The sequence below is a fragment of the Miniopterus natalensis genome, chromosome 5 (genome assembly GCF_054644295.1).
Source record: "Miniopterus natalensis isolate mMinNat1 chromosome 5, mMinNat1.hap1, whole genome shotgun sequence".
In the NCBI taxonomy this organism is placed as follows: Eukaryota; Metazoa; Chordata; class Mammalia; order Chiroptera; family Miniopteridae; genus Miniopterus; species Miniopterus natalensis.
The window spans coordinates 87,781,229-88,239,294 of NC_142085.1; the positions used below are offsets into that span (position 1 = coordinate 87,781,229).

Below are 458,066 nucleotides of genomic sequence, written 5' to 3' on the forward strand. Positions count from 1 at the left end.
AATGTGCGTCTCTCACATTATGGCAGTAAAGAAAATAAAAATTATCACACTGATTCAATGTATTCGATTATCCAACCAACGTCTATTAAGTGTAAGGACAGTATAGTGGGTCCTCCAGATACAATACGCACCATGCCCTCTGCGTTCATGGGGCCGATGGTCCCGTGGAGGAAATCACCCGTAACCAAACAATTACACAGCCAAGGGAGTAATGACCAACTATGGTTTGTGCCTGGAAGCTCACGGAGGCTAGCTTCCTGGCGGTCAACACAAAGAACACAACCCTGGAAGTCACACAAGTCAGACTTTTCATAATCTTATCCAAAAACCAACCAGGAAGGAAGGAGGGAAGAAAACTGTGAGATCCAAGTTGAAGGTCATATCCTTCACCCATGCCCTCCAATGGCTCCCACCTCATTCAGAGCAAAAGCCAGCACCCTTCCAGAGGCCAACAGGCCTAAGTGAACTCCTCCCCACCCCCCACCTCTACCATAATAATAATCAATACAAGGAGAAGGGAGCAAGTGAGGGTGCAAGAGCAGAGCTGACCCCTGATGAAGGATCCATGCCATGTACCAAGCAGCTATGCTTCAGACTTCTACAGATATTATTTCTTGATTTTATAAACATTGGTCAGCAGAGAGTTTGGGGTTTTACTTTGACAACCAACAGAAGTGCAAATTCTATTCTGCAAATTACAGGCAGGGCCACAAGCCTTCATTGTCAGCTGGGTTGAGGTGAATCAATCACAATGCACATGAACAGAAGACTACTCAGTCCACAGGGAGGTAGCCCAGGGGACAGTGGGAGGCAGGGCCATCGTCCTCCCCCAGAGGACAATTCTAGGTGCACTTCAACACAGAAACAATGGACCCTTGAAGTGCAAGGTGTAGACCATTAAGGATACCCTTGATAACTCTCACCAATGTTTTTAAATGACTCTTACTTACCAAGCACTATTTGTAGCCATTAAAAAAAAAAAATCTTAATAATGAGCCAGAAATGTCTTGAAACATTTTAATTTTCAAGAAGCTTGAGTAAATTGAACTATAATGTGGTTAGCAACGAGCCTTTCAAGTGGCCATCTGATAAACATAACCCATGGACACGGGCATTGGTATGGGGAAGGCGTGAGGGTGGGATGGATGTGGGGTGCAGGGGATCAGTGAGGATAAAAAGGAGATATCTGTAATATTCTCAACAATAAAGATAAAGACACTTAAAAAATAAAATTAATAAAATGACAGTCCGGGTTTTCAGAGAGACTGTCTTATGGTATGCTCTCTGACAATAATTAGATGTCTATGAGGACAACTCCCAGTTATTGATAAGAAACCATGTCTTCAGCATATGGGATAATGCTTTCTATCCCATTTTCCATATGTGCCAGCTAACTGAGAAAAATGCTAGACTAAAATGTGAGAGGAAGATATCTATACGAAGGACCTGTTAAGTATTTCCATTTTTAAACTCACCATGTGCTATGGGCCAAGCCCTGCAACACAGAATGAAGACCTGGCTCCTACGCTGAAGAAACTCAAAGCTTCGCGGGGAGAACAGATCTAGAAGCAAGTTGTTCCAACATTACCAGTAAGAACCAGAACAGGGAGCCGAGCAGACAGAGCACCGAGGAATGACCAGTTTGGCCTGGGGTGTCTAAAATAGGCAGCAATGCCCGGCCAGGCGTGGCTCAGCGGTTGAGCATCGACCTAGGATCCAGGAGATTGGGGTTCGATTCCTGGTCAGGGCACAGGCCCGGGTTGCAGGCTCGATCCCCAGTCGGGGGCGTGCAGGAGGCAGCCGATCAGTGACTCTCTCATCATTGATGTTTCTCTCTCTCTCCCTCTCCTTTCCTCGCTCTGAAACCAATAAAGATATACTTAAGTAATAATAATAATAATAATAATAATAATAATAATAATAATAATAAAAAAATAGGCAGCATTACACTAAATCCTAGAGAATTTTCCCAGAAAGAGAAAGAGATGGAAGGAACAAATGAAATATTTAAGGAAATTAGAATTATAACCTACACAGATCTGATTATCTTCTCATGGGAAGAAACTCCTGGGCAGGAAGGGAGAAAATAAAATCCATGTACATCATGGTCGACACCCACACGTGCTTTTCTTCAACACAGGTGGGGTCCTCTTAAAATGTCTGAAAACTGAGGATGACATCCCCATAACCTAAATAAGTCAGAGCAAAGAATTTGAAAAAACATGAAAAATGAGCTCTTGCCTAAAGGGAATTATTTTTCAGATGAGTAAGAAAGAACTAATAAGGGTGAATTGAAATCGGCATACCATAGAAACTCACCTTTGGCAGATTTAGAGGTTTCTGTTTGGAGCCTTTACAAGACTGAGCATGCAGGCTAACTGCTCACAGTGGAGGCACAAAACAAAGAAACGAGTGTTGATCCCGTATCACCGCTGGTGCAGGGTCTGTGATTTGGGGACCGTCTAACCACACCATGGCAGCACTGAAGGCAGGAGACACGGTAATTAAACACAGTGGTGACTCTGGGCTGGATCCTTTCACTATTAAGGGCATTGCTGGGACAATTGTTGAATGGTATCTGAGAATCACAGGATATAAGTATGTAATTGTTAATTTACTGATTTTGAAGCCTGCCTCGTAGCTATGTGGGAGACTGTCCTTGTTTGCAGGAAATGCAACGTACTTCGCAGTGATGGGGCATCCTATGGGCAATGGACCCTCAAAAAAGTTTGAAAAAAATCTAGAGTTCTTGTACTATGATTGCTACTTCGAAGAAAATTTGAAATGGTTTCAAAATAAAAAGAAAAGTTTAAAAGTAAAAGAATGTCTTTTGTCAAATGAACAGAAAAGGTTCAGTAATGTGTGCCTGGGCGGGGAGGGGGTCCTTTAATAGGGTCCCAACACCCCCAACCATTCTGCTTTTACCCAAATCTCGTATTTTTTTAGCAGTGCCTGGAGGAAGAAAAGCATAGAAATACTACCACCTAGTGGTTTTTAGAGCAAATACAGGGTATAGCAAAGGTAGGTCTATAGTTGAGTATGCGAAACAGTTTATTTTATTTTAAATAATATCTTTATTGATTTCAGAAAGGGGAAGGGAGAGGGAGATAAGAACATCAGTGATCAGAAAGTCATGGATCAGCTGCCTCCTGCACCCCCCCACTAGGGATCGAGCCTGAAACCCGGGCATGTGCCCCATCTGGGAATCGAACCCTCCCAGCCACTGAGCTGCACCTGACCAGGCACTTTCTGTTTTTTTAATCCTTACCCCAGGAAATTTTTTCCATTGCTTTTCAGAAAGAGTAGAAGGCGAGGAGAGAGAGAGAGAGAAACCCCAATGTGAGATACATCTATTGCCTCCCGCTGGGATGGAGCCTACACTGAGCTACGTCCCCTTGGCCAGAATCAAACCCGGGAACTTTCTGTCCAAGGGCCAACGCTCTAACCACTGAGTGAAACTGCTAGGGTGGAAAACAGTTCCTTGTATTATTTATTCGTTACTGTATTATTTTCTATAAGAACAAATGGGACTTACTTTTGCCCCACCCTGGGTATTTAGGGTACTGGGGGGCGGGCAATCCTGAGGTTCCCTCTGAGTGGGGGAAAGACAGTTAACAGTTTTAAGTATAAAGAGAGGAACTAACTGTCTTAAAATTCTAGTCTTAAAAGTTTGAGGGAAGACCCGGCCCGTGCGGCTCAGTGGTTGAATGTCACCCTCTGAACCAGGAGGTCACGGTTCGATTCCTGGTCAGGGCACACACCTGGGTTTCCAGGCTCGATCCCCAGTGGGGGCCGTGCAGGGGGCAGCCGACCAATGACTCTCTCTCATCATTGATGTTTCTGTCTCTCCCTCTCACTTCCTCTCTCTGAAATCAATAAAAACATATTTTTTTAAAATTTGTTTGAGGAAAGAGCACTGATTAACCCATCTTAGGCCACGGAGCATGGCCTGAGGAAGGAGTTCATGAAGAGTTTGTCAGACAGAACTACAAATGTCCACACGGTGCTCAGCACCCACGGGCCATGGGCTGGGACATCACAGGTGTGGGGTGGACCCGAGGATGGTGGCATGGTCCACAACAGGGGAAGGGAAAGCACTGTTAAGTGTGACCCTTTCCAGGAGTTTGTCTGGGAAGGGCCCACATGATGTAAGAGGCCGTTCCTAGATCTAAGCTGACACATAGAGAAGTGGCCCAGCTGACAGAGAAAGACAGGAGAAAGGAGCAAGATCGGGTCTGATCAGGGGACTGCTCTCACCCCCCCCGAGTGTCTCCCCAGTGCCTGCCAGGTACCCGTGAGTGCTAAGTTGTTGTTTTTTTTATTTGTTTTTATTGATTTCAGAGAGGGGAAGGGAGAGGGAGAGATAGAAATATCAATGATGCGTCATTGATCGGCTGCCTCCTGCACACCCCCACACTGGGGATGGAGCCTGGAAACCCAGGGGTGTGCCCTGACCGGGAATCAAACTGTGACCTCCTGGTCCAGAGGTCGACACTCAACTACTGAGCCATGCAGGCCGGGCCCTTCTCCTCTTTACTAATGGGACTTTTTTTTGTAATTTTCTGTCCATGGGTTAGGAAAGGAAGGTCAGGCAAGCACCTTGACTTTTTGGTTCATAGATCCCCAGACCATGGGGAGCCACAGGTACATATAATTCAGAGAACTGTACATTATTTGGAGCCGGGACTTTGGGATTCCTCCCTTGAAGAAGGGTACCTGCTCTGAAAATGAGAATGAAACAGACTTGGTATCAGGCAGAAAGCCGTGCTGACAGTGGTGACCATCCCAGCAGACAAGACTACATCCCCCACCAGTGTCCTGGCAGTTTGATGTTGCTATGTGACCAAGTTTCAGCAACGCAATGTGAGCAGAAGTGACGTGAGCCAGACCATAGAACTTCCCATGAGCAACTCCCCCTCCTGCAGCTTGCTGCTGACAGGTACAGGAACCCTGGAAGCCATGTATCGAAAATGGTGGGGCCCCCACAGAAGCCGGAGCATGCGAATCACTAATAGGAGAGTGGATCGCCAACCAGATGCAGCGCTCGCATCTTTTTACAAGAGAAAACAACTACTGGAGCTCATTCATCTAGCGGCTGCTTAGGGGTTCTCGGGACAGCAACTGGCATTTACCTGAACTAAAACCCGTGACGGAGCTGAAACAAACCCAGCAGGCTGGCTCGCGACCTGTGCTATCTATCCCACTCCCCTGATACCAAGTGGGCGGTGTAGGCGCAGACCGCGGCTTTCACATCCTTTCATGCTGATGGGGACTAGGGGCTAAAAACCCTTTTGTTTTCTTCCTCCGCATTCTCCCTGAGCCCCAAAGACACAGCCAGCTGTGACCAGCAGCAAGTATCCTGTCGATTGGAGAACCCTTGGTAAAGAACATACATGGGACACCTTTTGTAAATGACATGACCATCTAGTATCACCATATGCATTTACCCACCATAACTTTAGTCCACACACAGATAAATGCAGGAAGTGCTAGAGTTGGCACCTAAGATCCTGTGCAAACCTATTGTTTTTCGTAAAAGGAATAAGCCCCTGATCATGCATGCTGACAGCATCACACAGGCGCTGAGTCAAGGCCCCAGGGCCCAGGCCTCCCAGGACCTCATTCCTTGTTCTTTCTGTGCCGTGTGCAAAGGCAAGCAGCAGGAGAGGAGCGAGCCCACTGCCCTCGCAGTCACAGGGGCTGTGCCGTCACACAGACTGTGGGTTTTGCTGTGTTAACTTGAGCCTCGGGGATACCCATTATTTACATTATGATGGCTCTATTAAAGCACATCCCTTAATAAAAATATCTTAATATGGGCCCAGAATTGTGTGCGCGAGACCAAAGACACAAATGAACAAGCAATGGACACACCGAAAGTACAATGAAGCAGAAACATTCATTCTCTTACCATCCAACTAAACTGAGACATCGTACTTTTTTCAGAATGTGCTCCAGAAGCACCCTGGGAGGCTATTAGAAGCTTACACATGACAGCAAACAGCGTGACTTCACCAGACACGGGTGAGCCTCATCTTGCTTTCCCAAAACATTATCCCAGCCCTCCAGGGAAAGGGACACTGGGTAAGCTCAGACTTTCCAAAACCAGCGTGAATAAAAGATCACCTTATGTCAAATACATCTTGTGATAAGCCTGATTACTTCTTTTTTCCAGAGTTTAGGCAACAATCTACGTTTGGTTAATGGTCTATGTTATGGTAACTTTATAACTTGCTATATAAAATACCTTATGTGCTATTACATTACGTTACTGCAGAGAGGAATGTAGATAGATTTCATATGCCATCTGGGTTTTAAGGGTAAAATTTCAGCTACCTATTTAGTATTCCTTTCCCACAGTAAAAATAAAGTCTACGATTATTATTGTTTTACACACATGCATAGTATACCTCTTTTGATAGTTGACACTCTTATTAACAATCAAAAAAGTCACACTTACAATAGAATAAATGTCTTACTAATGAGCAATTAAGTGAAACTATCAAGGACCTTATAGGATTTTTAAGGTGCCCACGCGTATCTTAGAACATTAGCTTGCTGGATCATTCGGGTGTGACTGAAAAATCAAAGACAGTAATTTATACATTACCTAGTAGCTTTCCTAAGCAGTAGTTCTCCTGAAATTAAAACAGGAAATAAAGTTTGTATTTACACCTAGTTTTAGATATAACTCACAATGTACATGTATCAAGCCACAGGTAGCATTTCAGACAGTGTCTGTCTGAGTCCCATTTCCCGCAGCACAGACGGCGCTAGTTGTGAGGTGTGTGGGCTGGAGCAGGGACCACTGATGCCCAGAGACCCTCCCTGCACAAACACGCTGTTTTCCAGAGACAGCTATTTCACCTTTCCTGTTTCTTTTCTATTATGAAAACAGTGCTGAACAGAATCTTGGTCTCATTTTCTGCTGGATGATTAAAATCTTTACTGTCAATTATCTTGTCTCCTAAAAATCAATCCGATGGTGAAGAAAAAGCAAAGCCTCAAGAAAGCGTGCTTCCCTCAACATAAAGCCAAAGCAAAACAGAGCCCGAGAAATTTCAAGTGAATGTCTTTGAAATCTTAAAGCTCAGTAAGTCAGAGCTTTATATAAATCAGTAGTCTCTGCATATCTTGGTTCAGTACACACCATGACCTAGCAGAACACACATATTCAAAAGCTCATCCTTCACCAAGGTCCTGCCTTTTCTAGACGGCCCACTGCCTGGTGTACAGGCACAGACACAGGCACACAGGCGACGGATGCAAGCAGCAACCACGTGATCACTGCTGCTCGGGGCAGGTCCCTTTACTGCGCTGTGAAAAGACCGTCGGTCTCTGAAGCGTTTTCAGTCCGCACGTGCCCACGCGCATGGTAGTCATCAGCCTCCACACCTGGCAATGCACAAAGCCTGCATGCTTTCCTCACTGAATCCTCAAAGTGCCTTGAATTGTTTTAAAAACTTCAGTCTTCCATATTGAAACTAAGTTACTCCATTTTTCCATGAAAAAAATTAAGGGGGGGATGAACTTGGGAAAATAATCCTGCTACTAAATAGGTTTAAGAATAAAACCTCTATAGAAAAAATATTGCAATGGAAGGTAAAACCTCTCTATGGGTTGCTCAACAGCATTATTTGTAATAAAACAGAAACAAATGAAGTGTTCAGTAAGAGAACTGTAGAACCAATTAGGAAGTGTAAGATTGATAAAATGTTCTACAGCCACTAAGACAATGAGGCCCTAGCCAATGTGGCTCAGCTGGGTGAGCACTGTCCAGTGCACTGACAGGTCAAGGGTTTGATTCCAGGTCAGGGCACATACTCAGGCTGCAGGTGCCATCCTATTCAGCGTACCTGCACGGGGCACCTAATGGATGCTTCTCTTTCTCTCTCCCTTCCTCTCTCTAAAATCAAATTTTAAAAAAAGACAATGAGGGCCCTGCCGGGCGTGGCTCAGTGGTTGAGTGTCGACCTGGGGTCCAGGTGATCGGGGTTCAATTCTCAGTCAGGGCACATGCCCGGATTGCAGGCTCAATCCCTGGTCGGGGGCGTGCATGAGGCAGCAGATAAATGACTCTCTCATCATTGATGTTTCTCTCTCTCTCCCTCTCCTTTCCTCTCTCTGAAATCAATAAAGATATATTTAAAAAAGAAAAAAAAAAAAGGAAGATGCTGAAACATGGAACACACAATGTTGAGCCAAATACACCATGGCACCGTGCCATGTGCAAACAGCTCCTTTTGCAACAAAACAGGAACATAATCTGATATGCTGTCGCAGTATTATGTGCAGTTTTCCCTTTATTGAAAACACTCAACTATATAAAGCTTCTATAGTGACTATTTTCTAAAAGAAAAGAAAAACATCAAAATGGGCAGAATGACTCAATAATAAGTCTTTAAGCATGACTGTTCCTGCAGGAGGCACACTGCTGCTGTGCCCAGGAACCACTGCCATTTTCTGGGAAGGCAGCACCTGGCAGGTGGGTGCTCACAAAAGGCCTGAAAGGAGGAAGCAGTGGCCTCATCCCTATCACTGATTTTATCACCCAGGCCTGAATGTATCCCTTCTGAGCACTTATACAATACACTCTTCTATGTGAGAACAAAATTTCACATACAAGTCTTCATCTTTCCCGCTACAGAGAAATTCAGGTACACAACTACTTCCTTCTAAGAATAAAGCAACACTCAATTGGCAATCACATTATACATATTTTTTAATGACAAAATGGTGTTAACTTTGTGCAACATGTGACCACAAATAATTAAGAGACCGCAGGGTGAGGCCTACCAGAAATAATACTAGACGTAGGATTACTTGCAAAACAAGCAATTTTCAATAGAAAAACTAAGTATTTCCCTTGGGAAAAGCTTTAATATTTTATTGTTAAACAACAGGGGCAAATGTGTAGATTTCCTATAAATGCAGAAGAACAGAATCAGAAAGGCTTCCATAGGGGCCCCAATGGTACAGGGATGCAATACTTCTGATGGCTTTATGATGACATTTCTAAGCTCCTGGGTATTTTAGCTCTCTGAAGAAAATGTTCAACCAAAAGACTAAATCATACAAAGCATTTAATATCTTCAAACAGATGCCCAATAACAAAACTTTAAAACAAGAAATTACTCATAGCATTAAATTGTGTTTATCAAATACCTGAATAAGCTACATTCAGAAACGCTACAACGGAGCAGCTACGGGTACACTGAGGTACTCCGCACTACTACAAAAACACCGGAAAGAGCTTGGTGTCCTCAGTGTAATGCTGACGATTTACTTTTTGCAAGCCATGTATCTTTCAGCTACATTCTCCCAGTTGATTACATTCCAAATAGCTTTTAGATAATCAGGTCTGACATTTTTATACTGAAGGTAATAAGCATGCTCCCACACATCAATCCCCAGCAGTGGAATAAGACCTATTGGAAAGAAAAAAAGCAAAAATTATAATTTCCATTTAAACACTGCATCTTCCCAATTTAACCTTTATCCTATGTATCCACTATTACACTTTACAACATTCTCATACATTTCTCAGTTTCTTACATAAAGAGAAAATGTGCCTAAGAATAAATATTTCTATAAAAAAATTTTAAACTTTACTGTTTGGAAGAAAATGTGATTAGTACTAAAAATGGTAAAAATAAACCTGGGAAAATCAATTAACTACAGTATTTTAATAGCTGTCCTTAAAATACCAACAGATTTACCTAAGAGCCAGTTCTCAGTGGGGGTCTCAGTAAGAGTGTGCCATTTGTGGAGTGACAGAGGACACTCCGAAGATCCTGAGTACTCAGGGAGGTGATGAGAAGCCTGCTCTGCTCCCCAAGGCTGTTAGTCTTAGAGAATAAGTGTTTGAGATGCAGAAAGAAAGAACAAGTTAACAGGGAAAACTGAATAGGACTGCAGAGATACACAGAAGGCATAGCCAGGTTTCACCTGGAAAGCACAGCGTCTCCAGTGGGGTACCTTCAGAGGTATACCCGGCTCCCTACAGCACGCAGTGCTCACAAATCTTTTGCTGCCTTTACAAATTCTGTGATATCTCACTTTCCCCCAAGAGCCGTTTAGGTTCTGGAAAACTCTGAGTATGTCCACTGAAGAGTCACGTAACCAAATCTTCTGATGTGTGGAGGTAGAGCAGGTGGCTGAGAACCGCTGTTGTTTGATGTTAAAGTGTCGCTTTGGCTTCTTTACATTAAGGTCACATGTCCCGCTACCTGCTAGATGACTTAGGATTCTTTCTCCTAAAGAGCTTACTAACATAAAAAAGGGTTGGGTGAGCCCAGTCTGGCACTTCTAAGCCAAATATTGTCCTATACCAAAACCCCCCAAGGCAGTAGTCTGGAAATCTGAGCTCGCCTCCCAGTTTGACCACAAGTGCTCAGGAGAGAGTGAGTCCAAGGTTTGAAATCAGATCTCTTTTCCTTGTTCTTGTTGTTTATATTTAGTTTTTTGTCTTAGTGCATACAGTTATGTAAGTTGATACAAACTCACTGTCAAATGAAGCAGTTTATGTCTAAAACATTTTTTGTTAATGTACCTGTAAAATTACATGCGCTTATTTTTTATAAAATTTAAGATTTCAAAATATTGAAAACTTTTAAAGCACTTTTACTTACACAGACTCTGGGTATCACCTGTTAAGATTTGCTCAAATAAGTACATGCTCATTATAGGCTTAAACATGGCTAGTATTTCATATTTCAAGTTAAAGGCCTCATAGTGAACCATCTGCCCTGAAAGAATGGGTAACAACTTTCCGATCTAACCTGTTGTCCCCTGAAGGGGGTCCTGGTTAGAACAAGCAGCAATCTGCAGGCGTCCTTGTTCCTTATTATAACCAAGCCAACCCCAACCTGAGCCTTGAACGCCAGCAGAAACAGCAGTCAACTTCTCCTTAAATGCGGCGAAGGAACCAAAGTCACGTTTGATGACGTCCAGCAATTCCCCTATTAAAAAAAAAAATCCAAAGAACACCCACAAATGAGCAGATGGCAATAGTTACAATATTTTATTACATATATTAAAGTATTCTTGTCCTATGGCCAAAGATACAACTAGACAACACCATACAGAAGACACAACAAAACCCAATGAGCCTCCACAACACCATGCTACTCTGCCCTGAGACCAGTGTCCCAGGCCTCAATTGTAATTCACATGTTCATTACTGAAGCATTGGAGGATTTCTTCCTTCACTGTGCTATTGCCATCAGGAAAGAAAGAATATTTTCCATTAGCTTTCTTTTTTTCCACTCAGTAAAAATTTTACTTCAACTTCTACTCTACCTATTCTGTCTCAATTTGGGAATAAAACATTACGGCTGTTATCTGGTTCTTCTCCAAGGTGGGCTAGATCTTTCTTATCTCAATGATAGCATTTTAAAAGGAGTGATTTTTCTTTTCTATTACTGAACTAAGGGTACACTTTAAGGGCTACAGCCATTTTATTCTGTAGCAATATAGAATTCTAGACTGACCACATCAACCAACTCAACTAGGCCAAAAATATCACCTCTCTGTTAAAAGCAATCATGTTATAAGCACAAACGATGGAACACCGTGATGCAGAGAACACAAAGTGGCAGAGTACCGACACCTGTTGATTGAATAGGGGTGTCTCTGATACTCTGGTAACTCACAAAACCTCAACAGTGTTCAATTATGGTCTGAAGACCTAACTCACAAGAAATAAATTGTCCAACTTCCCATACTTACTCCCCCATTCAGTGTTATTTCCTAATGAAATTGTTTATTTCGAGTGCATAAGATGCCTTCTAGAACACAATTCAAACACACACACAGCCCGGCTGGGCGTGGCTCGGCGGTTGAGCATCAACTTAGGATTCAGGAGATGGTGGCTCCATTCCCGGTCAGGGCACATGCCTGGGTTGTGGGCTCGATCCCCAGTTGGGGGCGTGCAGGAGGCAGCCAATCAATGATGACTGTCTCATCACTGAAGTTTCAATCTCTCTCTCTCCCCTCCCTTCCTCTCTCTGAAATCAATAGACTTACTTAAATAAATAAAAACACAACACAACACACACACAAATTTAAGGTACATCCCAGAAGCCCAGAAACAGGAGGGGAGCTATATTTGTGCCCCAGACCTTCCCAAGGGTGAGGGGGATAACTAAAGTCTCCGCACACTGCACAGAAAGTCAAGTGAATGAGAGGAGGGGCCAGACGATCAGCCCTGTACTCCCGTCACCTGCAGCTCTCCTGGAAAACCTAATTTTCTGGGACAACTGACTTCTTATCTCTTAGGAAGAGTAGTAAAGTAAGAGCAAACAGCACTACTCTATGTACTTTAAATGTAATAACTTACTTAATTCTCAAAACAGCCCTATTATAATATATAGAGGAAGAAAGGAAGGTTCAGAAGGGTTAAGTATCTCACCCCAGGTCCTAGAGCTAGTAAGTGAAATCTTGTCTTTTCTAAAAACCGTTTCTTGGTCTTTCCCTAATGTACAACACAGAGCATTTCAACCAAAAGTCGACACCATATGCGATATTACATGTATGTACATATAAAATCTGATGACACGACCCCCCAAATGCACTCTCCATTCATACATATGTCCCTTTGGAAGTTACTACAACTTGACTGCACTCCTTGCTATGAAAAATATGCTATTATGATACCTCAGAGAAAATTAGGGAAACAAAACAAATCAACAGTCAATCCTATCATGCACAAAATGTAGCTAAGCTTGTACCAACATATACTGACCTTTGGGTTCTCCACCACCCTTAGGGCTCAGGTTTGTCCAGAAAATGCTGTGATTGATGTGGCCTCCACCATTGAACTTCAGTGCAGGCTGAAGAGCTACCTGAGCTGTAACATCACCTGAAATGTTAAAATGCAAATACATTTAAAAAAAATTTTTACTTTTCCAGCCATTCTACGCACTATTTTATTGTTTGTAAAATGTCATAATTGGATCAGCTTATCTATAACATATTATAGATCCTAAAATTCTACAATTTCAGATTCTACCAATAAAGACCTTCCCGAATTATTTGTCCCAGTGGATTTTCAGGTGATTGGTACCAGGCCAAACAACTAATGAGACAGCAGGGGTGGCAAAGCTAGAAGGAAATTCACTTCTGAGCTTCAAAGAATTCAGTTTTCTTAGATAGAAAAGATTTCAGCAAATGAAATAATGAAGAACAAAGATAGAAGAAAACAGTGGAATGCTAAAATGTATGGTTCCATATATAGACTATATGGAAATTTCCACCTCTCATTTTCTAATCTAGGTAGACAACTATTCACTGAGAAATATCTGTTACATTAACAAGAAACACAACATATTCAAAACCGAGCCCCAGATTTCCAACCCCAAACTTACTCCTGCTGTGGGCTTCCCCATCTCAGTAGTGCCAGCTATCTCCTCAGGCCATTTTGATAACTTGGTCATCTTTGACTCCTTTCCTAACCCACCAGCATATCCACCAGCAAGGCCCACTCTCCCGTTAAAACACATGCAGCCCAGCCGGGCGTGGCTCAGCATTTGAGCTTCCACCTAGGTTCCAGGAGATCAGGGTTCGATTCCCGGTCAGGGCACATGCCCGGGTTGCGGGCTGCAGACAATCAATGACTCTCTCATCATTGATGTTTCTATCTCTGTCTCTTCCTCTCCCTTCCTCTCTCTGAAATCAATAAAGGGATATTAAAAAAAAAAAAAAAAAAAAAAAAGCACATGCAAAATCCAATGCCTTCTGATATCTGGTGCAGACCAGCAGCATCTACCTCCCACCAGCATTCCTGCCACCCTCAGGCGCTTATCTCCTGCTTCCACATCTGCCCTAACAGTCTGTTCTCAAAGCAGTGGCCAGAAGGCTCTTATAGACGCCACATGGATCAGAGCACTCCTCTAGGCAAACCCCTCCACAGGCTGCTCCTCTCAGAGTGAACCCCAGGTCCTTACAATCAGCTACAGAAATGCCCGCCCTACACGCCCGAGTGACCCTCCACAGCTCCTAGCTGGCCCGGCCCGTCACACTGGCCTTGGCGCTCTTACAAGAGCAGCTAGCGCCCTCCCAGCTTAGGGCTGCCCAGCTTCCCATGGGGAAACACCAGAGGCAGCCTGATGCTTCACTGCCTCGTTTCTCCAAGTTCCTACTGAACCACCAATCCTATCAGTGAAGCCTTCTCTAACCACAGTAAAAAAACGGGCAAATCCTCTACTTGCTTTTCTAAGACAACCCCTGCCATCCTACATATTTACTTGTTCATCTGTCTCCCCACTAGAATGGATGCTCCAGTGAGGACAAGGACTTCCATGCACTGCTGTGTCCCAGGGCCTGAGAAATTGCCTCATACAGAGCAGACACTCAATGAATGCTTGTTGACTGACTAGATCATTGAATATGCTGAATGTAGTTTCTAGGTAAAAAAATTCTGATATCTATAGTACTCAAAAAAAAAGAATGTCATGTTTAAAGGCTTTTTTTCTTACCTTGCTTGACAAGCAGGCAAAATAAAATGTTTTTTCTATGCCTTCTAGAAGTTACAGATGAACTGAACTCAAAGTGAAGGACACAAAGAACCACTGAGCACTCACTGCTCAAAGTTTACATCATAGAAAAGCTCTATACTTCTGTTCCTAAGGCACACTAAGAACAAATGTAAGAAATACTACTGTTTCCTGAAACAAGGCCACACCTCCAGCTGGTTAGCAATTCAGAGGAGAGGACCACGTGTACCTGAAGGCGTAGTTGATCTTTAAGAGTTTTTTTAAGATGCCAACTTTTTGCTGTTATGTTTACAAAATAATTTTCTCACAGATCAGTGTCTCCCTTTATCAATTTTTCTTGGAAAGTCACCCTAAAAATAAATGTAAGTTTATTAAATTGTGTTTTAATAAGTCAACAGTAACTACATTTTTCTAATGGGAAAGAAACATATTTATTGAGAATTTGTTTAATAATTTCAATCTCTTAAAGTTTAGTTAATAATTTTTCAATTTTAACAGAAATTTGGGGGGACTTAGGATCTGCCTTTAAGAACTTTTCTGAAGTTCAACGTTTTCTTTGACTTCACTTCAGTTTTTTTCTTCCGTCAAACAGTGTTTCTTTGAAAAGCATCTTACATGTATGTGATGAGAGGCTGTAATTTTACTTATACTCCTTTTATCCCAAATTTCAAACATGAAGATTTAGCTCTTTAACAACTTTTAAAATATAACTTTTTAAATTAAAAAAAAAGCTCTGCAGGTACTTATTTACAGGCAATACAGAAAGTGACATAAAGCTTTTTTTTCCAGTGACTTTCATTAAACAAGTAAAGCTTCGATTGCACAAGGAGGGAAAGTAATCTGTTTTTCAAATATTGAAGAGAGGGGTTCACCGGTGTCAGATGTTGTCATACAGGAAACACTTTCACAACTGGGATATTCCCCAGCCTCACTGCTACCGACAGTGTTATGCCCTAAGCCACCAAGACTCCTACGGCATGCAGAGCCTCCTGCCACGCTCGGGGTTTCCGAGGTCGGGGTAAACAAGCATTCCGGGACGCGGCTTCCTCCTGGTGCAGCCATTTGCCTCGCACACAGTCAGGCTGAAATACTACACTTTCCCACTAGGTGCCCCCCAGTCAACAAGATGCTGCTGTCCAAAATTCACTCCACCTACTTCACAGGGCTGAAAGTCAACGAAAATAGGTCTGTTTAAGGAAAATACGCTTGTAACTGTGTTGCTCATGGGGCCATACCTGTAGTCTGGAAACACGACTGTCAATTACCTACTCTGCAAACGCTGCTTAAACTAATAGGTCGAAAGTGTAAGAGTGTTTTGTGCAGAAACATTAAATCACACTGTTCCCACCTACACCCCCAGGCGCACAACACGCAACGTCCCCGAGCGACTGGTTTTGTCAACCGGACTTTAAAAAAAAAAAAATAGTAACTCCATATTACATTTTCATTGAATTCTAAACGTTCGTAAGTAAACACGAGCCTGTTTCCGTTTCCCACAAGGATCCTTTCCCTGGGAATTCCAAGAGCGCACGGAGCCGTGCGAACACAGGAGCCTCGGCGGAGGCGCGCCGGCCGCCCCGTGGCCGGGCGGTTCTGGGGGCCGCGGTGGGCCCGCACCTACCCTTCTGCAGCGCCTCGCGGTACTTGTCCTCCGTGGCGTTGAGGTTGTTCACGTAGGCCGCGTGGTGCTTGCTGTGGTGCAGCTGCATGATCTGGGCGTTGATGTGAGGCTCCAGGGCGCCATAGTCGTACGGCAGGTCGGGGAGCTGGTGCTTCTGCCTGGCGCCCAGGGACCCCAGCGCGGGCACCAGCTGCCGGCTCGTGCTGCAAGGACAAGCACAGGCCGCTGCGCTCGGGCGGGCCGGTCGCTGCCAGCGCGCCCCGGGCGGCTGAGGCGGGAGGCTGAGGCGGGAGGCTGAGGGCACGCAGCGCCCCGGGGCCTTCTTTTCCAATAGCTCGCTCGCCCGCCAGCCACACTCCCTGAAGCGTTAAACTAACGCTGATGTCCCGGCCCCGCAGCACCTGGTCGGGCCCCACGCACACCTGCCCTCAGGCAGGGCCGCCCGCAGCGTCCCGCGACACCTGCGCCCCGAAGGTGCCCTCGACCCCGCCGCCCCTGCCCTTCACCCTCGGGGCCCGGACCGCGTCCCCGCCGCGCCGCGTGGCCCGGGCGCCTCACCTGCACGCCGCCCGGGACAACATGGTGACGCCCCGCACAAGGCCCCTCGGAGCTGGAGCCGCCGCGATGACCGCCCGGAGCGACCCAGTGAACCGGCGAGCAGGCTGCGCCGCAAGGACACGGCGCGGCCGAGGCCCCGCCCCCTGCTCGCCGCTCCCACCCCGAGGGGTGCGCGGCCCCGGGAGCGGCCCCGCCCACGCCCGGTCCGCGCCCTGGGCCCACGGGGCGCGAGAACGGGGGCAGAGACCCCGTCTCCAGGGGGCCGCGGAGCCGCGGGGCGCCCCTGCCGCGCTTTCCCGCGCGCGGCCCCGGGGAAGGCCGCCCGCCCCCCCCCCGTGTCAGATGGTACGGCCCACGGCCCTGCCCGCGGCGGCGCGGCCCGCGGGTCCCGGAGGGCGGGGCGGGTCGCGGGGGTGCGAGTGCGCCCCCGCCCCTTCCCAGGGGGCAGCGCTGGGGCAGCCCCGGGCCCGCGACCTTCCCGGAGGAACGACTCCCGTTTCCCTGAACGGCCTTGGCGCCGGCCCAGCGCGTCCGAGGGGAAGGCGCCCGGGCGCCGCGACGCTGCAGGCCCCGCCCCGCCCCGGCCCGGCCCCGTCCGCGGGAGCTGACCTTGGGGCCTCCTCCGGCCGGAGCCGGGCCGGGGCTGCAGAGCACCGAGCGGCCGGGGCGCGCCGCGGGGGTGCGCGCGCTTAGCCGCGTCTCCCCGGTAGGTGGTGTCCACTCGAGACTGCAGGTCGAGTTCTCCGAAGTTAAGCAGGTTGCCCCGAGAACAGGGTTATTAAGTAAAGGAGGAAGGTCAGAACTCGGGGTCCATCATTTGTTGGGTGCTGAGACCTGCCTGTCGTCTTGAGTATTTGTTAGGAGTGGCTTCCATGAACCAGCCGCTGTATTAAAGAAATACAGCTGCCCTGCCGGGCGTGGCTCAGCGGTTGAGCGTGGACCTGGGATCCAGATGATCAGGGTTCAATTCCCAGTCAGGGCACATGCCCAGGTTGTGGGCTCGATCAATGACTCTCATCATTGATGTTTCTCTCTCTACCCCTCTCCTTTCCTCTCTCTGAAATCAATAAAAATATATTTTAAAAAGAAAAAAAAAGAAATACAGCTGAGGGTTGTTTCCTACAGTGTCCAGTAGTCTGACAAGCTGTAGGAGTCAAATGCTTTCTCAGCTGTTAAAAACAATCCCGAGTGCCCCGCGCCCTTGGGGCACCAGGAGGTCGCGGGTTCACTTCCCCTGGGGGCCCGTGCCAGGGCGGGCTCAGCCCCCAGCAGGGGGCGCGCGGGAGGCAGCCGATCTACAGGACTCTCCTCATTGATGTTTCTGTCTCCCTCTCCCTTCCTCTTTCCGAAATCAATAAAGATATATTTAGAAAAAAGAAAAAGAAACACACTTTACTAAAAAAAAAAAAAATTTCAGCCCTCCCGCAAAAATGGCGAGGGTGGGGGTACAGGGGGGTAGGGGGCGGGAGCGACTCAGGCTGCCACATCTTTCTGCCCAGGATCTCATCTCACTGCACTGGATGTTATCAAGTTGAGGCCACTTCCATGTGAAGTTACCAGCAGACAAGGCACAATTAATACGGGTGCAATTGGTCATGTAACTCATGGGAAATACACAGGTATAAGAGCTGTTTCTGGAGTTCACATTGTCAGGTTCAAAAATGAACTAGAAAGAAATATTACAATCAAGCTTGGATATTCTAATGCTAACATTTATACGCTTGATGACTCAAGTTGTCCTCCGCCAGAATGTTACAGGTCCTGTGGAGGTAGCACACTTCATGACTTTCCTACAGACATTCCTGGGACCAAAGGGAACTTCAAATTAGCCAGACATGTTTCCCTTGTCGTCTGTCCTGGCCACGGTGTTTCGATGGCTACCACACCGAACCCTGCAGCAGTGATGGATGCAGCTCTTCTGTTGACAGCTGGCAATTAGTCTTGTCCTCGGCCTCATACTTCTGAACATTTGGCTGCTGTAGAAATGAAACTAAAGCATATGTTGAGTTGACAAAATAAAATTGATTTGGTAAAAGCAAGCCTGGCTAAAAAACAGTATGAACAGATCCTTGCATTTGTGAAAGGTACAGTAGCCCCAAGGAGCTCCTATTATTCCAATTTCTGTTCAGCTAAAAAACAATATTGAAATACTTATTATTAGCTCCTTTGATGTCAACAAACCTGGCTGAGAAGTTGATGGCTCTGCTGGGGGCGGGAGTACCTGGTGGTCGTATTCTAAAAGGGGAATTAAAGGTGGGCCAGGAGATAGAAGTCAAACCTGGTATTGCTTCCATAGATGGTGAAGGAAAACCTGTATGTGGATGAAAAGGGGCCACGCGCTAACCTGACAGGCTCAGGGCAGGCCTGCGTGGAGGCCTTGCAAACTCAGAGGCCTAACATAACCACAAAGGATGGTCTGAAATTAAAACTTTTTAAACATAAGCAGTTTGTGGTGGGTAGTCACGCCCTAAGGCAGTATATTTCCTTCACAAAGGTTAATTTTCACTTTAAGCCTGTGGGTTGTCTTTTGCATCTCAGATAACATACCTAATACATACCTTTGCAAAACAGTCATTTCCCCTTTTTCCGGGCGCTCAGTGCACCAGGGCAGAGACCAGGAACCTTCTCATTGTTATTGATATCTTGTTAACTGTTGACTGTTAGCTATCCTGTACCCACCTATGTAAAAGAAGCGTGTATTTATCATTTTACTTTTTTTTTTTTTTTTAGTATGTCTTTATTGATTTCAGAGAGAGGAAGGGAGAGGGAGAAATAGAAACGTCAATGATGAGTTATTGGCTGCCTCCTGCAGACCCCTACTGGGGATCAAGCCCGAAACCTGGGCATGTGCCCTGACGGGGAATTGAGCCTCAATCTCCTGGATCCTAGGTCGATGCTTAACTGCTGAGCCACGGTGGCTGGGCATATCATGTTACTTTTTATCCAATCCCAGGGCTTTCCCTGCTTTGCTTTCTCCCACCTCCCTAATCTATCACTATTGGATTTCATGTAACCCACTTAGGTCTCCCCCTTTGATTCTAGTGTATATAAAACAAACTGCAAAACTGCCATTCTCTGGAGCATTACCTCAATCCTTTGAGGTACTGGCTTCCCGACAATTGTCAACATTTGGCTCAAATAAACTCACAAAAATTATTCACAATTCTTAATATTTGAGTGATTTCCTACGTTAACACGTGTAAACTAATTTTTTTCCAAAATTGAGTCACTGTTTGCAAAACATAATAAACTTCAGTATGACGCTCCAGCAGGTTTTATGGGAGTTAGAACAAAAAACAACCCCACTTCCTGCCAGGCTGACAGAATGGTGGGTCAGGTACATGGTGCAGTTGGGGTTTTCCTGAGATCTTCACAGAATTGGAAATCTCCCATTTCCTGCTTAGACGGTTTCTAGGTGTGTGCTCTGAAGGGGACAAAAAACAGCAAACACACAAAAGTTGTCTAAGAATGAAGTGCTCGTGGCGAACATGGGATCCCTGTCAAAAGGAGAGAGTTAGTGCCGTCAAGGCCGACCTGGGCAAAATTGTTTTGACTAATCCTGTGTGCACAGAAGTAGAAGAAAAAATGGCCCTTAGCTGAAGAGCTGAGAAACACTGGTGCCTAATTGGTTGGGGTCAAATAAGAAGAGTGACAAGCCAACAATAGATGACTGAAAAATGTGAAAAAGTCTGATTTTCTCTTAGCCAGGGTATATTTTCAAAGCATTGCTGGGGAATGAATTTCACAGCTCATCGCCTTAGTAGTAGCTGTTATTCTCATGTTTGGGTGATTAAAATTTAACCTCTAGTACTTAAAATAGTGTCTACAATAAATGCAAAAGTTGACATAATGTTAGATTGACTCTACCAGAAATTAATCATTCCCCCAAAAATGTCTAATTTATATATCAACGCGGGTTTGAAGAAACGGTGTGCTCTGACCAGCTTCTGCTGCGGCATGCACGCCACAGGACCTGTTTGAAACAGTCTTTCTCCTTACATTCAACGTTCGCCTTTGAGCAGCTCCAGGCTTGAAAGGATTGTTAGACCAGTAAAATCCCGAAGGCACGAATTCTTAAAGACCAGTTTCCCTTTGCCTCATAGTTTGTTTCTCTATCTTCGCAATTTTGAGAGAAAATAAATTAATAGATTCAAATAAATTACCCTTTAGAGCATGAGGAAAAAGAATTTCAGTTATTTTCTCCCACCTCCTTCACAACCCTCTAACCCCTACCTCTGCACCCCCCCCCCCCAAGGATGACTAGCTTTGGCTTTGGGGAACAGCAAGGGGAACCACACTGCAGGACTTCCCAGCAGGAGGGCTGGGCTTACTGGCAGGCAGGGGAATGTAAACAAGGATGTGTTCGGAGGAGGACATTCGAGTTGAAAAGATGATGGAAGTCCTTAGACATATGGTTAGTAACAGGAAATTGAGAAGCATTTTAGCTGAATTGAGACACACCAAAAGTAGTTTTTCAGACAAGGTAGTCTGGCATGATGTCAAGAGGGGAGGGCTAGTTAGGAAGTTGTTGCATGAATCCAACATGAGGTACCAAGAGCCAGTTTTAGGGTACCGGCTATGAGAACTGGAAAAAGGGACATTGAGTCAGGCTGGCGTGGCTCAGCGGTTGAGCACTGACCTATGAACCAGGAGGTCACAGTTTGATTTCCCATCAGGCCACATGCCTGAGTTGTGGGCTGGATCCCCATTAGGGGGTGTGCAGGAGGCAGCTGGTCAATGACTGACTCTCCCTTATCATTGATGTTTCTCTCTCTCTCCATCTCCCTGCCTCTCTCTGAAATCAATAAAAACATATTTTAAAATGGGGAGGGGATTTTGAGGGATGGAACAACAGAGTTAGTGACAGATTAGTCACTAGTAAAAGGACTTGACCTGGTGAGAACAAAATATCACTCTCAGGAGACAGCCCAGTCACTGCATCAATGTGCTGCTTGTTTGTACAGATGATACTTTGAGACTTAAATTGACCCCTAGGACCTGCCTTTTTCTTAATTTTTTAAATTTTATTTTAGTTGGTATACAATCTTATATTGTTTATGTTAGTTTCAGGTGTACAATATAGTGACTTGACATTTTTAAACCTTACAGTGTGATCACCCCACTAATTCTAGTAACAGTCTGTCACCATGTAAACTATCGCAATATTGACTATATTCCCCTTCCCCTTTTGCATTTTTCTTCAGTCATCTCATTTGCAGGGGAGAAGGGATGAACAAACTTGATATTCTGATTTACTCAGGTATCAGATGAGATATGATGAGACCAGAATGGGTAAAGGAGTTGAGTATATAGCAGGTAGTTACAGTAAGATGGGATGTGAAATACAGTGGAAGGAGGGTAAGATCAGCAGTTGAGATGTACCGTATAGTATTGTCGAAACCAGGATGAGAGAGAGTGAGCTGGCAAAACTATAAGAAAACACATTGGAGATGTTAATCACCAGGAATAGAATATCGGTTACTTCTAGAAGGGTAGGAAATGCTGTTGAGGTGGAATAGAAGTGTGATTTAATTTTTGTCTTTTTTCAATTACAGTTGACATTCAATATTATTTTATATTAGTTCAGGTGTACAGTGCAGCGATTAGATATTTATATAATTTAAGAAGTGATTTCCCCCTGATAGGTCTGGTACCCACCTGGCACCACACATAGTTATCACAAAGGACATGCCCTCTTTGAACAAGCAACAAAGACGGGAGTGGGGAAGTGAGAGTAACAGTCCAGCGGGAGTTCTCTACCGTAGTGTCTGGCATCAGCTACAGCCTTCCAGAAGACAACCCCAACTATGAGGGTATCGGAGATTGAGACCAAGGGCTTGGGGGTATGGGTGGTAATGAGAAGAAAGTTTCTTACATTCTCTGCCTACCACACCCAATAAACAGGCCTCTCTCTTTTTTATGTGACCACTGTAAGCAGTACTCATTCAATTAGCGCAAGGAGTTAGATTGATTACAGTTGACTGGGGTCTGTCCCAAGTTCCTCCAGCCAGCTCAGGATGTCATCTGGCACATCAGGGCACCATGACTGTGGATTTCCCTTGAATAAACTTCTGAAGGCTACTTCACAGCCAGCCTCAGACTCACCGTACTCTAGACCAACATGTTGGTTGGAGGAGGCAAAATGTCGAGGTGAAATCATTTTGAGCCAGTTATTAATTGCATTCATATGCTACTAACAGAGACCCAGCCACAGTGCATCCAACACACGAGTGCATTCCCTCAAGTAGAGGAGATCTGGAGTAGGCAGTCCAGGGCTGAGAGGACAGCGTCATCAAGGACTCAGGTTCCTCTGTCCTCAGAGTTGCCTCAAGATCCCTGTAGCTTCTACTGCACCAGCCGTCTCACCTCCTTTCCACGAACAGGGAGGGCAGAGGTTGGGCCCCAGGTGTCTCCCTTTTAAGGATCCTTTGTGGTAGATCACCCAATTCCACTTGGAATTTAGGTACAAGGCTGCACCTAGCTAGGAGGACACTGGAAAGCATGGTCATTCAGCTGTGAGCATTTCCAGTCTGGAAAAGGCTGGAATTCCGTAACTAGAGAAAATGAGTAATGGATTGGAAAATACAGCCTCTGCCACACATCCTCCCACGGGGCAGTGTTTCCACATACTTGGATGTGAACTCTGACCACTAATGGAGTGACCTTAGCTACATTCCCTCCCTCCCTCCCTCCCTCCCTCCCTCCCTCCCTCCCTCCTTCTCTCTCTTCCATTTTAACCTTTGTACCAAACATTTTACCCAGGTAGGAATCTAAGTGAAAATGCTGGACCAACTTTTCCTTTGCATAACTGGGGTTGTTAATAGGACTGAGAGTAGCACTTAAATGCTGAAATAAAATCAGTGATCCATGGCCCAGCTGGGCGTGGCTCAGCGGTTGAGTGTCAACCTAGGATCCTAGGCAATCGGGGTTCAATTCCCGGTCAGGGCACATGCCTGGGTTGTGGGCTCGATCAATGACTCTCTCATCATTGATGTTTCTCTCTCTCTCCCTCTCCTTTCCTCTCTCTGAAATCAATAAAGATATAAATTTTTTAAAAAATTAAAATCAGTGATCCAGGCTAAAAGAGAAAGTGATGCTAGAGAAGTGGTATCATTAACAAAGGGCTCAAAGTGAGCTCCCGGCACACACACATCATGAAGCTAATTATAATCAGATTGCATCCTCAGGGAACACATTAACTACCGGAAAGGACAGTACTACGTAAACTAATAAAAAATGAGTTTGAAAAGGAAAAGTTATTTCGATGAAAACTAAATGGAATGCTCAATAAAGGTGAGCCACTAAAAATAATCACTGTTCAATTAGATGTGGGCAAAAGAAATATATAAGACTGGGAAAATCATTAAACAGCTGAAGGATCAGATTCTTTGCAGGTGTCTTTAAGTTCCCACTCCCCTTCAGAGAACTGAAAATGGAAATCACAGACAGTGCGTTATAGTGTGGTGATAGGTAGGTCCAATCATTTTCTGACTCTTCATCTGGAAAGTATTGAATGAATATGCACTTGTATGTTTTAAGTTAAAATGCATTGTTTAAGGTAAGTATGTGATATTTTATTCTAACTCCAACTTTGATGACATGGAATAAAAAGCCTTCATCTTTTAGCGCTAAATGAAGAATAAATATCTCCATGGAGCACCCTGGAAGTTGTGTTTAGTGTCTGGTCTTTGCTGGCACACAAAGCTCTTGCCTATACAAATTCTGGGGTCCCAACAAGTCTGAGACATCGTTCCACCTGGGCAATGGTGCTCATTTGCAGACTGTGACTACCCCATCTTCTCCTCGCCCCTTCCCCTTTTAGTGAAGTATAATTGACAAATAAAATTGTAAGACAGTGAAAATAAATGTCAGGTCTTTGACGCAATGTCTATTTTTGTTAAAATTTCACTTTTCATTGGCCTACTTTTCGTTTAGGTTTAGTGTAACCTTTTGAAGTCCAAAGGAGAGATATGGTTTTCTTAAGATTTCCTGGAGTACAACTGTAGTCTTAGTTTTTCGACTCAACTCTAGGTGAGAAATTCTCAACAACAGGGTGGTCTCTAAAACCAGGAGAGAAAGAGTCCCCTTCGAACAACTGCCAGGCAAGACAACAGTAGTCAAATAAGATACTCCTGCAACGTGCCTCTAACAGGCTACCAACGTGAACAGTAACCGCACACCTCCTCCCTCCTGCAGTTCAATACATGGAGAAGTCAGAACCCATGACTGGTCTGCTAACAGAGAAGGCGCAGAACAAGGCAGGGAAGTAGAAGCCCCCGACCAGCTCCGCACCTGTCTCCCCCTGTGGGCTGCTACAGGCCTGCACCGAACGGGGAAGCCTCAACTGTAAGTCAGAGTCAGGGTTTTATTATATAGGACTGGGCATTTCAGACTGAGCCTGTGTTCTGACTTAAAGTGATTATATGACCTTTTGTTACCTAAGAATTAAAAAAAAAAAAATCAAGGAACCAGCATTTTGTTCCAGGGACAAAGAAAAAACAAACCCATGAGGCCAATGTAAAGACACAATGGGTGACAAAAGGGAAGTCACATTATGATCACATCCCAAGAGTCACACTGTTACTTAATGTGCTAGTTACTCAATGTGCTAGTAACACATCAACAAAAACGTCTACCAGACATTCCCCCTTATTTCTGGCAGCTGAGTGTAACTCCAGGTTTCTAGCACTGATGTGGGTATTTTTGCCCTGAGTCACTTCAGTGGGGATTTAGGAGTTTACACAACCATCTTGCCTAGGAGCACCCACCCCCAGCCAAATGTGACCTTCAAATTTAGAAAGTAGTTGGCAGATTTACAACTTAGGTTCTCCTAGACACCTTATGGCTTCCTTGGTTGTTTCTGAACATTTCTTGAAATTCTCTTGGAAGAGTGTGAAGAGTATCAAACATCAGCTGCTCCGGCAGATGAGCTCCTGCCTCTTCGGGGTTTACATCCCCAGCACGGTCCAGCATGCGCGTTCCCTGTCTTCCTCTCCATCAGCTGCAGGATGGGAAAGAGAATGAGAGAGGTGGTTTTGGGCGCAGCCTTGAAATGCCATACACCCCTCTGCCCACATCCCATCATCTGGAACTCGGCCACCTGGCTACATTAGACTGCAAGGAAGAGGGACCACGGAGCTCACCTCTATGACCAGGAAGAAGAGGAATGGACTTGGTGAGTACTTAACAAGTCCAGTCACAAATATATATATATGAGATTCTATAACTAGTAAATGTTAAGATGTAAATTAATATTCAGAAGATATCAAGAAATGTGATAACATAATTCTACTAGCTGTGTAGGGGCGGACATTTTTTCCCCTCTACCCTTCTAGGTTCTTTTGACTGGCTTAATAATTAAGTTAACATAGATAAACTGGAGAGAAAAAAATTTTAATCTTGTGTGTGCAGGAGCCCCAAAGATATGAGACTCGAGGGCAAAGCAGGCAGTTGAGGTTCATATGCCGTCCTGAGCTCTGGAATGGGAGTAGGAGCCTGGGTCTTCCAAAAAGAGGAGGGTCGCCCGGCTGGGCGTGGCTCAGTGGTTGAGCGTCGACCTAGGATCCAGGCGATCAGGGTTCGATTCCCAGTCAGGGCCCATGCCTGGGTGGCTGGCCGCAGCTGATCAATGACTCTCTCATCATTGATGTTTTTCTCTCTCTCTCTCTCCCTCTTCTTTCCTCTCTCTGAAATCAATAAAGATACATTAAAAAAAAAGAGAGGAAGGTCATTCACAGGACAAAGAAGGAATGTTTGGTAATTAGATGTTTGCCCTGCCACACAGATAGGTTTTATAGATAAAAAGTTATTTCTGATAATAGTACTCATTGTGGGCCTGGCCCCCTATGTAAATTCTTTGAAGTAAATAAGAAAAAGGTAAACATTTTTCTTGAGTCTGCTGGGCCTTGATTGACTTCAGCTCAGATTCATCTACATGCCAAAGTGGCACATTTTGGAGTGGCATATTCTGCTCTCCTTCAGCCGCTTGCTATAGCATTTAGAAATGCAGTAAATGCATGAGTTACTGAATGCCTAATGGCCTTTTTTTTTTTTAATCCTCACCTGAGGATATTTTTTCCATTGCTTTTGAGAGAGAGTGGAAGGGGGGGCAGAGAAACACATCAATTGGTTGCCTCCTGCTGACCTGGGCGGGGATTGAGCCTGCAACCAAGGTACATGTCCTTGACTGGAATAGAACCCGGGACCCTTTAGTCCCCAGGCTGACGCTCTAACCGCTGAGCAAACTGGCTAGGGCCCTAATGGCCTATTGTTATGATCAACATTTGGTTAAAGACACATAGAACCATCACAGAAGGAACTTTAGAAATTCAAGAATAATTCTGAAGCTGTATCTAAAATAAATAAAATTATTCTATTAAAATATTTAGAAAAATATTTAGTAGTAACAGTTTAAATTTAGTTTTATTTTAAATATATATATTTTTATTGACTTCAGAGAGAAGAAGGGAGAGGGAGAGAGAGATAAAAACACAAAAGATGAGTCACTGATCAGCTGCTCTCCTGCACACCCCCTGCTGGCCATATGCTCTGACCTGGAATCGAACCTTGATCTCCTGGATCATAGTCAATGCTCAACCGCCCAGCTGGGCTTTTTAATGCCTTCTAATAAGATTCCTGTACAGAACAGGAATTCCTGTTCATTTGCTGTTTTTCCTGTATACCTTGCTCATTCCTGTTTTCAGTGTCTGAGGCCTTGGAACACTTCCTGGCCCTTACCAGTCTCTTCTTCTAGGGGCTGGATCCCCTTCTTCGTGAAGGGCTTACTCCTGGGGTCCTAGTGGAATGGAACTAACCACCACAGAGCCCCACCCCCATCCTGCTTTACTTCCACCTCCAGGGCTCCCTCACTGCTGAGAATGGGCCTCTGGAAACTTTTGTTTGCTTAAACACACCTAAGTTTTCCATGCTTTCCAAGGCCTTGGATAGTCCTGTTTTCCTTATTAAGAAAGACTCTGTGGCCCTGGCCAGTGTGATTCAGTTGCCTGAGCATTGTGCCATGCACCGAGGTCGCTGGTTCCATTCCGGGTCAGGGCACATGCCCAGGGTTTGGGCTCCATCCCCAGTTGGGAATGTTCAGGAGGAAGCAGATTGATGTTTTACTCTCACATTGATGTTTCTCTCTTTCCCTTCCTCTTTCTCTAAAAATAAAAAAAGACTCTGTAGCCCCTTTTAGTTTGCCTCCTACCCAGACCTGCCCTCCCTACCTTTTGGCTGTTCCTCTGTCTGGGCAGAAACACTACTCAACTGTCTGGAATCGTTTCGCTATATGAAGTACTTCATTCCTAGGAACAAGACAACCTTCCCATGTCTAAGCTTTCTCCTGCCAAGAGGAAGACTTGTTATTCCGGTCAAGAGCCTATGGGCACGACATGAGGATGTCCCAATAGGAGACACTTAGGTTTACCACATCAGTCTGATGAGATTAAACACACCTTATGTCATTCTCTGCAGTGGTTGTACTGTTATTTTGCTAAAGGTTGCTAGTATTGCTTATGTACCTATGGGAAGCCTGTTGTGAATGTTTAAGAGAGCGGAGTCTGAAATCAGCTTAACTTCATCCAAGTTGAGGTTTTACCTCTTGCCTGCTGTGGGGACTAAGGAAACAATGCACACTAAGTGCCCAGCAAAGGGTTAGCCATCACTTCCCATCTCTCGTTCTGTCTACACCTTTCCCTGTATTCTATTTGCTCTCCAGAAACCCAGCGAGATCTCAGATTTCCAAGTCTCCCACTGGGTAACGCACCTCATACAGACTTCAACCTGCTCAAGAGGGATGAGCCTGGCTTTGATCTGGAACATTCTAAGGCATTCCATTTGGGCTTCATCAGTCCCTTCTCTTGACCGCACACCCCCCCCCCTCCCCAGTCTGGGTCTATAGTGAATAGTCTTCCAAGGGCCCGCGTTGACTTGGCTTTGACCAGAGCTCGGAAGCACAGCATTTAGATGTTTTGCTTTTGTTCCCTCACTAGGTGGCGCTCTTTCCCAGAGTCGGACAAAGCACTGCCTGTTTCACAATTTGTCGAAACCCTGTACCAGCTCTAGCTGGTTCGGCTCAGCGCTTAGAGTGTCTGCCCTGGTAGGGGAGAGTGTGGGAGGCAATCAACCAAGGTGTCTCTCTCACATCGATGTCTCTCTCTCTCTTCCATTCTCTCTGAAAAGCAATGGAAAAAAATATCCTCGGGTGGGGATAGAAAAGAATTAGTCTAGAAAGCTTGGTTTAGCTCCCATAACTATAAAACCACAAATCTTTGACACATAATAAGCTAAATAAGTAATGTCTCTGAAGCTGATTGCTAATGAGGAACAGGAGGTAACCTGGTGAGGAATCATGGAAAGAGCACTGCAGACAGGAGGAATGGCCCGAGCAACGGTCCTGGCTCACGGGACAGCACGATCTGTTCATGCTCAGGGTCATGGTCACACCGGCTCTGAGGCTCATGAGAGCGCCCATGAATCACTATCAACTTCCTCAACCTCTGTTCTCCCCATGTCATGGGTCCCTGGACTTTTTGGGTGCCAATGACACAGGCCAGACTTACTGCAGATGCAGTTTTCTTTTTTCCATCTGGTCTATTAACATCCTACTAGGTGGCTCCTAAATCATAATAGGAATAAAGGTTGGAGTCTAAGTAGTAGGCAGATGGGAAAGATGTGGCCAATTTTCTTAACATCAATCTAACTCAATAGTGTGTGCTACTTAATACAGTAATATGTAAGAAATGTCATCATACTTTGATATCTCATTTGAAATTGCAGCTTGAAGTGGTGTGGATATTGAAAACTAGGCCTAACTCAGGTGCTTAGTAAATATTTATTGTTGATAGTTTCATAAAGTGTTTTTTGGGGATAATTAATTTTGCTAGTATTTTTAGATTTGCGCTACTACTCTTTCTCCTGTACTTTCTGCAAATTGGAGGTTGTCTCATTATTACAGATTCTAAATGACTGGTTGGTACAGGTGGTGACCACCAGATGACTCCGCTACACAAGTGTGTTCTCTACAATTAGATAAATTACTTGTGGAGTGATATTTTGGTGCCACATGAATACTCCTATTTCTCAGCAATCTGCCATCTAAAGGTTTTAAAGTCCATGAATAACCCTTGCTTAAGTCAATTATTACTATTTTTTAAAAATATATCTTTTATTGATTTCAGAGAGAGGAAGAGAGAGGGAGACAGAAAGATAGAAACATCAATGATGAGAGTCATTGATCGGCTACCTCCTGCACACCCCCAACTGGGGATCGAGCCCACAACCCGGGCATGTGCCCTGACCAGGAATTGAACTGCAATCTCCTGGATCCTAGGTCAATGCTCAACCGCTGAGCCACGCCTGGCCAGGGCTCAATTATTTCTTTAGGATCTGTATAAGTCATTTTCTAACTATAGCATTTATTCTACATTTATTTGTTAGCACCCGATTGTAAAGGCAGGGCAAACACTATGTTTCCCTTTAATAACCAATTTTCAGAGTAAGAATTTGGTGTAGTAGTAATTTCCAATGATGAAAAATAGTCTCCTGCCCCCCTTCTCTCTCATCAAGTATAACTGTATAGATTTTTATCTATTCAGTATTACCATCAATTGTAGTCACATGCTAAAATTGCCCTAAATTTGGCCTGTGAAAGATCTTCCAAGCTGGCTTCTTTTTAAAAAAATTTTACATTTACTTATTTATTTTAAATTTACTTTTGAAGACTGAATGTACAAATGGACATGGCCAGACCATATATAAAAATAGAATTCTGACACACGACCTGCAGCAAAATGCTTAGGAAACCAACCTCCATATCTCCAGTAACTAGCCCAGGAAGCCAGCCTGCTATAAGTCAGACTTGAAGGAAGTCAGACTGTTATCTCTGTAACAATCCAGACAGCTAAACAAACCTTCTGTAACAATCAGCTCAATACGGTAGGACTTGATTAAAAACTGACAGCTTCTCTAATTTTTGTTCCCACTTCCAACTTAGAACTGAAGAAAGCCAAATATACACCCCTAACCAATCATAGGGATGCCCCACCGCTAATCAGCTGCCTCCAGCGTCTCTGCCACAGCCCCCACCAGGGTGCATGTGGGCCTCCCCTTCCCTCCACTAAGAAGCTCCCCTCTCCTCTGCCTGCCTTTGAGTCTCTGCCAAACACAAGTGATGGTGGCTGACTTTCTTGCTACAGCAACCTCTGAATACAGCCTCTGCTTTTTAAATTTTGTTGGTTCTTCATTTATTTCTACACTTTACTGAGGTATAATATACATGAAATATAATTTACATTAAGTACACCCATTTTAGTGGTACAGTTTAATGAGTTTTGACAAATATATACACACACACACACACACACACACACCCCTGGGTAATCACAACCCTAATCACGATGTAGAAAATTTTCATCACCCCCAGAAGTTTCCTCACCTTCCCTCCCAGTGGATCCTGCTCCTTTTTCCTCCTAGCCAAATTTGGATTTGGCGTCTATCACTATGGATTAGCTCTGCCTGTTCTCCTAAGTGCTGTTGACATAGCTTCATTAGTCTAAGCACTTCCATTGCATTCAGGCACAACAAAAGGTCTGACCTAACGTGGACTTTTCCTGCCCCAGAACTGGAGTCAGCCAATTCTCCAAGATGCTCTCAATCTATTTAGTTGGAAGTGGAATTTAGAAACCATGATCTGATGGGCAAGTGTGTTCATCGTTACTGTAAGCTAACCAGCCTTAATGGTTTACCTGGGACAGTATTAACACAAAGTCAAACATTCTGGGAAATCCTCTCAGTCCCCGGCAAACTGGAATTAACTGGTCAACTACTCTTCCAGATCCTTTCAGTTCATAGGACTAGGAAATTTTAAAAATCATGTGCTTGCCCGGCTGGTGCGGCTCAGCGGTTGAGCATTGACCTAGGATCCAGGAGATAGAGGTTTGATTCCTTATCAGGTCACATGCTTGGGTTTCGGGATTCAATCCCCAGCAGGGGGCGTGCAGGAGCGGGCCAATCAATGACTCTCATCATTGATGTTTCTCTCTCTCTCTCCTTCTCTCTGAAGTCAACAAAAATATATTAAAAAAAAAAATCATGTGCTCAAACTGATATTTTCAATTTAAATATATTACAGGTTTTTTCCTGAAATTCCTTGATCTTGTATCTGTATTTCATTTTCTCTTACACTGAAAGTCTTGTGCATTTTAACATTTAAATATTTGTGTACCCTACAATATAGTTTCAAAGCCATAGCAACAATATTACCATTAATTATAAACCACTAAATGTAGCTGAAGATTCCTCTGCAGTCCTTTTTTCATCCTTAGCATATATCCTAAAAGGTGAAGTTTAGTGGTGCTCGGGGAGGCTAAAGAGCCATCTATGACGGTGGATAAAGAAAAATTTAATTTATTTAAGGAAAGGGGATGGGGATATGCAAAGGGAAGGGTCACCCAGCAATGAGTCAAAGGGTACTGGGTCCATGATGGCAGCAAAAACATACTTGGGACGGTTAAACAAGGAAGAGCCTAGAAGCAACAGGAGAGCCTGGCTCGGCTGCCTCAGCTCACTGAGAAGTGAGAAGGGGCCTTGGAGACAGCTTCAGGGGGTAAGACAGGGACAAGCCACCACTGCCCATTGCTCCCCTGATTGGAGGTCTTGTGTGTGGGGGGGGTCCCCTTGGAGGGAAGGAGATGGTGCTGGCCAGCTACCTAGGGAGCGTGCTCTGGGTCCTTTGTCCTCAGAGTATTTATCTCTTGCAGGTGGGAATCTTAGGGGAGGGCTCAGGGGAGTGTCACAATAGAATAGTCATCAGCTTTCTAGGTGCACTCTTCCAGGTTCACTGTCTCCACAGATTGGCCGGTGCCAGGGCAGGGGGCCATTAGTTAATGTAGCTGGTCCTGAGGTGGCCACTTTTCTGGTTTTGCTGCTTTTCTGGGCCTGGAGCTAAACTACAACTGAGGCCTAGATGTTATCTTTAGGCAGGAACCACTCAGAAATCTGAGCAGCATGACCAGCGATGTGATGGGGGAGGGCAAGTTACCCTGGGGACAAGGTTCTTGTTTTCCCAGTTTTGCCCCTTGCAGGCATCCAGGGCTTTCTGTCCTGGTCTCTGTCCTAGTGCATTGTCCTTGTTCTGTTCATGTCTAACACACCCCACCACATACTCTCTGAGTAGTATGTTAAAAACATCTGGGGGGCACCTAGCTGGTTTGGCTCAGTGGCTAGAGCCTGGCACTGGGACTGAAGGGTCCTGGGTTTGATTTTGACCACGGACATGTGCCTCGCTAGCAGGCTCAATACCTGGCTCTGGTTGGGGCGCCTGCAGGTGCGCAAGGCAACCAGTTGATGTATCTCTCTCTCCCTTCCACTCTCTGAAAAGCAACGGAAAACGTATCATTCTCTGGTGAGGATTAAAAATATTTATATACATTTGGGGGAGCCCAGGCCGGGTGGCTCAGCTAATCCGAGCGTCAGCTGGGTCAACAATAGGTATTTGATTCTGGGTCTGGGCACATACCTAGGTTGAAGGTTGGATCTCCAGTTGGGGAGCCTATGAGAGGCGACCAATAGGTGTTTCTTTTTCTCGCTCCCTTTCTTTCTAAAATCAATAAAAACATCCGCAGGTGAGGATTAAAAAAAATAAAAATATCTGGGGGACAATTCTTTTCTCTGTTTAATGACATAGTTATGTTACCGATTTGACTTAAGAGTCAAGTTCACTTATTGTAATTTGCTTTCAACTTTGCGTTTAGTTCCCTTTTCTGTTAACTTTTTGCTACGTAAAGACTTCCAAGTTCAAAGACGGAGGCGGCTTGCTCGTTGGCGCCCCTCCGCCGCTCACCGCCCCCGGCTCACCGCGCTCCCAGCGCCCCCCCCAGCTGCTCGCCCGCGTCCTCTTTGGGCCCCGGTCCTTCAGTTTTGGGATCCTGTGATGTGAGTCGCACCTGTTTTCTCCACACTGACCTGATTACTGGGGATACCCCACTCTAAGCCCGCGACACCTTCGGGGATGTCCGTTTGGGTAGAGCCGGTGCGGGCCGGCCGATCAGGAGACCCTCTGACCCCCGCGGTCAGCGCCGGCGCCGCTCCCCGTTTCCAGGCGACACCTCCCCCGCCCCCCGCAGTGGCCCGCGCGGCTCGCGGCGCCGCGTCAGGGTGTCCTCCGGCCTCAAGGCTCAGTTAGCCGGGCTCATTGCACCCCCACGGCACGCGCCTCCCCTCGCTCCGGGTCAGCGAGGTGCCCCTAGAGCTGCCCCGAGGGCACAACCTCCGTCTGCTAGACAACGGCGCCGCCGTTCGCCTCGAGAGGTCAAGTCGGGGGGCGCCCAGCGGCCGGGCGGCGGCCCTTCCCCGCGGGAGACAAAGCACCGGCTCCTAGCTCTCCACGCGCGTCACCGGCAGCCCGAGGGCGGCGGGAACCGAGCCCGCGCCCCGCCCGCCGCGCTCCCGGGCGCTCGGAGCGCGCACCTGGCCCGCCGGCCGCGGAAGCGCCGCAGCCCGGCTTTGTGCGCGGCCGGCCAATCACGCGCCGCCCGGGCGCGGATTCCTCCGCCGGGGCCGCGCCGCAGTCGCAGGTGGCCGGCGAGCGCGTCCGCCCGGCGCCGCCAATCGCGACCCCCGCTGCCCTTCCCGTGATGCCTCACGGCTGACCTCCGACCTCGCGGCCCACCCTCCCCGCCCGCCGCCTCAGTCCCCGCCCCGCCCCCGCCCCGCCCCCGCCGAGCGTGCGGCGGTCCGGCCGCCGGGGGGTTCCGCCTGAGCGCAGCTCCTCTCTCAGCGCCTCCAGCCCCGGGTCGGGCGCCGTCCCTTGGCCTTTCCTCCCCGCGGCGGGGCCTGCGGCGGCCGGGTAGTTGCGGCCCGTCGGGAGGCTACCGGTCGGTGAGTGGGCGGGACGCGAACCCGACGGGGCGGCCGGGGGCGGGCGGCGGCGCGTTGGGGCCGGGCGGGGCGGGGCGGGGCGGGGCGGCGGGAGGAGCGGGAAGGGGGTGGGGCAGCGGGGCCTCACTTCCTCCCTCAGCGCCATTTTGTGGCGGCGAGACCCGCAAATAAAGGGGAGCGCGGGGTCTGCGGGAGCGTGATCGGGCGGCCTGGGAGGCGATCGGGCAGCGCGGCCTCGGCCTATGTGACTGGGCGGCGCCGGCGCGACCTCGGCCTGGAGAGGTAGGTGCGGGCCGTCGGCGGGAGCGGCCTCGAGGATCTCTGGATCCCGAGGGCTGAGGCGCGGCCGCGCCGGCCCGGGAAGGGGCGCTCAGAGCCCCTAGGGCGACTCGGGGCCCCCGCCCCGGGCCCGCCGGCCTCCCGTTAGCCGCGCCGCCTTCCCTCCTGCAGGGACACTTCCGGCGTCTCGAGGCCATTTTACCTCCTCCCCGGTCCCCGGGGCCCGGTGTGAGGTGAGCGTCCCGCGGGCGGGCGAGACGGGAGTCCGCCCCCTCGGTGTGCGTCCCGTCCCCGCCTCGGAGTCGCCCCTCCCGCCCCGCGGCGGGACCCCGGGGCTGGCGAGTTCAGCAAGTTAGCGGCGGAGGAAAGCCGCGTTCATTGACCACATTTCACGTCGCGCAGGAGCTGGCGACTGCAGCTGCGCTCGCCCAGAGACTTCCATTTTTAAATGAGCGGTGCGTTCCGAGTTAAAAGGCGACTTTCTACTGAATTACTGACAGGTTTTCGTGAAATCTTAAAAGTCTCACCTTGGGTTCTTGTAAGGCTGCCAGTTAAAGTTTTTTTCTTAAATCATGTCTTTCTTTGTGGGGAACCCAAGTCCAAGTTCTTGTGTTGGCGAAGTCAACTCGATGTTCGATCCCAAACGACTGTGTTAAAATTCTAAGTAACTGTGTCTATATAGTGAAAACCGGTTCTTTTTCCCGTGGCAGAAAAATCTTTCCCTGAGCATTTATTTATAGTCGTGAATTGTCGGTCTCGTTTCCCATCTCCTAGCGCTGAGTGAATTCCGCGCTGGCGGGAGGTGGGAGCCGCTCCGCACCCCAGCCCTGTGATGTGGGTGTGAGCTTAACAATCGCGTTTGTGGAGCGCGTGAGTTTCACAGCCCCTCACAGTCTCGTGTGTGTGTGGTATGGAACCCCCCGAACATACAGGGAGTGGGCGAAAGGAGGGTTACAGTTCACATCTAAAATTATCCAATGATTACTAAAAAAGCAAGAATAAACACTGTTTCCCGTGCTCACAATTGTAAACCTACTTTTGCCCCCCTCTGTATACTTAGTAGCAGTCTTGATCATTTTCATAAATTGTATATTATGTTGCTCCTGGAAGAAAGTTTTTTTCTTGCCCTTAAAGTTTTATGTTGGTGGGTCATTTAGCAAAACAAGACCTAGCTACTATCTCCCACTAATTTGCCTCTTAAGTAATTTTCTGTTACTAAACATCAGAAGGAAAACTTTCATATGTCCATAGTAGTATGTTGGCTGTTAAGGTGGTGAATCAGGCTAGAATTCAATGTTCTAAATAAATGTTCTCCTTCTTGAAAATATACGTGGTGAAATTTAGTTTTTTTTAAATGCACATTAAAATTATCTTTTACGTCAATGTTAGTATTTTACTTGAAAAATCTTTTTTTGGGGGGTATAGCACTTAAAGCATTGAGATTTGCCCCACTTTGTGAGGCAGGCAAAATTGCTGTTCCCTTTTTGCTGATTTGGAGACTGTAGCCCAGAGAATTAAGTGACTTGCTTAGGATCACAAGACTTAGAAGGTACAAGAGTCAGGTTGAGGTGGTCTTCCAATTCCTAACTTGTACCCTTTCTACTACAGTGCCAAGGCTGGTACAGTGTTGGATTATTAGTTTGTTGTGTTTAGTTACGAGTTTAGCCAGGTACATGCTTACTGAAGTTGTGTTGGCTGCTGCTTGCCTCTCAGTTTCAAGAAAACTGAGTTGCATAACTTAGGATCACAATGCTAAGAGCTGGGAAGTACTGGGGTTTGGGATGCTAGGCACCTAGCCAACCAAAACTGAGCCTCTAGATCATAGGCTGTTTTTCAATATTAAGGCATCAAGAGTGGATGGTGGTTCTGACATTCTAAGCTTGAGCTATATTATCTTTTTGAATTATCCACATGAATAACTGGAACCGTTACATAATTTTAAAATTACGTTTAACCGGTTTTCTTAAGTGTGCTAAAATGTAACCAAATTGGCCAACTTTGAATTTTATGTATTTTGCTTTTCTGCATTTTCTACTTTAGCTATAAGCTGCTTGCTCATTGTTTAGGATGGGGGAGAGGGAGAATTACCCATCTCCATTAGTTACCGACTTTTGTCATATGGTCATCTGGAAAATGGGGATTAACTTTGAAAAGTTGTGATTATTAAATAGGTGGTTTATAGCACTGGACACATACTCATTTTTTTCCTTCAAGGTTCAGCTTCAAATGATATTTCAGTCATTCCATCTTTCTGGTACATGAATAGATTGATTGTACTAAGAAGCTGGAATGTCTATTGTCTTTATGACTGTAGAATTCACTTTAGATGGTTGTTGTGCCTGTCATTTGTGCCCCCCAAAAATTGCCTTGGGAAATAATAAATTTCGTAGCACATTTGTGCACAGTGGAAGTCAAACTTGAGAACCAGGTTCTATTTTGACTAAGTTGTTGAATGTTTATGCTTTTAAATTTTAAAACTGTTTTAATTTGCCTTTTGCCAGCCTGCCCATTTAACTATTGTGCAATATCATAGACTCTCAAGGGAAGATTGACTTATCATCAGCTAAAGATAAGGGAGGAGTTTCTTTTTTCTTTTTTTCTTTTTTTTGAATATATCTGTATTGATTTCAGAAGAGAGGAAGAGAGAGGGAGAGAGTTGAAACATCACTGATGAGAGTCGTCATTGATTGGCTGCCTCCTACATGCCCCCAACACCGGATCAAGCCTGCAACCCCAGGCATGTGCCCTGACCGGGAATCGGACCACCAATCTCCTGGATCCTAGGTCAGATCCTAGGTTTATGCCCAACTGCTGAGCCATGCCTGGCTGGGCAGGGAGGAGTTTCTTTCTAAATTGCTTTGAATTCCCATAACTTGTGGAATGACCTGTGATTGTGATAATTGACCTGTGAAATTCGAAGATTTATACAAAACCTGTATTTATTCTTGACTTATATTACAAATTTAGAAATTTTTTATAAAGAAAATAGAAATATCCTTTAAGCAGTATGTTATTAAAATCTACCCAGCATCAAACTTTAAAAGGAAAGAGAATGTAAGCCAGTGTTAGAAATTAGTCGCTCATTGTTTCGAATTCTAAAAACTGGAGATCACCAAGCATTCTACAATAAGGCTTAGAAACAAATATTGTTATTCTCAACCTGTTTTTGTTGATGGGGAGGAAACTAATAATTAAATGCTTACTTTGTGCCAGTCACCATGCTAAAGTGTAATGTTTATCTTAAAAAATAGTACAATAATTTTGAGCCTTGGTGGTGGTGGTGGTAATCCTTTTCGAGATGGGGAAACTGAAGCTCTGAGGTTATGCTGCCTTTTTTATTTTCAGTTTGTCACCCTGTTCTAGAAAAGCAGGGTTGTTAGAACTTCTCGGTCCTGTAAATGCCCTTTAAAAACACTTTGGCATATTTATTGCTAATTAAAACTTGCAATTTTATTTTAATGGAATAAGAAGCTGGATAACTATGTATTAAGAAAAGAATGAACAAATGGACCTGGGAAAGTGTCAGGTTGTAGAAACTTACACTAGTTTATAAACTGCAATTTGATATTTACTCTATATTAAATAGCATCCATGATACTTTAGTTTTATAACTAAAATTTTGAGTGTCTCTGGTGCCCAGTAACTAGACAGCAGGTAGACTACCTATCTACAGTGGTAAATTTCGCTGTTTTCAAACTGTCACTCATAGAACTCTATCACAATACCTGTTAATATTAAGTTCTGTATATATACTCAGAGTTTTACAGGATGGTCATCTTAGTTGATTTTGGAAAAAAACTAGATTGGCTTATTTAGCTCACTTTATGATTTAATGGTAACTGAAGCAAATTCATTTGTTTATTTAGCATATGTTTAAGTGCCTACCATGTACTGAGGCATCAGCAGTGAATTAAACAGTTTTCTAATGGAGCTTATTTCATAACTGGGAGAAATAGATATGCATATAAAGTGTCAATCATGCTAAGAGGTATGAAGAAAAACAAAGCCTGATATGAGGGGATAGCAGGGTAAGGCATGCACTGTTTTGAGTGAGATGAAAAGCCCTTAGAAAGACTTAACCAGAATAGTGACATACATGGGTACACATTTATATACTGGTTAAATGTGGATAGAACTTCTAAAATCATCTTGTAGGGTTTTGGTGGTTTTTTTTAATAGATTATTGTTTACCTACTCTGTTTAGCTCTGGACAAATGGCAAACTTTCTGGGTTCTAAGAGGTTACAGTCTAGTGGGGTGAATGCACATTAAAGCCATGCTAAAATAGTAAGTAGTCAGACTTCTGTGGAGATAAACATGGTGAGGGTTTGTTCCTCAAATGATTGGAATCACTGGTCTCACGTTAAGATAGTCACTGAGCCAGCTGTCAGCTCAGAAACAAATGATATACTCAGGTTTTTGCTAGTGACATCCAATGATAAGCTAATTAAAGAGGGAAGAATTAAGCCAGTAATTTATGTAATGATCAATTTATGTTTATTTTCTAAGATGTACTGATTTCTTCACAGTGTAACCTGAAAATTGGGGCTTAAGAGTATTTGACTTACAGAGTTGGGATTGTATGTGATATAAAAAATGGTACTGGAATACCCTTCTCATATATTCACTAAGAAGTCAAGTAGCACTATAAATTCTTTGGTTACATTATTTATTTATTGTATCTATTTTTTTAAAGATATCTTTTTTGATTTCAGAGAGAGGAAGGGAGAGGGGGAGAGAGAGAGAAACATCAGTGATGAGAGTCATTGATCGGCTGCCTCCTCCACGCCCCCTGCTGGGGATGGAGCCGGAAACCCGGGCATGTGCCCTGACCGGGAATCGAACCTCAATCTCCTGGATCCTAGGTCGATGCTCAACTGCTGAGCCACACTCGGCTGGGCTGGTTACATTTTTTAAATTGAGGTATAATTGACAATGACAAATAACATTAGTTTCAAGTGCGCAACGTAACAATTCTATATTTGTATACATTGCGAGGTAATCACATTAAGTCTAGTTTACCATGCACCACCATACAAAGAAAAACTGTATGTGTGATGAAGGCTTTTAAGATTTACTTTCTTTCCAGGCCAGTATGGCTCAGTTGGTTGAGCATCGTTCCATGCACCAGGAGGTCACAGGTTGCATTCCCTGTCTGAGCACATGCCCGGGTTTCAGGCTCTATCCCCAGTAGGGGGCATGCAGGAGGCAGCCCATTCATGCTTCTCTCACGTTGCTGTTTCTATCTTTCTCTTCCTCTCCTTTCCCCTCTCTGAAATCAATAAAAACATTTTTTTAAAAAAGACTTACTTAACTTAGCAACTTTCAATATGCAGTACAGTATTAACTATAGTCACCATGCTGTACATTACATCTCCATGACTTTGTTTCTATTTAGTTAAATTTTTAGTAATTTGGAATTTGTAGTGAGTTTGGGTAAGTAAGATAAAGTATAAAGAAAGTGTGTAAGGGAACATTCATGACTATGCTATTGGAAATGATACTTAGAAATAAATTTAAATTAGCTTGTCTCCTTGTTAAATTTGAATATTAGGAAGTAACAGAAGTGTTTTCAGTAAGCAAATAAAGTTAACGAGAATAGTTCTTTCGTTTACCTATCTTTTGCAGCAAGATTAAGTGGATTTTGTATAAACATATAAAGGAACTAATTTTGAGATACAAATTACTGTGACATGAAATTAAATAGTGTAGGAAAGTTTTTATTAATATGTATATGTTATATGTAAGCATTGTACAGTAGTGAATTGTGACAGTGATAGATGAATTTTACTTTAACTGTAACACCATAATGCTGTAGGAGGAAAGGCCTAGCAACTGGTACTACCCTCTAAATCAGTTCAGCAAGATGCCTGGGATACTGCCTGAGGTCAATATCTGACTTCAACACAAAGCTGTCCCTTCTGCAGGATTTGTTTTTCATAGGGCAGTTGTAAGAATGCATTGAAAAATTATCTCTCAATCCTTTATGGCAACTTAAAAAGAGTGATCAACTTTTTTACAAAAGAGTATTTTAAAATAACCTAATAACAATAGTAGTGTAATGTAATTGTAATGCTAATGTAAGATGTTAACAAAGGAGAAACTGGGTGTGGAGTATACAGGAGTCCTGTTGTAATATCTTTGCAACTGTTCTGTACATCTAAAACTTATAAAAGAAAAGATTTACTTAAAAAGAACCCTGAATGATTTGGTCATAATTGAGTTCACTAATAAATTGGTTCGAAAAGGCCAGTATTTTTTGTTTCTACTTTCAGTGGAAAAAAAGGAAATAGAACCTCATCTCTCTATCTTTTTTTCTAGGATTCAAGATGACCAACGAGGAACCTCTTCCCAAAAAGGTGTGTTTTTTCCAGCAGATTTTTGTTGTTTGTTTTTGGATAATAGAGCTGAGGGGTCTGTCTGGATTGTTTGTTTATTGCTCACTGCTTTCCCTGTGACAGTAATAGCATGGTGGTGTATAATATACTAGACGGTGTCTCTTGTATGCAGTGTATTTTTAGAACATTTTCAGATTTTGGAAAACTCTTGTAACGTTGTCCCCATGCTCTGCTCTTAGCCCTTATTATATGAACATTATACAAATAATGTCAGAAAAGGAGATTATTTCACAGGTTCCTATAAGTTACATATTTTCTTTTTTCCTAATTTAAATTCCTTTGATTATAATGTTAAAATCACTTCTATATTTTTCCAAAAAAGAAGTTACAGCTGCTTAGTTCTTAGATTCTACCTTTTCCTCTCGTCTTATTCCCCCTGTCAGTTTATTCACTGTTACACACACACAGATACAAGAAGTAACATAGGCAGTAAAATCTTAGTCATTTCTCATAGCAATATTTTTTTCTGATACATCTCCTTGGGCAAGGGAAACAAAAAATAAACAAATGGGACTTAAATCAAACTAAGAGGTTTTGCACAGCAAAGGAAACTGTCAACAAAATGAAAAGCTAACCCACTGAATGGGAGAACATATTCGCCGATATACCTGATAAGAGGTTAATATCTAAAATTTATAAAGAATTTATAAAACTCAATACCAAAAAAAATATATATATATACAGTTAAGAAGTGGGCAAAAGATCTGAATAGATACTTCTTCAAAGACAACATATAGATGGCCAATAGACATAAGAAAAAGATGTTCAATGTCACTAATAATTAGAGGGATGCAAATTAAAACCACAATGAAATACCATCTCACATCTGCCAGAATGCCTGTCATCAAACAAGTGTTGGCCGGAAAAGGGCACCCTCATGCACTGTTGGTGGGAATGCAGAATGGTGCAGTCCCTGAGGAAAGCAGTATGGAGTTGCCTAAAAAAATTAAAAATGTAACTGCCTTGTGGCCCAGTGATTCCACCTCTGGGAATTTACCTGAAGAAACCGGAACCACTAATTCGAAAGAATATATGCACCCCTGTGTTCACTGCAGCATTATTTACAATAGCCAAGATTTGGAAGCAGCCCAAGTGTCAGTCAGTAGATGAGTGGCTAAAAAAGCTATGGTATGTTTACACAATGGAATACTACTTGGTCATAAAGAAGAAGGAAATCTTACCTTTTGTGACTGCATGGATGGACCTGGAGAACATTATGCTAAGTGAAATAGGCCAGCAGAGAAAGACAAGTACCATAAGATTTCACTCATGTGGAATCTAATGAACAAAATGAATTAACAAGCAAAATAGAGACAGACTCACAGATAGTGAGCAAGGTGACAGCTGTTGGGGATGGTTTGGTGGGGTGGAGGGATTGAGCGAAAAAAACTCAGACGCAGACAGTGTAGTGATTGCTTAGCGGGGGTAGAGAAGGGAGAGGGCATAGGGGTGATAAATGGTGATGGATGGAGACTTGACTTGGCATGGTGAACACACAGTGTGGTGTACAGATGTGTTGTGGAATTGTGTACCTGAAACCTGTATGATTTTGTTAATCAGTGTGACCTCAATACATTCAGTAAAAAGGGAAAAAAGAGACGGTGCTTCAGATTCTAGCTGTTAGCTTGCCTTAGTACAAAGCACAAGCCCAAAGTCAAATGTGTCCCAAATTGTTAAATCATACTTGTTTTAGTAAAAAAAGAAGCAGTAATGCTGTTTCTAAGAGGAATTTATAATTCAGTTGGGGAAGCAGGGTGTGTGCTTACTAATTCGTGAATATTTAAGTGAACAATTGAGATAGGTACGTTATAAGGGAAACTAATATAGCCATAATTTTATACTAGAATAGGAGAGGTGCCTCACCTTTATAATCTTCATTATAGAGAAAACAGTTAAATGTCCCTCAATTTACAAAGCAATTTCAGCTAACTAGACTGTTATGCCCATTTTTTAAAACTTTATTTTGAAATAATTATTGATTCACAGAAAGTTGCAAAGAAATATACTGGGAGGTTCTTCGTACTCTTCCTCCAACCTCCTTCAGTGTTAATGTCATGTATAACTATCAGGCACCTTGCATAACATTGTCAAAACCAGGAACTTGACACGGCTTGTTCAGATTTCACAGGTTCTATATGCAGAGAGAGAGAGAGAGTGTCTGTGTAGTTTTATCTTGCATAACTTAGTATAACCCCCACCACAACCAAATTAGTTGACTGAATCACTGCCACAAGCCTCCCTTGTGTCATTTCCTCACAGCCATATCCATTCCCTTCCTCTCCTTCCCTAACACCTGGCAAACAGTTTTCCTTTTCTATAATTATGCTACTCTACAAATGTTATATAAATGAAACCATGCAGTATATGTATCCTTTTGAGATTGATTTTTTTCACTCAGTATAGTTTTCCATAAGGTTTATCCAAGTTGCACATATCAGTAGTGTGTTTCTTTTTAGTATCCTATGGTGTGGATGTATCATAGTTTAACTATTCACCTGTTGCAGTTTGGGTAGTTGCCAAGTTTTGGCTGTTACAAATAAAGCTGTACATTCATGTGCAAGTTTCTGTGTGAAAATAAATTTTCATTTCTTGGATACGTGCTTAAGAGTGCAAATGCTGGGTTGTCTAGCACACCCATTTTTAGTTTTGAAAGGAACCACCAAACTTTTTCGGAGCAGCTGTGCCATTTTACGTTCTCATCAGCAGCGTATGAAGGTTGAGGTTCTGCGTCTTCATCTCCTGTTTGGGATTGTTACCACAGTCTTTTATTTAGCCATTTTACTAGGTGTATAATGATAGCTCATTGGGGTTTTAATTTGCATTTGCTTAATGATGCACATTTTAAAGATAAATAGTTCACCTTTTTAAAACTTCTTTCCAATAAAGTAAGAGCTTGTGTTTTTAAAAATTACAGTATGTACTGAGCCATTTGAGTCTCAGACTCTGGAGACGTTCCATATGTCTCAGTACAGGGCTCCTTTTGGAAGGGGCTTTGTGTGTCTTCAGTAAATAAAGGGAATCCTAGTAAAAACCAGCAATTGAGGGATTAGAAGTTATGATCCTGTCTTCATAAAATATGAAGAGCTTAGTGCTAGTGGTATTTAATACTTAAAATTTTTAGCAAGAGCACTCAGTTCATATTGTAATTCTCTTTATAGGTTCGACTGAGTGAGACAGACTTCAAAGTTATGGCACGAGATGAGTTAATTTTAAGGTAAAATGTTCTTTTATCAAAATATAAAAATATTTGTGTAGAACATTACATTGTGATTCTATAAAGTTTTTGTTTTTATATCAGATATTTTATTTTTTAATGTGATACATCTTAAAATCACTTAATGTATTTTTGGAATGTGTTTTTATGGCCTATTTCTTTATTGTATAAACATTGAGAAAAGCATAGAACTTTAAAGATCTAACTTCGAGACGAATAGGTATCCTGAATTTTTTTCTTGCAAAGGGAAGATATTCAGAATTTTACCTTGAAAAGCATTTATGCTTCATGAGCATAACTTGATGTGAGTAAAGATTCTGCTTTCAGTTTAAAATATATGTAGGCTTGGTTTAATGTAGTTATTTCTTCCTTTTCTGTTTAATATATGAGAAAGTCAGTACTAAAGGATATGTTTTTAGTTACGGAAGAAATACATTATTTACCGAGGAGGCAAGTCACTCTTTCTCATAACTGACCTTGGTCAGCTCGTGTAGCTCTTTATATCCTTCATTTTCTCATCTGGGAGTTGAAGGAGTTGGATTAAATTACTTTTAACAGTTACTTCCAGCTCTGATTTTCTGTGGTGGTTTTATAAATGTCCTGGATTGTCAGATGCAGCATTACGGTATTTATTAAGTGCAAGAAATCAGAAGAGGGCCCTAGCTGGTTTGCGCAGTGGTTAGAGCGCTGGCCCGCAGACTAAAGGGTCCCCGGTTCCATGCAGGCTTGGTCGGGGCGTGTGCGGGAGGCAACCAATCGAGGTGTCTCTTGCACATGGATATGTGTCCTGTCCCCCCCTGCCCCCCGAAAAGCAATGGAAAAAATATCCTCAGGTGAGGTTTAAAAAAATCAGAAAAGGTGATCACATTTTTTCTGCATTTTATACCATGGTTGGTAAGTTTTTTTACATGACATCTTTAGGTAAAAATAAAATGAATTTTTTCAGGGTCATTGAACTTTTTTCTCTAGAAATTTCAAAGAAGTTTTACTTGAAGAACTAAGTAAATCTAACAGGCTGGAGGTAGGGGAGAGAAGACGTGTTTTGTAAGACAGACAGATGGCTCGTCCTGTTGTTTCCTAGAGTCACCCTTGTTCTACGTACTCTGTTGTGGACGCCCCTTTCTCTTCCTTTTCTGTAATCGCATGCGTAGGACAGGCTTTCCATTGCATGCTTGTTTCCTCCACGTAAATTTGAGTCCTTGCTTTCTGAAACACTTGTCCTCACGTGCTGAGGCAGGCGCTGGCTTACGATGCACCGTTCACCTGCTTCGTGCCTCTGACGTGGCCTTTTATCCTTTCTTAGGTATTTCCTCTGCTTGGTATGTGCAGTCCTTTTTTTGTGTGAGATTAGTACTATAATCTTAATAAAAATCATAGTAACACTTTTTAATGTTACCTTTAAGGTTTTAAAATCATGTGCAGTGTATATTCTTGATGTCAGTTTAACATCTTTCTTTAGGGAATTCTCTCACTTATGACTTTTAGGTGAATTTTTTCCTCATTAATTCTCGGTGATTTTAAATCAACTGCTACTTAACTAGTCTGTGCCTTTTGTCTTCTTGATAAAGATGTTCTTTTTGAGCTTTTATATTTTTCTAGTTCTCTAAAACAAGTAGTTCTTACATAGCCTCCACAAGAGACCTTTATTCATCCCCAAACAGTGAATGCACTCTGTTAGTGTCCTAGGTTGCCTGGGCCATAACTTTTGGCTGAGTAACAGTCTTTATATGGAAGGTAAATTAGCTTGGTATTATGAAGTATTTTTTGACCATTACATTGTAATAATAAATCTTACAGAAGACCTGTCAAAGTTTTTAAGATATTAAAAAGATTTTCTAAAATTAAATTTTGATTAGCTGTAATGGAAGAGTAGCTTGAAAACATAGCTATTCGGTAAGCAAGATAGTGACATTCAGGGCAGATTACTCTTGCATAAGCAGTTGCTTAAACCTATGACTGGGAAAAGCTCTGTTGTTTGTATGCAGTAATTGCAAGAACAGCTCATATAGCTTATGTTCTGTGGGTAGAGGAATATAATGAGGAAGAAAGGTCTCATACTCTGTATATGGCATTTATGCAAGTTGTTTCTGCCATTTAGATACAGCTTTAAAAATAGTCTTGAAAAATAGTATGTTCTCTCCCCTTTTTTACAGGCAGAAATAAATATTATTTTGAGAGAGTGACATGTTATATTCACAAAAGAGCCAAGACAACCTGCAGTCCCTTACAATTAAGCATATTTCTATATTCCTTTTGTTTGAGGTGGACAGCATACCTGAAAGTAGTAGTAGGCTTTTTACTCAGCTTCCATTATCCAGGCATTGGCTGAACATCAGTTATACAAAATCCTGTATGGTGTGTGATCTGACCCAGAGAAGCACACGTGGTATGTTCTCAGGAGAGGACACTTTTCTCTGTGATTCCTTTTACAAAACCTCCATTAAGTTGAGAAGGAATAATGAAGTGACTAGTTTGTTATTGGTTAAACTAGATTTATACTTATCTCAAAATGGAAGAGACCTTAAAAATCATGCAGCAGACCCAGCTGAGCGTGGCTCAGCAGTTGAGCATCGACATAGGATCCAGTAGATTAGCAGTTCGATTCTTGGTCAGGGCACATGCCAGGGTTTCAGGCTCAATCCCCAGGCTGGGGCATGCAGGAGGCAGCCGATCAGTGATGACTCTCTCATCATTGATGTTTCTCTCTCTCCCTCCCTCCCTCTCTCTGAAATCAATAAAGATATATTTAAAAAAAAAAAATCATGCTGCAGAAATCTGTGTTAAATTTATAAGTTTATGGATGTGATTTTTCTAGTTTTTAATAAAGCTACTTCAGTTTAACAACTAACATGAATTTCTTTTTGTACTAGATGGAAACAGTATGAAGCATATGTGCAAGCTTTGGAGGGCAAGTACACAGATCTGAACTGTAAGTTTGAGTTATAGCTTCCTAAAGACCATGTGAATATCTCCTTTTAGACTGTTATAGACATGCAGGATAATTGATTTTGCTAAGCAAATGCAATTTTTATTCAAACATTAAAGAACTATGTCTGAGCACTATATCGAGTGCTAGGAAATAGATGAATGAGACATGATCTCTCTTCTTGGGGAGTTTCCAGTCATTGGGGAAGACTGACATGCAGTAATCATATAACACTATGACTGTTTTAGCGGAATTATATGCAAGGTTCTGAGAGAGCATGGATAGAGAAACTTAACAACTATTTGAAACTTTCCTAGGTCTGTCCCTAACCCCTTCCACAGAGGAATTTGAATTAAAGCATGAATTATTAGTCTAGAAGGTATATAGAAACAACCAGTAATAAATTTATTTAAATTGTGACTTAATTATTATTTAAATTGTAAAACTAGGACGTGGCTATATTTTTACAGATTTTCCAAAATCTGCTAAAAATACCAACAAAGTTTATAATTTCATACCATTTTCGTCTGTCACTTTTCACTGAGAGTAACATACTATTTGTGAGTATAAAAACCAATATTGTTTTCTAAGCCCAGAAAGCTTAATATCCTGAAGTTTCAGTTATACAACTATATTATAATCTATAGATTTATGAACATTATGAAAACTTAAAGTAGTAATTGTTCATGCAGTTATTGACATGTTTATTATTTTGAATAGGTTAAAATCAATACTAACCAGGACTCTGGAATACTGTTTAATATAAACAAATGCAAATAATAAAGTTTCCTGTGTTCCATTGGAACAGATTAGACTGTATCATAACTCCATCTAGTTTTAGGTGGCTTTGGACCACTATCACACCGTGATTTTCTCCTGAAAGAGCACTTGTGCTTGGGAACAACTTTCCTGTTCTAAAAGTAGTTAAGATAGAAACTAAAGACTTAATGATTTTTTACCCTGGTTTTTATTATCCTTGACAAGGGCAGTCATAACTTTTATTTCATTAGTTCAGTTTGATTTTGAATTGTATTTCATAATGTTTTGAAAAAAAATTTTTTTAATCATCAGCTAATGATGTAACTGGCTTAAGGGAGTCGGAGGAAAAACTAAAGCAACAACAGCAAGAGTCTGCACGAAGGGAAAACATCCTTGTAATGAGACTAGCAACCAAGGAGCAAGAGATGCAAGAGTGTACTGTAAGTATTTCAGATCTTTTAACTCTTTTTGAGGAATTGTATTTTAGCCCACATTTCATGTGCTAATTAGTACTCAGCTAATTATATATACTTAATAATATAAATTCGAGTTTTGTTAGGTCGGTATGCTTTGAGCTATAAATAGCTAAATGTAAATTTTTGGTTGATAGCCTGTCATGATTGGATTTAAAATAGGTTTTTGTGCCCTGGCCAGGTAACTCAATTGGTTAGAGTGTCATCCCGATACACCAAAGCTGCAGGCTTGATCCCCAGTCAGGGCACATACAACAATCAACCAATGAATGCATAAATAGGTGGAACGACGGGTTGATGTTTTTCTCTCTGAGAATCAATAAATAGTCCTAGCCAGTTTGACTCAGACCGTCGACCCTCGGACTGAAGGATCCCATGTTCAATTCCTGCCAAGGGCATATGCCTGTGTTTCGGGTTCAGTCCCCAGTGGGGTGTGTATGGGAGGCAACTGTTCGATGTTTCTCTCCCTCTCCTCTCTTCCCCCCTCCCCCCTCCCTCCTTCCCTCCCTTCTTCTCTCTAAAATCAATAAAGACATGTCCTTTATTGAGGATTAAAATACATATATATATGTTTTGTGTGGCCAAGAAGTCAGAAGTTTAAAGTTATTCCCTGAAAGGTTCGTGATTTATGAGAATTAGTATATTGATTCAAATATTTTTTTAGTAACTTGATATCTGAGGGTATAAGGAGGACACTAAATAAACCATCTGATTAGTTTCTTCTCTGTGCTCTTTATCTCTCAGTGCCTAAAACTATTTTTCTTAGTATAATTATTGTAGCTTTTATTTGTACCCTTTTTCATGTCTGCATAGATCTAAAATGTAGTGATATATTTGATGATTTAGCTCTGGTTGCATTTAGATTCAATTTTATGCACTTTTTTCTTTTTTTTGAACTCCTCACCCGAGGATATTTTTTTCCATTGCTTTTCAGAGAGGATTGGGGTGGGGGGAGAGAGAGAAACATTGATGTGAAAGAGACACATCCCCGGGCCTGCAACCGAGGTACATGCGCTTGGCTGGAGTCGAACCTGGGACCCTTCAGTCCGTAGGCCGATGCTCTAACCACTGAGGAAAACTGGCTAGGGGTAGCCACTTTTTAAATTCAGTGTTAGTATATGTAAGTTATACTAGATAGAGGAAGCTCTATCACTGTTTTTTCTCATTTTAAAATCTGAACTTTTCTTGAATCATTTTGTTGTAATCTTCATTCGTTTGATATATATTTATTAAAATCTAATGCGTATGGCAGTATTCTGGTCACTAGGGACTAATGTATGGGGCATAGTCCTATTCCTGTTCTCTCATCCTTTTACTTCCTATGCAGAGATTGTCCACATCTTCACAAAAGTCTCTTGTCCCTCTTCCTTCATTTTTTCAAAATGACTCTTCACCTGTCACTTTGCTTAAGAAAACAGTAGCCTTGGTCATTGTCTCTACCTTCTCATCACTTTTTTCCTTTTGTTTCTATCTTCACTGCCACTGATTTTTTTCCCACCTCTAATGTCACTAACTAATGCATTTAATAAATTTCTCTTTTTCTCAGTATTCGTAGGCCTTCACTTTCTGTATTTTCAACTATTAACCATCCTCACTTTTGGCTGTTGGTTCCGAGAAGTCTCACCAATAGTTTGAATATTGTTGTTTTCTTTTTTATGTTAACACCCACCTCATCCCTCCCAACTAAAATTTTTTCTCTCTTGTGCTCAGTCTCAGAACCATTTAATTCCTTCCTCCTTTTTCTGGTACTTAGGGTTCTAGATTCTACCATTCCCCTATTCAGTAGTTTTAGATCTCCCTGTTTGCATGGCATTGTGCAAGATGCTTACATATGCAGAGGATGAATCTTACCTCCAGATGCTAACACCTGGTAGATGGAGTGGGAATGGATGGTCCAGTGGTAATTCCTCATGACACCAGTGTGTCTGGAACTCTCTCTTCTTGAGTCCTCCTCTTGCTCTCCTAGTTCAGGGACTTCTCACCACTTCCTTTAGACAATATGTGCTACTGAGGACTACGATTCTTCAGCTGTCCTGTATACACTGGCAGTGTTGATAGCATCATGCCCGATCAAAGCTTTTCTTGATGCCCCATCACTCTTTTGTCTTCTCAGCCTAGATTTTAAGATTATCTCAACTAGAACCTAACCTTTTCCAGCCACATTTTTTTACAGTCCCTTCACAGGCCTGTTGAAGAACTCACAACTGTGTTCTTTAGTTAGAATACAGAGTGAAGTTTTACAGAAAGGGTAGCAGGAACAAAAACACAGGGAAAGGGCCAGGTTAATGTGGCAGACAAGAGCAGTTCACTCCATAAATCCAAATAGTGACTATGTCAGTGTTAGAGAGGCAGGGTTTTCTTTAGTGATAGTAGTATGTGGTACATACTATATGACATGCTTTATTCCTGTTAAATGTCTTAGCAACTGGCCTTATACTGAATAAGCAGTTGTATTTTTTTGTTTGAAAAAAATCTCCCTTAGCTAAGTAAAAATCAGCTGTTTGCTCAGTGAAATAGTAATTAAATATATTCCAAATCAATTCAGTATATTTTTAGCTTTTATTAAATTTATGATAGAAACTAACTACTTATGAAATGTTAACCTAAATCTTATTTAAGCTTTAGTGCGGAGCAGGATCTTGAACCATATCTTCTTTGGGTGTGAAGAAAGTGATGCATTGAATGCTAATAAACTATATTTCATATTTTAGAAAGGTATTTTTAATGTGCTAGTAAATAAAAACTGAAGTCGAAATGGAAGGTTTCATATGTAAGTAGAGAAGGCCTGGTGTGGTGGGAAAAGCCCTAGACTGGGAGTCAGGAGGCTTGAGAACTAGAATTCTAGTCCCAGTTCTGGCACTGAACCAACTGTATTTGTGGACAATTGGTTTCTGTAATTTATCAAAAATAAGCAGTTTAGACTAGGTCAGTCACTTTCCAACTTTACAATTCTGTGATTTAAATCTATTCTGAAGGGGAAAAAAATAAACGTGATTTATTTTGTCTTAAGGTGCTATTTATAAAGCTATTTATAAGGTGCTGTTTATAAAATAATGCCAACTCACTTAAATATAAAAATACTGCATATTTTTAAATATAGAGATGCAAATGTGTATTTTAAATTACAACCTTATAAACCTGGTGTATTTTTAAGGGATTTGCATTGTATATAAAATAACTTCCATAGGCACAAATTTGAATGAGTAAAGCACTCTAGTGTTATAGAATTAATATTTTAAACTTGGTTTTTTTCCAGTCTGTGCTAGTATTTTTAATAAATAAAACAGACTTTTTTCTGTTTTTTTTTTGGTACTGTTTTGGTTGCAAAGTAAAATGTGTAGCCTCTTTATTTAAAGATTCCAAATAGGGAAATGCAATCAAATAGCCTAATTCCTACATGGATAACCTTAAAGAGTTTTTAATTTTTACTTTTTCTAGAGGATTTTAAGATCAAAGAGGGAGAGTTTTAATGAACAAGTTGGTAAATCCAGTGAATGAAAGGGATTTTACCCCACCTGCTTATGTATGTTTCCTTTGATTTGGTAGTAATTGTTCCTTTTGCTTTGCACAGACTCAAATCCAGTACCTCAAGCAAGTCCAGCAGCCCAGTGTCGCCCAACTGAGATCAACAATGGTAGACCCCGCGATCAACTTGTTTTTCCTAAAAATGAAAGGTGAACTGGAACAGACTAAAGACAAACTGGAACAAGCCCAAAATGAACTGAGTGCCTGGAAGTTTACGCCTGATAGGTAAACAAATCATACTCCCCAGTCAAGACTTCCCTGACAGTCCCACTGCGAGAAAGCTGTGGTGGGACAGCCAAGTACTCGTTTCCACTCCAAGACTCAGACTTTTTGAGCCAAAAAAGCCACATTCTTATACTATCCAGCTTGTATTGGTTAATGTAAAACTTACCAGATGAACCTTGTGTTTCAGCTTTTTTCTCTTCCCCCTCCCCTTGCTTCAGAGGCCTGATGGCGTCGGACTATTCCGAAGAAGTGGCCACCTCCGAAAAATTCCCCTTCTAGAACATGTAGACACTTGAGAAATGTTTCTGTTTGAAGAAAATTGAGGGAGAAACAGAAGTCTTAAGTCTGTGGCACACTGTGTCTTCAGACAGTCTGGAGGAATGAAAACCTAGAGATTTAAAATCATGAATTGAACATGTAAAATTCCAGTAAAATGTAAAAATGGAATATGCATCGCTCTTACCCTTGAGCATAGTGACTTAGAGACACTGTATATCAGTTTTGCCAATAAGACTGTGGACTTCATGATTGTTGTTGAACTTCTTGGTTAAAACTCAAATGAGGTGAATTTTGCATTTAAGGGGTTATTTGCTAAGAAACAACTTCATAGCTATAAGAGAATCAAATAGTAGATATCAATACAAGTAGTTGATATATTTAACCATTTAGTTTGGGGCTCTATTACCTGATTGAGCCTTAAATCAATGTGGTTTTAATCAATGGTTTGTTCTTTGAATGGTTGCTAATACTGTAGATAATCTTACTGAGGACTGTACAAACATGAAGGTGTGGTATCAAACTTCAGGTTTAAACTGTTTGAAGCATTATAAACATTCATTTCACAACTAGATTGTATAAGGATATTGGCTGTGATGAGACTCACTGCGTTATTTTTTTAGTAGTGAAATTTATTAAATCCCCATTTCATTCAACAGGCACAAGTTGAAAGAGCATTGTCATTGGTGTTAATGGGGGAATGTGTTCCTTCATTGTATTTTGGGCCTTTTGTATCACACTCTTGATATTAAATTAAATGTGCCTTGAAATAGTTGGGTTTTTTTTAAGTTCAAGGAATACTATATGATGATTTTGTTGTACTTTTAACATTTTGATTTTGGGGGGCTGTGGAGAGCAGATTGATTTTGGGAAAATTGTTGCTGTGCTCTTCAAAGGAAAGGAAAAGGCTATGCCTCTGTTTTCCAGCTGGTATCATAAAAGACAAGGAAACTTGAGACTTGTTACTTTTTGACGCCTTGTCCCAGGATATTGAAGTAGAAATTAATGTGGGACAGCTTCACAGGGTGCCTGCCAGAAGATTGGGGAAATAATGTGTTGGAACTGTGGACTGGCCTAAGTGAGACATTTTGTGAATCATTTGTAGTAAATTCATTTGATCATTTAGATAAATGAGGCATTTTCTTCATGCTTCCATCCAGTCCTGGAGGTGAATTTTTTTTCTTCAGATCATTCTGTAAGTCACCAATTCGAATTTTCTCTTGGTGATAATGGAGTCTAAGATGAGTGAAGATAAATGTTCCAGATTGTCCCAACGTTTAAGTGCAGTTTTAACAAGGGTGACTTAAGTTCTCTCTTAATCATTCAAATCAATTGTAAGTATCATGTATGTTTATGCTTTAGGGAACTGATTGTGGGGCAGAGGGTGGGTTGAGGAAGTGGTTTGTGTGACTTTACAGCAAGAAATCCGCTTCTGAAATTCTCATTATTTGTGGGGGTTGGAGGGTAAGTAATAAAATCTGTTTGAAATTAGATGATTGTGCCCGCATTAAGGCTTTTGTATATGCTTTATGCCATTTAAGATCACAGTAAAAATGGCCTAAATATTTTTTGTAGGTCAAGAAATAATTTATAAAATGTATTATTAACATGTACTTTAATATAGCCAGCATTTTTCTTTGCATTTAGGTTACAGTCACTTTGGAGTCTGTGGGTTTTTTCTTTTTACTGTTAAAAAATATTTTTAAAATTAAGATAATACATGCTCATGAATAAAATCGAAACAGCGTGAAGAAGGGTGAAGACGGAAAGTGAGAGTCACTCCTGGGTGTGACCTTGCCCTTGCCCATTGTGCTCTCCAGGAGCAATAAGCACTGTTAAAATTTCTTGGGTATCATCAAGATAAGTCCTGTACATATACAGTCATCTTATATATTGGTTTTAAACAAATGTGAACATGCTACAGATGATCAGCTGCTTTGGATTTTGTTTTTCACTTTATCTCTTTGACATTTTACCTTTTTTTGTTGTTGTTAATTTTTAATGGTTACATAATATTTCCATTGTCTTAGTGTATTTTAATCACCTATAAATGGATTTTTGTTCTCTGAAAAAATAGCTATAAGCCAGGGTATTCCAGGCACTACAAATACATCATTAATTTGAAACAAATAGTACTTAATCAGTACTTTGTCTGGAATAGTTCGAATGGAATGGGTTGTGGGGTTTTTTTGTTTGTTTTTTTCCTGTTTTCATTTTGAGATTCCCTAAATTATTTTGTCCACTCTAGTTAAAATAGTTTATGCATGTGACAATGCATATGTTTTAGAGTATTTAGTGGGGTATGTTTCAGTATTTTGGCAGTTTTCAGTTTGCATTTAACCATTTAGATAATTGTGTGTACATCTCTCCAAGATATTGTCGCTCCCTTGATGATAAAGCAATGTACAGTGTCCATTCTTTTGCATAAACTTTTTCTCTGAGATTAACTCCTATTATATTTCCTTTGTGGATTTTTTTATTTTAGGAATGGGTTGGATATTTTTTCTTTTTGTAGTTAAGAAAAATTATTACAGAGACAGTTACTTTATAATTAAATTCTAACCATGTTTTTGTGATATAATGAACACAACACAAATTTCACATGACATATTAGTAAAATGACATAAAGTTACAGAATGTGTAAAGAACAGCAGTTTGTTAAGATTTGTCTTAGTAATCAATTTTAGAAGTGATAGGATTATCTGAGAACGGGCACTTATAAAAAGATATGGTTTCATAAATGAAATTTTTTTGCATTAGAATTTTTGCTACTTTATGAGATCAAGTCAGGTCACAAATTAATGTATTGATTTTGGTCGTTTTTTCCCCCTAGTCTTTATTCAGTTTGTATAGAAGATTTTTCAGGTTAGTTGGAAAACACTGATATTACATACTTAGCAAGAAAAAGTTGTGGGAGGAAGGCACAACAATGTCTTTTGATGGTGCTGCCTGTTTAATTCCTCGTTTGATTTCTAAACTCTTGTTAAGGTGGATGCGCAGGTCTGAGGATGCTAAGGGGAAATGGGAGCTATCTGTAGCAACAGTAGCAACAAACAAGTACAGTACCTAATAAAGTTGCCACGTAGAGAATAAAACCCTTACCAGGTGCTGACTGGCGGCTTTCACCGGAGGCTCCTTTGAGCAGTAGTAACCCAGGTTGTACTTCACAGGTTTGCATAAGGAAATTAGGTTAGAATTGGTACTTCTCACTAAAAGAACCTTGCAACGCTGAGTCAAAAGAATGAGAATCATTTATAAAGTGCTCCCATTTAAAAGTTCTGAGGCTTAATAGAATCAGATGCATTCTGAAATAATAGGTTGGGCAAGCGAAAACCTCACTAAAAGAAGGAAGAAATAGAAAGTGTCAGCAAAACAATCTTTTTAACCAGTATGGTCATTCTGAACTTAATGCCATCACAAGACTATTAAACTTCAAGGGTAACAATCACAATTATATATTTGTCAGGTGCATTTAAAAGTCATTTCTATTGTTATTGCTGAGGCTAAAGAAGAGAGACTGCTGTTAGAGCTTTTGATTGCATTTTTTGCTGTTGCTGTATACATGCATGTAGGGTTCTATAGTATGTTGCACTGGTTGGTAACTCTATATATATATATTAGCAGTTGGTAACTAATTTGTGAAAATATAGCACTCCTAATTTGGCAAATATTTGCATTATTTGTGATAAGTAACCCAAATCTTTTGTGTCCTAAGGATAATCTTTTATAACATAAATAAAATCTTAAACACGTCTTAATACTTAATTTTTAAAAACTTTAATGTCATATTTTAAGACAGCTCAAAAGTATATCATATAAAGAGGCTAAGTGAAGGATTAGTGAATAGAAATAGTCTCAAGCCTTTTATTTTTAAAAGCTTCTTTAAAAACAATTACTGAAAAAGCCTTCCTTAATGCAATAAACATTTTTGCTAGAACTGCCTATTACGAGGCATCCTTATTAAATGCTATTCTGGTGAGAATAAGTGTACTCTCATTTATACAGGGTGTCCCCCCAAAATGTATACACACTTGAACAACTGACAGCTCAATTTTGAAAAGGAAATGTATTTTAATAAACACTGTCTTTATCATTATTCAAAGTGTGTATATACATTTTGGGGGGACACCCTATGTTGGTACTGGTTTTCATATATTAGGTATTTTAAAGAATTGTACATTTATGATGTTGCATTTTTTTCTAGAACTTTTCCATAAAGCTAAGTACCGTAGTGTTTTATTAATATTGGTATGTCTGAGATGTGTTAATTAACTGGCCTGTTTCTATTTCAAATGATAATTTGGAATAAAATAGATTTCAGAATTATTAATGTAATAGCAATAAAAAGTGGCCATTTGGGTACTTTTTGTGTAGGGTTTATTTTTACTGCTGTATTGGCAGAATACTGAAATGCTGAAGATGGATGTGTTCCAGAGAGGAAGATGGTAATTACAGGGAGGCATCTGCTGTGACATAGTTATGTTCTGTACCTGTTAACTGTATCGCTGTACTAATTGCAAGCAAAGAAGGTTGTAGACTGCTTTGTCTTCATTTTGTGATGGATGGCTCTTTCCTTTGCAGCCAAACAGGCAAAAAGTTAATGGCGAAGTGTCGAATGCTTATCCAGGAGAATCAAGAGCTTGGAAGGCAGCTGTCCCAGGGACGTATTGCACAACTTGAAGCAGAGTTGGCTTTACAGAAGAAATATAGTGAGGAGCTTAAAAGCAGTCAGGATGGTAAGGGGATTTTTGAAAAGTTCGGTTAACGTCGCACTGGCTTTAAAACATGCCAGGCGTGAATATTACAGATTAGGTTTTCTACATGCTAATCCCTGGTCAATGGTTTTATGGAATTATGAACAAAACAGTTTTAGTTAAGTCTGTAAATAAAAGCCATTTAATTGTAGTGGTTTTCTTCCCACTCTTCTGATTGTTTATTGTGTAATTTCATAATAAGTTTTTGTTTTTCAGGGGTGGGATTTGGTGAAAGAGAGGCTGTTACATTATTACCAAGGGAGTACATGGATATATAAATTTATAATCAGTGCTTAAAAAAGGGAATATTTTCATTTAACCAGTCTATCTCGTAAATCTCGGAAGTATGTGGCTATTTCCAGTGATCTAAAGGCACCTCGTGGATTGTGCCTGATGAGGTCCTATTTACTGAATGAGGTTCAACAGTTAAATTTCTAGGACAGACCAAACTTGTCAGCTGCCATCCGTTTTGGGGGCAAATATAGCTGTTTCTCATCTTTATGAGGAAGATTAATGGTAAGAAAAATATCTAAACTCTGAAAATGAAATTATGAATTACTGTATCTGACAGTTAATTACAAAGATCAGTAGTCAAATACATCTTTACAACTCCATTTTCAAAGTGATATTCTTTAGCTCTTACTCTTTGTAAACAAAGCAAATTGGAGATTTTGTGTAGTAGTGAGGACTTTTTTCCTTCCCCAGAAGGCTTTTACAACTTAATGGACATTTGTATTCTAGAAATTTTCAAGAGTTATTTTCTCTGGATTTTGATTTTGGGGTTTTTGGGATGTGGAATAAGCCCTTGGTTACAGCCTAGGCTTTTCTGGAGTGTTAGAGTTGAACACCATATGGTTCTAGGGGCTGGCCCGCTGTGGAGCTGGAAACACTCACTGGCTGAGGATGAGCAAGAGGACCAGGGTGTCGACCCATGGGTCAGACAGGCGCGAAGCAGATTCTGTGGGCTGTCATCAGTTTTATATGGCTAGATGGTTTGAGTTAATTTAAACTTGGTTGCTTTAATACAGTTATTTTAACCATCTGTCTTCCCCCCCAAAAGAAACTCATTTTTGAATGACTTTTAAAATTCCAAGCAAAATTTTAAAATCAAGTTTAGAATTGTATTTGTTCACTTAACGTATTTATTGACCATCTGGCTTTGTGGCAGGCAGTAAGAAGTATTTTAAAGTATGCTATAAGAGATATTAAAGTAGGTTTGACTCTCCTTTGCGCAGAACTGAATGACTTCATCATTCAACTTGACGAAGAAGTAGAGGGCATGCAGAGTACCATTCTGGTTCTTCAGCAACAACTGAAGGAGACACGCCAACAGTTGGCTCAGTACCAACAGCAGCAGTCTCAAGCCCCAGCCCCAAGTACCAGCAGGACTACGTCTTCCGAGCCTGGAGGACAGGCAGAGGCCCCAGGTAAAGACTGCAGTCGGCTGGCCAACGGACCAAGCAATGGCAGTTCTTCCCGGCCGAGGACGTCTGGGTCTGGATGTCACAGGGAGGGGGAGACAACTGAAGATGGCTTTCCTTCTTCTCCAGGGAATGGTAATAAGGCCTCCAACAGCTCAGAGGAGAGAACTGGCAAAGGAGGTAGTAGTTACGTAAACCAACTCAGTGCGGGGTATGAAAGTGTAGACTCTCCCACGGGCAGTGAGAACTCTCTCACACACCACTCAAATGACACAGACTCCAATCATGACCCTCAAGAGGAGAAAACAGTGAGTGGGAAAGGTAACCGAACTGCGGGTTCCCGCCACGTTCAGAATGGCTTGGACTCAAGTGTAAATGTACAGGGTTCAGTTTTGTAATATTTTTCCAGCAAATTTTTATACAGTGTCATTTAATTTGGGAGAGGATACTACCCAGAAAATTACTGCATACTTTTGTCACAATTTGCCTTTTTTGGTGGGTGTGGTTTATTTTTTCTTTTCCTTTGCTTCAATACCTCTGCCACTTTGAAAATTGTAACAGTTAATTACTTTGTTGCTAAAAGGACATTTTGTGTAGGGTCAGGTTATTTTTATATGAGTTAATGTGAAGTTGTAAATGGAAATCTTTCCTTCAGTATAACACAATGATGTCTGTATAAATCTGTGTCTCTAGAACCTGTGCTGTGTAGGGCATCCTTACTCATGCTGTTACTATGCTTATGCACCATTCAGACTTGTTAGAGTAGGTGTGGGTGTATGACTGCCAAGTTTGCCCAGTGCAGTAGTTTTATCACTAAAAGTTGGACTTGTTGATGGAGTCCTATGGTAGTTTCAGTGTTAGATACAGTTTTTTTCCACCATACATCTGTGCATTTTCTCTTTAGGTGACTGAATGTTTAAGAAATTTGTGTGCATAGTTACTCAGTTTTTATGGACTGTTGTATCCTGTTAATGCATATTGCTCTGTGACTCCAGTATATCTTCCCTGTACTGACCAAACCTAAATAAAGATTTTTATTGTAACTCCTGCATTAGTTGTTTTGCTTTTTTGTGTGTTTAGCACTTGTTATTTATTTTCATTGAGTTGCTTAATTTCTAATCATTCAGTATCATACCACAAAGGTGAAACTTAAGTCCATGTATCAATTTTGGTTGTGCACTTAATTTTTAAAAAATTTATGCTGTTGCCCTGGCTGGTGTGGCTCAGTTGGAGTGTCGTCCCGTGCACCGGAGTGTTGATTCCCAGTCAGGGCACGTGCCCAGACTGCAGGTTCAATCCCTGGTCTTGTGTGTGGGAGGCAGCCTGTTGATGTTTCTCACATTTTCTCTCCCTTTCCCGTTCTCTTAAAAAAAAAAAAAAAGTAAAAATTTATGCTTTGCAAAATAAACTTGGAGTTTAGGACAATAATTAAAGTTTTTCCCCCTGACTTGTAAAAATAAATGTTGTAAAATATTCAAAATTACAGAGAACTATAAAAGAAGAAAATAGTTGACCTTTGTTAGATTTTAATTGTAAAGCAGACATTGTTTTTGTGAAATGATTTCAGGTAATTAGGGTTTCTGTGTAGTCAGTGATATTTGTTTCAAAACATTGGCCAATTGCTACTGATTTATACTGTTAACACATCTGCTAATATTACATAGTAAGGGTGTTGAGTGTTAGAATGAAGGAGAAAATGTTTTTAAGATGCAAGACTCAAAGTATGCTTTGTGATTTTAAACATTAAGTATCAAGGTCTATGGTATTGGAAGCTATAGAATCTATAGCTTTTTATATGTATGATGGAGATGAAGTGTGATTTGCTGAAAGCAAAATATTTTTTTGTTTTAGATAATACTACTTATCATAAAGGAACCTGAGAAGTGGAATTATGATACTTGAATCTGAGGTACAATTTATTTGAAAATAACTCCTGTGTTTTTGCTTGTTTGGTTGTCTTACGTGGTGTGTTTAAAGTACTGCACTTCTTGCCTTAACCTTTTGTGCAGTGCGCAGGTAAATTAAAAGCCTATACAAAATTGAATAAAGTTGCTAATGATACACATTTTGGTGTGTACTAGAATACTAAATAATATTCCCTTGATTTATCAAGTGCTGTGGGCTTTGGTTTTGCTCTTTTGTTGTGAATGTTCTTTTAATTTCCCCAAGTTAAACTAAAATGAAATCTCGCTTTCCATTAGGTGTTATGCAATTCAATAGGACATTAATTGTTCAACTATTAATATAATTTTATGACTAAATTTAATATAGAACTATTATGTGTCATTACCAGTTTTTACACGTCTTTGTATCTGCATTAATGAATAACTTGGGTGGAGAGAACGTAAGGTTGTGCAGAGTCAACATCCTTCGTTTCTGGAAGTGATGCTTCATTTGCTGGTATGACTGATAAGAAAGGTGGTAAATCATAATGCAGGCCAAGAGACGCCTCTGGAGCTAATGGGTTTGAATCCGGGCTTCACTGCGTATCTGCTTCATGGCTTGGGCAAACAGCTTAATCTCTCTGTGGCTCACTTCTTCCCTGTAAAGAGCATTAAGTGAGGTAATACACAAAAAGTGCTCACCACAGTACCAAGTACACAGTGACTGCTCCATAAATGTTAGCCATTACTACCATCTCAAGGTGAAGTTCAGCCCTGATGACAGGCCATCTCCCTTGGTCAATATTGTTTGATTGATTTCCATAGTATCTTTAATTAAATGGATTGTGATTCCTTTGATGTAAAAAAGAAAAGCTAATTGCCCTTGTTTACTTTTTCTGTTTAAAGTGCGTTGCTTTTGGAGCAGGACAAGTGGGAGTGCGAAACAGTCTTCAGCTATCTCTTGGAAACCAAGAAACCCAGAATCGGTGAAAGCTTGATGAGTACTGCCAAAGAAGGTTAATTTTTAAGACAGCCAACTTGGATAAAGTCCAAGATACAGTAAGAAAGTTTTAATGTTTGTTATTTAACATCATTCCAGAGAGTTGAAGGTAGTAAAAAATGCCTTAGCACTTTTTGACATCTATGGAGTACATACGTGCTGGAAACTGACAGGTATTTTATATGCGTTACGATCTACGTCGTTACCCCATGAGATAGGCACTTGATATCCCCATTTACAGAATAGGAAATGGGCTTTAAAGGTTCAAGTAGCTACCAAAGGGTTGGTAAGTGTTGGAGCTGCCCTCTGGGGTGTTGTCTTTAAAGCTCCCTGGACAACACCTCGAAGCTGGTACCACGTCTGATAACAAGAGGCCAGACTTGCCACTGTGTCATAATACATCTTGAAAGAGGTGAAGAAATGTTAACCTGAGCTGCTGAGGGTGACATCTCATAGTATCGTTGCTGTGCCAGATACATTCTGGCAGGGAACAGTCATGTGAAATGGTAATGCAGCGATGGAAAAAGCAGATTGTAAAGCTCAGGTATATAGTTCGAGATGCTGGCCAAGGTAAGAGGTTAGTTCCAGCAGTGGTTAACTTGGTCCTTGTAGGACAAGAGGAATGAGAAATTTCCCAAAGGTCTGGCATTGGAGGGTGTTCCAGGTGCCATCTCTTCACGTAAGGTTTAGTGGATACAATTTACTGCTAGGGAGATTTTCATGAGAACAAATGTAGAAGTGCTTGTTACATAGGGCTCCCTAGATGTCAGTTCTCTTGGCTTCTCAGGTGTATTTGATGCAAGTGACCAATCTAGTTTCTGGGACACTTGCAAAAATAATTCTCAAAACCATTCTTTGCCCAGCCACGGTGGCTGAGTGGTTGAGCGTCTATCCATGAACCAAGAGGTCACCAGTTCGATTCTTGGTCAGGGCACGTTCCAGGGTTGTGGGTTTGGTCCCCAGTAGGGGTCATGCAGGAAGCAGCTGATCGATGACTCTCATAGATGTTTCCCTCTATCCCTCTGCCTTTCTCTCAAAAAAAATCAAACATTAAAAAAAACCCATTCTTTGACAGTTTTCTCTCAGATGTTCCTTATTTCTCATTAATAGCAGTTTGTCCCCTGTACCCAGTCATTCCTACTGCTCTTCTCTGATGACACTTTTTAAAAAAAATTGAATGGGAACCTTTTGGTTCATGGGTCGGTGCTCAACCACTGAGCCGTACCAGCCGAGCAGATGACTCTTTCTTGAGAGTTCATTTATTCCTGTGGTTATAATGAACAATTTGTACAACCCTGGGTATGCCATTACCTTTGTTCTTTGATAAGCACCCATCGTGGGAGAGTTGAGCCCCTGTTGTAAGGAGCACGCTTCCAGCTCTAGCCCTTCAGACCACCAAGAGTTGTTGCGTGGGAGGTTGGTGACCTCCTGCTAAAATCTGTTCTGGACACCTGTGACCCTGTTTGTGAAACTTCACCAAGAAGGGTTGCAAGGCCCCTTCAGGAGAAACTGGCTCAGGAGCCCAGCTCTAACTGGCTTCTCCTTTGTGCTCCTCACCAGCTGAGGTGGCATGTGATCCTAGATCCCAATGGAATTTTTAAGTGATTTCTTCTTTCACCTATTCGTTATTCTTGGTCCCCCTCAGGCCCATACATGGTTTTGAATAGATGATTGCTGAGCAACTGTAATGAGGACTCCCAGAGGACAGGTTCTGTGTGGCTACACAACAAAAGCAAGCAATTACCTTCTCAATTTTTGCTCTTAAGTTGGTTCTGGATAGAGCCCCCAGACAGGAAACTTTCCTTGCATCCAGAAGAATATATTCACATTCGTATGTGTTAGGCACTAGGCATAAAGAATATATTAGTATTCATATTGAATGCCCGTAATGTGCCAGGAACAGTGCATAAAGCCATATAACAAGATTGTCTTGCAAGGCTTACATAGTCCAGTAGAGGAGACAGGTGGAACTAGGAATTAGAGCATATGGTAAATAGAAATTAAGATGTGAAGGAGCACCAAATGCAGGAGATAGACATCACTTCCTCCAGGAGGCCTTCCTAGGGGGAGTGCTACAGGTTAGGTCAACTAACAAGATAGTTACAGTGCTCACTAACATTTTAAATAGAGAAGAAACAAAGGCTGAAAGGTGGATACAACGAGTTAGGTTTAGATGTGTTGAATTTGATGTGCTTATGGGAAATTTTAATGCAGAAGGCCTGTTTGCTCAGGAGACAACTAGCTTAGAGATTCAGAGCAGTCAGTGTATGGGTGGTAACTGAAGCCATGGGAGTGACTGGTATTACAGTGCCAGTGCATGGTAAGAACGTTAGGGAATATATCGAGGAGCAGTCAAAGGAAGCCCCCAAAGGAGGCAGGAGCAGCCAGAGATGCAATGTCCAAAGGGAAAAGGGTCTATCTTCTTTGTATCTCTTAGGACAGAGAATACCTTTCCCAGAGCCACCCTCCACAACCTTCCCATTTTGGTGGCAAAGATTAGGTCACATGCTCATTGGCCAGGGCTATGGAGTACAAATGGATATTGGAGATCAATCACCATAACTGGATTCATGGAAAGAGGTGAAATGTATCAAGTCCCTGTAATAATCATGAAATTCCAGCCATCTCTGGTTATCCCACCGACGTGTTTACCCTTTACTCAAACGTACCCTGCCAATATTGACAATTGATGGTGGTTCAATGTTAATTATTCAAATACTTGTGTTGACGTAAGAAACGTCCATACCTGTAGAGAATTTTTAAGGGTCTATTTAAGACAAATTGACAATTGCCAGGAAGCAAAATCCCAAAGGACTGAGAAACTGCTCTGGAGAATGGCAGTTTTGCAGCTTATTTTAATAGATTTTTTTTTTTTTTTTAAATATATCTTTATTGATTTCAGAGAGAGGAAAGGAGAGGGAGAGAGAGAGAAACATCAGTGATGAGAGAGAGTCATTGATCGGCTGCCTGCTGCACGCCCCAGACTGGAGATCGAGCCTACAACCCAGGCATGTGCCCTGACCGGAAATCGAACCCTGATCACCTGGATCTTAGGTCGATGCTCAACTGCTGAGCCACGCGCGGCCGGGCTGCAGCTTATTTTATACATTACAATCGAAGGAGACAAAAGGGGAGTTACATGAAATCCATTGGTGGTAGGTTAGGGAAGCAGGAGAAAGCAAAGTGGGGAAAGCTCTGAGAGTGATAAAGAGTAAAACAGGGATACATTGGTGGGTATGGGGTTGTTAATCAGCTATTCCAGCACCTAGAGATGGTATTGGGGGAACAAGGTAACAATGAGGGGCTCTGTGGTCTCGTGCTCTGGTGCGGTGGGTGTAACTTCTGAGGTCTGGAAAAGGGATTACTCTGATATTTCAAGGGTGTTATCTTAGATGCAAAAAAACACAATAGACTCACTTAAGGTAAAGATTGACCTTTGTCAAGGAAGCTACAGGTCTAGGATGTGACTACTCACCACGACCTGATTTTAGTTAGGAATTTTTATTTTCAAACCCTCCTATGAGGTTACCTTTGGTCTCTGAGTTTTTAAGGCCTGCCATGCAGGCCTCCCCTGAGCTTGTCAGGCTTGGTACTTGTAAATCTCCATATCTGTAGCTGATTCTAACCTCTCTGTATAGGGGCCTCATGCAGCCCTGGGGATTGTTAAAGGTGATAATCTTGAAAAGTTATTAACATTTGATAAGCATTAATTAAGTTCCGACTGCTTACTCAACACTGTCCTACGAGCTAGTGAGAATAAGACAAAGCGAGACCTCTGTCTAGGAGCTTAGATTGTGAGTGAGGCGAGTCCAGGGGAAACAGCCAGAGCTGGGGCTAGAAAATGATGGGTCAGATGTTCAGGTTCCACCGAGCCCTAAAAGATTTTGAACTTTGCAAGACTGGGAACAGAATGTTGCAAAGGGTTTTAAACAGAAGAGTGACCCAATTTATTACATGTTCCTCTCCTTCAGATTGTGCAAACTGTCAGCCAGAGGCAATCCTTTTGACTTGTAGAACACAGACAGGGCTGCTTCACCTGGAGCTGATCTGCCAGGTAAGAAAGGCACATGGTGTCAACCCCACAGGGCAGAGTCCTTCCACCGGCCTGCCTAGAGGAGAACCAAGTTAACCCCTAAGGGGAATGATGATTATAGGCACCCAGGCAAAATGTGGGGGAACTTTCGCGACCAGGAGAGCAAAAGTGCACAGCACGGAGCGCAGGCCTGCCTTTGGCTGGATTTGCATTGATATTCTCGCCATTGGGATTCCAGTGTGGGGCAGAACCTTTCACTGACTCGAAAAACACCAAGTTCAAAAACACCAACACTCCTCCCCAAATAAAAACGTCATGACAGAAAATGCCTCATTGGTGAGTTCATTGAAACACCTTAAATTTGGCAGACATTAGCTTTTCCTTGAGCCTGAAGTGAGTTTGGGGCAGATCAGTAGTAAAGAATGGTGATTTTATTTATTTTTCCTCCCTGGAAAAGGTGGTAATACAATTTCAGAAAGTGAAATCGCGTTTCTAAGGTTAAGAATCCCTTTTATTGCCCCTAGACTAGTGCCATGCACAGAGTGGGTGCTTGAGTTGTGGGTTAAAAATATAAACTGGTGGCTCAGCAGTTAGGGCGTCAGTCATCAGAGAGGCAGCCACTCGATGTCACATAATGTTTCTCTTTCTCTGCCTCTCTCTCCCCCTTCTACTCGGAAAAGCAATGGAAAAAATATTCTTGGGTGGGGATTAATATATATATTAACATATATACTGGTAAGTTTTGTGCTTATCTTCAAGGCTGGCTTAAGTATAAAATTGTTTTTTAAAACATTTATTAAAGGATTTGTTTTATATTAAAAAGAAAAAAGAAAACGCGACACTGGGATACGCTTGCAAGGGCTCAGGTGGTGGCTGGTTTCTCGGTGGGGGTTCCCTGCCCCCCCAGGCCCCGCCCCATTCGCCCACCCTCGCACCTGCGCACCAGCGCCGGCGGGTGGGCGGGGCGGCCTGCGGCTCCGCCCCGCTGCGTGGTCCGCCGGCGTCAGAGGGGGCTGTTCCTCGCTTGCGGGAGCGACGGGTCCACAGTTGCGTGTGGAGAGGTCTTGTGGCAGCATGAGTGCAGGCTCGGACCCCGTGGTCATCGTCTCGGCGGCGCGGACCATCATAGGTGAGTGGCCCGCAGGCCCTGCGCGGAGTGGGAGACGCGGGCCAGGCCGGCCCCGGCGACCCCTGGGACCCCTGGGACGCCCGGGACCCTCGGAACCTGGAGCCTTGCCTCTCCCGGGGCCCGCCTGGCAGTCCCGCCCCCTCGGCCGAGGATAATTTCTTTCCGCGTGCTCCGATTGGCTCCCCGGGTAGAGCCACTGCGCCGTTCGTTTCCCCCATTGGCTGGCAGAAAGAGGCGCTCTCTCGCGGCCTTCTGATTGGCCACCTCAGTGCTGTGGCCTCGGGCGGGGCTGCCGGGTGGTCGGAGGGTTCCTGTGAACTGTCTGCGTCCCCCAAGCGCCGTCGAGTTTTCAAAGGCCTTGGGGCGCGGGCGGGCCGGCCTCTCTTGGTGGGGAAGCGCCCCCTCTGATTTGGGGAATGGCCGGCAGGCTTCCCGGGGCTGCGCGGCCCCCCACGCGCTCTGGGAGCCGCCCGCCTGGTCTCGGCTGCTGCGGGCCGCGCGCGCGCTCCGCCGTGTACCCAGCAGAGCTGCGGGGGTGCCCGTGCGGGCGGAGAGCCCGGGCCGGCCCCTCCGTGGGCGGCCTCCCCATCGCCCTCGCCTTCCCTTCCGTCCTAGGCTCCTTCAATGGTGCCTTGTCCACCGTCCCTGTCCATGACCTGGGCTCAACTGTCATCAAAGAAGTCCTGAAGAGGGCGGCGGTGGCCCCGGAAGAGGTGTCAGAGGTCGTGTTGGGGCACGTTTTGGCAGCAGGTAACTCCTCGGAGACCCCGCAGAGGGTCCTGTTGATTAGAAGCGGCCCCTCAGCCGCCCCTGCCCCGCCAGCTCCTGCTCTGGCCCCGTTCGTGCGCGGAGCTCCTTCGGTCAGAGTCCTCCCGCGGCCCCTCTGCCGCGTCCGGGGGGAGCAGCCCCTCTGCTCAGCGCCTCGAATGTACTTCCGCTGAGTCCCGAGGGAACCTGGCCCACCCTCCCCGCCTTTTCATTCCTTAGAAGCAGGGCCGGCCTGGCACCTGGCTGAGTGTGCAGGAGCCTCCGTACTCCCCAGGTGCCACACATTCAGTAGAAGCCCATGGAATTCCTCCGTGGGCCGCACTGTGCTGGGCGCTTGGGACAGGGCTCCAGCCACACGGGTGAGGTCCGGCCCCACCGGTCCCACTCCCCAGCTGGTAAGACAGGTTGGCCTCACGCTCCTCAGACGGGGTGACTCGCTCCGGGGATGGGCACAGTAAGTCACCAGAGCGCTGCAATCCTCTGATTCCCGCTGGGGTTAATGGACCAGCAGTCCTTGCCAGTTCCTAATTAGTTAACAGTAAGTTGTCTCATGCTCATTCAGTAGCATAAGTCCTAATTATTTATAGTGATAATTGGTAATGCTCACTGACAACCAACTTCTGCACCTACCCTTGCTGATAACTGGCCCATTTTTGTGTGTATTTACTGTGTAGTTCCTTTTCCCAGTCCTCCTTTCACCACTTGTCCCTGTGGGCCTCCAAGTCGAAGCATGCCGATTTCTCATGATTGGGAGGCTTTAAATATGAGTACTGCCCTGACTGGCTGCTCAGTCCCACCCCTCCTTTCCAGACCCATGACTCAGACCTACTCAGTTGCCATAGGGTTCTCACCTACTGGTTTCTATCTTGTCTTTTCCACATCTCGCCTCTACAGTATCTCCACATGTAATAAAAATATAGCTACGTTTATTCAGGGCCTGCTTAGTGCTGGCCGTTAAAGCACTGTGCTTAGCGCTTTCCTTTCGTTGCCTCATTTACTTCTCTTAGTCTATTGGATCTTTTAATCTCCATTTTACAAATGAGTAAATGAGATTTGGAGAGGTTAAGTAACGTATCCAGGGTCACAGTTTGAAGAGGATCTGACCCTTGAACCCACATCTGCCTTTAAGCCCAGGTACTGTCCACAATCACATAACAAATATTTACTGAGCACCTGCTATTTCCCAGGTACTGTTCTATCAGCTAGAGATAAATGATCACATAAGATAGAAATCACCATTCTTATGCAGCTCATATTTTGCTAAATGCTAGACTACTAATTAATTATGTTCAACACTCATTTCTTAACTAAGTACCTGAAGACAAAGATTATGAATAAATACATAAAATTTTTGTAAAGAACTTAAATGCATATGTAATTCATTGTAGCTTAAAAAGCAGGAACCTTAAATAATATTGTATTCTTTATTAACTAGTGTCTTACGAGTTTAATTCAGAGAATATTTTAATACTGTGTTTTTAACATTTTTCCTGCATTGACTCTGCATGTCCAGCCTCACCCCAGATTAATAACACTGTGATAAATATAATCGCAACATTTTGTCAATAACCCATTTGCTAGGTTACCCCCCCCCAACAAACTCACCAAGGAAAGTTGTTAAGTGTGGGGATATCAGTAATTTGCAATAGAGTGACCACTGTATAAACCCTCACCCTTTAATACAGACAGCAGTGACTAAGAATACCTAAAACTTTCAGCTCCATCTCCTTCTCTGATACTCTGATTAAATTGAGTGATATATTTCTTCCCATTCCCTGAAGGAACTCCTCACAGTTGAATTCTGGGAAGGTATTTGTCAGTTCTCATTTTGTACCTAACTTGTTACATAACCAATTAGCCATGGCCTAGTGCATATTAAGGAAAGAAGTGCTTCTTATCAGAGATGTTCCTGTTTAAGTAACCCTCTTATTTTCCCCTGGTTAAGGTATCTTAGCCAATCACGGAATTACAGAGCCTAGCTAGAACTATAAACAATGCCCATGTTCTGCCCTATCTTTTTAAGGGAGTGTGTGCTTATTCAAGCCCTTCAAAAAGTCAAGAAGAGAGTTCCTTCTTAAGGTACTAATGACTTTGTGGAGAAGAAAGCTTATATTCGTAAGTATCTTTAGAACACCACAAGATAATACGTGTTTCAGGGCTAAACTCAGACAGATGTAGAGTGTAATGGGTCTTTTTGCCTCTGGTAGAGCTTGTCTTGGCAGTAACAGGAGATCCAGTTGCAATATTTTGCATAGTGCCTCCACCCAAATATTTTGTCTTTCTCTTTGATTGCTGAGAGGCCTCTCTTCCTTCTCCTAGGTTGTGGGCAGAATCCTGTTCGACAAGCCAGTGTGGGTGCAGGGATCCCCTACTCTGTTCCAGCATGGAGCTGCCAGATGATTTGTGGGTCAGGCCTGAAAGCTGTGTGCCTTGCAGCCCAGTCCATTGGGATAGGAGACTCCAGCATTGTGGTTGCAGGAGGCATGGAAAATATGAGCAAGGTAAGGCCTGTGAAGAGATGGCTGTCATAACCCTCTTGCTGATAAATTCGTTGTGTCCATGCAGCGTAAATAGATTTACATTAGAGCTGGAACCAGACAGTAAACAAATAAACCAAAAAATGGATTCAACCTTGATCCTGACCTGAATCTTAAATATTTTTCAAATTAGATGGGAAATTTGGATTGAAGAAAAAGCCTGTCAACCACTGTGATTAGAACAGAATGGTTTTCCTAAAGTATTCACGAAGCATAAAGTATTTTCTGAATTAAACCTATAACATTAGTTGGTAGATATCCTTGGTCTTCAATTTCTCATTGTGAGGAAAAGTCAAAGACAGATGTTGCCATCTACTTCTTCCTGCACGTGACAAAGAGGACCCCAGGGACCAAATTTTGTTGACCTCTGGGAGGTATGGAACATAGGAAAGGGGACCACTGAGAGGTACCCTTCTCTAATAAATTTGCTAGGTGGGATTTGTTTTCACCAAGCTCCATCCCTCAAACTGGCACAATGAAAAAGGAAAAAGTATATCTCCCTGCTTCCTGTCGGCAGTTCAAGGGTCTGACCTTGGGAATTGCTAAGCAGAGGTCTCTTCAGCTCAGCCATTGCTGAGGCCCAGGAGGAGGCAGGCTGAAGGTAGCAAACATAGAGTGATTCTGATGGGACCCTACTAATATCTGTCTGTGTTGTACTCTATGAGGTGCTTTTATACAGTCAGTCACAATAGCCCTTACAGGGTAGACGGTGTCATTGTTAATTTACATGTAAGTAAAATGACTCCCAGAGCCAGGATTCAAATGCAGGTCGTCTGACTCCAAGTCCTATTCTGGTATAGCTGCTGTTGAGTTGGTAAGAGTTAAGAGGGCGTCCTACCCAGAAATCCCTCCCCATTGGTTAGTTAGGCAACCTGATTATTCTCACTGTAGACATGTCTCATAAAAATAAGTAACATTGTTAGCATCACTTAAGCCCTTAGATGAGCTCTTCATTTAACAAATAACTAGTTGCCTCTTTGGAAAGAATGAATGAGCCTGGCCTGGCGTGGCTTAGCAGTTGTGCATTGACCTAGGATCCAGGAGATCAGGGTTCGATTCCCAGTCAGGGCACATGCCCAGGTTGTGGGCTCAATCCCCAGTCGGGGGCGTGCAGGAGGCAGCCGATCAATAACGACTCTCTTATCATTAATGTTTCTGTCTCTCTCCCTCTTCCTTCCTCTCTCTGAAATCACTAAAGATATATTAAAAAAAAAAAAAGACTGAGGTTCTTAAGGAAATAGGACATGAAAGGATAGGTTTGATGGAAAATGGAATTGGGTAGGTAGGAGAGTAACAGGCTCCCAAGAGTAGACAGGTGGAGTGGTCTGCTGATTCTAGGGGCTTCCAGGTCCTGGACCCCGGGTGAGGAGAATGGGCCAGAACTGGGGAGGGAGGGTCACGAGGGCTTTTGGGGACTGCTGGATAGTAGGAGTGGGGGAGAGGACCCGCTATAACCAAGCCTAAATTCACTTGTATTCTTATTCCCAGGCTCCTCACCTGGTTCACTTGAGGACAGGAGTCAGGATTGGGGAAACACCACTGACTGACAGTATTCTCTGTGATGGGCTTACAGATGCATTTCACAACTATCACATGGGCATTACAGGTAACGCAGGCATAGCTAAAGACATGTTTACAAATGTTAAAAATCTTAATCTAATCTTGAGGAAACAACAAACAAACCCAAGTCAGGGATGTTTGACAAAAGAACTGGCCCCTGATCTTCAAAAATACCAAGGTTAAGAAACACAAAGGTTGTCTGAGGAACTCTTTCAAATAAAAAGAAAGTGAAGAAATTGACAATGGAGTGCATGATTCTGGATTGGATCCTGGATTGAACAGATTAGCTATAAAGAAAGTAATTGGACCCTGGCCATTGTGGCTCAGTGGTAGAGTGTTGTCCTGTGCACCAAAAGGTCAGTGGTTCAACTTCAGGTCAGGGGACATACCCTAGTTGCGGGTGTGCAGCAGGGAGCCGATCTGTGGTTCACTCTCACATGGATGTGTCCCTCTTTCTCTAAAAATCAATAAAAGTATTTAAAAAACTATTGGGACAATAAGTGAAATCTGAATATGGATTAAGAATTAGATAAGAGTATTGTATTGATGTTATATTTCCTGATTTTTAAAGCTGTGGTTATATAAGAAAATGGCCTTATTTGTGGGGAAATATACACTGTTAAAATGTAGGGATAAAGGAGCGTGATATCTATAACTTTCAGATGGTTCAGAAAGAGAATGATAAAGCAATTGGGGCAAAAATAGACAATTGGCAAATCTGCATAAAGGAAATTTCTAAAAGTTTAAAATTATATAAAAGGAAAAGAGAAGGAAGGAAGCAAAGAAAGAAAATGTGACTTCTTAAGTCACTGCAGCATTTTCATATTCATTGCCAGTGGGAGGCAAGATTGCCAGCAGAAGCACTGTACCATAGCCCACTAGTGAGTCTGCTGGTGTTGGGCGCTTCGTGCTCTTTTAAATGTGAAAAACTTGAGATACCAAAAGCCAGTTCCTGTAAATGTTTTGTCTGTTTTTTCACAGCTGAAAATGTAGCCAAAAAATGGCAAGTGAATAGAGAAGATCAGGACAAGCTTGCAGTCCTGTCCCAGAACAGGACAGAGCGCGCACAGAAAGCTGGCCATTTTGACAAAGAGATTGTACCAGTGTGTGTATCTTCTAGAAAAGGTGGGTATGTAAATCATGACGATTTAAACATCAGCATGGGTGTTTAAAGTAGGAGTAATATATATTGGACTGTGTATGAACTGTGTCCTAGCTATGTCTTTCAGGTTGCAACTGAAAGATGTACCCTGGATGCATCTGAATCAGGCTTGGGGGTGGGGTGATGTCTATGGTAAGGAAACATGGGAAGCTGTGCCAGCATTCAGATACTCTTGGTCCCAGTGTCTACACTGGCTCAGGGTCGTGAGGCAACGTCTGACCTTTTACAGGCTAACTCTCCTCAGAAGTGAACATCCATTACGCCGTTGCTTCTGTGTGCATTTCTTATTTCTTGGGTGGATCTTAATGGGTCACTTTGCATTCAAGTGCTTCAGTCAAGTTCTGTTAGTGATTAACTGACATCTCCCTTATGTCCAGTCCTTACGAGATTGGCGTTCCCACTCCCAAATCCAGTCTGTAACCAGCCAAGTCCCGTGCCTCAGGCCATAGCTGATTTGCACGAGGAACTCTCTGTAACTGCCTTCCTCAGATATGGATATGGAAAACCCTCAGAATCTCTCATGACAACAGTGCTCACAAAATGTTTTAACATACAATAATTTTTATTAGTGCGTACTTTTACTGGAATCAAAGTATTTTCTAATAAACCTTCCTTCCAAATACAAATCTTCATGAATCAGATCTGAGGAATCCACCATTCCTAAACGTGCTGCCACTCTCTTCTAATCTCAGATCATTTCTTTTCTCAGGTCTTACCGAAGTTAAAACAGATGAGTTTCCTCGCCATGGGAGCAACATGGAAGCCCTGTCTAAACTAAAGCCTCACTTCCTTACAGACGGGACAGGAACAGTCACTGCAGCTAATGCTTCAGGTTAAACACGTTTTTTATTTGAAAGAGAGGAAGTGGGGGGGGAGAGACATTAATTTGTTGTTCCACTTATTGATGCATTCAGTGGTTGCTCCTTGTATGTGCCCCGACTGGGGATCGAACCCACAGCCTTGACATACTGGGATGTTCTAACCAACTGAGCTGCCCAGCCAGGGCCAGGTTAGGTTTTTCAAAGGGCAGTTGGAGAATCCCATTTTCTGGTAGGTCTGCAAGGTTAATACCTTTTTTCTTTTATTTCATTAACTATTTATACCCATTATTCTAAAACCTTGTTTTAGCTGCTTTAGGGGAAAATGTAGTTCTATTTGATTAGACTTAACCTGTATATACTGAATGGATTTGCTTTACCAATGTCCCAACTAGATGGAGATGACAGAGCAAACCAGGGAACACCAGTTTATCTCCCCTCTTTGCACTTTTCCAAAACCAAACTGTCAGTACCCCCACGAGGTTGGGGCTATTTTCATTACTCTCCCCTCCCCCACTATTTTAATCTTTCCTTTCTCCCATTGGAATGTTCTGTGGTCAATTGTCTTATTTCCTAACTTACCATTTCAAATTATACTGTAAAGTCTGAAATATGGCACACGTCTTTGCCAAGATATGTTAATTTAACTCAAGTCTTCAGATGTTAAGAGTAAACACAGGTACACAACTGAAATTAGAAATCAAGTCGTATTTTGCAGGAATAAATGATGGCGCTGCAGCTGTGCTTCTCATGAAGAAGTCAGAAGCTGATCGTCGTGGGCTCATACCTTTAGCACAGATAGTTTCCTGGTCACAAGTAGGCGTGGAGCCTTCCATTATGGGAATAGGACCGATTCCAGCAATAAAGCAAGCTGTGAGTTTGATTCTGTATGTTAGCGTCTTTTGCTAACCTGCAGTTCCATGTTAGAAGCCCTGCCCTCTGAAACTTTGCCTAGCTCCTTTCCACTCCAAAATGGCAAGATTGAGCTTTAGTTTGTTTTCATGTTTATTCCTATCAGGTTTCATTTGCTTTGTTTCCCTTTTATGAGTCTTCCAATTAGCTTTATTTATTTATTTTTAAAAATATATCTTTATTGATTTCAGAGAGAGAGGAAAGGGAGAGAGAGAGAAACATCAATGATGAGAGTCACTGACCAAGCCCGCAACCGGGCATGTGCCCTGACCGGGAATCGAACCCTGATCGCCTGGATCGTAGGTTGATGCTCAACCGCTGAGCCATGCCTGGCCGGGCCTAATTATCTTTAAATGAGCTCTTTCATTCCCTTGCCTATTCTCCCTACTACAAAGGGCAGCCAAGAACTTTTGGATCATGTGCTTTAGGGGAACTGATACTCTGTCACCTCTCCTACACACGACAGACATTACTGGTTCAAAACTTAAGACAGTTTAGAATTTCCAAGGGTGGTTTTGTCCTTAACCTCTTAGAATTGGTGTCAAGGCAAAATGTGCTATCACTAGGCTGATGTAGGAACCCCAGATGGCAGTTTTTAGGGGTCCTTCAATATTGTAACATATTCCTTCTTACTGTCTACAATGAAGAATGCTTCTGCCCAGTTTTTTGGTCTCTCCCATTAATCTTTCCTTCAGGTTGCAAAAGCAGGTTGGTCACTGGAGGATGTGGACGTATTTGAAATCAACGAAGCCTTTGCAGCCCTCTCGGTTGCAATAGCTAAGGAACTTGGACTAAACCCAGAGAAGGTAAAGCTGAGCAAGCAGCCTGAGGAGAGCTTGCAAATGAACATTCACAATGCAGTTTTAAGACTATAAACAGCAAAACACACATATGTAGTTGCATAGTATATCCCAGGTATTGACCACATAGTAGTAATGGGTGGCTAGTAGGTTAAGTTCCTGCTAGGACTGTGGGTTCATTTATTTTGTTGCATCTCAAGGCAAAACCCCCTCAACTGCATTAGCTTACTTCAGACAGGAACAGGGCTTTAAAAAAAAATTTAAGGAATAAGGGAAGGTAGTCAGGATAGGTGGATGTCACAAGGGTATAAATCAGTTTCTAAACAGTTAAAGAGGGTAGCTTACTGGTATAACATTAAGAGGAAAAAAGGTAACAGTTTAGGATTTTAACCCTGTATCTACTGAATAATGGATGTTTCCCCCCCTTAGGTCAACACTGAAGGAGGAGCTATAGCCTTGGGCCATCCTCTCGGGGCATCTGGCTGTCGGATTCTTGTTACCCTGTTACACACAATGGAGCGAGAGGGTGCACGTCGTGGTGTGGCTGCTCTGTGCATTGGGGGTGGGATGGGGATAGCAATGTGTGTTCAGAGAGGGTGAACCTGCTTAACAAATTTGAACCTCATTTCTTTCAAAATTAATAAGGCACCAATATGTGAAGTCAGGACCAATGTGAGGATGGAAGCCACTTCCACTTCACAAGAACCCAAGGCTTTGACAGCTTGTACTTTAATGTGTAACGTGCGAGGTATAAGACAACTGCACCTTACAGTGTTATTATAAATAAATCAGATCAGTCATCCAGGGCTCCTGAGTGAACAGCATCTTCATAACCTCCATGCTTATCATCTTTGCTTTCTGGATGTAATTTAATAAGATCATCAATTCGAAGAATGGTAATTGCAGCCTCTGTTGCAAATTTCAAGCTCTTAACTTTCACTATAGTTGGTTCAAACACCCCTGCTTGCTTGTTGTCTCGAGGTTTACCATTAACCAGATCAAGACCAATCCTGAAATTTAGGAAAAAAATCTATTAAATGACCTCTTACAACACATACCCACCCTATCCTTTGAATACTAAAGCAGTTCTTTATGAATTAACAAAAATTAGCAAAAAGTTGTAGAAAGGCACTAGATGGTAGTAAAGAAACTTATCTTATAAAAGGGTTGCTTAGAAATGGTTATAGATTGCCCCAAAATAATCTCCCCTCTTCCTCTACTGGATTGTCCTGTAGGTTAACTACCCAAAGAGGCAAGGAGGGGTCAGGGCTACCTAAGACACATTGATGCTAAGTCACCAGAAAACGCAATATATATGACATACAGATGACAATGAAAAACAAAAAAAACCCCAGGGAAATTGTATACTTACCACTTTAGATTCTTACGTTCTGGGTTAACTTGAGCCTCATTATGGAAAGCTCTTAACTTTGCAACCAGATCAGTGGAGTCTTGGGCAGCATTAACTGCCAGTGTGTTCGGAATAACAAGAAGGGACCGTGCAAACTCTGCAATAGCGAGCTGTTCCCGAGATCCCTAAGAAGACAGACAAGGTGGTGTCTTCAAAAAAATTAAAATGCACAGCAGCAGCTAAGGTTTCAGATGAAGCGTATTAACAAAATGCTAGAGACAGTCTCTCATGTGCTTGAAAAGAAAGTAGGTTTCTGGACGTTCTTACCATGCTGGTTGCGTAGTTTTCCAAGTATATGGAAAGGGCAGCTTCTACAGCACCCCCACCTGGAACCACAGATTTTGACTCCAAAACTCTCCTCACCACACAAAGAGCATCGTGTAAAGACCGCTCCATCTCATCACACATAAAATCATTTGCCCCACGTAAGATAATTGATGCAGATGTACGAGCCTTAGTGCTATTAAAAAAATAAAGTGAAATTCTCAAATCAATACTTTTATAAGTCTGTATAGAAATTCAGTTTAGACATTTGATTAAATCCTGCTTACATTAGGACATTTGAAATATGGACACAATGTCTAGACCATGCATGCAGGAGAGATGAAACGGTCATCCCATCTCAATTGACAATGGCCCAATGTTCTTTTATCCCACGCGTATAACTGCTCATGTCATTGAAAAGACTATAGCAGCAAATAAATGGGAAGGCAATCTATTTTTATTCATTAATAAAATCTATATAGCTTTGTAATTTAAAAAGTAGCTCTTACTTTTTGATCAGGATCAGTTCATCATCACAGATTCTCTCCTGTACCACCTCTTCTGCCTGTCCCAACATTGACGCCTCAAAGGTTTCTTCACCTTCCAAATTGGCCAGGGTTGACAGGATCATTGCTATGAAGGTAATTAGAGATCTGTAAACACTGTCCTCCCAAGAATATTTTCACATCCTTAGATTCAGAAACATTTGTGAAAAAGTGATGCTCAAATACAAGTTTAACGTTTACAGTTAGGCATCAGACAAGCAACTATCTTTTTGTCATTAAGATGGAACTGTCATTTTGAGATGAAGAAATTCAGTAAAACCAAAGAACTTTTCCAGTTACATGAAAAATGACTATAAATATATTTGTGTAACAAATCATTACAGGGAGTAAAAAGGAAAAAGTTTTTGACACTGCTCAGTACTGACTCTAGTGTACAGAGACATACATGGTCATGTACAGTAACGTGAAATGTCACACCTGAGAGTTGGCAAACATACCTCCAGAAGCTTTAGCAATGCGTTTAAGGTCCTTTTTTAAAACTCTTCTAACTGCCATTGCACCAGCCTCCACAAAATACTTCAGACACATATCGTCAATTCCACCAGTGGTTAGAATAACGTTGGCTCCAGTTGCCAGGATCTTCTGGATTCGCTCCTTGCTGATATCTGATTCCCTACAGATAAAGTACTTGAGTAGTAACCCAAAGTTACTTTCTGTTTTTTTATATAACAGAGCTTTAAGTTCCATTCAGTATTTTTCACAGAACTGCAGATTAAATTACGTTAACCACCCTTTTCCTTCTATGAGCAGAATTTAAATCAGTCCAATTTACATAAAAGTTCCAGGGATTAAAAATTTCCACTTAGCTGCCCCACACCCCCATTAGCGTTCCTAACTAAGAACTGTGATTAGAAAGGAAAGTGTCCCTGCCTTTGATGACCTGGCAGGGAGGCAGACTGTCAACCATTTTCAGTGGCCAAAGCCACCACAAGTGGAATGCAGAGATGAAGAGCACATGGGAGACGGAAATCCATCCTGGCAGACAGGACAAGGAAAGCTTGAAGGTCTGGAGCTGAGAGGGTTCCAGAGTTGAAATTACAGGTGGGACCAGAAAATAAAGAACCCTGTAGGGCTGTTAAAGAGTCTGGATTGTGTCATCCTTTTAAACAAGAGTAGCATTATCAAATCTGTTTTTTCAAAAGGATCCCTTGATGTCAGTGTGGAAACTGCACTGGAAAGGTGGAAGACTGAGGCAAGGAAGCAATAATAGGATATACAGATGATCAGAACAGAGAAATCAAACTTGGCAGGTTCAGCCACTGACTCCTGGAGTAATAAACACTAACAGGTTGCAGGCAGGATGAGAAAGGAGAGTTCAGTTTTCAACAACACGAGTTTGATGCAGCTGTGTTATTCAGGTGACGCTGCCCGGAGGCGGTCAGACATGTACGGAAATCACAAGCAAGCTATGGGAAAGAATCGATATATAGATAAATGAAGCCATTTCATTTATCATTGAAACAGTAGATAAGATCATTCAAAGAATTCTTAAAATGAAATGAATTAAAGACTAACCTCAAAATAAATCCCTTTGTATATACTGAACAAGTGCTGTCTGCCAGGAACTACTAAAAATGGCTACAAAGCCAAGGAGATCATTCACTCTCTACCTCCTTCAGAACTTATAATCTAAGTCATACAAACACACAGAAACTGTGGTAAGTCCCAGGAAGACAAGGTATAGAAAGTCATGGTAGAGGATAATTTAGACTGAGGGATAAAGAGAAGCTTCTTTGCCCAGCCAGGCGTGGCTCGGCAGTTGAGCATCGACCTAGGATCCAGGAGATCACAGTTCGATTCCTGATCAATTGCGGGCTCGATCCTCAGTCAAGTGCATGCAGGAGGCAGCTGATCAATGACTCATCATTGATGTTTCTCTCTCTCTCTCTCCTCTCCCTTCCTCTCTCTGAAATAGATATATTAAAAAAAAAAGTTTCTTTGAGATACACCACCTAAAAAGGAAAAAATTAAAACAAGTAAGTAGAGAGCGTGCTACAGGCAGAGGGAGAAACATTCTAGGTCCTGTGGAAGAAGAGTTTGGTGAATCCTAGTCCCTGTTGTGGTTGGACCACAGTGAAAAGAATATGTAGGGTATTAAAAAGGCTCTGGCCTTAGAAGTGATGAGACCAACTTAGCTGCCCTGGAAGTAGCTAGGAGGGGATGAGAGTGAGCTCCAGATGACTAGTGTGGGTGCCTCTGCCATAGTCAGAGAATGCAAATGGCAAACAGATGAATTTGAAGATAGAAATCAGATGGTCTAGCCCAGCCGGGCGTGGCTCAGTGGTTGCACATCGACCTAGAATCCAGGAGATCACGGTTTGATTCCCGATCAGGGCACATGCCAGGGTTGCAGGCTCCATCCTCAGGCGGGGGCTTGCAGGGGGCAGCCAATCAATGACTCTCTTGTCATTGATGTTTCTCTCCCTCTCCCTTCCTCTCTCTGAAATCAATAAAGATATATTAAACAAACAAACAAAAGAAATCAGACGATCTAGGTGAAAAATTAGGAGGGAAAAAGTTATTAGGTTAAAAGAAAAAAAAAAGTGCTAAAGATACTTTCTAGTTTTCTGCCTGAGTAGGGGGTTCTCATACTAAAATAGCCAAGAACGGATCTGGGGTGTGTCACCACAGTTCAGACTTTTTGTTTTGTTTTAACCTTATCTGAGGATATTTTTTCCATTGCTTTTCTAGAGTGGAAGGGAGAGTGAGAAACATTGATGTGAGAGAGACACATCGATGGGTTGCCTCCCTCACATGCTCTGACGAGCGCCGGGGATAGAGCCTGCAACGGAGGTACGTGCCCTTAGCTGGAATCGAGCCCGGGAGCCTATGGTCAGCGAGCTGACAGACTAACCACTGAGCAAAACTGGCTAGGGACACAAGTTTAGTTTTAAACAATATTTAACTACACAAAAACGTGTGTTTGGAGTTCAGAGAAATAGATTTGGAAGTCTCCCAAATAAGAAGTGAAGTCACAGAATGGAGTTATCCTGGGAAGAGCAGTGAGGCGGTAGCCGTCCAGGCACAGGAATACAGGTGAGGCAGTATCACAGGGCCTCCCCAAGCGTTTCAAGAAAGCAGCAAAGGCTCGATAAAAGTCAAGTGAACGTTGAAGGTGTCCAGTGAATTTCACTTAGTCACCAGTGACCTAAGCAAGTGGCCCTCCATTGGAGAACAGAACTGTAAAAGGAATGAGAAATAAAGGGCCAGAAAACAGTTTTTGTGTAAATCACTCTTAAGACATCTGGCTGCAAAGAGATGGGGAAGATAGGGAGGAACTGGAGCAAAACGTGTGGGCTACAAGTGAAATCTAGAAAGGAATGAAGAGTAGAATTAGTAGTTGAAGACGCAGATGAGAAAGAACTATCAACTGCAAGGCTCTAAGGCAGAAGGTACATGGAATCTGGAACATTTATTGTAGGGGGACTGGAGTTTGATGGAAGGACACTTTCTGTTTTATCAGGAAGGAGGAAAGAGATATGTGCAGTTAGATTGGAAAGATGAGAACATTCCTGACTCTTGGCAAATATTTCTTGTAGATTTGGTTCAGCTAATTAAAAACAAAAAAAACCTAACTGACCAACCATTAAAAACTTCTATTTGACTAGGTCTCTAGCATGCTAATAAGTACCACCATCTGTACCCCCCAGAACTTGCCAGGCATACAGTAGGCACACAGTATACTGCTTGGTTCCCCTAATGCTTATCTGAGGAAATACATTAACTATAGCACTCATTCTTTTTTAGTTTACTGTCTGCTCTAAAAGAAGTGTAATTTAGAAACAACTCTTCTCAGAGGTCAAAAATAATGTCAACATACCTCTGTCTGATCTGGTCCAGTTTCTCAGGGTCTGTAATAACCACCTGTACACCAAGCTTCATTTTTGTTTTCTGCAGGCTGAAGTCAAGGCAAGCAATTTTTGCATTAACTATTCTCTTGGGCATGCCTATAATTGAACATAATATAAAGTTCTTTTACAGTAACTACTGATAATGCTACATTTTATAACATACACCCAGCCATCAAGCATAAGAGGATAACACAGAGATTAATATTATATGTAAACACAAATTTTGATTTTGTTATGTTTTCTTACACACACATTTTTATGGTATTAAACACATGTACTTTCTTCTAACTTGCATTTTTCCTAAGTTTGTGCTTAAGTTACTAAAGAGAAAAGTGACAACCAGATGTACAATTCCTTAAGTAACAGTAAGTGCACAGCTTGGACAGTTCATCTGAAGACAATAGTATGCTGTCCACAAAAGCTAATTTTAATTTCTAGTCCTGGTTACGTGACCAAATCCGGAGCCTTACCCTGGGATCCCACGACACAGTTGAGTGCGTAGCCATTGATGAGCATACTCTCCATTTGACTTCTCCCATGGGCTTTCAGAATATTAATGGAATTGACTGGATAGCGAGGCTGGCCTCTTACATCTGTGTATTTAATAGCAAGTACAGCATCTACTACCATATTAGCAAAGAAATCACCATCTCTAAGGCAACAGTTAAGGAAAATAAGAGACTTGGAATGGACAACAGGTAAACATGAAAATCAAGGGTAATTCAAAGACACTTCCTTTTCCCAATCTCATCAAGGAAACAAGCATTATTTACACCACCAAAGTGCTAGAGTACTATTTATCACTACATGCAATTCATAATACTTCTACAAACACTTCATATTAACTTTCACCTGGCACGAAAACACACACAAGTTCGTTCTTTAAAAAAAAAAAAAAAAAAAGCCTACAGCTTTATTGGACCATCATAAGGATACATCCCAATAATTTTTGATGACATCGATGTCTTAGCAGCATTAGTCAGGCAATCTCTTCCAAGTTCATCTGTGTTAATAATTAGATTTTCACTGATGTAACGCACTGCTTCCCTGTTTAAAGAGTGGGGGGGGTGAAGGGGAGAGTTACAAATTAATTCACCATTTAAACTTCTGTTTTACCATAGTGTCAAAGTGTCATAGGCACCAATTTTCTGTTCAGCCATTTCATATAGAAGGAGGGCACAAATAACCCCCCTCTTCAGATCATGGCAGTTTTAATCTATCCCATAAGCATAGCCACTAAAATCTATTAGGAGAAAATGTGGTAGTCAAACGGGAAAAGACACTGGTCCTACTTCTTTCTTCAAATATTAACCTTTTCAAAATAAGATGTAATCATTAACGAAAACATTTAAACACAGTTTGCAATTATAATATCAAATAATAAAATTTTCTCTGAATGCAAACAATCTTACTTGCAAGCAAGTCGATAGCCACTAATAACGGATGTGGGATGAATTTTCTGTTTGACTAGTTCATCGGCATTTTTCAGAAGTTCTGCTGCAATAATAACCTGTTGGGAAAACATTCACTGCTGTAATATTAGTCTGACATTCAATATGTGCAACACATATGTAAAAATACCAAAACGACCAGATATTAGTAACCAGAATTGTGATGGCAGTGAAATGAGTAACTGATTAGAAACCTGAAAGAGGTTAATGCAAATGGCCAAGGCCAAATAGAGTCACAAGAATGTTCTGGCTAATAAACCAGTTCTGCAGTACAATAGTAAAGGATTACATATCCATTACCTTTAAAGATTGTGTCCAACAGAGGCTAAATGAAGAGTCTGACTACTCAAATGACCTGTACTATTTTAGCTTATTACTTGGTTTAAAAAAATCACTTATGGACATTAAAAAGTATTTTTTAATTAAAAAGACTTCAAAAATACTCCTTTTGGGGAAATTATAATTTTAAGACCATCTTTATTATTTAGAAGAGGTAGATTTCATTCTTTCACGGCTTGTAGTTTAACTTAGAAATGTAAACATTTCCCCCCATAGTAAAGTTTCTTTAGAGCAAATTATTTGTTCATCATCAAATAACGGCGTTTTTACATCAATGTGCTGGATGCTCTCCAAGTTTATGTTACTGATTACGCGTTTATAGACTTTCTCACATTCCCATTTTGAACTCATGAGTCTGCCTCGTCAGCATTTAAAATATAAAAAACATCTTTTTATAAACTGGTGATATTTTTTTCATTTGATAATTATAGAGGGAAGGTTTTAGAATTTTTTTATTTATTAAATATATCTTCATTGATTTCAGAGAGATGGAAACATCAATGAGAGACAGTCACTGATTGGCTGCCTCCTGCACGCCCCCTGCTGGGGATCCAGCCCAAAGACCAGGAATGTGCCCTGACCAGAAACTGAACAGTGATCTCCTGGATCCTAGGTCGATGCTCAACCGCTGAGCCACGCCTGGCCGGGCTAGAAATTTTTAAGTCTCAGCTCATTAGGGGGTTGGAAAAATAAAACTTAAATGAGGGGATCACATTAAATTACCTCTTAAGTTTCTTCTCTTCTTAAATTGTGCGAACTAGTTACAGCCATCAGTTTTTTAGATTTTGTTTCAGAATTACTACCCAAGAAACAAATTTTCCCCCTCTTATGTAACTTAACTCTGACTTAGAAGCAAATGATTTACTATAGTTTACTTTCTGAAAGCTTGATTTAAGAAAGCTAGCCTTTAGCCATCTACCAAGTGACTACCTACCACGGAGGTAGTTCCATCTCCCACTTCTTTGTCTTGCAGATCAGCTAGCTCACAAAGAACTTTAGCTGCAGGGTGTTCAACCTCCAGTAACTTCAGGATGGTTGCACCATCATTAGTAATGGTGACATCCTAAGAAATTTACAGGGAAGAAAAAAACACATACCACAATCACCTACAGAAACAGTACATCCTCTAATTAACACAATCACATTATGACATACATTCACCTTTATTACACAACACAATCACATTATGACATATATTCACCTTTACTACACCTTCCAATACCAGCACTGTGATTAAAAACAAAGAATTTACATAATAAAACATTTAAGATCTACCTTTTTAATTTAAAGAAACAAACATCTAGCTGTACTTACACCAATATCATCCACCAACATTTTATCCAAGCCAACTGGTCCAAGAGAACTTTTTACAATATTGGCAATAGAAGCTGCAGCCATAACTGTAAAAATGAAATAATGACATTAGAAAAAGCCAGTTTTTCAAAGGACAATTTCAGCTTCAAGAAAGTAAATGACATCCAACAGTCTCTGAATTTTCCAAATCTACGCGTCTGTCCTAATCATTTAAAAAAGGTAATCTAATCATAATTTCGGGTTCTGCCACCTCATATAGGAAAAAAGAGAGATACATGTCTTTTCCTCCTGAAACTAGCAAGTTGTTCTTTTTGAACAAATCCTACTAAAATCAACAGTGAATCAAAAAAGTATCGCATGATCTCACTTACATGTTCTGACTTTATTGCAAATTCATCCAAAGCAAAAAATCAAATAACGGTAAGATCGACAGGCATCCATGGCCTCCAAGCGTAAGCGCTCTCAAGAGAGGCTCACCAACAAATGCTTAATTCGTGTCAGTGTTTACTGGAGCACATTCATCTCAAGTATCGCTTATGCTAACATCCAACTAAAATTCCGCGGGCTATTTTTATTTCAAGAAGCTGTCAGCGATAGGTGGGGTACCACGGGCAAGTCGTCCGAATCGTGGCCATTTGCTCATCAGGAAAAGGAGCAGTTGAAACTAGTCTTTTCTGGTTAATGGTCCTAAAACGAGGCCTAGAGGTTGAGAGACGCTCCTCGAGGTTGGAATCGGAACAAAAGGGGCACAGGGCAACCAAAGGGGACCCAGGCGCGGCCCGCACGTGGCGCCGGGACTCGCTTGCCCGCCCCGGAGCCCGGGCATCCGCAACCCGCCGCTCCCGCGCCGTTCCTCCCGGCGGAAGGGGAAGCTGCCGCCCCGCCCAGAAACTACGAGCCCCCGCGGGTAGGGCCCGCACCCCACCCCCAGACCCGTCTTTGGGGGAGAAGGAAAACACACGGACCGACCCCGCGGCGGGAGCGGGGGTGCGCCCTGCGTCGGCCCAACCCAGGCCTTGCCGGCCCTTACCGTTCTGGGAGCGGATCGCCTCCCCAGTGCTGCGGTCCCCGAACACGGACAAAGGCCCCTCCATTCCCGCGGCAGGGTGCACGTCTGGCTTCACCGCGGACAAAAGGCTCCTCGGTCCCCAGGCCGAGCGGCGGCCACACTCGAGGCGGCGGCAGCGACGGCGTGGAACGGACACAAGCGGTGCCGCAGGGGCTGCTGGGAACGCCGCTCCACCTCTTCCCTTCCCCCAACCCAGCCTCGGCGTCGCCGCGGGGCACGGCGGGAAAGAAAATAGGGGAGGGGGCGAGAAGCGTGAACGTGCAGGAAGTGAGGTGCGGAAGGGGGCGGGACCCGCACGTTCTACCAATTAGAGAGCGAATGAGAGGGGCGCGAAGGTAGAACGGAAGTCAGCGTCTCGGGCCGTTGGTAGAAAGCGCTCCGCTGCGCGTGCGCGTTTGCACATTCTAGTGCCTTCTAGAAGGGGCGGTTCGCGGTGGGGTGGAGCTCGGAGCGTGAGGGGAGGGGAAGGGGCGGGCCGTCCTCGAGGCGGCGGAGCGGGGGGGGGGTTCAGAGGGGCTGGTGCGGGTTGTTTTGTACCGGCGAGTTTGAACAGCTTTTCCGTTTTGTGGCACACCAAGAAGTATATTTTGCCGATCTGACAAAAATAGGTATAGTTCTGGTTCATTCACACTGGGCAGTGTAAGCTGTCGTCACTTATTTGACAGTGTAAGGGAAAAGAGGTCGGTGTCCCTGACGAGTCCGGGGTTGCATGTTTGAGAAATTCTTGCGGGCACCAGTGGCTTACGCGGTAAACGTTTTCCTCGTCCTCCTTTAGCGCAGGAACTGCCTTGGAGAGCACACAGCCGCGGCCTGGTTCCTGGGCTGCGCGTACGCTTGGGCCAGGCTGGGCCGGGCGAGGCTTCCCAGGGCCCGTCAGGAAAATGACAGGCGCCGCTTCTGAAGAGAAAACTGCATCACGCTCTGCCCGGTCTCTCCCGGTGCCCAACAGGTGTGTGTGGCTTCACAGTCGGTCTAAGCTCTGCGACCACAGAGCCCAGTAAGGTAGCAAGAGGCTGCGGGCTCCTCGCGGGGCTCCGGCAAAAAGCCGGTGGTAGTGAGTGCTCTGGGGCCGGTGCGCCTTTGCGGATTCCTAACCCCGCCCCCCCGACGCGCCCACCCCCTGGTGCGTTTCTGCGAGGTGGTTGGTCGGCTCAAGGCGGCTGCGTGCACCCCAGCGTAAGCGATGATTGGAGGAGCGGAGATAACAGGTTGTCTCCTTAGCCATTCAGCGGCAGGGAAGTCGTTAGTTCCGGGCGGAGGCGTCTGTGACCAGCGTGATCCTCAGGCTTCTTCCTGAGTTAATATGGCTGCGGCCAGTGAGCCGTGGGGTCGCGGGTGAGGGAAGGAGGCGAAGCTTTCCCTGGGCTTTCCCCATGATCCCCTCAGCGATGGCGCTTCGGTCACGGTCCTGGGAGTTGTTGACGGTTTGCAGGAACCCGGGTACTTAATCTTCCCGCTTCTCGGAGATTACTCCCTGGGGTAAAGTGCATGTGCAAGTCGTATTTTATTTTCAACATCGAAGGGTAAACGACCTAACAGCATTGTGACAGTCGTAAAAATTTAAGGACCGGGGTCTGAGATCAGGCCACGCTGTGGCCAAGCATACGTTTTGTTCCCCTTCCAGGGCGCAAAGACTGGGGGGGAGTGGATGGGAATGTTCCTGTCTTGTCCGTATTCGTCATTTTTAAAGATCCGTTTGGTGGTTTCCGTTCTTAGGACGTGGGGTCGCGGCGCTCTCCACCAGTTCCAAGACAGAGGTGGCGCCTGAAGTGGACCCTCTGGTAAATGAGGCTGTTGCCCCAGAGTTCACCAACAGGAACCCCCGGAACCTGGAGCTCCTTGCTGTGGCCAGGAAGGAGCGGGGCTGGGGGACAGTGTGGCCCTCCCGGGAGTTCTGGCACAGGTAACTAAGCCTGCTGGCTACTGACAGAGCAGCGCGCTGTGCCCTGCAGATTGCTTGCACCAGTTCATTCATACTGCTGGGGACTCTGTCTTGAGGAAGCGGAGGTGCGGTGGGCGGAGGAGGGGTTAGCGGAAGTGAGGGGGCGGAAACAAGGAGGTGTCACGGGGAACATTTAAAAAGGGTGATGGTTGAATGGGGGACTGGGTGCCTACTAGGACCCTCTGAGAGAGGAATAAGCCCAGTTATCAGCCAAGAAGAGCATTGCCGGCAGAAGAAACAGCAGCTAGGGTGGGTGTGAGCTTGGTTGGTTTGAAGATCTCTGTGGACAAAGGGGTGAATGGTGTAAGGTGAAAATGGAGAGGCAGGTAGGATACAGATCGTTAACTTGTAAATCAAAGTAAGCGCTTTAGACTTCGTTTCAGTGCAGTGAGAAACTATGAGAGGATTTAAAGTTTGAGCCTGAATTAAAGATCATTCTGGTTACTTTAGGGAGAATGCATTTTTAGAAGCGAGAAGATTAGTTAGGAGTCTGTTATAAAGATGGTTATTTACTGAACACTTTCTGTTTGCCAGGAACTATGTTAGCTGTTTTATATGCATTTAAGTCTTTGATCCGTCTTACACTTATTTTGGTGTTAGCTGGAAAATAAAAGCATAGAGTAAGCTTATCTTTACCCAGTGTAGGGTCAGCAACTTAGCTCTAACTCCTCAAATCCTTTTTTGAAGTAGTTGCTGTGTAAATAAATCTCTGCTCTCAGAAGTACTAAGTTTCTCTTTGATATTTGAGGTTAAGTGAAGTGTTTGGTTTATTATTGAGGATATTCTCATAAGGGCAGAGGAAAAGTACCTTTCCCAAGTAAAATCCAGTTTAAGTATGTTGAAATAAATGATCAAAATATTTAGGCATGTGTTCACCAGTGGTCGTTTATCTTTAGGAGTCTTTTATGATATTGTTCTCTTCTCTCATTTAGGCTGCGAGTTATAAGGACTCAGCATCACGTAGAAGCACTTGTTGAGCATTGCAATGGCCAGGTTGTGGTTTCTGCATCCACACGTGAATGGGCTATTAAAAAGCACCTTTACAGTACCAAAAACGTGGTGGCTTGTGAGAGTGTAGGACGAGTGCTGGCAGAACGATGCTTACAGGCAGGAATCAACTTCATGGTCTACCAACCAACTCCTTGGGAGGCAGCCTCAGACTCGGTATATTTGTTTTCATGTACTTATTTAAAAGGCATTGTGTTAATTCTTGACATTAGATACTAACATAATACTAATAGTTCCATACTTCAAGTTATTTTCATGTATCACACTCGGAGGTGAGTGTCCTGATGTGCATTACCTGGTTTCATTCTCACAGCAGCCCAGGGGCAGCACTAATGTTGCTGGTTCTGTGTATAAATACCCCGAGACTGGCTTGCCCAGAGAGTTGGGGGGGGGGGGGAGTTCAAACCCACAGCGACGGATTCCATAGCCACCATGCCGAACACTTTGCTTACCTGTTCACATATTAACACACCATATATATAATATTTAAAACAGCTTGATATCCTTGATGTTTCTACATTCTTTTTTCGTATCTATGTCATTAAGATCACCTTCTGAAAAACCAGGGTGGGTGGGAAGTTAGCGAAGAGCAAATCAGTAGTTCAGTTCTGTTTCTCCTGGGAAGTGGGCTGTTTATTGTCAGCTTACTTGTGGTGATGATTTAATCTTTCCCTTTTTTTCTGGTCTTTAAAACCAGATGAAACGACTACAGAGTGCTCTGACAGAAGGGGGTGTGGTGCTACAGGAGCCTCGGAGAATTTATGAATGAAACAGAGGCATTGTTTGGGACGTGTAAATATCAGGCTGTCAACTATTACATCCGTCAGAAGGGAGCATCTGGAAGAACAGCCAGCTTGGAAGTTTTATGCTGTAACGTAACTGCGGAGTGTTGGTAGCAGTTATGATCATCCCCTTCTCCCCTTGTGTGTGTGGGGCTAAAGTCTTCCCTTCTCTTGGACATGAGAGAAATGTCTGAGAAAAGCTGTCACCACTTGTAATTAACTTTTGAAGGACAAATTAAATGTTTATAAGTTAAAGAATAAAGGCATAGTATGAACTTTTATTTTCTGGTTATGCTAAATTTGTTCACTTTTTCAGCTCAGTCTGGCAAGAGTACACGTAAGAGGTTTATGCAAAGCACTTGTTACTATGTCTAACTCACAGTGGGTGATCCAAATGATAGCTCTTGCTATTCAGGGTGTGGAGGTGTTTTTTTAAATATGAAATATCAGTATCAATTTATTATAAGCAGTCTTAGTAATGTGGCGATAAAAGGGACAAATTCTAACCCCAGTTGGGCTCCTGGGTCCTAACAGGGAGAAGCAGATTTGAAAGAGTGAAGGAATTCAGTGAGGAACTGAAAATGGAGGTGGAAATGGGCAGGGTTAGCATACTCTGAATTTGCCATGAAGAAAAAATTTGTGAGATGGGAGATGAAGCTGCAAGTGCATTCAAGTTAACCTAAAGTTGAAGCTGGGGTAGATGGGAATCATGACAGTTCTCACAAAGGAGTTGATTAAATCAAAGTAAGGTGTGAACCATTTATGGCTGTTGAAGATGAGAAGAGGGAGAACCTGTGAACAGCTAGGGTGGCCTCTAGAGCATTTTCCCTTTGATTATTAGACGTATAGCCAATTACATCCTATAGAAGTGAAAGAACATTACTACTGTCAATCTGGGTATTCAGTGTGTTTTTTAGAGATAACGTATTCACCAACATTTTTAAAAAGTATAACTGATTCGGAGAGGCTTTCGGAGTGCAATGGCTTAATCCCCTTTTGATCAATAAATACCCCAGTGCATTTAAAAAAATTGATTGATTGATATTTAGAGAGAGACATTGATCTGCTGTTCCACCCACCTATGTATTCATTGGTGGTTCCCTGCATGTGCCCTGACCAGGGATTGAACCAGAAACCTTGGCGCATCCGCATGAGGCTCCAACCAACCGAGTCACCCTGCCAGGGTCTCCCCAGTGGAGCATTTACAAATACATATTCTATTTTCTTCCCTCACCTTAAAGAGTGATTGGAGCATCTCATTTTGAAGGCCATGGTTCTAGAAGGCTGTTCAAACAAGTCCAGAATTCAAGGAAGGAGGTAAAAAAGGCCATGGAGGGGAGTAGTGGCTTTGGAAATGATGACGAAATGGTTCACCTGCATCCTTTCCGTAGGCAGGGATTTTTTTTTTTCTGCAAGGAAAATGATTGTCCTAGGTATCTCTGCACCAAGGATTCCTTCAGTTTGGCAATTCTTGAGGCTTTGTATGGCGTGTGATAAAGGTATTAAAGACAGTGAGGGTGCAGCCCTGGCTGGGCAGCTCCGTTGGTGAGAGCATCCTCCCCTATGCCAAGGTTTTGGGTTGGATCCGTCAGAGCACACGCAGGAGGCAACCAGTGATGCGTAAATAAGTGGAACCACAGATCGATGTTTCTTTCTCTAAAATCAATCAGTAAGTGGTGGTGCAGACAAAGTAAAGTGAGGAAAAAATGGGGTGTGGGGAAAGGGAGGGGGACAGGCCAGTACTGGCAAGGATGGCAGAGCTGGGGAGAAGCCTCTCAGGAAGCAGGCGAGGTGTGGGCCCCCCATCCCCGCGTCTGCTGAGGAGCCGCTCAGGCCTGGTTTTGCTCGTGCTCGGACCCCAATTCCCCCCCGCCCCCCGAACCCTGCTTTCCAGGTCTACGTAAAGGACGGGAAGAAGTTTGTCTCGACTAAAGAAAGGGCTGTGGAGCAAGGTAAACAAACGGGCTTCCATGGGAAAGGAAAGGCGGGTCTAAGCGACCCTGCCTTGGCCAACAAGGTTTAAAAGCAAATGCCTCTGAGCCCGGGGGGAGGCGCGCGGCCGGGACCCTGATCCTAGGGCTCCTGGGGCTGGTGTGGGCGCGGGGCGGCCCGTTTACCTGCGCGAGCCCTTTAAGGCCGGCGGCACGGAGGGGGCGCGTGGGAGCGCGTGGAGCGCGTGGCCGCACCGGGGCCGCGGCCGCGCAGCCATGGACGTGGGCGCCAACGAGTTCGAGCAGAGCCTGCCTCTGCTGCAGGAGCTTGTTCTGGGCGCGGACTTCGTGGGTAAGGCTCGGGGTTCCCGTTTGGGCTGGGAGAGCCCGCGGGGGTGTGGCGTGGGTGGGACAGGGCGGAGAGGGGAGGCCCGCTGGGACGGTCGCTAGGCCGTGGGAGGCTCAGCGAGGGCCCCTCCGAAGGACAGATTCCTGCTCGGCCTGGGCAGAGGGATATTGAGCGGCAGTTGCCCCCTTGGCCCCTCAGTGGCCCAGGAGGAACCTATCCCACGGACCTGGGTGGCCTGGCTTGTCCTTGCCTTGGCTCCCTCCGTTTTCCCTTCTTGAACTCACCTGGCCTCTGGAGCAGTGTGAGCCGAGCTTGCCACCTGCAGCATTTACAGCATAGAGAGCAGTGGCAGTGGTCGCGCCTGGGGACTCTCCTGTTTTGCTTTCCCGGCAGGTCTGGACATAGAGTTCACGGGCCTTCGCACTAACCTGTCCCGGTCCCAGCAGATCAGGTAAAGCTAAAACTGCCTTAGAGCTGAGCTAGGCGCTCACCTGTGCCCCCCTGGGTGGCATCCTGGCCATACCAGCATTGTTTCTCAGCAGGCACCTAAAGGCACTGGGCGGGCAGGACAACATTGTGGGGCGCTGGGGACCTGGCCTTTGTCCACTAAAGGCTAGTGGTGTTCGCCAGCTGTAACAGGGAAGAATGGTTGAGAGGTGCTGATCCAGTGTGGAGGCCGGGCACCTTGATGCCATCTCTGCCTCTGGAATGAGATGCCTGTTTTTTCACAGTCTTTTTGACTTGCCATCGGAGTGGTATCTAAAGACACGTCAGAGTGTTCAGCAGTTTACCATCTGTCAGATTGGTGAGTTTGATCTTCAGTTGTTTGTCATGAGTTACTAAGAGAGCTACTTTTATTGTCTTTATGTTTCTTATTGATCAAACAGCTGTGACGTCTATCAAAGAACCTAGCTATCATTTTGTGTGCTTGTTTGGTTTTGGTCGTATTATGCCTGTCGGACCTAACACTTTGGAACAGGCAGAGATTAATTTAGCAGCAATATTTCGATGCCTAAATAAATCAACATTAAGGTACCTTGTACTATCTTTCAAGGAGAAATGTGTATGATTTTTGTTCAGAGAAAACCGATGCAAACTATCACACTGCACACATGTTGTTCTGCATCCTTTGTTTTTCACTAATGGGGTTTAGAGGTCTCTCTGTATCAGCACACGCAGATCTCCTATTCATGTTGAACAGCTTTATTCCAAACTATGAATGTATCTATTGACTGTTTCCTAATGGTACATACTTTGGGTACCATTTGTGTGTGATAGAGCAAGGTAGCACTGACTGGCTTAGTATTTATACATTACTGCGCTCTCGTGAGTGTATGTGTTTGGGGTACTTGGAGCAGTGGAGCTGCAGAGTTAGAGTGTGTGTTAAAGCATTGCTGTGTTGCCTCCTACCCACCATCCACAAAGATTACAGTGACCCACTAACAGCAGTGAGTGTGCCAGTTTCCCTCACTCACGCTCGCTATTATGACTCTTAAATTTTTGTTGCCCACGTAGTAGAGGAATAAATGATGTAATTGTTATTCTGATTTACATTTTTAATATAGGGTCAACAAACTTTTTCTGTAAAGGCTGTACAATAAATATTTTAGGTTTTGCAGGCCATATGGTCTGTTACAACTACTCAATTTTGCCATTGGTGATGGGAAGTCAACTATAGATAGTATAGGAATGAATGAGCATGGCTGTATTTCAATAAAACTTTATAAAACAGGCCTTGACAGGTTTTACCCTTGCTTTTCCTGTAAATGATGGTGAACATCTGTGTGTGTTTTGCTCTTTCCTTGTCTTTTGCTTACTCTCCGGGGGGGGGGGGGTTAAACTTGGTGATTGTAAGGCCTCTTTGAGAAGTGTGGGAAACACGTGTGTTTCTGTTGCTTGGAAACCTTTTTCACGTTGTGTATGGTATTTTTAACAATACAGACATTTTAAGTCAATTAAATATATAAATCTTCATGGTTTTGGGTGTTTCCTCTGGTTAGTTTTAAAACTATAAAAATGTCCAGTTAGCCCTAGCCAGTTTGGTTCAGTGGTTAGAGCGTTGGCCTGCGGACTGAAGGCTCGAGATCCGATTCTGGTCAAGGGCCCGGACCTCGGTTACAGGCTTGATCCCTGGCCCCGGCCGGGGCACGTGCGGGAGGAGCCCATCGATGTGTCTCTCTCACATCGATGTTTCCCTCTCCTTTCCCCTTTCTCTGAAAAGCAATGGAAAAATATCCTCAGGTAAGGGTTAACCAAGAAAAAAAAAGTCAATTTAATTTTACCGCTGTGTTTGAAGAACCATGCACAATTATGCTTTAGTGATTTCAGGTGAATCACAGGTCGACCGCGCTCGTGTTTTCAATGTATCTCCTCCTCTGCTTTTCTTTATTTTTTTTAAAAAGAGCTTATCTTCCTCTAAAGCCCTCCCAGTATTTCTGGGTGCAAAGTACTGTTCAAAATGCTTTGTTTAACTTCTGGTGGCTCATCTTTGGTACTCATTCCCCCTACTGTCCTTCTTCTAGGATTGTCTGTGTTTTCCAGTATTGAAGGAGAGCCAAACAAGTATGTACCCAGACCTTTGCAGAACACCTGCCCCTCGCCAATTTCCCTTCTCCACCCGCTGCCCCCAGATTCTGCTCCAGGCTCTGAACCACTTTGGCCCTGGATGCCGCATGGTCTCCCCTGCTTCTGTGCCCTTCCCTTGCTCTCTCCCCTGCAGACTCCGGCTTGTCCTTCAAGTCTCTGGAAGCAACACCTTTCTGGGGGCCTCTCCTTACACCCTGCCCTGCACTTTCTGCGCTCCTTTCCCTGTTTCCTGAGTGGGCCTTCAGGGCAGCAGTGAGCACAGTGTTATACTGAGGGTGATGTAGCTCCCAGGCACCAACAGTCTGAAACAGTGCTGATGGCAGTCCTGCTGGGCTCAGGATAGGGGGGCAGATCCTGTTCTTCAAGAGCAGCGTCTTTGCCTCTTCTCATTGACCCCCAGGGCCAGCCATAGTACGGGGAACAGCCGACATGCAAATACTACTTTTCAAGTGAAAGGAAGAGCCCACTCTGAAGCCTGCTCTGAGCCAGAGTCTTAAAAATGGTTTTGGCTTTTTCTCCTTGTGTTTACTTTTTTGTTTATAGGTACGTAGCCCATTCATGTAATTTCTTTCTCTTCCCTACAACATTTGGGATTTTGGACTCGGAATTCTCTTTCCAGGCTTCTAGTGTTCAGTTTTTGAATCAGTATGGCTTCGACTACAACAAGGTATGGCACTGGAAGAGGAAACGGGAGGTCTGAGAGGGCACCTGGTCCCAGGGGCCCCTGAGTCCCGCTTCCCTCCCCTTTCATGTCTGTGTGGAACCGGATAAGGGGGGTTTCTTTCCACTCTGCTCCCCAACACCGAGGATGACGCTACTAGACTCCCAGTTCTCTTCCTGTCTTTAGTTTCTCAAAAATGGAATCCCGTATATGAATGAAGAGCAGGAGAAGAAAATCCAGCACAGCATCCTGACCGGGAACTGGAGAGTCCGCAGGTAAAGCCCGCCCTCGGGGGGCTTGGTGGGCTGCATCACTGCGGGAGCTCTTCTGCGTCTCCTGTGGCTGGGCATGCTCCCTCCAGAGTGTGGTGACGGCCCCGTCCCCCTTAGCTGGGGTGGCCTCTGCTGCCTGTGCCCAGTCAAACAACCGCTCGAAGTGCCAGCGACTCCATTCCCACGCCTGAATGGAGAGACCGCTCACTGCCCCGAGTGTGAGTTCAGTGCTTAAAGATGAAGGGAGTGGTTGAGCATCAACCTGTGAACCAGGAGGTAACAGAGTCCCTGTCCTGGCACATGCCCGGGTTGTGGGCTTGATCCCCAGCAGGGGGCATGCAGGAGGCGCCAATCAACAATTCCCTCTCATCGCTGATGTTTCTGTCTCTCTCCCTCCTTCTCCCTTCCTCTCTCTGAAGTCAATAAAAACATTTTTAAAAAAAAGAAAGGAAAAAAGAAAAAGAACTGACTCTTAAATCGGTACTCACAGAAGCAGGAAGTGCACCCCCGTTGTGGGAGATGGCTCTGTCTGAGATGGTATGTTGGCCTCACTGTGGTCCTAGGAAGTTTTCAGGGGCACGTCACGGATAACCTTGACCGTGCAGTTCACATGCCTCACCTCTTGTGCTTGATCCTGCTGTGTCCCCCGAGGGCAAGGTGTCTGCCTCTTTCCTTTTGGCCCCAGTGCCAGGTGTCATCCTTGAGATCTTGTCCTTCTATAGAGCAGGGGCAGGGGTGAGGTGGTGGGTGAGTGGCAGCACTGTGTGGTGGAAGGGACAGGCTGCCAGGTCCCGTTGCCTGGTTTTGAACAAGTTACTTAAGCTCTCTGGGCTTCAGATTCATGCCTTTGTCTGGCTCAGGATGGGCATAGCTCCTGTTCTACGCCTCATCAGGAAAGGGGTTAAATTAGACAGCATTTGCTCTGCAAGGTGATCATTATTTGGTCCACATCATGATCTTATGTCATGTTGGAGTTTTTTGCTTTAAAAAAATTTTTTTTAATCCTTGTTTGTGGTTTTCACATAAAAATGTAGCTTTTTGTAAGGGAAAGAGCAATTTGAATTTTTAGCGTTCTGTTTTCAGATGTCGGTGAAGTCTTTCGGTGTCTCAGGATACCGACACCTGAGAAGATGCTCTCCCCAGAGCTCCCGTCTGGTCCTCCTCGGCCAGGTGGCACCTTTTCACCTCCGAAAGCTGAGTTAGGGAGACAGGCCAGCTGTTAGTGTGCAGGGCCGGCTAGTTGCCAGCTCCCCCGTCGGTGCTAGCACAGCGGGAGGCACAGGGCGTTCTCCCATCGACATATGGGGGGACAGGCCAGGGCCTGGCTTCCTGTTGCAGAACGAGACTTGGAAAATAAATAGTCTTTTTTGGGTACATTTTCTTGCCAGGATCACAATGTTAACACTGGAGGCCTCAGGAGCCATGCCCACGCTAACATCATCTTACGGTTCTGGGGGTTTTCTCCAGCATTTCCACTCTCGTGTGCCCATTTTCAGTTCTCTGGATAAAGACCAAATGAAGGTGGTGATTGATGAGGTGACGCGGTGGCTGAACCTGGCAGAGGAAGGCGACTGGATGACTCTCCCTGGTATCGCCGGTAGGCAGGAGACGTTGGCCTGGTCACTACACACACCCTCTCCTTCCACGGGGCCTGGGCATTCGCTCAGCAGACGCTTGGTCCTTGTGGTGAGAGAGCCCTGACCTGCATTCAGAAATTGAAGGCTTTTGGACCTATCCTGAATTTTGAGGTTGAGGAAGTGAAGTTCTATTCAGAGTCATCCTTTGGTCCCAATCCTGAGTGCCCCCTGCACTTGTATTTACTTTTGTTAATCCCTGAATTTCCCCCCTACAGTGCCATGCTAAATTGCAATGAACGTGCCCTAGATTAGTGGTCCTCAGCCCTGGTCTGTGGACCCCTGGGGTCTCTCAGCCCTTTTCCGGGGGGTCCATGAGGTTGAAAGTGTTGTCAGAATATCACTCAGCTATCAATTGCCATTGTCGCTGTGCCACCTGCGCTGATGGTATTGAAGCACCGGTGGGTGAACCTGTCATCACCTGGGCACAGATTAAGGTGTGGCGTCAACGCGCCAGTAGTCAGTATATTCTGTCACCAGTTACTCTTAGTTAAAAAAAAATCCAATTTTGCCCTGGCCAGTGTGGTTGGAGCGTTGTCCCATACACTGAAGGATTGCGGGTTTGATTCCTGGTCAGGGCACATACCTAAGTAGGTTTCAGGTTTGGTCTCCGGTTGAGGCTCATGTGAGAGGCAATTGATTGATGTTTCTCTCATTCCTCCCCCTCTAAAAATCAATGAACATATCCTTAAGTGAGGATTAAAAAAATCAATTTTTACTTAACATTTTCCTTGTTGAAAAAGTAATAATTCTTAATTTTATTAAATCTCAACCATTGCTCATCTTTTTAAATAATTCTGTGTCAAAATGAGTATGTAGAAAAGTAAGTGTACATAAAACATTGCAGCTGCCCACCAAACTGCGTGGTTGTCTTGAGGGAAAAATCGTGTGCGTTTTGGAGTTGAGAACTGAATCAGCTGCTTTTATTTATTTATTTTTTTAATGGAATATTATTTTTACTTAAAGGAACTGACTGCAGTTATCTTGACTTGGGTATTTTCAACCGTTTTGCCAAATGAAAAAAAGCGAGCCTGCCCTTCAGGGAGAATGACTCAATATTCGCGAGTGATAAACGAGCTTTTAGTCAAAACTGGAGCTTTGGGAAACTCGAGTCTGCCGCCACAGGCTTGACAGCTTCGCAGCACTGAGACCTTTCTGATGAGGCCTGTGGCATACTTACAGGCGTCTTTTGTTGCTGTTCTACAGTGAAATGTGTAGACATTGGAAGATCTGTGTAGCTCGGCAAACCAGTGTTTTCCAAATAGCCAGTGTGTGATGCTACAAAACCCTGGGTAAAGCAGAATGGGCTTATTATTTGAAAAGAAAACTTTACAATTTTGAATTTAATGTATAGCTTTAATTTCTAATACAGTGACTATTGATAGCTATAATTCACACACAAAAAAACCCTTTGGGGCCCTCAGTTGCAAAGGGGCCCTGAGATAAACTGCTGCCCTAGATCGTTGCCACGACACGCTGCGCCGTCCCTGCCGCGTGGGCTCCTGGGCGTCAGCACACCCGGGAGCTGCTTTTCCGTTTGACCCGTCTCCCAGCTTCTGCTTCTCTCGGGCCTCTCGAGGGGAAGGTGGATGCCGGCCCAGGGTGGCGGGGGTTCTCTGCAAGCCTTGTGTTTCCCTGCTGCAGGCTTCCAGGCCTTCGAGGTGCAGCTGGTCCTGAGGCAGGCCCTCCCTGACATCTGGACAGTGCTGGGCGACCAAGGGGTGAGTTCTCACCTGGAGCCGGCGCCGTAGCCACTCCATCCTCTCTCTCCTCCGGCCACATCTGGCCTCTGTGATCCGAGTCTCTGTGTCTCTCCCCCCCCCCCTTTTGCGATGAAGAGCCGCATCCTTGGCAGCAGCCTTCCCGGGACTCGGGGAGCCTGTCTCGTTCCAGGTGATGGTGAAGAAGGTGAGCAGGCAGCATCGCTGGTACCTTCAGAACACCTCCTGCGACCGAGAGAGCCGCTGGAGGGAGAAGATTCTTCTCTCTGCGAGGGGCTTCTCTGTGTTTTTCCAGATGCTGGTGAAAGCCCAGAAGGTAGGAAGATCTCTGTTTTCTTGGTCCGTAGCAGTCTTTTGTATTTCTGGCCGTAACACTGGTGGGACCGCCAACGGTGAAAATTCCTTAAAATAAGTGATTCCTCCTTGTTGATAGCTGGCTGTACGGGTCTAACTTGCTTTCACCAGATCATGATGGATTAATTTGAGGAGAGACCGTCCATATGAATTGTTATTTCTTTGCTCCTTTCAGGCATTTCAATACTAACTACTGGGGAAGTGAGTGTTTATCTGCTTCCCAGTGTGGCTCCTACTCACTGCTTTCCTTCTTTTCTGGGATTTAAACACTTGGGCTACTTTTCAGGGGTGGGGGTGAGGGGATGGATTCCCACTTGGTCAGAAGTGCTGTGGGTTCTAAAACTGCACCCTTTGCAGGAGACGATTAGTCTGTAGGTGTCTGTTTCTATTATTAAAGTTCTGTTTCCCTTCCTGTTGATCCAAGTAGCCCTTAGTGGGACACAATATGATGATGGACCTGCTGCATCTGCACGAGAAGTTCTTCCGACCTCTCCCAGGTAGGGTGCGCCTGACAGTCTCCCTCCTTTGCTCTTAGTTCACACCTGGAAGGGGATTGGCCCCGAATCCTGCTCGCACAGGAGCCCTGCGTGCACGCCCCTCCCCAGGGTCTGCGTGCTTCTGCAGGGGTTGGCACCTCTGTGCTGGTTTCCATACCCCAGAGTAGAGACCAGGGGACATTCTCAGGGAAGAAAGCTCGAGTCTGGATTGATGCTCCTCCCCCGTTACAGAGGGTGCTCAGTCTCACTGTATGAAACTTGGCAGAGTCAGAAACGGTGAAGGAGACAAACCCCCTGTAATCTCAGCCCTAGTCCTGACACTTGGCCTTTCCTGTTCTGAGTTCTTACATGTTTGATCACATAACACATTTGATGTTGTATTTGGCATTTGTTTTTCACTTACTGAAAGTGTTTACTGTGTCATTATCCTATAAATGCGATTTTAATGGCTGTGTGGCCCTGCCGTACAGCTGTCCCATACTTTTCCACATGGACACCTTGTTGGACGTACAGCAGCAGGTTATGTGTATTCTCAAGTGAGTTATATTAACACACCTCTGCTCCGTTTCCTTGCCTATACAGTGAGGGTGTTCATAGTACCCATATCCCAGGGTTGTTTGGGATTAACTGAACTAATAAATATACAGAGAACACTCGTCTAGATCGAAAGGGGGGGTGAGGAGGTTCTAGGAGAGATTTCCCCAAGAAATGAATGGACAAAACACGTCAATTGGAGCATATTGAGAACTGGAGAACGGGGGGTTAATTAATAATAATAAGCCCTCACTAAAAAACTAAGCAGAGAGCACAGTGCAAGTCCTGGGAGAACAAGCTGTACAGGAAAGTCAGAGTCGCTGGAGAGCCGCCCCTTGTGGCCCCTGGCAGCCAGCGTGCATCGGGCTGTGATGAGGGGCGCTGGCCGTGGGTGGGAGGCAGTTACGGTTTTACACGGGGGGGTCAGTAGTTAAGTGGCTGAGCCTGGAGAAGCCACCTGCCAGGTAAATGTGTTGTTTAGAGAGATGGGAGTGACACCAACAGAAAAAGAAGGGAAGGCAGTTGCCTTCTTGCCTTCAGGGAGCAGGAAATGGGAGGGTGGTGAGAGGAGCAGAGCAGGCGGCTTAAAAATTGTTATCAGGGCACTTTACTCTCATTATAATGATTTCTAGTTCATTTTTCTGTGAACAGTCATTTACAAGTGATGATTTCGTACTTGATTCCCAGTAACCCCCCTTCCCCCTTTTTCCATTGGCTAGAACTTTGCAAACTACGTGAACCAATGTTGGCAATGGCAGTATCCCGAATTTACTGGAAAGCCGTGTGGCCTTTCCTGTTACAAACGGTGGTGGCAGGCTGGATTGGGATTTAGAATCCTTAACCACTAGTAATAAGGATGTTTTCAGTTCCTTTTTTGTTTTATTTGTTAACCAGTTGGTGACGAGCTAGGTTGAAGAACTTCCCATTTTACCAACAAACTCACTTTTGTGACATACCCACTTCTGACCCTCTGGGTCTTTCCCTTCAGAAAGCTACAATCAGTTTAAGCTGAATATCCACAGCCTTTTTCCTGTCCTCATTGACACTAAGAATGTGACGAAGGACATATGGAAGGTGAGGAATGACGTTGCTTTAGGTTACGGGATGCTTTGTCCCAGTGACTCATCTCTCTCTCTCTCTCTCTCTCTCTCTCAAAAAATTGTTCCTCGAACCGTGCTCTTGTATATTATAACCAGCCTCAGTTTCCTTTTTGGTTTTGGCCCCTCTGGATGACACCAGCGTATATATAATTTTTTTCCCTCCCTCATTCACGTTCCCATGTTTGGACTTACTTGTGTATAGTTGTTTAGATGGGGCAGCAGAACTTGTTCTAGAGCTGACTCGTACCTAGTATTTGCAACATGTAAAGAGCATGGGGGGGGGGAGGCCCTCTTGAAACATTGTGAGAAAATATCTTTACTGAGCCTTAAGGTCCTGGGTTTTCAACCCTGACAGCCCATTAGAATCACCTGGGAGCTAAGTCCCAACACCTGGACCCTACCGGCAGCTTCTCCGGGTTGGAGGGGAGGGCTGGGATTTCCGAAGCTCCCAGGGGACTTCTGTTGTGCGTTTGTGGGGAAGCACCCAATTGGTTTAAATGCTGCTTAGACGTTAAACTGAGCCGCAAAGAAAGAGGAATTGGTCCAGTGTTTTTAAGCCTTAAGGTGATCACTTAAAGTTAATGGTTCCATAAGGGAGCCACAAAAATGAGCCTGGCAGGTACATCTTTGCCTGGAGACGCACTCTTTTCATGCTTCACATGTTTCAGCTCTGACAGTGTTCTGTGATGCTGCTTGTCTCCAGGTAACTGTCCTGGGGCAGAGGGAAGGGTGTGGGGCTGATCTCAGGGAACCGGTGCTGCTGCTTTCCACACAAGATGAGATGGACTCTTGGACGCCCTGACCCTGCACTGCCCAAGGCCCTCTGTCCTTAGCATGCCTGGTGTTCTACATGTGTGTCCTTGGCCTGGGTCTGTGGAGTCCTGTGTTTCTAGAACTCCTTAAACACTTGTCTTTAAAGGAAGATAGTATGGGCTGTGTTTGTGGCAGCTTTTTCTAGCTTGGGTTATTGGGTCCCTTATAGGAACCCAATCCAAGGACACTAGGCACCCTGGCAATCTAATTAGTAATCAGGAGAGGTATGTTTGGAGAGAGGTATGGGAGTTGACATTCCCCAGGTCATTTGAGTGGCCACTTGCTAGCACCTGAAGCAGAACGTCAGCAAAAGCAAACACCCTTCATTCTCCCTAATTTGTTTTCCATAATTATAGGAACTGAATTTCCCAAGGGTTTCAAATCTTTCCGAAGTTTATGAAGTCCTAAACAGGTGAGGAAGCTTTTGTTTGGAGCTGCCTCTAGAGCAGGCTTCTCAGTCGGGCGATTTTGCTCCCCAGGACAGGTTGGCAATGTCAAGACAGTTAGAGCTGGGGGTGCCACTGCGGGAGTGAGGCCAGGACGCCCAGGACACCCAACACAGAGCTCTCCAGCCCAAAATGCTGCTGGTGCTGAGGCTGAGAAACTGTTCTAGAGGGGCGGGGCCTGGTAAAAATGCCTACAGCTGTTTAATGACGTGCTATTTTCTGTGGGCCAGGGTTTTGTGTTTCTTTTGATCTGTTTCTGATTATTGGAGTGATGAGCTCCATGAGAACTGGGTGGTTTTGTTTGTTTTGTTTTTCTTTGGAACGCTGAGGTTTCTCTTGGTGCCTAAAGCAGTGCAAGACGTAATAGGTGCACATTAAACACTCGCATGAATGAGTGATGCCAATAGCTGGGTGAGTCTCTGACCTTTGGTGTGCCCTGTTCAGGCTTCAGGTGCTGCACATGTAGCATGCGGATGCGATCATCTCTCTGTTTGTCCTTGAGACCACTGGACAGCCAGCCCTTGGGCAGAACCGGCATCGAGTTCACATTGGTGCCTGGGCTTGGGTTAAGCTTCCCATAGATGCTCAGAACCACTGGTCGGTTCAGCTTTGTGCCCGCTGCTCTCTTACCCATCCAGTTGCCTAGTTACCAAGGCCTTGTTTACCCAGGCCTAGATTTTTTTTTTCCCTTTAAAGGTGCCCCAGTACTGAGAACATTTTTATTTATGTTCACTTAAGAGCGTGAGGGGAGACCCAGAGGGACTATTCTTGGTAAACAGTCTTTGTCCTGTTTCTCTTCTGCAACAGTGACTTGAATCCCACCAAGAATTCTGGGCCAGTGATTATTCACGCCAGCGAGTGTGAGAAATACGGTAAGTGCCCAAGAGTGCCCACTCCTCACAGTGGGCGAGGTGCTGAGGGGCCAGAGCTGGGGCCGGGTCTCCCTGGGGCCCAGGAGTGTGCACAGGGCGGCTGGGGCTTTCTCCACCGGTGTCCTGTCCTGTGCTGCCTGTCACCCCCTCGCTCGAAAGGAGCCATCCTGGAGGCATCGAGGTCCTGGGCCAGGGTGGGGGGCGTCTGCTCCCCTTGGCCATGGTGAGTAGTCTGTTGGGAGGCTCTCGGCTTTCTGCTTCCTCCCCCTGTGGGTGCTCCTGCCGCCCTGGGGAGGACCGAGGTGAGGATGGGGTGTGGGTGGGAGACGGGTGCACGCGGCTCTGGAGGAAGGGCGGTTGGAGGTTGTGTGTGCACAGCCAGTGCGAGTGGAACCCGGACCCGGGTGGGGACGGCGGTGTGTTCACAGCCCACGGGGTGCGATGCCAGGGTAGGGGAGAGACTCCTTTTCCAGGTGTGTTCTAATCGCTGCTTGACTCTCTCCTGCTTCTGGAACGCCTCAGTGGAGACAAAGTACCCCCATGAAGCAGCCTACGACGCCTTCCTCTGCGGATCAGGTGAGTCACTGTTCCTTTAAAAGGAGACTCATGTTTGCCCTGTGCAGTTTTGCTCAGTGGTTAGACCATCGGCCCTCAGACTGAGGGTCTCTTGTTCGATTCCGGCACATACCTCGGTTGCAGGTTCGATCCCCAGCCCTGGTTGGGAGGCAGCCATTTGATGTGTCTCTCTCCGATGCTTCTCTCTCTCCTCCCCCCTCCTCCATCTCTTCCACTCTCTCTCAAAGTCAATGGACAAAATATCCTCTGGTCAGGATTAAAAAAAAAAAATTAAAAGGAGATTCATGTTTAATTTGTGATAGTGCATGCCGTCCCACGCACTCCCGGGTGGGTTGCACATGATGGAAGTAACATGTGCGTTTGCACGTTTTGATACAGTGATGATCAGGTTGAGCTACATTTCTGGCTTTTCCCCCCAGTTCTTTTGAAAGTGGCTCACTTGCTCCTGTGGAGAGTGCACGGGTGAGTGTCCCTTCTTTCCTCCTGCGATTCGCCCCCCTCCCCGCTGACCTCCGGGCTCCCTTGGCTCTCCCAAAGAACGGAGGGCGCAGAAAGTCACTACGTAAATGCAGTCCCTGGCCAGCGGCAAGGCAGCTAACAGCAGCAGAGGCCCTCAGTGCCATGGCCCCTGGGCCTACGGCCTTTATTCCTTTCAACCCTCACGACCTAAAACCCTCCCAGGTTTAGAGAAGCTCTGGAGTGGCCCAGGCCCGCCCACCTCCAAAGCCTGAGCCTCCTTACAGCCTGTGCTCGGGTGTGGTCTCTCTGGATGGAGGCAGGGCTGGTAGCAGGACAAGGGGGTGGGACAAGGGACTGAGGGTTGGCCATGTGGAGTCGAGGGATGATCACTGGACCATCTTCTGAACAGTGGCCTCTCGCTAATTCTCTGAGCTCTGTTGCTAATGTTTATCAGTGGAGGGATTGCCACCAAACTGTCACCAACAGATGGTGACCACCGGAAGCTCCGCTTCGGTGTAGGCCATGGAGGGACCTTTATGAGGTTGGTCAGTGGGGGAAGCACACCGACCTGAGCCTCAGGAATTGTGAGGGAGGAAACGAGAGTCATCCGAGGCAGCCCTTCCCCTGATCTGCCTGGGGATCTTAGCCCCGGCCCAGGGTGGGTGCGTGCCTGCCTGAGTGCTTCGGGTTCTCTCTGTCCGTGTAGAGCTGGCTCCATACCTGAGCCTTCCTTCCCCCTGTACCTTGACGTGCTGGCCCCCTACGTGAACCAGGTGAATCTGATCCGAGCTGGGGTCCCTAAGATCGTGAGTAGCCTTCGCTTAGCTCCTTCTCCTGTTCAGAGGCTGTGCTGAGAGGCAGCCTGGTCCTCTGGAATATCTCGGGGGTTCTGATAACTACCAAACTCAGAGTTGAAGGGGGTGCTCATGCTCCACCAAACTGGTTATTTTTTCTTGTCTTTCTGCCAAAACCAACATGGACCCTCTCTTTCCTTCCGTCTCCCCTCCCTCCAACCCCAGATGGAGCCCTTCCTAGCTTCTCTCTCAGGATTTTCAGACTGGGGGGTCATCAGTAGGAATGGTGGAAACTTTCTTCGGCTCTTCTTCCTGTCTTCCAGAACTTTTCTGGTCCAGATTACCCCAGTATCCGACCCCCCATCCTCCTGCTCAGCGTCAGGAGGTGGCCTGGGGTCAGCGAGCAGCAGGTCTACCGCGAGTTCCACAGTCTCTGCAAATTCGATGTCCGGCGACTCACGCGCAACCAGTTCCTGCTCTTGACCAATAAGTTCAAGGAGTAGGTGCCCTGGTTCTCAGCTGTCCCGTCCCGTGTCCTCCCGGCCACCCTATCTCTTTGCCCACAGCCACTTGGCTGCCGCTCACGTGCCTGACCTGAGCACCCTTCCTTTGGCAGCGCTCGGAGCATCCTGAAGGAGTACAGGGGCCACCCCACCCTGCAGGTCTCCCTCTATCGGTACTGGAGGCACTCCCCGGACATCAACTGCTTGTTGCAGTAAGTGACCAGGACTGAGGCTGCTTGCCACACTGTCCTGTGGTCCCCATTTGGTCTGCGTGGAGCGCAGTTCGGTAGCTGGTGTGTGCTGTAAAGGAGTCGTCGACTAGGGTAGTGAACTGAACGTGATTCAGTAACGTTTGACATGTCGGCTCCTGTTCTCAGGGAGCTTGCACTGTAGCGGGAAGTATCTATAAGTAATCGAGTGAACTGCATCATCTATTAGGTGACAGGTGCTTATTAACAAGAAGAGCAATTCAGGAGGTGGGAGTGGAGGGGCGGGGGTGGGGATGAAGGAGAAGATGGGAGGCCCAGTGTCCAGGCAGAGGGGCCACAAGGCAGAGGCCCTCGGGTGGGAGGTACCTGGGCAGCCAGAAGGCCACAGTGCCAGGAGTGAACAAGTAAGGAGATGAGACTAGAGTCATAAGTGGGTCCCAACCGCATGGAGGGCCATGGGTAAGAACTGGGGGAGAAACTGCAGACCGTGGGGGGTTTGAGCAGAGCCGTGCTGCGTGGCTCTGTTGAGACAGGAGACAGACGGGGCGGGGGTGGCGGATGCAGGGCGGGAGCAAGTTTGGAAGCTGGATTACCCGGTCACAGTTTGCTCATGGCTTGGACTGCTTGGGGGCACAGTGGGGGCAGTGGAGGTGCTGTCACTGACCGACTGGAGCAAAGTCAAGTTTGAGTCTAGAGCTTTTAGCCAGAGCATCTGGAAAGACCCGGGGCAATCCTTTTCCCTGTGTCAGCCTCTGATGGGACTCGCTAGGAAGAGTGACTGCTCTGTGTCCCAGAGCCATTCTCACCTGGAGAGGCAGCAGCTCGCTGGGACAGGCGGGAGGAGAAGGAACATTTGCTGAGCAAAGTCAGGAAGCCAGAGGGGCGAGCCTGTGGGGCGCACGGCCCACCTGAGCCCCCTGGCCGCCGACCCACGTCTTGCCTTGCAGAGTCTGCGGCGTAGTTACGGCCTGGGCGCTTGCCGCGCTCCTCCTGGGCCGGCCTAGCCCCTGAAGCCCTAGCCGCCTGCGGTTCGCCCTCTCCGCCCTTTCCAGGAGGCCGGCCTGCTTGTGTTCCTGTGACTTGTATTCTACTTGCAGGCGGATCTGTCTGGTCATTGTGAGGAATTTTGTTATATTTTGAATGAAAAATCCTGTAAATATTATCAATGATAAAGAAACCTTTGGGTGGCTCTCCCGGGAGCATGCCCTTCCCTTTCCCCTTCCCCTCTTCCTCCCCCAGGCTGTTACTTTACCCCTCTCTCTGTCCCCCTAAGCTCCAAGGGCCCTCTTGCCTCTGTAACTTGTTTCCTGAGCCCATTTCTTCTATAGCTTACTTCTACCTCTGTGACTTTCTAAATAAACTCATAAAAAAAATTAAAAAGAAAGAGCCCTGGCCGGTGTGGCTCAGTTGGTTGGGTGTGTCCAGTGCACCAAAACATTGCTGGTTGATTCCCGGTCAGGGCACATGCCCGACTGTGAGCTCGATCCCCAGTAGAGGGCGTGCAGGAGGCAGCCGATTGATGTTTCACTTTGGCACTGATGTTTCCATCTCTCCCTTTCCCTCTCTCTAAAAATCAATAAAAATATTTTTTAAAAATACTGAGCTATCTTGATATAGTACCGCATTTAAGAATCCTGATCAGATAAATGCATTCATTTACTCGTTTCATCATCAGTGTAGCTTATAAAGAAAGAAAAAGAGAAGGGAAGGAGGGAAGGAGGGAAGGAGGGAGGGAGGGAGGGAAGGAAGGAAGGAAGGAAGGAAGGAAGGAAGGAAGGAAGGAAGGAAGGAAGGAAGGAAGGAAGGAAGGAAGAAAGGAAGGAAGGAAGGAAGGAAGGAAGGAAGGAAGGAAGGAGTTAAGGTCTAATCAAATATTAGTTTGCCATATATAAGGTCTTAATTTCATCTATGTCGTTTATTATGAACATTTAAGTCATCTCAAATGTTTAGTGTAACTAAGGGTAAAAGCAAAGTGGTTAATATTTATGGTGGTCAGTTCTCTCCCAGCTTTGCCGGCTGCCGCCCTCCTATTCCTGTAGCGACGGAGCCGCCGTGGGAACAGGCCTGAGTTCCCACTCGTCTGGGCGGAAAGGAGGCCCCGTGGTAGGTGGGGAGGCAGGGTGGGGACGGCCGGGACTTCTGAGGGAAGAGCAGTGGCCGGTCCACCTTCGTCCACCCTGGTGAGGTGGGCAGCGCCCAGTACCCGCTTGGACCTTGGGGACAATTCAAGGAGAGGGGGAGGGAGGGCGGTGGAAGCGGTGTGGGTGGGGTCCGAGCACTCCTGTTATCTGGAGACGAAGGGATTTCCTCAAAACCCCTGTGAGCGCTGCCTCAGACTCGAGTTTCTCACTCAGTGACTTTGTAAAACAACTGTTTAACTAACTTGGGGTCTGCCCGGGTAAAGGAAGCTTCCCTGTTTTGGGGGTGGGGAACTCCCCTAAAATAACAATTCAAGAGAGAAAAACACAACTTCCTACAGAAGCTGGGAAACAGAATAATCATTAGAATGATTTTTTAAAATTTATTGTCAAAAGTATTACAGATGTCCCCTCCCCCCCATTGACCCCCTTCACCCCCAGGTTTCCGCCACACTATTGCCTGTGTCCATGGGTTATGGGTTATGCTGAACGATTTCCATTCTTTGAAAACCTAACTCACCACTTGATAGCACCAAGAAACAGGAAACCCTGAGCCTCTCCTTGTCCCTGGGTGGAGTCATTTAAAACTGTACTCTCCCCACATGTGGGGGATGGGTGCTGCTTTTTGAACTAAGGGTGATGTATTTTTTTTCTGGGGAGAGCTCATCACCTCATTGCCCAGCCTGTAGTTTAAAAGAGTTTACAGAATGATCCTGGAGACATTGAGCAGGCTTCCTGGGGACCGGGAGGTGGGCTGCAAATGTCTATAGGCCTCGCCTGGGGGACTGAAGCCTCAGTGTCTATTTTAAGACAGACTGGACTGAGGGGCTGATGCCGCCCGTGAAGTCCCTGTGGGAGCTGGGCGTGGGGCCTGGGGAAGGAGGGAGACACGACACCATGCTCAAACCCCAGGGGGTAGATAGCCCAGGGGGTGTAAGAACCTGCAGGAGAGGTGGCCCCAATCTACTTCCTGCCTGGGACCCTGGGTGGAGGGGTCAGGGTGTGGCCAGGGAGGGGTAGGCTGGTGGGGTGATCACTTCTTTGGGCAGGGCTGAGAACAAGCACTTTTATTATTGCTGGGGATAAAGGTAGAATGTAGTGAGGAGATGTCCCAGAGCCAGGCCAGGTGGCTGAAGAGGCCCAGAGGCCAGCAGCTTGGTGATAGCTGGGGGAGGCCTGTGTCGGTGGTAGGGATCCAACTCCATGTGGACCCTGAGGCCTCCCTTCCTCGGTGCTGCTCCTAGCAAGGCTGAGCTGCAGGATGCTGAGGCCAAAGGGACTCCACTGATGGCCAACCTGGGCTCCAGGATGTCCCATGGGCCTTGCTGACCCTTCCTTTGTCTGCAGGAGGCCAGGACATGCCACCAGCCATCCTTCCTGCCCTCCCTCCCACTTCAGACAGGGTCAAACTGGCTCTGAGGTCTGGCAGCTCTCCAGCCTGTTGGTTTCTCCCCTTTTTCTCACAGGTGGTCCCCTAATGCTGGCCATGTGCATTAATCCTACCTTCTTGTTTCTCCCCGGAGGACTGGCTCACACGCCCCCTCAGGCCGTGATGTCCCATGAGCCAGACATGGACAAATACTGCACGGGCCCACCTACAGAGGTGCACAGAGGAGTGAGCTCAGAGGCAGAGGCAGATTCCAGGGTAGCGGGCTGGGGAGGGAGGCTGGGGAGTCGCGTTTACTGGGGCCAGAGTGTCAGTTTGGGAAGATGGAAAAGTTCTGGAGATGATGGTGGAGGTGGCTGCACAGTGTCATGGTTGTGTCGTGGGTGTACTTAACGCGTTAAACTGCACACTTGATGGTTAAAATGGTAGATTTTATGTCATGTATGTTTTACCACAAAAATGCAAGCTACCAAACTGTTAAAGTTCACTCTGTCCTTCGACCTTGACAAACATATACCTTTGTACAATCAGAAGACCAGGTTTCAGTCAGAATTCTTGGACAACTTGGAGTCCTGGTCTGGAAAATAGCCACGTGGGAGAGCCAGCCGTTGGCCTCTGCCCAACCCTCTCCTCCTCCTGAGCTTGGCCCTGTCCCTCACCACGAGGGCCTCACTCACACCCTTGGCCCAGGGGTATCTATGGGCAACCAGTTACCCTCAGGGGCCAGGCCCTGGGAGCAGGCTCAGTGCTATTTGGTCCAGAGAACCACGGCCCTGGGCTCCCAGAGCATGACCTCCAGGGAGAGGGCCGCAGGCTGTGGGCAGGCTCATGTCGAGGTGCTATGGACTTAGGTGGGTGGGACATGAGGGGGGTGGGGCTCAGGGACACCTGCTCCCTGTGCTGAGGATGGGGAAGGGCTGATATGTGTGTTCCCCCTCGGTCCAGTTGGCTCTGACTCCTGGTGACCTATGAAGGACAGGTGCCATTAAAACCTAACACAGACCTTTGTCTCTCCTTTTGGACACCCAGAACGGGGGGCCCCTTCCCACCTTATGACAGTCTCCCTCTCCCAGCCTCCCTTCCTGTGGGATGTTGGCACGGCCAGCCAGGTGTGTCTGGTCCTGACTTTGCCTCAGCCGCTGGTGACAAGGGAGCAGGGACACTGAGAATCCTCTCCGGTGGGGGTTAGGGAGATGGAGCACCCAACGCAGCAGGAGCAGAGCTAAGGGTGCCCGGGGTGCTCGGTGCCAGTGGCAGCGAGGGAGCAGTTCATCCCTCCGTGGCCCCTGGCTTGGCGGAGGCAGCAGCAGCGTCCTGATGGAGCTAATCTGCCGCACAGCTTTAGCGCTGTGCAGTTGTTTTTGGCATCCTAACTTAGCCTGGATTTTTTTGTCCTGGAGAGTCCTTGAGCTAGCTGGTAGGCTTTTAATAAATCCCCCTTCCACTCAAGTTAGCGGGAGTCTGTTTCTGTTGTTTGCACTTAAAACCCTAACTGATACGGGTCCCTTGGCCCAAGTAGAGTTTTGGGCCAGGAATGCCTGCAAAGTACCTTCTGTGTTATTTTAGATGAAGTATATTAGATTATTGATTCCAAAAGTGTTCCTGAAAACCAGATGGAAAGAAGGGCATGTCCCCCTAGTGCCTCACCAGGAGGTCACGGTTCGATTCCCGGTCAGGGCACAGCCCGGGTTGCGGGCTTGATCCCCAGTCCGGGGCGTGCAGGAGGCAGCCGATCAATGACTCTCATCATTGATGTTTCTACCTCTCCCTTCCTCTCTCTAAAATCAATAAAAACATTTTAAAAAATATAGTATTTTAAAAAATGGTTAAAATTGTAAATTTTAGGGTATGTGTTTTAACATAAAAAAAATGACATATAAAAATGTCCTCCAAAGAGCAGGTTTTGTGTATCTGAGTCTGTGAGAGCGAGACTTGAAGCCTGCGTCAAGTTGGATTTCCCACTCTCCACGCTGGCCCCTAGAGACTGGTATCTCCTGAAACCAGGAGGATGGGCCGTCTTTGTGGCCCCCCCACGTAACTGCTCACAGGATCAGACAGAGGCTGGGGTCCGAGGTGGACGGCCACGTTAGCTGACTTCAGGATTCAGTGCGGATGGCGCCGCAGCAATGAAAACGGGGTGCTCGTCCTGCGGGTCCCATATACCACCCACTGAAAGTCTTCCCCAGAAAGGGGTCCAGAGGATTGGGGACCCAACTAGGCCAGCAGGTCTGGCTAAGGACTCAGGGCTGAGCGCCCCCACCCCCCCTGAGGACCCCAGGCACCAGGCCGGGGATGGAGTAAGACAGAGGCCATGTTCTGAGCTGAGGGAAGTAGCACATGTCAAACATTTTTCTTTTAAGTAGCCACGTGGTCCATTTCCAAAGGCAGGTGACATATGTGTCTTGGGGCTTCCTGGCAGGGGAAGAAAACAGTGGCGACAGTCGCACACCTGTAGGCGCCCTTTTCCCACGAGGGCCCTGGCCGCTGCTGCTCCTGATGCGGAGCTCCGGGAGGGGGCGCGGAGCATGGGGGGTGCGAGCCAGACCCCAGCAACACAGCTCTGATCTTTTACGTCTTTTTTCCGAGCCCCTGAAAGCGAGCTGATGCATATCTCCAAAGGATGGCTTAGAAAGTACAGTTGGATGAAGGGCCGACACAGCGCTGGCCAAGTACGCGGCTGTGCCCGGGGAATATTTAGAGCATGTAGAGGAATGGGCAGACTCCATGTCCCGAGGCAACGCTCCAAAAATACTCTTTCTCACAACTGGACGTTTTCGTGGTGTTTGCACAAGAGGGAACGCGCGGTGACAATCTGGGTAAGGAATCCGGAGGCCGGTGTCTGCGCAGCCGAGGGGGTGCCGGCGCAGAGCGCAGGGAGATGTCGCGCTTGTTCAAGTGAAGGAACCTGCCCCTTCCCGGTGCCTGCGAGGGCGACCACCGCAGACCTGCTCCCGCGGCCCTTGGCGCACAGAGCCGTCTGTGATGAGGGACTGCTGGCCTCGTCTGGGGTCACTTCACATTCTCCCCATCTCTCTGTAAGAGCTGGAAGAGCCTCCTTTCTGGCAGATTCTAAAAAGGGGGGGTGGGCTGGGGGCGAGCACTCGGGGGTGGGGACCCAGCCTCTCACAGCTGGGTCTAATCTGCAGCCTGGGTCCGTTTTGGACCCTTCCCAGGGTTTATCCAGGAGTCTATTGCTCCCTTAACTTCCACACGGGGCTGCTCCCCTGCCCCCCCCCCCCCCCCCCCCCCCGTTGTGCCTGCTGTGGTTTCTGCCCCACCAGGTGGGCCTATGTAGTTGTAGGAGAGGGACATGGGGAGAAAATGCCACTTCTCTTTAAGATTTGCTGTTTAAGCCCTGGTCGGTTTGCTCAGTGGTCAGAGTGTCCGCCCGAGGACTGAAGGGTCCCGGGTTCGATTCCTGCCAAGGGCACATACCCCAGCTGCAGGCTCCATCCCCGGCCCCGGTGGGTGTGAGAGCGAGAGGCAACCAATCGATGTGCCTCTCTCACGTGGATGTTTCTCTCTCCCTCCCTCCCCGCCTTCCACTCTCTCTGAAAAGCAATGGAAAAAACACCCTCGGGTGAGGGTTAAAAAAAAAATTGTTGTTTAAGAAAAGGGCACTGAAAGTGAATATCGTTCCTTGGGACAGACCCAACCAATCCTAGGACCGGGTAGGGTAGAGAAGGCCGGAGAAGATTCCCCAAGGCTGATGGGATTCAGGTCAGCTGGGAGAGTTCTGTTCTCAGGGTTTTATCTCAGCTGTTTATCTGACCAGTGAGATCTGAAGTCCCTCTTGCAGGACTGGGGGGCAGAGGGCGGGGCCAGCCCTGCTCTGAGACCCTGTCAATCAAACAGATGGGACAAAATATCACTCATCACTCCTGTCAAATTTGGAAGGCCAAATTTCTAGCATGCTGGAAGTTGTTCTGCTTCCAAATGGTGAATCTGGACAATTTGTACTAATTTAGTTGTCTGCTGTCGCGGGGATCTGCTGTTTCTCAGCCCCGGCTGGAGCCTGGTGTCTTGCTATGAAAATAGGCCCTTGGACCTGCCGCACCCGTGGCCATTCTCTCAGTAGGAGTGGCCCAGGCCCTTGATATTCTAACTCTAACTTTCTAACACCAAGGGTAGTGCTGGGCTTTGTGAAGCACTTAAAGCCTTTCTCCCCGTAACCGTAGGCTCAGCACCTAGGGTGGAGAGAGCAGAGTTCCTCCCACATGAGGAATACATACGTTCTTGGCAGTGACCAGAATTCACTGGGCTTCCCTGAGTAAAGCTCCCGTGGCATTGAGAGGGTTAGGAACCCAAGAGTGAACTGGTGGAAGAAAAGAATTTTACCACTTGTGGGCCTACTTATGGGGTCTACCACTTATGAGGTCTACCTCTTATGGGGTCTACCACTCTGGGTCTATCCCATAGCCTTCTTCCTTGCCCCCATAAGGTCCTTCCCCAGGCCTCCTCCCCATGTTTCCTTGTTGTTTGAGGGGAGAAACGGGGATGTTGTTTCTCTAGGAAACTTTGGAAGGTGCGACTTGACTTGTGGAGGTGAAGCTAGAACCTCCTTCCACACTGGACTTTGGGGGCCACAGACATCATGTCCCCAGGCTGCGCTGGTTCTGTTACCCGCGCTCTGCCCACCTCCCTCCCCCAGCGCTCCTTACCTCTCCAAAGAGGAGGACTGCGCACAAAGACAAGCCCGGCACAGAAATAGCCCGCCTATTTGTGGCTGAAGTGCAAGCAGTTTTATTTTTACAGGGAGTTGCTGTATTTTCTCTATATCCAAATCATTATCTACCACAAATGAAACTCCAGCTCTATCCGCAATAATTCCTGCTTTTGTTAGTGGTGCCAATTAGTCACAAAACAATTGGCGCCGTCTTCCACCCCCTCAATCTGGAGGGAGAGCCCGTCTCTTCCAGGCTCCCCTGACTAGCCCCCCCCCCCCCCCAGCCCCCCTACCTATACACCATCTGGCCAGTCCAGCTTCCTGGTGGCTCGTTCCCCGGTCACCTTGGGACTGATCAATTTCCAAATTGGGCAAGTTCTTCTCTGCCAGTATGCACAGACTTCTGTGTTCTGGTAGGAGCTGGAAAAAGCAAACTGGTGAGGCCCCGTGTCCTGTTGACTTAAACAGTGACGTTGGAGTCCTGCTTCCCGTTGGTCACTCTGCTCAGGGTTTCACAGCCCCCACAGCGACCGGGTGAAATGCTCGTACTATCTGGACAGCCCTGAGCCTGAGAAGCAGCATGTGAGCAGGGGAGCCGAGCAGGTCCCCCTCTCCACCCTGCTGTCCTTCACCCCTCTTTCCCTTCAGGGGTCCCTTCCTTCCCAGCCCTGCCTGTTCCTCCGGGCCTCCTCGCGCTTCCTCCCGTGAGCCTGGTGCCCTTGCCGTTTGCCTCAGGTGCTCCCGGTTTTCCGTCCAGCCCCTGACCGCCCTCCGGGGCCGCGCACCCCAGGAGCTACTCTTTTCCTCGCTGGAGCATCAGGACCAGGTACCAAGGGCGCTTGCGGCTTCCGGGCGGGGGCCGCCTGCTCTGGAGATTTGCTGCTCAGGCCCCGCCTGTCCGGCAGGTGCCCGGCTCTCTCCTTGCTTTGCCGGTGGTTGAGGGTCTGTAGGGGGTGTCCCCTGGGTCCCTGTCCCAGGTCGGCTTCCCGCAGGAGCAGCCTGGCTGGCCCTGGGCCCCGTGCTTATGGAAACAGTCCGAGGAGGGCTTCGAGCTCGGGTTCCCAAGTCCGCTTTCCCACAGAATCCGCAGCTGCCTTCTCACCCTGTTTTGATCTGATCAGTCCCAGGGGTCCGTGACTCCTTTGACACAGTAACCACGAAGGAATGGTTTTGAAAAGAAGAAATACTGCCACAAACGAGGGGGGTCTTCACCCGGGCCTTGGCTGGTCAGACCTCCCGGAGCTCTCCCACTCGGCCTTGGCGCCTTTACGTCGGGTCTGTGGAAAGAGGGGACAGGGGTCGGGGAAAGTAACCCGACCGCGTGGGTGAGCAGATGTGGCCACCAGAGCCAGCTGCCCCAGGGACGGTCTCCAAACCAGGCTGAGGTGCAGCCTGGGGTCGCCCACGGTGTCCCTCCACCTCGGAGCCCACTCCCAGGCTTTCTGTCCCCTCCCTCGCATCGTCCTTACGCACAAGACTCTGCAGATGGGTTGTAGGAAGGGAACCGATAATTATTGAACAGCGTGTCCCTCGCTGTGCAGACATATACAAATGTCTCATTTAATAGCTACTTTTTGCGGTAATATGGTTAGCTCCATTTTGCAGGTGGCAAAACTGAGTCTCAGAGAGCTTGGCTGAGATCCCATGGCTAGTTACAGGCTGAGTCGGGAATCTGAGCTGGCTCCATCTTTCCAACACGTGACTTTGCCCTTCCATGGGACAGGTCTCTGGCTCCTCTCTCTCCTTAGCCCCACCTGGCCCTGGTGGTTCGAGGGGGTCAACCACCTCGCACGTTCACCACCTTGTTCCTGCCTGGGATCAGCGTGAAGATTTCACTCGAGTATGTCACTGAATGATGCTATTTGAACACAGCTCCTGCTGATAAGTGTGGGACCATCTGCCTGGCACATTCAGCTGTGGGGGAGCGGCTCCAATTCTTCGGAGAAGGGAGGCTGCAGCCACCCTCAGAGACGTTGGGACCAGAGACCCTGAGGCCGGCGGGGCGGCGGTGCCCCGGGGTGCGAAGGGACTGCCTCCCTGCTGCCGCCTCTGACCCTCCCTGAGCCACTGGAGCTAGTGAGTCGGCCCCAACTTTTTCACTGCTCAGCTGCCCCTGACAGCCAGAGCCAGGCCCTCCCTCTTCAAAAAGCTATCGCCCGGGGGACTCTTTCTGTGCCAGTCGTTTTCAGTGTGTTAGACGTTTGTGTGTGTTGACAAAGACCTTTGTTTCTTCCTGCCCTTGTTTTGGAAAGCTTTCGTCTTTGCTGGGCTAACTGTCCCCAAGCAGTGCTTTTCAACTTCAGGGTTGAAACTTCTGTGTTAGCATTTTCTTTTTTTGACTCGTGATGGGGTGGGATCAATTTATAAATAAAGGAGCTGGGGGTTGAGAGGACTGTTATCATACTTGATCTTGCGGGGGAAGTCGCTTGATGGGAAGCAGCCAGGCACGGCCGGAGGCAGGCCGGAGTGGTTTTCCTTTGCCTTTCCTTAGTGCGCACCACGTCGGCACTAGCCTCCGAGGCTTGCTGCCCTTGGGCGGCCGGTGTCTATGGAAAGGACTCCGCTCAGCCTTGGTCTTTGGTGTGAGCATCTCGGCAATATTTCCCAGGCAGGGTGGTGGGGGAAGGTGGGCAAAGCACAGGACGCTGCTCGATGCTATGTGGGCGGCAGTGAGAAGGTGGTACCCAGCCTGCCTCTGGGGCAGGGCCTCTCAGCCTCACCCAGGACACTGGATCAGACAGCTCTTTGTTGTGGGGGCTGTTCTGTGCGTTGTAGGATGTCTAGCAGTGTCCCTGCCCTTGACCCACTAGATGCCAGTAGCCCCCTCTTCTCAGTTGTGACGACCAAAATCCCCAGGAGTGCCAAATGTCCCCTAGGGGACAAAAATCACAGCCCCCCTTTTGAGACCAGGGCTCTAAGTCAGTCCTGCTGTGCACCTGGAGAGGGTGCAAGTTTCCGCCTCTCCATGCAGATGGCTCTAGTGTCAGGAAGATGGGGACGGGTGTTAAATACTGGACAGATGTTCCTGCCCAGCACATTCCCACCCGATCCCTTCCCTGCCATGGAAATTCCATCTCACAGATGGGTTTCTGTTTGTCCAGGTCACTGCACACACACACAGAGGAGCATTTGCCCTTTCTCTGGAGCCGTGTACCTGGAAGGTCCAGCCTAGGGTCAGGCCTCTCTCTCTGGTTGCCTAGGAACAAGACAATGTTTCAGATGGCCCCCCAGAACCCTAGTTTCCCCCCTCCCTTCCTTCCTTCCTTCCTTCCTTCCTTCCTTCCTTCCTTCCTTCCTTCCTTCCTTCCTCCCTCCCTCCCTCCCTCCCTCCCTCCCTCCCTCCCTCCCTCCCTCCCTCCCTCCCTCCCTCCCTCCCTTCCTTCATGACGTGCTGGACTGGGAATCCAGGACTGCGGGTAGGTGGTGGCCAACTAAATGGGGACCTAGAAAGAGATGTTCGCTTCTCAGATCTCCTTAGAGATCTAAGCACAGGAAACGTCAGCAAGCACAAAGCCTTATACCTTAATAAGGCTGAAAAAAACAGAAAAAACAAAACCACCCCACATCTCTGCCTGCTTTGATTCCCCTTACTTTTCTGTCAGCCCTGCTGTCCCTCTGTCCCTCACTTCTGTGAGAGGTGAATGCAGGTAGCTTTCCAGGGTTCTGCAAAGCTCACCTCCTCAAATGTCTATGGAGACCTTGTGCTTGTTTCGTCTGCGAGCTGATTCACCGCCTCAGTTTGGCATTTCCCGGAGACTCATACCGACTAAGCGCTTTCCAACCTCTAGGTCTCCTTACACCCCAGCCCTTCAGAAACCCATGACACTGGCAGCCAAGCGAGGGAGCCGAGGTCAGCGGAGCCACACTGCTTTGCTCAGGGCTCACATCAGGGGTCAGTTAGATGGAAGGAGTGGCTTCGAGGCAGAGTGGCAGTCCCCTCCGCAGAGTCATTTGAACAATGTCACACCTCTCTTCTCAAACATCTCTCTTGCATGCAGGTGCCACACTGCCTAGGATCCTTTTGATTCTGGGGGGAGGGTGGTGGGCATTAAGTATACCCTCTGCCATGGTGAACCCGCCTCGCCCCCCAAAGCTGTGGGAGGTGTGGGAGCCTGAGCAGGTGAGGAGCGTGCGCAGGGGGGCATCCAGCGGGGTGAGGGTGGTGGTGAGGACACGGCGGGGCGAAGAGGGCGTCTGCATGGTGGACAAAGGGACCTGGTTCCAGGTTCAGAGCTTCTGCTGGGTGAGGGGTGTGCCCCAGGGCAGGGGCACTGCATCGGTGGCCTGACAAGAGGAGGACACCTGTGCATGCGGTGGGGGATGGGCAGTGGCAGGCACAGGAGATGACCTACCTACAGGTGATTTGATCAATTAAGTAAATATATGAGGGATCATGGAGCCAAGTGTCTCACCATCAGAGAAGGGGTTACAAATATGGAGAAGAGTAAAACAATATTGAGCTCGGTATGTTGGTGTAAACCCGTTGGTTACCTAGATCTAGATGTATAGTATATCTATAGATATCACGTATTGAAGTGTAGATGTCAGTGTGTGTGTGTGGCTGTCCACTGAAAAGGCTTGGGAGCAGCGACACCCCCAGAGCAGTGGGCACACCTGGCACCCAGATCTTGGCTTCTAAATATCCTTCTCTACTGAAAGGAACTAGGGCTCCTTGGAGAAGTGGCTGGTCCTGGGGACTGGTGCAGGGAGCCTAGGAGATGAGCTGTGCCTGGCAGAACATCCAGAAGCAACTGGTATGTCCCAGGTTAGAAGATTATTAAAGGTAAATTATGGTTCATCTAAAGAGTGACTATTGAAGTCAGGTTTTTAAAGTATATGCTGACAAAGAATAGGTTTACAACACGCTATCAAATGAAAAAAAGCAGGGTACCAAAACTGATTATCAAAATGCAATTTTAACTTTTAAAAGAGTGTGTGTGAGACATAGAAGGACTAAAAGGAAATATTCCAAATGTTAAATGGGGTTAAACTTGAGCAGTGGTTTCATGTATGATTTATTTGTGAAAAAATTTCAAATTTCCTTCAGTGAACACATATGTACAGCAGGGCAGTTTAAGCAGTACCTGTGGCTGCTTTATTTACAGCAGAATTTGAATGTAGAGAGCACATGGGACCCCGGTTATACACTGGACAAGTCCCAGTTAGAAATTAAACAAGTCTTTGGGGGAAAGAAATTCCCTATAACATCAGGGACTAGGATGCCTCCCATTCCTTAAGTGGAAAGCATTAGAAGTGCAGTAGATTGGAAAACATGTAACAGAGAGGCTATAAAAGGTAAGGGCTTAAAAATAGGATGGGGCCCCAGGGCAGAGTGTGAGCGCTCAGGAGCTAGGGGAGCTCCCAGCTCGGCGGCTTCCCCGCGTTAGCTGTGAATGCTGGGTCCCTCAGAGCTCTCTGGCTTCCACTTAGTGGTCTGTGAAGTGAAGGGTCTGATTAGACCAGTGGATTCAGACTCTACGTGGGGCACTGGCTCAGCTCTCAGAGACAAGTGGGGACCTGCGCTCCTGCCTGGCTGGCTTTGTGCTCAGGATCCATGTGACCCCTCAGGCCCTGACCCCCTGCAGGGACCAGGGAGCACCAGGCACAGTGAGGGAGGAGTGGTGAGGCCCCCTGCAGCTGTGTGACCCAGTGGCTCTGAACTTGACCCTCTGATTAGTCCTTAGTTTTTCCTCTGTGAAGGGGGACAGTAACGCCTTCCTTATCGGCCCCCCCAAGCTGATTGGAGGAGGCAAGGCTGGCACAGAGAGGTCCCCCTACCGGAAAGTCCCGCACAGAGGCCTTCTCTGCTCCAACCCATTGCTTCCTCCCCAGAGATGCTCCTATGATGCTGCCAGTAGTGCTCACCAGTCGTGGTGCCGTTAGCTACTCAGCGTCCTGGACTCTGTCCCCAGCTGAGGTGTCCTGGGTCACACCACCGGGGAGGGGACTATCCTTCGCACCAGCCTGCCTGCTAGTCCAGGTTTCAGGCACAGCTGTACTGAGATCAAAACTTGGAGCCCTGCCCATGCCGGGGTTCTGCCGACTGCATCCCAGAAACATCTAATATCGTCAGAGACATTCAAGCTGCACAAAATATCACATCTATGTCCTGATTTGGGCAAAAGGCAGATATTCGCTAATTCATACTATTGTTTTGATCAACTTCTTAAAGGTTAATTATTTGCATATAATTAGGGACTGTGGTCTGCAAGGGCAAAGTTCAAAAAGCAAAGAACAAGTCCTGGCTCCACGGTTTGGTTGGTTGGAGCATCATCCGGTGCACCAAAAGGCTGCGGGTTCAATTCCCGGTCGGGGCACATACCGAGGCTGCAGGTTCAATCCCCAGTCGGAGTGTGTTCGGGAGGCAACCGATGGATGTTTCTCTCTCTCTCTCCCTTCCTCTCTCTAAAATAAATAGAAACATATCTTCAGGTAAGGATTAAAAAGAAGCAGAAGAACAATATTTTAGCACTCCCAAAGAGTCTAGAAGGAAACACCAAGAACAGGTTGGAGTTGCAGCAAGGGAGATGCTCTCCAGCGGCCACTTCCCTTTTCCTCTCTCCAGTGGTGGAACTGGCGTGTGTGTGTGTGTGTGTGTGTGTATATATATGTATACACACACACACACACACATATACACACACACACATATATACACACACACATGTATATGTTTGTTATACAAGAGGAAGGAGGGGCTGTGCAAATATTTATTTTGCATTTTGGAAAGTGTGAGGAAAGTTTCTGAGAATCTATGCTTTGCAGTCGAAAATACTGAGCATTTGTCTCGGTTTCAGGTGCAGGCTTTGTTTAGCGTCTGCCGGTCGTGTGCCTGCATGGTCTGGCCTGAGGTTCGCGGGGGCGTGGACACACCTCGTTGTGAGCACCATCTGTCACAGGGCTGCTTTGCACAGCTCACTTAGTCTGAGTAGGTGCCCAGCTTTGTCACAGAACCGAGACCACGTGAAGTAAATGCCTTCTAATTGCTCACACCTTCAGAAATACTTGCGCGCTGTTGAGCATCATTTAGGGAGCTGTTTCCTTTCATTTACCTATTGCTTACGGCACTTTATGCCTTAAAAAAATGACAATAGCAGCATTGCCCAAGCATGTATTTTGTCATCACATTAAAAAAAAAAATGTTTTTATTGATTTTAGAGAGAGGAAGGGAGAGGGAGAGAGATAGAAACATCAATGATGAGAGAACCATTGATCGGCTGCCTCCTGCACGCGCCAGACTGGGGATGGAGCCCACAACCTGGGCATGTGCCCTGACCGGGAATCAAACCGGGATCTCCTGGAGGCTATGTTGATGCTCAACTGCTGAGCCCCGCCGGCTGGGCTTGTCGTCACATTTTAATGTGAAGAACTTGGTTCCTCAGGCCAGGAGATGGAGGCACAGGAGATGACATGATTTTCCACTCAGAAGGCGTGGACCAGACCAGAAACGGACACTAGGAATCCTGACCCTCTTGCTTTGCTGGATGCCTCTGGCATGAGCCACATGCAAATAATAATGCAGAATTAAAGACTATTGGGGGATCAAAAACAATTATTAAATCAGTTCTCTCCCGGTGAAATGTCTCATTTATCATCCTTAGAAACAGAATTGCACACTCTCTTAAACATTTTTTTCTATGAAGTTTACCTGTATGTAACCTTTTGTATGATCATAACCTGGGTCTGATTATAACACGAAGGCTATGATTCACAGTTGAAATTCTCCCTTTTACTCCAGTTCATCAATTTTCTTGTTTACTTATTTATAGAAAATTACCCGAAGAGCCGCAGCGTGAGGCCTCCTCATGGATGTGCCCAACGTCACGTTGTGTGTTGTGGAGGGCTCCGCGAACGCCTCGGCCGGCCCGAACGCCTCCTCCGGGGGCGCGCCCGAGGAAATCCCGGCCGTGCACTGGGTGATCATGAGCCTGTCCCCGCTGGGCTTCGTGGAGAACGGGGTCCTCCTCTGGTTCCTCTGCTTCCGGATGCGGAGAAACCCCTTCACCGTCTACATCACCCACCTGTCCATCGCCGACATCTCGCTGCTCTTTTGTATTTTTATTTTGACTGTCGACTATGCTTTGGACTGCGAGCTCTCTTCTGGCTACCAATACACGATCGTCACGTTATCGGCGACGTTCCTGTTTGGCTACAACACGGGCCTCTACCTGCTGACGGCCATCAGCGTGGAGAGGTGCCTGTCCGTCCTGTACCCCATCTGGTACCGATGTCATCGCCCCAAGCACCAGTCGGCGCTCATCTGCGCCCTGCTGTGGGCACTCTCCTGCCTAGTGACCACCATGGAATACGTCATGTGCATTGACGACGAAGGGCAGAGCCATTCTCAAGGTGACTGCAGGGCGGTGATCATCTTCATAGCCATTCTGAGCTTCCTGGTCTTCACCCCGCTCATGGTGGTGTCCAGCACCGTCCTGGTGGTCAAGATCCGGAAGAACACGTGGCCGTCCCAGTCCTCGAAGCTGTACATGGTCATCGCCATCACCGCTGTCATCTTCCTCATTTTCGCCATGCCCATGAGGCTCCTCTACCTGCTGTACTACGAGGACTGGTCGACGTTCGGGACCCTCCAGGGCGTCTCCCTGCTCTTCTCCACCATCAACAGCAGCGCCAACCCTTTCATTTACTTCTTTGTGGGCAGCCGTCGGAAGAAGCGGTTCAAGGAGCCCCTAAAGGTGGTTCTGATCAGGGCTTTCAAAGATGAGATGCAGCCCCGGCGCCAGGAGGACAGCGGCAACCCCGTCACCATCGAGACCGTCGTCTGAGGACAAAAATGGTGGGACGCAGGTCATTTGTAGCCTGTGCTTGAAATACAACTGAAGTAGCTCCTAAGTGTGACACAGAAGGGCCCCCACCCGTGTGCGTGAGATGCTGATTAACCATGAGCTTGCACTCTCGGAGCGTATCTTCTGGAAATGCCTAAATACGAACCTCGTCACTTCTGTACCTGTCAAAAAAACTCTTCTGTTTCGCCTCAAGCTCTCCCCGAGAACTATAAAGGTTATTCTAGCAGGAAGGCCCGCAGATGTGGACAGGAAAAGGTACCACAGGCATCTGCTGGCGCTTGAGGAAGTGGAGCACTGGGTTTGGGGTCAGGTTGACTGTCACTTGCTGCCCGTGGGACATCAGGCATGTGGTTTAGCCTCTCGGAGCCCTGTCGACTCACTTAGGAAATGCCTGACAGTGTAGTCCCCTCCGGGCTCACAGCGAGGGTGACATGGGGAGATAAGACATGCAAAGCCCTTGCCTGTTGTCAACGTTCCAGAAACGTCAGTCTCTCCCCAGTCCTTTAAGTGGAAGAAGAAACGCTCCTGTTCTGGGGAGCACACGCTGGCTCTGTCATGCTCCAGCGCTGTCGGATGGTTCCAAATGTGGAGTGTGGATTTACGGTCTTCTTTCTGATACGCGTGAGCGCTTTCCACGGCGAAGGCCGCTGCAGAAAGGCCCGCAGAGGTTCCAATATCCACGCGGCCCCGCGTCAGAGCATCGTTTCAGGTTGTGAACGAAAACTCTGGGCCACCAGTCGAGGGGTTGCTCGTGGCTCCCCTTCCCTCTGTGGGAATGGTTAGTGTCGTGAAAGTCTGGTTCGACGTGCTTTGCTTGTCGTCGGTTTTCACGATTGGAACTTAATTCCAGATTCATTGCGTTTCCGGAACCCCGCTCCCCGTGAAGAGGCGGGTTATTTACTGCAGCCTCGGAGTTGTCGCCCGCAGCCGGTGCCCGTCTCTGGCTCCCCGGGCCTCCGCTCCTCCTGAGCGCGTCTCTGCGTGTCCTTCCCGGAAGGGGGCTGGGCGGTAGGGGCTGGTGACAGCGTGGCCACGCCTCGGAGGGAACTTGGCAGGACTTGCTCAGCGTCTTAGTGTCTTACGCTCGCCTGCCGTGGCTCAGGTCTGTGACTTCGGCAGCATGTCCCGGGTTTTAGCTGGGACCCTGTCACGGCCCGTGGATTACGTCGCTGTGCTAGTTTCCCGCTGCCTCCTCCGGGCGCCCGTGAAAACGGCGATGCTTCGTGTGGCTCTGTGGGGAGCACCGTGCTCATGCCCTTTCCTGTTTGTTTTAACTTCTCCGAAGCGCCGAGAAGTCGTGGTGAAGTGGTTCCCTTTGCCGCCTGCCCTCTCCATCCTCTTACCTTTCCTTTCAGAAGGAAACTGTCTCCTGTGAGTTCGGGGGCAGCTTCCCGGTGCAGAGATGCCAGCCTTCCCCTCGGGTGCCGGCGGGGGGCAGCCTCCCGGTGCAGAGATGCCAGCCTTCCCCTCGGGTGCCGGCGGGGGGCAGCCTCCTGGTGCAGAGATGCCAGCCTTCCCCTTGGGTGCCGGCGGGGGGCAGCCTCCCGGTGCAGAGATGCCAGCCTTTCTCTTGGGTGCCGGCGGGGGGCAGCCTCCCGGTGCAGAGATGCCAGCCTTCCCCTCGGGTGCCGGCGGCTTTTCAGTGGGGGACGACATCTGATTCAGAAACGAGGCGGCTTGCTCTCTGCAGCCCCAGATGGGTGTGGAGCGGTGACATTTAGAATGATCCTGTTTGTGACTGGAAACAGAGTCTTCGCTGGGAATGCGGAGAAGATGGGGATCAGAGTGCTGACCTCTGCCGCCGTCTCCGCGAGGCTGCGCTGGCCGCGTGGTCAGTGAGAAAGCGATCAGCCTCCTCTCGTCTCAGAGGGACCCCGGTGAGAAGAGGAATTACAGACTCTTAGGAACAAGGGAAATTCGATGAACTAATGGGAAGCTCCCATTAATGGCCCTTCTGCAGATAAAGTGGGGAAACCGAATGTGTTCATGAATATAAAAATTCTTCCAACCGTTTAAAGAGTCATGATTTGCAAAGAGGTAGGATTCGGGGTTTGGCAGTGTTGTAAGGACAAATTCCTCTCATTTCACCTAAATTCATCCCCCAAAGTAAAGCATAAGGTAAAACTAAACCGGGAACACTTAAGTAAACGAGCCCGTGTGGAGAGCAGACTAGAGGATGTACGCTCACTGGGAATTTGGACGGTGCGCCCGAGCATCGCAGGTTAGGGGTGCCGTTTCTGAGCATTCCCTGGGCCTGACGCCTGTCCCCGATGAAGGGGAGGGCCTGTAGCATTCATGATAAAATATTCTTGGGTGGCCTCCTCCGCCAAGCTCCCGGATGTGGACAAGGCCCAGAGGAGCGGTGGACGCCGCTGGGCCCGGGGTAGGAGGGGAGACCACGCAGGCACCTACTGCTCCAAGCGGCAGACAGATCCGCGCCAGGAGAGTGCCACGAACACGCTGTGTGCAGTCAAGAGGGAGGTGAAGTCACATCCTTTGTAGTAAAAAGGGAATGTTGCGTGGAGGTGCCCTTCGGTTGAGGCTGAAGAGGGAGAGGGTTCCGGGCAGGGGACAGGCCCGAGTGAAGTCGAGGACGAGCCAGCCCTGCCTCTGCTGCTGTCGTCTTTGGCCTTCTGGCCCACGTTCTTCACGTCCTCTGAAGTGTGGCTCCTGGCCCCCGTCCCCAGCCGCTGTCACTGTCACCCAGTCTTGCCGAGGCAGCCGTTCTAGCTTATCTCCACCAGCCCTGCACTCGCCCCTGTCCCTGCGTCAACTCTGCGGACCCTCGGCTTCTGTCCTTCCTGAGCTACACTCCGAGCCTTATTGCAACTGATTTCAGAGAGAGAGAGAAACACCAACGACTCTCTCCTCATTGGTGTCATGTTTCATCCTGTCCCACCTTCTCAGAGTCTTCTCATCTCTTCCATTGTGCCCCCTGCTGCTCCCCTCAATGGCCACGTTTTCTGTGACTCAGTGGCTGGGCCTCTGCTCGCTGCTTCCGCCCACTCTCCCCGGGGTCCTGATCCATAATCACTTACACTTTAGTGACCCTCAACACTACACCAGCTGACCATGACCCTTTGCTGTGCTGTATCCCCCGGATGTCCTGGGGGTCCTTATAGCCACTCACCTGAAGGACATCTGATTGCTGCCCTGCAAACACCTCGGATGCACCTGCCCAGGTCCCCGCCATTCCTCCTGTGTTCCTTTCTCAGCGAATGACACCGCTAGTCACCTGTTCCCCAGACGATGGGATTCTCTTGGCATAGGTTCCCCTCCCTTGTTTTATTTAGTCTGGCAAATTCCATTCATCCGTCTAGTCCAGCTCACAGGGGAGCCCCTCAGGAGCCCCTTCCTGGAATCGCCATTTCACACCCTGTCTTCCCGCATCTCTTCTCCGCCCTCACTCTCGCTGATGGCTCGCTTCCCTTTTCAGGAGAATGGCGGCAGCCAGAAGAAACCTCCCGCCCCGACCAGCATCCTCTCCGCTGACCCACCGCATCCCCGCGCCCGGGGGCGTCCCTCGTTTCCCGGCTGCGGTGAGCCCCCAGCTGCGCGCCAGGCCCGCCCCGGCGCCCGCTCCAGGATGTTCCTCCAGTGTCTCCCTTCTTTGTCGGGCACCAGCCATTTCAGGCCAGGCCAAGAGGACAGATGTTGGGGGAGCCGGGCGGGGGCAGGGTGGTTACTGCATCATCCACCTGGCTCCCCCCCCCCCCCCCCGCGGGGCCTTTCTCTGTAGACAGCACTGCACGCGCTGAGGTGACACCCGGAGAGCCCCAGCCTGTCCCCTCACGCCTCCCGCCCCTGTGCCCGAGGTAGATGGACTCGGGACGGTTAGTTGCCCTCATGGAGTTGCGTGAGGAGCAGCTGGCAGATGCCCATGGGGTTCCTACAATCTCGCCCTGAGTGCAAGAATTATTTTAGGTTAAATTTTGATTTTTTACCCGGAAAGGAGAACACGCCGAGTCACAGACACCTCTTGCCCCGCTTCTCCTGGGAGGGGCCTGCAGAGCAGCACCCAGGTGCCAAGGCTGCTCGCCCGCGGGGAGGGGCGGGCAGGGGCAGGAAAGGAGGGAGCCATACCGTGTGAGCCCTCCTCCCCTTTCTGGAAGCTTCTTTCTGTTTCACTCTTGGCTCTAACATTTCTAACATTACAAGGTGTGGAAAATAAAAATCCTCAAAACACGAAAACATTAATTACCAAATGTAATCACGGATGAAATTGGTTTCCAGCAAGCCTCCCTCCCTCCTTGCAAAATATTCAGGATCCTGTGAAGCTGGTAAAAGGCGTCAGCCCTGGCCTGGTGGCTCAGCTGGTTAGAGTGTCATCCTGCTACACCAAGCTGTGGGCTCCATCCCCGGTCAGGGCACATACAAGAGACAACCGATGATGCATAACTAAGTGGAACAATAAACCGACGTTTATCTCTTTCTCTCTATCTCTCCCCCCCTCCCCCAAATCAATAAAAATTAAAAAAATATGAGGGGTCGGAGAATTGTTGAAATAAAATTCCAAACTATTGCCAAAAGAGCACCGGGCACAGTCAGACCCCTTTAGCAGTCGAATCAGAGGAAGATAAACAAGATGGTGATGTGATGAGAACTTCCAAAAAGAAGGGTTTTAATAGCAAAGTCTAAGGAAGGCTCTTGGGAAAAACTAATGAGGTCTTCAGGTATTTTTGCAAAAATTATCCAGTTTTTTATATTCAAAAAAGTAACTATGAAATAAAAGATGTCCTATCACTGCTGGCCACGGTGAGAACACTTGGAGGCAGAGAGGCCCAGGGAGGCGTGGGCAGGTGCAGGGCCTGACTACAGGTGGCCTCAGGGTGGTCTCCGGGGTGACGGACGACACCTGCTCTGGCGGGATGAAAGGGGCTGCCTCACGGGGTAGCTGGACGTAGGTGAGAGATGTGTGTGAGGCTCTGAGTAAAATGGAAAACAGCCACCAAAAGTGACTTAGACAACACGCTAGGTGAAATAAGCCAGAGACAAAAGGACAAGCCCTGTGTGATTCCCCTTATGTGAGTCCCCTAGAGGCGTGAAATTCCCGGAGACGGGAAGTAGAGGGTGGCTGCCAGGAGCCGGGGGAGGGTGGAATGGGGGTGTCGGATGGGACAGTGTCAGTTTGGGAAAATGAAAGGGTTCTGGAGATGGGTGGTGGTGATGGTTGCGTAGAAATGTGAATGTGCTCAATGCCCCTTAAAAATGGTGAAAATGGTAAAGGCTGTGCTATATATATTTTACCACAATAAAAACAACTAGTCTTTATACTTTCAAGGCCCTAGGTGTGCTCCTGGGCCTCCTTGACAGCACCTGACCCAGGGATGGGCGCCGCGCTGATAGTGCCGGTGACGAAGAAGGAAGACAAACTCCCTCCGTCACACCAGGGGGCGCTGCGCTGGCACCGTCCCCAGCGAGAGTGAAGCTTAATTAAACAATACATCTCAGAGTCTGCATTTTCAAGTGTGTGTGTTTCCTCTGGAGCAGCTCCCCGTGATCCCAACGAAGCCACTGCAGAGGCCAGAGTCACCGTTTTGGACTTTGAAGGCCACACAGTCTGTGTGGCAAGGACTCCCCTCTGCTCTTTCTGCAGAAAAGCAGCCCTCATCAATTGGTAAATATGAGCATGGCTGTGTTCCAACAAAACTTTATTTGCAGGTACTAAAATGAAATTTCATGTAATTTTCATGTGTCATAAAAATTCTCCTTGCGCTGGCCAGATAGTTCAGTTGGTTGTAGTGTCTTCCTGCTGTGTCAAGGTTGAGGGTTCGATCCCCAGTCAGGGCACATATAAGAATCAACCAATGAATGCATAAAAAAGTGGAACAACAAATCGATGTTTTTCTTTCTCTCTCTCTTTTCTTCTCTCTCTAAAAAATATTCTCCTTTTTCCTAAACATTTAAACATGTGTAAAATTACTCTTAGCTGTAGCCACATGAAAACAAGCTGTGGCTGGCTTTGGTGGCCACAGTAATTTGCCTCCCTGGCCTAGAGTATTTTGGGAATCCTTCTTCTGGAATTGACTTCATTGTGGCTGCAACACATCCTTGTACAATCCTGACCTTGGTGGTGGTAAGTCTTCGTTGTTGCCTGGAGATCTGACTTTGCAAAAGGCCCAGCCGACATCCTGACTCAGACCTGATGAGTGAGATAGGTGTGAAGCCAGAAATTCCACTCCTGGTGAACCATAAGGGCTCCTAGAAAACAAGGGAGATATTTTCTATGGGAGTTAACTTGGCAGTAAATATAATTCCAATCCTATGCTCAGGGACCATTTTGTTCAGTCATACCAGACCATATTCTCTGGGTTCAGAGGAAATTATTGGAGTTTTTCAGAGATCAGGAATGAGGTGCTCATGCATAAGAATTCTTGTTGGTTTTTTAAAAAGTTTGTTTTAGAGAAGGAGGGGGGAGAAAGAGAGACATCAGTGTGAGAGAGACACACTGATCGATGCCTCCCTACGAACCCTGACCGGGGATCGAACCCAAAACCTAGGTATGTGCCCTGACCAGGAATGGAACCTGCAACTTTTTGATGTGTGGGGTGATGCTCCAACCATCTGAGCCACCCGGCCAGGGCTCCTGTTGGGTTTTTAGAAGGATGAAGATCTCACATATGGCTTTGGGTACAGCATGAATAAATTCTAATTGCTAACGAGTTAGGAAAACAGAATGTTCCGAATATTGGGTTGATTAGCACTTGCAAGCTTTGTACCATCACCATCCTAAACAAGGAACATAAGCCTTGTCACAAGTTGTGGGGTAAATATTTCAGGATATTATTAATGCAGAGTTCATTACCACACTGATATACTGATGTGTGCTTTCAATCAAGTGTCCCCTAGAGAATGATTGGCCCTTAGGCAAATGTAGAAAGCTAAAAGCACTCCTTAAAACACATAAAACAAAACAACAGCACAACTGAACACCATTAAAAATCCTTCAGTTTCACTGGCTCTGGTTGAATGCGGGCGACACCGATTTCTCTCCCAATTTCTTGCCCTGGAATCCTTTCTCTGGGTTTAGAGAGAAGCAACAAAATAGAAAACCCTAAAAAGAAGGAAATCACAGGGTAGCAAATATTCATTATCTGGGTAATTATTGCTTCTGAAAAATTAAGATATTTGCCATCCTACTTACATTCTGTTGAATATCCATCTGCGCAACTAAGATGATGCGATCTATGGTATAGTTCTGCACGATCTACATGGGTATGAGCCAGCGATAAAAAATTACAGGGCACGTAAGGTACAGCATAGGGAATATAGTCAGTGCTATTGAAATGACTATGCATGGTGTCAGATGGGCACTAGACTGATCACTTTGTAAGTTATCTAAATATTTAATCACTATGTATACACCTGAAACTAATATAACATTGTATGTCAACTGTAATTGAAAAAAATTATTTAAAAATTATATGATGACAGGCTGTCTAAATTTTTTTCAATTCCACGATTTCTCATAGGAAACCGAGGGGACAAACTTTCTTATTTCCTCTAGAACCTCGGCCAGCTTTAAGTTTGGGTACCTGTGGGACCGACTCCTTGTGTTTTAAACAGAAGGGGCGTGGGCTTGTGCAGTGAATCAGCCACATCTCCCGGGGCAGTCATCTTTCCTGGGAGGCAGGAGTTCGGAAGGAAGACCCGCTGGCGGTGGCCGAGGCTTCATTTGCGTAAATACTGATTCCTTCGTGAAATGGAGAAAAACGCCACTAACTCAAGGGGCCCTTTGCTATTTGCCAGGCTCTTTCCTCCGGGCTTCCTGTGTAGATCTCATTTGATACGACCTGATGAGTGGGTACCGTTGCTGTCTCCCCCGTCCTAGGACTCCTTAGCGCAGAGCCAGCGCCCAGTGCCAGCTCGCCTCGCCCAGTGCCAGCTCGCCTCGCCCAGTGCCAGCTCGCCTCGCCCAGTGCCAGCTCGCCTCCAGTCTCCATCTCACCAGAATGCCCCGTCCTCCCCTGTGGCCTAGGACTCGCTTTCACTGGGACCCCCGGAGAGGAAGTGGGGAAGCTTGGAGTCGGTGGGTGACACGAGAGGTCCCTGGAGGGCGGTGAAGCTGTTGCTTCCAGCCCAGCATCGTCCAGGGCTAAGCGCAGGGCTGAGCCAGCGAGGAGGCTGACTCGGGGCTCCAACTCCTTCATGGTTCCCGACCCCCCTCGGGCCCGGCGCCTGGAAGGGCTGCTCCCGCCTCTCTCGGGTCTGGGGGAAGGCTCTGTGCCGGCCACAGCCGCTGCCTGCAGACGACACGGGACGAGGGAGAGGAGCCGAGGAGGGCCCAGGACGCGGGGCACCCGGGGGGCCTGGGTTCCAGCCCCGGGAGCATCTGGAAACGCCTGCTCCGTGGGCCACTCTCACCCGCGGCTGCTCCTCCTGAACCGGCCCTCGGACCCGGCCTGGGAGGCAGCAAACGGCGTCGGTGCCCCAGGCGAGGCCGGTTGGAGGGTCCAGAGTGAAAGCAGAAGACAGACAGCCGGGCCGGAAAGACAGAGGGCAGTTCTAGGCATCTTGAGAACAGGAGAGAAATTAGACAATAAAACATAAGGCTAAAGGAGGTGACAAAATACCCGAGCTAATGAACAAAGAGGAGTGAAATTGGTTTGAGAAATATAAAGATCAAGAGTATACAAAATTACGAATAAAAACAAATTACGTAATAATTAGCTGGAATCTACATCTTCTTTCATCCAAGAAGTAAAAATTTTTTAAAATAAAGAAAAAGTCTTCATGCACTCTACCCCCTCCCCATGTTTGGAGCTCCTTCCTTTTCCAGAATGATCCAGACCAGCGCCCCCCTTTTACCCTCAGCAGCGAGCCTCCGGAGAGGCCCCACCTTCGACAGCTTTTGCGTCTCCATAGCTGCTGACCGACTGAACAGAGAAAGCTTTCGTGTAAAAAAGCAACCACCTCTCTCCCCGCCTGTGAGCCCCGCTCAGGCTCGGCCTTGAGGCCCCCGTGTCACCCGCGGTTCACCTCCCTGCACCTGCACCTGCACCAGCACCAGCGCTGCTGATCTTCTCTATCACACTCTTGCAGTTACCACCACTCGTCCCACCTCCTCGCACGTGCCTGCTACACAATACACAGCCGTTCCTGTGCTCGCTTTTGTACAATGATGTCACAGTCTATGTCGTCTTCTGCTGCACTTCTGCACATTGTGGTTTTTAGAAAATATTTTACTGATGTCGGAGAGAGGAACAGAGAGGGAGAAAGAGAAACATCAATGAGAGAGTCATTGATCGGCTGCCCCCTGCACTCCCCTTGCTGGGGGTCGAGCCTGCAACCCGGGCATGCGCCCTGATCGGGAATCGCACCGGGATCTCCTGGATCCTAGGTCGATGCTCAGCCGCTGAGCCACACCGGCCGGGCTGCGCACGGTTTTTCACTCCGCGTTGGGTTGAGGGATTCGCCTCTGCTGTTGCGCGTCATGTAGTCCGTTTATTTCTCACACCTGAAAGCTATTCCTCTGAGCAAACAGACCACATTTGGTTCTCTTGCCCCTGGAGTGTTTCCAGTTGCTTTTTTAAAGTGGGAAACGCTGCTGTTGGGGGGCATTCCTACCCATGCCTCCTAGCATGCTCGAGCAAGAATGTCTCTTGGCACGTACCTAGAAGTAGGATTGCTGGCTCAGACTGATAAACAATAGGAGATTTTGGGGGGTGCGGCAGGTCAGGTGGGGAACAGCAATCCAGGCCGCACAGCACCTGGGCCCGGCTGATCCTCTGTGAGTGCGGCCTGGAGGGGGAAAGGGTGCATGATTGTAGACTTAAGGTGCGCCTACCAGATTGTTAAAGAGGTCACCCCTTAGTCCCAGCACTGGTGACCCTAGAAGAGAGCCATGCGAAGGAAGACACGCATGCCAGGGAAGACGGCCACGAGAGACAGAAGCGGAGCTTGGAGCTGTGTCTACAAGCCAAGGGCTGCCCAAGGTCGCCAGCAGCCACCAGAAGGTAGGTGGACACAAGACAGGGATCTTCTCTGAGCCTTCAGAGGGAGCATGGCCGTGCTGCACCTTGAATTTTTTTCCACTGGTCAACTTTTAACTCTCTGACTGTCTTAATTAGCCTCAGTTACTTAAACCGCTTTAATCACTATAGCCTTATATATACATCTTGATATCTGATAGGGGAATTTTCTCACCCCATTCATTTTATTGGGGGTGATACAGCAAATGCTGCTGGTGCCCTGCCCAAATCCCTGTAGATTCCTTTATGTGCCCTATTTCACCACTGGTTTTTTGGGGAACCTCTCCCAATACATCCCTTTCGCACGTATTCCTGCGTTTATATTCCACAGACATTTTAGAATATCTTTCCAGGTTACATGAAAATCCTGTTGCGATTTTGTTTGGATTTTTTTTTTGAATAGAATATATAAGCCAGTTTGGGAGGAGAATTATGCCCTTATGACATTAAATATTTTTTACACATGAATATGAAACATTTTTTTAACTTATAGGTCTTTTTTAGTACCTTTTAACAAAGGCTTTATAATTTTCTGAGTAACGGTCTTGCACATTTTTTTTAGATTTTTTTTTCCAGGCACCCTTTAGTTTTGTTGCTATTGTAAATAGTGGAGGTTTTGTTTTGTGTTAATTTTGCTTCCCAACTGTTGCTATAAAAATGCAATAGATTTTCACTCTCTGTCCTATTTTTTTGCTATGCCTGGTAATTGTTGGCTGAATTCTGGACATTGTACGTGAGAAATGTGTGCGGGGGGGCCCTTTGCCAATCCAGCAAAGCCTACAGACTCCTTCTTAGAAGAATATTTTTAAATGCAGATAATCAGATGCATGTGCTTACAAAGAAACCAGTTACATTGCATTGCAACCCAAAGCCCCGGGGGGTCCATAGGGCCCCGATTAGGAACAGTGTAGAAGTTCTGGGTGATGTTATTTTCCGAGAGAGTGTTCACTGCAAACTTTGGTGAGGCGGAGAGTGGAGTCCGATCACCTTAACCCAGTTGTGAGCTGAGCTGATTTGAGGCTGGCTGCGGATTTGGAAGGTGTCCTCTGCCTCTGGCTTGCACTCCCCTGCTAGGGTGCACCCCCCAGGAGCCCCAAACAGGGACTTACTTTAGTGTTAGTTCACTTTCAACAAAGAAAATCCCAACCACCCAGGGTTATAGGGAATGTGTTTGGCAGAAGCAAATACATTTCAGCAGATAATAGTCTCAGACAGATTGTAGCCATGAAGACAGTTAATCACAGGGTTTTGACATTTAAGAAGTCGGAGTTTGGAGTTGCGTTGGCTTTCAGAGACAGGCAGCGCTTAATGAGCCAAATAAATCATTCTTCAGTTTTCTGCTGAAAATGCTGCAAATAGCATCATACTGGTTCTGCCTGTCATCTTTTTATGAGGAACATTAACTAGCATAATATTTTTATGAAGGGAAGAATCTTTCTAAATATATTTATTAATTACCTAATAACAAGACAAATGAAAATCAGAGGTCAGTTGCCTTCTGTGCTTTCAGTGATCCAAAAAAATGGCTTAAGATATATTTTATATATATATTTTTTAACCCTCATCTGAGATATATTTTCTGTTGCTTTCAGAGAGAGTGGAAGGGAGAGAGACAGACAGATAAACATCAATGTGAGAGAGACAGACCGATTGGTTGCCTCCCTCAAGCGCCCCGACTGGGCTGGGGATCAAGCCTGCAACTGTGGTGTGTGCCCTTGGCCGGAATCAAACCTGGGACCCTTCAGCCCACGGGCCGACGCTCTAACCACTGAGCAAAACTAGCTAGGGCTGGTTTAAGATATTTTTAATGTACAGTTCTGACCTTTGAGTTAATTTACATTGGATGTTGGCAACAGAAAGGGTTATATAATAGTGCAGCCTCCTTCTACCAAATAAAAACCTGAGTTTTAAAATATTTTTATTGATTTTTAGAGAGGAAGGGAGAGAGAGAGAGAGAAACATTGATGTGAGAGCAAAACATTGATCAGCTGCCTCCTGCATGCCCCCTACCGGCAGGGATCGAGGCCACAACCTGGGCATGTGCCCTAACCGGGAATCGAACTGGCAACCTTTCTGTTCACCAGATGATGCCCAACCAACTGAGCCGCACCACTCAGGGCAAAGATCTGAGTTTGTTTGTTTTTCTAATCTCTATTTAAATTTAGAAATATTAATGTTTGTTTAAGACAAAAATTTTTAAGACTTTATTTTTTAAAGTAGCTTGAAGTTCACAACAAAATTGGGGGAAAGGTACAGAAATGGCTCATGTGCCCTCTGCCCCCACACAGACATAGTTTCCCCCATTACCAACACCCCCCAGCAGAGGGTACATTGGTTACAATTGATGAACCTACAGGGACATGTCATAGTCACCCAAAGTCCATAGATAACATGACAGTTCAGTTTTGGCGTGCATTCCATGGATTTGGACATGTCATTCTATCCGACATGTGTCAGTCCTTATAGAATCATACAGAGTACAGCAGTCTCCCTCTTCACTGCAAGACCCCCAGTGGATACCTGAAACCCTGGATAGTCCCGAACTCTTTATATACTAGGTTTTCTCTCATACATTCATACCTTTTCATTAAAGGAAGTTCTTTATGGCTTCTCTCTGGCATATCTGAAGCAGCGTCACTACTCTTGCACTTTGGGGACACTATTAAGTAAAATGAGGGTTTCTTGAACACAAGCACTACGATACTGCGAGTCCGTCTGATAACCTAGATAGCTACCAAGTAACTACCACGTGGATACGCTAGACCGAGGAGTGATTCACATCCTGGGCAGGATGGGGAGGGCAGGCACACAATTTCATCACACTACTCAGAACAGCACTTAATTTAAAACTTATGAATCGTTTATTTCTAGAATTTTCCATTTAATATTTTTAGACCGAGGTTGACCATGGATAATTGAAACCATGGAAAGCAAAACCACAGATAACGGGGACTACTGTATTTTCACATCCCTAAAAATTCTCTGAGCTCTGCCTATTTACCCCTCCCTCCCTGCCTTCCAACTTCTGGCAATTACTGATCTTTTTACTGTCTCCATAGCTTTGTCTTTTCCAGAATGCCTTATAGTTGGAATCATATAGTATGTAGCCTTTTCAGATTGGCTTCTTTCATTTAATAGTATGTAGTTAAGATTCCTTCATGTATTATTATGGTTAGTTCACTTATTTTTAGTACTGAGTAATACTCCATTACCTGGATGTAGCACAGTTTATTTATCCATTCACCTGCTGAGGGACATCTTGGTTGCTTCCAGGTTTTGGCAATTATGAATAACGCTGCTATGAATATCCACGTGCAGGTTTTTGTGTGGATGTAAGTTTTCAATTCCTTTGGGTAAATACCAAGGAGCACAATTGCTAGATTGTCTGAGATTATGTTTAGTTCTGTAAGAAACTGCCAAACTATCTTCCAAAGTGGCTGTACCATTTGCATTCCCACCAGCAATGAATGAGAGTTTGTTGCTCTGTATCCTTGTCAGCATTTGATGTTGTCATTGTTCTAGATTTTGGCCGTTCTTGTAGGTGTGTAGTGGTATCTCATTGTTTTTTAATTTGCATTTCCCTGATGACACATGATGTGGAGCATCTTTTCATATGCCTATATGCCATCCTTATATCTTCTTTGGTGAAGTGTCTGTTAAGGTCTTTGGCTCATTTTTTAATCAGGTTGTTTTCCTATTGTTTAGTTTTAAGCTTTCTTTGTATATTTTGGATAACAATCCTCTACAAGTTGTGTCTTTTGTAAACATTTTCTCCCAGTCTGTGACTTGCCTTGTTTCCTTGACATTTCATGTAGCAAAAGTTGTTAATTTTAATAAAGTCCAGTTTATCAATTATTTTTTTCAGGGATCATGCATGAAGATTTTTTTCCCTTTTGATTTTTCTTGTTAGAAAGAAACAACAATAAATATAATACAGTACTCTCCATATCACATTATTTTAGTTGCTTGAGGTCAACTGTAAGAAAAACATAGTCCTCCATAGTGTGTGACTTTAAAATGGTCATTGTAATTCTCTACCTTGTTGATGCAAATCAGTTCAGAAGCTGACTGAGCACTGTGCTGAGCATCAATGGGGTGGCCCTGGTACATTTTGTACCAGGCCTGAGTGTAAGCAGTGCAGGATTGTTCCCTGTTTTGAACAAGACAGGAATAAAAACAAAGCAAAACAAAATACTTAATTTCCACCAACTTACTTAGCATTTTGCTTACAGAAAAATCTAGAAATTATTTTTAATTCAACACACATAGAAGGGTTGAGTTATATGGTTTACTGTTGTTCTTATTTTGAAGGTCATAGAGGGCAGGTGGTGGGCATCGTAACCGTTTCTGGGCTCGGGACCACTAAAGGTCTCAGAGTAGTCCACGTTCCGACTTTGCAGACTTGGCCGAGAACCTGGAAGATGGAGACAGGACGCTTCGGCCTCCCTGCCTGCTTCTCCTCAACACATCTTCTCTCCCAGGATTCCTTGGGCTAGGGATAAGAAATTCAAGGAGCTTGAGGACACATTTGATGCAGAGAACATGATTATTTGAAGGTGATCCCAAGAGTTTGGACAGGGGCGGGAAGGGTCCTAAGGAAGTCCTTCCATGAGGCAATGAGGATTATCGTGGTCAGGGGGAGGTTTTCGAAACTGATGAAGGAAGCGACGGGACCACCAGGTGGCAGTGTTGCACAGCAGCTTCATCGCCCGCAGGGGGAGGTCCCTCACAGCAGGAGCCCTTCCAGAGGCAGGGGCGCAGCGGCGCCACCCAGAAGGGGAAGGGGGCATGGGAATCCTGAGGCCTAGGGGACTCAGAGAGGGGGTTTACATGTGTCCAGGTGATGTCACTCAGCAGCAGGGTGGGGAGTCTCCGGGTCAGAGAGCTCCCGAGGGCAGCAGCAGTTTGGAGTCGTGACGGTTAATTTTGTGTCAACTGGTCTGGGCCAAGGGTGCCCAGATGTTTGGTTAAACAGGATTCTGGGTTTGCCTGGGAAGGTGTTTCTGGATGAGACTAGCATTTGACTTGGTGGCTTGAGTAAAGCAGACTGCCCTTCCCAATGTGGGTGGGCCTCATCCAGCTCGCTGAAAGCCTGGATTTTTAAAAAAAAAAGATGAAGTAAGGGAGAATTTGCTCTTTCTGCCCAACTTTCTTCAAGCTGGGAATTGGACTCTTGCCTTTGAACTTGGACTTAAACTGGAACTTACACCATCAGCTCTCCTGGATCTCCAGCTTGTCAACTACAAATCTTGGGACTTGTCAGCCTCCATAGCTGCATGAGCCAGTTTCTTAAAATCTATCTATATCTATCATCTATCTATCTATCATCTATCTATCTAATCTATCATCATCTATCCATCCATCATCTCTTAGGGTTCTGTTCTCTGAAGAACCTTGGCCAACAGCTACAGGGTGTGTGTGATGTGTGGCTAACAAATGTTGGGTGCAGTTTCATGGGTCATATAAAGTGGGTAGACTGTAAATGGCTAAAAAAATATCTTTATCCGGACTATACATAAAGCAACTGAATGTGAGAATCTGAGTTGGTGCCACAGTCCACGCCTGGTGTGAAGAAGAGGAAACATGGGGACCTCCTTAGGCCAACACGCAGGACCCAGCTCCGGCCCATTTTTATTACAACTATGGGGGGAAAAAGGAAGGTCTCACATTAGTACAGGCCTTAATAGTTAACAGCACTCTCCTAAAGCCTGGAGTGTTCTCTGTCAAGGGATGGCAATGAGCTGGGTTTTATGTTTCACGTGAACTCTCCATCACCCTTGCCTGTCCGCACCGCATCAGCCCGGGGAGGGAAGCGGGGGCTTGGTAACCATAGCAACAGCAACACAAATAGTCGCATCTTCTCAGCCACGTCTGCGGCCTCCTTTCCCCGGGCAGAGTCCCAGGCGCTTCCACGAGCTCCCCATGGCTGGCAGCCACGGAAGTGTGTCCACTTGATAATGTTTACCTTTTTTCTAATTAAAAGATACTAAGTGCTTATTGCAGAGGGTCTGGGAAGTAGAAACGTATAAAGAGAATGCAGCCTGGCCGGGCGTGGCTCAGAGGTTGAGCATCGACCTAGGATCCAGGAGATCGGGGTTCGATTCCTGGTCAGGGCACATGCCCGGCTTGTGGGCTAGGCAGCCGATCAATGACTCTCTCATCATTGATGTTTCTATCTCTCTCTCTCTCCCTCCTTTCCTCTCTCTGAAATCAATAAAGATATGTTAAAAAAAAAAAAGAGAATACAAAGTGATCCCTGTGAGCGACAACCATGTTTTCATATATGTCCTCCTCATCTTTTTAACGATTTACAAATAAAATAAAATTTAACATCATCACTGTTCTGCATTCAGCTTTTTGCACCTTAAATTGAATCATCTGATTTTCCTACAAATAAGCTTCAGAGGGATGATTTTTTTGCACAAGCAGAATACAGGAGATCTTGGCCAAAGAGTTCCCTGGGTTTGCTTAACCGCCCGGGAAGCCGTGTGCCCCACCATGTACACGGTTCAGAATCTACAAGGACCAGCTACGTCTTTGGTCCCATGAACATTTTTTTCTTCAGGCATGAAAATATCGAATATGATCATAAAACAGTGAGCTAACCTCTGCCCAGAAATACTACATATACTTTTAAGTGATTACACGTAGAAGCATAATTTTTAATGCCAGCATAAAGTTGCACTCCATGGTGTCGCCTAATTTGCCCAAGTGTTGGATATTTGCATTGGATCCTGACTTGCCCACGGAGAACCAATGCTCCACCGGTGGGGAGGGTCCACAGATGCCGGGGGATCGCTGCTCAGTTCCCAGCCCCTCCTCCCCCGGGGTCTCATCAGAGCTGGCTCACAATTTTCAAAGCAGAAGGATTGGGAGTGATGTTGGGAGGGAGTCAGTGCCATGAATTCTCGAACATTCTCAAATTTCACTTCAATGGTTAATTTCAGTCTCCCTCTCTGCAGATCTTTACAGAAACTGCCAGCAATGTCCACACCGTTGCCAGTGCCAGGAACAGCAACAGCCCTGTTCCTACAGGACACGTCTGCCTGCCCAGGGTGGGGCTGCGTGAGGTTATTTGCTTTCAGCTTGGTTCAGGCGCTGGTTTGGGGAGTTAGGTTCAAATGATGGATAAAGTTCTTGAAGAGTTTCCGTCATTTATGGTCTCACACAGGCCCGGGATGTTCTCCGCCGCAATCTGGTGGCAGCCGTCCTCACACCGTCGGAGCAGGAGGTGGGCCCTGCTGCACCAGCCCTGGGGAGAGGGTGTGCGGGCTGCCACTGTCCGGGGGGGAGGAGGGACGCGCAGACTCTCCAGGATGGACGGACCTCGGCCCCTTCTTTTAAGCTTCTCATCACACCTTAAATTCCCCTCCTGCAATCAAAACAGTGTGGCATTGGCATAAAGACAGACAAATAGATCGGTGGAGCAGAATAGAGAGTCCAGAAGTAAACCCACACATATATGGACAACTGATGTTTGGCAAATGTGCAAAGACAATGAGATGGAGAAAAAATAGTCTTTCCAACAACTGGTTCTGGAAAAATTGTGTATTCATATGCAAAAAAAAAAAATGAACTTGGATTTATAACTTGCACCATATGTAAAAATTATCTCAAATTGGATCTAGACCTGAATGTAAAACTTAAAACTTGCAGAAGAAAGCATAACAGAAAATCTGTTGCCTTGGTTTAGGCAAAGATTTCTTACACATAACACCAAAAGCACAGCCCATAAAATAACAAATTGATAAATTGTGCTTCATCAAGATTAAAAACTCTGCTCTTTGACAGATTCTGTAAAGAGAATGAAAAGAAAAGCCATAGATGGGGAGGAAATCTTTGCAAAGCGTGTATCTGAAAAAAACTGGTGTCCAGAATATATAAAGAACTCTCAAAAAATCAGCAATAAGTAACCCAGCTTTAAAATGGGGAAAAGTTAGCCAGCTGGATGGAAGGTATAAGGGTGGCAAGTAAGCACGAAAAGTTGCTCATCGTCCTTAGACATTCGGGAAATGCAAATTCAAACCACAGCAAGGCGACACTGCACACCTGTCACACTGGCTAAAATTTAAAAGACTAACCACACCCACCCAGAGTTGGTGAGTATGTGCAAAAGGCGGGTCTCTCGGACTCTGCTGGTGGAAACGTACAATGGTGCGCCCGTCTCTTTTTAAATCCTCACCTGAGGATATTCTTTCCATTGCTTTTCAGAGAGAGAGGGGGAGGGAGGGAGGGAGGGAGGGGGAGGGAGAGAGAGAAGCATCGATGTGAGAGAGACACATCGACTGGTTGCCTCCTGAACTTGCCCCAACCAGGGTGGGGAGAACCTGCAACCCAGGTATGTGCCCTTGACCGAGAATCGAACCCAAGACCCCTTGGTCAGTGGCCTGATGCTCTAACCACTGTGGCCAGGCCGGTGCACCCATTTTTAGTATCTTAAAAAATTAGACATACACCTACCCTATACCCATCCAGTCCGCTCCTAGGAAAAAAGACATATTTTCAAAGACACGTACACTAACGTTCCTAGAATCCAGCCCAAATCCCCATCAGCAGGTGAGTGGATAAATGAGCAATGACGACGGGATATTATGCAGCAATAAAAAGGAATGAAGTGTTGATCCATGTAACAATGTCAATGAATCTCAAAATAATTACAGTGAGTGAAAGAATCCAGACAATCCAGACAAAGAGGAGCACATAGTGTATGATTCCACTTATGGTAAAGTCTAGAAAATGCAAACTTACCTATAGTGACAGGAAGCAGAGCAGTGGTTGTTTGCAGGTAGCAGGGAGGGAGGGATTACACAGGAGAGGCACCGGGAACTTCTGGAAGGTATATTTTCACTGTCTTGACTGGGCTGCTGTTCTACCGGCATATGCATATATCAAGTTGTCAGCTTTAAATAGACAGTTTTTTATATGTCAATAGGCAATTTATTGCATGCCAATGAATCTCAATAAAGCTATTTAAATAAAAAAATTCCTCTAACTGAGCAACTGTCAAGGGCTTTTCAGCAAAGCTCCCTTTATCAAAATCACAGATAAGATAGTTCCAAAAGCTGCAAATAAAAGGAGTCATTTGTACCAAATGAGAGAAGATTCTAGAACCTCATGAGTTCTCTGTGAAGAGACTGAGTGAGGGGACAGAGCAGAGCGGGCTGGTTGGCATGTCCAGGAGCCTTCGCTTCCTCCCTGAGCTTGGCAGATGTGGGATGGCGGCCTTGGAGAGGTTGATCTCTATGTTCAAGGCCTCCTAGCGGTGGAAATACCCTGCGAGTTTACGTTGGACAAAGTTTGGTTTGAATTCTGGCTCCACCACACACTGGCCATTGCCTTTGCAGCCCTTGACCTCTCTCTCTCTTTTTAAAAAAATATGTTTTTATTGATTTTAGAGAGAGAGGAAGGGAGAGGGAGAGAAACATTGATGAGAGAAAAACATAGCTCGGTTGCCTCCCACACGCCCCCTCACTGGGGATCGAGCCCCCAATCCCAGCCTGTGCCCTGACTGGGAATCGACCTGGCAACTTTCTGGCTCATGGGACGTCACTCAACCAACTGAGCCACACTGGCCAGGGCTAGCCCTTGACCTGTTTGCTCCTGGGTGTCCTCTGTCAACACAGGGGGACGAGGAGCCCCTCGCACTGTGTGGGGGTGCTTAAGGTGCTGACGCCAAACAGGGCTGGGTAGAGCGGTGCCCAGCATGCCGGGCTCTTCCGTTCCCTCATTCTGGGCGTGAACCTCAGTCTACCAAGTCAGATGTGCAGGAAACCAGATTTTTGGTTGACCTTTCTGGTACTGAATTTAATTTCTACTTTGAGCCATCGATCCATTAGAGAGTAGAAATCAACCGATTTGGTTGGAACCTTTCCTCAGGGTAACTTCCAAGTTGTGGAGGGTTTATGTGGGGCCGTGGCAGAAGTGGGGGACCGAGTCTCACCCTGGCTGAGGTCTGCTCGGATGTCTTGACTGGCCTTCGGGGGACAGTCCATATGGCTCACAGTAGAGTCATTCCTCGGGCAACCTCAGCCCCCCGCAGGCCCGGCTCTCTGCTCCTACGTGTCCCACTCAGGGCAGCAGTGGGCACGGAAGTTCGGGGCGTGGGCCTGGCTTCTTGGCTGTCCTGCTGGGGGTCCTGCTGTCTGAATTCTGTCTGATGCGGGGCCCCCATGATGAACCATACATGTGGGCACCCCTGACTGAATGCGGGGGGTGCCTGGTACAGTGACAGGCAGGGGCACCTCTGTTCACATCTCCAAATGTTAGCTTCCACCTGGTTCTCTGGCGTCTGGCGTCTGGTGTCGAGGCCACGCCGGCACCCTGAGCCCACAGGTGCTGAGGCTGAGATGGCTGCGTCCGACCGTCTGCGCAGGGACCAGACCTGCTGAGTCCGCACCCCCTGTCCGTGGGCTCGGAGATGGCCCTGCCTGTTGCCTAGTGTCCTTTGCAAAGCTCAGGGCCCAGCAGAAAGGACTGAGGATGACCCAGGAGTAGAACTGGCTCCAACTCCACTTTCTGGGGACATGCGACGTGTTCTAAGGTGGCTTAATGGGTGGGCTAATAACCTTTTGGAAGAGAATTTGAAGCTGGAAAATATTTATGGCAGAGCGATGTCATTCTGCCACCTTGTGGTAATGTCCCTGTGGTAATGCCCTTCTATGACTTCTTTTTGTTACAGTTGCCTGATAGAGAACGCCGACTTTTATTGAAAAGGGTAGTGTTTAATCCTAAACAGCGTCTTATTGACCACCGTTACACTTTCTAAGAAAAACAGATGATTCGCGTGTAAAGTACATCGAGGTCCATCTTTGAGGTGTGGGATACGGAAAATATTCATTCAACAAACATGTCTTTCTATACGCAAGGAGCAGTGCTGGGTTCTGGGGGAAATGCACATACAGTCTCTGTCCCCAGGGAGCTCAAAACATGCCAGAGGGTAAGGAGAGCTTACATAAATATTTATATTACAAGGCCAAACAATGTATGCGTCACGTGAGGAGCTCTGGTAACAAGGGAAGGGAGCAGATGAGAACATGGGAAACTGGACAGGCCCGTGAGGGAGGTGGCATTTGAGCCCAGGGAGGCCCCGAATGCAGGAGGGACATCTGAGGATCTGTGCGGCAGAAAGGTCCCCGGATTGGCCGTGGTGAGCAGTGATCTGCAAACTTTATTGACCATAGTGACAAAAAAAGTGAGCATGCGTTTCACTAAAAGGGGCGGCCCGGTGCCTCTGCCGCCTCCAGTGGGTTGCAGGCCCCTCCACGCCAGGTGCCACCGGGCTACACAGGGACCGGCAGGGACACGGAGGGAAGGGAGTCACAGGGACCTGGGGCGGGAGGACAGTGCCGGCAGGAGCAGCGTGGACCTCGGCGAGGTGGGGACGGAGGGAGTGAGCAAGGGACCTGCCTTCGGAGATCAAACGAGTTTAGGCAGAAAAAACAGTTAAATTCCGAGCCCTTTGCTGGGAAGGTGATGACTCATTGACTGAAAGAGCATAGAAGGAAAAGCAGGTTTGGGGGGAAGATAAGGAGCGTGTTTTGTGTATATTGAGCACCGGGGAGGCCTGTTTAGCTTCCGCGGGGCTCTGGAGACTTCTGAAGGCCGGAGTGGAGTGGCGTCACCTGACTCAGAGGCGATGGCCAAGTGTGGGAGGCAGGGCCTGCCCGGGGAAAGGCTACAGAGCGAGGGCAGAGCCAAGGACAGACTCCCAAGTGTGCCAACTCCAGGGGACGGCTGTGGCGTAGGTTCCCTGGGAGACGACCAAGCAGGTGCCTTGGGCGTGTCTCAGGCTCAGCGCCTGGAAGGCAGGAGGAGGCAGGACTGGGTGGAGGGCGAAGCTGAACAGGGATGTGCTTTCCACAGGTCTTAGCGGATCCCACGGGAGCTCTGAATCCTCATGGCTCTTTGAGGGGTGTCAGTAGCTGGACTGGTTCCTACCAGCTCGTGGGAGTCACTGCATGTGTCTCCTCCCAGCTCCTCACTCGGTGATGTCAGCTTGCTCTTGAAACTGGCCATGGTGGGAGTTTGAAATCTCCCAACATTACAGATGAGGGCTTTTCCCCCAGAGAACCGGTTGTGAGATATTTACCATGATACACACGTGTGTCCTAAGGCTGTAAGGGGGCCCAGCCTTTTGTATCTTTGCAGCGACTAATGGTTGGGTGGGGCTGCCCCTGGAGGGGAGACGGGGCCTTGGGTAGGACAGCTCGCTTCAGGTGAGGACCACACCTGGAGAAGAACAGTTGTGGGCCTTCAGCAGACAGCATTCCCTGCACCCGGGAGATCGGGGCCTTGACGGTGAAGAGGGAGTGTGGGCAGGTACTTTATCACCTTTTGTGCAACAGCTGCATGCAGCAAGTTCGCCTCATCCGGAAACAGCGCCCCAGGGTCCTGGTTAGCCTCTTTTCCTGGGGAAACTTACCAGAGTAAGAGTGACCTCGCTGCAGGCAGTCTTGAGGCCACATGCTAGTCATCACCTCCCTCCTTTTCTGTCCATTCTCGACCCCTTTCCCCCACCAGCCAGGACCCCTGCTGGTCGAGGCAGCTTACCTGGCAGGGCGACCCAGCCGCTCATCTCCAGGGTTGGAAATCCCGGTCAGCGTGTCCTTCTCGGGCTGTGGCTTCTGCATGATGTCTAGTTACCATCACACTTGGGCGGGGGAACACCAGAGACACCCTGTGGACCACCGGAGTACACATCTGGTCGCTCATTCCCCTCCTGAGGATGGGGCCAACTGCCCCTGCTGGTATGATGGCCCCCTTCTGGTCAGCTCATCTCCTGACACAGGGACACCTGGCGGAAGCATTCCTTCTCTGGGAATCAGCGCCGCTCACCCCACAGGTCCACTTAAAAGGCCACAACCACACAATTACTAGGGTGGGGAGAGTAGAAAGGGGAGAGGAAGATTGTTCCAACAACAAGCGAAAGACATCATCATCATTCCCAAAATATTAGGAATGGTAATAATAGGCTGGATCTTACTCTTTAATTGTTCAGAGGGTGTTACTTTTGCCTCTCTAACTAGGTTGTGGATTTAAAAAAATCTTTATTGATTGCAGAGAGATGAAGGGAGAGGGAGAGAGAGAGAGAAACATCAATGATGAGAGAGTCACTGACTGGCTGCCTCCCGCACGCCCCTGACTGGGGATCAAGCCCGCAACTGGGCCTGTGCCGAACTGTGACCTCCTCGATCCTAGGTTGATGCTCAGCCGCTGAGCCACGGCTGGCCAGGCAGGTTGTGAATTTTTTGATGTTGTTTCTGACTTTCCATGGTGCTCACTACAGCTAACGAGGAATGGTAGAGGGCTGGTGTAGTAAATGCTAGATTAAATTACTCGATTCTTGCCACAGAAATGTTCACTGGATTGACTTGATTTTCAACTTCATAATGAATAGGCCGTAACGCTATTCTACTGCATGGCCCAGCTGTTCCTGTCAGGTCATTTTGCAAAAAACACCTGATCTAGGAGCTTCCTCCTGGCACCTGTCCCTCTTTTCTCACTCTGTGCTCAGGAAAAATAGAAGACACTCACTTGTTGGAATGTTACTTTCTCATTCATTTATTTATCAATTATTTCATTGAATTCTTCTGTGTGCATAGCATTTCATTAGTCGCTTCTGACTTCAACTGGTACAACACAAGGGCACCTTGCTTTATCCAGAATAGGTATGTTCTCCATTGGGTATGTGCCTGGTCTTTATTATTATTATCATCATTTAAACAGGTTTATTGAGATATAGCTCACATACCAACACAATTTGCCTATTTAAAATTTTTTTTTCTTTCTGAGAATGCGCCTTTACGTTTCACAGGTAAGAAGTTAACTGTGAATTTTGAGACAGGAACTTCAGAATTTGGCGACAACAGATGCCAGATTGCAGGGCAGTTGGAGTGAAGTAGTACTGAGGAAGCCCAGTCCATGGGGGCAGCCCACACAGTCAAGAAGTTCGGTGAGGAGAGAACACAGGCCCATTCTTTTGGAGGCAATACATCAAGCTGGTTTAGAGGCAGGTGGGAAGCATTCCACAGAGAGGAAGAGAGATTGGAAATGCCCAGGAAAATGCAGAACGCCTGACAGAACATCGTTATGAAAGGGGAGAAAGGGGCCAGCCCTACGTGTTGTGGCCAGGACCGAGCCTAGTTCCTCAGGGGACTCCTCCTCCAGAATAGGAGCTGAATGAAGGCCGCCTTTGAGGGAGCAGGCGGAGAAAAAGGAACTACCTGGTGGTTTCTATAGCCTCAGAAAAGCAAAGAGCAAGACCATTGGTGGGAGGGCAAGAAGACTGCTAAGGTGGGAAACTTAAGGAGCCCGCAGAGGTTTAGAAGAGCTACTGTGCACAAGTGTCCTCATTTGGAACGTGGTCTATGTCAGATGTCCTGGTTGTATTCGGCAAAACAGGGCAGGTACATGAGGGACACCTGACGTAGAACCTCCCACTGTGATGGGGCCGGTGTCCTCCAGACAGGCTGATGAAGAACACTTGCAGGGAAGGTGAAGGCAATCCAAGTGCATCCTATGGTGGAGTAGTGGAAAAAAGGGAGAAAAAGGAAGGCAAGAAGTGTTGCATCAGATCCCAAGGTACGTGAGAGAAACGCTCAGAGCCTAAGCACAAGGTAAAAGCCAAGCTGAGCCGTCAGGATGGACCAGGAGCTCAGGCCAAACATAGGAGCAGGCCTGGGCATTAGAGATCCAACTGATGCCGTTCGGCGAACTCTGCTCTTTCACAGCTTCCAAGGCTGCTTGGCTATGTTCCTATCGAGCCGTTCACAATTGTGGCCACTTTCTCCCTAGAGCATTTTAAAGATGTGCTTGGCCTTTGGCATCGACAAACAAGCAGGTGGCACAGAGAAATGTGTCATAGTCAGCAGAGCTCAAGGTCAATGTCAGACTCTAGCATAAGACAAGTTTAGAATCATGGAAAGGACCAAAGTGCTAAGGTGTTAGCAAAGCAGGCCTGGCACAAAGGGAACAGGTCCAAAGCTTTACACTAGAATCAGGGTTCGGTCTGAATATTAGTCCTTGAAAAAAAGGTAGAGAGACCACATGCTAGAACTTGAGACAGAGAGGTAACTGGGATTTAAGAATATGACAAGTCTTGGGCCTTTCTCCTAACTAGTCACAAAAGTCATATTGCATTCATTGCTCCTTCCACCGTGACTTCTGGAAACTCTAAAAGGATTGAACCAGCAGCAGTAATGTCTAGGCTCAGGACACGGTGCATGGACTTGGATTCAGAATCCCAGGAGAGCCGACTGGCCAGAGTGAAGCCACATAAGATTCATGAACTAGGCTTAGAGCCTCAAAGCCAGGGGGGTAAAAATAGTCATCACAATAGCATGCAGAAGTAAAGACTAGTGGCCAAAAAGCAGGAATGTAGGCTATGGAAATGAAAGAAAGGAAAACCAGCAAGTTTTAAAAAGGAAATAGAAAAACTAACTTGAAAAGATATATGCACCCCCATGTTCACAGCAGCATTATTAATATTTAAATTTCTTAAGTATATTCACAGATATGTGCAAGTGTCACCAAGTCAATTTTAGAATATTTTCGGCACCTCAGAAAGAAATCCCATGCACTTTAGCTACCATCCCCCTGCCCCACACCACTCCCCTCCCCATCCTTAAGCCATCCTTCATCTATTTTCTCTATAGATTTCCCTTTTCTAGACATTTTAGATAAGTAGAATCATACAATATGTGGTCTTCTGTGTCTGGCTTCTTTGACTTAGCATGATAGTTTCACGGTTCATCCATTCATTTTTTATGGCCAAATAATATTCTATATTCCAGCATATGAATAGACCACACTTTAGTTAGCCATTTGTCAGTTGATGGAAACTGGGGTTGTTTCCACCATTTGACTATTATGAGTAATGCTGCAATAAACTTGAGTTTTAATATGGGCATCTGTTTTTACTTCTCTTGGGTATATACCTAGGAGGAAAATTGTTGGGTCGCATGGTAGTCATTTGAAAAACTGGCAGACTGTTTTCCAAAGTGGATGCACCATGTCACAGTCCCAATGGGAAGTATAGGAGGGCTCCAGTTTCTCCACACTCTTGTCAACACCTGCTATTATCTCACTTTTTTATTTTAGCCGTTCTAGTGAGTAGGAAATGGTATCTTGCAGTTTGAATAATATTTCCCGAATGACTAATGGTCTCAAGGAACTTTTCATGTGTTCATTGTCTATTCAGATCCTTTGTCCATTTTTTGATTGGGGTATTTGTCTTTTTTATAATTGAGTTGTAAGATGGTGCCTGGTCTTTTAGGGAAGCTAATATTTAAAGCAACATACCTCAGTCTTGGGTTACATGGTCCTTAGGAGTTTCACATTTGTATCATGCTATTTTATTTTTATTTATTTCAGAGAGAGAGGAAGGGAGAGGGAGAGAGATATAGAAATATCAATGATGAGAAAGTCATTGATCGGCTGCCTCCTGCACGCCCCCCCCCCCCCCGGGGATCGAGCCCGCAACCCGGGCATGTGCCCCAAATGGGAATCGAACCACAGTCTCCTGGATCATAGGTCATAGCTCAACCACTGAGCCATGCTGGCCTGGCTGTATCATGCTATTTTTTTTCTTTTTAAAAAATACATCTATTGATATTAGAGAAACGAAGGTAGAGGGAGAGAGAGAGAGAGAGAGAGAAACATCAATGATGAGAGTCATTGATCAGCTGCCTCCTGCACGCCCCTGACTGAGGATCGAGCCCACAACCCGGGCATGTGCCCTGACCGGGAATCGAACCACGATCTCCTGGATCCTAGGTCAATGCTCAACCACTGACGTATCATGCTATTTTTAACATGATGCACTAGGCCTCACAGAATAATTAAGTTCCCAGATTCCTTTCCAATACAAGAATTGTAACAACCCACAGTGGTCACATGAGCAATGTCATGCTCATCAGGAGCCGATGCTGTGGAGTTTTCTAGAGCGAGACCGAGGACCCCAACCCCAAGGACATAGCCTCATCTCAGGCAGCCATAGTTCCTGAGCTGGGCGCATCCAGCGTGCACTCAGCCTCAGATAATATACCGAGCCCTGGTCGGTTTGCCTTAGTGGTTAGAGCATCATCGGCCCTCAGGGTCCTGGGTTCGATTCTGGCCAAGGGCACATACCTAGGTTGCAGGCTTGATCCCCAGCATGTGCAGGGGCATGTGCAGGAGGCAACCAATCCATGTGTCTCTCTCACATCGATGTTTCTCTCTCTCTCTCTCCCACTCTCTCTGAAAAGCAATAGAAAAACCATCCTCCAGTGAGTATTAAAAAAAAAAAAAGAATATACATTGAAGGAAGCAGTTACTGAAGACCTACAGGCCCCCTCATTGCCCCTAAAAGATTTCAGAGGGGAATGAGACAGGACAGTAAGCCAGGACAAGTGGAGTAGGGAAACTGAGACAAAATAGTTAAACCGCCAAGCAGTAAACAAAAAAAAATTCTATCTTCCCTAACTAAGGACACTTAAGAGTAAATGGTTTGCACTTCTCCCCAGCCAGAGGTTAAATAGCTTAAGTCACCTACTCAGGGAGATAGGAAGCAAAAATCCAATCAGTGCCATTCATGCCAACCACACCCAAGGACGGATGAAGTTAAGGGAATAAATCTCTTTTTGGTGCATCAGCATAAAGCTAATGAATATTCTATCAAGACCCCCCCCCCCCAGGCTTCCCCTGAACTCCTAGCCTTTAAAACCCTCAAGACAGCCCGGCTGGGCGTGGCTCAGCGGTTGAGATCCAGGGGATTGGGGTTCAATTCCCGGTCAGGGCACATGCCCGGGTTATGGGCTCGATCAGTGACTGTCTCATCATTGATGTTTCTATCTCTCCCTCTCCCTCTCCTTCCCTCTCTCTGAAATCAGTAAAGAGATATATATTTTAAAAAATAATAAAATAAAATAAAACCCTCAAGACAAAGGACTCAGGGAGTGCTCTCCTTCCCACGCCTTTCTTCCCTCTCAGGTGTGCATCTCCTAAACTCTAAGGGTCCCCACAAGACTTGCAACCAGGGCAGCTCAACCCCCTGAACCTGTCTCCAAGGCCCCTTTTCTCTGATTCTCTAGTGAGCCAAAGCAGCTCCACCCAGGCTCATTTCTTTCCTAGAACATTTCTAGGGAGCCAAAGCCGCCCCGCCTAGGCCCTCCCCTGTTGCTTCTTCTATCCTCAGACTTCACAGTGAGCCAAAGGAGCCCCACCCAGGCTCATTTCTTTCCTAGAACATTTCTCGAGAGCCAAAGCAGCCCTGCCTGCGCCCTCCCCTATTGCTTCTTCCATCCTAAGCCCTTCCTTGTTTCACTGTCCCTAGCTCTAATCAACATACTCTCAAAATAAAATCTAAAAGAAAGAATATAAAGTGACATGCCTAATCTTAGCAACTTTGGCGACCATTTATTCATTCAACAAGCAGTTGACATTTTGTTGGTGGTGAACTATGAGAATAATTTGTAAGGCAACTTATTGACTTCATTTATGGCCTCTGTAAATGCACTTTCTTATTTGAAAAGAGACCACCTGTATTGCCAACACGCTTCAGCATTCTTCAAGCTAAACATAATCTGCTCCATCTTCTCATGTTTTTTTATTATTTATCCTGCTCTCTCCAGGGTCTTCTTCAGCAAATCTGCAACTTGCACGGAGCGTGCGCTATGCTGGGGATGCACCGCTCCGTGTCAGAGCCTCGCCAGCAGGGGCGCAGGAGGCCGGCTTATCCAGGCTTCCCGGGCCCGGGCCGCGGACAGCATCCCGCCTCGACCCGGCCGCTCCCTCCTCCGAGTCACTCGCCCTGCTTGCTTTTCTCGTATGGAAGTGTTTCAGACTGTGCGGGTGCTGGCCTCTCCGGGTTTTGGCCTTGCCCACTCCCGTCTCTTGACTTCGGCTGGTTTTCTCTCCTGCGCGCCGTCCTGTGAAGCCTTCTCCAGATCCGCTGAGCAGTTAGTCACCTCCAGCCTTGAACTTCCAGTGTGCCTTCTGGAGTCCTTAATTATGCTGCTTTTTAGGTTGTCTGCTCATTTGTTCAACAAACATTTGGCAGGTGCCCGTGATATGTGGGTGCTGTGCTCAGATGAGAGGTGTCATTGCGAGCACAATAGGAAAAGTCCCCGCCCCCAGGGAGCTCACAATCCTGGCGGGCAACATGTCATAAATAAACAAGCGGCTGTAGAGTGTGAAATGCTGTGGAGTAAAAAAGCAAAGAGGAGAGGAGAGGAGAGGAGGGGAGGGGAGGGGAGGGGAGGGGAGGGGAGGGGAGGGGAGGGGAGGGGAGGGGAGGGGAGGGGAGGGGAGAGAATAAGATGTGGGGAGAGTGACTCTTAGCTCAGCTGCAGGGGCCTCACCGAACTTGAGAAGGCGCCAGTGTGCTCTGCCGGGCGGGAGGGAGCTCCTGGCACAGGAACCGTACACGTAAGCCTTGAGTCTGGAAGGAACTTGGCAAGCGTGCCGGTCACAAAGGAGACCAGTGGGACAAAAGGTTAAGGGAAGGTGGAACCGGGGGAGGCAGCCCGGGTTCATGGTCCCGTTGGCCTCCGGGTTTCAATGAACCGACGGGAGCAAGGGGGAACTATTGTACCGGCTTAGGAGGAGATCGCATGACCCGATGAAGGCATCCGTTTCTCCATCTGCTGACATGGATGCAGAAGAGGGACTTCTCTACCACTGAGCTCCACTGGCTGACAGCCTTTCGTTTCTTCTGATGGGGAACTTTGTCCTGCTGTGGCTCGGTTCCCTCCAGGTCGCAGTCCCTTTCAGGAAGCTGCTTGGTTAAGTTGAGGTTTCTCTGACCTAGCTCCCTTCTCCTTTCTCCCCAGACGGCGCCTGAGTTCAGGCTCCCACACTGTTGTGCAGTGAGGGAGGCACTTTGTGGTCCTTGGCCTTCTGGTTCTTGCTGGCTTCCTGAGAGGTACACTGTTCCCCAAGGCCCTCTGTGTTGGGCTGACTTTGCTGGTCTTTATCCCAACCAGAAGAGCCTACTTGAGACCCCTGGACCTCTAGCTATTTTGGCCATTCCCTTGTGCACCCCAACCCTGTGAAGCTTCTCTCAAGCCCACCTGCCTGAGCGCCCCAGCTTTGCTGCCCAACCATTCAGGTGCCAGCCACCCTGTGAGCTCAGGAACTCTCTCTGGGGTTTACTGCCACAGGGGCTCTGCCCTGAGAGCCAGGCATTATTCCATGTGCCTGGATTTTCTTTCACCCTTTCTTCGCTCTCCCATCCCAGTAGTCAGCCCAGAAGGTAGGGTGCTGGGTCCCTTCCCAAAGACCCCCAGCACCTAACCTGATAATGACTCTCATTTCCCCTCTCACCTGTAGGTGGCACTCTGCCTTTGGGGTGGGCGATGGCTCGGTGTGCTCCAGCCTGCCTCCCACTCTGAAGGCAGTTTCTGAGTCCTGGGAAGTGTAGCAGGCTCAGCATATGCCACCCCCGGGGGGTTAAAAAGGAGTTCCATCTCAGCCAGCCTGTCAAAAGTGAGGTTTCCCTTCATGCCCCCAGCCCCACCCCCTGGGCGCTCACCCCACAAGCACCCCAGTCCTCCATTCTAGGGGACTTGGGAGAGTGCTGGGCCCTCTGACAACAGAATGGGAAGTGTGGAGGCACAGGTGTGAGTTGACTAAAACCAGCTACTTGGCGGGCACCAGGCTGGTGATCCTCAGCGAAGGGCAGCGGGAGGCGGTCTCCCCACCCGGTTCAGCTTGAGGCTGCCTGGGGAGGCCTTCTCTTGTTCGCTCCCAGGGGACCCCCTCCTTCCTCTCCGCTTCCTCAGCTCCCGGCATATTTATCTCAGCCCTGGGAGCTACAAACTAGCTCTGTAAATCTGCCTCCGGAACCTTCCGTCTGAACCTGGCAGACAAGTATTTGCAGAGTTTGTTTCTGGTGCAAGTGGGCGACTCAGGCCCCAGGGAGGAGAGGCCCCAAGGTCCATGGGAAGGACTTTTGGGTGGGGGTGGGGGTGGCGGTGGGGGTGGAGAGCTGAGAGGGAAATTCACTGGCAAGTGCTTTGAAATCTGAATCTAGAGCCTTCTAAACATTCTAAAACTTCCCAGTGGCTCCCAGGGAGCAGCGGAGGGTGGAGGGAGCCCAGCCAGGAGGCTAGAGCTGAGGGTGGCCTGGCCCGAGGGTGGCCTGGCCTGAGGGTGGCCCTGGCGAGGGAAGCGCAGAACTCTCGAGTGGTCTGTTTTGTGTTCGTGGACCCTGCTGTATTGTGTGCCTCTAAGTCAGGGACCTTATTATGTTTCCATATTCCAAGGACCCTTGGAGACTAGTTCTGCATGTTTGTGGAATTTGCAAACGGTTCTTTCAGTCCATTAACCTTTCTCAGCCTTTCGGGGTCATCTTGATTATAATCTTGTTCTGCCAAAGACTAGCCATTCCACATAAATTTTGATTAACGGCAACAACTAGCCAAAGAAAGCAGATGTCTTTTGTAAACGCTCTCAAGACCTATTTTATCTCCAGAATAGCCAGCTCCTGAGGGAATGCCTCCAGGAAGGGACCTGTTTGTAAGTGATGAGACAGTTAAGGAAACTGGGTAATTAAAGGGGAATGTGCATTGCTGTTCTTTCTTGAAAGGTGTCTGGTTTCTCTCTTTAGCCGAAAGCCAGCAAGTTCCAACCTTCATTTGGGAAAATCAGAGTCTGCTTGGCCTTGGCAGAGCCCACGCAAGCTGTCTCCCTCGCGTACCAGAAAGGGAAGATTTGCTGAAGGAATGCCAAGGTCAACGGGAGACACACCCCTGGTGCTTGTGTGCCTCCTGCCGAGATTTTCTGTCTCTTTGGTGGCCAGTCTGCCTCTGCTCCCGGAACAATTGCACCATCTGCATCGAGTCTGCGGGACAGGAAACCGTGAGGCAATAATCCATATATAATCAGTCCAGCCCACCCAGACTTTTTTAATGTCTGTAACCCCTATAGCATACTCTCGGGAAACAGAAAACCATGGTCAGAACTCCCAGTGGAGCGATTTTACAAACTCTAGGATTGCTTGGAGGGAAGCGTGGGTTCAAGGTGGAAAATCAAGTTCGGAGCAAACGGGAGAGTGAGAATCGCTGGTTTGCAGGGGCCGCTTCCTGGAGCAGCAGCCTGTAGCTGGGCATTTTTCTTAACCTAAAGGAAAGATGATTCTTCCTTGACAGTGTCTGGGCCCGGCGCGGGGAAGACGTTGCTCTTGCTTGTTTCGCCACTGCGATTCTGAACAGGGACGCCGGCAGGACCTACTGGAACAGACCCACTGGGAAAACGTGTTCTGAGCAGTCCTCGCCACTGCTCAGGGGGCTTTATGACAATGTAATGAAGACTGCAGGGGACTCACGGATGAACGCAGGAGAGATGATGTCTCACCGTGCACTTGGAAAGTAAACACAGAATCATCTAGATCTGGGGTTCCTAAACCTTCTGGTCTCAGGATTCCTTGGTACCTTAAAAATTATTGAGGCCCCCAAAGTGGTTTCTAGAGTTGTATCTATTGGTATTTATCATATTCAAAGTTGAAACAGAAATTTAAAAGACACATCAGGAGAAGGCTCCCACATCCAGCTCCATCAGGAAAAAGTTCTCACATCTAGATCGATCAGGAAAGGGCCCCCACAGCCAGATCCACCAGGAAAAATCTCACACAGCCAGGTCCACCAGGAAAAATCTCACACAGCCAGATCCACCAGGAAAAATCTCACACAGCCAGATCCACCAGGAAAAGCTCACACAGCCAGATCCACCAGGAAAAATCTCACACAGCCAGATCCACCAGGAAAAATCTCACACAGCCAGATCCACCAGGAAAAGCTCACACATCTAGATATGTGTCACTGGTCAATCTCTCTTGCCAGGTTGATTTGACATCCAATAAGCGAGTGCTGTTACGTGCTCGGTGTGGTACTAGATCCTATGGAGGACGTGCTAATATTATGTGGGCACAAAACACATATAAAATGTAGCCCATCTCTGAGTTTACCAAAATAATTGCACAAAAATGGAATATTAACTAACGATACAAGTTAGCATATGGCAAATGCCAAAAGTGAAGACTGTCCTTGGCATCAGAGCAGAGGCCACTGGAAGCCAAAGAAAATTATGGAGAAGGGGGGTTTGTGCTCGGCTGAAAGAAAAGATGGTCAGTTTATAGGGAAAAAATGGACTTGGACTCCGAAACTCGACTTCAGCTGGAGTCCCAGTTCTGTCATCAATCAGATGTGTGAACTTGAGCCCGTTACAGAACTTCCAGGGTTTGGGAACAGCGTGCGCGGGGACATCTCCAGGCGGGCTGATGCCAGCTCCGGCTCACCAGGTGCACGGCCGGGCAGCTCGCCCACCCTCTCCTCCCTCACGCCCCACGTGCCCGACCCCAGAGTCCCGCTCCCCGGCGTGGCGGGTCCCACCCGGCCCGCAGCACTACTCGAAGTCTCACATGTTTCCGAGCTGCTGGCAGGCTCGCCCTTTTCTAGTGTTTCCCCACCGAGCTGTTCTCCCTGAGCCTCCTTTGAGGTCTCCAGACCCCCCCTCCCGCCCTCGGAGCCAGGCCCCCCGCTTCCTGTTCTGCAGCCCCAGGCAAGTCGCTTTAACCTCTTGTCAACCGCAGTCTGCTCATGCGTGAAACTGAAGGCAATAATGCCTTACGGGCTGTTGTGAAGGTTAATGATTGCCGGTGCCCCAGTTCCACACAACACTTGGCACAGTGTAGGCCCTGATACATTAGAGAGGCTATTTATTAATTTATGATCAGTCTCTGTATACTGTACCTATGACACAGTTGCAGGCAATGCAAGTTATGAAATGTCATATTGGATTAATTTATTTCTTTGTCTCGAATTTCAAATCATCACGAAACTGGGTCATCATGGAAACATAAAAAAAGAAAGAGACAGGAAAAAAAAATATTGCTAGTTGCGCTAAACCTCCCTGGGGGCAGATAAGAGCTGGGGAGCGTGAGAGTGTAAGTGTTTAAACTTTATAAGGTACTCAGCACTTTCTGTTTTTACTAAATAACCACACATCCCTATTTCTATCTTTCCCCCCTATTTGTGCCCTTTTTCATGCTAGAGAATGTTACTTTTGAGGACTAGTAATACCTAGCATGTAATGATTTACTCGGGGACCGAAGTTGTTTAGTTAGAGAAGACCGATTTTTGACTCCAGCCCCACACCCCCCAACTCAAGTTTCTGCATTGCTATTTTCCAGAAACCAAAGAAAGGAAGGAAAGAAGGGAGGGAGGGAGGGAGGGACTGCTTTGTAGGAAACTTCAGTGCATCACTTTGACAGGCTAATAATTACTGTTGGCTTCCTTCTCTAAGTTTTTTCTTATGTGGGTTGGGAATCTCAAGCTAAAAGAAATAATAGTTTGCAATTTTAAAAAATTATTGATGGTTATGGCCAGAGGGAGGGGGCGGGGCTGGGTGGAGGTGAGTAAAGGGGGGGAAAATGGGGAACATCTGTAATAGTGTCAACAATAAATTTTTAAAGATTATTGAAAAGAAATGAAGGGTTTTCATTTTCAATGGAATACGGGAGTCAAAGGCCTGTGTGCACAGTCAATGTGACTGACACCCAGGGGTGACTTGGGGGAGGGGTTTTTGGTGATAATTTCAATATTACCAATGTTCATATTGGTAGAGCTTATTTATTTATTTACTTATTAAAAAAAATTTTTTTTAATCCTAACCTAAGGAGTGAGGATATTTTTTCCATTGATTTTTAGAGGGTGGAAGGGGAAAGAGAGAGAGAGAGAGGAGAGAGAAAGATCGATGTGAGACACATCAACTGGTTGCCTCCCGCACACACCACGATCGCTCGGGGGCAGAGATGGAACTGGAGACCCTCTGGTGTGCAGGCCGGGGCTCTACCCACTGAGCCCGCTGTCCAGGGTTTTTATTTATTTTTCAGTTACCATTGACATTCAATATTATTTTATATTAGTTTCAGGTGTGCTTTATAATTTACATGCCATGGTTACATTATCCACGAAGATATCATAACTACCCTTTTAAGGAGGTTTTCACTCAGGATGCTTTTAGCTGAAATAACAGATGACCCAATTCAGAGTTAATAAAGAGAAGTTGGAAGGGTTTTTTTTAGCTCACATGAAAAGAAATCTAGAGACAGGCTCTTCTCTCCCTTCCACGTTGTCAAATTGTTCCCAAAGCTGGTAGGATAGCAGCCAGTGGGAATCGGCCTCTAAGGTTCTTGTCCACATCTGGGCTGGCTTTGTGCAGCAGAATTTTCTTTTTTTTCTTTTTTTAATATAGGAGATTTTTTGTTTGTTTGTAATACATTTTTACTGATTTTAGAGAGAGAGGAAGGAAGAGGGAAAGAGAGAGAAACATTGATGAGAGAGAAACATCATCAATTGGCTGCCTCCTGCATGCCCCCTACTGGGGATCGAGCCCACAACCTGGGCATGTGCCCTGCCCAGAACTGATCCGTGACCATTTGGTTCATGGGCTGATGCTCAACCACTGAGCCACACCAGCATTATCTTAAGAGCAAGGATGCTGACTTCCCAGAAGCCTCCAGTAAGGCCTCATTGGCACAGAATGGCTTAGGCAAGCCCATTGCTAAACTCATATGGCCCAGGGGATAGACAGCTTTGATTAACTGAGACTATCAGCTGGTGTGTAATAGATATTGAGCACTGGACCACAATGTCCTCTACACATGTCCACTTTCTAGATCAGGGGTTGGCAAACTAAAGCCTGTGCACCAAATCTGGCTGATGGCCTGTTTTTGTAAATCACACAAAAGCCAACTGAACGTGGTATAGCAGTCTGAGTCCAATCAGGAGATAAAAACAGGGAAAGTGTAATATAAAGAATTATTAACGCCCCAACTGGGTGGCTCAGTTGGTTGCAGTGTTGTCCTGTATGCCAAAAAGTTTGTGGGTTCGATTCCCGGCCAGGCCGTGTACGGGAGGCAACCGCTAGATGTCTCTCTCTCACTCACTCTTTCGCTAAAAAAATCAATAAACATCCTTGGTAAGGATTTTAAAAATTAATTAATAAAAAAGGAATTGTTAACTATAAGGAAACTATGCGGCACCCTAGAGCCCTAGGGAGAAGACCAAGATAAGCTTGGAAGGGGTTCAGGTCTCATTACAGAAGGTGTGATTCAGGTCATCGAATAGCAGGGAAGTTCCCTGGAGTGGCCAGGCTGGCGCTGGTCTACAGTTGCAACAGATCACCCTCTGGGTGCAGGTGGGGAGCAGGGGACCAGCGGCCAGTGGTGTGGCTGTGCGGGACCCAGCAGGAGAACCACTTCTCCCACAAGATCTCTCCAGGGTGTGTTCTACTCAGAAAGCTTAACATCACGCTCACTTTAAAGAACTACTTGAAAGAATTTCTTTGTTCATCACAGAGCATATGTTGAAGGGTGCATTCAAAGCTGAGAGGCAATAAATGATTAACTAACACACACGGCTTAAGCAAATTTATTTATTGCGCCACAAAGCCAATGAGCAGATAGTGGCCAGTGCTAGGGTTTTGGTGAAGTGGTCAACAATGTCTTTGAGGATCCTGACGTTCTCCATCTTTCTCGCACTATTGGCCATATCTTTCCTCAGGGTTATGGGGGCTAGAGCAGCTCCAGTGCTTTTCGTAGACAGTATTACATTCACATACACACGCACACGCACGCACACAAAGGGAGGGGTTCCCACTCTGCATTCCTTCTTATTAGAGAGGGAAACATTTTGCAGAGGCTCCCAGGAGACTTCCCATCAATTTCCATGGTCACGACTGGGTCGTATGCCCTCCCTCTGCTTGTGAGAATGGCTGGGCACCTTTTGCCCCTTTGTTGGGAGGTGGGCTTTGCCAGGAGAAGGGAGTGCCCGCAGGAAGGCAGCCAACCATATCTGCCCCGTGCCTCTGTTCCCCTTCCCCGCATTCCCATGGCCACTGCCCTTGGGAGTCAGTCACAAGGTACCTAGGTGTTCTTGAAGTCACAAGGCCTGAATGCTACTCTTGGCCAGTGTTAACCAGTTCTTGGGGAAAGGCACATGGCTTTCTGCTGTCTCTTGTCACCTTGATTCCGATACTTTCACTGAATCAGCTTCTGGTCGCTCCTGCAACCAGATGGGTAACTGTGAGCATCTCTCTCTCAGTCTCCAGATCTCTTGATGAGGAGGAAGTTTATGAGTTAAAATTATGGGCTTTTGTACCAGATCATACAGTTCATATTGAAGTTCTGTCTTATTATTTGCATGACCTTGGCAAGGTATCTAATTTCTTTATGTCTGAAGGTCTCATCTTTTATTTATTTTTTATATGTTTTTATTGATTTTTTTTGAGAGAGAGGAAGGGGCAGAGAGAGAGAGAGAAACATCGATGTGAGAAACAGCCATCCGTTGCTTCCCGAATGCACCCTGTCTGGGGATCGAACCCACAACCTGGGCATGTATCCTGACCAGGAATCAAACCGGCAACCTTTTGATGCACAGGAGGACGCACCATCCAACTGAGCCACATTGGCCAGGGCTGAAGGTCTCATCTTTTAATGAGGACAAGAGCAATGCCTATCTCATAACTATGCTATGATGAGCGAATGCAACAACGCAGAATGGTCTTTAATAAGCATGATTTTGTCAGCTATTATTGTTCCTCACTTTACATCCAAGGAAATCTAAATTTTTAAAAAATTATAAGCAGCCATATATATATATATATATATATATATATATTTAAATATATCTTTACTGACTTCAGAGAGAGAAAGAAAGAGGGAGAGAGTTAAATATCAGTGATGAGAGAGTCATTGACCGGCTGCCTCCTGCACGTCCCCAACTGGGGATCAAGCCCACAACCTAGGCATGTGCCCTGACCGGGATCGAACCTTGATGTCCTGGATCCTAGGTCGATGCGCAACTGCTGAGCCATGCCCAAAAATCTACATTTTAAGTGGCCATCTAAGGTTCTGTAGGAAATGACCCTAATAAAATTGTTCCAAACTTACATTAAAATGGTCTATGGTCCCTATTAAGCCAGGAACTACTTGAAGGAAAGACTACATTTAATGAGGCCAGGATGTAGCACAATCTTTGGCCAAAGTAGTTTCTTTCTGTTCCCATATGGTTTTCACTCAAGAAAAAAGGTCTTGTTCGTTAGGTAGCTCCTGCCTGTTTCTCCCTGTGCAGTGTCCTTTCTCTGTCCCCTACCCCATCCTTCCAGGCTCTGCTCAAACACAGTCTCCTCTGGGACGGGATCTCCTTCCCAACTCTCTTTTGAAAGACGTCGAACCTCCATAGGGGTTGAAAGGCTAGTACAAGAGCACAGATACCATCTTCACCTATGTTTAGCAACGGGGCTAGCATCTCTGAGTCTCTTTTCTTGAAGGTTTGCTGCAAAATTTAAATGAAATACAGGAGAGTTAGTTCCTGTACCATTTGACTTTAGAGTTTCTAATATACAATTTTTATCCAAGTTTTTTCCAATTGTCCTCAAAGTGTCCCTCATTCCTTCCTTTTTTCGGACCCAGGCCCCAGGTAAGGGTCATGCATTGCAATTTGTCGTCTTGTTTTAATCTCCTTTAATTCAAGACAGTGTTTCTCAGACCCTCACGTGTGTGAGAATCCCCTGGAGGGCTCGTTAAAACAATTTTCTGGGGCCCATCTCCAAAGAGTTTGAGTCACTAGGTTAGAGTGGAGCACGTGAGCTGGCATTTCTGACAAACTGGCAGGTGATGCCAAAGCTGCTCGTCCAAGGACCACACTTTTGCAAACCACTGATCTAGAAAAGGGGTTGCAAACTTTTCCTGTAGAGGGCCAGATGGTGAAATAATCGACGCTTCTTGGGCTTTGTTGCAACTCAGTTCTGCCACTGGAGACAAAAGAAGCAGCGAAGAGATAGGAACACAAATGGGTGTGGCTGTGTTACAATGACACTTGACTTTCGAAACAGCTCAGCTGCCTGGCCAGAGCTGGCCCTCAGCCTGCTGTTTGCTAGCCTGATCTAGAGTCTACTCCTGCCTCTCCTTTTATTTATTTTTTATTTATTTATTTGTGTGTGTGTGTGTGTGTCTTCCAGAGCACTGGCATTTTTGAATTGTCCAGTTCACTTTTCTCCTAGACTGTTTCACAATCTGGATTTCATTGTTTCATTCTGGTTATATTTAGGTTACATGCGGGCAAGAATATCACATAAGTGATATTGTGTACTGCAGGCAAAAATTGTGAAAGACTTTGAAATGGACCAAACAGCCCAGCTAGGCGTGGCTCAGCGGTTGAGCATTGACCTAGGATCCAGGACATCGCGGTTCAATTCCCCGTCAGGGCACATGCCCGGGTTGTGGGCTCCATCCCCAGTAAGGGACGTGCAGGAGGCAGCCGATCAATGACTGTCATAATTGATGCTTCTCTCTCTCTCTCTCTCTCTCTCCCTTCCTCTCTCTGAAATCAATAACGATACAAAAACAACAAAAAAGAAATGGACCAAATATATTATTGAGTAACTTCAATGGAAAGCTGGGCATTGTCTAGTGCACCCTCTGGTTTATCTAATTCGATGTGGGTCTGTGTCTTTCATTGTTTTCGAGCTATTTTACAACTGTAATTTGTAGACTACTGATGGTATTGTCTATGATTCTTCCCTTTAGAAATGCAAATAGTTTCCATTAGACATACAGTTGAATTTTGACCTATGGCTATTGACCAATCTTCCATTAGGCGTCCTGACTGCCCATAGTATGTGTTGGATTCTACTTTGAACCAGTTGTAACATGTTCCTGGTTCTTACATTAATGAATGAGTTGAATGATATCTTTGACACGGGTTCATCTTACATCTGCATCTGAGCCATGACTGCACTCTTTAAAATATTATCCTTTGGCAGTGCTTTTCATCTCATCACTTTAGGAAGCAGACAGTGTTAGTTCTTTACAAATATTGGTGATACTAATTTAAATCACTTGATGAAGGTGGTTCTACTAGACCACTGTAGTGGTTCTCTTCCACTGTAAAGATATATATCCTCTTAGGAAAAAATACTTCGAGAAAAAGTGAATATTCCAGTTTGCAATAATTTTTCACCTAGTGGTTTGAGTATCCCCTGAAGATCTTTACCTGTATCAATTATAACATTGGAACAGAAAAATATGAACCCGAGGGGGAGCAGAATATGCTACTCCAAAATGAGCTACTTTGGCACGTGGGTTATTCTGAGCTGAAGGCAATCAAGACCCAGCAGACTCAAGAAAATCCTTTACCTCTCCCATAACTGTCTAAAAGAATTTAGATAGGGGGCCTGACTTGAAAGAGAGCTATTACCAGAGATAACTTTTTAATCTCAAAGACTTAACTGCAGCTCAGGGCAAATATCTGGTTATCAAGCTCCTGCTCTTCTTACGGTTCTGGGAATCAACCCTCCTCTCCTTTGAAGCCCCAGACCCCATCCCATTCCTTAGCTCAGGATGGCACATAAGCCTCAATTGCCTGACCTTTGGGTCTCCTTTTTTTATGGGGCTCTGATATGGACATTAAATTTTTTTTTTCTCCTCCTGCTAATCTGTTTTATGTCAATTTAATTAGTAGGCCAGCCAAACAACCTAGAAGGGTAGAAGAAAATTTTTCTGCCTGGACAAATCCTTTCTTGATGCCCCCAGTTGTACATCTCAGGCCCCCCCCTCCCACCCCCCCCAGCCACTGGAACACTTTCCTCTCTTACTCTTTGGCAGAGCACAGTGGCTAAGCCACGTGCCCTGAGACCGGCTGGCTTGGGCTCAGACCCTGGCTTTTGCACTTACTAGCTTCGTGTCTTGAAAGCCTTTTAACCTCTTTGCGCCTCAGTTTCCTTAAGCAGAAAATGGTGCAATAAAGATACCCCTCTCACAGGGTTGCCTTAGGGTTAAATGAGCTAAGTAAAAGCACCTTTATGTTGCATGGCACATAATTACCTCCTCAACGAATGTTAACTATTATTGAATCATGATTATTTGCATTTGTTTCAACTCCAGCTTTGCCACATCTCGGCTGCTTAACGTTCTGCGCCTCCGCCCTCCGCCGGCGCCGGCTCCGGCGTGCTGAGCGGTGAGTGTCGGGGCGCAGCTGCTGCGAGGCGATCACGCCGGGCCGTGCGCTCGCTGCGCCAGGAGGTAAACTGAGTTCAAGTCGTTTTACTTTCACTCTGCCCAGCTCTGAGACGTCCACACGGAGCGAGTCCAGCAGAGGATTTGAACAGAGGGGCTGGGAGAGCGTTGCCGAGCCGCACTCGCGCCACAGTTACACTTCTGCCTCCTTAAACGTCACGGTCCCACAGCGGCGCCCCATCCCCTCGGCGGGAGCCACGCTCGGGGGGGAGCACCCCGCAGACGGTTGTGAGGGGCGCTGCGGGCCCAGGTCGGGGCCCGGGGCGGGGCAGGGCCGGGCGAACAGCCGCGCGGGACCCCGCGGGCACGCGAGCCCTCCTGCGCCCGCCCTGCCTGTCCGGGCCGGGAAATGGTCACTCGAAGTTGGGGAGCGCCCACGTGGCGACTCGGGGCGCCCGCTGGGAGAAACTGCGGCAGGGGCCGGGGCCGGGGCCGCCCGCGCCCCCGCCCGCACCTGCGACGGCCACAGTGCCACGCCGCTCCTCGCCCCACGCGTGGGACGCTCACGTGACCGGGCCTGGGCGGAGCCGGGAGGGCGGGGATCACCTGAACAAGGGAGTCACGTGAGCGGGGCGGGGCGGGGGCGGTGCCGCCGGCGGTCACGTGACGCGGTTCCGGGGCCGCCGCCGCCGCCGCCGCCGAGCCCAGCCGAGCCGCGCGCCCCTCGGGCTCTCACTCCGCTCCCGCTCCTCTCGCGCTCCTGTCCGCCTCCACCCTGGCGGCGCTCCCATGTCCCGGGCGCGGCCCCCGGCAGCCGCGCGCCGCTAGCCCCGCGCCCGCCGCGCAGCCCGGGCCCTGCGCGATGGGGGCCGCCGCCGGCCGGAGCGCCCACCTGGGGCCCGCGCCCGCCGGCCGCCCGCTGCGCTCCCTGCTCCTGCTGCAGCTGCTGCTGCTCGTCTGGGCCCCGGGCGCCGCGCGGGCCCAGGGCGCCGAGTTCCCCGAGCTGTGCAGGTGGGTGGCCCGCCCGGCGCAGGCTTCGCTCGCGGTGCCCCCGGCGCGCAGCGGGAACGGGTGGGGGGCGGGGGCGCTCGGGGGGAGGGTCTGGGGTCCCCGAGTCGCCTCCAGTCCAGGTTTGGGTCCCCCTCCCCGCCCCCGAGGGAAAGTTGCCCGCGTGATGGTGAAGGAAGAGACACGGAAGGAGGGGTCGTGCGCGCGGGCGGGGCGCGGGGGGCGCGGGGCGCGCGCCGCCCCGGTGCTGGCCCGGGGGCCGCTGCCTGGCCACTTGTGGCTGTCACCAAGTCCGCGGTCGCTTTGTGTGCGACTGCGGGCTGCCGCGACCCGGCCGGGGGGCGCGCCGCGGGCACCCTCGCGCCCCGCGCCTGCCCTCGCGGGGCGCGCCTGCGAAAGTTGGAGGGCGCAGGAGCTACGGCTTCGCTTTGTTCCCACTGCGCGCTGCCTCCAAGTTCCAGCGGCGGGGCGCGCCGAGGCCCCTCCGTGTGCAGAGGCTCGCGCCCAGATGGCCTTGGAGTCGGGACGTTGGTTTCACTTGCTGATTGATTTCCTCCGTGTGGGTTTTCCCTGTTTTCTTTTAAGGAGCATTTCCACAGCAAGTGACTGACCTTTTTTGATGGAAGAATAGGGGGTGGCCATCCTGTCCCGGCTTTCAGCGTTTCTCCCTCCACTTCTCCGAGCCTAACTTCCTGTCTCGTTGCTCACATGATGTCATTGTCTCGTGCGGATTATTGTAGTGGAGCCTTTTGCTCTGGGAACCATGATTGTGTAACCGCTGGTTCCATCGAGGGCTCTCCGTTGTCTGCGATGGCGAGGAGCCCCGGGGCCCGGGGAGTGCCGGTGGCCAGACCTTTCTGACCCGCCTTCTCTGGACTGTTGAGGAGGATGGAAAATCCAGCCTCCCTCCCCGCTTTGGTATAAAGAAAGCAGGATGAAAAGTTCAGTAAGACTAGAGGACAGTCCGCAGTCCCCCTTGGCCCTAGCAAGTTACTTCTTAGAATAAAGTGAAGTCGAGCCCACTTTTGAGCTGAACTCGGAGTTTGTGGGGAAGACTTAGGGGGTTCTTATTCTTTCCACCTACCGGGGATGGTCTTATTGGCACCCCCACCCCCGGTTCAGAACTTGCAGAAATTATTTTCCTAAGGAGAGCGAGGCTGAGCTCACAATAGAAACTCTTTGGCAAGACCCATACTCTTTCTTTCCCCTGGATTTGGGAGCGGGGAGGGCTGCTGGAGGGAGGGTTTGCTGCACATTTGTTCCTAGGCCAGTTAGCTGCCCTGAGATACATAGTTACTCACCTAGTGAGCATAATGCACAGAAAAGGGCTGCAGCTAAGCAAGGTCGGGCTGAGGCGGACATTGAAAGAGGTTTTGAATCATGGCTGCTGTGACCAACCTTATGTCTAAGAAATTAACCCAGCTGAGCTAGCGATGTCCAAGTCTTGCTCTTGTTAGCAAATTGGAATTTATTTCTTAATAGTTAAGGTTAAACTTGGCCTCAAGGGCAGACCCACACTGGGTGGCTAGTGCGGGGGGAAGGGGGGGCTCACGTTTGCTTTAGTTTAGTCACCACAGCGCCTTGAACCTGCATTCATTAACCTCATTTCTAGGTGGAACACGGCCTCTCCGTTTGGGTAGAAGATGGCCTTTGTATCTTTAAATACTTCCTCCTACCTTCATAGGTGGGCATAACCGAGTGCCCGTTACAGTGCCTGCAGGGCGATACGCATGGTTAGTATGATAAACGTGCCCTCTGCAGTCTGAGGGTATCTTTGAAGTGGGTGTATTTACTTTTTCCTGGGACAGCAGATCCCTCAGTCGGTTCAAAGGGCTCAGAGGGCCCTACACTTTTTCCCCTTTGTCTTCTGCTCTGTGGCTTCGCACTGATACTTCTCCAGAGCCACGTGTAAGCTCTCCTTTCAACCCAGTACGTGCCAAGTGAACCTCTTCCTATTTGTTTCTGTTTTAAATGGATACCTTGGCCTAGATGCTTCTTAAGACATTTTTCTGGGGGGGGGGGTGAGAGAGAGAGAAATCCATGTACTTTTTTTTTGAGATAACACTGGATAAAAGTTCCTTGACTCTAGCACACATTTGAAGAGTGAGGATGTGAGCTGATCATTTTTAAAAAATCCAGTATGAAAAGTTCTGTGCAACATCACCAAAGCAGGCTGTGTCGAGCTGCCTTTTCAATGCAGTCCTGGGTGTCCATTTGGCTGAAATGTAAACAGCTCACCCAGGTCTCCACTAGGAGCATGAGAAGTCGACTTCTTTGTTTGTGTAGCTTGTCTATGGAGACACAGGGTTGCACTCCAGTGTTTGTCCATTGGGTATTTTCCATTGAAATGGTCTAATTCATTGTGATTTGGTGCCCAGGGCAGTCCCCAGAAACCCCTCATCCAGGCCACAGGTCTAATTAGATCCCTAATAGTAAATTCTCATCGCCTCTAAAATATGGAGTTGAAGTTCTGGGGACACAGCCTCTCCTCTGGAATCCTAGAGGGACTTTTCATCTGCAGTCCTTTCAGACCAACAGGAGAGGAGTCCGGGCCTGCTTCAGGGGTGCTTGCACTTGGTGGGGCCCTTGGATGGGAGCAAAGCTTGGGGGCGAGCAGTGGCTTTGGCCACTCCGGGGTTGAGGGTGGTGGGCAGGGGTGCAGTTCCTGGCGCAGTCAGTTGTTGGAACTTTCAGCAGCAGCTTGAATTAAACCGTGCGCATGGAGAGAACAGGCCGCTGCTAGCTGTGCACAGAAAAGCAGGGACGCCACAGGCACGTTTCCCAAAGCATGTCTGGCTGTACAGGGCGCTTATTTAGAGCGCTTGCTCTTTGGTGACTCAGTTGTGTTTTCTAGGTGTTGGGGGTTGCTGTACCAGGTGAGTCCTGTGCTGTTGGTGATTCTTGACCACGGTTTCAGCTATTTCTTGGGAGGTGGTGTGCTGGTAGAAAGAACACATTTCCCGAGGCCAGTGTGACGGCTGCGGGACTGGCACGTACAGAGATCTTGAGGCCGAGGGAATGTTGTGCTGCTGGTGAGGAATGTCTGTGAGTGTCAGTGGACCAGTGAGAGAGAGAGAGAGAGAGAGAGGGAGAGAGGGAGAGGGAGGGAGGGAGAGGGAGAGGGAGGGGGAGGGGGAGGGAGAAGAGGGGAGGAAAGGAGAGGGGCAGGGGCCTCGCCAAGCAAAGTTGCCAGAAGTGACCAAAATGCTCTGTGAATCTACTCACTGCTGTGTGATTCACACTTTCTAAAGTGCTGTCTTACACGCATCATAGGTGAGCTTCCACCCTTTATTTAGGTGTTAATGTTCTTAATGAGTGAAGTCTTAACAGTTTGTACTAGTTATAAAATAATGCATTGGGCAGGCTTGACTTAAGTAGTTAAATACTTTAAAATTTATTCAGAACAAGTTTTCCCCCAATTGTTTGGGTATAAATCCTGGAAGTTTTTATTACATCGAGGACGAGAGGATAGCGAAGCCAGCTGGGAGTTGAGGTTGGTTTAGTTGCTGTCTCTAGATTTTTTTTTTCCCCCTGCAAATTTTTTTTTTTTTTTTTCCGAAGGAACAGTGCTTATATGCTTAATTTGGGCCACATGTTAAACTTGGACCACATCCATTTGTGTGTGTACATTTCTTGCAACAATAAGTGTGTAGAAGTCCAAGATTGTTAATTATGGGTACATTAGACCGCGTGCATTATTTCTTAGAACAACTTCCTGACAAATTCCCAGGCAATGAATTCCTGATCGGGCTTCACATCTTTTATCAGTTTCACAGAGGAATTTTTAAAAGAGGGGGTTGAGGAAAAGAATTGGAATCTTCTCATCTTCATTTTGATCTTGGCATATAGAACTGCATTGTGCTGGGCAGAGAGAATTCAGCAGGGTTCCAGAACTGGGACTAGGGGCAGAGAGTAGCTCATTACTTCGCAGGTACTGTTCTGTTCTTTCTTTCCTTTTTTTAAATCCTCTCCCGAGGATATTTTTTCCATTGCTTTTTCAGAGAGTGGAAGGGGGAGAGAGAGAGAGAGATACATTGATGTGAGAGAGACACACATTAATTGGTGGCCTCCTGCACGCACCCCGCCAACCAGGGGCTGGGGATCGAGCCTGCAATGGAAGTATGCGCCCTTGGCTGAAATTGAACCCAGGACCCTTCAGTCTGCCGGTGGATGCTCTAACCACTGAGCCAGACCGGCCAGGACCTTTTCTTCCTTTTTACTGCCCCAGAAATGGAGACTTCTCAGTAATTCTCCTGCTGGTCATGGAGGGTGTGTGAGGAGGCGGGTGAGGCTCAGATTGGGTGTGCTCATGGGTCCTTGTGTTTTCCTCACAGCTGACTCATGACCAGTGAGGGACAGAGGCCTGAATTTATGCTAGGAGTGCCTTCTCACCTTTAATCCTGACGAGGTGACACAGGATTCACTTACTCCCCAAGTGATTCTTTAAGCAGAAGGGAAAACTGGGAGGGGCTAGAGCTGGAATGGAGACACCTCAAATGGAATGTGACACTGGGATCCCCAAAGATTGTCTTGGCCTTGGCCTTGGCCTTGGCCCTTCTGCCCAGGGAGGCAGCAGCCACACTCTCCTTTCCTTATTTTTGTTAATTTTAAATAATGTGTCATCTTAGTTTTGATTTTTTGATCCAAGAGTAGCCTAGATGTTACTACTTTTTGACTTTTATGAATAAAGGTGGTGTGAATATTTGTGTGTAAGATTTTGTGTGGACACGTGCATTCTTTTTTTGGGGGTGGGGATGGGAGAAGATACTTGAATGGCGAGTGTTTAACTTTATGGGAGCTGTGAAGCTGTATTCAGAAGTGGTTGCCCATTCTGCATTCCCACCAGCAATCTGTTCCATTTGTCCCACATCTTCTGCCAACACTTGATGTTATCAGTCTTTTTAATTTTAGCCATTCTTGTGGGTTTGCACTTGTATCTCTGTGGTTTTAATTTCATATCCCTGCTGATTCATGATGTTGAGTATTTTTTCTTGTATTTATTGTGATGCCTAATGATGTTCAACATCTTTCATGAGCTATTGACTGTTTGGATGTCTTTTGTAGTGTCTGTTAAAAACAGTCTTTTGCCACTTGCCCCTTAAAATTTTTGGGGGGGTCATCTTATTGAGTTTTAAGAAGTCTTTATGTATTCTGGGTACAAGTCCTTTCTTAGGTATGTGTAATGTGTATAATGAGTATTTTTTCCCCAGTCTTTGGCTTGCTTCTTTTCATTTACTTAATATATTCTTTGGAAAACAGATATTTTAAAAAATTTCCATGAATTCCAGTTGATGTTTTTTTTTAAATTTTTTTAATTGTTTGTGCTTTTTTTTTTTTAAAAGTCTTTATTGATTTCAGAGATAGGAAGGGGGAGAGAGAGAGAGAGAAACATCAATGATGAGAGAGAGTCATTGATCGGCTGCCTCCTGCACGCCCCCCACCGGGGATCGAGCCTGCAACCCAGGCTTGTGCCCTGACTGGGAATCGAACTGCGATCTCCTGGATCCTAGGTTGATGCTCAGTTGCTGAGCCGCACCCGGCCTGGCAGTTTGTGCTTTTCGTAGCCTAAGAAATCCTTGCTTACCCCAAGGTTTCACAGCCTCAGCACCCTTGACGTTGGGACTGGATAACTCTTTGTGGTGGAGGCTGTCTTGTACACTGTGGGATGTTAAGCAGCATCCCTGGCCCCTGCCCGCTAGATGCCAGGAATACCACTCCCCAACCCCATTTGTAACAAACAAAAATGTCTTCACACGTTTCAGATGACTTTTGGGGTGGGGCACAAAATTACCTCCAGTTGAGAACCATTGGACTACTCTAAGGTCAAATAGATTTTCTCCTATCATTGTTTCTAGGAATTTTATAATTTTAGATCTATGTTTAGCCCTAAGAACAGTTTTTGAGTTAATTTTTAAAAAATATGTTTTTATTGATTTTTTTTTTTTTAATTTTAGATAGAGAGAAAGGGAGAGGTGGGGTGGGGGAGAGAGGAAAATCAATCTTTGCTGCCTTCTGTATGCATCCCCAACCAGGGATCGAGCCCACAACCTGGGCATGTGCCCTGACCAGGAATGGAACCGGTGACCTTTTGGTGGATGGGACTAAGCTCCACCAACTGAGCCACACCGGCCAGGGCTGAGTTATTTTTATGTATGATATGAGGAAAGGGTGAAAGTTTTTTTTAAATTAATACATCTATTTCTATTTACTAATATTTTATGTAGGATGCTTGCAGCTGTTTTTAAGTGCGATTGGGCTGTGATTTTCTTTGCTGTTCTTGGCTGACTTTAGTACCAAGCATATGTTTGCTCTGTGGAAAGAGCTAGGTAGATTTTAATATCTTCTATACCGTGGAACAGTTTTTGTGTAGGACCGACATTTTCTCTTCCTTACATTTTGTTAGAACTCACCAGTAAAACTGTCTGGCGCCTTCTTGGAGTTAGGATGCAGTGGGGGAGGAGTCTGCATTATAGTTTCAGTTTTATCTGTTTTATCTGTTCAGATGTTCTACTTTTTCTTGAGCCAATTTTGATAGCCTGTGTTTTCCTAGAGAATTTGTAATTTTAATTTTGTATTTATATATAAATATGTAGCATGCTACTTCTGTACTTTTGAAAATACTGTTTATATCTGGAGGTAAGTTTTAAAAATTCCTGATCTTTATTTATACATTTCCCCTCCTTAATCACATTTACTAAAGGTTTATTTACCTTTTTTAACCTTTTCAAAAGAAGTAGCATTTTTGGTTCACCATCTCTATCACAGCTTATTGTTGATTTTATTAATTTCTGTTTCTCTGTGACTAACTTCTATCTCAAGTTTCTTTTCCTAGTTTGAGATGCATTTAAAGCTATAGGTTTCTTTGTCCTGAGGACCATACTACTCATAGGATCTGGTACGTAGTTTTTAATTCTTCAATTCTAAATATTTCCTTCATGGACCCAAAAGTTCTAACTATTTCAACTTCCTGAGCTCATGAATTTTTTAGACTGTTTACCCCCAGGTGAATGGATTTTTCCCCTCATTGTGGCCGGTAAACGTGGTAGAATTTATTGACATTTCCCTTGTGGCCTAGCACCTAGTCAAGCTGAGAGTGTTCTGTGTGTTTGGAAAAAATGTTCTCTCTTTGAGTCAGGGTTTCATTAATGTGCTGCTCAGCCTTGCCTTATCCTAGCTTATGCTCTGTCCGGCTCCACTGGCCTTTTACTCTTTGTATCTGGCTACCGCTTTGGACAGGGCTCCATAGAATGTCTGGTGTCCTGTCTCCCAGCTTAGCAGTTCTCCTGCTCATAAGCTCTTCAACCTTTGTGTGTGTGCGTGTGTGTGTGCGCGCGTGTGTGTGCGTGTGTGTGTGTGTATTTCAACAAGGCCTCCAATCGATGTATATTAACCGCTGCCTGCGCTTTCTTCAGGGAGGCCCCTCGGAAGAGGCTGCAAGGTTCTGCTCTGGTTGCTCTGTTTGTTCTCGCTCCTTGGGCCCGGTTTCCCGTTGGTGTTTGCAATATTGTTTTTGTGGTGCTGGCGCTCTGTGGCCGCTGGTGATTCCTGAGGGTGCTGTTTGCGGTACGGTTCCTTCTGGACATGCGTTGCCTCTGTGCTGCAGCTGTGTGGAGTCAGATGGAAGCAGTTGTTGGAGCTTGGCTAGAAATTGTTTTGGGGGAGGCTGGGGGATGGGCAGGGCGTTCCTCTGGCTGCTGTGCCTGTGTCAGGCCTTCGAGTCTTAGGTGCTTTTCCGCCCTCCCCATAATGACCCCCAGCCTGTTCCTGCCAGGAGACAGCTGCTCAGCCCCCGTTGATGGCAGTTGGCAGGGTGCAGTGTGTTCTGCCTGCAGCTGGAGCGGGAGAGCTGGATTATTGAGTTGGCTGTGGCAGACCCCTTCTTTTCTCTGGATCTCAGTTCCCTCCTCCAGCGCCATGGGCCTCAAGTTGGGAAGTTGCTGTCCTGGTTTTAAATCCATACTCTTCCCTTCTTCCACCAGTTGTAGGGCTTCAGGAAAGTTAGTGATCCTCTGAGGTCTTAGTTGCCTTGTGCCCATAGCGGTTTTAGGGTTGGTAGGAGAATTAGAAGGCTTGTAGGTGGCTGGCCCACCTTCAGGGTTCAGGAGTGGTGGGGGTGGAAGTGACTGCTTTTTCTCTGTAAGTTGGGGCTGCTGTGTTAGATCAGAGATATTTTTAGCCTGTTACTCTGTACCCCGGGTTCCCATTAGTGCCTCAACCAGAGAGCATTTCTTATGTATCTGTTTTATGCATTGGCTCTCCACGAAAGAATCTTTTGGAGAAAGCAACGTTTCCATCGTTGAAAAAAGGTTTAAAACCGCTGGACTGTGATTCTCGGGGTCCATTTTGCATCCAGAGTTCTGTGGTTTCGAGGTATGCACCCTGCAGGATTCCTTCAGTGCGAGTAGCAGAAGGCCCCACTCAAATTCCCTCAAACAAGGAGGGGCTTGAGGATCGGAGGTGTGGGATTTGGGCGGGTGCCAGGTGCCATATGTCGGGCGGCCCGGGGCCCCTTCCTGCAGTTTTCTTGGCTTCGCCCTCCCTTCCTGTTGTGGCTGCTGCGCTTCAGTGGGAGTCGAGAAGTCCCTGCCGACTTCTGCGTGGGCGGCAGTGGTCAGAGGGGCTCCCGCCCGGCAGACCCCACCAGGTGGGGACAGGGAGAGAGCGCAGGCCGGTGGGAAGGTTTGAAAGCGCTTTGCGAAACCTCTGTGTCGTACAAGAAACAGCTGCCGCAGGCTCGGGTGTCGAGGTGCCCAGAGCCATGCGTCATGCGCCTATTTTTGTGCCTGCGTTAGGCAGTGCTGAGCACGCTGGGGGAAATCCCAGGCCCTCTAGTTCCTGTGACACTGCCCTTCTGCTCGGCTGGAGACCTTTGGTGGGATTTTCCTTTTCCTTTCTGTGCTTTTAGATTCCCCTGGGGCAGTGTCCTTCAGAGAACTGGAGGAGCGCAGCTTCCCCAGGCCGGGGGGCAATTCCTACGCGCAGTTCTGACCAGGCCCGGAGAGCTGGAGCGAAGAGAGGCTGTGAGACTCGGTCTCAGTTTCCGTCCGGCACACGGAGGGACCAGAGGCAGGTCCAGGAACGTGGCAGCAGTGGAGAGTGGCTTTTGAAGTCCCTGGGAGGAAAGTTGAGAGCCGCCTTTCACCGGAGTCTCGGAGGCTGTCACCCTGCACGTGCTCCCCCCTCGCGTGTGCGGCTTGCACGCGGAGAGCTCGCCAGGAGCCCGGTGCCCACCGGACTTGATTGTGTGTAATGTTAATTTGTTGCCCTCGGTAGGCTCTCTCCGCTCTAAAACCAGTTACACACCCTGAAACACGGTTTTGTACTGAAAAACAACAGAAACTCCCCAGCAGTCCCTGCTCCGCGCCCCTGGCTTGTAAATAGAAACCCAAACCACCGGCGTGGAAGCGCTGAAGAACTGGGTTCCTAGAAGTGACAAGGGCAAGTCTCACTGAGTCACCCTCCGGGGCCCTGCCCCCTGCATCTGCTGTAGAAGTGTTACCACAGAGTGCGAAACCAGCCGGCTCCCCCTCCTGTCTTCTTAGAGTTGGCCCCTTAGAGGAGGCGGAGGAGTTAATGGCCTTGGGTGGCATTCAGAGGTGGTGGGGACGGGGCTGCTCTGTTTGGGGTGCACCGTCCTGACCTTTCTGTAAGATGATGTTTCAGCAGAGACCAGGAAGGACATGAGAGTGAACCATGCATCTAATTGGGGGGTCCTCTGGAGGGAGCATCGCCGACATGCTTGGGAAACGGCAAAGGGGCTGTCGCGCTGGAGCAGTGTGTGACCGAGAGAAAAGGAAGAGGCCAGGGAGCAGGCCGAGCGCGAGGGGCTGGGTCCCGAGGGCCGTGGCAAGGACTGGCTTGTATGTGGGGGAGGAAGGAGTCTGGGAGATTTTGAGCAGAAGAGTGACACAGGGTAGGCGTGGCCAAGGGGGAGGCTGGGAGTTTTGACAGACCAGGTAAGAAGTCGTAGGCTGGCCCAGGGTTGTAGCATTTTCCACCCAGTGCTGTGGTGGAAAGTGGTCAGGTTCTGGATGTTTTGAAGGTGAAGATGACATGGTTTGCCGATGGTTGGTTATGGGGTGTGAGGAGAGAAAGAAGAAGATTGCGTGGTGCAGTGGAAAGAATGGAGTTGCCATTTCCAGAGATGGGGAGGCCTGCGGGAAAGGCACCTTAGGGGAGGAGAAGGCGTTTCGCTCGGCCCTGCTGGCGTTGAGAAGCCTACTAGACACCCGAGTGGGGAGGCTGGGTGGCCAGTGACACTGTGCCTCTGGGTTTAGGGCAGTGCTGTGGGCTGGGGATATCCATTTGGGAGCTGCTATTGTGCAACTGGGAAACCCCTGGGTGGGATTGCTGAGGAAGTGACAGAGCTGTACCCCGTGACAGAGGTGTACCCCACAACGGGGAACCAGCAGAGGAGGCCGACGAGGAGCTGCCGGGGAGATGTGAGTGCAGGGCCTATGGTTAGTTGCTCAATGGATATTCCTTCTGTTCTTAAAATCTCCTAAGGATTAGGTGAGATAACCCTGTTCTTCTTAAAAGAACACGTACAGAGGATGCCTGACCGGGCACCACAGGAGTGTGTGTGTGTGTGTGTGTGTGTGTTTCCTTGTTGCTGAGCCCCATCTGCCAGTCCGACCCTTGACCCCAGCATCTGCAAAGCAGTGACGTTTCCTGTGTCACCTTGTTGGCCCAGTGAAGAGCTAGCACCTTTGGATGGCCATGCTAGCATCATGAACTAACCAGCTGAGCTGACTGGTCGGGCTCTGAAGGAAGGACACTGTGTCTGGGAGGGGTTTCTGGGACATTGGTGACACCGGTTCGGGGACTGAGCTTAAGGTTGGAATTCTCTGCCATGGGCTGGGTTGACTTTCAAGGCAGTTGGATTCAGACATCCGTGTAATTAGGAAGGAGGTTTAGCCTATAATCCAACCTTCCTTATGCATATGGGGCACAGAGCATGAGAACATCCAGGTAATTACTCTGATTTTTAGAAAGTCCTCCCAGAGCAGGGTTTAGGGTTGACGCTCTGGCTTGTATCCTGGTCCCTTAGAGTGGAACTGAGGCGAAACGCAGGAGCTGTTGTCACAGAGGGAGGCCAGGCCAGGCCTTTTGGTAGCTCTGTGCTGTGGAGGGTCACTTTCCGATGGATTCAGGACTCCGTGTGTGTGTGTGTGTGTGTGTGTGTATGTGTAGCTGTCCTGTCTGAGTGATCCCAGGAGGCTGCTGGTATGTGTGTATGTCTGTCCTGAGCGCCCCCCAAGGCTGCTAGTGTGTGTGTGTGTGTGTGTGTGTGTGTGTCCTGACTCCCCCCCAGAGGCTGGTAGTGTGTGTGTCTTGAGCCCCCCGAGATGGTTGATGTGTGTGTGTATATGTCCTGAGCCTTCCTTCCCCCCATCTCTCCCTTGAGCTCCATCAACTTGGAGCAGATGGCTCAAGACAAGGTCCTCTCCCTTCCGCTCCCCTCCAGTTCCTTGCCAGTGTCATGTGACATTCCTTTAGGAGGCCCCAAACCAACTTAAACATTTTTTGTAAGCTTAATTTTTAGCAGCCTGAATCCTGTTTATCCAGATGAAAGCCTTCGATCATAGTCTCTCGAAAGCTCTACGTTCCCAGTCTCGATTTTCCTGGCAGCGACCTTTTGGGGTGGCTCAGTTTTGTAGACCAGGAAGCTGGGGCTCGGAGAAGTGAAGTATGACTCACACAGCTGGTCAGGGCGCGGCAGGAGTCAGGGCTGGGTCTGTGGGCTCTTCCCACTGTTGCCATGCCCCTTTCTGAGTGACACCCACCTCCGTTTCACATGACCCGTCAGTCACTCGTGATGCTGGTTTTAAAAGCTTTGCTGGGCCCCCGTTGCCCCCCCGCGCCCGATGCTCTGGTGTGGACCTAGTGCCTTGCTTCAGCCGGATCCCTCTCCAGCCAGCTGGCTTCCTGCTCCCAGACCCTGTGGAACCACCAGGGAAAGACCAAGACTGCCTGGCACTTCTTGCCTTTTCTTTCCTTTTCTTCTTTGCAGGCCCCATATCTTTTCCACAGCTTTGTGGGTTTGTTAGAATAGGAAGTGAAGTACTTCCTGTATAAGCTTTGGCCATGCTGTGTCAAACGCAGTGTCCCCTGGCCTTCAGATCGCCGTGCAGATTATCACGCCAAATCAGATTTTTTTTTCTTTCAGTGTCAGCAGCAGAAAGTTGGTGACAAGCCCTGGCCACTGTGGCTCAGTGGTTAGAGGGTCAGGCCAAGGGCCGAAGGGCCGAGGGTTCGATTCCCAGTCAAGGGCACGTCCCTGGGCTGCAGGTTCGATCCCTGCGCCCGTCTGGGTGCATGTGGGAGGCAACCAGTCGATGTGTCCTTTTTACATCCATGTTTCTTCCTCCCTCTGCCCCTCCCTACCTTTGTCCCGTTCTAAAAATCAGTGGAAAAAATATCCTTGGGTGAGGGTTAACAAAAAAGGGAAAATTGACAGAAGTGACATTCGTGGAAAATGTCCATTTTGGTTGACCCTGCCTCCTTTCATGCTTTTTGCCTGCCCCCCCCCCCCTTTATTCTTCCCCTTCTTAGTTTTAAGAGACTGTTGCAGATTTTTGAAGGGTACGGGGCTGGATGTAGGAGCTAAGAAACTCTCTGATCATGATAAGGGCCAGTCATGAGCCAAACAATTTCCTCAATGTTCTGTCAGAGGACTTGGATGCAGGCCAAAGTAGGAAAATCTTTTTTTTCTCTTTTCTTTATTGATTTTTAGAGAGAGGAAGGGAGAAAGATTGAGAGGGAGAGGGAGAGAGAGAGAAAGAGAGAGGAGAGAGGGAAAGAAACATCACTTTGTGGTCCCACGTATTTATGTATTCATTGGTTGCTGCTTGTATGTGTCCTGACCGGGGATTGAACCCGCAACCTTGGCGTACTGGGACGACGCTCTAACCAACTGAGCTACCTGGGCAGGCAGGAAAATCTCTTTTGATGTTCAGATTGGAAAGACTTTGCATTCCCTTTGTTCTCCAAATTTTAGATTTGCCGCTCACTCTGGATTTGGAAAAACAGTCCTCTAGCCAGTGGCCATGTTTTGTGAATTTAGCTCGTATATCACCAACTTTTTTTTTTTTTTTTAAGGAAACCAAATTATAGATTTACACATGCTTGTTCACTTTATTACTGACTCCTCTATCCTGCTTTATATATGGATAATTGTAGGCCAGTAATAAAATGTCTAATAGCTACGTGACCATTTCTGTAACCCCAGGACTCAGAACCAGGGAACTAGGACATATTTCAAAAGTGTCTGGCTGTGCGGCCACACGTGAGGCAAGGGCAGAATAAGGGCTCATGTTGCAGGGAAGGAACTCAGTTTTCCAAGGTTTTTTTTTTTTCCTGAGGGTTGGGCATACTATACATTTTATAACTGAATTTTATATACTTTATTTTAGATGTTAGCTGATTTTAAAATGAAAGAACCCCAAATTATATTTTACAAGGTATTGTAGTTTTGCAGTGCTCAGCGATGACATATGTGGAAACTTGAGAGGCGTTGCCGTAAGACACTGATGTCAAATGCTTTAAAAATATTGTCCAGTTGAACTTCGGCCTCTGGCTTTCTCTTTTGCATTTTCCCTTTCTTTTGAACAGATGTGCGCGGAGGTGCGCCCAGCGGAGACGGCCCGCGGGCTCGGGCCCGCGCCCTGCGCTCGGGCCGCGTGCTGGCTGCTGTCTGCCGCGCGGCCCGCGGCTGGGTTGGTCTTGACGGGATGGTTCTCGGTGGCGTTGGCGGGAGCAGCACTGGGAAAACCGAAACGCCTTCCTGCCTCTGGGTTGGTTGACAGTGTATTACTTGTGTGCTTCCTTCTAATTGGTAATCTGCCAACACCTTTCAGGATATTATGAAATTTAAACCAAATGAGGTTAAAATGGAACCTCTGTGCCACTTAACAAACGCGGCCTGAGCGCGGCCGTCCGCGATGGTTCTGGCAGAGGCCGTGGGATTACAGTCAGGGCCAGACAGTCCTCAGCTTTCTGCAAGGGAGGCACTCGGCCTGTGTGCTCGGCGTGTAGGGGGAAATTAATTGTCCATGTCCAGGGCATATTTCAGCCACACAGGTCCCTTTAACATCAGAGAGCTCTAAAAGTGATTTACCTTGGGCAGGACTTCAGCCCCCTCCCCCGGTCCCTGCTGAATGTGATGGTTTGATTGCGGCTGTTTTTCGAGTGACTGATGACACTCGCTCTCGGATTCTTTGTTGGGGTTTGTGAGGGGAGCCCTCTGCACTAAGGAGTCATGTTAAAGGAGAGCGGATCTGAGATGGGAACAGCGTAGATGTTTTCCTTAGCAGATCCTCAGCTAGCTTGGGCACAAAGAGGTTAGTTAGCTCAGGCAGTGGGAAGGGACTTGATAGCCTTTCCATGAAACCAGTCGGGCGAGGAAATGGAGGCTGCAGAAGGTGCTGCCTCTGGGGTTTGGTCATTTGAACTCTACAAAAGAGAAAGCAGACCTGGGTGGGGGTGTAAAGAGCAGAAGTTTAAAACCTGGGGGAGAACTTGAGCTAGGACAAATACATTACCTTGTGCCTGATCAGTGGCACATGGTACAGCCCGGATCTTCCCCAGGCTCTCAGCTCTTCCTCAGGGGCCATCCCTAGATGGGCTAACCGGCTCCGGAAGTCTTTATGCAACCCCGAATCTGTCATTTTAGTGGCATTAATACATGTCACAAGATTGACACTAACGTTTTGTATGAACGTTTTGCCAAGTTTGGTGTTGTAATTGAAACTAAATGTTTTCTGAAAAGTTAAAGAAACTTTTAAGCATTGAAAGCGAGTGAGGCAGTTTCCTGCCGTGGTTAAGCATTTGCCCCTAGGGCTCAGCTCAGCCGGACCTGAGCTAGCTCCTGGCCTTGTCATTTCCCAACTGTGTGTTGTTGGGCAAGGGGCTCGCTGCATCTTCCTGAGCTTGGACTCTCACTCCAAAGCTGGAACTCGGGAGTGGTGAATCCTGGCAGCAAGTGCCTGGGGGCTTTGTTCTGAAGGTGTTCACACCTGCAGATGTGCGCTGATGCCTTTGAGGTCCACTGGCCAGGTTTCCTTCCTCCACTATCTCTCACTATTGATTTTGTGCCTGTCGGTCATTGTCCTGGGAAGGAGCAGCAGTGCAGTGGTGTCTCTAAGAAAATTTGGCTTTGAGTGGTGGGAGAGGCCAGCGGGGTGGGTGTTCTAGCTGTGGATTCACAGGGGAGCCCACTTGGTCCAGAAGACTTATCGGGTGTGTGTGTATATCTGTCATTGTCAAGTTTGCTTTGAAATGGATTTGGATTTTCTGAGATAGCGGGAGGGGACATCGGCTCACTACATTTCACACTCTGGAAAATGAGGTGTAGAATGACAAGGATTTTGCTGGCTTTTGCTAATTTTCAAAGCCAAGGTTCTTGCACAGATCATTTTGTGTCCAGATGAGCATTTCTGACTGGGGATGGGCTGCCTCCTTTGAGGATATTAACTGCCTTTCGCAAGGCTGGGCCCGTGGACAGGGCTTCTGGTGATGTTTCCCATTGACCATCTGCTTCCTCCAGCCTTTGTGGTCCTCGCTGCCCCACCTCCCTCTGTCCCCTCGGGTCCCTCGGATGAGATGGAGGACAGGCCTGGAGCCCTAGTGACTTTTAGAAGACTTCACCCTGACGTGGGTGTTAGAGTTTCCAGAAAATGCCCCGTGAGCTTCCATACCTACCCGGCTGTAGGAGCTGCACATAGAGCAGATAGATTTAAAACATGCGTGTGTGCGTGTGTGTGTGTGTTTGAGTAAAGATTACATTTCCACACAGCTTGCAAATATTTTCTTCCAGAGGTTTGCTTCTTGCCAAAAATTTAAATTTTAATGTTACAGCTTAGTTTTCATTTTGATCTAATACGTTGGTCTCGTTTTTTGCTGTCTGCTTTTTTCTCATTGTGTTTTTTTGACTTGTATAAGCCCCACTTAGTGTAGGATAGAGATTTTCTGTGCATCGCAGCTGAGTGGTCTCATCTGGCTGTTACGAGTCTTACTGTTGGGTTTGCCTGATTTTGGCTGTACACATTCACTTCAGATAGAGAATTTTCTAGCGGACAAGCTTTTGGACAAAAGTTTATTATTCCTTCAAGATACCATTAAATTTTATTTAGTCTGTAATACTTCTGTTGTTTCTGAAACCATTTTTCTGGTTCTATAATGTGATCACGGTTGCCATTAAAGGTTAGCATACGTTTCGAGAACGACTCCAGCCTGGGACGCTCTGGCAGTGTGGCCTTCAATCTGGCAAGGCATGTAGGATCATCTAGTTTCAAGCACGTAATTTTCTTCAACAGTGCTATCAGATATTTATGCGACTTCCAAGTTTATTATGAAATAGTCTTTAAAAAATATTTATTACCAGCAGAAGCAGATCTAGATGATAATTTAATCTAGCCAGTGTGCATACCAGAATACACAATGGTTTTTGGAAAATGTTTCGTGAGTTTTCAGATAAATTATTTCAACTAAAGGATTATCCCTGCGTTCCTAATGATACAAGGCGCTAGGCATGTTTTTTGTTTTAAAGCAGACATAAGTCCCCTGGACTCCGGATGTTTCAAGCATTGATGGTCTGCAGATGCTGTGGTAGGGTAGGTCAGAAACGTGCCGGGGCCCTCCCTTTCTTTGTAAGCGACGTGACCGAGGACTTCACCCATGTGCTGCAGGGTGGGGGTGTGAGTGTCGTTGAAGGCGCCAGCTTGGAGGGGGCCACCCTGTGCTGAGTGGTTAAGTCAACCCCCTGAAAAAAAGCCAGTGCTCAAGTACTTACATAGGACCCTCCCTTCCTACTCCCATAACCACTTATCATTTTGATAAATCTCGACAAAGCAAATATGAAGTGCATGCAGAGGAAAGAAATGTCATGGAATGGAGCGGTGCTTTTTCTTTCTAGGGACCCTGATTTCCAGGGAAGCAGGACAATGGCCCCCATTTTCCCCCTTTTCACCTCTTTTCTGCCCCCCAAACACACACTTCTTACATCCACCTTATTTAAATATCTCTACAAAAACAGCAGTGGGTTTCTGTTTTTTAAAAAAAGCATAGCATTTTAGGTACCGTGTGGATTTCTTTAGAGGTGATTCCTACCGGTCAGCTTATTCTAAAATGATACCTTTACACACCCCTCTCGTATACTTAAGATTGTGAAACAGCTTCATGAGGCCTCTTTGAAGGCATACATTTGACGTCTAGTATCTTGGAGGGATTTAGTCATGGCTTCAAGAGGTTAGCAGTTTAATAGACAAGTTTTACTAACACTCTGCAAATAAAAACACTAACTTAAACATTTAAGGAAGATCCATAGGGTCTTTTCTTTGAGGGGCCTTCCTCTGCTTCAAGTACAAAATCAAAACTGCTTCCTTTAGACTGCAAGGCCCGGACGTGGCCAGGCGGCCCGTCTCCTTGACCTCACCTTCTGCTGCTCCAGCCGTGAGGCCCTCCTTTCTTTTCCAACAACCCGCCGAGTTCATTTCTGCCTCGGCACCCTGCAGTGTCCGGTCCCTCGGCTGGGATATTCCTCCACCGTATCTCCCCTCGGGTTGCTCCCTTTTGTTACTCAGGCCTCAGGGCAAATACCCTGTGTGAAGACTCCCCAGTCCAAAGTAGCTGCTGGACCGTCTCTGTCAAGTGCGGCTACTTTGTTTTTGTCCCAGCAGCACATACTAGTCGGTGGAATTATCCTGTGTATTTGTGTTCTGTTTATTTTCCGTTTTCAACTGGAATATCTACCAGGAGGGCAACAATTGTTTTTGGGGTCTGTTTTGGTCATTGCTGTACTCAGTGCCTCTGCAGTAAGTACTTAAGAATGTTTGTGAAGCAAATAAAAAAGTGAGTGAAGGTCAAAGGAAACAGGCCTTTGCTGAGGACCGTCTCCTGCCTGGTAGCACCTGGGCTCCTTTCTCCTGCCGTCGGACCCCCTGGACTTTCGGAGGCAGCTCTGAGGTGCGTCTGGCGCGGAGGGGCGCTCAGTGGCGCCTGCTCTCGAGCCGCCGTCGCCCCAAGGCGGGCCCTTGACAAGCACACCAGCCTGTTTTTCAGGGTTCTAGCAGTGCCGGGCTGTCTGAACTTCTGGGGGACAGTCTGTCATCTGCCTGAATGCTTATGTGTGCTTGTGTCCCTTAGCGTCTTGACAGGTGGGTATGACGGGTCCCCATGCCTATGTGCGGGAGAATGCTGGGCTCCTTGCTGCCACCAGCCCCATTGTGGGGTTCCTCCGTTGCTGGCTGAGCCGGCTACTGGGGGGACTTCTAGGCCGGAGGGCGTGTTGCCCGGTGCCCAGTGCCTGTCTCGGTGCTGGGGGAAGGGCCGCTCTGCTCCTCCTCGGGGGGCGCCGTCCATCACCCAGGTGCGCTGCGTGGGCGCGAGCGGTGACCTCCAGGCCCACCCCCGGCCCCCGCAACTCCGGGGTAGGCCGAGCGAAGCACTTCTGAGTTATTTATCTATCTCCCTTTCACCAGTTCTGTTAACACAGCGTCTGCATTTCGCAGGAAACTCCTCAGCCACATTCCTCATTTTCTGTCTCTTACCCTGGCTGAGGAAATGAACCCCAGTTTGCAAAACGGACAGAACATTCTCCCCGTCTGACTGGAGAATTGAGACTCACTGTTTTGACAGAACTGACAAGGCCATTATTTTGTCCGAAGTGCGCAGATTCATTCATTAACAGTTACTCAGTAGCTGCTTTGCCAGAGGTTTGAACGTACAGTGAGGTGTTTTTTTCAATCCTCGTTTGAGGATATGTTTTTTTTTAAATGGGTTTTTGGAGAGAGAGGAAGGGGGGGGGGTCGGGGGGAGAGAGAGCGAACCTGCAATCTAGGTATGTGCCCTTGACCGGGAATTGAACCCACGAGCCTTCGGCGCAGAAGCTCTAAGCACTGAGCCATCCGGCCAGGGTGCATACGGTGTGTTTTAATGCCTGTGAAATGCTTGTCGCGGTGCTCAACCTAAATAAAGTCAGTCTGATTTTGAGTCAGATAGTGGACTCGTTGCACAACTTCATCTTGTCAGTTCCGATCTGAGCTGGAGCAGTAAAAAGTAAAACCAGAAGTAGAACTGTCTTTCATGCCACAAGTAGTTTTTAAATAAAATAAACAAAGTAAAAAAACACACTCTTTGGCTTTTCAGCATTCCAGAGTGATTTGAACGCTTACTGTCTTATATCAACACGATTCTTGAGCAGTTACTTATCTGAGTTGATACTCTTAAGTGGACGGTAGAATTTTAAGAATTTTGATGATCGCTGAGTGTTGAGGTGGCTTCGGGGCGGATTGAACCAGAGCAAGGTGGTATTTAGTGGTTTCTGCCCTGGCTTCTGGTCAACTTGACGTAGTTGGCTTCAGTATTTTTGGCTAATGAAAGTTGTGGGAGTCTTAAGCAAATGTGGCTTGAATGTAATACTAGAGAGAAGTTTAATTATTGGCAGATCACTGACAATGACAAATTGTTTTTCTTCCTTTTTAGTTACACATGGGAAGCTGTTGATACCAAAAATCACATGCTTTACAAAATCAGCGTCTGTGGAAACGTGGGTATTCCCCAGTGTGGGGCATCGAGTGCTGTCTGTATGCACGACCTGAAGACAGGCAGCTATCGTTCCGTGGGTGAGTAAATCTGTCCTGAAATTTCTGAATGCGCACCATCCCAATTTTGCAGAAACGACCTCTTGAATATGTAGATATCTACACAATTATATATGCTTAGAATACATCACATCCATTTTATGTTTTATCATAGTTAAAAGTGCTAACGATTTAAATGTCCACTATGAGATCAAATTAGGTTACTTCCATCTAGTGCAGCAATTTTCAACTGGTGTGCTGTGAGAATTTTTAAAACATGCAAAACCTGACTATTTAATTAGGGTCACTGACCTCTTTTCCCTTATTAAAAAATGACAACAGCCAACACAACAATAGCTGTCCGGTGGGAGTGAATCAAAACTATACCTATTTTTTGGTCAGACTGGAAAAAATATACTTTTTGGTGTGCTGCAGAATTTTAATAATTTGTTTATGTGCCATGAGATGAAAAAGGTTGGAAATTGATCTAATGGATACTGTGTAGCCAGTCATTACAAAGAATTATGCACAGTTGTATTGATTGACCTAGAAGGATGTTCCTATATGTCTCTGCCTTCTCATGCTTTTCTCAAACCCCGTCTTTACTCCCCCGCTCACCCCATCTCCTCTAAGTGTCCAGCCCTTTCCCCCTTACAACGTTCTGCTTTCTTCTGTGGTTCTGTGATTCTCAGGCCATCTGTGTTCACGTGGGGCAAAAGAGGGTCATTGGTTTTGGGCTTACATTAAAAATTAAAAAGTCCTAAGGACCAGCAGTCCTAGAGAAATAAGTGCAAACCTTTTTCTCCTGGGGCTCATTTTAGTTCCCCATATGCCCTCCCTTGGATATGCTCCCTCTCCCCTGGTGAGGGTGGTGGGTCCCAGGGCGCTGCCGAGTTCGTGGAGTGGGAAGGGGGCAGATGCCGAGATGAAGAGACGCGGGGCAGACATAACAGACCTGGTGTCATCGTTCCCGGGTTTGGCTGCGTGGATGCCCGCCAAGCAGCGTGCTCGGCGAGGCCGCATGGTGAGGCCAGCTGTGCAGCGGAGACGGTGTGTGGCTGGGCATGGTTGTGGCGTGCGAGGGGCGGCGCACTGTGGTAGCTCTGCCTGCCATTTTGAATGGAAATTAGCAAGAAATGTTTCGAGTAAGAAGAGTAAGGTCTTCAGGGTCCACTGGTGGAGGCCCAGCTCCTGTTCGGTTTCACTGTCTCCCATTAAGGAGACTGTTGGACGGAAAACACCATACGGGGGATTTGCGGCCCAGGATTAAGATCTGAGGAAGCAGCGGGTTGTTCTGAGCTCGGGTCAGGCAGATTTTATTTTGTGATATACTTAAACTGGCCAGTGAGGTTGCCATTTTCCTGACTGGGACCTTTTGATTCATGAAGAGAGGCCACGAGGGGGCCTGTCGGCCGGTGTACTCAGGTTTTCAGAAAGAGGAAAAGCAGCTTTCCTCTCGACTCTGTTGTAATACTTGACTGTAGTATTTTTGGCTAATAAAAGTGTCTCCTAGGTGGTGGTTGTCTCGTACAGTGTGAGGTGCCACCAGATGCGGACACATCGTTGGAGGATGACCTGTGAGGTTGGGAATGACCAAGTTAGGTCGCCTTTGAAAGCCAGGCAGGGGAGTTGTCATATGGTAGTGGGTTCATTTTAGATTCGCGATGGTCATGGGGGAGGTGATCTGATAAAATGTGTCTTTGGAAAGCTGGGCCCAGTGGAATAGCAGAGCTTGGTTAAAGGAGAGAGGCTGAAGGTGACTAGATGAGTTAAAAGCTAAGTTACAGGTCGCCGATGATACAAACCAGCAGTTTCCAATTTCTTTTTACTCTCCCAGACACACATCACATGCTTTTCCCAGAGCTTGAAACTCTCAAACTCCCAGAGGGAGAGGAGGTAGGCTAGGTGCTGTGGACTTTCAGCACAAGAAGTCACTGCCCTGTCCTTAGGCTCAGGAGACAAACTGGGAGGGACGGATGAAGGTGACATTAATGAGAACAAAGGTAGTTTTGAATTAGATCTAATTTTGCTAATTTGTGTCATACAGTAGACATAGTTAAATGTGTTATAACTTGTTCTAAAAATAAATAATAATTAAATTTCTTGTGTACTTATGTGCAAAGTGTTATGCTTTTAAGTAAAATAATCTCATTGAATTCATTCAGCAACCTTTTCTTTTATTTTCACCTGAGGAGGGAGGGTATTTTTCCATTGATTTTTAGAGCGGAAGGGAGTGGGGAGGGGGAGAGAGCTCAGCATCAATGTGAGAGAGACACCCGCACCTACCCCGACTGGGGGTGGGGATTGAACCTGTAACCCAGGTATGTGCCCTTGATGGGGAATCGAACTCGACACCCTCCGGTGTGCAGCCCAATGCTCTAGCCACTGGGCCACACCCACCAGGGCTCATTCAGCAACTTTTTGAAGTAGGTGATGTCATTTCCCTTATTTTATAAATGAAGACACTTAAAGCCCAAAATAGATGAGCCGCTTGCCAGAGGTTGATGGTTATTAATGTGATGGCTGACAGACTGGCTCTAGAGTCTGTGTACTGTACTTATTTGGGGCTGTGTTGTTTGGAGAGCCATAGAGGCACATCAGACAGTTGTAGAGTAGAGCTAAAATGGGAACCATGATGGGAAATCTGAACTGAAAAACTAACTTCTTATGAATTTGCTAGAAAGGAAAAAAAATGTGAGTTTTGAGAACAGCCACAAAAAATTGGAGTTTCCAATAAATCAGAGGAACGGGAGAACTAAGATGGCAATAGATCCAAATATATATGAGAACTTAATGTGTAACTAAAATTTTGGGTGTAATTTAGTTATTTATCTGTTAGCAAATAGCATCAGACCTCTCCTTCCTATCATGTAACAGAAATGGCAAGTCAGTTAAAGTTAAAAAGTAAAAAGACAATAGACATTAGGAAAAAACCTAGGAAAATATAATCTAGAGGAAGTAAGATCTTCTCTTAATAAGTGATAAGACAGACAACCTGAGAGAAAAATGGCAAAATCTAAGAGCAGGCAGTTCACAAAGAGGAAATCCTGACCGCCAGTGCACCTTCATTAATAAGCCAGGCGTAGGTGCAAGTCAGCGCAATTATAAAATCTCTTTTCTTCAGTCACATTGACAGAGGTTTGCTTGAAGGGTTGCATCAGACAGTGTTGGCCAGGGGCCTGGAAGCGGGCACCTTTGTATCGTGCTGTGCGATGGTTGTCTACAGCCCTTTAGGGAAGGTCATTGTTGATGGGAGTTTTATAGTGCCCACAGGACTGTTTTTATACTTAGAAACGGGTATTAAGACCTCAACTTTGGTTTAAATAATATTGCATTATTTTTGATTTAAAAAAATCAAACATTAATTCTTCTTTAGGCAAATGATACTGTTACATATGCAAGTGTAGGGGGAAGTGTAGCATTTTTATGGGGCCTGTGAACAACACTTGGTTCCATTTACAACCTAGATGAATCGTCTTCGCCACATTTTAAAATGGCTTATAGGTCTTATATATTTGATTTCCTTTGAAAATACTTCAGCTGCATGTTCTGACGATTAAATCTTAAAAATTTAATTCTTAATTTTTAAAAATTTAATGCTTCAAACTTATAAATATGATCGTAGTCTGATACGGTCACAATCTAAATCAGTTGTTATCACCTTTGAATTGGAGTTAAAACATTAAACGTTGCAAGTATGTGTAAACACCCAAAACGTTCACTTTCCTCCTAACGTCCTAAGTATTAATACTCTGGTTTTAATTTAATTAATCCGAGGGTTAAAAGCTAAATATCCACTTCAGAAACCCCGTTGCCAGTCCATTTAACTGAGGTAATGTGCCTGCTAGGGAAGGGTGTTAATTGAGGTTACTCACCACCAAAGCCTGGGATTCTGGCTGCCTTCTCGTTGGTGACTCAGGTAGGACAGTGAATCCATCGGGTTGTAGTTGCAGTGTCCAGTGACTTCATTCACTCAGGAACCTGGCCCTGACTTCAGGTGATATTTATGTCTTGTGACTCCTGTTTACACTCTCAGGAGTCTACTACCAGCCCATCCAGCTTGATCACTGGATTGAATTTTGTATCTCTGACTATATTAAGATGTGAAAATATATTTTTTCCCCTCTTACGCCCTATATTCTTTCATTTTTTTCTTAAAACCATGTAATTCTACTGGATATTTAAGGTATCTGGTTGAGTTTTAGATATAACTCGTTTTTGTCCCATTTATGGTCTCTCCTGATAGTCTGGCATTTTCTGTTAAATTTTAAAATATATTCCTGTAACCCCCTTTTGTAAATCTTACGAATAGATTTACATTTTTTTGTAAATTAATGTAATTTAACATTTAGATTTTTGAACACATTTTTTTGTAGCATTAATTTTGACAGTATGTATGGGGATGGCTCAGTAAATTGTATGTTTTATTCTGATTTGCTGGGTTCACACCTTAAAAGATACACGAATAAAATATTGTAAAACAGCCAACACTTAATATTCATTTATTTTTAACAAATACTTGAATGAATCAGTCACTAAAACAGACAAAAATCCCTTTTTCATGGAGCTTACACACAAAAACAACAGTGGCTAAATAGTATATTAGAATGTGATGAATGCTGTAAAAAAGAAAGGGAAGGAGAGTTCAGAGTGCTGGCGGTCTCGGGGGTAGAGTTCAGGGATATTCAGTTGGGTACCTGTTGCTGAGAAAGCGACCTGTAAGCAAAGACTTGGAGCTGAGGGGATGAGTCTTGTGGCTCTTGGGGGGAAAAAGCCAGTGCCGGGGACACGGGGCGTCTCTGAGGGGAGGGTCGTAATCAGTGGTAGCAAGAATAGAAATCTCTTTAAAGAGGGTTGATATAAAGAGCAGAAAATGAGGCAGTAGCTTGGAGGAAGAACCTGGGCAGAGAGGGTTCTTTTTCAGTTTGGTGAAACAGCATGTGAGTCCACTTTGGAGGACACGACACAATCGAGACGGGGACGCGGGCAGCTGGGCGGCGGCGCGAGCGCACGGGCGCCTAGCACGGGGAGGGCTGCCTGCCGGCCGGGCAGGCCCCGAGGGACGTGCCCGCCGGGCCCAGCGGCCGCGCCGGGGGCCCTGCGGCCGCGCGCGGCGGGGGCATCGCGAGGCCGCGCATCCTCAGCGAGGCCGAGTGGCGAGCTCGGCCGGGCTCGGCCGGGGACGCCGGGGGTTGCAGGCGAGGCCCGGCAGGCCCGGAGCGCGGCCGGGCCGCGTGGGCTCCGGGGAGCGCGGCCGGGAGCGCAGGGTTTGGACGACGCGGCGCGGCCGGGCCGGGAGCGTGTGGCCGGGCCTGGCGGGTGCGGGCGAGCGCGGCCGGGCGCGCAGCGTTTGGAGCACCCGGCGCGGCCGGGCCGGTAGCGCGTGGCCGGGCCTGGCGGGCACGGGCGAGCGCGGCCGGGCGGGCGCCCTGGCGCGCAGGGTCGGGAGGACCTGGCGCGGCCTGGCCGGTAGAGCGTGGCCGGGCCGGGCGGGTCCTGGCGAGCGCGGCCTGGTCTGGCGGACCCGGGCGAGCGCGGCCTGCAGGGCCCGGCCTGGAGAGCGCGGCCTGGCGGACCCAGCGCGCGGCCTGGCGGACCCGGCGCGGTCTGGCGGGCCCGGCCTGGAGACTGCCGTCTGGCGGACCTGCCACGGCCTGGCGGGGCCGGCCGGCGCGGTTGGGTCTGGCGGGCCCAGGCGAACGCGGCCTGGCCGGGCGGGCTCGGCCTGGAGGCCGCGGGCTGGCGGGCTCGGCGCGCGGAGCCTGGCCGGGAGCACCCGGCCGGGGGAGCGCGGCCTGGAGGACCCGGCGCGGTCTAGTCTCGTGGGGCCCTGCCAGTGCGGCCTGTTCGGATGAGGCCGGGCGAGCTCGACCTGGTCGGGCGGAGCGGACCTGGAGAGCGCGGTCTGGAGGACACGGCGAGGCCTGGCGGGCCCTGGAGAGCGCGGCCTGGCGGGCCCGGTACGCAGGGTCTGTAGGACCCGGCGCGGCCTGGCCTGCAGAGCTCGGCCTGGTCTGGCTGACCCGGCCTGGAGAGCGCCGTCTGGTGGGCCGGGAGCTCGCGGTCTGGTTTGCAGCCCGGGGCCTGGGGACCGCGGTCTGGAGGATCTGGCGCGCGCGGCGCGGCGCGCTCTGGAGGACCCGGCGCGATCTGGCGGGCCCGGCGAGCGCGGCCTGGTCTGGCGGGCCCAGCGGGCGCGGCCTTGTCTGGCGGACCCGGCCTGGAGAGCGTGGTCGGGAGGACCTGGGGCGCGCGGTCTGGCGGGCCTGGCGCGGTCCGGCGGGCCCAGCGCGCGGTCCGGCGGACCCAACGCGCGGTCTGGCGGGCCCAGCGCGCGGTCTGGAGGACCCAGCGCGGTCTGGCGGACCCGGCCTGGAGAGCGCGGTCTGGAGGACTCGGTGCGGCCTGGCGGGCCTGGGCGAGCGCGGCCTGGCCGGGCGGGCTCGGCCTGGAGACCGTGGTCGGGCGGGCCTGGCGCGCGCAGCCTGGTCGGCAGGACCCGGCCTGGAGAGTGCGGCCTGGAGGACCCGGCGCGCTCTGGTCTGGCGGGGCCCCGCCAGTGCGGTCTGGTCTGGCGGACCCGGCCTGGGGATCGTGGTCTGGCGGGCCCGGCGCGCGGTCTGGAGGACCCGGCGCGGTCTGGCGGGCCCGGCGAGCGCGGCCCAGCCCATTTGGCGCCGTCCTCGGGAGCTGGCCGTGGGCCTGGCGTGCTGGCCGCCGCCCCGCAGTCCTCGCCCGGCCCTCGTCCGGGGAGGATGGCCAGGCTGGCCTGTTGCCGCGGGTCGCTGCCGCGGATCGCTGCCGCGGGTCGCTGCGGCCTCGCCCCGTGCGCCCTGGTCGGCGGCCGGCCTCGGCCAGCGGGCGGCGCGGGCGGCGGAGGAAGACGAGATGGCCGGGCTGGCGCGGCGCCGCGGGGCCTGGTGCCGAGGGATGCCGGTGCTTCGCGCCGCGGCGGCAGGGCTCGGCGGATGCGCTCGGCCCGGGGCCAGGGCCTCTCTCCTTCCTTTTAAGGGTGGGCCCGGCAGTTACGAGGAGCCCCCGGGAGCTCTGGGCACGGGGCCGGAACGGGCTGCAGTGTGGGGGGACAGGAGGTGTGGGGGAGGGTCTTCAGGGTGGGGGTGCAGCCCCGCGCGCGCCCTCTTGCGGCCGCAGCGCGCCGCTTCCCACCGCCCTCCCTCCACTTCTCCCGGAGCGCGGGCCGCAGGGGCGCCCGAGCCCCGCCCGCCCGCCCCGCCCCCGGCCGGACACGCCCCCGGTGGGCGGGGCCTCGGGCGCTGTCCACGGGCGCTGTCCGAGGTCCCGGCGCTCGGCGGGCCCGCGGCCTTCGCGCGGAAGGACGGCTCCGCGGCGGCCGCGGGCGGGACGGGGCTGCTGCGCCGTCCGCCTGGTGACCGGCGGCCGCTCCGAAACCCGCAGCCCCGCCCCGCATCCGAGTGTCCCCCCTCCCGGCGCTCTCGGCGCGCATTGCCGCGGGCCGGCGCGCTGCCCAGCTCGTGAATCCGCGCCCGCCATCCGCCGAGCCTTTCCTTTTGTTTTCAATGAGCCGTTTTAGGCCATGTCACCTAACAAAACCCAGGGACCCAACAGTGACCACTCTGTGTCCCCCGGCCCCCTTCCCTGGAGGTCACCGTGAGCCCGCATGTGCATTTGAAACATCTGTCCCCTCCCTCCCCTCCCTTGCTCGTCCCCGGCCCCCCAGTCTGTGTGTGTGCACGTGACGTTTTTAACTTTTGGGGGGACTTAAGTGGTAAACAGCATTACGTCGCCGAACATCAGCTATGCTCTCACCTTTCCCTGCGGCCTGTTCCTCTGTGACTGCTCTGTACTAATGTGTGGATCTGCCGAAGGTGACTCACTCTTCTGTTGATGGGCATTTTCGTTGTTTCCAGATTATTGCTGGTTTGAAATACACTCGGGAAAAAAAAAGAAAAAAAGGAAATACACTCAGTGTCCTTCACCGTGGCTCCTGTTATATGTGTGCATGGTGTTCTCTTGTGTATATGCCTCAGAGTCGGATGGCTAGCTCCTAAGGTGCACGGATACTCAGTTTTGGGGCGTCGCGCCACGCTGACTTACGCAGTGGCTGTACCAGTTTACACTCCACGCAACACGGGAGAGCTCTGCACCGTCTCCAACATTTGGCATTTAATTTTTGTCAATGGAATTGCTGTATTTGGTATGCCATGTGGTCTCAATTTGCAATTCCTTGTTCACCAATGATGGTGAACATCTCTTCATATACTTATTGACATGTTTCCTTCTGTCTGAATATGTCTTGTCCATTTTATATTGAGTTATCTACTCATATGACCTGTCCTTTCTGTCTAGAAGCTTTAGAATTTTCCCTTTGCCTTTGATATTAAAATTCATCGTGTCTTGACTCAGTGTGGGTGTTTTTTAAAAAAAAAATCTCTTCTCTTTTTGTGTTCTCTGTCAGATGTGATTCATGTTCTTTTATTTCCTAGAATTATAAATTTTTTGTTCGTGTGTGTGTGTATATGTGTGTGTGTGTGTGTGTGTGTGTGTGTGTGTATATATATATATCTGTATTTTTTTTTTAAATCCTCACCTGAGGATATTTTTTCCATTGTGTTTCAGAGATAGTGGAAGGGAGAGAGGGAAATATTGGTGTGAGAGAGACGCATCGATTGGTTGCCTCCCTTCCCTGCCCGACCAGGGCCGGGGATCGAGCCTGCAGCCATTTTACATGCCCTTGGCTGGAACTGAATCTGGGACCCTTCATTCCACGGGGCCGACGCTCTAACCACTGAGCCAGACTGGTTAGGGCTAGTGTGTGTTGTGTGTGTGTGTATGTGTGTGTGTGTTTACACATGTATGTATACACACATATAAAATTGATGCTAGTGCTTTGCCAGCTCTGTGTATCTCCTAGTTTATAACTTGTTTCTGTTTTCTTTAAGCTAGTTTTGGTGAATATTAATTTTTAAATTTAGTAATTCAAATTTATCAATTTTTTGAAGTTAATGCTATTGAGTGTTAAATGTTTTCTTACATTAAGATCTAAAAGATAACTATACTTTCTCATAAGAGTTTTAAAGTTTCATTTTTTGACATTTACATTTTTAATCTAGAGTTTATTTTTGTATATGGTGGTAGGTAGTAATCCAATTTTACTGTTTTTTCCATGTAAATTGCCATTGTTTCCAATTCCATTTATTGAACACCCTCCTCTTTACCCACTGATCTGTTACTTGTGTCATATATTAAAGTCTGATTTGCATCAATGTCTCTGTCTTCTCTGTTCTAGTCTTTTTTATTCTGGCTTATTACAATAATGTCCCAGGCAAACTGAGGCAAGCTTACCTGATTGGTGGGCCACTCTAAAGAATTTTGATTTTATAGCACATAGAATGGGAAGTTACTGAAGAATTTCAGTAGCCGAGTTATAGCTTCTAAAATATATATTTGATGATCACACTGGTGCAAAATGGACAGGGTGAGAGGGATGGTGAGGAGCGAGACGAGTGGAGGCAAGGGGACAGTTAGGCCAGTGCCAGCGTGCAAGTGCAAGGTGATAGTGGTTTTAGTAGTAACGGAGATGGAGAGATGTGGATGGCCTTGGGGTGGACATAGAACCGGTAGAACTTCCTGATGTACTGAATGCGGTAGATGAGAGAATGATGGGACTCAGCGTGATGTGTTTAGGGCTCGAACAGCTGGGTGGTGGGATGCCATTCCTGAGATGCAGAATTCTGGGCACAGGACAGTTTGTAAGTTTATAAACTTTCAGATGAATTATAGCGCCACTTTTAATTTGCTTATGCTTGAAAATAGCATTGTGATTGTGAATATTTTATAGCTTGTTCATGCTGTTTCCTTTCCAAATAGGTGACTCTCTTTTGAAAAGTGCAACCAGAACTCTTCTGGAATTCAGCACAGCAGTGGGCTGTGGCTTGGAGAAAAGCCAGAATCACAAAACCCAGAGTAGCATCACCTTCCTCTGTGGGAAAACCTTGGTGAGTCCACAGGGCCACGGTACAGTCTTTCTTTTGTTGAAAGTGTTTGCCCCTTGGGAGGTCAGGCTGTAGCAGTATTCCAGGAAGAATAAGTGACAAAGATGGAGAACACAAACAGATAAACAAAACCCCAACCAGAATCACCGTCGCCATTAAGAACCAGTAAGTAAAAAACCCTAAGTCTGTAGTTACAACTTTCAAGTGAAACTTGACCCACATCCTGTGTAAAACTACAAATCAGAGTGATTAATGTGTTTCAACTCAAAGCAGAGTTTAATGTTTATTGCAGGCATCATTTTTTTCTTTCTAAAATCTCTTCTCCCAGCATTTTATTTTGATAGTTGTTAGGGAAGTGCGTTTATTTTTTTAAAATGTTTTTCTTTCCTCATTTACATTAAAATGGAGAGACTGACAACTCTCTAGGACAGCAGTTTTCAACCGGTGTGCCGCAGAGTTTTTAAAATATGCCATACCTGACTGTTTAGTCAGGGGCACTGACCTCTTTTCCCTCAGCTTGTCAAATAAAAAACGACAACAGCCAGCACAACAATAGCCGTCCAGTGTGAATGGATCAAAATTATAGTTTTGTTTTTTTTTTTTTGTCAGATCGGCAAAAAATATTTTTTGGTGTGCTGCAGAATTTTAGTAATTGGTTTATGTGTGCCGTGAGATGAAAAAGGGTGAAAATCACTGATCTAGGAGAAGCGTTTGCCAGTGTAATGGGGTTCCCAGCCTTTTTGGGTATTACTAGTGTTGAAAGGGGACATGATTGTTTAAAGTGTGATTTGTTCTTGCTGTCTGCATATTGCACGTGATTTTTAAATTTTAATCTTTAGTGTTTAGACAGGGACTTGAAGTAAATAATTGCTAGCTTTTAGGAAAAGCAATTTGTATACAGATCCTATGAATGTTCTCTAATCAGAGTAAGATTAGAAAAATCGGGGTGAGTGAAATTCATGTGGCCACCAGATTGCTTTGAAACATTATTTTAGAATTTGCTGTGACTGCCCTATTCTCAGGCCCATAATATCTCATCTCAAGAATTTAAAAAATAGAACTTACATATTAAGTTTGGATCAGCCTATCAATTGCAGTATTGTCCATGTTCGAAACCTTGGGAAAAAAGTCTGTTCGCAGTGCTGTGAAATATGGAGGTGTGGATTACTGAAAAAGCTAGCTCCTGTTTTAATTTTAACTGATTTCCTTCGCAAATTCTGTGTCCACCATAAAAGAACCAGAATTGTGAAGCACACAGATTTGCACATGGGCATGCAGTGGTAAATTCCCGCCGTGTTGTATCACCCGGCAGCGCTGTGGTTCGGCTTGGAGTCGACCCTGGTGGAGGCGTGGGGGGGGCTCTGGAGCGAGGCTGGCGTATGAACCCCGTTGGGCTTGGGTGGGCCTCCTCCCTCGCTTACAGGAAGCATGAGGTCACATTTTCTGGCTTTGATTTTGTTGGCATTTGGTTAAGAGAACATTTGGAGTTTGAGAGGATCAGGACTCGGAGGATTGCTTCCCATGAGTTTACTGTACTTGCATAGTTGGGGCAGTAGAACAGTTTTGGCCCGAGTATACCAAAATTCCAACATGACTTCATGAAGCCTTTGTCTCAGAATTTTTGGGTTTGGGAACTTGGTAGATGACCTTGTCAAACTAAAATGGTTGCTACTTTTAAAATTTTCATTTACTGTTTCTAACTTGAAAAAAGAAAACTTTACAGTGTGCAGTATGGTAACTTTAACTTTATTTTTAATAGGGAACTCCTGAATTTGTAGCCGCAACAGACTGCGTGCACTACTTTGAGTGGAGGACCACTGCAGCGTGCAAGAAAGACACATTTAAAGCTAAGAAAGAGGTAACAAGGGCACTTCAAGGTCACACGCTTGGGAAGTACATTCCGGGGCCCTTAAGATTGGAAATACTGGGGTGGAAATCCTTTTTAGTTCTCAGATTCCACTTGAGCAGAGATACCATGTGGTTTAATTGTTAAAATTGTGCCGGGTGGTTCTTATTTTTAGGACAGGGCATTTTGAAATATTGCAGGATGTGATGGAAGTAGAATGACCCACCCACGTGAGGCAGGTTAGTTCTTGGTTTCTGGTGCTGCTCACCTCAGTGACTGAGTGACATGGTTGAGCGGGATTTAGTGTGTTCACTCTGCCTACAGGTGCCATCTCTACGTGGAGCTTTGGGGTGGCTTCTGGACTGTGACTCTGGGCCAGGTGTCCTGAGCCCTCCAGTTCTGTGTCACCTGGACAACCGTCTTCATGGGCCGGCTGTTCTCACTTCTTGCCATCAGTTGTCTGTTCTGGAGGATTGAATTCAAAGCCGTAGGAGCTAGGAACTGACAGATGGGGGTCAGTTTCACTGATGGCTTAATATAGTATCATTTAAGAAGGGCAAAGAGAGATATGGTAGTTTTTACAAAGTAAAACCAAGTGAAATTATGAATAATAAGTGATCACAGGTTTTTCAGATACGGCAGCCCTAAAGACGGCAGCCTGAAATGGGAGTGGAAGAGGCAGCTTGCTGGGGAAGGAGCAGGAGGGATGCTCACTGCGAAAGGTTTAAAGTGTGGAAAGGAGTAAGGCCAAAGAAAGGTCGCCGGTGTTCAGGCGATGGTGTCAGATTTACACTTTAAATTTTAAACCGGAGGGTAAACTGTTAGGCCAACATATAGTTAGTGGCAGTAAGAGCCTCCCGGAGCTGCAGGGGTGGCCTCCCGCTCTTCCCGGGGACCTCAACCTCTCCAGGCCCGTGCATGTTCCTGTGGTGTCCCCCGACGCCCCAACCTGACAGCGAGGCCGTTCTCCTGCTTCGGCAGAGCGTCCTCTTGCCTTGCGTTCCCTAACCGACAGTTTTGTCTCCCACCACTGAGGGGAAAAAAGCGGCTTTCCAAATGAAATAAATAAAGAAATAGCGGTTTGTTTTCTCCGTGACCTGTGTTGTAGGTCAGAAGTCACAGACCGCAGCCCCGGGGCCAGATCCTGCCCCGGTGTGTGTTTGTGCAGCCCCAGAGCGAAGAATGGCCTTTACGTTTTTATAGGATTGTAAAAAGACAAAGAAGAATACACGGCAGAGACCTACGTGACTCGTGAGGCCCAAAGTATTTACTCGGCGGCCCTTTATAGGAGAAGGGCGCCCTGCTCGAAACTGTTCTTCGGGACTGCGGGGGGAGGTGCAGCTATGTTTTTTCTCAAAACAGTGACATTCAGTTTCTCTTAGAAGCTGATCTAAAGATGCACCCAGAATGTTGCCGTTTGTTCTCTGATCACCTCCAGGTCTGCTTGGCAGCTGGGGCTGATTCATTCAGTGCGTTCCTCGAGGGCCTGTCGTGGGCGGTTCACTACGTTTTGAAAGGCTTCTTGCTCTCAGATATGGAGCGCACAGCCCTGCTCACGGCCTGAGCTTCTTTCTGCCTCGGGTGCGGGTACGTTAGACGGGCAGGACCGAAGAGCACGTGGCCGCTGGAGCAGCCCTGCTGCCCCCTCAGCAGATCACAGCGAAGCACCCGTGCTCTTCTCTGTCCTCAGTGCGATCGGGTTACACCTTACCGGCTGTGGTGTAACTTCAAAAAGGATTGTGCTGCTTTGTCAGGCCTGGGACCTGCAACAGGCTCAAGTCATGGCAGCTCTAGACGGCGCCTTTTAAAATGCCCGCTCTGGTGCCTGCTCGGTGGACTCTGGGAGGGTCCATTTAGAGAATACTTTCTGTACAGCATCACGGCCGGCCCCCACCGCAGCACGCAGGGGAACACAGGAAATTGAGAACTTAGCAGAGCTACACAAATACGGTTAACATAGAGCGTTAACAAGGTGGACTCAGTTTGGAGCGTGGCGCTGGCAGCCACCTCCCCCCAGCCCGGCTGCTGCCTCCTGCGCTCATGAATGTCTCCTTTGCTCTGCTCCTGGAGCAGGAAGTGGGAGGCCTCCCTTCCCCGGAGCCCAGGCTGTTTTCCGACGTGCACTCCAGCTCTGTGGGCGCAGGGCTGGGCGTGTCTGCAGTTCCTTCCTGGACGGGAGGCCAGGGGTGGCTGGCTGCCTGGAGCGGGAGTCTGAGTGCCCGGCTCACTGGAGGCCCTCGAGCCCCCTGCGGGCTTGAGCTAGTTCAGAACTGCGAGCTCTTTCACATGTGGCCCCGTCTTTCTTCCCCTCCCGCCGTGGGCCGGCTGCTCCCTGCTCTTTCACAGGCTTTCATTTTGTAGCTGGAGAGGTGCCTTGTCTTCCATCCCTGCCTGTCCCCTCCAGCTCCTGTCCAGTTTGTGTTTCTGTGTTATCTTGCTGGGAATGACACGCTTGAGATGGGCAGGATTATGAACGCTGTGACTATCACTGGGACCCAGTGGCAGTCTGCAGGAACACCTTTAATTCAGATAATTTTTTTAAAGCATGTGGACGTGGCTTTCTGTGGGATGTAGCCTGAGGCTTGGTGTCTGGCTCCCTGTGAGTCACGCTCTCCCTGTAGCAGATGTGCCAGCCTCTTCGGTTGTCAGCGGGATCTCTGGTCAGCATTACGGGCCGGGGGAGACTTTGCTCAGGGATCTGGTTGGAGTGAGTTCACATGTCCCCTGAGGCTGTGAGGAGGTGCCAGTTGTTGATTTAATCCATTAGCTCTCCATGAAATTTTGGAAAACAGGACTGGGGGAAAAGGGTTAGTGGGTCAGAGCACTCCTGCAGCTTTCGAATTTCTAAGAAAAATTCAAAAGCTAAATATTAAGCAGTTACCCTTTGTGAATAGATCACATGAATAGCATTATAGTAAAAAAAAAAGTTTTAGGAAAATTATGTAAAGGACATGAAACAAACGACTTGGAAATGATTGCAGAGAACATGAGTTTTTAGAATATTTCTTTGCACAGGTGATTAAAATGATGCCAGTGTATTATTTTGGAAATAACACTTTCAGGGGTGTCTCAGATAGAGACGTAGCAGGAGGTGGTGGTATCTAGGTGACCGGGGCCTTTTTCAGTTTTGGGCACAACTCTGGGCTTGATCTCTGCTTTGCTTTCAGAAATAGGTGGGACTGTCAGAGCACAGGATCTAGTCGACTGTAATGGGTTCCCTGACATTTTAAAAATAAGAGGCCATTAGTTCATAGAGATGAGAGTGGTCATAAGTGAGAATCCAGTGAGGATGGGTTAGGTGCCGGGAGGAGTAATTTGCCTTCATCGGTAATGAACAGATGTTAGGCTGGAGGCATTGTCCTGAGCCTTTCTTAGGGCCACAGCAGAGACTGAGCCCTGTCCTCGGTGCACCACTCCTGTGGGAGGAAGCTGACGGGAGGTAATGAAGTGAGTAGACCCAGGATTTGGTTGGAAGGCAGGCTGACAGGGCTGGGAAGTGTGGGTCTAGGATGACCTTAAGGTTGTGGCCTGAGCAACTGGCTGAATAATTGCACCATGCTGACACTGGGGGAAGAGCAGGTTTTGGGGGAGACATTTAAAATATGTTCAATTTGAGATGCTTTTGTGTATCTAAATGACCATGGTAAATAACAATAACAAATAACACTTGTATCAACTGTACCAAGAGCTTTACATAGATTAACCTGTCCAGTCCTCACAGCAGCCCTGTGAGGAAACCAGGACCCTCTGGGGGGCCAGGCAGCAACGTGAAGGAAGGGTTTGGGGCCATAAGGGAGGATCAGTGGCATCAAACCCCACTGTGAAGGGGCTGGCGTGGGTGAGAGGAGGTGACGATGGAAGCCCAGGCCCGGGCAGGCAAGGGGGAGGTGCTGGTCAGCCTCTGCTTTGTCAGGGACATCATTCCGACAGACCCTGAGAGGTGGAGACCAGTGTTACACGACATTGGTCACAGGCTTTGCCGAGCCCCTGGCCCCAAGGAGGTGTGTATTGAAGACTGACTTTCCTCTCCCCTCTCCTAGGTGCCGTGCTATGCATTTGATGGAGAGTTCAAGAAGCACGACTTAAATCCACTGATCAAGATCAGCGGGGCTTACTTGGTGGATGACTCCGACCTAGACACGTCTCTGTTCATCAACGTTTGTAGAGACATAGGTGTGGATCATGGTGGGCGTGGGCTGGTGAGGGATTGCGTAGAAGGCTTCCACATCTTTGCCCTTCCACCTGTTCACCTACTAGGATAGCCATGTCGCTGTGGGGGCCCCTAAGGAAGCTTTTGTCCCCACAGATGTTCTCTGTGTACAGCCTCCCCTCGGCCCCCAGGAAATTCTGATTCCATTGTAAATTCCCTCCAAACTATTGGTCTATCCCAGTGCATTCTGTCTGCCAGACACTTTATGTTTCAAGATTCTCAAGTAAATCTTACCTCCAGTGACATGGGGGAGAATGGATTGATTTGGTGTGTGGGGTGCTGAGGACGGCTGGAGCAGAATGGAGTTGGGGGGGCTGGGGAAGCCAGGTGTGTTTAGCCTGCCGTGTGTACCTGAGCCCCTTGGCTTTGAGCTGCAGGCTGGGTAAAAGGGAGAGAGATGTCCAGAGTTCTTGGGCACTTGGTCATGACACATGTTTTGTTTTGGGATCACTTCTTGCCGGGATTTCTCTGAAGGTGCCAGAACTGGTGTGAGAAACTTGGGTGTCGTTGCTAAATTAACCGAAGGCTGTAATAGCCTTTATCTAGAAAGGACCATAAGAAGTTGTACAAGCCCATGCTTGTTCTGTCTACAATGTCTAACCTAGCTTGATGTGTCCTTTCAAGGGCTGTGAGTCGCTAGTCCTGTGCTAGCAGCCACTGAGCCATGAGCAAACTTTGCTGGTAATTAGTAAAAAAATCATTCTTCTCTGTTCTCCTTACATTCTTATTTCTCACATGGTATGTAGGCCTTTGGCCTTAGAAAAGTTTAGAAAAGAAATTTACAATAAAGTCAACCCATGAGAGTATTGCTGGGTAGTAGGTACAGGAGTGTTCGTGTACAAGTGTCCTTCAAACTGTGAGCATACCTATGGACCACTTTCCTGTTATTTCTAAATAGTTCCAAAAAGTGAACGCACCGCACATGTAATTGACCAGGAGTGGCCCGGCGGTCACGTTTGTCGCTCGTGTCCTTTTGTGCTCCAAGGACAGCTTCTGCTGTTCCCTTGGGAAGAAGTAGACGGAGTCTTTGTCTTAAATGGGTCTGTGGCTCAAATTTGATTGTAAAATTGAAGAGTCTTGTAGATTATTGAATTCTGAAATAATAGGCTATTTTAGTTTAGAAAACACTTAGGTTCCTGGCCTTTTTTTTTTTTTTTTTTTTTTTTTAAATCATTTTGAGGATTATTTAAATTCACTGGATTTATTCTTAACAGTTTTTTTCTTTCCAATTTACTGGCAATTTGAGTTGAATTTCAGTGACTTTGATTCACACGGGAAGTGCCCCAGTCTTTACCCAGACATTCTCCAGTCCCAGGAAATTGCTCCGAGCCTCATCTGTGTTTGGTTCTGGCTGGGTGGTTCCACTGGTTGGAGCATTGTCCTGTGCACCAAAAGGTTGTGGGCTTGATTCCCAGTAACGAAATTTCAGAATACAGGCTTGAGACCTAAGGGTTCCCTGTCCTTTTTAGCATCTGGTGAGTCCTCACAGTAAACTGGAGAAGATGTGGTGACCCTCCCCCTGTGGTTGATAAAGCTTTAATTCAAGCTCAGGCTGGGTGATGTTTACTCACTCACAGGGGAACTGACTTTTGAGCCCCTGTAGTGTGCGAGGCCCTAATTTAGGCGCCAAATTACAGTGTTGACCACGGGAAAGTCCTGCTCTCCTCAGGCTTAAGCGGAAGGAGATGCATAAAAACATCAGCCCCGTGCTGGGCAAGGCGTCGGGTGTGTTAGGCCGTGGTCACAACCCTGCTGCGCTGGGGGAGGCACAGCTGTGGTAATCCCAGCCTTGCGGACAACCGCTTGTGAAGTCTGGGCGTTGTTCTAGGCACATTTAGTAGGTTATCTTCCTTCATTCTCCCGGGCAGCGAGAGTTGTGTCGTTAGACCAAAGTTGTAGCAGAAGTAAGTGGTGAATCTAAGATTTGAACCCAGAACCATCTGTGGGTTCTTTCTCGAATCTACCCATTTTTGTGCAAATCCACGGAGTACCTGAATTTTCTAGTCTGTTTATAGATGGAAAGGGGGTGATGCTGAACTTAGGGCCTCTCTAGGGGGAGGGGCACATTCCTGAACCTCAGGAACTTAATAGCCCCGTTGGTTGGGCGCCTCTTACCAGGTGCAGGGCAAGCCTTTTGCATTCCTTCTCCCCACGCTTGCCCGAAGCCCTACACGTGGGGGCGGGGTGCTGCTCACAGTTCTTAGCATCCAGGCCGGCGGGTCACTGGCTGTCCAAGGTCTCAGAATGGAATGTGGTCCTAGCTCTTTTTGTTTCCAAACCCCTACCTTATGTTACTTATGGAGACTTTAAAAAACTTGAGCCTTTTTTTAAAGGGACCCTGGGCCTGAGGTTAAGTGTGATTACCACTCCTGACGCACAATCAACGTCCTGTGTGATGTTTTACAGACTCCCTACGGGACTTGAGTCCGCAGCTGCACGCCTGTCCCCTGGGCACTGCCGCCTGCCTGGTGAGAGGGGCCCAGGCCTTCGACGTTGGCCAGCCCAAGGAGGGACTGAAGTTAGTGAGCAAGGACAGGTCAGTGTGTGGTGGGTGTGTGTCATCCTCAGCAGGGTCCCTGCTTTTTAGCTTGCTGCAGGATAATACTTGCAGAACGACAGCTTCACACATGCTTGCAAAGTCGCTAGTCATTGCTGTGAGTCACCTGAGTGGGCCGGCTGACTTCTAGTCACCGTCTCTCAGAGCTATGGGAACGTGTTAGGATCCAGCTGTACACAATCGTTTCACCTGACAGCCGCCTGAAGGTGTGTCCTGACATTGGCCATGGCAGGTCGCCCGCCAAGTTCATTCCCTGTCCATACTTATCTGTTCTTCATGGACACCATCCTGGAGGGAGGGAGGCAGGAAGGGCAGTTTGCTGGCTCCCTTCCAGGGCGCTGAGCCTGCTTCCTGATGGGGCCTCAGGGCCCCGAGTTCCGGGCCGGGGGCTTCATTCCTCACGATAAGAAGTGCCGGTGACTCACACGCTTCTCCTGCCTTTGTGCCTGACTTGGCAGAGAGATACTTTTCTCCCGTGGCCCACACGTGACCACGGCCTGACCTGCGGTCAAGAATTTTGATTGTCCCTCATGGCAAAGCCTTTGAGGGATGCCTGGTGGGTGGCTCTGGTCTGGAGGTAGTGGCACATCAGCGCTGCGATTAGATCGCCCACAGAAAATGCTGGAGCATACCTGAAATTTGAAATGTTTGGGAGGTTTCTATATGGTTATTTGTACTTGCCGGGGCTGCCGTTAATGAAGCACCAGGGATTGGGCGGCTGCAATGACAGATATTTATTTGCTCTGTCTTGGAGGCCAGAGTCCAAGGTGTGGTGTCAGCAGGGTGGGTTTTCTTTCTGAGGCCTCTCTGTGGCTTCTCGATGGCGGCTTCTCCCTGTGTCCTCACGTGGTCTTCCTTTGTGCACGTGTGTGTCCTAATCTCCTTTTCTTATAAGGTTACCAGTAAGATCCGAGTGACCCTGATGACCTCATCTGTACTTAATCACCTCTTTAAAGACCTTATCACCAAATACTGTCACATGCTGAGGTGCTGGAGTTAGGGCCTCAACGTGAACTGGGGGCAACGGATGGGCGGGGAAGACATCATTCAGCCCATAATGTTGTCCTAAGTAACAAATGGGGGATTCTTTGTCCTGGGAGGACTGTGTAAAGCGTGGGCATTGCACGAAGGCCCCGAGCTTGTCTTCAGAGAAAAGGCAGGCCGTGTGTTTGTGGAGCGCCGGGATTGCCGGCACACCCCACGGTGAGACCCACACATCCTCCGGGGGCTCTGGGCCCTTCCCGCTGCGGCTGTGGTCGGCCAGGTCGGCCGGCACGCTCCGCTGCCTTCAGGTTACAGAGAAGATCTTGGCCTGCACTTTGAGGTTGTTTAGAGAGAAAGCGGTCGTGCAGTCTGTGGCAGAAATGTGCTTGACCTGCTCAGCTGTGTTTGTTTTGTTTTCTTAAGAGTATAATGTTTTTTGTTTTACTCAAGCAGCTTTTCTTAGTTTTTAAATTTACATGTTGATTGTTTATTTTTTTTAAAGGAAATAGCATTTAATTGGAGTTTACTTTTAAATGTGTTTTTCTTTTTCCCAAATGGAAATGAATTAAAGTGTTGTACTATGTGTGGCTTCTTTTACATTTTAATCTTTCTTCTGTTACTGTCCTTGCAAGTGAATGCTCAGGGCTCTGGATTAATTTGAATGCAGTTGATACTTTGTAACACTGCTCTCTCTGTGTGACACCCAGGCTGGTCCTGACTTACGTGAAAGAAGAGGCAGGGAAGCCAGACTTCTGTGATGGCCACAGCCCGGCCGTGACCATTACCTTTGTCTGCCCGTCCGAGCGCCGGGAGGTGAGTGGCTTCTCTTGGTGATTTCCCGGCAGCGCACGGTAGCTGGGGCTGCCTGTGAGCGTGAGCAGGGCCTGCGGCAGGGTGGTGGGTCTGGGTGCGGGGCCTGAGCTCCAGAGCTGGCGGGAAGGTGTGCTCCCTGGATGGCCTCGGCTGGGGGCTGAGCCGGTGAGGCTCCCGGGAGAACAGCTGCTGTTTGCTTTTTCTCAGCCACCTGGAGGGGCCTCTGGATGTGAACGTAGGATGGTGTTTTGTTCTAGTGTTGTGGGAGATGATTTTAAGTGGTTCATGGATAGATTTTCAAAATTCTCCTAGCTACGCCGATTTGAATGGATATTTGAAAAACCATCCGTACAACCCCAAACCCATGATTTCATGGCTGCTGTTGTTTCAGCATGAAGCAAGGTAAAAATAGCTAGTGAGTTTATAGAAATGTGGTAAGGAAAGAGAAGTACAGATGGTAGGCAGACCTCGCAGAAATCCTGCAGGCCAGCGACCAATGTTTGGGGTCCCGGTGTGGGAGAATTATGGCCAGAGGAAGGCTCCCGCGCCACAGTGGAGCGTTTCACCCCCACCCTGCCCGCCTCCCCCTCCTGAGCTGCCAGCAGCTTGATTGCTCTGTCCTCTGGCTGTTTACGCAATTCAGCGCAGCTGTAAACTCCGTGAGGGTAGGGACGGTCTGGGTTGTCCTTGGCCAGTGCCCAGTGGTGTTGCATGCACGTGTGGTGGGGAAGTGTTTTAGCAGATGTGGGTGCTGATGGAAGGGAGACATCCCCGGGGAGGAAGGGTAGGGCTTTCCTCTAATTTATTTCTGTCTTCTCCTCATAGGATGAACTAGGAGGAGTGGAATTCTTTTGCTAGGGAGCCATACTTCCCTCCCCCCAAATAAACGTGGAATGTGCTGTGGTTTCGGGCTGGCCGCTGGCCCACTTTGTTCACTGGGGTATGGGGACAAAAGTTTAGTCCCGACGAGCTTTCCATTTTATGTCCCCAGGCTCCCGGGGCCCGAGGGGGCAGCTTACTGAGGACCTGACTGCCTGACCAGGGCCGACGTTCGTTCCGCGTGTGATTTATCCTTTCCGTTTGTGCCCACACGTGGGAATGGAACTCTTTTCAGGCTGATGAGACGGTCTCAGCTGGCTGTGGTTTCACGGTTTCCCCTTCTCATTTGTTCTACACTCAGGATTGTTTTATACTTTTATACACTCAGAGTGGAGAGGACTGGGAGCCTCCCCGCTTTCTCTTCCCTGGGATCCGAGGCACTCAGTGGCGTTAGCAGAGGAGCTAGTTTGCTGTTGGCGAAGGGAAGGGTTCGTTTCCAGTTTAACTGTTCACTGGGTGGAACTTGGGTTACACGTGATACCCTAATACTTGAAGGTTTATTTAAGCATTTGTCCAGGCTCACTGGATACTTTTAGGAGCTGGGATTTTAGTAAACATTTTCCTTGTCATGTTGGTCTTTTTAAAGTTTTATTGAATTTACAAAGTGCAAAGTTCGCCTGCTTTAAGTACAATTGACTGGTTATTAGTATATTCACAGAATTGTGCAACCGGGGCCACCGTCTGATGTTTGAACCTTCCCATCACCCCCAAAAAGAACCTTGGGCAGTCCCTCCCTCCCCACCCTGCCCCACCCCCGGCAAGGGCGAGTCTGTGGACTTGCCTTTCCTGGACATCGCGTATGCGTGAGCCGTACACGGTATGGCCTTTGTGTCCGACTTCTCTTGCTTGGTGCTTGGCAGCCTGTCCCCATACGTTTGGCTTTCCTGAGCCGAGTGGTTCAAGCTCCGATTTTGAGTCAGACAGACGGAGCCGGACTCGCAGCTTCACAGCTTATTTATCACATGACCTGTGTTAGCAACCCCCGCACTGAGGACTTGTGCCTGGCACGTAGCAGGCGCTGGGTAAACATTTGCAGAGTGGCGGTGCTGAGAAGCAGCACAGCTCTGCCTGGTGCTGAAGAGCGCCGTGCATTTCTCCAACAATTAAATACGACGACGCTGCCCACCAGGGAGCCGTGACCTTGCAGCATCAGTCTCTTCACATCAGGGCTCTGTTAGAGCTCAGTGTCGGAGCTCATGTTTGTAAAGCAGGGCTCTCCCAGAACCCAGTGTGGTGGGTGCTTCCCCGGGGGCGGGAGCAGATGACAGGCGAGGTGTGCCCAGTACCCTTCGACAATCTTAGGAGAGGGGTTTAGGACCATCTTTCCAGATGTTCACGTGCACAGCGATTCCCACTCTGCTTGGGGGTCCTCTGGCTCGGGCTCTGCAGCACTTCTGATGGAAAGGCACGGCCTGCACCCCCTTCCCCTCCCGAGCCTCGGCTGCTTGCCAAGGTCACGGGTGTCAGGTGACGCTGAGTTCAGGGTGGGCTCCCGGGCTGAAGTTCGAGAGTGGCTCTGAAAGGGCCCTGAACCGTTGCAAGTAACTGGAGTTGTGGCAAGTCAAACAAATGAAAAAATGTTACGGGCAATTGTGATTCAAAAACAGGGACAGAAAAGTGTAAATACCCAACAACTTCCTCTCGAGGTTTTCAGAAGCGCCGAGAACCTGCATCCAAGCTCATTTCAAAATTTAATTTTGCACCTTTCACCCCGTTTCTGCTAGGGCACCATTCCCAAGCTCACGGCTAAATCCAACTGCCGCTACGAGGTCGAGTGGGTTACTGAGTATGCCTGCCACAGGGACTACCTGGAGAGCAGCAACTGCTCTCTGAGCAGCGAACAGCACGACATTGCCATCAACCTCCAGCCACTCTGGCAGGGCCCAGGTGAGGTGCCGCAGAGGCTGAGTTAACCCTTCAGGCAGCGCCCCCGGGGCAGGCGTTGTGGACGCAGACCCAGGTCGCGTGAAGCAGTGTTGTAACTTTCTAACGCCGTGGATGTGACGAAGCCTCCTCTCGTTTGTTCATTTTCTTTAGGTCATTACTACACTGCAGATGGAAAGGAATATATTTTTTATTTGAATATCTGTGGAGAAATTGAATCAACCCCAAATGTCTGTAATGGGAAACAGGCTGCGGTTTGCCAAGGGAAAAAGACTGATTTCGCTCAAGTCAAAGTGGCAGGAAAATTCCAGAGCCAGACTCTTCGGTGCGTAAACAGCTTTCCCGTGCTTTCTGAGCGCATTGTGCCTGTTCTCGTAAAACACACCCGGCTTCCCTGTCGTCCTCTGTTCCCCGTAAGCACAGAAGTCGGCTGAGACAGCATTCCTCCGACCTCACTTAGGCATGGTGCCTTTTGTCACTAAACAGTGGGATGTTTTTCCTGGCTTGACAATAAGACCGCCGCTGTTAAATCTGTTTGCTTTATGACCCATTGTTCGGGAGGAACCGTACTGTAGGAAAGTTATTTAATTAGTTTACAGTCGATGCCCCTTTTGTGTTTTAAAATTTATCTTTCCCAGCTTTCAACGTTCTCTGGCACTTGGAGAATCTGAAATGCCATTAGTGTAACTTTTAAAAGTTTTAATCAACTAAGAAAATGTATTCAGTGCATTTCTCACGACCCTTGACTTCGTGGCTGTGGTCACAAAAGCGTTAGGAGAGTGTCGGCCTCTGAGAATAAGCATTGTGCAGGGCCCCTCAGGTAAGACCGTGTTTATGGCAGTTGCTGCACAAGCTGTGTGCTTCTCGGCCATTATTTATTTTGTACAAAAGCCAAGAAGGCGAGCAGAGGAGTGTTCCTGCTCACAGCAAAACCTTCGCCGCGCGCTCGCAGCCGTTATGACTTTGAAGTCAAGGGCGCGATGAGCCTGTGCGTGTGGAACTCGTTTCCTTTAGACGTCTCCCCGCCGGCGAGAGCGTGCTGCTCTGTGTCAGCACCGATTTGTCGGTGGTATGCAGAGGGCTTCACGGAGAAATGTTTAAAAATTCAAGTTTCTCTCTTGGTTCTGCTAAACGTGCGTGTGTGTGTGTGTGTTATAAACACCTAGGTACTCAGATGGAGACCTCACCTTGATCTATTCTGGAGGCGATGAGTGCAGCTCCGGCTTTCAGCGGATGAGTGTCATAAACTTCGAGTGCAATGAGACTGCGGGTGAGTGTGCCTGGGGTTTTTATCTGAGCTCTGACGGGCCCTGGTGTCCTTGGAAGGGAATGCTGAATGGGGCAGTCAAATGTCCTTCTTCGGGTGTGGCCACCTCCAGTCCCCAGCCGAGGCAGGAGTGCCCAGCCAACGGCACACATCCTGTTTCCACTTTCCTCCCCTCTCTGATTGTTTTGGGAGAGGGCCCAGCACGGGGCCTGCTGGGACGGAGGTTCTGTCTTGAGCTCTGGCTCTCACCAGAGCATGTACGGAGCCAGCGAGGTGGGTCTGCTCACTGCCTTCGAATGGGCTGTCATTGCACCACTTTTTTTTTGCAAACTAATTTACAAGGTGACCCTTTAAGATGGTGGCCTGGGGTAGCGGCTGGCTTTTGGGATCACATGAGATCACAGGGGCAAGTTTGGTTTTTCCGAGCTATTAGGGGAAGCTTCCTTGAAGTCATGACGGCCTTGGCGTTGCAGAGAGCTCTCTGTATCTTGGGATCCTGGACCCGGTCTCCATCTGCAGAGGGGTGATGGGATCTGTCATCATCGGGAAGCTGTGACCCCAAGCGTCCTGCAGGTCCACTCAGCCTCTGCACAGAGCTCTGGAGCTGGCTGGGCCCCACGTCTGTAGAGCAGCACAGGCATGCATGGCCGCCCTGCCCCCTGGGTCTTCCTGGCCCCGCATGCTGATTGTTTGGTGTGTTTCTGTGGCAGAGCTTCGACCATTTGGTCCCAGGCAGGTTTTGTCATGGTTCACTGCAGGGCCTGGGAGAGGCAGCTGTGTGCGATGGGAACTGGGCTCCAGAAGCCGTGTCTGGGGGGGTGAAGGAGGTCGGAAGAGGTTGTAATTAAGACCAAACTCTCATAAACTGCCCTCAAAAAGGGCCCTCAAAGAGGGAGCCTAGTGCAGCAGATGGGGAGGCCTGGGCCCCAATGCCCCTGCCCTCCTGCTCGCCTCTGCCCATGGGTCTGCTGCTCCCTTGTTGCCCAGCAGCCCTCCTCACTCCCTGTGCTCTCTGGGCTTACTTTGGAGTCTGTTGGCCGGCCCTTTATAACTTTCATGTTCTCAGTTCAGTCATTCAGCACACATTTTATTAGTACCTATTTGCATGGGCCCTGTGAGACTGACGGATGCCACGATGAGAGAGCTCTTGAGGCGTTTACAGACCAGAAGCCGAGAAACAAGGGAACCTGTGACTAGTGCAGGGTGATTGGGGCTGCCCAGAGCTAAGGCTGTTGCCCAGGATGTCACCAGGAGGGAGGCACTGAGGTCAGTGATTCGGGGTCTGGGTAGCCACGGGATCCAGGCAGTTAAGGAAAGAGGAGGCTCTTTTTAAAAATATATATGTGTTTTTATTGATTAGAGAGAAAGGGAGCCTACAGGAGGAGGAGTGAGCCAGGCGCAGAAGCAGGGTGGCTGTGGGCACCTGTCGTTGTGGCAGAGGGGACGGCTCGTGCCAAGGCATGAATGTGGGTGGCTGTGAACAGCTCCAGGATATGTATTTAGAATGTGGCTAAAGATGACCCTAGAAAGGAGAGTGGAGCAACCTTGGGAAAAGCTCCTGTGTCCTGTAAAGGAGTTGACAGTGTCTAGAAACGAGTGTGAAGTCCCAGGGACTTTGGGCAGGCAGGTGACGTGACTCTGACTTGGGTGTGGCCTTTGGATGCATCTCCCATCTGGTTCGAATGCCCTCCTGCCCTCCTCAGATTCTCTGTCTCTCTTCCAATGTCCCCCCCCTTCCAGGTTGTAGGAGACCCTCTCAAGAACACCCCTGCTCCTCTGTGTCCCTGTCCCTGGGAAACGCAGCCCGCTGCTTATCTGTGCTCCCAGATTTTCAGGCACTCGGCCGCCTGCCCCTTCCCCAGCCGGGCCCCCTGAACTCCCCCGCTGGCCCGCTGCTCTGCTGTGGGTGCCTCCTGTGGTCCAAGTCTCCCTCCCTTGTCATTACCTCTTGGCCTGTTCTGGACTTTTTGTAAACGACTTGGCCGAGATCTTTGGGAGTGCGCTGATCTCATCTGGGCACGCTGGGAACATGGAGTAATGATCCAAACAGATCCCAGCGGACGGGGCGGGTGTGGAGAAGGGCACACAGCCGGGGACGCTCAGGGAAGTGTGGCCGTCCAGTGCAGACGAGCTGAGGCGTGGAAAAAAGACTGCAGGCCTTCCCCCTCCTCTGTTACTTTTTATTAAAAATTTTCAAACATGCCCGTAGAAAGAACATCACAATGAAAATTTATATCCTGGCCACTCAGATTTAATGGTCATTCGTGTTTTGCCAAATTTGCTTCATATAAACCATACATCACTGATGGGATATAACACTCCATCCCAACTTCGTCCTGACAAAATTAACACTGCTGCCCAATGCCAGAAACTCGGTGTTTAGCTGGCGGTTTGCATTATGATGGTGACAAGGGGGCCGGATGGAGAGATGTTAGGCGTTTCTTGGGGGTTTTGAGCCTGCTCTCAGGCCGGACTTTGGTTATAAAATATTTAAGGCTCTTTTCACCTCTGCGAGTCAGTGCTTCAAACTTTGGAGCAAGCTTGTATATGCTGTAAAATTATTCATGATTACTTCGTCCAGATTTAAATTGAGAGTTTTGACAGGCAGTCCTTTGGTGGGTTCTGTGTTTTTGGGGTGAATGTAATCGTGTGTTTTTGCATGCGAATGGGTATTAATTGGCTGTGTAGTGTGTGGTTTACAGTTTAACTTGGATCTCCAGGAATTATTTATGCTTATGAATCATGTACAGTGTTTGTAAATTTAGTCTTGTAGCTGTAATACACTTTTAACCATTTGTCTCAATAACTTACGTCTAGTTTGCTGTAATGCGATGCCTTATTGTCAAGTGAGGGCATCAGGTCACTCGGGAAGAGTGATCTGTTAGGATAGGCGAGGAAGAAACCTACGAAGTTACGGGGCTCATTACATTAAAGGTTTATTTTTTAGTTCCATGTACACTCCTGTGGGGGCTGGAGGCGGGGGCTCTGCCCTAGGTGGTCACTCAGGGACCAGCTTGCTTTCCCTCTGTGCTGCTGCCGTCTGTGGACGTTGCCTCCAACTCTGCAGAATGGAAGCAGCGGTTCTTTTTAATAGGCCAGAGCTAAGTGGCAGGGGCCAACCTCCAAGGCAGGGAGGCTGGGAGATGTAGCTTTGCTGTGAGCCCGAGGGAAAATTAAACCCCGTTTGGTGAGTAGGTAGCACTGTCTTTGCCACAGAGGGATGGAAGAGTGGGTGCTGCCGCCACTCGGTGCCTTAATTCCACTGGGAAAATCCACTTTTCCTTCAGCTGGTCATGGGATCCACACACTGGGGAGCCATGTAAGTGACGTGCTGGGAATGGGCCGCAGAGGCAGGGGAGCCAGGACCGTGTGATGGACAGAGATGGTGAAAAGCCAGTATTAACCCTGCTGATGGGTGGAAACCACTGGCCCCGGGATAGTGGTCCTGAAGGCAAAGCCCACTGCGTTTCCAACAAACAAACGTGGTTGGGTAGAGGGGAGGGTCAGCTTACTAGTCTCCTAAAATTACTTGAGGAGTTAAATAGGAGGACAGGTAAGATGCACCCCACCGGTTATGAGATTGACTCTCTCCACAGATCATTAGCCAGTTTCAGATGCAAAACCTGCTTGCAGTGGGGGTGGGTGCCGGAAACCTCGTAGTCGTATACGAGTAATCGTTTGTCAGCTAATCTGGTGAAAGACACACATGGCGGATGCCTCAGGTTTGTGGATCCCAGTAGGAGTCTGCTGCCTGTGAAGCGTGTGGGTGGGAGACGTGGCAAGCGAGCCTCACGCGCCTTCAGCAGTGAAGGGTGCGGCGGTCCCAGCTCGCGGGTGGGTGCTGTGTTGTCAGGAAGGAAGTTGGGAGCACTGCTTCTTAAAGAGAATGGCTTAAACTACTTAAAAAAAAAAAGAAAGAAAGAAATAACCCACAGTAGTATAAGGAAGTATTGCCTTGTACTTACGAGCCTGGTTCTGGGGCCAGACCGTCTGGATTTGATTCCTGGCTCCTCTCTTTCTAGCTATGAAACTATAGGCAAATTATTTAGCCGCCCTAAATCTACTAAATGGGGCTAAAATTGTGCCTGTGCCATAGGACTTTTAGGATTAAATATGCCAGTTTTTATGAAGTGCTTAAATCAGAGCCTGTTTCCACAGCCAACCTCTATGTAGCACTAAGATGCTTTCCTGGTGCCTGGCTCAGATTGTGTGCAGTTACAGGGCAGCTGCTGGTATTATAATTATGGTGTTTGTAATATTAAATGCTTAATAGAAACTGCAATGGAAACATCATTTGCCTTTGGTACAAAATACTATTTCTCTTTCCTGGAGGACATTGTGCATTTTGAGGCACCAAACCGCGAGAAAGGCAGGCGATCCTGTAGGATCCAGGGGAGGACTGTTAAACCATTAAGGGGAGGGAAACAGTTTTGTGCCAGCGGTCCGCCAGCTTGGAGAGGCCAGGAGAGAGTATTTCTAGTAAGCAGAAAAGTCAGTGAAGCTCGCTGCATCCCAGGCTCCGTGGACTGGCAGGGGGGGTGAGGGGGTGACCCAGGAGGAGCTGGCTGTCTGAGCAGAGCTGAACTGTCTGGGCTTGCGGTTGGAAACTGTGGGGCTCCCTGGAGGCAGTGGGCCAAGAGACTGCTGATTTGAGCAGGGAGTCAGAGCCACACGCACTCACGAAGCCCCGAGAATGAAGGATGCTGGCGCCATCCGGAGGCGTGCCTGCAGCTTGTGAGGTTGCATGGACCTCAGCTCACTTCAGTTGGGAAGACTGTGGAAACGAGCGTCTTCCACTTTCATTTTCAGGATGAGCCCCAGGGAGCTCGTCTTGCCCGCAATGACATCATTAAGCCAGTGGCACTCCTGGGACCAGAGCTCTGGTCTCTGTCTCCCTTTCAGCGAGCCTCTGGTCTGACCCAGCTGCTGGTGGAGGCTGACCACAGTCCCTGGGCAGCAAGAGCCCTGCCGGGTGGCCCCCATGGTCTGCATTAGCACTCGTTTCATGTTCCCGTCAAGTGTGTTATAAACAGCCTCACGTCCTGTGGAGACCATCTACCAAGATGAAAGGGGCTCAGGCCTGCTTTGAGGGGTTTAGGATTATCTGAAACTCAGCAGCAGTCCCTCTAAATCCGAGCCCTCTGATCCCAGGCGTCTGGGGCCGGAGTTTCACTGTACGTTGGGCGTTGGGGTCCTGTTTGCCGTTTCTTGCCTTGCTCCTTTGATGTTCCCGGGTTTGGTCGCACAATGGAGGGTTTTATTTTTCCTTTCCGAATTGCACAGGTAACGGTGGGAGGGGAGCCCCCGTGTTCACCGAGGAGGTGGACTGCACCTACTTCTTCACCTGGGACACGAAGCACGCCTGCGTGAAGGAGAAGGAGGACCTCCTGTGCGGCCTCACCGACGGGAAGAGGCGATACGACCTGTCCGCTCTGGCCCGGCACGCAGGTAGGCCTCCCGTGCCCGCGTGGGTCTCAGCCGAGACGTTTTCTTGCCTCTTTCCCCATGAATACGTTTGGAAATGCTGTTACTGTTTCTGCTGTCAGCTAACCGCGGCATGGCCTCTCCCGAGGCCCTTTGCTTGGCTGTCCTGCTCTTAGCACGTAGCACATGCGCCCTCTGCTGCTGAGGACGGTGACCTGCTTCTGTTCGTACGTGACGCGCTGAGAGCCGTTTGCCTTCAGGGCCCGCGCATGTCCTGTTTGTGTTCGCGACCCTGGGCCCTTGCCCCACGCTTGGCCTGCTCGTGTAGATGAGGTGGCGGGTTTCTTGCAGCTGCACAGGCCTCCTCAGTGGTCGGGTGGAAGGTGCGTTACCCGTGGCCTGGTGCTCTGCCCGGTCCCGAGGCAAGGCTGGCGTCCGGGTTTGGTTTTAGGTTTCTGATTTCATACTTTGGGGCTTGGGAGAATTTCACTGTTTAATTCTCTATGCGCCTCATTACCCCTGCTCTTCTGAGGAGGTGTGGGGCAGTTTAATTCTGTCACATTAACCCAGAAGCCAGAGACTCTCGGGGAGTGCTGGCCCTTAGCCCGCCTGCCCAGAAATGTGAATGCCGAGGGTTGGCGACCACATGCGTGGTGAGCGTTGGGCCTTTCCCTTCCACTTGCTTGTCATTTATGGTGTGACTCACGGAGAAACAATCACTGCCTTTGGCTAAAGAAGCTTGCTTTTTTTTTTTAAACAGAACCAGAGAAGAACTGGGAAGCCGTGGGTGGCAGCCAGAAGGAAACAGAAAAGAAGCATTTCTTCATTAACATTTGCCACAGGCTGCTGCAGGAGGGCAAGGCGAGAGGCTGCCCCGAGGAGGCGGCCGTGTGCTCCGTGGGTGAGTGGTGCCCAGAGCCAGCGGCTGGGCCATTCTCCTGAAGGCGGCGCCCAGTGTGGAGAGAGTCAGAAAGTCTCCCTGTGGTTTAGCTCAGCCTCCTCTCTGCGTTCAGCCATAGGTAGCTGCGTGGTGCAGTCCATGCGTGATGGAGAACTGGGGTGGCCTGGAGTTGGCCACAGCCTTCTGACGTAGGCGAATGCCGTGTTAGGGAGCGGGGAGAACCGTGTTGGAAACTCTTGGTTGTCTTTTCACCTTGTAACCTGAAGAATAACATTGCTAGTCCTTGTGTAAAACCGATTTTGATATCTTAACAACTTTACTGCCCAGAGGTTTTCAGAGGTCACGGCGTAAGGCGACTGGAGTCTAATAGCGTACGTAGCCGTCGCCCGAGAGTGCTGTCCCCCAGGTTCCTTCGCTGTGACTGCTGGTCTGCACTCTCCTGCAGAGACGTCTCAGTTTGACATATATGTAGCATGTTAGTTGGAAAAGAGAAAGGCGACAGGCGAGGGAGTAATTCCAATCTGTTACAAACGGGAAATAAGGAGCTGTGCACCCAGGCGGGTTTTAGGAGTTACCCCGCTATTCGGAATGGGGGCCGTGTCCCTCTGCGCAGGTCCAGGCACGTCCATGCCTTTATTTAAGGAAGGACGTCGCACAGAGTTTCAGAACTTTATGGTAAAGAGCAACCAACTGAACTGTGAATTAAGTGGCCACCCTCTTGGCTTGTTGAACAGGTTTAGTTAGTTTCTAGCCCCCCAGCTGGGCTTTTAAAAGACCTGTGTCTGTGTCTCCGGGGAGCTGGGGTCCCAGCCTCGGGGAACAGGGGGGATGGCAGGATGTGTGGGCTTGCTTTCCTGCCTCCTGTGGGCATGGAGGACCTGGTTTATAATTCTCACACTTTCCTGCTAAGCCCGGAGGTGGCCGTGGGATTTTCAACGTGGCTGCCAACACCCGGCCAAACTTGTCACTCAAGAAAAACTCACCAACCGTCTGGGCCGGGCCAGGGAGGCCGAGAAGGGGCCATGGCGCACCGGCTTGGCCTCGGCTGGGTCTTGGTGCCTCTTCGTCTCACTGTTGTTTTTAAATCATGTCTCCTGTTCCTCCCCCTTTCTCTTTTCCAGATAAGAGTGGAAGGAAGAACCTGGGCAAATTTGTTTCTCCTCCCACAAAGGAGAACGGGAACATCCTGCTCTCCTATTCGGATGGCGAAGCTTGTGGCGACAAGAAGAAAATAAGCACCAACGTGATACTCGTATGCAAGCCAGGTAAACATTTAAAGAGAGAAAAGGAAGGGTGAGGCGCGTCCTTCCCTTGTCTCTTTCTCTGGCCGATGAAGTCGAAAGGGGATGTGCCGAGCACCGCACGGCCCAGGCCCGTCGGTGGTGCTCAGCTGGACTTGATGCCCCAGCCCTGCCGAAAACCAGTCAGGAAACGGAGAAACCATATGGCGTCCTGGGCCTCACGTTGTAAATTTCCTAAAGGGTTACGGTCTGAGTGAGGCCTCCTGTTGTTCAGGACAGTTACACAGCGATCACGCAGCCACTCAGCTCCCTCTGCAGGGGGACGGCGAGCGGCTCGAAAACACCGCCCGCGACCTCACCGTGAGACAGTGCCCTTCTCTCCTGTCCTTTGTGTACAAAGGACCATATCGATGGTCACACATTTTTGTGTTCCTCAAGAGGTTGTACTTTGTGGATACGCTCCCCTGTTTCACAGTTACATTTATGATTTTCAGGGAATTCCCTGTCGACAGTGTTGATCATGGATTGGCTTTACCGTTTTTAAACATCGTTCTTATTGTTGGGTTGGTAGCTGCTGCCAGTGTTTCTAAGTGTGCTATTATGTGTCCTTCCCACCTCCCGTTGAAGAATTTTCCTTTGGGTAAATTCTCAGCTGTGGAATAAGGCCAGTGGCTAGGACTATTTTTTTTTTTCTTTTAAATATGTTTTTTATTGGTTTTAGAGGGAGAGGAAGGGAGAGGGAGAGAGAGAAACATCAGTTGACTGCCTCCTGCATGCCCCCTACCTGGGATCGAGCCTGAAACCTGGGCATGTGCCCTGACTGGGAATCAAACCCATGACCCTTTGGTGCGCGACCAACTGAGCCACCTGGCCAGGGATAGGACTGTTTTTTTTTTTGAACATTTAAAAAAATTATGGTGTAATATACAGAATATAAAACTTATATATATATATATACTTTTAAATATATCTATTGATTTTGGAGAGAGGAAGGGAGGGAGAGAGAGAGATAGAAACATCAGTGATGAGAAAGTCATTGATTGGCTGCCTCCTGCATGCCCGCCACTGGGGATCGAGCCCGCAACCCGGGCATGTGCCCTGACCGGGAATTTAACTTGATCTCCTGGATCATAGGCCGATGCTCAACCCGGAGCCACGCCTGCTGGGGAAAATTTATATTTTTTTAGACATTGTAGTAAAAATACACATAACATGAAATTCACCATTTTAAGTGGACAGTTCAGTGGTGTTAAGTACATTTACATTGCTGTGCAACAGTCACCACCATCCGTCTCCAGAACTTTACCATTTTCCCCGACTGACACTCGTCCCCACTGCCCCTGCAGCCACCCTTCTTGCCTCCGTAGGTTTGGCACTCTAGGAACCTCGTGTAAGTGGACTCGTACTGTATTTATAGGACAACTTGTAGAATAAGGGAAGGTTTTCCAGGGACGATGGGTGATACTCTTTCCTCCCCGTTGACAGGTGATCTGGAAAGTGCTCCTGTGTTGAGAAGCATCCGGGAGGACGGCTGCTTCTATGAGTTTGAGTGGCACACGGCTGCGGCCTGCGTGCTGTCCAGGACCCAGGGCGACAACTGCACTGTCTTCGACTCCCAGGCAGGTGCGTGTCCGAGCAGCACCCTCGTGGTGCAGTGTCACCTGGGCCTACGTAGGCTTTTAAAAAAATATTTCTTAGGAGTGTTTTAGAGGTAACTTGCTTTAGAATATTAATACCTTTTGAACAAAATCCTAAAAATGCGGATTTTGAGGTTTATTTGAGATCATGAAAAACCTACCTTAAATTCACAGTGGAGGTAGGTTTGCTGAATGGAAAACCCACGGGTCACAAGGAAATAAATTTCATTGGAAAACGCTTTTTGTGTGACTTGCTGGCCGTCAATCCCACGTCAGGACTTTTTCCGGAGGTCTTTGAGTGGTGCGCATCCCGCTTTGAACATACGGCTGTTTGACCAGCAGTTATGGGCTTTGAGTAGATTGTTTTTTAGGTTAACTGTGTGAAACGGTAGTGACTCATCTCCACGGGACATGGCAAGAACTGTGATTCTGGGGCTTGAAGGGAAAAGCCCCTCATCTGCCTGCTGGTCTCCCTGCCCTTGGGAGTCCCCGGGAAGAGCGCCTCTGCTCGAGGCTTCGAGCTGAGGTTGCTCTTGACTGTGGTTCGGCTGACATCCCATCCTCGGATTGCTTGTACTCTTTCGTAGGGTTTTCTTTTGATTTGACACCTCTCAAGAAGAAAGATGGCTACAAGGTTGAGACAGAGAAGTACGACTTTTACATAAACGTCTGCGCCCCAGTGTCTGTGGGCCCCTGCCAGCCAGGCTCGGGAGCCTGCCAGGTGACAAAGAGGCAAGTCTCCGCATTCGGTTACGCGTTTTCCCGGAGGTGTCTTGGGTAACAGACATTTCATTCAGGAACAGGTGTGATCTCTGCGTTCAGACACTGAGAAAACCTGGCCTGCTAACCAGGGGGTGCTGGGAGTTTAGTTTCCCGGAGGAGTAGCCATGCCCTTGGCAAAGGAGAGTGGGCTTACCCAGGGCCGTAGTTCTGAGTGGCTGGCTCTTCTCGCTGGTTAGATGGACATTTGTGTACATTTCTTCACTCACTAGTCCAAGTGAAGGGAACTGCGCCTTCAACCAGCTGTGGTTTTGGGCTCTGGAGTGGGGGTGGACTTAGAAATCTCAGCTAGGGAGCGGAGTGGTCTGCAGCCTGGGGTCCCAGCCACAGCTTGCCCCCCCCCCGGGTATTGGCCATTACCCCAGTGTCTGCACTGCGAGGCGTCCGGTCTCTGTATCTTTTCTGAGAGGCCTTTGTTTGTTTTAGTGAGAAGAGGGCTTGGAACTTGGGACAGAGCAACGCTAAACTGTCCTATTACGACGGGGTGATCCAGCTGACCTACAGAAACGGGACGCCCTACAATAATGACAAGCGCACACCAAGAGCCACGCTGATCACCTTCCTCTGTGACCGGGACGCCGGAGTGGGTGTCCCCGAGTATCAGGTAGGAAGGCGCTGTACCTGCAGGTGCGCGGGCCTGCGCACGACACCAGGGAGAGACGTCAGTCTCGTGAGGGCAGGAGAAGGTGGTTACAACAGGGCTGTTTGTCCGGTTTCCTGGCCACACGATCACCTCTTGAGATTGTAATTAATTCTTTTAGATTTGTTGGGTCCACAGGCCATGTTCACTTTCTGACTGTTTCTTCAATGGGTCATTCTCTGTGATCACCCTCAACCCTGTTGGATACAGGTCCAAAACACAGAAACTGTCCTATCACCACCATTTCTCACTCCACTGCACAGAGGCTGGATTCCTGCCTTGATTCTTCCCTGGACACTTCCTGTTAGTAAAATGAGATGGGCAAAGTAACCTTTCTTCCTACAGTGTTTACTTAGAGAATGTACCTATTGTTTTTTTAAAAATCCTGGCATTTGTAACATTCCCCCTCCTCTTTGCCATCCCTCCCCGTGTCTCCGTGCCACGTGATTAGGAGGAAGATAACTCTACCTACAACTTCCGGTGGTACACCAGCTACGCCTGCCCCGAGGAGCCGCTGGAGTGCATGGTGACCGACATCGACTCAATGGAGCAGTACGATCTCTCCAGGTAAGGCGGGTCAGCCTGCCCTTGGTCTTGGCCTAGGCCCGGGTCAGTTAGTGCTGAGGTCATTTAGGACTTGCTGGTGATCATGGCGCTGAGCTGTCAATGGGGTGTCAGGTAGTTCTGGGGTGCAGGACCAAGCTGGGGAGTTTGAAGCAGAGTGAATTCTATTTTTTTTTTTTTTTTAAGGGAGAGAGACATGGGAACATCAATGATGAGAGAGAGTCATTGATCAGCTGCCTCCACAACCCCTACTGGGGATGGAGCCCAAAACCCAGGCATGTGCCCTGACCGGGAATCAAACCCTGACCTCCTGGTTCATAGGTCGATGCTCAGCCACTGAGCCACCCCGGCCAGGCCAGAGTGAATTCTAACAGTGGCCTGGTAGCCTGTGATATTAACTGGTCTTTGTACCACAAAGCCTCTGTCTTCAGCTACATTATTTAAATCAGCGACTCAGTACAGAGGTGTGGGGGCAGGTCCAGGTGTGCTGAATCCTGTGTTTAATAAAAGTCAACTACACCCCAGCTGGCGTGGCAAAGCAGTTGAGCATCGACCCAGGATCCTGGAGATCGCTGTCTGATTCCCGGTCAGGGCACATGCCTGGGTTGCGGGCTCGATCCCCCGTGGGGGGGCTGGCAGGAGGCAGCTGATCAATGACTCTCTCATCACTGATGTTTCTGTCTCTCTCTCTCTCTCTCTCTCTCCCTCTCTCTCTCTCTCTCCCTTCTTCTCTCTGAAATCAATAAAGATATATTTAAAAAAAAGAAAAATGTGTATTAAAAAAAAGTCAACTACAGTGGGCGTCGTGAGTCACAGTGAGCCATCTCTAGTGTGATTGGGAGGGTGTGTTTTGTTCTGTGTTTCTCTAACTCCTTAGAAAATAACTGTCAGGCTTCAAAAGCATACATTTTGCTCTGTAATTTTAGGCTTGCGAAGTCTGAAGATGGTCCCGAAGGAAACTGGTATGCCCTGGACAGCGCAGGACAGCACAGCATGTGGAGGAAATACTACATCAACGTGTGTCGGCCCCTGAACCCCGTCCCAGGCTGCGACCGGTACGCAGCTGCCTGCCAGATGAAGTATGAAAACAATCAGGTGAGTCTTCCCACCAGTCGTCTGCGTCTCCCTCGGAGCACGTGCCTCCGTGGAGATGCGTGGTTATTTCGGGGCTCCCAGATCAAAGTAGGGCCAGCTGCTGATGTGGGGGCCTCTGAGTAGGAGCGGGGCCTCCCCTGGGTGCAATGGTGTGTGAATTATGATTCAGATTTAAACCCTGAGCGAGCACAGCACGGGGCAGAGGAAGCTCCCGGCGGAGTGCTCAGCCTGAATTAACAGGTGCCTCCGAGTGACTGGCAGGCATCTGTAAAGAATAGTTTTGCTTCCAGAAGCTGTTGCTTGTGGCTAATTGGGTGGAACCGGCTCGGGAGAGTCGGGCACTGTGGGTGAAGTAGGTCCAAGGGCTGCTTTCACCCGGCGCGGAACTGCCCCTTCGTCCTCAACTGAGTGTGGTGACCGCCAGCAGCTTGGTACGTTTTTGTGCTTTTACGTGGCGAGTCTTAATGGACGCGCGTCTTTAAAAATAGCGCGTCAGCAACACACTTTTCTTGGCGCGTGTTGCGTGGCGGCTCGGAGGTGGCTGGTTTTGTGTGGTGGTGACTTGGCTTCCCGTGGTGTGTTCAAGCACCTGCACGTGCTCTCTCTGTGGGAGCCGTGGCCTCAGTACAGTCAGCATTTGATATTGTGGATTCTCTATCTGCAGATTCGTCTACTTGCTAATGTTTGTCACCCCTAAAGTAATACTCACAGCCATTGCGGGCACCATGGCCCGACGTGTGATCCCCGCTGAGGGGAACGGGGCGCTCTGCATCCTTGACTGTTTCCTACCCAGATGACAAGAGGATGGGACGTGAGGGACCAGACAGTGTGGGGTCAGGTGGATGGGGTTAGAGTCCCGCCTCCGGTGACTGTAGAGGGGTGGCCTGGGACAGGTCACATGTCTGAGCATCACTTTGCTGTTGTAAAGATGATGGAATCCACCAGTGTGAGGTGTTTTGAGGATTTAAGATAATGTTCTGGGTGAGATCTGTGCTCATAGGGGTGCAGGTTTTGCCTGTATGTAAGCACATGTGTTCCGTGTTCACTAGCTCCGTGTTTGCGGTGACTTTGTGGAACACAGATGACTGTGAGCAACTAGGACCTGCCACATTAGTGATGAAGTCGGAGGGGAACCTAACAGATGTGTTTGTTCGCAGGGCGTGTTTTCCGAAGTAGTCTCCATCAGTAACCTGGGAATTGCTGAGACAGGCCCCTTGGTGGAGGACAGTGGCAGCCTCCTGCTAGAGTACACGAACGGCTCTGCCTGCACCACCAGCGACGGGGTGCAGACCACCTACACCACCAGGATCCACCTCGTCTGCTCCCGCGGCAGCCTGGTAAGGCGCGGCTTGGCCTGGGACGGGTCGCTCAGCGGAGCACTGGGTTCGCTCTGGGGTCCTCTGTGACCAGTTCCGCCTGCGTGTCTCTAATGGAGATGAATCGAGTCTGGGTGGGTGGAGCAGATGGGTTGCTCTTAATTCTGCTTCAGGTCAGCCCGTGAAGTAGACATGAGGCGGCAGGGAGCTCGTAGGAGGGCTTTTGTGTCTGTATTTTCTGCAGTTGAGCCTGTTCTCTTACTACTGGTATGTGACACACCCTGCATGGTGTTCTGTAGACTCGAGTTTTCTCTCTGAGTTCTACAGGCGCCGTCCTGCCTGTTCTTGCGAGTCAGTGGCCCGAGGATCATGGCAGCAGGACAGGTCTTAGAGCTGGTTCAGTGCACAGTCCTCGGAAGAGGAAGCCAAGGCTTGGTTCCGCTCAGGCCGGTGGACAGACAGGGAGGGACATGTGTGTAATTCACTGGCAAAGCAGGAATAAGAAGCTGAGGCTGGGAGGTAGGAAGGTGCTGGGGATTGCTTGTGGCTCTGTGTTCCTTCGCTGGGGAGGAGCCGAAGAGAAAACTCCAAATGTAAGTGCTTTATGGTAATTCTGCATAGTCCCAATTGCTTTAAAAAAAAAAAAAAAATTACGGCAAAAATGTATAACACAAAATTTACCACTTTAGTCATTTTTTACATGTAGAATTTGGTGGCATTAAGTACATTGATAGTGTGCACCCATCACCGGTATCCATTTCCAGAACTTGACCCTCTCAGACCGAATTGCTTTTGTACCTGGAATTTTACATTTATACCTGGGTCGTGTGTTTTTCAAGTAATGGACAAACTTAGATAAATGCAGAGTAGAGATACTGAAATCCATGTTTCTTATTAAATAAATAACTTAAAAGTCCACCTTTTAAGGGTGTGCTACAGCTTCTTCTAGCTTCATTGAAATGAAGTAGCCAAATGTGTCCACTCCTCTCAGCAGCCTGGCGGACTTGGTTACATACCTTCCAATCATCCCGCAGACCCCCAATTCTCACTTTTTTTATTTTTTTGCCAACACATGATGTTTTTTAAGAGATGATTTCTTTAGAATTCAGGAAGGTCTCCGTGATACGGAATGGAATCACCAGCTGGGTAGGCATGGCCCGTGTTGTGCAAGGAGGGGCTCCACAGCTGAGACTGACGTGCACCCTGCGATTAGCCCGAGCTGGGGTTTCCTGTTTTCTCCCTCAGTCAGTCTCAGGAAGGAATCATGGTTGCCCATCCCGGCCCTCGCCACCTCTCTGGGCGTGTCTGAGCATCGGCTCCTGGAGCCTCACCCACCTCCCTGCCCCTGCCTGGTTTCTTGTTGCTGTGGTGAGAGTGGGCAGTTCCAGCAAGTTCTTTTGGAGCCTTAGTCTCCTGTGACACCTTGTTTGGATGGTATTTTTAGTTTTTTTCAGTTTCACACTATCACTGTGTATTTGGTACATATCGTGGGCCCAGGAAATAGTGAGTAGAGGCCACATCCACAGAGAGATGTGCAGGTCACGGAATTATCACAGATTAAGCTCCGTTACTTTCCACAGCCGTGCTGTGAGGCAGAGACTGCACGGATGTGTTTCTGTCTTACTGTTGGAGGCGCTGAGGCTACAAGGGTGGGGGACTTCCAGTCAGAGGGCGGCTGGTGGGTGAGGTGTGGGCTCGGGGTGAGATCACAGTCACTTCCTTCACCGGTGAGCCTGTGCAGGTGTCTTAACCTCCCTGTGCCTCGGTTTCCCCACCTTGTATGCAGGTATCGGGTAATATTAGAACCTGGTTCAAGGGGTTGTTGGTGAGGCTTAGGTGAGAAATGCTCATAAAACTCTCAGCGGTGCCTAGTGTTTGATGAACGCTGCAGATGGGAGCTGCCGCTGTCCGTAACGGGGCGGTGGTGTCACGTAAGGTCGAGTGGCACTTGATTGAGGACCTGTTATTGAAACGCACCCGGAGAATCCACAGATGATAAGGAACTAACGGCTGGAAGCATTTTCACAACCGTGCACACCTGTGTGACCACACCTCCCCCTGTCACGTCTCCACCCGTCCTGACCTCTCAGGTCGGCTCTGCCTGTTTCTGAGCTTAACACAGGTGAAACCGTGCACCCCGTAGCCTTTGCCCTGGCTTGCTGGGTTCCACACTCTTGGGGGGAGCATTTCTCAAAAGCACAGACTTGGACTCAGACTTGGGTGTGGGTCCCAGTCCACCGTTTACTGCTGGCGTGGCCTCAGGCAGATGTCCTCACACCCAAGCCTGAGAGGTAGCGTAAGAATAATAAAGATGTTACGCTGTGACTAGATAATGCTCATTAAATGCCTAGCCTATCGATCGGCGCCTAGTAAAGTGTCGGGAGACGGTGGCCGTTTTTATGGAACGGGCTGGGCTGCTTTGGGTTCAGTCGAGTTCCGTTTCTTAGACTAACCATTACCCTTTATCTGACCTTTCAGAACACCCACCCGATATTTTCTCTCGTGTGGGAGTGTGTGGTCACTTTCCTGTGGAATACGGAGGCTGCCTGTCCAATCCAGATAACGACAGACACGGACGAGGTACGTGCGCTGTCCCGGGCCCTTGCTGAGCTGCCCTGACGTTCCCACCCAGGCGCCAGCTCTGCACGCACCCCTCCCCTCTTGCTCCAAATCTGCAACCAGCGTCTCTAGTTCCCCCACTTGACAGCAGGCGTCTGGAAGTCGCCTTCATTCCTCTCCCACCCCAGCTTCCAGGTCCAGTTTTACTCCTGGGTTACTGTAGATTCTGTTTTGCTCTGCATCCCACCGTCCCTTCCACGTGGCAGTGGCGCCCCAGGGGCTCTGGGCTTCTCTGCCGCTGCTGCGATTGGAGAGGTTAATATGTCACCCCAGCACCTAAACATTTCGGTGCCTGTCACCTGTAGAAAACAGCCACCTGTGTTACTGTGATACTTAAGGTTTTTTTTGTTACTGTTGTTAACTCTCACCCGGGGATATCTTTTCCGTTAATTTTTAGAGAGTGGGAGGGAGGGAGGGTGAGAGAGAGAAACATCGCTGTGAGAGAGACACATCAGTTACTTGCCCCCTGCACGCGCCCCAGGCCGGGGGTCGAAACTGCAGCCCTGGTGCGTGCCCTTGAGTGGGAGCTGAACCTGCTACCCTTGCATGGGCCCACGCGCCAGCCATGTGGTGCCCTGGCCACGGCAGTACTCAAGGCTTCACCGCTGATTTCAGCCCCTCCTGCCCCCCCCGCCTCAGCCGCGTGCCCGCTGCGGGCCCGGCCGCCTGCCCCTTGGCCTCGCGCTGGCCCTCCGTGAGCCCTGCCCTGCCGGGGGCACTGCTGTGAGGCATCCTCCTACCTCCCGAGGGCGGCTCCTGTCTGCACAGCCCTGGCTGTTTTTCCTTATAATGGGACGTATTTTCCGCCCTCCCTTCTTTAACTCTTGCTGGGAGGCAGACTCCTTGACGGCAGAGCCCAGGCTCCCCTGAATGATGTCCCTGCACAGGGTGGAACCCGGGCGGGCGGGGAGGGTGGGAGGCTGCGCCCTGTCCTGGGTCAGTGCTTCCTGGGCTGTGGCCGCCGCTCCTTTCCTTGTATGTGGTGGATGGGGCAGAACAAAAGGCATGGGCTGAGGGGCTCATCACTCGTAGAAGAGAAGGGACACTGAGAAAACAGGACTTGCATCAGCTGCCTTAAGTGGATTTAAAACATTATTTATGGGTCTCTTATTGTTCCTGCCTTTCCCCTCAGAGGTCAGCCGTGGTCTTACGCAGGTAAGCAGAGCAGCCCTAAGGGCCTCCAGGTGGGTGTGCCGTCTGGCCCAGCTCCCGGGCAGGCTCCAGGGCGCGGCTAAGGGCTGCTTTCTCCCTGGGCTTCCTCAGAGGAGAACAGGGTCTGGGATGCCCCCATGCAGGTTTGGGAGGTGCTGTGTTTGTTGTGCCCTCCAGGGCGAGGACTTGGTTTGAACGCGTCTCTTCTCCTTGTCCACACAGGCCTGCTCTATCAGGGACCCTAACAGCGGGTACGTGTTCGACCTGAACCCGCTGAACACCTCCCAAGGCTATATGGCCACCGGCATCGGGAAGACATTTGCGGTAAGAGTTAAGTGAGTTGTAAAAACTCCAGTTTGCTTTGAAACGAGGACAGGGTGCGCGAAAGTCACCTGCAGCTGGCGACAGGGAAGGTGGCCGTCCTTAGGAGTGGCCCCGGGCACTGGGATGGCAGCTCTGACCCAGGAGGAGACAGGAGATTCCGGATTTCAGGGGGAAATGAGGTAAAGCCATCACCCCATCCCAGTACAGTGCAGACGCGAGGGAGCCGTTCTTCAGAAAGCCAGTTATTCCTCATCTGCTACTGAGCCTGGAGTGGGGTCCCTGGGCCAGCCGCACCCGTCTTATCTAGGGACTTCTTAGAAACACAGGTTCTCATGGATGGGGCCGGCAGTTTGATTTAATAAGCCCTCTGGGTGATCTGGTGCCCACTGGGGTCTGAGAACCTCTAGTCCAGAGGAAATGGTAATTATATTACCCTTCGAAAGGGAAACATGCGAGATGGCTGTTCTAGACCCTTCTGACAGCGCTGCCTTCGTAGACCCCCCAACAGTGTCTCTGGAGCAGCAAGGTGGGAAATGTCCACGTTAATGCTGCTGTGCCATAAACGAAGCTCCACCAGAAAGGGAAAAAGCTTAAAAAATCTTTATCTTAGTTTGTTCAAATTCTTGTAGCAAAAGCCGTAGTGGAAGCAGGAAGTTGGGGCGAGCATGTTATAACAGTTTGATGCAGAGGGAGCTTTGTGTACGTGTCACACAGCAAAGTGAGCACATGGCTTGTTCCACAGCCCAGGAGGACCCTGGGGTGAGATGGGTCGCTCAGCAGCACCCTTCTGAGGTGGTTCCCTGCCCTGCACCCCTAACTGCTCCTGCAGAGTTCAGCTTGTACCAGGTGGTTTATAATAGGTGAGAGTGTGGTGTCCAGTAGGTGAGCGTGGATTTAGCTGCCTGTAAGAGCGTGAGGCAGACGAGAACCTGGTTGAACCCCGTAGAGAACATTCTAGACACGAATCCCTATGAACATGCTGGACGAGATGCACCCTGACTACTTGGCATTGCACCACCCGGCCATGTCTGACGTAGGGGAACGAGGCTCTTTAGAAAACCACTTTCTGTACATAGTCGTTAATTTCAACACATTGTGCACACTTCATACACAGAGGTCTCGACGCCTTTCCGTCTCCACACCAGAGAGGGGCCTACTTTCTTTTCATAACTACAGTGACTATAATTGAACTTAAGTGGAATGACACCAACATCTTTAGAAGTCTAGGGCATCACGTTATACTTACTTTTAATTCCTGTGATTTCAGCTGGATATTCTTTCTCTAATGTGATTTAAAATACTGTAAGATGATGGGTCACATGCATCCTCGGTTACACATGGCGCATTGTTACCTGAGGTGTATCCCTGTGCATTTGGAGGTGCAGGGACATATAAATGAACATGTGCAGCGCCTCGGAGGCCGTTTGTGGGCATTGCCACTGGACTTTGCCCTTGATACTGACTCTAGGACTCCCCTGCCCAGCCATGGGGAGCTGGTGACAAACAGCGGACAGCAGCAGCTGTCCAGCCTGGCGGGTCTGGGTTGCAGGACTCTGATTCGTTTGTGGTGAGTTACGTGGTCTGAGCTCCATGTGTTTGCTTCTTGCCGCCTGGCCTGCAGTTTAACGTGTGCGGCACAATGTCGATCTGCGGGAACCTGAACGGAAAGCCAGCGTCCGGCTGCGAGGTGGTGACCCACACGGCAGATATCAAGAATCTGAAGCCAGAGCGGCTGGTTGGATTCGAGAAGCGCCTCGAGCTATCCACAGAGGGCTTTTTAACTCTGACCTACGAGGGGCCCTACTCTGAAACCAAAGGTGAGCCCAGAGCCACGTTGGCGTAGCCGACCTGTGTCCCAGCGGTTCTGTGACTGTCTCCCTTTCTGAGCGTGTGACGCATGAGCCCCTGCAGTGTCCCAGAGTCCTCTGGGCTCACGGGCACCACGCCGATGCGTCCCTGCGTTTGCCCAGGTCCCACAGAGGCGGTCCTGTAACTAGAGAGGTTGCCGGGCCACTGCTGCCCCCTCGCTCCCTCCTCCCGGCGTCCTTCGTCAGTGGTCCTCACGTGGGACGCTGTCACTTCCCTTTTATCCCGTCTCTTTCAGGTGCTGGAGACGTGACCGGACGATAATAAAAGTTACTTTGTTTTTCCCTTTGTTTCCTCCACTTCTCCCACTTAGTCTTCCTTGTATCTCTACAGACAGCTTTGCTGTGTTGCTTCTTAACGTTTTTACTCTCTTCTGTGACTGTCACACAGCAGGAACCTGGTGTCACGGTGCAGGAGGGCGGTGCTGGCGGTTGGCGCCCCTGTTCTGCATCGAGTGCTTCCTGGGGCAGGACGCTGGGTGCATGTGGCCGGCTGGTTCTCACCCGCCCTCAGCAGTGCTCGTGCCCTTCTGCTTACCCACCTCTTCACTTTATAGGTGACGAGGGCCCGAAAAGGCCCCGTTCCCTGGACAGAGCCAGTAGCTTATCGGTGGGCAGTGCCAGGGTCAGGGCCCGGGTCTTTGGATTTTCACCCTGGCTCTGCCAGTTAGTACATTTCTCTCTTGCAGGGGAGGAGACCGAGGCCCACGGAGGTGCAGTAATTTGCCCAGGGGTTCACAGCTAGTAAGCAGGGCTGAGATTTGAAGCCACCTGTCTGGCTTTTAATTACGCTCTTCCCACCGCTCCTTGGGAAACTCACGAGGGGGCGTCACAGTATAAATGCGCCAGTTGGAGCGTATCTGGAAGGGAGTGGGTGGCGGCCCTGCCCTCCAGGATTTGTGACTGCCGCGTCACGGGCTCCCTTCTGCACCACGCCTCGGGCTCACAGATAACCGAGAACGCGGCACCCCGGGAAGAGAGCCGCTGGCACAGACGGCAGAGGGATCGTTCGTGACTCCTGTGGAGGGTGGTGTAAGGCCGGGGCTGCTGTCAGCTCGGAGGGATTGTCCTTTAGAAGAGGAGTCGGGCTTGTTCTCTGTCATTTGTTGGGAGGGTCTGGACTGAAGGTGGAAGTTGCAGGGAGAAGTGATTTGGTTACGGGAGGACTCCAGTAGGGCTGGGTGGTGCGGACCCTTTACTTCCCCCATGGAAAGGTCTCTGACTCTTGGTCACCTCAGTACTCAGAAAACCACCTGCTTTTTTATTCTTTATAATTTTTTGGCTCTCCAGTTTCAGAGCACTGTTTCAAAATGATCTAGATTAGGCACTTTCATATCCCTTCTCTTCTGATTTGGGAAATCCTCCTCTTCTCACAGGGTTACCACTGTGCTTGTGTGGCTACAGCTGCTTTCATCCCTTCCCTCTGGGTGTGAGTCCAGGCGCCAGCACACCGGGGCCTGGGCTCATTTATGACCCGCACTTTCCGCTGTGTTGCCTCAGGCTCCTTCCTTCACCTCCTGGCTTCAGTTTCCTCCCGTGTTAAAAGGACGTGATAACATCACCGGCCACTCTGGTTCAGATCGGGCCCCTTGAAACAGACCTGGCGCTGTGATGTCACGTTCCGAGGTGGCCCGAGGCTCGTTCCCAGCAGAAGCGTTGTCCGGGCTGTGCTGTGATTGCTGCTGTTTCTCAGGCTGTTCTCCTCGTTCCCCAGACACTGGCAATACTTTCATCATCCGCTTTGTCTGCAATGACGACGTTTACCCGGGGATCGCCAAATTCCTGCATCAGGACGTGGACTCTTTCCGGGGGATCCGAAACACTTTCTTTGAGCTTGAGACGGCATTGGCCTGTGTGCCTTCTCCGGTGGATTGCCAGGTCACGGGTAAGGCCCGGAGGACCAGGAACTAAGAGGCCGGTCACAAGTGTGTGTGTGCACGAGTGTGTCTGCATGTGAGTGCGTTGTGAGTGCACGTGTGTGTATATGTGTGTGTGTGCACATGAGTGTGTGCACTATGTACGTGTGCATGTGAGTGTGTGTACGTGAGCACGAGTGTGTGTGGTGTATTTTATTTTACAGGCACATGCCATTTGTGTTGCACATTTCCTTTAAAGGATGCTTAGGTTTGGAATGTTTCTCTTGAAGAGAATCAGATTATTAATGGTTTTAAACTATATTTTGGAATCAGAAACTGCTTAAGTACAGAGAAGGAAACTTGGGGGGGGGAATCAAATACACTGTCAAGTTCCCTATTTGAGGAAGAAAAGTAAAAAGTGTAAAGCTGTGAGAGGAGGACCCAGGACCCTGGTCCGTGTCCCCAGGACCCTGCACTCTGTGGGTTGCCCACCTCCACGTCGATGGTCTTCCTTGTGAACAGCAGCTCGGGCTTCCGGGGGCCCCCTGTCTTAGCCATGAGTCAGATCACGCAGCGTGGGCCTTTGTGGGGTCGGGGGCTGAGCTCCAAGGCTAACGTGGGAGCTGCTCCAGCGCGTTCCCGTTGTCTTTCAGACCTCGCCGGAAACGAGTATGACCTGAGTGGCTTAAGCAAGGTTAGAAAGCCTTGGATTGCTGTGGACACTTCGGTTGATGGAAAAAAGAGAACTTTCTACCTGAGCGTGTGCACCCCCCTGCCTTACATTCCCGGGTGCCGTGGTGAGTTTAGGGCCTGCGACTCCAGTTCCATCTCTCTTCCCTCCCACCCCCGACCCCACACCAATCTGCTGGCTCTTCCAGGCAACGCAGTGGGGTCTTGCCTGGTGTCCGAAGAAAAGAGCTGGAACCTGGGCGTGGTGCAGATTAGTCCTCAAGCCGCTGCTAACGGGTCCCTGAGCCTTGTCTACGTCAACGGCGACAAGTGTGGGAGCCAGCGCTTCTCCACCAGGATCACACTCGAGTGCTCGCATACGTCGGTGCGTGTGCAGTGAACAGCATGGTCCCTCGTGTGTCGGTTCCATTCTCCGTGTCCCTCCAATCTCTGAATCCCCTAATTTAAAACTGGTCTGTGTTTTCATGGGTTTTAGGTCACTGGTAGGGTTTAACTGGAATGTGCTGTTTCCCCCGGGTCTCATGTGGTAAATGCTCTAGATTTTTCTCACAGAGGTTAAAAGTTGGGTATTAATTGTGGCTGCCGTGTCACTTTTTTTTTTTAATGAAAAGAAAGTAAGCCATTGGTGTCTGTTACAGGGCTCGCCAATGTTCCAGCTGTTGGACGAATGTGAGTACGTGTTTGTCTGGAGGACAGTGGAGGCCTGCCCGGTGGTCAGAGCGGAAGGTGAGGCCAGGGCCCAGCTCACCGGTGGTGCGAGGGTCCGACGTCACAGGTGCCCTGGACAGCACCACAGATGTGAAACCTGTGGTAACGGGCACCTGGGTGATCCTGAAACACTCATTAGTGGACGGATAATTTTTTTTTTTTTTTACTATTATCTAGGGAGTTTATTTTCAATTCCAGTTGACATATTATATTAGTTTCAGGAGTACCACGTAGTGATTAGAATCAACAGGTAATTTTTTATTCTGGAGTTATTTTACTCCACACATCACCAACTTGACCAGCAGCGTTTCCTGCTGTACTGGATTGATGTTATTGGCGTCTCACACTTGAACACATCACCGTGTGGTATTGTTTGATTAAATGGATCTTCATCCCGTGTCCCGTGTTCTAGAAAGCTGTTGGCCAGGCAGTTGGTATTACGTATATATATAAACAAAATGAAATAACGTGGACACATGTTTGGTGCCTATTTTAAGGTGGTACCTGTATGATTGAAAATTGTATAAGTTTTTGCCCGGAAGTATGATTACGGGTGTCCTTGCCATCACCCAGCACTTGTGTGTTCTTGCAGGAGACAACTGTGAGGTGAGAGACCCGAGGCACGGCCACCTGTACGACCTGAAGCCGCTGGCCGTGAATGACACGGTTGTGAAAGCCGGGGAGTACACCTACTACCTCCGGGTCTGCGGGAAGCTGTCCTCCAGTGTCTGCTCCACCGACAAGTCCAAGGAGATCTCGTCCTGTCAGGAGAAGCGGGGGCCGCTGGGATTCCACAAAGTGGCAGGTGCCGCGGGCTGGCTTCTGCTCTTGTTGCAGAGCGTGGGGTGGCCTGGTGAAGACGTCGCCTGGAGAGAACGTGGTTCTCGAGCAGGAGGGGCGGCTGCTGTGTTCTCATTAACAGCGTGCCTGGCTGCTCGTTTTCCTGTCCGGAAGGCACAGTGATGGATGTCGTTAGAGCTTAGTTATTTCACTTAGCGATACTAGCACGGATCCTAAGATCGTATTTCTTTCCTTTATTGCAACATTGGGACCCACTGAACTAGGCAGTGATGGGTGTTCTGAGGTGGTACTTTCTAGACTTCAGCCCAAAGGGGACACATTTAGTCCAGGGTTTGGCTCTAAAACGTGTAGGGCAGGCCGTTCACCATCCTATTGTCTCAGCGGGGGGGCGAGTGATAATAGGTTGAAGATCATTTTAAAAAGAAGTCAAAGTAGCTGCTGTAGCTGCTGTCGTAGGTGGGCGGCCCACAGGGGCTGCGCAGAGGAAGGGACACGTCTTTGCTGATGGGGCTGAGGAGTGTCTATCCTCCTCCTGTGGTTGGTCTACACTGTTGCAACCCTGGGCGGGAGGAGCCTGGTTTCATTCCTCCTGCTACAGTGTGACAGGGAGCAGGGAGCAGGTGGCAGGCGCAGGGAGGCCGCGCACGCTCAGCCACCTGTTCATTCAGGGTGCGTGACGCAGCGTGTCTGTCACGATAGGCGCGGTGACCGGGGGACGTCCTGGACCGGTCCTTGTTTAACCGTCTGCTTCTTGAACAGGTCTCCTCACTAAGAAGCTGACTTACGAGAACGGGCTGTTGAAAATGAACTACACTGGGGGGGACACCTGCCATAAGGTGTATCAACGCTCGACAACCATCTTTTTCTACTGTGACCGCAGCACCCAGAAGGTGAGCTGGGAGCCCTCGGGAGGTCTCCACGGCAGCGGGGAGCCGCCTCACCCGCAACCCACTGTCTTTATCAAGTGAATCTGGCCTGGCCAGCGTGGCTCAGTGGTTGAGCGTCAACCCATGAACCAGGAGGTCAAGGTTCGATTCCTGGTCAGGGCACATGCCCTGGTTTCAGGCTCGATCCCCAGTAGGGGGCGTGCAGGAGGCAGCCGATCACTGACTCCCATCATTGATGTTTCTCCCTCTCTCCCCCTCTTCCTTCCTCTCTCTGAAATCAATAAAAACACATACTTAAAAAACAAAAGTATCTGCTCTCGTCACAGCCCTGCTTGCTGAGCTTAGTTTAAATACATTATTTAAATGGTGAATTTGTGTAGATTTTAATGAACGTAATCAGCCCTTATTATTTCCATCCTTAAAACTCAAAATGTAAACAAACGGAAGTTTCCTGTTTCATGAGCGTGTCTCTCTCTCGACCTTTCCAGCCGGTGTTTCTGAGGGAGACTTCAGATTGCTCCTACCTGTTCGAGTGGCGGACACAGTACGCCTGCCGCCCTTTCGACGTGACCGAATGTTCATTCAAGTAAGTCAGTGCTTTCTGGACAGTTGAGAACTTGGTAGGATTTTGCTTTAATGGTTAATGGTCTAGGGTCCGGGGTTAGACGAGTCAGGTGATTTCTGTATGCCTTAGTTCTTTGGTAGTAAAATGAGGAGTTGGGTTGGGTTAACCCCACATCCTTCACAACTGAGTGGGATTATTTTGTGTTAGGATGCATGCGGCACGATTGCCGTCAAAACAGAAAACCTTGCATGATGCATTCAGCATAAGCTGAGTGGAGTGACCAGGACATCACCTGGCCTCTCTCTGCTCTTCCCTGGGACACTGCTTGTCTGGGTCACAGTGATGAAGGAGTCCTCGCTCGGCTCCCCTCCCCCTCCGTTTCTCCTCGCCGCTGCCTCAAACTGTTGTCAGGGTTTAGAACATTTATGTTATGTTCAGTAACTCTGATGGTCTTCCCTACTTTATGCACGGGGTGATTCTGAAGAATTAAGAACTAATAAGCGACATTTACAATATTGTGCAAACTTCACTTACTGCAACATCACATGGTGTGGTTGGAGCTGCATAGCCCTGTGTCACTGGGTCTGCTCCGTTGGGAGAAAATAGGTTGTCTGGGTCAAAAGATTCCCTTCCTTCTGTTTTATATGTTGTTCCGAAGAATCAGGCCACATGTCAGTTGGCTCTGTGTTTGGAACATGGCCACCTTGGTAGATAGCGCTTTTTTTTTTTTCCTGGTTAATCCCCACCTGAGGATATTTTTTCCATTGATTTTTCAGAGAAAGTGGAAGGGAGGAGGGGGAGGGAGAGAAACATTGATATGAGAGAGACACATCGATGGGTTGCCTCCCACACATGCCCTGATTGGGGCTGGGGATTGAACCTGCAACCCAGGCATGTGCCCTTGACCAGGCGCGTGGGCCGATGCCCTAACCACTGAGACACCGGCCACGGCAGCTGTTTAATCTTGTCACATTCTCATGTATTTTAGAACGTTTGTGTGCAAGATAACCCACAGGTTGTTTGAAAATGCCGTTATTTTGCTCTCACATGTGATTAGCTGTGTATAGCATTATAGATTTAAAATAATTTCCTCTTGGTTTTGAAGGCATCGCCCCGTTTTCTGCATGTGCCGTGTGGTTGGTGAAAGTTTGTTGCTGACCTCCTGTCTCTGTTTTTATTCCATCCTGGAATGTTTCCTGAACTTTTCCTACCAACTGTCCTTTGAAAATATTTATTTTAAATTTCTAATAAGTTTTTCTAATTATCTCTGAGGATACTAATTATGTTTTAGCTTTCTTTCTTTTTAAAACCCTATCGTCCATCCCCTGAATTTATAATTCATTTTTTTAAACGATTGCCTTAACCACATGTTCCCGCTTTAACAGAAAGTTGGAGTTAATCAGTAGCTACCCACTTCTCCAACAACTCCGTGGTGTAGCAGGCCTCAGGTGGGGCTCCCTCCCCAGCTCGATGGCGTAGCTGTGTTTCCGTCGGGGCTTGTTTTCCTGCCTCTGAAATAAGCCGTTATCGTGGTTTCTAAAAATCACCATTGCTCACCTGCCTGCGGGTTTCCTTTTAGGAAAATAAAAAGGAACAAGCCTGTCGCTTTCTGTGACCCGTTACCCCCTTTCGCACCTTACCCTTCGCTTTGACTTGGCTCTCCTTCCTCCTGAAGCACTCTGTCCCGTATACGTGCTCCTCATAGAGCTGGGCTGTCACCTGTCCGCTCCTGGTCCCTGCTGGGATGAGTTGGCCCTGGAGCGGGAACTGGCTGCCCACCGACGGCGAGGGAACCTGTTGACGCTTCGCAATCTTCCGGCTCCTTTCCCCGCGCTGACGGGCCCGGGACACAGACCGCGCTGGAGTGACACCGCTTGCGAGTTCTGACGGTCCTGCGGAGTGACAGTCTCGGTCTTGATCCGCAGAGGCTTGGCGTTTCCCGCGCCGGCCGAGCGGGGCTGACGGCCCTGCTGGGTGTTTGGGTCGCACTGTCATCCGTCAGCCGCCGGAGCGCACCTGCCGTTCGTCTGCCCTCCGCCGGGTGTCTGCTCCTTTGTAGATAAGCTCTCCTCTCTGCACGTGTTTTTCTTGTGTTTGTTCTGCAGTCTCAGTACGATTTGCTTAGGTGTGGAGTTAGTATTACTTACGATCTTGGAAGCTGCTTTTTCCAAAACTAAAGCTATCTGTTCTCAAGTTTGGAAAACTTGCAGCTTACTGTGTCCCCCAATGTTGCCTCTGACTGTTCTGTTGTTTTCCTTCGGAACTTCTAATCTTATCCTGCCTTTTCTCTCCTCAGCCCTGATTGACATTCTGTCTCTGTATTTTAATCTTTCCCACCTCTTTCTGTACTGTATTCTATTTCCTTGGGCATAGTTTCCACTTGGCTGATTCTCTTATCAGCTGGTTTTAATTGGCTCTTTTGGCTATCTGTTGCCTCTTTAAAGTTTTCATGACTTTTTCATTCTTAGAATTCTGTTTTGTATTTTCTCCGGTTCATTGTTTCTTCCCTCCATTCCCCCCCCCCCCAGTGTCATATTCTTTTATTACAGTTTCAGTTTCTTTTTTTAGGTCTTTAACCATTTTAAACACGGTATTATCAGATACTGCATGACCTGAAGTTCTCCAGGGTCTGATTTTGCAAACACCTGTGTCTCCCACAGATTACGCGTCAGTTAATCCCAGCTCTGCCCTTGGCTCCTTTCCCTCTCTCATCCCGTTTATGCTCCCAACAACCTTCAAGACATCTAGAATTCTCTCTTCTGGAAACAGTGCGTCCCCTGGCTCACACTGTCTTCATCGTGTGCCTGTGTCACCGCAGTCTCCTCTAAGGTGGCCTCCCCGCTCCCGCTGCCACTCAGGGGACTCGTCCAGAGCAATGAGCGGAATGATCCTGAAGCCCTGCAATGCAGTGATGCTCCTGTCTCGTTGGAACCATAAGCTGAAGCTCTTACTATGAGCTAAAAGCCTACCTTGTATTATCTCTGACCTCACTCCCTTGCTCTTTCACTCCCGCACATTTGCTCTGCTCCAGCCCCACGGGGCTCCTTGCTTTTCCTTGACTTTCCAGGCTCCCTGTGCTGCAGGCCCTTTGCTCGAGCTGCTCCCCTGCCTGTGGTGTTTTTTACCAGGTCCCTGAACGTCTGGCTGTTCCGTCTTCCAGAGTTTATTCAGAGTTCACCTTCCCAGTGAGGCCTTCTCAGCTGCCACTCAGCTGCTCTTTCCCCCTCTCCCCAAACGGTATCCCCCCCCCCCCGCCTTTTCTGTCCTCAGCTCTGATTGACGTCTGATACTATCCACTTAAAGAAATCATCCTTTCTGTGCTTTCTTCCACTGTAATCTCTGTAAACTTCATAAGATAGGTGGTTTTTATTTGTTTTGTTTGCTACAACACCCCCAACTTTAGCACTTAGCATTTCCGTTCTCCTTGATGTGCTTGGACCCAGTGCAGTGCAGTTGTTCCTCTGTCTTCGCCGGGACCTGTCACTCCACGGGGACCGCGTGCTGTGCTGGTCTCAGTCACCATTGATACCACCTGCTGTGGGCTGGGCTCTCAGTAACTGACTGCATCTGGGACTCGTGTATAAGTAACCGGTTAGCCTGAGTGGAAGGGACAGCGCCAGCCCGTTTTAATATAAGTGACCTTTGGTGGCCTCAGGTTTGGACAGCAGGTGGCCCGTCCCTGGGAGTGGTCTGTGCTGCTCACACGTGTTTTCTCACTGGCCTGAGCATGTAGAGCACCCGCTTCTCAGGCTTGGTGTCTGGAGGTTTTTTGTTAATACATAACTGTGTTGAACTAAGTCTTGAAGCTTCTGGAACTTGGGCTGTCGCTGATGCAGACTGTTGGGGGAGCAGTCCAGTCTAAAGTCCTGTCCCCGGGGAAGATCCAATTCCCAAGATGTTGGGGGGACTGTGCCCCGCATCCCGAGCCTCTCCGGACAGCGTGCTGAGCACTTGGGTAGCACACGGCTGAGCCTGACTTCAGTGTTCCCCTCCCTGCAGAGACGAGGCTGGCAACAACTTCGACCTCTCGTCCCTGTCGCGGTACAGTGACAACTGGGAAGCCGTCACGAGCACCGGGTCCACTGAGCACTACCTCATCAACGTCTGCAAGTCCCTGGCCCCGCAGCCCGGCACGGGTGAGAGGGCCCTCGGAGGGCTGGTGGCTCGCGGTTGGCTTGTGGGGAGATGAGTAGGCCTGGGCTTCTGACGGCGCGTTCCTCTCCGTGACTCGTGAGGGGTTTGGCGCAGCAGCGGCGGGAGGGCCTGTTTCAGGGTCTCAGGGACCCATCCTGGTGTGTTCTGGGGTAAATCAGTGCCGAAGGCTCTGCTGGGAACGTTGTAACCTTTTTGAACATGAGGAGGTGGAGGCGGGTAGAAGTAATCGTGGTGACAGGTAGTCCTCGGCAGGACAGGAGGTAGCAGGACACGCATGGAGACAGGCTGTGTGCCTGCTGCGCGTATGGAGAGGGATGTGGGTGGCTGGTCCCACCCACCCAAACCTTAGGGCCGGTGCTGAGCACGGAGTCAGTTGTACGCGTGGGACCAGGACCAATCTGCAGTGACCCTGGTGCCACCGCAGCCTCTTAAATGCCAAAGACGAAACTTGTCCTGTTGTCTCGGAGCTTTCTGCACCCCGCCCACACCTTGTGTGTCTCAGTTCGAACAGGGCCCTGGTTTCCACCGACAGAAAGTTGTTTTCATCCCGTGTGTGGTTCGAGGCCATGGCCCTCTCCCCTTGCTCTGCTCGACAGATTGGTGACACTGTGGTCTTAGTCTGTGACATAGGACTGGTTCTTTATCTAGGGCACATGGCACAGACAGTGTGGGGACTGGGAAAGTGGCAGAGGTCTTGGTGCCTTCTTGACTAAAGATGGCACATGAACGTAGGACATTAAAATGTCCCTTTGGCTTCATCTAGGTATTTTAGCTTCATCATTTTCAATGTTCAGAAGTAATTCAGGCTGTTACAACCTGGATTCTCCCCATACCCCATGCCTGTCCCAGTCCATCTCTGGCCAACCAGCATTTAAATGAGTTGGGGACTCGGTATCATTGTCCTCTGATTGCTGTAAGAGAAGCAGATTATTTTAGAACAGCTGTTAGAATCAGTAGGTAGCTTGTCTGACCTCATTTGCCAGGCAGAGTTAAGTTCTAGCCTGGAGAAGGGCCGCAGGTAACTCACCTGCGTCTCCTGCCGCAGAGCCGTGCCCTCCGGAAGCGGCCGCGTGCCTGCTGAACGGCTCCAAGCCTGTGAACCTGGGCCGGGTGAGAGATGGCCCTCAGGGGAGAGATGGCGTAATCATCCTGAAGTACGTCAATGGCGACGTGTGTCCAGACCTGATTCGGAAGAGGTCGACCACCATCCGATTCACCTGCAGCGAGAACCAAGTCGTAAGTTACACAGCTCCTCAGCTCTGGTGCTGAAGCTTTGGGGGCAGCGGGAATCGAAGGGGTCAGTGAGACCGACCTCTTACTCCCCGTGGGATGTGTGTTGGGAGCTCAGGATGGCAGGGTGTATCAGTGGGTGAGGGGCAGCCTTGTGCTGGCCCTGTGGTCCTGGGGCACCTTTTTCCTCTGGCTCTAGACACCCCAGCCTGGCAATTCCAGCTTCAAAATTCATTGATTCTGTTTGAAATTTGACTCAGGCTCCCACACTGGATTGAAAACCATTACTTGACATCACCCCTTGGTCTTCGTGGAGGCCGTTTGGGAATGCGGAAGGTCGGCCAGACCTGAGTCAGGTCTCCTGTCCACCTGTGGAACTTGGCTCATTACTTAACTGCGATGAGCCATTCACCTGTTAATGACACGGGCCCTGCCTGCCTTGCCCAGCAGTTGTGAGGGTTAGAGAGAAGAGGTGTCAAGTGCCAGGCATTGTTTCTGGGGTGCGGTTGGTGCACAGTGATGGCAGGTCCGGAATGGGATGTGAACCCTCAGCAGCTGGGATTGAAGTAGTGGTTTCCCGGGACTGCTCCCTACAGAGACATGTCCGCTTGGGGTGTTGAGGTGGAGCCCATGTGCCTTGTGTAAGAGCAGAGCCGTGGCTAGTTTGGGAAGAGGGCCCAGCCGGACCAGCCTGCTCTGCATCAGGACAGACCGCCCACTCTGTTCAGCTGTGTGTGGCCAGCAGTAGCAGGAGGATTGGGGATGAGGGACGCTCAGGGGCTGGGCCGGCCCTCTGGACAGAGTTGCAGCGGGGGTTCCTCATGGGCAGATTGTACAGAGGCTCAGCCTAGACTTGTGAGCTGCCAGGGTCTGGATAGATCTTCCTCTGTAACAGCCGAGAGACTCACGGCAGAGGAAGGAAGAGCCAGCCGAGCTGTGGAGGGAAGTGAGGGTGACACTTGAGGGGCTCCGCACGCGGGTGCCAGGGGCTGAACCAGTGTGGCTTTAGCCGGAGGGTGTGGCCACTGAGCAAATCTGAGCTCTGGACAAGAAGCATTGAGACATGCAGAGCAACTCTTGGCCGGTGTGGGAGAGGGATTCATAGAGTTAATGGCGGGTCTTTTTGTTTTGTTCATAATCACAGATTTCAGTTCTTTTGCTTTTCAGAGTGTTATTGCTTATTTGCTCATTTGTGACTCACAGTAGCCCTTGAGCATCTCTCTTCTCTGTCCCCGGCCCTGTCCTGTGCCTTAGCTGTAGGGAGGCCTTCCTGGTCCCCAAGTGGATTTCTGGCTCTGGGTGCATCTCCCTCCCCTGTGTGTGCGAAGCCCCCAGTGGTATCTCAGGAGCAAATCGGACCCTTCGCTTTTCCTAAATCGGCCTCATTCCTTAGTGTTGAGACAGAAATCTCAAGCACACGGCGTGCTGCAGGGAAGGCCCTGCCCGACGCAAGTTACGTGATTGTAAACTTCAGACCTGTGCCCGTCAGCAGGCCCCTGTCCTTTCTCTAGAACTCCAGGCCCATGCTCATCAGTGCCGTGGAGGACTGCGAGTACACCTTCGCCTGGCCCACCCCCGCCGCCTGTCCTGTGAAGGTCAACGTGCACGGCGACTGCAGAGTCACCAACCCTGCCACAGGTGAGACGCTGCTGTCACCCGCCGCCGCAGTGAGGGACCCAGGGTGCAGCCGGGCAGCAGGGCCCCGAGGCGGCAGCGTCTGGCCTGTGTGCGTGCGGCCTTTTCTCTGGGACCTGTCTGGTCTGGTGCCCTGTTGCTCTCCTTGGCCCCTGAGCCTCCCGAGAGCCGTGCTCCAGTGGCTCCCGTGTCTGCGGGTGCCGGTCTCACCAGCTCTAGGCTAGAGGAGCTGGTATAGTCAGCCTCCTCGTTACCTGTGCAAGTTAACTTCGGACAACGAGGACACCCCCACTGAGTCTCTTGCTCTGGGAACTGGAAGATGCAGGTGGCGGTGCACAGGCAGGCGGAGTGGTGCCGCTGGGCCTCCCTGCGTCCCACTGGGATCCTAGTGGCTGCTGTGGCCCAGCTCCTGGAGGAGCGGCAGGCGGGGGCCATGAGCCGCTGCGTCCTGGGGAAAGATGAGCCGTTTAAGAAATTTGGGGACTGGTGGCCTTGTGGTACGGGTTGGCCATTCAGGAGCATTTTTAGGGCCATGTCAGCAAGGGGGACAGGGTTTCGTGGCGAGAAGTTAGACATCCCAGCGGCCAGTGTGATCCATGTGTGAGCACAATGGTGATGGGCCCCCGAGTCTCAGCTCCCTGGCGTAACTGCGTCCCCTCCCCTTGTAGGACACCTGTTCGATCTGAACTCTCTAAGTGGCAAAGTCGGACACACGGCCGCTTACAGTGAGAAGGGGCTCGTCTTCCTCAGCATCTGCGGGGAGAATGAGAACTGTGCCCCCGGCGTGGGTGAGTGCCCCTCCCGCCCGCCTCGCCCAGAGTCACCCCGGCCTCCGCAGTCCTCCGGCCAGAGAGCCGAGAAGCGAAGATCACCCGTCCTCTCCCGCAGCGGGCAGCCAGCGTGGGGGGGACACTTGGCCATGTGATGAAATAGTAGATGTATAACATTTGCTCAAACCACATTGGCCACTCAAAATTCAGGGTGTTAGCTGTGAACTTGAAAGTCTGGATTTGCAGGAAGAGCTCATGAGAAAAACCGGCCACTGGAGCCCGTAATTGTGTGTTTCTTCCTCCCCTTTCTCCCACGCAGCGGCCTGCTTCGGGCAGACCAGGATCAGTGTGGGCAAGGCAAGCACCCGGCTCACCTACGTGGACCAGGTCCTGCAGCTGATGTACGAGGAAGGCTCCCTCTGTCCTTCCAAATCCGGCCTGAGGTACAAGAGCGTCATCAGCTTCGTGTGCAGGCCTGAGGCCGGGCCCACCAACAAGCCCATGCTCATCTCGCTCGACAAGCAGACGTGCACGCTCTTCTTTTCCTGGCACACCCCCTTGGCCTGCGAGCAGGCGGTGAGTCGGGGGCTGGGCACATGTGGCATCTGAGGAGTGCCCGGGAGCACCCAAAGCCCAGGTGCACCCAGGTTTGCTTGGCCCTCCCAGCAGATACCCAGTCATCTCATCCACTCCTAATGGTCCCAGTAATAATTGGTTCAAAGTGCTCCGTGTTATATAACCAGCGTTTGGGGCCATTACTCTGCCTTCTGTGCATTTTTTGGTTTTGTTCAGCTTTTAAATCCTTGTGGGTGAGTTCATGGTGATTAGGAAATTTTGACTGTAGATGCCAGTGAAGTGTCTTCTCTCTAACAGACGGAATGTTCCGTGAAGAACGGCAGCTCCATTATCGACTTGTCCCCCCTCATCCACCGCACTGGAGGTTACGAGGCATATGACGAGAGTGAGGATGACTCCTCCGACACCAACCCTGACTTCTACATCAACATCTGCCAGCCGCTGAACCCCATGCATGGGGTGGCTTGCCCTGCCGGAGCTGCTGTGTGCAAGGTGCCTGTGGACGGAGCCCCCATAGTAAGTGTGGGAAACCCAAGGGCGGAAACAATGTTTGCCAGACGATTAACAATAAACCTGCCTGTTGTGTTTCTTGCTTTCACTGGAGAGTTTTTCAGGCAGAGTGAGTGGAGGTACCACCTGGGACAGTGATGTCCTGGGACCACGGAGAAGAGCAGTGTAGGGATTTGTGCGCTGAGCTGACAGCCGACCACGGTGGCCAGGAGGCCTCTGAGCTGTGGAAGGAAGTGTGAACACACGTGTGTAGACACACTCTTTTGTGTCATGTGAGGTGTCTCAAGGTTGACCCCAATGGAGAAATTTTTATGGAAAGTACAAGAAAGAACATGGCAGAGTGTGATTTCTTTGAAATGCACGTCTCTTATCATTAACATGTTGTGAAGGGCAAGGACTCTAGTAAACAAGTGATACTTAAGGGCTGAAGTGGCTTTGCTAACAGCTAAATACTTGGCCTTGAAAGCTTTGGTTTTATACTCGCATTTCTTAGTATAGATTTGGATCTTCAAAACCTGTCTTTGTGAGTTATATTCATGTTTTATCAAATCCTTGGTAGGTGTTATTATTTGAAATGCATCTCAAAAGTGGTGTATTTCTTCTCTGTATTTCTTTAAATAGTGAGCCCCATCCTAAGCTACCTAGATGTTCTTTAAAAGATGGACATCGTCAGGAGTGGGCAGGAAAATTGCTCAAGAGGTGGCTGGCAGAGCCGCAGCCCCGGGGGAGGTGGAGGGCTGGGTAAACCAAGTCTCTGTAGGAGCATGTCTGTCATCCTGCCCAGCAGTGCAGGCTGGGGGTCTTGATGGTCCATCTGCTGTATTTTATTGCCCAGCTACTTTTTCAGATTTTAAAAACTAGTAAATTATCTAATTAGAGAGGGTATTGCAGTGTTGTGGCCTGAACATGACCCACATGATAAATGCAGAGTACACACACTCACACACTCACACACCCCAGTCCTGGCCTTCACCTTTCTTTCCTTCTTATGTTCGTTTACTCCAAAATATGTACTGAGCACCCAGTGTGTCGGTGGCAGAGAGCAAGGCTGTGCCCTCCTGGAGGACCGGCTGGGGGCACTGCCAAGTGAGCGTGCAGTCCCAGTGCAGTGCTGGGCATGAGACGGTCAGTGTGGGGCACAGACGGGGGTTCCTGCCTCCCTCTGTTGGGTCGCAGGAGCGGTGCGGCATTCTCGGTGTGACTGGGGAGAGGAATGCCTATCTATAGCTGGGACCTTTGAAAGTTCTGTGAGTATAAATAGAGCCATTATCACTAACTGGGTCAAAACTGAAAACCCATGAAACACTGAATTTTCTGCGTGGCATCTGAATGTCAGGACTTGCCAAGTGAGATGCTGTTCTTAACCCATTTTCCTCAGACACTGCTCATTTTCAAAACGCGTAAGGTGTAATTTTGGCAATTTTGTGTTAACCCGGGAAACAATGAGTTTCCCGAAACATTTGCGCTTTTCTCCGTTTAGGATATTGGCCGAGTCACAGGACCTCCCATACTCAATTCCGTGGCGAATGAAGTTTACTTGAACTTTGAAAGCAGCACTCCCTGCTTAGCGGACAAGCATTTCAACTACACCTCCCTGATCGCCTTCCACTGTAAGCGAGGTGTGAGCATGGTAAGTGTGCCACGTGTGTACAGGTAGAAGCTGGAGTGTGCATTCGTGAGCCTGAGCTGGAAACCCACGGAGCCCTTTTCAGCTCTGAGGATACCCTTGCTCACGATCTGCTTGTATCACACCATCTGAGTAATTTAATGAACAATCAGCAGTGAACGAGCTGGCCCTGAATTGACAGGGCAGGTTTTGCACACGGACTCACTGTAATTTAAAAATACGAACAGCCTGAGTACAGGAGTATTCAGCTTGGTGCACCAGTGTAAAAAGGGTCATAGCTTTTTCTTTTTTTAACTGTAACATTGGTGATTGATTCTGATTGGGAAGTCTGACAGACTCTCGACAGTTGTAATCACCTCGAGTTCAGAAGTCAGCAAATGAAAGGAGACCCCTGGATTCAGAATAGGTCCAGCAAAGTTGGGCATTTTACTCCTAAGGAGGTTATTGATTTCTGTTCTCTGTGCATTTAAAAAAGTAATATTTTATTATAGAGCCTTTGCATATGTTTTTCTTTCCCACCTCCCCCCATGAAAAGAGATAAACTAGGAGATTTAGGAGATTATGGCCCCCATTTCTCTGTATCTCAGAACAGCTGGGGGACATGCCTATGTCCACAGCTCTGCAGTGCCAGCCGGGTGCCCCCCCACTGCTCTGGGGTAAACTCTTTGCTCCCGGCAGCCAGCTCTGCAGCCCCTCATCTGTGCACCTGGAACCCATAAGCCTGGGAAACTTCTAGTGACATGAATGGACTAAGGCTGCTGTAGACTGTATTTGTCCCACCTGATGGGAATATTTATACATTTTGCTGCAGAAATATTAATATACTTGGTGGCAGGACTGTGTGTGTGTGTGGTTAGAGTGTCGGTCTGCCGACCAAAGGGTCATGGGTTCGATTCCTGGTCAGAGGCATGTACCTGGGTTGTAGGTTCCATCCCCAGCCCCCTTCAGGGTGCTTGCGGGAGGCAACCAATCAATCTGTCTCTCTCACATCAATGTTTCTCTCTCTCTTCCCCTCTAAAAATCAATAGAAAAATATCCTCAGGTGAAAACTAACAAGAAATATATATACAGGGGTGGGCAAAAGTAGGTGTACAGTTGTTCATACGGGAAATAATGCAATAATCAATACATAATATTACAATTTTCACATTTGCAACTGTACACCTAGTTTTGCCCACCCCTGTATATCCACCCCCTTCCCTCTTAAAATCCTGGCAGTGGTGAGTCCTAGGGCTCAGCTGGTCCTAGGAGTTCAGGCCATGGACTAGTTGTCGAATGTGTCTTGCAGTTTGCTAGGACGACTTTCCGATTCCTTGGCCTCCAGCAGGTTTGTGAGGGCAGTGGAGGCAGGGCTGCCGGGGACTGCGTGTTGACAGTGGCAGGAAGTGACAAGGGGGAGCACCAGGCCTCGCTGCCTGGGGTCTTTGCACGTGGAGCCCCCAGAGCGGCCGGCTGGGCGTGACGCTGTGTGCGAGCGGCAGGCTGCGGCCGATGCGGGACAGGCGGGCGGTGTGCGCCGTCGGCTGGGCGCCTTCCCGTGTGTCTGCGTGTTTCTGTGGGCGTCTCGAGGGAGGCGCCCCTGGCCATCCCGCACCTGGTGGTGAGCAGAGCCTGCCACGCCCCGTGCCCGGGGCAGCTCCGCGGGCTGGCTGGCCGCGCACTTCTGCTCCTTCACCCTGATTGGCGTTGCATGTTTTTGGCTCCGGAGGCTCCCGTACTGAATGCTTATTCCACTTTTGGAAAGATTTTAAGGCAATTTTCTTCCCCTGTGGTTTTAATCTTTAGTGGAAATACTTTTTCCACTTGAGTTTCTAGGAAAAAGGATTCCCAGCAGTAATGAAAATACAGCTCCCAACCAGTTGTCGCACCTGTTTTTGTGGCTGTTTTTGAGCGAGAGAATAAATACAGGGATTGGAAACCCTCAGCCTGTGCAGTGTCTGGCTGTGGATTGTCCCACCCACATTGTAAATGGCCCGTTTCTGGAAATGGTGGCACGGGGACACTGCCTGTAAGGGTGGGACGCTGCTGTGAGCAGGTCGAAGGACTTGCTTCCCTCCATGCAGCAGGGTCTCAGTCTCACACGCTTCTCTGTCCCCATTCTTCAGCAAGTCACCCAGACACCCAGTGGTCCATGGCTGTGGCCAGGACCCTTTCCTGGGTGCAGTGAAGGGTACCCGCAGCCTGGCAGCCTGTGTCTCTGGTGCTCAAGGGTTGGCAAGCACGGGAGGGCACGGTGCCTAACCCACGTGGGTTGTCTAGACCTGTGCTCTCTTTCCCGACAGGGGACCCCCGAGCTGCTGAGGACCAGTGACTGTGACTTTGTGTTCGAATGGGAGACCCCGCTCGTGTGTCCCGACGAGGTGAAGACGGATGGCTGCTCCCTGATGGATGAGCAGCTCTACTACAGCTTCAACCTGTCCAGCCTGTCCAAGAGCACCTTCAAGGTAGTCAGTCCACTTACCAGGCCCAGGGTCTGGGGGGGTGGGCAGTGGCCTGGGTTCTTTCTGATACCCATTGTGTTTTAGAAAATGTGACCACTGAAGGATATGTGCCTACCGAGGTGGGCATGGAGGGGTGGCAGTCTTAGCTGCCATCTGGGTGCATGGATGGGTCAGCCTGTCAGGGGTTCTGGGTTCAGTGGCTGTCCAGCCACAGCTGACACTAGAGTTGTGCCTACTGGGTCGGAGTTCTCCCCTCCTTAGGGCTGTGTGAGGAGTAAATGACCCTGTGAGGTCACCTGGGGGTCCTCCATGTCATAGATGAAGAATGAGAGGTGGCTCTGGACGTGCCTGTGCCCACGTAGCCACAGGGGCAGGGCCAGGTCTCATGCAGCTAGCAGAGGCCACGTGGAATTCCACTTCGTGGTCAGCCTGGCTTTATGAGAAAGGCAGCTCTTTTCACTGACCACAGAGGAGATGGCGGAGGGAGATGGGGGGTCCCCCTGACTCCAGACACGTTTGAGCCAGCCTGGGGCCTATCTTGCTCCCAGCCTGCATATTATGGACTGTTCGTTATGTCAGCGAAGCTGTGGCCATCTCAGGTTACCAGTGGTTGGGAGATCCTGGACCTGTAGGCCCATGATCTAGACGTTACTGAGTCATGTGGCTGTGGGCCCTGCCCACAGGACCCCAGCACCTCCCTGGGGGTAGCAGCTGGTGAGTGCTGAGCTCCGAATCGTGTGCCCTGGATCCTGTAACAGACCTGGCTCAGACTCAGGCCCTCCCTATAGGTGTGCAGTAGGTGTGAGCCTGCAGAGGGTGGGGCAGCAAGGAAGGGAAGGTACACGGCTAATCATGGAGTGCCCACTCTGTGCTCGTTAATTCAGTCCTCAGCCCCCATGTTCTAGGTGGGGAGATGCTTCAGGAATGGGGTTGAGTGGCCCCTGCTCTCCCAGCAGCAGGGGGAGGCCCGCAGTGTGTGCTGCCACTGGGGGGGCGGGAGCAGGAAGCAGGCTGGGCCCAGGGTGGAGGGAGGTGTGGGTCCTTTCAGTGGCTGGAGGGAGGTGCCCAAGAGCAGGGAGGACGGCCAGGACTGACCGGAGGGACGGGAGGCGAGCACTGTGGCTCTGACACACGGCATGCAGGTGCAGCCCTGCTTCCTGTCCACGCTGCCCCCTGCAGTGGTGACTGTACCCGGGGACCCGCTCACAGTCACGTGGTGTTGTCTGTCCAGGTGACTCGAGACTCGCGCACCTACAGCGTGGGGGTGTGCACAGCGGCAGCGGGCCTGGACGAAGGCGGCTGCAAGGACGGAGGCGTCTGCCTGCTCTCCGGGAGCAAGGGGGTGTCATTCGGACGGCTGGCGTCGATGAGGCTGGACTACAGGCACCAGGACGAAGCGGTCATTCTAAGTTACGCCAACGGAGACAATTGCCCTCCAGGTAAAGCTTTGCAGTGGGGTGACATTTACCTTCCTGGAAAATGTGGAATTAGACCTGGCAGCAGGAGAAAATTGGAGGGAAGCTCCCAACTCTGTGAGGGCCGAGAGCTGGATTGAACCATGGACGTCAGGCCCTGACAGCCCTGGGAGCAGGTGCTCAGGCCTGAAACACATTCTGGCCCGTGACCTGCGTGTCATACTGTGGCAGGAGGCTGGAGGTCCCAAAGGTGGTCTGGGGTGACCCCTTCTGTGGGAGACCCTCGATGGGCATTGGTCACCGCACCCTGCAGAGCATAGCCCATGTCGTGGGGCAACCTGGGTTATGCCGATATCCTTCCTTCCAGAAACGGAGGATGGTGACCCCTGTGTATTCCCCTTCATACTCAACGGGAAGAGCTACGACGAATGTGTCCTGGAGAACAGGGTGAGGCTCTGGTGTGCGACAACCGCCAACTACGACCGAGACCACGAGTGGGGGTTTTGCAGACAGTGTAAGTACCACGTGCGTAGACCTCAGCCGGGTTGACAGGCACATGCTGGGCGGTCAGTGAGGCTCACTCACTAGCTTGGGAGGCTTGTGTCCCCACGCCCATTGCCAACACTGGTGACTCAATTTCCTGCCTCAGCACAATGACTGCTTGTAATCAGGAGTAGCTGTGGGCTCCTCCATCGACTTTGTGCTCTGTGGCAGGCCTGGGCCAGAAGCTGGGGGCGTCAGGGTGGACCCAACTTAGTGCCCTTACTCCGGTGAGGCTTAGACACCGTTGATGTGAGAGAGTCCTACTAATGTGTGTGACACCGTCTGATGTGAGTGCCCAAGGAAAGCAAGATGAGAGGAATGCATAAGAAGTTATGTAATTCTTGTACGAGATCAGGCATCAGAATGGTATATATATAAGGAGTTATAAGTGTTCAATTTTCCAGGGACTATTGAAGTTTAGTTTTGAGGGTCATTGTGACAGGATGCTTTTCCTGGCCTGTTGAATGACAGTCAAACATTTTCAGGTCATTGCGGGTTAGTCTTCCGTACCTTTGGTGCCTTGATCAAGTCTGAATACCTGTCCTTGGGGATTGTGCTTGCGCTGTGAGGTTGTGGGGTTCAGTGGGGGACACTGGTCTGTTTAGGGCTGAGATGCGTGTGAATGAAACAAAGCGAGGCCCGGCTGGGGTAGCATGGGGCGGCCGGGGGAGCCTGAGGACAGCTTGAGGCACAGCCGTGTGTGGTCTGATGGCTCCCCCGCCCGCCGCTTCCCAGCAAACAGCCACCGGACGTCTGCCATCATCTTCACGTGCGATGAGGAGGCTGATATCGGGAGGCCACAGGTCTTCAGCGAGACGCGTGGGTGTGAGGTGACATTCGAGTGGAAGACAAAAGTGGTCTGCCCCCCAGAGAAGATGGAGTGCAGGTTCATCCAGGGCCACAAGACCTATGACCTACGGCTGCTGTCCTCCCTTACCGGCTCCTGGTTCTTTGTGCACGACGGGGCCTCGTGAGTACCTGCCCACTCGCCAGCTGTGCCAGGCTCTCGTGACAGTGGTGGGCCCGTGATGGTCCCCTCCAGGTCCTCAGGTTGGCCTGGGTGCTTCTGTGCCCCTGGGAGCAGCCCAGGGGTATCAGGCATGGTTTAGAAGGCGGAGCTGAGCAGAAACCAAAGCAGCTCGCGGTCAGCTGTTGGCCTGACCGGTTAGGCTCCGTTTGACTTGTGTGGGTCAGATGCTGGTTCCTGGAAGGTGTATTTATTCTTCCAGCTGTTCGGCATGAACTCCTTAGGCGGCACTGGTCCGAGGTGCGTTAATTGTACCGACCGCACCAGGTGTAGGGTGCCAGCTCCAGGTGTAGGGTGCCAGCTCCAGGTGTAGGGTGCCCGCTCTCTGCCAGGTGCTTTCAGTCCTCAAGTGTTCCCCTCAGAGGGGACATGGAGTTGGAGGACTGAAGTCGCCTTTCAGGTGAGCAGTGCACTAGGATTTGAGCTGCTATCTGCCCCCACTCCAAAGCCCTTCCGAACCGCATACGTCTCAGGGTTTACCCCTTTTGGCAGTTGGCGCCCCTTGCCCAGTAGGGACTCTGTCCTGTCTTTACTTGAAAAGTTGTTTAAGTGCTGCTCTCAAAGGTGCTGCGGTTCCTTCGTTACCAGAATGACGGCTTTTTCTGAGTAGCAGACAGAGCTGCTCCGAGTGAGTCAGGGCTGAGGCTGACCTGTCCCCTGCCCCGCCCTTGTGTCCTTTCACAGGTACTACATAAATTTGTGTCAGAAAATATACAAAGGGCCCCTTGACTGCTCTGACCGAGCCAGCATTTGCAAAAAGAGCGCATCCGGGGACGTGCAAGTGCTGGGGCTGGTGCATACACAGAAGCTGGACGTTGTAGGTAAGGCCGGGGTCCTGTCACGTGGTGCAGGTGCTGCGTCAGAGTGGGAGGCGGGGTGCTCTTGAGTGGCCGGGAGGGGTCCGCAGACCTTGGATGAAACTTCCAGGTACTGTCCCCAGGACCCTTTCTCAGGCCTTCTGGCAACTCCTGGGATGTTGAAATAAGGGCTATTTTATATTCCCTGAGGCGGCAGGTCTGGGCCTGGGTGTTTAGAGTGTCCAGCCCTCTTGGGGAGGTTCCTCTCCCAGGAGGAAGGCAGGATGTGTGGGGTCCCTCTGAGTCCTCGCTCCCGAGGGGGGTTGAGTGGCTAGTCTACCGGTGTGTGTGCAAGCGTTTATTGGGGAAAGCTGGACAGGTGCACTTGGTAAAGGCCATTCAGGGGTACATTTTTGTAATGTCTTAACAATTTGGGAAATACTAACAAAGCTCTTTTTAATAGTGTTAATAGGAAATTCATCTCGCAGTTGGTATTGAGTGTGAGGTTTTACCTTCTGTTATGTAGAGGAGCAGGTAGGGCTTGCTTAGTTCAGGAGCAGTGGGGGTGTATTAGTGGAACCTTTGCTTGTTAGACTTGAGTGATTGAACCACAGGTGACTTGACTTCACTCGAAGCTGTTGACACAGAGACGGTGAGTTCTGAGGGAACCACTGTCCCGTCCTTAGTGTAGATTTTGGCTTCTGATTTTGAAGGTTTTATCATGCACTAGAAGTAACATCTTTTCAATTATTGTGTATTTCAGATGACAAAATCATTGTGACATATTCAAAAGGTGACGAGTGTGGTGAAAACCAGACTGTGTCCACCGTAATAGAACTGAGCTGTGCGAAGACAGTGGGCAGGCCGGCCTTCAAGAGGTGAGAGGGTGTCGGGGCCTCGAGGGGAACCATGGAGCCCCTCAGAATTCCCTCTGCTTTTCACCTGGGGCTTGTGAATGAGCAGGGAGAGCGTGTAGATGGTCATGATAGGGAGGGGACTGGCACTGAGACTTAGGGCCGGGGTGGGGGTGCAGGGCTGCCTGGTGTCCTGTAGTGTGCAAGGCTGCTCCCCTCAAGGAAAATGTGTGGGGAACACGGTTACTAGACTGAAGCAACCATGTGAGGCAGCATTTAACTGGTCTCCGTCTTTGAAAGTCACAGAACCAAAGGGGCATGGATTGGTGCCAGGCAAGGCCGGTCTTCAAGTCTGGAGCCCATGGGCAGGTGGGGCTGGCACCTGGGATGCTCCTGGAATGTGCTAGAATTCTCCAGGCAGTTCTGCATCCGGTGTGAGGAAAGGTCTGGCCAGCAGAGGGAGCGTGTGAGCGTGTGTGTCCGTCCGTGTGTCCGTGTGTCCGTGTGTGTGTGTGTGTGTGTGTGTGTGTGTGTGTGTGTGTACACGTACGTACAGAGGATTCCTCCCGGAGCTGGGCTTGGAAAAGCGAAGACTCAGGAATTGTCGGTTGTCCACAGGCTTAATCAGCTTATGAGTCCAAAATGCTTGTCAAATAAAAATTCAAAAACCTAGGAGCAAATTTTTTTCAGCTTTTAGACGTTGCGGTTTCTAAATTTAAAAAATTGTATTGGACCCTTGCCTGCTTTTTCACCTTGCTGATGTCCTAGCTGGTTCTCTTGCCTGTGATGGCCTTGAGGACAGGGCATAAAATAGCTTTCCGAGCCAGAGCTGCCAGCAGGTGCCCATCACAGGGAGGGAGGCGGAGGCTCGGCGTTGGGGGCCCCGTGGGGACCCGAGGCCCTTGGGGATGGACGCTGGAGCCCTGAAGCCAGGAGTGCCCTCGGGCGGAGGCCTTGTGCTGCCAGTGCCTGAGCAGCTCCCGCAGCCGGGCCTGCTGGGCGTGACCGGCCCCTGCGCCGCCCCTAGGTTTGACGCGGACCGCTGCACTTACCACTTCAGCTGGGACTCGCGGGCCGCCTGCGCCGTGAAGCCACAGGAGGTGCAGATGGTCAACGGGACCGTCACCAACCCGGTCAACGGCAGGAGCGTCAGCCTTGGAGACATTTATTTTAAGTGAGTGAAACATTTTCCTTTGAGCACTGCAACGTATCCCAGATTAACCCAGCCCTTCAGATCCCTCCCTGGCGGGGAGCTCGGCAAGATACACAGGCCGTGTGCTTTAGTTACTGTTTCTAGGTGGTCGGCATAGTTTGCTTCAACCAAGGGAAAGCATCGCTCAGCTATTAAGTTTTAACACTAAAGATGGCGAATTCTCTCGGGTGTAAAAATAAAGTCGCTCCTCCCCCCTCACTTTATGATAAGCCCAGGGGCCGAAGCCAAATGCTTTGGAAACTCTTTTTGATCAGGGAATCTGTGGGCTTATCAACTTCTGGGAAAATGACCAGTTTCTTTGCAGTGTCACTGGGGGGGTCCTTGGGGTCGGGTGGCCGAGGTGACTGGCTGTGTTGGGCAGGGTGAGGTGGGCATGCTGCTGGGCAGTTCGAGGAAGGCACCTGCTCAGAGTGCGAGCCAGGGGCAGAGGCCATGGGGATGGAAGGTGGTGCCCGCCGGAGTCCTTTCAGGCTCGTGGGCTTGAGGATGTGCCGCCCAGGCCGGGAGATGGGAGAACGGGAGCGGCCTGCGGCCCTGCACTTGCTCCCAGGAGTTTGGGTCTGTAGTAAAGGGCGTTTTAAAGGACTGCCAGAGTCATGGCCATCTTTTCTGTCTCTTCAGGCCATTCAGCGCCTCTGGGGACATGAGAACTAATGGGGACAAGTACCTGTATGAAATCCAGCTTTCGTCCATCACAAGCTCCCAAAATCCGTCTTGCTATGGAGCCAACATATGCCAGGTTAAACCGAATGACCCACACTTCAGTAGGAAAGTTGGAACTTCAGAGAAAACCAAATACTACATCCAAGGTAATTGCTCTTTTCCATGGTTGTTCCACATTTAACTTCCTTGAAGAAAGAGCTTTAAAATTTTCAACCCCCTTCAGTTGAAATCTCACATTTTTAAAGCAAAGCCCTGGTCTGGTTCTTGCCTTACATGCATCCATTTGAGTGAACTGAACAGCCTGGGCCCCAGGGCTCCCCTCTGTGGACGTGTCCGCCTCACACGTAAATTCCCTGGCCTCCAGCTGTGGCTGCCTGAACAGCTCGAGCCGCCGGCAGTGTGGAGGGGGCTGAATCCACACAAGGCCCCTCACCTCTGACACCAGCTGCCAGTTTGGGGGGCTCCCATCCTCACCCTCAGGTTCGGTAATTCACTAGAAGGACAGAGAACTCACTGAGAGCTGCTAGTCACAGTTATAGTTCATCACAGCGACAGGATATAGGTTAAAGTCAGCCCAGGGAGGAAGCACGTAGGGCGGGGCTCAGGGGGGAGCCCGACGCTCTGCTGTTCTCTCCCTGTGGAATCAGGACGTGTTTCGTTCCCAGTGTCAGTGGGTGACAGCAGGCACTGAGTATCGCCAACCAGGGGAGCCCACGGCCCCTTGATGGCCAGGCTTTTATCGAGGCTCCATTGGGTAGGTTTGGTTGGTTGGTTGGCTGGGTTGATAGGCTGGCTGGTTGGTTGATTGGTTGATTGGCTGGCTGGCTGGTCGATTCATTGATTGACTGGTTGGTTGGTTGGCTGGTTGATTGGTTGATTGGCTGGCTGGTTGGCTGATTCATTGATTGGTTGGTTGGCTGGCTGGCTGGTGACCTCCCGGCCAGCTGCCATTCCAGATCGTATCGTTGGCGGAGAACGAAAGCAGACCTCTTCCAAGACAAGGTTCAGGTCTCACGCCGACTTACGGCGGGGGCTCCACAGTGTGTGTCGGGTGGTCCGTGAAGAGCACACACGGGACATCTGAGGAAGGACCCTTGTGCCTGGTTTTAAGCCTTTGCAAACTTATATATTAAACTCTGAAAAGCTAAACTCAGCCTGTTCCCGAAACGCTGATGGTGACATTGCCGTGGTTGTGTCCGCCTCCCTTCTGACAGATGGCGATCTGGATGTGGTGTTCACCTCGTCCTCTACGTGTGGGAAAGACAAGACAAAAACGGTCTCTTCCACCATCTTCTTCCACTGTGACCCAACGGTGAAGGAGGGGATCCCCGAGTTCAGCCACGAGACTGCCGACTGCCAGTACCTCTTCTCCTGGTACACCTCTGCCGTGTGTCCTCTGGAGTAAGTGTGGTGTCCTGGCGTTGGCAGGAGCTTGCTGTCAGTCACTGTCCTCTCTGGACAGACACTTACCAACTGTACCCCCACCTCCTCTCTCAAAGCTTAGCTCAGGCATAAGTTTGTGCATGTGTTTTCCACCCAGTGTTTTACTGTGGAAAATACTCAAAACGTCAACAAAGTCCAGAGAAGTGATAGAGGTAAACCCCACATAGCCAGCGCCTGGCTTCAGCAGTGGTCCACATCCCATCCTGTGCTTGGTCCACTCCCTGTCACTGTCCCCTACCCGCACCTCCAGTAGCGTCAGCTTTTGTGCACGCTGGGTGGGCCTTGAGTGCCTCTCTTTCCTCCTGTCTTCCTCCAGCAATGTGTGTCCTTGGTGGCCCCTGGGAGGTGGGGGCCTTATCGCATCTTTGTTCCTAGAAAATCTTTTATTTGTGTTTTAGTACAAATTATTATGTGGCAAATGTCACTTTAACTTGAGTGAAGTATTTTCTACACTCGAATAAATAGAAATTTATTCCTCGGATCTTGGAAATCAGCTATAGGCCAGGTTTTCATGGAAAATTACTTGTCTCCCCTGAGGGCCTTCTGGTGAGGGAAGGGAGATTGTGGCCTCTGTGTGGGAACCTGCCTCTCTCCTGCCCACGCCTTTGTTCCTTGGCCCAGCCATGCTGCCACCTTAGAGCCCCTCATCCAAGGAAAGGGTTTTAAATTGCTCTTCTCATGGATTTATTGTCTTTCTGTTTCATCCACATTATCATATTACAGAAGCTTTTCATTCTCTGGCCTGAGACTTAAGACCAGGAGAAAACTGAGTCTTGCCCTGTGATGTTTCCTTCATCCTTGGAAAAGGGATCCTGCTGTCAGCAGGAAATAATAGCAGGGGACCGGGCCAGGGGAGTCCAGATCACATCTTTGAGATCTTAAATCAGTAGATCAGTTTTGTTTTTTACTTTCCATGGGTGCTAGCCCAGAAAAAAAAAAAAAAAAAAAAAAAAAGTCAGCCTTGTCCTAAATTTTCCAGGAACATGGATGTAAAACAGGTCTCAACAAATTTCTAGACAGTGCCATATAAACATACATGATGCAGTTAAGCTAGGAACCAATGACAAGAAATTAACTGAAAAATAGAAATACATTTGGAAACTAAATCACACTTCTGAATAATTTATGGATCACAGAAGAAACCAAAAGTAGAAATGAAAACATGGATACCCGAGGGCTCAGGAGCCTCTGCCGTCAGGCCCTGGGTCCATCTGTGGTGTCCCCGAGCGGCTGGGCGGCCCTGGCTGAGCTCTCTCTGGCTCTGAGGGCAGAGTCTGCAGCGCGCTCCACGGGGCCATGCGTGGTGACGGCCCCGCCTGAGCAGCTGGTAACAGGTGCATCCCGGCTGGACCTGAGCTCATTCCCTGATGGTTTGGAACCCAGGTTATTGGGCACAAAGCTGCATTTTGATTAGAGCCGTTACCCTTCTGTAGTCAAGTTGTCGGTTGCCCTCTGACCCCAATTATTTGAATTAAATAATTTCTTAAATGAACGGCCAGCCTCTTCAGCATCCAACTTCATTACATGTGTGCGGCCTGTTGAGTTTCCGTCTCTTATTCCGAGCAGACCAGGTGTTGCTTGTGGCTGCTGCCTGCCTTCTCGGGATGGGGGGGACTTTCTGTGCCTGATCCTGTTCTGTAGGCCTGGTGGCCCTGAGTGACTGAGGGCCCGAAAGACCAGGAGTGCCAGGTCGTTACACCAATGTCTTGTTCTCTGAGCAGAAAGGGAAGGCCTTGAAGATGATTCTAATTTTCTATGAGTTATTTTCATTGACTATTTCACGTTAGGGAAATACATTGCTTTTCTTCATGCATGGGCAGGGATTGTGAGATCTTAGCCAGTTGGACAACTGTGTTCGTCACTAGCGTGGCCTCCTGGGAGTTACAGGCTTGGATGGAGACTGGCTGGCTGGGGCATCTGTGCCATGCCCGTGGTGTCCCCCCCACCTCTGTGAAGCACAGGCTGTGTTCAGCGATGACGTGGGGAGGGAGAGACTACTGCTGGGCTGTAATCTGGACAGCTGGGTCCTGGGAGATAACTGGCCAGCTTGTCCCTCCAAGTCCTTGCTTCTGTGCCCTGAGGTCTGCAGAGGGACCAGCAGGACTGAGGAGCATGTCCCTCAAAGCCCAGCTTTCTCGTTTCCTTCATAATGGCCCATGTGGTCTCCGTGTCTGGTGGATCCCACGTCCCGCGTGGCGTTGGCACAGTCACAGCCACTCCCTGAGTTGAGGGCTGCCGAGGCCTTCGCTGTGGCAGCAGCACCCCTGACTGACGGGCTTTCTTGCAGGGCGGGCTTTGACGGCGAGGACGCTGGGGAGGACACGCAGGAGCGCAAGGGGCTCTCGGAGAGGAGCCAGGCCGTCGGCGCGGTCCTCAGCCTGCTGCTGGTGGCGCTCACTGGCTGTCTGCTGACCCTGCTTCTCTACAAAAAGGAGAGACGGTAAGCGGGGGGAGCAGGTGGGTCCCACGGCCAGTGGTCAAATCGCAACTTGGGTTCAGTTCTGTTGGGGGACCCAGCAGCAACCAACAGCCTAAGGTTAAAACGATGGGAGTGGTCTCCAGTGGCATTTTATAAATATCTGCATTTCTGTGACGAGGTGTCCAAAGATGGGCAGAAAGCTGAACACCTGTCATGAGCAGACTTCCTCCGGTCTACTCTTTCCTCCCTTCCCCCTCCTTCCTGTCAGAATAATCACTTATTAGGCACCTGCTGTGTGCCAGGTAGGGCACCATCCTCTTGGCTCCGCATTGCTGGGTGCAAGGGCTCGACACTCATTGTGTGTGACTTTCCGGATTTCCACGTCACACGTGACTGCAGCATGCAGCTGGGAGCCTTGTGGGTGGTCAGCCCTGGCCCAGGGGCAGAGGAGCGGGCCAGCTCTGGGCTCCCGGCCTCTCTCGTCCGCTAATGAGCCAGAGGCAAGCAGAGGACCTGGCGTGAGCCGGCCTGGGGTGTCGCCTGGCCACGCGGTCTCGGTGCAGCCCTGGGTTTGGGACGGCTTGGCCCAGTCATGTTCATCTCTGAAAAAGAGGCGGCACCAGTGTTTGCTAACCTGCTCTAGGCCTCTCTAGATGCCAAGAGGTAGAGCAGGATTTGAGTCCACGCTGATTTCCGAGTGCTCTGGCCGCTGAACGGGATTCGCACCCCACCATCCTGGGTGTGGTGCACCCCACCTCGGGCTGTGCGGGGGGAGGGTGCAGTTTCTCCCTTAGAGCTGGGAGCCCTGCTGGTTCCACGGGAGTAACTGGTCTTTTGCAGGGAAACGGTGATGAATACACTAACCAACTGCTGCAGACGGAGTGCGAACGTGTCCTACAAATACTCCAAGGTAACCTCCCGCTTCCCTCCCCCACGGTGTCCGGCTGTGGGCGTGGCTGTGCTGTCAGTCAGTGATTACGAGAAACGCCATCACCACTTATTTGAAATAGAAAATGGAAAAACATCAGTTGTTCGTTTTTTTTGGTCATAAACCTCGCCTGAGGATATTTTTTCCATTGAGTTTTAGGGAGAGTGGAAGGGGAAGAGAGAGAGAAGCATCGATGTGTCACATTGATTGGTAGCCTCCTGCCTGGGCCAGGGTTCGAATCCACACCCCGGGTACGTGCCATTGACTAGGGAACGAATGCGAGCGGGCCAACGCACTAACCGCTGAGCCACACCGGCCAGGGCAGCGTTAATTGCTTTTCACCCAAACACGCAATTGTCTTTTTTCCCTTCAAGTTTTTCTCATTGTGGAGACGGCCAGTTTCCTCAGAGCGTTTCAGCTTTAGGCTGCTCCTGCCTTTGTTTTGGCTAAAGAAGTATATGTGATAGTGTAAGTTTTGGTGCATTTGGCATTTGGATAATTTCCTTCAGATAAATTTTCAGAAAAGTGGCATTATTGGGGCCAGAGGGCATAAGTACGCTCCTGGAGCTTCATGACCAACCACTTTTTAAAGGCTGCCCCACACCTCGCCAAGCGCCCGGTCACCCCTCCCTCTGCACCCGCCCCCGCCCCGCCGCCCGGGTGCTGCCTGCCGGTCGGGCCTCCGCAGGAGCTGCGGTCCCGGCCCTCGCCTTTCCTCCTGCCGGGGCCCCGGGACGCGGCGGCCTCTCTGGCGGGCTGTGGAGGGGACCCTGGCTTGGGGGGCTGTGGGGGGCCCTGGAGGAGCGGGCGGGCTTCCCGCGGCCCCACGTGCTGCTTGTCCCGCAGGTCAGCAAGGAGGAGGAGGTGGAGGAGAATGAGACCGAGTGGCTGATGGAAGAGATCCAGGCGCCCGGCCCCCGGCCTGGGAGGGATGGGCAGGAGAACGGCCACATCGCCACCAAGGCCGTGAAAGCCGAGGCCCTCGCCTCCCTGCACGGGGATGACCAGGACAGCGAGGACGAGGTCCTGACCATCCCAGAGGTGCGGGTTCACTCGGGCAGAGGGATTGGGGCCGACAGCACCCACCCCGTGAGAATCCCGCCAAGGAAGATGTTCCGGGACGACCGGGCGGGGCTGGTGAGCGGCGAGAAGGGGTGCCTGGGGCTGCCCAGGGCTGCAGCGCTGAAGCCTGGGACCCCCGGCCGCCTGGTGTCCTTCCACGACGACAGCGACGACAGCGACGAGGACCTCCTAAACATCTGAGCTCCCGGTGCCGCCAGGGGACGTGGGCCGTGGCCCCGCCAGGCACCTTCAACCAAATAAGACTTCAGCTCAATGATGCTTCTCTCATTTTTGCCTTTAACGAAACTGTTCCAAAAGGGAAGAATTTTTGTGAAGGAGGAGAGGGTGGGGAGCCCCAGCACCGCCGTCCGTGGTTGCTCCCGCCACGGGCGAGGCGTCACTCCAGGTGCCAAAGGGTGGTGCTGGGGCCCCGGGTTTTGTCCCACGTCCTCACTTACAAGCATGGCTGCCGCGCGCTTCATATCGCGCCCGGGCCAGACGCGTCGGGGACGGGGCTCTGTTTGAGAAAAACCCGTGCTGCTTTAGGCCCGGGGGGGTGGCCATTATATTTTAGCATTCAGTTCTCTCCTCCTATTTATTGACTTTACAATTACTCAGGTTTGTGAAGAAAAAAAAAAAAAAAAAAAAAACCACAACAAACCACCCCACAGGTTTTTCCTGGCGGCAGGGGGATGTGCTGACCATCCGCTGCCCAGGGGAGCTGTCGGTGCTGGGACGATTTCATATGAGATTTTGAACTGGTCAATATGTATCCTCTAAGTTAGAATACTCCATTGTGTCTCTTTCCTCTTGGCTTTCTCTTTCTTACGGGCACCGCACGTGCGCGCGCTCACACGCATGTACGGGGTCCCCGAGTGCCTAGGCTTTGGAGGGTTCACCTGCCCCATGCCTTTAGTCTGTAACGGCTGCAGCTTTTGCATGACATCTGAAGTCCTAGGTGCACCGAGCACACTTAATCAGTATTTCTTTCGCTGGCTGGTGAATTCAAACAACCTACCCAAAGATTGATTCTGTGAGTTGAGATGTCAGAGGAGACGACTTTATAGGTCTCCCGCCTTCAGGTTCTCATGATACCACCATTACTGTGCTTATTTTTTTAAGAAAAAACGTGTTTTTCAACCATTTGACCTATAAGAAGCCTTAAATTGCACAGTGCGTGGCTTATGGAAATTGCATGAAAGCTGACGGGCCGGAACCTCGCCCCCGGCGTTGCCCCTGGGCTCCCGCTGCGGGGCGGCCGAGGCCGGGCCTCCGAGCTGCAGGCTGGGCGGGGAGCACTGCCGTCTCCCCACCGCCGCCGGCTCCTTTCTCGAAGTGTTTAATGAATGACTTTCTCTTATTCTAGAATTGTACATAGACTCAGTGGTAGTCATATACTGAAAGGCAAACCGCCCTACAGAATTCATTGGTTTGTACTCAGTGTGGCTGGCTTATATGATTTCAACATGAGTATTTTTTAAAATTGATTTCTTTCCTCATTTTTTTTTTCCAATCAAATTTACTGTAATATAAAGTATTCAACAATTTCAATAAAAAATAAATTATTAACCGGGTGTTACTGCTTTTTTCCCCTTGAGAGTGAAACGTTGCCGAGCCGGCCGCCGGTCCGGCTGCCACCTGTCCTGGGAGCTTGCAGGCGTCTGCGCCCCGCGAGCAGCGCCGCTGTTTTCTCCCTGGAGCCTTTCCCCCCGTGGGCGCTCACTCTAGGTCTGCCGAGCTTCTCTCAGCCTCACCTGGGTTCTCCTGTTCACCAAAGCAGCTGCCGTTGTGCGCGGTCCGTCTCACGGGGGGTGGGGTCTCTTGCACAATCTCTGAGTCTTTTATCTGAAATTACTGACCAGTCACCAGAGCTGCCTAGGTTCTGACAAAGCAGACAGAACAGTCAAGCTAGACTTCTCGGAGTCAGCGTCCTCCCTTCATCTAATTTTCTAATCACCCAGTTGCAGTTAGTGACTTACTATTTGTTAGTATTTTACACCGTTGTTGAAGTATCAGAACCACCGAGATGGCGCTTCGGACCCATCCCTTCCTTTACCCCCTCATCCGGGTGCTGGCGGGTTGGGGTCGCCGAAGCGCCAACCCCTGGTCCTCGGAACGTGACCTTGATTGGCAGATAGGTCCTTACAGAAATAACCAAGTTACAGTGAGGTCAGCGGGCTGGGCCCTAACCCACTATGACTGGTGTCCTTGCAGAGTGGAGAAATGTGGACACAGACACAGACACACACAGAGGCAAGAGGATGTGAAGACACGGGGGGAAGACGGCCAAGTGCAAGCCAAGGAGAGAGCCCTGAGCAGACCCTCCCTCAGCCTCAGGAGGAGCCCACCCTGCCCACACCTTGATCTTGGACTTCGGCCAAAGAGCGGTGAGGCAGTCAACCTGTTGTCTCGGCCTCCCAGTCCATGGTGCTTTGTTATGGCAGCTCTGGGAAGTGAATCCAGACACTAAAGGCCCAGCCCCCGGCCTCCTCGAGGGGCCATGGAGAGCGACCCACAGCTGTGCTGGGCTGAGGAGCTCTGGGGTTCTGGTGCTAGTCCGGGCCACTATACTGTGCCCATCACTGTCTTTTTCTGTGATTTATAAAAAAACATGGTGCATAAAATCCATTGGCTTTCTTGTCCGTTCTTTCAAAGAGATGGTCTTGAATGTCTGTTTCAGGCCAGGAGTCAAGGCACAGGGTGGAGCTGTTTCTAAGGCCCACAGTCCCCAGCGTCTCCCCTTAACTGCTCTGGGTTTTCAGTAGAGACCGGCCTGGGAAATGCTTTCAATCCAAGGTGGGGAAGTGATGGACCACCAGGAGGACACAAGTCCTTGTACTCTCTGCCCCCTGCTGTTGTGACAACGGCTGCTGGTTGGCTTTGAACTCACACCTGAGCCAGGGCCTGAGGTTCAAGTATGTCACCTGCCCAGGGGCCCCCTCACCTCCTTTGGTACAGTCCACAAGCTCAGAGCAGGCTGTACATTTTTAAGTGGCTTAAAAATAATAGAAGAACACGTGGCACATGAAAATCAGGGGAGATGAAAATCTCCATGTCCCTAAATAAAGCATTACTGGGAGCCCCCGCCCTCGTTCACTCACATCTCACCTGGGGCTGCTTTAGTACCAGGGCCTCGGACATGACCGAGGGACTGACCGCTAGAGCTTTGGTTTCTCGTGTCTGACACGTGGGTAACTCACAGGTGCTGGCAAGGGTCACGTTAGGGAACGAGCAACAATGCTCAGCGAGGCACCTGGCCGTCACCCTAGAAGCTCAGGACAGTGGCACCGGGCCTTTCCCAGGTGGCCTTGGCCACAGTCCTTGATTGCCTCTCCTCTTTGCGATTATGGTCACCTAGGATGTTCCAGCCACCTCTTCGTGCACCTGAGGCAGGGCTGGGAGGGGGAAACGGAGTGAAACAGGGCAAGGAAAAGGTCCCCGTTACCTGGTGGTGGTGGTGGTGGGGGCAGCTGCTTTCTCCGCGGAAAAAAGTCAGCAGTGGGGGGTCAGGTCTGGCTGGCTCGGCCTGGCCGCTGGGGAGGTGGGGATGGGGAGGGCGCCAGCTGTCTCCCCACGATGTGTGGAAAGCAGGACCTTCACACCCCGGCTACTTCCATGCGGACGACCCATGTCAGGGGAGCTGGCACATGTGGAACTCGTGGTGTTAGAAAAAGCCAGTAGTCTTACTCTTGTGTCACTTCCGACATTTCTGGTTAACAGGTGTGGGGGTTTCCCCCCCCCCAAAGCAATTCTCTGTGACACAGTGGGCGTCCTACACTTTAACTTGATCCTGACACTAGCTGCCTGGAGATGGCATCAGATCGCACGAGCCTGCCCCCCGCTTCAGATGCCAATCAGAAGTAGTAGGCCCCCAGGTTCCCACAGTTCTGCCCGATTTGGTTGCAAATCGGGGTTCCCTTGGCTCCTTCCTCTTGGATTTGATGATTTGCTAGAGCGGCTCACAGATCTCAGGAAAACACATATTTACCAGTCTATTAAAGGACACAATAAAGGATACAGATGAAAGGCCAGATGAAGGGATGTGTAGGGTGAGGTCTGGAGGGCTCTGAACCCAGGAGCTTCTGTCCCTGTGGAGCTGGGGTGCGTGCCCCTCCCGGTGTGGACTTGCTCGCAGACCTGAGAGCTCTGAGCCCTGCACCACTGGGATTCTCCTGGAGGCTTCCTCAGGTGGACAGCACCAATTACTCCACTCCCAGCCCCTCTCCCTTCCCAAGAGAATGGGGGCGGGGTGGGAAATTCCAACCTTCTAACCATGGCTTGGTCTTGACTGTGACCAGGAGCCCCTGAGGAGCCCACGGGAGTCACCTCATTAGAAAAAACCACCCCAGTCACCCAAGGGTTCCTAGGATAGAGGCAGACACCAAGATCATGTTTTCTACCCTCTCACAAGGTGTCCCTGAGTGCCAAGGGCCCGCCACGGGGAATTGTCTCTGCCCATCCCACCCCACACCCCCTGCCAGCACTCACCCTCTGGCAGAATAGAGAAGGGACCGCAGAGCTGCCGTCCCCGAGGGAGGGGCCGTGTTTGTTACCAAACTGCTGGGCTGGAAGCCCGCCCCCGGCGCCCAGAGACCAGAGTCCCAGAAACAAAAGGGGAGCCCGACCTGTGCCTCTGCTTACCTGTCCCTCCTGTGTGCACATGGAGGGCCCACCCCTAATGTCACGTGTCCTCCTGGGCCAAATGGGGGCGGGGAAGGGGTCTTCTGCCTGGTGGCACTTTGTTTTCTCCTATCTGCAGCTCTGGCCTGGGCCTAGGGGTCCCACCTGTGTGGCCAGAAGGCCCTGAGGTCATTCCCCAGGGTTCAGGTGGTTTCATGGCAGCCAGGAGCCTGCAAAGTCGGGCGAGGACGGTGGGAGATGGGTCTGTCTGGGGACCTTGGCTCTCGCACCCCAGTCAGTCCCACGTGCCCCAGGCCAGAGGACTGGTCAACTGTAAACCCAGAGGCTGCTTTCTGTCCAGTAGTGCTGTCGCTGACCCCAAAACCACACCAGCTACCATCCAGGTCCCTTCTTACTGACTCTGGGCAAGTCCCCTCACCATTCTCAGCCTGGGGCCCCTCGTGATAAAATGCAGGAGCAGGATGTGAGGGACTCTGCCTGCATTTGGGGGGTAGAGGCCTGAGGACCCGATTGCCCGCTCCCAGCTCTGCCCTGTGGTGAGCAGGTCCAGTGCTCTGTGTTTCCTTGAGGAGGTCGAGGTGGCCCGGGGTGAAGTCCTGGAGCCTGGAGCCCGGCCACCACAGGCTGTCCCCTGCCTCTGCCCCTTGGCCCCTGGGTGCTTGGGGCACAAACACCAGGGGCAGGGGCATCTGAGCCACTTGCCGCCTGCCTCACTCCTCCTGCCTTTCCTCACCCTCTGTCCAGCCCCCTGCACCCCGTCGACTTGCTGGCTGTGAGGAGCACATCAGGCTGAGGACCAGGTGGGGGACCCCCCTAGTGCTCTCTGCTGTCCCTCTGTGAGTCTGTCCCCATGGATGGTAAGCTGTTGGGAGTTAGGGACGGTCCCATCTCTGTGTCCCAGAGCCGAGCACTGCTTGAAATGTGCAGGGACTCGATGCGTATTTGTCGAGTCAACAAATGAACCGACACATGAGCCATGAGCCAAGACGGCCTCGTAGGCTGAACTCCCGCCATGCAGTGGTTCAGGCTTAATGACTGTGAACTTGGAAAGCGGCTGCCCCTGAGCCCCTGTCTTCCCAGCCGTGCACCAGGACGGTAATGGCATCTGTGCTGAAGGCTGTTGGGAGGAGGAATTGAGCCCCGAGCAGGTGCTCCTGAGGGGGCTGAGCCTTCACCCTGACAGCCACGGGCTTGCTGATGGCGGGGCCCGTTCACTGCTCCCCTTTTCCACGAGACTCTGGCTGTAGGATTCCTGAGAGACACCTGGAGACTGAAAGGCAAACACGTGGCGCTCAGCAGAAGCAGGCCTGAGAGCCGGGCTGCGCCCTGGGGCTCGGAGCCTACTACTTAAAGGGCTGTGAGCTGAGGGGCTTCACAGCTCTTGTAGCTGGGCCTCCTGGTCAGTTTTGTGTCTGATTTATCTGGATTATGAAAAGAAGCCTCCCTGCCCCCTTTTTGTCATTAATTCTCACCTGAGGATTTTTTTTTCCATTGATTTTTTTTTTTTAGAGAGTGGAAGGGAGGGGAGAGAGAAACATCGCTGTGAGAGAGACACATCAATTGGTTGCCTCCCACACGTCCCCTGACCAGAGCCAGGGAGCGAACCTGCGATCCAGGTACATGCCCTTAACTGGGAATTGAACCTGAGACCCTTCAGTGTGCAGCCAACACTCTAACCACTGGGCACACCGGCCAGGGCAAAAGAAGCTTTTAAATAGATCCCTCGGAAGAGCCCTGGAGACGCTGGTTGACGTGGGGCTCTGGCTCTTTCCTCCTGCTCTGAGAGAGCCGTAGTTCAGAGAGTGGACCTGCTTCCTGGCCAAGCAAACAATTTGGAAGCCACCCCCGCCCTCCACCCGTGCCAGGAGCTGGCGCCGCGGGTTCAAGGTTATTCCTAGTGGTGGGCGGCTCGGTGCATCGTGCGTAACAGCAACTTAATTTCAAACTGGCCCATTGCAGAGAAGCCCACAGGGAACATTGGTCCGGCCGCTGCTGCCGAGGCCAGTCCGTCAAACTGGTAAGGGTGCTGGCCCGCCGTGCCCACCGCAGGTGACGTCCTGGAGCAGGTCGGGGAATTCGGCCGGTTCCAGAGCAGCCTTCCTGACCCCGTGCCTGCTGCCGGCTGCCTTCGCCCCCATCTACGTGGGCATCGTCTTCCTGGGCTTCACCCCCGAGCACCGCTGCCTGAGGCCCGGCGTGGCCGAGCTGAGCCTGCGATGCGGCTGGAGCCCGGCCCAGGAGCTGAACCTCACGGTGCCCGGCCCGGGGCCCGCGGGCGAGGCCTTCCCCTGCCAGTGCCGCCGCTACGAGGTGGACTGGAACCAGAGCGCCCTGGGCTGCGCGGACCCGCTGGCCGGCCCGGCCCCCGACAGGAGCCACCTGCCGCTGGGCCCCTGTCGGCACGGCTGGGAATACGACACGGCCGGCTCCTCCATCGTCACCGAGGTGAGCGAGGCTCTGCGTTTTGGGGAGCGTGTGGGTTTCAGGGGCTGGGAAGACATTTGCAACAAATCCTGTGAGGTTTGGTTTCACGTCAGGAAAGAGAGAGGGACGTGTGGCATGGGTCAGGCTCCGCCGGGCACTAGGCATTCTTCCCTGTTGAACCCTCCCCAGACTCTGGGTGTCAGAGGAGGGCACTGAGTTTCAGAGAGGCCATTGCAAGCCAAACAATGCTGGCCTGTTCGGACATGGGTCTACAAGGAGCCTGGGGTTCCTCTTCTTTCTGCCCCCAACCCCAGCTTCTCCAAGACTCTGCAGAGTTTACCTGGGGTCCAGCTTCCTCACCATTGGAATTGGGGTTCCCCTCCCTCCTTGCAGGAGTCATGGACATGTGACAGCTTATTGCTGGCCGCTGAGGTGGTGAGGAGGCTGCTCTGGCCTGGGAGTGAGACAGTGTGAATCCCAGCCATGCCTGGACCCCCTGAGCATCACTGAGTAGGTTCCTCAGCCTCTCTGAGCCCTGGTTTCCTCAGCAATAAACCAGGGGTGATAATAACCTGCCCCACAGGGTTGTGAAGCTCAGCTGAGTCCTGTGAGAGCGCTGGCCAAGCAGAAACCGAGTGGCACCTGCAGCCCGTGGGGTGGGACCCTGGCATCAGGGCCTTGTTTGCGTAGTTTAATGGGTTCTACGAGCATTTTGCCTTACAGGGGAAGCGGCTCCTGGAAGGAACGGCTCCTCCTGAATTCTCCCTGCCCCTTCATTCCATTGCCCCCCATCCCCACACATCCTAAGCTGAAACTTGTTCCTGGAGAATTCACTTTATTTAAAAATATATATATATATCTTTATTGATTTCAGAGAGAGGAAAGGAGAGGGAGAAAGAGATAGAAACATCAATGATGAGAGTCATTGATCAGCTGCCTCCTGCAGGCCCCTGAGTGGGGATCGAGCCCACAACCCGGGCATGTGCCCTGACCGGGAATCGAACCCCGATTGCCTGGATCCTAGGTCGACGCTCAACTGCTGAGCCATGCCCGACCAGGTGGAGAATTTACTTTAGTTACTCATTTCTGCAGAAATAATCTTTAAATCAGCCATGCCTTGGACGTTGGAGCTTGCTGAAAGGAGGACAGGGAGCCACTGTGTCTGAATCAGCGTCACCTGCTGGGAGACGGGCAGGGGTCGTGGGGGAGGGAGGAGGGACGAGCAGTTCCTGCCCCCTCTAGGGGCCCTGCCCTCTCAGCTGCAGCGCCATCCACAGCGCCACACCAGCCTAGGGGCCCCTGACCTTGACCTTCAGCCCAAGGTGAGAGCAGCGCTCACATTACCGTTTCCAAACTCGCCTGATCCGGGGGTCACCAGGATTCTGGTCTGTGACCTGCTGGACAGGACCCATGGGGATCTATTCTGACAGGGACTCGGGTGGCTCTCTTGACTGGGTGAGCCTGGCCATCCCCGGCCTTGGTAAACCCAGCAGGGGCAGTGACCTGCCTTGGGCGCCCCAGGCTTTTCCCAGGGGCCCGCCCGTCCTCCCGGTTGCACAGACGTCAGGGGCAGCGGTTGGGTGCGAGTTTGGCAGGGCAGGGGACACGGCAGGTGTACAAGCCTCGCAGGTGAATCCAGACACAGGTCCTCCGTGGAGCCCAGGGCAGTTTTCTGGGGCAGGCGTGTTGGCAGGTGAGGCCAGAGGCCCTTGCTCCAGCTCTGTGAGGGTCTGGGCGTCTGCACACAGCAGGGGGCAAGGTGGATCCAGGACATTTCAGGGGGGCAGCGGGGACAGCTGACAGGGACGCTGATTGTAAAGATGAAAACAAAGGCAGCACCCAGTTCCTGCCCTGCAGTGACGCGTAGTTACAAGGAATGCCTCAGGGGCAGCGGGGGGGAGGCTACAAGGAGGCAGCTGGGCAGCTGGAGATACAGACCCTGGGCAGGCAGGTAACCTCTGGGGTGATCTGTCCCTGCAGGCAGGGGAAGCCCTGGGGAAGGGTGCTTCCAGCTGAATTTTAAAGGGGAAAATGTCAGCACTGGGAGGGACAGAGAGATCTGATTGGCAGCTGGCCGCCCCCCCACGCCTGCCCCCCGGCGAACGCCTCCTGGGAGCAGACGGCAGGGCCAGGTTGCAGGGCAGGCCACAGGGCAGGCTCACTGGGAGTTTCTGAACGTCAGTGGTGACATGGAGTGTTACCTATATTTTATTTTTAGAAGTGCTCACGTCAAGGAAGTAAGCGGTCAGTCAGACAGGAAGCCAGGCTGCCTGAGGGCAGAGCCCAGGGACTCAGTGATTGACCCCCGAGGCTGGAACCAGGACATGGCTCCAAGGGGCCACTTCAGAGGTTGAAAGGTGGTGGGTAATAAAACCTCCCGGTGAAAGTTGAATGGATCGTTACTCACCAGAACAGCTCTCACTCGATTTCTCCCCTTCGGTGGTCATGGTAGCTCTGTGAGTGAGGCAGGACAGGGAAACTGAGGCCCGCAGTTGCTGAGTAACTGGCCTGCCATCACACCCCACAGGGGCGCCTGGTAGGGAGGGGACAGGAATCCACAGGGAGGAAAGGAAGGGCGTGTCCCCAGGCAACCCCCTGACAGCGCTGTGCCAAGAATGGGAGGGGTGGGGCTGGCTTCCCCCCTCCAGACCCCCTCCTCTCCCCAGTGCTCCATTCTTCTCCCTCCCCTTCGAGCTCTAAAGAGGGGGTGATGATGCTTCCCCAGCTGGGCCTTCCCTGTGCCCAGGTGTGTGCGGCATCACCCATGCTGGTGCCAGACACATGGGACCTCCTCTAAACCCAAACAGAACAGACCTCCCCAGGCCGACCTCAACCCCTCCCCTCTCCTGGCTCTGGGTACATGGCCCCCCTGAGTGTCCCCCAGCCCCCGGTCCCTCCTGCACACGGACCTAGAGCACCTGCTGCCCCAAGGTGCCTGCTTTCTCGCCTCTGCGTCTTTGCTCTTCTAATGTGGCCACTCACAGCTCCACCATTCATGACAGAATTTGCATAATTACTGGTGGAATGTGCATGATTAAATATGCAATTAATAGGCACTTAAAGGTTTTTGACCAATTTTGGAAAACATGTCATGTTTCTTTTGTTACATTTTTTGGAAAATTACTTTGTGCCCGGCCTGGTGTGGCTCAGCAGCTGAGCGTTGATCTAGGATCCAGGCGATCGGGGTTCAATTCCCGGTCAGGGCACAGGCCCGGGTTGCGGGCTCGATCCCCAGTCAGGGGCGTGCAGGAGGCAGCCGATCAATGACTCTCATCATTGATGTTTCTCTCTCTCTCTCTCTCTCCCTCTCCCTTCCTCTCTCTGGAATCAATAAAGATATATTTAAACAAAAACAAAAAACACAACTATCCTTTAGAAAATACTAAAACCCCCCCGTTGTGCAGGGGCTTTGGTAGGTGACACGGGAAAGGGTGGAGGAGGTGAGACAATGCGCTTCTGACACGGTTTCTACATTGACAAAGGCGGAGGGAGCCTGCTGGCTGGCGCGGGGGGCGTGGGGCAGGGGCGGGAGACGGAGCAGACACATGCAGCGACATGGAGTCCAGGAAGGAGGCTGATGGAGGAAAGCCGAGAACCTGCCTGGCCAAGGGAGCCGCGCGTGCGGGCGAGGCCACTGCCGCCCAGCGGGCGCGGGCCTGGAGCCCTGTCTCCCCGCCAGAGCTGCGGGACGCGTGTGAAAGGACGCAGCAGCAAAGCATGCGGGGTGACGCTTTAGCCAACGACTTGCCCATTTTACTCATGAGACAAAGAAAGGAAAATAATCCTCAATAGTTACACGATCAGCGCTGAGCGCTCCCGGGAGAGCCGCTGTGATTGCTGGTGGGTGACTGTGGGGCGGCCTGTTCCCAGCAAGGCCCACCCGGGGCTGAGGTGCCACGTTGCTGCGGGACCAGGCGTCCTCCGAAGAGGGATGCGGTTAACCTCGAGAGAGCCAGTTTGCTGAGGGCAGATGAGGTTGGGCCTTGGGGTGGGACGGCTCTACCCCGCACCCCGCGGTCCCGCAGGGAAGCGGCGCTGTGTGCCTCCGATCGGGGCCCTCGGGCCACCTGCCCTGAACACCCAGCACCCCGCCTCACCTCCCTGTGTCCTTGCCTCTGAAGGTTTGGCTGGAACTTGTGTCTCCTGGCCACCGCCCTCACCAGAGCCGTCTCGGGGCCCTCGTGGCCATCGCCCCGGACTACACGTCCCTGCTGCTCTTGCGCCTGCTGCAGGGGCTGGTCAGCAAGGGCGGCTGGACGGCCGGCTACCCGTGAGTGAGCATCGCTCGCCTGGTGTCCGAGGAGGTCGGGAGCGGAGAATGGGTTGGGGCCAGACGTGGAGGTGGGTGTTTTGGGGGCAGGAGATGTTTGTGGGGTCCGGAGAGATGGTGGTGACTCTAACTGTATTTGTTATCTGTGTGACTGGGCAGGGCGTGGTCAGATGGCCTCCTCCCTCCCTCCCTCCCTTCGAGACACGTAAATAACCATTTAAACCAGATCAAAGTTTCATATTAACCAATCTATGTGTTTACAGCAGTGGGCGGGGGAAGCAGGGAGACAGGTGGGGGAGTATCTTAAAATTTTAAATATGAACAAACCAGCATCTCCCCCCAAAATCCAACAAACTCAACTGGTTTGAAGGACACTCAAGAGTTAGGAGAGAAGACATCAGAGGAAATAAGAGGAGATAAGCGTCTTGATTCAGGAAAACTATCTCTTAGAAGAAAGTAGGAATAAGGGTGCTGGGTGTCAGGAGCCTGGACGGTGACGTGTCTCCCGTTCCAGGCACAGAGTCCGTGGGCCTTGGCTACAGACGGATGGTGACAGTCCTGTACCAGGTGGCCTGTGCGGCGGGACCCGTGCTACTCTGCGGGCTGGCCTACGCCCTGCGCCACTGGCGGGAGCTGCAGCTGGCAGTCTCGGTGCCACCTCCCCCTTCCTGCTCTGCTACTGGCGCTGTGTGCGCGTCCATTCCCGGGGCCACGCTTGGCTCACTGAGGCGGAGCTCTGACCTCGGCCGGCAACCGGCCAGCCCCCAAATGGTCCTGGTGGCCACGTGCACAGGCCATTGGGGTGTCCTAATATTACAGGCTGGCCCACATTATGCAGGGAGCTCCCTGCCTTCAAACAGCCTCCTTCAATTTGCATCCCCTGGATAAAGGTGTCTGAACCCAGAGCCACAGGCAGGCATCTGCGTTCCCTGGGGAATGTGCATGCTAAGCCATCAAGAAACAAACCCAGCCCCAATGAGGTGTTAATCTTCTCAGCTGTGAGCACTTGGCAGGGTCGGCAGGAATAAGCCACAGACAGGAGTGTTCACTGTGGGGGAGAGGAGGGGGCAGCGGAGAGAGGCCGAGAGAAATATCTCAGCCGTGCACCTTTTGTCACCGTTTCGCTGGGGACATAGCTTATCTGTGGGTAGAACTAGGTGGACCCAATCTCTCTAAATGAAGGCTGGCCCCTTCGTGTGGTTCATTTATTCAGGAAGAGCCTGCCTCTCCTTGTCAGTGTGAAATGAGGGGCCGGTGGGTGGGCTGCTCCAGTCAGAGCCTAACACCTTGCCGACCGGCGATTTGGAGCCAGAACTTGCCCGTGTGGCCACCTACTTTTCTGCTCTTTTAAAACTCTAAATTGCTTTCAGGCTTTAAAATTTCTTAAATTAGTGTAAGTGCAGACATGCGTTATCTTGTGACCGGCCAGCAATATTCAGACACAGAAACATGAGTATACTTGTCACTGGTCAGCATTAACATCAGGCCAGCCCTGGGGAAAATGACATGTACTGGTGGCCTGTGTTCACAGGTGGGTGCCCAAGTCTCCCCGATGGCTGTTGTCCCAAAAGAGAAACATTCAAGCAATAAAGATAATGGAACATATCGCCCAGAAGAATGGCAAACTGCCTCCTGCTGACTTGAAGGTGACAAGCTAGCCGGGGGCTTCTCCTGTTGCTGAGTTTTGGGTTGGGTCTATGACTCTGGGGCTGCCTTGGGGAGCAGGGGGGACTGGCCAAATGTGGGGAGATAGGTTTGGAGGGCAACCACAGTGATGGCGATGTCAGGACCCCCCTCCCAAGGGCTTTCCCCCTCCTGGCAGCTAGGATATGGTGACGTTCTGACTCCCTCCTAGATGCTCCCTCTCGAGGAGGAGGTCACGGAGAAGCTGAGCCCTTCGTTCGCAGACCTGCTCCGCACACCGCAGCTCAGGAAGCACACCCGCATCCTGGTGTTCCTGGGGTAAGGGCCCCGCCTCACCTTCCCAGACAGGGGCCCGTCCCCACCTCCCGCCGGAGCCGGAGCCGGAGCCGGAGCCGCCGCACCCGGGTACAGGTCAGACAGTGGGACAACTCGGGGAAAAGAGAAGCGCGGCAAGGAACGTGAGGTGGTTTTCGAGTGGTCGGAGAGCGCGTAGAAGGACATCCTGTTTCTCCCCTGGGGACTGAATATGCAGGGAAGGCCCTGCTTTCGTAGGTAGAGGTTCGACATATGCTTGGTCAGCAGTAAGACGCGTGAAAGGAGGAAGGGCCCCCGAGGTTGCCTCAGAGCCCATGTGCCCACCTTGGCACCAGCCACGTCCCGGCTCAGCATCGAGGGCGGGTGAGATTCCAGCGGCTCCTGGAGCCTCCCTCCCTGCGGCGCAGACCTTCGCACACCCTGCCCGACAGTGTTGGTGCCTGTGTCCTCCACAGATAAGGACCCTCGTGAACATGTGTGCTTTCACCCACTCACCCCTCCCCTCCCCAAAGCCTGTGCCCCCTCCCAGGCCCCACCCTCTTTCTTCAGGTCACATGGGGGCGAAGGGACCCTTTTCAAGCTTAACTGACCTGGTCACTCCCCTGTTCACACCGTCCACTGGCTTCCTACTCCTCTGAGAGTAAAATCAAATTTCTTTCCATGGCCCAGGGGGCCCCACCCGCTGGGCCCAGGAGGCCTTCTCCCACCTGCCTCTTATTACTGCAGCTCGGGAGGCCCGCCCAGCACTCCCTGGCTTTCAGGAAGCTTTGTAACCTCTCTGTGACTCAGTTTCCTCATTAGCCAATGAGGTCAATAATACTACCTGTCTCATAGGCCTGTTGGGAGAATTCATGGGATAATATGTGTGAAGGGCTTGGATACAGGAAAAGCTCAGCGTCCTGTGGTTATTTCAATGTGCAATTCACGGGCCCTGCCAGCAGGTGGCAGCGCTGAACACTTGGTAACTTCTCTGGACACGAAAATCGAGGTTATCGCAGGTGCCTTTCTGTTCCTGGTTAACTGGCCAAAGGGCCAGGAGGGGCACCCGGCTGGTCGAGACTCACTGAGCGGCACCGAGCACCTTCCTTCTTTTCTTGACACTTTTGTCCAGTTGGGAATAATTTGGGGCTGGAAACAGAAACATCCCTGTGTTCGTCTGGGCACAGCTCTGTCAGGCCTGGGGTACGTCATGGGGAGCCCCAGCTGTGAGGTCAGTTTGGGAGCTGATAGGCTGGGAGAAGACAGCACCTTCTCATCAACCAAAATAACTTCTTATGTTGCAAATACTGATGTAACGGTCAAATGTTTCTAGCCTCCCAAATTATATAATTTTTCCAAAAGTGACACCTGGAAGTTTCTGAAGTCCCTCGAGTGAGAGTGACTGAGCCAGTCCCCACCTGTCCCTGTGCCACATTCCAGAGCGTGGCCCTTCTCTCCTGGACCACGGATGGGGGTCCGGCGGGGTTTGTGGTGGGAGAGAGAGAGTGGGCGCCGCTCGTTAGGGACGGTGCGAGGAGCTGGAGGGAGCCGCCCTGCGGACTCGGAGAGACGTGGCTGGTGTCTCTGCTTTGTTGTGTCTGGACACTTGGTCTTGGGAAGGTGACAGTGACGGCAGCGATAAAAGCTCGTCTTTCCCGAGGGCTTACTATGTGCCGGGAACCACACTGAGGACTTCTTGTCCATTAACTTAATGAAAACTCAAGACAGACCAATGTAGGTGCTGTTATTTTCCCACTTACAGGTGAGGGAATTGAGGCACAGAGAGGTTAGTTAAGTTCCTTGAGGCCCTGCCCCGTATACAGCAGCCTGATTCCTGCAGGAGCTGAGTGGGGGGGCCTGTGCGGCGCTCAGGGCAGGGCCGGGCACCTCGCTCTACAGTGAGCGGTGGCCGTCCTTGTCACCCGCAGGGAGCGTGGCTGTGCTCTCTAAGGCCCGCTCTCGCGTGTACCGTGAAGGGAGGTGCTCGCTAAGGGTCTTTCTGGAGCACCTCTTCTGGTTTTGATGCCCTCTTCTTACATTGCTCTAGGACCTTCTAAATCGTGACACATGCTTCTCTCCAGCTTGTAAGGTCCTTGGTCCTTCCCCCATGACTCTCCTCCTCCTCAGAGCGTGCCCTTGACCCCCCTCTCCTCGCCCTTGACCCCCCTCCTCGCCCTTGACCCCCTCTCCTCGCCCTTGACCCGCCTCTCCTCGCGCAGGTTCACCAGCCCCCACGCTCTCGCATGATAACTAAAAAGCCAGCCCTTACGGAGTGGCCATGGTCGACATTGGACATATATTATCTCTAAATCTCGTCTATAAGCTGGTACAATGATTCCCATTTTTCAGAGGAGGAAAACTGAGGCACGAAGAAGCAAACAGCTTCCCTAAGTCATGCAGCCGACAGGAGGTAGAGAGGAAATTTAAAAATCACACTCTTTCCCGTCCACAGTGGGGCCTCCCCTCATGCGTCATTCTCAAGCCCCCACTCTCTCGGGACCCAGCTGACTTATCCAGAAATGAAGGTTAGATAAGGCGAACTCTCCAGCCTTTTCAGCGCCGAGTCTGTGTTACCTCGAGGGAGGTGGCGATGGGGGCACAGCCCCCCCTTTCCTCTCCAGGCCTGCGCTGGCTGAGCACCGTGGTAGCTTGTGTCGGCCGGATGTGAATCGCCGTCATGACCCAGGTGGCGTGCCTGGTGAATGCTGAGCTGTACCCCACGTCTGTCAGGTGAGTGCACAGGGTGGCAGCAGGAGTGGCACTGGAACAGCGGTGTGCCAGCCCAGCTCAGTGAGCACCAGCACTTCCAGACGGCCCCTCAGGGCGCCTCCAGTGGCTTCATCCCTTCCTGTTGCGAGCACTAAGCCAGGGGGAGGATCGGCCACGATTGTGGTCCATGTACCAGCTCAGCTCATGGCCACTTGGGCTGTTTTGAGTCGGGTGGTTACAGTACAGTTGCCACTGAACATTCCTGGACATGCCTTTATGTGGCCTCTACCCGCCAGCGATCAGAAAGACACACATGGAAAAGTAAAGGACTAGAAACAATAGAGAGCACAACATAAAAACCAATGACAGGATTAAGACCAGACATTTGTCACATTTAAACAAATGTAAACGGTTTGTTGCATAGTTGAAGCACAACTTTCCTCCAGAAAGGATGACTCGAAAGAATGCCTGAGAGCACAGCAGGGGAAATGCAAACAGACGCAGCAAGAGCCGTATTCTTACCCAAGATGAATTTATGGCAAAAATGTATTTGCTAAGACGAGGAAGGCCCTAAGTAACAGTAAAGAAGGGATCCGCAGGGGCCTCATGGGCAGGGGCAGGGTCCCACCGCGTCTGCTCTAAGACGAGGTTAACGTTTGGAAAGCTGAGTCACAGGGATGCTGTCTTTTGTGTTCCCTGGATGTTGTCAGGAACCTTGGCAGGATGGTGCGCTCCTCCGTGTGTAACCTGGGGGGTCATCGCCCCCTTCCTGGTCTTCAGGCTGATAGAGCTCTGCAAGGCCTGCCCCCCGTTTTGTTTGGTAAGAGTCCGCAGGACCCAGCTCACCCCTCCTGCCCAGCCCGGCGTGAGTGCTCAGTACCCGACGGGAGCACCGTCTCCCCCAGCGAGGTTACAAGGGGCACCTGCGCCTCCGTGGTCCCCGGCTCACGCTGTCTCGCTTCATGGGAAAGACAAGCTGTCATTCCTAGAAGGTGGCCAGAGGTTTGCCTCCTCTGGCTCCAGAGCCCAATAACTTCTCCCACAGGACGGAACCTGAGGGACCTTCTGACGCAGCCTCCTGCTTTCTTATGAACTTGACTCCTGACTCTTGTGCATTGAGCATGCCATTGCCGGAGGCTTGAAGGTCTAAATTGTCACCCCTCTTCTGTTTCTGGATCTTATCAATTGAGAACAGATACAAGAAAAAAGATTGCTGCCACGCCTGGGCCAGAACACTCCTCCAGGGAGAGGAATCCACAGGGAAGGGAGGGAGTAACGAGAGAGGCCTCCGTATGTTAGCTACACTCTGTGTCATGTGTATGTTTAATAAGATAATATTAATGTGTAGTAACTGTCACATACACTGCAAATATATATATACACACCCTTAGTAACTACTCAAAACTGGCTGACCCTCCAAACAAAGGTGAGGGCCTGCGAGCGGAGGGGACCTGCCCTGTTGCCCTAGTGACCATGATGCCCACAGGAGGGCCATCCAACCAGCAGGGCCTGGGAGGGTGTAAATGGCTGGATGGTTCCTGAGCAGATGGACCGGAGGCAGCTTCAGAGGTGCCGTGAGTGTGTGGAGTAGCTAGTGGCTCTCCCGTGTGGGGGGAGGAGCGTGACGTGGCCCAGGGCCGTCGTGGTTGGGGTGAAGGACCACCGTCCACCGCTGGTATGTGGACCGCAGGCGCGGTGCTCACAGACCACCCTCTGCAGTTCCTGTCCAGCCTGGAGGCCCAGGCTCCTTTAACTGTTCAAAGAATGGCTGTTATCTGCTCTGGTGTCACAGTCCCTGCCATTGACATGATTAATACAATCTAGAATATTTTCTCCGTTAGAAAGAGCTCTTCAGACGTTTGGTGGCTGACCTGTGGGAGGCAGGGCTTCTGTGGCCTGATCTTAGGCTCAGTCCAAATTTGAATTTTTTGCCTAGTATCTTGAAAACATTTACACTTTCAGTGGCTGAAGCTGCTTCTGCTGTCAGAGCCCGTGGGACCATCTCGTGTGCACTCCAGGAGCCCGGATTTTAGTCTCTTGTATATAATTGGCTGGGGGAAAAAATTAAGATTTCAAGAAGGGCTGCTGTGGCTAGGGGCCAAGGAACAAGACATGTTGAAAACCCCACAAGCATGGGGAAATGACTGTCAGGGATGGCAAAGGCCGCCTTTAGAAGACAAAGGCGCCTAAATATGGAGGGTTCGCAGTGGCCAGCAGGAACGACTTCAACATCATAAAACAGTAATTACAGTCAATCGGAATAAGTTGAGACTATAAAAAGAGTCCATGAGAATACTCGAGTGGAACAAGGAATAGGGATTGTGCCAGAGAAAAGGGCACACGAGTTTCTAATAAAGTTTACAAGGTGTTCTGTTAAGTGTCCAGCACGACTAATGCGCGTTCTGCCGTCAGGGTTAGCTTAGCGCCACGGCTAACAATCACAGATAAGAAACAGATGCGTAAAGAATATGACGGTGAGGGTTTGGTCATTTTAAATGGAAACACGTTGGCCTCCAGAACTGAAGTGATCTGGAAACCCAGGTCAGACCTCTCAGGGCCCGACCCCAGCTGAGGCGGGAGGCTGGGAATAGAGGATGCCCAGCTGCTTGGGCCCAGGGGAAAAGAGCTGTGCAGGGTGGGGGGCGGTGGACAGAGGGGCAAGGAGGCCCGAGAGTGTGGCCCCAGCCGTGACGCAAAACGCCAACGCCGGCCTGCTGCCCTGGGCCCGGCTGCTCAACAGGCCACGAAGGTGTGCCTTGGGCAGAAATGTCACAGAATTGTTTATCCCCTTGAAAGATTAAAAAAATAAAATGATATTTCAAAATGATACACCTTAATACTGAAAAATTAGAAATTATGCAACAGTTTCTACTTTATCACGTTCTTAACAAAATTATGGTCAAACCTTCAAGTGACAACGTAAATCCCAATAGAGAGCCATGGGAAATTCTGAAATTCTTTCAGGCACGCTTTCCCCATTCCCCCTGCTACTGTGGACAGCTCTGTGGCTGGCATCAAAATAAGGTGAAGAGCTTAGGACCAAATGCAAGGGCATGGAGAACCATTGCCTTGGGATCTGGGAAAAGAACTTGAGACCCACCATCTCCTGGAATTTGGAGGTCCTGGAACGTTTTTCCGTTTCCAGTGTGGTCCCGGGGACCAGCTGCTCCTGACACGGCTGATGCTGTTCAGAGCTGGAGACACGGCTCAGTGTGTCTGGACTGGAGCACTGGTGTCTGAGGGCCCAAGCCAAGGGCTGCTCCCTTGGGACACGAGACAGACAGATTTCCAGGACGAAGGAGACTGGGACGGACTGTCCCCCTCCCCCGCCACCATCCCCCAAGGCCGATGCGGGATCTTGTTCTCGGCAGGCCTTGCTCTAAAGGACAGCTGTGTAATATTGGGCCGCCCTCTCCGTGGGAAGAGGCTGGGTAATTCTAACGATCTCATCTACTAATTCTGCGGGAAAATGTAGATTTCATCTGCAAAAAAGAAATGAGCGGAGAAAACAACCAAACGTTAAAAAGGTTTAGGAGTTCAAGACAGCGATCAATTTGAAATAGCATCGCAAATGTTTCCTTTTAAAAGAGTTCCTCTGACCAAAAGGGAGAAACCTCAGGAAAACCTCTACTTCATGGTCCCTCCAAGTTTCTAGAAGACAGTGAAGTCATGAAAAAGAAAAAAAAAATTAATGGATATGTTACTTTTAGAAGGAAAAAAATCTAGAAAAGCAACAGAGGCAACAGAGCAGATTGAACCGATGTTACCGAAAATCAAGTTGGTGAATCAGAGGGTGAACCTGAGAAATTCCTCCAGGATGCGGAGGGAAGCAGCCAGTGGAGGTGAGACGGAGGAGTGAGACGTGGGAGACAAGAGCACGGTCCAGGGGCTGCAATGCGCACACGCCACGGGTGTGCCCGGAGATCAGGCGGCACTTGCTTGTGTTTGGCCCCAGGCTCCCGGCCCCGCCCAAGTTCCACGGGAAGCTGAGGAGGACCCGGGGATGGAGCTGGGGGAACTGGTGGGTGGGAAGAAGGAAGCAAGGCCGGGATGGGCAGAGACATGCGAGGCTGCATTATTTTGGTGCTACCCAGAGATATTTGATCAGGACCCAAGGCCTAACTTAATCACTCCAGAGTTACCCCACGAGCATGGAGACAGCCCTGAATACCCCCTAGAAGGTGGGGAATTCAGTCAATACCCTGTAATTTACATCTCATGTGTTCTGGTTGAATTATTTAAAGGTGGAAAATAAAACCATTTGAAACACTAGAAGGTGATATAGGTCAGCATTTACATGACTTTGGCTTTTAAGCCTTCGTAACACAACACCAAAGAAGAAACCATAAAGAAAAACACATATAGATTTGCTCACTTAAATTTTAAAAATAATTCTTATATTTTATTTTATTTTTTAAAAAATATGACTTTATTGATTTCAGAGAGAGGAAGGTAGAGAGGGAGAGAGAGAGAAACATCAATGATGAGAGTCATTGATCTGCTCCCTCCTGGGCGCCCCCTGCTGGAGATCGAGGAGCCTGCAACCCGGGCGTGTGCCCCGACTGGGGATCCAACCTCGATCTCCTGGATCCCAGGTTGACGCGCAACCACTGAGCCACTCCAGCTGGGCTGTCTTTTATATTTTAAAAGTACCAAATGAGAAATTAAAAGGCCAATGGCCAAAACCAATTTGAGGATTACATGCTAGGCAAAGGGGTAACAGCCTTAGTACGTGAAAGATTCTTACGGATTTACGGGAGAAGGTGTTCTAAGAGGAAAACGGGCAAAGGATAACAATAGTTCCTTTATAATAAAAATAAAATTGCCAATAAACATGGAAACATGGCTGATCTCACTACTCAAAGAAATGCTGATAAAACAGCCTTGAGATATCTTTTGCTGATCAACTTTGAGAGACATGGTCCATGTGCAATGGTGTGTGTGGTGTGTGAGAGACAGAGAGGGACAGAGAGCTGGGTGTGGCCACGAGGGTAGGAAAAAAGCGAACTCTCCGGCGGTGTGTTGGTGGAGTTAATCTGTAACCCATTCCAAAGGACAGTTGGACATTTGATGTATGTAGCAAAAGTCTTCAAATGCGCACACACAGCCAGTTCAAGGGGAAATCTCCCTGGTCCCACCCCGCCCCTGCTCTGGACCACCCCTCCCTACGGCCTCTGAACCTGACTCTAGTCGCAGACGCAGAGTAACCGCGGTGGACCTTCGGGTCTGACTCCGGTGTCTCGGGCCTTCCTAACTCACCCTGACCCCGCCCCGCCTCTGTTTACCTCCTGCTCCCTGAGTCACCACGCCGCACAGTGACTTGCCTGTTCTCTAAGAACCCTGACTAATCGATTTGATGGGCTTCGTTTCCCTGGGGACACCTGGCCCCTATCAACCCCCTTCTCTGGGGTGCCTTAGAAACGGTCTCCCCACCAGTCAAAACTGGGGGATTCATGGAGCCAAATGCAAAGGAAGGGAGGGGGACTCTCTTGTTCAAAGTGTCCCTTTGTCCTTGGACTAAGTTAATTACTAGCCAGCCACACTCTTTTGTCCCTGGAACCAGGAAACCTCTGTTCTAAGGTGTGTTTGAGCTGAGATGATGGTGTGTCTGTGTTGACCTTGGCGGTCATTTCCTACGGCAGGCATGGCTTTGGGGGAGCCCCCTGGAAGCCCCAGGAGCTGGTTTCCTTTGAAGACCCAGGACTGGAGACGTCCTGTCTCCCAGCCACAGTGGCTAAAAGACAAAAGTGACCTGCGGTGTTGGCTGTGAGAAAATGTTTTTTTGTGAGTTTTGTGCCAACTCATGGTGATCAGGTCCCTGAAGAGAGAGCCCGAGGGAACAGGGGGAGCACTGGGTCTCTCTCCCAGTTGTCTGAGTGTGAGGATCCCAGCTGGGGACGTGGGACATGGGGACACGGGGACACGGGGATATGGGGGTACGGGGAATGCTTCCCAGGGTGCGAACATCCTCCAGGCAAGAGACAGACAACATCGTAGCTGTGCATGGTGGTTGGTGCTCAGAGTCTAAACGGTTTTTGCAGAAGGATTATTGTAAACACGCATTGACACAAATAAACGCTGTAAAATAAATTAGAATGAGCATGTTTGTGGCTTCTATGGGCACAAGTAGGAAACTGGAGAAAATTATGATTTATTATACATTTTAAAAAGGCCCCTGCCTTTCAGGAGTTTCTTTTGATGATACAGGATGATTGTGTCCAGAGCCAGTGGGCTATTGGGTGGGAAGCCGTCGCCTCAGTCACACACCAGATGTGTCCACCCCGAAACCGGGGCCCTGTGCGCTGCTGTGGGAACGTCAAATGGTGCAGCTGCTGCGGAAAACAGCACAGCAGGTCCGCAAAAAATTAAACATGGAACTGCCGTAGGATCCAGCAGTCCCGCTTCTGGGCACACACTCCAAAGAATTGGAAGCGTGTTCTGAAGGGAGATTTGCCCACCTACGGGCATAGCGCCGCCATCCAAATGGCCAGCTGGGCGCGACCGAGTGTCCGCGGCGGGTGAATAAACCCGTGTGATATACACACATATACAATGGACTGCGTGTACTGATGGAGTATTATTCAGCCTTACAAAGGAAGGGAATTCTGCCATTCGCTACAACGTGGGTGAAGCGTGGGGAAATTGTGCTAAGAGAAATAAGCCAGACCCAAGAGGGCAAATGCCGCTTACACGGGGCCCCTGGAGAGGCCACGTCCACGGAGACGGAAGCAGAGGTGGCTGTCAGGGCCTGCGGGAGACCGCGGGCGTTAGCGTGTCACGGCGCAGTTTCCGCTTGGGGAGATGGAGAGCTCTGGAGACGGGTGGCGGCCGTGGTTGCGCAACAGCGTGTGTCCTGAACACAGCCGAGTTTTCACATGGGGAACATTAAGTGTATTTTGTCACAATTTAAAAAAATGTGCTCAGTGATTACACCGCGGCGCTCAGGTGAGTTCTCCCCACACGTGGCAGAGGAGTCCCTAGAACCAGTAGAGTTAGGTTTCCTCACACGTGTGACACCCACCGGGTCACCCGGCCGATCTCCGCGGTGCCCCCCGGCTCCCAGCCCCGCCGGCCCCCGGACGCTCCCCTCGCCCTCCGGCTGCTGCGTTGAGCTCGGTCTCTGAGCCGGCCGCGGGCCGGGTGAGTGCGCCTCAGTCGCTATTTTAACCTGGGACTTGGGCCCTCACTTAACGTTTTCTCTTTTGCTACAACGTGAGCTTCATGGCCCCAAAGCAGCGTCTCCTCGCCCCGTGTCCACCGCCCGCCCGGCCCTGAACTCGCTCGCACTAGATGCCTAAGCATTGGACCAACACACGGCGCGGGGCCAACAGGCGGCTTCCCCCGTGTAATTTAACAGTTTGTCTCGTGTGTGTGATCGGCAAGGTTTTCAGTCCGACCTACAGACAGCGCTGCGTGCAGCAGGCCCAAACCAGCAGCTCCTAGGATCATCCAGGGCGGCTGGCCGGCCGCGCTTGGCTGGGCCCTGGCGGGGTGCCGAGCGTGCGCCTCTAGCAGGTTCTGTGGTTTTTAAGCACAGGCCCTGCTGTGCAACTTCTAGGCTTCTCAGGACCTAAATAAATGAGAAATGACCATGTATGTCCTTCCAGATGTATTGGCTACAATATCCTTCTCCAAGGAGAGCACAGTCTCAAGCTTGGGCGGCGTGATAGCCAAAGGTAGGTTGGATTGACTTCGATCGATCCCCAAAGGGTGCCACGGAGCCGGGGTTCACCGGAGTCTGCCGGTCGGGCACCTTTGTGTCCCTCCCTGGGCGTTGCCTTTGCTTCGCTAGTGCAGAGGCCCATCTTTTCCTGCTCTGACGGAAGCCTGTTCTCAGGGCCACGGACTAGCCCAGGAGCAGCTGCCGGAATATTTATTAGTTAAGCCCGTCGCAGCTGGCCATTTCAAACGTTGTTGGCTGGTGCTCGCTTTTCATAATTTCTGATGTTAGCGAGAATTCCTGTCCCGTTTAATCTCATTGACGTGGTTAGGTTGCAACACACCCAGCTGAGAGTTCCTTCCCATTCTAAATTCTAGAGCTTTGGTTTCTTAATGGGATGTCAAAAAAAGAAAATATGGTACCCCAAGTCCCATTTTCAAGTAATTATTACCAGATTTTTATTATCTTCATCTGGTTTGAATGACTAAAAACAAATAGCCCATTTAATCTGATTACTTTCTGATTTTTAAGGATTATTGGGTCAACTGAATTGACGTTGTTTCCTAACACATCAGAAGAGCTCGGCTCTTCAGTAACCAAAGAAACCTCGAGTTCACCCATGTGTCTCTTTTTGGATAAACATTTATTAAGTTACTATAGTTTATTTGCTTTTACAGAATAGGAACTTGTAAGATCTTTCCTTGGCTGCTAACTGATCAGTAATTACGCTGTATTTTGTCTTGGTTAGGAAAGCACATTTGGCTCCTTGCTGCAATTAGTGGATCTAATATGGGCAGGAAAGACTCAGAACTGTGTATAAATACAATTACCTGCAAGCTACAAAGTGTGTAGCCTGAAAAATCGTGCTTCAGAGAGTGAAACTCCAAGTGATAAGTTATCATGGAAAGATAGATTTTGCAAGTAATAGAAATATTACATTAAAAAACGAATCTTTTCTTTTGAGCATGTTGTGTATTTCTGAGCCCAAGTAAATGATACACTGGAAGACTTCCCCTTCTGGCTGCTTGCGACAGAGAATTAGAATCATAGGATAAATCCAAAGTAAGAAAAGTGTAAATCAAGACTAAGAGCAGAAAATAATGAAATATAAAATAGAGACAAAAAATGTAGAGATACATACATTTGTGTGTGCGTGTGTGAGAGATAAACATTAAAAGCAAGGAAATGAGAGAGACAGAGCCTGGAATAGTTGTTACTCTTGGTGTATTGGGGGTGGGCCAGGGATGGGCTACGGAAAGAAACCTTTATTGGCGACCCACGTAGCACATATGTGCTTTTGTATGTATCTAATATGTGTAACAAATATACATATATTTAAATACATTCATTATAGAAAATTGGGCAAATGCCAAAATTACGGAGAAGAAAATTAGAATGTACCCCTCGTCTCAATCTTAACTCTGTCTCTTTTAAGCATTTGGGTGAAACTGTTTCTAAAATGTCTTTTTTCCTTGCTTTCTGAAAGGTGCTCGTACGCGAACCTGTTTTTATGATTCCTGGTTATATGTGCACAAGATTTACTGTGTGTGCCCGGAGATGCCTCCGAGCCGACAGGCCCGCCCCGGGACACGTGTCTCTTTATGAAAAGCCTCCAGGCTGCTGAGCGTTTGGGTTGTTTCTAGTTAGTTTGTTTCCGTCGGACTGTTACGGGATAATTCGCATCGCTATACTTTTCTTAAATTCCTGTTTAACCTCCGGCCCAAAGTCTAATCAGCCGTCCTTTTCCCTCTCTCACTCTCTCTCGCCTCCCCCCTCGCACCCCTGCAGCACTTGCCTCCTGCTGCCCTGGGCCTCTCCTGACTTTCTTCCCGCAGTCAGGGCCGTGGGCCCCAGCTGCTGTTGCTGCTTTTCCAGCTCCTGCACCTGCACCTGCACCTGCACCTGCACCTGCACCCCAACCACACAGGGGCCCAGCCCTGCGTCCAGCACGCTCTCCTTTACCCGCCGGCAAATCCTGCTGATTCCGTGAATTGCAGCGAAGCGTCTGCTGCCCGGGAACTTGTCCCCGCGCAGCCAGCAGGGCCCAGCTCTGGCTTAGGGAGCCAGGTGCACTTTCCGCTCTGCACTAGCAGCACCAGGTTACCTCGCCCCCCGTGACAGCAAAGCCCAGGGCACCCCGAGGCCTGGGGTGACGCTGGCCTTGTTAGCCAATTGCTGGAATGACTGCGTCGAGAAGGTCCCACGGCTGACACTGTGGGTGGCCCTCCTTTGTCAGAGGGACAGGCGCCCACAGTCCAGTCCTAGTCACTGCAGCCGGTTCGCTGTGTTCACACTGTGGCCCCGCCAGGCGTGGCTCCTCCTGGTGTCCCTGCCTGACATGAGAATAGTCCCTGAACATCTGTTTTGGGGGAAATACCTTGTGACATCCCACGTGTTTTCCTGGGAACGAGAGATGGTTTAGCAAATGTGTAAGCAAGATACGAGCACAGGGGTTTTCCAGAATTCTTCTCATTGACACCTACAGATTATAAACATTTTAGTCACCAGCAGTAAGTTCCCACTGAGAGTGCTGTCGCCAAGAAACCCCCAGATGTCTAAGAGGTGACGTGTGGCCCTGGGAAGAGCGTCTGGACCAGAGTCATGGACCTGAGAGTCTTCGCCCAGGCCTAGAGGTCAGAATCGTTGTGTTTGAGGGGCCTCTGGGCACACGACCACTTAGTGATGAAGGCCCAGTGCACCGGGATGGAGACCACCAGTTCCCATAACACAGCCGGGCTAGTTTCCAGGATGCCTGTCCTCTGCCCCATGTGTGACTCCCTGGCAGAGCACTAAGGTCCTGGGTCATAAAACACTTATCTTTGGATGAGGGGCCAGGGGTAGCCTGGGGGCCTGGGAGGCGAGGAGAACAGCCCCGGGATAAGACACTCCAAAGGCACAGGTCTCAGTTTCGCCAGGAAGAGTCCTTGTGCCCCCCCATGCTTGAGGAGACACATTTACGGTTCAGCATTTGTTGAACTACAGTGTGAACACCGTATGAACACAGCGCACTGGTTGCAGTGACTAGAACTCTGCGGCGGGCGCCTGCCCCTCTCACATCTGAGGTCCACCCACCGTGTCAACCATGGGACCTGCTCTTGACTAACAATACAGCAATTGCATAGCCTGTGCCTGCCAGGGAAGATGCAGAGCAACGTGTTAAACAAAATTCCGCTGAGTAATGTGAAGATCTCATTGGCTTTATTTAACGACCCATGGATGGAACAGCATCCGGCCTAGCAAACAGGACGGTGGGAGCCTCTCACGGGCGAGGGAGCAGCAAAGAAAGTCTCTAACCGAGCGGACTGGGTGGGCGATCAGGCAGGTCACCTGGACGGACCGGTTAAAGGTCATTCCCGGGAGAGGCAGAGGCGGCAGCTGAGTCTTGATTGGCCGACCTGGGTCTTGGCACAAGTGACTCTATGCTGGGCTTGTGGTTTCTTTTTTAACAGGAACATTCACATCACACAAACCTGACAATTGCCGTAGCCGGAGAGGCTGTGGACCAGCCCCCTCATGCTCCGCATCTTCCGGCCTCGAGGAAATTGTTGCTGGAGACACTTAAATGTAAACTTGAGCCCAAGACGCTTTTGCCCGATGACATAGAGTCAGCATTCTGGAAAAGATGCCTTTGCCAGGTCGCTTTGGACCCCAGAGCTTAATGAGGGTCAGAGGAGCTCCCAGTCAGAGGCCTTGTTAATCATGATCTTGTGCTGAGCTCTGGCCAAGAAGCAGAGGGTTTTATTGTAGGTGTCGGGTCAGGTGGTGTTTCATACACAGTGTCCTAGTCACTGAGGCGTGCATGAGAGAAAGAAAAAAAAATTCCAGCCCTAGCCGGTTTGGCTCAGTGGTTAGAGCTTTGGCCCACAGACTGAAGGGTCTTGGGTTCGATTTCTGCCAAGGGCAGGAACCTCGGGTGCAGGCTCGATCCCCAGCCCCAGTCGGGGTGCATGCAGGGGGCAACCAATCAATGTTTCTCTCACATTGCTGTCTCTCTCTCTCTCTCTCTCCCTCCCTTCCACTCTCTGAAAAGCAATGGAAAAAATATCCTCAGGTGAGGAATATAATAAAAATTCCATGTTTTGTTTCAAACATCGGCGTTGGGTTTGGTAGAAACTCAGGACACTGGCCTCTCCTCAGCTGACTCCAGGGTTGCCCCTCTGCAGTGGTTACTCCCGTGTCCGTGCGACTGGGCCCTGGGTGCCCAGGTCGACGTATTTCTGAGCGTGTCTGGGAGGGTGTTTCTGAACGAGATTAGCCCTGGAACCCGTGGTCTCAGGATGGGGACCGCTCTCCCAGCGTGGGTGGGCATTAGCCAGGCCACTGACGGCCTGAACAGAACAGAGCGAGGAGGGGAGGCTTGTTCCCTGCCTGCCTGCGAGCTGGGACATCTGTCTCCTCCTCCCTTGGACTGCAGTTACCCCACCGGCTCCCCTGGCTCTCAGGCCTCAGACTCGGACTGACCGACACCCCTGCTGTCCCGGCGTCCGGCTGGCAGAGGGTTGTGGGGCTTCTCGGCCTCCACCGTCATGGAGCCAACATTTCCCTCCCTGTGCCTTCGTCTCCTGTGGGCGCTGTTTCCCTGGCGAGCGGCCGCCCTCAGTCCCGCCCTGTGCCACCTGCCAGCGGCTCACCAGCGGCATCCCCAGGCTGAGCTGCGGGTGACAGAGGACAGTCAGTGTTGCTCCCAAACTGTTTCCTCTCGTTGAAATTGGAAGGACAATTACCTAACTTGATGACATTATGTGACCTGATGAAATGAGTTACGTCAGAGGCCACCAGCCTAGCCCAGGGCTTTTGTGGTCTTCACTCCCACTGCAGTGATCAAATCCCGCAGCCCCGTGGCCTCCCGCAGTCTTGCTTTGGATGGGCGCTCCGTTCCGGTCCCCACAGCGTAATTCAGGTAGCTGCTCTGCCACTGCACGCTACGGAGAGGTGCTCTCAGCACCCCGCTTTTCCTGACGCTAATGCCATCCGTGTGTCAACCCCTACCAGGTCGTTCAATAGGCCACATATTCCCGTATTTGGACATTCATTTCCTGGTGTGGTCTACTCACGGTTTCAAGTAGAATATAAATCTGTGTTTAATCATCAAAACAGAAACCCGAAGGTGTTTCAAACAGAGGCGATTTCATACAGACGCTGTTTACAGAATTGTTGGAGCAAAGGGAGAAAGGTGTGTGGGGCTAAGAAGAGGGTGTTTACGCAGGACCAGGGGAGGCACTTGCTCCTGGTGGCCGAGAGCCTGTTCTTGCCGTGAAGTGGATGAGGCACTTCCGTTGTCACTGTCACAGTTAGACCTGCACCGGTGCCACTGAGCAGGGGCCAGGAGCCTCCATCCCTCCGGGTCGGCAGCCAGACTTCATGATACAGGGGAGAGGGGCCCTCTCTGCCCCGGCCTTCCTAGCAGCCAGTGTACCCACCGGTGGCACAGGGCCAGGGACATGTGGTTTGCAGGCTTCAGCTCCTGATGTTACAGAAGAGATTCTAGAAGGACAGGTGTGCTCCTTCTCGGGATGATGTTGGAAGACGTGCTTCAAAATGAGGGAGGAAACCAAGAACAACTATGACCTGGGATTCAGAGATGAGACTCAACACGAGACAGAGGCGCTGGGAACGTTCAGTAAGGTGGAGAAAGGAGAGCCCAGGGCACCAGGCGGGCATCAGGCCTGGCGAGCAGCCAGGCCACGCTGGGGCAGGAGGCTGCGGGCCCGGGGGAGGTCTCTCGGGAGGAAGGCGCAGGAACCAACCCGCGAGGCGTTTAGATGCATTCGGAGGAGATTTATTGTTCTGTCAGAGAGGTGGGGAAAATTAATGCTGAATAGTTGGAAAACAAAGCAATAGCCCGGCCGGCATAGCTCAGCAGTTGAGCATCGACCTAGGATCCAGGAGATGGTGGTCCGATTCCCGGTCAGGGCACATGCCCGGGTTGTGGGCTCGATTCCTGGTGGGGGGCGTGTGGGAGGCAGCCGATCAGTGACTCTCTCATCATTGATGTTTCTCTCTCTCTCTCTCCCTCTCCCTTCCTCTCTCTGACATCAATAAAGATATATTTAAAAAGAGAAAAAAAAAAAAGCAATAAAAGCCAAGGTCCAGAAAAACAGAATGTGAAAACAGGACTGTAACCCTAGTTTGTACCATATGGCTCAGCTTTTAGTAATAATTACACAGCTACAAGGATGTGAATGAACGCTGACTATTAGATTTAATAAAAATGAGATAAAACAAAGCTTTAAGGGAAGAGGGAAGTTGCGTGTTGGCATGAGGGGAGAGGTGAAGAGAGCGAAATCTTCATTGTATTAAAAAGTCAACAGGTGACATTTAAAACTAAACGAAATCAAGAAATGCCAATATAAAGTAAGTTATTTAGACATATGAAGATAAATCTAAGGGAAAAAACAGCTAAAATAGTTGAAAATGATCTCTGAGGAGTTGGTAGATTAGAGTAAGGAACTTCTGGTTTTCATGATCAGTCTTGTAGTATTAGCTTTATAATATTTTAAATCTACCAATTCAGAGAAATTTTTAGCAGCTGAAACCTATGGTTTAATAAAGTCAACACGAATGCTGCTTTTTATTAAACGCTTCTCGAGATCTTATGTAGAAAGCACTCATCTGGACTGTCCAGTCTCAATATAGAGACTGAGTGGTTACTCTGGTTTCAGTTCCCGATTCTTGTATTTTAGGTTCCCTTAAAGTCTAATGCAGATAGTAATCAATGCATTTTAAAATTTCTTTGCATATGATATTGAAAAGACTAAAGTTCTTGACGTACATCCTGGACAGCTTGATATTGCTTTGGATGTTTTATTTCTTTAAGAAAACAGGGTCTCTGCTCCAAATTTTATTGCTTTGTAGATCTTTTCTGTTTCCCTGGCCATAATTCCCCTGTGTTTTGGTTTGATATCACTGCAGAGAAGGGAATAAAATAAAGACATATGGAGATAGAATTAAAATCCCACCAAACCAAAGGCCGTTGTCCCAGGAAAGCTGGGGGTAGAGTGAGTTGGTCCTACAGGTAGAATTTTATACAGCAGAACAACAAACTCCATTTGGTCATAGACGAGGTTAATGGGGTTCGAAGAGAAGGAAGGTTGAACTGTATGGGCTTCGCGATGAGAGTAGGAGCCTCTGATTCTAGCCTCGTATTATCAAAGCAAAGCTACAGTAGATCCCTCTTAGTTTCGTGGAATGTCTCGTTTCTTGACTTGGAGGTAAATCACGTTTTCTTTCTTTTGTCTTGATCTGTAAGAATAAAACAGAGGAGCGGGGAGAGAAAAATTATGAGGAGGCTGAAAACCAAGACAGAGTGGCTAATAAATAAATACAACATGAACTGGGTATAGGATTTGTCTGCGATGGGTCTTGCCATCCGTTCTGAGTGGTGATTTTCCGCGAGAAAATGTGCACAGAGCTTGGTGAATAACTAATGTGGATGGAATGGTTCCTAAAACTCTGCTGCAACAGTGAGGCTGGCCCAAGTTCACTATTTAAGGTGTTTTCCCTTCTCTGTAATAAAGAATGTAGGAAATGTCTAAATTTAATCTCATTCCAGTTAAAAATGCAGATTGCATACAATCTTGACACTGTTATCATCAGTTCTCCAAATAGCATTTGAGGATTATTTTTAACAGAGTTCACTTGCTTCTCAACAGTTGGATAAGTGAAAAACCAATTCAAAAATTTGTTCACATGGCAAGTTTCTCTATCATCTGGTCTTTGTGAATAGTAGGGTGTTGCCGATACTTGTAGGAATGCTGGTTTTTCACTTTGTGGCTCCCAGACGTGCTCTCCTGACACGTTCCTGCTGATAGTAATCTTGAGACTTGGTGTGGGGCTGCGGCGGGGTCCCCAAGCTCCTCACAGAACCCCCCCACTGGGGGGTCATTAGTCCGGCCTCAGTTTCTAGAACAGGTCCAGATGGGAGAGAGCAGAAGCTTACCTGAGTTACCCCCTGCGCTGGAGGCCCTCAGACACGTCTGCTGGGCCCCCAGAGTGGGTGTGCCGACAGCAGCAGCAACAGTAACAGCGGGAGCAACAGCAGCAGCAACAGCAACAGCGGGAGCAACAGCAACAGCAGCAGCAACAGCAGCAGCAACAGTAACAGTGGGAGCAACAGCAGCAGCAACAGCAGCAGCAACAGTAACAGCAGCAGCAACAGCAACAGCAGCAGCAACAGCAGCAGCAACAGCAACAGCGGGAGCAACAGCAACAACAGCAGCAACAGTAACAGTGGGAGCAACAGCAGCAACAACAGCAGGAACAACAGCAGCAGCAACAGTAACAATACAGCAGCAACAACAGCAGTGGCAGCAGCAACAATAGCAACAGAAACAATGGCAGCAACAACAGTAGCAGCAGCAACAACAGTGACCACAACAACAGCAGGAACAGCAGAAGTGACAGCAGCAACAGCAGCAGCAACAGGAGGAACAGCAGCGTGGAGCGCAGCGCACAGCCGCGGCCGCGCTGGCTGACGGGAGAGCGCCGCCCTGCACCGGGCTCACGTCCGCCGTCCCACCTGTAAACCCAGCCCCCGAGGCGAGCCGTGTGCGTGGACCGCGCTGCCAGCCTAGCTCCTTGGCTTTGTCACCTGCTGGCGGTGGGACTCTGCGAAAGTCCTTGAACCGCTCTCGCCTCGGTTTTTCTCAATTGCCAAGTGGACTCGTAATAACGCCTGTCCATAGCGCCGTTGCGAGGATCGCGTGAGCTGTACCTGCCTATCTCAAAATATGCAGAACGTATTTTAAACTTTGACTTCCAATAAAACATCTAGATACATATTTTCTATTTTGTAGAACAGCTGTGAGAATGTTTGTGATTAATAACAGTGATTATTAGATGCGGATGAAGAGCCAGGCACTTTACATGCATTATCTCATCTAGTCATTACAAAAACCCAGGGAGCAGGAGCTGCTGTCCTCACTTACAGATGAGGAAACTGAGGCTTAGAGGAGGTAAGGCCACATGGAGAGGAAACGTGAGGGCCTGTCCCGACGGCCCACGCTCCTCTTTCCTGACACTGGAGCTGGCTGGGGAAGCCTGGAGGGACCTCAGTGAGGGAGGCTGTGGGAGGGACTCGGCATCTAATTCCAGAACTGCTTGGTGAGCACCTGCTCTGGGGAAGCTCTAGGATAGGACATTACTCAGGATACGGTCTGTCCTCAAGGGGAGGTGCTATGTACGTGGGACACTGCACAGAGATCACGGTATGGGGGTGGCCGTCTGGATCAAGAGTCTCACACTCCAATATCTATGTGCCCCAGGCAGAAAGTACAAGTGCACGAGGCTCAGGAGAATAGGGCCTGGTGGGATGGTGGCCAGTCCAGTGGGCGTGCCCTTCAAAAGCTGAGCATCGTCACTCAGCTCCTGCAGGCTGTCAACAAGAGGAAATGCCTCTCAGTGTTACCCAATCCTCTGGTTGTTTATGTTAACAGATCCTGGAACCCAATTTATGTGGAATTTTCCACTTTAAGAACTAGTGTGTGGCCAAGCTAAGCACTGAGACCCCAGTGTCCTGCGGCTGCCAATGTGACCTCAGGATGATCAAAGGCCTCTCCTACTCTAAACTTCAAGTCCTAGGAGGAACCTCAGACCCCTGCGATTCTTCTGCAGCATTTGCCCAAGTACTATGTCCCATGCAAAAGCTTCGTAGAATGGATAAATTTCAGTTCAGTTCATGGCACCAGGGGGCCAAAAGTGGAGTCTGGATAAAATAAATAAAAATATCTAAGCATAGTGCATAGGACAAGCTTGTGGAGAGTGTGTCATATATGTTTTTCTTAGCTCTTTTTTAAAACAGTACTTTTTGAATAGGTTCGTGGGGCTCAAAATTCAGAAAGTACAAAAAATACACATTGAAAAGACTCCTACCACCTAGACAGACCCCACAGCCACCCAATCCTATGACAGCCAGGGTTACAGTTCTTGCATATCCTTCCAGAGATACAGGTAAATATGTATATGTACCTAATACACATTTATTTTCTCACCTTTCCCACAAATCTTAGAATTTACACTTTCTATTATTTGCTTTTTTTTAAATTAATAATGTGTCTTAGAGAATTTGTCTAACCCATGTATATAAAGCTGCTTCATTCTTTTTTAACGGCTATATGACATTTAATTGAATGACATACTGTAACTTATGTAACTGGTCTCCCAATCAACAGGCTATTAGGATGTTTCCAGTCTTTTGTTACATAAAACATTGATTTAAAGAAGAGTCCTTGCATATGTTATTTTGCACATGTAAATTCCCAGAAGTGTGGAATTGCTGGTATAAGGATATGCACAGCTGTAATTTTTATATTATTGTCACACTGCCCATCAGAGAGGTTTCCAATCTGTACTACTCCTGAAATCTGAGACACTTCTCCACATTCTTTCCTAAAAAGGTATGTTCCAAGTGTTTTTTTGGGACCCTCTGTGCTTCCTGGACTTGTAAGTCTATTTCTTTCCCCAGGTAGGGGAACTTTTCTGTAATTATTTTTTTCAAATAGGTTTTCAATTTCTTGCTCTCTTTCCTCTCCTTCTGGTGCCCCAATAATATGAATGTTGGGCCTCTTAAGTTGTCCCAGAGACTCCTTATGGTGTCTTCATATTTCTGGATTCTTTTTTCTTTTTGCTCTTCTGGTTGGGTATTTTTTGTTTCTTCATGTTCCAAATTGCTGATTTGATTCTCAGTGTGCTCTACTCTACTGTTGATTCCCTGTAAATTTTTCTTCATTTCAGTTCGTGTAGCATCAATTTTCTCAGTTATTTTTGTCATACTCTTACTAATATCCTTGAGCATCCTTATAACCATTATTCTGAACTCTGTATCTGTTAGCTTGCTCGGCTCCATTTCATTTAGTTCCTTTTCTAGAGATTTCTTCTGTTCTTTCCTTTGTGACATGTTTCTTTGCCTCTGCATTTTGGCTGCTTCCAGGTGTTTGTTTCTATGTATTAGGTAGAGCTGCTGTGTCTCCTGGAATTTGTAGAGTGGCTTTGTGTAGTAGGTGTCCTGTAGGGTCCAGTGGCTCAGCCTCCCCCGTCACCTGAGCTGGGCCTTCCAGGTGCTCCTCTGTGTGGGCTGTGTGCACTGTCCTGTTGAGGTTGAGCCTTGGTTGCTGTCGGCATCCCTGGGAGGAATTGACCCCCAGGCCAATCGGCTGTGAGGACCAGCTGCAGCTATAGCCAGAGAGCTGCTGTGCTGGAGACACCCCCATGGAGCAGGATTTACTTCAGTGGAGCTTTGGTGGTCACCTAGTGCGCCCCTTGAGTGTGTCCCTCGTGGATGTGGTAGGGTTGTAATCCAGCGTGGTCGAGTCTGATCACCAGGTGCACTGTCTCTGGGGCCTCCCGGGAGGTGCAAAGTCAGCCTGTGCCAGTGCCTTGCCCAGGGCCACCCAGCATGAGCTACTCAGCAAAGCGTAGTTGGCTGCTCCTTGTGCTGGGCTTGGAGGTGCCCAGGAGAGGCCAAGCTATGAGCCAATGCAGCTGCCGCTAGTGCCAGGCCTGGGGCCGCTTATCAAGCCATATGGGGCAGCTGCTGCTTGTTTGAGAGATTTTAGGAAAATCCTGAGCATGAGGCTCGAGAGGCCACTTGCACAGAAAAGCCCCTGGAAATGGCCTGGATGAGCTGCAGGTGGGGAGGGGTGGGGCCTCCGGGAATCACGGGGCGGGGCCAACGGTGTGCGTCAGGTGCCGGCGATTCAAACATGGCGCCTGCCTGCAGGCTGTGTGCGGGGAGGACTCGTCACAGGAGCCATGGCCTCCGCCAGCCCTTCTGCCTGGGAGGAAGCCGCCCTCCGCCTCTCGCCCGGATCTCAGGCAGGTTAGTTCCTCCCCGAGCGTCCCGGGTCCTTTCAGGCTGTTGCCCGGCGCTGGGCTCAGAGGGAGTGTCCGAGTGAGTCCGTGCCGGGCCCTTTAGAGGAGCTGCTGGGGCTCCCGCAGCCTCCGCCACCCTCAGGGACAGTCCCAGCTGGGTTCACAGCCCGGAGTTGTGGGGACATCTCTTCCCGGCCCCAGAGGGGTCTGCTGTGGGGCTGGGACGCCCCCTCCTCCGGAAAACCTCCGCCCCGAGATTCCCTCCTGGGTTTAACTCACGGCACCGGGTGTGGGTCCCTGGCCTCTTCTCCGCAATTCAGCCCCGACCCGCCCGCATCTCCCCCTCCTCCCGCTCTCGGTGCTGCTTCAGCTCCCTGGTTGTGGGGCTTCTGTGCAGCCGGGTCTCAGGAGGCCCTGAGTGAGGGTGGTTCTGGGTTTTAGTTGTGATTGTGATGTGGCTGTGGGAGGCCATGGGTATAGCTGTTTCTTGCGCTGTCAGCTTGTTTCCCCCTCCCGGGTGGTTTTGACCATCAGCGACCCCCGTGGGCATCAGTGCAGCGTGGGCCTGCTCTTCTATTAGGAAGGAGGTCGAGCATATTGTTATATATTTAAGAGCTGGTTTTGTTTTCATGGAATTATCTGTTCAGATCCTTTGCTCATGTTTTCCTGTTGGGTGGCTGCTTTTATGAATTTGTCAGAGCTCTTTACATTTGGGGAAATTAGCCCTTTGTAGAGGAGTAAATGTTTCCCCTAAGATTGCTATACTATTTAAACTTACAGTAGTTTTTCAACACAGAATTTTTAATTTTTATGAAGGCAAACTTATGCATCTTTTTTAAAAAATGGGTCCTGGATTTTTGGCCATATTTACAAAGACCTCTCCCACTATGAAAGTAGAAAGGTATCCTCCTATAGTTTTACTGTTTCTTTGTTTTTACCCTCAAGTCTGATTTTGTTTGAATGGATCTCACTGTGTGGTATGAACACAGACTTTCCCTCATCTTTCCTTCCAACTGGCCACAGAGTTGGCTGAAAACATGTACGAAGCAGTAGTAGCTCAGCGGGAATTTCAGTCCCTACCTCTGCATCTTCTCAACCTCGTCAATCGTCTCAGGCAAAGTCTTCCCTTTGGTCTCTGGGAGCAACAATACCAGTCCTCCAGCAATCAAGCCAAGCACAGCTGAAAGCCAAACAGACGTAAATCGCATTAAGAAGGGAAACGTTCAGGCTCTATCATTAGAGCTCCCCTTAGTCCATAACAGGTTTTTTTTTGGTGTGTAATTTCCTATACTTATGAATTTCTTTGCCATCTGACAGTTCCTATGCTCCACTATAAATATTTTGCAGATCCTAAACTCCATTGGATTACAATCCCTTATAGGGAAATGAAATACTTCAACTCACATTGGAGTCAAGTTTATTCTAGGCTGGACGACCTTGCCATAATATTAGGATGCTTTTGAGTTAGAAAATAACTGTGAAAAAAGTCGACACTAAGAAAAGAAAGAGCGTAACCCTGGCCAATATACAGCACTTAGTAAGGAAAACTGAATCAGAAACTTGGACCGTTACTGGCAAGTAAAAGTAATGAATCATTTTTAAAAGTATTAATGTATAACAGCATTAAAAAGTATTGCCAGGACTTTGATTTCAAATTCAGGCGTTTAATTCATTTCTGTTCTTTCGCTCTTTGTCTCCAGCTCTAATTTTTTGTATATGTTGGGGGTGGGTAATAGCAAACTTGTAGTATTTTTTAATTCCTATGAAAGTGTAGGGATCACATTTTTATGTGTTTCATGCAGGAGGTGGGAAGTAGGTGCTTCACTAGTTTTGGAGTTTCAGAAAAACGTGCGCCAGCCTCCGTTTCTGCATCCTTAAAAAGGGGCCAAAGCCAAAGACTTAAATAGACACTTCTCCAAAGAGGACATACGGATGGCCAAGAGACACATGAGAAAATGCTCGATGTCCTAATCATCAGAGATGCAAATTAAAACCACAATGAGGTGTCACCTCACACCTGTCAGAATGGCTCCATCAACAAATCAACAAAGGACATGTGCTGGCGAGGGTGTGGAGAAAGGGGAACCCGGTGCACTGCGGGTGGGAATGCAGATGGTGCAGCCACTGTGGAAAACAGTGTGGAGGTTCCTCAAAAAATTAAAAAATGGAGCTGCCGTTCGACCCAGTGATTCCACTCCTAGGAATGTATCCTAAGAATCCTGAAACATTCATCAGAAAGAATATATGCGCCCCAATGTTCATAGCAGCACAGTTTACAATAGCTAAGATCTGGAAGCAGCCCCAGTGCCCCTCAGTAGATGAGTGGATAAAAAAGCTGTGGGACATTCACACCGTGGAATACTACGCAGCTGTAAAGAAGGAGGATCCCGTACCCTTTGGGACAGGATGGATGGGCCTGGAGAGTATTATGCTGAGTGAAATAAGCCAGGCAGAGAAAGACAAACATCACATGATCCCGCTTATATGTGGAATCTAAAGAACTTAATAAACTGATGAACAGAATAGATTCAATGACATGGAAGCATAGATGAGACTGATGAACGTCAGAGGGAGGGAGGAGGGCAGGTGGGGGGAGGGGGAGAGAGTAACCAAAGAATTTATATGCATCTATGCACAACCCAAGGGCATGGACGATGGTGGGGAGAGGGACTGGGGAGGGGGAAGGAACGAGGTGGAACGGGTCAATGGGGAGAAAAAGGGACATCTGTAATATTTTAAACAATAATAAAATTAAAAAAAAAAAATAAAGGGGCCAAAGTGAGGCCCAAGGCTCAGTGGTATGGGTGCCTGCTTCCAGTGAGGACACCCGCCTGCTGGTCTCAGAGCCCCGGGAAGTTCTGCCATGTCCCTGAGGCTCCGGGCCCCCTACATAAAGGGGGGTGATATGCCCACCTCACGGGCTTGTTCTGAGGCTGAAATGAGTTTCTATTAAGAGCTTAGAATGGTGCCCGCCACATGCTCTGAACAAAATAGCTGACCTCTCAAAGTCTCTCCAGACCTCTAGAGATGCCCTTGGCTGTAACTCATACAAACAGTAAACGTGCTCAGCCGGCGTCGATTCTCTGAAGTGACTGAATCATGAAGTTGATACAATAGAGGAGTCAAATTATCATCCATTTAGCATTTAATATTTGCAGAGATCAGCCTGATTAACCAGAACTTCCCTTGTCCCCTTCTCCAGGGCTCTTCCGAGTGGGATTATCCAATGTGTTGTTTTGCTGATTTTCAAGAGTCTAGATTTCTGTTTCTGGTCATTTCAAGACCACAGTCAACACACCATTATTGTGTGGAAAAGGGAGGGAAAGAAGTGAAAATGTAAAACCATTTGTTTTGATTCCTGTTAGCTACTCAGATTAAAAGTTGGTGAGGGAAGGCGATGAAACTACAGGCAAAAATGAAATGGGGAGTTGTCACGGTTTACTTTATAAAGATGTTGAAGTGCAATTATAATCCTTTATCTTTTCTGAGGAAGTGCCAGCAATGGTTCATCCGGGCCTGGACTTGGCATCGCTCTGATAAATAACTTAGAGAAACTGAAGTATCCGTTCTCTGCCCTAAAATATCCCACTGACCCATGGCTCACCAGCTGCCCACCTAAGGGAGTGGTCGATACTGAGGCATCGCCACCTTCCTCCCGGGGGGCAGGAGTCCGGAGGGTGCAGTGGAACTTCCCCAGGACAGAAAGGGGGCTCTGGGGGCAGGTCTCCCAGGCAGTGCTGGGGGAGGAAGGAACCTGGGGCATGTTCCTCCCACAGGCAGTGCCAACCATTCTGTGACCAAGTCATGGTGTCTCAGGGAGGTAAATTTGTGTCCTACCAACCCTGGCTGTGTTGTTATTGAGTTGGCACGTGGAGGGATCCACCGGGTCTGTCTATTGGAGCTTCAGAGCGTTTACTGGCAGGTCTACAGCAGTGGAGATTGTCCCCTCACCAACCCCCCGAGAAGAATGAACAGAGATACTCGCGTGCAACCAGCCAGGGCAAGGAGAAAAGCCATGGTCCCTGGTGTGCATCCGAGAGGGTCTCTTCCTTCCTCCCCCCAAATTAGTGAGCGTTGGTGGCCCGTGGTGAAAGTGCTACATTTCTGTCCAATTAGAACTGGCTCAGAATGGGACTTAAAGAGACGGAAAGGGGGACACTGAGGCGGTCTATACGGGCGGGCGTGAGACGGTGAATGTCCTGTGTGCGAGTCTGGCCCCGTGTCTGTGTGGACACAGGAGAGGATCTGTCCCATGGTCTACAGCTGTGGGCTGAGGCCAAGGAGGCCCATGAATGAGGGTGCCCGTGTTCCTGGTCCCCGGACTTTGTGTTCAGCAAAGGCCTCTGTGTGTTAACTGCAGATGGTTAGACTTGTCCCTGTCACTTTCTGTGCTGTAGGCTGGTGGGGCGGGGAGGCCGCTCAGTGCACTCTTGCAGGTCACAAGGGAAGTCCCCTGACTCTAGCTGCCCGGGGAGCCTGTGGGGGGCCCAGCGCCAACAGGGTGCTAGCGCGGCCCTCCCTTCCCCTGGGTTTGAAATCGCCCCGTGTCAGATGGCAACAGCTTTTCCTAAGGAGTGAGGTGAAGGGTCCGTGTTTTTCTACATCTGGCCACAGAGGGGGCAGAAAGAGTGAGCTCTCTGACAGCGACCCAAGGAGGGATAGGAATGAAAGGAGAGGTGAGGGGTCCTCCTCAGGGAGTCTTCTTTCCACCTCGCCCTCTTGACTTTGACTTTGCACCTCCACGGGCAGGGGTCCTCCGAGGGTCCCGTACTTGAGCGTCAGTAGCTACTGACAGTATTACTAATACTAGTATTACTGACATCGATAGCATTACTAATTACTAGTCATAGTTAGTAGCTGCTCACAGGAGCCCATTCTGAGGTAGAAGAATGGAGGTCCCTAGAAAAACAGGTTTTCATTCAAAGACGTCTCTTAGGATTTCTTACCAAAAATCACCAGTGGGAGCTCGTGCCAGATGTCAGCGAGCCGGTATATGAGGAACGGCGTGATGATGCCGCCGATGTCACACAGGGAGGAGCAGACGAGCACCCCGAGGTTCCTGGCACAGGACATGGGTTTAACCTGTGAACTTGCCACAGAACAGTGCTATCCCCGCCCTCCCCTCAAGCAGATAACCCCCTAGATCTGTAAAAGGGCTGTGAACTGAGAACAGTACTCATGTTATTTTCAACACACATGCATGACGCATGGCACATATTTCATTTATATTCTGTTGTATTGGTTGTATGTTAACTTTCTTGAAAAATTTTAAGTGAGGGGTGATTTTCAGCCTCCACTTTCATCACCTGCTCCCATATCTAGGGCCCTGTTGGCACTGTTTCCGGTCACTGTCTCCGGTCACTGTTTCTGGTGGCCGTCAGGTGACCCTCTCTTGCTATTCGGTATCTTCTATTCTCAGCGCACATTTTCTGTTTTGCCCCCGCCTGTCAGTGTGGGGTGGGACCTGGCTACCGCCTTGAAATGCTCTCACCCCCGCACCCTGTGTTTTGGAAAGCAAGGCGTGCTCTCCCGGCACCCGTGGCGGTTCTGGCCGAGCAGCAAGTGGCCCCCACCCTCTCCACGCTGGGGGGCGTGCTCACCTGATGAATGTGGGGTACAGCTCCGCGTTCACCAGGCAAACTATTTCGAAGGCCATGGTGATCCCCATGCGGCCCAAGCATGAGGCGGTGACTCTTAGCCATTGCAGGTCTGAGGGGAAACACCATTGCACGTACTGAGCGCAGCCCCTGGTCTTTAAACAGTGCTGGGGGGGGGGGGGTCCAAGGGGAAGGACCACACCCCAGAGCGGGACAGGAAAGCAAGGCTGCTTCTTCTCCTGGTTCAAGACAACGTCAGCAAATCCCCCATGTCTGTTTATTTTAACTTTAGGTACAATCCTAGTGCTCTTTTAACTAGAGGCCTCAGTCATCAGTGACAACAGAATTCTACCAGTTTCCGGAGGCGGGACAACTTTAGCCCACAAAGGTCGCACGAAAGAAATAGCAAAGCATGGGCATATTCTACAGAGCCGCTAATGACCCAAGGATTCGAACAAAGCTCCACGTTGCTGATAGGATTCTGTTATACAGGTTCGCTCCCCTTCATTGAGAAAGTATTTTAAGAGGAAAGAAAGGAGCTGAATAATTGTTCACTGATGGTGGTCACTTAAGTTTCCTCATTAGTTCTGCAGGACGGTGCAGGGAGGTCAGGGGAGTTGCTAAGCAGTAGAGTACCTGAGAAGTGCTGGAATAAGACGGTACCCCTGGGCCTGCTCCACCCCAAAGCCCATCTCTCTGCACTGGGCCAGCTGGGTGGCTTGTGGCTTGTAGCCTGGGTTCCTCCTGATCACACCAGAGGACAACCGGGTGTAATTATATTGCATCAGCCAACCATTGGGTGCGATTGTTCTTAAAGGCCTAGGTGTCCGTCAGCAGGGTCCTAGATAGTGTGTTGGTTCTTCCCAAATCGATCTGCATGATAAATTACGTGGCCTTCCTATCAAAGGGCCGTGACATCCCTCTTCTGAGGGTCTTAGAAAGCAAGACCCTCGCTTGGCCTGACACTTACCGTCAGGGATGAAAGCTGAGGCCAGGCAGGCTGCCCCCGCCACCATGTTTGACCCAGCCCATGGGTAACGACGGCCGATGCGGTCGATGGTGAGGAGGATGGCGAGGGCCGCGGGGAACTCCATCAGGGCCGAATAGAAGAAGTCCAGGTAGAGGTCGCTCCCTGCGAGGCCCATGTGCATGATGAGGCCCTGGTAGAGAACAGAGCTCATGAACCTGAGCAAAGAGGAGAGCTCAGGTCAAGGCGAGCAAGAGCAGGTCACCGAGACGGGGAGGCTTCTGGGAAAATAAGAGTCGACCGGAGGCCACCTTTCTTTGTCATCCTATTATTGCTATTCCCTCCCTCCATTGCCTTGACACTATGTGACCCACTGTGGTGCTGGCTGTGACCCCAGCACCAGGAGAGGGAGGAAATTAGGATAGCATCCCCTGGCCAGGTTTGAAAGGCAAGAAGAAATGTCTTAGTAGAGTGATTTTTTAGTAAAACTATCCAGGTCATTCGTGGTTGTGAATTACTTCTCTGTGGTCTCCTAATGCAATTGAGATGAAAGGGTTGACGATTTAATTCAAATTTTAGAAAACCAGAGCAGCCAATGGGCACAGCTCTCTCCTTAATGATTTACCCTCTGCCGCTGTACAAATACTATTTTACACTGTTTCTGGTTTTGTTGACTGAAAGTGTTCATTCTCTGTGATGGGAGCTATGAGGATAATTGCAAGAGTCGCTATTGTTCAGCAAAGGGAAGAAGACCGAGGCCAGGTTTCGCTGATGCGGTTTTTCATGCCGTATCATGAGGGTCTCTTAGTTAGTTCCTGACGAGCCCTGCTTTTGTCAGTGACTATGGCTCTTCAGGTGGCTGGTGTGAGCCATCCCCGCGCAGACCCTGGAAGGAGAGTGGGCTTCGCTGGGCTCGGTGCAGAGCCGCAGCTCAGGGCTCGGGGCAACCTGTAGACAGTGAACACGGTCGAGCCGAGGTTCCTGGGTCGTGGAGCCAGTGGCTCATTCTTGTGGTTTATTCTTGTTCAAAAGTTATTTCTCCAGGTAGAAAAGAAAAGGCCCTTTCCTTCCAGCCCTGTACGGTCAGGAGAGGTCTATGCCTGTCATCGACTGATTTATGCCAATCTGGGCTACATATATATATATATGTATATATTTAAAATGTTGGTTCCTGGGATCCTTCGCTGGATAAGTAAGCAGTGTCCTCGGCGGGGAGGGATCTGGCCTAATATTTAAAAACCTCCCAGGTGATTGCAAGGTGAGGCCAAGGTTGAGAACGGACTGACTGGTGCTTTGGAACTGGAAGTTGGTGCCTGAGAAAAGCGACCCCAGGAGAAGCTCTGTAAATGGGCCCGTCTTGCCGTCCACCGTCGGCACTAATGCCGGAACCAGCCTGTGTCTGAATGTATCTTGTGCCCATCTGCAAAGTGGGTGATTGGGAGTAAAGAACTTGGAAGGGTTTTGAAGCGAAAAGTACCCCTTACCAGTTGTACATCAAGATCAGGGTGTGTTTCCTTATCTGAGGGGTTCTGACCAAGTCCAGGAAAGAAGGACTCAGCTTCCCGCCGGCTTCGTCATCAGGTCTGAGGCTCTAAGAGCGGAAACAGTAGAAGCACTTTTTACATTTAGCGATGGTGTCCCTGGGTCACGCGGGGAAGGACAGTGGTCCCTTCCACAGGCTGAGTGCTTATAATGTGTCCGGGCCTATGCGCAGCCCTTCACGCTGGCTCCCTTCATCTTTACAGCTATCCCAGAAGCTGGGCTCTGGTTCTCAGCCCATTTCACAGAAGAGGGAGCTGGGACGCAGGGAGGTTAGATAACCCAGGCACGTATATAAAGTGGGGCTATACGGTAAAGCACTGGGGGTAAACTGCGGCCCCTGTGGAGGTGTGTGAAAGACCGAGGAACATGGGGACGCAACCTCTTGCAAGACCGGCCCTGACCAGGCCTAATCGCCGTTAGGTGAGCTGTGACCTCTGGCAAGACAATGGCCCACGTGTGCTTTGGTCCCTGACCCGTCTCCGCACGGATCTAAAACCCAAGACGGGTGCTGGCCAGTCATTAGTGGGAAAGAATGTGCTGGCCCCCCCGGCGACCAGAGAGGGAGCGAAGAAAAGAGGCCCCTGAGCCCCCAAATCCTCCTTCCAAATGCCCTGCACAATCTGAAACTCTGCGGGTTACCTATCTTAGCTCCTAAGTCAGGAATGATTTACTCTTGACACAATCTCCTAATAAGCTGGAGTTTCTCTTTTCCAGCCCCTGTCGGAGGAGTAGGTAGAAGTTAAAGGAGTAAGGTCTGCTCAAGGCAAAACCCCAAATGCCGGGAAAACAGAGCCCCCGTCACCCGTTCTGCTCGAGAAGGCAGGGGGTCGCTTAACACGTCTCGGACGCTTTCTATCCAAATGTTTAGATTCTAAGAAATGATTGTGTTTGAAAATCTGTTTTCCTGATCTGGGAATCTTCCCTCTGGGGAAAACCGCCTTCCGTGGGGATGCTGAGGAGCACACAGGTAAACCAGACGTGGGTGCTAAGGCTCGGGGCGGGGCGGGGCAGGGTGCGGAGTGGGGGGAGGGTTTCAGGGGTGGAGGTGGGGGGGAAGGGGCTAGCATAGCATAGGCCTGAGGCGCACAAGGCAGCAGCTGCTCATGTGACTTTTAAAAGATTTAGTTTTGTGTTTTCCATCTATTTGAAATATCTGGCCGGGGCAACAGAAGCCCCTGCTGCGCGGCCCCTCCTCCGCCCCTGGCCTGGCACCGCAGCTGCTGGCTCACCTGCAGGGCCGGAGGCATGGGCTTTCCGTTCTTCCTCGAGATGTGCTTCAGGACCCTCATGGCGTCAGCGTTTTTGTTCTGGGAGATTAGCCACCTTGGGGACTCAGGTATGCACCTGGGGTACAGTGTAAGTGTGACAGTGCCGTTAGTGGAGGGAAACATTAGTGGAGGGAGACTCTTCCTGGCCCCCAGCCCCCCGCGGCCACAACCAGATCTCTGTGCGGGACCTCGCACAGCGGGGCACCTACGAAGGACATAGAGTCGTGCGGGGGCCGCATAGCAAAGGAAACGCTGACAAGTGAAAGGGGAACCTGCTCGATGGAGAAAACATTGGCAAATCGTGCATCTGATAACAGGTTAATATCCCAAATATATAAAGAATCCATGCAATTGAATAGCAAAAACCCCAAACAGTCTGATTTAAAAATGGGCAGAGAATCTGAATAGATATTTTTTCCCAAAGGAGACATGTAGGTCGCCGACAGGTACATGCAAAGATGCTCAGCATCACTGGTTATCGGGGGATGCAAATCGAAACCACAGTGAGATACACCTGAGAAGGCTGCTGGGCCGAAGACAAGCAGTCAGCGCTGGCGAGGGTGTGGGGAAAGGGAACCCGGGCACTGCTGCTGGGAATGTAAGCTGGCGCAGCCACTAAGGAAAACAGTATGGGGGTGCCTCAAAAAATTAAAAACAGAACTACCGTATGATCTAACAATCCCACCTCTGGGTATTTACCCGAAGAAAACAAAAAAGCTAATGCAAAAAATATATATGAATCCTCAGGTTTGTTGTAACACTATTTATAATAGCCGAGGTACGGAAACAACCTAAGTGTTGAGACGTTTTAGTCTTAGACAACCATGGGAAGAACAGGCGGACATGTCCAGGAATGAAATGCAGGTGCTGCGTGGGAGAGGTTCGGTTGAAAATGCAGCATCCCTCTTGCTTTGTTTCGGGTAACCTCACAGCAGGGGTTTCTGACAGTTTCTGCCCATTTTCCACGTTTCCCCTGGGCAGGGGGACAGACATAGTTCACCTGCCCTGGGAACTCTGATCGATTGGGACGGTCTGCGTGGGGAGCCATGCCGGCCTTATCTGGGATAAAGGCTGCGATGGATTGGGGATGTCTGCTTCGCGCGTGGATGTGGGGAAGTGGGGACACGAGTGCCGTGCTCTGCCTTCTCTGTCCTAAAGTTTCCTCTGAGAAGGGACAGAATAAGAATAGCAATGTTGTCAGTATCTTCAAAGCCACTAGAAGCTAATTTAAACACCACGTAGGTAATATGAGAATGTAAGATCCAAGATGAAAAGGGACACTTGATTTCCAAAGTGGTAGAAGCTCTTGATTTTTACCCCTGAAACAGGGGCCTGGGCTTCCTATGAAAAAGAAGAGTGAAGACTCAGAAGGATGGTGTGCATTAGAAAGGCAGAAATAAAATATAGCAATTTATTTCCTTTTTGTTCCAAATGGACTTACCAGTAATAGAGCAGGAAGCAGAAGTTGGGCAGAGTAACTGTGAACTGCAGCCACCTCCAGTGAGGCAGTGCGTACGCCACCCCGGCCAGCACCAGGAGCCCCACGGTAAAGGCCATCTGGTAAACAATCCCCACTGTCCTGCGGTAGCTCAGCCCGACAAACTCTGTAACTGCAGAGAGGAGTCATGTGGTCAGCAAGTGGGTACAACAGGGAGCTGGCTGTCCAACTACAGGGAGCCTAGAATGCCAACCTCAAAGTGTCCAAATTCTAGAACTTTCTATACAGCTCTCTGAATGTTTTTAAAAAACAGATTTATTTCTTTTTTTAAAAATGTTTTTATTGATTTCTAGAGAGAGACGAAGGGAGAGGGATAGAGAGATAGAAACATCTATGAGAGAGAAACATCATCCATCAGCTGCCTCCTGCATGCCCCCGACTAGGGATTGAGCCCGAAACCAGGGCATGTGCCCTGACTGGGAATCGAACCAGAGACCTCTTGGTTCCTGGGTTGACACTCAACCACTGAGCCACACCAGCTGGGCTGAATTTTAAAATGTTCTTAGAGGCCTATTTTAGAATTATTGCTATTGTGTTAATTTATAGAAAAACCTTATAATCCCATGATAGATGGGGTGAAAGGCCTGCCACCATGAGCAAAACATTTGATTTGTAGAATAATTTCAAGGACAAATGCAACTGCAATTCAGATCCGCGAGAAGTTTCGACGTGGAGTAATAGGGCACTGACGGTTTAAGAGCTGAATAAATGAATCAAGCCTTGACTTTAGATTGTGGATGACTCTCATGTAAATGAGTAGCTCAATGCAACCTGTTCTGTTACAGGGATTAAACATTTCCTGGTGCTCCTGTTAATGTGTGTGAATGGCTTGAAAACCTTGCAGTGGGTTTCACACCACCTGGAGCCAGCTAGTACTGGCTGGCACAAGCTAATTTTTAAATTATCTGGAATTTTGCAAGCTGGTTGTTAAAGCCATTGGCACTTTAACATCTGTCATGGTGGAAGTATTTATAACCTAGAGATCGGAAAACACTATAAATCAGGGTTTTCGTTTTCCAGGAGCCAGCTCATCAGCACACTGCTGGACATGGTAAAATAATCAGCTTTATCCCATCCCATGACTTCGTCATTGCAGATGCACGAAGTCTGTGGAACATGGATTTAGGGAATAGTTATTTTTATATCACAAATGTACTAGAACTGAAATTGGAGATATTCCATGAGCCACAGAGTTTTTGTTTAAAATGTTTGGTAATTGTGTTGAAGACTTTAACCATTTATAAACCAAATAGAAATACCCCCTAAAAATATTTCTATAAATTACTGTGAATTATCCAAAACTATTTTAAAACAGAGTTAAACAGAAATTAAGCAAGTGCTCTGTAAATAGAAATGCCTTTCTAAGAGGCCCAGTAGAGAAGGCTCCCTCTAGGATGTGCAAAGGGATGGAAAAGAAATGTGTGAGGCTGTTGAAACTAACTGTTGCTGAAATTTAAACTCATCAATTGAATTCTACATAGTTCTACATATTATGTGTTCTAGAAGTCAAGTTACTAATCGAATTACTGCGCACATGAATTCCTTTGTGGTCCAAACATACATTAGGTGCACAGGCACCTAATAGTATCAGGCACCGTTCTTTATCTTACAGATTCCCCCAAATTAGCTTTACCAGGTAAAATTTCAAGCACACATATTCTAGTTCTCCCATGTGTCCTGAGAGCTTTGTTATTTATTATTTCAATTTTTAAGTGTTCATCTCCCTGTATATGGGTGCTGTTTGCATGTAGCTGAAGGGAAAGTAATGGTGGGTGAATCCCCAAGACCTATGGTGGTACTTTTTTAATATTGCCTGAAAGATGCCACACTGTTAGAATCCAAATATCTTCCTGCGCTCCCTGGAGCTTAAGCCTAAGCCTGGCTACTAATGAGTAGGACACAAATGGCATCCCCGGCCCTGCAAACGGGGGAACGGGGGCCGAGGAGCCTAGATCGCCCTAGCACCTGCAGTCTCAGCTTCCCTGTATGTAAATCGAGGGTAACTGTGGTTTACTAGAATGGCTTTATGCAGACTACTAAAGTCCCTTATAAATCTAACATACCTCCCATCACTGAATTTTCTTTGTGTATAGGCCTCAAAGGCTAAATTTTCTCTCTATGAAATACCCCCAGGGTATAGCAAACACAGATTCCTAAAGAGTTATGTAAGAATCTGGATGGCGTGATGTTGACCCTCGTTGCTGATTCACTGTTTTTTTAATAGGAGGAATGCAGAATGAGTTGATTGAAAAGCTTTTAGAAATTCTTTTGACCCCAAAGAAAATACCTCTGGACACTGTCTTGAAGCTGCGTCTACTTTCCTGCTCCCCCCACCCCGACTGTGCTTTGGCAGCAGCCCGGCCGCTGCTCTCCCAGCTGCAAGCACAGCATCTTACTCAGGATGTAGCCTATCAACCAGCTCGCCTTGCTGACCAGCCCTTGGATTAAGCGGAAGATTAACATCCATGTGTAGGTTGGGGAAACGGCCATGAGGACTCCAGAGACGGCATTGATGAGGATGGTGACCAGGAGGCAGAGCTTACGGCCTAACCTGCAGGAGAAAAGCAGAGAGGGAAGAGTGAGGTTAGATGCATGCAGGTTGTAGAAAGTTCATGGAAGTGACGGAAATCTAATTTTTCAACTATGCACATTCAGGAGGTACAGATTAGTACCCACCAAGAGAGTCTGACTTTAGGTCAGTCCCGTTCAAGACTTTTCATCAGCACTCTGCCTGCATTTTAAGCACAAGAGCCCCACTCACCCCACGACCAGAGCACCTTCTGAGTCCCACACGGTGGAGGGTATTGAGGGAAAGGGCGGCTCTTCCAGGCCAGCCAGTGCTCAGCGCCCTAGGGGCCTGTCTAGGTCTTCCATCCCCAGGTGAGCTGGGCCTTTACACAAATAGTCCTGACCAACTGCCCATCCGAGAGTTTTTGCTTAAGAGAAAACAAAATGTATTGTTCAATGTGCTCCCACCCATTTTTTTTTTTTTTTAAAACACTGCTTTTAGACTCTGCGGTATTTGCCTGTCTCCATGGAAATGGTCTTTTGTGCCTCACTGTCCATGAGTCCCTTCAAATATTGCCATCCTATAGGTCTTGCAGCTAAGCACCCTCGAAGGACGGTGTCCACACATTTTATTTGAGAGACTTGGGTTTCATCAGTGGAGGGACCTAGAGAGTGCGTCAGTGGACAGAGCAGAGGAGAGCTTGGAAACCTGGGCTGAACCTTGGCCTTACCGCCTACTAGGATGTTGGGTGAGTTATTCGAGCTTTCTCAGTGTCTTCATTTGGAAAAGACGTGTCTGACCCAGCTGACGGGAGGGTTAAGTGAGATATTAGATGTAAAGAGCTGGGCACGAAGCCCTCCTTCCCCCTCCCTTCTGTTTACCAAGCTGGCTCTCGGAAAGTGGCCTCGGGGCTCTGGACTCATGTTTCACATTCTCATCATGGTCTCCTGGTCTTGTTCTGAAAGATGCCCTAGTCAGCCAGTGGGGGATATTTTAAAAGTTCTTCGTAGGAGGCAATGTTTTACTTAATCTCTGTTTATCTACTCCACACCGAAGAGCTGTTATTGCTTCTTGCCATTAGCATCGCGCTTTCAGTGGAGGCGGGACACTCTGTAATTGCTGCTCTTTTTCAGGCAACTATGTTCTAATGACCATTTGAGAATAATCCATAACATTGTTAATAATTATTTGGGAAAATGGATTTAAATCTGAAATGTAAAGATCAAACAGTCTGATGAAATGAATGTAAACTACTAAACTTTTTTTTTTTTTTTTAATATATCTTCATTGATTTCAGAGAGAGGAGAGGGAGAGAGAGAGATAGAAACATCAATGATGAGAGAATCATTGACCGGCTACAGCCCGCAACCCGGGCATGTGCCCTGACCGGGAATCGGACCCTGATCATCTGGATCCTAGGCCGATGCTTAACCACTGAGCCATGCCCAGCCGGGCAAAACTATTAAACTTCTAAAACCCTGTTTTCACCACCTCTTTTATGGATTCTTCATCAACAGTTCCTCATTATAAATATATACCCCCCACGACCTTCTCTTCAAAGCCTTCCAAAGTCACATCTCAACATAATGTCCTAGCCTTCTCCCCACATTCTTCTACCCACCCCCCTTCCTTTATCCTCAAAGAGTTTATAAACCTGTGATCTAGTGATGGTTTTGCAACTTCCAAAGCTGACTGGGGCGTACCATAAACATCAGCTCCTGTCCTGTAGGCGGACAAAATCCTGTGGCTGACGAGAAGGGAATATTTACCAGTTGAAACCCAGCATGTGAAAACCTTCAGAAAATCAAATTTACGACGCAGAAAATCTTCACTGGGGGCCATGCTCCAGGTAAGGATACAAGGCACAGCTGAAAGAAATTTTGGAGATCTGGAATAGGGGTTGAGACATCCCCCCTGCAACAGAACCCCTAAAGTGATTAAATGAAGACAAAAAGATAGAACAGGAGAGGGTGGGCTCCAGGACTGCTAGCTTTGTAAGTCCTTTAGCTACTTGCTGTGAAGACTGTGGCCCTGGGCTATGAGTGTCTCCTGGGAGTGGTCAGAAATGCAGACCCTCAGGTCCATCCCAGGCCCACTGGGTCAGAGTCCAGACTCTCACAGGGCCCTCAGGTGGTTCATAGGCACATTAACACTGGGGAGGCACTGCTTTCGTTTCATTGAGCCTCAGTTTGCTTATCTGCGGAATTGGAGATGATTAAATCTTTTGTGTGTGTGTGAGCGAGAAAGAGAGAGAGAGAAAGATCCTTCTGCTTATTTATGCAGTCATTGGTTGGTTCTTGTACATGCTCTGACCAGGGATTGAACCTTCAACCTTTGAGTATCAGGACAATGTTCTAACCAACTGAACTACCTGTCGGGGTCTCAGATCTCCTTTCGAAGGCTGTCATGATCCTAAATGAAATATGATGCATGGGGATGCCCAACACAGTCACTGGCACCTAGAAGGGAGTGGAGAACCCGATTTAGAAGCTTCCACGTGGTTGGGTAGGTCTGACTGTGACCCACTGGGACTTTGATTCTGCTTTGATCTAGCTCCACCATGAAATCCAGCCTGGGCGGTCCTGGCTCTTGAGAGCTGATTATTAGATTTTCAGAGACTTTGTGAGCTAATTGTTAAACACTGCCATTAAAGTTAAATTATACACTTACAAGTAGGTAAATTATATTAAAAACAAGTGTAATGAATGTGTAAAATGTATCGCTTCCCAATTATGTCACTGTGGTTGACCATTATAATGTATATGCTCATGAGGTTCTTTACGCCTGTCTTGTATGGTGGGAGTACCAGGTGATGGTGCCTGTCTCTAGCCAACTCTGTGCTCAGTGGCCTCAGCTTGGTAGCTTGCAATGGACCAACGTGGGAGTATTTACACCATGGAAATCAGCAAATGCTACAAATTGGGGCTTTTCCCCTCAGAGAGCCAGTTGTCAAACATTTACAGAACACCTCTATATGTAGCACTTGTAATTACTGATCATTAGAACAAAAAATCTGGAATTGGTGAGAGATCCCTTTTTTGGGTCAGGAAATACTCAAAATAATTCTTTAGAAGGTTATGGGTGATGAAATAAGTTAGACACCTGGTAAAAGGTCTATTTTCAAATTCTCTAACATATGTCTTTCCTTCCCTACCCTTTCTTTTCATAGAAAACAATCTATTTTATTCAATGTTGGTTTAATCTGTAAAATAAAAGAGATTTCTATGAGATTCTTGTATAAAACCTGAAAATTGTTCAAAACTAGGCATTAAGTATGCAAAATATAAATTGCCTTTTTTTGAACCTATGGTGGTTATCTTATCACGCACTCCTACATGCACACACAAAGAGAACAGAAGAGGCAAAACCAAAACACTTCAGACAATTTAAGAAGAAAAAATCCAGAGGCATGGCCCCAGCTTTTCGGGGAAGAATAAAGACTAACAACTTCTCCCGGGAGATTTAAACAGTGTGAGGAAAGGAACGAAGTCATTACGAAGGCGGGTAGCTGACTGGGGATTATAGACCAGGAATGCACCCTCAGTAGAAATTATAACCGGTCTCCTACTCTTTGAGTGGGACAAGAATCATTAACTCACTGGTTTAACCAGCTGCGAGGCTCTGCCACCTGTGTACTCCCTTCCATCCAGGTGCGTGTTAGCGTCCGCACCTCTCAGTGAAGGAGGGAGAGGAGAGGGAGCCAGGAGCCGGGTGGACGGCCACGTACTGGAGCACGGGGGACTCTGGACCCGCTCCTTTCTCTCCTGACTTAAAGGGTCATCTCCAAACAACCATCCTTAGTTCTGAGGCAATAAAAATAAAAGCGAATGACCTTCCTCTTCACCTCGCAAGGCTCCTACACAGAGTCCCAGGAAGAGCCTTTGAAGGGAAGCTGAGCAGACAGTCACAGGAGTGTTGTGATGGACAAAGACGCAGGACATACCGGTGGCCCAGCCTCTCAACATCCTCCCTCCCTCCCACAGTGGGCAGGGCTGTGAAAATGCGGATGCCCTTGGGGGTGTGATAGATTAAGCCATCCTTAAGTTTAACACTACACAAGTTTTAATCCTGACAATAGGATAGAGTCAGAGAAAATGTTCCATTTACATTTAATGTTTTACTCACAGGTTTGGGTTTATCTCTATCCTATATATAGTTGGGGCAACAAGCATGAAGTATATATTTACTTTATCACTTATTTAAGAGTTAAATATATATATTTGTATTTTATATAGAACTATATGATATAACTGTACATTTATATAGTACTATATAGTGTATATTTATATAAAATTGTATATCTATATAAAACTATGTAATTTAGATATATTTGTACATCTCTGTCTCACTAGGTGACTGATGATTAAAGAGAACAATAGCGTCCAAAATGTTGAGCACAGTGCCTGGCACGTGGAGAACACCCTATAAACAGTCAGTATTGTGAGTATTAAAAATTAGCCCTGATGGCCAAGTTATCGAAAGTGTTTATCAAGAATAAAGCGAATTTTTCTGTTCCTTTTCCTTTGAGGACCCCTAAAAATATTGAATGGTCATCAACAGAGGAGAGACGCATGTTATAAGGAACTTTCCACGCAGTGAGTGTGGGATTCCCTAACGATGGGTAAGTAAAAGAGCCGGGGGCAACTGGGAGTCACTGAGCAGGAGCACTGAAGACCCAGGCCGTCGGAGGGGACCATCTGCTGGGCTTTCCACATAGAGTGCTTTTCAGACCTGCTTCCCTTTCACCAAATTTCACCCTCGGTTCATACCTATAATCACATCCTGCCCCAGAGCCCTGGCCCGGGAGCCCTGTGATCCCAGGGCAGTCTGCACTGACTCGGGGCACAGGACAGGCAAGCAGAGGATGGACAGAGCTCAGAGCCCCGATGGCTCATGACCAGGCAGATGGCGATGAGGCCAGAGTGAAGCGGGCATTACACAAGGGACCTAATCATCTATCACTCTCCCTCCTGACGCTCAGCTTCTGGATAGTCTCCAAGGAAAAACCACTGCCTAACACTGAAACATCCCTGTGACTCAAAGGACTGGAAAATAGTGACATCAGCCACGCTTGTCTCTTAGTGGAAGAAATCTGAGATGGTCAGGGTGACCGACGCTGGGCCAGGAGACTGTAGTCTGTGTAACTGGGGAAGCACCGTATGCAAGCAGGGACAGGTGAGCCCAAGGGCTTTCGGAACCTGCGGCACCCACCTGTCTGCTAAGTAGCCGATGCCCACAGAACCGATAAAAAATCCCATGTTCACGGCCGACTGAAACAGGTCCAGCATCCAGGAGTTGGCACACACTAGGTTAAACTGCCGAGGGGCCAGAGGGGTCCCGAGTCAGGAGAGAAAGAGAAAAAAAATCCCGTTAGACTCGCCTCAGCCTGGGGAATTTATCACCCATGCATCCCTTGCGTTGAACTGATGGGCCAAAAGGTGATAAACCAGGGTGGGAACGCCTGGCCCGGGAAATCATTTGGCCTGGCCCTGCCAAGGCAACCGCAGGCAGGACTCGAAATTCAATAAATCTAGGAGCTTTTTCATCGCTAAGTTTTAAGTTGATAATTATGTATGGCCCATGAATGATGTTATAAACATCAAGTGGCCCTTGGCAGAAAAAAAGGTTCCCCGCCCCTGCATAAACCCACTGTTTTCTTGCCATTGTATTAATTTTCTCTACTGGACCAAAAGGCTTGTCCTGCAATCTGTTTAGCATTCCATCTGGCAATACGTCACTCGGCTAAACTCTGCAGTTAGCTAAATCAGCTGAAATTGGGTAATTATTTTTGCACAAACCGTTTCCCTTTCTAATTCTGATACACGAAAGAAGAAAATAGGATTGTGAGCAGGACACAAAAGCTGCCCGGAGGAGGCTAGGCTGTTCCCGTGTCTTTGCTGTCTCTTTAACGGCTGGGGACTAGGAGCGTCCTGCTAAGGCTGTTAATTTGCTCTCATTTGGAACAAGAGGCAGCGTCCCAGGAGGAACAGGTGCCGGCCTGGAAGGCAGGAGATCTGATTTCCAGGGCTAACAGCTAATTCTCCTACTCTGGGGCCTTAGGAAAACTTTTTCTGCTCTGGGCCTCAGTGTCCCCATCTCTGCTGAAGGGAGGAGTTCAGCTGCGCTGTGAAACCTCTCAGCGTTGTATGGCGTTAAATCTGTGATCTTCTGCATTGCATGCAACTATTAGGCCACGTTAGATCCTTAAAAAGGCTCCTCGACCTAAATGTCTGTTCACGTCGAATATCTTCACAAGCAGTCTTCAAACTGAGCCAGGCAGCTGGAGTTCTCTGTATTTTCAGAATAATTGCAACCTCTCCCCCCATTTGGCTTTGCCTCTAATAAAAGCACGTCTCTAGTTTTTTGTTTTCTCTATATTTATTGAAATGAGGTTTTGCAATTAGATGCTAATGTTGACTATAGTTTTTAAAAATATGTTTTTGTTGCTTTTTAGAGAGAGGGGAAGGGAGAGGGATAGGCAGAGACAGAAACATCGATGAGAGAGAAACATCATCGATCAGCACACTCCCTACTGGGGACTGAGCCTGAAACCTGGGCATGTGCACCGATCAGGAGTCAAACCGTGACCTCTTGGTTCCTAGGGTGGCGCTCAACCACTGAGCTACACCGGCCGGCTTGACTGTAGTTTTTAATAACATTATAGCACCGTAGCATAAGCTCCAACCCCAAATAGCCATTAAGAGACAAATACATTGCCCTGGCTGGTGTTGCTCAGTGGTTAGAGCATCAGCCTGCACACTGAAGGGTCACGGGTTCTATTCCCAGTAAAGGGCACATACCTGGGTTACAAGCACCTTCCACTCTCTAAAAATTAACGGATATCTTCTGATAAAGATTAACCAGAAAAGAGAGAGAGACAAGTACATCAAGTCACAGCAAGACACTGTTCAGGTGAGTTCCACGAGCTCTCAGGTGGCCATCTGCATAATGGAAGATTGAAGGGGGAGGTAGGGCTTCCAGAAAAGGAGGAGGCTTGGAAATTTTCCCTTTCCTGGCATTATTTCTTGGAATTCTTATATGCTATTGCTTGTCCTTACAGCTGAGAGTTGCATAAATGAGAATCATTATTGAAACGGATCAGGTTTTAACTAATCCACTCATACTCTAGGCAAATAAGAGGCTGCATGCTTTCATAAGAAACTGGGATTTTATAAGATCCCTCGAGTCCAAAGAGTATGTCTGGGCCTCACTTTCTTCCTTAGAAAAACCTGCACAATTTGCTCTGTTGCTTTAATCCCGGCCTCACTCACCTCGGTGACGATGGAGGAGCCGGCCGTGTCGTATTCCCAGCCGTGCCGACAGGGGCCCAGCGGCAGGTGGCTCCTGTCGGGGGCCAGGCCGGCCAGCGGGTCCGCGCAGCCCAGGGCGCTCTGGTTCCAGTCCACCTCGTAGCGGCGGCACTGGCGGGGGAAGGCCTCGCCCGCGGGCCCCGGGCCGGGCACCGTGAGGTTCAGCTCCTGGGCCGGGCTCCAGCCGCATCGCAGGCTCAGCTCGGCCACGCCGGGCCTCAGGCAGCGGTGCTCGGGGGTGAAGCCCAGGAAGACGATGCCCACGTAGATGGGGGTGAACGATGCGGAGAGCAGAGCTAGGAGGAAGAACGTTTGTTTCTGGAAAGAGTTAAACTCCCCTATGTGCTCGAGAATGTCATCCACGGTTGGCATGGTCACTGAAGGCAGGAGGAGTCCAGATGTGCCTCCTAGCGCTGCCACCAATGTCCCCGAAAGGCTGCAGCCAGCTCAGCACAGCTCTCGACCAAAAGTCAAAGTGTGAGCGTGAGTTTACTTTAGAAGAGCAGCCTTTGGTCCAGACCGCCCCAGGGTCTGGCAGCCTCCAGCTGGGTACTTCTCCAGCGGGTGCTGTCCTGCTGCTCCCCTGACGTGCCACGTGCCCCAGGCAAGTAACCGGGCCAGGTGTTGTGAGGACTAGGACTTCACTCTCCACGGGTTTGTCACTACCTCCTACCAGCACCACAAACAATCCTTCCTCTGTATCCCAGGGTGAGAAATCTGAGTGCTCACATATTGCAGACCTGTTAATTTTTCCCTAGTAAGCTAAGTGACATCCGCATCTCACCCGCTCAGCCCACCTGTCTCCAAGGGGCCGCCGTTTGCCTGGCCGGTGGGATGTGAGTCATGGACTCGGGCCAGGGCCCGTGTCTGCACTCGAGGAGGCCTGCAGATTCCACCACGGGCTCGCGCACCAGACCTGTGCTGCGGCTGCATGTGTGGGCTTTTGTCTGGATTTTATAATGCTACTTTATTATTATTTTGTTAAATTTCACCTGAGGACTTTTCGAGAGTGGACGGGAGGGAGGGAGGGAGGGAGGGAGGGTGAGAGAGAGAGAAACACTGATGTGAGAGAGACACATCAATTGGTTGCCTCCCACATGTGCCCCGATTGGGGCTGGGGGTCTAACCTGCAACCCAGTTACATGCCCTTGACCGGGAATCGAACCTGTGACCTTTGGTGCGTCGGCTGATGTTCCAACCACTGAGCCACACCAGCCAGGGCTATAATTCCACTTTTTAAAGAATGTCAGTCCTCCCCTTTCAACCCTGAAGTGTCCTCCCTTGATTCATCTGTGAAGGAAAATGCTCACCACACACGTAGGTCAAGTGCAAGTCAGGAGTGTTCTCGTTCTGAGGCCTGTTGTCCCAGGTATTTCTGCCTGTGGTCAGGATGCCTCTTCAGGATGGTGGTGGGTGCACCCAGATGCAATGGAAATGGGCAGTCCATCTCTCTGGTGGGCAAAGGATCCTGACTGCGGAGGGAAGTCACCACTCGAGGTGGCCTGTAGACAGCTCCGCACATTAGGTCACCAGACATCGACTCCATTCCTCCCCCGTTCTCTCCTGCTGACTCTTCAGAGGGTGTAACAGCGAGGTCTTAGTGACCCACAGGGGTCCTCCTTCTTACCAAAGCCACTGCTTATTTTCTTATAAAAGCAAGACCAGGATAACCGTGGGAACCCCTCAGGCCCTGTGGCACCCCGGCCTGGCTCACAGAGGCGCTCTGCCAGGTGCTGACCGGCTGGGAGGACTTTGGCCACTGCCCTCGCCAGCTTGGCATCATCTAAGCGAGTGGGTGCAGAATAGAGGCCCACGAGTTTGAGGGAGCATTTCTGGCACGAAAGTTATAGTTATGAATGTGATCCAGCCAATTATACCCACTGACTCTTCAATAGAGAGAAACAAAACAAATGAGAACTGGGTTAAATTTCTGGTTGTAGCCCTGGCCGGTCGGGGTCAGTGGTTAGAGCGTCGGCCTGGACTGAAGGGTCCCAGGTTCGAGTCCGGCCAAGGGCATGTACTTGGGTTGCAGGCTCCACCCCAGGCCCCCTGTTGGGGCTCGTGCGGGAAGCAACCAATCGATGTGTCTTTCTTACATCGATGTTTCTCTCTCTCTCTCCCCCTCCCACTCTCTCGGAAAAGCAATGGAAAAAATATCCTCGGACAAGGATTAAAAAAAAATGTTCTGGTTGCACAGTCAGTCCTCACTTAATGCCCTCAATAGGTTCTGCTACTTTAAGCGATATGGCGAATAACAAAACCAATGTTACCCCAGGGTGATTGATATAAAGGAGACGTAAATTCCGATAAACTCAAAATGGATAAAGAACTTAAATGCAAGTCATGAAACCATAAAAACCCCAGAAGAAAACGGAGGCCCAATATCCTACAGTTCTATAGATACAGGGTGTCCCCCCAAAAATGTATACACACTTAACAGCTGATAGCGCAATTGACGTTTCATTTCTTTTCAAATTTAACCCACCGTAATTAATAACTATTCAAAGTGTGTATACATTTTTGGGGGACACCCTGTAATATTTCAATATTTTTCTTTCATTCCAGATCTCTTATTTTTAAACTCTCCCAAAGTATTTATCTTCGGGATACATAATAATATTTACATATTACCAAAAATATGTGGGCAGTAGGCACTTTTTAGAAGTTAGAACAACATCAGAATAAAGCTTCCTGCATCTTTGGCAACAGTTTCTTAATGAGTATTTACAACTGCAGCCGGCACCGATTCGCCTTCCAGAGGGCCGCATGCATCCCGGCAGTGAAATCCGCCTCCTAGGAGCTTCCTTAATGGTTGTTTGGGTGACGTTTGCGGAAGAAATGATTCATCGAATAACATCTTTGGTGCTGAGAGAAGCACGAAGCTTGTGAAAGTCCTGGACTGTGGGAACTAGGTCGGCGAGGGCGTCCATGTGTGACTGTGGCTGTTGGGCCCATGCACAGATTCAAAAAATAAAATAAAGCAAAAAATGTTTTCCCACAAAATGCCCTTTCACATTCATCTTTTCCAACAGAGGCTGGGTGTCACCTTGTTGAAAATCGAGTGCAATCTAGTTGAAACCAGGTTTCTCACCCCAGCGGCATCCTGATCTTTACTCACTAGATCCCAGCAATACCCCTGGCCCCGGGTTATGTCCAAGACATTGCTGACTGTCCCCGGGTGAGAAGAAAGTGTGTAAACCCTTTATTTCAGAGCCGAGCGGTGGGCCAGGTTATGCAGGCAGCCGGGGCAGACCCGGGATGTCACTTCCGTTCGGCTGCTGCCTCCTCTCGGCTCTTCCCGCAGGAGCTGTTCCGAGACGTCCTGGCTCATGCCATGCAGTTCTGTCTGCACCACAGCCTTGGGCTCAGAGTCTCGAAATAATGTGGCTTCTGTTGAGAACCTCAGACCTGGCAGCTTGGACTGAGCTGTCTCCAATTAACTTCAGGACCAAGAGTTTTGTGAAACTTCAATGACACTGGCCGAGCCCACTCTAAGTAACCGCAATGTTCCTCCCAAGCTCACACGTTCTCTTTGAGGAAGTATGTGCCGCTCCTTCCATCTCCTTTACTTGTGAGATAGCAAACGCCCAAGCCAGCCCCAGAGGGGTTTTGTACATGGGCTCATTTCCCATGGTGCTGGCGATTGGGTGACCCTGTGCTTGCCAGGCAGCAAGTAAATCCACGCACAGCTTTTGCTCGTTTGATAACTGGGTGTTACATATGCAAAGCTGAAGTTCACTTCATGAAAACCTGCGGTTTCATCTGGGATCTTTTCTCCTGTTTGGTACATTCAGATGCCTAGAAACCCCCCAGAAAATTCACATTTTTGAAACCCTGGGGTCCTGTCATTCGCCTCTTATACACCATGTTGACAAATCAGTAAAGGAGACAGCAAAGGGGAGTGAAACCAGACTCCAGAGTGTTCTTCCTCGGGGACTGTACCGCCGGGAACCAGCCCCTCCCGGCTGGCACGAGGCTCACCCCCTTCCAGGTTGCTCAGGGTCACTTGGCAGCCCGGCTTGGATCTGTCACTGTAGAACCGCTGTCATTCAGCCCAGCCGCCTGTGGTTGGAAAAGACCACCTGAGCCAGCAAGCACTGGGACATTCAATCTCAGCTCCAATTCATGTCAGTGTGCCAGTGACGAAGTTCCCGAGTCTCTCGGCCCCGCAGCCTGTCTGCCGGGCAGATCCTCCTGGCAGCTGCCCCCAGTGGCCACAGCAGGTGCATGGCCTTGCCCTTTGTCAGAGTGACCCAGAGCTTGGGGAGATAGCCCAGGAATGCTGCTGACGCCATCGGGGGCTCAGCACCCCACCTGCTTACGCTCCCCCTGCCAGCGGGTAAGAGGAACTGTGTCCCCTGTTGTCGTAAGTCCTTGTGCCCAGACAGTGAATTTGGGGCTGGCTTTGTGCAGAGCCCAGAAATGTCCCAGGTCAGTGGAAGGATCGAGTGAGCCATGCACGGTCAGAGCACCATCTCCTTCCTTCTAATCTGACTTCTTCATGGCTCCCACACCCTGCTGTGACGGGGCTGCCTGGGAAGCAAGGCTCGTCTCCTGGTCCCTTGTCACCTGTGGCCAATGTCTGAGGCGGCGTGTGGGATAGCAGGGAGGGCACCGACAGAAGGGCCTAAAGATCCGGGTTCCACCCGCGCTGGCAGTTGTTAAGAGTTCGGTGAGGCCCTGGCTGGCATGCTCAGTGGCTAGAGTGTCGGCCTGCACACTGAAGGGTCGAGGGTTTGATTCCCCATCGAAGGCACGTGCCTGGGTTACAGGTTCAGTCCCTAGCCCCGGGTCGGGATGTGTGCAGGAGACTATGGATGTGTCTCTCTCACATCTCTCCCTCTCTCTCCCCCCCCTTCCACTCTATCTAAAAAATATATATGTATCAATAGAAAAATATCCTCAGGTGTGGATTAGCAAAAAAATGAAAAGTGAAAAGAGTTTGGAGAGCAGCTCAGCAGCTGGGCCCGTTTGCTCACAATTCTCGAGGACTGTGGCTTCCCGCTGCAGCTGAGCATTGCGCGCAAGCTCCCACGTTCCTCCTGAGGATCTGGCTGCCGGGCCGTCCCATGCTCGGCTCCCTGTCACCTGGTTACTCAGGTTGTCACAGGTTCCCCAGGGCTAACCCAGCTCCTCTGAACCCCAGACAGCCCTCGCGACCCACCTGGGGTCACCTGAAAACTTCCTGCCCTGCCCCGCGCAGCGTGTCCATTTTACACGCCACATGTATGCAACTCACGGGCAAGGTGAAGTGTAGAAACACATAAATACTTTGTTATGAAAGCTTCCCGATAAATTAAGATTTAGATGTAAAATTTTGACAAAATGAAGTGTTCTCTGGGGAGCCACAAGCCGGACCCCGTGAATGTAATTCTGTGAATGTCGAGCAAGGACGCCGGGGCCCTGACTGGTCATCTCTTTGAGTCTCTGGAACTCTTCCTGCATGTCCATCATGACGCTGTGACTCAGCACGGAGACTACCTGGTCAGGTGGCACACGTGGCACAGAGCAGCTGGTCTCTTGCCCGCCGAGCTGGCAGCGGAAGCCAATGGGAGCTGTGGGATGGGACTTTCTCAGTGATGGACATGTCCCGAGTGTGCACCGCCCACGACGTAGCAAGGGGCATGTGGCCGTGGAGCTTTGAAATATGGTGAGTACGTTTTTCATTTGACTTCATTTTAATGAATTTAAATGTAAAGTTACACAGGCATGAATTTGGATAGTGCTTAGAAAAACCCTTCCCCTGGACACTTCAGTCCGAGTGTCTGCTCCCGCTTTGGGCTTGAGGTTGTCACTCAACCCCAGAGTGTGTGCACGATCCCTCTCCTAAGGATGAATTCTGTGTATGTCGAGGGAGGGGCAGGTGGCACCTCCTTTTCCTTGGGGCCTTAGGAGAGCCCCTCCAGCTCTGCCTCCGGGAGGACCAGCAGCTCCCCCTCTCGGGGGTCCAGTCCTTGCAGCTGCCTCCCCGCGAAGGCGTCCCCTCTACCTCCACGCCCCCTGGCCCGGCTGCTCGCACCAGGACCCGGTGACAGTCTAGCTTCTTTCTCTCTGCTCTTCGGTGTTGCATGGGTGACGGAGGCCACGAGAGAAGGAACATTAACTGACATCATGCAGAACTTCTCAAAGCACCCTTCTGCCAAGCACTGTTTTTGCCCAAAATGGATCCGTTTCAGCTGCAGCTAAGACCAGCTCTGTGTTAATGATCAGAAAAGAGCGTCTCAATTTCAGATGTTTTCTCTGGCAATTTTTCTTCTTAGATTTTCTTCTTAGATTTGATAGTTACTGATTTTCAAACAGAGAACAAATCCAGTAAGCTAGTTTTATTTTTATGTTTGACATGTTTCTATTAACAGCTTTAAAAAAACTAGCTCAGGTTTTCCACTTTTTGAGAGGAATTCTGAAGGCAGTTTGCGAGCGAGACACCTGAACTCTGCGTTAGCAGCCGATTCCATCCTTCAGTCGCTCAGGCCCAAACCCTTGATGCCAATCTTGACCTCACAGGCGGCTCGCCAGCTCCACCTTCACCAAAGATGCAGAACTGGACACTTTTCACTGTCTTCACTGTCACCATGGGCCCAACCACCATGGCCTCGCACCGGTTACTGCGGGGGGCCCTCACCTGGTCTCCCTGTTTCCCGGGCCCGTGACAGTCTCTTTCCCACCCAGCAAACCAAGGGACCCCACGCCTCCGCCGGGGCTTCTTCCCACTCTAGAACAAGTACATGGTCTCCCCCTTGCCCACCCCACATACTTGCCCACGCATCCCCCCCACCAGCCTCTTCCTGCCCCCCAGCTTCCCTGCAGGCTCTTGCCCCATGACCTCCCCCTCACCTCCCCCAGGCCAGGGCCTGAGGCGAAGCATCGCGCCCCCCCCCCCCCCCGCCCCCAGCGCACCTGCAGGCACGCGGGCCTTGCTTTTATTTTCAGCATCCATTCTTTAAAGCATATTTTTACATCGGTGTCCGGTTTAGTTTCAGTCTCCCCCTTGACAGTGTAGGTTTCCAAGGACAGGGATGTGGGTCCCTTGTTCCCAAGGTGTGTGTTCAAATGTTCTGCCCATCTTTTATTGTTTGTTTTCTTATTGTTGAGTTTTGAGAGTTCTTTGCATAATCTGGATACCGGTCCTTTATGAGCTGTGGTTTGCAAATACTTTCTCCCATTCTGTGGTTTATCTTCTCACCCTCTAAATAATATCTTTCAAAGAGTAGACGCTTCAACTTTTTTAAAGCCCAGGTTAGCAATTTGTTCTTTTATAGATGGTGACTTTGATGTTGTAAAGAATATTTCTCCAACCCAGGACTGCAAAGATTTTCTCTTATGATTCCTTCTGTAAGTTTCATTGGGTCACTTCTGGGTTGGTTTTGATTGGTTCATTTTTCTCCTCTTTGTAGATATTTCCCTGTTTCTTTGCATGCTCGGTGAATTTTACTTTGTTTGGTGCTGAGTATTTTTGTATATCTATAAATATCCTTGATTTTTGTTCTGGGGTTAGCTCACTGGGAAAAAGTTTGAACTTTTGGGGTTATGCTTTTAAAAATTTAGTTAGAACAGAGCAGCATGTAACCTCAGGCTAATTATTTTATACTCCTGATAAAACACGACTCTGGGCACCCGACGCAGCGACTGTTAATGTGATGCTTTCTGGTCCCGCTGCGGGGCCCGCACTCTCTCCTCCAACCCTCGTCGCCAGTTCTCGCCCAGCCTTGGTTTCCTCACACGCACGTCCCTCTCAGTTCTCTGCTGAATTCTTTTCTTAATTGATTTTAGAGAGAGGAAGGGAATGGGAGAGAGAGAGAAACATCGATGTGAGAGGGAAACATCGCTCGGCTGCCTCCTGCGTGGCCCCTACAGGGGACTGAGCTCACAGCCTGAGCATGTGCCCCGACCAGGAACTCAACCGGTGACCTTTTGGTGCATGAAACGACCCCAACCGACTGAGCCACACTGGCCAGGGCTTCTGCTGGATTCTCCACAGATCTCAGGGATTCTCTCCCCTCTCTGGTCCTTTATTCTGCAAACTCAGCGTCTTGGTCTTCCACACTCTCGGCTCTGTTTATCCAACGGAACTGTGTTCACCCAGGGAGTCCACTGGGCACCGCCTGGGTTGCCTGTCCCTGTGTCATGGCCTGGAAAGCCCCATGGCAGTAAACTGGGTGATCACTGGGCTCCCCTGGTCCATTTCCCATTTCTCAGGATTACCGTCCTTCACTGGCTGATATCCAAGCCTTGAAAACTGCCGTTTCAGTGTTCTTCTCTTGGTTTTTATGGTGGTTTCAGGCAGGAGGTAAGTCTGGTCTGCTACTCCACCCTGAGCAGATGCAGAAGTCACAAATGAACTAGTTTTTATTTTTTAAACATACATGTATGCATCTGGCTATGATTTTACACTGCACACATCCCATAGATATTTTCCATAAGTAAAGTGAATCCCAGTTTTATACTGAACAAATGAGTAGTTTATCAGTTTTGTTTGCAGGTAAGACATATCTGCCACGTACTGAACACCTTAGAGAACCCCTGCCCTCTCTTCTCTGCTTGTCACTAGTGTACCTTCAGGGACCTCTGTCCTACCAGGGGAAGAGTATCCCCTTCTCAGTGAAATTCTTCTCTGCTCCCATCAAGTATCCACTTAAAATTTGGTTAAGTTCACTCTTTAAAATCCCAGTTTTTGCTCCCTGAGAATTTTATAAACTGACTTCTCCTAAAGGGACCATATCACATTTCTAGTTTAAAAAAAAAAATCTAAGCCTAGCCCAGCCCGTGTGGCTCAGTGGTTGAGCATCAACCCATGGCCCTGGAGGTCACGGTTCAATTCTCTGTCAGGGCACATGCCCAGGTTGGGGGCTCGATCCCCAGTCGGGGGCGTGTAGGAAGCAGCCGATCAATGACTCTCATCATTGATGTTTCTATCTTTCTCCCTCTCCCTTTCTCTCTCTGAAATCAATAAAAACATTTAAAAAAAATCTAAGCCTAAAGTAATATACTTCTAAAAATACATTTATCATGATGAGGCCCTCAGGTGTGGGAATATTGAGATATTTCACGTAGATGCTCAGTAAGCCCACAGGGTTTCCACACTAGGGTTCCCGTGCCTCTGGCGTGTGGACGCGGAGGCCTTGGAAACAGAGACAGGAACAGGACAGTCCAGCACAGAAATAGCCTGTTCTCTGCGGGGACAGGGAGCCAGGCAGCACCAGTACATTTTAGGAAGCTGGGAATCTGTGCCAGTGACTTTTTCCCAGATTATTTTTGGTTCTTTTAAAGAATTTTAACCTACAAAGGTGTTCAAGCTTTAAATAGACAGATATTTTTCTTTCATTTTTTTTTTCATTGCTTTTCTGCCTTGACACCCTCCTTACTAGAAGACATAAACTTCCAACATACATTATTATTTTTATGGGGTTATGGTCTATATACTACTATTTAATTCATATGAAATTTATTAGGGACGTGAGATAAGAAACCAGTATTATTTTCCCCAAAATGTCAAGAACATTTTCCAGCATCATGATTCTAAAGAATACCTATCACCATTGATTTGTGAAGCCACCTTTATAAAACAAACGCTTCTTGTGTGTACCAAGACCTGGTGATGGGGTCTCATCTCTCTTCTGTTTTTCTGTCTTGTTCCGTCTGTGATGCGGCTCTAAACGATCGGAAAGGTCTTCTGTAGAAAACACCTACACTCTGCTGTCACCGACTCTTCTTACTCGCTCATTCTGTCTTCCCGATCAGCTTTATGTTAACGTTTTCAAGTTAGAAAATAAAGAAAAAACATTAAAATTTTCTTTGGGATTAAGTAGAACATTTCACTCCTTTGAGGGGTGAGGAGGACTGCCATTTTTCTAATACTTTAATCTTCTCCATCTTCCCGTCCGGAAATATTTTCTCTCTCAACTTATGCAACTCAGTTATGTCACTGAGATATACACATATTTCCTGGGCATTTTAAATACGATTTTCCACAAGCTACTCTTTTTGTTGTTGTTGATATTGCGGCTGGGAACTCTGGGCTTTATAACTGAATTTTGTTGGTTAATGGGAAAGATATTGATGTCTGTTTTCCACCAGACTACTTTAAACGTTTCCTGCAGTTTTCCGTTTGTTTTGTATGTTGTTGTTTTTTTTTTAAAAATCAATAGGTCACTTAAAACTCTTAATATTCCCTTGATTACGATTCTGTTCAATGACTACCAGGAAACTATGAAATGTTGAGTCGGAGAGGGGAGATAACTTCTAAAACATCCTCACAATGGGATATTTTGTTATACGATCCTGGAGTTCCTTAGAGAGGAGTAAAACTTTTTAAAAAAACAAATGTACCTCATTTTCAGTGAATGCAACAGTCTCTGGCATGTAGCTGTTGCATGTTAGGTGTTGGGGGAGAAACATTAGCGATGTTATAATGAACGAGCAGCCGTCAGAATTCCAATATGTTCTAGTATGTTACACGTATGTTACCTGTAATTTCCCCCATAAGTGATCTCAGCATAGCCCCCTTTTTCTTTCAAAATTACCCACTTTATCACTTTATTTCATAACGAGGTGGAAAGGAAGGTCCATTGTTCTCAGCTGTTTCCTAAGCACGCAGCCTGGATGGGACACACGCTGCTGTTGCCCTGGCTGATGGCGTCTGTCAGAGCCAAGACAAACACGCTGTGAACCTCCAGTGCAAACTCATTGCCTGGACTCGCATTTCTCTGGGTGAGGGGGCCTGGACCTGGGGCAGCTCCCTAGGAACTGACCCTGCTGGGAAGTTGTAAAGCCATCAGAAAACGTTTTGATGAGCTCTGCAAACACATGCCATTTGTTTGCCCTGAAACATGGGCGCTTATCCAAATGCCCTGGAGGGAGCTCAGAGATCAGAGAGAACACAGGCCTTTCTCATCACTTTCCACCAGCCTGGAATAGTCTCGTTGCTCCTCACCCATCTTTGCTCCTGTTGTGGCTTGAACTCCATCCAGAGTAATTCCCCTGGGGGGAGCAATGTGCTTGACACCCCAGGGTCAAGTGCAGCCAAGTTCCCCAGATGGCCAAGGACAACTCATTTTTACAGCATTGGAGGGGAGGGGGAAGGAGGATCTGTAGTCATTGAGAACATTCGTAAGTATAGAGTGAGCTTATGTGCTCTAGACTTTCAGTTACGAAGGACAAATAAGACCTGGCTGAGGACGTCAGGGCGACTATTACCTGTGTGGGCAGGAAGGAGGGGGGACATCCACGTTCAGTCCCAGGTCTTCGTTATTTTCACCCGTGTCAGGCACTGAGCTGGAGACGAGCACACAGGAGAGCAAACGTGTGGAACAGTGTGAGGGATGTGTTGCCGTGAGCACAGCGGCCTGGTGCGGGCCACGTGCGGACGCAACAGCGGGTGAAGGAAGGGTGTCCGCAGCGGGCCAGCGGTCTGTGCTCTCACCTCCTGCGCGACCTCGAGCACCGTTTGTCTCAACTGTAATGTGGGGATAGCTGTACCTATGTCACAAGGCGACCGAGACATTTATTGAGAAAACGTATGTGCAAGATTTTTGAAAACAGAACGGTCTTCTACAAGTAAAGGTCTGAGTGGTAGGTTCTGGTTGAAATAGTTTAGTTCAAAATCACCAATATTTACCATCACAGTACCAGCATCCCAGTGAAATGAATGGATATTTATACTGGCAATTTGTGTTTCAAGTGCTCGCGATAATTTATTTTCCTAACCGCAGGATGAATTGTGATTGAAAGGGTGTTTATTTCCCTAGGCTGCAGAGCATGTATCTATAACGTCTGATCTGCCGGGCTAATTAAAAACTCCCCCAAAGAGCTCATTAGTTGGATAAACCATTGGCCTGAAGGTTCAGCGGGAAAGCAGCGGTTATGATGACGGCTGGTGGGCCTCGGTCGGGGCATGCACCAACCACACAGGGGTGCCGCGGGGCTGCGGGGAGAGGCGGCTTCTGGCGCAGCTGAAAGGGGCAGGGCGAGGGGGAGCCGAGGCGCAGCCCCTGGGCGGGGGCCTCCCCTACCCGCCAGTCAGCAGAGCCGGCCCTCGGCCTTCCAAGGCGAGGTCGGTGTCCTGCTGACGGATGTACGCCGTGGACACTGGGCGTCAGCTTCTCCTTCAAGATGCACGGCACATGCCAGAGGGCATTTATAATGAGCAACTGGTGTGATAAGTATTTGTGATCATTTATTTTTCTAACCAATTGCGCCTCCACTGGCTTCCATCCTTGGGCAGGGAAAAAAATGTTTTCCAATGAAAACAAAGAAAGTGTGATTTTCAGTCACATAGCCAGTGTTCAGCCCTTCCTACTTATAATTTTAACACTTTAGTGACTTGTTTCATGGATTATCAGAAACCTGGTGCAAGGGGTCAAGGTCAAGGATGGGCTCCTCGTGAGGGTCACTAGGCTGGGTGACTTGGGAGCCACAGTCGGGCCTCTCACAGTGCTGGTGACTCGGTCAATGCTCCACGTGAACAGGGAGGGGCAAGCAAACCGCGGGCACTGATCTCACCTTTGCCATCAATCTAGAAGGTACTGGGTGCCCATGCCTTCTGTGGGCTTACCTTTTACTAGATCAGGGACTCTCTAAGGGCGAGGACCATGTCTTTCCTGTCTGCATGTGCTCAGTTTCTGGCCCAAAGCTTGGAATAGGGTGGGTTTCAATAAAGGTGTGAAGGAATAAGTGAACGAAGGCCGCCAGGCAAGAGAAGAATATTGAAGAAATACCCGGCACATTTCCTGTCCATCGTGAGCTGGGAAGACAGTGCTTTGCCTCTTAAGATAGCAGCGCAAACCTGGTCTGGGTGATGGGTGAGCGGGACAGGGCTCCCCGCTGCCCCTTTCTGGATGGTGCCTGAGTGAGGTGTTCGCAGGTGGCAGGGAGGCTGCACTTTGACCGGGGCAGAGCTCCAAAGCTGCCCTCTCCCCGAGGGAGGCTGAGGCGGTGACTCCACCTGGTGGTGTCTGCAGGGTGCTCGGGCACCTGGCAGGGAGCAGGGAGAGGACAGACAGCCCCAGGCCACGCAGGTGGCCCCTCTATGAGGAAGAAGCTCAAGGAGGGGCCGGGGACTGAGTGAGACCCAAGGAAAATCTCATCTCAAAAAGCTGGGATGCAAACCTCCTGGATGCTATGAACTAACTCTGCTCCCTGATCTCACCCCACAGAGCAGGGTCCCTGGGGAGACGGCGTCTTACTCCCCCAAACAGGAAACAGGGTAACAGAGCATCCTGGGAAAGTGCTGCCTGAATGCCCCCGGATAGTTCAGCTCTGCCGAGGACATTGTGAGCTGGGACATTGTGAGGCTGGTTCACGTGTCCCCATGTCCCCAGTGAGGAATCCGAGGTTCGGAGGAAGGACCGAGGCAAACTGCTGGCTCCCCGCCTGCCCTCCCATCTCTGTGACACTAACACGCTTCTCTTCCATTGACGTGGGGCTCTGCCACTTATGGGGCACGTCTGCGTGTGATCTAGAACCCCGCTGGCCATGCAGTGAGGACACAGGAAGCAGCGTCCAGGCCCCAGGTGAGAAGATGGGCTGGGGAGGTCCCCCAGGGAGACACAGCAGGGTGGGCCTAGACCAAGGCCGGTGGTCTTTGATGTTCACCTCGGGGGCTGAATTTTCAGAATCTATCAGCTCCTGCTCTTCTAGGTCCCTGCAGAACCTCTGCTCTCGAGATTCAGCATTTGGCTTGAAGAACGATACACATGTGACTAGTACGACTGGTCTGTTTAAGAGCCATGCAGGCTGGCTTGCTTCCATCTACTTCGTGGTCTGCACATCCCATCTAGAGTGACTGGGGGGAAAAAGAAGAGATCCAAAGGTTTTTCTAGGCATTTCTAGAACAAACAAAAACCCTCCCCACATCTCTGTGAGCATAAGACAGGGAAATGAGACAACGCAGCACCAAATTCTCAGTGCACGGTCCAAAGGACCCAGACTGTCCTTTGAATACGTGGGCTTTGAAGATGGTGGGTGTCTTCTTTCTTTAAGGGCGTGGGATTGTCCGTCCAGCGGGTGTGTGGGACAGGGCAAGGGAGAGGAATTCGGTGAGACCAACGAGAGGGGGTGCGGGGCTAAAATGTCATCGAGCGGCCAGAGTTTGATGTCCATTCAGTCCCCAGAGGGAAGGGGACTCTGTGTGCCATTTCATCAACATCCTGTTATCTGTGAGGGTTACTCTAACCCATGTCACTCATTAAGACTGTTTACCTAAAAGGAAGCAACAGGGTCACTGTTGTTTTTAACTGGAGCTAAGAAAACTCAGGAAATGCACAACCCTATAAAAATATTTTTTTTAAAGAGCAAAGTGACCAAGTCTCTTTCAACAAAATGTCCAGAAGTCAAAATGGATGTTTGCAAGGTATTTGGAGATAGTGCCTTTAAAGAGGTGACTTAAAGTGAGGCCATTAGGGTGGGCTCTAATCCAATACGACCGGTGTTCTTACAAGAGGAGGGAGTTTGAACACATACGGAGACACCAGGACCCGGCCGGGCGTGGCTCCCGGTTGAGCATCGACCTAGGATCCAGGAGATCGCGGTTCGATTCCCGGTCAGGGCACAGGCCCGGGTTGCGGGCTCCATCCCCAGTCGGGGGCGTGCAGGAGGCAGCCGATCAATGACTCTCTCATCATTGATGTTTCTCTCTCTCTCCCTCTCCCTTCCTCTCTCTGAAATCAATAAGGACATATTTAAAAAAGAGAGAGAGGCACCAGGGGTGCACATGTGCAGAGTGAAAAACCATGAGGACACAGAGAGAAGGCGGCCACCTGCAGTCCAGGAGAGAGGCCTCAGAGGGGAACCAACCCTGCCCACACCTTGGTCATGGGCTTCTGGCCTCCAGAACTGTGAGGAAATAACTTTGATGTGTGGGCCACCCAGTCTGGAAGGTTTCGTTTCGGCAGCCCTAGCAAACTAATACACGCGCGTTACGTCAAGCGCAGGATAGTGATGTTTACACTGCACCGTCTCCATTCCTAACGTCGCCGTTTCTGACTCTCCCTGCGCTGGGCTCCTTTTCCCCCCTTGGCTCCTGCCTTGGCCGCGGCCGCCCATGTACAGCTCACGGCGAGGAGACCACACTTCTCTGTGTACTCCTGCAGCAGGGGAGACACACGCGTGTGCACGCCGGCACACACGCAGAGGTGAGGGTGCTCACCGTGCTGCACGGGCGGGATCATATTTCACACAGTTTTCGGCATCCTGCTGTGCATCACTCGTTACATTTTTAAAATTTTGAAATAATTTCAGACTTACAGGAAAGTTACATGTACCATACAAAATACTGGGGTTTTTTAAATCCTCACCTGAGGATATTCTTTCCATTGCTTTACAGAGAGAGTGGAAGGGAGAGAGATAGAAATGTCAATGTGAAAGGGAAACATCGATTGGTTGCCTCCCGCAAGCACCCCGACTGAGGCTGAGGATCAAGCCTGCAACCGAGGTACGTGCCCTTGGCCAGAATTGAACCCGGGACCCTTCAGTCCACAGGCCGACACTAACCACTGAGCCACACCAGTGAGCCTTACCTGTTGTTTTGAAACCCTGATCCATCGAGACTAAGTTGTGGGTGTGAAGTCCCATCGCATCTGAATGTGTTGGGGTATTTCCTACGCACAAGTTGGGGTCTGTGTGGCCAGAATGTGACAAAAATGATCTGGGCTCTTCTCAGGGAACCCTATCAGGGGTGCATGTCCACGTGGGCGTTCTTTGGGCATGTCCCCATATTTACTGGAACACGTCCTTGTGCTTTGATATAGGATGTCTCAGGCTCATCCTGGGCTTTCCCTGCCTGGTGCAGGAATCAGCCATTTCTCCAGGGAATCTCCCTTCCTTCTGCAGAAAATGGTGCTTAAAAACCAACATCTGAACTTCGTGAAGTATGTGAATGTCTAATCGCTACGTTGTACGTCTGAAACTTATCTAATATTATGTCAACTCCAGTTGAAAAATAAAATTTAAATTTAAAAAAATTATGAAACTATCCAGGGCTGGCTCCTGTGTGGGGAAGCAACCACAGCCAGACCAGATGTGTAATTTTGTGTAAATTTATAATTTATTTATTGGGCACATTTTCAGTGTGAAGAAAAATTGTAAATGAGAAAGAAAAAAAAAAAGCCAGGATCTGGGGTTAGATGCACTCTTTGCTATTGGTGGTGGCTGCTCCTAGTTGATAGTTGGAGATTGTACACAAATATACACATATGTATGTATATATGCACACGCATGCACACACACACATATGCATCTATACACACACACATTTGAATCAATATGTATAAGGCCAACCTTGACTTCACACTGATACCAAAGTCCCGCCTCAGGGTTTTCTCGTTTCGAGTTTTCCTTACCTGCCCTTCCCCTCCCCACAGTGGGTAATTTGGCCCATTACCCTCAGCACATCTACCTAAGTGGTGAGCCCCCTGCATGCAAACAACCTCGCATTGCGCCTCCACCCCTCTCCTGAGTGGGCCCTCCTTGCCGCCCACCTGCACCCCCCGCTGCCCACCTGCACCCCCGCTGCCCACCTGCATCCCCGCCGCCCACCTGCACCCCCTGCGCTGCATGTATCGTCCCCACCCACTGGGGCTCCAGCACCCACACTGGGCTGTGCCCCAGGCCAAATTCCTCTTAGCCCTCCTAGACCTCTCCCAGTGTTGGGATGCACCCCCCAGTCTGAGCACCTCTTCACTCTGCTAGGGCTCTGAGAGCCCAGGCCAGGCTCCCCCTGGGGCAGGACCTCTCCTCTTCGCTGGCCCAGACACCCCTTACTGAGCAGCCCCTCTAAGCAGACCCTCCCCTCACCCTCTCAGGCCCTGGCACTTCAGTGGGGCCACCCCGTTACCTTTTCACCCTCCTCCCCCTGCTCAGGGTGCCCAGGCCTGAGCTCCCTCCCTGCCCTGTTCAGGATCTGACTCACCCTGCAGGGGTGCCCTGCCCACCCTGAGCAGCCCAGCAGCCTGGGTGCCTGCCCTGCTCAGCCCCACAGACGGCTCAGGACTGAGTGGCTCAGGGAAGGAGGAGCCGGGCGGGTAGGGGAGAGCCCTCGGCACATCACCCCAGCCGTGTCATCAAGTGGCACCCCCTCCAGGAGCACGCGCATGCTCTGGTGGGAAGGTGTTGTGACAATCATCCACGTGCCCTCAATGACATTCCCTTTGTTTCAGGTGTTTTGTCATCAACACGAAGCTCATAAATACCCTCGTGTATGTTTTATGTGCTGGAATATACTTTCAGTTCTATGGGACAGATCCCGGGGGTGGGGGTCCTGGGTCAAAGGTAAAGATTTCAATAAAGCCTGGCAGTTCTGTGACAATCTCTGAGAGGCCAAGTGTTTGTTTTCACATGGGGAAACTGAGGCACTGGGAGGTGTCTGGCCTCCCTGGTAGCCATTGAGCATGGATGGGCTCAGGGATGCAGGTGTGTGAGCCCCGAGGCTATCGGATTGTCTCCGGCAGCTGCCCCGGGCAGGCAGGCTCCCCTCTAATCCTGTAGGTCCCCTCAGGGGGCAGAATGTGCGCCTGTTTCCAACTTTCAAAACTCACCAGCCCCTCCCTCCTCACCCTCAGCCTTTGGCCTGAACGCTGGCTGTGTGCTGGGCACAGGGCCAGGCGCTGGGGTGCAGCCCCGCTGCCCACCCCTGGGTAGGGAGGGCAATGGGCAAGCCAGTCCTTGTCACCACGCGTGCCAAGAGCTATGGGGACACAGGACAGGGGCAGCTTAGACACGGTGGGGGGAGGGGGAGCACGGAGGCAGTGAGGACTTCCCAGAAGTGACACAGGACCCTGGTCTGAAAGGTCAGGGCAGTGCCAGGCAGGCAAAGGAGAGGCAGGGCGTGGCCCGCAGAGGAAAGGGGAGGAGAGTGGCCCGTGTGGGGAAATCGGGGCCCGCCCGCCACTGAGGTTCCAGGGCCACCAGCTCCCTCCTTGTCTCCCTGCACCTGTCACCGCTCCTCACAGGCCCCCAGCCCCGGGGCAGGCTCTGTCCAGCCTCAGGAGCTCGCCCTGCATTTCTCCTTTGGAAAAACCACTTCTCCAAGCGCCGCTCCCACCCCTCGTGGGCCCGGCCGCACTTATCTCCAGCCTGGAACAGCCAGCCCGGGCCTGGCGCTGCGTGTTTATCAAGTCCCTGCAGCCTTATCGCTGAGCCGCTCCTCTGGGCATCTGTCCGGGGAAGGGGTTTAGCTGCCCCCTCCCGTCGCCTGCAGCCTGCGACCCCCAGAGCAGGAGCAGCTTTGTGCGGTTGTCCTTGCACATGATGGAGGCCTCATCCCTGAGCATCCTCAGGCCATCCTAAGGCTGTGTTGGGAACGTGCACAAGCGAAACCCTCCTCCTGGTTTTGTTATTTGCAAAGCGATCCCATGTCAGCTTCCCCATGGGGCCGGGGGGGCACCGTCACACCCGGGGAAAGGGCAGGTTTTCCTCATGTTTCCCCCCCCACCAAGGCACACAGTGACTCAGCGCTGCCGGCTGGGCGCCCCGGGCTGCGTGAGCTGGTGAGGCCTTAGTCGGTGCTCGGCCCCGGGGCAGGTTATCAGCATGGCCTGGGATCGGTGTGGCTCTGCACCAGCGAGGGGAGGAGGGGGGAGACCTGAGCAGCCCCGCTGCAGGGCTCCCCGGGGTTCCAGAACCTTCTGGGTGCCGCGAGGGCAGCAGCCGAGCGTCCCACGTCTCATGGCTGTCTGACCAGACGCCCAGCACCGCCTGCCAGTGACGGACAAGGTCAGAGGGACCCACCAATGTGTCTGAGACAGAATCACCCCGGCATGCTGAGGTCTTTCCTAGAAAAGTTATTAAATTTGTCACTAAAGCTCGTTTCTAAAGGCCATTTTCTTCGGTCAGTATTTTACAGTCTAAACAAAAGTTGTACTTTATTTCAAACTGAAATAACTAACATAAAATCCATGCTTGGTGGTGGAAGTCATAGCATCTTAGAAATAGGATGTGTAGTCCTGGCTGGTGTGGCTCTGTGGTTAGAGCATTGGCCTGTGGACTGAAGGATCCCAGGTTTGATTCCGGCCAAGGGCATTACCTCAGTTGCAGGCTTGATCCCCGGCCCTGGTTGGGGGTGTGCGGGAGGCAGCCAATCGATGCGTCTCTCTCACGTTGATGTTTCTCTCTCTCCCACTCTCGGAAAAAGCAATGGAAGAAATATCCTCTAGTGAGGGTTTCAAAAGAAGAAGAGAAAGGAATCTGGTGTGTGTGCTAAGACACCTGAGCCCCTGGGCACGGTGCTTTGAAGGCAGTGTGTAGCCGGCTCAAAGGGCTCAGGGGCCTCCTGGAATTATTAGACGTCAGAGTCCTATTCTATCCACCGGGCAGGCCACTGGCAGCTGAAGAGTGGGGGAAGGGCGGGCGGATTGCAAGGCCCCAGCCAAGGCCCTGCCTTACGAAAGGTCGACTTAGAGGGTTTCGATCGATTCTGGGCAGAGTGATCTCTAGGAAACTGCTGTGCCTGGCAGCCTGTCTCTAAGAGGACTCTGTCTGAGAGGTGTCACCTGGTTGCATTCTGAAGTCACCCAGTAGGGGTTCACTGGTGCATTAAAATGGCTCAGTTGGTTGGAGTGTCACCCTGTACACCTAATGGTGGCAGGTTTGATTCTCGGTCAGGGCCCATACTCAGGTTGCAGCTTCGATCCCCAGTTGGGGTGCTAATGGAAGGCAGTCACTCGATGTTTCTCTCTCTCTCTCCCCCTCTCCCTCTTCCTCTCTCTAGATCAATTAAAACAAAAAAATAAACCTTCCAGGAATCATGACAGGAGTGCTGTGTGGCCAATGTTAGCAACCCTGACAGGAAGGGGCAGGTGGCTGGGTCCCTGCTCTTCCCTGGGCCAGCTTTGTGACCTTGGGCAAGTCACTTACTTAGCCTCCATGACGTCTTCCAGTCCTAAATGCACCGACTTCCTTTTTGGAGGCAGTTACAGAATACTCGGTAGAGAGAGGCTTTGCTGGCGAGGAAAAGGGAAGCCTGCAGCAGTCTCCGCTGTGTAGCGGGAGCTGGTCTCGTTTCTGCATTGACGCTCTCAGGCCCTAAGCCGTTAGGTTAGAGGGACTGGGACAGGTGAAACCATCAGGAAAGGTCTGCAAAATGGGCCAGCCTCCCCTTGCGCTCAGAGGAAGGGAGGAGCCTGGTCTGGACGGGAGAATGTTCTCTGGGATTCATTTACCTGGTGCCTCAGGAGCAGGGCCTGGAATGCGGAGTGGGTGCTAGGGTTTGGGTGACAAAGAAAGATTGAGACTAAGGTCATGGTGAAAATGCTTCATTAATTTGCTGAAGTAGCTAGCACACAGACTTGTCGGAAACAAGAACGGTGGGCTGGAATGAGGAATCCGCTGGTCCAGTGGTCCCACTTGGTTGTACTTCATGGATCAGGGAAACAAGCTCAGAGCTACAGTGACCCTACAGTGACGTGGGGTTGCCAGCAAGATACTAAAAAAACAAACAGCAAACCAAAGCAACAGCAACAAAACATTTCCTTCTAGTGCTCTCACATGAAAAAGAACACATGGATCCCAGAGACTGGAGAAGTGATCTCGGGATTTAGAAAGAGAGCGCATGTAAATAATAATACATTTCAAAAAACTGGAGGGCATTGTTCTTGCAGCCCTTCCCCATTCTGACACAAATCAGCAAAGGCTGTTGGGATCTAACACACCCATTTTACAGACGGAGAAACTGAACCCCGAGAGATAGAACCAGCACGTACCTTAACTTTCTCCAGTTAACAGAGCACTGGAGCAGGATCTCTGAAAAGGGCATGCCTTGCTTTTATTTGCAGGAAATCACTGGAGGAAGCAAATGATCTCTATACTTTCCCGTTAGATTTAAGTGCTGAAGTTTACTGTAAGCTCTCGAACCTCGGAACCTAGAGTTATGGAAATAGGAGGGTGAGACGGGTCTGCTCTGTGTCCCCATTTGCGCCGACTGAAGCCATGGAGATGCGCTTGCACAACTCAGCTGGTGCCTGCCCCGGGCCGGACCCGGCCCGGCCCGGCCCGCGGTGAAACTCGGAAGCCGGGTGCTGCCCCGGCCTGTGGGAAGGCGGGAGGGACAGAGCTGGGGTTCAGTGCCTGTGGGGGGGCGGGCGCATCCCCTGGGGGCTTTTCTGTATGAACATCTGCTGAAGGAGCACATTAAATGGGGGTCATTGAAGATGTTTAACTAGCACACTGACGGCTGTGGAAGGGCCCAAATAAACTTCCCGAGGTTCCAGGCTGCTCCGCGGCTGGCTCGGGGGCTGGCTCGGGGTGCAGGAGCTGCAGGGAGCGGCGAGAGGGAGCGGGGACACGCGGGCTCCTCCGCTGGGGGCAGACGGCTCAGTGGGTCTGGGTCTGCTCAGCTCTCCCTGGACCAGGAGGCAGCAGGGTCACGCCAGGGCCCCCGCAGACGGGGAGCCCCACACCCGCGAAAGGAAGCTCTGTCTTTCAAGGCAAGCTTTAAAATAGCCTCCTGCTTGGAACACCCCCGGCTACACCGCACACCGTCCCGGCCGCCTCCTGCTTGACCCACAAAGGTCCCACACGGGTGGGGCGTCGAAGGTGCCCCGGAGAGAGACCGACTCACGCCTGCGCCGCTGTGCCAGGCGTCTGCGGGACGAAGGGAGAAAGGAGGGAAGGAGGGCCGGGGTGGGGAGAGGGCGAGGGCCGGGTGGTGCCCGGAAACAAACTCAGCGGGCGCTGGTTTCCCCAGACTGCCGCGGGCATTGGCGGGCGTGGGGCACGGGGCCGTGGGCTTCCTGCCGCGGGCATTGGCGGGGGTGGGGCACGGGGCCGTGGGCTTCCTGCCGCGGGGATTGGCGGGCGTGGGGCACGGGGCCGTGGGCTTCCTGCCGCGGGGATTGGCGGGGTGGGGCACGGGGCCGTGGGCTTCCTGCCGCGGGGATTGGCGGGGTGGGGCACGGGGCCGTGGGCTTCCTGCCGCGGGGATTGGCGGGCGTGGGGCACGGGGCCGTGGGCTTCCTGCCGCGGGGATTGGCGGGGTGGGGCACGGGGCCGTGGGCTTCCTGCCCACTGCTCTTCCTCTCCAGGACCCTGCCAGTGCCTCGCAGCTCTTTGCTGACAGGTGCATCCCACTGATTTTGTAAAAGTGAACTTGCCCCGGGGGTGGGTTCTTAGGCTGATGCCTGTAAAGTGAACTGGGACCAGCAACCCCTGGAGATACCTGTTAGTGGGCAGCAGGGCGGCTGTGTGTGTCCAAAGGATTTCTAGTTGGGTCCCCTCTTTCCTTCAGATAAATCCTCTTCAGGGCGAGGACTCCCCTATGCAGGCTGGCGATGCCACAAAAACCGCTCTCAGGGTTATTTTGGGAGCTCGATTTCCAGTGAGAAATGAGGGATACGGGCCCACATGGCAGCGGAAAGGGGAGCGGGAGACAGCAACTTGTTAACCGTTGCGGCTGGAGAGGGAGAGGGCGCGCAAGTTCTCGCCTGCTCCGGGCGAGAGACTCCAAGTGTTTGCTTTCTTTCCTGTCCTATTTTTAGGGGACAAAGTAGGCAAAGTACTCTTCCTTCACTTTTATATCAAGATGTCTTTTTCCAGGAGCAGTGTAGTGAGTTGGACGGTAGCCACCCCAAGAGATGTGTCCATATCCCAACCCCTGAAGCTGTGACTGTGACCTTATTTGGGAAAAATCATCTTTGCAGATGCAATTAAGGTAAGGATGTCAAGATGTGATCATCTAGATTACTCGGGTGGACCCTACGTCCAATGGCAGGTGTCCTTATAAGAGACACACAGAGGAGAGGCAGAGAGGAGAGGAAAGGAGGGGAGGGGAAGGGAGGGGAGGGCCGTGTGAAGACAGGGGCAGGGAACAGAGTGATGTAGCCACAGCCAGGGGCCACCGGTAGCCCCCAGAGGATGGAAGAGGTGAGGAGTGGAATCCCCCCTAAAACTGCAGGAGGGAGCATGGCCCTGTCAGCACCTTCATTTCGGACTCTGGTCTCCAAAGCCACGCGAATAGACTTCTGTTGGTGTGAGCCACACATCTCGCAGCAATTTGTTACAGCAGCTACAGGAAGCCGATACACACAGTTACAGGAGCTGGGTCTTCTGTGCATTTTAGCCGACACTCCCCACTCCTCGCCTTCCTCTGACTTCCAGCTCTGGCCAGGAGGTGGCTAAAAGCCTTCTGATGCTTTATTTGTGACTGTATCTCAGAGCAGACTACTGGAAACGTGAACAGTAAAAAGCAATAACTGCAGGCAGAATGGGAGAGCCGTCGTCTCATTCAAATGCCAGCAGTGCCCTGAAAGACTTGGTTGGCGATGGACTGGCCGGGGGGGGGACACCTGAGGGCCAGCTAGACTCATTACACCACTTAGGAGTCGTCCATTTTGGGGCCCGCATTGGAGGTCCCAGCGCTTTCCACAGAGGGAAGTGAAAAGGAGGGATGGTCAGGGCAGGAGGGATGCCAGAATTCTTCCGTAGTGGAGTCAGGAGGCACTGCCAAGGTTTCTTGAACAAGAAATAGAGATTAATAACTTTATTTAAACTGGAAAGAACTAAAAATTATTCTGTAGTCATAAAATACTTAGAAAATTATGGGGGCGGAATATGACTCTTTTGCAGGAGAGTCAATGAATACTCTTAAGAGTTGCTAAACCTGCCCTGGCCGGCGGCTCAGTTGGTTGAAGCGCCATCTCCTGCACCAAAAGGCTGCGGTTCAATTCCCGGTCAGGGCACATGCCTAGGTTGTGACTAGATCCCCGGCCAGGCGTATATGGGAGGCAGCTGATCGATGTTTCTCTCTCTCTCTCTTCTCTTTCTCTCTCTTCCCCTCTCTCTAAAATCAATAAACATATCCTTGGGGGAGGATTGAACAAAAAATAAATAAAAGAGCTGCTGAACAAGAAATAGAAGCACAAGCTTCATGTAACGTAGGTTCCAGGTCACAGCAGTGGCTTCCAGGAGGAAAGTTATGAAAATGGAAATCATGAACGAGCGGTCAGCTCTGGGAGGGGGCCCCAGGGGTGCGAAAGGATTACATGGAAGACTGTTGTTTCCCCATATTTCCTTCCATATCGTTTAATTTTTTTCACGTGCATGCATTGTTTTAATTAAATCAGTTGAAATAAAACAACCCAACAGTAAAGTGTATTTTCGAGGTAGAAGTTGGGGAGAGTGAAGGAGGGAAGTTGGCACAGAGTTGGGCCCCTTTGCCCTCTCTCACTGTCCTGGTGCCCGGTGCCTGCCCTCAGAAAGGACAGCTTGCAATGGGCTCAGGAGTTCTCGGAAGGCTCCCGGCGGCCTCGAGCCCCGGCTGTGCGGATGCCCGAGGGCCCGCACTTCCTAAGGCCACCGTTGGCAGCACCTCGGTGCGTCTGTGCCAGGCCTGGGCTTGGGTCGCCAGTCTGTGAGGACGGGACTAACGGGGGAGTTTAGACTGACGAAAGCAGTGCTCACGTCCCCTGGGATGCTTTTTATAGCAAAATAGCTGTGCTGGTGATGTGTGACCGCTCCCAGTTTCTCTCGAGAAGGTGCCACCAGCATCAGTACCTGTAGCCGGCACAGCACGTTGCCAGCACTCACAGCCTTGCAGGACACCCAGCAATCATGTGTGTTTGGGAGTTGGGAAGGCTTTTAACTTTATTAGAATAGAGTAGAGGAGAGAGGAGCTGTGACCATCCAGTTTCATCCAGTTTTCTCTCCATCTCTCTCCACTCCGTTTAGAACTTATTTCCACACTGATCTGGGGAGGTTATTTGAATTCGTCAGGGCTATGGGGCTGAGTCTGTCGGAGACTAAGATAAATGAGGCTTTCCACTGGGACTGGAGCAGCCCGAGCTCAGAAATGCAAAGGGCGAGCTCCCATGCATCAGTTTTGGGGGTGGAATTCCTATTTTATACATTTTTTACTATGTTGACTCAAGAATTCAGGCAGTAGCCTTTTGCCATCTAGAGCGATAAGGGGCACCTTTTCTAAGAGACGCGGGAGCCAAGAATGTGGGTGACAGCAGTGATCCATGGTGTTCCTTGGGGCTCTGCCCAGGTCCCTCTTGGGCAAATGTCCATCGATTTACAAATGGAGAGCCAAGAACTTGGAAAATTCATCACTACTGCTGATAAAGACATAGACTAGAAATAGACAAATATGGAAAAGACTGAGCCTGGGGTAGGCTTACAAACCCAGGTCTGAATCCCAACCCTGTCTCTTACTGATGGTTTATTTGTTGTCATCTGAACTTCAGTCTCCGGGTGACCAGGTGGGGACACACCGAGCTTGAGAATAGGACAGACTCGGACTTGAGTTCTGCCTTTGCTATATTTTGCATGAGTTAACTCTCTGCAAACCTTGGTTTTCTCTATTAAAAACAGGCATAACAGCCTTGCCGGTGTGGCTCAGTTGGTTGGGCGCCGTCCCAGGCACCAAAAGGTTGCCGGTTTGATTCCCGGTCAGGCCACGTGCCTGGGTTGCGGGCTCGATCCCCAGTAGGGCAGCCGGTCAATGACTCTCTCATCATTGATGTGTCTATCACTCTCTCCCCCTCTCCCTTCCTTTCTCTGAAATCAGTAAAGATATATATATATATATATATATGTATATATATATATATATATATAAAAATAAAATTACTGGAGCTGTGGGGTAGCTGAACTTGCCCGAGGAGAGTCTGCAGAGCCAAAGAGGAGAGTGATTTGGGGAGATCCCTGTGCAATGCCCACGTGGAAGGGGTGGACCCACCACGAGGTCTGAGCAGAGGGCTCTGGAGCGTCCCAGAAGCCAAGGGCCACGTGCTTCGGGGCAGGAAGAGGTTAATGACATCAAAGGCTGCTAGGAAGTCAAAGGAGAACCAAGTCCTATCAGCTGATTTAGCCCGAGGGAGGTAGTGGTTAGTGATTTTGTCCAGTCTTAGTGGAGTGGTGAGTATAAGCAGATTCACACTGGCTGGGGGGGGGGGGGGCAGAGGGGCCAGGTGGTTGTTGGAACCTGTACCTTCTCCCTTCTTTCTATTTCTTTCCCTTTATTCTTCCCCTTCCCCCTCCCTTTCCCCCTCTCTGAGTACAAGGCCCTAAACATACTTCAATTCTAATGGAAAAAAGAGACACAGGTAAACAATTCCCAACTCTCTCATCTGCTGCCCAGATTGCTTTCTCATAGGACCAATAAGCTGCCAGTTGAGTGGCCGTCTGGATGTCCCTCGGGCGCTCCAAGCTCAACATGCCTGCAGCTGGTTTTCCTCTGTCTTCCCAGCCTCTTGCGTCTTTTACCCTCTTGACTGGCCCCACCATCCCCCTCTACAGTGGACCCAGCCAGGCACCTATGGGTCACCCCCGAATCTGCCTTCTCTGTGCGCCCCCGCCCCACCCAGCGCTGTCCTCCTGTCTCCTCGTCCGTCTCTGCATCCCCACCGCCACCCTGGTGGAGCTGCCTGCTTGCTCGCCCCTGGACCAGGGCAGTCTCCTGGGCGGCTACCTTGCCTCTAGTCTCACGTCCTTACAGGATCTTTTCTCAGCGACGCAACCCCATCTTTCATGGGCGTCCTTTCACTCCGAATCCCAGCTGTAGGGGTTTTGCAGCTTCCACAGGTGATACGGGGCGTCCCTGCCTTTGCCTTTGTGTGCTCACCCTCCTTGGTCTGAAATGCACCCTCTCTATGTCTGACTCCACCCAAGGGCGGTGGGACTCCCACGCAGACCCGGCCACCCCTCTTTTATGTCTCCAGGGTTCCGGCCGGGCGCCCCTGATCTGATCTCACAGGTCCCAGCCCCTCCTACCCTAGAGAGTAAGCTCTTTAAAGGCAGGGATATTACTCCAGCAATCTCTGTATCGCCAGCGCCTGGCCCAACGGCAGGAGTCAATGACCGAAGGAATGAACAAATGACTGAACACATGACTGAACAACTGAATGAAGGAAGGACAGTGAAGGCTGTAAATGCAACTGTGTGGAGCTTATTCCCCATCACACTTTTTGGGTTCAGTTCTCTAAGTAGCCACAAAGCCACCAAATCAAAACCACTGTCCAGGCCACACTCTGTTCACTTACCCACCAGACACTGTCACAGGCCTCATAAAACCATGTGTCATGTTCCTAAGTTTTCCCAAAGCACGCCGCCAGGAAATACAGTCCTTCAGGGTGCTCTGTGAGGGGGGGGCCGGGTCAAGGTCACAGTGCCTACCACACGCCCCTCTTGGAGATAATATAATGCACCCTCAGGGCTCTGAGGGGTCTTACAGTGAAAAAGCTTAATTTGGTTGCCACGCTTCCCAGACTCATTCAAACCCTTCTTCCCTTTAAGTCGCACCTTGGAGTTTTACTCTCTGGAATATCTGTGATAAGTCTTTCCATTTGCCACACGGTGGGGCTATCATGGTAACATATCACACTTGGTTCCCACTTAATTCCCCTGCAGTGGCTTTTGGTGCCATTTCCTAAAAACAAAATGGCATATGACAGTTTTTACAGTAACTGTTTTCCAAAGGAGGGATGCATTTTGAGTTTATGACATGGTTTAGAAAGTAATAATTTTTCTTCAACTAAGACGATCTCTGCCTATCTAAAAGATTCCACTTATCTTATGAGGTTTACATTTCTTTGGGTAGGAAACTTTTTGTTCCACCCACTTGAGGATTAAATAAAGAAAGATATATAAAAGTCATTATTTTGATTTGTTAGTTGGCATGTAAGTAGATTGAAGTCAGTTTCCTTTGGGGCTTCCCTCCAGGCTCCCTAAGGAATGGCAAGTATGATTTTCCAACATGCTCTGGACGATGAGCTTCAAAAACCTTAATATTTCATGTTTTTAAACTTGAGACTTCAGAGCCAGACACTTAGGGTATCTTCATACACACAGCCCAGATTAAAACCCTTACCTCTGGTTAAAAGCTAGAAGGCCCTGTATGTAAGAAGTCCACCTGTCCTGCCGATTTCTACAGGTGAGCTTGTGTTACATGATCTTTCTTCAACCTCACAGACTTTGGACTGTCCCTGGAGCGGAGTTGAAGGGGCTGCAGCGAGGAGGGTGCAAGCCCAGCTGTTGGTTCAGCGACATCTGGAGCAGCTTCCATTCCTCACGCTCATTAGTGTTGCCTTTCCTGGAAGGATAACACCCATCTCAGAAACGATTGCAGATCTGGATTTTAAAAGCTCAACTTCACATTTTTCCCAGAGCCCGATTTCCAAAACCCTTGGATCACACGATGCTCTGCAGAAGGCGCATGCCACCTGAGGATCCTTAGGCTTACGATTCCTGGGCATTTGCGTCATTTCCCACGTGATGAGGATCATGCTAATCGCTTCGGACAGCACATCTGCAGAAGAAAAAATTTCCCTGCCGCAAACTATCCAAGCAGGACGATTTCGTAAATATCGGCTTGACTATCACCAGGGCTGGCGCATAAAATGCAGTCTGCTGAGCGGATGCCCATCAACACGCACGGTGAGGGCCTCGCGCCTCTATAACGTGCGCAGCAGCAACGGCATCCATCACCAGCCGCCTGCCAAGTTTCCTTTGTGAACTTGTGTTGGCATCGCCTTCTCCTGACGGGCAGAGCAGAGGCGCATCGGAAAACGTCAGTGGAGCAATAATTAGCAACTGCGTCAGGAGTCTGGGCCCGTTTTGATTACGTGAGATCATAGCTTTCTTGCCCTTGGATGAACAGGAAAGAAGTTTCTGGAAACCACAGAAGACTAACTGATTTTCCCACTAGGGTGTGGGGGGAGGTATTATTAGAGCAAAGCGTTAAAAAGGGATTCAGCCCGGCCGGGCGTGGCTCAGCCGTTGAGCGTCGACCTAGGATCCAGGCGATTGGGGTTCGATTTCCGGTCAGGGCACATGCCCGGTTGCGGGCTCGATCAATGACTCTCTCATCATTGATGTTTCTATCTCTCTCTCCCTCTCCTTTCCTTTCTCTGAAATCAATAAAGATATATTAAAAAAAAAAAAAAAAGATTCAGGAAATATACATATTCCAAGCAGCTAACCAAGTGAGTCCTTGAGCGTGGTTAAAATAACACAGAGAGCTAACGGGCACCTTGCAGGCTGTCTTGCGAGGTGTCCAGCAGTACAGGGGAAATGCGGAGCGCGGGCCTGGTTGTCGCTCCCGCTGAGAGGTGCGCACTGAGCACTAAGCGATAGGACATGAGTATAAAGAGTTTGGAGTTGAAACGAGTCGAGTTTGGGAAAGAGGCATGAGGAAGGAGGGCTGAGTGCAACTGGGAAATGGAAAGAAGTTTGAAAAATAGTTAACGTTGTTGACTGACCCCTTGTTTTTGTCCGGCACTGCTATGCTAAAGAGTCAACTTACACTGTTTTATTTCTTTCTCTCTGCAATCTGATGGGTTTGATACCATTACCTATCCCAAGTGTACTAACAAGAAAAGAGATTCAGTGAGAGGGAGTGATGCCTCTAAGACACACAGCAAGTAAGTGATGGGGAGAGGGGATTCTAGCCATGCTGTTATATTAATATGGCGTAGATATTAATAGGGATATTAATGGGTGTAGATATTAATACAGACATAAACGGGTGTCTATGTATTAGACACCCATTGGTGTGGGCAGAAGACAGCGAAAAGAGGTAGCATTTTAGATATGAGAGCATCGAAGATAAACATGGGAACTGGCATGGGCTTGAGGGCATCAATGTAAATATTACTAACTGGAAAGGAGGGCTTTTCGTGGGAGGGGTTAGATGGCCGATGGATGGGTATGGAAAGCCCCAGTGGGGAGGCCAGTGTTAGCATGTGACAGGGAGTGAGGGCTGGGCTGGAGCTGAGAGTCAGGTGTGCGCTGGCTGGCCAAGTAGGAGAACACCAGAACTCGTCTGTGCTCTGGGCACACAGACAGAATATGTAAGGACGGATGCCCAGGCATGCCCTCTGACTTGACTGCAGCCCAGGAGGCCTGTGGGAAAGTTTGAACCCTGACTGTATGCGGGGGTCAAACACATACAGTTCCGAGGGATAGACTGGAAGTGAGCAGCTGTGGACAGCTGGGGCTGAGGCTTGGAGGGAAGCCCTGGGCCAGCCCCCCCCCGACTCCCACTCAACAAGCAGAGGCCTTCCATTCAAATAAGACAAAACTCGGTTCATGCCAATCACATCATCTCCTCCCTTCCCTGAGAAGCCGTGATCTCTTCGAGCTCTGGGCCACTGCGAAGACTTTCCAGTGAGACGTCTGATCCCACACTCTTTTCAATACATGCTCTGACTTGGAACAACGCATGGGTATGATGCAATTCCATAGGGCACTGGAGACCCTGCCCACCATTGTCTTGGAGATTCCTGGAAGGCACTAGAAGGAGAAAGCAGGGAACTGTCCAGCTGCATGTGGGACATGCATAAAGAAGAGCCCAGAGAGAGCCCCGGGGGTTTGGAGGTGCTTCAGGTAGGAGACAATGCCTGAGCCTGCTACCTGCGGGACTGGAGGGGCCCGGGGCTGTGCTCGGGAGCAGAGGCCGGGCCCCCCAGGAGGCCCAGCTTCTCCAATACAGACTGCTCTGCTGTGTCCGTGGGCATGCTAGGAAATGTGCACATAAAACCCTACACACCCTGTGTGACTGTATTTATTACACAAAAACAGCAGTAAGCTGTTGCAGTGAAATCACGAACACCAATAACCAACAGTCAAAAAAACCCTTTTTTTTTTTTTTTTTTTTTTTTTTTTACCATACCCTTCTTTTAAGACTTTGGCTTAGGGAACCATGAGAGGTCACTATATTAGTAAAAACTTCTTACTTGCCCATCTAGAGATGAATGCTTATTTCGAAGCAGCCTGTGGCTTCAGTTTCACTTGTCCTCTAAGCTAAACCCAAGGTCACACTCCAGACAGCAGCACACAGGCTCCCCCCCCCCCAGTTACAAAGGGGCGGGGCTCCCAGAGTACACTTGTAAATTGACTCTCTGGAACTCAGCAGCATTTCCCCCAAGGGCACAATCCCCCGTGGACTCAACTCGAAGCCGGCCTGGAACACTTGATGTAACCCCCGAGTTCTGGAGGGGATTCCAATTTGCCACTGGGACGCGGGGACACAGCAGAGCCAGGGGCTGGGGCTGGGGCTGGGGCTGGAGCGTAGGGACGGTCATGCCCTTGAAAGGAAGAGCTCAGTGGCACAGTCGCTTTTTGGCACAAGTGTTTCAGAACTGGTCGTCGTTAGCTTTTTTGTAAACATAACCTTTTACTTTGAAATAGCTTAAGACTCACAAGAAGCTGCAAAAACAGTACAGAGAGTTCCTGTGTGCCCTTCACCCAGTTCCCCAAAAGTCGTCTCCGGCACAGGCCTGGTATATTGTCAGAGCCCAGAGGACTACCTCGGCACCATCCAATTACCTCGGAAGGGGGCGTCCCTGGGCTTGACCAGTAGTCTTTTTGCTTTTCCTAGATAATTCTCATGCTTTGGAGTCATTAGATCATTTATTTTTCCAGTGTTAAAAATGCAAAGAATAACAAACAAACCCTTTTATTTTTACAACAAAATCTTCCATTATATAGTCTAAAAAATTTAACTGACAATGTTATTTGAGTAAAGACAAAGTAGGTTTTATATTTATGCAAATTATTTTAACTTTGGTATTAAAAAGCAAAGATTTTCTTTTAAGTTTCTGGAATATATTTGTAGCCCTTGAAATAATTTATGAAACAATGACTTAAAAATTAAACTGGGTCAGCATTTTATGATAGTGTATGGTCCTGGGTCCTAGTCCACCTGTTGCTATCAACTGAGTGAAGTCATTTCATTTTATTTTGTTTATTTTTTATCATTTTTAAAATGTTCATTTACAGTTGATATACAATATTATATTCGTTTCAGGGGTACAACCCAGTGATTAGACATTTATATAACTTACTAAGCGATCATCCCGACAAATCTTGTGCCCATCTGACACCATATAAAGTTATTGAAATATTATTGACTATATTCCTATGTTGTACTTTACATGCCGTGAATATTCTGTAACAACCAATTTGTACTTCTTAATCCCCGAGTGAAGTCATTTTAGTTAAGCCCCCTGATCTCTTTGATCCTTAATTACTTGATTGCAAAAGAGGGAAATTAGACTACATGACTTCTAAAATTTCCTTCAGTTAAAAAAAGCCCTATAATACTCTCATTCAAGTGTTTTATATAGAGATTATTATAGAGAGTGTGAGATGGTTTTATCAAAAACAAACCTAGATCTTATGCAAAAAGAAAAAATGTCTCGTACTCACTTAAAAGTCTAGGGAAAGTATGAAAAAAAATCAGAGGCAGCCTTACTGCCCAGGTGTTGAGGCCGCGGCGACCGCGGAATGGTCGGAACTCCCGTGAGCCACGCGAACCTGTGTGATTTTGGACAAATGATGTCAACCTTTCTGAGCCTCAGTTTCCCCATCTGCAAAAAGCTAGTGGTACCTTGCTGGCGTGGTTCTGAGGAGCAGGGGGATCCAGCGCTGGAGCACACGCGCAGTCCCCGGCGCAGAGCGTGTTCCGCGCGTGGGGAGAGGGCCTGCGCGCCAGGGGTGCGTGGGGAGGAAGGAAAGCTGGGGGGCTAGGGTTAGACGCTGTGACTGGAACGGGGGGGGGTCAGCCACCTTTGGGACTGCAGTCAGCGTAGGCGGGGAGCCTGTCGTTTATGAGGACACCTCTGGGGGACATGTATGCGGCTTCGATGTGGCTGTCACCCTAAGGTGACTGGGCAAGAGGACTGGCTCGCCCCTCGATGCCAGAGAGACGCACGGTGTCAGCCGGCTCTAATCGGCAGAGGCAGACACGAGTGGCGCGGAGCCTCTGATCTGTTTTTAGGAAAAGCAAACGTGTCCCACACACCTTTGATCGCACTGTAAAGTGGGATTAGAATTTAGACCCTAAATTCCAGAGTCTGAGACATGTGAGCGTGAGCATGTGACAGGCTTGTTGCTCCCGCCCACCGGGCCACTCGGACCCGTTCCTCACCTGCAAAGTCGTCTCTCTCGGCGTCCGCTGCCTTCTCTCCTAGTAGCATGTGTGGTGGTGTCTCAGACACATCTTCCAATTGCTATACTCAGGATAAATGGTAAAAGCACCTGGATCACAAATAACTCCAGAAAAAGAAAACATTAGAACGGGAGTGTTCGTACACACCCCTGCTTTTCACGTCAACATTTCCTGGAGGGTCTCCTGGTCCTCCATCCTGTTCCTTAGGGCCACATTTATAAAGGGTTTTATTTCAGATTTTCCGGGGAACTGTCATCTTTTTCACATTTAAGACATCGTTTTATGTAAGTCACGAAACCATAAAAATCCTGGAAGAAAACATAGGCAGGAAAGTCACAGGCATCCCACGCAGTGGATTTTCACTGATGCATCTTCTTGGGCAAGAGAAACAAAGGAAAAAATAAACATGTGGGACCACATCAAACTAAAAAGCTTCTGCACAGCAAGAGAAAACAGCCTCAAAATACAAAGGAAACCCACAGTCTGGGAAAACATATTTGCCAAGAATGCATCTGATAAGGGGCTAACTTCCAAAGTGTACAAAGAACTCATATTACTCAGCAAGAGGAAGACAAACAACCCAATTAAGAAATGGGCAAAGGACCCGAACAGACACTTCTCCAAAGAGGACAGACAGATGCCAGGAGACACATGAGAAAATGCTCGACGTCGCTAATCGTCAGAGAGATGCAAATTAAAACCACGATGAGGTGTCACCTCTCACCTGTCAGAATGGCTCCATCAACAAATCAAGGAACTACATGTGCTGGGAGGGTGTGGAGAAAGGGGAACCTAGTGCACTGCTAGGGGGAATGCAGATGGTGCAGCCACTATGGAAAACAGTGTGGAGGTTCCTCAGAAAATTAAAAATGGAGCTGCCGTTTGACCCAGTGATTTCACTCCTAGGAATGTATCCTAAGAATCCTGAGACATTCATCAGAAAGGATATATGGACCCCGATGTTCATAGCAGCACAGTTTACAATAGCTAAGATCTGGAAGCAGCCCAAGTGCCCATCAGCAGATGAGTGAATGAAAAAGCTGTGGGACATTCACACCATGGAATACTACGCAGCTGTAAAGAAGAAGAATCTTGTGCCCTTTGGGACAGTATGGATGGACCTGGAGAGTATTATGCTGAGTGAAATAAGCCAGGCAGCGAAAGACAAGCATCACATGATCTCACTTATACATGGAATCTAAAGAACTTAACAAACTGATGAACAGAATAGATTCAGTGACATGGAAGCATAGATGAGACTGATGAACGTCAGAGGGATGGAGGAGGGCAGGTGGGGGGAGGGGAGAGAGTAACCAAAGAATTTATGTGCATATATGCACAACCCAAGGACATGGACAATGGTGGGGAGAGGCACTGGGGAGGGGGATGGGACGGGGTGGAACGGGTCATTGGGGGGAAAAAGGGACATTTGTAATATTTTAAACAAAGATAAAATTAAAAAAAAAAGACATAGCTTTAACATCTCACAAAACTGAATATTTCCTCTTCAGGCATTCTACCACTTGCACTAGAAAACCTGTATTAATAATATATGTACAAACTACACTAAAATGGCCTGGGTTACTTTAGTTTATATATTTTGTCTTTGTATTGGAAGGAAAATAGAACTTGAATTCATTGCATTTTATAGCCAGGAAATGGTCTAAAGGCCTTAATTTTATACTTTTAGAAAAAAAATTATTTATTGGCCCAACCAGAACTAGAAGTTACTCTTTGACTGCAATATAGACTAGGAAAGTAAATATCTGCAACTTAAAAAATGTATATGAAGAAAAATTAATTCCAAAAGGAAAGTAATGAAATCAGCTAAGCCTCAACCCCCTTCGGGGTGACTCTGCTAACACAGGGCCCATCTCTCCAGACCCCCTTTCATGCATATATAGACTCTGGAAATGTCATTTACTCCACAGTGCTTGTTGAGTGGCTACAGTGTTACAGCATGTACTTGTGCCCAGGTAAAATAAATAATTATTTGTGCAAAGTAACAAACATCTGTATGTTACTTTACACAAAAGGGGTTGCATCCAATGCACTGTTAGGGCTGGTCTGTGAACTGTTGTTCCCTGTCTGCAATCGGATAAGTGCAGAAACTGTGAGAAACATTAAGAAACTTGGATACCAATCTGACGTCACCAAGACATCCAAGTGTGTGACTGCCGGACGGGTCTCCCTGGACAGGGTGTAGACCTGCTCCGATGCTGCTGTATGTGTGTGAGAGGCAAACCGTTCATGACCAATAAGACCACATATTGGTCTGCCGCAGATTAGAAACAGACACAACCAAATAAGCATTCTCCTCTACCCCAGAGGGGCTGAGAAGCATCGGGCTGAATGCAGCCTTTGTAACCTGCTTCTTTTATGTGTCGTGAGCCTCATTCCATTCCAATAACTGTGTCTCTACAGCATAGTTTTCAATTCAGTTTTTAAGTGCAATTGATGGAGAGGTGAGTCAAGCTTTAAGAGATGTCTGCGGCTTTCCCCAGCCTGCCTTCTCCCATTTGGAGACTGTCACAAACACCCCCCGAAGGTATGAGCTGGCGAGGGGATGAAACTGACTTGAAACCAGGCAGCCCAGAGTCCTTGGTCTGGACAGTAAGTCTGGGTTCTATTAGCCTCTTTAGAACCGAATGGAGACGAGAGGTAAGGTTAGGAGGCCTTTCTGAGGGTGAGGTAGAGGTCTGGGTTGAAGAGCTGGAGAGAGTCTCAGAAGACGACTCAAGAGGTAGGAGGCTCCTCTAGGGCAGGGGGGGCCGGTCACTACCGGGAGAGGGCTGCAGCCTAGAGGTGGCCAGGAACCTGGACAGGGACAGCCGGTCTGCAGCTCTGGGAGCGAATAAAGGAGTTGAAAGCAGCTCTTCAGGCCAACCGACAGCACCACTTCTAGGCAGTTTCAGGCCCAGGGTGGGGTCGGGAGGCCCGGCTAAGGAAACCTGTCGGGCTTTGGTCAGGCCTCGGAACAGGGCGCTTGAGCTCTGCGGGTTGCCCAGCTGCCCTTTTGAAAAAGTTGGATAATCTCATATCGGATTCCGCGCGGTCTGGCTGTGCCATCGGGTCGGCTGCTCTGGGAGCCAGCTGCCCGGCGCCCCGGGGTGCGAGGAGCGGGCTCTGTGACCCAGGGGAAGGGAGCTGGAGGCGCCTCCCCGGGGCGCGCGTCCCCAGCCCCCCGGGGCGCCCTCGGGAGGCCAAGCCCGAGGAGCCGGGAGCAGCCGGGTGACCCTGGAGCCTTGTCCCGGGGCCCGGCCCGGTGCGGCTGCGGGGCAGGCTGCTGGCGGGGACCGAGCGGGGCCGGGGCTGTGCCTGTCGCCCGCGGTCCCGGGCGCTCGGCCAGGCGGCGCCGCCCCGGCCCCTCCGCGCGCCCCCCGGCCCCGCGGCGGCGCCCCCGGGACACGGAGCCCGGGCTGCTGCGGGCGCCCCGGGGCGGAGGCCGGGGCTGCGCGCGCCAGGGCCTCGGGGCCGGAGGGCCGGCGGCTGGCGCGGCGCCCAGGGGCGTGCGGCGGGCGCGGGGGAGGCGGCGGGTAAAGCGGCGGGCGGCGGGCCCGCGGGCACTCGGCGGCCGGCGGCGCGCACCATGCTCTCCTTCGACGAGGCGCTGCAGCGCGCCGGCGAGTTCGGGCGCTTCCAGCGGCGCGTGTTCCTGCTGCTGTGCCTGACGGGCGTCACCTTCGCCTTCCTCTTCGTCGCCGTGGTCTTCCTGGGCAGCCGGCCCGAGCGCGTGTGGTGCCGCGGCCCGGGCGCCGCCGCGCTGGCCGCGCGCTGCGGCTGGAGCGCCGAGGAGGAGTGGAACCGCACGGCGCCCGAGCGCGCGGGCCGCGCCGCCTGCCGCCGCTTCCTGCTGGAGGCGGCCAACGCCTCGGCCGCGCTCAGCTGCGCCGACCCGCTCGCCGCCTTCCCCAACCGCTCGGCGCCGCTCGTGCCCTGCCGCGGCGGCTGGCGCTACGCCCAGGCGCGCTCCACGGTGGTCAGCCAGGTAGGCGCCCGCCCCGGGCCGGGCCGGGCGGGCTGCGCTGCGGGGACCCACCTGCTCGCCCGCGCTCGCCGGGGCGCGTCCGTCGTAGATGCCCGGGGAGCGCGCTCCGAGCGTCTCCCAGCTAGTGAGCGAGCTCGCGGGGGGAACCTGGGGTTCGGGGTGCGAGCGAAACTCGGAGTCAGGGGCTGAGACGCCTGCACGCGCCGCCCCGGGAACGGAGCAGCCCGCGGTCCCCGCGCGTTTGCGCGCCACGGGGAATGAGGGGCGCGGGCCAGGTCCCCACCGGCTCATGCGCTGCAGGGGGCGAAGGCAAGGAGAAAGCGAGCTTTGAAGGCAGCGCAGCCGCCCCAGCTGCCAAAATCATGATCTGAAACACAACGGGACAAAGGTCGAGGCCCTCCCGGGAAACGATTTTGGTAAAACTGCTTTTGGGGCAAAGAGCAACATCGGAGAGAAGTTGGGAAAGCTGCCGTTTTGGAGAGTTTCAGGTTTTTCCCTGCTGGGGAGTCACAGGAAGGCAGCAGGAGAGCTGCCGGCCTTATAAAGTGGCCCCCCCACCCCCCAGGGCTGGCTGCTGGCGTGGGGGGAGGTGGGGACAGCCCCCCCCCCCGTTTCCTTGGGTGTGTATTGGGGGCAGGGCATTGGGGTGGGTGGCCCCTCACCCTCCCGGACGGGGCTGGCTGCAGGGATGAGCTCCCGGGAGCCTGGGTGGAAGGATGAGCAGTTTTATTGAATTTTGTCTGTAATCATAGCTCAGTTTAATTTAGAAAAATGATTGAATGTGCTCAGGCAAATTGGGAAAGGAAAAAGTTTGTCTTTATTTATTGACATGAGCATTTTTTTAAGCATCTACTTGAGTGACGGGGGAAAACAGTGGAATTGGCGGGGACTCTTCTGCCGGAAATGGTGTTCTTTGGCCCGGTGGCCTCAGCTCTCTGGGGCTGGGACTGCAGGTCTTTGAGGACCTGCAGGCTCTTCAACGCCATCCGTGGATGAGTTAACACTGCACGTGGTCCTAGGCGAGGGGCTGTAGAGATAAAACCCACAGCAGCCCAGCGGGCAGAGTCGTGTGCCTGTGTGTGAGGTGCTTCACTTTCTACTGCATCCTCGGGGAATGTCGGGGGGCTGCTCTCTAAACGGCTGTGGTCCTGTCGCTGGGGGTTTCACAGTTGAAATGATGAAGGGGACAGGGTGTGGACCTGGGTGGGAGCCTATTTGCTGTCACTGGTGCCTCCACCCAGCTGTGCTGCTGTGTCCCCGCTTCTGTACCGTTCGGCATGGCTGCTTAGTGCTCGCTCCCCGGCCCGAGCAGACGACCTCGCTTGGAGAACAGATACCCAGCTTTTGAAGACATTTAAACTTACACAGAGTAAAATGAACCTTAAAAGCAAAATGCACGCACAGTCGAGTGGTGTTTCCGTGAGCAAACGTGATTTATGAACCTCAGAGATGGAAAACGCACAATACGTGAGTCAGCGCCTGGGCAGGCACTTTGGAAACGTCCTGGGGTGCCGGGGTTGTTTCAAGAATTCTGGGTTATTTCAAGGAGGGATGGATGGGGTTTTTGAAAGTCAGTGGCTCCAAAAGGCAGCATGGAAAGTGGAAGGTGAGGAGCCCAGGGTCCCGACTGTCTGCAGAGAGCTGGATGGCTTCGGCCGATCAACCTCTCAGGGCCTAGCGTCCCCACTGGTGGAATTTGGTTGGATTGAGCTCTTTAGAGTCCTACAGATGCCATCAGTGTCATCATTGGGTGGCTGCTCGGTGTGCTCAGAATGATGACAAAAATCTTTAAGGAAAAGTAAGACAGTATTTGGAACACACCCCTTAAGGCCACCAACAAGTTTTCAAAGTGTATTAGAGAGATTTAAAAAAAAAATCCTTAGCTGTTCGCTTCCTCTGGTTTGTTTTTAATGTTTCTGATTCTTAAGAGGAAACCCCCAGTCTACCGGGGAAGCCCAGCGTCCAGAGCTCCCGCTCCGAGTCCTGCACGGCAAATGTTTTGCTGTCTTTGTTTAGAATATGAGCCAGTCCGCTTTGTTCTTCCACATTCTGCCAGAATGATTAAGGAACTTCGGTCTTATCTCTGGCTAACACCGTGTACCCAGTGTGCTCTTAGAGACTCCAAGTCGCGCATATTAATCACGGAAAGGGGTTCATAAGGCGGGAAGGCCACCAGATTCCAGAATGTCTCCGTATTGCTGTCCTAGGTCATCCTTGCCCGGTGTCGGGGAGATGTCATTGTCCCGGGTTTACGGAGGAGGCACCTGAGGCGGGAGATGTAACAGGACCTGCCTGATTCCCAGACCTATCTCTAGCCGAGTTGGGCTCAGGTCCAGGGGGCTTGATTGTAAATCGGTCCCCTCTCCTCCATGCGGCGCTCTGAGTCCAGGCGACGTGATAGCAGATCACTCACACTTCAGAGCCTGCGGGGAATCTCCTTGACCGTGCCGACTCCCTTGGTTCCCATCGTGGCCCCTGGCGCATGTGCCATGTTGCTTTATTTCATGGTGCCAGGAGGCAGTCACCCAGACCAGCAGATGGGAGGCTGTGCCTTCATTTCCTAGAAGTGGCCCTCTGGACTCCTGATGGGAACATTGCAAAACGGGCACTTAAACTTCACCCACCCTCCTTCCATCGTTCGCAGCGCAGCAGGGCCAAGGCGTCAAGTCAGAGGGCAGTGCCAAGTGCCCAGGGTTTCGGTCCGCCTCCCAGGCTTGTTCCTGCGGCTCAAGGCAGGGCCGTGATTTCTCACCTGCACCCAGCTTCCTCAGTGCAGGCTTCCCCAGCGTCCGCCTCTCACCCTCCCCCGGCCCTCGGAACTGGGCGGGACAGGGCCTGATGGACGCACAGAAGCCCGAGCCCCCGGCACCCTAGTGCTTCAGGTCATCGCCAGGGAGTGTCTTTGAAGCTGATGTCAGCGTTTTTAAGTGCTTGCTTGTATATCAGGAATCGGGGGTGGGGTGGGAAGAACTTCTCTCTAATCCCTTACTGGGAACCGGGCTTCAGGGTGCCTTTAGAAATAGGCTCACCGGTGCTGGTTTGTCCCCTGCAGCCCGTTTTTCTCCCACAATCGAAGGAAAGCCCGTTTGAGGGAGTGGCTGCTCCGTTGAGGAGACCAGAGGCCGCCTCCATCCCCGGGGCTGTCCCTGTGCCACACGGGTGTGTCTCTGCTTTGCTTCTCTCACATCCGACCCACGACAAAAGGCCAACAGGGCGGGCCAGCCCCCCGACATCAGTGCCACCACATTCTGTCCTCGTGGTTGGTTAAGCAGGGAAGAGCCCCGTCGTGGGTCCTAGAGAAAGGACTTCAGCCCGAGTTTCAGTCTGCACTGAATCTCTGATCTGCTCTGGGCACTTTAGAAAGATCTTAACATTTGCAGTGTTTTTTATCGCTAACGTTACTTGTGCCTTCCCTGATTTTTGATGAACCGACCTCACCAGGAGAACATCTGCCTTGTTATTACTTCAGAGGACCAACTGTGACCTTGTTCGGTTCTCTCTCATTAATTTCTCCTCTTTGTTATTTGCTCTGGTTTTTGGATCTGCTTTGGGTGTGCTCTTTCCGACTCAGTTGGATGCTCAGCTCGCGGAGTCCTAGCCTTCCTTTCCAGCCTTGTATCACATTGTATGCGGGAAACGTATTTATATGTTTTACGTTTTACATTGACTGGTAGTAGAGCGCGAGATAAAAACTACTTGCAAACAATGTGGTATTTAAAGCTATAGCTTTGCTTCTATATACTCTTTTGACTGCACCCAGCAAGTTCCGAGATGCAGATCTTAATTATTATTCCATCCTCAGGATTTTAAATTTCTATTATTATTTCTTCTTTGACCCGTGATTTATTAGGGGCTTATTTTAAATTTTCAAATGCATGTTGATGTTTTAATTTTTTAATTGTTGATTTCTAATCTTACTTTGGCGTGGTCAGAAAGTGTGGTCTGTGTGATACTGCTTATTTGAATTTTATTGAAGCCTGCTTTGGGGCCGTCTAAGAGGTCAGGGTTTATAAATGTCTCATACCTGCTTAGATGAATGTCTAGTCTTTATTTGGTACAGGGTTTATAGATGTCCAATATTTAAAACTTGTTTATGCTGTTGTTAAAATATGCTAGATTTTAATCAACTTTCCATCTGCTAGATCTATCGAGAATAATTAGAGTATTGAAATTTGCCATTATGTTGGTGGGATTGTCAGTTTCTCCCTATTTTTCCAGCAGATTTTAGAAGTTATGTACAAGAGACAATTTTATTGGATGCATGTATGTACAAATTTAGAATTTTTAAATCTACATAGTGAATTGAACCTTTTGTTATAGTGTAGGGACCCTGTTTAGGTCCACGATGTATGTTATCTTAATGTCTACTTTGTCTGCTGTTACTATAGCGACTCCAACTTTCTTTTACTGACCTTAACCTCAGGCCTCAAGGACAAGGAGGCATCCAAGAGGAAAGGACCTCCAGTTCTTCTCATCTTCAACCTCATTTTATCCGTAGCAATTTATTAAATACCCTTGGGAGTGGGTCACCACCCACTGCATTCCTGTGGCCCACCCACAAAGATGTGGGATCAAGATCAGGAACCTTCATTTCTCACAGGAATGTGAGGCCCACACAGGCGTTCCGTGGACCACACATGGAAACACGCTGGGTGTTTCTCCATCTCGGGTGAAACAGCCTTCTGTGGGGTTGAAGCGAGCGCCAGTTCCCCCAACACACGCTGCAGGCCTCGGGACAGAAGCACCAGCCCTCTCCCTGCAGGCGGGAGTCCCAGATGTTGTCTGATGCAATGCTGTGTTTATTTACAGAAAGCTTGGGGCTCTCCAGAGATGTTCAACTGATAGTAAAGTCCTGTAAGCTGTCAGGGTGGTGTACCCACAGCTGAACCACTCTCCCCGGCATCTTAGCAAACCTTACAGTGGAGCTTTGGGAGAGGCAGGACACAACCAAATGGAATATACAACAGACATGTCTCTGCTTTTTGATGTATGGGTTTAAGATTCTTGGCATAAGGCAGTTTAGAATGGTGGAAGCTACATACATGTCCTTGGGGGTCAGAAAGATCTGGGCTTAAATCCCAGCTCTTCTTCTGTATTTCAGCTTCAAGGGCAAGTCATGGAATCTGCCTGAACCTCAGCTCCCTTAGCTCTAGAATGGGCATGATAACACCTGCCTTAATGATGGGTCTGACACAGGGATACAAAGTGCTTGGCTTCATGCCTGGCCCTACGTGATACTCAAAAAAATCAGTGCCTGTTAACATGTAAAGAGTCTTGAGCTAGTGGAGGTGAGGGAGAGAGTGAGGGAGTGAGCAGTGGGCCACATTGGACCCTGGAGCTGTAGTTTGCTGACCTCAGATTTAGCAAAATAAATTATGAATAAATTTGCCTTAAATATTAAAAAAAAAAAAATTTCTTGAGTACTAACTCGCCCTTAGGGCAGAGAATGCCCTGTACTTGTCCCCTGGGACACACCTAGGTTATACTTCCCAGCCTCCCTTGCAGCTAGAGGAGTCCTGTGACAGAGTTCTGGTCAGTGATGTTGGGAGAAGTGACATATTGCACTGCCAGAATAACCTTCCTGCTCACAGTTCCCCTCTCCTCCCCCCCTCGCTGGCAGAGAACCCCAAAGCCCTAAAAGATGGTGGGGTCCTTAGGTGGAAGGAGATCCATGCCTACAAGCCTACAGGGAGCAGAACCCCCATCTTCTGCCCCTCTAACTCATCTGCATAGGAATGTGAAGTTGATGAGAAATAAACCTTCTTGTATCAAACCACTGAGATCTGGGAGTTGTTTGTTGCAACTCTTACTTTGAGCCGTCTCTGACTAATACAACATTTTAGTACAGTTCCTGTAGACTGCAGGCACCTAATAAAATGTTAGGAAAGCTAATTCCTGCAAGATAGTCCTCTCCTGGGTCCCCACACAAGGCCACCATGACCCTGCCCACGGGTGTGTCCAAGCCTCCAGGCCCCTGGCCTCTGCAGGCGCCCAGCTCCAGCCCCTCCTGGGTACCCCTGGAGGTCCCCCTGGCTCTCCAACGTGCTGTTTCCTTTTCTCAAAACACCTTTCCTCTTCCTTCACGAAGCCCGTCCATTTTTTACCTAAAGATGCAGCTAAGAGTTGGCTATTTCAGAAATGCCTTCCGTGGGCACCTCGGGTGCCTGGTTTCCTCCCTCTGCCTAAACACCCTCCCTATGTGCTGACTGAGCTCGCCGCTGCCTCCCCTTAGACTGCAAGTTTCTCGAGGGCGGAGACCATGCTCACTATATGTGATGAAATTACATGGCGTTTAATAAATATTCTTGACAAAATTATATAGTGCGTAATAATAAAGTTTGTGATTAAATTTTGAGCAAACAAGAAAGGACCTGAGTGACAAGTGTGACCCCTTTTATGATTTTGGTGAGGCCAACCCTGTGACCTTCATAGATTGAAATAAGCTCTTCCCCACAGTGCTGCTGCTGCTTCTTTCTTTGGCATTAATTCTATAATTTAGAGAAAACGGACATTTTAAAGTTTTGGTCTGTTGAACGTGATATAGTTGATCTAATTTGAACATGATACATTGTAGCATTTTCTCTGGCATCATTCAGCTTCACTGATACTTTGTAGCATTTTCTCTGGCATCATTCAGCTTCGCTGAACGATGCGTAGTTTTCAGCGAGAAGATCTTGCACAGGCCTCACTTGTTAATTCCCAGGTACTTGCAGTTTTCTCTGCACCACTGCGCAGCGCCGCTTCTTAATGACAGCCTCGAGGCCCTGTGTCTCCCCCCTCCAGACACCCACGAAGTCCGACAAATCATGGCGGGGGGCACACGGCCCTGTAGAAACCGCCCCCCCCGCAGCAGAGGGACACCCTGACCCGTCTGCATGTGGGCTCTGTTGTCCTCAGAATTCTAATTTGGGGGACGCCACCTGGGACATGGAGAGGACAGGAAGGAATCGCACGTCTGGCACTCGGGGGCCATCATTTATACGTGCGGACATCCATTGTGCAGAAAAGGCTTTTCTCAGCTGTCCTGGCACTTTTAGGCACATCTGTGTCGTCACCGAGAGGCGCTCCAGGAGCAGCTGGGCAGGCGCAGGGCCGGGGCTCGGCGAGGGGCCAGACTAGCCAGTCCAGGGGCCCCGGGTACCCCTCCGGGCTCCGCGGGGCAGCACACACCGCCCGCCCCCAGACAAAATGACACCTGTCCAACGTTTTTCTCATTTTTTTCTTTTTAAAACTATAATGAAGAAAGAATGTTTATTTCTACTCTGTGAGAGGAAAAGGCAAAGTCCCTTGAGGTTCTTGGGGTAGCTTTTTGGAAGGACAGTGATCGGTGAGATGGCCAGTGACGACTGAGGCCATGTGTCTAGGCGAGAGCAGCTCTGTGCCCTAACTTTTCTTTCCTGGGCTTGTGATAAAACAAGGTAACTGGCGCCGGTACCTGTGTAACCAGACAGAGAAATAGCCAGGGATGCAGTGTAGGGCTTATAAGATGAACAAATAAATTCGATTTTTAAATTTATTTTTTTAAACTTTAAACAACTCTTTATTTTTTAATTACAGTTTATATACAATATTATATTAGTTTCAGGTGTACAGCCCAGTGATTAGACATTTATATGACGTACTAAGTGGTCGCCCTGATAAATCTAGTACCCATCTGACACCATGCATAGTTATTGAAATATTACTGACTGTACTCCCTGGGCTGTACTTTACATCCCAGTGACTGTTCTGTAACTACCAACTTATGCTTCTTAATCCCTTCCCCTTTCTCACCCATCCCCACAACCCCCCTCCCATCTGGCAACCATCAAAATGTTCTCTGTATTTATGAGTCTGTTTCTGTTCTGCTTGTTTATTTACTTGTTTTTTAGCCACGTATAAGTAAATCACCTGGCATTTGTCTTTCTCTGTCTGAACGATTTCACTAAGCACAGTACCCTCTAGGTCCATCCGTGTTGCTGTAGATGGCAAGATTTAATTCTTTCTTATGGCTGAGTTGTAGTCTGTTGTATATATGCACCACATCTTCTTGATCCATTCACCTATCGATGGACACTTAGGTTGCTTCCATATTCTGGCTATTGCAAACAATGCTGCAATAAACATATGGATGCAGATGTCTTTTCATTTTAGTGTTTTGGTTTTCTTTGGATAAATACCCAGAAGTGGAATTGCTGGGTCCTTCTTCGTCTCCTGTTATATAGCCTTTGTTTTAAAGTCTCTTTGTCTGGTATAAGTTTGTTTGTTTGTTTCTATTTTCATGAAATATCTTTTTCTATCCCTTTACTTTCAGTCCCTGTGTGTCTTTTGATCTGAAGTCAGTCCCTTGTAGGCAGCATATATAAGGGTCTTGTTTTCTTACCCATTCAGCCTTCATAGGTCTTTTAATTGGAGCATTTAATCCATTTGCATTTAAAGTAATTGTTGATAGACATGTATTTATTGGCATTTTATTATTTATCTTTTAATTTTTTTTTCTTTTCTTTTTCTTTTAAAGAAGACCCTGTAACATTTCTTGTAGTGCTGGTTTAGTGGTGATGAACTCCTTTAGCTTTTTCTTGTCTGAGAAGCTCTTTATCTGGCCTTCAATTCTAAATGATAGCTTTGCTGGGTAGAGTAATCTTTTCATCACGTTGAATATTTCTTGCCACTCCCTTCTGGCCTGCAAAGTTTCTATTGAGAAATCAGCTGACAGTCTTATGGGAGCTCCCTTGTAGGTAACTAACGGCTTTTCTCTTGCTGCTTTTAGGCTTCTCTTTTTGTCTTTATCTTTGGCATTTTAATTATGACGTGTCTTGGTGTGGGTCTCCTTGGGCTCATCTCTGCTCTTCCTGAGTTTGTATGTCTATTTCCTTCGCCACATTAGGGATGTTTTCCGTCATTATTTTTTCCTATAGGTTTTCAATTTCTTTCTCTCTTCTCCTTCTGGCACTCCCACGATGCTAATGTTGGTATGCTTGAAGTTGTCCCAGAGGCTCCTTACACTATCCTCATTTTTTTTTTTTTTTCCTGTTTTCTTTTTGATGTTCTGATTGGGTGTTTTCTGCTTCCTTATCTTCCAAACTGCTGATTTGTTTTTCGACTTCATCTACTCCCCTGTTGATTCCTTGTAATGTATTCTTCATTTTAGTTAATGTATCCTTAATTTCTGACTGGTTCTCTTTCATGTTTTCTAGTTCTGTTTTTATGTTTCCTATCTATTAGTTGAAGTTCTCACTAAGTTTATCTACTGTTTTCCTAAGTTCACTGAGCATCCTTATAACCAGTGTTTGGGACTCTGCATCTAGTAGATTGATTGTCTCCCTTTTGTTTAGTATTTTTTCTGGAGAGTTGTTGTTGTTTTTTCCTGTTCTTTCATTTGGGACATGTTTCTTTGTCTCCTTATTTTGGCTGCTTCCTTGTGTTTGTCTCTATGTATTAGATAGAGGGGCTATGTCTCCTGGGCTTGGGAGAGTGGCCTTATGTAGTGGTCTTATGTAGAGTGGCCCTATAGGACCCAGTGATGCAGCCTCCCTAGTCACCCGAGCTAGGTCCACCCAGTGTGCCCCCCCTCCCATGTGGGCTCTGTACACCCTCCTGTTGTAGTTGAGCCTAGATTGCTGTTGACACCTCAATAGGGAGGATTTACCCTCAGGCCAATTCACTGTGAGGACTGGTTGCAACCATCATGGAGGGTCAGCTATGCAGGAGCTGACACCACGGAGCAGGACTTACTTCAGTGGGGCTCTGGTGCCTCCTGAGTTCACACCCTTGAGTTTGTCGCTTGTGGAAGTGGTTGGGTGGTACTTCAACATTGTCTGAAGCTGTCCACTGGGTGCTCTGGCTCTGGGGCCTCTCGGCATGAGCTACAAAGCAAATGGCTGCTACTTGAGCTGCCTTGGAGGTGCCCAGGGGAGGCCAACCTGTGAACCAAAGCCAGCTGCAGCTAGTGGTGGGCCTGGGCCATTTAGTGAGAGGTGTGGGGCATGCCAAGGCCAGATGCTGCTTGTTTGAGAGATTTCAGGAGAGCTCAAAGCATGAGCTGAGAGAGGCCGTTTGTATGGAAAAGCCAGTGGAAACGGCTTGGGTGGGCCTATAAGTTGGGTGAGGCAGGGTCTCAGGAAATCACAGGTAGGGTGAACAGTGATAGCCAGGTTGATGGAGACTCAGATATGGTGACTACCTCGCACTCTGAGGCGAGAGGGCCCAGAAAAGGAACAATGGCGTCTGCCAGTACTTCTGTTTGAGAGAAAGCTGGCTCCCAGCTCTCACCCTGATGCCAGACAATTAAGTTCTTCCTTGTAGTCCCCAGTGCCTTTCAACCTGCTGCCCCAGCCCTGGAGCTCAGAGCAAGTAAGTCTGTGCATGGGCCCTTTAAGAGGAATGCCTGGGACACCAGCAGCCCTCCGTCTCCCTCAGCCTCAATCCCGACTGATTTTTACAGCCAGAAGTTATGGGGACTTTTCTTTTCGGCATTGGAACCCTGGGCTAGGGGGCCTGGTGTGGGGCTGGGATTTCTTGCTCTTCAGGGGGACCTTTGAAGGGGAGATATGATTCCTGATTTTTATTTGCTTTATGTGGGTATGTTCCAGGTCTGCCCCTCCTACCAGTCTCATGTGGCTGCTTCTTTGTATCTTTAGTTGTAGGACTTCTGTTCAGCTAGGTTCCAGGCAGTTCTGAATGACGGTGGTTCTGTAATTTTGGTGTGGTTGTCGGAGGAGGCGAGTACCACGTTTACCTGTGCCACCACCATCCTGACCAGAACTCCCTGATTTTAAAACACTCTTACAGTTTAACTCTAAAAACTATGTTTAGGAAATTAAAAATGAAAGTCGGGGAATGAGCATGGTGATTACTGTTGATTTTTTTCTAAAAGCTTGGGTCCTAGTCTCTGACTGATTAGTGAAGCATACGTGGTGGAAAGGGTACTGATCCAGTGCCCAGGAACCCGGTTACTGTGCGCGGCTGGGGGCCACGGGCAGCGTCTTTGGACCACTGCTTCCTTATCTGAGGAAAACAGTCCATTGTCACTTGATTTCCAAGGTTCTCTACCTCTATCATTTCTACAGCAGTTTGTTTCCAGGTCCCTAACTTAAAACCTAGAGGTGTTAGTTTCCAGAAGTGAGGATGGACTCTCCCCCAGGACTCCTTTCTTTCTGGCCGGCCTGCTGCGCTGTGAGAGATGCCCACAGGAGGAGAGGGGAATGGACACGTGGGTGTCGCTGGCCCTCTGAATCAGGGACCCATGCTGCTTTCTCTCATGTTTGCTCGAGACCCTGAGCCTGTGGAGAGCCTGAGGAGGGGCCGTGGGCTGGCCATCCACACAGTGGAAGCCTCCCGAGGGAGGCAGCGGGGTGCAGACCTGACGACTTCAGAAATGAAAATGATTATTTTGATGCCAAGCCCTGTCTTATGAGGCAGGCGACCTCCCAGTAGGGCTGGTGTAGGGCAGGAGCAGGGGAGATGACCCAGTGACAGGTGAGTCTCCGGCTGTCCATTTTATCAGCAATCACTGGGCCAGAAAGTTTTAGAGAATAATATGGAAAAATAAATGAGCCTCACAAGCCTGTCAATAGCCACGCCCTTTAGTCTCAATTAGATGGTTATTTAACACAGACTAAATCTTTAACTGAAATGTTAAAAGAATGAAGTATTTTAAGTAATTCTGACAAGATTGTATCTGTTTAGGGGTATGTAACATTTTTTTTATGGGTTTTGTTGTTATCTTGTATTTATTTCTAAGAAATTCTAAAAATAAGTGTGGGAAACTATGTCTTCTAGTTTCCTAGAAAATAGTTCAGAGAAAAAATTCGGAGGCTTCAAATAATGTGAGCAGTAGGACCCGTGCCTTGTCACGGTGTTTACTGTTACTGTACGGAAAATAGCAAACCAGCGGACGCGCTCTCCCCGCCCAAGTGGTTGGAGAGTTTCCCTTCTTGGTCGGTGTCGGCTGTGTTAGCAGTTGTATGTTGAGAAATAATTGTTTACTTCTTGGCTTCCCAAGGCAGATGTAGGAGTTTCACATATAAGACGTAATTAGTATGTCGGGGCGCGGCATGCAATTTTATTTCATGCGCAGTGGAAGTCTGTATCACCCCTGTTTGTGCAACACAGAGGCAGACTGGTAAAAGGGTGCCTTCCGTGAGATGCCATCGGCGCCGTGGTCCGGCGTGAGAGGCCAGAGGAGAGGAAGCGAGACGGAGCGTGAGCCCGGGTGCTCAGGACGAAGGGACCCGTGGGATGGTGTCGTGTGCGTGACGTCCGACGGCTCTGAAAGTCCTTGCTGTTAGTGTCGTCGGGTGTCTGGAGTTAGAGCCCGTGTGTCATAGCTCAGGAGGCTAAGGCGATTGCGGCCTCCCGAGAGAAGACAGGAACCCGTGACCCGGTCGGCGCCGACCCCGGGCAGGGCGGGGAGGCTCCCTGGGGATGCGGCTCCTCCGTCCGTGCTCTCGGCAGCGCCCTGCTGGACGGCGGTCGCGGCTCAGATGCCCGTCCAGCCGTGGCTGATCCCTGCGTGCGCACGGGGCGGCTCTCATTTCACCCGCCCTGCCAGCTGGAAGCGGGCGCGGGCGCAGCCCAAGACGAGACAGCGCGCGTGTCCCGGCCCCTCCGGCAGGGACGTGAGCCCACGCCGCCGAGACACCAGTAGAGGGGCGAGGCGCCGGACGCCCCCGTTCCAAAGAGCGCAGCAGGTGGGCGGGACACGGGGTCGTGGAGGAGGCTGCGTTCGCTGTGGATGATGTTCTGAAAGCGGTGCTTTGCAGACCCGTGTGAGAAATGAGTTTCCTTTCATTGTTCTCAAGTGAGTGTTTCAGAGCAAACACGCATGGGGAAGCCGCTTGGGTAACTGAAAATATTAGAATCCCGGCCCCGGCCCGCACGGCTCACCGGTGAGATCACTGTGCCCCCACTGAGGGGTCACAGGTTCGATTCCCGGTCCAGGGCACGCGCCTCGGTTGCAGTTTTGACCCCTGGCCCGGTCAGGGCGTGTGTGGGAGGCGACCAGTGGATGTGTCCCTCTCCCATCGACGTGCTCGTGTCCCCTTTGCCGGCTTCTCTGCCACCGCATTTGAACACACTCAAGTGCATCTTCTCAGTGGGACCCGTCCCGACGCCCACGTGTCCCGGCCACCGAGGACGCCTGCTTCCCCTCCCAGGCGCTTCTGGAAGAGCTCATTGCCTCCTGCGGCCTCCGCCCTCTCCCCTCCTTTCTCCCCTCCACCCGGCGTGACCCCTCCGTCCCCACCGTTCCCCAGACTCAGCCCCACCAGGGCCTCCGGCACCCCGGCCGCCGCTCGCGACCCCCTCGTTCCTGGTCCGTGTGTAGCCGCCACGCGTGAGCCGTGCTCGGGGGGCGGCGGGACCCGAGCCGTTGCGGGCCGCCGTCCTGGTCCTGCCCGCCCGCTCCCTCGGGCCTGCCCTGTGCAGCCTGCGGCGGGGCCAGCGCGGGCACAGCTGGGCGCAGCTGGGCCCATCTGCCGTCCCGCTCCCTTCCAGGACCTGTAAGTGACCCCGTTGGTAAAGTGTTGAAGTAATTTGGGCCGATTATCAGGCCTTTCATCATCGGCTCCGTCCGCATTCTTTCCAAGCGCCCGCCTGGAGCACACGCTCTCGGGAGCTTTTCCTCTGCTGCCTTCGTCTCGCCGTTGCTTTACTTTCCCAGCGACACCCCGTCTGTAACCAACACAGCCCTCAAACCTGACAGCGTGTTGATGTTTTCTCCCCGAACGTCTGCCTTGACTTGTTCAACCCTCTCAACGAGGCCAGAACCCGTTCGCATTTCAGGAAATCAGGTAAATGAGGCCGCTGCAGCTGCTGCTGTTCCCCAGGCCCCCAGGAAGACCTTTAACTCACTCGTGGGTCAGGGAAGCCGCATCAGGCCGCACGGCCGTGTGGGCCGCCGGCAGGGCGGTTCCAGCGACACGCTGCGGCTCCCGTGGGCCGCGGCACAGCATTTTCACCTCCGGCCCCGGCGTCCGTCAGCGGCTGAGTGGGTGAAGCCACGGAGCCCCACGCAGCCACGGAGGAGGGTGAAGCCCTACCGCGCGCAGCAGCAGGCACGGGCCCGGCGGGCACTGTGCTGAGTGAGAGATCGGACGGGTGGCCGGTGATCTCACCTGTATGTGGAACCTAAAACGCAAAGCGAAAGGACAGCAGAACAGAAACAGACCCATAGATACGGGGACGTCCCGACGGTTGCCAGGTGGAGGGGGAGTCGGGGCCGGGTGAGAGAGGGGAAGGCGTCAAGTACTAATTGGCAGTCACAGAGCAGCCGCGGCGTGGAAAGCACAGCACAGGGAATACAGTCAGCAACGCCGCAGTAACTGTGGGGTCGGGTGGGTGTGAGGCCTGTCGGGCGATCACTGAGTCGGTTATATCGAGTCCAATCGCTGGGCTGTACGCCTGAAACGAATATAATGTTCTATGTCAACTGTAATTGAAAAAATTTTAAAATTATCTAAAAAAAAAAAAGAATTGTGCATCTTAGTTTTAAAATTATGTTTGTGTTGAAAAGGAGAGAATGCCCTAGACCAGAGTGTCACCTTGACTGTCTTTTGCTTGGCTCAGGCTGGGCCAGACAGCGGAAAATAGACCACGGCTGAGACTGTAGTAGTGACGTTGACACTTCCCCCAAGCCGCTGGTTCTAAGGGCAATACGAAATTTTGAGAGCAACGCTTCAAGAGAAAGAAAACCCCACTGCTATGATCCCAACATTGTTTTTTGTTGTTTTTTTTTTTTTGCATTATACCAGTGGCAGAAAATTTTAGAGCAAAATGAGGCAGTACTCAACGGCCAAAATTGATGGCGATAGCTCACGTACTAAAATGATAGTTTAATGAAGTCTATGTAATTATTAATGTCTGTTTATTTAAAGGAAAATGACAGGCTGGAAGGCCATCCTGAATGATGCAATCCTGGTGCCCTGGAGCTGGGACACTCGGAGTGCAGCCCAGTTCCGACCCGCCTTCGGTTGGGACATCCTAAGGACGTGGGACGGGCACTGCTGGGCAGGGCAAGTGTGTCTGTGTGTCCTAGAAACACTATTCAGTTATACAGACAACAAAGCTGTGTCTCCACTTTGGGTCCAATAATTATAAACTTCACAGTCACAACAGGGAAATGTTCACAAAGCTTCGATGTCGAGGTGGAATTTAATCCATAATCTTGTCCTTGAAGCTCTCTACCAAAAATCCTGGCCAGAACTTTCCTAGGATTATGTGTTTTCTCCAGTCCCTTTTCCTGATTCTCACCCATTAGAAATTTTATAAAAAGAAATGTATTGTCAAACCCCACATATTCTTGCTCGTGGTCACATGCACACCGAGGGAACAAAACGCGGGAGATGCGAGCACAAGGCGGGGAGGCGGAGGCCGCTGGCCCGGGGTTTGGCCGCGAAGGCGCTTGGCTTTGGCTCTGCGGTTTTCTTTGTTTGGCTCCGTTTATCGTTTTTGCCCCTCAGGTGACTCGTTGACTTACCCAGACAGTAGCTCTTGCTCTTCTCGTTGGCTTAGCCGTTGTCATGTTTCTCCTCCCACACTTTCCATCGCCGGTCTGCTCTTCTCCTAACCGAGCAGAACTGTTTACTGATACAAGTATCCTGGTGTTTCTACCACTCATTCCATGTGCACGGAATTGGAAGATATCGGACAGGAAAGCACGGACCTTTAACACGGTCTGTTCAGCGTCTCCAAATTTGACGTGCAAACAAAACTAAGGCTCAGAAGATTCTAGAATGACGTGGTGAAGTCAGAAAGGTGGTGAAAAGATTAGAGTATGGCTTTCTAATATTTATATCAAAATCAGTGATTATTTTTTTTATATATATAATTTAAAAAAAGACATGTTAAACTGGGAAAATGCCCAAGATTTAAATTCTGCAGGCTCGCTTTAGCTGGTTTGCTCAGTGGTTAGAGCACCAGCCCTCAGACGGAAGGATCCCGGGTTCGGTTCCAACCAAGGGCACATGCCTCGGTTACAGGCTCGATCCCCGGCCAGGGTGCACGCGAGGGGCAACCAATCCATGTGTCTCCTTGTTTCTCTCTCTCTCTTTCTCTCCCCCCCCATTCCACTCTCTCAGAAAAGCAATGAAAATAATATCCTCAGGTGATGATTAGGCGAGATCGGGCGCGTTCAGGGCGGTAGGGCCGTTGACTCCTCAGGTGCTGATTAAATAAATAAACAGAGAACTTCTGCAGGCGACTCTCCTAGTCCGGGCAAGCTGGTCTTTATGTGGCCCTGTTCCTGGTGTTTCATCAGCGCGGCAGCGATGTCATAAGAGTGGATGTCATTAGGAAATACATACGCTCCTGGCCGAGCCTCAGAGGCGTGCGTGTTACTCCCCGCTCTGACCAGACTATGAAAACCCCTGGCAGCTGCGGTTTCCAAGCAGAGAGAACATGTTACTCATAACTTCGAAAGACAGAAACGAAAACCTCGTAAGATGTAATGGGCCCTTTCCTCCTTGCTGAAATTCCTCTGCAGGGAATGCCTCGGGGACAGTGATACGTATCAGGACTCCGTGCCATCTCGAGGGGCAGATTTCTGAAAGGGACTGGGGGCCAGGTGTCCCCGGAGAGGCCAGCGGTTAGCAGTTGGGCGTCACCTCATGCCCTGCCCGGGAGGTGGGCGGAGGGTGTCTGTCTTTCCTTCCTAAGAGCAGATAGGGAAGGTCATGTGTTCACTGTCCTCGACGTACCAGGGGTACCATGGGACATTTTTCTCAAATAAAAAGTGAATATGTTCTTCCATTCGTTCAGTAGGCCGACTTTTCATTTGTTGATGGTTTCCTTTGCTGTGCAGAAGCTTTTTAGTTTGATGTAGCCCCATTTGTTTATTTTTTATATTGTTTCTTTTTCCCTGAGGGGATATATCAGAAAAAATATTGCAAAGAGAAAATTTTACAAGGCAAAACAATTTTTAAAAGGCATTCCTTCTAATACCCCACTAGGACCTGATGTTACTCTAAGGAAGATTATTACTTGAGTGGTAGCCCATAAGGACAGATGCTCAGCAGACCCGCGTCAGGGAGTGTCCACTGCGAGGTGTGGATTTGGGGCATTAGGTGTTATGGTTTATACCGTAAAGCAGGTTCCACAGAAGCCGACTGCTCTCTTGCACTCGGGGCCGGCCTGGGTCTCTGACAAAATGAGAGTCGGATATTGTGCGTAACTAAATGAATGGTGTTTTAGAGGGAAGTTAGATGCGTATATTGTCTTAAACACTAGTAGTTAAAAGTTATCCTACCATACCTTCGAGGCTTAACATATATATCGAAACATACATTTAATTAAGCTTAAGAAAGAAGCAGTTGAATGTAAATTTGTTTATTTTCTTTTCTTAAATTATGTCTTTCACGACTCTTAGGAGTAGCGATAGAGACCCCTTGTCAGCAAAGAGATACTTTAATGTCCGTTTTTAGGCATCATTTTTCTACCAATCTGGAGAGCTGAGCCAGAAAGTGGGTTAACATGATGTGGACGGGACGGGTCGGGGCAAAGAGAGCACCGGAAACACCTTACCTCTGGGCCTCTGAGTGGAAAATTCTGAAGGACCTATTTATATCAGTAGAAGCTATTTAATCTTCTGAATTAAATAAGACATTCATTTTAGAATTATTTTATAGTCCAAAAGCTCATTTCATATGATTTTTTAGATGTGGAAAGTTTACTATGCTAATGTAGGTAGTATGCGATTAGAACCAAAGTATGCTAATTCCCAATTTTATCTAACTTAATTAGTACTTAACAAAGGAAATGAAAATTCAGACTCACTTTCTCACTTACCTGACTGCTTTTCGCAACTCAGGTACAGCTCGGGTGATAGAGCCAAAGCCCTTCCTGCTAATGACGTAAGAGAGCGCAGCCTCAGGCTGGCAGGCCAGCTGGAAATTAGGGTGGGAGGTTCCCCAGAAGCAGGGGAGCCACAGAAAGCACGAATCCCGGAATCTGAATATAACCTCTTCCCCGATCCCACAGGTGACCGCCAGACGGGCAGGTTGTACAAAGCAGCCGCCAAGAAGCCATAAAACTGAGCTGAGTTATCAATTGCTTTACATCACAGGGTGTCAGAGCTCGCAGTTTAAGTCCAGACAAGTTAAGTTCCTACCTTAACAAAAGCCTACAGTCATTGGAAGAGCACACCAGGAGTCAGAGAGGCTGAAGTGACCATTACCCGCCAGCTTTCAGCCCTGTCCTGTGACATCTCAAGCCAGCAGGACGTAGGAAGAACAGGACATGTGGCCCTGGCGGGGGACGAGCCGGTGGGCGGAGAGGGCAAGGGCAGCCGGTAGGGACTGACTCTCGCGGCCGTAGGTGTTGGATCCAGTCCCCACTGACCTCAGAAAGGCTATAAACACAGTCAGCCAATTGAACAACATTCAAAGAATTAGAGGGAAAATGGCCTTAATGAATAATAGAGAATCTCAACAGGGAAACAGAAACTTACACATGGACATTCTAGAGCTGAAAATACAATAACCTGAGGGGAAAATTCACTAAATGGGCTCGATAGCGGGTTGGAAACGGCAGAAGGAAGAATATGTGAGCTTGGAGGCAGATCCACAGAAATGCCCTAGACGCGAGGAAGGAAAAGGTCTAGAGGAGCAGCCCCTCAGGGCCCGGGAGGGCGGTCTCAGGCGCCCCGCCCCCGAAGCCCCAGCTCTGCCCCTCGGTGGGCTCCGGCTCAGGCTGGAAGGGCAGCAAGCGAGAGCCGCACTCCGCCGCGGGGACGCGGTCGCCGGACCCGGGTTTGCCTGGGCTAAGAGCGTAAGGGGCTTATCTCTATCGAGAGACGTTCTTGGTTGGTGTTTTTGCATTTTTACTCATTTCCTAAATTTCATGGGAAACTAAATATTGTTGAAAGACTTCTAAGAAGACAGTCTTCCCCCGCCACCCGCAATCATCTCCGATTCCCCACTAACAATTATTTCAGACGTAGCCGTCGGCGGAGCACCCACTCGCCCACCCCATTCCGAAAGCTTTCTGTACACAGGGCGCTCAACCCTGGAGACCCCTCCTCCGCCCTCCTGGCCGTGCTCGCTTCATTTCCCTCGTGGAACTCTTTCCCACCCTTCCGATATATGGCTTTACATTCAGTATAGAATTTCTTTGTTTTCCCAAAGCGGGTGTAGTTTTACATTTTTTCTGAGATACATAAAAATAATACATTCTCCATGCAAAGAAAACACAAAAAATGTGTGAAAACAGAATCACCTGTCGTCCAACCGCTCAGAACTTTGCAATGGCCTTAATGGGTGCCCCTTTCTTCTGATATTTACACGTATATGTTTAAATACAGGGGTTTTTTTACATCTATGGAATCACATGCCTTGTTTTATAATCTGATTTTTAAATCTACTGCAATGTGAATTTCCTTCCATTTCAATAAATATAGACCACTAGCCGATTTCAGTCACTCAGCAGAGAAAGCCAAACCCCCAGCTCGGGGCAGCGATGGAGGGAGAAGGGCATTTGGGGGGAGCAACAAAAACAAACAGACAGACTCTCTCTCACCTTAGACGTGGGGGTCGAAGTGCAAGTGCCCGCAGAACGGTGGCACCTCTGCTGTCTTCCGCCACCCGCCACTCATGTCACCTCTTTCTCCCACTCGCAGAATCCCTCTTGTCCTTAGACATTCTCGGTTATTTAGGGAAATCGTAGACATTTTAAGAAGAGTAACCGCATGTCTTCACTGCAGAGAAACAAATGGCTTGAACTTCTGAGATTGAGGGTGCGTCGTGAAGACATCAGTCAACGACCAGGCGCTATGATTACTAAAGTAAACCTGGTTTTTCCTTTCTCCCAACTTCACAAGCTCAGACAAGAGGGCATCTATTTAAGGGACATCTGTCCATCATGTTTTGACGTTTACTTACTTAACTGAAGTAAAGCATGGCTGTTAGTAACGTGGGAGAACAGCTTATCTGACAGGTGCGGCCCTATAAGCCTTTTATCACACAGGAGTGCCTCTTCTTTCTAAAATATTTTTATTGGTGCAGGCTTGCCTGCATGGTTCGTGCCAACCACACCAGTGGGAGCTCTCTGTAAATACTTGAAGATTAGGTTTTGTACCTGCAGCTCATCATGATGGTTCTTGCATATCATAAAACACTAATTTTTGATATTAAGATAAATGCCATCTGCTTCTGTTAAACTTTTATTATGACTAGAATTAGTAGTGACATCCTTGCCTCTGGTGGAGACCCAACCCAAATTACTTTCTCTATGATTACAGTAATTTTTAACCATTACTGGGCTTCGTTATAGTGTCTTCTTATTGATTTGAGATGGAACCTACCCATGGAGGTCAACAGGAATTGTTTTGGCCAATGATAAATGTAGCCGGGGCACCCCACACCCCAGGCTCAGACTAACGGCGTAAGTGATGTTTTTAATACCAATGACGAGTCTAGTGGCTACTGATTTTGCCCTACGAGCTGATTAGAAATGGTTCCGTTTACAACCCACTCTTAGAAAATCAAAACAGAGGCACACAGGTCTTGTCATTTAACACCAGAGATTCCCTTCTCTCTCAACAATACAAATAATGGTGAGTAGGATTCCTCGTGGCCTTGCCTAAAGCCAAACACTGCGATGTCTTCTAAGCTTAGGAGCCCTTAGGTGCTGAACAAGACCATTGTGGAAAAGCCAGCTGCCAGTCCTCAGGGTCCATTTCCTGGGGTTCCGGGAGCAGGCAAACCCCCTCCTGAGTGTCCAAGTCTTTCGCGTACCTGCCTTTTTTTTTTTTTTTTTTACCTTGTTTAGTACTTTAGACCTCTGTATACTGAAGATATTCTGCTGGTTTTAAGGATAATTTAGAAATCAAAACTTTAAAACATGTCTAATAGGAACTTGCCCCAGCGTTTATCATTACAACTCAAACTCATGTAATGTCTATTTGGATTTTAACAACCAGGAAGAGCTAAGAAAAGCCCTTGGTTGGAAACCCTTCCAAAGTGTCCATTTAGGCTAGGGTTGTGCTTTCTGCAAAATGAAGCAATGTAATCCTTCCAGCTTTACAAAAACAGTTGCTTGAGTCTTTTATCAAGTTGGCTTTCAGCTCCGGCCGAGGGGAGTAATTCTTTGTGTAAAAGTGACTTTGGCGATAATGAAGAATAGAATGTGTACATGTGGATTTATGAACATTTAAAAATAATTTTAAAAATCTTTGCATGTGTACACTTAAAAAAAGATGCCTCACTTGTTCTAGATAGATTGCCTTAGGAAAAAGACATGAACATTTATGTCTTTGTAAATTTGACAAGAGGTGGTTTTCGGTTTCCCTGGCACTACAGGTTTCTGGTACTTTATTTAAGGAAAAGGGCCTCCGCCTAGGATGCTCACTGGCTTCGGTGTCTGCTGGTCTCTCTTAAACAGCAAAAACATTTTGTAGCCCCAGAGCTGTTGTGACAGCAGGCAGCGAGCTCAGAGCTGCTTAGGAAAACCAGCCCGGAGGCAAGAGTCACAACCATGCCTTTGAGCTTTGTGACTGCAGTGTTTGCTCCCCCTGGAAACGTGTGTGTGCGTGGAGGGCACGCATTTCCTTACAGGTACATAATTTTTTAAGTTAATTTATTTCGTACTCTTAAAAGAGAACAGGTTTCCGGTCACAAAATCAGAAGCCAGGCTAGGTATTTCAAGCAGGAAGGGATTTAATAGAAGGGTTTGCACTGCGGCTGTGTAGGAAGGGCTAGAAAGCAAGGAGGGGAGAGGTCAGGAAGGACAGCTCCTGCGGAAGCCCCCCGACCGCTCCACAGCATTCCAGATCCTGTGGCCCCTTATCCCTTTGCCACCATGGGGCGTGGGGGGAAGCAGTGACAAGCACTGGCTGACTGCTGCAGCCACTGACCGCTGTGGTCACTGCCATGATTGGAGCCGGAGCTGTGGCCATCCCCGGGAGAGGAATCCCCACCTCCCTCCCTGCTACCTTCTGATCTTGCACTAGCTCCCCCTGCTGGCAGAAGCGGAACAGAACCCTGCTGGCAAAGGATTCTGGGAATTGTAGTTTCCACAGCTCCAGCTCCGGGGATGCAGAACAGAGCACAGAGGCAGGGCATATGTGGCCCTCATAGCACTTTAGATGGCATCATAGTACTTTAGAAAACATTAAGTTATAGCACTTTAACCATTCAGACGTTTGTTTTTAATTAGTTTCATTTTAATATGAAGTATGAAAAGTCATTTTGCCAGTTTCTCTTGTGGGAGTGAAAAGATAATCCGTTTTATGTTAAAGAATATTGTGCAGGTTAAAATAGTAGGGGGGCATTTTAGTTGACACAATTCAAAAGCAGCTGAACACATGCAATAAAGCGATTGCTCTTGCTTGGCCTTGCTGTGCTCTCTGTGAAAGCTTGCCTGTATCCCTAGCTGACCCAGTGATCTGAGATACAGCTGGAGGAAGCAGAGTCTGCACTGTGGTATTTATATTTGACACTGGTTGGTGTTTTTCTGAAGCAAAATGTTTTCTCTGGCAGGGAAAGTACCTGTTTGTCTTCGGAAATTTTATGTACTTTTATTCTAGGTGCATTCTTTTCATGTTTAATTCCAGTGGGAAATTATTTCAGATAAACAATCATCTGCAAGTTTACATAAAATAAAATTATCACACCTTGAGAAACCAGTGCTTGCATTGATGACAAAGCGCTCCTAAATGACCACAGTTGCTTCTACTACACACATCTGTCAATCCTTTTACTTTTTAAAATCTCCATTAATCTCAGCAACACGGGAGACAGGCCAGTGATGACTATCCCCCACTTTCCCCCCAGCTATGTTAGGTGGCAGGTCACTAGCTGTAGAACCCAGGCAAGAGTTGGGCTCTGTACATAAATGTGACAGTTTGCTTATGAATATGCATGTATGAGACGATTCCTGCTGCAACCCCTTTCATTTTCATGCTCCAGTCTGCGGGGGCCTGCGGGGGAAGCGCCGACTGGACGTAGGCGAGGCAGCGCTGGGGGGGGGCGGGGGATACTTTTAAGGGAGTCGGTGTTCAGAGCCTCAGCTCGAGTGTGTTCAGGGTGGATCTGCGGGGCAGTGCAGGCGTATGGAGGGAGGAGGTCTTATTCCTGGTGTCCTCCCGCTTTTCGAAAGGACCTGCCCCTCGCGTCTCACTAGGGCACACTGACGGGAGCTGAAACCTGCGGAACCCACAGGGACACTGTGGAACGCTGGTTTGGGCGTTAAGAAAGTAATTAAGAAAGTTAATGACCCTTATGACTTGATTGAACAACTTTTTGTAAGTCTGGCGGTTGCCCTTTCTTTCCTTACAGCCAGATTGTAGGCCGACTTAAGCGGCGTGTGGATCGAGTGAAAAGTAGAACTAACTTTGATGATAAGATTGCTGGGTGAGCCTGGCATGCATCTGAAGGCGGCGGAAGGACTGAGCAACATCACTATGACAAACTCTCTCCATTCCCACTAATTTTTCTATATTGACAAGGTTTCTTGACACTTAAATTTATTAAAAATGAAAAACAGGAATAGAATTGCTGTCGAGCCCTAATTTGTTCTGGTGATAAGCAACTTCATCTACGGGCTACGTGGACTCGCAGGAAACGCCGGGCTTGCTTGACATTCCTCTAGAAGCTGAGAGCTGCACTTCCAACCAGATTTCACTGCTGTGTGATAACGCTTCTCAAAATTCATTGTACGGCCGGGCGGCTCCGTTGGTTGGAGCATCGCCCCGTACACCAAAAGGTTGCGGGTTCGATTACCAGTTGAAGGCTGTACCGGAGGCAACTAATTGATGTTTCTCTCTTCCGTCAATGTTTCTCTCTCTCCCTCTCTCTCTGAAATCAGTAAACATATCTTCTGGTGAGGGTTAAAAAAATATTCATGGTATCTTATGTTTTTATCAATTATGGTCTTAACGTAACTGCAATTATAACCTAATCAGAAAACATTCTAATATTTAGAAACTACATTTTTAAATAGAAAAAAAAAAAAATTGCCCTAGCTGGTTTTGCTCAGTGGTTAGAGCATCAGCCCAAGGACTGAAGGGTCCTGAGTTCGATTCTGACCGAGGACATATCCCTCAATCACAGGCTCAACCCTGGGCCCTGGTCGGTGCTCAAGCATGAAGCAACCAATTGATTTGTCTCTCTCACATCAATGTTTCTCTCTTTTTCTCTCTCTCTCTCCCCTCCCCCTTACATTCTCTCTGAAAAGCAATGGAAAAAATCTCCTCGGGTGAAGATTAAAACTTTTTTAAAATTAAATGTTAATTTATAGACATAATTTATTATACACAAAAGTATGGTGAGGTAAATAAATAGACATTATTATTTACCTCACCACCTATTAACATAATACACATTAAGACATCAAATATTAGGTTTTAAGTATGTGAGAAAGAAAATAAGAATTTGAAGAGAAAAAGAATTGATGCCAAATTTTCAGGAATTGAAGAACTTGTCTTTACTGGGTGGCGGTGGGCGTCAAGGGCGTGGTGTTCAGACCACTGGGCACAGCTGACGGAACGACAGAACACCGCTGCTTGAAATTGTCAGTATTTGTAGCACGCTAGAAATTGCACCCTTGGCAGTTATTGAAACTGACAGAGAAAATATTTATAAATCAATGTGAAAAGATGCCCGTGATCGCTCTTTTAAATTTTATTTAAGGAGTATGTGAGCAAAAACGTTGGGAGCTCGCCGATCCACGCGAAAGGTAAGAGGTGTCCTGAGCCTTGTGCGCCCCTGTCTTGCAGTTCGACCTCGTGTGCGCCGACGCCTGGATGCTGGACCTCACGCAGGCCGTCCTCAACCTGGGCTTCCTGGCCGGCGCCTTCACGCTGGGCTACGCTGCGGACAGGTGACAGCGCCGCCAGGAGACGCTTGTGTCAGCTGCTGGAAAAACGTTCTCACTCAGTGCAGAAAGCAGCGCCACCTCCCCTTCCCGCGCTGGTTCCCTGGGACCCAGCCCTTTCCCCCTAAGCCCCGCTCCCCTCTCCTTGGACTGACCGGGCGCGGCTGCTCCGGGGGTGGAAGCGCCCGGGTCTAAGGTGGCCTCCCCCCTCTGTCCCCCAGGTACGGCAGAATAATCGTCTACCTCATATCCTGCTTCGGCGTCGGCGTCACCGGTGTGGTGGTGGCCTTCGCGCCCAATTTCCCCGTGTTCGTGATCTTCCGCTTCCTGCAGGGCGTGTTTGGGAAGGGGACCTGGATGACCTGCTACGTGATAGGTGAGACGCGGCCGTGTCTGCTTGGGAAGCTGGGTAGGTGGCCAGCGGTCAGCCCCTCGCCGGCGGGCAAGTGGTGAGGCTTCGGGCGGCAGCAGCAATAGTTTCTGCACACAGGAGGGTGCAGGGGCCCGATCCTGACCCTTTAGAAATTGAAATGCCGCCTTACACTGGGGGCCAAATATGAAATATCACAAAATACTGGATGACCACTTTCTACCACTGCCATACTATTATCACATGATTTTTTTTGCTTTGCTTTATTAGAGATTAATTTTTATTAAAGTGTCAGTAGTTCCTTGAAACATTTTTCAGGAATTCTCTGTGGATTTCTGTGATCTGCTTTGCGATGACACTCCTTCTGTATAAGTGGGGGACTTTTCATCACGTTCGAGATGTGACCTGCAAGCGAGGAGTTCATTTGTGACCCTTTGCTATCTTCTGTAACTAGCAAGTTCGATCTTCTGGGGATGAAAGGGAGAAAGCCTCCCTTCGCCCTTTGCTCATGTTACTGGGAAAGTCCTGGCTGCCACCTTTGGCTCTGTGTCCAGTGGTGCCTGGACCGGTCACCTACGCTGAGTCATGGTGGACTTGTGACCAGGGAAATTTGAATGTTCCTCTTTGATGGTCACTCCAGAGCTTTGGGCCTCTGCTCTCTTCTGTTATGCTGGACAGTTCCTCCCCACGCAGTGCCCGCTTTGGAGACCCCTTGAAAGTCTTTTTATGGGGAAAAAGGAGAGAAAGTATTAGGAGGGCTGACTGTCGCTGGCTGGGGCCGAAGGGATAATTTTGAAATGTGAAGCATCTTTAAGGAGACCCACGTCTAGTGAATTTTAAAAGTCGTGATCTTCAGGCAAGAAGAAGGTGGCATATCCCAGGATGATCAGAGTAGAATCAGCGACAGATAGAAACGGATTCGGGCAGTGGGGGGAGGAAGGGATGCCAGCAACAAAACTCCCCAGGATTTTTAAAGAAATATCAGACACACAGAAAGTCCAGCACTGTGGGGAGAATTATCATTTGATAGAAACTCTCTTGTGATAGTGAAAAGATTTGTAGAGTCTCTAATATTCATAACGAATCTCCCAAAGACACTCTAATACGCATGTTTTCAGAGCAATGATAAAATCTAACCAGTTTATTATAGTTATGTTTTCATGATTACAATGACCTTCCAACACAGTGGTCATGGAAGCTTTCCCAGACCGGCACCTGCGGTCCCTGTACGCCCAGGAGGACGCTGGGCTGGGCGAGCTGAGCGTGGAGGGCCTGGGGGCTGGCGGGGGAGTGGGCGCAGCGCTGGGTTACCCGGGAAGCGCATCTCCATCGCGTCAGCTGCGGGCTGGGTCGGAGGGGCTGCAGGCTCTAGCAGGGCCCGGGACTCGGAGGGGCTGCAGGCTCTAGCAGGGCCCGGGACTCGGAGGGGCTGCAGGCTCTAGCAGGGCCCGGGACTCGGAGGGGCTGCAGGCTCTAGCAGGGCCCGGGACTCGGAGGGGCTGCAGGGTCTAGCAGGGCCCGGGACTCGGAGGGGCTGCAGGCTCTAGCAGGGCCCGGGACTCGGAGGGGCTGCAGGGTCTAGCACTGCGGGCGATGGCGCGGGTGCAGCGTCTCTGCTTGTCTCGTTGGAGCCCATCTGGAGCTTCCCAGACTCTGTCTTTGTTTCCCTCAGTGACAGAGATCGTGGGCTCAAAGCAAAGGAGGATCGTGGGGATCGTGATTCAGATGTTCTTCACCCTGGGCATCATCATCCTCCCCGGGATCGCCTACTTCATCCCCAGCTGGCAGGGCATCCAGCTGGCCATCACGCTGCCCAACTTCCTCTTTCTCTTTTACTACTGGTACGAGCTTGCAGTCATTCCCGGGCTTGTTCTGGTTCTGCGGAGACGCAGCGTTGATGCTTCTGAACCCACATGAGTAGGAAAAAATTCAGGAGTTTGCCTGACATCTCCAGAACGGCGGTGGGCTTCGGGAACTTCTAGAGAATTTGAAAATTTATAGAGATTACTTATTAATTATTTGACTAATAGTTGTTATTAATAAAATACCCAAACACAAACTTATAAGTAGAGTATTAGTTATATTTTATTTTACAATATCTTCATGAAAACTACCAGGCAAAACCCGGTGCCTGCCAGTATTTCAACACAAAACAAATGCAATGAAATCGATCTGCTTTTCTGTACACTCTGTGACACAAATTATTATTGCTCGGCCGTCCTCTGAGGGACGAGATGCTAAGAGCATGAGAAGCTGGCAGAAAGCCACAGGCATATGCATCCCACTCGTAGTGGAGTGAACATATTTTAAGCATTGCTCTAATTTTAATATATGTCAAATAAGTTTACATAACTTGGGTCCTTCACCTTCTCCTCAATGTTCCCTCAGTCCCAGCTCTTTTCCTATGCGTAGTTGAGGACACGATATTCCAGGATAGCCTGGCCTTGCAAGAGCAACGTCGTATTTAATTGTTTTTATTACAAGCAATGATCCAATTATCAAGTGAGCATTTTTTCCTTCCACAATAAATTTGCAAAGGTAATCTGTGTTTTCGAGAGCCCATTCTAAATTCAAAGATTCTCCTCAACTTGCATCTAATGGCAAGATCTATTTTGATAGAGAAACTCGAGTCATAAAATTTTAGGTTTCGAAATTCCTACTCATAACTCAAAAATGCTTTCTTCTTGCCAGGGTGGTTCCTGAATCCCCCCGCTGGCTCATTACTCGGAAGAAAGGAGATAAAGCGCTAAAAATTCTGAGGAGCATTGCCAAATGCAACGGGAAATATCTCTCACCCAGTTATTCGGAGGTACTTTTATTTATCACTGGTAACAAAAATCATTAAAGTGGGTGGATTTGTCACTTATGGGCATGTTATCAAACATCTGACTAAGTCGTTTTTTAGTTTGACTTTAAAAAAGGAAACCTTGGGAAGAATCGCCAGGCGTGTTAAAGCAGAAAGGATGTGAAGCTGTAGCTGCATTATCGTTGAGGTTCATTGGTCATTTGGTCCATATTTTAGTAGTTGGACCCGGTTACTTGGATTATTATGCTTTACTTACTGTACCTCCCATTGTATTTAATCACTCATTCATCGTTATTGAACAAACTATAAACCTTTTCTTGACATTCAATCTAGCCTAAGGACTTGTCTTTAAATTTAGTCTCAGAAGTAGTATGTCTTTGAGCCAGAACTTGAACAAGAATGTAGTATTCCAGCCTTTGGACTTATATATGCTAGCTGTCCTGCCTCCTCTCCCTCCTTGCTTCCTCCCTCCCTCCCTTCCTATCTCTCTTCCTTCCCTCTTTCTTTCCTTCCTCTAGCAAAGACTTTTCGGTGCCTCTGTATCACTGCTCTAAGAGAAATTGGGGGGGATTAAAGGCTCATTTTTTGTCCTTTGGAAGATTTGATGTGCGGTTGAAGACGTAACACATATATAGGGTGTCCCTCAAAATGTATACACACTTCAACAGCTGACAGCTCAGTTCTGAAAATGAAACGTATTTTAATGAACACTGCCTCTATAATTCGAAGCGTATGTCTATATTTTTGGGACACCCTATATTTGAAGCAACCCCTGAATAATTAGAGAATAGCATATAAAAGTAGATGGCCATGCTTCAGCTGCAAAGACTTAAGTAATACAGAATAACAGGAGGGTTATTATAAAAGGAGTAATAGAGAAGAATTTGGGGAAAATATCAACCTTGGGTATAAACCTTTAAGAACATGAGGTTGCTGACATTGTTTGCTTCGTAACATTTGGTTTGTTTTGATAGAAGAGTTCTGATAAAAATCGAGGTTTTGTTGGTTTTAGTGTCGCCTCGCAGCCCCCGCAGAACTTGGTCAGGTCTCTCCAGGTTTCCACCGTCCCCTTTCCCTCGCATTCAGCTGCGAGCAGTGGCCTCTGTGTTTACAAAGGTTGACCAGTTGTCCCTGTTGGAATAGATCATGAAGTGTATGGTAGAGATAGAACTTAATCTGTTTTAACCACTAAGACTGGTTGGTCCTTGTTGTTCCTGGAGCACAGTTAAGCTGTGTGTCCCTTTTGGGGGGAAAATATTCCACTGCCTCTCAGCGCCTCTCAACACATCAGCCGTCCGTCTTCACAGCTGGATCAAATGGGTAATCATTTGTACTCAATTTTATGAGCCAAGTGAATATTTTTGCTACTCGTTCAGCAGTATCCTGAAGACACTGCACATGTCATTCCAGAGCTAAGCATATGTAGGATCTAAATCAAGGTTTTAAGATTATAGCAAGAATAGCCCTGTGCTCCTGGCTTGTGAGATGAAACACATTAGCCAGGCATGTCTGTTATCACAAACATTACTAAGAGGCCAGAGGGTGTTCCCAGAGCAGCTGCTGTTGTACATCCTGTGAGTGTCCCATTCAGCGCCACTCCCGCGGACTCACTGACCCACTTCTCGTTTGTGAGCACCATAGAAATCAGTCCTAGAGAGCTGGCAGCCCCACGTTCCCCTCTTGTCACAAGAGCTTCACCGACCTCCCAACCCCAACCTGTTCTGTCGCTGGCACCAGAGGTCCTGGTCTACTTTAGGGGTCCTGAAGGACCTAGCTTAAGTGACCCAAGGATGCTCCATACTACGGAAGGTGCCCTAAATTCAGTACGCGCTGTATTACCAATCCCCTGGGCGTTAGTGAAGGGAAGGGAGATACGAGAAATGTCAAAAGTTCAGAAATAACCAAAGTAAGTAAAGCAAAGTAAAGTTGATGAATCACTTTAGTAATTAGTGATGACTAAGTAATCACAAGCAGTCATTAGTAAAAGTTTATTGTGCACACACCAGAAAAAAAGTTGCAAACTGGAGCACTCAAATCAAAACATGAAATGAGGTTCGGGGGTATATTGTTATAAAGTAGCTTATGTAGTGAGGAGGTGACTCAGTTTGGTGATTCAGATAACTACTGTGTGTGCTTCGCACTGATGGGTTGTAATACCTGTATTACATTTTCTAAAATTCTAAGGAATCGGTGAGTAGTTATGGCGTGTCGACCTTAAGAAACAGTTCAAATTTTGCTTATAATTTCCAGAGGCACGAGCAAGAAATGACTCAGGTCAAGTTAGTCTTGCAGAATAAGCTAAGTAAAGCTTTGTTTGTATGATTAAACTGGTCTTGTCTGCTCCGGGAATTTTCAAGGCTGGTCTTCTTTTGTTTCCTATTTTAACAGAAGAAATAGGTGCAATGGATTTGATCCAACATTCAAGCAGGTAGATTATTCTGAGAGTCGGTTGTCCTGTAAATATTACTGGCTCTATTTCACATGGATGTTACTCATTTCTTGCGTAAATCACCTCTGGCTCTCTGGCTCACGGATCCCTAGTCTTTCATTTGCCAAAGCTCCTGGCTGGCCTCTGACTGCTGAAGAGGCGGCCAGAAGGTAGACATGCAGGTGATCGGAGCATCAGGCTCTCTGAATGTACCAATAGTGTAGCTATGATTCGCTGCAAAGAAAAACCCAAAACAAAGACCAATGTGAACAGGCAAGTGGGTTGAGCTCATAGCGAGTTCTGTAGAAAAACTGGAAAGAACCAAAGATGAGCGGTGTGTGAAACACGAGGTAGCTGCCGACGCAGAAGGAGGGTTCGCTGAGACGCCTAAGTCTGTTCCGCTGCCGGAGAAGGGTTTAGCGATTCAACACGTTTTTGGTTATCTGGTCATCAGATTGTGGTGGATTAGATTATGACTAAACACTCACGTCCCCTCATTTCCACTGGATGAAAATATGTGCTGGCTCCTTTGATGTTGGGCATGGCGATGGAATTCGCTTAGTTTTCATGGTAGATGGAGTGAATGTCTTGCCCTTTGACCTTGGTCTTGGCCTTGTGGTTGCTTTGGCCAGTGGGAGGTTATCAGATGTGGCGCAGTCATCTTGAAATGTGCTTGTATTTGGGTTTGGTCTCTGCACTTCATCCGTAGTCATCACGAGAAGAATGTTCCCAGGCTCTCTCACTGGCCGCAGAGACTGAGAGATACTTGGAGCAGAGCTACTCCAGAAAAGCTCCCCCAAACCTAGACCAACCCACAGAATGAATGCTTGTTATTTTATGCCACTAGGCTTGATACTGTTATGCAGCATTACTTATCAATAGTCAACCAATTCATTGACCAAACGGCCATTGTCACTTACTGACCTGGATTATGCAATTATATACTACCTGTGGGAGTAACTGCAGCAGCAGTTTTGTTTTTATTTTTTTAAAGGATTTTAAAGGCCCTTATTCCAACAATCCCCACCCCTCCCCTACGTTCCTCCACCTCTTGTCTTTGTGTGGAATATGCTCGTGGAAAATTGTACGTTACAACTCTAGCTAACAAAGAGCCTCTAGTACTACAGAACTGAATATGTTCATATTTATTAGTGATATTGTTATGCTCTATTGACCCAAAAAAAGATAGAACTTGATTGTAGTTTCCTTATTTTTATGATATTCCTATACAGTTCATTGTTCATAGCTAATTTACAGCTTATTAAAACATAAGTACAGATGCTGCTCAACTTACAATAGGGTTATGTCTTGAAAAACCATCGTAAGTTGAAAATATCATAAGTCGAAATGCATTTAATATGCCCAACCTAGTACTGAACGTCACGGCTTAGCCTCGCCTACCTTAAATGAGCTCAGGACACTTCCATTGGCCTACAGTTGGACAAAACCGTTTAACAGAAAGCTCATTTTATAAAAAACTGTTGAATATCTCATAATTTATTATGTGTATCATTTTTGCATGATTATCAAGTTGAAAAATCTTAAGTTCAACAGTCATAAGTAGAGGAACGTTTGTACTGGATGTTACATTGACACTCATTCGTGCATAAACATGATCGTGGGCAGTTCCCATGGTGACATGTTTAGGTGACATCAAGAACTGACAATTGAGCCATGGCTGGGGGGCTCGAATGAAGCATTGTCCTGTACACAAAAAGGTTGTGGGTTCGATTCCCAGTCAGGGCGAATACAGGAGGCAACTGATCAATGTTCCTCTTTCTTTCTCTCTCTCTAAAAAAAAAAATCAATTAAAACATGTCTTTGGGTGCGATTTAAAAAGATTAAACAAACAAAACCCTCACATTTGAGCTTTCTGATCTCAAAGGGATCATCATCAATATAAAGGATCCCACTCTTATTTCTAAAATAGAAAATATTAGAAAATGCCAGGCTAAGTGTTAGATTGCCTCAGTTACCAGAGAGACCTCCAACTCTTAATGGCAGCGTGTAGTCAGTATTTCAATGAATTGTCACACGAGCACCAGTATTGCCACAGAGAGGGACTTTCCAGCCTTGGGAATGTCTGTTTCTGGCATTTCCTTTGAAAGGGGGATTTTGGTAAACACAGTTTATGTTCTTCCAAAAGAGGAACCACACCATGACCCTGGCTTCATGAAGCCCATGGGGGCTGTGTGGGATTTTAGTCCCATAACTCACTACACTGTTTCTGTTGACTATCTTGTGCAATTATTAGCTCAGACTTGGAACTTGAAAACTGCCCACATGGAATTTGTTTCAACAGATCTCAAGAGAGTGATTTAGGCCCTGGGAGTGCCTAACGGGCTCCCGTGCAGTGCGCGTGTCGACTGGGAAAGGCTTAGTCTAGAAAATGCTGAAGGATATTGGACACGAAGTCATTGGAAACGCCTGCAACACTTCCTCTTAAAGAGGCTAGTTTTGTGCTTGGACTCCATGCAGTGAATGGTGTCAGTTCCGCCAGCAGAGCCTTAATGTGACACACGGAATTGACCACTGTGATATGCACGTCACCACGTTCGTGGGAACTTAGAATATTCTGAATGTGTGAAAATGCCAGGATGCTTCAGATGCCAAACACAAATGGACCTCTGGATCTGAGAATTAATTTGATAGTGCTCCACTTCAATACAGCACACTTTGGAAATAGCCTACGTTCTCTAAATGGCCTGTATTTAAATGGATTATTCTAATCAGTTCCCATATCTTTAACCACTTGAAAATAAGACAATGTTGTAGGAAAAGGGAAAAAATTTTATGCTGCAATAAAACTTTTTAAAAAGCCATAAAAACAGTACAGATGGGCTGTTAAATCCAGAGTTTCTTTCCCAGGCCCGGTGATTGTAAGTTCTTTCCACTGAAGGGAATTCAGCCTAAAACCTCCAGGTCAGTGGACTCACAGTTAACCACTCAGATGTCCAGAGGAGGATGTTCTGGAGCCTCAGGTGGCTTCAGCCGAACTAGGATCCCAGGGACATGTCCCTTGAAGAACGCAGTGGCCTGCAGCGGCCAGAGGGAGCACCGCGGCCTCACCAAGCCAGCATTTTGGGGGAGGAACCCCGGAGGGACAGGCCTCGCCCACCCCTCGGGCTCACCCTCCAGACGCCCTCGTGAAATACCTGGGTTAGACCTTTGTCGAAACCTTAACTGTTTCATTTAAATGCAAGATGAAGCTTGAAAAGCATCCGTGGGAACTGAGAGAGGAAAGCGCCGCTGTTCTGTGAGCTCAGCCTGGTCCTGGTGCGCGGCCTGGTTCTAACAGTAATCGGGTCTGCAGAACCCGGACAACTAAAGGACTCAGGTAGCGTCCAGCAGGGCGACCAGCTGTCTCATTTGCCCAGGATTGGGGGCTTTCCCGGCATGTGGGAGTTTCAGAGCTAGACCCGAGTCTCAGGCAACCTGAGACGAGCTGGTCACCGTGTGACTAGGTCCGTCCTCACCTTCCTGGCTGTGCTCAGAGGAAGATACCAAAGACTGACGCTCCGGCTTCGCCTGCCCCTCCCGGGAGAAGATAGTGGGAGGTCTGGCCAACCACAGGGTGGGACCTGCGATTATCTAGGGTCAGATGCCAGCTGCCGAGCCCCCAGGGCTGGCCAAGCACCCTCTTTCTCTATCTCGATCTCTCTCTCTCTCACTTTTACAGGCTTTATTTGAAGTTCCAACATGAAGTAATATTTCTTTTTTTAAACCACGTTTCTGATGTATGCTTGGCCTGCGAGAAGCTGTCCGTATTTAATGCATACAGCTGGGCCGACCCCCGGTTCCTGCTTAGTGCCCACTCTGGCCCTGAACCCAGCCTACTTGACGGGGGCCCTGCCCCTGCCCAACTTCTGCCTGTTCTTTCTCCCCGAAGTAGGACCCCATGGCTTGTCACTCGTCCATTGTCCCAGAGCTCAGTGCCGCCCACTCTGGGTGACGTTACCTGCTCTTCCTTGATGACGGTCCCTGCTGCCGAGACACCATTCTCCAGGGGTTCCCAGGCCATAGGGCAGTGCCAGGCCAGAGAAGACCCAAGGGCGCCCCCCCCCCAACTGGCCGCTCCCCCTGGAGGAGCCGGTGGGTCCGTTCTCAGCAGGCGCGGAGCCTGAGCGCCTCCACTCACACCCGCCTGCTCTCTCTGCTTCCGAGGTTGCAGCCAGTGTCACAGGCCAGGCCAAGGATTATGACACCGGGGCAGAGCTCCAAGCTCTACACAGTGACATTCAGGGTCACCTCATCTAGTCTTTAATTAGTTACATAATCCGGGAGTCATGGACCCCTCCCTCCTTTCTTAAAGACTGACCCTTGCCCTTAGGAACAGCGGGCCTCCCCTCCCGGCCCCCGCGCCCTGTGGTTGGCACAGAAGCACTTGCCTCTTTCTGTCCCAGCCCGAGTCCTGGTGGCGCTACACACAAAATTACTTAAAATGTAAAACCAAACGAGTAAGCCATTCAAACCCACTATTCTGCTCATCTCGGTTGCTCTCTCTTGTGGGAACTGTGAAAACGCTTAACTGGCTCTTTTCCTTCTGGGGCTCCCAGCAGAACAGAGGAGCGAGTGCTCCGCCTTTGCCTCCCCGAGCCGCGGCCAGAGGCCGGCCCTCAGGTGCCTCCCTCGAACTCTCCACTCGGCTCCGCGGTGCCGGGAGGAAAGATGGTCAGCTCTGCAAGCGTTTTCTTCCTGTGCCTTGCCTCCCACTCTTGAGCTTTTGGCAAAGCCAGCTTGTCAGCCCAAATTACTGGGCTCCCTGCTGGGAATGAATGAGAAAGCACTGGCCCTTTGTGGGAGCTGCCCGCTGTGGAGGCCGCGGCGTCCAGCTTCCAGGGCCCGCACGCCCAGCGCCCTGGCCAGAATTCCCGGGAGTTATTCCCGACCCAAAGCTGCTGGTACATGACAGGGCTGCTGCCCAGATCCTTCACCGCCAGGAAGACGGCCTTTCTCCGTGAAATAAGCCTAGGAAACGAGATGTGGCCTGGGAGCAGGTGAAGCGTTTAAATTCTCCAGGTGTACTCAGGTGCGCTCCTTTGACGGAGATGGGACAGGGGGAGATTGTGCTAAACAGTGAGAGAAAGCGCGGAGATCCAGTTCCCTGAGGTCCCATCCAGATGGTATAAGAGGCCTCACGCGCTGGGTTTGCATGGGCTGAACCCTCACTTCCCTAGAAAAAGTAAAAGTGGAGATACATGCAACAGGCGGCTGGGCGAAGAGCCCCAGGTTATGCTTCCAGGGACGCTTTCCGTGTCTACAGATGCGAACGGGACTGGGCCCCCAGGAAGGATCCGGAAACGCTCCATGACTTGGTTTGGGACAAGTCACAGGGACCTGCACTGTTTCCTCTGTGCATCTGGGCCTAGTGGAGGGAAGTAGAATTTAATGTACAGAAAAGGGGCCCGGTTGAGGGAAGGCCTTTCTTCTCCCAGCAGTGAACGACCCTTCTTACAGTGGCTGAGTAAAGGAAGTTAAAGAGTCGAGGAGTCTTCATGACCTTCCTGGAAGGAGAAATTAGGGAACGTTGGGGAAAATGGCCAACTTAAGAAGATAAATGCTTTTTCATTCAAATGATGATTGTAAAGGAGAGGTTTCACCTTTATACCTGGTTAAAAAATAAATACTTTGATCAAAGCATAAACAACTTAAAACTCAAATGGAGAAATAGCTGAAGGCCCGTTTCCCAGTCAGAGATCACACCCCGGGGCACATACTGGGAGCAGAAGGGAGGCTGTGCCCAGGGGAACAGAGTTCGTGGAGTGCGTGGAAACGGAGGACCTGAGGGGCAGCCAGGCCTCTCCACGACACAGCCAGCAGGCTGGGTGGCTCAGGGCAGGGATTTAGACAAAACGCCCTCAAGAGACAGATGCCTGTGAACCCAGCCGGTGAGGAGGGCTGAGGAGGGTCAGGGGACTGTGCAGGGACCCACGGCCAGCTTGCTGAGACTCTGGCAAGAGCTATATGAAGGGAAAGAGAACAGAGACCCTGTTTCCTGAGAAAAAGACCAGCAGGAATGCAGGAGGCAGCTGGCCCTGCAGGCTCCATGAGGTCCTGTCCTGGACTCGCCTCACCATGGCCCTGGCACCTGTGTGGCGAGGCCTGTTGGGCCCTGGCTGTCCTTGGCCTGTACAGAAAGGGCTGCCAGCACGCCCAGGCCCAGGCCCAGGCCCAGGCCCAGGCCCAGGCCCAGGCCCAGGCCGGGAGACCCTGTAGGACTGTAACTGGGCGAAGCTGCCGTGTTCCTGGAATCCTGCGGCCACCCGAATGCCCGGGAAGACAAGCTAACGGAACCTAGAGGCAAACATCCCCCAGCCGGTGGAGAGCGAGGCCGTCTCCCGAGTCTGGGTTCTGTCGCTATCGTGTTAAAGACTGTGGTCTTATGAAAACCATGGCTGAAGCATTCAGAAGACAAAACTAAATAGTGATAAGAATTTTGATGGATAGAAGGACAGGTTTCCACCCCTCACCCCCGCTGTCCAAACACTGAGCATTCCTGTGAAACCTGCCGTAAGCCCAACGGAGCCAAGTTAGGACAATCCCGCTAACGACGCACAGGATGGCGGTCGCCCAGCGGGGGCTCCGCACAGCTCGAGCTCTGCGACGCGGCCGCGATGCCGAGCGTGGCCCCGGGAGCTGCCTGCGGGGCCTCTCGCCGCGGGCACCGCTGCCTCTGGAACGGCTCGTGCAAAACACGCTGAACGCTGTTCTCCTTTCCACCGTTTTTCGGAAAAGTGAGAATCCTCTTCAGGCTTCTCTAGGTTGGCGAAAACAGATACCGACGTCGGTCCTGGTAAAAGCAAAGTAACATAAAGCGACCTTTCAGCAAGCGGGGGTACCTGTACGTGGTTTGATTTTTATTAGTGATAGATCAGATTATTAGCTTTAATTCACTGGCTCTAGCTTTTCTCCCTCTTCAGAGAAATCCTGCCTAACTGGGGACTTACATACACCCAACTTGATTTCTCATAGAAGTTCTGTGAATCTGAACGCGTCGCTGTGGTTTAAGGCCCTGGGCATCCTCTCCAGTGGGACGTTTAGAGCTTTCCTGTTTCGCTGATGAGCCGTGACACCGGTCAGCGCTACTGGGAGCTCAAGGATGTGTTTATTTTTATTTTATTTTTTTATTTTTAAATATATCTTTATTGATTTCAGAGAGAGGAAAGGAGGGGGAGAGAGAGAGATAGAAACATCAATGATGAGAAAGTCACCGATCGAGCCTGCAACCAAGGCATGTGCCCTGACCAGGAATCGAACCCTGATCACCTGGATCCTAGGTCGACGCTCAACTGCTGAGCCAAGGCCGGCCGGGCAAGGATGTGTTTAATTCAATCCACTCACATTGAATTTTCATGTGCCACCCTCCCCCCCGCCAAGTTCCGAGTCTTTAGAACTCAGAGGGCGTTTTTCCGTCTTCTTTCTTCTATGTTAACACCTCTCCCACTCCCCCCAAACCCTCTCAGTTTTGTTTTTAAGAAATAAATGTCCCAACACATGACCCACAGCTGCAACCTGTTAACCTTTGCTGATGTTAAAGCTGCACTTTGGTTCCCTCCCAGGACCTCGAGATGGAGGCACTCCTGCTCTTCCCAGCGGTGGAGGGCGGGCAGGGCCACTCTCGGGCCAGGCCCACACGGATGGAGCAGATGTCTCCTCTACAGGGCATCCGTCCTAACGGAAGAGCTGGCCGGGCCGGGGGCCGTTTCACCCGTTCTGTCCAGTGCTGTAACCACATGCGACACTGGAGCCCTGAGACGGGGCTCGTGGGAGCTGGGCTGTGTGTGAGTCAGCTGCACAGGCATTCAGATTCAGTGTGACGAAGAGCGTGGAAACCACCGTAGCAATAATTTCACGTGGATTACACGTGGACATGATAATATTTCGGAAATGCTGGATTAAATGGGACATATTAAAATGAATTTTGCCTGCTTTTTAACCTTTTTTAAAAAAATGTGGCTTCTAGAAAATTTAGACTAATGGGAGTGGCTCACATTATATTTTAATTGGACAGCACTAGTGTAGGTGACAGGACTTATTTTAACTATTTAATAATCATCAAATACTCATGATAATTTTAATATGGCTACTTCTTTATCATGTGAGCTCTTATATGGTAAATATTTTATCTACTCTTGTTTGAAAGTATAAGGACGTTTGTAATCATTCCCAAAGCACCATGGATAATTTGGTGAATTCTCTCTTTTGGATGGCAGGCGGCACTGTTGCCACCTAGAAGCTGGCCTAAGCTCTGCAGTGCCCAGTGCTCACTCCTGGGCCCACCGGAGCCGGCTCTTGTCTGACTAATGGGCCGTCCAGGAGAGGCGGGGTGGGGGACACAGGTCTCCCCAGCGGTCCCTGTGACTTCAGCCCAGCCCCCGTCTCTAGCTCCCCATGACTGTATGAAGAGCCCGGGTTGTCTAACTCTGAGGGGGCTCCCGGTCCTCCCGGTCAGTGAGTCCCAAATCCTCAAGTGATATTTTATGTACACGGGCTTTTTAGAGATTAAAAACTTCTAGAGAACAGAGCCTGTGGAGAACTTGTAATGTCACCTCTACTGACGAAACCACAGTCAGGCTGAAGAGCAGATACATTCCCCCTCCTCGGCGTCTTCAGCTTTTCCTGTGAAGTAGGGAACTGATGGAAAATCCACACGTTGGGACCAACCGGGCGAAACTGCGAGGCTGGGCGTGCGGCCCCCTGAACTGACTCTCCCCGCCCGTGGGCCTGCTGGTCAGCCGCTTTCTTCTCTCCTAGGTGAGGTTATCTGATTGAACCTCCAGAACTAACGAAGGGGTGTTGCTACCACCTGCTACTGATCTAAGGCCCATCGAGTTAAGAAACGGACTCACACACAGAGAACAGACTGACAGCTGCCAGAGGGGAGAGGGGTGGGGGGCTGGGTGGAAAAGGTAAAGGGATTAACAAAAACAAAACCGAAAAGACTCAAAGACACAGACGACAGTATGGTGATTGCCGGGGGGGGGGGGGGGGGGGGGGCAGGTGGAAGAGCGTAAATGGTGATGGAAGGAGACGACTTTGGGCGGTGACCGCACACTACAACATCCAGATGGTGTATGTAGAATTGCGCACTTGAAACCCATATCATTTTATTAACCAATGTCACCCCAATAAATTGAATAATTTTTTTTTTTTTAAGTAAAAAAAGAAAATGTTCTGAGTGAAACAGCACGTCTGTGGCCTGACCCCAGTGGGTTGTTTGGCGTCCCCAGAAACCTGTCCCCATCAGGGGACCTCTGTGCACCATAGTCATAGCAGGTTGCTATTTATAATGTCTTTCTCTTCCTTGGCAGCTTAAATTAAAACGTCAACTTGAAGAAATGTTTCAGAAAGGCCCTGGGAAGAGTTGTAAACAGAGCCGCATTAATCAAGGAGAAGCGAAGAAAGGGCTCTTTTAACATAGGGAACATCGTTGTTGACATAAAACAAAAGGCCTGGCCGAGTGAGGGCTGTTGAGAGATGGGCAGAGCAAACAGTATTCAGCTCAGTGAATCAGTAAAAGGAAACCAGCATGTGCAGTTGAACCCTGAGCGATGCCTCTTTCTATGAGTGGCATCACTGGGCAGCCAGCCTCCAAACAAATGCCACCAAGAGCATTTCCCATCTCCCTTTTCTCCAAATTAAAGTGGGCACACACCTCTTAGGTGGCACGGATGTATCACAAAACGCAATGCCATGCTCAGATCTAAAGAGAACGTACCGGCCCAGCTGGTGTGGCTCAGTGGTTGAGCCACATGAACCCAGAGGTCATGGTTCGATTCCCGGTCAGGGCACATGCCCAGCAGGGGGTGTGCAGGAAGGCCGCCGATCAATGACTCTCATCGTTGATGTTTCTATCTCTCCCTCTCCCTTCCTCTCTCTGAAATCAATTTAAAAAACATATTTAATAATTAAAAAAAAGGACATTGTGCTGTATGGTTGCATTTATACGGAATTCTAGAGGAGCAAAGCTGTGATGATAGAAAGCAGATGAGGGGTTGCTGGGCTCAGGGTGCAGGGAGAGGATCGCCTGTGAAGAGGCAGGAGGAGACGTTTGAGGGTGGTGGAAATGCTCCCCATCACGAGGCGGGCGGCCGTTACGTGACTCTACACATTTGGCAAACTCAAGTGTACGCTTAAAATCGCCGAATTCCATTGTATGTAAATTGCATCTCGATAAAGTGAATTTAAAGGTTCATATCATAACTTGATAGGGCATTTCTATTCTTTCGTATCTGGCTCAGAGTAGGTGAAATTTGGTAACCTCTTGGTGCTAGAAAACAAGCAGAGCTTAATTTCAAAATCCCGAGCTAGGGGTTGTGGGAGATCACCAGCTGCGGCCGTCTCCGCGTGGGAGCTGCCAGAACGTTCCTGGCTGGGCTCCACGCGAGACACAGCTTGGAGCCTCCCAAGGTCCTTGGACACCCAGAAAGTGGGTTGTCTTTCAGGATGTCTGCGTCACCGCGGAGAACATGCTGGTGAATCAAAAACCAGCTGGATTTGTTTGTAAACTGGCAAAATTCTGACTTGCCTGGAAGTACTGTTAATCCCTTCACTCACTGGACAGGCGGGATTGGTTTTCTGGTCGTGGTGACCTTCACTGTCATCGGCTCTTCACATTGTTTTGGTGGAGGGTGGGCTTCAGGCCTTCGACGTGTGCCTTGGGAGAGCAGAGGCCATGTGACTACTTGCTTTTAAATCGTCAAAGTTTGAAATTAAGACTTAATACCAGATCTTTTTACAGAATGGACTAGACTACTTAAGCAATTATTTTATCCAACCCAAAATTATGTTGCCTAAAATATTCAGCGATTAAAGTAAAAGCATTGTTCTGGACTCAACTCTCTAGATAAGTCTGCTTTTGGCAACAAGTGACAGAGAACCAGCTTAGGGGCTTTGACATGAGCCCATATCCCAGCTCATGTCTGTGGAATTCTCCAGCTCTGAGTTGGCCAGACTCAGGTCTTGATCTCAAACCATGGTTTTCTCCCCCTCGACCCCCTGCCGACGGGGCGCTCGGTCTTTAGACTGGTTCTCTCCGGGTGTAGGATGGCCGCTAAGGTGTGTTTGTGCCCAGTTCCTCATTAATCCCCTGAGGGAAGAGAGGGACGATTCCTGCGGGATCCTCTGACGTGAGGACAGTGAAAGACTTTCCCAGGAGCCCTCTTTTCATTGGCTCGCATTGGGCCACGTGCCCATTTCTCTCTGGCTCAGAATGGGTCACGGCCCGGTCGCTGGCACAGAGGACGGACCTGGTCTCAGATCATGAGGCCTCCCTTCCAACCCGAGGAGATGAATTGTGGTGGGCGTGCAGGTGTGCGTGTGCGCCCGTGTGTGCGCGTGTGTGCGCATGTGGTGTAGGTTCTGTTAGGAAAGGAAAAGGGAGACTGATGCCCAGTCACCTGACCACTCACTATCAGTGTGGATTTACTCAAATTCCCGTGACTGCGGGTAGGGGGACTTTTGGCTCAAAGGGTTGGGGAACATGTGTCCGGATTTTCACTCAATCTGAGCCCGATCTGGAGTTGCGTTGAATGGACAGTAGGATCCAGACACGGAAGGGCACTTGTCCTCCTGTTTCAACATTCAGTCATCACCTAAACATTGGTTGGACACCAGGCACGTCGCTTGGTGCCACAGTCCAGTCCCCGTCCTCCAGGCTCCTGAGCTCATGGAGGGACCGAGGTAGGTAGACCCTGAGGATACATGGTGTAGGTACGAGGACAGAGGGCTGGGGAGTAGAGGCGCAGGTTGGAGTCGTTGGCTCTGCCTGAGGTTGGGAAAGGCCTCCCAGCGGAGGGGACATCAGGACCCGGGAGGCCTAAGGGCGCCCCGAGCGGAGGCACAGGCTGTGCAAGCTCGTGGCCCTGCGAAGCCCTGTCGCTCGGGGAACTGTGTCCGGCTCCTTTAGAAGCAGCTGTGGCAGGGAGGGCTCGCCGTTCAGCTTCGCTTGATCGCACCTTATGCGCAGGAGCCAACCAGCAATCTTGGTGTCACTGAATTAAAGGAAAGACCAGTTTCTCGGGTGGCCAAAGAAGGGAGGAGCTGAATTTTTCTGGGTCGAAAAGAAGCTCGATGGACAGAAACAAAAACGACACCTTTGGTGCCACGCTTGCTCTCGAACTTGTCACTCTCTCCTACTTGTCAACGTGAGGCTTAAAGATTTAATAGATTAAGAAACACTTGTTTGGCCCGGCCGGGCGTGGCTCAGCGGTTGAGCGTCGACCTAGGATCCAGGCGATCAGGGTTCGATTCCCGGTCAGGGCACATGCCCGGGTTGCGGGCTCGATCAATGACTCTCTCATCATTGATGTTTCTATCTCTCTCTCTCCCTCTCCTTTCCTCTCTCTGAAATCAATAAAGATATATTTAAAAAAAAGAAACTAAAAAAAAAGAAACACTTGTTTGGCTCCCACCCTTTTACGCTAATTTCCCCCAATTTAATATGAATAAACGTGCAAACGTATTTGGCTCTGGGACACCCCCGCTCGCCACGTTGGCGCGAAGCGGTTTGGCGGGCGGCGCTGCCGATGGTGGCCGGCGCGGGATTCTCAGCGCAGCGGCTCCGTCCTCAGGCGTCTCCCGCGGGAAGGGCTGCGGGGCCGGGCGGCCCACCCGCGGGCCTCAGGCCCTGACAGCGAGAGCCCCGGGCCGCCGCGGTGGCGGGTGTCGTGCTGTGTGCTCCGCTGAGCTGTCTTCTCCGGTGTAGATCACTGTGACGGACGAAGTCAGTAACCCGTCCTTTCTGGACCTGGTGAGGACCCCCCAGATGAGGAAGTGCACGCTTATACTTATGTTCGCTTGGTAAGTGCCACCGCGCCCCGTTGGAAACGCCCGTGTCAGACTTACCACCGCGCCCCTGCCCCCCACCGGGCGGAAGCCCCTCTTAGGTTGTGCCCCTCGCCCCCGGTGCCGCCGCAGGTTCACCAGCGCCGTGGTGTACCAGGGCCTGGTCATGCGCCTGGGCCTCGTGGGCGGCAACCTCTACGTGGACTTCTTCATCTCCGGCGTCGTGGAGCTGCCGGGAGCCCTCCTGATCCTGCTGACCATCGAGCGCTTCGGCCGGCGCCTCCCGTTCGCCGCGAGCAACATCGTGGCCGGCGCCGCCTGCCTGGCCACCGCCTTCCTACCAGAAGGTACCGCTCCGGGAGCTTGGAAAGCAGCTTAAACCAGAGAGCGAGGCGTGGGCCCCAGGGAGCGCTAGAAGCCCGGCCGCAACGCCCCCCGCCCCCGTTCGGAGGCACCTCCTTTCCCTGGGCTCTCCGGGCTCTATGGAAGACAGTTTCCACGTCAGGACTGATTTTTAAATTGTTTTGCGGGTGGGTTTTTTCGGTCATTGTTATCAGAAGATGTCCATTGTCACTTCACCGTGAGCTTAGTACATTCCTGGGGTGATCAAGAGATTCTGTCTAAAACTCACACACCCGTCACGCTTTCTGACAAACTGTTTCCTTCGTCCCGTCCTGTGGTCGACACGCGGTGCGGGGCCTTGGGGGCCTCGGTCACGCGTTGCGGCAAAGTCCCTGTCCCCGCGTAGGCGCAGGCAGGGGCCGGCCTCTGCCGCTTGGAATGAGCTGAGGGTCTTTCAGACCAAAGTCAGCGCGTAGGGTCAACCGCATCTCCTCAAGGGCATCAACATGACAGCGTTTTCTGAACAGTTTTCTGCACTGACTAGATGTTTTCCACGGCGTGTGAACATCTAGGTAATGCAGTTAATTTAATTTTGTCTGGTCCTTTCCAGCAAACTGTCTTACCGTCAGTCGTCAACTCAATTTGTCATTGACGTTGTCAGTGGGACTCGCTCGCAGAGTGCTCTGGATTCAGGAGAAAAAAGCCTATAGTTTGAGAACCTAACCTGGATCATGCAGTTATTTCCACACTAGCAGGCAGCGTTCTCCTCTGCAGCCTGAGAGCGGTGGGTGGCTGCCCGGTCGGGCCGGGGCCCAGGGAATCTGGGCAGCGGCTCCCACATTCCGTTCCCAGCACCTGGCGACACCGAAGGAAGGGCTGGAATGCATTTCCTAGTCCCCCCCCCCCCCCCCCGGCTTTCATGAAAAAACAGAGCCTAAATAACACACGTTAGAGCTGTTCTGTGCCAGAGCAGATGGTGCCAGGGCATCGGCAGGACTCCCATATCCCTCACCCCCCTGGGGCTCCTGCTGTGACGGTCGGTGTGCGCGCTTCAGGGGACTCGCCCGGGGAACATCGAGCGCACCAGGCCGGCGGCCGGGCGCAACCTGTGATGAACCCGGGCCTCCCAGCCGCGGCCTGGATTCCTGAACCGTCTCTCCTCTGCCTGCCCTCCTGGGTGGCTGTTTTATCGAGTGGGTTTTTACCTTTTTTTATTTGTTGACTGTCCTTTAGAGAACACGCACCCACCGACCGAACTCAAGTCTCTTTTCCAGTCTCCTCACCCGTGCCAACTTTCTACTAAAAACGATATATTCAGGGAAGCGCAATCATTCTAGAAGACAAGGGGAGCATTTAGTACTGAGAGAGCACGAATAAGCATGAATATAAAGGGAAAGGCTTCATTTTCGAAGCTGAGTCAGACCTGCCGGGTGCCCTCTGCTTTGCTGAGCGCAGGGGGCCCCTGCCCATGTCCTCGCCACGGGTCCGTTGGAAAGGGCACCAGGAACTGCTCACATCGAGAAATCTGAAGCACTGACTTGTTAGCACAGAACTGGTTCACTCCTTCCCTGAAGACACGAAAGGAGAATATTCGGTAAAGATCCTTCGGCATTTCTCACGGGGAGTTTCCCCCACACGCCAGAGGTGCCCTAAAACGGTGCACTTGTCAATGAATGAACCAGCCAGTGCTTAAGAATCAGGCTCTTCTGTATAATTTCTTGGGGAAAGTAGCAAGACTGGGGATGGGGAAGACGATGGGTGACAACCCTAGTGACAAGGCACGGCATTGGTCCCCCTTCCAAAGACCCCGCCCTCGAAGCCTCGCTGCTCCCCCGGAACCAAAGGCAGCTTCCTGTGGATCATCCCGTGTGCTGGGAGCAGCTGTTCTGTGTCTTCTCAGGCAAATGAGCAGAAGGAACCAACGGCACCAGATGGTGGTGACGGTTCTCAAGGGCACAAGTAAAGGCTACCGTCCAGACAAAAGGCCACTGTGCTGTGCCCACTGAGGGAGACACTGCTCGGAACATGGTGGTTGGTTTTTTTAAATGTTTTTATTTATTTCAGAGAGAGGAAGGGAGAGGGAGAGAGAGACAGAAACATCAGTGATGAGAGTCATTGATCGGCTGCCTCCCGCACGCCCCCTGCTGGGGATGGAGCCCACAACCCGGGCATGTGCCCTGACTGGGAATCGAACCGTGACCTCCTGGTTCATGGGTTGACGCTCCACCTCTGAGCCACGCCGGCCGGGCAGAGGAGACGCCGTGATCGCGGAACATGGTTTTCAGTATAGTGGCCGCTCAACAAATGGTTCTTGAATTGCATTCCTATAATCTTGCCCTGCTCGGTAGTGCAGTCGTCCCAGAGGTGGTTATTGCTGTTGAAATTTGGGCCACAGTATTAGAAGGTGTCAATCATTTGTGCTTAAAATTAGCAAAGACTACGGGCTGGGGTCACTAAACAAATGCCTCTCATTGTTTCATAAACTGTGTTAAAAGCACGGCCCTCACGCTTGCCTCCTGGACTCTCTGTGTTCCCAGGGACACCATGGCTGAGGACCACGGTGGCCACCTTGGGAAGACTGGGCATTACCATGGCCTTTGAAATTGTCTACTTGGTAAATTCCGAATTGTACCCAACAACATTACGGTAATTCCAGCACATATGTTACGGTTTCTCCTGGGTAACTCCGCAGCCACATGTTTGGAATTGACTTAGAAACCAAGAAACGGTTTCCTTAGCTTGATGACGTATTAGCTTGGGCTGGATTCGGCCATAAAGATGCCCAGCTTTGAGCTGTGGCTGCTTTCTACGTTGCTTTTGTCCACACTTTGTGATGGAGGGACTTCCCATTCCAGTGTCTTCATGGTTTTGTGGGAAGGCGCCAGACCTGGAATCAAAAAACCTGGTTGGCGCACTTGCTGTGATGTGGGTTAGACCTGCCTTTGCCAGCATCACCTGTTTAAAGGCTCCTGCCTCTGTTCTGACCATGCCTTGCAGCTGGGAGCGGCCCAGTATTGCAGGACCAAAAGCAATGGTGGGCAGGCGCGGGTGCAAATTAGCTCCTTTTCTGGGGACTATGCCTGGCCCAGCTGAGCAGCTAGGGGGCCACGGTGCTGGGGGGGGGTGAGCGAGCTGCTGAGGGAAGGGTGCGCCCCACCAGCCTCACTGGGTCACCCCGCTTACTCGGGTGTGGACTGGTGCGGAGTGTAAGTGGTTTGCTTAGAGTATGAGAGAGCAGTCGTTTTCAAAGTTCAAAACCACAGGAATGGAAAATACTGTTACAATGTTTTACGTATGAATATTTTGCTTGTCTTGAATTTATTTAAACATTTTTCATCTAAAACAATTGTTTACCTACAGAAACTTTGGCGTTTCACTCTGCTCCGGTTTGTGTGACTTTGGGGGAATCATAGCCCCGTTTCTGCTCTTCCGACTGGCGGCCATCTGGCTGGAACTACCTCTTATCATCTTTGGTGAGAACCCACTTGATATTCTGGTCTTAGTGCGTTCATCCACAGTCTCTGCATTATTGGGTTTTGTATGATTGACATGCACTTGGTATTTTATGACAACCGTTTCAGTGTTGAGAAGCCAGTCTGATTACAGTGAAATATGACACCCATTTTTTGTTTAGGTTCTGAATTAAAATCAAATACCACAAAACTCTTTTATGATATTGGGAATAATTAAAGGCCAGTAATTCTCATGAGACCAAATTGGACCTTCAGTCTGTTTCAAAGAAGCCTAACAACTAATTACATTATTTATTGTCCTATATTTATCGATATAATGTCTTCATTTTCTCATATGCTAAACATGCTATGCTGAAAGAGCAGAGGACACAGGTCCCTCGAGCATCTAACACGACCTCTTCAATGCCCCCAAGTTCACACCCTCCTTCCTACCCCCAATCTACTTAGAACCCATGAAGGGCTAGAACCACAGGTGGGAGGGACCTTACGGTCATTTGATCCAGTGTTTAAATTCTGTGCCAGCCTTTTTCCAGGACCTCACCCCTCTCCCTTCCTCAGCAAGAAAGGACACACCCAACTTTCCTCCATCTCTCCTTCCTTTGTCACTCATTGCTCAACAATTTCAATTGCAATGAAAATATTGAGTCCATGAGGATGCACATGCTGAGTAATGCAAAAATCCTAACAGAGTTAGGGCCAGTAAAGTCAGATCCTGATCATTTGACACCAGGGAAATCAGTAGAAGAACATTTCCAACTATTTCATGGGATCTGATCATGAAGCTCAGCGTTGAGTCTGCAGCCAGCACAAAAGAGCAAAGAGAGGAAGGTAGTTAACTGAGACAGAGTGGTCTCGGAGCCCAGCCATTCAAGACAGTGGCCTGGCCAGCCGTGAATGCTGGTAAGCTGGGCACCAGTGCCAGAGAGAACCGGTTGTCAAGCACAGCCATTATGAAAAATTAAAATGTATACAACATACTGAAAACAGATAACAAACGCTCAAAACTCCTCGGTTCCTAATTCACGTGCATGTACTATTATCTGCGTTCCCGAGGTTTCTTTATGTGTTTGTGTCTTTTACGGTGGAAATCCTGCAGGAGGGTGTGCTGCTGTGCGCCTCTTCCCAGCGCCTCATTCAGCGATGTTACACCAGTAGTTACATCAGTGTCCAGTGGGGGTAGTGTTTACACCACGGAAATTGGCAGACGCTACATATCAGGGCTTTCTTTTCTGAAGAGCCAGTTGGTAAACATTGGCCAGCACACTAGGAAGATACAATGTATAGAAAACAGGAGAGGACAGTGTTTCAGGGATTTAGACTCCAAAGAACAGAAAAAGAAAGCATGGTTACCGGGGATAATGTGAGGTTGGTAGGAGGGCCCTGAAAGATGAAAGATTTGAGTATGTGTCAGTGCTTCCACCAGCGGGCTAAAGGTACTGCAGAGAGGATTAGCCACTACCGTGAGGAGCCCAAAAAAGACTCCAAGAGAAGACACCCTTGGGTAGAAGGGACAAGGCCTGCAAGGGAACATGGAGGAAAGGGGGAAAGAGAGGGAGAGGAAGCAGTGATGTTCTAGTGTCAGGGAGGGGACGCTGCGGGGACTCCTGTCTGGGGGCTTCTATTTTCCCAGGAAGCAGGAGATGCTGTCGTTCTTCTCTGAGGGCTTGGCACTTAGTAGGCACTCAGTAAGTGACTGAGGCTGGTGAGCACAGCTACTTCCAGAGAGAGCTGAGGAATGAGGACCAGTGTGTGTGCCTGCTGGGTGATGCCTCTCCCTGTCCCGCAGGTGTCCTGGCGTCTGTCTGCGGCGGCCTCGTGATGCTCCTGCCTGAGACCAAGGGCATTGCCTTGCCGGAGACAGTGGATGACGTGGAAAAGCTTGGCAGGTATTGTGTGAAAGTCAGCACATCCTAAATAAGAGCGACGTTTAGAACCACCAGGGAAAGGGCAGCATTGAGAAAACTGAATGCCCAGGGGGAGAGAAATAATATTAAACCCTTGTCTTAAATTCGCATTACACAAATTCTAATTTTCTCCGTTTGAAATCTTTCATAAGAAAAAGTCAGGAAGAGAGGTTTTGAGTATGAGAGTGTACAGGAAAATATCTAAAATAGTATTATATGCCCTCTGGAGAGAGAAATGGGTTAGGAAGAGGGGCGCAGAAGGGAAGACATCCTATTATACTCTACAGACATCTGTATTGTTTGATATTTTTAAAAATTACAACATATTGTCTTGTATGATTTGTGTAATTTTTAAAAAGTAACTCGTAAAAAGTAGCTAATTTAAAAAATTAAAATCCCTCTTCTTCTAAAGAATGACCTGGAAATGAAGGGTATGGATCTCTAAATTTTGAACAAATGTATCAAAAATATTTGTGAAAAGACTGAAATGTTAGTCACCTTGTTGCAGTTTTCTTCACTTGCGCAGTAGGAGGAGAGGAGGCGCACACTTTGTAGGTGCCGATGTGACCGACGGTTTCACGTATGTCATTTATTGAAAACACTGCGGTTGGAGGCACTAGGAGCTCTCGCGCTCACTTTCTGTGAACCGGGGGAACCCCTGGTCGCAAGGGTTTTGAACTGCTACACACCAGGACTGGGGTTGGGGCTCCCGGGGCTCGGGTGGGCCTCCGAGGCTCTGTGTGCTTTTATTATTCCATGCTTTGTTCCTCTTCATCATGAACTCTTTAAATAGTGAGGATCCCTGTGGTAGGCCTGGGAGTTTCTCTCTCTCTACCCTCCTTCAATGAGGTACCATCCCGTCCCCCGAGGTAGACACCTTGCTAAGTGTCCCGCGAGCATCGTGCCGACCTGTGAAATGTGCACGATGACTTCATTGTCCAGTTTCCTGATGCTGGTTAGAAAAAGAAGGTCAGCTGACCACCCCGGAACATTCCCGAGAAAGGCCTGTCGAAACCGCAGCCCCAGCCCCAGCCCAGTGGCCGACTTCTAACGGGACTGGCCAACCGAGGGCAGGTGGACGCTTGTCCTGAGAAGTCACCCCAACATTTTTCGTGCTTGTTTGGGAGTGACGGGTGCTGGCTTACCCCTCACCCAGAGCTCTACTTACACTTCACCCGGAAAGATGCTGCGGGAAGTTTGGGGTGGGAGAGTCTCCTAAGCTCTGCCATTTTGTAAACTAAAATTAGGAAGAGAAATTTTAAAAGGTGTTAAAACTGTGTGGAGCCTCTTGAGCGTCACACACACTGTGGTACGTCTTGATTCATCCGGAAAGTAGAAACCCAGCTGTGCTCATTCTGACGTCACAGACGATAACTTGGTTCCAACCAGGGTATGGGGCCAGGTCAGGGTGGGGGTGACCAGTCCTGTCACCCCAGTCACAGCAGGGCTAGGAGACCAGGAGAAAGGACAGTAGTCAGGAAGCTTACATGAAGCAGGGGGACATGGGGAGGACAGAAGTAGGATTGTCTTTCAATGAGACACTCAGACGTTAAAGGGAGCCTCCCATGGGCTGATGCCCTAGGGGCCTGTTAGGACTGGGGTACCCCGGAGGGCGTCCCAGGAGAATGTCTCCCCCCGGGATTTCAGCGCCAAGGTCAGGAGTTCAGTGCTGGCTGCTGGTGGCACAGGGCTGATGTCGGGGCTCCTGGGCCCCCACCCCAGGCTGGATGACGATTCCTCCCCCTCTCACCTCTTTGATTCTGCCCCATTTTCTGCTGCTTGTTTAAATAGTGAGAGTGATACACGCATTCGCGATGCCGAAACTGGTCAGGGGTCAGATTCTCAGGCTCCCCTGGGAAAAACAGAGGGTTGGGGGGTGATTGGAGGTCAGGACTCGCCTTCCAAGTAATTAAAATTAGAGTTAAGCCACGGGGAGAGGTGGACGTTTGGAGAGGGGAGGGCATCTGACGGGTGTGCAGGGAAAATTAACACCCCAACAGTAGAGTAACAGGAAGAATTGTACCAATGGGAATTCAAGCCGCACAAAGTGTTCCCAGTTTTTTCTATGTTTGTAACTTTCCGTAATAAAAAACTTTTGATAAATTGTTAATTATGCCTAGTCCCTCCCCTCGGACGAAAATCTCATAAAAGTATGGCTTACAGTTTTATAAGTTAAGCACTTTAATTGCACGTCCATAGTCGTTGACTCTGGGGAAAAACCGCTTTGCCCCAGATTATTGAAACCGGATAGCAGTTCCCCTTCTAACGCTGTTCTTTTGTCCACACTCAACCCTTTGCCAGCCATCCGCCGAAATCCGTAGAGAACATCGCGCTGGGGGAGGGTCTGAGAGCGGGTGAGACAGGAGCCCGGGCACGGTTACTTTGTTTCCTCTGAGTTGGGCTTTCATGAGAAGCGCAGGTGTGAGTGTTGATGAAGAACTATGATACTAAGTAACAAGAAGGCTTCCTCCTAACCAGTCTTTCCTCTTTAGCAAGGACTTTCTCTTTCCCCTTTGCCTTGCTAGCCCACCTTCCTACACGTGTGGCAGGAAAAAGAAGACCCCCGTTTCCAGCTCCGACCTTTGAGGCCCCGGCCCAGGCCCGAGGGAAGGAGCAGCTCAGGCCGATCCCGAGGCACCGCCGCCCCCGGAGACGTGCCTGTTCCGGCTGCGTCGCGCTGTGCGGCTCCCCCGTGTTTAATTCTTTGCAAAGACATTCAAACGACCCAGAGTATCTTCATATAATGTTGGAGGAGAGGTTTTTTCCCTGACATTGGAGCAGTGCCTCCGACCCATCGGTTACCGAGGCGAGAGAAGCCCCCACCCGGTCCTCACCATGGCTCCATCGGGAGTACGGGATGAGTAATCCAAGGACCTGGGACCGTGTGCAGACACGGGGGCCTCCAGTCCGGGAACCAAGGCTCTGGACCGCGTGTCCTGAAGAGGCTGTGAAGATAAAGATTTGGGGGTTCTATCATGAAGACACACCGGGACACACGGACAGAGCCTTTGTTTCCCTTCTCACCTTAAGCTCCGGGAGCCCGGGGAGCATCGGGGTTGCGGGTGGGCGTGTTCTGGCCTCGTTCCACAAATGAGCACAAATCTTCCCAACGGTCGAAGGAATTGGCTCTGTTACTCATAAAATCAGGTTGGGTCCCGAGATGACCCGGGATGGCTTCGGACCCCGTGGGTGGACACCCAGAGCCACATGTTCTTTACTGAACAAAACCTGTGGATTACGACTTCATGGGTCGTAAGATTTTAACCATAAAGGGACATTTATCTTCTCTTTGTGAGTTCAGCTCTATGGCAGTGCCCATGGTCAGGAGCGAAGCGCACGGACAGTTCTCACTCAGCCTCGACGCTTCCCCTTGTTTGGGGAAGTAACGTACATTTTCACTGAAAAGAAAGGCCCGTTGTATCCGTGCCTGAAGAATTAGCAGAAACTGTGTAAGTGGCTTTGCAGATCCTTGTAAGGGATTCGATCTTCCTTTTTTGTTACTTTTGGAATGTGGAGCTTAAATAAAAAACACGCCGTCTTTTCCTCATCGGCTTTGCATGTCTTACTTGGTTTACTTTCAGATTCGGTATATACCTTATGCAGAATTTTTTAAATAAATTACCCTGTGTGCTCAGGGAGCATGGGCGCCGAAGGGGGATCTCGCCGCTGGGAAGAGTTTCTCGCGGACACGCATGTGCGGCGTGTGTGCTGACCGCAGGCTGCGCCCCTTTACCCTTAGAGCCCATCGGAAGCGAAACGAATGTTCTAGTCCCAGGAAACATGCCTCGTCAGCGAGGCTGTGGCGCCGTGTTCGCCCCGATTTATCTGCGTTCCCTGCGTTTTCCTTTGCGATAGGATGGCTGTCGCTCCTTGATGCACCTTTGAATTGTATTTTGAGTTGATACTTTGGTTCTGATAACAATAAAAAAATTTTAATTGTCAAGAAAAATCCATGTTTGCCCCCTCTCTGCCTCTTGTTTTACTTTATGTTATTTTATTTATTTGTTTATCTTTTTAAATCTTCACCCGAGGATATGCTTACTGATTTGAGAGAGAGGGGAAGGGACAGAGAGAGAAAGAGACACACACGTCTGTGTGACAGGGGACACTGATTGGTTGCTTTCCGCATGTGTCCTGACCGGGGATTGAACCCACAACCTAGGTATGTGCCCTGACCGGGAAGCGAACCCACAGCCTTTCCGTGTACCGAAGACGCGCCAACCCCCCGAGCCTCACCGGCCGGGGCGCCCCTTCCCTTCCTTTTGAGCGTGTGGCCCTGCGGGACACTGTTCCCAGGGGGCAGTGTGTGCTGCGTACCCGGGAGCCAGCTGGTGATGGAAATTCAGCGGCCCACCTTCCGCGTGTGCTTGTCCTTTACGGGCTCTCGGCGCCAGGCCTAAGCTCCTAGGTGACATTCTCAGCTGCTTTTGTGTCTCCTTCCACGGCCCGGTTTGCCCTTAGCTGGCCGTGCGTCTCCTCCCATCGCCCGTTTATGCCGCGACACTCCCCTCGGTCCCCGGCCCCCAGTGCTGGGCTACAGACTGTCAGGAACGTTTCACTCCCAAGAACAGAATTTGTCCTCATGGCTCCCCATACGTGTCGTGGATTTGAAAACATTCATCTCTGTGCTGGAAATAAAGACATTAAAGATTCACGCCACGCGGTCTTCCCCTGACAAGGTAACTATAGGGGTGACTGATGAGGATTTTTTTTTCCAATCCTCACCAAGGGTATTTTTTCCACTGCTTTTCAGAGAGAGTGGGAGGGAGCGAGCGAGAGAGAAACATTGATGTGAGAGAGACATCAATTGGTTGCCTCCCACACATGCCCCACCCGGGGCCAAGCCTGCAACCGAAGTACGTGCCCTTGGCCGGAATCGAACCCGGGACCCTTCAGTCTACGGGCCGACGCTCTAACCGCTGAGCCCGACTGGCCAGGGCTCCAGGGCCTTCTTTACGATCCCACAGGCTTCTTGGTCCCATAGGCGACTATGCTCCTGAGAAAGAGGAAGCTCGTGGCCTCCGAGCGTTACACTGTTTAAAATCGGCGGCATGAACAGAGAAATGCAAACGATGAAAATAAAAAAATCAAATCAGGGTAAGTACAGAGTTTATTTTCAACAAATGCCATCACTGTGTTGCCTTATTAGTAGAGAATCCAGCAGTCCGTGGACAGGAGAAATTTATCCACAGTAATACTAAAAATGCTGAGCTCGGCAGTCGCTGGGGGCCCAGTACAGTGTCCTAGTCTGATTCCTGTCGGTCCTTTCCGAGCGTGTCGGTTCCCTACCCAGCCCCAGCGTCTGGATCCGGCGGTGTTTCCCTCCGTCTCCCACCGGTTAATTATTTTTCATTGTCTCTTCAATCCAAGTGACATACCTTGAAACACGGACATAAACGCCCGGCTTGTTGGGGCGTGCACAGCCAAGACCCCAAGAAGTGACCCCTTGTAAGATGTACTTGTCCTTCTCGAAGCAGACCAGAGGCCCTCCGCTGTCACCCTGCAGAGGGAGGGAACGGCGGGTGAGCACAGACCACATCCTTTCAGTAGGGCGTGGGGGTCACCCTCCTGTCTCCCACCTGCGGGTTTTCTCAGTACTTGAACAGCCCTTTCCAATCATAAGGGAATTTGTTAACATGTTGCTTGAACAGCTGCTATGCTTAGCAGAGTGTATTCAACAAACTGCACCAGGGACTGTTTGCTGGGGAGCGGATCTCTTGGGAGCAGTGCACTCAGCCCTTCCCGCCCTGGCATTTCTCGTGGGCAGAGTCACCCCAGGGACCTCTGAGAAGGAGAAGCCACAGGCCTCTGCCCTGCACCCTTTCCTAGTTTCCTGCTGGGACGGCCACCTGAGCCCTGCCCACCTGGACTCCCAGAAGGCGTGTGACAGGCTGTGACAGTGACGGTGCCTACCCACTCCCCTGCACCCCACCTGGAGCTCGGGGTACCCACCCACTCCCCTACACCCCACCTGGAGCTCGGGGTACCCACCCACTCCCCTACACCCCACCTGGAGCTCGGGGTACCCACCCACTCCCCTACACCCCACCTGGAGCCCAGGGTCCGTGGGTCATCTTAGATGATCTGAGTCAGAATCAGGGACAGACCTGAAGGGTTCCTGGGCAACATTCAGACCGTGGCCTCCCCAAATTGGCTGCATTGGGGCTGAGAGGCGTAAGGGGCCAGGACAGGCCAGCACGGGAGTGACCGCTCTCTACCCTCTTACCTGGCAGCTGTCGGCGCCCCCGGCCAGGTGCCCCGCGCACAGCTCCGTGGACTTGACCCTGCCGTTCAGGTACTCGTAGCGGTTGCACACCTTGTTCTCGATCACCGGCAGCTGCGCTTCCTTCAGGAGGCCGGCGCCAAAGGTGCCTGTTTCCGAAGATCAAAGGAACGGTCACTGCACCCAAACCGCGCTCACAGGGAAAGTTCCAGAGGCACAGAGCAGCAATGAGAGAGCTCGTTTGTCCAAGAGATTGGATAAGAGCCAGTTCCTAATACTCAAACTCCTTTTTTCTGTTTGACTGTTTTTAAAATATATATATATATATGTTTTTATTGATTTCTCAGAGAGAGGAAGGGAGAGGGAGAGAGAGAGAAACATCAATGATGAGAGCCATTGATCAGCCACCTCCTGAGCGCCCCCTCCTGGGGACTGGGAATCAAACCGTGACCTCCTGGTTCATGGGGGTGACACTCAACCACTGAGACACACTCTTGAGAATATAAACATATAAAATTTCATGTTCCCAAGTCCTGGATTTAATAACCTGGTTTTCTTTATGACATTTGGGGCTGGGGTATTTTTAGTGCTTTTTTTGTTTCTTTTTTTTTTCACTATAAAGAAATAACTTTTTTATTTTGTAAAGAGAGATTAAGAAATACAACTGCTACTATTTTAATATATTTTTTCAGGCTTTTTTTATATGCTTCTTTTACTACTGATACCATATTGCACAATTTAATACCCTGATTTTTTTCACATTATATAATGATGACTTTGTTACAATGTTGCAATCTTCATAACTATTATTTTAATGGGATGTGACTGCTTCATGGATATGGAGTTTCTCTTTGGGGTGAGGAAAGGTTTCTGGAAATAGTGGTGTTGATTGCACAACATTGTAAATGTGCTAAATTCCAGTGAATTGTGCTCTTCACTGTAGTTAAAACAGTACATTTTGTTATATGTATTTTACCACAACATTTAAAAGAAAAATCGCTGTCATTTACTGAGAATCAACCTTTTCAGGCACAAGCTCATTCTGGGCTGTGTCTCAGTGTCTCTCTGAATCCCTCCCACAGTCCTCTGAGAGAGGCACGTTTGTCATTCCTGTCGTGCCGTCAGGGAAACTGAGGCTGAGAAAGAGCGTAGTTAGACCAAGACCTCCCAGCAAGTAAGTGGTGAAGCTGGGATTTGAACCTGGCTTTGTAACGCTGTTGCCCAAATTCTTTACTCCATGCTCATCGGCTCCTCCAGTTGCTTCCAATGTTCTACAAGTTTGTTCCTATGGTTTATGCATATTCCTTAATATTTTCTTTTTTTAGTATAAAGTTTTTTAATTACCATGGTTAAAAATATTTTCACTGAAACTTGTAGGCTCAAAGGTCCATTATCACAGTTACATAGGACACTGAAGCTGTTGCCACATCACTCTCCTCGCCAGGCTGTGAACTGTTTGAAGGCGAGAGCTGACTTTCTTTATCCCTAGAGCCTTAGTATTTTCTTAAGTCCAAATTCCCAGAAGTTATAGACATATTTATGGCTCCCAAAACATTGCCAAATTACTTTCTCCAAGGGCATGACAGTGTAAAATGTCACTAGAAAAAAGTCCCTTCCCCACACCCTGATGCGTATTGAATATTTTAAAAATACTTGCAAATATAATAGGTGGAAATTGCCCTAATTTGTTTCCTAATTTACATTTTTTTTATAACTAGGCAGAGGGAACATTCTCCTGTGTGCTTGTTTTACTCACTGTATTTCTTTTTTACTTTGGCAAACTGCAAAAGAGCGCCGGCAAACTCACCAGAGAAAGTGCGGTTTTTCCAAGTGGACCCGCCCAGTTTGCCTCACAGATCACCCACTTTTCCAGCTTTGCAAGCCTGGCTTTCACCAGTTTTGCAAAAATCTCTTCTTTGCGAGCATGGAGCGGCCAAGAGATGAGGTCCTAGCTCTTCTCCAAAGACCTCGGATAACTTGGAGAATTGTGAGTTCAGCAAACACAAAGGCACACTCAGTCTGGAGGTGACAGCAGCTAGGAACAGGACTGCCATTTGGAAAGGAGAAGCTGTCCCAGCCAGGCCACCAAGAGGTTTCACCCAGCCAGGCCACACAGAAGGCCTGACCGCGGCAGCACCGGCCGGGGTGCTGCTTCAGTGGAGTCGATGTGCGGAGGGAGCAGCCGTCTCAGAAACGAATCACTCAGTGTCCTGCTCCTGCATCTGCCTCCTGAGCGGGCACAGGCCCGACACTGGTGACAAGTCCACTGTGCGCGGGAAGTGGATGTGGTGCGTGCGGGTGCGCTGCCCTCCTGTGGCCGCAGTGGGAATGGCATTCCTGGGGGCTGGCCGTGACTTTGGGACCAGAAGCCCTGCCTAGCTTTGGAATACGGGAGCCAGGGAAAGTCGGGGGACTGAGGGGAGAGCGGGAGAATTTTCACCTCACAGGAGGAGCCTGAGACAACAGGGATGGATCTGAGGCCACTGTTGACATATGGAAAATTGGTAAATAACTCATGTTTTGTGACTCCTCCTGGCCCAATGAATCTACTGAGAACCTACTGATGGTGATGATGGTCGTGGTGGTGATGGGGGTGATGGGAGTGATGATGGTGATGGTCGTGGTGGTGATGGGGGTGATGATGGTGATGGTGATGATGGTCGTGGTGGTGATGGGGCTGATGGGGGTGATGATGGTGATGGTGATGATGGTTGTGGTGGTGATGGGGGTGATGATGGTGATGGTGGTGATGGTCGTGGTGGTGATGGGGGTGATGGGAGTGATGATGGTGATGGGGGTGATGGTGATGATGGTCGTGGTGGTGATGGGGGTGATGGGAGTGATGATGGTGATGGTGGTTGTGTAAACACAGGAGCTGCTGCAATACCATCTCCAAAGCACTGAGCACTTCACATGCATCTTCTTAATGCCAGAAACACTCCCCTTCCCCTGGCCCATGTCCCTGGACTGACAGTGGGGACACAGGCAGGCACCCAAACAGAGCTAGGCAGGGAGTGGGCCTCGGTCGCTGAGGAGTTTGAGCAGACGCTCATTTTCTCGTGGAGGCTCAGGCCAGAACGCAGTCATTGAGCGAGACAGAATTTTCTCACCTTGGGTTTCTCCCCACCCGGTGATGTAACACACTGTCCGGTCGGCGACCACGTAATTTGCGGATGGCAGACAAGCTGGGATGACCTTATTGGTGATGACGGCAGGGCTGAAAGGAAGACATAAACGTGATGACGATTCACGGCCTCGCCGGGAGACCCCTGCCGTTTGTCGGTTGGTCGGTCACCCGTGACCAGATGCCACCTGCCCCGAAGCCCCAGAACTCTCCAAACCAGCATCTCCTTGTTGCGTTGGCCCAGGGCAGCATGGAAAACAGCTTTTCACCCTTGCACTGGCCTACGGGAGCTTATGGGCCAAGCAAACAGAACATTTTGTTAAAAAGGCCTCCATCGTGGGCAAGAAGCCGGAGGTGGGAGCAGAGGCGACAGAGTCTCCCCATCCTGTGCACTCTGGCAACTCTGTATCAACTGAATACTTTTATGTCAACCTCAGCAGGTGACCGTGTAGCTGAAGTGCTGTCACAAGGTGTTAACAGTAGCAAATGGGTCGTGCGGCCAGGAGCCAAGTGGCCCAGCTTCGGGGTCGTCAGTTTCCACACCGTGGCGGTGGGAACCCAGCAAAACGCTAGGTACCAAAAGAAAGAGAAGTGGAGACATTTGCATCAGCAAAACGGTATTGTTTCCAAGGAGCCTTCCCCCGTGGAGTTCCAGGGCACCTTAGACATCAGCACTCCCGTTTCCTGACTTGATTCTATTTTAGCTAGTTCGAGAGGAAAACAGGTGGGAGTGAGAAACACCCTAATCTGATTAGGGAGCATCACCGTGGCCGACTTTGAAGCAGACGCACCCTCTTGGGGTCACCAGAATCAACCCAGCCTCTCACATGGGGTGACCCCGAAGGCGTTACTCTATGGGTTCCCCTCATAGAACATCAATGTCTCCGGCTCTTGGGGTGCAGGGGGCCTGGGCTGGGTGAACACACAAGCCTAAAGCTCACATGTGCCAGTCTAGCAGAGAACAGGTCCAGAACCCCAAATTTACTAAATTACTTGTTCAAGCTGCCAGGTCTCCCAAGGGCCCTCGAAGGACCACGTGAATGGAGGGCGAGATGAGCTACTTTTTCAGGCTAAGCCAAGAAGTCCCTTCCTTCCCTTCCTAGAGAGTCCACACGTCCCCAGAAGTCAGTCCTCGGGCTCCCGCGCCAGGATGCGCGCGGGGCGTTTCTGAGCAGACCCGGCAGGGAGCGTTCACCGCATTCGCTGTGCCAGCCCGGCCCTTCCCCTGCCAGCCTGGCCCTTCATCCTTGTCATCGAGGCCCCACTGTCCTCGGGGCCCCGTCAGACACGGCTGACGTGCTCTGAGTGCCTCGGCGACCATCCCAAATGTGCCTATTCTCAAAGAGCCGTCTGCTTACTTAGCCCTCCCCCGTGGGATCCGTTTCCAAATCCTGTAACTTGAGGTGACACAAGCAAAGGTATCATTTTGTCAGGCTTAATATGAAAACACCATTTCAACAGGAAAAATAAAGCCAAAGAGGAGGAGAATCTGCATTTGCGAGGGGTGTGTGTGAGGTCGTGACGGTTTGTAAGGGCTTTGAAATACGTGCTCTCCTTTGGTTCCCCAAACATATCATGGTGCTGAGAGGAGACGCGCCACCCGGAATAGCTGAGCAATTCTCTGATTGTGGATGGATATTAGCTGACAGCGAACGTCCAGGGAGAGAGTTTTATGTAGCTCATGTTTCATAAAACATGAGCTACATAAAACATGAGTTTCATAAAACTCTGTAGCTCATGTTTCAACTCACTCACGCGGGGAAACTGAGTCCCGGTGCCTTTGCCAGGACCACAGCTAGTGTGGGGCAGAACGGGGTGAGTCAGGTCTTCTCGCCTGAGGTTCAGTGTCCTTCCCCGACAGCCGCCCCGCCCAGCCCCGTTACGGCTCATGAACCCGGGTGGAAACAGCGTTCGCGCGTCGCGGGGCGTTCGCTGCGGGCTCGGTACCTGCTTAGCTTCAGCAGGGCGATGTCGGCCCGGGTGGGCTCCGCGATCAGCTTCGACACCTCTTTCTCCTGAACATCCGTTTCCAGATTTCTCTCTCGGTGCGCGCCCAGGATAACCCTGTAGGACGACGGCCGGGAGGACCTAGAAACAACAGTGACGTTAGCGGCAAAATGTGGGCCAGCCCTTCATCGGGTGCCCTTCTGAGCCACAAGCACCAAGTCCTCCCGCCCGCTCGGCTGTCCACAGTTTCCCCTGAGTGGCCAGAGAGAAAGGTCATGACTGACCCGAGCCTGACCTTAGGGAGTGTCCTCGGGGTGCTTTTGGTCAATAAAACCAACACTGGAGTCGGCACAAGGACAGGCCCCATGTCAGCGGACACTTGTGGCCATGCACGGCCCCCTCCTGCCTACAGGCCCCCCGAGCTGAGCCCGTCTTCTCCATTTCCCTTTGGAGACACTCCTTTCCTCTCCTGTTCAATGGCCCTGGCAGCTCTGCCTCAGGCCTCTCCACATCCACTCCCTGGTCCCTAGCGTCACTGCCATGGAAGGAGGGACAGGAGGGGACAGGAAAGGACTCAGCCAGGAAGTCTGCAAGACAGGTCCTCGTGTTAGCCGCCCCCTGAACGTACCTCTCCAGGCAGTGGGCAGCGGTCAGCACCCACTCGGGGGATATCAGAGTGCCTCCGCAGAAGTGCATCCCAAATCTGGGGGAAACACCAAGATTTTAGTCCAAGTCTGATGATTTATTCTACAGAAAGCCAGAGAGACGCATTCGGTGAATTTTGATAAGGTTGACATTCCCAAAGGAAAGACTGCCAGCCGGTCACCAGGGCGGCAGGGGCTGGGAGTTGGGGGTTTTCCAGAAGTTTCCATTCACAGTGCTCTCTAAGGTCGGGGAGGCCCGGGGACCGCTGTCCGCAGGAGAGCCAACCCACGCGGCTCCAACGTGAAGCCCGCAGCCACGGCTCTGGCCGGGTAGCCCTGGGCTTCAGTGGGAGGGACCAGGAGAAACCGTCCCCTGTCAAAATCTCTCTCATTCCCTTTTGACAAGATCCAGGCGGGACCTGGAGGGTCATTCTCGAGGCAGCCAAGCGTGATCCTGAATGGCTGTGCCTCCCAGGAGTCTGCTGATTTTACCTGAGCAAATTCCCTTTTCGGGGAGATGGCTCCTAAATACTTCCTAGGTCTGTTTGGGCAGGTGGAAGCTCATGAAAACAGCGTGGGCCGCCCGGAGGCGGGGGGATGAGCGGGACACGTCGTGAGGGCGCGAGGGCCGGCGAGTCAGTCTCCGTCGGGAGCAGAGCACAGTGCGGGTGGGAAAGAAGGGGCTGGAAACGTGTGAAAGGAGCTGCTAAGTCTTAAGGCAAAGCAAAGAAGAGCCAGCTCAGCAACGGGAGGAAACGGGGGAACTCGGGCGAGTCGGTGGCATCCGCGGGGGCGGGGCCCGAAGGCACGGGGTGAGCTGGTCACTGCGTCACGTGTGCGCTTTCCCCGAGACGCCAGGAGACCTGAGCTCACTCATGCGACAACCCAGAGTGCCCAGGGTGTTGCGGGCCGGAGCCGACCGCTTCTCAGTCACGGTGTCGGGAGCGACCCTGCGCGAGGAGGAGGAGGAGGAGTGCTGGAGAACGGGTGAGCTCCCTCCGAATCAAGCTCAATAACGTCTGTATCTGTGACAGGCTACGGCTGATTAGGCCTTTGTTCCCGACCACGGGTCCCATTTCTAGAACTGCCTTTCTCGCCACGCCATGCGGTGAGCCGGAGGGCTGCGTAAACCCTCCGGGCGCCCTCGCTACTCTTCCAGCGCTACTGGCCCTTGGAAAGCGTGGTGTCGGCCCGTGTTGGTGAAAGCTGCCCAGAGCAAGAAAAAGATCCCAGTCCTGGCTATTTTAGAAGCGGAGAACCTAGAAAAATTAAATTTTGGATTGTATAGCTTTCCTGCCCCCCGAGGCGAGAGCAGAGGCCGCCCCGAGCCCCGAGCTGCGGGTGCGGGCCCGCGCGGGAAGGTTGGCAGGGCTCCCGCGGAGGCAGAGGCGTGGTGCCCGGAAACGCTGTTACCTTCTCAGGCTGATTTGCCACGGCCAGGAGTGCGGGTTGGCCACACACCCACCTACAACCCGTCCGGGGCATTTCTTCGGCTCCACCTTGGGCTTCCCGCAGTCAAATGAGGAGGACACTGCGGCACAGGAGAGAGTCGCGTGAGGAGGCCAGAGGCAGGGCCCTGCCTCACGGCTCCGGGCAGGTGGGCCGCTCAGGCCCAGAGCCCGCGTTCCTGTGTGTGTAATAATCCTCGCCGGGGGGCATTTCTCCATCGATTATATTTCAGAGAGAGTGGGAGGGAGGGAGGCAGGGGGAGGGAGGGAGGGAGAGGAACGCCCGTGTGAAAGAGACACATCAGTCGGTGGCCTCCGCGCCTGCCCCGGCCAGGGCCGGGAATGACCCTGCAGCCCAGGTGCGTGCCCTCGACCGGAAACAGAGGGAAAGGAAAGGAAGCTCTTAAACACGAGCATGCTTTGGAATATCTTTTTCTAACTTTCAAAAGTAGTACTAGACAACACAGGACCTTCTCCGTTCAAGAAAACAGAAGGATTTTTTGTTATTTTTGGGGAGAGGTAAATTGGCGCAGTGAGGCGTGAGAACGGCAGCCTCCCCGAGAGGGCCTCGGCCGGCCCAGATGGATCGCCCGAGCTGTGCCTACAGCACCTGTCGCCACCGTCCCCTTTCCCACCACCACCGAGCCGGGGAAAGCTCCCTGCAAACCAGCTGTCTCCCCTCTGAAAGGCAGCGTGGGTATTTTTCAGTGGGAATCTCCGCGTGCACGTATGTACACACGTGTGTGCGTGTGATTGTATGTGGCACGGGTCAGCTGTCCTAACCTGGAACGCTGCCTTCTCCCGGCCAGCCTCAGGACCGCCCTTCCGGGGAGCCCCCGCGGCTCACCCGTGCCCCGGTGGGGACGCCTTCGCCTGGCTGTCCTGCGCCCCCCGCCCGCTTCCCCTCCGCCGGCCCGCAGCGCCCCGGAGAGCAAGGTCAGCGCTGCCTCTGGGAGCAGCCGCTCGCGCCCGGACGGCTCAGGGTTCAGAAAACGCCTCTCTTCAGACATGTGAGTGTAAATCGCTGTTCATGGTGACACTGCAGGGGGCTCTCTCTCCATCCTAATCGGGGATTCTACCCTCTCATGAGCCTGGAGCCTGAATTTTCCAAATCGCTTTCCATTTTCCATGGCCTGTGCTGAGCCTCTACATATAGAAGTCTTTAAAAAAAAAAAAAGCAATATCGTGAAGTCCCTCTCCCTGATGCTGAGCTAATTTCCGCTCCTGGGCCTTGGCTTGCGCCGGCCTCACAGGTGCGCTAAGAAAAGGTAACTGCGGGGATTAGGCCCCCAGGTTCCGCCATTCAGAAGAGAATCGGAAGTTTCTCTTTGGTTTTACTTATTTCTCACCTGTACTGAATGTGTTGGTGGAATTGAAATGAGCCATTAAAATCATTCAACAAATAAGCATACAATTTAAGATAAGTGAATCTAAGTAAATAACAAATTATGTTTAAGGTGGGCAGCCTTCCCTTTTTTAGTATCTCGGGTGCCGGCCCCCGGTGGCTTTGCAGCCAGAGCCCCCCCCCCAGTCCCTCTACATGGAGGACACCAGGACATGCAGCCCTGCAAGGGGAGCCCAGGTGACCGTGACCGGGGCAGGTTCCGGGCGCGGAGACGGGTCCAAGCCAAAGCCGCCCGCCCGTGGGTTTGCTCTCCAGACTTTCCAGAACCCATGTCAACCCCCTTTCTCTGACCCAAGCCTCTTGCTCCTCAGAAGAGTCTCAGGGGAATGAGGAAGGGGCCCCGGCCACCTTTCTCCAGGTCACCTGAGGGTAAAGGAAGGAGGGCTGGGTGAGGTCGGCACCGTTTCGTTTCATTCTTAGGGTGGCGAATGGCAGGCTGCCAGCGTGCATTGCGCTTGGCCTGCTGTTTGTATTTTCTTTCTTACCTCCCAGCTGCTGAAAGGGGGAGTTTCACATCTAGGTGATTTTCAATTTGTTTTTCCTGCATCCCAAGCTGGGCAGTGGGGAATTCGGCAGAACCATCACAAGGCTGATGGGAGGGCCTCCAGGCTTGCTCTTTCGGGGGATTTTGTATTTACTTTATCTAAGGCGTGGGGGGTTCCCTAACAAGTGGGGCCTCAGTAGGACAGACTCAAGAGGCCCGTGATGGAGAGAGGGCTCGGCTCAAAGCCCCCCTCTGTCCTTCAGACCCATGTTCAGGAGGGGGGGCTGCATTTACTTGAGATGTCGGCTCCTTTCACAAAAGAAGCCAGCTTACCACACAGAGGCACGTCGCAGTAGTCAAAAAGCTTCTTCGGATCCATCGTGTAGCACCAGGGACCGTTGACGTCCCCATCCGGGTTGCGGCAGTACTGAAAAAGGGCAGGTGTTCACGGAACAGCGAGGACACTCGGGCAGAGAAGGGGCAGGCCACCCTGTCCTTAGAGGGTGGGAGGTAAGCCCTCCTTTTTGGGGGGGAGGGGTAAACTTTAGGATGCGTCTGACTCGTTCCGTGCCATTGGCCATGTCTCCTAGTCCAAGAGGAGCTCCAACCATGAGGCCACCACCCCGGAGGGAGGGTAGAGCCTCTGAGGGGACTTGACGTAGGGACTCTATAGGGGACCCTCGTGCCAGTGGAGGCCTCAGAGGCCAGCAAGAGGCCCACAGGGCGTAACGGACTCATCTTGCGCCTGGCTCACTTCAGCAGCCTTCGGCCCCACGAGGCCTGTTTGCCCAGGTATTTCTGTGGGCTGTGCACCGTCTGTGGGTCAATCCACGAGAGGCTCTGTCTTCCTGTCCTTCCCATGCACATCCCCAAAGTAAACCAGAAACTGGGGGAGACTGGGGCAAATTCTAGCGTGTGCAACCCCAGCCGCGCATCCAAATTTTTATAGAAAATTCTGACTCAAATGTCACGGATCACCGTCGATCACCAGACTCTAGGGGCAAACACTAGAAACTAGAAACAGCGCTGAAGGAATAGCGCCGCTGGGAGCGCGAGGCCCGTGGGTGGGGACGGCAGCGGGCGGGGGGCTGCCCTGCCAGGGGCACTGGCGCCGACTGTGCTGCGGGCTTGGTCCCCTGAAGTCCCTCATACATGTTTCTCGTCTCCGCCCCACACCAAAGGCCGGCCCAGGCCGACTCGCTGCCACACAGGACCAATTCTGCTGGCGGAGACCGGTCCCCAAGGGGCGAGAGGGTCCAAATCTGAGAGGCTTACATTTTTTTCCAGGCCCGCCTTTGAGTTTGTCTCTGGCGTGAAGATGCTGTGCTTGTGGGGCTCCTGGGCTGCCCAGGCCTGGCATGTCGTGCCTGTCACGGTGGTGGCCTTCGTGCCCCGATACCCTTTCCCGTTCCCAAACATGCAGTCTGTGGGGAAGAGAGAGGGCTGGTCACGGCTCCGACGTGGGCCCAGGCGACAAGGCGCAAAGGCAGTGACTTAGGTCTCTCTAGTGACCGGCTCTGTGGCCTCGCTTTTCAGGGCCCAGAATGCGGAGGTGACCGGGAACGCCGCCTGTCTAACATGTTGCTCGAAATGCGTGTTGGCTCCGAAACAGTCACATCGAGCAGGACGTGGGCACGGGGATTTGGCCAGGACGCTGGGATCATGGATTAGACACAAGCTGAGGGGTAGACGGTGCGCCCGGGAGAATCTGCGGGAGGCAGATGCTGTTGCGAATGGTTAGGTGGCTCTCAGGCGCCTTGCTCTAGCCAGGGCGGGTAAAAGGAGTGACACTGAAAGGGTTTTCTAGAAAATTTTACTTGGCTAGAGCTGTGCTTTGAGTCCCCACCCTCTGGGGTGAAAAGGGTAACGGAGATGACTTGGGGCACATTCCCCAAGCTTGTCCCTCATCGCAAACCTAGGGAATGGCCTCCTAGAGGACCCCTCAGGGGATTTGATGTGCGTCGCATGGTGGGGGGAGGGGGTGCACCAGAGCCCTGATGGCCACTTGGAAAATCCAAAAAGCAAAATCTGGGCCAGTAGCTTCTCTGCCAAGAACGGGGGCTATGCTGGGCAGCCCGCACCCCAACATTTGCCAGGACCAGGGTGTGTGAGTTACCCATGCACTAAATGTGGGGCAAACACATGGGGACCACGTGAGATCACCTCAAGTCTTATCCAGGGGGGAAACCCAGGTGGGGCTCAGAGGAAGGAGAGGTGAGGTCCCCAGCATCGCGGGAGAGCCGAGCCTGCCTCGGGAAGGAGGGAGCTCTCAACCTCAAACCGAGTTCTCCGTCTAGTCCTTGCTGTCTGGGAGACTTTGAATGACCCAAAAGTGGTCAGACAAGCCATGAAACCCCTGGGTTTTCAGCTGGGCAGGGGGAGAAGGAGCCCCTAGGTTTTCTCACCCCACAAAGGCGCAGAGCCCTTGCCTGCTGCCTGGCACCCACAGGACCAGGTGCTCAGCAGTTACAGCGACAACCCAGGGGCCAGGGGCAGCGGGGATCACTTTTGGCTCCCGCCTCAGATAAAAATCTCCTCCTTATGTTCAGGCCCAGTAACCCTTCCAGCCTCATAGCCACTTTTGCAAGGGTTCGTTGGAGAGCATCCCTCGCCTGTCTAACTAGCACCCCTAATTCAGTATATTCGAAGCCAGTTCATCTTTTCTGTTCCTCCGCAGAGAAGGCAGGGACTTGCTTTCCTAGAATGTCCCATTTCAGCCAGTGCCACCGTTATCAACCTCTCCATGCACCCGGGTTCACTATTTTATGCATCGGTCACAACCAATGAGTGCCCAGGTCCTAAAGAAACCGCCACCCACGTCCCAGGACGGCAGCCACGCCCCCACGCTGGCAGGTGTGGCGTCCCTCCCCCGGGCTCCAGTTCCCACAGCAGCGAGGCCTCTGCACCCGTCAGCTCCCAGGCCTTTCGTCCCAAGGCCCAAGCGCTCGGCTGCCGGGCCATCGTCTCACCTGCTCTCGAAGGACTGGATGAGCTTACGACTTGGACTTCAGGCCGCACGTCTGCGACACTCCCTTGTGTTTCCGAGCACTTTTTCAGGTTGCAGAACTCCCACCGGACTCTCGGGTCGGTGGTGTAACACCAGGGCCCTTTGTCACTGTCCGGGTTCCTGCAGTAGTTCATGGTCAGGCCCCTGTGAAAGCCACACGAGAGGGCGTGAGCGCAAGGGGGTCCTCGGGGGCCGCCCGCACCCTCTGAATTTCATTTGAACAAAGTCTTTTTTTTAATACGAGAAAGTTTATTTAGAAAGTCACGGAGGTAGAAGAAGTGAGCTGTAGAAGAAATGGGCTCAGGAAACCAGTTACTGCCAAAGAAGGGCCCTTGGAGCTTAGGAGAGAGAAGGGTAAAGGTAATGCGCCTGGGGGGAGAAGAGGGGAGGGAAGACTCAGAGAGAGAGAGAGACAGAGAGAGACACAGAGAGAAAGACAGAGAGACACAGAGAGAGAGAGAGACAGAGACAGAGAGCGAGCGACAGAAAGAGACAGAGACAGAAAGAGATAGACAGAGACAGAGAGAGACAGAGAGAGAGACAGAGACAGAGAGACAGAGATAGACAGAGACAGAAAGAGAGACAGACAGAGAGACAGAGAGAGAGACAGAGACAGAGAGAGACAGAGATAGAGAGACACAGAGAGACACAGAGAGAGAGAGACAGAGACAGAGAGAGAGCGACAGAGAGACAGAGACAGAGACAGAGACAGAGACAGAGACTTAACCAAGTCTTAACAATGGACTTTGAAATATTTCCATTAAAGACACCAAAGGTGGTAATTATTATTACAACGCCACAAGCACAGGTTCTCAGTGTCACCACAATTTAAAAACTACATTATAATTTTTATTTAACAAATCAAAATTAACATATACTTCATATAAAAACTAAAATGACATATAAATGTGTAAAGAAAGTATCAGAATGTCTCCTTTCCCTGGGAAATGTATTTAACATTCCCAAGGATAACGAATGTGGATTTTGAGGCATATATTTTGGACTCTTTTTTATGCACATACACATAATTCTGTATCTCTGTCTACGCCTCTCTATGACGACATGGGGCTGTGAAAGCTGGAGCCAAAATGTATTTCCTCCAAGGAAGAAATGACATTCAAGGTGATGGGCCACCAGGTCAGCCTTCCTAGTCTATATACTCATAACCTCGTGAAAATGTTGTGCGTTTACAATGAAAATAAAACAAACATGAACCTAATGTAACTAAATATCACATCTGGTAGGTCAAATGGGTTCAGGACTTGAAAGACTTCTAGAAGCTGGCCTGGAAAACTAGCTCCCAGGCCCAATGTCATTTCTATAGGCTGCATTCTGGGGGAGGGGGGGAACCCCACACTGTTCTCACCCCACCCACCTGCCTCACCTGCCTTGCTGCGGCCACTCAGGGACTGGGCCCTGAGACCGAAGAGCAGTGGGACCGAGGGATGGAGAGAGACATCTGGGTAGACTAGGGGACTTGGGGAGCTGAGGTTTTCATGGAGGGCGTATGGGTAAGAAACATAGCAGGCGAGGAACCTGGGACGCTGGGTGATTCGGTCCCCCAAGGACCCCCCAGAACATTGCCCCAGCCTTGCAGAATCCTCAGCCTTGGAATCAGTCCCCTTTCCAACTCAGACCCATGACCTGTGGCTGTCTGGGAACATTTGCAACGTGTTATATATGTGGGAATCGGACTCCATATCTGTAGATAACAGAGAACGGCGGTCTCGGGCTTGGCCCACAATTTGAGGAAGCCAGTCAGCGGGTGTCTGAGCAGTTGAGTGTGTTAAAAGATCTATTCATTTATGCAAAAAGGTTGGCCTGGTCAGAGCTGGTCTTCTGCCCACCTACCCGCCCGTTTCCTATCAGCACCTGTATACTTCCCGACTCTCGTCTGTCTTCCTGTGTTTTCTCTTCATGTCCTGGCAACTCATATCCCTTCAGACCACTAGCGCTCAGGCTCAGATGTGTCTGGACAGGTCAGGTCATAGACACTGTGACCCAGTGACACACACAAGCTTCGCTTCAGGGATGGGAGGCTGGAATGACCAAATCCCACAGTTGACAGGCTGCCTTGACTTTCAGCAGGCGTGGCGGACGGTACTGCTGCTGATCTTTGGGTCGTTTGTCATCCTGAGCTTTCCACTACTATGACCTTGAGACCTTCATATTCCCCAACCCCCCAGCTTCCACAAAACTACTCAGGAAAGATAGCCCCCATCTTATCTTCTTGCAGAGCTTTTGCTAAAAAACAAGGCACCTGAGACACTTGGCCTCATATTCTAGAGCCAAGAGAAGTTTGGCTCTAAGACGTTAGCTTAAACGTGGCCTTGCTAACAAACTGAAGCTCCTCTTATGCTTAAAAATAAAAGACATACGCATCGGGGTAGTTTTCTGGGGTCTTCCCGTGCCGGTGTGGTGTCATGGACAACCAAGATTGACATTTCCTTCCGGTGATCGTGGTGGATGAGGTGCCTCGGTAACTCTGTCCATTGCCCTGGTAGCACTCCTCAACCACAGGAGTTTGCTCGGGTGGGGCTGAAATGGAAGTAGAAGAAACCAGTGAACAGTGACTAGAACAGGGAAATAAGTGACGGGATAGATGAGACTAACAGAACCGTAGTGTCTGGTTGTGAATTAACACTATTGCGTATTCACAGGCAGATGGACATGCAAAGAAAAGAACAGATCCGTAACACTCTAGGATTTTAATAACTCAACTTTTTTGGTAAATGTTTTGTTTAAAACTCAGTGGGGAAAAAAACATAAGCAGGTCAGAGTGCTAGTAATTGGAAACTGTACTAATATGCAACCTCTTTTTTTAAGAACCTACACTGGGTGTTCAGGCAACTGGGTGGAGTACAGAAGGAGACACACTCCACGCGCAGCTGCAGGCGGAGATGGGCTGCCAGTGGGGGCACATGGGAATCCTTTCCCCAGACTCTTATCCAAAGCCAAAGCCTTGAGCCGCTGTAGGTGGAGCAGGAAACGGGCCGCTACTTCAGGGAGGAGGGGCCAAAGTTCAAACAAGACAAGAAGAAATAGCAAACTCGATGGTAGATTTAAATTCAACCATATTTACAATTACATTAAATGCAAATGGTCTAAACACCTCCGCAAAAAGGCTGAGAAACACGATGTGCCATACAAACACCAGTGCGGGTAGAGCTGCATTTGTCGTACGCACATCGGCTTACGTAAACCTCAAGAGGGGAACAGTTCCAGAGACAAGGAGAGACATGAGGCTAAAGGGGTCCTTCTGTAAGAAAACACAGCGATCCTACAGGTATCTGTCTAGCCTAGAGCTCCGGAATCTATGAAGCAAACAGCAAACCAAAAAGAAATAGATCGATGCACAGTGAGCGCGGGAGACACCGCTGCTCACCTCTCAGTCACAGCTAGGACAGGAGGTGGGAGACCCGCAAGGCTGGGGAAGAGCTCAGCAGCGCTGATCCACCTCACCGACCGACTGTGATTTGCAGAACGCTCTCCCCAGCAGCAGCGGGAGCCACGATCTTTTCAAGAGCACGTGAAAGATTCACCAAGACGACCATACCCTGAACCATAAAACACGCCTCCACAAGTTTAAAATCATAGCAATCCCGGAGCACGTTCTCTGACCAGACGGAATTCAGCCGTCGACAGTGCTGCGGTGTCCTGGGCCTGCACCAGAGCAGAGCGCCTCGGAGAGCACCGTCCCCTTACCCACCTGTGGTGTCCGGCTGCTCTGTGGACAGCGGGGAGGACTCGCAGGACGGGATCTTGCAGTGCTCCCACCGCACCTCACTGTTGGTCGTGTAGCACCACGGGGCCGATTCTCCGTCAGGGTTACGGCAGTAGTTTTCCTCCAGGTTCCTGGGGGAAAAGAAGTGATTGTGAGTTCAGCTTTCCACAAGGCTAACTAAATATCAAGGTGCACACAGGCTTATCCGTAGGGACACTGGGCGCGTATCCGGCTAATTCTCCAGAATTACATAAGCTGACGATGGGAGGAAACATGACAGACTCTTGTCGGGTCAACGATTAAAACATATTCCCTGACTGTGTGTAGTCAGGCAAAGCAGCTCTGCACCGTGTTGGGCACGGTGCTGTATGCTGAACACAAGGGGTATTTTCCACAGTGTTCCTGCCTCAAAAAGTATATCAAACGTAGCCCTGGGGTTTGTGTTCTCCAAACTTAACTGTGCCGGGACCCACTCCTTTCAGGTTCTGATTTAGTAGATCTGGAGTGGGGCCCCAAAAGTTGCATTTCTAACAAAAATCCTGCTGCTGGCCAGAACCTCAGTTTGAGAACCAGTGTTACAGGGCAATCAAGACTGAATTTCACCGCCCCCTGCGCAGGACTTGGCCAGTTTTCACTGCAGAACATTTTACCTGTAGTCACTCGAGCTAAAGGAAAGTCAGCGGGACCCCACACTCGGTTCAGCCCCGGGGAACGAGCCCAGAGGTGGACTTACTTGCAGGGAAAGTTTTCTGGGGTCCTGTTGTGCTTGTGAGGCGTCTGTTCGCTCCAGCGCTGGCAAGTGTGCCCGGAGAGAGTGACAGCCACGTTCCCAGCATAGCTCTCGCCTCTTCCCTTCAGACACTGATACGTGGGGCCGGAAGGCGGCGGAGGTGTTGCTTGAATGGGGATAATAAATTACGGTGAATAGTTTTTAAAGGAAGGGTGGACAGCTGGATGGGGTGGGGGGTGCAGGTAGGTGGCATCAGCCTGGCTGCTTTTCTGTTCACCCTCTCTCGGAACTTGGCCCTGGAAAATTGTTTGTCATTTTTAGAAGAAGCTGGCTTGGTGGAGTCAACGTCTACAAGATCGTCCCATGAGGAACTCCTCCAGGGGCAAAGTCCTTGGAGGCCAGGCTTCTTCCGATTTCCTCTCTCCGTTTGTCCTTGGTGCTAAGGACCAGCGTGTCACCCTCACCCCGAATCCTCACATACACCCATGGCCCAGCTTCCTTTGTGAAGAATGAATTATCCACTGAGTAAACGTAACTAAAGGACACCCGCTGTCCCCTAAGCCACCCGGGAGCCCACGGAAAGGGGGCCAAGGCGCGCCTCCGAGGGGGAGCTGGGCATCCGGAAATCACGCGATTCCGGAGGAGAAACGGAAACAAGGTGACAGAAAGAGAAAGCGATGTTCAGAAAGAAGGAGAGCACCTGAGGCACCTCAGTGCCCCCAAAGGGTGACTGTCGCACCCAAGAACAGGACGCCCACCTGCAGGGCCCCCTGAGCCCTTGTAACTCCGGTGACTGTCCTTGTGCAAACGTTGAGGCCTCGGCTTCAACTTCTCACGAAAGGAAAAGATTATAAAACTGTGTCTTTCAGGCCTTTCCCACTAAGCCAGCCGGCTCGCCTTCCCCGCCCCGAGCTCTCTCCTCCCGTCGCTCACTCACGGGGGGACGCCCGGAAACGGGGCGTCAGAGACGCCGCTTGTTTACAAAGCGACGATCGGACAGGCGCTCGTTGGCGTGAAACCCATGCGCGGGAAGCAGGTCTGACTTCCCTCTATCAGAGCCACTGCCTTCAGGAGCCCACATTCAACCGTCTTAGACGGGAAATGAAACAAAACCCGCGGTCGACGGACGCTCTGACGATGGCCGACAGTACCCAGTAGGTTGCTTTACAAGAGCAACCACGTCCCGCTGCATGTATCGGGCACTTTCGAGGCACATGCTTCGTTCTCGATGCCAGGAGCCAGAGGGGGAGGCCCTGCGGGCTGGGGGGGCCGTACTCACTGCAGCGCGGGATGTCGCAGAATTCCCAGCGTTTGCTGGGATCGGTGGTGAAACACCATGGCCGGGGCTCCCCGTCAGGGTTGCGACAGTAATTCATCTTCAAGTTCTTGCTTGGAAATCTGAAAGTGGGCAAGAAGGATTTTAATAACACTGACCCTTTCCAGAGAAGAATCATTTTAAATGAGCAAATATTGAGCACCTGCTAGGCACAGTCAAGCTCCCAGGGAGGTGGCCGGAGGAAGGCTGTCCTCAAAGAGATGACAACCTCATAAGGAAGATGAGCTCAGTGGTCTAAGGACTATCTTCCTAACAGTTTACATGTGTAAGTCACAGAACAGGATGAGTAACTTTATAATTTTGGCCATCTGGAAGATTGATGTAAGCAAACCCCAGTTATTGGATCGCAAATCAGAGCAATTTAAAAAACACAAGGTACTTGGTAGTTGCCATCTTCAGAGCTTAAAGAAACCTGGTCTACCAGGGCCTGGTCCTGCTAGCCTTTAACTTATAGAAACAGAAAGGGGCAGGCTGGGCTCCTGTGAGCACCCGGCCCAGTGGTGCAGGCCAGCGAGCCCCCCAGCGGGACCTGGGCTGAGACTGCGAGATGCTTGCCAGGCCCGTGGCCCTCTGGGCTTATTGCACGTGCCCCTCCGAGGCTGGACCTGCTCGCTGGGGATGGGCTAAGCGAACAGCAGGGGCCTCAACAGTCTTCTTCCATGTCCCGGACGTGCATTTACCCGGGCCAGGGCCACGGAGGCCTTTTCCGTATATTTCTTCTTTAATGGAAAAGGCAACTGCTGTGTTGCTTAACTATTTGGAATGGGAGGTACAGAGATTCCGTGGAGCTGTTCTCCACCGTGAAATCCGGGGCTTAGTCTCGTTCCTTAAGCGCTGGGATGCTCCCACAGTCGTCAGAGAGTGGAGAGAAAGATCGGAAGCAGCTACAGAGAGGGGGTGTCTTCCAGGAAAGGGGGAGGTTCCCCAGGTCAGGGACTCTCATTCCTATTGTACATCCATGGCCCCTTTGAGAATCTAGCGAAAGTTGGGAATCCTCGCCCCAGAAAAATGCACCGATGTGAATATACATGAAACATTGAGGGGTTCATAGAACCCCCAAAGCCCAGGAGGTTAGGAAGCGTTGACGCTCATCGGTAGGAAGGGAAAGGCAAAGAACAGAGAGAAGAGAAAAACATTGGGGGAATGCACAAGTGAGATGCATCCGTGTTTCTCAAATCTCCATGTGCACACGCACCGGCCGGGACTTGGGTTACGACTCAGACCCGGCTGCAGGGGCCTGAGGCTCTGCCTGTCCGACCGGCGCCCAGGCCCACGCTGTGCGGCGCAGGGGTGCAGCTTCCCTGGCAGCCACGTGGGCAGAGGCAGACGCGGAGGCTGGGAAACATCAGCTATGAAAGAATCTCGAGGACTGTGAAAGAATCTAAGCCTCAGCGAGTGCCCCGCGGAGCGGCAGGGTCGCGAGCACCGGACGCCTTCCCGGCGCGACTTACTTGGAGGGCAGGTAGCCGTGGGCGTGCGGGGTCTGCGAGTCCCAGGCCTGGCATTCAAGCCCAGACTTGGTCTTGGAAATTTTCCCCTCGTATTTTTCTCCGCTGCAGTGCATACATTCATCTGGGCGGGCGCGCAGGGAGGAGAGAGAGAAGCCGAGATGGGTGAAGCACGGCAGAGAGACCTGGAGCCCCCCTAAAAGCGTCTCAGTCGCCGCTGGCCCTTGCCCATAGGTACCAACCGGCAATCACTTGGCAATAAAATTGGCACCGAAGACTCCGTTTTCTAATACAACCTAAAATGCCACTCTTCCCTTCAAATGGTGAAATGAGCATATTTTGGTCAAGGCCCCCTCAACGATTATAGTCAGGACCAAATTCAGAAAGTCCACAGTGCCACGTCCTCAGGCTGGGGTGCACTGGCCCCTGGCCGGGCGGAGGGACCGAGGGGGCGGGGAGCGGCTGGAGAGGGTCCCATTTATTAGAAGTCCGAAACTTCTCTACTGAGATTTTTAAGCATTTGGTGTCTTCGTTTCAATAGGGCTCTTAAGCCATTTCTAAGGAATTATCTGATCGTGGGGATGGCTGCGTCCCCAGGATTCGCATGCTGGGGTTCTGTTTGTGCTCATGACCTCGCTGGGGAACGCTATTCGCCTAAAGTGACACGGTTCTCTTTTTTATGATTGAGAAGCACGGCTGGCTGTCCTTTGCTTTCTTGTATTATTGAAAAGCAGACTCTTTGATGGGAATTATTGAAATAACATGGCACAGCAGCACGGTAACCTATGACTTTGTGTCACGGAGTAATAAGGGGAAAAAGAGTCAGACTTGGTATGAGGATGACGCGTTCATGTCCGTGACGGGACAGATGGCCTCGTGACATAGTACACAAAGGAGGAGTCCCCAGAACTGAAGTGGACAGAGCGATGGGGACCTGAGCTGTCACAGGTGGCTGCACAAATCCCGTCCTCCATCGGCCCCTTGCACCAACAAATGGAGCAGGGAATGTGAGATGCAGAACATTTTTTTCCAGTGGGATGTTTTGAGTTTCTAGGATTGACTTCTGAGGTGTGCTATTAAATTGGTTGGTTCATTAAAATAACAAACTGCTGATTTGAAAACTGGCTCATGGCTTAGCTTCAGCGCAACAACCAAGTCTCTGCATTAATATTGTTTATTTGAATTGTATTGATTTTGTGGTTTTATCTGGGCGATTTAACTGCAAATCTGTTTTGTCTTTTTACTGTGCCCAGCTTTAAGCATGGGGCGTTCGTATCCGGAGTCTACATGTAGTTTTATATTTGTACACATTGAAGAAACGTTTTTGTAAAAGTGATTCCGGTCAATACGGGGAGGGGGTGTTCTGAGCAAGTTCCACCCTTTCCACGAGGTTCATATACCCCTCAGTGCCGTCAGCAGGGCACTAAATGATGAGCCACAACGGCCCCGGGGGAAATCCCTGTGCGGGTGCGGGGGCAGGTCAGAGCCGCGCCTACCTTCGCACTCGGGAATGTCGCAGTAGTCGAACCTGGTGTCGGGGTCGGTGGTGTAGCACCAGGGCCCCTTCACGTCGTTGTCTGGGTTCCTGCAGTAGTTTTCCTCCAGGCCCTCTGAGGGGTGGCTGGTGGGCGAGTACCTGTGCGGGTGGAAAGGAGTCACTCTGGTTGCACCTTAAACATCCGCCTGTTATCAGCAGCGCAGCACGAGGTGCCCCCTATTTCCCATCCCGAGTTCGAGGTCCTGCGTCCTGATGCTGGAGGCTCAGTGCCGCCGATCTTCCATTTGCCTATGGCTACGCTCATGTTACCACTATTGCTGCAGCGACAGGCGCTCTCAAGCAGCAGCGCCAAGGTGTCTGGCGCACAGGCATGGAAACAATGTCTCCGCGCCCGCTGCCTCCCTGGCTCGCCCACACCTGCCCTGTCAGCTGCCTGGCTCTGTAAGAACGACGGCCTTCCACACCCTTCCACCCGTGGGAACAACGCTCCCGGGTTACCCGGAAACCTCTCTCTGCCTTCTCTCGGTTAGTCTTAACGAAAACCCCGGCCAGGAAGGGGCTCTGCCTGTTCTACAGGTGAGAAAACTGAGACGCCGCAGCGGAAAACCAAACATGTCTGGCTAAACGTAAGCAAGGTCTGAACAGTTCGCAAGTAGACTCTCGGGAACTTAAGACAGATCTGCCTGACTCGGGAACGCCGCCAGGTTCGATGGGGGAGTGTGTGCGGGGGAGGTGGGGGGTGTTAAGCTCATTTTCAGTTCTAGAGATGAGTTGCTTCCTAGAGATAACAAATTAGCTCAAAAGCCCAAGACTTGGAGTCGAAAGGCAGGCTTTGTTTCTGATTCTTCTATGCTCCTGTCTCTGGTAGATTGAACCCTAGTTTCCTCACCTGCCTGCGTAGAGATGGCCTAGATTATCTCTAAGGCCCTTGACAGCTACAGTTTGGCCATTCGGTTTAATCGTTTGACCCCTATAAGCCCTAATGCCCCAAGAATATTAGATCTGCCCAGCACGAGGGGATACAGTGAAGGCAATTTGTTGGGGTGGGGGCGGGGTCACAGGCACCAGATCCTACTAGGTATAGATGAGCTTTGTTACTGAGACCTTAATGCTTCCTAATGTCCTATTGGGAGACATACAATAAGAGTGACACTCAAATAAACAGGCCAATTGCAGGATAATCCATTTTTTCATTTATATTTTATTTGCTCCTTTGCCCCACAACCTGAGGTGGACACCTGGTGAGAGTTCTAATTTGGTAGGTGTGATTTCAGCGAATTTAGTCCTAAGCGTGGCCATCTTTGGTCTTCTCTGACTCAGCCTAGGATTCATGGTTTTGTGGTTCTATATTTTTACTAGGCATCCTTCTGTGATCTCGGCCTTCTAGAAAAGCGCACACACAGAGTGAATGGGGAACAACCATTTTCCGCTTGTTGGCTATAAATAATTAACCCTTTCACATCGGCACCAATAAGGTTCTCCCTGTCCCCGTTTGCTCACCTGTTCTGGTTGCGTTTAGAGGCAATGGGCTCATTCTACGTGCACTAGGTGAACACAGAGATGAAAGAGAAAGCCTTACTTAGGGACGTGCGGGAAGCTGTCACTCCATTTTTGGCAGGCAACCCCCTTTCTCGTTTTGGACACCATCCCCCGGTAGTTCCTTCCGTGTCCGGTCTTGCACTCTGAAAGATATACTGAAAAGGCCACGCAGCGGTCAGTCCCTTCCCAGCAAGGAAGTCCAGGCCCAGCCCTGCGTCACGGCGAGGGAAGGGACTTGTACGGCCGATGACACGGGGGTCCTCCTACCCAAGGTCGTCTTTTTTATCTATGTCAGAGCTGCAGCTAACGGAGCTGCTCGGGGCTTTGGTCCATTTATTCAAAGCTGTAGCCCCTCCGTGCAACAGGCACCACGCTAGGGGCTGGGGGCACATGGGGTGTGGAACAGGGGAGGCCCTACAATTGTGCAGCTTACACTCCAGTGGAGTCAGGGGGCCGGTCACAGAAAGTGATCAAGGGTGCAGCCTCACGGTGACATGTGTGACCGAGAACATAAACAGCTTGTTGGTGAGTGAAGGCAGTTGGGATAAAGGCCTTCAGACAGGTGGGCAGTGGGCTTTTCAGGGGCCAAAAGAGATCCAGGCCACCTCACTTTTTTGAGGCTCCCAGTTTTTTAAATAAGAAAAGCGTCAAACAGGGTTATAAAATTGTGGCCTATTTTAAATGTTGACTGTAGATGCTCTCAACCAGCCGCCACTTAACCTGCTCAGAGGTTAGGGGCTCCATGCTGTCCTTAAAACACTGTCAGGGGCCCACCTGTGTCCCACGTGTTTTAGGGTGGCCACCTGTGGCCAGCAGGCCACTTTCCAGTGTGCCCGCCCACTTCCGGTCCCACCAGTTAGGTTATATGCTTACAATTGACAAGGGTCAGTTATTTTTATTGTCAAAACTTTTTATATAGCTGTATTTGATTAGAGATGATCTAAACTGAGCTGGCGCCATACATGGTTATTACAATATTCTAAACTGAGAAATGAAGGAAAAAAGGCTTCTTTTTAACTGAGTTGAATGCGTGTAAAGACTTGAAAGAGCTGAACAGTTTTAAAAATTACTATAAGTCCACTGAGGGCATCCACTCATATAGCTGACTATGTAAGTTTTCTGGGGGGAGATCATAAAAATATACAGGTGTTTTACAGTCGGACTGATGGATAGATGTCTTTAGACCTGGCTCCACTTCAAAGAGCAGGAGCCGGATTATGGTAGACAAGGCACTTAGAGAACCGTTTATGCAAGAAACACACCAGGTAACTCCTGTCGGTGCCAATGTTCAAGGACAAAAAACCTCCACCCAAAATGTGCCCATGTAACTTGTGTTTTCAGTGAAAATATAAACCATTTCAGGTATGTTTGTATCACCTTTCATGATTCCCCACTTTAGCCAGGTTTTAAAATTAATTGATCAGTTCTCTGGGGAAAGCGTTTCTAACACACCTGTAGCACTTTCAACCCCACTGTCTGCATAAAGATTGCAAGTAGATCTTCACTGAGATACATTGTTACAGTAGACATACGATACTTATCCGAAGTGTAAACTCAAGGCCCTTTCAAGGCCCAGGGGTCAGGGCAGACTTTGAAAAGGAGGTGGGCTGGAGCTGAGACCTGGGAGATGGGAAGGAACTGGCCAGGGAAGGGACAGAAGAGGGCCCCAGGCAGCAGGGGGGTGCCTGGCACGTTACCGGACCATGTGTAAGCCTAGTGAGCCCTGCACTTGGGGGGGGGGTGGTGTTCACTGACTCAGGGCCCTGGATCATTTGGTGAACATTTGGATTTTTTGGTTATTGTTGTTAATCTTCACCCAAGGATATTTTTTCCCCCATTGATTATTAGAGAGAGTGGAAGGGAAGGAGGGAGGAGGAGAGAGAGAGGGAAAGAGAGAAACATCGATGTGAGAGAGACACATCGATTGGTTGCCTCCCACACACACCACGACCGGGGCTGGGAATTGAACCTGTAACCCAGGTATGTGCCCTTGACTGGGACTCGAACCTGAGACCCTTTGGTGCCCGGGCTGAAGCTCTAACCACTGAGCCAAATGAGCCAGGGCAGGCATTTGGATTTTACTGCAAGGGCCCTAACGCTTTGAAGCAGGGCTGTCACAGACCAGCCACTGCAGTGGCCCAGCCAGTGACGATGGCAGCTGAGACCCGGCTGGTGGCAGTGGCCATGGCAGCAAGCGGGAGATGTTCCATGTGACACTGTTCCCAGAAAAACGCTGGCAGGTAATTTAGCAGCGGTAGGTTGATATTCCGCAGTAAAGAAACAAGCGCCCCAAAATGACTGACTTTTGACTTTTTACCTCTCTTTTGTTTGTATGTACCTGCCAGAGTTTATATAACCTTTTGCTCCTTTCCATCGCCTGGAAAACAGGCAACTACAATGATTCAAACTAAGGCCAGCGGTCACCCCCATGTCCCTTCTGGTTAACAATTTACAGGTGACATTACATGTTAGCGTTTGCAGGGAGAATCCCCCAGGCCCCCTTTTCTTTAACCTGGTGGGCAGGAGGTAATCCCGTGTATTCACTATCATCGTTTACTCACTATCTGTAAAGACTAGTAACTTCACCAGAGAGATTTTAGATCTAATATGCACTTTAATCTCAAGAATTAAAGATAAACAGGCCCAGCCAGGTGGCTCGGTTGGCAGGAGCGTCGTCCGACACACCGAGAAGGTGGCGGTTCGATTCTCCGGTCGGGGCGCATACCTACGTTTCGGGTTTGATCCCCGGTCGGGGTGCATATGTGGGAGGCAACCGGTCGATGTTTCTCTCTCTCTCTCCCTCCCTTTCTCTCTCTAAAATCAATAAACATATCCTCAGGTGAGGGTTAAAAAAAAAAAGATCAACAGCCGTCGGGAAGGGAGGGTTGCAGACACACACTCCTCTTTAAACCTTCGAAAGCCTTATCTGGAGTTCTGCAGTGGGACTGGAGAGCGCGTCGCAGGTCATTGTCAAGAGCACGTGAGACAGGATGTTCCTTGCTGCCTCGAGAGCCCGCGACACGGGGCATTTGGGGAGCTCGGTTGTTATAAATGGTCTTAATAGCCCCCAACAACAGAGGTTAGGAGGGTGTTTTAAAACGTCATTCATTCACTTAAATCTTCATAAACAGTTCATGAACTTTTTCATATCTAAAAAAGCATGCGGTTTCCATGGGAATGCAGGCCGCCTGTCACCCTCAGCAGTGGGGCAGCTCATCTCAAGGGAATTCTCAAGGGAACTGTGGGAAAGAGCCGGCAACTCTGGTCCATTTTCTAAAGACAATATCAGAGGCCAGGGGAAGTACAGACCATGAACCCCTCCCCCCAAAGGAGAAATTTTAAGAATAAAAATAAAACTTTTGCCTCTATGAAAATGCTACTGAGGATATAAAACACTTCAGTGTGGTTTTTTTCCCCTCCAGGCTTCAGTCCCAAAGTCAGGGCCCAAAGACCATGGTCCTGCAGAATGAAAGGCCAGGATCATAAGGAATGTCTAGACTCCTGCCTCCTCCTTAAAAACAAAATAAAATTTGGAATACTTTACTTTCAGAGTCATAGCAGTAGACGTGATTTTGTAAATCTGATCCCTTCGTTTTTAAATTAAGAAGAATGAAACATAAAAGGTGAAGTAATAGACTCTAGTTGATATGGTAGGTTAGGGGTCCAATCTTGTCCTGACTCCCCATTTAATCTTGCTGTGCCCCAGGGTCCCCATTCTGTGGTCTGATAAATTAGATCTAAAGGAGGGGAAGGGGGAGGGGGCGGAGGGAAAAGAAAACATTGTACCCACTTCTCTTTTCAAATAAAACCACATCTCTCATTCTAAGCACCAGGGAAGACTTGCTGTTGTCAGCCATGATCACACAGTGCTGCTCTTTACTGTGATACTGGAAGGACCTGCAGGGGAGAAACAGGAAACACGAGAGAAGTTTCTCTTTAATGAAGGGAAGCAAACTTTTATTAACAAGCAGGAGACTCGAAAGACAACTCTTAACTCTTGCTGGATCAAGGAGCTCAGAATTGTATCAACGAGATGCTGCAAAAACGATACATTGTTTCTTCTACCTTCACCTTCTCCCCCCTCTGGTCCTCCCAGGTCTCTTTCTGCTTCAGCTGCTCTGCTCTTTCCTCACTCCTGTTCTTAATTAAGTTCTGGAACATTTGCTTCTGTGTTAGAAAGAAGCCGTTCTGATCGCCTCCAACTTGTTTCCAAAACGGTCTGTGTGACTCCTGTAATTTTCCTTTGACTCCACCTCTACATTCTACCCCTTACCCTTGACCTCACGCCTCCTCGCCCATCCACGCGGTCCTGCCGTGGACATTCGGTCTGACATTCAAAGCCACCCACAGCTACCTTTCCAGCCCCCTTTGCTTTAGCCACCTTGGTCCATGCCACACCCTCTGCCTGGGATGCCTCCAGCCTCATCAGTGTTTACCAAGCTCCCACTGACCCTTCAAAGCCAGCTCAGTTCCCATCTCCTCCCTGAGGCCTTCCTAGCTCTATCCACCCTTAGGAATGTTTTTCCTCTGGATTTTATAGAGCACATGCTGATTATGTCACTCCCCCATACCTCACATTGGCTGTATTTTTTAAAATTTACATTTTATCCAATTTCTGTGACAACACCACGCTATAACTACAAAAGGCAAGGTTTGAATCTTGCATCTGTACAAAGACCTATCCTATCTAGGGCTACATCTCATATACACGGGATCACTGGATCTGTACTTCTTTGCTCAGTAGGGTCTAGGACACTTCCACACATGTGATCCTTAATAAGTACTTATTGATAATGATATTAAAATTGAGAGCTCAGAATAATAGTTGCTCGTGTCATATGTAAAAATAGAGAAGTTCCTTTGGGGGCATTTTTCTAAAGAAGGCACTCATAAGTTTAACAAGAAATTCTTTGTATGGATTCAGATACAGGGAGCAAATACGGATTCCAAACTCCAATCCTATTAAATCCTGTCCTTGTCAAGCCCGTGAGCAAGTTTCTTGACATGGAAATAACAGTGTCGCAAGCAGCCGGGTGCCTGCGTAGGCACCGTGACAATGAAACTACCTGCAAGTGAAGTCTGTCTCCTCCTCGCATTTCTCCGCACACTCGGCCACGCTCCCCGCCTCCAGCTGCTTCTTGTCTAAAGTGATCAGCGACGCCCCCTGCGTGCCTACGTAGCTGTCCAGGGGGTCTCCGCACCCTGTGAACGGAGGGGAACGTGGGGTGACTGATGGCATTCATGGCCACCGTTGTGTGACCGTGGTGACTTTGTAGCCTGTTTGCTGTGTTATTGGACGGGGAGGCGTGGCCGCAAATAACAAGCTTAGCCAGGAAAACAGCCCCATTAACACACCGCAGCCCATTGAAGACCCTCCGCATTGAGAGATCCGAGGGTTAGAAACCAGCCCGCAGCCTCCGTGTCGCTACATGAATGGGCGTGACGCCCTGAGGAAGGGTAAATTCAGGCTGTTTGCTGCTGGTTGCCGTGTCGCCAGAATGCCGGAGACCACCAGCGGCAGCTGGGTTACAATATAGGTGACGTGTTCATCCCTGGCTCCAGGAGGAGCTTGGAACCGTTACTTGATCTCCAACAGGCTAAACTCTGGTTGTCACACTGTCCCTTAAGCTGATGGGATAAGCATCCTCTGAACAGCTCCACTCGAGACACAACATTTTTGGTGAGTTGGTGGTGACTAGGGCCTGCACTCATCTCCATTTCAGTCCGAGGTCATTTTTGTGCTGGGCCCGGGAGAGGGACACGTCACTATCAATCAAAGAGAAATAAGTTCTTCCGTGACGATAGCAGGTATCTCGCATTTTGGAAGAAAATGTAAAAAAGCAGACAAATGCTAGTATAAGTTTTCTGTGAGATGAAACCTAAGGCCAAGGTGCTGTCTTGAAGGTTGCTCTGCCCCTTGTTACTGAGGCCACGGGGGCCTGAGCCACGTTCCAGCTGCGAGGCCTCAGAGCGTCCCTGCTCTCGGGCCCCACGGGACCCCCGGCCTTGCCTTAGCAGCTCTGTCCCAGCCTGGAGAGGTCGGCCTCCATCCTTTGGGTTTGGAACACTAGTGATTTTCACAGGGTGAGAGGCCAAAGAGGTTAATAAAATACAGATAGCAAAGTTTCCTAAAGTTTGCCTAGGTGGGATTGGGCAACATAGAACCTTGACCGCATTGAGGGGAGCGGTGGGGACCAAAGACAGGTGGAGGGACTGAAGAGCGGCCGGGAGCGGCAGTGGGAAGGGACAGGTCTTTTCAGAAGCTCGGCTGTGGCTGTGGGAGGAGCACTGGGTAGGGGGCATGTGCAGTCACGAGAACTTTCCAAAGAGGGGACATTCTAGAGCATGTCCGGTGCTGATGAAAATTCTCCATAGTGAAAATTATCATTAAGAGTCAGATTCCCCTTCTCAGAAAGGCCACCCTGAGCACCCGAACCCACACACACAGCACAGGGTGGGGCACTCAGCCGGACGGAGACAGAGCACCCCCGCCCCCTCCGTCCTTCCCAGTTTAGGACACTCCAGGCTGCCAGGGGGACACTGGACAGGACAGTGGCAGGTGCGATTTAAAGGTAATACGCAACAAGCCCTTGACAACTATGAGAAGATTATGGAGAAACGGGTATTTTAGACCAGTATCCATGCTGTCATTTTCTCCAACTTTGAGCTCTTACTTTTCTTTTTTTAAAATAATTTTTTTTTTAAATGTGTTTATTGATTTCAGAGAGAGGAAGGGAGAGAGATGATGACAGTCATTGATCGGCTGCCTTCTGCACGCCCCTTACCGGGAATTGAGCCTGTAACTGGGGCCTGTGCCCCGACCGGGAATCCAACTGTGACCTCCTGGTTCATAGGTCGACGCTCAACCACTGACCCAGTCCAGCTGGGCTGAGCTTTCGTTTCCAAAAAGAAAGCTTTTGGTAAACTCTATAGATCAGGATGTGATTTTAAAAAACAAACCAGTTAACTCTATAAAGCACATCCTATAAAGAGTTAAATTAAACATTTGGAAGGGTTCTTAGAAAGTGGAGCGAGCTGGGGAATAAATGAGGTCCGAACAAGGAAATTTCCGTTCATGTCACCCCTTGATTAAGTTACCTTCAATTATGTTGTGTTGTTACTGTTCCTAGCACATGGGTGCTGAGGTCCACCCTGGGAACAAATGGCCTGAAGAGATATCCCCAACGAGATTTGTTTTCCATTTTGTTTAAAAAATTTCCCCCGGCGTGGCTCAGTGGTTGAGCCTCGACCTAGGATCCAGGAGATTGGGGTTCGATTCCCAGTCAGGGCACATGCCCGGGTTGCGGGCTAGGCGGCCGATCAATGACTCTCTCATCATTGATGTTTCTCTCTCTCTCTCCCTTCCTCTCTCTGAGATCAAGAAAGATATATTTTTTTAAAAATCCCCCCAAATATTTTATTTTATTCAGCTCTAGGACTCCCATGGCCACGGGGTGTAATGCACTTTATTTGTTGACCAGGAAACAGATCTTTTCAGGAAGAGAAGTATGTTTATATTCTAGGCCAATGTGGATGTATGTTGCTACCAAGGCCCGTCTATTTTACTGATCACGCGGGTTGGTTTTTTTTCCGTCACTGTGGTATGTCCACGTGCCTGCCCCTGCCCGGGTGTCTGAAAGACAGGACCCAGCGGTTTGTGAAATGCAGATGCCTTGTCCACCTCTCACTGGAAACGGTTGTAAAAAAACAATCCTCTTTTCTTTCCTGGGGGTGTCAGTGCATTGAAAAAAAAGAAACCCTTCTCAGAAAGGGGGAGCAAATGCCTTTGTTTCAAAACGAGCGTCAGAGAGCCTTCCCCAGGCTGGCGAGGACTCGTTCGCCCTGCTGCAGAGGCGTCTGCTCTGACATCGGGTGTCCCGGCTCCTGCCTTCCGGCGGCGGGAGGAGGCGCAGACCTGCCTGTCCACACGCAACCGTTTCCCCGAAAACCTCTCGGCACCGCCTTCTGCTCTTCCTGTTCTTCGCTATTTCTTTGAATGGCTCCACTAAACTCAAACGTATTTGACTCTAGAGCACAGCTTGTAAAATTTCATCTGGCAATTTATAAACTTACTTTCAAGTCCCTACACGCTGTTCACATGGAGAACTAGTTGCATACTGTATCATGCCATTTACCCGAAATGTCCAAAATAGGCCAATCAGAGACAGAAAGGAGACCAGGGGGATGGGGATGGGGTGACAACTAAGGGTGTGGAGTGTTTCGGGGGGAAATGTCCTAATATTTGCGACGGGTGCATCACTCCTGTAGTGGAAACCATTGGACTGTGTGCTTTAAATGGGCGAATTGTATTGCATGCGAATTGTATCAAAATACAGCTGTCCAGGGAAAAAGAGCTGTAAGGACCCGCTTACAACATTTTAAAGAACGTTTAAACCAAGTCAAAAAAGTGCGAAGAGCGCCGAGGTTCCTCCTCGGAAAGCCCTGGTTGAAATCCTGCTGTCTTCACCTCCTGGACTCGGGAGCTTGGTCAAGAGGCAAATTACGTGATTTTCCTAAGTATGGATTAAGTCGTATGTGAAATGGGGCTGAATCTCCCCTCCCTATCCCACCGGCTAAGGGAGCTGTAAAGGACACGCAGGGGTGTGTGTGTGTGTGTGAAACGGGCCGCCCCCCTCGAGCACCGAGCAGGGGCTGAATTGCCCTCTGACCACATCACCTGGCGAGTGGGGGCCGGAGTCCTCCAGGCCCAGGAGCCAGCGCGTGTGCGGAAAGCTCTCCCCGACCCGGGCCAGCAGGAGGCCAGCAAACACAACCGCAGACCCACCAGGAGCGCGGTCATTTCATCGTTCGCATTTGAAAGGCAGGGAAATAGGACGTCTTCAGGAACAGGGCCCAAATGAATCAAACTGGGAACCCGGCCGAGAGACGAGCAACATTTTGGGTTGTTAGCTATACATACGTGGACTATTTTTTTCCAACAATAACAACTATTATTTGAACTCAATTTTTTACTTTTTTAAAAAAAACCAAAAACCACTCATTTTTTTTCTCTGCCCCTTTGTCTCCAGCATTTACAGGGAAACTAAACTCATTTCTGGACGAATTCCTCAATCTTACGTTTAGATGTTCAACTGGGAATCTCAGTAATCAAAAGCTAAATTAAGCCAGTCGCTCATAAAACCATCGTGTGTCTGTTTTTAACACATTGCTGGGGGGGGGGGGGGAACCATAGTGATTAAAGTGAGAAAAATCTCGAAGTCTTACCTGATTTCAGGAATAAGAGAAGGAGAAGAACCACCTCCTTATGTTCCATTTTGGGACTGGCCAGCAGTGTCCCCACAGCCACGTCCCAACCCCAGGACGTGATTGACTAACGTGCCAGGCAGCGCAGCCACGGCAAGGGGACGGCAGGACGTTAATCATTAACCCAGGGCCCGTGGCCCTGTGCTCCGGGGGTTCAAACATCACCCGCGAGGGTCTTACAACATGTTTGAATCTGCAACAGCTGCTGGGAAGTGGCGCAAGCAGCCCCGCCCCCGGCCGCCTCCCTCCTTGCCTTGTCCCCGACCGTCACCTCTCCCGCTTGGTCTTGTGTCCTTCCGTCTTGGGCCACTCTCTTTCTTTTGGGTAAAATAAACCAGTCACGGGGGCAGCTGACATTTGCTGAGAGCGGTCCCGGCCGACGACGCGCACACGGCTCCATCCGGCCCTAGGCAGGCGGCGCTGTGCCATCCCCGCTTCGGATCAGGCTGACGGGGCTGAACCGGCAAGGGCGGCGCTCACAGACACAAACTATTTTTTATTATTTCTTAAAAACATGTTTTTATTGATTTCGGAGAGAGGAAGGGAGAGGGAGAGAGAGAGAGATGGAAACATCCATGATGAGGGAGCGTCATCGAATCATCCATCGGCTGCCGCCTGCAGGCCCTCGACTGGGGTCGAGCCCGCAACCCAGCACGTGCCCCGACTGGGAATCGAACCGCGATCTCCTGGTTCATGGGTTGACGCTCAACCACTGAGCCACACTGGCTGGGCCAGACACAAACTCTTTAGGCCTCAGATGACAGGTGTGAGCTCGGCATTGTCATTGGCACCCCCGCATCCTACCAGTGTAGAAATCACTCAGTAAGCTATTTTATTATTATTAAAATTTATTTATGCCCAGTGGACTGCCATGTTTTCCATGATTATAAATGATGTTAGGAAAATATTGAAGTCGCAGTGCATCAGAGTCTCACCCTCACAAAATAAAGTGAGAGCGGCCAAATGATGTCTGAAGAGCCTGTCTCGATTTTAACTGTGAATTCTGTACTTTTCCCAGGCTTAAGGCTAAACTGAGAAGGAAGCGCTTGCTTCAAAACTCCTATTCCTGCCCTGGCAGGCCAGTGTGGCCCAATCAGTTGACCGTTGTCTGAGGCACCAAAAGGTCTCTGGTTCAATTCTGGGTCAGGGCACATGCCCACATTTCAGGTTTGATCCCTGGTCAGGGTGTGTATAGGAGGAAGCCCATCGATATTTCTCTCTCTCTCTCTCCCTCTCCCTTCCTCTATCTAAAATCAATTTATATATATATAACTTCTATTCTTATTGAGTTCAATTCATTAAGTATTTATTGACCACCTACTATGTACAGCATTGTTACATTCTTCTAGGATTATATAAAATGTACAAAGTACAGCCTCTGCCCTCCCCCAGCCCCCAGAAAACTTTGTACCTAAGATTGGTGGAGACAGCTGCAGCTGTGGCCAGGGGCAAGGACATTAAAATAAAATGGAAGATGAACCTAATTTCCTTCGCTCCGCCCAGCACGGGGCCTGCAATCAAGATCCATTCAGATTTTCTGGAGACAGGTTCTCATTTCCTTGAAGGTGGCTCTCACGTGTTCACTCCGCCTGCTCCTGCTGTGCTCTAGCCTCTGCTCCACAGCCTCCGGGACCAGGGAATGAAAAGCTTCTCCGCCCTCAGCTCCCGCAAAGCGATAGCAAGGCCGCTGGGTTAGCGCTGGGTTAGCACAGGGTTAAACTGTAACCTGTCCGAGCACCGCCTAAGACCTGATTGTCTAGTTCCACGTTCAGCAAGCTGGTTATTTTCGTAACTGAGCTTTGCTTGCACAAATAGAGGTAGTCATTCATTTTTGAAAAACAATCACCCTTCATTGGACATCTCCTCGTCAGTCTTGTCATAAGCTTAAGATAAATATTAGCAGAGAAGCTACATTCCTGAGTCCACATTGGGACTCCGCAGAGACCCAGGCAAGTATCCCTTTGCATCCAATTCACTGCATAAGTCAAAGAGAGAAACCAAATGGTCCCTCCTGCCTCTAAAATTTGTTATTCTCTAAGGCTTAGTAAGCTAATTAAGACAAAAATCTTTCCCCACTGCACTTGGAAGAGACAAGGCATGCAGAAAGCATTAAAATCTTTTAAGAAAAAAATGAGTGCGTGTAAAAACTGGCAACATCTCAGCAAGGTCATGGACCAGTTCAACACGGGGTACCAATGGCAAATTCCTGGTGTTGACAATGAACTTGATAGTTGGCTGAGATGTTCCTTTAGTCTGGGTGGCGGGCTCGTGGGTACACTTACTAGTGATGGGGACTTCTCAGTGCTAGTTTTGTAATTTCAAGTGTGTTTATAATTATTTCAAAGTAAAAAGTAACAATATATGTCCATATCTGTATATATTTGTATATATGTAAATATGCCTCCTGTTCGTAAATAAAATTGTATTGTCACACAGCCGCGCTGTCTTGACCATTGGCTGTGGCTGCATTTGCACGACCATGGCCAAGCTCAGTGGAGGTCACAGAGGCCAGCAAGCCTATAAAATATTGACTATCTGAATTTTTGCAAAAAAAGTTTACTAATGCCTGGTGTAGGGCTCAGGACACAGGTGTGGGCTGGAGATGTAGGGTCCCAGGGGTTGTGAGCGGGGACCTGGTGCTTAAACAGTCCGTGAGGAGGGTCACAGAGGGCCCGAGAGAAACACAAGGGGATGGCTGCCCAGAGATGGGGTCTGGACTCTAGCACCCAGCAGCCCCTCCAGCCTCTCAGGAGGGCCCCCTGTGACCTGGTTTGATCTTGTTTCCATGGGTGCCCTGTCCCAGGGGGCAGGCCGATGATTTGACTTCTGGCACCTCTTTCCTGCTGGAAACTGCCCGACTCTGATGGTTGGAGGGATGCTGGCCTCACCTGGCTATGTTTGGAGCACCTGAGAGACTCTGGCTGAGTTTGGGTGGGGACAGTGGAGGGAGCTCCAAGAAGAGAGTGACAGTGAGCTTGGTTTCCTATGGCAGGTAGGAGTGACAATGATGAACGACAAGGATTTAGTTTGCTAATGACTGTGCTTTAAAAAATTGTATTTGGCTCTCTCAAGAATTTGTGCCTGGCCCTTGAAGGCATCTGAGTTTGCAACCCTGGTTAGAACAAGAGAAGCAAATGAGGAGCATTAGGGGAGGGGACAGGAATGGAATATTAGACTGGGGACAGATGATGGCCGGGGGGGGGGTGATCACTTGCTAAATATTGTGGATTTTAACCTAAAAGCCAAGACGTGCCTCTAAAGGCAGGGGGTACCACAAACTTGGAGAACTCCAGGCTCCTTGGAAAAGGAAAGGTTGCCATTTGTGGAGAAAGAGTCTTTTTCTTTTCTAGGGTCAGTGGACCTTCATAAAAGAATAGTTTCTCCAGCTCTGAGTCCTGCAGCACAGTGACAGAAGTACTTCCCTGGATTTAAAAAAACCGTGTTCTGACTCAGTCCAATTTAGTTTCCTGAGCCCCCTGAGGGTGACCAAAGAGAAAAAGAAATCAGCTGAGTCGACATTTCAGTTCAATACGTTGGATATGAATATTGTTTTCAAAGGAACTGTAGACAAGGGGTAGCTGACCAGCGGTATCTTACTCCAAGCCTCTTGTTGAGGTTCTCTGCCCCAATTCCTTCTAGAATCCTCCCATCACCCAGGGAAAGATGGATTATTGCCAACACTGTCCAGTTTTATCTGACCTACTTGACAAAAGCAAGTTCCAATATATGACTCACACAGGAGCAGAAAGGTCACTGCCTTTGGTTCTCTGAGAAGTCTTTCCACCACCCGGGGTGTAATCAGGGGTAATTAGCGCCAAAAGCCCCCGAGGCCCTTCAGAAATGTCTGCACTGGAAAGTTGCAGAAATCTCTGGGAGCAAAGGAAAGTGCTGAGACATCACAGACCTTCAGGGAAGGTATCTTGCAGCTCAGGCACTGGCCACTCACTAAGAATCAACCTTCTGATGTGCAGATAAGTGGCAAAGTGAATCAAGACAAAGACGTTATCACCTCAGGGGACAATTAAGCCTCGGTGGCTAAACATCCTGTTTAAAATAAAATTTATTTCACTACCAGCTGCCATTCATTTCAGGCTTGTCCACTCTGTGGCACCAAACACCACAATGAAGTCAGGACAGTAAAACCCAGGTCATGCTATAATCACCAGGCTTTCCTCTATTATTATTACCACTTTATAGATCAGGAGGTTGAAACTCACTTGCCCACAGTTATGTCGACGGAAAGTGGCAGAGCAGGTTCCCACCCAAGGACCTGGGTCTCAAATGCCCGCTTGTAACCACCACATCGCCACCTGCTGCTGGGAAGAGGCACAGCAGCCACCACAGCAATCACAGCGAGGCTTGGCTGAGCACCCGCTTAGTGCGAGGCACCCTTCCTAGCACTATATCCATTTACTTCTCACTCTGACCCGAAGGAGAAGCTACGACTATTATCCTTTGTATTTTACTGATAGAGAAGCCAGGAGATGGTCTCAGTCACTGGCCCTGAGTCTCACAGCTAATGAGGCTGGATAGAGCAGGGGCATTGAATGCCAGAGTCAGGCCCTTCAGCCCTCAGCCTCACTGCTGCAGAGCCCCAGCTTCCCATCATCACCACAGTCACCAACGGCAGCCCCCAGGATGAGCATTTATTGAGCACCTACTGCATGAGCTGAGCTCTATGATCATCCTGGAAGCCCTAGCAATGAGGCAGCACCAAGCACTGGGAGAAAGTGCAGAATCCGAGCAGGAGTCCAGGGCCTCCAGTGTGCTGCCTGGACCAGCCCAGGGAGGGAAACTGACCCTTGGGTCACTGCCCAGGGACTCTGCCTGGCTTTGCACATTTCAGTGTCTTGCACTGAGCTTGCCACTGGGCTGGGCAGAGTTCTGATTGCTGCTTTTTTTTTTTTTTTTTAGGATGAACATCACCAAGCAGGAGTTAAACTGGAGGGCTCACACTGTCCTCTGCTTGCATTTTACATCGCCACACCTGCAGGGGGCGTGCTGGCGCTCAGGTAAATACCTGTTCAATGGAACGAAACCTTTCCTTTTCGGTTTCTTTCCTTGAATGTCCACATCCATAAATGCCTTTCAGGACGTCAGTTTGCTAAGCAGCCAGCAAGGAATCCTAAAAACATGTCTTTGTGAGCCTGATTTTGCAGAGGCTCGCCCCTCTGGAGAGCTGGGTGAACCCTAGGGGGTAAAGCGGGTTATGTCACGTGCTTAATGTGGAAAAAGCTGGCTTCATGCGCGAGCTCGGGGAGTCCAGAGGCTGCGCTGAAACGACCTCCCCCGGGGCGCCCCCAGCGGCTCTGGGCAGAGGCTCCGACGCGCTTACTTCGCTCCGACCCGCAGGAGCGCAAACCGCCTGTTGTCTCCGCCGCGCGGTTGGGAGGGCGCTGCTTTCTGCAAACGCTGCCGAGCAAACGCAAATACCGACGGGCGCCGGCAGGGGGCGGCAGACCCGTCCTCCCCGCAGCCGCGCGCTCCCCGCCCCGGATGGGGTGGGAGGCTCCGGGTCACGGGGCCGCGCGGGTTCGCCCTCCGTGACTTCACCCGCAGACAGGTCCCTTCCCTCCCGCGGCTGCCGACGGTGCGTAGACGGGCGAGTGGGGGCGGGCCGGGGGGCTGCAAAGGAAAGAATTCAAAGGCGGGGTGCGCGCAGGCACCTGGCCACCTGCTGGGGGCAATTGATGCTTCCGAGGGAACTGGAGATGCGGGCAGGCTCCCCGCCTTCCCTCAGAGTCTCGGGGCCGCGGGAGCAACCTGATTTTTTAGGATTCCTAAATTTTTTAGGATTCCTTGCCCACGAGTTGCTGGCTGCTTAGCAAACTGATGTCCTGAAAGGCATTTATGGTTATGGACAATCAAGGAAAGAAACAGAAAAGGGGAAGGTTTCATAAGGTTTCCTTGAGTTTTCTCTCCCCAGGCGCGTGGATGCGGGGCCTTGGCGCTCCAGCCTGGAGCCTTGAGCCTCTGCGGCATTGGCCGGGGTAGGAGACGCTTGGAGGAGGCGCCATTCTGCCTTTTTCTGTTTCACCAGCTTTTTGGTGCGGGCTGTGCAGACCCGGGCAGGGTCGGTCAAGCAGAAGAGAGGGTCAGGGTGTGAGGACCTGTATTTTTACCAGAGAAATCAGACCCCGCAAAAGCCGATTGAACAGGCCCTGTGCCTGCCTAACATGCCCATTCTGACTTTGTCGCCTCCCTTCTGCAGACTTTTACCTGGTTTTATGTAGTAGCTGTGTTCCTGGAAGGCTGTGCAAAACAGCATTTGTGCATTGGATCCGATTTAAACGGCAGGGAGTAGCTTAGCATAGGAAACATTGACCCCTGGTGAGGGGGACTTACCTGCTCTCAAACATTGGTGTTCATAGGCTCTGTCCGCTGCGCCTTCCATAGAAACACAGGTGAAATGGCCTTTTCCCTGACTTAGAGCTGTGAGCTGGTTACTTCATAGTTACCTCCTAATTTCTTTTTAAATCTCTCTCCCCTCTTTGACAGAAGAAGAAATAAAATAGAGACTGTTTTACTTAGACCAGTTTTTTAAATATTTATTCTCCACTCTTCTGAAGTTCAGCTTCGGTAAATTAGTGTAATAAGTGGAGTAAAATTAATACTCCCGAGCGTGCCGAGATGCCTAGTAATTGGAAAGCATCCAGTTTCTCACGTCACTGCATCTAGGAGCTTGGCCCATAGATGTGTGTGTGGACGCTTGCAAGCAGACAGAAGGGCACCTCCAGAAGGAAAGGTGTAGTATACACTGTATCCAGTTGATACTTTTATTGCCCATCACTAACACCTTTTTTAATTAAAAAAAGAAAAAGAAAAACGGATTATGTTACCTGTGAAATAAACAAGAACAAAAGTAGTGCATGTTTTCGTGGTTACATAAACACACACAAAAACCTGGAAGTTACCATCTAGGCGGACATCTGGGCTCGCCCCAAGAAGAAGGGGAACTTCCCCAACAGAGCTCCTTAAGGGACAAATTTTTTAATTTATTTTTAAAATTTTTTTGTTTTTCAATTACAGTTGACATACAATTTTATATTAGTTTCAGGTATACAGCACAGTGATTAGACATTTATATAACTTATGAGGTGACCATCCTGTTAAGTCTACTACCCACCTAGCACCATACGTGGTTATTACAGTGTTAATGACTGTACTTTACATCCCATGACTATTTATAACTATCAATACAACTTCTTAATTCCTTCATCGTTTTCATCAGTCCCCCCAACTCCCCTCCCATTTGGCAACCATCAGTTTGTTTTCTGTATCTATGAGTTTGTTTCTATTTTCTTTGTTCATTTATTTTGGTTTTTAGATTCCACATATAAGTGAAAGCATAATGGCATTTATTTTTCTCTGACTTATGTCACTTAGCATAATACCCTCTGGGTCCATCCATGCTGTCCCAAATGGCAAGATTTCATTCTTTTTTATGGCCAAGTAATATTCCATTGTATACATGTACCACTTTTTCTTTCTTTATTTGTCTGTCGATGGACACTTAGATTGCTTCCATATCTTGGCTATTGTAAATAATTCTGCAGTGAACATAGGGATGCATATATCTTTTTGAAGTACACTTTTGGGTTTCGCTAAGTTATAGGGTAATTCTATTTTTAATTTTTTGAGGAAGTTTCATGCTGTTTTCCACAGTGGCTGCACCAATCTGCATGCCCACCAACAGTGCACGAGGGTCCCCTTTTCTCCACACCCTCGCCAGCACTTGCTGTTTGTGGGCTTACTGAGGGTAGCCACTCTGACAGGCGAGAGGTGACATGCCATTGTGGTTTTGATCTGCATTTCCTTGATGATTAGTGACACTGAGCATCTTTTCGGGTATCTATTGGCCATCTGTATGCCTTTTTTGGAGATATATCTATTCAAGTACTCTGCCCATTTTTAAATCAGGTTGTTTGTTTTTTTTGGAGTTAACTTGTATGAGTTTCTTGTATATCTTGGATATTAACCCCTTATCAGATGTATCATTGGCGAATATCTTCTATTCAGTCTGTCTTTTGGTTTTGTTTATTATTATTTTTTTTGCTGTGCAAAGGCTTTTTGGTTTGATGGATGTAGTTCCACGTGTTTATTTTTTCTTTCGGAAGGGACAAAGTTTGTGGGGTTGGTCTTTGTGGGTGCGAGGCCGGCTTGGAGGGAGTGTTCTGTGCGACGCTTGATGGGACCGCAGCAGCAGCGGGTCACAGGAGCGGAAGGATCGGGCACTTTGGGCTCAGTGTCTGAAGCCGGCCATCAAGGATTTTTGGTAGCAGTTTTATTAGAAAAGCCGTGAAATTATATCATCTCAGTTGGACCAGCCATGCAGGTATTGAGTTAACTTCTTATAAGCAGCTCTTAAAGTTGAAAAAGAACCTAGAAACAGTTCACTGGGTGGGTGTGGACCCTGATTTTAATCTACCCGTCCTTGCTTGTCTCTCTTTGACTTTGGTCTAATGCGTATCTGACTGTTTCTCAGTACTTGTCCTGCTGTGCGTGGGGACCGTCACCCCGCGGCCTCCCGGTTAAGAGGGATTCTCCTGTCCTGGCGGCCTTGCCCCGCTCACCTCCCGGGGGCTCACAGGCTCTCTCCGCGGCCCTGCTTAAGAGAGTTTCCCTGGAATTAGAGATGTAACGAATTATAATAGCTCATTTCCTTTTTCTGTTTCTTCTTTAGAAAGGCTCCCCATTTGTTTTCTTTAAAATCGCCTGACTGCTGCTTTGCTCCTCGCAGGGCCTCGCTGTTTCCTTTCCTTTCCGGGACCAGGAGGCTTTCCTCAGGCCCAGGCGCGTCCACTCGCTCCGCGCTCTGCCCCTCGCCCCCTGCGTGTCGGGTCCACGCGGCCCTCCACAGCCATTCTGTCGAGATTTTCTTTCAGCGTGAGCTCAGACTAGGCTCCTATTTCTTCGTTGGTATTTTTTTCCTGCCTCTGTTTCGACCCATCTTCTTTTTCCCTGGATTATTGAAGGGGAGGTTTTGGTAATAAATAAAAAAAGACTATAAAATGCAGTTGGTAGCCCAGCCGGTGTGGCTCAGAGGTTGGCCATCGACCTAGGATCCGGGAGGTCCCCGTTCGGTTCCCGGTCAGGGTGTATGCCTGGGTTGTGTTCCCAGTCGGGGCACATGCCCGGGTTGCAGGCTTGATCCCCACTGAGGGGCGTGCAGGAGGCAGCCGATCAATGACTCTCTCATCATTGATGTTTTTCTCTCTCTTTCCCCCTCCCTTTCTCTCTCTGAAATCAATAAATACATATTTTTAAAAATGCAATTGACAGTAAGTTGGCTTTCCCTATTTCGGTAAGAAGATTGAGGGCAGTGAATTCTCTGAAGCTGTATGGGAGATGGCACTAGGGAACTGTTTATGTACCTTTCTTTTATATTTCCAATGCGTTTACTTTGACATTCTTTTGAGGAATACATGGGAAAACTGACAGTTGGGTATGTCAGTTTACATGTCCCCTTGTTCTCATTACAGTGAACATATGTGTAAGCGGGTTTGCTTAGCATTGATCGAAGAGATTTGAGGTATTACGACCATAAATTGCCATAGTTGCTATTGACTTCTTTGCCTCTTTGGGTCCATATAACAGTGTGTTTTGAATGTCAGAATTTCCTGGGACCTTAAGTACACATTTGAGCAACGAAACAGCAAGGGAAGATCTAGAAATATAGAGTGACATTCAAGATGCCTGGTAATTCAAAAACGTACTCAGGCTTCACAAAACATTCTAAAATGCTTTTGTTCTAGATATATAAAGTCAGATTCATTTTGCTTAATTATATATTATATACTTTTTGTGTTTATGAAACAAAATCACTACTATGTGTACAATTTTTTGAAAGCATTTCAACATTTAGCCTTTAGTTTTTGTTGAAGTTCACCCAAGGCCTCTTGTTAAGATTTTTTTTTAAATATTTGAGCCAAAGTTACCATTTTCCAACCATGTGGTACAACACACGGGCACGTGTGGGCAGGGGCGCAAACACACAAACACACAGCGTAGTGTTGCGGGGCAGAAAGCTTCTTCAGACCCAAGGCCTATTTTTAGATGAGTTCTGCACCAGACTATACTGTTTCACTTTTTAAATTGAAGAGCAACATTTCATTTAAAAATGTTTTTTAAAATATGTCCGAGCCTTCCTGGGAAGGAGCCAACAGTTTTGCTGAACCCCCTCCCTGCTTTTCCCCCCTCAAGGTTATAGAGGTACAAAGAGTAGATTCAATCGGGTACATAAAGGATGTACTTAGAGGAGGCTGCGGCTCCTTCTAGTTAGCAAGGGCTTTGCCATTCAGGGAACAATTTGTCACAATTTGACAAGACACACTTTTAAAGTCTGGGGTGCAGAAGGAGGGTAGAAAGAGGTCCGGGCGGAAAGGAAAGCCTGGCGTGGGGGTATAGAATGTGAACCCACCCGATACTTATCCCGCGCCCATATTGTAAATAAACACAACTGGAGTACCGGACCGTGTAAAACCCCCGAACGCTCCCTGTGCTGAGGCTGAAGGGGGTGTGCTCTGTTAAGAGAAGTGGTGTACAGTGGGTGTCCCCCCAAAATGTGCATACTTTGAATAATTATTCATTCCAATGGGTTAAATCTGAAAAGAAAGAAACATCAATTGAGCTAGCAGCTGTTAAGTGTGTATACATTTTTGGGGACACCCTGTATGTTTGCATTGTAGGAGTTTGCTGGCAGTTGTCATGGCTTCCTCCCCCCCCCCAATAAAATGACTTCACAAACTTCTACACGGTGATCACATCGCTTGTAAGTTGAAGTTCAGCTTGCACGTGGTTGGAGAAGTAAGTCAGTGTTCATTTATAAATGTTGCAGGTGATCGATAGGTAGTTTGGTCTCTTGGGTAACCATTTTAAAACCTGGCCGCCCCTGCTTTCTATCCAAACACTTCTTGAGGTTTCCCTCTGTGCAAAGCCCTCCTTAGATTTCCCAGCCGTGTTTACGAAACAGCAACTAATTTTGAAGGTAGGCAGACCCACTCGGAGAAAGGAGCATACTGTGAGGGTATTTGAAGGTGAATGCGTGTCATTTTGGTACTCTGCTATTTTGAAGGGTGGCCTCACCAGGCAGGGCGTCATTCATGGAATCTGGCCAGGTGCCTTTATCTCCAGCTATTTTGACAAGTTAGGCTCTGACTCAGGACTAGAGCTGTGCTGTTGCGTAGCACTTGAAATAGTTGGCCAGAGCAGGCATTGATTCTGTGTCCTCAGTGATGACGCAGTGGGAACCACAGGGTTTGAACACAGAGCCGGTTTGGGGTGTGATTATCTGCCGGCCCGGACCAGCACCTTTCAGGAAGCTGAGATCCATTGCCCCTGCTCTGGGAGCACGGACCCCCACGATTTTACTCCCACCTGTGATGACATCGCGGCGCCCACGTGTGCCGTCTGCAGTGATCGTCCGTCCGCTAGACACATGGGCAGGGATGCCCTGCTGCCTCTCGGGGCCGTGCGGGGCGCACACGCGCAGGGTGGGCCAGGCCATCCCAGGCCTCTCCGAGTCGAAAGCCAGGGGAGAGCTGGGGCTGCAGGCCAATGACCGCAGTTTGGGGTGGAGTGTGTATCTTCGTGCGCGCCCCAGGTGTTGGGAGGACACCCCAGCAGCCCAACTCAGCCTGGCGGGGGAGGGCAGCCGGCGTGGGTTCCTAGGGAGGGGCCCCGATTGGGTAAGAGAGGGTGAGCCTCTGCACCTCGCCAGCCGAAGTGGAGGGAAGGGCGCGAGTGGGAGGGCGGCTGCTACCGAAGCCGGGGCTGAGCTCCGAGGAGTGAGCAGTGGCACTGTGGGCGCACACAGCCCGGGCCATGCCCCGCTCCTGGCCATCACGTGTGGTTAGGAATTTGGACAGGTAGGGATGCTGAGGCCCTGCCCACTCCTGACATTTACAAGAAAGGGAGACATTTTATGGGACTGGTCAAAAGAGAAAAATAGTAACACCTTAAACACTTGGTCAGGAAGGAAAAACCCCTCAGGAAAACGGAAAGCCCACACTCTGCGTACACGTGCATCAACCTTTCCACTGTTTCCAGCTTTCTGATGTCTGTGGACATCCTGAGTCAAAGGGAAACCCTCTCAGGGGGAAGCTGGCTGTGTTTCCCTGAGCCACAGCCGTTGTCCTCAGTCTCAGGGCTGCAGCGGTCGGTCAGGAAGAGAAACGGGTCCGAGGAGACGTCAGTTCCATGTGCTCAGCGTGGGCCTCTCCCCAGGCAGCTTCGTGAGCTGCACTCCCATCCGTGGCCGTGTCTCTGTCCCTACGGAGCCCTGCGTTCATCCTGCTTCCAGCTTTTTCCTATTCTCACAGCGTGTCATTGTGCTCCACAAACAAGGATGTGAGCTCAGAGGCATCTTTGTGTGAGCAAACCTTGAGGGCACATTCCTTGATCGTGGGGGACATTCACCCCCACATTCAGACAGTAACCCCTTTCCTCCAGGCTGCATGTGTTTGACTCTGGCAGGAACCTCTGGCACATCTCTCCGTAGGTTTATTGTGACTTCCTGGGGCCGTCCACTGTTGAAAGTTTAACTAGAAAAGAAAGTGTTCATGCCTCTCGCTGGTTTTAAACAAGCTGAGAAACCCGCTGGTTTTGCCCTGATTGGTAATAACCGTCTTAAGGTGACTGCGGGTGTTCCTTGCTCACACAGGGCTGTGTGACGCAACGCGCACAGGTGACGTTTCTGTGGATAAAAACAACTCGGCGAGATGGTTAAAGGAATTTCTCACGCTCTTGCTACTGGGCAGGCTACTGCAGAGGGCAGTCTCCAGCTTAGCTAGTGCTAATCCTGAATACAGGGTGTCCCCCAAAATGTATACACATTTAACAGCTGATAGCTCAATTTTGAAAATGAAATGTATTTTAATAAACACTGTCTTTATAATTATTCTGAGTGTGTGTGTACTTCTTTGGGACACCCTATATCACTACATCAGAATAACTGCTTCTCCCCACCCTGACCCTGACCCTGACTCTGACCCTGACCCTGACCCCAGGCATGGCTCTTCCTCCACCAGGACTGTGCTCTGACTTCCTAATTGGCCCCTTAGTTCCACACTGGTTCCCGTCACAGCGGCCAGAGTGATGCCTAGAATGCAAAGTCCCTGCAGTCACACTCGCCTCTCTACTCCACCAGGCTCCCCCCTCCCCCAGTTCCCTGTGCTGGTCACTGGCCCCACCTGGAACCTCCTGCCAGGTGCCACATGGCCGTGACCTTCTCTCCTTCAAGGCTTTTCTCTACTCTCACCTGCTCAATGAGGCTGACCATGGCCACTCAGTTTAAAACCACCATGTTCGGCCCCACCCCGCACACCTCACCCCCTTTCCTTGCTCTATTCCCGGCACGTTCCACCTTCTGACACACCGTATTTATTTCTGTATTTATGGTTTATGGATTACGTTTATGGTCCTAATCACTAGAATGGAAGCTAAATGAAGATAGACTCTTATTTTTCTGTTTGTTTGTTGCTATCTCTCCAGTGCCTGGCACACAGTCAGAACTCCAAACGATTGTTGAATTATGAAGGAACGGAGGAGTGACTTAATTGGGTGTTTTTCACGTGTAATCTAAATGGAGTCAAATGTTTCTTTTCTATGTAGTTTAAACCTATGTGGCCAGGGCAAAGTCTATCAATGTGTATATTTTAAAAGTTATAGTTTAAAAAACCAGCTAAAAGGGCGTTCTTTATGGCATGAAGAGTTGGGGGGATGAGGCCTCCCTACAGGGCACAGGACAGCACAGCAGAAGGGAGCTGGGATGTGGGCCCTCGGTGCTCGCCTCAGAAGGTGCACCTTCAAGCCTGTGGTTGCTGTGAGGTTAGAAATGACGTCCACGAAGTGCCGCACCCACCCTGGCGGTTACCACGTCAGCGAACGATCATAGGCTCCCGGTTGCTTTCTGGAGCCGTCCGGAGATTGCCTCAGCTGTCCCAGTGCCGTAGGACTTGTCCCGGTGACTGAGAAGCAGACAAGCCAGCTGATGCCGGGCTGGTGGCCCTGAGCCCCCCGCTGCCCGGGCTCCCTTCGCTTCTGGAGCGGTGCACAGCCCCAGAGCCGTGCGGCCGTGCTGCTCTTACGAACAGCACATCAGTGAAGGACAGGTGCGCCCCCGGGCCAGGAGGAGGCAGCGCCCCCCTCTGTCCGCTCTCTGCCACCGGCATCTGCAGTGTCTTTCACAGATCATTGCCTCACAGCCGTCCGGTGAGATAGATAAGGCAGGTAATCACTCAGTCCCAGCTTCCAAATAACCTGCCTGTGGCGACGAGGTGAACGCTGCACGTAAGTGTTCTTTTTTACCATTTATTGCCTTCATTTATTTATGCAACAGATATTTGACTCATTGTATGCCAGAGACTGTGCCAGGCTCAGCAATGTCTCTGTCCTCACAGAGCATACATTCTAGTGGAGGGAGAAAAAATATGACAATAAACAAATGGCAGGTAAACTTGCCATATGCCCAGGAGAGATTCCTACTCTCCAGGAAAAGGCATCGGGTGTCGGGGCTGCTGTTTGACATCAGGGAGTCAGGTAAGGCCTCCCTGAGAAGGTCGCACTTGGGCAGAGGCTAAAGCAAGCCTTGTCGGTACCTGGCGAGTGTTGCAAGAGAGGCAGCAGCAAATGCAAAGGCCCTGAGGCAGGACCCTGTTGGGCGATTGGAAACATGACAAGGAGGCCAGAGTGGCTGGAGCTTGGAGAGCAGGTGGGGAGTTGGGTAGAGGTGATCAGAGAGAGTGACGGAGTGCTGGGCCCCGACTAACCTTTTAGGCTATCTTAGGACTTTGATTTTGGCCCTGTGTGAGCTGGGGGTGTTTTGAGGAGAGGAAGGATCATCCTGCTGCTGTGCTGAGGAGACTGCAGGGAGACCAGGGGAGTCGGGAGAGCAGGTCTTGCGACAGACCCAGCTGGGCGATGTCGGCAGCTGAGACCAGCTGTAGCAGTGGAGGTGCTGAGCGGGGTTCCATTCTGGATATAACTTGCAGGACAAACTGAAGATTTCGCTGAAAGATTGGAAGAGGGGTTTGAGGTTGTCCACGATCCTACATAACTGCAGGGGCTGGGGGCAGGCGGAGGAGCACATGGACTGCGTAGGGAAGGCCCTCCCGCAGCCACAGGTTCCTGCCACTGGCTCTAGGGTTGGCCTCAGGAACACAGATTATGAGAGTGACGAAGGCAAATTTTCCTGTCTAGAAAACAGAAGTTGGAGAACAGGGCAGTCAGAAGCCCTCCCTCTTCCTCACTCCAAGTCAGCAGAGGAAGAGTCGGTGTTTCACGCCTGCTGTCCAGTAACTGAGCATGGCAGCCACGTTACGCTCCCCCACATCGACCACCCCCACCCGCACGTGCCCCACGCCCTTCATGTCCCCTGGTTTCCAGGAAAGCTAAACCCTCCTCTTCTGAGAATTCTTCGCATGACTTCGTTTCTCACCCCCCTGCCATCTGGTGACCCTTTCCTGGATGCACGGTCACTTACTAATGTCACTCTTTCATACCCCACGTCTGTGATTTAGGCGGAGATGTTTCTAGTGCCTGTTTTGCCTTCCACTCCCCCTCGGTCGGACGGTCTTGTCTTTGTGCCTGTGACCCCCCCTTGCACAGTGCCCCCCTCCCAGCCGGCACACGGCGTGGCTCCTCGCGCCAGTTGCCAAATGGATTGCACGCCGGCGTCTCCGTCGCCTCGGCACCGTGACGGTAACCCGCTAGAGAAGCCACGTCCCGGGGCCCTGACCAGCAGCCGGCTCATTGAGATGCGCGAGCTGTTTACGGTGCAGTTTGCTCCAGCTGCGCCAGCTCATCCAGTTGCTGTACTTCAGCGCTGGTCCGGGGCTGCGTTTGCCCAACGGGGCTGCGTGAACCGCTGGGGTGTGAACAGGTAGGCGGCCCAGGAAAAGTGTCACTCACCCGACCGTGGGTGTGAAGGTCTTCGGGCCTCTGCTGACTTGGAGTGAGGAAGAGGGAGAGACTTCTGATTTCTAGATAGGAAAGTTTTACCTTCGTCAGCCTTATATTTTTTAAAATATATCTTTATTGATTTCAGGGAGAGGAAAGGAGAGGGAGAGAGATAGAAACATCAATGATGAGAGAGTCATTGATCGGCTGCCTCCTGCACGCCCCCGACTGGGAATGGAGCCCACACCCCAGGCATGTGCCCTGACCGGGAATCAAACCCTGACCACCTGGATCCTAGGTCGACACTCAACCGCTGAGCCACGCCCGGCTGGGCAAGTCTTATAATCTTTGAACAAAGAAGATTGCCTTCTTTGCCACCCTCCCCCCAGGGTGCTTCACTGTCCCAAGGAGGCGGAGAGTGACAGCGGGCCTGAGGGGTCTGCTCTTCTGCTGAGAAAACGATCCGTGGTGACAGTTGAGGAGGTTTGCAGGGCGATATAAAGTTCCCGTCTGTACCACCCATCACCTGTGCTTTATGTGTGTTCAGAGCCTACTTAACGCGCTAAGCAGGAGCACCTGCTCCCACAGCCCCAGGTGCCGCGGCGTGATGGCCGGGCATTGCGTGTGCCGGCTGGTCACGAGGGGTAACTACAGAGTACATGGGACAGGCAGGCACACCCATGACAGTGGGTCGTACAAGCTCATGAAAGCCTCGCCTGTACCCACGACGTGGTTCGTTGTGACAGTCTGTCCACACTCGAACTTCTACTGGGACACTTAAGTATTTTAAAGCTTAAGCTTAAATGTCTCCTTTCACCTGCCTGTTTCCAAACACCATCGGCTGCCGTGACTGAATGCGGGATCCGCTTTTCCAGGGAGGGGACCGCTAAGCCTCTCCCGAAACCAGCGGGGTCAGGCTCCTGTCTCACTGCCACTCACGGCACGCAGGGCAAACCCATGTTTAAGCCCCCGCAATTCTACGTGCTACCCTAACGGTATTTTCAAGCATTGTTCTAAAACATGTTTTTGTTCCAAGTAATGTGAGTAGGCCTCGCAATTACCTAATTTCCACCCAAGTCTGAAATATCAAAGGTTAGTCCTCAGAGGTGCTGTGGGGAGAAGAAAGGGGGTGCTTGTCTTGCAGTTCAGCTGTATTGGTTTTACAGTTTCAGGGCTGGAAAAGGGCCAGCCGACTGTATTAACCTTCTTTTCAATCTTTCCTAAGAATTCCCTCATTTCTGGATGCCAACTGGACTTGGAGAATTCACGCCTGTTGTGTTGTGTGCGGGGGATGCTACTGCTCCCAGTAGGGTTGACTGCAATGGGGAGAGTGAAAGTCAAGTTTTTAACCCACGTATACGGTGTCGGTTTCACCTGGTATCCCAGTCAAGTTTGAGACCCCCCTCCCCCCCGGGGGGCTGATAGGAGGCCTAGAAAGCAGGACGTTTGGATGCATGTCTACTATTTGGGGCTTGGCCCAATTGCTTGATCTTTACCAGGGCTTGGTTTTTAGCTCATTTCTCTTGACTGAAATTTCGGATTTATAGGTTAGAATCCTAATCACTGTAGCTTTGCTTCTCTGTTCCCCACTTCTGACCCCTCTGTCCATCCTCAGGCCGTAGGACTCTGTCCCTCGGTCGGCCCAGCTCTGAGGACGGACTCCCCAGGTTTAAAATGCTTGCTCTCATCACTCAGAACATCACATAGAAAACTCAGAAGCAGTATGCTTATGACATGATTTAAACCAATCTGAATATACTTCAAGAGAAAGAGCACAGTTTCAGGTACAAAAACTGAAATTTACTCAGGAAACCTTTGCATACAAATTCAAAACATGTAAAAATAATAACAGAATTTTGTAATGAAGTGGCTCCTACATAGAGTTGTTTGTTTGTAGTGCAGCGATAGGCCCAGATTTCAAATCAATAGAGTGGAGGTTGGGGTGGTAGACACACTGCAAACCTACACAGCTTTTAAAAAGAACCTAACTCCCGCCACGTCATTCCCCGTGCCTGGCACCAGGTCTGAAGCTTCTCAGCGTCTCTGAGTCAGCGTGTACCCCAGGACAGGGTCCGTGCGGATGGGGGAGAAGCCCTCTGTCTTCCTGTTACCCGCCTAGTATCCGACTCCTTTCCTGCCTTAGGAGTCTCTGTGCTGCTTACTGCAGACGCTGAAAATTCCAGACAGCAGCCTGGGTCCTGGGCTCCATCCTCCAGACACACCCTCCCATTCCCCGGCCGACCTGAGAGCCCGGGCAGTGCTGTGCTGGGTGCCGAGGCAGCGTGGGCTGGTGGAAGGGTCTGCAGGCCGGGGAGTGGGGCAGCGGGTTCCTGGGCAGGCGGTTCTGCACGGCTCTGTTCCCAGCTCTGGAGCCACGAACTGGTTCTCCATCCCTCCTAGCAACACTGGAGCCACACAGTATTCTTGATTGATTGATTGATTTTAGAGAGAGAGGAAGGGAGTGGGAGCGAGAAAGAGAGAAAGATGTGAAAGACAGCATCAATTGGTTGCCTCCCAAATGCCACCCAACTGGGAACTGAACCTGAAACCTGGGCATGTGCCCTGACCAGGAATCAAACTGGCGACCTTTTGGTGCACAGGACGACCTTAACCAACCGAGCCTCACTGCCAGGGCCACACAGTATTCCTTACATAAAACTGTCATTGACAGAGAACATACACAAGACTGTGCAAAGTGTAAGTTGACTTCTTATCACCCTAACCCCAGCCCTAACCCTTTCCCACGTGTTTGCCAACCGCCTGTGTGTGTCAGACTCGATGAATCGAAATGACAAGCCCCGGGGGCCTAACATTAAACACAGCAGCTGTGCCTTCGCATCCCGTGAACTCTGGAAGCCACCGGAGCAGTTTAGCTGGTGGCACCGAGTGTCAGTTTATGCTGAGACAGGGTCACTGGCCCGGGTCCTCTCGTGGCGTGGCTCCTTCTGCACAGCTCGTAGGAACATGCGTAAGGGCTGGAAAGGGCACGCAGGGCATTTTAGGAGAACCGGGCAGGCGGCAGGCAGTGTTGACACATTCCTGGGTCCGCTCAGAGTTCTAAGCGCCTCGAGCTCCCTCCTCTGTTTGACCCAGTTAGTCTTAGCCGGATGTGTCATTTTGCACCTGCTGTGCCAAACCCAGCGGAGAATTTTCAAGGACCACTTGACATTTTTCTTGACTTTGCATTTCTTCCATTACGAAGGAGAGAGATTTTTGTCTTTTCCATTTGTGAATCCCCAGCATTGGCAGGGGGTGGGGAGGAAATGGGGACTGGGACCGGCTCATAAGATGACCTGAAAATATAGCTATTGACTTAATAGCTCTGTGTCATCTCCAAAAGAGATGGGATCCTTTCAAGTTGGTTTTACGTAACTGAAGTAGAGGGCACGCGGAAGGTGCCCGAG

The 458,066-nt window shown here is 49.5% G+C and overlaps 11 protein-coding genes, 2 long non-coding RNA genes, 2 other non-coding genes and 2 pseudogenes across 24 annotated transcripts; 10 read left to right on the forward strand and 7 right to left on the reverse strand.

The window, feature by feature from the left end:
• Positions 1–8,704: 8,704 nt before the first annotated feature.
• Positions 8,705–16,774, reverse strand: SOD2 (superoxide dismutase 2). Its single transcript, XM_087817725.1, has 5 exons — positions 16,675–16,774; positions 16,117–16,319; positions 12,746–12,862; positions 10,782–10,961; positions 8,705–9,428 (listed from the first exon to the last, which is right to left on the reverse strand). Exons 1-5 carry the CDS (start codon positions 16,695–16,697, stop codon positions 9,283–9,285), a joined length of 669 nt encoding a protein of 222 aa, XP_087673851.1. The 5' UTR covers positions 16,698–16,774; the 3' UTR covers positions 8,705–9,282.
• A 1,330-nt stretch (positions 16,775–18,104) lies between these two features.
• LOC107535730 (eukaryotic translation initiation factor 2 subunit 3, X-linked pseudogene) lies at positions 18,105–18,999 on the forward strand (annotated as a pseudogene).
• A 5,543-nt stretch (positions 19,000–24,542) lies between these two features.
• On the reverse strand, positions 24,543–33,433 carry LOC107535733 (uncharacterized). Its single transcript, XR_001603055.2, has 2 exons — positions 33,191–33,433; positions 24,543–25,675 (listed from the first exon to the last, which is right to left on the reverse strand). It is a non-coding gene; the product is annotated as an uncharacterized LOC107535733 (long non-coding RNA).
• Positions 33,434–34,484: 1,051 nt separating this feature from the next.
• Positions 34,485–59,851, forward strand: WTAP (WT1 associated protein). Of its 6 annotated transcripts, none has more exons than XM_087817727.1 (8): positions 34,485–34,551; positions 41,151–41,188; positions 44,386–44,441; positions 47,312–47,370; positions 48,439–48,566; positions 52,171–52,349; positions 57,207–57,361; positions 58,615–59,851. In XM_087817727.1, exons 2-8 carry the CDS (start codon positions 41,159–41,161, stop codon positions 59,196–59,198), a joined length of 1,191 nt encoding a protein of 396 aa, XP_087673853.1. In that variant the 5' UTR covers positions 34,485–34,551; positions 41,151–41,158; the 3' UTR covers positions 59,199–59,851. The 6 variants fall into 6 exon arrangements, with proteins under 6 accessions (XP_087673853.1, XP_087673854.1, XP_087673852.1 ...); XM_087817728.1 differs by having other exon boundaries at positions 34,531–34,547; XM_087817726.1 differs by lacking the exon at positions 34,485–34,551 and adding an exon at positions 34,727–34,833.
• Positions 59,852–60,184: 333 nt separating this feature from the next.
• LOC107535721 (uncharacterized) lies at positions 60,185–65,793 on the forward strand. Its single transcript, XR_001603053.2, has 3 exons — positions 60,185–60,709; positions 61,590–61,742; positions 65,655–65,793. It is a non-coding gene; the product is annotated as an uncharacterized LOC107535721 (long non-coding RNA).
• Positions 65,794–66,766: 973 nt separating this feature from the next.
• On the forward strand, positions 66,767–76,208 carry ACAT2 (acetyl-CoA acetyltransferase 2). The gene is made up of 9 exons (XM_016211261.2): positions 66,767–66,845; positions 67,461–67,595; positions 69,933–70,114; positions 71,639–71,756; positions 72,692–72,835; positions 73,582–73,704; positions 74,409–74,563; positions 75,298–75,408; positions 75,832–76,208. Exons 1-9 carry the CDS (start codon positions 66,791–66,793, stop codon positions 76,000–76,002), a joined length of 1,194 nt encoding a protein of 397 aa, XP_016066747.2. The 5' UTR covers positions 66,767–66,790; the 3' UTR covers positions 76,003–76,208.
• On the reverse strand, positions 76,116–85,760 carry TCP1 (t-complex 1). 2 transcript variants are annotated; one of them, XM_016211259.2, is made up of 12 exons: positions 85,629–85,760; positions 84,599–84,684; positions 84,219–84,347; positions 82,907–83,004; positions 82,431–82,541; positions 81,965–82,146; positions 81,464–81,590; positions 78,081–78,256; positions 77,587–77,710; positions 77,081–77,273; positions 76,775–76,938; positions 76,116–76,412 (listed from the first exon to the last, which is right to left on the reverse strand). In XM_016211259.2, the coding sequence occupies exons 1-12, from the start codon at positions 85,690–85,692 to the stop codon at positions 76,196–76,198; spliced, it is 1,671 nt and encodes a 556-aa protein (XP_016066745.1). In that variant the 5' UTR covers positions 85,693–85,760; the 3' UTR covers positions 76,116–76,195. The 2 variants fall into 2 exon arrangements, with proteins under 2 accessions (XP_016066745.1, XP_016066746.1); XM_016211260.2 differs by lacking the exon at positions 85,629–85,760 and adding an exon at positions 84,970–85,301.
• Positions 77,389–77,523, reverse strand: LOC148093157 (small nucleolar RNA SNORA20). Its single transcript, XR_015714606.1, has one exon. It is a non-coding gene; the product is annotated as a small nucleolar RNA SNORA20 (small nucleolar RNA).
• On the reverse strand, positions 82,637–82,771 carry LOC148093158 (small nucleolar RNA SNORA29). Its single transcript, XR_015714605.1, has one exon. It is a non-coding gene; the product is annotated as a small nucleolar RNA SNORA29 (small nucleolar RNA).
• A 1,215-nt stretch (positions 85,761–86,975) lies between the features above and the next one.
• Positions 86,976–89,680, forward strand: MRPL18 (mitochondrial ribosomal protein L18). 2 transcript variants are annotated; one of them, XM_016211275.2, is made up of 4 exons: positions 86,976–87,107; positions 87,384–87,570; positions 88,542–88,624; positions 89,315–89,680. In XM_016211275.2, the coding sequence occupies exons 1-4, from the start codon at positions 87,041–87,043 to the stop codon at positions 89,380–89,382; spliced, it is 405 nt and encodes a 134-aa protein (XP_016066761.2). In that variant the 5' UTR covers positions 86,976–87,040; the 3' UTR covers positions 89,383–89,680. The 2 variants fall into 2 exon arrangements, with proteins under 2 accessions (XP_016066761.2, XP_016066760.2); XM_016211274.2 differs by having other exon boundaries at positions 86,999–87,107; positions 88,542–88,773.
• A 1,926-nt stretch (positions 89,681–91,606) lies between these two features.
• PNLDC1 (PARN like ribonuclease domain containing exonuclease 1) lies at positions 91,607–107,308 on the forward strand. Its single transcript, XM_087817787.1, has 19 exons — positions 91,607–91,682; positions 92,073–92,130; positions 92,411–92,484; positions 94,202–94,241; positions 94,809–94,932; positions 95,113–95,201; positions 96,695–96,795; positions 98,477–98,553; positions 98,726–98,869; positions 99,335–99,404; positions 100,927–101,012; positions 102,208–102,263; positions 103,105–103,169; positions 103,692–103,745; positions 104,165–104,207; positions 104,911–105,010; positions 105,322–105,497; positions 105,615–105,713; positions 106,658–107,308. The coding sequence occupies exons 1-19, from the start codon at positions 91,607–91,609 to the stop codon at positions 106,719–106,721; spliced, it is 1,596 nt and encodes a 531-aa protein (XP_087673913.1). The 3' UTR covers positions 106,722–107,308.
• A 14,398-nt stretch (positions 107,309–121,706) lies between these two features.
• MAS1 (MAS1 proto-oncogene, G protein-coupled receptor) lies at positions 121,707–122,684 on the forward strand. Its single transcript, XM_016211277.2, has one exon. The coding sequence runs from the start codon at positions 121,707–121,709 to the stop codon at positions 122,682–122,684; it is 978 nt and encodes a 325-aa protein (XP_016066763.2).
• A 41,848-nt stretch (positions 122,685–164,532) lies between these two features.
• On the forward strand, positions 164,533–260,614 carry IGF2R (insulin like growth factor 2 receptor). The gene is made up of 48 exons (XM_087817729.1): positions 164,533–164,681; positions 184,161–184,300; positions 194,108–194,235; positions 195,992–196,090; positions 200,119–200,251; positions 202,695–202,824; positions 204,537–204,642; positions 207,246–207,429; positions 207,559–207,730; positions 208,572–208,675; positions 213,956–214,120; positions 214,857–214,997; positions 216,119–216,262; positions 217,724–217,861; positions 218,463–218,607; positions 219,082–219,259; positions 219,747–219,862; positions 220,786–220,954; positions 222,112–222,291; positions 224,749–224,850; positions 226,264–226,365; positions 227,987–228,182; positions 229,945–230,115; positions 230,740–230,883; positions 230,965–231,140; positions 231,415–231,502; positions 232,077–232,289; positions 233,045–233,175; positions 233,661–233,758; positions 237,737–237,873; positions 238,938–239,128; positions 240,634–240,760; positions 241,426–241,545; positions 241,847–242,103; positions 242,401–242,619; positions 244,094–244,243; positions 246,523–246,684; positions 247,913–248,120; positions 248,464–248,610; positions 249,375–249,609; positions 250,351–250,487; positions 251,227–251,341; positions 252,345–252,491; positions 253,152–253,339; positions 254,408–254,594; positions 256,924–257,076; positions 257,896–257,965; positions 258,830–260,614. Exons 1-48 carry the CDS (start codon positions 164,533–164,535, stop codon positions 259,244–259,246), a joined length of 7,509 nt encoding a protein of 2,502 aa, XP_087673855.1. The 3' UTR covers positions 259,247–260,614.
• A 457-nt stretch (positions 260,615–261,071) lies between these two features.
• On the forward strand, positions 261,072–276,119 carry LOC148093159 (solute carrier family 22 member 1-like; annotated as a pseudogene).
• A 13,743-nt stretch (positions 276,120–289,862) lies between these two features.
• Positions 289,863–315,579, reverse strand: LOC107535726 (solute carrier family 22 member 2). Of its 2 annotated transcripts, XM_087817207.1 has the most exons (12): positions 315,148–315,579; positions 313,088–313,191; positions 312,608–312,610; positions 307,764–307,918; positions 305,311–305,479; positions 303,831–303,945; positions 302,544–302,650; positions 301,063–301,277; positions 300,096–300,204; positions 299,442–299,554; positions 295,576–295,675; positions 289,863–289,929 (listed from the first exon to the last, which is right to left on the reverse strand). In XM_087817207.1, exons 1-12 carry the CDS (start codon positions 315,556–315,558, stop codon positions 289,863–289,865), a joined length of 1,668 nt encoding a protein of 555 aa, XP_087673333.1. In that variant the 5' UTR covers positions 315,559–315,579. The 2 variants fall into 2 exon arrangements, with proteins under 2 accessions (XP_087673333.1, XP_016066751.2); XM_016211265.2 differs by lacking the exon at positions 312,608–312,610.
• Positions 315,580–351,650: 36,071 nt separating this feature from the next.
• On the forward strand, positions 351,651–403,569 carry SLC22A3 (solute carrier family 22 member 3). The gene is made up of 11 exons (XM_087817730.1): positions 351,651–352,049; positions 376,738–376,841; positions 377,057–377,211; positions 378,878–379,046; positions 379,897–380,014; positions 395,146–395,240; positions 395,358–395,572; positions 398,105–398,213; positions 398,928–399,040; positions 400,827–400,926; positions 403,470–403,569. The coding sequence occupies exons 1-11, from the start codon at positions 351,651–351,653 to the stop codon at positions 403,528–403,530; spliced, it is 1,638 nt and encodes a 545-aa protein (XP_087673856.1). The 3' UTR covers positions 403,531–403,569.
• A 2,713-nt stretch (positions 403,570–406,282) lies between these two features.
• Positions 406,283–438,775, reverse strand: PLG (plasminogen). Of its 2 annotated transcripts, none has more exons than XM_087817208.1 (19): positions 438,727–438,775; positions 434,568–434,703; positions 433,292–433,398; positions 429,542–429,656; positions 427,961–428,100; positions 426,468–426,588; positions 424,960–425,078; positions 423,684–423,846; positions 422,936–423,081; positions 421,605–421,764; positions 419,217–419,370; positions 417,495–417,662; positions 416,553–416,646; positions 414,296–414,413; positions 412,867–412,941; positions 412,239–412,379; positions 410,278–410,384; positions 407,171–407,316; positions 406,283–406,444 (listed from the first exon to the last, which is right to left on the reverse strand). In XM_087817208.1, the coding sequence occupies exons 1-19, from the start codon at positions 438,773–438,775 to the stop codon at positions 406,283–406,285; spliced, it is 2,421 nt and encodes an 806-aa protein (XP_087673334.1). The 2 variants fall into 2 exon arrangements, with proteins under 2 accessions (XP_087673334.1, XP_016066762.2); XM_016211276.2 differs by having other exon boundaries at positions 417,495–417,643; positions 419,189–419,370.
• Between the last annotated feature and the right edge of the window lie 19,291 nt (positions 438,776–458,066).

What these genes read in the sequence shown, in the direction of transcription:
- SOD2 (XM_087817725.1), bottom strand. Translation starts at nt 16,697, where the DNA reads ATGTTGTCCCGGGCGGCGTGCAG. An exon ending in TTGTCCCGGGCGGCGTGCAG is followed by an intron (nt 16,320 to 16,674) that starts GTGAGGCGCCCG and finishes TTGTCCTTGCAG; the next exon opens with CACGAGCCGGCAGCTGGTGC. An exon ending in GGGTGGTGGAGAACCCAAAG is followed by an intron (nt 10,962 to 12,745) that starts GTCAGTATATGT and finishes TTTTTTTAATAG; the next exon opens with GGGAATTGCTGGACGTCATC.
- WTAP (XM_016211256.2), top strand. An exon ending in TGGAAGTTTACGCCTGATAG is followed by an intron (nt 52,350 to 57,206) that starts GTAAACAAATCA and finishes TTTCCTTTGCAG; the next exon opens with CCAAACAGGCAAAAAGTTAA. An exon ending in GCTTAAAAGCAGTCAGGATG is followed by an intron (nt 57,362 to 58,614) that starts GTAAGGGGATTT and finishes TCCTTTGCGCAG; the next exon opens with AACTGAATGACTTCATCATT.
- ACAT2 (XM_016211261.2), top strand. Translation starts at nt 66,791, where the DNA reads ATGAGTGCAGGCTCGGACCCCGTGGTCATCGTCTCGGCGGCGCGGACC. An exon ending in GGCGGCGCGGACCATCATAG is followed by an intron (nt 66,846 to 67,460) that starts GTGAGTGGCCCG and finishes CTTCCGTCCTAG; the next exon opens with GCTCCTTCAATGGTGCCTTG. An exon ending in TTCCAGCAATAAAGCAAGCT is followed by an intron (nt 74,564 to 75,297) that starts GTGAGTTTGATT and finishes TCTTTCCTTCAG; the next exon opens with GTTGCAAAAGCAGGTTGGTC.
- TCP1 (XM_016211259.2), bottom strand. Translation starts at nt 85,692, where the DNA reads ATGGAGGGGCCTTTGTCCGTGTTCGGGGACCGCAGCACTGGGGAGGCG. An exon ending in GAGATGGAACTACCTCCGTG is followed by an intron (nt 83,005 to 84,218) that starts GTAGGTAGTCAC and finishes TTTTCCCAACAG; the next exon opens with GTTATTATTGCAGCAGAACT. An exon ending in GAACTGATCCTGATCAAAAA is followed by an intron (nt 77,274 to 77,586) that starts GTAAGAGCTACT and finishes TTTTTTTAATAG; the next exon opens with CACTAAGGCTCGTACATCTG.
- MRPL18 (XM_016211274.2), top strand. Translation starts at nt 87,041, where the DNA reads ATGATCCCCTCAGCGATGGCGCTTCGGTCACGGTCCTGGGAGTTGTTG. An exon ending in GACGGTTTGCAGGAACCCGG is followed by an intron (nt 87,108 to 87,383) that starts GTACTTAATCTT and finishes TTCCGTTCTTAG; the next exon opens with GACGTGGGGTCGCGGCGCTC. An exon ending in GGGAGGCAGCCTCAGACTCG is followed by an intron (nt 88,774 to 89,314) that starts GTATATTTGTTT and finishes CTTTAAAACCAG; the next exon opens with ATGAAACGACTACAGAGTGC.
- PNLDC1 (XM_087817787.1), top strand. Translation starts at nt 91,607, where the DNA reads ATGGACGTGGGCGCCAACGAGTTCGAGCAGAGCCTGCCTCTGCTGCAG. An exon ending in TCTGGGCGCGGACTTCGTGG is followed by an intron (nt 91,683 to 92,072) that starts GTAAGGCTCGGG and finishes CTTTCCCGGCAG; the next exon opens with GTCTGGACATAGAGTTCACG. An exon ending in GTTCTTCCGACCTCTCCCAG is followed by an intron (nt 99,405 to 100,926) that starts GTAGGGTGCGCC and finishes CTTTCCCTTCAG; the next exon opens with AAAGCTACAATCAGTTTAAG.
- MAS1 (XM_016211277.2), top strand. Translation starts at nt 121,707, where the DNA reads ATGGATGTGCCCAACGTCACGTTGTGTGTTGTGGAGGGCTCCGCGAAC.
- IGF2R (XM_087817729.1), top strand. Translation starts at nt 164,533, where the DNA reads ATGGGGGCCGCCGCCGGCCGGAGCGCCCACCTGGGGCCCGCGCCCGCC. An exon ending in TGAGGTGCCGCAGAGGCTGA is followed by an intron (nt 207,430 to 207,558) that starts GTTAACCCTTCA and finishes CATTTTCTTTAG; the next exon opens with GTCATTACTACACTGCAGAT. An exon ending in GGCGGCCGTGTGCTCCGTGG is followed by an intron (nt 214,998 to 216,118) that starts GTGAGTGGTGCC and finishes TCTCTTTTCCAG; the next exon opens with ATAAGAGTGGAAGGAAGAAC.
- LOC107535726 (XM_087817207.1), bottom strand. Translation starts at nt 315,558, where the DNA reads ATGCCAACCGTGGATGACATTCTCGAGCACATAGGGGAGTTTAACTCT. An exon ending in CCATGCCTCCGGCCCTGCAG is followed by an intron (nt 302,651 to 303,830) that starts GTGAGCCAGCAG and finishes TTCCGCTCTTAG; the next exon opens with AGCCTCAGACCTGATGACGA. An exon ending in CTGTACCCCACATTCATCAG is followed by an intron (nt 299,555 to 300,095) that starts GTGAGCACGCCC and finishes GTCCTGTGCCAG; the next exon opens with GAACCTCGGGGTGCTCGTCT.
- SLC22A3 (XM_087817730.1), top strand. Translation starts at nt 351,651, where the DNA reads ATGCTCTCCTTCGACGAGGCGCTGCAGCGCGCCGGCGAGTTCGGGCGC. An exon ending in CTGGGCTACGCTGCGGACAG is followed by an intron (nt 376,842 to 377,056) that starts GTGACAGCGCCG and finishes TCTGTCCCCCAG; the next exon opens with GTACGGCAGAATAATCGTCT. An exon ending in CACCGCCTTCCTACCAGAAG is followed by an intron (nt 395,573 to 398,104) that starts GTACCGCTCCGG and finishes CTGTGTTCCCAG; the next exon opens with GGACACCATGGCTGAGGACC.
- PLG (XM_016211276.2), bottom strand. Translation starts at nt 438,775, where the DNA reads ATGGAACATAAGGAGGTGGTTCTTCTCCTTCTCTTATTCCTGAAATCA. An exon ending in CGACATTCCCGAGTGCGAAG is followed by an intron (nt 426,589 to 427,960) that starts GTAGGCGCGGCT and finishes GCGCCCGCCCAG; the next exon opens with ATGAATGTATGCACTGCAGC. An exon ending in AGGCGGGCCTGGAAAAAAAT is followed by an intron (nt 416,647 to 417,494) that starts GTAAGCCTCTCA and finishes GCCCTTTTTCAG; the next exon opens with TACTGCCGCAACCCGGATGG.